The 529,831-nt window shown below is 52.8% G+C and overlaps 5 protein-coding genes and 1 non-coding gene across 18 annotated transcripts; 2 read left to right on the top strand and 4 right to left on the bottom strand.

Annotated features, from left to right (window-relative positions):
* The first annotated feature begins 5,379 nt into the window (after positions 1-5,379).
* Positions 5,380-367,250, top strand: KCNQ1 (potassium voltage-gated channel subfamily Q member 1). Of its 4 annotated transcripts, none has more exons than XM_064287583.1 (16): positions 5,380-5,768; positions 55,851-55,941; positions 102,403-102,529; positions 103,022-103,100; positions 103,824-103,920; positions 104,690-104,830; positions 111,156-111,266; positions 118,974-119,069; positions 119,610-119,732; positions 120,280-120,445; positions 182,378-182,498; positions 279,213-279,288; positions 279,876-279,970; positions 280,749-280,795; positions 281,689-281,750; positions 365,265-367,250. In XM_064287583.1, the coding sequence occupies exons 1-16, from the start codon at positions 5,380-5,382 to the stop codon at positions 365,478-365,480; spliced, it is 2,037 nt and encodes a 678-aa protein (XP_064143653.1). In that variant the 3' UTR covers positions 365,481-367,250. The 4 variants fall into 4 exon arrangements, with proteins under 4 accessions (XP_064143653.1, XP_064143654.1, XP_064143656.1 ...); XM_064287584.1 differs by having other exon boundaries at positions 120,280-120,424; XM_064287585.1 differs by lacking the exon at positions 5,380-5,768 and adding an exon at positions 20,893-21,297.
* A 39,942-nt stretch (positions 367,251-407,192) lies between these two features.
* On the bottom strand, positions 407,193-414,102 carry CDKN1C (cyclin dependent kinase inhibitor 1C). Of its 2 annotated transcripts, XM_064287588.1 has the most exons (4): positions 413,990-414,102; positions 413,255-413,838; positions 412,684-412,822; positions 407,193-412,580 (listed from the first exon to the last, which is right to left on the bottom strand). In XM_064287588.1, the coding sequence occupies exons 2-3, from the start codon at positions 413,826-413,828 to the stop codon at positions 412,689-412,691; spliced, it is 708 nt and encodes a 235-aa protein (XP_064143658.1). In that variant the 5' UTR covers positions 413,829-413,838; positions 413,990-414,102; the 3' UTR covers positions 407,193-412,580; positions 412,684-412,688. The 2 variants fall into 2 exon arrangements, with proteins under 2 accessions (XP_064143658.1, XP_064143657.1); XM_064287587.1 differs by lacking the exon at positions 413,990-414,102 and having other exon boundaries at positions 413,255-413,974.
* A 14,413-nt stretch (positions 414,103-428,515) lies between these two features.
* SLC22A18 (solute carrier family 22 member 18) lies at positions 428,516-455,583 on the top strand. The gene is made up of 10 exons (XM_064287589.1): positions 428,516-428,690; positions 432,459-432,556; positions 433,513-433,673; positions 434,015-434,147; positions 442,516-442,634; positions 443,237-443,344; positions 446,088-446,188; positions 452,496-452,597; positions 452,875-452,995; positions 455,377-455,583. Exons 1-10 carry the CDS (start codon positions 428,547-428,549, stop codon positions 455,562-455,564), a joined length of 1,275 nt encoding a protein of 424 aa, XP_064143659.1. The 5' UTR covers positions 428,516-428,546; the 3' UTR covers positions 455,565-455,583.
* Positions 455,584-457,834: 2,251 nt separating this feature from the next.
* On the bottom strand, positions 457,835-458,745 carry PHLDA2 (pleckstrin homology like domain family A member 2). The gene has a single exon (XM_023541822.2). The coding sequence runs from the start codon at positions 458,684-458,686 to the stop codon at positions 458,303-458,305; it is 384 nt and encodes a 127-aa protein (XP_023397590.1). The 5' UTR covers positions 458,687-458,745; the 3' UTR covers positions 457,835-458,302.
* An 11,145-nt stretch (positions 458,746-469,890) lies between these two features.
* Positions 469,891-516,491, bottom strand: NAP1L4 (nucleosome assembly protein 1 like 4). 9 transcript variants are annotated; one of them, XR_010322370.1, is made up of 17 exons: positions 516,386-516,469; positions 508,231-508,261; positions 505,581-505,639; positions 501,004-501,103; positions 498,808-498,949; positions 498,481-498,567; positions 496,810-496,941; positions 493,150-493,221; positions 487,458-487,597; positions 486,122-486,267; positions 480,651-480,673; positions 479,962-480,081; positions 476,665-476,694; positions 476,324-476,380; positions 476,021-476,206; positions 474,431-474,468; positions 469,891-471,076 (listed from the first exon to the last, which is right to left on the bottom strand). XR_010322370.1 is itself a non-coding variant. In XM_064287599.1 (16 exons), exons 2-15 carry the CDS (start codon positions 508,242-508,244, stop codon positions 474,463-474,465), a joined length of 1,128 nt encoding a protein of 375 aa, XP_064143669.1. In that variant the 5' UTR covers positions 508,245-508,261; positions 516,386-516,469; the 3' UTR covers positions 469,891-471,076; positions 474,431-474,462. The 9 variants fall into 9 exon arrangements, 8 of the variants coding, with proteins under 8 accessions (XP_064143669.1, XP_064143668.1, XP_064143672.1 ...); XM_064287599.1 differs by lacking the exon at positions 476,021-476,206; XM_064287598.1 differs by lacking the exons at positions 474,431-474,468; positions 476,021-476,206.
* LOC111748883 (small nucleolar RNA SNORA54) lies at positions 497,863-497,991 on the bottom strand. Its single transcript, XR_002784362.1, has one exon. It is a non-coding gene; the product is annotated as a small nucleolar RNA SNORA54 (small nucleolar RNA).
* Positions 516,492-529,831: the final 13,340 nt, after the last annotated feature.

The raw sequence follows: 529,831 nt of genomic DNA on the forward strand, positions 1-529,831 counted from the left end.
CTTGGGAGGTGAGTTGTTATTATCACTATTATTCTACCCAAAGGCAGGAGCACAGCACCATGACTGTCGCTGGGGTCTCCTTTAATTTCCACCCAACACCTCACCCCTCCCTGTGGATTATGTCAAAGCCATTTACTGCTTTTGTCAGTAAACACTTCCATCAGTATCTCCAGCAGATGCAGCCTCTTTGGGCTGAAGCTGAGTTCAAACAGGAAAGGCAGGATCAACGTGGACTCTCCCTCTTTTCACTGGATTTCAGAGTACTGGTGACCTACCAAGACCATTGTAAGTTTTGTTTGTTTGTTTGTTTCAAATATCATAACAAATTAATGGATTTTAAGACATCGATATGTTTTACTCCATAATTTGTTTTGATGCCCAGATTTTTCCATTGTTGACCAGCTCCTTCAGGTAATTCCTGGGCCCTTTAAGGGGACCCTGGAGTTTTTGATGGTTTCCCTGTTTTCTGTGATGACAAGCCTTTCTAGACTCACGTGTTATACTTCCTGCTTCAGACCTGGGTTGGCCATTTCTGCAAAGAGTACTGGTTCTTTTTAGGGGGAAGCAGTATTTAGAGACCCCAATCTGGGCAGGAGGGTGCTCATTGCTACTGGGTTGTCATTGCTTGTAGAACTTTTCAGTGGACAGAACTAGGGCACACTTGTTTGAAGACAAAACAGCTGAGGAGTTTATTCCAGTATTTCCAATTCAAATTTAAGAACTGGTTTGTGGTTAACTTCTTTGATATTATATTTGTATCTCTTTTCTGTTATACTAAGGATCTTGGTTTTTAAGGAATTTAACATGATTATTTAAATAGGGTCACCATGCGTCAGAATCGACCAGGACTTCCCAGGTGGTTCATTCTGGTTAGAACCCCTGCTGGGAACTTGCTTTTCCCCCCCAGATATACTGAATCAGAATCCACAGTTTAACAAGATCCCCAGCCGATTCTTATATATAATAAATGTTGAGAATAACTGCTCTTCTAGTGGTTCTCAGAATTGGTCTGTAATCAGCAGTATTAGCCCCCGCCTGGGGACTCGTTAGGAACACAAACTCTCAGCAGGGGTTCAAACCTGAACTAACTGGTTCAAAGCCCTGGAATCAACTAAGACGGCACCTTTTTTTTTTAACCTATCTTTTTTACATGTATGTATACGCACATGTATGTACATTTGCACACATACATACCTCATAAAACCCATTGCTGTTCAGTCGATTCCAACTCATAACGACCCTGTAGGACAGAGTAGAACTGCTCCCACAGGGTTTCCAAGGCTGTAATCTTTACGGAAGCAGACTACCACGTCTTTCTCCTGCAGGGCAGCTGGTGGGTTTGAACCACTGACCTTTCGGTTGGCAGTCAAGTGCTTAACCACTGCACCACCAGGCCTCCTTACATACATATATGTGTATACATACACACACACACAAACACACACATATATATGTAAAAAATTTCAGGCGAGCAATACCAGCACTATTACCAACCAGATGGTTCTTTGGGCTCCTTCTGTCCTTTGAATGTCCGTAATAATATCTGTAATGGGGCTGCACCAGAGCGTAATTCAGCCACTTGAGGGGCACCGGGATTCTTTCTAGTCTTTGGCCGATATAAATAGTGCTGCAATGAATAGCCTTGTGCCATGGGTCGAATCGTGTCCCCCAGCGTTATGCTGGAGTCTCAACCCTTAGTACCTGTGACCAAAACCCACTGCCATTGAGTGAATTTCAACTCATAGCGACCCTATAAGACAGAGTAGAGCTACCCCATAGGATTACCAAGGAGTGTCTGGTGGATTTGAACTGCCCACTTTTGGTTAACATCCATAGCTCTTAACTACTGTGCCACCAGGGTTTCCTGTGAATGTGGCCTTATTTGGCAACGGGGTCTTTGAAGATGTTGTCAGTTAACATGAGGTCATACTGCAGGGGGTGGGTCATAACCCCATCTGAATGGTGTCCTACAAAAGAGACACAGAGACACACAGAGGGATGAAATGTGAATATGCGTCTACAAACCAAGGAGTGCCCAGGGTTACCAGAAGCTGGGAGAGATAAGGTCTCCAGAGGCAGCACGGCCCTGGAGACTTCTGGCTTCCAGCACCACAAGGGAATAAATTTCTGTTCTTATAAACCGTCCGGTTTGTGATACTTTGCTATTTTTCCCACAGAGTCCCCGGGTGGTACAAAGGGTTAACATGCTCAGCCACTAAGTGAAATGTTGGAAGTTCGAGTCCACCCAGAGGTGCCTCAGAAGGAAGGCCTGCTGATCTACCTCAGAAAAATCAGCTACTGAAAACCCTGTGCAGCACAGCTCTGCTCGGACACACGTGGGGTCGTCAGGAGTGAGAATCCGCTCTGCTGCAACCATTTTTTTTTTCTCCGTGTATCTTTGAATTAGTTCCCAGAAGTGGGCTTGCTGGGTTAAATGGTACATGTGTTTTTGTCAATACTTCCAGAGCCCCTGTCCTCCACGACGTATGGGGGCACCTACCTTCCCATGTCCTTGTCCACAGGTGTGGTCACCTTCTGGGCTGCTTGTTGCCAACCAGGTGAGTGAGAAGTGCAGTCGAGTGAGTGTACTCCTAATCAGCAAGTGAGGTCGAGCGTTCTATTACAAGGGCAAAGGTCACAATGCCCTTTTCCTGTGAACCCTTCACCTGTCTTGCCCGCTTTCTCACAGAGCTATCTTCCATATTCTTCCCGTTCTGGTACTATGGGTATTTCAGTGATACTTGTCCTTGTCTGTGGTGCAAGCCACAAAATCCTCTCCCCAGTTGGTCACTTGTCCTTTACACTTTGCCAATGGTGTTTGGAGAAGGACATCATGCTTGGCAGAGGGTCAGTGAAAAAGAAGACCCTCAACGAGATGGAGTGACACAGCAGCTGCAATAACGGGCTCAAGCATAACAGTGATTGTGAGGATGGCACAGGACTGGACAATGTTTTGTTCTATCGTACAGAGGGTCGTTATGGGCCAGAGTCGACTTGACGGCACCTAACAACAACTGCAGTGGTGTTTTTGATGCATTTGAATTGTGGTGTTGGGGAAGAATGCAGAATATACCATGGACTGCCAGAAGAACGAACAAATCAGTCTTAGAAGAAATACAGCCAGAGTGCTCCTGGGAAGTGAGGATAGCGAGACTCCATCTCACTTACTTTGGACACTTCATCAGGAAAGACCAATGACCGGAAAAGGACTTTACGGTTGGTAGAGAGTCAGCGAAACAAGGGAAACGCTCCACAAGTTGGATTGACACAGTAGCCACAATAACGGGCTTAAACATACTGACAACCATGAAGATGGTGTAGGACTAGGCAACACTTCGGTTGTTCTGTTGTACATAAGGTTGTCATGAGTCAGAGCCAAATAGAAAACAACTAATAACCATGGATTTTTAATTATTATTTTTTGTTTTGTCTATTGCTTCTAGATATCAAGACACAGTTGGAAGCACTTTCCCACTTCCAGGGAACCAGCCCATTCTTATAGCATCTGTGTGGCTTCATTTCATTTTTCACATTTAAGACTCTGATCCATTTGAAAGTGTGTTCTTGTGCATAGCTTGAGGAATGGAGCCGATTCCTTTTTTCTATATGGTTCATGGTGCCGTTGAGTGGATTCCACTCATAGAGAGCCCATGTGACAAAATAGAACTGGCCCATAGGGTATTCTTGAATGTAATCTTTACAGGAGCTAGGTTGCCAGGCCTTTCTTCCACGAAGCTTATGGGTGGATTTGAACTGACAACCTTTCAGTTAGCAGGTGAGGGCTTACCTGTTGCACCAACACCACCTACTAAAAGTCCATCTGTCCCCTACTGATTTGGGACAGACGTGTGCAGACACTGTCCAGCCACACACTCATTCAGATGGTATCCACCGAATGTCTGCCCTGTGTGTGTGTGTGTGTGTGGTGTGGGGTGTGTGTGTGTGTGTGTGCTCGAGCGTGCCAGCACCTGCCCTGCTGGCTGCTCCCCCCATCCTGCGGAGGTAAATTCTCCCCTCTTCCCATTCCTCTGCCTGTTTTGTAGCTTAAGCGACTCCAGGAGTCCCCACAGTGCCTGGTACAGGCGGGGACCCCCTTCTCTGCAGATGCACACGGAGCCGCTGCTGAGTGCAGGCAGCACCCTGGGGTGGGGAGAGGGTGGGGAGGAGCTGGAGCCCTACTCTGCAGATCAAGAAGCTGACCGCCCACCGGGGTGCTCAGTGAAGATCTGGAAGTGGCTGGTAGGTTATGGGTACCCTGGCCTGGGCGGGGTCACAGCCGAGGTCACACCCCTCCCGGTACCTGCACTGGGGTGGGTTATCCCTCCGCCAAGAGCAATGCCCCAGAAAGACCAGCCTTCTTTTGCCGCCCTTCCCCCGCCCCATCAGTAGGGGGAGCCAGTAGCAAGGGCAGCAGGGGCAGCAGCGCAGGGGACCCGCGCAGACCTCGGGACCACCCACTGCAGTCGCCCACGCTGTCCCGCCCCTTCCAGGGGAACACACGAAGCGCAGCGGCAGCCAGGTGCGGAGGGCGAGGAGGACAAGGCATCCGTTCTCCTCCCTGACCCACGTCTACCCGGGAAGGCATCACGTCCTCCTCCCCATTACCTGCTCGGGCAGCCCCTCCCACCATGCCAGTCGGTCAACGGGTCCACAGCCCGAGCAACCCCTCGCAGGTCTCCCGCGGCCCGACCCCTGCCTGTGGGCCGCTTCATCTCGCCCCCCTGGTTGGCCCCCCGCGCCCCGGCCGGCACCCAAGGGTCGCTCAGAGTGCGCTCCAGGCTAACGTGTTCCAGCGCCGCTAGGCTGGCCCCGCGCGTGACCCAGGGCGACCCTCTTCCCTCTCAGCCCTCACTCCCTCTCCCAAGCCGCTCAGGCTGCACCGGGACGCTCCCTCCGAGGGTGGGAGAGTGGGTGCGGGCGCCCTACCCCGCCTCCCATCTAGGCAGCGCGGTTCTCGGCCTCTGCACCTGCCGCCCGTAGCTATCCTTCGCGCCCCGCTAGGGGGTCCGCACCCCACCGGGCCAAGCAGGTGGCAGGTGGGTACTGAGAGGGCGGGACCTAGCAGGAGAGATTGGACTTGGGTAGTGCGAACACGTGGGCGCAGGAGAGGGCGGAGCCCAGCAGGTGAGCAAGAACTTGGGGAGTGAGCAAGTGGGCGCAGGAGTGGGCGGGGCCCAGCAGGTGCGTACCGGCGGGCGCAGGCCAGGGCGCCCGGTGCGCGCCGGACAGCGGGGCGGGGCCTACTGTCGAGGCGGGGCTCGCCTCCCCCGGGACCAGTCCCGCCCCCGCGGCGGGATTGGCACACTGCGGCCACTGCGACCCGCGCCCGGCTCAGGAGCAGCTCGGCGCCGCTGCCCGGCCCCGCGGGTCCCGCTCGCCATGGCCGCGGCCTCCTCCCCGCCCCGGGGCGAGAGGAAGAGCTGGGACTGGGGCCGCCTGCTGGGCGCGCGGCGGGGCAGCGCGGGCCTGGCCAAGAAGTGTCCCTTCTCTCTGGAGCTGGCCGAGGGCGGCCCGGCGGGCGGCGCGCTCTACGCGCCCATCTCGCCCCCCGGCGCCTCGGGACCCTCGCCGCCCCCAGCCGGGCCCGCCACGCCGCAGCCCGCGCCCGCAGTCGAGCCGGGCCCGCGGCCACGGGTCAGCCTGGACCCGCGCGTTTCCATCTACAGCGCGCGCCGCCCGCTGCTGGCTCGCACCCACGTCCAGGGCCGCGTCTACAACTTCCTCGAGCGCCCCACAGGCTGGAAGTGCTTCGTCTACCACTTTGCCGTGTGAGTATCCCGGGGTCGGCGGTGCGAGGGGCGCTCTCCGCGTGGGTGGGGGCGCAAGGGCCCACCGCCACCTGCTGCCTCCCAGTAGCAGCCGGGGGAGGGAAGGCGTTCATGGGCAAACAAAGCAAGCTGCGGGGGGGCGGTTTGACCCTGTCAGGGTCTTGGTGTCTGGCGGTGGGGGGGGGGGCGCGAAACCCTGCACACGCCCTGTCGAAGCGTGGGTGTGTGTGTACAGTGGTGGGAGAACCGGGTGGGGGCTCTGGAGCTCAGAGGCGCTCAACTTCACCCTGGAGCCATGGTCCAGGCGTTAATCCTTGTGGGAGAGAACCTGTGCTGGCCGCGCTAGCCCTTGGCAGGGAGGAAAAATTCCCCAGGGGGAGCTGGGAAGGGGGAGCCCCAGAGGGGAGGGCCTGACGCTCCAGCTGGGGCAGCAACATCTCACACTCTCGGAGGCCCAGGCTCCCAGGGGTCTCCCCTGGGCTAGTGGAGGCTACTGCTCAGCCGGGTGGCCAGACCCATGGGGTTTTCTGGAGCCAGCATGGCCATTCAAGTGCCCACGGCCACCTGGGTTAGGTCCATGCAGAGGAAAACGTAGGGGCAGTTATTCCTCACCGGCCCGGGCAGGGGAAGGTCAGCCAGGTTCCCAGCAGTAAGTCTGAACCAGGTGTGCCTAGGAGAAGGGAGGGCGGAAAGCAGCCTCACCTGGCTTGTGGCTGCTGTCCAGGTGGTTCTGATTCGTGGCATGGCCTGCCTGAGGGCGGCAGAGCTGCCGAATTCCTGGGGAAGGGTGTGAGGAAGTTCCTGCCCCCCCACGAAGGGTCAGGCCACTTGCCTTGGTCCTTGCCTGGGGCCCTGCCCCCTCCGCCCTGGTGGCTGTACTTCCTGGCTGCCCAGCCAGCAGCATCTTGGTACTGTTCCAGGCTCTGGCCTGTGGGTCCTGGCTCAGCCAGTCTCTATGCTGTATGGGGGTGGGCGTCCTGTTTGTCCCTGTGCTTGGCTTAGCCTGAGCAAAGACAGACTGGGGGGCGCCGGGGCCCTGTTTCTCTGGTAGCCTCCAGATTCCCGGGATGCAACAGAAGTTGGGGTCCCAGCTGCTTGGAGCATCGTCTCCGTAAGGCGAGGTGGGTGTGGAAGCTGCCAAGTTCACCTCCCCTTCTTGCTCCTCCACAGGCTCAGGTGGTGTGGGGGTGCAGCCTCCTGAAGAGAGGCCTCCAGGGGCAAAAGGCAGGCCTTGGGGACTAGTGTGGCCCACAGGCCCAGTCTTAAAGCTGGTTCCCTACCCACAGCCCCTGTCCCTGAGTGTTGGCGGCCCCTGAGCCTGGGCATGGCTGGGGCAGCAGCAGTGGCCTGGCTTGGGGGTATTAGTGTGCAGTTGCCCCAAGGGACCCACTCAAGTGGGCGTTAGGCCCAGGTAGGGCTCGTGAGTACAGCTGTGTGCACTCCTCCAGGCTCCCAGAGCCCCTGAGAAGCCTGGGAGGCCAGGCAGGGCCAGCACCAGCCCTGGAGGAGGCCCGTGGGCTGGCTTTCCTAGAACCCTGGGTGCCAGCGCTGGGAGGCGGCAGGGGTTGCTGGGCTGTGCCTCAAGTGCCAAGCAGTCAGTTCGGCACAGCCCCCCAAAGGGCTGCTGCAGGAGGGGCCCCACTGGTTCCGCCTTGAGGATGTGGTGGCGGGCAGCGGCTCCACTGGAGGAAGAGGGCTGGGGACCAGAGGAAGTCTCTGTTTTCTTCCTGGCTGATTGTTTCACTCTCTGAAGTCAGCTCAGGAGTTCCCAGGAGCTGGGACAGGGCAGCTTCTGGGCTTCCCTGAGTGGGGTGACCTCGGGCAAGCTTCCCACTTGCGGCCCCCTAGGAGCCATTCCAGGCCCCGGGGATGGCTGTGGACGTGCTGTCCAAGTCCCCTCCAGGCTGGGTGGGGCTGGAGGGGGCCTTAGGAGTGTCTCCCTGGATAGGGCATGAGGCTTGTCTGGCATCCTGGGAGAGTATCCCAGGAGGGTGTCTCTCGCCCCTCATAGTCTCCAAATGCCTGCAGGGCCCCGGGCACTCTCTTTGGAGCTGGGATTGCAGGGCCGGCTGCAGCAGAGCAGACAACACCTGCTGCCCATTCATGAAATGGGGTGGACAGCCCCCACACCCCACCCCTCCCACTGTGAAATGGGGTGGACGACCCCTTTACCCCTCCCACTGTGAAATGGGGTAGATGTCCCTTGCCCCCGTCTACTGTGAAATGTGGTAGGTGGTGCCATGCCCCACCCCCTCCCCCTGTGAAATGGGGTGGATGGCCCCATGCCCCGTCCCCTCCCACTGTAAAATGGGGTGAGCTGCTGCCCATCCCCTGGTCTGTGCTAGCCTGCCCGGGGTTATGGCAGAGAAAGGCCTCGTCCTTGGGAGGTGGGTAGTGAAGGGGGGAGGATGTTGTCAGGATGCGGGCTGGCTTCAAAGGACAGGTCCTGGTGTGTGAGTGCTGTGGGGGGGGTTGCGGGGTGGCTGCACCCCCCCCCCCGCCCCCGGCACAGCAGGAACAAGTCAGGATATCCTGACCCTCCTTGGGGAATCCCTTCCCAGCCTGGGGGTGAGGGGAGAGCTGGCTCTTCCTGCGCTCCTCCTGGCTGACCCTGTCTGCCGCCCAGCCCCAGCTCCTGGTCAGCGTGGCTTCCTCCTCCCTGCGCCAATCCTCTCCCTCAGCATCATCTCGGTCAGAGACTCTTGGGAGCTGCAGCCCTGGGGGATGGGACTGCAGCCAAGGGTACAGCACCTACTGGGCACCTGGCACCTGCCTTGGTGCTGAGGGCACAGAGGTCTAGGCAGACCCTCGACCCTAGGGCCCCAGCCTCCTCGCTTATGGACCTATGGCAGGGAAGTGAGCACAAGGCCTGGGAGGGGGACGCACCATGGGCCTCAGGCTGGAGCAGAGCTGCTGCCCATCCCCTGGCCTCTGCAGGCTCCTGCATCCTGTCTGCCAAGGGGGCAGGGAGGCCTGTCCAGCGGTCCACACCCTCCTCTGTGGCTCTGGCTGCAGGAAGCTTCCAGCTATAGGAACCCTGAGGGCCCCTCCTCGCCCTCTGCCCTCCTCCCCTCCTCCCCCTCTGCCTTCCCCCCTCTCTTCCCCCCGCCCTCCTCCCCCTCTGCCCTCTGACTTCCTCCCCCTCCTCCCCTCCCCCTTCTGCCCTCTCTTCTCTCCCCTCTTCCTTCCCACTTTCCCCCTTCCCTTCTCCCCTCCAATCCTGCCCCCCCCCCACTTCCCTTTCTTACTCTTTCCCTCCTTCTCCTTGTCCCTCATACTTGTCCTCTCTCTCCTGTACCCTTCCCCATCCCCCCCCTCGGAGGTGCAGGATGTCATGTGGAGGCCCCTCCTTTGCCCTCTGCCCCAGCCACGGCTCTGATCCATTTGCCTGGACTAGGCCCAGGCCAACAGCCCTCGCCATGTGACCTAGGCAAGCCCTTCTCCTCTCCTTGCCTCATAGGAGGTGTGAGGCTGGCTGCGTGTTCTCGTGAGCACACCCACATCCCAGCCTGGTAAGCATCTGGCCCTTGCCCACTCTGTGGCTCCCTCAGGCTGAGTCCCGTGGGGCGGGGTGCTGAGAAGAGGGAATGGGGGCAGGTGAGGGGTAAACTCTTGACCAGGCTGGGTCCACTTGTCTCCTGTCCTGCCCTCCACCCTGACTTTCCCCAGATCTTTCCCGTGGCTGTGGCGGCACCTTCTTAGTTCCCAAGAACGTCCTGGTGACTTTGGCAGCCCCTTCATAGTTCACGTTAATCATTTATGGTACCAGATCCTGGCAGCCCTGGTGGTTCGCTGGGCTAATCCTGCTGCCTTTCCAAATTGGAGGTCACTCACCAGCCAGGGCACGCCCACTCTGTGGATCTGGGGGGTTAGGGCCTTAGACAGGGGAACGGAGGAGGATGGGGCCACATGGGGCTGCAGGCCGTCGGGTCCCTTTTGAGCCATCCCCTTTCAGGCTCCTTAGCCCTGGGATTCTGGGTAAAACTCCCAGTGCTGCCTCCTCTGGGCCTGGTCCCCTGGCTGTCCAGAGACCACCCCCTGCTGGCCCACTGACCTAGACACCTATGTCTGCTTCGTCCATGCAGGGACCACCTAATGGGGGCCTGTATTAGCTGGGGGCTACAGGCGTCCTTTATGCCAGGGTATTCTTCCCGGGAGAGTGGGCTGCCTCGTCACCCCAGGAGGTAGTGGGGGCGTCAAGGTGGTGAGAGAGCTCAGAATCCCCCAGTGTGCCAGGACCCCCCGGCACACTGGGGGATTGTCCACGGGGCTACAGAGCCCCTTGGTGACCAGATGCAGGACGTGGGATACTGGACGAGAGGGCCTGGCAGGAGAGCAGTGTTCACGTACAGCCGGGAGACAGGCCTCACGTCTGAGCGTTGCCCCCAGCCTGGGCCACCTTGGCCAAGCTCCAGAACCCTCAAGCCCTGTGTTCTCATCCATGGCAGACTCATCGCTGTCCTGGAACCTTCCTTGTAAGGCTGTACAGGGAGCTGCGGTGGCCAGGGTCCTCCTCATAGGGCAAGGCTGGGGGCAGAGGGAGGAGAGACATCCTCTCCACACCAGGGTCCCAATCGTTCCTGGGCCTTCACACCCAGGAGGCCAGCAGCACTGAGGCCAAGGAGGGGCTGGGGGTTTGACCTGGGGAAGAAAGATGTGGGGTGTCTCAGGTCTCCCAGGGGCTGCTGGGCACCGGTGGATGCCCTTCCTCTGCCTGGCTCCTGGGCGGAGCCAGAACATGGAGGCTGCAGGCCCTAGGTGTTGAGGGGACATGATCGTGGGGGTGCCGGGGTGGCGCTCAGGACAGCGGTGTGGCCTCAGGATGGGGCTGCTTGGCCCCCTCTCTGTACCGGGGGACCGCCGTGAGTCAGCTGCAGGCGGAGCTGCTTGGGGCTTGTGCCACCAGGGGTCGGGTGACCTGAGTCCAGAAAGCTAGCGTGTCAGGTGCTGCAGTGATTACCGCCACCTGCCTCCCAGCTCGCTGCACACTGAGCGGCAGAGACCCTCATGACCCCCATGGCCTGGTGGAAGGGGCCTGAGGCTGCCTGTCCTGTCTCTGGAGACCTCTGTCCTCAGGCAGCCTTGTGGCCGTGCCTGCCGCTGGCCCTTGAGGTGTGGCCCTGCACGTGATCCCTGCTCCCACCTAGCCCTTGCTGAGCGGCTCGCCCAGTGAGGGGTTCGGGGCTGTCGTCCTTTCGTGAATGACTTGCCACCTTTTCAGGGACAGGGATGTAAGGAGGCCCTGAGAGGGCAGCACTGCTGACCACCTCTGCCTCTCCTTGTCCCTGTCTGCAGTGGAGGGGCCGCCTCCCTCCTGCTCCAGAGTTCCCGCCAGGTGGACAAGGTGTGAAGGGGGCAGCTGCTTGCTCTTGGGCCTGCAGGGAAGACCCAGGCTCACCAAAGTGGGCACGAGGGATTCCACTTCCCCTTAGCGCCCCTCCTCCCAATATGTGCTGAGGCAACAGCCTGGGGCTGGGTGCGAGGTCTGGCTTAATGAGAGCCAGCCTAGTGTTCCCTTGTTGGTGGGAACCCGGGGCTCAGGGGGAAAGTGGTTTGGTTGAAGCCACGTTGCAGGTTTTGCCATCTCTTAGGCAAACCGTGCTTAACTTGTGAAATGGAGGGCAAACACTCACAAGTGTCTTTCTGTTAAACCCACATGCCCCACCCCAGTGCTGATGTGGAAACTCAAGTTCCCCCAACGTCAGTCACAAGAGGGCCGCTCACCTGAGGTGTAGCTGAGTCCTGCCATTTGGGTTCCGGGGACACAGAGCCTCTGCGAGAGGTAACAGGGCAGGAGCAGGGCACCCCAGCCAGGGCGAGCTCCCCAGAGAGCCCAACTGCTGGTGGGCGGGTAGGCAGGAATGGCCAGAGGGGCCACATGTGCTCTGCCAGCCCTTGCTCTGAGGTAGATGAGTCAGAGACTGGCCTCCCTGGGTCTTTGCAGGCGGCAGTTTGGCCAGCCTTCAGGGGAGCAGAGGCTGGAGCTGAGCAGGGTGCCCTTGGAGGAAGGCCTGTGGAGCACCCAGGCATCTGGGCGAGTGTTGTCTGTGTGTGAGCAGCCTCTGCCCGGCTTCCCGGCTCGAGGGGCCCAGGCCGCCCTTGGAGTTTTCAGGTGTCCTAGGTGCCTGGACTCTCAGCCCAGATGTTACTGAGCCTTGGGCCAAGGGTATGGATGAGGTGGTGTTCTGAACACCCGCAGTGCCAGGAGCTCTGTCCACTCCGGAGACCTGAGGACTCAGTGGGATGGACAGCTTCTCTGTGGTGGGCATGAGGGCATCTCTCCACCCCTCTGAGGCCTGGGGCCTTGTGGTGTCTTGCTTGAGGTGGTGCTGTCCACCAGCCGGTGCACAGCCTGTAGGCGCCTCCTGTGGAGGGGAGACCCCGCTGTGGGAGGTGGAACCTGGTTGTGGTGCCCCCGCAGGGCCTGAGCATCAGGGGTTCCGGAGTGGGAGCTGCTGCCCTCCTTACCTCCCTGGGGCCATGGGTGGCGATTTGGAGCCACCTGGCCAAGGTGATGCACAGCCCAAGGTGGAAATGGCCCCTGAGCCTTGTGGACCCAGTAAACGCAGTGCCATCGAGTCGATTCTGACTCACAGCGACCCTATAGGACAGAGTAGAACTGCCCCATAGAGTTTCCAAGGAGCGCCTGGTGGATTTGAACTGCCGACCCATTGGTTAGCAGCTGTAGCACTTAACTACTACGCCACCAAAGCATTGTCCTGGGCAGGTACACTTGGGCAGATCCCAGCCCTGCCTTCCCTGGTGCGTGGCACTGGGTAGGTGACCTCCCTCCCAACAGTCATCACTTACGGAGATGTGGCTGGCTCTGCACCCCGTCTCAGTGCTGAATGTTGGAGGTGGCTGCATGTGAGGGCTCAGCCCAAGGCCCCCAGCAGCCCCGTGAGTGATCGAGCTGAGTTGAGTCAGAGGCCTGGCAAGGGTGGTCATGCCATTGGCCTCAGAAGAATGGGTTCTAGGTCAACAAGCAGGCCACCTGCTCCTAGCAGATCTCCAGGGTATCTGTCTTGTTCCTAAAATAGCCCTGGAAGTTCTGCCATGGCACGTGGATTTCCCGAGCGCCCAGATAAGGCTGTGCTCATGCTGGGGATGCTTGGTCCTGGGATGGGTACTGGCAATACGGCTCCCTCTCACCTCTGCTGCCACTGGCTCCATTACACCAGGGCCATGAGAGGCCTGGGGATGGGCTCATTGTCTGAGGTGTACTTGTGTGTTTTGAGGGGGCAGGATGGTGGCTGAGGCCAGGCCTGGGTTCTCTCCAACCCAGATGGCATCTACTTCTGTTTGTGTGACCCCTGCCCCTGCCTCTAAGCTTCTAGAGGCTCAGGAATTTGAGGCCTTTGGCCACGATGAAATGAGGGAAGGCTCTTGTAACCATTCAAGGCCCAGCATAGAGTAGATGTTCTGGAGGGATGGGTGGACAGACAGATGGAGGGAGGAGGTAAGGGAAGGGGTGGAGAGATAGATGGATGCATGGATGGGGCATGATGTGTGGATGGATCGATGAATGGAAGATGTGTGAGTGGAGAGATGGGTAGATAGAAGGAAGATGGGGGATGGAAGGACTGGATGAAGGGAGAGAGGGAGGGAGGAAGGGAGGAAGGGGTGTGTGGATGGATGGATGAAGGGAGGGGGAGGGATGGTTGGGTGGGTGGATGGGGATGATGGAGGAATGGATGGAGAAATGAAAGGTGGATGGATGAATGGACAGATGGGTGGATGAGAGTGGTTAGATGGATGGATGGGAGTATGAACGGATGGATGGACAGATAGAGCAGTGGGTGAAGGAATGGAGACACAGTGGTGACAGCACCCACTAGGCACACTGGTTGGACTGTTGTGTAAGCAGGCCTGGAGGCAGGTGGAGCCTGGCCTGCCTGGATCCAGAGTGGTGGGGGTGGATCTGCTCTGTCGGCCTCTCCATGTGTCCTTGACCCACTTGGCCAAAGTGTAAGGCTTGAAAGGCAGCGGCGTCTCCTGGTCCTGGAGCAGCTCAGCCTGCTGTGTCTTTCTGGGACCCCGGAATGACTTGCAGCCCTTCCCTGGCTGCGGGGATCCTGCTGGCGGTTTGGGTTCTGGTCACTGGGGTTTGAGGGTCATCATGGCTGTCCCCGGGGCTGCCTGGTCACCGTGGGGAGGTGGGTGGGTCACTGGATGTAAGAGAGTGTTTGGGCAACGAGGTCAGGGTGAAGCCTTCATGGATATCCTTTGTCACCTGGTCTTTAAGCAAGGTGGCCAGCAGATCAGTGGGTCAGTCTGTGGGCTGTGGCCTCCAGCCCTGAGTCTCAGCTGGCCGCCCACCCAACAGAGCCCCAGCGAAGGCCTGGGTTCTGGGGTACTGTGGCTCTTCATGGTGCTGGTGTGGAGGGAGCCACACACAGTGGTCAGCACCACCTCTCTGACCAGCGTGACGGCCATCCCAGCCCCACATGTCCCAGAGAGACCCTGTGGCCCCACCCTCTCTATTCCTGAGTAGGGAACTCAGGCCATCTGCACTGGTCCATACTGCAGGCACTCTCTGCCCGGGGGTCCAGGGGTCTGGAGGTACGGGGAAGGTAACAGACAAGGCCTGCTCTCAGGGTGCCTACGGCCTGGTAAGGAGGGGGCCGAGGCAACGCTCCCATGGGAGGACAGCGGAGGGCTGAGGTGGGGAGGGCCTGGTCTTTTGAGGAGCAGAAGAGAGACCCTCCTCCTTGGGCTGGGACTTTGGGGCACATGGAGGGCAGCAGGGGACGAGACTGGGCCAGCAAGGCAGGGCCATGCAGTGGGCTGGTCAGGAGCTCCAGTTTCCCCCAGGCAGTGGGACATAGGCTGGGTGGGGGCCGGCAGCCGGGCAGAGCCAGGGCAGCTAGGACGGCTGAGCCAGGATTCCGGGCTCTGGCGAGTGAGACGTGGGGGAGGGGTGGATTCCAGGTGAAGTTCCTGGCTTGTCCCTAGCTTGCTTGACCTTGTGTGACCCCTCTACTGCCCTGGGTCCTCAAGAGACCTAGCCTGTCTTGCTGGGCGGGGGCAAACAATGAGGAATGTGAGGGGCTTTGCAGATACTGCCAGGTGAGGCCGTTTCTGCTGAGGTCAGGTTCCCCCTACCCCTTCCCTTGGATCAGGGACACCTGGGTCCTTGTGTGGTGCTCCGTGGAGGCGTGGCACCGCCGAGGCGGGAGCTGGAATGTTCTGGCTGTCCTTGGCACGGGGTGGGAGGGGCACGGGAGGGGCCCAGGGCAGCCCCACCTCCCGCTGTTATCAGGCCTCAGCTGGCAGGCTGCCTGCCACCTCAGAGTCACCCCGTGCTGATGGCCGCCACCTCCACACTCCTCCGGGGACGGGAGCGGGAGGTGGGGGGTGCTGGCGTGCTCTCTGTGTGGCAGAAACTGTGCGGAGGATGTTGTGTGTTTTAGCTCAGCCACATTTCCTGAGCCTGTGGTAGGGGGTAAAAGCCCTGGTGGGGTCCTCCAAAGAGGACACTGAGGCCCAGGGAGGACCACAGGTGGCCGAGACCTGAACCTGAGTTTGTGCAGCTCCGGGCTCGGAGCAGGGGTTCCCGGGTCCTGTGAGACCCCAGAGCATTGCCAACTTGGGGGGCGACTCAGCACCATGGCTGGCTGGCCCTGGCTAGCACCCCAGTGACCTCAGGGTCTCCAGGGTCTCCAGTTGTGAGGGGTAGGTGCCTGTATGAATTTCCGTGGGCTCTCACAACAAATGACCCAAAACTGGGGGGCTTAAACAACAGGAATTTATTCTCTCTCAGTTCTGGGGCCCAGAAGTCCGACATCAAGGGGTCTGGCGGGGCCATACTCCCTCCAAAGGCTCTAGGGGGGAATCCTTCTTGCCTCTCTCAGCTCCTGGTGGCTTCAGGTGTTCCTGGGCTTGTGGCCGCATGGCTCCAACCTCTGCCTCCGTCGTCACCTGCCCTTCTCCTCTGTCTCTGTGTCCAAATTTTGCTCTTATAAGGACACCCATCATTGGATTTAGGGCCCAACTTAATGGTGCAGCTGTTAACCAAATGGTCAGCAGTTCAAATCCACCAGCTGCTCCTTGGAAACCCAATGGGGCAGTTCTACTCTGTCCTATAGGGTCATTATAAGTCAGAATCAACTTGATGGGAATGGTTTGGTTTTTTGGCTGATCCAGTATGACCTCATGTTACCTTGATTCCATCTGCAAAGCCCCTGTTTTATAAAAAAAATCACGTTCCCAGGTACCAGGGGTTAGGATGTGGATGTATCTTTTAGGGGGGCACAATTCAGCCCACACAACACCTGCGGCCTTCCCACGTGGGGTTGTCTTCCTGGGGTTGCTGTATTAATCAATCACCAGGGAAGGGTCTTTCTCAGTACGAACTAGCCCCTGGGGTTCAGTGGTCAGTGTTGGAGTTTGGTTTTAAAGCAGGGCCCACAATAAGGCAGCCTGTGGAAAACGAACGGTTCTCGGTGGTGGGACAAATGGAGTCTGGGCTGGGCTGGGACTAGGGCCTGGCATGGCTAAAGCAGCTGAGAGGACATTTGGGGGCACTGGGTGATTGGGGAAACCCTGGCGGTGTAGTAATTAAGAGCTATGGCTGCTAACCAAAAGGCCAGCAGTTTGAATCCCCAGGCGCTCCTTGGAAACCTTATGGAGCAGTTCTTCTCTGTCCTGTAGGGTCACTGTGAGCTGGAAATGACTCAGTGACAGTGGGTTTAGGGGGGATTAAACTGCAGCATGGTGCTTGGCTAAAATATCAACAGATCTGGCCCCGGAAAGGCACTCGTTGGCGTAAAGTGGGGCAGTGAGCCTGGCTCCCTTGCTAAGGTTAACCCAAAGCTGGGAGTGCGAGGGGTGTGTCGGGAGTGTGGACATGGAGGGGCTAACGGTGGGCCTTCCTGGGCATGGGGGATAGGTTTATAACTTAAATTTTTTTGGGAGGGGGGAATTATACATAATAAGACATGCCAATTCAACACTTGCTATGTGTATAATGTTTCACACTCCTGCGACATACCGTATCCCACCTCCTTTTTATGCCTCTGGAGTTCATTGGATTTTAATGCATTAAGCCTCAAGGTGGGAGCCTTGCAAAATGTGTGAAACTCAAAAATTCTGAGTGGGAACCTCATTTCTGTGTGAATTGAGCATCGTCTTAGGTGATGCCTCCCGAGCGTGTGAATTTTCTAAACTTTTGACAGGTTTGCCTTGATTTGTGTGAGATAAGCCTCCCAGATACTATATTCTCTCGAGAATGTACTTACTATGAGACTAAATTATTGCCAGTCTTCATCAGTCATAGTGGCCATTTTCTTCTTTACATCATTCATTGTTTCCAGGTGTTACGGCTCCCTTCTTTTCTAGCTTCTGAGCCGTAAATAATGTCTTTCCAATAAGGAATAATGCACTGTGGTGGTACTTTTCGAGCGATTGGAACTCATAAATTATTCTTACCCTGCATTCAGTCTTCAGGCCCAATCCTTGCTTCCTCTGCGAGCAGGTCTGCAGTGTTCCAGGGCAGCTGTTTCTGCTTCTTAGCTGTTAGTACTGATTTGTTGTAAAGAAGGATTCAGAGTAGTGGTAATTTTCCTGAGATTCAAATTCTTTAGTTTTATTTATTTTGCCTCTAAGTACTGCTTTTGCACTAATGATGTATTGTAGTGGTAATTCTCCTGATTTAAAAAAAAAAAAAAAAAACAACGCTTTGGCTTTATTTATTTGGGCCGTAAGTACTGCTTTTGTAGTAAGGAAGAATGAATTCTACCATGTTTAGACAAGTTTCATGAAAAATAATAAAAAGGCTAAGAAGAAGACTGGAATAAAATGTAGGTGCAGTCATTGCCAGGTACCTTCACATTTAACGTTATGTTTTGCAAATTTTCAAGAAAAAAAAAAAACAAACAACTTTTATCTTTGACGCCTATCAGCAGGATTTATGTCGTCCAGGGTCCACTGGGACAGGTGGGATCCCAGATAATGGGCATCAAGATCCATAACTCATAATAAAAATTCTGAATTGGCCCTTTAATCAGCATGCCATCCCTGAGTGAAAACACACGGTGTCAACAAAAATTCAGGGAGAAAATAATTGGGTCTTGAAAGGGATAATTCGGTGGCAGTGATAACATTCTTTAAGTTATGCAGCATTTTCTGCTGGGTTTCTAACTTTTTGATCTTGCTTCTCTGGATTTTCTAATGTAAAAACAATACTGCTTTTTAATACAAGAAGGCTATTTTACTTAAAATCAGAGACAGACAACAGGAGGGTCCTGTGGCCCTGGGAGTGTTTTCTGGCTGACCCGGGCTGAGGAGGCAGTGGGCTACTGAGCTTGATATGAGGCTGGGAGGGGACTCGGCGGGGGGTGGGTCCCAGTCCCGACAATGGGGAGTTCCTGGGGTGGGGGTTAAGTGGGTGGTCTGGGTCCTAGGTCTCGACCTTAGGGAGCCCTGAGTGTGCCCTGCCTGCTGACTCCCGACTAGAGGTATCTGGGGTAGGAGAAGGTTCCGGAGGGGGTAGCATTGTACTCTCTGAGGCTGGCTGGAGGACTCTGTCGGGCAGAGACTGGGGTGAACCTGGGCAGACCTGCTAGAAGCCCACCTCTGCCTGGGCAGGCCAAGACCAGGTGCCATTGGCATGTGCTTGGGCAGCCCCCTCTGGACCCGGTCTGCACAGTGGCACCTGGGAGTTAAGCTCTCCAGGTGGGTCTGGATCTGGGTGGTTCCTGGTAGCCCCTGCCAGGCTTGTAACCTGACCTGTCCTTCCTGGGGAGCTGGAGCCAGTGTGGGGGTGTGGGGGCCACTCTCTCCTGGCTGGTGCCCCCCACTGGTCCTGGACCTCTCCCCCTTTGGTCCTGGTCCCCCATGCTGGTCTTACCCCGGTCCCACTGGTCCTGGACCCTTCTCCCACTGGTCCTGGTCCTGGGCCCCTCCCTCGCTGGTCCTGGCCCCCCCCCCCGGTGGTCCTAATACCCCTCCCTTGTCCTGCCCCCCCCATTGGTCCTGGGCATGAGCCTGCTGGTCCTAGCTCCTGCCCACTGGTCCTGGGCTTCCCACTGGTCTTGGGTACCCCTTTGCTGGTCCTGGGGCAGCTGTTCCCAGGGGTGAGGGGCAGGCCTGGCTGGCTATGGAGGCTGCAGCCCCTCTGCCCCTGGCTTGTGCTGGAGCAGGGACTCTGGGGCCAACATAGGCCTGGATGTGTGCCTGGCCTTGGGTACCATCATGGGCCTGTGGCATGTGCCCAGCTTCAGGGGCTCTGGGCCCCTGTGCCAGTCTTGCCCAGGGAAATACAGCCCCCAGGAGGACAGAAGTCCCCTTGGGAAGCTTGCTGCCAGGGCCCCTGCCCACCAGGGTGTGTATGGGTCTGCAGGGATGCCGGTCAGCATTGTTGGGGCTTCCTTCCCAGGTCTGTGACTTGCTCTCCGAGCCATACTGTGGGGTCTACTCAGCTGAGGTCTCTCCTCACAGGTGTGCCTTCTTCCCACCCTCAGGGGACCATCCTGTTCTCCAGGAGTGCCCAGTGGGCACGTGGGGCCCTCTGCGATCCATCATACCCTGGCTGACGCCACAGCCCACCTGACCCCCCGCCATGACTTCAGCCTCCCAGATCAAGGCCCCACAGGGACCCACTGAGCTCTGCCTCTGTGGCCTGCAAGACCTGGAAATCTGAGGGTCGCAGGGCCTCCAGCCCCAAGCCCTCATCCATATAGCCAGGGCAGTGGGGTTCTCTCAGCTGAGGAGCCCCTGGAAGGCAGATAGCAGCCTCAGGAAGCTGAGTCCATGTCCCAGGGATTGCCCGGAATATCCATATTGCATTGTAACTGTTGAGACTCCATTGCTGGAGGGTGGGATTTGGGGAGGACTTCTCTGAGCTGAGTGGGCCTGGGGGGATATCGGTCCCCCATCAGTGCTTGGGGCTTGTCTGGAGCCTCAAGATTGTCTGGAGGGTGCACGACCGGCAGCGGGACAGCAGAACCCCCCCACCCCCGTCCCTCCCCGTCCTTCCCCTGGAGACTCAGGGCCCAGGTGGACTTCAGGAGTGGGGCAAACGAGGGGCTTGGGCACCGCTGGGCAGCATGGGTGCTGGTTTGCGGCTTGTCTGGGCCCCTGCATGTCCCGAATCTTCCCGCTGAGACATGGGTCTGAGGGGAGGGTGCCTTCTGCTGCTGCCTGGGGTAGGGGGTTCAGAGGCATTGAACACTCCCTGTTTGTGGAGGTGGGTGAAGGTGGGGGCACTGCCTGCTGTGCCCACCCTGAGCTCCTCCTGGCAGCCAGCCTCCCACTCTGGATGCTGCCTGCTTTCTCTGGGTGCTGAGAAGAGCAGGACCACGTGTGCCCTGAAAGGCTTGTTCAGTGACCTCGCACACAGGTGAGGGGCTTACAGTAAACTCAGCCATTTGAAGTACATAATCTGATTGGTTTTGACATGGGTACACCCGTGAAGCCATCACTACAGTCGAGGCGATGAAGGCAAATGTCACCCCCAAAAGCTTCCTCATGCCCCTATGTGGTCCCTCCCTTCCTCCCTCCCTCCCATCCTCGCCCCCATCCCCAAGCAACCAGCTTTTTGGCACGGTGGTTAGTTGCGTTTTCTAGAGTTTTATATACATGGAATCACTTGGTGGGCACCTTCTGCATTTGTTTGCCGGCCACATCTCCCCCCCGTGAGGTATTGTCGTAAGTACACTGTGCTAATTTTTTTTTTTTTTTCACAGCAACATGTGAAAGAGGATTGGCATGGTGGAGCTTGTGAAGGTGACTCGTGGAGGGGAGGGCATGGCCAGTAAGCAAACACAGAAGGTGTACATCACCTGAGTAAAATTCAGCACTCTTTGTTGCCGTTAGGTGCCGTCGAGTCAGTCCTGACTCATAGCGACCCTGTGTACAACAGAACAAAACATTGCCCGGTCCTGCACCATCCTCACGATCGTTGTCATGCTTGAGCCCATTGTTGCAGCCACTGTGTCAATCCATCTCATCGAGGGTCTTCCTCTTTTTTGCTGTCCCTCTACTTGACCAAGCCTGATGCCCTCCTCCAGGGACTGGTCTCTCCTCTTTGGCTTCTTTCAATCAACATAACTGTCTTGAGATTCATCCATGTTGTTGGGTGTATCGGTAGTTCATTGTTTTGTATCTGGCTGTGCAAGTAGACCACACATTGTTTAGTCACCTGTGAGTGGACATGGGGTTCTTTCCAGATGTTGGGCCTTACAAAGGAAGCTGCCATGAACATTTGTGTGCAAGGCTTTACATGAACATGTACTTTAATTTCTTTTAGGTGAATACCTAGAAGTGAATGGCTGGGTCATTTGGTAGGCATAGGTTTAACTATTTAAGAAACTGCCAAAATTTTCTAAAGCAGCTGCATCATTTTGCATTCCCACCAGCAGTGAGTGAGAGTTCCAGTTGCTCCACATCCTCGCCAACACTTGCTGTGGTCGGTCTTTCGGTGAATGAGAGTTCCAGTTGCTCCACATCCTCGCCAACACTTGCTGTGGTTGCTGTTTCAGTGAATGAGAGTTCCAGTTGCTCCGCATCCTCGCCAACACTTGCCGTGGTTGGTCTTTTTAATTTCAGTTATTCTAATAGGTGTGTGATGGTATCTTGCGGTTTTACTTTGCATTTTGTGTGTGACTAGTGACGTTGAGCATTTTTGCCGTGGCTTGTCTGTCAACTGTATATCTTCTTTGGTGAAGTCTATTCAAATCTTTGGCGCATTTAAAAAAAAAAAATGTTGGGTGGTTTGTTTTCTCATTGATGAATTTGAGAGCCCTATGTGTTTTGGAGCCCTGGTGGTTCAGTGGTTAAGAACTTGGCTGCTAATCAAAAGGTTGGTAATTCAAATCCACCGGCTGCTCCTTGGAAGCCCTATGGGGCAGTTTTACTCTGTCCAATGGGGTTGCTGAGTTGGAACTGACTCGACGGCAATGGGTTTTTTTTCTTTTTTTAGTGAATTTTGGACCCAAGTCCTTTATCAGAGATGTGCTTTGCAAAGATTTTCTCCCAGTCTGTGGCTCCCCTTTTTATTCTCATAACAGTGTCCTTTGAAGAGCAGAAGTTAATTTATTAATCTGTTCTTTACGGATTATGTCCTTAGTGTCATATTGAGCAGTCTTTGTCTAACCTCAGGGCACAAAGATTTTCTTCTAGTTTTGTAGTTTGGGTTTTACATTTAGGTCTGCGATCCAGTTAGAGTGGTTTCTGTACCAGGTGTGAGGCGTGGATGGGAGTTCCTTGGTGCTGGTGGCTTTCCTATCATCCCAGCACCGTCAGTTGGGAAGGCCATCCTTCTTCCATGTGTTGCCTCTGGGGGGCTGTGTGTTGACCCCCCCAAACATCTGCCCCTCCCATCACTATAACCACCTTATCTTTTCCTCTCATCTCTCTTTCCTGGCAGCCTATGGGATTACAGCTGACCTCACTGCTGGGAAAGAGGGGACCTGGGATTCGAACCCAGGACTCTCTGAACCCTGAGCCCATGTGGTTTCCAGGGTCTCTAGGGGTTTTTTGCAGATGCTCCACCCCCAGTGCTGCTCTGGTAAGTAGCACATAGACAGGGCTTCACTCTGTACACTGTCCTTTCTTGCCTTTCTTCCTTCTCCCCCTTCTTCCTCCTCCCTTCCCCTCCAGCCTTCTTCCCCTCCTCTTCCTCCTCCAACCTCCCCCTCCCCTTCCGCCTTCAGATGCACCTTACCCCACCCCCCTGCCCTAGACATCTCTCAGTCCTGGTCAATGATTTTGGAGCCTTGGGGCTCCTGGCCATGAACTTCTACTGTTCACCTACAGGAGACCAAAGGTGGGCGATTGAAGCATCTGCAGAGGGGGCGGGGCTCATGTCCTATCTCACTGCCAGGGACATGTAAGAGGTCTGCGCACAGCAGCATCTCAGACTCCCAAGTGCATATGTTTGTACATGTGTGCATGTGTGTGTGAGCATTGTGAAAATGTGTGTGTGTGGGTGTGAGAAAGACCCTCACTCACAGGAGGGCAGAGCTAGAAGGGGACCCATGGGATGGGGCACTGGTCAGAGACCTGGGCTCAGTCCTGCCTGGCTCTCTGCCTGACAGATGACCTTGGCCCAGCCCCTGGTCCTCACTGAGCCCCCTTCCTTGTCTGGGGGTGCCTGGGAGAGCTGTACCTTCCCTGCCACCCCCCGGCTTGTTTTAGTAACGAATGTGATGGTGCTGCGAGCTTAGCCAGGTGGACTGAGGGGGCCCTGACCTTGTGGAGGCCTCCCTGGGAGGAAGGGAGGGGGTGACTTTCACAGTTCAGCACCCAGTCACCCGGGGCCCCCCCACCGGAGTACCTGAGGGACGTTGACAGAGTGACTTTTGGTGGGAGCGTGGGAGTGGGCTGGGCACCTAAAACACCTGTGTCACCTTTGGGGAAGACCTACCTGCTACCCCGCCCGCGTCCCTGCCTCCTGACACTTTTGGCTGGAGGGGTCTGTCCCCAAGGCCTCACCCTCCCAGCCCTCTCCCCATCCCTGGTTTGCTGCCAGTCACTTTGTGATTGAACCCCCGGAATGTTCCTCGCCGTGGCCGAGGGGTGGCTGTCACAGGACTAGGAGAGTGGTGACGGGCCGAGCCTGGCCAAGGAGGTGCTTTACTTTTCATTCCTTTATTCCTACCTGTGTTTGCACAACCTGTAAAGCCGGGAGGAGGAATCGTGGCTGGGGCCTGTGTTAGCTTGGGGGCCCAGGTCGGGGGCCAGGGCTCAGGTGGGTCGGTGGCTGCTGTAGGGACTGACCGGAGCGTGGGTGGGAGCAGAGAGGAGGCCTCGTGCTTCTCATCCTGCTCTGGGCAGTGAGGCTGGCCCTTGGAGAGGCGGGGGAGGCGGCTCAGGGCGAGCTCCACGCCCTCCCCCGGGAGCAGCCTGTTTCCGGCTGTGTCTGTTGCCAGGTCCCAGCCCCTGCTCCTTGCTTGGTGTGAGGCAGACACTCGGGAACCTCATGTGGTCCAGCTAAGTGGGTGTGTGGCCCGATGTCACCCTGGCAGCTCTGGCCTTTGTGGGGATTATGTCCAGCCGGGTGTTCAGGTCAGGCACGCTAAGGCTGTTCAAGGCTGATGGATCATTCTAGGTCGTGAAGACGATGGGTATCGTTACCGTGGCGTGGGCCTGGCACTGTGTGCAGGCGCTGGTCCGAGCCTGGTAGGTGGAGTTGGTCATAGGAACCTCGCCACAGCCCTACTTCAGCCTGACTTACAGGTGGGAAACCGAGGCACCGGATCCACAGCTAGCAAGGGGCAGCGCTGGACTGGAGCCCAGGCATCCGACTTCAGGAACAGCTGCCTTTTTTTTTTTTAATGTGTGTGCTTAAATGTGCATTTTTAAAAATTATGGTAAAATATAGATGGCATAAAATTTACCATTTTATCCCTTTTAAAGTGGACAGTTTGGTGGCAGTTAGCGGATTCACAGTGTTGTGCAGCCACCACCTCTCTCTGGTTCCAGTACATTCCTTCACCCCAAAAAGAAGCCCCGTACCCCTGGGCCGGCACTCCCCGGTCCCCTGCCCTAGCCCCTGGCAGCCACCCATCTGCTTTCTGTCTCTATGCGTTTGTCCTGGACGTCTCGTATAATGGGAATCAGATGGCATGTGGCTTTTTGTGCTGGACTTATCCCACTCGGGAGGTGTGCAAGGTTCATCCGTGCTGTAGCGGGTCAGAGCTTCGTTCCTCGTTAAGACTGGGTGATACCGTTGTGTGGATGGACCATGTTTTCTTTATCCACTCATCCATTGATGGACACCTGGGTTTTTGTACCTTTCAACTCTTGCGAATAGAGCTGCCATGAGCATGTGTGTGCAGGTTTTTGTTTAAGCACCTGTTTTCTGTTCCTTTGAGCATGTGCCTAGGAGTGGCCACTGACCAGAGCTGCCGGGGGCATCGCCAGGCAGCTGTTCCCGGGCGGGGGCCTCTTTGTGAACAATGCTTTCATAGGGAGCCTGGTCCCCTCAGACTTCCACACTCCGGGTCTGAGTGCAGCCACTGCTCCCCCTCTACGCCCACCTCAACCCTGTCTGCTGGGCCCCCAGGTTCTTCCAGCACTTCCTTTGTCGACGTCTGCCAAGCTCCCCACCAGAACGTCCCCCCATTTCTCCTGGATGAAGTCTGCTCTCTGATAAGAATACAAAGTGAAAGCAGCTCCCCCCCTCCCCACCAGGATGGAGGGCCTCTGGGGGCCCAGGCAGGAGGGAGCCAGACTCAGGCAGGACTGCCTGGCCGCCTGCTCAGCCACCACCCGCCTGTCCCCCATGGGCCGCCCTTTCTTGACACCGAACTTCAGGATCACCATCACAGCCACCGTGGCCTTCCTTCCTCCCTGCCGCTCCCTAGAAGCTTTGCTTCCACCCAGCGATCTTGGCCGTCTGCCTCACTGCTCCTCGGGGACCCACACCCCAGCCCCTCCTTCCTGACGCTCACCTCCGCTTCTCCCACTGCTTTCTCAGGGGACTTGCGCACTGTCCTCAGCCCTCCAAACAGGAACAAAACTGAGGACAGCCTGCCCCCCAAGTCCGCACCTCATCCTGCCGCCTTCTCTGTCCTTCCCTGGACGGCTGGCCGGCCTGCCTGGCAGGGCTGTCTCCACTCACCCTTCATCTCACCCAAAGCCTGTGTCTCAGAATCCATTCAAAAATCAAATCTTCACTGCCAATTTGAGCTCAGGTGTAGGCTGCTTATAAAAATCATAAAACCAAGTATGTTCACAATATACCAAACAAAAAAAACCAAACCCAGCGCTATCGAGTCAATTCCGACTCATAGTCTCATAGCGACCCTGTAGGACAGAGTAGAACTGCCCCATAGAGTTTCCAAGGAGCACCTGGCAGATTCAAACTGCCGACCCGTTGGTTAGCAGCTGTAACACTTAACCACTACGCCACCAGGGTTTCCTCACAATATACAGCAGGTATATAATAGCAATTAGAGACGAGAAGGCTTTTTAACAACAGATTTAGAAAAGGTTTTAAATTTGACAGTGATTCATAAAAGTATATTCCAACAAATTTGAAAAGCTTTGTAAAATGGGTGTTTATTTGGGAGAAGATATCAAATTAAAATCGAATTAGGAAAAAGTAGCACATCTCAGTAAGTATGGGATGAACTCGAAACATCGGAGTCTCTGCCACTGGCCTGGAATGTGCCGGAAAGCAAGGCAGACGGAGGGCTGGGTGCCCACTGGAGCAGCCTGGCAAAATGCCCATGGGAGACTCTGGATGCTGGCTGTGTGGTCACCGTGCTGTGTTTTCATTCTGTATATTTGGAAAATTTCAAATGCGAGATTAAAAAGTATTAGAAAATGATTTTAAAAATCATTAAAATGATTTTTAAATCTTTTTCTTAGCTCCAGAAATGCCCCAGGGCGAGACAACCCCCCTACATTCCCAGCCTTGGGGTCAGGCGTGCACCCACTGCCCAGTGAGCTGTGCGGCCTGATGGGCAGGCTGCCCAGCGTGGTGTGTAAACGTGATGCTGATGTGAAGACCTGGCAAAGATAGCCAAGAAAGAGCTACAGACTAGTCACATGTACAGACATAGATACAGAAAACCCTAAATAAAATAAAGAGCAAGCTAAATCCAGTACTACGTTCAGAACGATCACGTGCAAAATAATGCTAGAGATAAAAATTATGCCCAAAAACCAAACCCAGTGCCATCGAGTCAGCTCCAACTCATAGCGACCCTATAGGACAGAGCAGAACTGCCCTATAGAGTTTCCAAGGAGCGCCTGGCGGATTCGAACTGCTGAGCCTTTGGTCAGCAGCCGTAGCATGTAACCACTGCACCACCAGGGTTTCCAATGGATTATAGCTCATGAAATAAAATAAGAATCCAAGAGGCCATCCTGACATATGTGCGTGTGCGTATGTATCTAGAAGAGAGACAGTGGTGGTTCAGGGGTAGAATTTTCGCCTTCCGTGTGGGAGACCCTGGTTCAGTTCCCAGCCAATTCCTTCCCTGCACAGCCACCACCCGTCTGTCAGCGGAGGCTTGCATGTTGCTACGATGCTGACCAGGTTTCAGCAGGGCTTCCAGACTGAGATGGGCTGAGAAGAAAAGCCTGGCGATCTCCTTCCAAAACTCAGCCAATGAAAACCCTGTGGATCACAACGGTCCGTCCGATTTGTAACCGATCACGGGACGGGCACCGGACCGGGCAGCGTTTCCACGGCAGCTAACAACACCACACACACACATATATGAGGGAGAAGGGCAAACGTGTCCTTGCAGTTGGATGCCAGCTAACCAAGGGGAAGGCAGGATGGGGCTGGAAAGTCAGCAGCGGGTGCCCCAGTACTACGGAGAGAAGAGTCACTCTCCGAGTACCTTCCGGCCACGTACTTACTAACTATAAAGGGAAAAACAGTAACTTTCCGGGGCGAAACCTGGCAGACGCCACCTTAACCAAGTGGGACAGGCTAACTCCTGGTGCCTCCTGAGGGGGCGTCCTGAATCCAGTGTGTTCCTGCATCTAAACGTGAGGAAGCATCAGACAAACCCCAAGTGGGAGACACGCTACAGAGTAACTGGCCTGAGCTCATTGTCATGGTCAAAAAATGCAGAGAGTAGGGGACACTGAGTTTCTGTTAAAAGGAACCCCGGGGGCACAGTGGTCGAGCGCTTGGCTGCGAACCTAAAGGTCTGCGGTTTGAATCTACTGAGGGCGAAAGATGTGGCAGTCTGGTAAATTACAGTGTGGGAAACCCTGTGGGGCGTTTCTGCTCTGTCCCCTGGGTCGCTGTGAGTTTCTGTGAAGGGCGGTGGAACATTTGGAAACAGGTGATTTTCGCAGAGTGTGGTGAACGTAACCAGTGTCGCCGAACTGTGCCCGTAGAAACTGTTGAGTTGGCTAATGTTTTGTTATACGGTCGCGTGTCACTTAACGTCCACAACACGTTCTGTTAAATGAGACGTTATGTGATTTGGGTGTGGCGCGAACGTCATCTTATACACTGAGCAAAGCTTCGTGGGATACGTTTTGTTTCACTTCCAAATCGATACTTGTCCTTTGCCTCCTGCTGCTGCTATCGCTGGCGCTGCTTTTCCTGCAACCATGATGTGCTTCACGGTAATACTTTCCACAGATAATGCTACAACTCTCAAGAGACGAGCAATACGCGAGATTGAATGCTGCTGCCCAGGGGTCAAAGCGTACTGTTATATGGTGAACTTTTTACCGTAAGTAAGGAAAGCCCGTGTTAAAATAATGATAGAAAGCACAGTAAGCACGTGAGGCAGGAGCATAAGCGTTTATCACGGCCGTCGAGATGTATGTGTTGTAGGTGACATGCGTGCTGTGTGTGTTGTAGGTGACATGCGTGCTGTGTGTGTTGTAGGTGACACGCATACTGTGCCATTATACCCCTGGCAACACCATTGCCTTGTATACAGGAGACTCGAGACACACGTGTGTGTGCGGCAAGCTGTTGCGTTCGCTACGTCCAGTTCCGTCCACCACATCCCATTCTCCTGTTGGGATTTCTGAGCCCTCTCATAACCGTGTGGCAACACATACATGTATCGGTTGGACGTTGCCCGAATGGAAGTTACGTGGCACATGACTGTATACATTTTTTACTACAATTTAAAAAACGCAAAGGAAGACTGAAGACCTCTCCGGAGTAAAGGAGACCAAAGAAACGGGATAAGTAAATGGAACCCATGATTCTGGCTGGACCCTGAGCTGGGAAAACGAGAGTACCAAAACCATGGTTGGGATCATCGGTGACGTCCAAATCTGGGCCCTGGGTGAGATAACGAGAATCGGTGCCCGTTTCCCGATTTTGACCACTGAGCTGTGGTTATTTATAGAAGGGAATGTCTTTGTTCCTAAGAATATACACTGAGGTAGTTATGGCAAAACAGGCGTGGTGTCTCCAATCAACGCTCAAAAGAAGAAGGTGACAGTGGGGAAGGGAGAGGGAGCGCGGTAAAGCAGGAAAAACGCCAGCGTGAACCACTGGTTGAGTCTCGGCCGACAGTGCTTGGGGGTTCTGCGGACTATTCTGGTAGCTTTTCGGGGAGCGTGAAGTTACGTTGCCTAAGTGAAAAGTCGCTGCCCGTAACTGCACGAGGGCAGAGCCTCTTGCTTGGATGGACACACACTGAAAGGACACCTGGCATCGCCGGCCCCCAGCAGAAGCACGTGGGGGCGCCCGTAGCTGCCGGGAAAGCTGCTGGTTATCTCCTGGCTAAGTCATACCGAGATGTTTTTAGATTAGTTATTCTGATGCCAAAGCTCAGGGATGCTCGTCATGGAACGTTTAGAAATTTTGAAGAAGAAAGTTACTCATCGTTCTATGTCCTGTAGTTGCCTGCCATTGGGGTATTTCCTCCCAGTCTCTCTCTTTCTCTTTTTTGGTCAATTTTTATGTGTGTGTCTTGGTTGTCTACTGCTGCTGTGACAAATACCACAAGTGGGGGGATTTAACAAACAAATTTATTTTCTCACAGGTTAGGAGGCTAGAAGTCTGAATCAGGGCGCTGGCTCTAGGGGAAGGCTCTCTCTCTCTCTGTGTCTCTCTCTCCCTCTCTGTCTCCGTCTCTCTCTCTCTGTCTCTCTCCCTCTCTGTCTCTCTGTGTCTTTCTCTCTCTGTCCCTCTCTCTCTGTCTCTCTCTGTGTGTCTCTCTCTCTCTCCCTCTCTGTCTCTCGGCTGTGGGGGAAGGTCCTTGTTTCTTTTCAGCCTCTATCTCTTGGCTCCTTGGTGATCTTCCTGTGGCATGGGGGTCCCCCCCTTCTTACCTGCTTGTTTAATCTCTTTTACATCTCAAAGGAGATTGACTAAAGAAGCACCCTACCCTAATATTGCTCATTTAGCATAACAAAGAAAACCCATTCCCAAATGGGATTACAACCACTATAGGAGTTAGGATTCAGGGCACGTATTTTTGGGGGATGAAATTCAATCCATAACGGTGTGCACCGGGGACCAATCCCTGCCGAAGGGCATCATGCTTGGTGAAGTAAAGGGTCAGCGAAAAAGAGGAAGACCCTCAACTAGATGGATTGACATAGTGTCTGCAACAATGCGCTGAAATATAGCAAGAGCTGTGAGGGTAGTGCAGGACTGGGCAGCATCTCATTTGTTGTACACTGGGCGGCTCTGAGTCAGAGCTGACTCGACGGCACCTAACAACAACATGTGTGGATGTATGTATGCGTGTGCGTGTGTTTTTTCTAGGTTACCGTGTGTATGTGTGCCTGTGAGTGTTTGAGGGCATGTGTGCAGGCCCACAGCTAGACCACCCCCTCCCAAGCTCTGCGACCATTTGCTTAACCCATATGTACCTCAGTTTCTTCATCTAGGAAATGGGTATAGTGAGAGTGCTTGCCTTTCATGGTTGTTTTGAGAATTAAATGAGCCCCTTGTACAGTGTACATGGGTTAGTGCCAGCTCAGAGGAAGCACTCAGCAGAGGTAGCTGCTAATATCACGTGTGTTACGTGTCGTCTCCTGGGCACGTTCGTGTAAATGATTGGTGAGACGGGCTTGGTGCTGGAAAACTCTTTTGCATCTTTTTATCATTTGAGGTAGCGGGAGTGTTTCCGCCATCATCTGTTCTTCTGTCAAATCAGGAATTTCAGCGGCTGGATAGTGATTCTGGTTAGGTTATTGAACGTAACTTAATCCACTCTTTCTCTTTTGTTGACAACTGAGTTATTTCCTCTTTTGCTCTTATAAATAGCCCTGTGATGCAAATCCTTCTACGTTCATTTTTGCCGGGAACTCAGATTATTTCCTTGGGACACATTTGAAGGAGAGAGCCAACAAGACCCGAGGGTCTCCGTGTTTATGTGCCTCTGACACCTTTAGCCAATCTGCCTTCCGCTTTGACGCTAGACACTTTGTTGTGGTTGTTAAGTGCTGTCGAGTTGGTTCTGACTCATAGTGACCCTAGGTATAACAAAACGAAACACTGCCCAGTCCTGCGCCATCCTCACAATCGTTGCTATACTTGAACCAACTGTTGCAGCCGCTGTTATTTCTTTTTTTCGCTGACCCTCTACTTTACCAAGCATGATGTCCTTCTCCAAGGACTGGTCCCTTCTGATAACATCTCCAAAGTACGTGAGATGAAGTCTCATCATCTTCGTTTCCAAGGAGCACTCTGGCTGTATTTTTTCCAAGGCAGACTTGGTCGTACTCTGGCAGTCCATGGTATATTCATTATTTTTCACCAATGCCATAATTTAAAGGCATTATCCTAGTCATCTAGTGCTGCTATAACAGAAATACAAGTAGATGGCTTTAACAAAAAGAAATTTATTTCTTCACAGTAAAGTAGGCTAAAAGTCCAAATTCAGGGTGTCAGCTCCAGGGGAAGGCTTTCTCTGTTGACCTTCTCATCAATCTTCTCCCAGACTAGGAGCTTCTCCAGACAGGGACCCTGGATCCAAAGGGTGTGCTTTGCTCCCAGCACTGCTTTCTTGGTGGTATGAGGTCCCCAACTCTCTGCTTGCTTCCCTTTCCTTTTATCTCTTGTAAGATAAAAGATGGTGCAAGCCACACCCCAGGGAAACTCCCTTTACATTGGATCAGGGATGTGACCTGAGTAAGGGTGCTACAATCCCACCCTAATCCTCTTTAACATAAAATTACAATTGCAAAATGGAGGGCAACCACACAATACTGAGAATCCTGGCCCAACCAAATTGATATATACATTTTTGGTGGGACAGAATTCAATCCAAGACAGGCATCAATATTTCTTCGGTCTTCCTTATTCGTTGTCCAGCTTTCGCATGCAGATGAGGCAATTGAAAATACCATGGCTTGGGTTAGGCAAACCGTAGTTCTCAAGGCAACATCTTTGCTTTTTAACACTTTAAAGAGGTCTTTTGCAGCAGGTTTGCCTATGTCATTTGATTTTTTGACTGCTGCTTCCATGGGTGTTGATTGTGGATCCAAGTAAAATGAAATTCTTGACCATTTCATTGTTTTCTCTGTTTATCATGATGTTGCTTACTGGTTCAAATCTTGGTTTCTAAGTGCCATTCTACAACAAAAGGGACCAGGGTTCCTTGGAAACGCAGCTGACTTCAGAGCTGGGGCCAAGAAAATATAATTCAAGCCTGGGGCACAACACTCTCTCTAAAGCCATAAAAAGTTTTATCACGAAAACCTTTGGCCATTTTTATAAGGCAAAAATGCGATTGTTATGTGTCCTTGAGTTGATTCTGACTCATAGCAACCCTATAGGACAGAGTAGAACTGCCCACAGGGTTTCCTAGGCTGTGATCTTTACGGGAGCAGATTACCAGGCTTTTCCTCCTGCGGAATGGCTGGTGGGTTAGAACCGCTGACTATTCAGTTAGCAGCTGAGTGCCAACTGTTTGCCCCATCAAGGGACCACCAGAGCCCCTCCCCCCACCAAAAAACCCTGTTGTGTTGAGTCAATTTTTGACTCAAAGTGACCCTGGGTGACGGGGCAGAATTGTCCCTTAGTGTTTCCTGGGCTGTAAAAACTCTATGGGGCAGTTCTACTCTGTCCTATAGGGTCGCTATGAGTCGGAATCGACTCGATGGCAGTGGGTTGGTTTAATCTTTATGAGAGCAGATTGCCGAATCTTTTCTGCCACGGAGCTGCTGGGTGGCTTTGAATCACCAACCTTTCTGTTAGCAGCCGAGCGCTTAACCGTGGTGCCATCGGGGCTCCTTAAGGCAAAAATAGCACCTCCTTTTTAAATAAAAGGAGCCCTGGTGGCGCCATGGTTAAGTGCTCGGCTGCTAACCGAAAGGTTGGCGGTTCAAACCTACCACTGCTCAGTGGGAGGAAGATAAGGCAGTCTACTTCTGTAAAGATTACAGCCTTGAAAATTCTGCGGGGGCAGTTCTGTTCTGTCCTATAGGGTCGCGATGGATTGGAATCTGTTTGACGGCGACAGGTTTTTAAATGAGATCCCCACATTGCACTCAGCTGCCCCTACTCCCCAGTCCCCTCTGGTCCGTGACATTTTCTCCCTCTTGTCTTTCGTGACCTTGGCATTTGTGGCAAGTACTGGTCAGCTCTTTTTTCAAATGTCCCTTGATCTGGATTTGTCTGATGTTCTCTTGTGATTAGATTGAGATTATGAGTTTTTGGCAGGAACACCACAGACGCAGCCATGTTCCGAGAAGTGCCTCATATCAGGGCCATGACGCCTCTGGGTCTTGGTACTGAGTATTTTGACCTTGATCTTTTGATGGAGGCGGTGTCTACGGGTTTCTCCACTGTGAGTTTACTGTTTCCCCCTCACCTGGAGGGAGATGCTTTGAGAAACTGCAAATACCTTGTTTCTCCTCAAGCTTACACCCACTGATTTCGGCATCCACTGGTGGGCTTGCTACAGTTATCTAGCAGGGTTTTCCACTTCCCTGTCTCCTTCTGCAGTATTCATTGGAACTCTTCTCTAGGGAGATTTGTCCCTTCTCCCTCATTTATTTATTCAGTAGTTTATTTGTTTCAGTGTGGTCTCTAGGATATTTACCACACTCTATTTTTTTTTATGGGTTGTGACCAATACTAGCGTATCACATTGTCTCCGCTTTAGATATTGGGAGCTCCTTCAGGTGGGCTCCTGTCAACAAGCCCTGTCTTTTTTTCTGAGCATGTCCTTACTTTCTGCTACCACAAGATGCTCCAGGCTCAACTTGTATTTTCCTTGCCTCAGTTCTGAAATCAGCCACATCTCCAAGGAACTCTGGCTCCTTTTGTTGTACAGTGGCACTTAGAAACCAAGATCTGGGTACTAGGTGTGCTCATTGTTACTGGGGTGTCACTGCTTCTAGGCCTTCACATGGGATAGATCTAGGGAACATGTGTGCCCATGAACCCATCTCCCACTCCCCCATACAGCTGCACATATTTTCACGTCTGCCTACCTGTGCATCAATGTTAATGAAGACACAGAATCATACTGGAGTCTTCCAAGTCCAGTCCGGCACCGCAGGTCCATTCTAGCCTCCCCTTTCCTTACTGAACATCTTTCTTTAATAGTGAGAACCTGGCTTTCCATATGTTGATTATGTATACAACCCTAGTAGACCCAGAGGTTGTTACAGAGTTGCTATCCCACACCCTCTCTGGAGAGGCACAGTGTTTGTGCTGAGTTCTTCCTCTCTCCTTAGCCTTACAGTATGCAGTCAAAATGCCGTTTTCCACAGTTACGTGTTGTTGTGGGCCGTTGAGTTGATTGCAACGTACAGCAGCCGTAGAGGACAGAGCAGAATTGCCCAGTAGTGTTTTCTCGGCCGAAATCTTTACAGGAGAAGATCACCAGGTCATCCTCCTGTGGAGCCACTGGGTGGGTTCCAGCCACCAATCTTTCAGTTAGGAGCTGAGCACTTAACCACGGTGCCACCAGGGCTCCTTCCAAAGTTTCTTGGGGTATGTCTTTTCTGCCCCACCAACGTCAGTGTGCTGTGATTATATCATTTACTTATAATACCTTTGTTTTTATTTGTTACTGTTTGTGTTCTATTTTGGGTGCCCCAACATCCTGGTTTGACAGAATTGATAGAATACTAATTGAGATGTTTCAGCAAATGGATGCAGTGCTGGAAGTGCTCACTCACCTATGCCAAGAAATTTGGAAGACAGCTACCTGGCCAACCGACTGAAAGAGATCCATATTTATGCCTATTCCCAAGAAAGGTGATCCAACCGAATGCCAAAATCATTGGACAATATCATTAATATCACACAATATACTGCAGCAGTATATCGACAAGGAAATGCCAGAAATTCAAGCCGGATACAGAAGAGGACGTGGAACCAGGGATATCATTGCTGATGTCAGATGGATCCTGGCTGAAAGCAGAGAACACCAGAAATATGTTTACCTGTGTTTTATTGACTATGCTAAGGCATTCAGCTGTGTGGATCATAACAAATTATGAATAGCATTCCAAAGATTGGAAATTTCAGAACACTTAATTGTGCTCATAAAGAATCTGTACATAGACCAAGAGATAGTTGTTCAAACAGAACAAGGGGATTATGCATGGTTTAAAGTCAGGAAAGGTGTGTGTCAGAGTTGCATCCTTTCATCATACTTAATCTATATGCTGAGGAAATAATCCGAGAAGCTGGACTATATAAAAAAGAAAAGGGGCATCAGGACTGGAAGAAGATATGGTAGCAACCTGCGTTATGCAGATGACACAACCTTGCTTGCTGAAAGTGAAGAGGACTTAAAGCACTTACTGATGAAGATAAAGACCATAGCCGTCAGTATGGATTACACCTCAATATAAAGAAAAAAAAAATCTCAGAACTTTACCAATAAGCAACATCATGATAAACAAAGAAAAGGTTGACTTTGCCAAAGATTTCATTTCACTTGGACCCATAATCAATGCCCATGGAAGCAGCAGTCAAGAAATCAAAAGACACATTGTATTGGGCAAATCTGCTACAAAAGACCTCTTTTAAAAAAGTGTTGAAAAGTAAAGATGTCACCTTGAAGACTAAGGTGTGCCTGACCCAGGCCATGGTGTTTTCAATTGCCTCATGTGGATGCGAAAGCTGGATGATGGATACGGAAGACTAAAGAAGAATTGATGCCTTTGAATTGTGGTGTTGGTAAAGAATATTGAATGTACCATGGACTGCCAAAAGAATGAACAAATCTGTCTTGGAAGAAGTACAGCCAGAATATTCCTTAAAAGTGAGGCTGGACACAAAGGCATGTTTCTTAGGCCGGGTTCTCTAGAGAAGCAAAACCGGTAAAGTGTATAAATATATATAGCTACGGAGAGAGATTTATATCAAGGAAATGGCTCACGTGGTTGTAGAGGCTGGAACATCCAGAGTCCGTGGGTCAGGATGGAGGCTTCTCCTCATGCACGTAGCCACAGGGGCTGGCAAATCCAAGATTGGCAGGTCGGAGAGCAGGACTGTTGTTCACAGGCTGTGAAAATCAAAGAATTCCAAAGATCAATAGGCAAGACTGCAGATAAGGTGCTAGCTTAAATCCCAAGAACTGGAGGTCAGACGAACAGTAGCCAGCTGCAGGATCCAGAACAAGAAAAATCCCACAAGCCTTGCTAGAATATCCCCTGATATTCAATGCAGGTCACACACCCAAGGAAACTCCTTTTCAACTGATTGGCTACTCACCGCAGATCCCATCATGGAGGTGATCACGTTATATCATATCTCATCGTGGAAGTGATCACATCATAGGACAGCCAAACCACTGAGAATCATGGCCCAGCCAAGCTGACACACTACAGTAACGGTCTCAGCATGTATGCATTACTACGTCTTAAAGACTCAGAGCTATATACAAAAAAAGACTCAGAGGAGTCCAACTCCCTTCTCATCCCTGCTCCTGGTTCCCAGTCCTCCCTTCCTCCCACCCATCGCTCCCCCTCCACACAGCCCTGCAGACAACCAGGCTCTGTAGTTTCTGGTTTAACCTTCCTGGGTTTCTTTTGCACAAATGAGCAAATACCCGTGTGTTTTCTATCATCCCTTCATACCCACTAGAGGAGAAGCATGCCGTAGATTCTCTTCTGAGTTTGCTTTTCTCTCTTAACCATGTACCGTGGAAATCACTCCATCTCATCTCACTGAAATCTCCCATGTTCTTTTTCACCGCTGCATAGTACTTCCTGGTGTGGGGGTGCCATAGTTTATTCAGCTACTCACAACAACAACAACAACTCTCCTATTTATGGGCAATGGGGTCGTTTCCAATATTTTGTAGTGACAAACAAGCTGTGATGAATGTTGTTAGGTGCTGTCAAGTCGGTCCCGATTTATAGTGACCCCATGTACAACGAACAAAACACTGCCTGATCCCGCACCATCCTCACAATCATTGCTATGTTTGAGCCCATCATTGCAGCCACTGTGTCAGTCCATATCACTGAGAGTTTTCCTCTTTTTCAGTGACCCCTACCTTACCAAGCATGATATCCTTTTCCAGGGAATTGTCCCTCCTAATAACATGTCCAAAGTACGTGAGACAAAGTCTCACCATCCATGCTTCTAAGGAGCATTCTGGCTGTACTTCTTCCAAGACAGGTTTATGTTCGTTCTTTTGGCAGTCCATGGTATATTCAATATTCTTCACTAATACCATAATTCAAAGGCATCAATTTCTTCTTCGGTCTTCTTATTCATTATCCAACATGCATACAAGGCAATTGAAAATTCCATGGCTTGGATGAGGCACACTTTAGCCCTCAGTGTGACATCTTTGGTTTTCAACACTTTAAAGAGGTCCTTTGCAGCTGATTTGCCCAATGCAATGCATCTTTGATTTCTTGACTGCTGCTTCCATGGCTGTTGATTCTGGAGCCAGGTAAAATGAAATCCTTGACATGATGTTGCTTATTGGTTCAGGTGTGGGGATTTTTGTTTTCTTTATGCTCTGGTGGTGTAGTGGTTAAGTGCTACAGCTGCTAACCAAGAGGTCAGTAGTTCGAATCCGCCAGGCGCTCCTTGGAAACTCTATGGGGCAGTTCTACTCTGTCCTATAGGGTCGCTATGAGGCGGAATTGACGGCCGTGGGTTTGGTTTGATTTTGGTTATGCTGGGGTGTAATCCAGACTAAAGGCTATGGTCTTTGATCTTCATCAGTAAGTGCCTCAAGTCCTCTTCACTTTCAGCAAGCATGGTTGTGTCATCTGCATATCACAGGTTGTTAATGAGCCTTCTTCCAATCCTGATGCCCCATCCTTCTTCATATCATCCAGCTTCTTGGAGTATTTGCTCAGCATACAGATTGAATAGGTATGGTGAAAGGATACAACCCTGACTTACACGTTTCCTGATTTTAAACCACACAGTATCCCCTTGTTCTGTTTGAACAGTTGCCTCTTAGTCTATGTACAGGTTTTGCATGAGTGCAATTAAGTGTTCTGGAATTCCCATTTGTCACAATATTATCCATAATTTGTATACTCCACGCAGCTGAATGCCTTCAGGTAGTCAATAAAACACAGGTAGACATCTTTCTGGTGTTCTCTGCCTTCAGCCAAGACCCATGAGACATCAGCAATGATATCGCTTATTCTGTGTCCTCTTCTGAATCCAGCTTGAATTTCTGGCAGTTCCATATGGATGTACTGCTATACGCATTTTTGAATTGTCTTCAGCAAAATTGTGTTTTTCTGTGATATTAATGATATCATCCCATAATTTCTGCATTCTGTTGGCTCATCTTTCTTTGGAATGGGTACAAATATGGGTCTCCTCCAGTTGGTTGGCCTGGTGGTTGTCTTCCAAATTTCTTGGCGTAGTCAAGTGAGTGCTTCCAGCGTTGCATCCATTTGTTGAAACATCTGAATTGGTATTCGTCAATTCCTGGAGCCTTGTATTTTGCCAATGCCTTCAATGAAGCTTGGAATTGTTCTTCAGTACCATTGGTTCTTGATATACGCTACCTCCTGAAATGGCTGAACGTTGACCAATTCTTTTTGGTACAATTACTCTGTATTCCTTCCATCTTCTTTTGATGCTTTTGGCAGAGTTCAACATTTTGCCCATACCAAAAAAAAAAAAAGTCAAAGCCAGTACTATCGAGTCAATTCTGACTCATAGCAACCCATATAATCCTTCAGTACTGCAAATCAAGGGTTGAATTTTCCCTTCAGTTCTTTCAGCTTGAGAAATGCTGAGCGTGTTCTTCCCTTTTGGTTTTCTAAACCAGTTCTTTGCACATGTCATTATAATACTTAACTTTGTCTTCTCAAGCCGCCCTTTGAAATCTTCTGTTCAGCTCTTTTACTTCATCATTTCTTCCTTTTGCTGTAGCTACTCGATGTTCAAGAGCAAGTTTCAAAGTCTCTTCTGACATCCATTTTGGTCTTTTCTTTTTTTCCTGTCTTTTTAATGATCTTTTGCTTTCTTCATGTATGATGTCATTTCACAACTCGTCTCGTCTTTGGTCGTTAGTGTTCAATGTGTCAAATCTATTCTTGAGATGGTCTCTAAATTCAGATGGGATATACTCAAGGTCCTACTTTGGTTCTTGTGGACTTGTTCTAATTTTCTTCAGCTTCAGCTTGAACTTGCACATGAGCAATTGACAGACTATTCCACAGTTGGACCCTGGCCTTGTTCTGGCTGATGATGTTGAGGTTCTCCATCGTCTTTTTCCACAGATGTAGTCGATTTGATTCCTGTGTATTTCATCTGGTGAGGTCCATGTGCATAGTCACCGTTTATGTTGTGGAAAAAGGCATTTCCAATGAATAGGTCATTGTTCTTAATAAGATTTTATTGGGTTCCTTTCTATCACCAATGTCATATTTTCCAACTACTGATCCTTCTTTTTTGTTTCCAACTTTCACATTACAAACACCAGTGATTATCAATGCATCTTGATTACATGTTTGATCAATTTCAGACCACAGAAGTTAGTGGAAACTTCAGTTTTCTCATCTTTGGTATTAGCGGAGCCCTGGTGACACTGTGGTTAAGACAATAAAAAAATGCATATGCCAAACACTGTCAGGAACAGGACAATAACCTCATGCCTACAAGGCAGACCAGATAATATGACTGTTCAAATTTACACACCAACCACTAATACCAACCCAAAGGTCAGCAGTTAGAATCCTCCAGCCACTCCTTGGAAACCCTGTGGAGCAGTTCTACTCTGTCTTATAGGGTTGCTATGGGTCAGCATTCACTCAATGGCAACAGGCTTTTTGGGTTGGTATTAGTGGTTGGTGTGTAAATTTGAATAGTCATATTATCTGGTCTGCCTTGTAGGCATGAGGTTATTGTCCTGTTCCTGACAGTGTTTGGCATATGCATTTTTGTATTGTTAGAAGTATGTAAATTCCTAGCAATTCAAATGCTGGATAGAAAGCCAGGTGGGTATGTAGTTGGGATAGGTGTGACCGAATTTCCCACAGAATGGTTGGACCAGTTTGCCTTCCCATCAGCAGAGCATGAGCAGGCCTGTTTCCCTCAGCTACGCCAACAGAGTGTCCAATAGCTGGTCATCACACTTGTATTTTTTCCAGCCTCACAGCTGAGAAATGACGTCTCAGCATTGCTTTAATTTGTGTTTATCTAATTATAACTGAGTTTGAATTTTTTACATATCTGAGGGTCAATAATATGTACATACATATATATGTATGTACACACAATCTTATGGGTAGAATTGTGTCCCCCCTCCAAATATAGGCTGAAGTCCCAGCCCTGTTACCTGTGAATGTGACCTTGTTTGGAAAAGGGTCTTTTTTTTTTTTGCTAATATTTTATTTTGTTTTTGGTGAAGGTTTATGCAGCAGTTGTAATGGACTGAATTGCGTCCCCCCAAAAATATGTGTCAGCTTGGTTAGGCCACGTGTAGTTCTCCAGGGTTCCTGCCCCTGAGAAGCTCCTCAACCAGGGGAAGACTGAGGACAAGGACCTTCCTCCAGAGCCGACAGAGAGAAAGCCTTCCCCTGGAGCCGACGCCCTGAATTTGGACTTTTAGCCTACTTTACTGTGAGGAAATAGATTTCCCTTTGTTAAAGCCATCCCCTTGTGGTATTTCTGTTACAGCAGCACTAGATGACTAAGACAGAGTTTGGTACCAGGAGTGGGGTGCTACTCTATCCGATACCTAAAATGTGGAACAGGTTTTGAAACTGTGAAGCGATAGAGGAGCAGCAGCGACAGAGGGCCAGCAGCAGCAGAGAACCTGCAGTGGCAGAGAAGTGGCAACAGCAGAAAACAAGAAGTAGCAGGACCAGGATACCAGTGTGAGAAGGCGCTAGAGCTGACCCATGGAGCGAGAGAGCTGAGTGATATGTGTAGGAGGCTTCCTGGTGGAGTAGGATGCTTCCGGGCACTTATTGGTGGAGCTACAGAGCTTTGGAACACTTGTCCCAGGAGGGCAGATGCGGATGTGAGGCCTGAAGAGCCGGGAGGCCAAGAAACCGTGAAGCAGAAGCTGAAGAGGCAAGGAACACAAGAAGCTGAGCTGCCTCAGTCTCAAAAGGTATGGCCATGGCCTCAGGGGTTTCAAAAGGTGGACCCATAGCCTCTGGTGTTTCTAAGGGTGGAGTTGCCACTCAGATGGACTAGGAGAATGGTGCGCCTAAAGCCAAGGGAGCAGGGTTGCTGTCCCAGTGGGACTGGAAGGCGGAGCTGAAGCCCAGGGCCAAGGGGCCTTCACTCAGAATCCAGAGAGTGTAGCCAATACCTAGAGTCTGGAGGGCAGTGCTGTTGTGTGAATGGTCTCAGAGAACAGAGGATTATTTTCAGAGCCTTGAGAACTAATGTAATGTGTTCTGCTGACTTGCTTGATGCCTGTTACGCCTTCTTTCCCTTCAGTTTCTCCCATTTGTAATGGAAACGTCTAGCTTGTGCCTATTCTGCCATTGTACCTTTGGAAACAGATAACTTGTATTCTAGATTTCATAGACATAGAAGAATTTTCGGATTTTGGACTTGGAGTTAAGACTTTTGCTATGATGTGATGGGGTGAATATGTTTTGCATGTTGCAAGACATGAATTTTTGGGGGCCAAAGGGTTGAGCGTAATGGATTGAATTGTGTCTCCCCAAAAATGTGTGTCAACTTGTTTAGGCCATGTGTAGTTGTCCTCTATTTTGTGATTTTCCTGGTCATAATCTCTGCCTGTGGTTAAAAGGGTCACTCAGGCCACCTCCTTGATCCAAAAGGGAGTTTCCCTGGGGCGTGGCCTGTACCACCTCTTGTCTCTCAAGAGATGAAAGGGAAGCAAGCAGAGTTGGGGACCTCATACCATCAAGGAAGCAGCACCAGGAGCAGAGCGCATCCTTTGACCCGGGGTCCCCGTACTTGAGAAGCTCCTTGACCAGGGGAAGATTGAGGACAAGGACCTTCTTCCAGAGCTGACAGAGAGAAAGCGTTCCCCTGGAGCTGATGCCCTGAATTTGAACTTTTAGCCTACTTTACTGTGAGGAAATAAATTTCCCTTTGTTAAAGCCATCCATTTGCGGTATTTCTGTTATAGCAGCACTAGATGACTAACACAGCTGTTTATATCTCCAACAATTTCTACACAAGCTGTTCAGTGACGCTGGTTACATCCTTCACAATGCGTGGACATTCTCATTATTTCTGTTCTGGTTGGAAGGAGGGTCTTCGAAGATGTTGTCAGTTAACATGAGGTCAGACTGGAGTAGGGTGGCTCCTAGTCCTGTCTGAATGGTGTCCTGTAAAAGAGGAAAAGGTACTTAAAGGGACAGAGAAAACCCACCATGCCACGCTGCAGCTGCAAGCCAAGGATTGCTGGCCACCCCCAAAATCCTCCCTTAGAGCCTTCGGAGGGAGCCCGGACCTGCTGAGACCTGAATTCAGACTTCTAATGTCCAGAATTGTCAGAGAATACGTTTCTGTTGAGTAAATCACCCACTGTGTGGTGCTTTGTTATGGCAGCACACGCACACACACAGCACACATGTACATGCATACGTACACATGCATACACACGCATGAGCTGTCTGATCATGCCTTTTCCCAATTTTTTATCAGGGTTTGGCCTCTCATCCCTCAATTTTCAAGAGTCTTTTCCATTCTGGGTCTGTCAGTCTACGGCTGTGCTGAGGTGTGTGTTGGGAACACTTCCTCCCACCTGGGCAGATGCCCTGGTGGTGCAGTGGTTGAGCACTCGGCTGCTAACCAAAAGGTTGGTGGTTTGAACCCACCATCAGCTCCAAAGGAGGAAGGTACGGCAGCCTGCTTCTGTAAGGATTACAGCCTTGGAAACCCTATGGAGCAGTTCTGCCCTGGCCTGTAGGGTCACTGTGAGTCAGAATCGGCTCAATGACAGTTGGTGGTGACTTGTTTGTGGTGTCTTTGCCACGAGAAGTCGTCTGGGATGTTGGTCAGATGAACAATCCCTGTAATTGCTGGTTGAAAAGCCTTCCCTACACCCAGGTTAAAGGGGGATTCACTGTGTTTTCTTCCAGAATTTGGGGCTTTGTTCTTTACATTCACCGCCTTTGTCTACCAGCATTTGCCCTGTGTGTGCGTGAGGCATGAACCTAAGTTACTCTTTCTCCGCAACGGCTGCCCAGGTCCCTGCATGACACACCCGTCTTCACCACAGTCCCCTGTGCTTTCACGGGGTCCCTCTGGCTCTGAGATGGGGGCAGGGAGACTGTCAGGAGGCGGCTCCCGGAGGGGCCTGGGGGCTGGTGGCCACGTGCTCTGGGGGGCTGGAACGAGGGTGGGAGGACCACTGCCGTAGACAACGGTGTTTGCTTATGGATTGGATGGGGGGAGGGGCGGGTTAGAAGTGGAGGATGACGCTCAGGTGTTTGCCTGAGCACCTGGTCGAAGTAGGTTCCATTTTGGAGACAGGGTCAGGGTGGGATAAGGAGCCCATTTGGGACATGCTGTGTGAAGGCTTTGGTCAGACAGCCAGGTGGGGACCATGGGATCCCAGGCAGGAGCTTGGGAAGGGCCTGGTGGGGTCACATGTCAGTGACATCATGTGTAGATGGCAGGTGCCTGACCGGGGCCACCCTGGGGCCTAATGTGTGCAGAGCAGGAGAGGGCCAGGCCATCAGACAGGGAGCCAGCAATGGAGACAGAGGGCAAAGTGAGGCCCCCAGAGGGCACACTCGGGGGCAAGAGGAGGGTCCGTGATGTCCAGTGGTTCTGGGGCTACTGGGAGCCAGAGTCTCGGAACTGAACTGGGGCTTGGTGATGTGGGGCACATTCTCAGTCCCCATATACAAGCGTGAGTCTGGGTCTTGGCGAGCTTGGCCTGGGCTCCCTGTGCCCCAAGCCCATGCCCACTTCTGGAGGCTGGAGTCTTCCATGTCAGGGGGCATCACTGTCCCAGGCAGATGTGGGGGGAGGCCAGGAGGATGTACCCAGCTGTTCTGGGCTGTGGGCAGTAAGCAGCTGTTCCTGCCCAGGGTCCTGGGCAACGGCAGGGTAGGGTGTGCTCGAGAACAGCTGTGGCCGGCCGGCCTGGTGTTGGGATTGACGCCTGGTTCTCCCCTCTCTTGGCTTGTTCCTCCCTCCTCAGAGGGCAGCTCTGTGGGTCTGGGCCAGGAGATGCTCCGGGGAGAGGATGCTTGGCTGTTGCCAGCCAGACCAAGGGACAGACATAGCAGGAGCCCGGTGGGACCTGTAGGGAGATGCTGCAGAGGTAACAGGGGTGGCCAGGGGGGGACCTGCCTGCTGACGCCTCCTGCCTGACTTGGGCTTATCCTAGCATGGGCTTTGTTCTCCTGCCTCTCTGGTGGGTACCTGGTGGGTGCCTGGATGTGAAATGTCATGGTGTGGCCAGCCCTGCCTTCCCTTCTGTGGATCTCAGGAGGCTCTGCACCTCAGATGCCACTGCCTGGTCCGGGAGACGCTCCCTGACCTCACTGCGCACAACCCTCTCCCCCTTGCCCCTGGCCTCAAGCCCACCAAGCTGTGCTCTGCTGTCTCCTGAAGTGGCTGTAACAAAGTACCACCAAGGGGGTGGCCCGTCAGAACAGAAATTCATTGTCTTACAGTGTGGAGGCCACAAGTCCGAAATCAGGGTGTCAGCTGGGCCTTGTTCTCCAGGGGAAGTCTTCCTCATCTCACCCACTTCTGGGGGGCCCAGACATTCCTCGGCTTGTGACTGCAGCGTAACCTGTCTGTGCCTGTCCTCACGCGGCGTCCCCCCACCTCCCGCTGTGTCTCTGTCCTCCTCTTTCACAAGGACACCACTCAGATGGGAGAGGACCCACTCTGCTCCAGTATGGCCTCGGGTTAACTAATTACATCTGCAGACACCCTGTTTCCAAACAGGGTGTCGTTCACAGGATGTCAGCATCTCCTTTTGGGGGACACAGTTCCATCCCCGACATCTGTCTCAGGGCCTTTGCACATGCTGCTTTCTCTGCCTGGAATGTTCTTCCCAGCTCTGCTCCTACCTCAGCCTCATTGTTCCCTCCTACAGACACCCGATCCCTGGCAGTGCTACCATCCTCTGTCTGCCTCGAGGCCGACCTCACAGTCAGTTGTCCTGTGTGTTTGTGTTCTGGTCTACCCTCTCTACTCTCTGTGTCTGCCTGGTCTATCCCAGTCTCCCGAGAGTCTATCCCGAGCCAGGCCCATTGGCATGCTTCCGGGAAGGCAAAGCAGCAGGCAGGAGCCCTGAGTTGGGTGTGGTGTGGGCTGGCCGATGCCTGGAGAGGAGGAGACCCTGGGGAGGGGGCACAGAGGGGGTGCCATTCTAAGGGCCTTGGGAGCCCCTGGGGGGCTGATGAGGGGTGGGAGTTGTTATCAGCAGCTCCCTGGTGTAAATCCCACCGTCAGCCTCCAGGTGGGCTGGGGTGGGGCAGCTGCTCTCCTGGGACCTGGTTTAGCCGAGGGCCACTCCCAGGCCTGGAAGACATTTACAGTGAGTGGGGGGTGGTGGTGCTTGGCTGGTGTCGCTGGGCGGAAGTGCTGACCCGCCTCCTACTGCCAGGGCCATGCTGCCAACTGGCAGCTCAGGGATGCTGGGGGTGCTTGAGTAACCGGCGTGGGGATGAGGGAGGAATGCCAACGGCCAGGCCTGTCCTGCTGCACATTAGAACTTCCTCCTCTGGGCCCGAGTGACACTTGGTTCTGGTGAAGGCTGGGCATGGTCTGGGGGCCCATGGAAGCCTGGTCCAAAAAATCTCTATACCCCGGGTCCAAGTTCAGGGAGAGCGGTCATGGGGGCACCCTTAACCTGCTCTGGGCCTGGACCCACCTGCCTCCACCCCTCTCTGTGAAGGCAGTGGCTGAGGGGCATGGAGAGACCCTCACGTCCACCCAGGACTCTTCCTCCTGCTCACATGAGTGACAAACCAGTCTGTCAAGGGCAGATAGTGCAGCTCCTGGGGGACTCAGACAGAGTGTGAGCAGCAGACAGAGGGAGTAGGCGTGCGTCTTGGGACAGCTGGAGAAAGAGGAAGCAGTGCTTCCTGCTGGGGAGCCTGCAGAGCGGCTGCTGCCCTGGGTATCAGCTGTGTCTTGTCCAGGGACAAAGATAGAATGTGCCAGTGCTCGCACCTCCTGTGTGTGCAGCCTGTGGGTGGGCAGCTCCATCGCACACATCCACACAGACACCCACCTCCACCTGTGGCCCTGCCACCTGGTCCGTGCTGTGTCCATCTGTGATGAGAATAGCACACGCCCGGCCTCACTGGCTCGGTTCCCCTCTCCTGGGCTTGTTCTGCCCACCCCCCAACCCTGCAGAGAGGGCACAGGCCTTGTGTTCCCTGTCCCCGGGTGTGTCATGAAGACCCTAACGCACTGAGGTGGGTTGTGGGGCCGGGCCTGCCCCACTGTGCCACCTGGTCCCCAAGGGCTTTGGCCTTGGTTAGGGTGGTAGGAAGGACTGTGAACTGAGCTTCCACCTGGAGAGGCAGTGCAGGAGCCAACTGCTTCATAGGTCCTTCCTGCCCCACACAGCCTTGGGCCCCTGCTGAGCCTCCATAGTCTGGTCCCTCTCAGAGCATAGCTGGTGCCCATAGGAGCCTCAGAGGAACTGGCCAAGCCAGTGGTGATCACAGCCACCCTTCAATGAGCACACATATCTTGTACATTCACCATTTCCCAGATGGGAAAACTGAGGCTCAGAGAGGCTTCACAGCAGCCCTAGAGGTGTCCAGGGATCCCATATGTCCCCAGTAGTGGGCCAAAGCCTGCCTTCTGCTGGAGACTAAATGACAGCAAGAATGACTTAGGTTAGATGTGAGGAAGGACTTTCCCAAGTACGGATGAGCCCTGAGCAGTGGGACTGCCCTGCAGTCACAGGTGAGTACGTGGGCCTGGCTGCAGCAGCCCCGGCGTGCCTGTGACACTCTCCAATCCCCCCATGCCTGGCAGCTCACCTGCTTTTCTCAGGCTCCTGGCTGAAGTGGCCTGAGGCCAAGAAGTCTATGGACCCCTGCTCACCCTCACTGTGCCAGCACCCTCCCAGCAGGACCATGCTCTTCGCCAGGGCAGCACCACTGGCCACACCTTCATGCCCCAGAGGGCAGTGTTGGCATGGTGGCCCTGCCCCACCCTGCATCAGAGGAGGCCTGCAGAGGCCAGCCAATGTCCCCGTCATGGCCGGCAGAGCATGTGCACAGGGGTGGCCAGCCACCCTAGCGGCCTCTCTGATTCCATCACAGAGAAGAGGATGTGTGCCCCGGACAGATAAGGCCACCGTCTGTGAGTCACTTCAGCTTGTTCTTGTGGCACCTTCTAAATATATCCTCCTAGAGGATTTTATCAGCTGTGGGTAGGCTGGCCTGGGGCCAGGCGGAGTGTGGCCAGCTTCCTGGGAGGACACAGCCCGCCACCCAGGTCCTGGGTGGGCCTGCCCCTCTGCTAAGTTGCCCTAATACCCTCCGGCCTCCTCTTCGGAGCGCTCAGGCCCCCCATATGCCCAATGCAGTGACCATAGCAACCCAGAGGGACCCCTGCCAGCCCCTCAAGGATGGGGGTGGAGGGCCAGGTGGCCCGGCTTCCACACTCCTGGTTAGCCCTCAGGGTTGTGTTGTGGTTTTTCTGCTGGTCTGTGAGTGCTGTGTAGCCCTGGGGGAGTCACTTGACCCCTCTGAACTTCCCTGTTCTCTCCTGTGAGTGCCAGCTGGCCAGCTGCTCAGGTGCGGGGTTTAGTGCTACTGATTCCACCCTCCCCCACTCTGGGGTTTTGGCCCACTGGACACGAGGCCTGCTGGTACACAGATGTGAACCTGGTTCTGCAGAGGAGGTTCCAGCCGTCTGATTGTTGAACGCACATGTGGTCCAGGCTTGGCACTGAGGGAGCAGAGCCTGGCAGGCCCACGACGGGGACCAGAGGGTCTAGGCTCAGTCCGGGGGCAACTCCCACAGCCTGATGTTTGCACTTGGCTGTCGCCTGCTCCTGATGGTATAGTGGTTCACTATGGAATCGCACACACTCAGGACCTACACAGAGAGACAGACGCACACATGCACACAGACACAGAGACACACACACACACGCACACACAGACCGATAAACCCAAACACACACACCCAGTCTCCCCACTCCTCCAGAGCAAGGTGGGCTCTCAAAGACACTCTGGGCTAGGGGCCTGCAGATGATGGCCTACCACTTGCTTTTGTCAATGGTGTTTGTTGGCACACAGCTGTGCCCAGCTGGGAGACCCCGTGGCCCAGGACCCCAAGCTCTGTATCCTCTGGCCTGGAGATGTGCCGCTCACTGTGGACAGGTAGGGGCAGGAGGTGGCCCGAGAGCTCCGTTCACTGAGCTCCTTCGTTCAACCTCAACATTCACGGTCACTCAGCAAACACTCACGGAGCTGCCTACGACCCAGGCCTGTAGAGGGGGCCCTGCCTCCACAAGCCCTCAGATCCACTGGGGAGATGGCAGTGGGTGGCAGTTGCCCTGGTGGCCAGTGTCTGAGGGAGGAGGCAGGATTTGTGGGGCCCGAGGGGGCATCAGAGGAGCCCCCGTGGCCTAGCGGGGAAGCCCAGGCCTGCATGGGTCGGGGTGGGAGGGGAGGTGCTAGGAAGGTGCATGGGAGTCCAGACTTCGTTTGGGGGTCTTCCTATTTGGGGGGGCTGGACGGGTTTGCGTTTTCTGAGGACCGCTCCTGCCGTGAGGTGGATGTTACCTTGGAACTGGGAGACGGTGGGTGTCTGTTGCAGAGGTAGGTGCAGTCCTGGCGGCAGCCGGGGGATGGTGGCAGTGGGGATCCAGAGAAGGGATACGGGGAGCGACGGCCCACCCACAGTTCCCTGGACCCCATGGGACAGTCCCTCAGGCCCAGGCAACTGCTTAAGCTCTTCGGGGTGGTTGGCGCCAGAAACTGGAGTTTGTGGTGGTCTTCCACCGAAGCGGGGGCTGCCCCTGGGAAGGACAGAGTCCCGGGGCCGGAGCAGCATCACCCCAACACCTGTCTGACACGAGAAGCCCCTACTCTGAGCTTCTGGGGGCCTCCGCTGGGGAAGGGTCCAGGGAGGCAGGCCCGGGTCCCCGGGAGGAAGGTGCTGGAACACTGCTAGCCACTCTCATCTGGTGGGTGCCCATGTCTCACCACTGCCCCCCTCCCATGAGCACAGCGTCAGCTCATTGCAGGCTGTAGGGCTTTGGGGGCCTCAGCGTGGGGCCTGCAGAGGTCGGAGGGCGAGTGGGAGGGTCCTGTTTCTCTGGCCTACTTGATCCCTTTTGGAAAAAGCGTCATCAGGGCCCTCAGGCCAGGGAGTCTGTCTTGTGTGTGGGTTAGATTAATCCCCTAAGGGGCCCAGTGTTTAACGGGATCAGTGCACTCGGGCTCTCCCGAGACAATGAGGGTGGAAACTGAACCTGCCCACTGCACCCAGCACCCATTGTGCCATCGAGGGCTCAGATTGCATTGCCGGACTGAAATCTCTTAAGGAATTGAGGCTCGGTGTGCTAGAGAAAACAGGACAGAAGGGGAGTGCTGGGGGGGGCAGGTAGACAGGGCCACTGGGTCACCCCCGTGGTCCTGGGGTCACGCCCTATCTCTGGCTGCCTGAGGAAGGGCGTCCGGCCTGTAGCCCAGCGGGAGTCCATGCTGTCATAGATATTAGCAGATGGGGTGTTAAGGTGTGATGGCCAGACGGAAAGTGGGGAGACAGGACAGTGGCTGTCGTGGTCGTCCTTGTGAGAGGTGGCTGTCCCTGGGGCCAGGCAGGGCTGACTGTTGCCACATGGCAGAGCAGCTGGGGGCTCCGGGGCCAACATACCATGTGGCTGCCTCCGGCACATGGTTCCCGCAGCCTGGCAGTGGCCTCCCTGCAGAGGGGGCTGCCCTGTCTCTCTTGTAGCCCCAGGGTCATCAGATATTCCAGGGGACCCAGCCCCAGCCCACACCCACCTCTGTCCTCATGGTGGTTCCTGGGGCTGCTGTGACCAAGTATCACAAACTTAAAACAACAGAAATCTATTCTGGGTCAGTTGTGGAGGCAGGTGTTGTCAGGGCCACGCTCCCTCTGGAGGCTGGGTGGAAGATCTGCCTTGCCCCCTTCTGATTTCTTGTGGCCCCAGGCATCCCTTGGCTTGTGCCCACATCACGCCAGCCTCTGCGGATACATGGCTGTCTTATCTTCCCCGTGTGTCCCGTCATTGGATCTGGGAACCACCCAGGTAATCCAGGGTGACCTCTTCTCGAGATGAGATCCTTACTCACATCTGCAAAGACCCTTTTCCCAAATAAGGTCACGTTTACAGGTCCTGGGTAGATGTGTCTTTTGGGGACCCCCACCCACCCAAAATACAACCAGAATGCTCCTCAGAAGCAAGGATGGTGAGACCATACTTGAGACGTGTTGAACATGTTATCAGGAGGGATCAGCCCCCTGGAGAAGGACATCATGCTTGGTAAAGCACAAGGTCAGTGAAAAACAGAAAGTCCCTCAACGAGATGGGTTGACATAGTGGCTGCAACGACGGGCTCAAGCATAACAACAATTGTAAGGATGGGGCAGGACTGGACAGTGTTTTTGTTCTGTGGTACATAGGGTCGCTATGAGTTGGAACCGACTCGACGGCACCTAACTACAACACCACCACCACCCACCCCTGCAGTCGCCTCACCTCTGGCTGCAGAGACAAAGGCTTGGCTCAGGGCGACAGGTCGTGAGCCCTTCTGTCCTCCGTCCCCCGACTTGCTCCACCATGGAGCAGGGCGGCCTGCAATCTCAGGACACCGGTGTGCCTTTGCTGAGTGTCTGCGTGCAGCCACCTTTCACCAAGGCAGTGAGGTCCAGGGAACTTTCAAGGTAGTTTTGTTAAAAAAAAAAAAAAGTTACTTTAGAGAAAGATGTTGAATGGCACATGGGCCTCACTTGGGTTGCAGGGCAGAGCTCCCCAGGATCCACCCGTCACTCGCCCCTCCTTGCCCAGACTGGCATCCCACCCCAGTTCTATCCTGCTTGGAGGCCATGGCCTGGGGTGGCACCAACCTCTGTGCTTGTGGGTATGTCCCACACTAACCCGGAGCCTTGGTGTCCCGCCGGTGGCTGTACTTGTGGTCCCGACTCTCAGGGTGCTTGTGGGCAGGTGGGTGGGCTCTGGGCTGGTCAGCCTGGGTGGGGACCCGGGACAGGTGGCTCCTTGCCTGTGACGCTCTCTGCCTGGTGCAGAGGAGGGCATGCGCACAGCTGCCTTGGGGTGCGGGCAAGCGTCCAGGGACAGGCTGGGGCAGACGCCAGGTGCCTTGATGCTCACCTTGGGCAATGGTGCTCATTTGGTGGTGGCTGGCTGTCCTTTCTACCTGGGGGCTGACCAGGGCTGTGACAGGCTTGCTTTTTTTCAAGATGCAGCAATGCTGACCCCGGGAGCAACGCTGGCGGGATAAGGCCTCTGCCCTCGGGGAGTCCAACCTCTCAGGGAGTGTCTGCCTCCCCAGGTGGGGCAGCAGCGAGGCTTGGCATGGGGGCAGTGAGTGGGTGGGCAGTGTGCCAGCTGGGCCCCTGCCCTTACCTTGGCCTCACAGTGTCTCCTTCCTGGGCCGGGGGGTTTGGGGTTTAGACCTTTGAGTGTTAAAGTCACACTCAAAATCCCACCTGCCTTAGGCTCAGTTCACAAACTTGTCATCTGTAACCAGCCCTCCATGGAGGTCTTCAAATATCCCTCCACGCCCACCACAGTCCACCCCCAGCACCTCTGGTCGCTGGTGCTTGTGGGAAATACCATTGCCTCTGTTTCCTTTTTATGCATAATGCTTTCCCCAGACCCACAAAGCTCGAACTCAAGTACTGTATGCCCAGTAAGGTAAACTTACAAATACCGTGCATTTAAAGTTCTCTAAAAAGTTCCGGTAATGTTCTAAACTTTGCAGGATTTTGGCTACAATCAGTGTGGCCTCGACTGCACGGGTCTTTCACGTTGGCACTCTAAGGGAGCCCTCGGCTGGCCACGTGTTCTCTGCGTGTGAAGCACGTGGTTCTTGGAGATGTTTCTAAAGGTGGGAGTGTCCCAGGGTTGAAAGGTGCTTTTCCATGGACAGGAAAGTCCCTGACAGAGTTTCCTGAAGGGGCGCTGCAGGCTGGGGTCCTGGCACACCCAGGAGGTGCCTCGGGGGCCTGGCCTGGGCTGACAGAACCATGGAGAGGTCTAGCCAGGGTCTGCACAGGTGTGAAAGTGGGGGCATGTCACCCTCCCCTTGCTCCCCATGGGGCCCAGGCCTTGGGTGCCCCCACTGCCACCAAGCTTGGCAAGACTTTCTGCATTTTTCCGCATTCCTGGGGCCCCTGGCAGTTGCAGGTATGGGAGTGATGTCTGATAACGCTCCAGGTGCCCTTCAGGGCCAGTGCCGTGATTGAGACTCTGAGGTCAAGCTGCCAAGGGGAACAAGCAGGCATTGTCCCTGGGCCCGGCACTGTGCTCCCCCCAGCGGTGGCCTCCCAGGAAGGCGGGCGGGCCAGGCGGCACTCAGAGGAGGTGCTGTCAGCGTCTTTTCTCCCACCTACCTCTCCCCACCCTGCGCTGGCCCCACACCCAGTCCAGGAAATTATCCAACCCTCCTGCCCTGGGGCCTTGGTTTCTCAGGTCTGGGCACCTGGGACTGGCTTCTGTCTGAGCCCGGGGACACGGAGCTGGGATGGGAGGTGGCCAGCCTTGCAGAGACATGAGGGTGGCGTCTGGCTCCACGGCTGGGCACTCCACAGTGTCCCTGCCGCCTCTGTGAGCCTGGGTTTCTCCCAGGACAGGGCTGAGTGAATGAAAGTGGGCGTGCTCTGTGGTTCTTTCTGAAACTGGCGTGTGCGTTCAGATGCACCAAGAGCCGCCTGCCCTTCAGAAGGCACAGCGTGTTGCTATAAACCAGCACCAGACCCCTGACCTCAAGGGGATATCTTCTCCGGCCAGCCCTGGGGTGGGCTCCCAGCCCTATGTGGTCCCCCCACCTGCCCACAGCCCCCATGTCCACTCCACCAGCTGTTCAGGGTGAGGATGCCCCCTGAAGGCACACCTCATGGGGGACGGTCCAGGTCCTGCCACCAGCTGCTTCACCATCAGGAGGTGGCTGACCAGACCTGCCCTCACGAGGTCTCCTCTGGCTGGCCCATCCCTCCTTGGTGTGACTGTCCAGCATCTCCCAGCAGCAGTATCCCCTACTCACTCTGAGTCTCTTGTGTCTCCGGAGCACTGCCAGGTGTGAGGATGTGGGTGGAACCAGCACCGTGAGCTCCTGGCATCCTGTGTGTGGCTGCGCCATGGAGCTTCCAGCCCCTACTAGGGGCCAGTGCGTTCCTTCACACGGAGCTCTGTTGTTAGCTGGTGCCAAGTCGGCACCAACTCATGGGCACCCCGTGTACAACAGAACAAAACAGTGCCTGGTCCTGCTGCTGTGACACCGGTACCACAAGCGGGGGCTTTGAGAAAGTAGTTTATGTCTCACAGTTTTGGAGGCTGGAGTCCAAGTCAGGGTGTCAGCTCTAGGTGGGGAGGGTCCTTGCTTCTTGTTACCTCTTGGCGTTTCTTAGATGCTTGTAGGTGGGTCCTTACATGACGCCTGTCTTCTGTGTGTGTGTTTCTGTCTCTTCTGCTCTTTTTATAACACTCAGAAGGCATTAGGCTTAAGAACCACCCAACACCAGTAAAAAGGAGCCCTGGTGGCATAGTGGTTAAGCACTTCGCTGCTAGCCTGGCACCTGTCCCTCCCTGTGGCCTTGGCTGGGCACCTGCAGGACACCTGACGACACGTGTGTTTGCAGGGCAGGAATGTTCTCTCCCTGGGCCTGACCTCCAGGGGCCTTGGCTGAGCAGGGTGGGGACAGCCCACGTCTCCTCTGGCCAGAGCCTCCTTTGTCCCCTCCTCAGTAATCACCACGTCACCTTGGGGAGATTTGGCCTCTGGGAGCCTCTGTTTCCCCATCTACACCCCATGTGAGAACGGCATGGTCCGACGCTGTGACCTTGTGGGGTCTTGTGGGGGCTGGTGTGGCTGTGGAGCCGGCAGGGCCGGCTGCTGCAGGCCGTGGTCGGTCCCTGGAGTGGCGGCGCGCCTCCTCCGGGCACTTCCTGTTGCAGAAAGAAAGGACCTCGTTGTGCTCTCAGGAGGCCCGTGGCTGGGGACGGTGTTGCCCATTTTTACAGGAGGCGGCGGCATCCCCCATACCCCTCAAAGCTTGTCTGAGGTTTCCCGGTGCACGAGGACTGACGAGACTCAGCCGGCTGGTGTCCGACTCCCAGGCCTGGCCACACATCCGGCAGCCCTGCTGTCCCCCAGCCCCCAAGCAAGTGACCGCGGGGAACTGCGGCAGGAGTGTGCCCAGGGGCCTTGGCGGGGCGGCCGTGGGGTCTAGGGTCACGTGCTTGGCGTCTCCTGCCCGTGCTGGCACCTACTCTGGCTCTTCTTGGCTGGGCTGGCCTGCTCTAATCCCTCTCTGCCTGCTGCAAATCAAAACAAACAATCCAGCAGAGGCTTAGCCTTGGGGTGCGGCGCAGCCAGGCTGCACCAGAGTCTGGGGTGGGTCCCTTCCAGGGGTTCTGATGAACACCCCACTCACACAAGACAGTGAGCTCTGTGCAGGACACACCGGTCCCCCCACAGCCCCTCCGCCTGGAACGGCACCTGGGCAATGGGCTCATCCTCCACGTTTTTGTGCTTTGTCTCCTGGAGACCCAGAGTGGGGGCTCCCCTCGGGGATCGTGATAATGGGCAGCTTTCCCCAGTGCCCCTCCTGCCAGGCCCCACGTAGGGCAAGCAGAGCAATGGTCACAGTGTGGGGTGGGGGGCCCTGGGGCCTGGAGGTGCAGACAGGGATCCCCCCTCCTTTGTGGGGGCCAGCCTGGGAGGCCTGGGCACCCACCTGTGCCGAGGAGGGACCAGCAACTCTGGGATATGCAGATTCCTGGGCAGGAGCCCCATGGCACTGGGAGCACTGCAGCCCTTGAACGGGGAGGGGGGCGGACTGAGCATTCCGTGAGGGTGGGGGTGTCACCTGCCAAGACAGGAGGGTGGCTGGGATGAGGATGGGGCCACAGGGCACGGAGGAAGGGTCGTGGGGGGACAAAAGGGGACGCCCAGGGCATGGGGTCCATGTCTGTGCCTCACAGCCACATAGTGACACCCTGCTGTCCTGTGTTGGAGACCCTGGGGGCCCGGGATGTCCCACCCAAGAGTTGTCCTCCCCCCAGGCAGAGGGAGCCTGGGCCCACACCAGGGATACCACACTCCATGGAAGAGGACTGCGGCTTCAGGAGACGGGCTGCGAGCTGCTGCTTTCAGGGAGCATCCCTGCCTGTGACTCCTTGTCACTATGATTTTGGGGGGCATGATTCAGATCCTGAGGGGGCTTGCAGTGCCCTCCCTTTGACAGGTTGTGTGGAGCGGTGGGAGGCAGAGCCCTGCCCACACCTCGACCAGACCCCACCAAGGGCTGGGTGGGCATTTCCCAGATTCTGGGCCCCCAGGGAGCCCCGGATGCTTGGTGACACCCTGTGTGCAGATGGAGAAGTTGAGGTCCCTAGCCCGTGGGTGGCAGCGTCAGGGCGCTCAGCCTAGCCAGGGGCCTCTGTGGCACCATGTGCCCTTGCTCCCCAGGGACCCTCCATAGCTCTTTGCAGAGTTTTGTAAAATCTGCTTTGTTGGGTTATAATCCACAGACCATACAAGTCACCATCTAAAGTGACGGTTTGGTGGCCTTAAGCACATCCACAGCTGTGCGGTCACCACCATCAATTCCAGAATGTTTCCACCACCCCAAAAAGCAGCCCCGTACCCATGAGCCATCACCCCCATGCGCCTCCCCCCGGTCCCCTGGCAACCACTAATCTACTTCTGTCTCTGTGACTTGCCTCTTGTAGACATCTCACCTAAGTAGAAAGATACGGTACCTGTCCTCTTGTGTCTGGTTTATTTCACTCGGCATCGTGTGTTCAGGATTCATCCGTCCTAGTTAGTGTGCGTCAGGCCTTCGTTTCTCTTTATGGCTGAGTGACATCCCGTTGTATGGGTGGACACTTGGGTCTGGCAGCATTTTAAGTTCTTACGCCTGGGACAGGAGGGGTCAGGGCCGAGGGGCAGTGGACATGGCCCCAGCTCAGGCCCAGGTTGTGTGTCGGGGTGGGGGAGGGTGGCAGCACCGCCCTGCAGGGCAGGCCACTGGGAGGACTGCTGTGGTGGGGGCAAGGGCCGGGTGGGGCCGGCTCCGAGGGCCGCGTCCTGGAGTGGGCAGAGGGAGGCTGGGGGTGACCACGTACCCCTGTCTTGCAGCTTCCTCATCGTCCTGGTCTGCCTCATCTTCAGCGTGCTGTCTACCATTGAGCAGTACGCCACTCTGGCCATGGGGACCCTCTTCTGGATGGTATGTATAGGTGGGCGGGCCGTGACACGGGGGTCATAGCTGCCACCCGGGGATCTCACCTCCACAGGCGTTTGGCCTGTGGGTGGGGCAGGATATCCTGACCTCCCCCGCCCACCTAGGGCTCACCCTGCTATCCTGTACCACATACCCCTGCTGGTCAGCAGCTGGCTCTGGGACTCAAGGTGTGGGGACTTCTTGGGTCCTGGGGATACCCAGGTCAGTAAGAGGTCTACCATGCCAAGCTGCCCTGGACATGAAGGTAGGCAGGCGGGCGGAGGAGTAAGAGGAGCCTGTGGCAGGGCAGTCTGGGAGGGCTTCCTGGCAGAGATGCTTCTGAGCTAGGGCAGGAAGGACATGTGTGATGGAGCAGGGACAGGGGTCTGCAGACCTGCCTGAACCTGTATGGTGGCCTGGGATCCTGGTGACCCTGACCTGGGCTATTTCTGTGAGATGGAGCCTGCGGGTGTTCCCCGCCCCCCACTCTGCTTCGCCCAGAGTGCCCCCTCCTCAGCCTGCAGGTGCTCAGCTTGACATCCCTTTGGGCAGGACCGTCCTGGGTTAGGGTTAAGGCTGTTGTAGGGCTCCAAGCCTCACACTATCCCTCCTTGGGGCTGGTGGCCCTCACGCCCGCAGCCCCTGCACAGCCAGCCTGAGTGGTGTCCCTTGGGATGGGGACAGCCTGTGGATGAAATGAATTTCCAGCCATCAAGCTGTGTCCCACCTCCCACCCCGCAGCCCTTCTGGGCCCCTCTCTGACAGCAGATTCTTTTGCGTGGTACATTTTGTGTACTGTGTACCTATAAGTCCTTTTTTTAAAAAATTATTCCAATAACTGCCCAACCCCTCCCACAGCCCTTGGTAACCATTCAAAAACGTTGGTCTGTAGTCATTTGCCTGTTCTGGGTATTTCATGTGAGTGAGATCATGTGGTATTTGTCCTTTTGCGACTGACTTATGTCACTCAGCATGATGTTTTCAAGGGCCGCCCGCGTTGTAGCAGGTGTCAGGACTTCATTTCTCTTTATGGCCGAGTAGCTCTCCGTCGTACGGGTGAACCACACTTTGTCCATCGTTCACCTGTTGATGGATGTGGGTTGTTTCCACCTTATGGCTGCTGTGAGTAGTGCTGCTGTGAGCGTTGGTGCACAAGTGTCTGTCTGAGGCCCTGCTTTCAAGTCTCTGGGGTGCAGACACAGCAGTGGGATTGCTGGGTGCTATGCAGGGCTTCCAACTGTCCAAACTGGTTCAGTCATGGCTGACGAAGCAAAACAAGAACAGACTCAAAGTTTTACAACTTGGCAGATTTGGCACGGTACCCACAGTGGGAAAAATTACGGGTCGAAGCCCTGGAATGGGAGACTGGGAAGAGGCCTAGCTGAGCCCTTTCAGGAGCCTGGTGTATGAGATTGGATTACTGGCAGGACTGTAGGAGAGGGACACACTCCAAGTGGTGTGGCCAGCTGCCATCTTTGAGTGGAGCGCTGCCATCTTTAAGTGGAGCGCTGCCATCTTTAAGTGGGGCGCTGCCATCTTTGAGTGGGGCGCTGCCGTTTTTAAGTGGGTGCTGCCACCTTTGAGTGGGTGCTGCCACCTTTGAGTGGGGCAGTGCTACTTCCTACTGTGCTCAAAATCCAAGGGCTAGAGATGTGGTTGCTATGCAACGCTTTTGCTGCCTGTGTTCTCTAAGAAGGAGATTAAGTTTCTAGCAGGGCTTCAGCCTGTAATTTTTCCCTTTCTGGCTATCTTTTCAGTTCCCTGTAACTTTAAAAGTCTGGGTCTGTTTCAAGGACACTTCCTTGGCCATGACCGTATAGGGCAGAACTGGTCATATCGTGATTCTATGTTTAACTTTTCAAAGAATAGGAGTGGGGTTTGAGGACTATCCTCAGCCATCTGGGAGCCCCTCACAGCCGGGGGTTGACCCAGCTCTGGCAGGAGGTGGGCCCTGAGAGAGAAACCATCGCCGTGCACTGTGGACCATCCCTGCCCCTGTAATGCTCATGGTCTGCCGAGAAACCCCAAAGTCAAACACAAAATCGCACACACATCACTGCTCTAGCTGAGACTGCCAAGGAGGTTGGGTGCAGAGGCCATCCCAGCTGGGACACAGAAGGTTCCCGAGGAAGCTGCCTGCCCTGGGCAGGTCTGCACCCAGGCCCCTTTCTGCCACGTGCTTTTGTGCGTGTTTACGTCATGTCATGGATGTTCTGACGTCTACACAAGCAGAGGTGATCGATCCACCTGCACCGTCTCCTGGCCTCTACGGCCCCATCCCACAGCAGGGTTTATGGATCTTGGTTGTATATGAGTCTCCTGAGGTGGCTGTGACAAAATACCACAAAGTGGAGGGTTTTAAACAACAGAAATTCATTCTCTCTCAGCTCTGGAGGCCAGGAGTCTGAGATGAGGGTGTCGGCAGTGTCGGTTCCACGGAGCCTCTGAGGGAGAATCTGCTCCTGCCTCTCTCTGGGCTTCTGGTGGCCCCTGGCATTTCCTGGCTGCAGCTCCAGGGTCACATGGTGTCGTCCCTCTGTCTTCCAGTCTCTCTGAGTCGCCTCTCTTTTATAAGGATGCCACTCGGGTGGGATTAGGACCCACCTGACTCTAGTGGGACCTCATGATAACTCAACTGACAATATCTTCAGAGACCCTATTTCCAAATGAGGTCACTGTCTTAGGCTGGGTTCTCTAGAGAAGCAAAACCAGTAAAGTGTATATATATGTATATACAGAGAGAGATTTATATCAAGGAAATGGCTTACGCAGTTGTAGAGGCTGGAACATCCCAAGCCCGTGGGTCAACATAGAGGCTTCTCCTGCTTCATGTAGCCACAGGGGCTGTTGAATCCAAGATCAGCAGGTCAGAGAGCATGGCTCTTGCTCACAGGCTGTGAAGATCAACAAATCCCAAGACTGGCAAGCAAGACCACAGGTAAGCTGCTAGCTCAAGTCCCAAGAACTGGAGGTCAGACGAACAGGAGCCAGCTGCAAGGATCCAGTGTAAGCAAAAGCCACAAGCCTCCCAAGAAACTCCACTTATATTCACTGCGGGCCACAAGCCCAAGGAAACTCTCTTTCAACTGATTGGCTACTCACAGCAGATCCCATCATGGAGGTGATCACATTACATCAAATCTCATCGTGGAAGTGATCACATCATCATATGTCTTAGCCATCTAGTGTTGCCATAACAGAAATACCACAAGTGATCCTTTAACAAAGAGAAATTTATTTCTTCACAGTAAAGTAGGCTAACAGTCCAAATTCAGGGTGTCAGCTCCAGGGGAAGGCTCTCTCTCTCTGTCGGCTCTGGAGGAAGGTCCTTGTCATCAGTCTTCCCCTGGTCAAGGAGCTTCTCAGGTGCAGGAACCCCCCGTCCGAAGGACGTGCTCTGCTCCTGGTGCTGCTTCCTTGATGGTATGAGGTCACTCTGTTTCTCTGCTCACTTCTCTCATCTATATCTTAAGAGATTGCCTCAGGACACAATACGATCCTGTAGGTTGAGTCCTGCCTCACTAACACAACTGCCACCCATCCTCCCTTATTAACATCATGAAGGCAGGATTTACAACATATAGGAAAATCACACAATACCGGCAATCATGGCCCAGCCAAATTGATACACACATTTTGGGGGCGGGCGGAATAATTCAGTCCATGACATCACACAACTGCCAAACTACAGCATAACTACCAAACCACCGAGAATCATGGCCCAGCCAAGGTGACACACAACCTTAGCCATCACGGTCATGTTCACAGGTACAGGGGTTAGGACTTCAACGTTATTTTGAAGAGTACAGAAGGGCACAGAGAGAGGGCGGCAGTCTTCCCTCTGTGTGACTCTCTGTGCCTCCTGTCCTCTTCTGTAGGACAAACACCACTCACATCGGACAAAGGCCACCTCCTACGCTGTGTTTACAGGCCCCAGAGTTAGGACTTGAACACATCTTCTAGGTGACACAAATCAGTCCACAACACTGACAGTGTTACTTCAGTGGGGCCCCAAGGCCTTTTTGAGAACATTTAAATTGTGATAAAATACGTATAACAAAATCTTTGCCATTTCACCCATTTTTGTGTGTGCGGTCCAGTGGCGTTAATTACACTGCCACGTTGTGCAGCCATCACCCTTCACGGAAGCTCTATGCCCCTAAGCAATACCTCCCCTTTCCCTCTCAGCTTAAGGGTGATGCTTCGGGACCTAGTTTTCTACCTTGGATTCTTAGGCGGTAGCGGTGGTTGTTAGTAGCCATCGAGTCAACTCCAGCTCGTGGCGACCTTATGTCCAGCAGAGTGAAACATGCCCAGTACTGCGTGATCTTCTGGATCGTTGGCATATTTGAGTTCATCGTTGAGGCTTTTGTGTCAATCCATCTCGGGGACAGTTTCCCTCATTTTTGCTGACCCTCTACCAAACATGACGTCCTTTCCTGGGTATTGGTCTTTCCTGATGACGTGTCCAAAGTAAGCAATCGCCAGGCCCTTCTTCCCAGTCTGTCTTAGTTTCGAAGCTCCACTGAAACCAGTCCACCATGAATGACCCCGCTAGTATTTGAAGTACTAGTGGCATAGCTTCCAGCATCATAGCAACATGCAAGCCACCACAGTAGGACAGACTGACAGGCGGGCAGTAGGGTTTTTAGCTGTGACACGAAAACATGAGCAACAAAAGGCAAACTTGGACTTCTTCACAAAATTGAAAATGTTTGTGCATCAAAGGACTTTGTCCACAAAGTAAACAGTCAGCCTACAGAATGAGAAGACATTTGGGAACCATATACCTGATAAGGATTTATTATCCAGAATATATAAAGAGCTTCCACAACTCAACAACAAAAAGACAAACAACCTCAAGGTTCAACAATTTCTACAGGTAGAACTCAGTGACGTTACTGACATTCTTCAAGTTGTGCTGCCGTTCTCAACTTTCTTTTCCAAGTTGTTCCTCCCCCATTATCATAAACTCACTGCCGCCTACATTTCCTATATGATCTTTTGAGTTCCTGTTGTCGATTTGATCCCATATAGTTCTTAAAAGAGGACAATATTTGAGGCAGACATTCTTTACTAAATAAACTATTGTTTGGTTTAAAGATGACTTCAGGTTTAAAGATTATCACAGGGCAACAGTTTCAGGTGTTTATTCAGCCTCCATGGCTCCAGACAGTCTGTATCCCGTGAGAATTTGCAAGTCTGTTCACATTTTCCCTCCTTTTGACCAGGTTCTCCTATAGAATCTCTGGTCAAAATGTTCAGTACCAACCCCAAGTCCTTTTGACATTACTCGGGGGAAGCTCCTAGTTTATGATGCGGCCAGCTGTGTTTCTCTTTCCTTCTTTATCTCTGGATTTTGAGTCACAGTTTGGAAAGTTTTTCCTTCTTGGAGGTTAGGGAGGAGTTCAGCCCTTGTCTGGGTTGATTAGTTGGGGATATCCCGGTATACGGTATGAGGAATGGGCTCACTTTGATGCTCCCTGTGTGGCCCCGGCTCCCAGCACCACTGATTAACAAGTCTATTTTCATCCCCCACTTGAGGCGCCATCTTGATTGGATACCAGATATCCACACGCAGGTGGATGGATCTCCTTCAGTATTTTCCACTGGTCTCTTTGACTTTTTATTATTTTTTTAATACAGTTCATTTTTTAGAGCAGTTTTAGGTTTATAGAAAAGCTGTGCCGAAAGTACCGTAACGACTACCACCGGTTGCCACTCAGTCGACTCCAGCTCATGGTGAACCCCACGTGTGTCATCGTAGAACCTGTGACTTTTCAAGGGCTGATTTTTCAGAAATAGATCACCAGGCCTTTTTTCTGAGGTACCTCTGGGAGTCCCCATATAGCCTTTCTCCCAAAATTGACATCTTGCATTGGCGTAGTGGATTTGTACATCTGGTGAACCAATATTGACATGTTATTGACTAAAGCCCATAGTTCACATTAGGGCCTGCTCTTTGTGTTATATAGTCCTATGGGTTTTAACACTGTTTCTAATGTCATATACCTACCATTAGACTATCCTACAGAATAGCGCCACCGCCCTACAAATGCTCTGCTCCACCTGTTTATTCTTCCCAAGCTCCCCCAGGCCCTCTGGGGACCGCTGAACTTTTCATTGTCTCTCTAGTTTTGCTTTTTCCAGAATGTCATACTGTTGAAAATACAAGTATGTCACTTTTCTGGGCTGGCTCTGTCACCTAGCAACGCGTCTTTAGGTCTCCTCGACTTTTCGTCTGCCAGGACCACACTGGAAACCCTGGTGGCGTAGTGGTTACATGCTGCGGCTGCTAACCAAAGGGTCGGCAGTTCAAATCCGCCAGGTGCTCCCTGGAAACTCTATGGGGCAGTTCTACTCTGTCCTTTAGGGTTGCTATGAGTTGGAATCGACTCGACGGCACTGAGTTTTTTTGAGGACCACACTGTTCCAATCATGTGTCCGTTAACATCGATTATAATATGATTTAATATCTGTGCACACCTTATGATTCCAGGGCCTTCCTACCTATTCTTTCTTGCTTATTCTTCCAGGTGAGCTTTATAATCGACTTGCCTTAGCTCCAGGGAAAGCCTGGCAGTGTTTCTTGAGTTAGTGTGTGGGGAGGTTGATACCTCTGTGGTGTTCAACCTTCCAGTCCAAGGTGGTGGCACCTGTTCATTGGAGGGTCTGTGTTTTCTAAGGAGACAGTAGACAATCCTGGCTAAGTGAGTCCTAATAACGATAACAGTAATCATTGTTATTTTCTGTCACAAGTGGGACCTTCCCCTGTATTTTCTGGAGTTTTGGGTGTACATGGAAGCAATTGGTTTCTGTAGGTTCAGAGCCAGCAGCTTTTACTACCCGGTCACTGTTTGTAGTAGCGTTTTCTTGGTTCTTTGGGGTCCCAGCTATGGCATCACTGTCTGCAATTGCAGATACCCCCTTGGTTTGGTTTGGTGCTGGTTAGGTGTGAAGATCGTGGCCTCCGTTGGCGGCTCCAGGCTTTGCTGGCGGATCATGGCCTTGGACATCTCCAGTCGTGCTGGGTTGGGCCAAGGGGGTGGTTTCATCATGGTTAGGAAGTCTCCTTCAGGACCCATGCGACTCGTGATGTGAGCATGAGCGGCTGTGTTTTGTCGGGTGTCTCTCCTGCCTCCCTGGTCCTCCTTCGGCTCCAGCCACTGCCCGACTTTGTGTCTGGCAGGTGCTATCAGTGCTGAGGGGCCCTGAGCCTAGGCCCTGACCCACCGAGCAGCCGGAGTGGGGTTAAGGCAGAGCAGCCTGCACACCCTGCTCCTTCCTGTGCGGTGTCACAGGCTGGGGTCACCCGAACGTGTGCCCAGGTGAGTGGAGGAGGTTACCTGCCGTGACAGCCCTGGCACTGCAGGCCTCGTCTTCTCCAGCTCTCCACCCCCGCCCCCTCCGCCACACCTCTCAGGACTGGCCGGGAACATCTCTCTCCCCGGATGGCTCTTCTCACCCCGTCACGGCTCCCCATCCCAGGTGCTGTGGCAGAGTGCTGAGACACGGCCCAGGAGCCGGGGATGTGGCCAAGGGCTCCTCACCCACTCTGCCCGTCCACCCCCTGCCACCTCCTCCCAAAGGATGCCTCCCTCCTCACCCGCATCCCCGGGTCCCTGTGTCCCTTGTCCCCCATGTCCCCATCCTCTTACCCCCACGTCCCCTGTCCCCATTCCCTCACCCCAGTGTCCCTCTGTCCCTTACCCCGTGTCCCCCATCCCCTCACCCTGTATCCCTGTCCCCTCACCCCCATGTCCCCCGCCCCCTCACCCCCATCTCCATCCCCCACCCGTGTCCCTTGTCCCCCCGCCCCGTCCCCGTCCCCTCAGCTCCGTGTCCCCATCCCCCCTCAAAGGCACTGGCATTTTTAAGGCTCAGGTGCCACCTGGTGGCTGTTCTCTGTGCTGCAGTCTCCGTGCTGGCCAGGCCCCAAGCTGGGGGCTCAAGTGGACCTTGTTACTGTTCCCCACCCTCGGGAGAGAAAAGGGGTGCAGGCACTGCACCTACACCCCTCCTCCAGGCCGGGGCTGCCTGTGCCTGTAAAGCAGCTCCCCTCCCCAGGGCACTGACCATGGAGGGACGCTTACAGCACCCCCAAGCAGACAGTCCCTCCCCCTCTACCCCGCATCTCAGAAGTGGCTTCTTTCCCCCTTTCGTGGGCAGAGGCCCCCTGTGTCACCCCCATGTCCCCCTCTCTCACGGCAGCCCGCCTTCCTGCTACTCCTGTGTCTGCCAGCCGCTCCCAGACAGCCGCCAGAGGGCGCATTCTGACCAAAAATCAGAGCACCCAGAAGTCCTCGTGGTCAGGCTAGACCAGGCTTCTTTCTCACGGCCCCCAAGTGTCACCCCCTGCCCTACCTCATCCCATGCTCACCCTCTGCCCACGCGGATCTGCAGCCTCAGGACCTTGGCACATGCTCTCCCCAGCCCGGGTGCGGTTTCTCTGGCATATCCTGGGCCCTTCAGGCGCACATCCACTTGACCTCACTCTGCAGGGGCCCTGCCCTCTCTGCACCCCGTCCTGTCTCGTGGTCTGGCAGTGAAGGAGGCTCTGTGGATTGTCCCCCTCACTCAGGCCCCCACTTCCTGAGGGTAGGGGCCCCGGCCACGCTCACTCCCCCTGCTCAGTGTGGTGTTTCTGGGGTGTGGATACCCCTCCTTCCCGCCCATGGCTCCCGGAGCCGCCTGCCCCCACAGGCCCTGGCCCCCCTTATGTGGACATCTGCTTCCCCACTAAGTGCCATGTGGACCTGGGAAAGTTCTACATCCTGGGCCTCAGTTTCCCTGCCTGTAAATGACACTTTTGACATATCCTTGCTGAGGCTCTGAGACATTTCTCAGCATGGAGCCTGATTCCTCAAGGCGCGTGAAGCTGGCTGTGGCCGGTTCAGGTGCCACTCGAGGTGGGGCACGCAGCTGGGAATGAGGCAGCCACTGGCACAGCTTTGGGGGGCAGGGTGAAGTCACATCCGTGGTGGTGCAGGAATGGAGGTGTGTGGTGCCTACCCCCAACCAGAGGCCCAATGTGGGGGTTGATGTGTTTTGGGGGCCAGCTTCCTGGAGGAGGTGACTCTCAGATGAGATGGGAAGGGGAAGAAGAAAGTAAGCCATAAACGTGACCAGTGGGGAGGCTCAGGGTAGCCAGGCTGGGACCCTCAGGGAGCCTCGAGGGAACCAGCTTGTCAGCACAGTGAGTGGACGCCAGCAGGCTCGGGAGCCCAGGGCAGAGGCAGAAATCAGGGAAGGCTTCCTGGGGGAGGTGATGTGACAGCTGTCCCAGAAGGCTCTGGTCCTCACGAGGTGGGGGTGAGTGTTCATGCCAGGCTGTGGGGAGATGTGTGGGTGCAGGTGTGCTGGGGAGTGGGCTTGAGAAGCGTTTGTGGTGCCTGAGACTGGTGGGGCCAGGCGGCCACCAGGTGGCGCTGTTTTGGGGCGGGCTCAAGCTCAGGCCTCAGGCAGGGGCCAGAGGGGCTGGGTGGGTGCAAAGGGGCCAAGGGCTGGGGGCGGGGGCAGAGGGGCTGATGGGGAGGCAGAGGGCTGGGGGGCCAGGCAGAGAAGAGGGGCTGGGAGGCAAGGGAGGAAGAAGGACCAGGGGGTGAGGGCACAGAAGGGCTGGGGCCCAGGGTGGGAGCAGAGGGGCTGGGGTAGGGACAGAGGGGCTGGGGGTCAGGGTGAGAGCAGAGGGGCTGGGGCTCAGCTGGGGCAGAGGGGCTGGGGGCCGGGTGAGAGCAGAGGGGCTGGGGGCCGGGGGCCGGGTGGGGGCAGAGCTGGGAGCCAGGTGGGGCAGAGGGGCTGGGTGGGGCAGGGGGCCGGGGGCTCCAGCGAGGCAGGCGGCCAGCACGGGCTTGAAATGGTGGATAGTTATCCGAGCAGCCTTCTCCCGAGAGCCTGTGTTTTTCCGTCTTTTCATGCGCTAGGCGTTGACGGTGCCAGAAGGCTGTTATCTCAGCGTGGCCTCAGGAAGCCCAGGGCAGCCTCCGAGAGGATTAGATATTTTGCTGAACCAGGGGATATTGAGGGGCCTGGAAAAGCCATTTTTGGAGGAGGCTCACCCCAGCTGTGGGGTTCGTCCCGGGACTGTGGGGGCACATGGGAGGCCTGCTGGGCGTGGAGAGCTGTTTGCGGCCACGGGGAGGGGGCCCCTTCTCGGGTTGCAAAGACGGCTCTGCACGCGGTTCCCAAATTCACAGGAAGTGTGTGTGCGTGTATGTGTGTGCGTGTGTGAGAATGTGTACATGTGTGTGCCTCTGTGTTTCTGTGTGTGTCTGTATACGTGTGTGTGCCTGTTAGTGTGGGTGTCTGCATGTATGTGTCTCTGTGTATATATGTGTGTGAGCATGTGTGTGTGTCTTTGAGTGTATTTGTGTGTGTGTGTTCCTGTGTGTCTTTACAAGTATATTTGTATGTATGTGAGAATGTGTGTGTATGTGTGTGTGATCCTGTGTGTCCTTGGGTGTATTTGTGTGCGTGTGAGAACGTGTGTGTCTACGTGTGTGTTTCTGTGTGTATCTGTGTCATGCATGCATGTCCATGCGTGTGCCTGTGTGTATTTGTGTGTCTCCAAGTGTGTGCATTCTGTGTGCACGCAGTTTGCTTGTCTGTATCTCTGTGTGCCTACGTGCATGTGTGTGCACGTGTGTGTGTGTGCATGTGAGCGACTTTCCAGTCTGTTCTGTCCTGGGCCTGCTGCTGGCAGAGACCCTGTTCTCTGCAACAGGAAAGCTTACCCAGGCCTAGGTGAGGGCTGGTTTTTGTCTCCCCAAATCCCAGCTTTTTCTAATTCCACCCAGAAAGCGACTCACAGACACGGTACAAACATGGCGCTGGGTGCCTCCCGGGGAGCAGACCGGGGAGGGCTCCATGGTGCCTGCATGCCTGCGGTGGAGCAGACCCCGCTGCGGCCGGAGGCCTGGGAGATGAGGTCATCGCGGCCGCCTCCCCTTGCTGGCCGCACGGCCACCCAGCCCCCCACCAGCTGTGACTTCTGCTGCTGGGCTTTGGCCCCACTCAGCCAAGCAAGGCCCTCTGCTCTCTGTGCCTCAGTTTCCTAGCTGTGAGAGGAGACCCAAGTCGCTGTTAGCCCCACAGGGATGCCGTGGGCCCCCTCAGCCCTCAGTGGGTTCCCCTCTTCTGTGGAACGAGGTGCAGCTCTACCCACACCCTCTGCTCCACCCACTTTGACCCCAGAAGCGACCCTGTGGCAGCATGGTGCCCTGGCTGACAGCCCCTGCTGCGTGCCCTCTGCTGGGTACTGTGTGTGCCTGATCTCGTCCACTGCCCATAGTCGATGGGGCCAGGGATGTCCCATGTTCTCCATCAAAAAACCCCAAGGTCTCATGGGCTCCACCGTCACCTCCCGTTTGGGGACTCCTCTTCCCCAGCCTCCACCTGTAGGCCTGGCAAACTCCTACACATCCCACAAAGCCCTGCTTTGGCACAGCTGGCTCTGTGATCCTTCAGCTTGGTGGCTCCCCCCAGCCGCATTGCTTACTCCCTCCTCTGGGCTCTGGGGTTCCCTGGGAAGACCTTATCCCCCACCTGTGAGACCATGAGCTGCCTGCCCAGGGAGGAGTGTCCTGTGCCTGGGCCTTCTCCAGCATTTCAGCGTCAGGACACGCCCCACCCACCCACCTATCTCACTGATTAGGTGGTTGTCACATATGTTCACCCAGCCGACATACTTACTCAGCACCTGGTAGGTAGGCTCAGGGATGCAAAGAGGCTGTGGGCTCATGGGGTGGAATGCAGTCTGTGTGTCGCACCACCAGGATGATCCACAGGGCCTGTGGAAGTGGAGGCTGGCTCCTGGGTAGAGGAGGGACTGACCACCCCCTCCCCGAGAACCTGCGTGCACTTGTGTGTGTCTGCGTGCACATGCATGCACTCATGTGTCCTTCTGGGCCCCAGTCGGGCTGACACTTGGCTCAGATGAGGCCTTAGGCTCTCCTCTGCGGGGTTGAGGCTCTTGGTGGCCCCTGTGGCAATGACTTGCTGTGACAAACCAGAGCCTTGCTGTCCCCAGATGGACTTGGCTTCCGTATTCCTGGCATTCTTCAATTCCTTGGCGAACCTCACATGACACCTGTCTTCCCCAGTTCGTCTCACTCATCTCTGTGTCTAAGCTGTCCTGATAACTCAGAAGCGATTGGGTTTAGGACCCACCCTGCACTTCTGTGGCCTCGTTAACATAACAAAGAAAACCTTATTTCCAGACAGGATCACATCCACAGGTACACGGGTTAGAATGCTGGGGACACGCAGTTCAACCCATAACAGTATGATTTCAGACTTAGAGAATAGTTGTAAGGATTATACAAGGAACCCCCAAGCACCCTGTGCCCGGGGTTCACCACCCTTGTGCCTTCTGCCCTGCTTTCTCTACCGCTCTCTCTCTCTCCCCACGTTTACATGTGAATATCTATACATACATGCACAGACCAATCTTATGTTGCTAGTGGCTGTCAAGATGGCTCCAACTCATGGCGACCCCATGTACAAAAGAACGAAATGTTGCCCAGTCCCGCATCATCTTCATGATCATTGGCATTCTCAAGTCCATTGTTGGGGCCACTGTGTATTTTGAGTGCCTTCCAACCTGGGGGCTCATCTGCCAACTCTGTTATCAGACAACATTCTGTTGTGATCCATAGGGTTTTCATTGACTATTTTCAGAAGTAGATTGCCAGGCCTTTCTTCCTAGTCTGTCTTAGTCTGGCAGCTCGGCTGAAACTTGTCCCACATGGGTGGCCCTGTCGGTATGTGAAATACTGGTGGCGGAGCTTCCAGCATCACAGCAATGCACAGGCCCCCACAGGACAACAAACTGACAGATGGGTGGTGGGTGGGTAGACTGCTAGACCTGTATGATTTTTTTCTGAGCCTTTTGCGAACGAGTTGGAGATATCACACCCCTTTTCCCCTGAAACGTCGTGTGTATCTCCTGAAACGAGGACGTTTGTCCCTGATGGGAATGCTTGCGTCGACACAGCACCTCTGTCTAACCTCCAGTCTGTGCTCTGATGGCATCCCCGCCCCGACACCCTGGCACAGAGTCTCAGGGGCCAGGGTCCCTTCTCGTGTGGCTGTCCCAGGCCCTCATGTCTCTCTCCTGGGCAGGAGAGGAAGGTGCCGGTGTCCCCTCTTTATAAAGGTGGACACAGAGGCCTGGGGACAGCACACGGGCTTTTGGGCATGTCCAAGCAGGCAGGCTGTTGGCTTGTGGGACCTCCATGTGCCCCAGGGAGGCTGATGAGACAAAGCTGGGTGGCCAAGTCGCCACTGCAGATGACACTGTCTCTGTCCCACTATGTCCCCATCCTGGCTCTGAGGTTGACGGGATCTGTGCTGGCTGATTTCCTGGCCTGGGGGCAGCTGCTCACGAGGGGGACAGTGGACATCCTTTATGCTGAAGCCTCACTCCATGGGAACCAGGACACTGGGGTCTGTGCCTGTCTCCAGAGCTCTGCCTCTGGGGCCCTGCTGGATGAGGAGCTCCTGGGTGCACTGTCTTCTATCTCCCAGGACTCCTGGGGACCCCCCCACCCCCCACCCACTCTGCTGTTTGCTGCAGGCCAGAGTCTCCACAAGCCCGAGTCTGCCAGAGCAAGGCTGGGGGAGCAGCTTGGGCGGGAGGTGGAGGAAATGGTTTAGCATTTTGAAGCCTTCCCAGAGACCATGTAAACTGACTCCCTTCCGATGGTCTCCCAGCCAGGGGAGGGGGCCTCTGGCAGTGCTCACCCTGGGTGGGGATGGTGCGTTCAGCTCGTAACACTCCATTCTTGGGGTGGGGGTTGGGGGGTCATCTGGAAAGGGGGTGCCGCTTCTACCCCTATGATGCCTCCCCCGTGTCTGCCACGGTGCTGCCTGGGCCCTGGAGGCTTGGGCCTCTCAGAGTTTCGGCCACACCCTTGAAAGAAGAGGGGTGTAGCCTGGGGCTGTGCCTGGGGGGGCCACCAAGAACAGCAGTGGGGACAGCAGGGTCAGGGCTGTGGCTCCGGCCCCGCCCTGTCTTGGCAGTCTGAGATGGGGTCCTGACAGCCCGTTATCAAGCTCTACGGTGACATTTGGGGAGCAGTGCATGGAGAACAGCCTTCTGCGAAGGCAGCGTTGGTGTCCTGCCAGGATCCCAGGGAGACCCCCCTGGCCAGCCACCGTGCCCGGCCCACTTCCACAGCATGTTCAGCACTGGCCACACGCAGACCTGGGGCGGGCTGGGTTCAGTGCTGCGTCCCATCAGGACTCTGGGTCTCAGAAGGTCTCCTGGACTCTCCCTCCTGGAAGCCTCCATCCTTGTTCCAGGGGACGGCAATGGTGACCCTCCTGTGAAGGAGCTGGAGAGGGGCTGGGCGGCCTGTCTTGCTCTGTGTGGGGGAATGCCACTCAGGGTCTGCTCACCAGCTCACACAGCCTCTCCTGGCACCAGGTGTGTGCATGTGTGTGCATGAGGTTTGTTCATGTGTGTGTGCTGTGTGTACCTGTGCATGCATGTGTGTTTATGGATTTTTATGTGTAGAGTTGTATACACGTGTGTGAGGTTTTCTGTGTGCACGTGCACGTGTGGGGTTCTGTGGTCAAGGGCGTGTGTGTGCACGTGTGTCATGTGTATGTCGTTTCCAGGTCCCTTCCCAGGAGCAGCCAGGTTTCTGGGTGGTCTGTCCTCATACTCTCTAGCTTCCCCCACCCCCTTCTCCCCTTTCCTCCCCTCAGAAGTTGTGCTGACTCAGCTCCAGGCTGGTAACCAGAGACGCAGGCAGAGTCGGGGTCAGCCACAGGCACCTGCAGGTCTGGCGTGCACTGTCCACTCCTGAGGCAGCAGGAAGGGCCTTCCCGGGGACAGGTGGGGGGAGCAGCCCCAGCCTTGCCCCTTCTGGGTGAGGATGGCTGTAGGATGGCTGGTGGGCCATCCCCACACCCAGCAGGGCCCTTGGAGGGGGACCCCCTGGGCACTTTGTCCCCTGTGTTCCCCTCCAGGCTCCCCGAGGCCGGCTGCCTGGGCCCACGCCTGCCTTCCCCGCTGCCACAATGAGAGCCCGCTGTCAGCATCTTCCCCAAAACCCAGGACAAAAGTCAGACCCGGGGTGGGGGCTGCCTGCTGCGGGGCTGTGGTGGGGGCTGGCTGGAGGGCTTCTCCATTCGGGATTTATCGGGATTAGAGAGTGACGTCCAGGGGGACAGGTGTCTCCTTTATGCTCTGCCCAGAGGGCCAGAGAGCGGCTCGTCATTAAGTGCCCGTTCGGCGGGGGTCTCCATTTCAGGGTAACTGGAGGGGCTGGTTTTGTTCGGCCTTGTTTTACATCTGACCCCGGCCAGCTGGAGCGTCTTGTTTTACGAGCAGGGGAACAGCTGACATAACATAACGGGCCGGGCGGGGGCTGGCACCAGGGCTCCACGTGGGGCTCCTGGGGGGCTCCCCAGGGGGACGTCGCCAGGGACGATAGGATGAGCCCTTCGGGCCCGTGGCGTGGAGTGCGGCGCACCGGGCTTTGCCAGCTGCTGCCGCCCGCTGCCGAGTGGCTCCTCGCGGGCGGGTGGGCGGGCAGGCGGCGGGGGCACGCAGGTGCCGGGATAATTACCCTGGCTGCGTTCACATGGTCGGGAGGCACGTCCTCTGTTCCCCAGGTCTCTCAGAATGAAACCTCAAGGCCCGGCTGCACAGCACTGAAGTGCTTTATTGTCCAGCTTCCCGGCGGGAGAGGGGCTTAACCATAGCCGTGCAGGGTCTCAGGGCCACTGCACACACCTAAGCCACCCTGCCTCATCACACCGGCCAGGGGGCCTGGCCCCAGCAGCCCCTTCCACCCAGCTTTTTGCGCCCTGTCATAAAAACATACACTGCCCGGGGCTACGGCGTGGAGAGAGAGGGGCCCAACTACGTGGAGCGACCAAGGATGGGGAGCTGGAAAGCCCCCCTTCACTTTCCCCTGAGTGCGGAGGCTGGGCAGGTGGAAACCCTCAGCCAGCACACCTGAGGGTGGGGGTCCCTCTACACTCAGAGGTGCCCTGGGAGCATCCTCCAGAGTCTCTTTTCTGTTCTTGGGGTGGCCCTGCCAGCTCCCTGTGAGCACACTTGGATGAGGCTCCCCTGCCTGCCACCTGCCCACCCCCCATGAAGTAGCTGTGGGCCCTCCGGGGCTGAGGGAAGACACCCTGGGCCTAATAAAGGCTGCAGCAAGTCTTGAGCAGCTCCCTCCGGGTCTCCAGGCAGCTCTGGGCCCGGCCTGGGGGCAAGTGATCTTCCCCATAAATGCTAAGGGCCCAGCAGGCTCTCCCAGCCCCAGGCACTATCAGGATCATGGGAATGTGGGCCGTGGCCCCCTCCCCCAATGGTGGGACCCATGGAAACAGACCGGCAGGGTGGCATGGGGAAGTGTGTTGGGGGCTGCGGGCCTGCACCGCCCATCTCCTCCTGGCCAGGGGTGGGGGACAGTAGACTGGCTCAAGGCCACACAGGCTCGCAGGCTGTGTAGGATCTGGTGTTCAGGGACCCCTCTGACAGGAAGCCTGGGTGGTGGGCAGTGCGGGTGGCCACTGTCAAAGCCCCAAAAGCAGCAGGTTGGAGATGGGTGCCCTTGTCCAGCCTGAATGCCTGATTAAGAGGCCAGCATCAGAGAGAGACATGGGCACACGTGTGCAAACACGTGTGGGAACATACTCATGGGCACGCAGTCAGATACACACGTACACACACAGGCACACAGAGCTTACACAGGCACTGTGGACATACTCGGGCACACATGTACACACACACAGGCACACATAGCTCACACACAGGCACACACTACACATGTGCTTGGGCACACACCCAGGCACACACACAGCTGACACACACTGTAGACACATGCTGAGGCACACACATAGCTGACACACGCACACACACAGCTGACACACAGGCACACACGGGGCACACGCTCAGGCACACACACAGCTGACACACACACAGCTGACACACACACAGCTGACACACACACACACACTGGGCACATGCTCAGATGACACACACATAGCTGACACACACACACACAGACACTGGGCACATGCTCAGGCACACACAGCTGACACACATGCACACACTGGGGACACGCTTAGGCACACACACAGCTGACACACATGCTCACACTGTGGGCACATGCTCAGGTACACACATAGCTGACACACACACACTGTTGGCACATGCTCGGGCACACACACAGCTGACACACACTGTGGGCACATGCTCGGGCACACACACACACAGCTGACACACACGCGCACAGTGTGGGCACATGCTCAGTGCCACGTACACACATGCTCAGGCACCGACACGCTCACACACACAGTCATACACTGTGCACATGAGCATGTTTGGCCTTGGAGCCCTGGCTGGTGGGGAGCAGGGCCCCTGGGGGGCCTCCTTCCCTTGCACACTTAATCCAGGAGCTGTCAGCTTGGGAAGGCGGGAGGAGAACAGAATGTCAAATGTGAGCAAAGAGGCTTGGCCCCCCTCCCAGCAGGCACACCTCCCGGTAGGCACGATCTGGTCAGTTTCTGTGTGGGGTGCTGGGGAAGAATCTGGGCACTGAGGTCAGGGAGTGGTGGGGGGCTGGGAGCTGAGTGGGCTGACTTCACATGGTCTGTCTGGGAGCCTGGCTCCCTCTCTGCAGCCAGAGGGAGGGCCAGGCATGGTAGCTGCTCTCCTTGGCAGTGGGACTGGGCTAGGGTCTGTCTGGGAGTCAGTTCTTAGCATTGCAAACCCGGAGGGGGTGCCAACAAAATCTTGGATGAACGACGAACTTGTCCTGACTGACTCTTGGGGTACTCTGAGCTGGGCATGGCCCGCCGCTGGGTCCCACTCAACTTTAGCACAAAAACTCTGTAGCCCAAAGTCTGTGGCTTCATCTTGGGCCCTAGTGATCTTTGTAGGGGGACATATGTTAGTCCAGGAGGACCTTAGGACGTTGGGGAGACATCCTCTCACCCCGGGGTGTTTGTAAGAATTGCGAGGGTCCCCCAGCACTCAGAGATCTAGCCAGAATACAGAGGCTGGGCAAGCCCTAGTGCTGTGTGGACAGGGGTGGCCATGGTGGCAAGCCTGGACCTCAGGGCGTTTGTGCCTCTGACCTGAGCGATGAGAGCTGTGAGGTTCAGCCTCTCAGAGGCCTGTGGGTGGTGGAGTTCAGGTCCCCAGAGGCTGACTGTGGACCCAGACACGTGTTACTGCTCCTCTCTGGCCCTCAGTTTCCCTGAGGATGGCAACTCCAGCCCCCAGGGTGGGAAGGGGCATAGGTGTGGGTGTTCTCAGCCACTATGGCTGAACGGTAGTGGCAGCCAATGGCCTCTTCCCTCTGGTAGGTGCAGGTAAGGGGAAGAGGCCATCCGTATCCCCCTCAGGGTGCTCACGCTGGGAGGGGGCGACCTCAGTTAGGAATGGGTTTGCAGTAACAATGTCTGAACCCAAAATCCAAAGAAGGGGGGGAGAAAGAGAAAGACAGAGATATAGAGAGACAGAGATAGAGTTTAGACAGAAACATAGTGAGACAGAGAGATGGAGGCAGAGACAGAGGAGAGATGTATAGAAGGAGAGAGACAGAAAAAGAGAAACAGACAAAAAGAGACATAGAGACAAAGAAAAGAGAGGCAGAGAGAAAAGAGGAGAGACAGACCAGAGACTGTTGGCCGTGGCAGCGCTGGCGCTTGCGACTTCAAAGCGCAGGCTGTGGTTTGGACGTCGTAGCTGGATCTGCACCGAACACGGTAGCCTCGGGCTTATTTACTCTGCTCGCTTCAGAAAACCAGCTTCGTTGGGGTATGACTGACACACAGTAAACGGTCGTATTAGCGTGTGCAGTTGACCCACTCTGACCTGTGCAGACACTGGAACCGTCAGGACGGTGAGCACATCTTCACCCTCCAACCTTCCTCCTGCCCCTTGGCACCCCCCCACCCCTCCCCGGTCAAGGGGTCACACCGGTCTGCTCTCCGTCCCCACAGGCTAGTTTGCACTTGGTGGAATTTGACGTCATGGAACCACACTCTGCTGGCGCCTGGCTCCTCTCACTCAGCACAGTGTGTTTGAGATTCCCCCGCATTGTGCTGGCGGCACCGAGAGGTCGTCCCTTTTTATTGTTGAGTCTCAGGGCTCCGTGTGCTTGCTCCATGTTTACCTGCTCATCTGCTGACGGACACTTGTGTTCTTCCCAGTTTGGACTCTTACAGACGAAGCTGCTGTGAACATTTGGGTGCAAGGCTTTGCGTGGAAATATACTCTAGTTGCTTTTGGATAAATAACTAGGAGCACAATGGCTGAGTCATGTGATAGTTTCCCCAAGGGGCTTCGCCATTTTACATTCCCATCAGCAATGCGTGGGGGTCCTAGTTCCTCACTCGGTGTGGTCAGTCTTCTAGTTTTTTTTGTTGCTGTCAGGTGCCATCGAGCCGGTTCTGACTCATTGCAACCCTGGGTACAACAGAAAGAGACACTGCCTGGTCTTGCGCCATCCTCATAATCGTTATTCCTGAGCTCATTGTTGCAGCCACTATGTCAGTCCATATCTTGTTGAGGGTCTTCCTCTTTTTCGCTGACCCTCAACGTTACCAGACATGATGTCCTTCTCCAGGGACTGGTCCCTTCTGAGAACACATCCAAGATACATGAGACGAAGTCTCACCATCTTCGTTTTCAAGGAGCATTCTGGCTGTACTTCTTCTGAGACACATTTGTTCTTCTGGCAGTCCATGATAGAGTCAATATTCTTCCCCAACGCCATAATTCAAAGGCATCAACTCTTCTTCAGCCTGCCCTGTTCGTCGCCCAACTTCCCCATGCACATGAAGTGATTGAAAACACCGTGGCTTCAGTCAGGTGCACCTTAGTCCTCAAGGTGACGTCTTTGCTTTTTGACACTTTAAAGAGGTCTTTTGCAGCAGATTTGCCCAATACAGTGCATCCTTTGATTTCTTGACTGCTGCTTCCATGGGTGTTGATTATGCATCCAAGTAAAATTAAATCCTTGACAATGTCAATCTTTTCTCCATTTATCGTGATGTTGCTTATTGGTCCAGTTGTGAGGATTTTTGGGGTTTTTTTTATGTTGAAGTGTAATCCATACAAAAGGCTTCAGTCTTTGATCTTCATCAGTAGGTGCTTCAAGTCCTCTTCACTTTCAGCAAGCAAGGTTGTGTCACTGCATATCTTTAGATTTTAGCCAGTGTAATAGGGTGTCATGGTATCTCATTTTGGTTTAATTGTTCATTTCCCTAATGATGTTGAGTATCTTTTTATGTGCTTAATTGGCATCCTTATAACTTCTTTGCTGAAGTATATTTTCAAATCTTGCACCCATTTTAAAATTGGGTTGTCTGTCTTATTATTGAATTGTAAAAGTTCTCCCTTCCAGATACACGGGTGTGTGTTTTCCAAGTGTTTTCTCCTGGTCATGGCTTTCCTGCTCATTGTCTTAACAGTATCTTTGAAGATCACAAGTTTTCAATAATGATGTCAAATTTATTGAGTTTCTTTCTTTTTTTTTTTAATGCTATTCACGCTTTAAGAAATGTTTACCAAATCCAACGTCACTGAGATTTTCTTCCATTTCCTTCTCATAGTTTCATCACTTCGAGGCTCGTATTGAGGCCTGTGGTCCATTTTGAATTCACTCTTGTATGTTGTGGGAAGTGCAGATTGAGGGTCTTTTTTTTTCTTTTTTCATATGGATAGCCAATCGTTCCAATGCCATTTGTCAAAAAGAGTATCCTTTCTTCACTGAACCTCCTCGGTACCTTTTACAAACCATTTACCATAAATGTGTGGAGGTATTGCTGGTCTCTGCTCTGATCGCTCAGCCCGCGTCTGCACCTGTGTCGCAGTGCCTTGACTACTGTAGCTTTGAGACGTCGTGAAATACGGGACCGTAATTCTCCCAGCTTCCTTCCTCTTCCAGCTGTTTTGGCTATCCCAGGTCCTTTGCATTTCCATAAAAATTTTAGAACCAGGTTTCCAATTTTTACAAAGAAGCCTGGGGGATTTGTTTGGGATCGCATTGAACCTAGAGATGAGTTTCTGATGAATCCATATTTGGTGATATTGAATTTTCCTCTTTCCTCTCCATCTATTACTTAGATCTTCTTTAAATTATTTAAGAAATGTTTTTCAATTTACAGTGTCTAGGTCTTGTACATCTCTTGTCAGATTCCTAAATATTTCATAGTTTTGATGCTATTATAAATACTGTTTTTTTTTAATTTCAGTTTCCAATCATTCATTGCTGGTATGTAGAACTGGACGTGGTTTTGGTATGTTGAGCTTATATTTGCGACTTTGCTAAACTCACTCTTTTTTTTTTGGTGAGTGGATTCCATTGATTTTGTACCTTGATGATCATCTTGTCCACAAATACAGTTTTCCTTCTTGCTTTCCAATTGTCGTTATTAGGTGCTGTCAAGTCGGTTCTGGCCCATAGCAACTCCACGCACAACAGAACCAAACACCGCCCGGTCCTGCGCCGTCCTCACAATCATGCTTGAGCCCATTGTTGCAGCCACTGTGTCAATCCATCTCGTTGAGGGTCTTCCTATTTTTCGCTGACTTTCTAGTTTGATACTGGTTTATTACAGTATCATTAATATCACACGCAAGTAGAATTTCGCTGAAGATCATTCAAAAGTGGTTGCCGCGGTACATCGACAGGGAACTGCCAGAAATTCAGGCCGGTTTCAGAAGAGGACGTGGAACCAGGGATATCATTGCTGATGTCAGGTGGATCCTGGCTGAGAGCAGAGAATACCAGAAGGATGGTTACCTGTGTTTTATTGACTGTGCAAAGGCATTCGACTGTGTGGATCATAACAAACTATGGATAACACTGCGAAGAATGGGAATTCCAGAACACTTAATTGTGTTCATGAGGAACCTTTACATAGATCAAGAGGCAGTCATTCAAACAGAACAAGGGGGTTCTGCGTGGTTTAAAGTCAGGAAAGGTGTGCATCAGGGTAGTATCCTCTCACCAAACCTATTCAATCTGTATGCTGAGCAAATAATCTGAGAAGCTGGACTATGTGAAGAAGAATGGGGCATCAGGATTGGAGGAAGACTCATTAACAAACTGTGTTATGCAGATGACACAACCTTGCTTGCTGAAAGTAAAGAGGACTTGAAGCACTTACTGATGAAGATCAAAGACCACAGCCTTCAGTATGGATTGCACCTCAACATAAAACAAAAATCCTCACAACTGGGGCAATAAGCAACATCATGATAAACGGAGGAAAGACTGAAGTTGTCAAGGATTTCATTTTACTTGGATCTGTAATCAACAGCCATGGAAGCAGCAGCCAAGAAATCAAACAACACATTGCATTAGGTAAATCTACTGCAAAGGACCTCTTTAAAGTGTTGAAAAGCAAAGATGTCGCCTTGAAGACTAAGGTGAGCCTGACCCAAGCCATGGTATTTTCAATCAAATCACATGCATGTGAAAGCTGGACAATGAATACGGAAGACTGAAGACGAGTTGACGCCTTTGAATTGTGGTGTTGGCAAAGAATATCGAATATACCATGGACTGCCAAAAGAAAGAACAAATCTGTCTTGGAGGAAGTGCGGCCAGAATGCTCCTTAGAGGCAAGGATGGTGAGACTGTGTCTTACATGCTTTGGTCATGTTGTCAGGAGGGATCAGTCCCTGGAGAAGGACAACATGCTTAGCAAAGTACAGGGTCAGCAGAAAAGAGGAAGACCCTCAACGACGTAGACTGACACAGTGGCTGCAACAATGAGCTCAAGAATAACAACGATTGTAAGGATGGCGCAGGACCGGGCAGTCATTAAGGTCGACTCTACTTTGAGGAGGCAGCTCTTTCCCAGTCATCTTTTCAGTGCCTTCCAACCTGGGGGGCTCATCTTCCAGCACTGTATCAGACAATGTTCCACTGCTATTCATAAGGTCTTCACTGGCTAATGCTTTTCGGAAGCAGACTGTCGGGTCCTTCTTCCTAGTCTGTCAGTTTGTTGTACTGTGGGGGCTTGCATGTTGCTGTGATGCTGGAAGCTATGCCGCCAGTATTCAGATACCAGCAGGGTCACCCATGGAGGACAGGTTTCAGCTGAGCTTCCAGACTAAGAAAGACTAGGAAGAAGGATTCAGCAGTCTACTTCTGAAAAGCATTAGCCAGTGGAAACCTTATGAATAGCAGCAGAACATTGGCCATGGAAGCAGCCGTCAAGAAATCAAACGATGTATTGCATTGGGCAACTGTGCTGCAAAAGTGTTAAAAAGCGAGGATGTCACTTTGGGAAGTGAGGCGCACCTGACCCAAGCCATGATGTTTTCAATTGCCTCATACCCATGCGAAAGGTGGACGATGAATAAGGAAGACCAAAGAAGAATTGATGCCTTTGAATTACGGTGTTGGTGAAGAACACTGAACATACCATGGACTGCCAGAAGAACAAACAGATCTGTCTTGGAAGAAGCACGGCCAGAATGTTCCTTAGAACCGAGGATGGTGAGACTTCACGTTACACACTTTGGACATGTTATCAGGAGGGACCAGTTCCTGGAGGGCATCATGCTTGGTAAAGTAGAGGGTCAGCAAAAAAGAGAAAGACCTTCAATGGGATGAATCGACACAGTGGTGCAACAATGGGCTCAAACATAGTAAGGACTGTGAGGATGGTGCAGGACCGGGCAGTGTTTCATTCTGTTGTACGTGGGGCCTCTGTGAGTTGGAACTGACTTGACAACACCCAACAGCAACATTTACTATTTTTCTTATTCTGCTTACTTAGTTTTAACTTGTTCTTTTTCTAGTTTCTTAAGGTAGAAGCTCGACCTCAATTGATAAGAGACCTTTTTTTTTTCTAATAAATATATTTAGTGGTATACATTTCCCTCTAAAAGCCACTTTAGCTGCATCCCATAAACTGTTATTTTCATGCCATTCAAAATATTTTCTAATTTCCTCTTTGATTTCTTCTTTAATTCATGGATTATTTAGAAGTATATTATTTACATTCCAAGTACCTGGGGGATTTTCCAGATACATTTTTGTTATTTCTAATTTAACTCATTTGGGGTCAGACAAAATGGCCTGATTTGAATCTTATAAAATTTGAGACTTGTTATATGACCCAGAAGATGGTCCAGCATGGGAAACGCCCCACATGCTCTTGAAAAGAATGCGTGTTCTGCAGTTTTGGGGCAGAAACTTCTACAAGTGTCAGCCCAGTTAAGTTGCTGGCAGTGTTGATCACGTCTACTGCTGCCTTGCAGATTCTCTGTCTACTCGATGTATCAGTAATTGAGAGCGGGGTGCTGAAACCTCGATTATACTTGTACGTTGGTCTCTGTTCTTTCGTCTCCGGTAGTTTTTGCTGCATATATCTTTAGCCTCGTTACTTTGCATTCGGGACTCATGTCCTCTTCACGAGTTGATCCCTTTAAAAAAAAAAAAAAAAAATTTTTGTTTTTTGATCCCTTTACAGTTATGAAATTGCCTTCTTTATCCCTGGTAAATTTCTTTGCTCTGACTGCATTGTCTGATATTCACGTTACCACTCTAGATTTCTTTACATTAGTGTACACAGAGTATATGTTTTTCTCTTTTTTACTTGTAACCTATTTGTGTCTTTATATTTAAAGTGTGTTTTTGGTATGAAGCATACATTGTTGTTGGGTGCCATTGAGTCGATTCATACTCACAGTGACTCCATGAGACAGAGTGGAACTGCCCCGTAGCGTTTTCTAGGCTGTAATCTTTGAGGGAGCAGATCGCCAGGTCTTTTCTCCTGCAGAGCCGCTGGGTGGGTTTGAAAGACCAACCTTTTGGTTATTAGCTGAGCGCTTAACCATTGTACCTCCAGGGCTTATTCTGGAAGTCAAATAAAAATCCTTTCCTCCTAATGGATAAGCTGATTCACACTTTTATTAATATGACTGACAGGTATGACCTCAGCTCTGTGACGTTCTTTCATAATTACATGTACTTTGTTACATTTGCTACACTTCTTTATGAGATGTATATTATTTGCTTTCTAAAAATGTCTTAGTATTTAGGATGGTTTATATATTTTTTTCTAGTGGTTTCCTCTATACTTATGCCTTTTCTATTGTACTTTAGATAAAGGTTAACACAGCAAATTAGTTTCCCATTAAACAGTTAATACAGATATTGTTTTGTGACATTGGTTGCCAACCCCACAACATGTCAACACTCTCCCCTTCTCGATCTTGGGTTCCTTATTACCAGCTTTCCTGTCCCCTCCTGCCTACTCATCCTTGCCCCTGGGCTGGTGTGCCTATTTAGTTTCTTTTGTTTTATGGGCCTGTCTCATCTTTGGCTGAAGGGTGAACCTCAGAAGTGACTTTAGTACCGAGCTAAGAGTGGCAGAGGAGGACTGCCCTCAGAAGTGACTTCAGTGCCGAGCTAAGAGTGGCAGAGGAGGACTGCCCCGTAGGATTTTCTTGGCTGTACCCTTCACAGAAGCACACTGCCAGGTCTTTCTCCCGTGAGCAGCTGGGTGGGTTCGAACCTCCATTAGTAGTTGAGTGCTATCCGTTTGTGCCACCAGGGCTCCTAGGACTCATTTTACATGAAAGATACAAAGCTAGTACACAGTGCCTGCCTACCCCCAGCCAGGTTCCCCTATTACCAGCTCCTTGTGTGCTTGGCGCCCTTGTGACAGTACCGATACACTATTATTAACTAACTTTGAATTCATAGTTTTTGTTCTTTTTCTTAGAGCAGCGCTTTAACTTTAAAGGCTTCAGACCCCACAGGCCCTGGATCAGGTACTGAATCTACAGAGAGGGAGAAGCTGAGAACTGACCATGGGAGTGGGGGTTGCTGTTCTCAGCAGGGTGTCCATGGGGCCCTTGGTGAGCAGGTGACTCTGGGTTACTACAGGGGGGTGAAGGACTGAGTTGTACAAATATGGGGGGGAGCATGCCTGGTGCAGAGGGGATGGCATGTGTCAAGACCCAGGAAAGTATGTGCCCAGCATGTGCCCCACATGTGTGGGCAGAGCACAAAAGAACAGGAGAGCAGACGGTCAGGGATAGAGTAGGCGGAGCTGAGATTAGGGAGGTGATGGGGCCTGGCAAGCGGGGGCTTTGGGGCTTTCATCAGGTGCGGTGAGAGCCCAGGGACTCACCTGATGTGACCTAGGTTTTAACAGCACCCCTCTGACCGCAGGGTTTAGATGGGCTGGGGAGGGAGTGGGCAGCAGCAGGAGACCAGAGAGCACCTGTGGCTGTGGTCCAGGTGATGGAGACAGGGAGGCACCAGGGGCAGGTGTGTTTATTTGGGTTCGCATATGCCTGCAGAGTCCCTTGGTGCCAGTGGTTCACGTGCTTGAGTGCCACTGGCATTCTTATACAATCTTTGCAACTTTTATGGAAGTCCAAAATAAAAATGTTATTTTAAAAAAATGCAACTGAAAGGTCAGAGGTTTGAGTCCACTTGGAGGTGCCTCGGAAGAAAGACCTGGCGATCTGCTTCTGAAAAATGTGCCATTGAAAACCTTGTGGTTACTCTGACACGCGGGGTCGCCATGAGTTAGTCGACTCTGTGGCAACTTTTTTTTTTTAATGTATATATGTGTTCATCTTGCTGTGCTGTCTGCTGTACTTCTAGGTCTGTTTGGGATATTGAACACTGAGCAAAGAGAAATGGCATCTCAAAAGAACTGAAAACACCCCGTAATCGCCCAGCAGCCCTTCCTCATTCTCGTGGGCTCTGCGCCCAGCCCCTCTGTGGGGGCCGTTGTATGTCTGCACGTCGCTAAACTGGTCTAAGACATTGAGGAGTTTACCAGTTCCCTGGGTGGACATCGGCAGGTTTTGTAGCTGTGTGTGGGGGGGTGGGGTCGATATAAGGTCCCGTTTCAAGGTGAAGTCATCTTATTGCGTCATGGAGAAGTTCTCTAGAGCACTCGTGTGTGTATGTGTATGTGTATGTGTGTGCATGAGCGCACGTGTGTATGAGTGCATACGTGTGTGTGAATGTGTGTGAGCGTGTGTGTGTGCGTGTGTGTGAATGCACATGTGTGAGTGTGTGAGGGTGTGTATGAATGCACATGTGTGAATTCACACGTGTGTTTGCATGTGTGTGAATGCATGTATGTGTGTGAGTGCATGTGTGTGCCTGTGTGAGTGTGTGTGTGAATGCACATGTATGTGTGCATGCACGTGTGAGAGTATGAATGCACGTGTGTACACGTGTGTAAATTCACATGTGTGCTTGCACACGTGTGTGAATGCATTATGTGTGTGGGCATGTGAGCGTACATGAATGCACATATGTGTGTGTGAATTCATGTGTGTGTGAGTGCACATGTGTGCATGTGTGTACATGAATGCACCCACGTGTGTGAATTCACACGTGTTTTGTGCACGTGTGTGAATGAGCATGTGTGTGTGCGTGTGTGAGTGAATGCACGTGTGTGAATGTGTGAGTGCACATGTGTGAGTGCATTGTGTGTGTGCATGTGTGTGAATCCACGTATGTTCAGTGCATGTATGTACATGTGTGTGAGGGTTGTGACTACACTTGTGTGTGTAAGGATGTGTGTGACTGCATGTATGTGTATAAACACATGCATGCACATGTGTGAGTGTGTGCACATGTGTGTGAATGCACATGTGTGTGAAGGTGTTGTGAATGCACATATGTGTGTGAATGTATATGAGGGTGCGTGTGAATGCATGTGTGTGTGAGTGCATGTATGTACATGAATGCACACGTGTGAATTTACACATGTGTTTGTGTGCACATGTGTGTGAACGAGTGTGTGTGCATGTGTGAGTGAACACACGCATGTATTGAGTGCATATATGTGCATGTGTGAATGTGTGAGTGCACGTGTGTGAGTGCATTGTGTGTGTGAATGCATGTATATGTTGAGTGCATGTATATGCATGTGTGTGAGGGTTGTGAATGCGCTTGTGTGAGTGTGTGACTGCGTGTGTGTGACTGCATGTATGTGTGTAAACACGTGTGTGCACTTGTGTGAATGAACATGTGTGGACACATGTGTGAATGCACATGTGTGTGAATGCAGATGTGTGTGTACTTGCGTGTGAAGGTGTGAATGCATGTATGTGTGTGAACATATGTGAGGGTACATGTGAATGCACGTATGTGTGTGAGTGCATGCATGTGTGTGTGTGTGTGTGAACGTGTGTGTGCATACATATATTGGGCTCTGGGGAGGGCCGTGTGTGCTTGGTTGTGTGTATGCATGTGTGCACTCCCCCCACTCACACAGCCTGAGTCGCCCCAGGTTTGGCAACTGCAGAGAGGCATGACACCCTCACAGGTGGGTGAAGCGAGGACATGTTTAGAGAACAGAGAGGCCCTGTTCCCTGTCCCGCCCCCATCTGTCGGGCTTCTGTGGTGAAAAACAACACTTAAGGGGCTGTTTGGTGCTGGGGGCCTGGGTGGACCTGGAGGGCTTGCAGCTTCCCACCAGTGAAGGCAGGCCAGGTCCCAGATAGGAGCAGGGGTTGACTAGTGGCCGTCATCCACCTCGCTCAGGTTCCTACTGGTGTGACTGTCAGTCAGCCACAGCATCTGGCCAGGGCCCCCGTGAGCCTGCTGCAGCCAGGGCACCGGCCGTGAGCTGCCTAGCCACTACCTGCCAGGCCCAGGCTCTGCCATCCTGGCGTCAGGCTGCAGGAGTGGAATCCCAGGTCCTGGAGGGTGTGCTGGCGGGCACCTGGCACAGCCTGTCGTCAGCCTGCCTTGCCACCCTTGCCATCTTCCCCCAATCCCCCGCACCTGCCTGTGTGGGCAGCTTGGGGCCCTGTGTTCCCATCTGCACAACAGGAAGAGAGAGATCACAGCCCAGACAGGGGTTGGTGATGGTCTGGGCTTTTCCTTCAGGTTGTCCCCGGGGTGAGGGCCCCTCCAGTACATGGAGCGGGGCAGGTGGCCCCTCCTGCTGCAAAGGCTGAGCCCTGAGGAGAGCACTGGACCCCCACCTGGAAGAAGGATGGCTTCCCTGGGGGAGAGAGTCCCTGGGGGTGGCAGGGAAGGTATGCTGGGTGGGTGGCGGGCCGGTGGCTGGGCTCGACGGGGTGAGTTGGTGAGGGCCACCCATCATGCCCCCTATGATCCCCTCCCAAGCATCTTCTGGGGCAGACCCTGTGTTGGTCCTGGGGGGCGCCTGTCAGTGCCCTCTGGGGGTTTATTGTTACTTAGACCCTTATGCTGAATGGCCACCAGAAAGCAGTGCTGAGTTGTGTGGAAGTGTGTGTACATGTGTGTCTGCATGTGAACATGTGTCTGCATTGTACATGTATGTGTGTATTTGTGTGTGCACATGTGTATGGATGCATATGTGGGTGTGTGGATTCGTGTGTGCATGAGGGGGTACATGTGTGTGCATGCAGGTATACGTGTACTTTCATGCAAGCACACGTGTATGTGTGTGCATACGAGCGCATGCTCATGTGTGCGTGTGCAGTTGTGTGTGTACCCATGCGTGTGCACGTTGGAGGCAGACAGCATCACCTTTTCAGAAGAGGCATCTTGAGGAGGCAGGCCCCAAGGACCCTCTCTGTCCCTCCTCAGGCCATTTCCAGGTGAAGGCTGAACTGGCCTGAAGCTGCTGTGTCTCTTTCCCCTGTCCACCCATCTTGTCAGTCTCCTTTCCCCCCACACCCAGCTCTCTGGGTGCTGCTGTTTCTCTTCCCACTCATCAGTGAGATCAGGAGCCCCATTTCCTGAGCAGGGAGGGCCCCACGGCCTGCATGTGGCCGTGAGGTGCTGGCTGGCACCACCTCGTCCACCATCCGAATGCTCCCTAGGTGGTGACGATGGTTGGCAGGTTGTGGCCTCGAGGGGGGGCCTCGAGGGGGGCCTGGGGGTCCTGGGAAGACAGGCAGGAAGGCCCTGGCAGTGCAGCCCACACCCCGTTTGCAGAATCAGCTTCGGAACCTGTTTGCCGCCTGGTGCGCTTTCAGTAACCATGAGTTTTGGGGACCTGTCTGTTCAGACAGCCCCCGGTGGGTGAATTTTCCTTTCTCTCCTGGCCTGGTGGGTGATTTAGCCCAGGCACCTTTGATAGGAACAAGGGCCATTTTGTTTGCAGTGGCCACCTCTCCTACAGGCTGGCCGCCTGGGCTCCTGAGATCCTAGCGCTGGGACCTTGGTGGGCAGCACACTCAGGTGTCAGCACAGGGCCACAGCACAGACCCGGATAGCTTCACACGTTCTACCAAACATATAAGGAAGAACAGATACTGATTCTAGACAAAATCTTCCTGAAAATCAAGGAGGAGGGAACATTTCCCAACTCACCTTATAGTGTCCACGCTACCAGATACCAAACCAGATACAGATATGACAGGAAAACAAAACTCCAGACAATATATTTCAAGAACAGAGATGCAAAAACTCTATACAGAATTTTAGAAAGTTAAATCCAACAATATGTTAAAAGACTTAAGCCAGTGCCATCGAATAGAATCCTACTCATAGCGACCCTAAAAGACTTACAGGGTTGGTTTGTTGTTGTTGTTAGGTGCCATCAAGTCTGGTTATGACTTTTAGTGACCCTATGTAAACAGAAGAAAACACTGCCCGGTCCTGCGCCATCCTCACAATCATTGTTATGCTCGAGCCCCTTGCTGCAGCCACTGTGTCAATCCACCTCATTGAGGGTCTTCCTCTTTTTCACTGACCCTGTAGTTCACCAAGCATGGGGTCCTTCTCCAGGGACTGATCCCTCCTGACAACATGTCCAAAGAATGTAAGATGCAGTCTTGCCATCCTTGCTTCTAAGGAGGATTCTGGTTGTACTTCTTCCAAGACAGATTTGTTCCTTCTTTTGGCAGTCTGTGGTATATTCAATATTCTTCACCAACACCACAATTCAAAGGTGTCAACTCTTCTTTGGTCTTCCCTATTCATTGCCCAACTTTCTCACGCATGTGAGGCAATTGAAAACACCGTGGCATGGGTCAGGGGCACCTTAGTCCTTAAAGCAACATCTTTGGTTTTTAACACTTTGAAAAGGTCTTTGGCAGCATATTTGCCCAATGCAATGTGTCATTTAATTTCTCGACTGCTGCTTCCACGGGCATTGATTGTGGATCCACGTAAAATGAAATCCTTCAAAACTTCACCCCTTTCTCCATTTATCATGATGTTGCCTATTGGTCCAGTTGTGAGGATTTTTGTTTCCTTTATGTTGAGGTGTAATCCATACTGAAGGCTGTGGTCTTTGCTCTTCATCAGTGCTTCCAGTCCTTTTCACTCTCAGCAAGGAAGGTTGTGTCATCTGCATAATACAGGTTGTTAATGAGTCTTCCTCCAATCCCGATGCCCCTTCTTTTTCATATAGTCATGCTTGTCAGATTATTTGCTCAGAGTACAGATTGAATATGGCAAAAGAATACAACCCTGATGCAAACCTTTCAAGACTTTAAACCACACAGTATCCTCATGTTCTGTCCAGAAGACTGCCTCTTGATCTATGTACAGGTTCCTCATGAGCACATTTAAGTGTCCTGGAATTCCCATTCTTAGCAATATTATCCATAATTTGTTATGATCCACACAGTTGAATGCCTTTGCATAGTCAATAAAACACAGGTAAACATCTTTCTGGTATTCTCTGCTTTCAAGCAAGATCCATTTGACATTAGCAGTGATATTCCTTGTTCCATGTCCTCTTCTGAATCTACTTTGAATTTCTGGCAGCTCCCTGTTGACGGACTGCTGTAGCCACTTTTGAATGATCTTCAGCAAAATTTTACTTGTGTGTGATATTAGTGATGTTGTTCAATAATGACCACCTTCCGTTGGACCACCTTTCTTTGGAATGAGTACAAATATGGATCTCTTCCAGTCGGTTGGCCAGGTAGCTGCCTTCCGAATTTCTTGGCATAGACCAGTGAGCACTTCCAGCATTGGATCCATTTGTTGAAACATCTCAATTGGTATTCCATCGATTTACGGAGCCTTGTTTTTCACCAATGTCTTCAGCGCAGCTTGGACTTCTTCCTTCAGTCCCATCAGTTCCTGATCATATGCTACCTCCTGAAATGGTTGAATGTCGGCCAATTCTTTTTGGTATAGTGACTCTGAGTATTCCTTCCATCTTTTGATGCTTCCTGTATTGCTTAGTCTTTTCCTTGTAGAATCCCTCAATATTGCAACTCGAGGCTTGAATTTTTCCTTTGGTTCTTTCAGCTTGAGAAATGCCAACCATGTTCTTCCTTTTTCATTTTCTATCCCCAGGACTTTGCACGTTTCATTAGAATACTTGGTCTTCTCGAGTCATCCTTTGAAATCCTCTGTTCAGCTCTTTTACTTCATCATTCCTTCCTTTTGCTTTAGCGACTCTGTGTTTAAGAGCAACTTTCAGAGTCTCTTGGACATCCAATCTGGTCTTTTCTTTCTTTTCTGTCCTTTTCATGACCTCTTGCTTTCTTCACATATGATGTCCTCAATGTCATCCCACAACTTGTCTGGTGTTTGGTCATTGGTGTTCAAAGCATCAAATCTGTTCTTCAGATGATCTCTAAGTTCCGGTGGGATATATTCAAGGACATACTTTGGCTCTAATTTTCTTCAGTTTCAACTTGAACTTACCTACGAGCAATTAATGATCTGTTCTACAGTTGGCCCCTGACCTTATTCTGACTGATGATATTGAGCTTTTCCATCATCTCTTTGCACGGCTGTAGTCGATTTGATAGGATACCATCTGGCGAGATCCACATGTATATATTGTTAAAAAAAAGATAATCTGCAATTAAGAAGTCATCAATCTTGCAAAATTCTGTAATGTGATCTCTGGCATCATTCCTATCACCAAGGCCTTATTTTCCAACTACTGATCCTTCTTTGTTTCCAACTTTCTCATTCCAATGGCCAGTAATTATCAATGCAGCCTGATTGCATGTTTCATCAATTTCAGACTGCAGAAGTTGGTAAAAATCTTCAATTTCTTCATCTTTGGCCTTAGTGGTTGGTGCGTAAATTTGAATAATAGCCGTATTAACCAGTCTTCCTTGTAGGCGTATGGATATTATCCTATCACTGACAGCGTTGTACTTCAGGATAAATCTTGAAATGTTCTTTTTGACGATGAATGCAATGCCATTCCTCTTCAAGTTGTCATTCTTGGCATAGTAGACCGTATGATTTTCTGATTTAAAATGGCCAATGCCAGTGCATTTCAGCTCACTAATGCCTAGGATATCGATGTTTATGCATTCCATTTCAGTTTTGACGATTTCCTATTTTCCTAGATTCATAACTTCATACATTCCAAGTTCTGATTATTAATGGATGTTTGCAGCTGTTTCTTCTCATTTTGAGTCATGCCACATCAGCAAATGAAGGTCCTGAAAGCTTGACTCCATCCACATCATTAAGGTGGACTCTACTCTGAGGAGGCAGCTCTTCCCCAGTCATCTTTTGAATGCCTCCCAACCTAAGGGTCTCATCTTCTGGCACTATATCAGATAGTGTTCTGAGATAGTGTGTCTATCAGTTTGCCGTACTGTGGGGGCTTGCATGATGCTGGAATCTATACCACTAGTGTTCAAATACCAGCAGAGTCACCCCTGGTGGACAGGTTTCAGCTGAGCTTCCAGACTAAGACAAACTAGGAAGAAGGACCTGGAGGTCTTCCTTGTAGGTGTATGGGTATAATCCTATCACTGACAGCGTTGCAATTCAGGATAGATCTTGAAACGTTCTTTTTGATGATAAATATGATGCCATTCCTCTTTAATCTGTCATTCCCAGTGTCTTAGTCATCTAGTGCTGCTATAATAGAAAGACCACAAGTGGATGGCTTTAACAAAGAGAAATTTACTCTCTCACGGTCTGGTAGGCTACAAGTCCAAATTCAGGGTGTCAGCTCCAGGGGAAGTCTTTCTTTGTCAGCTCTGGTCTAGGAGCTTTTCTGTACAGGGACCTCAGGTCCAAAGGACACGCTCTGCTCCTGGCACTGCTTTCTTGGTGGTATGAGGTTCCTAACTCTCTGCTTGGTTCCCTTCCCTTTTATCTCTTGAAAGATAAAAGGTGGTGCAGGCCATACCCCGGGAAACTCCCTTTACATTGGATCAGGGATGTGACCTGGGAAAAGGTGTTACATTCCACCCTAGTCCTCTTTAACCGCAGGCAGAGATGATTTATAACACACAGGAAAATCACAAAATGGAGGACAACCACACAATACTGGGAATCGTGGCCTAACCAAGTTGACACATATTTTTGGGTGACACAATTCAATCCGTGACATTCGGCGTGATAGACCATGTGATTATCTGGTTCAAGATGGCCAATACCAGTCCATTTCAGCTCACTAAGGCCTAGGATTTTGATGTTTATGCATTCCATTTCTTTTTTGACAATTTCCAATTTTCATAGATTTACGTTCCGCGTTCCAATTACTAATGTATGTCTGCAGCTGTTTTGTCTCATTTTGAGTCATGCCACATCAGCAGATGGAGTTCCCAAAAAGTTGACTCCATTCTCATCATTAAGGTCAACTCTACTTTGAGGAGGCAGCTCTTCCCCAGTCATCTTTTGAGTGCCTTCCAACCTGGGGGGCTCATCTCCCAGCACTATATCAGACAATGTTCCACTGCTATTCATAAGGTTTTCACTGGCTAATTTTTTTTTTTCAGAAGTAGAGCGCCAGGTCTTTCTTCCTAGTTTTTCTTAGTCTGGAAGCTCAGCTGAAACCTGTCCACCAGGGGTGACCCTGCTGGTATTTGAATACCGGTGGCATAGCTTCCAGCATCACAGCAACACACAAGCCCCCACAGTACGACAAACTAACAGATACGTTGGAGCAGGGTTGGTTTACTACTTGGAAATCAGTCAATGTAACTCACCACACGTGATCGTTAAAGTTGTATGTCAACTCAGCTGGGCCATGATTCTCAGTGATTTGGCAGTTATGTATCTTGGTAGTCTTATCATTATGTGATCACCTCCATTATGAGATTTTATGTAATGTGATCACCTCCATGATGGGATCTGTTGTGAGTAGCCACTCAGTTGAAAGGGAGTTTTCTTTAAGGTGTTGCTGGCATCAGATGTAAGTGGATGTTCTGGCAAGGTTTGTGGGCTTTTGCTCGCTCTGAATCCTGCAGCTGGCTCCTGTTCATATGAGCTCTGGTTCTCAGGACTTGAGCTAGCAGCTTACCTGTGGTCTTGCCTGCCAACTTTGGTTTCTCCAGCCCCTGTGGCTGCATGAATTAGGAGAATCGTCCAGCCTGACCCAGAGATTTAGGACATTCCAGCCTCCGCAACTGGGTGAGTCATTTCCTTGATATAACTCTCTATAGATATTTATACGCTTTACTGGTTTTGCTTCTCTAGAGAACCCAGCCTAAGACACCATATTAAGAAACTTGGAAAGAAAAACCACATGACCATCTCAACAGATGCAGGAAAAAAAAAAAAAAAAAACCACATTTGGCAAAATCCAACAGCCATTCCTGCTAGAGGCTCTATTCCAAGAAAATTAGGAATAGAAGGGAATGTCCTCAGACCAATACAGGGCAGCTATGAAAAACCTACACCTGCGTCTTTTCGGTCACCTCATACACGTGAGAAAGCTGGACAATGAAAAAGGAAGACTGAAGAGGAACTGACCCATTTGAATTGTGGTGTTGGTGAAGAATGTCGAATATACCACGGACTGCCAGAAGAACCAACAAATCAGTCTTAGAAGAAACACAACCAGAATGTTCCTTAGAAGTGAGAATGGTGAGACTTCAACTCACTTGCTTTGGACATGTCGTCAGCAAAGACCAATCGCTAGAAAAGGACATCATGGTTGGTGAAGTAGAGGGTCAGCCAAAATGAGGGAGACCTCCCACAAGATGGAGACAGGAGCCACAAGGACGGACTGCAGCTCTGATGGCTGCTTCCACAGGCGCTGATTGCTGGTAATCACGTGGGGCCCGATCCTTACCTGTCGCCACCTGTAAAATTAGACTTGAAATGGGTCATAGATCTAAGCATAAAACATGACCGCATAACATTTCTATAAGAAAACATAGGAAAAAATTTGTAAACTTAGATTAGGTAGATGTTTCTTAGGAGAGAACAAGCATGAAACTTAAAGAAAAAAAATTGATAAATTGGATTTCATCAAAATTAGAAACTTCTGCTCTTGAAAAGATACTGTTAAGAAAATGCAAAGACAAGCCACAGATTGAAGAAAATATTTGTTAAACATAAAGGTGAGAAAGGTCTTATATCTAGAATACATAAACAACCCTTACAACTCAACAGACTGAAGGAGAATTGACGCCTTTGAATTACAGCGTTGAAGACTATCGAATATACCATGGACTGCCAGAAGAACAAACAAATCTGTCTTGGAAGAAGTACAGCCAGAATGCTCCTTAGAAGCAAGGATGACGAGACTTTGTCTCATGTACTCTAGACAAGTCATCAGGAGGGACCATCCCTGGAGAAGGACATCATGCTTGGTAAAGTAGAGGGTCAGCAACAAAGAGAAAGACCCTCAACAAGATGAATTGACACAGTGGCTGCAACAATGGGCTTAAGCCAGCAACAATTGTGAGGATGGCGCAGGGCCGGGCAGTGTTTTGTTCTGTTGTACATGGGGTCACTATGAGTCGGGACTGACTCGACGGCCCCTAACAACATTTCTTTTTGAGTTGAGTTTTGGTAGTTTATCTCTTTCAAGGATAAATCCCTGAGGAGCAGGATTCTGAAAGCAAGAACATCTAGAGGGAGTATCATTTTTCGATTGGCTGCGGTCTGGGCGGGTTGCTACTGTCCAAATGTAGTTTCCCACGGGGACCCCTCCTTGGTGCCCTGAGAGAGGGAACATAGGGTGGGCTGCCTTTTACCGCAGAGCTGCTTGAAGCCCCTCCCAAGTCTGCTGCTGACCATCCAGCTGAGCACCCCTCCCTAGTGCCCAGGCTGGGAGCCGGCCTGGGAGGCAGATGGTAAGGCTCTCTTTTCTCTTTTCCCTACAGGGAGCCAGTCTTTCCTCAGAGGAATGAGGTCCAAGAGTTGGTGGCAAGTCCGCTTCACCAGTCTCTTTCACTCTGTAAATTTCATCCCTAAAACATGACGCATCTTTCTGAGATTGTTCACATATTAGTTCTTAAAACAGCCCGGTTCGTGCACAGTTTCCTCTAGGTCCCTTAAAACATTCCTGGGGTGGAAGGGGGAGGGACTGTTTAAATTCACTGCCCATCATTAAAATCCCTATTTCTGCAAAGTGGGCGTAAGATACCCAACAGTCAATGAAGAGACGGGACCTACCCATGGACGTGCGCACACACGTGCACACGCTCGCTCATGGGCGCATGTACACACACACGTGTGCTCACGCTCACTGACATGCACAGGCACACATACACACATAGCAAAACATTTAATAAACACAAGCCTTTCTCTCCCGACACCGTAAGACCCCCCCGCCAAGTGCTGGCGTGGGCTGGCACTGCTCAGCCTCAGCTAAAGTAAACACGGTAAACCAGCTGGCCCGGCGGGGTCCGTACAGCACTTCCAGCAGATAACTAGGAAGGGTTTCATCCCTGCACCTCGTTTGGTTTGGTGAACTTCTAGTTCTGAGTAAATTCTTAAATAAGACATTTTTAGAAACTTGGGTTCGGGGCAGATAAAAATAATGCCTCCCGTTCCCCCCCCACCGTTTTTTCCCCAGCTTGGCCAGGCTGAAGTGGCCATCGCTGGGGTGACACTTCTTTGGTTAGCAGTCCTCAGCTGTGGGTTTCCTCGGTGGAAAAAAACCCTGTTTAACTGGCCCGCAGATGGAAATAGCCCTGCCTGGGATAGGCGCGAAATAGGGTTAAACACGTGCACAGCTGGCTGGCTGCGGGGCTCAGGGCCTGCTCCTCTGGGAGCCGCCAACTGCTCAGAGCTGGGGTGCCTCCTTCCATCACAGCACCCCATGTATTTCTGCCTCTGGGCCATTGCTTCTGCCAGCCGTGAGCCTGGAATGCCTTCATCCAGCACTTGGGTTCTGTCTTCAGGGCCCAGACTTCTCTGAGGGCTGGGGGTGGGGTGGGTCCATTTGTCCCTACAGGGATAAGGGCCCTATCTTGCTAAGGCTGCCCAGGGACACTTCCTGGGGAAGGAGGAAGATCATGGTTGGTAAAGTGGAGGGTCAGTGAAAATGAGGGAGACCTCCCATGAGATGGACTGACACGGTGGCCACAAGGATGGACTCGAGCATAGCAGCGTGGTGAAGGTGGGGCAGAACCAGGCAATGTCTCCTGTTCTACGTAAAGTCGCCATGAGCCTGAGCTGCCTGGACGGCAGCTAACAACGACAGTCCGTTGAGATTTTCCTGGCCACCACCTCTAACCAAAACCTAATAAAGTTAGAAATAAATGGTAAAAAGATGGCCAAAAAAACCCCAAAACTTAACTGCTGGGGAATTAAGCCACGCTGTCCTCAATAGCCATCTGGGAGAAGAGGAAACGAGGGTGGGAAGTACTGGCTGCGTGGCACCCACGCCCGTGAGGCAGGGCGAGATGGAACTCTGCTAAGAAGGAACTTTTTGGAACTGTCCTGCCCCCCACCCAAGAGGCTCCAGCCACCAACCCTCCCCCCAACACCATCTACAGATGCTTTTCTTACGTAGCTGTCACGCCGGCTCCTCATCGCTTGCTGGTGGTTTCATTGTTTGCTAGTGTTGTCTCCCCATGGGGGTCAAAATTTATTCACTGAAAAAATAACAGGATAATTGTACCTAGATGTATAACTGTGTAGTAGACAATTATTATATATATACTTGTAGATTATGTAGATTAAAAAAAAATAACCAAACCCGTTGCTGTCGAGTCAATTCCGACTCATAGCGACCCTATAGGACAGAGAACTGCCCCATAGGGTTTCTAAGGAGCGGCTGGTGGATTTGAACTGCCGACCTTTTGGTTAGCAGTCAAGCTCTTAACCACGGTGCCACCAGGGCTCCTTACAGATTGAATGTCATCCCTAAAATATGAGTTGGAATCTTAACTCCTCTACCCCTGGTGAAAACCCTGGTGGCATAGTGGTTTAGTGCTACAGCTACTGACAGAAAGGTAGGCAGTTCGAATCCACAAGCTGCTCCTTGGAAATTTTATGGGGCAGTTCTCCTCTGTCCTGTAGGGTCGCTGTGAGTCGGAATCGACTTGACAACAACAGGCTACCCCTGGTGGTGCAGTGGTTAAGAGCTCAGCTGCTAACCAAAAAGTCAGCAGTTCAAATCCACTTGCCACTCCTTGGAAACTCTATGGGGCAGTTCTGGTCTGTCCTATAGGGTTGCTATGTGTCAGAATTGACTTGAGGGCAGCGGGTTTATTCACCCTGTAGCATATTCACCCTGTAGCACGTGGGCAGGGGGAACGGGTGGTCATTGGGCTGTCACTGTGCTTTAGCCTGGCAACGGCCCCAGAGAGTCCACAGTGGCCACTGGCCCTGTGCCACCTGTCGGGCGGGTAGGCGTCCGGGGGTGGGGGGACAGCACTGGCCTCTCCAGAGAGCTTGGACACAGACGACAGCTGTCGGGATGGAGCACCGTCCCCATGGCGACCCGGAAGCCTCAAGGCCTCTCCTGCTCATCCGGGGAATGGAAGTCTGGACAGCTGGCCTGTGCGGCTGGTGCTCAGAGGATCCACCAATGGCCTCACAGAGTCACCCCGAGACATGCAGCTGCCTCTAGGGGTGGGCATGCAGGGCAGCGGGCAGCTCTGGGCAGGCAGTGCTTGCCCCAGTTAGGCCTTTTGTTGGGTCCGCTGCCCCATCCTGGGTGGAGGCTACTGCCACCCTCCCTGCCGGTGACTCGGCGCGCTCATGGGAATTCAGGGTGGCGGGGGGGTCTTCCCCAAATGGGGAGGGGTTGGCTTCCTGGGTGCATCGTCCTGCAGGGCTGGGGCCTACAAAATGTCCCCACCTCTCAGTGGAGCTGACTTCAGGGGGATGGGCTACAGACTAGCAGCGCTGGACTCCAGAGCTATCCGGGGGCTGGGGAGTAGCCTCACCATGTAGGGGAATGATGTCAGGCCTGAGCCCCCAGAACACAGCACCTGCAGACAGGCACCCGGGACCTAGGATGGGGAGAGCAGACGCTCCCCACGCGAAGCATCTCTGTGGTGGCTGGGTAGAGGGTGGGTGCTGTGTTTGGTCTCAGCACTCGGCTTCTGGAGCCTTCAGGGAGCCCAGGGGTGGGCTCTGACAGGGCCGGCTGCGTGGGCTGAGGTGGGGGCTGAACAGAAGGGACCGGTCCCTGTGTAGCAGGCCAGAGTAGCGGCGGTGCCCCTCCAAGCCCACACTAAGGTGGTGGGTGGGGAGGGGCTGATTGGGGGGCAGGGGTGGCTCCCCTGTTGTGGAAGCCTGGGGGGGGGCTGGACCCCCAAGCCGTGCATCCTTCTCTTGTCTCTCTGAGCCTCCCTGCCTCCTCCCAGGCTATGTCTTCCCACCTTACGGGGCCCAGTCGCCTCGGGTCTCACCTGTGAGTCTCACCTGCAGCTGCAGCTCTTGGGCGGGTGGGCATGGGTGCAGGGCTCCAGCTGTGCCCAGCACATGTCCCCACAGCAGGCGCAGTGCAGTGGCGGGCATGGATGCAGGGCTCCAGCTGTGCCCAGCAAATGTCCCCACAGCAGGCGCAGTGCAGTGGCGGGCATGGATGCAGGGCTCCAGTTGTGCCCAGCACATGTCCCCACAGCAGGTGCGGTGCAGCAGCTGGCCACAGGCAGGCCAGGGACAAAGGGCTCTTTGACAGCCCTAGAGCCTGGATCACGCTCCGGCCAGCTGACCCTCCCAGGTGCCATGCTCTGTGACTTCTTTGGCCCTTAAGGATGTGGGACAGCTGGCCCTGGAGCGCAATGCCAGCTCTTCAGCTGGGCTTTGTGCTGGGGACCACAGCCCCTGCAGGCAGGACTCCTGATACCACAGGACAGGGCCAGCTGCAGGTTCGGGGTGGAAGGACAGACCCCACGCTGTCCCCTGGACACCCCAGGTTCTGGTCAGTGGCCTGGGCTGGCCCCAGCATCCCCCAGGTCCATCTTCAGGCCTCTGGACCCCTTTCTTGGCCTGGCTAAGTTCTGTTAACCTGTTGAGAGGGCCAGCTCCATGCTCACCTGGCTTTAGATGGGACAGGTGGGTCCTAGAAGCCCCTGCAGAAGGTTTCGCAGTCTGTCACCCATCAGGCCCCCAGAGTGGCCAGCTGCTGTCCCTGTCCCTAACCCCGATTCCTACTTGCAGTGGCCCCTGCTCTGCGTGCCTCCCCTCCCCTGCGGGGTACTTCATCTCATGACCCTCTATGAAATTGATTTTTCATCTTGAAGACAATAGGTCGGCCCTATGGGAGGCCATGACAATACCGCCGATAAGGATCTGGGAGGCTTCCTTTCTCTGGAGAGAGAATGCTTTCATCCTGAGCACAGCACAGGCGCGGCACATCTGAGCGGGCTGACCTCCGGCCGCCTGGGCGCTTAGAAATCACGTGGTGCCTGCGGCTTCCGGGGTTCAAAGCACATGGAGGCTTGGGAATCTTCAAAGGATGGAGATCCACTTGTTTATGATAAAAACAAAACAAGAGATAAAACGGCAGCTTGACCTTCATCCTTCCCGGGCAGCGATGGGGCCACGGGGAGTTAGGAGCCGATGTCCAGCCTCCCCGCCTCGTGCTCCTTCTCGAAGGAGATTCCAGCTCAGCACCTGGTCTTCTCTACCTTTATCTCAATGCTTTGGGGTCGGGCGAATCTTTGCTTATAGCGCTGTTACCCCGAAACCCCAGCATAACAGGGGCCATCTCATCTGCATGACAGCATGCCCCCAAGAGAACGGCTGCTCCTTTTTGGTGACTATTGAGCGTTTTCTTCCCCTTCTGCACCACACGCTCGCTGCCTCTGGGTGCATCGGAGGCTGCTAGTGTCTGTCTGTCAAATCACAAGATTTCAGCATCGGTGGTGACGTAATAACCTCCGGGAAGATGCAGCCCAGCTCCACTCAATACCCATGTTTGGTCAACAACTCACGCTTGTTTCCACCACCTTGAGGGCTCCACAAATTGTTGAGCACTCAAGTACTAACTGAAAGGTTGGTGGTTCGAACCCACCTAGAGGCACCTTGGAAGAAAGGCCCGGTGATCTTGCTTCCAAAAGGTCACAGCCTTGAAAACCCTATGGAGCAGCTCTGCTTTGATACACGTGGGATCCTCATGAGTCAGGATCAACGCAACGGCACCGGGTTTAGCTTTTTTTATTTTTTAACCCAATCCTTTATTCTTTGGGGTGTTTCCCTTTGTCTTCCTCCTAAGAAAATATGGCTCACGTTTGTGGGGCTGATTGCAGTTGGCATGTTACTCGTCATTCTCTCAGTAGTGCTGAACTAACTACAGGCCCTGAAGGTTAGACCCAGGGCATCAAGGACAGAAAAGTGACTTTCCAAGGGCCATGGGGCGAGGCCATGGTTTTCTCTCCTTGGGAAGCCCGCGAAGACCATAGCTGCAGAGAGCCTACCAGGGGCCCTGGACCTTCGGAGCACTTTTTTTTTTTTTTTTTTTGTGGTAAAATACCCGTAACGGAATCCAGACTTCCTGAAATCATGAAGGCTGGATGAACCCCCCAAAACTTTTGCCCTAAGATAATCTTCAAACCTTAAACCAAAAATATGCCCTGAAGTCTTCTTAAAACCAAACGATAATTTAGCTTAGCTAGTAAGGAATGTCTGCCTTGACCACTGTGCTCTTTTAAGATCTATCTAAATGGGATCAAATGGACAATAGCCATTCAAAAGGCAAGATAGGAAACTTAGGGGGTGATGGGTTTACGTTAATGGGGGGAGAGCAACTTGGAAAAGGAGAGTGAGAATGGCTGCACAACTTGAAGAATGTACTCATGTCACTGAGTTGTACGTGGAGAAACTGTTGAATTAGTGTATGTTCTGCTGTGTAGATTCTCAATAACAGCAAACAATTAAATTATAAAAAAGAAAAATACCCATGACATAAAATTTACCATCTTAACCATTTAAAAGTGTACAATTCAGTGGTATTTAGGACATTCGCAGTGTTGTTCAGCTATCCCCTCTGTCTAGTTCCAGATCTTTCTTATCACCGCAAAAGGAAACCTCGTACCCGTGAGCTGTCGCCATCCCCACCCCACGCCCCCCAGCCCCTGGCAACCAGCAAGCTTCTTTCTGCCTGTGGATTTGCCTGTCTGGACATTTGACGTAAATGGAGTCATTCGGCATGTGGTCTTTCATGACTGACTTCGTCCGCTTACCGACGTTTTCAGGGTTTATCCGTGTTGTGACATGGGTCAGAACTTCACTCCCTTGTCACCGAGCTATATCCCAGTTTACGGGTACACCACTTTTGATTTATCCGTCCGTCACTTGATGGACAAAACCTGGCTTGTTTCCACCTGTTGCGTCTTGTGAATATAGTGCTATGAACTTCCGTGGACCGGGTCCTGTCTGAGCGCCTGTTTTCCATTCTTTTGAGTGTGTTATGGATTGAAAATGTGTTGTAAATCCTCACCTCTATGCCTGCGGTTATAATCCCATTTGGGAAGGGGCTGTCTTTGTCATGTTAATGACACAGCATCAGTGTAAGGGGTGTTTTGAGTCAATCTCTTACAAGATATAAAAAGCAGATTAGGACAAGCAAAAAAGCAGAGACAGGAGAAGAAAGATGGAGTAAGATAGATGTCAAGACAAACGGAAATCTCCAAGGAACCAGGCAGCAGAAGCAGAAGAGACAAGGACCTTCCTGCTGAGCGACACAGAGAGAAAGCCTTCCCCTGGAGCCGGTGGTCTGAATTTGGACTTCCAGCCTCCTAACTTGTGACAAAACACATTTCTGTTTGTTAAAGCCCTCCACTTGTGACATTTCTGTTATAGCAGCACTAGGTAATTAAGACAGGGTGTATACCCAGGAGCAGAACCGTGGTTAAGAGCCTGGCTGCTAACCAAAAGGTTGGCAGCTCGAATCCACCAGCTGCTCCTTGGAAACCTGTGGGGCAGTTCTACCCTGTTCTATAGGGCCACTAGGAGTTGGAATTGATTTGATGGCAATGGGTTTGGTTTTTGTTTTTTTTTATGGTAATTCTTTGTTGAACTTTCGAGGAATCACCGAACTCTTTTCTGCGGCGGCTGCACCATTTTACATTCCCACCAGCCATGGATGAGGGCTCCAACTTCTCTACATTCTCACCAATACCTGTTATTTTCCATTTTCCGGTAATAGGCAGCCTAGCGGATGTGAGGTGATGCCCCTCTGCGGATTTGTAAGGGAGGGAGGTATATGGAAACCTGCTGTACTCTCTGTAAACCTAAAGCTGCTCTAAAAACTGAAGTCTGTTTCAAAAAACGGCAATCGCTAGAAGTAACATTTATGCTAAGGTTATATTATGAGACTCAAGTCGCTCTTCAGGTCTGCTCAGGGCAGGGCTGAAGAAGGTATTAAGTAATAAAAAGATACATGGAAAAATATATATATATGATCAGCCTGGCAGCATAAGGGTCTGTGGGGCTGGTGGGCAGGGCTCCGGCCACTGCTCTTTGGGGGTTGGAGCCCTCGGGTGGCATAAACTGTTAACGTGCTCGACTGTGAACAGGAAGGTTGGCAGTTCAGATCCACCCAGAGGTGCCTTGGAAGAAAGCCTTAGTGATCTGCTTCTGAAAACTCAGCCATTGAAACCCCTGTGAGCCCAGTTCTACTCTGATGCACACGGGGTCGCCAGGAGTGGGAGCTGACGTGACAGTAACTGGCTTTTTGTTTGTTTGTTTTGTCTCCCACTGGGGCCACCAGTTGGTCAGGGGAGCCATCTTTCATAAAGACACAGGCACCCCTGTCTCAGCTTTAGGGGCTGGAGGTTGGTTAGTGGCCGATGGCCCTTCTTGGGGTGTCCGAATGCTCAGACTGGAATCATGGCACCGAGGTACAGCTTCCGGGGAGGCCGAGCTCACCGCCTTACCTCCTTCCGCTCCATCTCTGCTCATCGCATGCGACGGGGAGCCTGCCAAGGGAACACACAAGGTCCCTGCTACTGGGAGCTCGCAGCCTCCCCTATGTGTCTGACATTGTTTGCTCATTCATTCATTCTTTCAGCAAATCCAGATTGAGCACCAACCAGGGCAGACCCTGTTCCAGGGGCTGGAGAGAGGGTAGGGGCCAGGCCGACGTGGCCCCTGCCCTGGGGGGCTCAGCCAGCCTCCGGCCCAGGAGCGGAGGACTGGGGTGAGGACCAGTCAGCCCCTGGCAAAGTCGGGGAGCCTCGGATGCAGACGTCCCCTGCTCTCCCTCAAGCTCTCAGGCACATGTGACCCCCAGCCCACAAAGGATCCAATGTCATGAACCGAAAACCTTTTGCAAGGGAAAAGAAGTAAACTTTTCCGCATTTTCTCTCCCTGTCCCTGGCGCTTGCCCCAAACACAAGCAAGATGGTGTAAATATTATTTTGTTCTAATTAATAACGTTTGGGGACGAGCAGCAGCAGTGTCCTGCCACTTCCTCGTGGTGAGGGGACATGGGGGTGGGCCCGCCAGTGTCACCAGGCGGGAGCAGGGGCCCCCTGCTGGGGCTCTGAGGGGCACAGGGCTGGAAGGAGCCTGAGGAACGGGGTGCCTCGGGCTTTGCACTGCTGCCCTCTGTACCTGGGGGATGGATGGATGGGTTCGTCAGCTCACCCCACAGACTTCCAGGGTGCCTCCTTCATGCCAGGGCTGGGCTAGGTGCTAAGGCTGCAGACCAGGTAGGCAGTGGCTGAGGCTTTGAGCGAACGGTATGATACATGTCACATTAAATGCACATTTTTGTGTTAAGCCCTCACCAGACCCACAAGCTCCGTTCTGCTACTCTCCACGTTTTACAGCTATGGAGACAAGGCCCAGGGTCCCATGTCTGTGCCTGGGGGTGGAATCCAGCCCACTGGAAGCGGACTTCCCCACTGTGCTTGGGAACTCCAGCTCTGCCTTCCTGGCTCTCAGCGCAGAGGAGGCGGCAGGAGTGTGACACCATCAGGGGCTGCCCACTGAGTTCAGCAGCCCCATCCATAACAGACTGGGCCAGGCCTACTATACTCACTGTGAATGGGTTATGGGGTCCTCTGATCTGAGGGGATTATAGGGTACCCTGGTCTCAGTGGGTCACGGGGTTCCCCTGCTGTGAGCAGGTTATGGGGTGTCCACAGGTGTGAGCAGGTCACACCTCACCATCTGAGCAAGTGACAGGGTTCCCCAGTCTGAGTGGGTCACAACGCCTCCAGTCTGAGGGGATGTGGGGTCCCCTGTCTGAACCAGTCGCAGGTCCCCCATCTGAGCAGATCATGGGATCCCTCATCTGAGCGGGTTGAGGTCCCCCCCCCCGTCTGAGCAGGTCACGGGTCCCCCCATCTGAGTGTTTCGGGGTCCCCCATTTGAGTGGGTCACAGGGTGCCCTGTCTGAACAGGCCGAAGGTCCCCCGTCTGAGTGCGAAGGGGGACTGCGTCTGAGCGGGTCACCCTGTCCCTGCAGGAGATCGTGCTGGTGGCGTTCTTTGGCACAGAGTACGTGGTGCGCCTCTGGTCGGCCGGCTGCCGCAGCAAGTATGTGGGCATCTGGGGGCGGCTGCGCTTTGCCCGGAAGCCAATTTCCATCATCGGTGAGTTGCACCTCTCAGAAGCGGGGACTCTGGCCAGGGTGGCCCCCACAGCATGACACAGCACCATCACCAGGCAGTTCCTGCCTGATGCCTGAGACCCCAGGCTGCTCCCCTGGGATGGGCAGGCCACTGGGGCAGAGGGCGTGACCGCCCAGGGTGCTCAGCTCTGGACATGTCTGGGCTCTTGTGGCACAACCTGAGAAGCTGCCTGTGGGCTGGGTAGGGCCCAGCCTCAGGGGGTGGGCTGCTGGTCCCACTCAGCACCAGGAGCCTCTGGTGGCCTGTATGCCAGGGCCCAGCATGGGCACGGTTTCCTCTGTCCTATCCCAGAGCTCAGCATGGGGCCTCACCCAGCTCTTCCTCCAAGGTGTCTCCATTTCCCCTAGTCCTGGGGCCCTCCTGAGGCAGGGTGGGGCCATGCTCTGTCCACATTCCCCCCACTGGCCTGTGGTGCTGGTGGTGTTCTGACCATTGGCCCCTCCGACCCTGCAGACCTCATCGTGGTGGTGGCCTCCATGGTGGTCCTCTGTGTGGGCTCCAAAGGACAGGTGTTTGCCACCTCAGCCATCAGGTAGGCCTGGGCTGCCTGGAGCACCAGATGGACATTTACAGTTCCAGCGGCTGAGCAGAGTGCACCCAGGGATGGGGTGCACCCAGGATGGGGGGGTGGGCCTGGGTGAACAGGGAGCTGGTTCCAGGGGGTGGCCGCTCCCCTGACTAGTCATTAGGCTGCCCTCTCTGAGCTCCATGGTGGTGACCACACAGGCCCAGGTATTCATGTTGCGATCCCTTACCGTGGTCATCAGACACCCCCTCACCCCCAGCTCTGTAAGGTGGGCAGGGCTCTGTTTAGCAGACAGTAGGGGCTCTGTGCAGCTGGTCTCTGACTCCAGCTGGGCCCCCTCAGAGGCAACCCCCTTCCTGTTCCGCTGCCCCCATCACACGGGACACAGGGCGAGTGGCTTGGGCGCAGCTGCCCTGGGTTGGAGACCCAGCCTCTAGCTTACTAGCTAAGCCTGGGTGTGATCCCAGGGCCTCCCCAGAGGGCCCTTTGTGACCTGTGGGAGCCTGGGGAGGTGCAGGCTTAGCCTGGGGGCTAGACCCTCGGGTGCGGGAGCAGAGGACGCAGGGCAGCTAAGAATCTTCGAGGGGTTCCCTAGGGCCGGGGGCTGCCCTGGGAGCAGAATTCAGAGGCTCCTGAGTGAGGTGCGGGTCCAGGTGGGGGCTGAGGATGGGTGCCCACCCCACCCAGCCATCTCCCACATGTCGCCTCCCCCCTCCGCCCCCTCCCCAGGGGCATCCGCTTCCTGCAGATCCTGAGGATGCTGCACGTGGACCGCCAGGGCGGCACCTGGAGGCTGCTGGGCTCCGTGGTCTTCATCCACCGCCAGGTGGGCGCCCGGGGTACGGCGGGGGGCGGGGCCGAGGGCAGGACGGACTCCGGCGGTGGGCGGGGCGGTACAGGGGGCGGGGCAGACCCAGGGTGGGGAGGGAGGGGCGGGGCAGACCCAGGGTGGGGAGGGAGGGGCGGGGCAGACCCAGGGTGGGGAGGGAGGAGCTGGGCGAAGGGTGGGACAAACGGGCTGAGGCGCCCTTTGCCCTCTCCCAGGCTCAGTGCGGGTCTTGGCTTCCTGGACCCCACCAAGCGGCCCAAGTGTGGGAACCTATCCCAGGGTCCCTGTGCCCAGGCCGTGATGTGCCCACGCCCCTTCATGCCCAAACAAAAGAACATCGTGCAAATGAAATGACAGAAATGCCAGACAGGAAGCAGTCCCCGAGGTTCAGAAATCTCAACCAGGCCAACAGAGCAGACAGTGAAAGTGGGGGGCCAGCGGCCTTTCCTGGGCTACCCCGAGGCCAGCGTGCGTCCCTTGCTCGAGAAGGGTCCCCGGCGCACTCTCGGGCCCCTGGTGTAGTGGGAGAGCGGGGTACCCCCGGCCCGTCTGCACCACGCACACGAGCCTGGCGCCCGGGCACCGCGTCTCCTGAAGCCGGGTGACCGCCTGTGTGACGGGCCGTGCGATGTCCACTGCCCGGTGGGGGTTTGGCTTTGCTGCCCAGCCATCTCTACCCGCTCTGAGGTCTCTTGGGAGTGCGTCCCCTGGGTGCTGCTGGCCTGGTAGGGACACCTGGCTGACCGCTGCCCCCCTCCACCCCCAGGAGCTGATCACCACCCTGTACATCGGCTTTCTGGGCCTGATCTTCTCGTCCTACTTCGTGTACCTGGCCGAGAAGGACGCCGTGAACGAGTCAGGCCGCGTGGAATTCGGCAGCTATGCTGACGCGCTGTGGTGGGGCGTGGTGAGTGGGGTCCAGGGCCGGGGGCCCTGAGCTGGCCTGGTCCACATGGTCCACACCTCACAAGGCTCTGACTTTCTCCCTCACCGGGGGTCCCCACCGGCCATGGCCTGTGCTCAGAACCCCCAAACGCCAATTCATACGTGGAGCCACAGGCACTGCGGCCTGGCAGACACATGGCTCCAAGGGCCCCTGCCCTAGGTTAAGGCTCTGTGGGCCTGCCTTGAAGTTCTTAATACTGTTATCTTTGAACTTTAAACAGTAAAGAAAAATGTATTTTAGCTCCACATTCCCCTTCCTCCAGCTCCTGATAACCTCTAATCCGCTTTCTATCTCTGAATTTGCCTGATCTGGCTGTTTTCACATCAGCAGGATCATACGCTGTGTGCCTCTTCCTGTTTGGCTTATTTTTCTCAGCATGGTGTCTTCAAGGTTCGCCCCTACCCACAGGGGCTGCTCAGGAGGCAGGCCCATGGGCAGGGGGTGGCTGACCCTGGGGTCTCCAGCCTGTGGCCCCCGAGAGCCATGTCCTCTGACAAATGCCCTTCCCTCGAGACCAGCTGTTCCCATGCCCAGGCCGGCCCTGCAACCCCCTCTCCGAAAATCCACCCACCTCCTGCCCTCTGACCCCTGCTAAGGAAGCCACAGTTGGCACCTAAGGTGTTAACTTCCAAAATCAGTATCGGTCATGTTGGGGTCCTCTGGGGGCTGTTAGGGGCTGTAGGCTCAGGAGGAGTCTGCCCCGATGTGGTGGGGTTGGGGGCTGCGGTATCTCAGCTCAAACAGGCAGATGGACAGTGGATGGGGCTGTGGACAGGCAGCTGAGCTACTTTGTGCCTCAGTTTCCCCACTTGTGACCTGGGACAACGGTATCTCCCCGTGGGGCCTTTGCATGGGTCATAAAGGATGCATAAGCAATGTGAGTCTGGGGTGTCTGAGGGGGTGACTGGGGCCTTGCTCCAGGCCGAGGGCAGTGTCTCTCAGGACGGAGAGCGTAGGTGGAATGGGGGCCATGGGCTGCTCTCTGCACCTCCCTGGCATGCCCCTCAGAGCCTCTTTCCTGACCCCTGCACAGTCTGGGGGGCGGGGCAGGGCAGGGCAGGGCAGGCCTTGGATGGGTCACGAGTGGGCTGGTTCTGCTTGTTGACGAGAATAGTCCTGGACTAGCTAGGCCCCCATGTAAGTTTCCAGGGAAGGTGGGCCCAGCACTTTACCACACCAGGGGCCGTTGGCCAGGACCCTATGGGGGTGCCTTGCAGGGGAACAGCGTTCTCGTGGCCCTGTGGTAGCCTGGTGTGGGCATGCCCAGTGGTCAGAACAGGCTGGCAACGGGAAGTCTTTGGGCTGGCTCGGCCCTCAGGAAGGACAGACCACAGTAATGGAGAGTGGGGCTGGGGCTGCGTGGTCAAGGAGGGCCGAGGCCCTAGGGCAGGATTGGGGCTGAGAGGCATGGGATGGGGTGGGCAGGCAGCTGTGGAGGCCCCGATCCCCCCAAAGGCCCTGTGTGTCTCTTGCTGAGAGCTCTTTCCAGAAAAGCAGGGCCTTGTTCTCTCCTGAGTTTCCTCCACCCTTGAGGAGAAAGGGGAGGGAAGGGCCGTTCAGGGGTGTGGGGCAGGGGCTGTCTGAGCAGGTGGGCACAGGGCAGGGGACTACTCAGGGTGTGAGGTGAGGGCTGGCCAGGCCCACAGGGTGGGGTCAGGGGCCAACCCTGGGCTCCTCAGTCGTGCATGGCCCTTGAAAACAGCTAAGTTGGTGAGTTTTCTAGAAGCTTCTAGTATGCTGGACAGCTTAGGGGAGGCACTGACCCCACCTAGGCTGGAGACACCCCAGTTTCAGCCTCCCTTGCCCCATGCCAGCCTGCACTCAAGGCCCTGGAGCAGCAGCCGGAACTGGCTGGACAGGAGCTTGCCCATGGTGGCAGCGGGGACATGCTATGGGGACAGGCCTGTGTGGAGCAGCCCGCGCAAAGCCGGGAGAGGCCCTGGGGGGCTGTGGCGAGCTTGGCAGCTGCTGGGCCTGCTTTCCCGGCCACAGGGAGCCTCATGGAGCGGAGGCTGCCCCCTGCCCCCATGGCACCACGCTCCCACTCCTCACACCTGTGCAAACATCCGCCGACAGCCGGGAACACGGCCCCTTTGTGTGCCCTTGGCACTGGGGCCTGCGCGCCATCAGCTGCAGCCGGTGCCCGGCCCCATGCATCCGCCACCATTGTTCCTGTGGGGCCTGCGCCCTGGCGGCCCTGCCCACTGCTCTGCTTGTCACCCAGCCCACCTCGGGGCCAGCAGCTCCATTCCCAGCCTCAGCCGCCCTGCAGCTGTCCAGGGGGAGCAGCCGGGGCTCCAGTTGGGGACATGTTCTGCCACTTCCAGGACAAACGCCACTCAGGAAACATAGACGGGGTGGCCGGGGGCACCTTCAGGCCACTTCCACCGTCTGTAACCTGGAGCTAAGCCCCTGGTGCCCAGGCTGCATGTGGGCAGTTTCCTTTGTCCAAGCTTTGTGCGTGCCACCACGGATGGGGCCCGATGATCCCGTTGGGGGCAGAGGTGGGTCTATGTGACAGGCAGGGCTGTGAGGGGCCCCCAGCAGTGGGATCGTTCTGACCCCTCTATACTGGGTATGCTCCAGGCCTCGCTTGGTCTCCGAGCCCCCACGGCCTGAGAGCGTGGGGCCAGCCAGTAGTGGGGCACTCTCCTCTAAGATGGATGGGATACACCCTAAAATGGGACATGGGGGCCGCAGAGGGTGGGAGGTGCTGCCCACCGCTTTCCCCTGGGAGAAACTTGGGGGGCCTGCACTGGGGCCGTCTTCATGTGACAACGGGCTTGGCACCCCGTCAGGCAGGGGGGCTTATCTGGCAGCCTTTGTGTTGATGCCCAGCGGTGCTTATCCAGCGTTTGCCTGCAGAGTGGAGACTGCCCTGTGGCCCCCAGCCTCATCCCTCATGGGAAAGTCCCTCCCCAGCTGGGGGTTCTCTCTGGGCCATGGGTTCCAGCCCCATCTCTGCCCCTGACTGGGGGGCTGTGGGCACAGCCCCTCCCCCCGGCCTCGGTTTCCACAGCTGTCAAGGTGTGGCTCCAAAGCCTGAGCATCCCCTCACTAAGTTAGCAGGCAGCCAGTTGGGGTTCCGACCCGGATGTGAAATCTCACTGGTCCCCTAGCGTGGCGCCTGCAGCCTGGCTGCCGGGGTGTTTGGGCGGCAGGGTGTGTGCGTGTGTGTATATTTCAGACTCTTTCCTCACCCTTGGAACAAAGTGCGCTTGTTTGTGTGAAGGTGTGAGCAGGGAAATGCCATTGCATAAACGGGTGCTCTGTGTGGGCGTGGGGGTCTGTAAGACCAGGCTCTGGGCTCCATTCTCACCCCCACCTACATGTAGCATTTGGAGCGAAAAGGCCAGGGCCCTTTCCTCTATTGAAGCCACCATGTGAGATAGAGCTGGTTCTGGTCCACTCCTACCCAAAAGAGGTTCTGGAAGGTTCTGGCCTCCCAGGCTGTACTGCATGCAGACAGAGTGAGGGCTGGGCTTTCTAGACTTTCACACTCAGGACCCGTCAGTTCTGCCCAGTGGCTGGTGCCAGTGTCAGAACCTCACTTGAAGCTAGGGAAGCCAAGGCCTGTGGGCCAGGACGTAGCAGGACCAGACCCTTACCCCAGCAGGCAGACTACCCCCCCGCCCCATCCTGTGCTTTCCTCTGCTCAAGCTCCCTGCAAAGCCTGGGAGTGTTACACAGCAGGGGTCCAAGGGGCTGTGAGACCCAGGCCCCTGCCCACCTGGGCACAGTCCTTCCTCATCTGTGGACCACTGGGTACGGGGATAAGACCCATGGGCTTAGGGACCAGCCAGAGCCCCGAGAAGGGCGCTTAAAGCTGGGTTTTGTAGGATGAGTAGGAGCCCACAAACCAGGTTCCTCTCCCCATATTCACCACCCATGGCGAGACCTGGACCCTGTGACGGCTGCAGCTGCCTCAGCCAGATTCTCTCACGCTGCTTTCTCTACCCAACTCCCTTTTGGGGTGCTGCCTCCTCCATGCCCCAACCTGCTCCCCCCTCTGCCTGCATGGATCTTCTCCCTGGGAGGGACTGATGATGCTGGAGGGGGAGACCAAGGCGAGCAGAACCAGCCCTGCCAGGGGGCCACTCTTTACACATGGGGGGTGAGGAGATGGAGGGATTAAAACAACCTCAGGGCTCAGCAGGGGGATTTTGAAGGATGGATGGAAGGTTGCCAGTGACCAGTGAGGAGGACATTCAGGGTGGAGAAATAGCATGTTCGCAGTGAGGGAGGAGTGACCGTCCCTCAGCAGTCACAGCCCTCTGTGGTCAGATCCCGCTCCAGCGTCCAGGCTGTGGGGTCTATTGGGAGCTAGGGCAGTGTCCCCGCCCCGCTCAGGCCGGCCCAGGCCTTCCTGTGGCATGGATGAATGCACAGTGAATGAGCCAGCCCTCCGGAGCCATCTTTACTCTGGACCCTCCGGGGCTGTGAGGTCGCTGCCTGGGACTCGCTTCCCCTGTGAAGTGGCACTTCCCTGTGTATGCAGGGCCCCATGCGAGGACAGCCCGCAGATAAGGGGCACAGACACCCTGGGCTGCCTTACTTGCAGCCTGCTCTGGGGGACCTGACCTCCCCCTGCAGGTCCTGGCATTTGCTCCCCGTATGCAGGGCCTGCCTTGCGTGTGCTGTGCAAGCAAGTGTGCCCGTGAGTACTGGGCTGGGATGTGGACACCAATCCCTCTTAGGTGGCTGTGTTGTGCCATGTGTGAGCATGTGCAATGCATACAACCACGCGCGCCACACTGGAGCCTAACACACCCATCTGGGGCATCTCTGTGTGCGTGGGTGTGCATGCGTGCACACATGTGGCATGCTCGTCTCTGCGTGAGGCACGTCTGTGAGTGCCACATAGGGCTTGGGTGGTCTGTTCACAGAGCCCGGCGGTCACTGGCCCGAGTGCAGCTGGGTGGACGTGTGAGGGCGTGTGGGTATTTTCAGTGCAGTGAAACGGCAGGGGCTGCCCCGTGCAGGCAGGTGTGGGACAGGGCGCGAAGGGGCTGTTGCGGGCAGCGTGGGGGCTGGGGCCACGGCCAGGGCCCAGCAGTGGCCCATCCTGAAGCATTTTCCAGCCACAGAGACTTAATGCTTGTACCTTAAACCCGTCAACATGCTCGGCAGTGTAACTCAGCTTCCTGTCGTGGGTTGCTCTGCTGCCCCACGCCACCCTCTGCTCCTGGCCATCCCAGCACCCCTGTGTGCCTGTCTTGTCCGTGTGTCCCTCCTTCTACCCGGTAGCTAGTGGAGAGCAAGGGGAAGCAAGGGTCTAGGGTTTCCTGGGAGGCCACAGCGGGCCGGGGGTCGCTGCTTCAGTTGGTCTGTAAAATGGGACCCCACCATCCCCCATAGCCATGCAGGCCTCAGCCAGCATGTAGAATGGAGGCATCCAAGGGCCAGCCAGGGGTTGATTCTGACTTGGTCCTGATCAGTGGCCCCAGTGAGGTGAAGCTGGGCTTGGCACAGTGGGTGTCTGGAGAGACTGAAAGGCCAGGGGGTGGCCGAGCTCCAGCTGAGACTGACTGTGGCCCGTGTGGCAGGCCTCCCCTGTGGGTGATTTGAGCTGAGCCGGCTGTCCGGCATGTGGGTGTGAGTGAGCAAGGCCCCAGGACAAGACGAGGCTCCATGGACACAAAGCAGGAAGCTCGCCACAGCAGGCTTGGAGTGGAGGCGGGGCTAGGCCGCAGCTGGCACAGCTGGGTGGGCTCGACCCCTGCAGAGTGCCACCTCGGACTCTCCTGGGGCTCTGGGGAGCGAGCCTCTGATGAGAGTGGGAGGCAGCTCGGGGGGTGGCCCCTCACTCCATTGTCCCAGCACATGTCCTGGATGGACAGATAGGAGGACAGCTCCCCTGCCGAGAAGGAGGGTCAGGCTGCATCTTGTTCTCTGGGAAAAAAGGAAACGAAGCATCTGGTGCCCCAGGTGGCTTCAGGAAGTGGCGTGTCATCCCGTCCCTGCCTTTGTTCTCGGCCTCACTGGGAGCTCTGGCACCCTGGGGTTCAGGCAGTGATGCCGGTGGCCCAGGTGCTGGCCCCCTGCAAGACTGCCGAGGGCCCCCATGCTCTATCACACAGGCTACTTGGGTCTTGCTCCTCCCTGTGGACTCGGTGGGCTCCGTGCAGAACAGAGAGTGTCTGAGACCCAGACAAGCCCCCCTCCTGCCCATGAGCCTCTTCTGAGGGGCACAAGGGCATCCTTGCACATGGACCCAAGCTTGGCCTCCCTGGGTCTCGGGTGGGTTCTTGGGCCTCCAGCTGCTGACTGCTGCTTCTCCCTATAGGTGACAGTCACCACCATCGGCTACGGGGACAAGGTGCCGCAGACTTGGATCGGCAAGACCATCGCCTCCTGCTTCTCTGTCTTTGCCATCTCCTTCTTTGCGCTCCCTGCGGTAGGTGCAGGTGGGACAATCCGCTGAGCTCCTCCACCTCCCTGGCTGCCTGGGCCCTGGTGGGGTGGGAGGGACCATCCAGTGCCCCTCCCTGTGAGCAGACCCACCTGCAGAGATGAAGGCTGCCTCTCCTAGAACCTGCTCTCCACTGGGGGCCTCAGGAGCCACCCCTCCTGCCCCTCCCACAGGGTCCTTCTAAGCAAGTGTGGGCAGCGTCCCAGCCTCCGACAATACACTGAGGCCCCCCCCACCACCCTTCATGGCACACAGGAGAGGCAAGGCCCACTGCCCAGCCCTAGTGCATCCCCACCGTCCCCCAAGGGCGTCTGTGTTCCCAGTGCTGGGGGGCCTGGGGGTGAACCTCTGTACAGGGTCCCTTCCAGGAATCATAGCCCAGGATGGTTATAATCTTCTGGTTCACTGTGTGTCCTCTGTGTATGTGGCGTACATGTGTACCCCATATGCCTGTGCACATGTACACGTGTGTTCTGTATGTTGTTCTTAGGTGGCGTCGAGTCGGTTCCGACTCACAGCGACCCTATGCACAACAGAACGCAACACTGCCTGGTCCAGCGCCATCCTTACAATCGTTGTTACCCTTGAGCCCATTGTTGCAGCCACTGTGTCAATCCATCTGGTTGAGGGTCTTCCTCTTTTCCGCTGACCCTGTATTCTGCCACTCATGATGTCCTTCTCCAGGGATTCATTCCTCCTGACAACATGTCCAAAGTATGTAAGACGCAGTCTCACTGTCCTTGCTCCTAAGGAGCATTCTGGTTGTACTTCTTCTAAGAAAGATTGGTTTGTTCTTTTGGTACATTCAATATTCTTCGCCAACACCACAATTCAAAAGTATCAATTCTTCTTCGGTCTTCCTTATCCATTGTCCAGCTTTCACATGCATGTGATGCGATTGAAAATGCAATTGAAAATACCATGGCTTGGGTCAGGCGCACCTTAGTCTTCAAGGTGACATCTTTGCTCTTCAACACTTTAAAGAGGTCCTTTGCAGCAGACTGACCCAATGCAATGCATCTTTTGATTTCTTGACTGCTGCTTCCATGGCTGTTGATTGTGGATCCAAGTAAAATGAAATCCTTGACAACTTTCTTTTCTCCGTTTATCGTGACGTTGCTCATTGGTCCAGTTGTGAGGATTTTTGTTTTCTTTATGTTGAGGTGTAATCCATACTGAAGGCTGTGGTCTTTGATCTTCATTAGTAAGTGCTTCCAGCCCTTTTCACTTTCAGCAAGCAAGGTTGTGTCATCTGCATAGCACAGGTTGTTAATGAGTCTTCCTCCAATCCTGATGCCCCATTCTTCTTCATATAGTCCAGCTTCTCGGATTATTTGCTCAGCATACAGATTGAGTAGGTATGGTGAAAGAATACAACCCTGATGCACACCTTTCCTGACTTTAAACCAATCAGTATCCCATTGTTCTGTCCGAACAACTGCCTCTTGATCTATGTACGGGTTCCTCGTGAGCACAATTAAGTGTTCTGGAATTCCCATTCTTCGCAGTGTTATCCATAGTTTGTTATGATCCACACAGTCGAATGCCTTTGCATAGTCAATAAAACACAGGTAAACAGCCTTCTGGTATTCTCTGCTTTCAGCCAGGATCCATCTGACATCAGCAATGATATCCCTGGTTCCACGTCCTCTTCTGAGACCGGCCTGAATTTCTGGCAGTTCCCTGTTGATATACTGCTGCAGCAGTTTTTGAATGATTTTCAACAAAATTTTGCTTGTGTGTGATATTAATGGTATTGTTCTATACTTTCCACATTCAGTTGGATCACCTTTCTTGGAAATAGACATAAATATGGATCTCTTCCAGTCAGTTGGCCAGGAAGCTGTCTTCCATATTTCTTGGCTTAGATGAGTGAGCACCTCCTGCGCTGCCTCTACTTGTTGAAACATCTCAATTGATATTTCATCAATTCCTGGAGCCTTGTTTTTTGCTGATGCCTTCAGAGCAGCTTGGACTTCTTCCTTCAGTACCATCGGTTCCTGATCATATACCACCTCTTGAAATGGTTGAACATCGACTAATTCTTTTTGGTATAATGACTCTGTGTATTCCTTCCATCTTCTTTTGATGCTTCCTGCATCGTTTAATATTTTCTCCATAGAATCCTTCACTATTGCAACTCGAGGCTTAAAATTTTTCTTCAGTTCTTTCAGTTTGAGAAACACCGAGCATGTTCTTCCCTTCAGGTTTTCCATCTCCAGCTCTTTGCGCATGTCATTATAATACTTTACGTTGTCTTCTCAAGCTGCCCTTTGAAATCTTCTTTTCAGTCCTTTTACTTCATCAATTCTTCCTTTTGCTTTAGCTGCTTGACGTTCGAGAGCAAGTTTCAGAGTCTCCTCTGACATCCACCTTGGTCTTTTCTTTCTTTCCTGTCTTTTCAGTGACCTCTTGCTTTCTTCATGTATGATGTCTTGATGTCGTTCCACAAGTCATCTGGTCTTCGATCACTAGTGATCAGTGCGTCAAATCTAATCTTGAGATGGTCTGTAAATTCAGGTGGGTTGGTTATACTCAAGGTCCTATTTTGGCTCTTGTGGACTTGCTCTGATTTTCTTCAGTTTCAGCTTGAACTTGCATATGAGCAATTGATGGTCTGTTCCACAGTCTTCCCCTGGCCTTGTTCTGACTGATGATATTGAGCTTTTCCATCGTCTCTTTCCACAGATGTATTCAATTTGATTTCTGTGTGTTCCATCTGGCGAGGTCCATGTGTATAGTCGCCGTTTATGTTGGTGAAAGAAGGTATTTGCAATGAAGAAGTCACTGGTCTTGCAAAATTCTATCATTCGATCTCCAGTATTGTTTCTATCACCAAGGCCATATTTTCCAACTACTGATCCTTCTTTGGAAACCCTGGTGGCATAGTGGTTAAGTGCTACGGCTGCTAACAAAGTGGTCAGCAGTTCAAATCTGCCAGGCGCTCCTTGGAAACTGTATTGGGCAGTTCTACTCTGTTCTATAGGGTCGCTATGAGTCGGAATCGATTTGACGGCAGTGGGTTTGGTTTCAGTTTTTTGATCCTTCTTTGTTTCCAACTTTTGCATTTCAATCACCAGTAATTATCAATGCATCTTGATTGCATGTTCGATCAATTTTAGACTGCAGCAGCTGATAAAAATCTTCTATTTCTTCATCTTTGGCCCTAGTGGTTGGTGTGTAAATTGAATAATAGTCGTATTAACTTGTCTTCCTTGTAGGCATATGGATATTATCCTATCACTGACAGCGCTGTACTTCAGGATAGATCTTGAAATGTTCTTTTTGATGATGAACAGAACACCATTCCTCTTCAACTTGTCATCCCCAGTATAGTAGACTATATGCTTGTCCGATTTCAAAATGGCCAATACCAGTCCATTTCAGCCCAGTAATGCCTAGGATATTGATGCTTATGCATTCCATTTCATTTTTGGTGATTTCCAGTTTTACTAGATTCATTCTTCATACATTCTAGGTTCCAATTATTATTGGATGTTTGCAGCTGTTTCTTCTCATTTTGAGTCGTGCCACATCAGCAAATGAAGGTCCCGAAAGCTTTACTCCATCCACGTCATTAAGGTCGACTCTACTTTGAGGCCCCCAGGTGTCTGTCAGTTTGTTGTACTGTGGGGGCTCGCGTGTTGCTGTGATGCTGGAAGCTATGCCACCGGTATTCAGATACCAGCAGGGTCACCCATGGAGGACAGGTTTCAGCTGAGCTTCCAGACTAAGACAGACTAGGAAGAAGGATCCGGCAGTCTACTTCTGAAAAGCATTAGCCAGTGAAGAGTTGACGCCTTTGAGTTGTGGTGCTGGCGAAGAATATCGAATATACCGTGGACTGCCAAAGGAATGAACAAATCTGTCTTAGAAGAAGTGCGGCCAGAATGCTCCTTAGAAGCAAGGATGGCGAGACTGCGTCTTACATACTTTGGACATGTTGTCAGGAGGGATCAGTCCCTGGAGAAGGACATCATGCTTGGCAGAGTACAGGGTCAGCGGAAAAGAGGAAGACCCTCATCGAGGTGGATTGACAGCGGCTGCAACAATGAGCTCAAGCATAGCAACGATTGTAAGGATGGCTCAGGACCAGGCAGCGTCTCGTTCTGTTGTGCATAGGGTCACTATGAGTCGGAACTGACTCGACGGCACCTAACAACAACAACAACTACTTTAGGAGGCAGCTCTTTCCCAGTCATCTTTTGAGTGCCTTCCAACCTAGGAGACTCATCTTCCAGCACTATATCAGACAATGTTCTGCTGCTATCTGTAAGGTTTTCACTGGCTAATGCTTTTCAGAAGTAGACTGCCGGGTCCTTCTTCCTAGTCTGTCTTAGTCTGGAAGCTCAGCTGAAACCTGTCCTCCATGGGTGACCCTGCTGGTATGTGAATACCGGTGGCATGTCTTCCAGCATCACAGCAACACGCAAGCCCCCACAGTACGACAAACTGACAGACAGGTATCATAGGATATGCATATGTACTTGTGTATCATGTATATGTATACATGAATGTGTATATGTATAGCTTGTATACGTCATGTGTACACATATAATGTATATGTACATGTGTTGTTGTATTGTTGTTGTCAAGTTGGTTCCGGCTCATAATGATCCTGTGTATCGCAAAACACAACACTGCCTGGTCCTGCGCCATCCTTACAATCGTTGTTATGATTGAGCCCATTGTTGCAGCCACTGTGTCAATCCACCTCATTGAGGGTCTTCCTCTTTTCTCCTGACCCTGTTCTTTTCTAAGCGTGATGTCCTTCCCCAGGGACTGATCCCTCCTGAAAAGATGGCCAAAGTATGTGCAACGCAGTCTCACCATCCTTGCTTCTATGGAGCATCCTGGCTGTACTTCTTCCAAGACAGATTTGTTCGTTCTTTTGGCAGTCCATGGTATAGTCAATATTCTTCGTCAACACCACAATTCAAAGGCATCAGTTCTTCTTAGGTCTTCCTTATCCATTGTCCAGTTTTCGCATGCGTATGAGGCGACTGAAAATACCATGGCTTGGGTCAGGGGCACCTTAGCCTTCAAGGTGACATCTTTGCTTTTCAACACTTTAAAGAGATACTTTGCAGCAGACTTGCCCAGTGCAATGCATCTTTTGATTTCTTGACTGCTGCTTCCATGGATGTTGATGGTAGGTGCAAGTAAAATGAAATCCTTGACAACTTCAGTCTTTTCTCCATTTATCATGATGTGGCTTATTGGTCCAGTTGTGAGGGTTATACATGTGAGTTATCTGTATATGTAAGGTTTGTATACATGCATGTTGTGTGTACATGTACACATGTGCCATGTATAACATGTATGTGTACATGTGTGTCATTGCTGCTGTTGTTAGGTGCTGTCCAGTCGGTTCTGACTCACGGTGACCCCATGTACAACAGAATGAAATACCGCCCGGTCCTGCACCGTCCTCACAATCATTGTTATGCTTGAGCCTGTTGTGGCAGGCACTGTGTCAATCCATCCTGTTGAGGGTCTTCCTCTGTTTTGATGACGCTGTGCTTTACCAGGCATGATGTCTTTCTCCAGGGACTGGTCCCTTCTAATAACAATTCCAAAGTATGTAAGATGAAGTCTTGCCATCCCTCTTCCGAGGAGCATTCTAGCTTTACTTTGTCCAAGGCAGATTTGTTTGTCCCTCTGGCAGTCCATGGCGTATTCAGTATTCTCTGCCAACCTTATTATCCAGAAGCGTCAGTTCTTCTTCAGTCTTCCTTATTCAATGTCCAGCTGTTGCATGCATATGAGGTGATTGAAAACACCATGGCTGGGTGTCATGGATTGGACTGTGTCCCCCTGAAAGTATTTGTCGACTTGGCTAGGCCACGATTCCCAGTATTCTGGGAATGGTTGTCCTCCATTATGTGGTTGTAATTTTATGTTAAAGAGAATTAGAGTGGAGTCATAACACCCTTACCAGGTCACATGCCTGATCTAATGTAAAGGGAGTTTCCCTGGGGTGTGGCCTACACTGCCTTTTAACTGTCAAGAGATAAAAGGAAAGGGAAGCAAGCAGAGAGTTGGGGACCTCATACCACCAAGAAAGCTGCACCAGAAGCAGAGTGCCTCCTTTGGACCTGAGGTTCCTGCACTGAGATGCTCCGAGACCAAGGGAAGATGGATAACAAGGAGCTTCCTCCAGAGCCGACAGAGAAAGAGAGCCTTCTTCTGGAGCTGACACCCTGCATTTGTACTCGTAACCTACTAGACTGCGAGAGAATAAATTTCTCTTTGTTAAAGCCACCCACTTGTGGTATTTCTGTTACATCTTTGCTTTTTAACATTTTAAAGAGGTCCTTTGCAGCCAATTTGCCCAATGCAATGTATTGTTTGGTTTTTGACTGCTGCTTCCATGGGCATTGATTGTGGAGCCAAGTAAAATGAAATCTTTGACAACTTCAGTCTTTTCTCTGTTTATCATGATGTTGCTTATTGGTCCAGTTGTGAGGATTTTTGGCTTCTTTATGTTGAGGTGTAATCCATACTGAAGGCTGTGGTCTTTGAGCTTCATTGGTAAGTGCTTCAAGTCCTCTTCACTTTCAGCAAGCAAGGTTGTGTCATCTACATACCTCGGGTGGTTAATGAGTCTTCCTCCAATCCTGATGCCAGGCTCTTCTTCATATAGTCATGCTTGTCAGATTATTTGCTCAGCATACCGATTGAATAAGTATGGTGAAAGGATACAACCCTGACACACACCTTTCCTGACTTTAAACCAATCAGTATCCCCTTGTTCTGTTTGAACAACTGCCTCTTGATCTGTGTAAAGTTTCCTCATGAGCACAATTAAGTGTTCTGGAATTCCCATTCTTTGCAATGTTATCCATGATTTGTTATGATCCCCACAGTCAAATGCCTGTGCATGATCATGTGTCTCCTATGTATACATATAACATGTATGCATACACGTGCCACAACTATACACATAGCATGTCTGTATACGTGTCTTGTATACGTGTAACATGCCTTTGCACACGTGTGTGTACATAGAGCTTGTGTCTCCTACATGTGTCACGTGTATACATATAGTATGTGTACATGTGTATTGTGCGTATACATGTAGCATGGGTCTGTGTACATGGGTGTCAGTCACATGTCTGTATAGCACATGGCTGTGTACATTTGTACCATGTGTATACGTATGGCATGTGTCTGTACATGCGTCAGGTGTATACATATAGCATGTGTACACGTGTCATGGGTGTATGTATAGCATGTGTGTATGCATACGTGTTTCGCCTTTATGTGTATGTGCATGCACATGTGTGTGGTACGTGTATAGCGCGTGATATGTGTTTGTACACCTTGATTCCTTCCACGGATAGGAGCTCCCTGTCTGCTGAGCCAGCCCTGCCTGTCCTGTCCACCGTCCTTGGATGTGGACTGTCTTCTGACTTCAGCCACCCCCAGTGGTGTGGTTCCTGTCTGGCACCTACAGATGGGCCCCCCCACCTGGCTGTCCCCAAACAGTCCCTGGGAGTGGGTCAGAGAGCCCCAGGTCCCTCCTGGGAGCAGGCCCCTTGCTGGGCACGTCCTGGAGGGGATGGGTTGTGTCCCTGTGCTGGCCTGGCTTGTGGGGCCTCCCCCGTGGGTGACCTGGGGCACACAGCGCCTCCCAGCCCCCATGTCCTGCGGGCGGCCTGAGTGGACCGAGCCTTGTCCATCCCCCAGGGCATCCTGGGCTCTGGGTTCGCCCTGAAGGTCCAGCAGAAGCAGCGGCAGAAGCACTTCAACCGGCAGATCCCAGCAGCCGCCTCACTTATCCAGGTACGCCACCCCGTGGGCCTACCCTCCCATCGTGAAGAGACCTCTGCCCGCTGGGTTGGAAGCTAGCCGGCCGGCTCTGGGGTCCTGAACCGCTGTCACGGGAGCTCAGTTCTGGGCCTCCGGCCTGTGCTGGTCTGGATCTCTGCTTATGGGGGGTGGGCACAGGAGTGAGTGGTTGCTCTGCACCCCCGCAGACTCTACTGAGGGTTGCGACCAGTGGTGAGGTGGGAACCCCATGACTTCTGTGGGCCCTGCCCCTAGCTCCCGTTCCTTCCACAGCTGCAGCTTTACGTGGGAGTGAGTGTGGGAGGGAGGAGATGAGGGGCCCAGAGCCGCTGGCAGCCCAGCCAGCACATGAGTGGGGAGCGGCCACAGAGGGCCAACGTAGGGTGTGGAGACCCTGCTGTCCGGGGTAGGTGGGAGCTGGCCAATGGTGCCCACTGTCCTGCCAGGAGGGGCACCGACCGGGGCCACAGCCCCCGCCGGCCCCCTTGCTGCCCGGAGTGCAGTGCTGATGCTGCCACCTTGGCCCATCCCCAGACTGCGTGGAGGTGCTACGCGGCTGAGAACCCCGAGTCCTCCACCTGGAAGATCTACGTGCGCAAGCCCGCCCGCAACCATACCCTGCTCTCCTCCAGCCCCAAGCCCAAGAAGTCCGTCATGGTAACTGCCTGTCCAGGGTGGGGGCGGGGTCCAAAGAAGATGCCATGGGACAGTGGGGTGGTGCTGGACCCCAGCCACGTGTCTGGAGTGGTCTGGGTGGCAGCTTCCCACATGGGCACAGGAGTGGGGATAGTGGGGGACCCAGCCCATGGAGCGCTCTGAGGTCACAGCTGGTGTGTGAGGGTGGTTGTAAGGGCCAGCAGTCCTGCAGTTTGGCTGGAGGGGAAATGAAGCATGGGGGCTCTGGGAGGGCTCCCCTTCCCACCCACACCCGCCTCAGAGGGACCCGGGTCTCCTGGTGTCCGGCTGCCTCTGGAGCCTCTGCCAGAACGCTCTCTCAGACCCCCACAGGGTCTGCTCCCTCTCCCCCCGCCCCCACACTCTGGTTCCCACCTGCGCTCTTTGCAGGTTCAGCTGTCTGCCTCCCCCTGCGGGGCTGGGACTCCGGGGACCCTACACAACACCCACCAAGCATACTGCGCCGGGGCCAGGGAGGACAGACAGCCTGGCCAGGGTGCCCAGGGGCCCGTCTACCATCTGGTTTCAGGTCAAAAAAAAGAAATTCAAGCTGGACCGGGACAACGGGGTGGGCCCTGGGGAGAAGACGCTCACGGTCCCGCACATCACCTACGACCCAGTCGGGGATGATCGCAGGGCTGACCGCCTGTCCCTCGATGGCTACGACGGTACTGGTGAGCAGCCCAGCCACATGGGTGCGTGCATGCCGGATGGAGGGGGCCTGGGCTGGGGCCTAACCCCCAAGAGCGTGAGGCGACCCCGCTTCTCCTTGGGGTCGGGGTATGATGATCCAGGTGATGAAATTCTTCTGGAATCCAGCTGTGAGAGGTCTAGGCTGCCTCTTTCCTCGGGTCAATGTGCTAGCTGAAATCGCTGCACTGCTGCCAGGACTGGGGTGGCCCTCATCTTCCTGGGAGAAAACACGGCAAACTCTGTTCCCTGTGTCTTGGGCCAAGGTGGACCATGGCTCAGCTTCTGACTCCATTTGTGGACCTGCTGTTGGGCCGGCTTCCTCCGAGGGGCAGAGATGGGGTGGGGGCCTGTGTTTTGCTGCAAAGACCAGCTGCTGAGGAGCTGACTCCAAATCATGGCAACCCTGCGTGTGTCAGAGTAGAACCAAGCTGGGGGGTTTTCAAAGGCCGACGTTTCAGGGGTCGATAGCCAGATCTGTCTTCTGAACCACAGGTTAGAGGTGGTGAGCTGAGTGGGTAAGAAGTTGTCGTTGTCAGGTGCCCTGAGTCGGTGCCGACCCACAGCGACCCTGTGCACGACAGAACGAAACACTGCCCGGTCCTGAGCCATCCTTACAATCACTGTTAGGCTTGAGCTCGTTGTTGCAGCCACTGTGTCAATCCACCTTGTTGAGGGTCTTCCTCTTTTCCGCTGACCCTGTGCTCTGCCAAGCATGACTGATCCCTCCTGACAACGTGTCCAAAGTATGTAAGACGCAGTCTCACCATCCTTGCCTCTAAGGAGCATTCTGGCCACACTTCTTCCAAGACAGATTTGTTCGTTCTTTTGGCAGTCCGTGGTATATTCAATATTCTTCGCCAACACCACAATTCAAAGGCGTCAACTCTTCTTTGGTCTTCCTTATTCATTGTCCAGCTTTCACATGCATATGATGCGATTGAAAATACCATGGCTTGGGTCAGGCGCACCTTAGTCTTCAAGGTAACATCTTTGCTCTCCAACACTTTGAAGAGGTCCTTTGCAGCAGATTTGCCCAATGCAATGCGTCTTTTGATTTCTTGACTGCTGCTTCCATGGCTGTTGATTGTGGATCCAAGTAAAATGAAATCCTTGACAACTTCCATCTTTTCTCCGTTTATCATGATGTTGCTCATTGGTCCAGTTGTGAGGATTTTTGTTTCCTTTATGTTGAGGTGTAATCCATACTGAAGGCTGTGGTCTTTGATCTTCATTAGTAAGTGCTTCAAGTCCTTTTCACTTTCAGCAAGCAAGGTTGTGTCATCTGCATAATACAGGTTGTTAATGAGTCTTCCTCCAATCCCGATGCTCCATTCTTCTTCATATAGTCCAGCTTCTCGGATTATTTGCTCAGCATACAGATTGAATAGGTATGGTGAAAGGATACAACCCCGACGCACACCTTTCCTGACTTTAAACCAATCAGTATCCCCTTGTTCTGTCCAAACAACTGCCTCTTGATCTATGTAAAGGTTCCTCATGAGCACAATTAAGTGTTCTGGAATTCCCGTTCTTCACAGTGTTAACCATAATTTGTTATGATCCACACAGTCGAATACCTTTGCATAGTCAATAAAACACAGGTAAACATCCTTCTGGGATTCTCTGCTTTCAGCCAGGATCCATCTGACATCAGCAATGATATCCCTGGTTCCACGTCCTCTTCGGAAAGCAGCATGAATTTCTGGCAGTTCCCTGTCGATATACCGCTGCAGCAGTTTTTGAATGATCTTTAACAAAATTTTGCTTGCGTGTGATATTAATGGTATTGTTTGATAATACCCACATTCAGTTGGATCACTTTTCTTGGGAATAGGCATAAATATGGATCTCTTCCAGTCAGCTGGCCAGGAAGCTGGCATAGACGAGTGAGCACCTTCAGCGCCGTATCTGTTTGTTGAAACATCTCAATTGATATTCCATCAATTCCTGGAGCCTTGCTTTTCGCCAATGCCTTCAGAGCAGCTCGGACTCCTTCCTTCAGTACCATCAGTTCCTGATCATATGCCACCTCTTGAAATGATTGAATATCGACTAATTCTTTTCGGTATAATGACTCTGTGTATTCCTTCCAGCTTCTTTTGATGCTTCCTGTGTCGGTTAATATTTTCCCCATGGAATCCTTCGCTGTTGCAACTCGAGGTTTGAATTCTTTCTTCAGTTCTTTCAGCTTGAGAAACTCCAAGTATGTTCCTCCCTTTTGGTTTTCCATCTGCAGCTCTTTGCACATGTCATTATAATACTTTTCTTTATCTCCTTGAGACGCCCTTTGAAATCTTCTGTTCAGTTCTTTTACTTCATCAATTCTTCCTTTTGCTTTAGCTGCTCGACATTCGAGAGCAAGTTTCAGAGTCTCCTCTGACTTCCACTTTGGTCTTTTCTTTCTTTCCTGTCTTTTCAGTGACCTCTTGCTTTCTTCATGGATGATGTCCTTGATGTCATTCCACAACTCGTCTGGTCTTTGGTCACTAGTGTTCAGTGTGTCAAATCTATTCCTCAGATGGTCTCTAAATTCAGGTGGGATATACTCAAGGTCATATTTTGGCTCTCGTGGACTTGCTCTGATTTTCTTCAGTTTCAGCTTGAACTTGCATATGAGCAATTGATGGTCTGTTCCACAGTTGGCCCCTGGCCTTGTTCTGACTGGTAATACTGAGCTTTTCCATCGTCTCTTTCCACGGATGTAGTCAGTTTGATTCCTGTGTGTTCCATCTGGCGAGGTCTATGTGTATAAAAAAAAAAAAAATGTGTATAGTCGCCATTTATGTTGGTCAAAGAAGGTATTTGCAATGAAAAATTCGTTGGTCTTGCAAAATTCTATCATTCAATCTCTGGCATTGTTTCTATCACCAAGGCCATATTTTCCAACTGCTGATCCTTTTTCTTCGTTTCCAACTTGGACATTCCAATCACCAGTAATTATCAATGCATCTTGATTGCATGTTTGATCAATTTCAGACTGCAGCAGCTGATAAAAACCTTCTATTTCTTCATCTTTGGCCCTAGTGGTTGGTGGGTAAATTTGAATAGTAGTTGTATTAACTGGTCTTCCTTGTAGGCATATGGATATTATCCTATCACTGACAGCACTGTACTTCAGGATAGATCTTGAAATGCTCTTTTTGACAGTGGATGCAACACAAATCCTCTTCAAGTTATCATTCCCAGCATAGTAGACTATATGATTGTCCTATTCAGAATGGCCAATACCGGTCCATTTCAGCTCACTAATGCCTAGGATATTGATGTTTATGCGTTCCATTTCATTTTTGACGATTTCCAATTTTCTGAGATTCATACTTTGTACATTCCAGGTTCTGATTATTAATGGATGTTTGCAGCTGTTTCTTCTTCTTTTGAGTGGTGCCACGTCAGCAAATGAAGCTCCCGAACGCTTTATTCCATCCACGTCATTAAGGTCGACTCTACTTTGAGGAGGCAGCTCTTCCCCAGTCATCTTTTGAGTGCCTTCCAACCTGGGGGCTCATCTTCCAGCACTATGTCAGACAGTGTTCCGCTGCTATTCATAAGGTTTTCACTGGGCAATGCTTCTCAGAAGTAGACTGCCGGGTCCTTCTTCCTAGTCTGTCTTAGTCTGGAAGCTCAGCTGAAACCTGTCCTCCATGGGTGACCCTGCTGGTATCCGAATACCGGTGGCATAACTTCCAGCATCACAGCAACACACAAGCCCCCACAGTACGACAAACTGACAGACACGTGGGGGTGGGTAAGAAGAGGGGTTGGTAAGTTCCATTTTGTTTTCAACATGAAGCATGTAAGACAAACTATAGAGAAAAGGGAAGCCCTGGTAGCTCAGTGGTTAAGAGCTCGACTGGTAACGAAAAGATCAGCAGTTCAAATCTATCAGGCACTCCTCGGAAACACTATGGGGCATTTCTACTCTGTCCTACAGGGTTGCTATGAGTTGGAATCAACTCAGCAGCAATGGGTTCGTTTTTTGTTGTTGTGGAGAATAACGCATCAAAAGTCCCGTCCCCCTACTCTGTCGGAGTCGTGGGTTTGGAGTTCGTCATTTCACTCGAGTGTTTATGCTCGTGATGATGTGACGACACAGCCTGGACTCTCCCTGCACGCTGGTGACCCTGACTCACGTGAAGTCACGCCCAGGAGCTAGCTGTGCGCAGCCCGCCAAACACGCAGTGCCTTTTCATCCGTTTCGTGGTGATGCATTCTGATTCTGAGCTTTCGTGGCTCCCGGGCATTCTGTCCTGGGTGCTTCACCTACTGTGCCCCCCACCCATTTCACGGGTCATTGCTACCCAAACTTTTGGTTTTCCCTTTTTAAAAAAATCTGAATGAGTCATTGTCATTGTGACCGTTGTATACAGTCGAGACTTGCTTACCTTCACCCACAGATTTACCAGTTTCCTTGTCTTGCTGTTCTGTTCTGTTCTGTTCTTCAGTCCTTCCTCGGGATTTCATTTTCTTCTTCCTGAATCTCTGTTTTCTGCAGTGAGGTCTGTTGATGTGAAGAACTCACAGTTGTCTGAATGTTTTTTATTTTCCCTTTGTTTCTGATTGGTGGTTTAGTTGGAGGAACAGTTGTAAGCTGATATATTTATTTTCTCTTAACATTCCGTAGATACACTACTACCGTGTCCTGGCTTCCTTGGATTGTCAAGCTAACTGACGTTCCTTCATTGTTGACTCTCCCCTCTCTGGTGGCTTTGGATACCTCCTCTTTGACTTTGGTGTTTGGCAGTTTCACTCAGCACTTCGAGGTGGTTCCTTCTGGTTTGAATCCCTGCTGAGAATTTGCATTTCTAACAAGTTCTCAGGAAGTTATATATAAGAATCACTTGGGGATCTTGTTAAAATGTAGGTTCTGGGGTGGAAATATAAGTTCTCAGAAGGAAACTTGTCAGAAATGCAAATTCTCAGTATGGGTTCGAACTGAAACGAACTGGCTTGAAGCCCTGGTTTCACTACAGTATGTCTAGGTGGTGGATTATTTTTATTTATCCTACCTAGAAGTTGTAGTTTCTTGAATCTGGGGGCTTATATCTTCCAACAAGTGTGGAAAATAAGCACCGTTAGGTCATAGAATCTTGCCTTCCTTAAATAGCTCTGATCTCTCCCAGAAACTTCCATCTGGCCACCTCATTCTATCCTCCTTGCCTGTCTTTCATATTGTCCATCTCTGTGCTGCATCCTAGGTGATGTCTTTCCTGTCCACCAACATCCAGGGTATGGCTTTTTGAGTGGGCAACGGGGTGTGGCAGGGCAGGAGAGGCTGGACCTGGGCTCCTGGGCTCCTGCCTTTTGTGATAATACTGCTATTTCTTTCTCTCTTCCTTCTGCTTCTGTCCTTCAGTCTGCGTCTTCCCTGTCCATTCTGTATGGCCAGGGAGCATGTTAACGAATGTGTCTACCTAAGATGGAGGTCCAGGAGGGTTATGGCCCTGCCTAGAGTCCTCCAGGGCTTGCTCATCCCCTCTAGTCTGCTGTCAAGAAGCCTCAGCCAGACCCATGATAACCTGGCCCTGCCTCCTCTTTCCAGCCAGACCACCTTAACATGAGAAGCACTCCCTGTCCTCATCACAGCTATGCTTTTTAGCTGGTCATCGTTGCCCAATGGTCTTCCCACTGCTGCCCGTCTCTTCTTGGTGAAAAGATGTCCACTCTCAAATTTCAAGAGGAAATTTTTTCCTGATCATAAAAGTGGTATACGCTCATTATAGAGCATGTGAAAAATACAGAAGAGAATAATGAAGACAGAACAGTCTCCTATTGTTTTATCACCCAGAGACAGCAGCTGTTGGGATTTTGGCATATGTCCCTCTGCCTAGTTCTGACAAACATACACATCTGAGCTGGTTCCATGCAGACTATTCAGTTTGGCTTCTGCTTTTTTCACTTGTAACGTGATCATTACCATTTATCATTTAAAATTCTTTTTAAACGGATTTTTTTGTGTGTGTATTTAGACAAATATTTCATTTTCTTGATTTATTGCATTAGATAGAATTTGCAGAACGATCTAGAAAACCAATGGGAATATACGTGGAGGGCTTTCCTGGCATGTTTCTGTGGAAGAAAAAAGGAAATAATGAAGATCTGAATGGAAATATGAGACAGAAATCAGAAAAACAAGTTTAAGAAATCAAGGAAACCAAAATCTGATTTTTCTAACTTTTTTTATAGAGGTAGAATTTGAAAGCCAGTTACGAGATCAATGAAACTACTAAGGCTGTACCCAGACAGATCAGGGGAAAGAGAAGATGCAAAGTGCCTGTGCCAGGAATGAGAAATATGACACCAGAGCAGACGGCACAGGTATTAAAAGTCAGTAAGGAAACGTTACCAATAAATTCAACAGCTTAGATGACGTGGGGAAACTTCTTGAAAGACACATACTAGTCAAGAAATACAGAACTTGCATAGCCCTGTATGTATTAGTGGAGTTGAAGTTGTGCTTAAAAACATTTCCTCCAAGGAATACTCCAGGATTTTAAGGCTTCCCTGGTGAATTCTACCAAATATTTAAGGAAAAAAATAAAATAAATTCTAGACATCTTCCAAAAAAAGTAAAAGGAGGGAATACTTTCAAACACATTCTGAAGTCAGCACTATCCTGATAGGAAAACCAACCAAAGACAGTATAAGAAAAGAAAGCTGCAGTTAAATATTCCTCATGAACATAGGTGCAAATGTTGTTAGGTGCCATCAAGTCAGTCCCGACTCATAGTGACCTGACGCAGAACAGAACGAAACACTGCCGGGTCCTGCGCCATCCTCACAATTGTTGCTATGCTTGAGCCCATTGTTGCAGCCACAGTGTCAATCCATCTTGTTGAAGGTCTTCCTCATTTTCCCTGATCCTCCGTCTTAACAAGCATGATGTCCTTCTCCAGGGACTGATCCCTCCTGATAATATGTCCCAAGTATGCTTCTGAGGAGCATTCTGGCTGTGCTTCTTCCAAGACACATTTGTTCGTTCTTTTTGCAGTCCACGGTATATTCAATATTCTTCGCCAACATCACAACTCAGAGGCGTCAGTTCTTCGGTCTTTCTTATTCATGGTCCAGCTTTCACATGCATGTGATGTGATTGAAAACACCATGGCTTGGGTCAGGACACCTTAGTCCTCAAGGTGACATCTTTGCTTTTCAACACTTTGAAGAGGTCCTTTGCAGCAGATTTACCCAATGCAATGCGTCTTTTGATTTCTTGACTGCCGCTTCCATGGCTGTTGATTGTGGATCCAAGTAAAATGAAATCCTTGACAATTTCAGTCTTTTCTCCGTTTATCATGATGTTGCTCATTGGTCCAGTTGTGAGGATTTTTGTTTTCTTTATGCTGAGGTATAATCCATACTGAAGGCTGTGGTCTTTGATCTTCATTAGTGAGTGCTTCAAGTCCTCTTCACCTTCAGCAAGCAAGGTTGTGTCATCTGCATAATGCAGGTTGTTAATGAGTCTTCCTCCAATCCTGATGCCCCATTGTTTTTCATATTGTCCAGCTTCTCAGATTATTTGCTCAGCATACAAATCGTACAGGTGTGGTGAAAGGATACAACCCTGACGCACACCTTTCTTTACTTTAAACCAATCAGTATCTCCTTGTTCTGTTCAAACGACTGCCTCTTGAACCATGTACAGGTTCCTCATGAGCACAATTAAGTGTTCCAGAATTCCCATTCTGTGCAATGTTATCCATAATTTGTTATGATCCACACAGTCAAATGCCACTGCATAGTCAATAAAACACAGGTAAACATCCTTCTGGTATTTTCTGCTTTCAGCCAGGATCCATCTGTCATCAGCAATGATATCCCTGGTTCCACGTCCTCTTGTAAATCTGGCTTGAATTTCTGGCAGTTTCCTGTCTATGTACTGCTGCAGCTGTTTTTGAATGATCTTCAGCAAAATTTTGCTTGCATGTGATATTAATGATATTGTTTGATAATTTCCAAATTCTTTTGGGTCACCTTTCTTGGGAATAAGCCTACATATGGATCTTTTCTAGTCAGTTGGCCAGGTAGCTGTCTTCTAAATTTCTTGGCATAGACGAATCAGCACTTCCAGTGCTGCTTCCATTTGTTGAAACATCTCAGTTGGTATTCCGTCAATTCCTGGAGCCTTATTTTTTGCCCCTGCCTTCAGTGCAGCTTGGACTTCTTCCCTCAGTACCATTGGTTCCTGATTATATATTACCTCCTGAAATGGTTTAACGTTGACCAATTCTTTTTAGTATAGTGACTCTGTGTATTCCTTCCATCTTGTTTTGATGCTTCCTGTGTCGTTTAATATTATCCTTGTAGAATCCTTTAGTACTGCAACCTGAGGCTTGAATTTTTTCTTCAGTAGGTGCAAACAGCCTAAGCAAAATTTTAGCAAATCAAATCCAAGCGTATATTAAAAAAATAATACATTATGACTAAGTGGGGTTTGGGAATGCAATGTTGGGTTAACATTTAAAAAAAACAAATCAGTGTAATTAACCATATTAACAACGATAACAAAAGGAAACCACATGACCATCACAATAGATGCAGAAAAGCATTCAAAAACACCCAACAGCCATAAATTATAAAAGCCCTCAGAAACCTGATAATGGTTATCTACAAAAATCTCCAGCTGATGTCGTCTTTAATGGTGGAAGACTGGAGGCTTTCACCTTTAGATCACGAACATGCCAAGGATTGCCACTCTCACCATTTCTGTTCACCATTGCCCTGGGGATTGTAGCTAGTGGGACAGGGCAAGAAAAAGAAAATGGCAGGCATCCAGATTGCAACAGGAGAGGTAAAATTGTCTTTTGTTGTGGATGACATGATGAATCATGTAGACAATCTGATGAAACATACAAGATAATCACCAGAACGAATGTGCATTTAACAAGGTTGAGGATACAATATGCATATACCAATCATATTTCTATATAGGAGCAAATAATGAGCAATCAAAAATTTTAAAAATACCATTCCCAGTAGCATCAAAAAAATATAAAATACCTAGAGATTCATCCAACAAAAGATGTGAAAGACTGTACACTGGAAACTACAAACATTGCTGAGACAAATGAAAGACAATGAAAATAAATAGATATATACATGATGTTCATGAATCACAAGACTCAATATCGAGCTCTAAATTCGGTACAATACCATCCAAATCCCAGCAGTTAATGAGCTGATTCTAAAATTTATACGAAAACGTAAAGGACCTAGAATACCCAAAACAACCTTGAAAAAGAACAACAAAGTTGGCCGACTAACAATTAGTACTGCTGTGAAGATAAGCAGACGGATCAGTGGAACAGAACGCAGTCCACGTATACCTTCATGTTTATGGACAGCTGCTTTTCTAAGAGGGCACAATGCCGATTTGGAAGAGAAAGGACAGTCTTTGAACAGAAAGTGCTAAAACAATTGGATAGTTATATGCCAACAAAATGAACTTCATATTCCGCATCATATGTAAAACTTAACTAAAAATATACATAAAAATAAAGCCAGAAACTATAAACTGATAGAAGAAATCATAGAAGAGGTAAAAGAATGGCATGGCAGGGGGAGCATCTGACCTCCTCTAACTCTTTACAGGCGAACAGGAGAGAGTCATCAGCATCAACAGCCTGAAGCTGTTTCCTAGGAGACCCCATCCTGCAACCTCTCTGTCAGTTCTGACACTAGCCGGCCCTCCCACAGCACTCCGTACTTGCTGCTGGGTTCGACAGTTCACTGCAGTGGCCACACAGAACTCACAGACAGTACAACTCAGGATCAGCAGTTCCTCGGTCAGGACGGCTTCTCGGCTGTGCCCACAGGCAAGCCTCTCCCAGGCCCCTGGCCTCTCGTCCCATGGCACCTCAACCCCTCAGTCCCTCAGCTTTTCGCCTCTCAGGCCCTTGGGCCTCTGAGGCTGGCTTGGCCTCTGCCTTGTTTGGGCAAGTGTTACAAAGCTCTTTAGTTCTACCAGTAAGTGCCCAGAGGCACTGTATTCTGCTGGTAAGCCTTGGCCCAAAGGTGCTGAGCTCTCTCAGTCTATGGGTCGGTGAGCCTAGCTCTGCTAAGTGCCCAGAGGCACCCCACTCTGCCAGGAAGCCACCTGCCCAAAGGCGCTCAGCTTTCTTGCTCCATGAGTTGGCATACCTGTTGTAACTGCCTTGCTCAGTGGTCCAGGAAGCCCAAAGTGCCGTCTCCTGGTTCTGCTGCCTCTTCTGCCGCTGTTTTCCTGCCACTGTTTCTTGCCATCTTTCGCCATTTCTGGGGTTACAGCTCTTTCTCTCTGTCTCCTGGGTCTAGGAGGATCTCAGAGGATCTCAGCGCAAGGATCCCAGATCTGAAGGATGTGCTCCACTCCTAGCTCTTCTTTCTTGGTGGTAGTCAGGTTCCCCCTGTCCACCTCCAGGATGGCTCATTTTGACCAATACCCTTGATAGGGCTCTATACCCTTTATTTGCATGGTCCCATCTCTACAAGCATGCCATGCACCTTATTTGCATTATTGGCAAGCTGTCCAATCCCCTTGGCAGGCCACAGCCACCTTATTTGCATGGTCCCATGCAGTCATTTCATGAGAGTTACAAGCCATGGCAAGAAAGGTTCTTTCATATTTAGAGGATAACTTCCCCCTTCCAATCATTTTACCAGTCCAAAAAACTCATTAACAGTTAGTCCTTCAGTAGGGGAAAGAGTCCTTAGGGTGAGGTTACTCAGATACCAGCCATTCAGGTTGGCTGCAGGTCTCCGTATGATCTTTTAGGTTTTCCAAAAGTCATCTTGGCTTCATCCTTTCTGTTTGATTGTTCCCTTCCTCTGAGCCTCACTAAGTGTTAGCATAGCAAAACCTTTAAGGGACTTTAAGTTTTGCCACTGTACTTCAGTCCAGCAGTGTCTCCCCCTTACCTTCCACTCTTTCATGTTTACAGCTTCTACAATTTCAGTTTTTCACAGTCGCAATTAACCCTGTTAACAATAAACACCCACAACTGAATCATACACTCCTATTGTTATCTTCCCCCACCTTCTCTTTCCCAGTCCCATCAGGAACAGAGGAAACTATTCAGTGGGGATTCTCCCTTGGCCCCCTCATATATGTCTAAGCACACCCACAAAAGCGTGTAAGCTAGCCACTTCATGACTTTGTTGTTGTTAGGTGCCATCGGGTCGGTTCAGACTTATAGTGACACTGTGCACCACAGAACAAAACGTTGCCCAGTCCTGCGCCATCCTTACAATCCTTGTTATACTTGAGCCCACTGTTGAAACCACTGTGTCAGTCCACCTTGTTGAGGGTCTTCCTCTTTTTTGCTGACCTTGTACTTTGCCAAGCATGATGTCCTTCTCCAGAGACTGATACTTCCTGACAACGTGTCCAAAGTATGTAAGATGCAGTCTTGCCGTCCTTGCTTCCAAGGGACATTCTGGTTGTACTTCTTCCAAGACAGATCTGTTCATTCCTTTGGCAGTCCGTGGTATATTTGATATTCTTTGCTAATGCCACAATTCAAAGGCATCAATTCTTCTTCAGTCTTCCTTATTCATTGTCCAGCTTTCACATGCATATGAGGCGATTGAAAATACCATGGCTTGGGTCAGGCGCACCTTAGTCTTCAAGATGACACCTTTGCTTTTCGACACTTTAAAGAGGTCCTTTGCAGCAGATTTGCCCAATGCAACGTATCTTTGATTTCTTGACTGTTGCTTCCATGGCTGTTGACTGTGGATCCAAGAAAAATGAAATCCTTGACAACCTCAATCTTTTCTCCGTTTATCTTGATGTGGCTTGTTGGTCCAATCGTGAGGGTTCTTGTTTTCTTTATGTTGAGATGTAATCCATACTGAAGGCTATGGTCTTTGATCTTCATCAGTAAGTGCTTCAAGTCCTCTTCACTTTCAGCAAGCAAGGTTGTGTCACCTGCATAACGCAGGTTCTTAATGAGCCTTCCTCCAATCCTGATGCCCCGTTCTTCTTCATATAGTCCAGGTTCTCGGATTATTCGCTCAGCATACAGGTTGAATAGGTATGGTGAAAGGATACAGCCCTGTCACACACCCTTCTCGATTTTAAACCACTCAGTATCCCCTTGTTCTGTCCGAACAGCTGCCTCTTGATCTACGTACAGGTTCCTTGTGAGCACAATGAAGTGTTCTGGAATTCCCATTCTTCGCATGTTATCCATAACTTGTTATGATCCACACAGTCAAATGCCACTGTGTAGTCAATAAAACACAGGTATACATCCTTCTGGTATTCTCTACCTTCAGCCAGGATCCATCTAATATCAGCAGTGATATCCCTGGTTTGGAAACTCTGGTGGCATAGTGGTTAAGTGCCATGGCTGCTAACCAAAGGGTCGGCAGTTCGAATCCTCCAGGTGCTCCTTGGAAACTCTATGGGGCAGTTCTACTCTGTCCTGTAGGGTCGCTATGAGTCAGAATCGACTCGATGGCACTGGGTTTTTTTATCCCTGGTCCCATGTCCTCTGCTGAATCTGGCCTGAATTTCTCTGTCGATATACTGCTGCAGCCACTTTTGAATGATCTTCAGCAAAATTTTGCTTGCCTGTGGTATTAATGATATTTTTCAATAATTTCCACATTTGGCTGGATCATCTTTCTTGGGAATAGGCATAAATACGGATCTCTTCCAGTCAGTTGGCCAGGAAGCTGTCTTCCATATTTCCTGGCATAGACAAGTGAGCACTTCCAGTGCTGCATCCATTTCTTGAAACATCTCAATTGATATTCTGTCAATTCCTGGACCTTTGTTTTTCACCAATGCCTTCAGTGCAGCTTGGACTTCTTCCTTCAGTACCATTGGTTCCTGATCATATGCTACTTCTTGGAATGGTTGAATGCCGTCTAACACTTTTTGGTAAATGACTCTCTGTATTCCTTCCATCTTCTTTTGATGCTTCCTGTGTCGTTTAATATTTTCCCCATAGAATCCTTCACTGTTGCAGCTCGAGGCTTGAATTTTTTCTTCAGTTCTTTCAGCTTGAGAAACACGGAGCGTGTTCTTCCCTTTTGGTTTTCTATCTCCAGGTCTTTGCACATGTTATCATAATACTTTACTTTTTCTTCTTGAGTTACCCATTGAAATCTTCCGTTCGGTTCTTTTACTTCATCGTTTCTTCCTTTTGCTTTAGCTGCTTGACATTCAAGAGCAAGTTTCAGAGTCTCCTCTGACATCCATCTTGGTTTTTTCTTTCCTGTCTTTTCAATGACCTCTTGCTTTCTTCATGGATGATGTCCTTGATGTCATCCTACAACTCATGTGGTCTTCGGTCATTAGTATTCAACATGTCAGATCTATTCTTGAGATGGTCTCTAAATTCAGGTGGTATTTACTCAAGGTCGTATTTTGGCTCTCATGGACTTGCTCTGATTTTACTCAGCTTCAGCTTGAACTTGCATATGAGCAGTTGACGGTCTGTTCCACAGTTGGCCCCTGGCCTTGTTCTAACTGATGATATTGAGCTTTCCCATCATCTCTTTCCACCGATGTAGTCAATTTGATTCCCGTGTGTTCCATCTGGTGAGGTACACATGTGTGGTCGCCGTTTATGTTGGTGAAAGAAGGTATTTGCAATGAAGAAGTCATTGGTCTTGCAAAATTCTGCCATTCAGTCTCCAGCATCATTTCTATCACCAAGGCCTTATTTTCCAACTACTGATCCTTCTTCGTTTCCAGCTTTCGCATTCTAATCTCCAGTAATTATCAGTGCATCCTGATTGCATGTTCAATCAGTTTCAGACTGCAGAAGCTGATAAAAAATCTTGAATTTCTTCACATTTGGCTTTAGTGGTTGGTGCATAAATTTGATTAATAGTCATATTACCTGCTCTTCTTTGTAGGCGTGTGGACATTATCCTATCACTGAGAGTGCTGTACTTCAGGATAGATTTTGAAATGTTCTTTTTGATAGTGAATGCAATGGCATTCCTCTTCAAGTTGTCATTCCCGGCATAGTAGACTATATGATTGTTGGATTCAAAATGGCCAGTACCAGTCCATTTCAGCTCACTAATTCCCAGGATATCAATATTTGTGGGTTCCATTTCATTTTTGACAATTTCCAGTTTTCCTAGATTCATACTTCATATGTTCCACATTCCGATTATTAATGGATGTTTGCAGCTGTTTCTTCTCATTTTCAGTCCTGCCACATCAGCAAATGAAGGTCCCAAAAGCTTTACTCCATCCTCGTCATTAAAGTCGACTCTACTTTGAGGAGGCAGCTCTTCCCCAGTTGTCTTTTGAGTGTCTTCCAAGCTGAGGGGCTCTTCTTCCAGCACTATATCAGACAATGTTCTGCTGCTATTCATAAGGTTTTCACTGGCCAGTTTTTCACAAGTAGACTGCCGGGTCCTTCTTCCTAGTCTGTCTTAGCCTAGAAGCTCTGCTGAAATCTGTCCACTAAGTATGACCCTCCTGGTATTTGAAATATCAGTGGCAAAGCTTTCAGTATCACAGCAACATGCAAGCCACCACAGACCCTCCATCACTACCAGAACGACAGGTAGGAGAAACATTCAGTATCCATAGTACATTCAGATAAACACATAGCCCTTTTTTAACATTCCAGTTGCATCTTCTCCACCCCTTGACTATCTTCCCATTCATATGCATATGGCGTCAGACTTCTGGCTGGGTGGAACCAGAAGACCCTGGCCTCCTACAGTCATCTTATTTAACCTGGCTTTTGCCCCAAGCCGCTCCAGACGCACCTTTTCTCTACTCAGCTGCAGTACAATGTCTATTTCCTTTCAGCCATTACAGACAACAACAACCAAAGTAACCATCTGTGAATCAGAAGTTTCACTTCCCACGCCCCTTTGTTCTTTCCCTTCCCGAGACCTGGGCTTCTGTGAGTCTGGAGTCACGGCAATGAGTGCTGCTCCTGATACCAGCTGTAAAAATGGTGGCGCGGCGTGGCAGAGGGGTCACCTGACCTCCTCGTCTAACTTCACGAGGGAGAAGAGGAGAGAATCATTTTCAGCATTAACAGCCCAAAGCCAGTTCCTGTGAGGTGGAGGTCAGGCATATCTCCACCCTCCAGCCTTTTCACCAGTTCTGACACCAGCTGCACTCCCTCCTTCTCTGGTTCAGTAATTCATTGCAATGGCCACACAGAACTCAAAGACAATACTCACGATCATGGGGTTTATTAGGGAAGTAACAGGTTACATGAACAGGTTCATGAACACTCAGGACACAGTACTTCAATCAGGACAGCTTCTTCTCAGCTGTGCCCACAGGCAGACCTCAGTCCAGACTCTTGGTCTTTCAGCTCTTGGCCCCATGGGCCTCTTGAGCCAGCCTGGCCATTGCCCTGCTTGGGCAAGAGTTACAAAACTCTTCAGGCCCACTGATAAAGAGCCCAGAGGCACCCCAATCCAACAGTAAGCCTTGACCCAAAGGCACTCACCTCTATAGCTCCATGAGTCAGCAAGCCTAGCTCCACTGACAAGTGCCTGGAGGCACCCCACTCTACCAGGAAGCCTCCTGCCCAAAGGTACTCACCTTTCTCACTCCATGGACTGGGAAGCCCAGTATGCCACCTCCTGCCAGTCTCTTGGTTCTGCTGCCTCTGCTGCTGTCATTTCTCTGTCACTGTTTCTTGCTGTCTCTGGGATTTCAGCTCATTCTGTCTCCCGGTCTAGGAGGTTCTCAGCACAAGGATCCCAGGTCCAAAGGACAAGCTCCACTCCTAGCTCTTCTTTCTTGGCCGTAGTCAGGTCTCCCTTTTCCATCTCTGGGATGGCTCATTTTAAGCTTAACAGGACGGCAAAACTGACCAATCCCCTCCCTAAGTTTCCATATACCTTATTTGCGTGGTCCTACCCCCCCAAGGGTGCCATGCACCTTATCTGCATTATTAGCAAGCTGTTCAATCCCTTTGGTGGGTCATAAGCACCTTATTTACATAGACTCACACAGCTATTTGGTGAGAGTTACAAGAGCATGGCGAGAAAGGCCATATAGAAGTGATCCATCACACCACAGGAGAAAACCCTTGTCACCTTGGGTTAGTTATGATATGATACCAAAAGGAAAACCTGTAATAAGAACATATTGATCAATTGGACTTCCTCAAAATTAAAACCTCTCTTTGAAAGACAGTATCAAAAAAAGAAGAAAAAAACAAACTAGAGACTAGGAGAAAATTCAAATCATATGTCTGATAAAGGACTTGTATTCATAATATATAAAGAACTCTTAACACTGACTAATAAGACAACAGATGGCCAATAATAAAAATGCACAAGAAATTTGTAACAAACACGTCACTAAAGAAGATATACAGATAGGCACGTAAAGAGATCCTCAACATCCTAGGTCCTTAAACAAACCAACAAAAAACCCCACAGCCACTGAGTCGATCTGGACTCAGAAACCGTAAGGACAGAGTAGAACTTTCTCACAAAGTTTCCAAGGCTGTAATCTTTATGGAAGCAGACTGCCACGTCTTCCTCCTGTGGAGTGGATGGTGGGTTCAAACTGCCAGCCTTTCAGTTATCAGCTGAGTGCTTTTAACCACTATGCCACCAGGAACCTCTGTCATAAGGTATTAGGGAAATACAAATTAAAACCACAAGGAGCTACTACTACACACCTCTTAGACTGGCTAAAATTAAGACTGACCACATCAAGTGTTGGCAATGATGTAGAGGAACCGGAACACTCGTACATGGCTGGTGGGAACGTAAAATGCCAAAACTACTTTGGAAAACAGTCTGATGGTGTCTTAAAATGTTAAATATACACCTACCATATTATCTAGCCATTCTCTTCATAGGAGAAATGAGAGTATCGTACATACCAAGACTTGTGTGTGAATGTTCATAGAGTTTTATTCTTAATAGCTAAAAACTGGAAAAAATTCAGTGTCCATCGATGTGTGAATACATTTTTTTAAATTGTGGTGTACCCATAGAATGGACACTACTCATCAATAAGAGGAATCAACTATTAATACCCAGTACAATCTAGATGAATCTTAAAATAATGAGTGAGTCTCAAAAGAAGCCAGACCGAAAAAGAGTATGTGCCTTTGAATTAACGGTGGTGTTGAAGAACATCGGATACACCGTGGACTGACAGAAGAACAAACACGTCTGTCTTGGAAGAAGTACAGCCAGAATGCTCCTTAGAAGCAAGAAAGGTGAGACTTTGTCTCACCTACTTTGGACGTGTTATAAGGAAGGACCAGTCCCTGGAGAAGGACAGCATGCTTGGTAAAGTAGAGGGTCAGCAAAAAAGATGAAAACCCTTAAAGAGATGGATTGACATAGTGGTTGCGACAGTACGCTCAAACTTGCAACAACTGTGAGGATGGCGCCAGACCAGTTAGTGTCTCATTCTGTTGTACCTAGGGTTGTTATGACTTGGAACCGACTTGACAGCACCACAAAACAACAACAAAAAAACTCTAGAAAATGCAAACTAACCCAGAATGACAGAAAGTATCAGTGGTTGCTTGGGGACAGTGGGTGAAGGGAGAGAACAAAGGGGCATCAGGAAACTTTCGGGAGGTGATGGGTTTGTCCCTTATCTTGATGGTGGCAATGGTTTCCTCAAATGTCAAAGCTTATCAAATTGTACACTTCAAACATGTGCAGTTTATCCTGTTAATTATTCCCCAGTAAAGCTGCTCAAAAGAACGTATAAAATAAAAATATTTTGCATAGCAAAAAAAAAAAAAAAAATGATAACCCAGGGAAAATAGCTGCAAGTCATCACAAACACAGAGTTAATTCCATCAGTATACTAAAAGGCTCTTCCAAATCAAAAGAAACAAAAAGATAAAGGATATTAAAAAGCAGATCACAGAAAAGGAAATACCAATGACTCTTAAGGCTAGAAAGATGCTGGAACTCAATTACGATAAGAGAAATGCAGATCGAAGCATGGGGATTTTGTTTAACTCATCCGGTTTTTAAACATCAAAAAGTCTGGTAATCCTTTGTAGGTGAGCGGACGGGAAGTGCTGGGTCCTTGCTGGTAGGAGAGGGACCGGCACAGCCTCTCGAGACAGAGAAGCCATTTCAATCAAAATTAAATGTGTGTATGTCCTCTGACCCTTTCAGAAATTTATTCTACACCTAACTTACACATACGCAAAATACTCCAATGCCAAGACATTTTCTTCAACTGCTAAATAGAAAAAGGCTGCAAACCATCAACATACCCGCCAGTAGAGGTCTGATTAAGGGAATTATCATATATCCAGTAAACAGCCATTAAAAACCATGACGCCGCCCTCTCTGCTGATGAGAGGCGGCACTGAGATCTGGTCCCAGAAATGGCAGTTCCTCAGGTTCAGAAGAGGGTGTGGGAACACGAAGAATGTTTACAAAAGAGAGAGCTGTCTGCCTGTTGCCCTGTCTGGAATCCTTTGAAGAACACTGGAATTATCTTCTCTTTAAAGGATAAATAGAACTCGGTTGTAAAACCCTCTGGGTCTGGTACAGTTTTTAAAGGGGATCTTTAATCCCTTTATCATCTCTTTTCTGGTAATTTGTTCTAAATAGCTTTGCTGCATCTTTTCAGGGGTAATTTATTTATTGCCATTTCTTTTTCCTCTAGGTCTTCAATTTTGTTACCACTTATAGCAACTAATTATCTTTTTTTTATTATTATTTTATGTTCTTCTGTAATATATCATTTTTTTCTTGCGTGAGATTTTATATATTTGCTCTTTTTTTCTTTAATCAAGATCATGAGGGATTTTTCTATTTTATTTTATTACAAGTTATCTTAAATAGCTGCCTTTATGCTATTTTTTATTTTCTATTAATTAACTTTGACTTTTATATCTATTAATTCCCTCTTCCTGGTTAATTTATTTTGTTTTCTAAGAAAATTGCTTAATTAAAATTACTTAAATAAAAGTAATTTTATTTATTTATTTAAAGCTTTTGTTTAAAGAATTTATTTAAAGCTTTTCTTCTAAAAGGTACCTTAAGGGCTATAAATTTTCCTCTGATTGCAGCTTTAGCTGTGACATATTTTAGTATGAAATATTTTCCTTTTCATTGCTTTTTTGTTTTGTTTTTATTTTCTCTTTAATCTAGACTACTTCTAAGAGATTGTTTCTTAGTTTTTAAGCAGTAAATACTTTTTACCACTGTTATTTATTTCCAATTTTATAGGCTAACAGTGAGAAGATGTGGTCTATGAAATCTCCATTGATTTTTAAAAAATATTTTCTTTGTATCCAAGTATAAAAATAAGATCGTTTCTAAATGTTCCGTGTTCCTCAGTATAGGCAGTGTAGTCTTTATTTGCAGAATACAAAGTTTTATTTATATAAACAGACAAATAAATGTATGTAGAGATGGGTCATACAGACAGATGTATGTGTATACCTATGTATACTTATTGTGTCATTCAGGTCTGCTCCAATTTACATTCCTCCCCTCCCCCCTTTTTAATCTAACATATCTGCCAAATTTGGAAAGAGTACAATTAAAATCTTTCAATGTATTTTGCTATTATGTTTCTAAAGGTTAAGTGGCATATTAATGGAGTTCAGAGCACAGCCCTATAGCTCAACTCTGCTGCTTACTATCTGCATGACCCTGAGCAAGCTACTGATGTACCTGTGCCTCCGTTTCCTCCAACCAAGACATCAAGGTCATAACTGTGCCCACCTCCCAGGATAGTTGTAATGATTAAATAAGTTGGAGCAAGAAAGCATGACCCAGTGCCCAGTACACAGCTGCAGTGTCTCCCTTTCCTGCCCTGACTTCTCCTCATGCTCGCATGCCCTTGGTTTCAACACCAGACCTTCTCTTTTTGCTACACAGCTCCACACCGAGCACAGACCGAGGGGGCAGTTCTTTTTGCCTCTTTGTTCCTTAAAATTGTATTTCTTTATAATATATACACACACGACTTTACAGATGTGTACAATGTAATATATATGTTGTTAGGTGCCAAGATCTCCTGCGTTCCTTTTCCACAGCTGCTTAGTACTTTCTATTGTGGGGGTCCCATGGTTTATTCAGATATTCTTCTATTTATGGGCATTCAGGCTGTTTTCTAATATTCTACAGTGACAGACAGTGCTGTAATAAATGTTGTTAGGTGCTGTTGAGTCGGTTCCGGAAGTGACCCTGTGTACAACAGAATGAGACACTGCCTGGTCCTGCACTATCCTCACAATTGTTGTTAAGCTTGAGCCCATTGTTGCAGCCACTGTGTCAACCCACCTCTTTGAGGGCCTTCCTCTTTACCAACCATGATGTTCTTCCCCAGGGGTTGGTCCCTCCTGATAACAGGTCCAAAGTATGTGAGATGAAGTCTTGCCATCCTTGCTTCTAAGGAACATTCTGACTGCACTTTTTCTAAAACAGACTTGTTTGCTCTTCTGGATATTCAATATTCTTAACCAACACCATCATTCAAAGGCATCAATTCTTCTTCGGTCTCTCTTATTCATTGTCCATGAGGTGACTGAAAATACCATGGCTTGGGTCAGGTGCACCTTAGTCCTCAAAGTGACATCTTTGCTTGTTAAGACTATAAATAGGTCTTTTGCAGCAGATTTTTCCAATGCAATATGTCATTTGATATCCTGACTTTTGCTTCCATGGGTGTTGATTATGGATCCAAGTAAAATGAAATCCTTGACAACTTCAGGATTTTCTCTGTTTATCATGATGTTGCTTAGCAGTCCAGTTGTGATGACTTTTTTTTTATGCTAAAGTGTAATCCATACTGAAGGCTGTACTCTTTCATCTTCATCAATAAGTGGTTCAAGTCCTCTTCACTTTCAGCAAGCAAGGCTGTGTCATCTGCATAACGCAGGTAGTTAATAAGTCTTCCTCCAATCCTGATGCCACGTTCTTCTTCGTACAGTCCAGCTTCTTGGATTATTTGCTCAGCATACAGATTGAATAAGTATGGTGAAAGGATACAACGCTGACGCACAACTTTCTTGACTTTAAACCATGCAGTATCCACTTGTTTTGTTTGAACGACTGCCTCTTGGTTTATGTACAGGTTCCACTTCAGCAATTAAGTATTCTGGAATTCCCATTCTTTGCCAAAGCTCAGGCCAGGTGTACTACTTCAGTTACATCACTAATGTCAGCCAAGGCGAGCAGCCCAGTGGCAATAGCAGCGGTGGTAGCAAACATAGGGAAGGTGAGCCTACCAGGGTCTGATGCTCACACCTGCTGGTCAAACAAAGCCAGTCACAGCAGCGTGGTCCTGGGGACAGGAGATCACCCGAACCAAGGAGAAGGCCCTGCTCCTGATCAACAGCTACATACAGAAGACCCAAGTCGAGACAGGAGGGCTCTTAAGTCTTCGGCCTCACAGTTCAGTGACTGTATGTAGCTCAGCCAAGGCTAGATGCAGAAGCCGTTTGAAGATGCCTCAATTGCACTGCCTACAGGGGAGACGAGCGGGCCCATGCTCACCGATTCTGGCATCCACATCAACCTGAATAACCTACTGAGGATGAGAAGACCAGGCTCTCCCTCCCCGCTGAAGTCACAGAATATTCTTTGTTCCCAAAATGCCTTGGAGGGGGCTCTTCAAGACTGAGGCCTCTGGGGCCCCTGTCTGCCCCTACTGGGGTAGCCCTACTAGGCTCCCCTGCATCTAAAGTAATTGATTTCAGAAGGACCCAGGATGGGGGTTGGGGGCAAGGTAGAGTAGGAGGGCTCCCAGAAGCAGGAGCAAATGATGACCTGTTCCAAAGAGGATACCTAGACAGCTGGGCTGCCCCTGGCCACCCCTTCCAACCAGGTCTACGAGGGGGCAGGAGGGCCTGGAGTGGTTGTTTCCAGGGCCATGTTCCCCTATTCATTTGCAAAAAGCAAATGCTTGACTTGGGGGCTCAAGGCGGCCCGGCCCTGGGGCCCAGTCTGAGGGGCAGTGCAGCACCCTCTCCCACATTATATGAAACTTTGGAAGCATATATATATATATAGGTGTCATCTTTGTCTATCTGATATTTACTTGGCTCCTCTCCCCTTTATTGTTGTTATTAGGTCCCAACAAGTCAGTTCTAACTCAGGAAACTTACGTAAAACAGAATGAAACACTGCCCGGTCCTGTGCCATCTTCACAATCATTATACTTGAGCCCACTGTTGCAGCCACTGTGTCAGTCCATCCCGCTGAGGGTCTTCCTCTTTTTCTCTGACCCTCTACCAGACATGATGTCCTCGTCCAGGGACTGATCCCTCCTGATAACATGTCCAAAATATGTGAGGACGATGTGTCGCCATCTTTGCTTCTAATGAGCGTTCTGGCTGCCCTCCTTCCAAGACAGATTTGTTTGTTCTTTTGGCAGTCCATAGTATATTCGCCATTCTTCTCCAGCATATCCACTCTGTCTTTTAGGATATTTGCGTTTTTGAGGGAGTAGCCCCCTCTCTTTCTTAGGAGCTTTGATGTTTCCTCCTAGTTAGAGTCAGGTCGTGTGTTCCCAGCGGAAACACCACCTAAGTGGCCCTGGACCCTTCTCAGAACGTCACAACCCGAGGCACATGGTACTTCTGCCTTCATCGGTGATGGTCATTCAATCACCCAGTGAAGATGGCATTGACCTTGTCTGCTGTGTGGTTACTATTTCTCCCTTTGCAACCAATAAGCAAAGCCATGGAAATAATGCTGCTCCTCATAAAAAATTTCTCCCTGGATTTACATTCTTCCCTGAACTGGTCTTTGTTACAGTGGTTACAAAATAATTTCCCAACTCCAGCACTCCCTCTACAAAAGTACTGCAAGAAAGAAAAAAATGCCATCCATGCAGAATGGTATTCCCAGAGAAAATATCTCAACATTCCACTGCAAGGAAGAGCCCTCTCTCTCTGTTGTTAGGTGCCGTCAAGCTGGTTCCAACTCATAGCGACCTTATGTACGACATGCCAAAACACTGTCTGGTCCTGCACCATCCTCACTATCGTTGCTATGTTTAAGCCCATTGTTGCAGGCACTCTGTCAATCCATCTCCTTGAAGGTCTTCCTCTTTTTCGCGGACCCTCTACCTTACCAACCATGGTGTCCTTCTCCAGGGACTGGTCCCTCATGGTAACATGTCCAAAGTACGTGAGACGAAGTCTCGCCAAACTCGCTTCCAAGGAGTACTCTGGAAGAACTTCTTCAAAAACAGATTTGTGTGTTCTTCTTGCCGTTCCCGGTATGTATTCAAAATTCTTTGCCAACAGCACAATTCAAAAACATCAATTCTTCTTCGTTCTTCCTTATTCATTGTCCAACTTTCACATGCATATAAGATGATTGGAAATACCATGGCTTGGGTCATGTGCACCCTAGTCCTCAAGGTGATATCTTTGCTTTTAACACTTTAAAGAGGTTTTTGCAGCAGATTTTCCCAATGCAATATGTTGACTGATTTCTTGACTGCTGCTACCATGGGCATTGAATGTGGGTCCAAGAAAAATGAAATCCTTGACAATTTCACTCTTTTCTCCGTTTATCATGGTGTTCCTTATTGGTCTATTTGTGAGGATTTTTGTTTTATGTTGAGTTATAATCCATACTGAAGGCTGTAGTCTTCATCAGTGAGTTCTTTGATTCCCCTTTGCTTTCAGTAAGCAAGGTTGTGTCACCTGCACATCACAGGTTGTTAATGAGTCTTCCTTCAATCCTGACACCCCAGTGTTCTTCATATAGTCCAGCTTCTTGGATTACTTGCTCAGCATACAGACTGAATAAGTATGGTGAAAGGATACAACCCTGATTTACACCTTTCTTGACTTTAAACCACGCAGTATCCCCTTGTTCTGTTCGAACGACTGAATCTTGGTCTATGTACAGCTTCTGCATGAATACAATTAAGTGTTCTGGAATTCCCATTCTTCACAACGTTATCCACAATTTTTTATGATCTACACAGTTGAATGCCTTTGCATAGTCAATAAATTACAGTAAACATCCTTCTGGTATTCCCTGCTTTCAGCAAAGATACATCCGATATCAGCGTGATGGTTAAGATTTGCATCGATGTGGCTGGGCCATGACTCTCAGTGTTTATATGTGATCACTCCCATGACGGGATCTGCTGTGGGTAGCCAGTCGGTTGAAAGGGAGTTTCCTTGGGTGTGAGGCCTGCATCCGAATATGAGCAGACATTCTGGCTTTTTGCTCACTCTGGATCCTGTGGCTGCCTGCTGTTTGTCTGACCTCAGGTTCTTGGGACTTGAGCTAGCAGCTTATCTGTTGATCTTGGCATTTGTCAGTCTTTACAGCATGTGAGTGGAGCCCTGCCCTCCGACCTGCCAATCCAGCCCCCACAGCTATGTGAGTTGGGAGAAGCCGCTATCCTAAGTCACAGACTTGGAACGTTCCAGCCTCTACAATCTTGGGAGCTGTTTCTTTGATATAAATCGCTCTCTCTATATATTTATATACTTTACTGGTTTTGCTTCTCTAGAAAACCCAGCCTAAGACAATCAGGAGTGATATCCCTCATTCAAATGAATCTCGCTTGAATTTCTGGCAGTTCCCTGTCAATACAGTGCTGCAGCCATTTTTGAATTACCTTCAGCAAAATGTTATTTGCGTGTGATATAGATGATATTGTCTGAAAATTTCCGCATTCTGTTGGATCACCTTTATTTGGAATAGGCACAAATACAGATCACTTCAAGTCAGTTGACTAGGTAGCCGTCTTCTAAATTTCTTGACATAGATGGGTGAGCATCTCCAGCGCTGCATCCATTTGTTGAAACATCTCAACTGGTATATCATCAATTCCTGGAGACTTATCTTTTGCCAGTGCCTTCAGAGCAAAAAAAAAAAAAAAAATTTTTTTTTTTTTTTTTTTTTTTCAGTGCAGCCGGCCTTCTTTCTTCAGTACCATCTGTTCTTAACCACATGCGACCTCCTGAAATGGATGAACATCGGCCAATTCTTGCTGGTACAGTGACTTTGTGTACTCCTTCCATCTTTTGATGATTCCAGCCTCGTTTAATATTTTGCCCATAGAATACTCCAGAAATGCAACTTGAGGCTTGAATTTTTCTTCAGTTCTTTCAGCTTGAGAAATGATGAGTGTGTTCTTCCCTTTTGGTTTTCTGACTCTAGGTCTTTACACATCTCATTATAATACTTTACTTTGTCTTCTCCAGCTGCCCTTTGAAATCTTCTGTTCTGCTCTTTTACTTCATTATTTCTTTCATTCACTTTTGCTACTCTACCTTCAAGGGCAATTTTCAGAGTCACTTCTGACATCCATTTTGGCCTTTTCTTTCCTGTGTTTTTAATGACCTGCTTTCTTCATGTATGATGTCCTTGATGTCATTACACAGCTTGTCTGGTCTTCTTTGGTCATTACTGTTCAATGCGTCAAACCTATTCTTAAAATGGTCTCTAAATTCAGGTGGCATATACTCAAGGTCATACTTTGGCTCTCGGGGATTTGTTCTAATTTTCTTCAGCTTCAATTTGAACTTGCATATGAGCAATGGATGGTCTGTTCCACAGTTGGTCCCTGGCCTTGTTCTGACTGACGATATTTAGCTTGTCCATCATCTCTTTCCACAGATGGAGTTGACTTGATTCCTATGTTTTCCATCTGATGAGGGCCACATGTATAGTCACCATATATGTACAGTCACCATTTATGTTGTGGAAAAAAGGTGTTTGCAGTGAATAAGTCGTTGGTCTTGCAAAATTCTATTACATGGTCTCTGGCATTGTTTCTATCACCAAGGCCATATTATCCAACTACAGATTCTCCTTCTTTGTTTCCAACTTTCTCATTCTAACCACCAGCAATTATCAATGCATCTTAATGGCACGTTTGATCAATTTCAGACTGCAGAACTTGTTAAAAATCTTCAATTCCCTCATCTTTGCCATTTGTGGTTGGTATGTAAATTTGAATAATAGTCTACCACTTATTTGTTTTTGTTACTATCTGTATACATAGGCTCATTTTTTTATTTAAGTTATAATTCTTTACTAATCCATTACCGATGAGTTGATTTTCACTCAGCGACCCTATAGGACAGAGTAGTTTGTCGTACTGTGGGGGCTCGTGCGTTGCTGTGATGCTGGAAGCTATGCCTCTGGTATTCAGATACCAGCGGGATCACCTGTGGAGGACAGGTTTCAGCAGAGCTTGCCAGACTATGAAGAAGGACCCAGCAGCCTACTTCCGAAAAGCATTAGCCAGTGAAAACCTTAGGAATAGCAGCAGAACACTGTCTGATATAGTGCTGGAAGATGAGCCCCCAGGTTGGAAGGCACTCAAAAGATGACTGGGGAAGAGCTGCCTCCTCAAAGTTGAGTCGACCTTAATGACGTGGATGGAGTAAAGCTTTCAGGAGCTTCATTTGCTGACATGGCATGACTCAAAATGAGAAGAAACACCTGCAAACATCCATTAATAATCAGAACCTGGAATGTACGAAGTATGAATCTCGGAAAAATGGAAATTGTCAAAAATGAAATGGAACTCATAAACATCTATATCCTAGGCATTGGTGAGCTGATATGGACTGGTACTGGCCATTTTGAATTGGACAATCATATAGTTTTTTTATAGTCTACTATGCTGGGAATGACAACTTGAAAAGGAATGGTGTTGCATTCATCATCAAAAAGAACATTTCAAGATCTATCCTGAAGTACAACGCTGTCAGTGATAGGATAATATCCATACACCTATAAGGAAGACCAGCTAATACGACTATTATTCAAATTTACACACCAACCACTGGGGCCAAAGATGAAGAAATAGAAGATTTTTATCAGCTGCTGCAGTCTGAAATTGATCGAATGTGCAGTCACGATGCATTGATAATTACTGGAGAATAGAATGCGAAAGTTGAAAACAAAGAAGAAGGATCAGTAGTTGGAAAATATGTCCTTGGTGATAGAAACAATGCTGGAGATCGAATGATAGAATTTTGCAAGACCAATGACTTCTTCATTGCAAATACCTTCTTTCACCAACATAAACGGTGACTGTACACATGGACCTTGCCATATGGAACACACAGGAATCAAATTGACTACATCTGTGGAAAGAGACCATGGAAAAGCTCAAAATCATCAGTCTGAACAAGGCCACGGGCTGACTGTTGGACAAACCATCAATTCCTTATATTCAAGTTCAAGCTGAAACTGAAGAAAATCAGAGCAAGTCCACAAGAGCCCAAATATGACCTTGAGTATATCCCACCTGAATTTAGAGACCATCTCAAGGTTAGATTTGACGCATTGAACACTAGTGACCAAAGACCAGACGAGTTGTGGAATGACATTAAGGACATCATACATAAAGAAAGCAAGAGGTCATTGAAGAGACAGGGAAGAAAGAAAAGACCAAGATGGATGTCAGAGGAGACACTGAAACTTGCTTGCGAATGTCAAGCAGCTACAGCAAACGGAAGAAATGATGAAGTAAAAAAACTGAACAGAAGATTTCAAAGGGCGGCTTGAGAAGACAAAGTAAAGTATTACAATGATATGTACAAAGAGCTGGAGATGGAAAACCAAAAGGGAAGAACACACTCGGCATTTCTCAAGCTGAAATAACTGAAGAAAAAATTCAAGCCTCGGGTTGCAATAGTGAAGGACTCTATGGGGAAAATATTAAACGACCCAGGAATCAACAAAAGAAGATGGAAGGAATACACAGAGTCATTATACCAGAAAGAATTAGTTGACGTTCAACCATTTCAAGAGGTAGTGTATGATCAGGAACTGATGGTACTAATAGAAGAAGTCCAAGCTGCTCTGAAGGCATTGGCGAAAAACAGGGTCCAGGATTTGATGCAGTATCAATTGAGATGTTTCAGCAAACAGATGCAGACTGGAGGTGCTCACTCATCTGTGCCAAGAAATATGGAAGGCAGCTTTCTGGACAACTGACTGGAAGAGGTCCATATTTATGCCTATCCCCAAAAAAGGTGATCCAACCGAATGCAGAAATTATCAAACAATATCATTAATATCACACACAAGCAAAATTTTGCTGAAGATCATTCAAAAACAGCTGCAGCAGTATATCGACAGGGAACTGCCAGAAATTCAGGCCAGTTTCCAAAGAGGACGTGGAACCAGAGATATCACTGCTGATGTCAGATGGATCCTGGCTGAAAGCAGAGAATACCAGAAGGATGTTTACCTGTGTTTTACTGACTATGCAAAGGCATTTGACTGTGTGGATCATAACAAATTATGGATAACATTGTGAAGAATGGGAATTCCAGAACACTTAATTGTGCTCATGAGGAACCTTTACATAGATCAAGAGGCATAGCTTAGAAATCCCTAGGCTACTCCATCCCCCTTGGGTTCTTTTTTATTTGCAAGCCCCATACCCACAGTGAGGGCTAACAAAATTTGGATCATAACAAATTATGGATAACATTTCAGAGAAAGAATACTTAACTGTGCTCAGGAGAAAACTGTACATGGATCAAGTGGCAATCGTTTGAACAGAACAAGGGGATACTGCATGGTTTAAAGTCAGGAAATGTGCGCATCAGGGTTGTATCCTTTCACCATGCCTATGCAATCTGTATGCTGAGCAAACAATCTGAGAAGCTGGACTATATGAAGAAGAACGGGGCATCAGGATTGGAGGGAGACTCATTAACAACCTGCATTATGCAGATGCACAACCTTGCTCGCTGAATGTGGAGAGAACTTGACACACTGACGGAGATCAAAGACCACAGCCTTCAGGATGGACTACACCTCAACATAAAAAAAAAAAAAAAGAAAAATTCCTCACAGCTGAACCAATAAGCAATATGATGATAAATGGAGAAAAGATTGAGATTGTCAAGGATTTGATTTTCCTTGGATCCACAATCAACACCTATGGAAGCAGCAGTCAAGAAACCAAAATACACATTGCACTGGGCAAATCGACTGCAAGAGATCTCTTTAAAGTGTTAAAAAACAAAAGATTTTACCTTGAGGACTGAGCTGTGCCCGATCCAAGCCACGGCGTTTTCAGTTGCCTTCTCGCACATGAAAGCGGGACGACGAATAAGGCAGGCCGAAGAACTGACACCTCTGAACTGCAGTGTTAGCAGACAATATTGAACCTACCACGGACTGCCAAAAGGCAGTTACGGCTGTTAACCAAGAGGTCAGCAGTTGGAATCCACCAGATGCTCCTTGGAAACCCTATGGGGCAGCTCTACCCTGTCCTTTAGGGTTGCTATGAGTCGGAATCCACTCGATGGCAACGGGTTGGCCAAAAGGCGAACAAATCTGTCTTGGGAGAAATACAGCCAGAATGGTCCTTGGAAGCAAGGATGGCGAGGCTGTGTCTTACATACTTTGGACATGTTGTCAGGAGGATCAGTCCCTGGAGGAGGACATCATGCTTGGCAAAGTAGAGAGTCTGTGAAAAAGAGGAAGACCCTCAACAAGATGGATTGACAGTGGCTACAACAATGGGCTCAAGCACAGCAACAGTTATGAGGATGGTGCAGGACTGGGCAGTGTTTCCTTCTGTTGTGCATCGGGTTGCTATGAGTCAGCATCGATTCAACAGCACCTAACACCACCACCACCACCCACAGTGAGAACCCTAGACCCTAACCACACTGGCACACAGACTCTTTGCTCCACCTATGATACGCTTAAAACCATTTCAGAATCTCCTTGTCCACATCACTACAAAATCAAACCCATGGGAGAGTCCGAGATTTGTGTGTAGTTCCCTGACTTGATCCACTCAAAGACTAAGGGCGTTTCGTCAAATAGCGTCATCTCTAATTATTTAGATTAATGGTTTTCTCTCTCCCTCCCTCTCTCTTTCCCTTCAGTGTGGTTATGTCATTCATTTGAAAATGAGTTGGATAATCATATTTTTCCAACTTGTTTCTCTTGTAACCGCTTTATTGTGGTATAGTTTACATACCACAAAACACACCCATTTTCAGTGTGATTGCACTAAATTGACAAATGTTGCGCGACCATCACCAGGATCCAGGTTTGGCACATTCCCACCATGCCAGGAAGATCCCTTATGCCCATTTATAGTTAATCCTTATTCCCGCTTCCAGATCCAAGCAATTGCTAATCTACTTTCTGTCTCTAAATTTGCCTTCTCTGGGCAAATCATATTAATGGAATCACACAAAAAGGGATCTTACCTGTCTGGCTTCTTTCACTCAGCATAAAGTTTTCAAAATTCATCCACATTGTAGTATGCGTATCCAAACTTTGTTTCTCTTTGTGGCTGAAAAATACCCCATTGTACAGATAGATAGCATTTTGTTTATATTCACTCACCAGTTGATGAACACGTGGGTTGTTTCCATCTTTTGGCAATTATGAATAGTGGTTCTATGAACATTTGTGTTCAAGTTTTTGTGTGGACATGTTTTCACTTGTGTTTGTTAGATTCCTAGAAGTAGAATTATAGGGACCCTGTTAAGGCTCAGGAAACGTTTCCTGGATTTAAGTTCATTTCTTAAAGTGAACAAGGGACAAATCCTAAGTTGAAGGTTTCAGCTTGACCAGAGCAGTTCAACACGAGGACAGTGTCACTTCCAGAGACTTAGGATACTTTCATTCTTATTTTTAAAAATATTTTCATCAGTTTCACTGGGGAGTGGTTCCATGAGACTTTTCATATTGCCATTCAGACTGGAACTGTCCCCTATGCTTTTTATTAAAAAGTTTTTATGTTTTACCTTTAAGTCTGTGATTCATGTTAACTTAATTTTTATACAATTCGTGAAGGTTTGCTTGAGGTTGTTTGCTTTGTCTTTGGAAAGTCTATTGCTGTATTATTATTTGTTGAGTGTTCAAAAGGCCGCCTTCCCTTCATTTAATTGCTTTTGCACCTCTGTAAAAAATCAGTTGAGCATATTTGTGAGTCTAGTTCTGACTTCTCTACTGTGTTCCATCGCTGCACATTTCTCTCCCTCCAAGACTACACGTTCTTGATTACCGTAGCTACGTAAATCTTGAAATCAGATCGATTGTTTCCTCCCGCTTTATTCTTCATTTTCATGCTTGTTGTAGATATTCTAGTTCCTCTGCCTTCCCATTAAAATTTTAAAATAATCTGGTCTATATCTACAAAAAATTTGGGTGGGATTTTGATAGAAATCAGGTTAAACCCACAATTCAGTTTTGGGGAGAATTGACATTTTTGCCATGTTGACTCTAACAATCTATGAACGTATAGCTCTCTCTCCATTTATTTAGATCTTTTATTTCTGTCATCAGCATTTTGTAGGTTTTAGCATACAAATCCTGTGGTTATTTTGTTAGACCTACATGTATTTTCTTGTTTTGGGTCCAATTATAAGTAGTGCTGCACTTTTGGAATTGGTGTCCCTATGTTCATTGTTCATGTAAAGAATTACAGTTGATACTTCCTTATCTTGCATGTGATAAAACATTGAGCACTTATTCTAGGTATTTTTGGGTAGATTTTTAGGGATTTTTTAATGCAGACAGTCATGTCATCTGCAAATAGGGACAGTTTTATTTCTTCTTATCTGATGTGTGTGCTTTTTATTTACTTGCTTCATTTCAGTGCCTAGAACTTCTAGTACTATGTTGAAAGAGTGTTGACAGCAAACACCCTTGCCTTGTTCTTGATCTTAGGGGGAAATCATTCAGCCTTTCACTATTAAGAATAATATTAGCTAGATTTTTTATAGATGATCTGTGAAATTCAGGAAGTTCCTTTCTATTACTGTTTTTCTATGTTTTTTTTTTCAATCATGAAAAGGTGTTGACTTTTGTCAAATTTTTATGTATCACCTGATATGATCATGTCATTTTTGTCCTTTATTCAATTGATATACTGTATTTTATTAACTGATTTTCAAATGTCAACCCAGCCATGCATTTTTTGAGGTAAATCCCTCTTAGCCATGGTGTAGAATCCTGGTTTCAATCTGATAGTATTTCATTGAGGATTTTCGCATCATGTTCCTAAGAGTTATTGGTCTGTAGTTTTTTGGGGGGATGTCTTGGAACGCTTTTGTTATCACGATAATACTACCTTCACGAAATGAACTGAGAAGGATTCCTATCTCTTCCATTGTTTTGGAAAAGATTGCTCAGAATATGTATTAGTTCTCCTTTAAAAGTCTGCTGGAATTCTTCAGTGAAACCAATGAGGCATAGATATTTCTTTGTTGGGAGATTTTTTTTTAAATTACAGATGTAATTTCGTTAATACATATGTTGTTGTTAGATTCCCTCAGGTTGATCTGGACTGATTGCAATTCTACGTGACAGAGTAGAACGGCCCCATAAGATCGTCTTGCCTGTAAATCTTTACAAAAACAGATTGCCAAGCCTTTCTCTTTAGCTGCTCAAATGACCTATTTGATAATGATAGTTTATACTTTCCAAGAAGTTTGTCCATCACATCTTCTTCTGTTGTTGTTGTCCAGGTGGTTCGGACTCATAGCGACCCTATATACCACAGAATGAAACATTGCCCGGTCCTTTGCCACTATCACAATCATTGTTATGCTTAAGCCCATTGTTGCAGTCACAACAATCCATCTCATTGAGGGTCTTCCTCTTTTCCTCTGACTCTATACTTTACCAAGTATGATGTCCTTCTCCAGGGACAGATCCCTCCTGACAACATGTCCAAAGCATGTAAGATGTAGTTTTGACATCCTTGCTTTTAAGATGCATTCTGGTTGTGCTTCTTCCAAGACAGATTTGTTCATTCTTTTGGCAGTCCATGGTATATTCAATATTCTTCTCCAGCACCACAATTCAAAGGCATCAATTCTTCTTTAGTCTTCCTTATTCATTGTCTACCTTTCACATGCCTATGAGGTGACTGAAAATACCATGGCTTTAGTCTGGTGAACCTTAGCCTTCACGGTGTCATCTCTGCTTTTCACCACTTTAAAGAGGTCTTTTGCAGCCGACTTGCCCAATGCTTTGTGTCTTTGACTTCTTGACTGCTGCTTCCATGGGTGTTGATTATGGATCCAAGTAAAATGAAATCCTTGTTAACTTCAATATTTTCTCCGTTTATCATGATGTTGCTGACTTGTCCAGTTGTGAGGATTTTTGTTTTCTTTATGTAAAGGTGTAATCCACACTGAAGGCTGTGGTCTTTGATCTTCATCAACAAGTGCTTCAAGTCCTATTCACTTTCACCAAGCAGGGTTGTGTCATCTGCATAACGCAGGTTGTTAATGAGCCTTCCTCCAATCCTGATTCCTGTCCTTTATGTAGTCCAGCTTCTCAGATTATTTGCTCAGCATACAGATCAAATAGGTATGGTGAAAGGATAAAACCCTGACGCACATCTTACCTGACTTTAAAACATGCAGTATCCCCTTGTTCTGTCCAAACAACTGCCTCTTGAACTATGCACAGGTTCCTCATGAGCACAATGAAGTGTTCTGGAATTCCCATTCTTTGCAATGTTATCCATAATTTGTTATGGTCCACACAGTTGAATGCCTTTGCATAGTCAATAAAACACAGGTAAACATCCTTCTGGTATTCTCTGCTTTCAGCCAGGATCCACCTGACATCAGCAATGATATCCCTGGTTCCATGTCCTCTTCTGAAGCCGGCCTGAATTTCTGGCAGTTCCCTGTCGATATACTGCTGCAGCTGCTTTTGAATGATCTTCAGCAAAATTTTGCTTGCGTGTGATATTAATAATATTGTTTGATAATTTCCACATTTGGTTGGATATCACCTTTCTTGGGAATAGGTATAAATATGGATCTCTTCCAGTCAGATGGCCAGGTAGCTCTCTTCCAAATTCCTTGGCTTAGATGAGTGAGCACTTCCAGCGCTGCATCTGTCTGTGGAAACATTTCAATTGGTATTTCACCAATTCCTGGAGCCTTGTTTTTCGCCAGTGCCTGCAGTGCAGCTTGGACTTCTTGCTTCAGTACCAATCAGTTCCTAATCATATGCTACCTCTTGAAATGGCTGAACGTCGACCAATTCTTTTTGGTATAATGACTCTGTGTATTCCTTCCATCTTCTTTTGATGCTTCCTGTGTCGTTTAATATCTCCCCTGTAGAAACCTTCACTATTACAACTCGAGGCTTGAGTTATTTCTTCTGTTCTTTCAACTTCATAAATGCTGAGTGTGTTCTTCCTTTGAGTTTTCTATCACCAGTTCTTTGCACATGTCATTATAATACTTTACTCTGTGTTCTCCAGCTGCCTTTGAAATTTTCTGTTAACTTCTTTTACTTCATCATTTCTTCCATTTGATTTAGCTGCTCAACGTTCAAGAGCAAGTTTCAGAGTCTCTTCTGACATCTATTTTGATCTTTTCCTTCTTTCTTGCCTTTTAATGACCTCTTGCTTTCTTCACGTATGATGTCCTTGAAGTCATTCCACAATTCTTCTGGTCTTCGGTCATTAATGTTCAACGGCGACAAATCTATTCTTGTCTCTAAATTCAGGTGGAATATATGCAAGTTCGTACCTTGGCTCTTGTAGACTTCTAATTTTCTTCGGTTTCAACTTGAACTTGCATATGAGCAATTGGCTATCTGTCCCACAGATGGCCCCTGGCTGATGATATTGAGCTTTTTCATTGTCACCTTCCACAGATATAGTCGATTTGATTCCTGTGTGTTCCATCTGGCGAGGTCCATGTGTATAGTTGCCGTTCATGTTGGTGAAAAAAGGTATTTGCAATGAAGAAGTCGCTGGCCTTGCAAAATTCTATCATGCAATCTCTGGCATCATTTCTATCAATAATATCATATTTTCCAACTACCGATCCTCCTTTATTTCCAACTTTCTCATTCCAATCACCCGTAATTATCAATGCATCCTGATTGCATGTTCGATCAATTTCAGACTGCAGAAGCTGGTAAAAATCTTCAGTTTCTTTATCTTTGGTCTTAGTGGTTGGTGCATAAATTTGAATAATATTCGTATTAACTGGTCTTCCTTGTAGGCACATGAACATTATCCTATCACTGGCAGCACTGTACTTCAGGACAGATCTTGAAATGTTCTTTTTGACGATGGATGCAACACCATTTCTCTTCAAGTTGCCATTCGCAGCATAGGCTATATGATTGTCCAATTCAAAATGGCCAATACCAGCCCATTTCAGTTCCTACGCATACATTGATGCCTAGGATGTCAATGTGTATGTGTTCCATTTCATTTTTGATGTGTCCAATTTTCCTAGATTCATACTTCACATATACCCCATTCCAATTATTAATGGATGTTTGCAGTTGTTTCTTCTCATTTTGAGTCTTGCCACATCAGCAAATGAAGGTTCCAAAACCTGGACTCCATCTACATCATTAAGGTCGACTCTACTTTGAGGAGGCAGCTCTTCCCCATTTGTCTTTTCAGTGCCTTCCAACCTAGTGGGCTTATCTTCCAGCACTATATCAGACCATGTTCCACTGCTATTCATAAGGTTTTCACTGGCTAATTCTTTTCAGAAGTAAACTGCTGGGTCCTTCTTCTTTGTCTTATTCTGGAAGCTCAGCTGAAACCTGTCTGTCATGGTGTGACCCTGCTCGTATCTGAATACTGGTGGCATAGCTTCCAGCATCACAGCAACACACAAGCCCCCACAGACAAACTTACAGACACGTGGGGGCCATCACATCTAAGTTATCAAATTTGTATCTCCAAAGTTGTTTGCTTATTTGTTGTTCCTAGGTGCCACCGAGTCAGTTCTGATACATAGGAACCCCGTGAAAAACAGAAGGAAACACTGCCTAGTCCTGCGCTATCCTCACAGTCGCTGCTATGTTTGAGCCATTTGTTGCAGCCACAGTGTCAGTCTATCTCATTGAGGGTCTTCCTCTTTTCCGATGACCCTTTATTTACCAAGCACAATGTCCCTTCTCCAGGGATTGATCCCTCCTGTGTTTCCCAGGAGAACTCTGGCTGTACTTCTTCTACAACAGACTTGTTCGTTCTTCTGGAAATCCATTGTATTGTCGGTATTCTTTGCCAACACTGCAATTCAAAGGCATCAATTCTTTTTCAGTCTTCCTTATTCACTCTCCAGCTTTTGCATGCATGTAAGCAAACTGAAAATACCGAGGCTTGAGTCAGGCATACTTTAGTCCTCAAAGTGACATCCTAACTTTTCAACACTTTAAAGAGGTCTTTGTAGCAAATGGAAACCCTGGTGGCGTAGTAGTTAAGAATCCAGCTGCTAACAAAAAGGTCGGCAGTTCGAATCCACCAGGCACTCCTTGGAAACCCTATGGGGCAGTTCTGCTCTGTCCTATAGGGTCACTAGAAGTCAGAATTGACGGCAAAGTGCTTGTTTTTTGTTTTACAGCAGATTTACCCAAGGCAGTATGTTGTTCGATTTCTTGACTGCTCTTTCTGTGGGCATTGATTGTGGATCCCAGTAAAAAGAAATTCATGACAACTTTGATGTTTTCTCCATTTATCATGATGTTACTTATTGGTCCAGTTTTGATAATTTTTTCTTTATGTTGAAGTGTAATCCATATTGAAGGCTGCAGTCTTTGATCTTCATCACTAAGTGCTTCAAATCCTCTTTGCTTTCAGCAAGCAAAGTTCTATGCATGTCTTAGGTTGTTGGTAGTATTCTCTTATATATATTTAAATCATATAGTTTATAGAAGCTAAATAGACAAGAAACAAAGCTACCTATTGCATTCAGTGATAGAGCTGTTTTCTAGTGTATTTAGGTTACATTCTTTATATAAGCATTTATTATATATAAGTGTATTTCAGGACTTGATTTTGCTGGCAGAACACACAATTCTCTGCTGAGCCCCACAAAACACAGTTATTTTTTAAAACAATTCACTAAATTTTAAATTTATTTTTCCCTTATATGAGCATTAGTTTCCCTAACCCCACATGTCTGTCAGTTTGTCTGTTTGATGACACACTGGATTGGGCAAATCTGCTACAAAACAAATCATTAAAATGTTAAAAAAACAAAGATATAACTTTGAGGAATAAGGTGCACCTGGCCAAAGCCACAGTGTCCTCAGTCGCCTCATATGCATGTGAAAGCTGGACAATGAATAAAGAAGAGCAAAGAAGAATTGATGTTGTTGTTGTTGTTAGGTGTGGTCAAGTCAGTTCTGACTCATAGCGACCCTATGTAGAACACAAGGAAACACTGCCTGGTCCTGAGCCATCCTCACAATTGTTATGCTTGAGCCCATTTTTGCAGCCACTGTTTCAGTCCATCTCGTTGAGCATCTTCCTCTTTTATGCTGACCCTTTACCAAGTATAATGTCCTTCCCCAGGGACTGATCCCTCTTAATACCATGTCCAAAATATGTGTAATGATGTCTCACCATCCTTATTTCTAAGGAGCATTCTGGCTATCCTTCTCCCAAGACAGGTTTGTTAATTCTTCTGGCAGTCCATGGTATATTCAGTATTCTTTGCGAACACCATCATTCAAAGGCATCCATTCTTCTTTGGTCTTGCTTAGTCAGTGTCTAGCTTTCACATGAATACAAGAGATTGAAAACACCATGGCTTGAGTCAGGCGCACCTTAGTCTTCAGGGTGATATCTTTGCTTTTTAACACTTTAAAGGGGTCTTTTGCAGCAGATTTTCCCAGTGCAGCACATCTTCTGATTTCTTGACTGCTGCTTCCATGGGTGCTGATTGTGGATTCAAGTAAAATGAAGTCCTTGACAACTTCAGTCTTTTCTCTGTTTATCATGATGTTGCTGACTTGTCGGGTCATAAGGATTTTTGTTTTCTTTATGTTGAGGTGTAATCCACACTGAAGACTGTGGTCTTTGAACTTCATCAGTAAGTGCTTCAAGTCCTCTTCACTCTCAAAAAGCAGTGTTTTATTTGCATATATCAGGTTGTTAACGAGTCTTCCTCCAATCCCGATGTCACATTTTTCCTCAAATAGTCCACCTTCTCAGATTATTTTTTCAGCATACAGATTGAATAAGTATGGTGAAAGGATACAACCCTGATGCACACCTTTCCTGACTTTAAACCACGCAGTCTCACCTTGTTCTGTCCGCACGATTGCCCCTTGGTCTAAGTACAGGTTCCTCAGGAGCACAATCAAGTGTTCTGGAATGCCCGTTCTTCACAATGTTATCCAAAATTTGTTATGATCCCACACAGTTGAATGCCTTTGCATAGGCAATAAAACACATGTAAACATCTTTCTGGTATTCTCTGCTTTCAGGCAGAATCTATCAAGCATCAGCATGTCTTCTTCTGAATCTGGCTGAATTTCCTGAAGCTTCCTGTCGATGTATTGTTGAGCTGCTTTTGAATAATCTTCAGAAAAGTTTTACTTGCTCATGATATTAATGATAGTGTTTGATAATTTCCACATTTGGTTGGATCGCCTTTCTTGAGAACAGACATAAATAATGGATCTATTCCAGTTAGTTGGCCAGGTATCTGTCTTCCAGATCTCTTGGCATAGACGAATGAGCACCTCCAGCACTGCATTCGTCTGTTGAAACATCTCAATCGGTATTTTGTCAATTCCTGGAGCACTGATTTTGCCAGTGCCTTCAATGCAGCTGGGACTTCTAACTTCAGTATCATCAGTTCTTGTTCATATGCTACCTCCTAAAATGGCTGAACACTGACCAATTCTTTTTGTGACCAGTACACAGACTGGTACAGTGACTCTGTATTCCTTCCATATTCTTTTGATGCTTCCTGTGTCATTTAACATTTTCCCCGTATAATCCTTCAATATTGCAACTCAAGATTGAATTTTTTCTTCAGTTCTTTCAGCTTGTGAAATGCCGAGTTATGTTCTTCCGTTTGGGTTTTCTAACTCTATGTCATTATAATACTTTGTCTTCTCGAGTCACCCTTCAAAATCTTCCGTTCAGCTCTTTTACTTCATTTCTTACATTCTCTTTAGCTACTCCATGTTCAGTGGAGTCTCTTCTGACATTCACTTTGATCTTTTCTGTCTTTTTAATGACATCTTGCTTTCTTCATGTATGATGTCCTCCCACAACTTGTTTGGTCTTTGGTCATTAGTGTTCAACACATCAAATCTATTCCTGATATACTCAAGGTCGTACTTTGGCTTCCATGGATTTATTCTAATTTTCTTCAGCTTTAACTCGAACTTGCATATGAGCAATGATGGTCTGTTTCACGGTTGGCCCCTGGCCTGGTTCTAATGGATGATATTGAGCTTTTTCATCATCTCTTTCCGTAGATGTAGTCGATTTGATTCCTGTATATTCCGTCTGTGAGGGCCACATGTGTAGTCACCATTTATGTTGTTGAAAAAGGTACTTGTTGTGCTGAAGAAGTTGTTGGTCTTGCAAAATTCTGTCATGCAATCTCTGATATTGCGCTCAAACATAACAATGATTGTAAAGATGCTGCAGGACTGGGCAATGTTTCATTCTGTTGTACATAGGTTGCTATGAATTGGAACTGACTTGACAGTACCTAATGAAAACAGTCCAGGTTTTTTTTTTAATTGATTTTTAAAACTATAAACATACAGAAAAATAAATTATTTTTAGTTTTTAAAGAAATATCTCCCCATTCCCCTTTTCTCCCATTCCCTGATAACCACTAATCTGCTTTGTGTTTCTACGCATTTGTTTAGTCTGGATATTTCATACCTGTGAGATCACACCATACTTGCCTTTTTTTGACTTAGGTCATTCAGCATAATGTTTTCAAGGTTTATCTGCGTTGTAGCATGTATCAAAACTTCTTGTTATGGCTGAATATTGTTTCAATGTATATCTAGACCACATTTATTTGATTATCCATTCATGTGTTCATGGACACTTTGTTTCCATGTTTTAGCTAGAATAAATAACGTTGACATGAACGTTAGGAGTGGAATTTCTGGGTCATATGAAAATTCTACGTTTAACCTTTTAAAAGAAACACTAACATGTTTTTCACAACAGCTGAACCATTTTTCATTCTCGCTAGCAATGGGCAAGTGTTCCCATCTCCACTTCCTCAACAACACTTCTCATTTTCTATTTTTTAATTTAAATATATGATACCCATCCTAGTAGTGCCACAGTGATTAAGCACGTAGCTGCTAACCAAGAGGCCAATGGTTCAAACCCACCGGCCTCTCTGTGGAAGAAAGATGTGGCAGTCCGCTTCCGTATTGAATATATCCTTGGAAATCCTATGACACAGTTCTACTTTGTCCTACAGTGTTGCTAAGAGTCGGAATTGATGTCACAGCAGTGGGTTTGTTTTGTTTTTGGTTCTAGTGAGTACATAGTGGTATCGTGTGGTTTGGATTTACATATCCCTAATGACAAATGGTGTTGAGCATCTTTTCACGTGCTTTTTGGCTATTTGCAAATCTTCTTCGGAGAAATGTCTGTTCAAGTCCTTTGCCCATTTTTATTTGGATTGTTTGTCTTTATGTTGTTGAGTTGCAGGAGTTCTCTAAATATTCTGGGTATTAAACCCTTATGTGTTACATGGTTTCCATTTTTTTTTTTCCTACCTACTCATTGTCCTTTTACTTTCTTGATGTGGTTATTGTTGTTAGGTGCCGTCAAGTTGATTCTGACTCCTAGAAACCACACGTACAACAGAATGCAACAGTGTCCGGTCCTGCACCATCTTCACAATTGTTGTGCTTGAGCCCATTGTTGCAGCCACTGGGTCAATCCATTTCACTGAGGGTCTTCCTCTTTTTTGCTGACCCCATGCTTTACCAAGTATGATGTTTGTCTCCAGGGTCTGGTCCCTCCTGATAACATGTCCAAAGTATGTGAGACGAGGTCTCGCCATCCTTGCTTCTAAGAAGCATTCTGGCTGTACTTCTTCTAAGACAGATTTGTTCATTCTTCTGGCAGTCCATAGTATATTTGATATCCTTTGCCAACACCGTAATTCAAAGGCGTCAATTCTACTTCGATCTTCCTTAGTCATCATCCAGCTTTTACATGCACGAGGTGACTGAAAACACCATGGCTTGGGTTAGGCACAACATAGTCCTCAAAGTGACATCTTTGCTAGTTAATGCTTTAAAGAAGTCTTTGCAGCAGATTTGCCTAACGCAATATGTCACTTGATTTCTTGTCTCCTGCTTCCATGGGTGTTGATTGTGGATCCAAGTAAAATGAAATCCTTGACAATTTTAATGTTTTCTCTGTTTATCATGAAGCTGCTTATTGGTCAGTTGTCAGGATTTTTGTTTCCTTTATGTTGAGGTGTAACCCATACTGAAGGCTACGGTCTTTGATCTTCATCAGTAAGTGCTTCAAGTCCTCTTCACTTTCAGCAAGCAAGGTTGTGTCATCTACGTATCCCAGGTCGTCAATAAGTCTTCCTCCAATCCTGATGCCACATTCTTCTTCATATACTCCAGCTTCTCAGATTATTTGCTCGGCATACAAATTGTGTACGTTTGGTAAAAAGACCCAACCCTGACACACGACATTCCTGATTTTAAACCCCACAGTGTCCCCTTGTTCTGTTCGAATGACTGCTTCTTGGTCTATGTACAGGTTCCGCATAAGCGAAATTAAGTGTTCTGGACTTCCCGTTCTTCACAATGGTATCAACAGTTTGTTGTGATCCACACAGCCAAATGCCTTTGCATAGTCAATGAAATGCAGGTAAACATCTTTCTGGTATTCTCTGCTTTCAGCCGAGATCCATCTGACATCAGCAGTGGTATCCCTTCTTCTACAACCTCTTCTGAATCTAGCTCGAATTCCTGGCAGTCTCCTGTCAGTGTACGGTGCAGCTGTTTTTGAATTGTCTCCAGAGTAACATTACTTGCATGTGATATTAATAATATTGTTTGATAATTTTCTCATGCTGTTGCATCACCTTTCTTTGGAATGGGTATGAATATGATCTCTTCCAGTTGGCTGGCCAGGTAGCCGTCTTCCAAACTTCTTGGTATAGACGAGTGAGCACTTCGGTGTTGCATCTGTTTGTTGAAACATGTCGATTGATATTCCATCAGTTCCTGTTGTTGTGCTTGTCGTTAGCTGCTGTTGAGTCAGCTCTGACTCACAGCAACCCTAAATAAAAAAGAAGGAAACGTCGCCCAGTCTTGCACCATTTTCATAATCGTTGTGATGCTTGAACCCATTGTTACAGCTAGTGTATCAAACCATCTCATTGAGGGTCTTCCTCTTTTTCATTGACTCACATGATGTCCTTCTCCAGGGACTGGTCCCTCCTGATAACATGTTCAAAGTATGTGAGATGAGGTCTCGTCATCCTTGTTTCTAAGGAGCACTGTGGCTGTGCTTCTTCCAAGACAGATTTGTTCATTCTTCTGGCAGTCCATAGTATATGCAATATTCTTTCCCAACACCACAGTTGGAAGACGTCAATTCTTCTTCATTCTTCCTTAGTCATTGTCCACCAGTCACATGCATATGAAAAAAAAAAACTTTTTTTTTTTTTTATATGAGGTGGTTGAAAACACCATGGCTTGGGTTAGGGGCACCTTAGTCTTCAAGGTGATAGCTTTGCTTTTCAGCACTTTAAAGAGATCTTTTGCAGCCAATTAGCCCAATGCTATGCATCATTTGGGCTAATTCTGGGCTTATGCATCATTTGGTTTCTTGACTGCTGCTTCCATGGATGTTGATTGTGGATCTGAGTAAAATGAAATCCTTGACAACTTCAGTGTTTTCTCCATTTATCATGATGTTGCTTGTTGACCCAGTTGTGTGGATTTTTGTTTTCTTTATGTTGAGGTATAATCCATACTGAAGGCTGTGGTCTTTCATCTTCATTAGTAGGTGCTTCAAATCCTCTTTACTTTCAGCAAGCAAGGTTGTGTCATCTGCCTATCGCAGGTTGTTAATGAGTCTCTCTCCAATCCTGATTCCCATTTTTCTTCATGTAGTTCAGCTTCTCTATTTGCTCAGCATATAGATTGAATAAGTATGGTGAAAGGATACAACCCTAATGCACAACGTTCCTGATTTTAAACCACACAATATCCCCTTATTCTGTTGGAATGACTTCCTCTTGATTTATGTACAGGTTCCTCATGAACACAGTTAAATGTTCTAGAATTCCCATTCTCCACAACGTTATCTATAATTTGTTACGATCCACACAGTCGAATGCCTTTGCAAAGTCAGTAAAACACAGGTGAACACCTTTCCGGGATTCTCTGGTTTCAGCTATGATGTTATGATAACAGCAGCGGTATCCCTCATTCCTTGTCCTCTTCTGAACCTGGCTTGAATTTCTGGCAGTTCCATGCTGATGTACTGCTGCAGCCGATTTTGAATGATCTTCAGCAAAATCTTACTTGTGTGTGATATTAATGATATTGTTCAGTAATTTCTGCATCCAACTGGATCACCTTTCTTGGGAGTAGGCATAAATATGCATCTCTTCCAGCCAGTTGGCCAGGTAGCTGTCTTCCAAATTTCTTGGCATAGGCAAGTGAGCATTTCTGGCACTGCATCCATCCGTTGAAACACCTCAACTGATATTCTGTCAATTCCTGGAGCCTTGTTTTTCACCAATGCCTTCAGTGCAGCTTGCATCTCTTTCTTTAGTACGATCGGTTCCTGATCTTATGCTACCTCCTGAAATGGATAAATGTTGACTACTTATTTTGGGTATAGTGTCTCTTTGTATTCTTTCCATCTTCTTTTGATGCTTCTTATGTCATTTAATAGTTTCCCCATAAAATTCTTCAATATAGCACTTCAAGGCTTATATTTTCTCTTCAGTTCTTTCCACTTGAGAAATGCCAAGCATGTTCTTCCCTTTTGGTTTCCTGACTCCAGGTTTTTGCACTTGGCTGTTCTTGGAGACTTGTTTTTCACCAACGCCTTGAGTGCAGCTTGGAATTCTTCCTTCAATACCATCGGTTCCTGATCATATGCTACCTCCTGAAATGGTTGAACATCGATCAATTCTTTCTGGTATAATAACTCTTCCATCTTCTTTTGATGCTTCCTGCATCATTTAATATTTTCCCCATAGAAACCTTCACTATTGCTACTCGAGGCTTGAATTTTTTCTTCAGTTCTTTCAGCTTGAGAAATGCCAAGCCTGTTCTTCCCTCTTGGTTTTCTATCTCCCAGTCTTTGCACATTTCATTATAATATTTTACTTTGCCTTCTCAAACCGCCCTTTGAAATCTTCCATTCATCTCTTTTGCTTCATCATTTGTTCCTTCTGCTTTAGCTACTGTACGTTCAAGAACAAGTTTCAGAGTCTCTTCTAACACCCCTTTAGGTCTTTTCTTTCTTTTCTGTGTTTTTAATGACCTCCTGCTTTCTTCGTGTATGATGTCCTTGGTGTCATTCCACAACTTGTCTGTTCTTTGGTCATTAGTGTTCAGTGAGTCAAATCTATTCTTGAGATGGTCTCTAAATTCAGACGGGATACACTCGAGGCTATATTTTGGCTCTTGTGGACTTGTTTTAATTTTTTTCAGCTTCTACTTGAACTTGTACGTGAGTGATTGATGGTCTTTTCCACATTCAGCCCCTGGCCTTCTGACTGACGATATTCAGCTTCTCCATTTTCTCTTTCCACGGATGTATTCAATTTGATTTCTGCGTTTTCCATCCAGCTAGGTCCACATGTATAGTTGCTGTTTATGTTGTTGAAAAATGGTATTGTCAACGAAGAAGTCGTTTGTCTCGCAAAACTCTACCATGCTATCACAGGCGTTGTTTCTATTACCAGGGCCATTATTTTTTTAACTACTGACCCTCTTTGTTTCCGACTTTCACCTTCCAATCACCAGTGGTTATCACTACATCTTGATTTTATATTTGATCAATTTCAGACTACAGAAGTTGGTAAAAATCTTCAGTTTGTTCATTTTTGGCATTAGTGGTTGATACATAAATTTGAACAATAGTTGTATTCACTGGTCTTCTTTTAGGGGTATGGATATTATCCTATCACTGACAGCACTGTACTTCAGAATATATCTTGAAACGTTCTTTTTGACGATGAATGTAATGCTGTCCCTCTTCAATTCTGTCATTCCCAGCATAGTAGACCAGATGACTGTCCTCTTCAGAATGACCAGTATCAGTCCATTTCAGCTCCCTGTTGCCTAAGATATCAATGTTTCTGTGTTGTTTCATTTTTGATGACTTCCAATTTTCCTAGATTCATTCCTCATACATTCCATGTTCCTATTATTAATGGATGTTTGCAGCTGTTTCTTCTCATTTTGAGTCATGCCACATCAGCAAATGAAGTTCCCAGAAGCTTGACTCCATCCAACTTATTAAGGTCTTCTCTGTTTTGAGGAGGCAGCTTTTCCCCAGTCATATTTTGAGTGCCTTCTGACCTGAGGGTCTCATCTTCCAGCACTATATCGAACAGGGTTTCACTGTTATTCCTAAGGTTTCACTGGCCAATTTTTTTCAGAAGCAGACCGCCAGGTCCTTCTTCCTCGACTGTCTTAGCGCGGAAGCTCTGCTGAAAGCTGTCCGCCATGAGTGACCCTGCTGGTATTTGAAGTGCTGGTAGCATAGCTTCCAGCATTACAGCAGCACGCAAGCCCACACAGCTTGACAAACTGACATATACGTGGTGGGCTTTCTAGATAATTCCTTAATGCACAAAATTTTTAGTTTTGGCGAAGTCCGATCTGTTTTTTCTTTTTGTGCATTTGGGGTCATATCTTACAGTCCATAACCAAAACTAAATTTCTGAAGCTTCACCTCTGTTTTTCCCTAAGAATTTTATAGTTTTAACACTAATATTTAGGTCATTGATCCATTTCAAGGCCAATTTCATGTATGGTGCAAGTTAGGGGTCCAACTTCATTCTTCTGCATGTGTGATCCTGTTGGTCTAGCACCATTTATTGACTGTTCTTTCTTCTTTTGTATAGACCCGGCACACATCGAAAATCAGTTAGCTGTAGATGTATGAACTCAGACCTCAATTCTATATCACTGTATCCTTGTACCAGTACCACACCACTTTTATTACTATTGCTTTGCAGTATTTTTTGAAATTAGAATATATGGATCCTCTTACTTTCTTCTTCTATTCCAAGGTTTTATTGGCTGTTCAGGGCCCCTTGTAATTCCGTCCGAGGTCTGGTGGTAATGATCTCTCATGGCTTTTGTTTATCTGGGAATATCTTACTTTTGCCCTACTTTTTGATGGATTGTTTCACCAGGTACACAATTCTTGACAGTTTTTTTTTTTTCCTTCCAGAACTTTAAATATGTCATCCCACTGTATTCTGGCCTCCCTGGTTTCTGAGAAATTGGCACACAGTCTTATGGCAGGCCCCTCGTATGTGATGACTCACTTCTCTCCTGCTTTCAGTTTTCTCTTTATCCTTGTCTTGTTCTCAGTATTAGAGGGAAAACGTCCAGTCTGCCACCACTAAATATATTATCTGTGTTTTTTTTTTTTAAAACAGGCCCTTTATCAGTTTGAGGAAGTCCCCTTCTATTCCTAGTTTGTTGAGTGTTTTTTATCCTGAAAGGATGTTGAATTTTTTCAAATGCTTTTTTCCATCAATTGACATGATCGTATGATTTTTTCTTCTTTTGCCTGTTAATATTACATTGATTGGTTTTCAAAAGTGGAACGAGCCTTATTACCTAGAATAAACCCCACTTGGTCATTGTGTATAATTTTTAACAAAATATACTGCTGTATTTGATTTGCTAATTTTGTTGTGTATTTTTGTTTCTGTGTTTAAGAATATTGGTCTATAGTTTTCTTTTTATGCTACCTTTGTCTGGTTTGGAAACCCTCGTGGCATAGTGATTAAGAGCTACAGCTGCTAACCAAAACGTCAGCAGTTCAAATCCACCAGCTGCTCCTTGGAACCCCATGGGGCAGCTCTACTCTGTCCTATAGGGTCGCTATGAGTTGGAATTGTCCCAACGGCAATGGATTTGATTTGGTTTTGGGTTGTCTGCTTTGGGTGTCAGAGTACTACAGCCTTCACAAAATGAACGGGGAAGGGTGCTCCCCCTCTGCATTCAGCCTGAACACAGGTTTCTCCTACAAAACTCTCTAGTCACGGAGACTTCCTTTTTGGAAGTTTCTACATTACAAACTGAGTCTCCTTAATAATTATAGGGCAATCCAAATGATTAAATGATCTACTCCATAGTAAGCGAGTTGTGATAGTTTGGACATTTCAAGGAATTGGCTCCTTTTATCTAAGTTGTCATCTAAAGCAGCTTTGTGTGTGTGAACCTGTAGTATTCCCGTGTCTTTTTGGTATCTGCACAGTCTGCGGTGATTTCCCGTTTGATTCCCAATATTCGCAGTCTGTTTCTCTGATCTTTTTTTTTCCTTGTTAGTCTTTACAGGAGATTGGCAGTTTTATCGATCTTTTCAAAGAATCAGCTGTTCTGTCTCATTGATTTTTCTGTATTGTTTTTCTGTTTTCAATTTCACTGGTTTCTGCTCTTTATTATTTCCTTATGCTTGGTTTGGGTTTATTTTGCTTGTTTTTTTCTAGTTTCTTGAGGTAGGAACTTATTGATTTGAGGCTTTTCCTCTTTTCTGATGTAAGCTACCCTTAGGTGAGAGGAGAAACACAAACAGAAAATACAGAAATCCAGAAAAATAATGATAATGAAAATTTTACATACCAGAATCTATGAAATACTTCCAAATTAGTGATCAGAGGAAAATTCACAGCTCTAAATACATGTATCTATAATAATGGAAGGATGAAAATAAACAAGTTACCAAATTAAAAACCTCAGGGAAAGATTTTCAGTTTCCCGGTGTATGGAGCTTTTTTTTATTGTATCCTTTCTCCTTTCTCTCTTCCTTCTTTTCTCAGTTATGTATTCCATTTTGTCAGAACGTAGGAAGTTCCTATATTATCTTTCAGCCATGACCCTATCCCCGTCTTACGTCAGTTCTATAATTCAGTATATGAACCGTTACCGTCAGCCCTTCTGCCAGAGCTTGCTCAACCATCTCGGCGTTGGGTGAAGGTCATCCTTGAGCGAATTCCTCAGCAAGGTCATGCGTTTAGTGTATTTCTTACATATGCAAAACGGTTTTTCTATAGCCTTGATTCTCGAAGGACAGCTTAGCTGGACGTAAAACCCTTGGTTTGTACTTTCTTTCCTTAAGTTTCTGGAAAATGACTGCTCACGGTTATTTTAATTTATACATTTTTGAGAAGTCTGTTGCCGCTCAGATTCTTACGCTTCATAAGTCACTTCATTTTTGCTTGGAGGCCCTAAGCATTAAAGGCTAATAGTTTTATTAGGATATAAAACCAGATTTGATGGTTCCACATCAATTTCCCTGGTACTGAGGGGGCCTTTCCTATGTAAGAATTAGTTTTTTATTTCTGGACGATTTTCTTGGATTATAGTTTTAAATATTATTTCTATTATGTCATCCTTGTCTTCTTCAGGGAATTTATATGAATGCTGAGCTGCCACCTGACTTCCATTTCAGCCACTGCTGCTCGGATTCTATTTCTTCATCTCATTTTAATTATTTTGTTTTCCTGCTTTTCTTTAATGCCATTTTCTTCTTTCTTTCCTGAGTTCAGTCATCTCTTGTCTTCTTTTTTTCTTCTACCAAGATCTTTTTTTTTTTTTTTTTTACTGTACTTTAGATGAAGGTTTACATAGCAAACTAGTTTCTCATTAAACAATTAATACACATATTGTTTTGTGACAATGGTTGCCAACCTCACCACTTGTGAGCACTCTCCCCTTCTCAACCTTGGGTTCCCCATTACCAGCTTTCCTGTCCCCTCCTGCCTTCTTGTCCTTGCCCCTGGGCTGGCGTGCCCGTTTAGTCTTGTTATGTTTTATGGGCCTGTCTAATCTTTGGCTGAAGGGTGAACCTCAGGAGTGACTTCAGGACTGAGTTAAAAGGGTGTCCAGGTCTCCTTTTTTTTGGGGGGGGGGTCCGCTTTTTTGTGTTGTTTTTAGTAGCTTTATTACCAATTCAAGGTGTTCTCATATCCCCAGATGCGGAGGTTATTTTATGCAGTTTGGAATCTTGTTTACACTTTCTTCAACTTTGTGGTTGGTTTTAAGAACATGTCCTTAGCAGGGCTACTTTATTCTCATTTTCTGATTTTTTTCCCCCTTAAGTTGTTTTGTATGGCTGTGGTCTGCTTGCTTCTGTTCCTGCTCATGGAGTGGGCGGCATCCCTAGTTCCAGAATGCTGCCTTCTGTCAGCCGTTCCCCTTTGTAGACAGCTTTTCTAGAGTGTTGCTGTTGTGTGTATGCTGGGGAGGGGGTGGCACTGCGAAGTCTTACTGTCCTTTAGGAGGCCCTGGGGGGCGTGAGCAGTTAAGGGCTCAACTTCTGGCTGAAAGATTGCAGGTTTGAACCCACCCTGAGGCGCCTCAGAAGACAGGCCTGGCAATTGGCTTCCAAAAGGTCACAGCCCTGAAAACACTATGGAGCAGTTTTACTCTGCACACTTGGGGACTCCATGAGTTGGAATTGACTCGGTGGCAGCTAAAAAATTCTCCCAGGATCCTGTTCTCCCATCTTATTTCCTTTTTTGGCTTCACACTTATCTCTAAGGGTCCATCCCCTTCTCTGCCAGAAACTGGGGCTTTCTGAGGTGGCCACCCCCAGCCTCCTCATTTCCTCACCCCTTTGCCGTCGTAACCAGCGCTGTTTGTTGCCTCGTTGTGACCTGTGGTCTCCACCTGACGCTTCACCCTGGGTTTCTTTATCTGGCCTAATTCTGTCTGTGCTTCTTGATGGTTCTCATGCCCCCTGCTTTTCTGGTCGTGCGTCTCAGCCTCCTGTCCCCCACTCTTTGCGCCCCCACTGGAGACTTGCAGGGCTGGGCCGATGACTAGCACTGTTGGGCTTTGGCTTATTCTCCACTCCCAGGTAATCCAGGGCCTTGGTCCTCTCTCTCAGCACTGCAGAAAGCATGAGGGATGTGCAGTTTTGCTGGCACTTCTTGTTGATGTTACGCCTTTTTGGGAGGCTAAGTGGGGAGACTTGAAATCAGGGGAGGAGGAGCACACTATTGTTCTCTAAGCCTGGCTGGGAGTCATTTTCTACTCAGGCCTTTCTCCGAGCACCCTGGCATCCGCAGCAGGGGCTCCTCAGCCCCCTGGACTTTGCCCACTGGTCCGTCCCTCCAGCTGTCCCCCCCGGTGGGCGAGGGCAGCTTTGTCCCTCTGCCTGGGCTGCTGTGCTGGCCTCCTTCCTGGCCCCTCAGTTTCCACGCCTGCCTGTGACACGCTGTTCTCACATAGCAGCCCCAAGGAGCTCCTCAGACATAAAGCACATCTGTGCTCCCTACTGGAGTGCCTCCGTGGCTTCCTGTCTACTGTCCTGGGCCAGTGTCCTTGTGCTGGTCACCTCTTGAGGCTAGGCCCCAGTGTGGGCCACCGGGAACTACACAGGGCCCCCCTCAGAGCTTCTCCCTGGGGAACTGAGGGCTGCTGGACAGGGGTTCCACCCTGTGTGCGGCCAGAGCATGCTCCCAGAGCGTGAGACCGGATTGCTTTAGGGACCCCTGGGTGTGTGTGGAACAAGGGGGCCGAGGGCACACAGGCGGGGGCCCCATTGCCTGTGTCTCCTAGAGTCCCTGGAGCTTGCCATGCAGCAGGGCCTTGGTGGGGGTTTGCAAGCTGCCTGGCCCTCTGCGGGGTCTCGTCCCCCCACAGCCAGCGCACATTAGCCACGTGCCTCTCTGCTCCCTGGAACAAGGCCATTTCCTAAGTAAGCATCGCCCTGGTTCCTGCATGTTTTTGCTGATAATTGGAAATTCCTGTGTCAATCAGCTTCGCTCCTGGACTGTCTAAGAGCCCAGCAGGGCAGGAACAGCGCTCACGTGGCCACAGCGGAGTGTTGCCACCACGGCTCTTCACGGGCGAGGGGCGCTCCCTGGATCTTTGGCACACGTGCCAACTGGGGGGCCGTAGCCGAGAGTCCTGCTGTGCGGGGCTGGCCCCAGGCTGGCTTCTGCCTGCCTCACGGCCGTCCACAGCCACAGGCACAGGGTGGGGGGCGCCGGGCTCGGTTAATGGCTTTTGACAGCAACTGTTAAAATAATTTTGACGTTAAGCCTCCCCCGGCTCTGGGGTGGCTCTGAGTGTGTCCAGGCCCCTGCTGGTGGAGCCATCGGGGCCCTCTCGGCCCCGGATCTGGCCGGGCTGGAAGGTGGCCTGGGAAGGGACCTGTGTTCTCAAGCTTGCACCCTCGGGGCCTGGGGGTGGGGCTGAGCAGATGTCTGGATTTGGTAGCCAGGGCCTGGAGCCGGATGCGGAGAGCCAGGCCTGCAATTCATTTCCCCATTAAACATTCTGAGAACATCTGCAGCTCTTCCAAGGCTTCTCCCGCGCTAATTGCTCTGATTAGTGTGTGAAGTTAGGACCTGGCACAGCGCGGTGCTGTGATGAAGGTGAAAAGATCACCCTTAGATTAAAAACATTTTTTTCTCCCTCTGTAATTTCGCCTTGAGAATCAAGGCCGTTTTCTTGATCTCTTCATCCAAAGACCTCCAGAAACTTCCTCCCCACCTCTCTAGAGGTTTCTGGGGCGTGTCCGGTGAGCTCAGCTCCTGGAGAAGACAGTGCTTAGCCCAGATTCCATCCTGTGCCAGAGTTTCCCCAGCCCCACTTGCTGGCTGGAACCTGCCCTGGACATGTGTCCTGGGAGACCTGGGAGAGGACTTCCTGGGCAGGAGGCCGTGGGTCAGCTGAGTGGGCGACCGAGCTGCCCTCTCCTGCTTCCTGCACGTGCTCACACTGACCCCCGCCTGGCTCTCTTGTGCTGTCCTTCTCGGCGCCCACGCAGCCCAGACCCACCCTGGGGCCCACAGGACCGTTGTCCTCGCTGGTGGGTTTGCATGTGGTGGAGCCGCTGGCCCCGCTGTGAGGGTCAGTATGGGGTCCTGTGAGAGAGAAGCCCCACGTCCTGCCAACATTCTCAGGACCCCCAAGGTCACCTCTGACTCTGCCTGTCACCGTCATACTCGTGTCAGATCTGCTGTGCACGCCCTGGGCCAGACGTGGGATCTAAATGTTCTGGAATGTTGCCCCAAATGTCCCTTTACACCAGGCAGTCGGGTGGGGCTAGCTTCACTGAAGGTTTGGGGAGATGGGGTTCTCATCACAGCACTGTAGAGCTTGCCTCCACCAGGCTCTTTCTGAGGGGCCCCACCAGCCTCTTTCTGCCTGCCCTTCGCCCCCCAGCCCAAGGAGGGCAGTGTGGCGCCGTGGAGCCGTCAGCTGCGGCCGGCTCCAGCCCAGCTCCCAACTGTGTCAAGTACATTCCTAGGACTCGGGGGTTACAAACGGTAGAACCCCAACCGAAACCAGCTTAAGCACAAAGGGGACATTTTCTGGCTCACACATGTGGACCCAGCTGTTTCAGACACAGCTGGACCCGGGGGCTCCAAGGCTCTTGCTCTCACTCCCCCTCCTGAGCTCTCCCCCGATGCCGCCCCACCCTGCTCTCCTCCCGCCACTCTCCCCCACCCACTGGCCCCCAGGATGGAGGTATCCTTGGGCAGCCATTTCCCAGGAGGACAGATGCCATCAGCCTGTACCCCCGGCTCAGCACACCCAGTGGAAAGAGGCCAGGACTCAGGCTAACATGGGCCCCAACCGGGGCGGGAGCCCCGCCTTGGACATGCCATGGGGCCTCTAACGGCTATGGCCAGGGCCTCAGTCCCCTCTGGGGCCCAGGCAGTGGACCCCGCAGATAGGGGAGGGAAGCAGCTCCTCTTGGCGTGTTAAGAAACTGTTCCCAGAAGTGGGGGGCTGGCTGCTGAGCTGGCGAAAACAACAGGTGTCCACTCAGCAAGGTATTTTCCTCGGCGGAACCGGGTGCCAGCTGTGAAGACACGTCCCCTCCTTGCCCGGCCTGGCAGCTGTTGTGGGAACGCTCTTGCACTTTCTGTCTGTGTCCCCGACTTCTCGCCTCTGAGTGGAGACACAGGTGGCAGCGGGGCCTTGGGCTCGGGGGCTGGGAGCCGGGCACGGCAGCTGGCGCGGGCGCGGGCCACGGCTCGGCGATGTCACACAGCCTGGCCGCAGCTGTCCGATCCCCTGGGGGGGTTCCCATTCCAGGCGAGAATCCACAGGGCTTTGGGGGATCGCCAAGAGGAGGGGTTTCTGGAAGGGGCCAGAGAAGGGACTTCTACCCTGGGAAGGATGGCGATTGTTGTTTAGCCCTGCATTGGGGGTAGGGGGGAGTGCTGGCTCAGGCGGTGCCTGGCACGCCCTGGTGACCTGGGAGAAGCGAACCCCACACCAAGAAACAAACAGGCCTGTGCTGTCCAGGAGGTGTCTCCTGAGGCCGTGGGGTCATTGTGGAGGGAGACTTGGTTACACCTGGAGATCAGTGGGATTTCAGCTAGATGAGAGGAGGCGGGCCAGGGTGAGGTTACCCGAGGGCCCAGCCCCAGCATGGGACGCTCCACTCTCCAAGGGCCCAGGGCACAGGGGCAGCAGGGGTCGGAGGCGTATGGCAAGACAGGCTCATGCTGGAATCTTGGGCTTGGGCCGGATTCCGAGTCTTTCTGAACCTCAGCTTGCCCATCTGGAAATCAGGATTGGAGCAGCCTGGCCCCTTGGCTGTTGTGAGTCTGGCATGAGGGGACGCAAGACATAGACGCTGGGGAAATGGGGGACCCCTCCTGCACCCCCAGGGCCGGAGTGTCCCCATGCAAGCAGGGAGGGGCAAGGGCTGGACGCCCTTGGATGCAGAAGGCCTTGGAGACGGCTCTCACGGGCTGCGTGGCAGGTACAGGGGAGGAAGGCAGCCCTGGGGACTCAGAGAGGGACCAGCAGGGCACAGGCGCAGGGGACATTCCTGAAAAGTGCAGTTCCCATCAGGGCGCGTGGGCACAAGGGAGCAGATAAAGTCCCTTCACCCCAGAAAATGTGCTCGTGTGCCCATCTTTCCTTCCAGTCTTCTTTCGGTGCCCGTGTTTTTTAGTAAAGTTGGGGTCGCCCCGTGGAGCAGGCCGAGGGTTGGAAGGGAGACAGTGCCGAGCTGGGTTCTGTCCTGAGAGAGGGGGAGACTTGGCAGCTAGCAGCCCCAGCTGGGGTGGTGGCCACGCCAGAGGCAACACTGGCCCTCCCAGGCCTCCCATTTTCCTAGAAAACAGAATTGTTTTGTTCTGCCCTGAAAAGTGAGGCCCAGATTCTGGCCCTGATAATCCACAGGCAGCCGCGGAATGAACACGGCAGGGGCTGGGCTCTCGTGTGAAAGTTCGACTTCATGGCCGGCAAGGGGCCTGTGCATTCTGCTCCGGACTGTACCCCGAGCAGATACGTGGGGGCCTCTGGCCTTGGTCCTCTCCCCGCTGTGGTCCATCAAGCAGCCGGCGGGGCTCTTGGTTGTCTTTCCATCCCTTCATGATAGAACAGTCTCCGGCCTTGGGCAGAAGTGGGGTGTAGAAGGCTGGGCGGACACAGGAATCGCCCCAAGGCCCTTGCCAGCGTGAGTCACTTGCACGCCCTTCCATCCTTCCAGGTGCTCTGACTTGGCCAAGGCTAAAGGGGGGACAAGGAGGGGAACCCGAGAGCCTCTGCCAGACACTTCAAACAGCAGGTCCAGGAAGCCAGGGCTTTCCTTTTGATTTGGAAAGACAAGCCTGTTGGGACCCTCTCTGCCCCTCACGGTGGGGCCTGTGTGTCGTTCCCCGGATTAAACCAGCCACATTCCTCGTTGGCAGGTGCAGCCCCGCCCGCCTGGGCAGCCCGCTGAGGTGTGCGTTTTAATTTCCTAAAACGCCAGGCTGGGCCTTTCCCAGGGTCAGGCGGCTCACCCTTGGCCCGTGGGCGGGGGTGGTCCTGGGAGGAGGCTGCATCCCTGCCACCGTCCTGCCAGCCCTCTTTCTGCCTGAGAAGTGATGTTCATACAGGCACTTCTCCTTTCCCTTTTTTCTTGGAATAATATTTGACCCTAGGCCTAAGTCCTGGACGGAAGTTTCAGCTCTTACTTGGCAGCTGTTGGATGCATAGGGGGACGGGAGCTCAGTCTTGAACCCCTGAAATGGGGCAGCACCACGCTTCCTGCTGAGCCCCGGACCTGGGAGCCTGGGCCTGGGCCTGTGCTGGCTCCCACGCACAGGCTGCAGCTCACGGCCCCTTCCCAGCCTCTCCGCGCACGTCCCGGGCCCAGAACTCCTCACGCGGAACCCAGTTCCCAGGTGCAGCTAAGTCCTGTCTGAGCCGTTTCCTGCTGGACGCCTGCCCCCTGCCCCCAGGGGCTGCGAGCTCCCGAGTTTTATTTACATTTCTCCAGTTGCGAGTTGGGAGTGACGCCTTAGCACATGTTGGATTCCTCTTGTGTGATGTGCTTGTTTGTCTGCTACCCATTTTTCATTCAGTTGTTTATATTTTTCTGATTGACTTGTAGTTCTTTATGTTCTGTGGGTTCTGCTCTTCTGTGGCTGCCTTTTCACTCACCCTAAGATGGCATCCAAGGATCAGAACGTCTGAATTCTAACGCAGTCAAACTTATCAGTCATCTTCTTTATAGTTGTGGCTTCTTAGGTTTTAAAAATCCTTCCCTTAAAAATTCCTGAAGTTGTGAAGATGTATCTTCTACAAAGATGGCCTTTGGCCATAAAGTTCTTACAGTTTTGATTTTCACCATTAAATCTCTGCCCCACGGTGCCGAGAATGAACTTTTTGGTATACGGTGTGAGGTAGGGGTCCAATTTAATGCTTTTCTCATGTGGATGGATATCCACTTGTCCCTGAACATTTTATTGAGAAGTCCATCCTCTTCTCACAAAGAGAAGGCCAAGAAGGCCACCTCTGATACACAGCTAGCATCCATATGTGGGGGGAGGACATTTCTCGATGCCCAGTCCTGTCCCATTGGCCTGCTTGTCTCTCCTCATGTCAACACCACCACACAGGCTTAATTCCCACCACCGTGTAACAAGTACTAATATTTGGTAGAGCAAGTCCTCCCAACTTGTTCTTCTTCAAGATTATGGTCCATTCTTGGCTCTTTGCATATTCAAAATGTTTTAGAATCAGCTTCTCAAGGTTCCCACACACAACCCCTGGGATTTCTATTAAGATTTGGGGACAGTCTTTTCAGCATTGAGTCTTCTAGTTAATGGAACAAAGGCCTATTTCTCCATTTACTTCTGTCTTCTTTAATGTCTTTCATTAAGGTACTATAATTTTTTTCCATAGAGATCTTGTATATTCTTAGATACTTAAGATTTTTTGTACTATCGTATATACTTTTCTTTAGGTTTCTATTGTGAAATAATTTTGATGTTATAGGAGAGGCAAAGACAGTAGAGTCCCCATACACCTTTCACCCAGCTTCCCCTAATGTTACCACCTAACCTAACCACGGCGCATTTATCAAAGCTAAGAGATTAATTGTGGTATAACACTCTTAACTAAACTACAGTTTAGTTAATTTATTTGGATTTCCCAGTTCTCCCATTAATGTCCTGTTTCTGATCCAGGATCCCACACTACGTTAACCCAACAAATCTCCTGAGTTTCCTCCCATCTGTGACAGCTCCTCAGTCTTTTCTTGTTTTTTTGTGGCCTTGGTACTTTTGAAGAATATTGTCCAGGAACCTTGTGGAATGTCCCTCAGTTTGGGTTTGTCTGATGTTTTCTCACGATTAGACCGAGACCATGGATTTTGGGGAAGAAGACCCCAGAGGTGAGGTGCTTTTTTGATTGTACCATACTGGGGGTGACACCGACACAACTCATCGCTGGTCATGTTGATCTTGATCACTTGGTTAAGGTGAGGTCTGCCAGGTTCCTCTGCTGCAAAGTTAGTATCTTTCCCTGTCTACAGTCATTCGAAGCAAGACACCAAGTCCAGCCCACACTCACGGGGTGAGGAGTTAAACAACACCTCCTGGAGGTGGGGCACATCAAAGAATTGGAAATATATGTTAAAACCACCACAGCAATTAATAAATATTCTGAAAGAGCTTCTTTGAAGTTTTTCCTAAACATTTCTCCCACTAATTTTAGCAACTACTGGTGGGTCTTGCCTGCAGCAGTTATTACTGTGGTGTTCTAATGGTGATTTTCTATTTTTGTTGTTTCTTCTACGTGTATTTCATAGCATTCTGTAAGGAAGATATGTCCCTTCTCCAGTGATTTGTTTATTCAGTCACTTAAGTTCACATCAGTATGGGCTCAGGAATATTTATTTTTTAAGTTATAATCCAGTCCTATCATTAATTTTGTTGCTTAGATTGTTCTAGCTTTGGCCATTGAATTGGGAGCCCTTTTGAATTGTTTTCTGTGTCCTTTTGACATGCCCCTGTTCTTTTCACTTAGTTATTTTCGAGCATTTCTTACTTTCTGGCACTAGATGATACTTCGGGCTCATCTGGTGCATTTCCTGCCCAAGCTCTAAAATCAGCACTCAACCAGAGAACGTATTGAACAATGGTACTTAGAAACCAAGGTTTGGGCCCTGGGTGTCCTCGTTGCTACTGGAGTGCCACTGTGTCTCGGCCCTCTCAGCTGGCAGAGCAGAACAATGTGTGTATACACACAGGCCTTTATTTCGGTGTCTGTCCACATCTCTAGTAAGCTATATTTGCATTCATACTGCTGTTTCCCACTCTAATCTAGCACCACCGGGTTCATTCTAGCCTCCCTCCTGGCTTATTTGTAACTTTTTTTCCTAACAGTGAGAAATGGGGCTTCTATTATCTACAACTTGTTCACTTGTTTATTTAACTCTAGTATACACACAATGTCTCTGTAGGAAACAAACTTACCAACTAGAATATTCATCATGGTGTTTTTTGTCTTCAGTCATACAGTGTCTTGTCAAAACACTTCCCCAAGTGATTTAGGTCAATTCCTCTTCCCCTAGGAGCCCTGGTGGCGTGGTGGTTGGGCACTCGGCTGCTAAGTGAAAGGCAAGCATTAGAACCCACTAGCTGCTCTGTGGGAGAAAGATGTGGCAGTCTGCTTCTGTAAAGATTACAGCCTTGGAAACCTTGTGGGGCAGTTCTACTCTGTAGGGTCACTATGAGTTGAAATTGATTCAATGGCCATGGGATTGTTTTTTGGCCTCTTCCACCATCCTTGGGGTGCTATACCATACATCTGTAATACGGATAGATTCACTTGTCATAGTCTGCTTTCCATCCTGGGATCCTCCAACATCCTGGGTGATATATTTTTAAAAAATTTGCACACAGTAGAGTTCACTCTTTGAAGTGTACAGTTCTGTGGGTTTTGACAAATGCAGAGAGTCACGTATCCACCACTGTGGTATCCTAGAGAGCAGTTCCATAGCCCTAAACACTCCCTTGTATGGCCCTTTGAAGTCAGCCCCCTCCCCTAACCACTGGCAGCCACTGATCTGTTTTTTGCCCCTGTCCTTTTGCCTTTTCCAGAATGTCTCACAAATGCAATCATACGATATGTAGCATTTTGCATCTGGCTTCTTTCACTCAGCAACAGGTACTTGAGAATCATGTACGTTGTCCCACGAATCATTAGTTCATTTTTTCAGGTTGCTGAGTGGTAGTCCATGGTACATACGGATGGTCCACAATTTGTTCATCCACTCAGCTGTTGAAGAACATCTTGGTTGTCTCTAGTTTTTGGCAATTGTGAGTAAAGTTGCTATAAACATTCACATACAGGTTTTTTGTGAACATAAGTTTTCACTTCAGTCGGGTAAATATCTGAGAGTGGGATTGCTGAGTCATATGGCATAGTAGTCGGGGTTCTCCAGAGAGACAGGCTGACTGATTGATTGACTGACTTTAAAGAACTGGCTCACACAACTGTGGGGGCTGGCAAGTCCAAAATCCGTGGGCCAGGCAGGCAGAAACTCTGGCAGGATATCTGTGTTTCAGTCTTGAGGCAGAATCCTTCTCCTTTCAGAAACCTCAGTTTTGGCTCTTAAGACCTTCATCTGATTGGGTGAGGTGCAGCCACATTCCCAAGAGCTGTTTACTTAGAGTCAATAGATTGTAAATATTAATCACATCAACAAAATATCTTCAAAGCAGTATTTAAACTAGTGTTTGACCAAATAGCTGGGCACCATAGCCTAGTCATGTTGACAGATACAATTAACCATCACATATAAAAAGTGTATTTTAACTTAAGGAGCCCTGGTGGTGCAGTGGTTAAAGTGTTCAGCCGCTAACCGAAAGGTCGGCAGTTCGAACCACCAGCTGCTCTGTGGGAGAAAGATGCGGCCGTCTGCTTCCATAGAGATGCCAGCTTTGGAAACCCTGGGGCATTTCTACTCTGCCCGTTAGGGTTGCTATGAGTCAGAATAGACTCAACAGCAACAGGATTTTTTTTGTTTTTGCTTTTAATATTTAACTTCTATCAGAAATTGCCAAACTGTTTCCCAAAATGCCTGTGCCATTCTGTATTCCCACTTGCAACAGAGAAGAAGAGTTCCAGTTGCTCCATAGCCTCGTGAGTTGCTTATGTTGTCAGGTTTTGATTTTTACTTTTGATTTTAGCCATCTAATAAGTGTGAAGTGATATCTCAGTGTGATTTTAATTTACACTTCCCTAGTGACCAATTTTTATTTTTAGTGACCCATGAGGAGCATCTTTGCATGTGCTTGTTTGCCATCTTTTCTTTGTTTTCCCCCAATTGGGGGGTTTGCATTCTTATTCTCAAGTTACAAGAATTTTCTATATATTCTGGATACAAGTCCTTTAGCAGATAGGTGAGCTGCAAGTATTTTCTCAAGGGACTTGTCTTTTCATTTTCTTAACAGTTGTTTCACAGAGCAAAAGCTCAGTTTTGGTAAAGTCCAATTTATCTATTTTTTCTTCACTTACTGGAAACTCTAGCAGGACTTTTATGTTGCAGTCTTGAGGTAGAATCCTCCTTTCAGAAGCCTCAGTTACTGCTCTTAAGACCTTCAGCATTTTCCTCTTACGAATCAAGATGCTGAAAGGAATGACGACGTAGTTGCAGAGGCACTGGTGTCATTTCAAAAAACTCGTCACCAAGTCCAAGGTCCTACAGGTTCTCTCCTGTTTTCTTCAAAAAATGGTAGCTTTGCACTTCCTTTCGATTTTTGAGAACTTGTTTACAGTTACCTTTTAAACTGTCATTTTTATGACTGTTGTTGACCTCAAACAATGTTAAACATAAATGCTAAGTGCATTAAAATTTGCACACATACACAATCCGTATGAGTATAAAAAAAAAAAAAATTTAGGAATAAATTTATGAGAATTGTATTACTTTGGAGTGGGCTGGGCCTTTTCATAAAGGAAAACTATCAATCACTTCACGGTTGTTGTTAGTCGCTGTGGAGTCAGGCTGACGCATGGCGACCACACACGCAACAGAACAAAACGCTGCCCGTTCCTGCACCATCGTCACGATCACTGGTAGGTCTGAGTCCGTGGCTGTGGTTCTTCTGTCAGTCCGTCTCACGGAGTGTTTCCCTCGTTTTTGCTGACCCTCTACTTTACCAAATACAGTGTCCTTTTCTACTGACTGGTCTTTCCTGATGACATGTCCAAAGTAAACGAGCTGAAGTCTTGCCATCCTTGATTCCAAGAAGCATTCTGGTTGTATTTCTTCTAAGACTGATTTGTTCATTCTTCACCATAATTAAGGTGAAAAGATCAAAGACAGACTAGGGAAGATATTATGCGCTTCATATGACTGAAGGTTAATATTTCTAATAAACACACATACAAAAAAAACCCTACAAATTGATAAGCAAAAAGTGCAAAGGAGAGGAACAGGTAATTCCACAGAGGAAATCCAAAGAGCGCCATGCCCACAGGAAGCCTTCCGTGCGGGTGAACAGCAGCAGGCCGTTTTCGCCTGTGATGGTGGCCCGGCCAAGGAGGCCCACAGGCAGATTGGGCCTAGGTGCAAGGAACTGGTCCGTCCACACTTTGCTGGCCAAGTCTGAGCGGCTGCAGTTTCTTGACAAAGCCACCCAGCAGCCTCGATTAGAGCGGCTGTGGAAGCACCTCCCACCCATGCCAGTGTCAGGTTTTAAGAATAGAGACAGCTGCTGCACCGTTGTTGAAGAAGTGGTTTACAACAACAGCCCGATTCGGCCATCCACCACAGAAGGAAGTCACTGTGCGGAGCCAAAAAACAGATGACTCAGTAACTGCTGTTTGAGTCGCTGGTGGGTGCAAACGGTTAAGTGCTCAGCTACTAACCAGAAGGTCAGCAGTTCAAGTCCCCTCAGACGAGGTCCATGCATGTGTGTGCCACATGCCAAGCAGGGTGCACTGGAACAGGGACTCTGGGCTGCTGCAGATCCTGACTACCTCGGGGAAGGGGGTCTTTGTGAGTCGGAGTTATTTCGCATCTTACAAGGACTTAACTCTTTTTCAATGCAAAATGTACATGAAGAAAAACAAGTCCAGATGGGAAGTCGGGGGCCGATTCGCAGTCGTGGTGTCTGCTCTGAGCTCCTGCATCAGGACCATGGAGGCAGGGCCCACACCTTCCACTGGGGGAATCCTCATGCCTCCTTGGAGGTTCAGGCTGTTGAGGCGGTATCGTGGCCTGAGTGCAGGCCAGGCGAGGGTCTCTATGGCTGCCCTTCAGGCTTGTAGCTTCTTGTGGGCAGGAGCCCTGCCACCTTGTCACCTCTGGCCTGCAGCTGGCCCTGGGTTACCATGAGAGTGACTGAGTGAGGTCGCAGTAGTTGTGCCTGGTGCTTGCATGTACCCAGCATCCCATCCATTTGACTCTTGTCGGAGCATCACGGAGTGAGCCTGGGCAGAGGCCTGTAGCCTGAGGGGGTGGCGCTGGGGCCCTGAGCTCAGTCTGCAGCCCAGTCACTGCTCTAAGGAGTTGTCACCAGCCCTCCACCACCCCTGGAACATGGGGTCTCAGGCACTTTGGAGCCATGTTAAGTGACCCCAGGTATGACATAGGCATGACCCTCTGAGCTGAGGGGCCTGTGCATGCTGTCCACGCCTCACCCTGCAGGGGAGGGGGCCTCACCCACTCGTGGACCGGCTCGGCGTGCACGTGCCTGTCCGAGGCTGGCAGGCAGGAATTTGAGCCAGCTCCGGCCAGCCCAGTCCTGGGTGCCCTTGGCCACCAAACCCTCCACGGAGGCCTAACGTGTTGTCTCCTACTCCCGCAGTGAAGAAGAGCCCCACACTGCTGGATGTGAGCACAACCCACTTCATGCGGACCAACAGCTTCACCGAGGACCTGGACCTGGAGGGGGAGACGCTGTTGGTGCCCATCACCCACATCTCACAGTGAGTGCATGCCACGGGGGCCGCCGCACCCCTGCTCTCGGGGACGCCAGGGCAGCCTTGGTGCCAGGCACCCAGCAGGGAGGGGGCATTTCCCGCCAAATCTGGGAACCTGATCCTCTTGTTTTGACGTCTGGAGAACCAGATGATCTTTTTCTACTTGTTTTCCTGCTCAGAGCGACGGGGATTGTTTTCCTCTCCCCTCCCTGCTCCTGCAAAATTGAGTGGCCTTTCTGTTTTTCGTTTCCATGGGGCTCTGTGGGCCGCGGGGCAGATGCGGGTGTGCGCCGAGGGCTCCTTCAGGTGGACATGATGGCACAGCTGGCGCGGCCTACAGTGAGCTCTCTCCCCTACAGTGACTCCGTGTACCCGGCCACCTGCCCCCAGGGACCCCAAGAGTGTCTCTGTCAGGACTGCAAGCCACCCTGTCCCTTCCCCTCTGGAGTTGTTCACCGGCCGCCGCCACCTCTGGACATGTGTCTCTCTGAAGGGTGTCTCTGAGCCTGGGGCTCTCTGGGAGTCAGGCAGTTCTGACTGTGTCCCTGTCATGGTGGCCGCGGAAGCAAGGACCCGCCGCACTGACAACCTGCCTCCAGAAGGCCAGTGGGGTGGGCGGGGCTGTGTGAAGGTTATGATTTGATAGCTCTGTCCTGTTCTTCTAGGCTCCTAGGCTCATGGGGTGGTTGGCGGTGCTCTGTGGTCAGCAGGGCGTGGACAGGAGTATTCACAGACTCAGAGGGCAAAAGGGCCACTGGGAAGTGTAGCTCTGGCCACCACCTGGGAGCAGATGCCTCACTTCCAGGCTTGGCTGGCGGAAGATGGGTGGGTAGCGGAGGCTGGTGTGAGCCGGCGGAGCCCAGGCAGAGGTCAGCCTGGAGGCAGGTGGTGGCCTGCCACTTTGGCCACGGTCTGCATGCATGCAGGGCTCGGGAGAACCCCAAAGTGGTGCATGCCATTGGCCATTGTTGAAATGAGGGTGGCAGAGTGGCCCCCCCCGCTCAGATGGAGCAGAGAGGCACTGGTGGCCATGACCACATGTGGGAGGCTGCAGACACTGGGGCACCTATCCACCCCCACCCTCAGTCCCCACAGCCCATGTGATGACAGAGGCCTGTCCTTACAGCTCCGCTGCCTGGGACATGGCACAGCCCTGTGGACCCCACGCTCGAGGGGGGCATGCCCCGGTGAGCAACCAGGACTGGTGCAGGGTCTCCCGGGGGTAGAGGGGGTGGGAGGCAGTTAGCGCAAACCAGATCCATTTTTCCCCAGCGTTTCCCTGATGTTCAGTGTATTACCATGCTGGGCCAGCTCCAGACCCAAATTAAAAGCATAAATAAAGACACATTTTGTTTCCATCGCGAGCGCTCCCCGCCCGGGGGCCCCCGGGAGGTGAGGTCACTGCAGTCTTGATTACCGAGGGTCTCTGGGACTGGGCGAAGCTCCCCTTTCCAGGCCTGCTGGCCAGCGGTGCAACGGAGGCGTATGGACTGGGCGGGCTGAAGCCCCTGATGAGCAGGGTGTCCTATGGGCATGCTGTGGCCCCCCAACAGGCCTGGCAAGCAGGGCGCACGGCCATGACCATGGCCACCACCAGCCAAATGTTCTCCTCTGTCCTGCCGGGTGTCCCTGCCCACCCAGGGCCCTGCTGGGGGCTACCGAGGGGCACGTGCTCCATGACGCAGAGACTGAGCCCTCTGTGGGCATCTGGGGCCAAGGGGTTCCTAGGTTCCTGCACCCTGCCCCCTGCCCAGCAAGGGTCGCTGGTGTGAGTTGGGGGAGCCACCCTGTTTGCAACCCTGTGCCTAGCACATGGTGTCCTGTCATTTGGCTGCAGCCACCAAATTCTCCTTTCTGTCAAACTTCTCATGGAAGCCCCCCAAGGTGCCTGTGGGCCAGGTGGCATGTCCCCTCTAGCTCTCCACCCCTCCATGCCCAGCTCCCTGGGTCCTTGGCCTGGAAGTGCTGTTCCCACCCTGAGGCAGACAAGTCTTCCCTGAGCCTGGCCAGTCTCGGAGAAGATGAAGCATGAAGGCTGTGGGGTGCAGGCTGGGCACTGGGTCAGGCTGGGATGGTCAGAGCTTGGGGCCCTGTGTGGACGCGGCCTGGACATGCCTCTCCCAGCAGCCGTGGGAGCCTGTGGCAGTGCTCTGAAGCCCCCCACACCCCCAGTCCTGACACTGGCCTCTGCTCTGTTGTTGCATGTGGACACCCAGGCTCTCCAGTGCAGTGGCCCTGGCTCCCCCCACTGGGGGTGTGTTTCCTGCAGGTCCTTTCACAGGGGTCTTATCTATCCCGGCACCATGGATGCCTCCCACCTCGGACCCACTCTGCAGGATGGTGAGGGCGAGGGCCAAGTGCTGTGCGGCCCCCAGGTGCCTGGGCCCCTCAGCCACGCGGCTGCTGGGCCTCTTGCGACATGACAGCATGCAGATCCATGAGCAAAACCAGCCCCGCACGTTAATTAGAGTTTCCACGTCTTTAACTTTCTCCTGGACCCTGCAGAATCTCACACCAAATGCTCCAGTTTCTCTGTCCCTGCGAGGCTGCGGGGCCTGGCTTTTGTCCAGATTGCTCCCAGAGTCTCCTGAATTCTGCGTTCGTCAGTGGGCTGGGCCAGCTCTGTGGCCTCTGGGATGGGGCAGTGTCCCCAGGATGGGCCCAGACTCAGTCCGTGATGGGATCAGGGCCTATGCCCGGCTGCAGCCCCTCATGGACCTGGGGCCAGGCTGGGACTCTGCATGTGCCCGAACCCCTGTTTCTTGCCCTGCAAACCTGGGTGGGAACGGACGGAGTGAGAGGCCACGGGGGCCGGCATCCGGGACGGTGCAGGGGCTTGCCAAGAACAGATGAGACTGGTCTGTCCTTCCAGACCGGTCTCTGGCCTTCTCCAGACCACCTCTGTCTGTGTGATATGCCAAGGGGGGCCCCATGGGAGCCCACCCGGGGGTCTGTGCAAGAGGCGTGAGTCACAAGATCCCTGTCAGCCTCACACAGCCCAGGCTGCCTCGGAACTGCACGGGGGGATTAAATGTTCTCCTAATCAAATTAGGAGCCAGGCGGAGTGACGCAGTGGGAAAGAGCTGGGGCTGGGAATCGGATGCCCTGGATCCCGCTCCCAGCCTGCGCCGGCCCAGCTGCACCGGCCCCCGCGGCCCCCGACCTCCACGCCCTCACTTCCTCATCTCAGCACATGAGGAGCGCGCCCCAGCTCCTTCCCAGGGCCTGGTGGACGCACTGCAGGCCAGCAGCCATGGTCCTCAGCACAGGCCGCTGGGGTGGCCACTGCCCACTGCCGGGCTCTGCTCTCCTGGCCAGCAGCCTCCACAGTACTAGGTGGTCCTCAGCAAGGCTGGCGGGGCCCAGGTGGGCCATGCTGGAGGACCCCGGCACAGGGCAGAGGCGCTTCCACAGGATGGGGTGGTGACGTCACAGAGACACTGCATTAGGGGGAGAAGGTCCCACCAGCTTCCCCACGTGCTCTTCCTGGGCTCTAGGCATGCTTAGGAGACCTTGGGGATGAGGCCCGAGGGGCTCTGGGAACCGGGACAACTGTTCTGTGTATGTACTTGTAAGCAGGGCTTCGAACCAGTTCCTTCCAGTTCAAACCCCCGCTGAGAATTTGCATTTCCACCCCCACATATACTGAATCAGAATCTACATTTTAACAAATTCCCAGGTGATTCTTCTGTATAATAAATTTTGAGGACCACTGCTCTACTAGTAAGGAGCCCTGGTGGTGCAGTGGTTAAGCGCTCAGCTGCTAACCAAAAGGTTAGTGGTTCAAACCCACCAGCCACTGCACAGAAGAAAGACGTGGCAGTTTCCTTCCATAAAAATTACAGTCTTAGAAACCCTATGGGCCAGTTCTACTCTGCCCTGTAGGGTTGCTATTGAGTAGGAATCAACTGGACGGCAGTGGGTTTGGCTCTACTAGGGTTCTCAGAATTGGTCCCTAACCAGCAGCATTAGCGTCCCCTGGGAAGTTGTTAAAAATGTGAATTCAGCTAAGGGCTGTCCATGCCCCTTAGCCCCACAGAGCCCGACCCGGTGAAGCCACACAACCTCCTAAGTCCCCTTCCACCTCTCACACCCCCCAGAGTCCCTACTGTCCTGGTTTCAAGCAGCACCGATCAGCTTTGCCTGTCCTTGAGCTTCAGTAAGTGTGGACCATGTCAAAACCTTCCCTGAGTGGGGCGCCACAAGACACATCGTGTGGTGGAATACAGCCACAGTTCCTCCGTCCTCCTTGCTGGCTGGTAGTCCATTGTGTGACCAGAACACAGCTTACGTGGCTTACCCATTCTACTGCTGGGGACCGTTTGGAGTTATTATACTGAGGGCTACCAACATCCCATAAATGTTTCTTGACAAACACATGGTTGCACTTCTGATGTGCTTATGTCTAGGTGTGTAACTGTAGGCTGCTGCGTAGGCGTGCGTTTACTGCTAGTGAATGCTGCCAGGCAGTTTTCCACAGTGGTCATGCCAATGTTCACACCTGCCAGCAGCATACGAGCATTCCAGTTGCTCCACGTCCTCACCAACATTTGATGTTTTCTAGCATTTCTCTTCAACCATACTGGTCGATGTCTGTTAATGTTGTTGTTGTTAGATGCCTTTGAGTCAGTTCTGACTCAGAGAGACCCCATGTACAACAGAACAAAACACTGCCCAGTCCTGCACGATTCTCACAATCGTCATTACACTTGAACCCATTGTCGCAGCCACTGTGTCAATCTATCTCGTTGAGGGTCTTCCTCTTTTTTCATTACCCTCTACTTTACCAAGCATAACGTCCTTCACCAGGGACTGGACCCGCCTGATAACATGTCCAAAGTATGTGACATGAAGTCTTGCCATCCTCACTTCTAAGGAGCATTCTGGTTGTACTTCTTCCAAGACAGATTTGTTCATTCTTCTGGCAGTCCGTGGTATATTCAATATTCTTCGCCAGCACCATAATTCAAAGGCATCAATTCTTCTTTGGTCTTCCTTATTCATTGTCCAGCTTTCGCTTGCACATGAGGCAATTGAAAAACTATGTCTTAGGTCAGGTGCACCTTAGTCCTTAAAGAGACATCTTTGCTCTTTAACACTTCAAAGAGATCTTTTGCAATGGATTTACCCAATGCAATATGTTGTTTGATTTCTTGACTGCTGCTGCTTGATTGTGGGTCCTGGTAAAATAAAATCCTTGACAACTTCAATCTTTTCTCCGTTTACCATGATATTACTTATTGGTCCAGCTGTGAGAATTTTTGTTCTCTTTAATGTTGAGGTCTAATCCATACTGAAGGCTGTGGTCTTTGATCTTCATCAGTAAGTGCTTCACATTCTCTTCACTCTCAAAAAGCAGTGTTGTTTCATCTGCACATATGAGGTTGTTAATGAGTCTTCCTCCAATCCTGATTTCACATTCTTCTTCGTATAGTCCAGCTTCTCAGATTACCTGTTCAGCATACAGATTGAATAAGTATGGTGAAAGGATACAATCCTGACACACACCTTTCCTGACTTTAAACCAATCAGTATCCCCTTGTTCTGTCCGAACAACTGCCTCTTGATCTATGTAAAGGTTCCTCATGAGCACTTAAATTAAGTGTTTTGGAATTCCCATTCCTCACAATGTTATCCATAGTTTGTTATGATCCACACAGTCAAATACCTTTGCATAGTCAATAAAACACAGGTAAACATCTTTCTGGGATTCTCTGCTTTCAGCCAGGACCCATCTGACATCAGCAATGACATCCCTGGTTCCATGTGCTCTTCTGAGTCCACCTTGAATTTCTGGCAGTTCCCCGTCGATATACTGCTGCAGCCACTTTTGACTCATCTTCAGCAAAACTTTACTTGCATGTAATTTCTGCATTTGGTTGGATCGCCTTTCTTGGGAATAGGTATAAATATGGACCTCTTCCAGTCAGTTGGCAAGGCAGCTGTCTTCCAAATTTCTTGGCATAGAGGAGTGATAAGCACTTCCAGCGCTGCATCCATTTGTTGAAACATTTCAATCGATATTCTGTCAATTCCTGGAGCTTTGTTTTTTGCCAGTGCCTTCAGTGCAGCTTGGACTTCTTCAGTACCATCTGTTCCTGATCATATGCCACCTCCTGAAATGGCTGAACATCGACCCGTTCTTTTTGGTAAAATGATTCTGTGTATTCCTTTGATCTTTTGACCCCTTCCCCACAGAATCCTTCAATATTACAACTCAAGGCCTGAATTTTTTCTTCAGTTCTTTCAGCTTCAGAAATGCCGTGCTTGTTCTTGCCCTTTGGTTTTCTATCTCCAGGTCTTTGTACATGTTATTGTAATACGTTACTTTGTCTTCTTGAGCCACCCTTTGAAATCTTCTGTTCATTTCTTTTACTTCATCATTTCTTTGTTCCCTTTTAGCTACTTGATGTTTAAGAGCAAGTTTCAGAATCTCTTCTGACATCCGTTCTGGTCTTTTCTTTCTTCCCTATCTTTTTAATGACCTCTTGCTTTCTTCATGGATGATGTCCTTGATGTCATTCCACAACTCATCTAGTCTTCGGTCATTAGCGTTCAACATATCGCATCTGTTCTTGAGACGTGTCTAAATTCAGGTGGGGTATACTCAAGGTCGTACTTTAGCTCTCATGGACTTGTTCTAATTTTCTTCAGTTTCAATTTAAACTTGCATATGAGCAATTGACGGTCTGTTCCACAGTCAGCCCCTGGCCTTGTTCTGACTGATGATACTGAGCTTTTCCATCATCTTATTCCACAGATGCAGTCAGTTTGGTTCCTGTGTATTCCATCTGGTGAGGTCCACATGTATAGTCGCCGTTTATGTTGGTGAAAAAAAGTATTTGCAATGAAGAAGTCACTGGTCTTGCAAAATTCAATCATGCAGTCTCCAGCATCATTTATATTACCAAGGCCATATTTTCCAGTTACCAGTCCTTCTTTGTTTCCAACTTTGCATTCCAATCACCAGTGATTATAAATGCATCTTGATCGCATTGTTCAATCAACTTCAGACTGCAGAAGTTGGTAAAACTCTTCAATTTCTTCATCTTTGGCCTTAGTGGTTGGTGCGTCTATTTGAACAATAGTGGTATTAAGTGGTCTTCCTTGTAGGAGTATGGATAGTGTTCTATCACTGACAGCATTGTACTTCAGAATAGATCTTGAAATGTTCTTTTTGATGATGAATGCAACACCATTCCTCTTCAAGTTGTCATTCCCAACATAGTAGACCATATGATTATCCAATTCAAAATGGCCAATACCAGTCCATTTCAGTTCACTAATGCCTAAGATATCGATGTTTATGCATTCCATTTCATTTTTGATGATTCCCAATTTTCCTAGATTCATACTTCGTACATTCCAGGTTCTATTAGTGGATGTCTGCAGCTGTTTCTTCTCATTTTGAGTTGTGACACATAAGCAAATGAGGGTCCTGAAAGCTTGACTCCATCCATGTCATTAAGGTCCACTCCACCTTGAGGAGGAAACCCTTCCTCAGTTATATTTTGAGTCCCAACCTGGGGGGCTCGTCTTCCGGCACTATATCAGACAATGTTCTGCAGCTATTCATTAAGGTTTTCACTGGCTAATGCTTTTCAGAAGTAGACCAATGAGTCCTTCTTCCTCATCTGCCTTAGTCTGGAAGCTCAGCTGTAACCTGTCCCCTGTGGGTGACCCTACTGGTATTTGATTACTGGAGGCATAGCTTCCAGCATCACAGCAACACGAAAGTTTCCGCAGTAGGACAAACTGACAGACGCATGGGGGGCCTGGATGTCTAGTGGTATCAAATTGTAATGTTAATTTGCAGTTACCTGATGGCTATCTAGGTTACACCTTTTCCATATTATATTCAGTTGGGTATTGTCTTTTTGTACCTGTCCAAGTTTTTACCCATTTTTATGTGGGGCCGTTTGCTTTTTCTTTTTGATTTGTCGGAGTTCTTTATATATTCTGAATTTGAGTAGTATATGCTGCAACCGCCCCTTCCCCCTTCTGCAGGCTGCCTTTTTCCTCTCTCGCCGGTGTCTTTTGATGAACAGAAGGTCTTTGTTGTAATGTGGTCTAGTTAATCAGCTTCCCTTCTGGATAATGTTGGTTGTGTCCTGTTCGAGAAGCTCCTGACTCCTCCAAGGCCATGAAGACATTCTCTCCTAGAAGCTCCATTAGCTCACCTCTCACATGTGGACGTGTGGTGCATCTGCGACAGATGTCTGCATCACAGGTGAGGCTGAGGTCGAGGTCCGTGCTTCCCACCGCGTTTGACTCAGCACTGTTCGTGGAAGGGGCCAGATGCGCTCCCCTCATCAGCTCATGGCCTGCGTGTGCTGTTCTGGTCTTGGTTCAGGCCCGATGGTCAGACATTTGTCTCTCCCCAGGTCTGCACTTTGCTGTCACTGCAGTTTGCTCACAGGTCCAGATAGTGGGGTGGGGTGGGGTGGGCAGGCCTCCGCTAGGCCCCTTCCTCGGGACTGACTGGGCTGTGCTCAGGCATCTGCGTGTCCATCAGCATCTCGGTACTTGCCTGTCCTCCTCCACAGACAAGTGATTGCGTGAACCTTAGGAGGTGCCGTCTTTACAGTCTGGCGTCTTTGCAGCCTAGTCTTGAAGTACAACCTGTCCATTTAGGTCCCTTTCACTTCTCTTATGGGACCTGTAGTGTCCGGTGTGATGGTAGGTTGTGCACAGTGTCCGTAAGTTTGTTGTCAACTGTCATCAAGTCGGCTCTAACTCGTGGTGCCCCCGTGCTCAAGAGAACAAAACGCCACCCCATCCTGGTCCATCTTCACGATTGTCAGTATGCTCGACTCCACCATTTTAGCTACTGCACATGTTGAGTGCCTTCCAACCTGGGGGCACTGGTGGATGTGCAGCGGGAACCTAGCATGATTCTGCCGTCTGTCCTCATTGTGGTGACCTTCCTGCCAGTCCCGCCTGAAGGCTGAGCACAGGGAGTACCGTGAAAGGGGTGCGGGAGTCCATCTGCCTCCAGATGACCAGCTGGCACCACGAGGAGGCAGCCCACGTGGCAGCAGCATTTTCATACCAGGTGGCGTTCGGGTGCTTTGAAAAGGTGGGATCCGCACAGCATTAAGCAAGCGCCTCCTGTATGCATTTCCTCGGTGGGGCCCTCAGGGATGCTCAAGCAGTGTGGGCCTCAGTGAGAGCCCAGTGGCTCAGCCGCCTGGTTCACAGAAGGCGACACAGGGCCCTGAGAAGGGCAGACTAGCCCATGTCCCCATGAAGTTGTGCAAGCCTGGGGCTCATCCCAGGAACACCGGCTCTGGGGCCAGACCCAAGGAGGAGCAGGGCGGTGCCGGGCAGCCAGCACAGGGTGCCCCTTGAGCTGCCTGGCAGCTAACCTTTGGTCTGGGGCATGAAGCAGGGTGAGGATCGGGGGCTTTGGCCTAGAGTCTTTGGGTGTGTCTGGGCCTCTTGGGGCTGAACAGGACCTCTGCTCCCCTCCCTGCTCACAGGTGGGCCCAGTGTCCCCCTTCCCCCTCCACGGGGACTCTCCCTCCCCTCAGGCCTCTGGGGGGGTGGCTTATTTTCCAGCGTTTTCTTTAGGTTCACGTCCAGATTGGTTAAATTAAATGGCACCCTTCCAGTTTGAGACACCTGAGCACCTGTCCTCTGCTTGTCTTTCTGAATTGCCCTGAACCACCCTGGCTGGTGGGTGGGTGGGTGGGTGGATGCCGTAGCCACAGGACTATGGCAGCAGCAGACACTGCACTGGGAAGGTGCCTAGTGGAGCTGGGGGATAGGGGACTGTTGTCCACCCGTGGTCAGGCCTCAGATGTTTTCCCAAGAGCCCCACAGTCCGTGGAACTGTGGGGACCCCAGTACCCCGGGCCCCCAATCGCCACCATCCCCACCCCACACCAGACCACAAGGCCTGAATGCTGGTCGTGGTGTCCAGACAGGTGGGGACCTGGGAGACAAGGGCCTTGCCCAGGGAGCACTGTCGGGGGATGGCAGAGCCAGGACCAGGCTCCCGATCCAAGCTCTGCCGGGGTCCGGGGTACCCTCTCCATCTCAGGGATCTGGCTCTCTGCACCCTTTCCTGCACCAGGCCCTGCAGCCCCTTCTCTGGGGCTAGACCCAGGACTTCAGTCCCTGAGTGCTGCACTCCGGCCACACCCTATTCTCCATCCTGCTCCTGGGCTCTGGACCGACCCAGTCTCGGATTCTAACGCACTCTGGGCCCCAGGCATGCATCACAGGTGGGGTGCACTGGGTCGACCCTGTCTCAGGCCCCTGTTGCATACTGGGCCCCAGACACGCATCACAGGTGGGGCGCCCCAGGCCTGGAAGGAGACTGGCGTAGTCGAGGTATGACAAAAAAACTTTAAAATGGGAATTGGAGCTGGCTAGAGGAACAGGGAGGGTCGGTGGCCTCTCAGGCCACAGCAGGGCCTCATGAAGTAGCCAGGAGACCCCAGTGGGCAAGACCAGGGCCAGGAGTGCCACCATCTTTGACCCAGCAGGAGGACTAGCGTGGGCCCTGGACCAAGGGCTGGCTGCCTGGCTGCAGCTAAGCACACCAGGGACTGGCCATTCTCTCCTCAGGCAAGAACCTCAACAGGGCGGCCTGCCGCAGCTTTTACAAGTAGGAGGGTCTCACTGACTGGCAGAGGGGGTCTGATGGAGCCCACTGGGCTCTCTTTGGTCGACACAGATGCTCTGCCCAGCCTGGCCCTGGGCCCTGGTGGGACCTGCTGCCAGGCCCCTGAGTACCAAGCCCCTGAAACACCGTAAGTGCCTATATGGTCACTTTGTCCCCTGCCAGGGCTATAGGGTGACCTCTCTGCCTGCCCCCTGCCCGGACCAGCAGGTACCTGCTGGTGGGTGATAAGGTGAGCCTCCTGGCGGCTGGCCTTGTTGATGACTAACCTGTCGCCGGCACTGGCTCCCGTAGCCCTCATGCCTGTCAATGTTTAACTCCGAGGATGCCGGCTCACAGTGCGGAGGCCCCGACCTGGGACCTGGGGGGAGGGGGTTTGTCCTTCCACGTCCTTCTCACCGCTGCCGGAGCCTCAGCTGGGGAGGGCGCTGTCGGCCTTTGTAATAGCCCCTCTGTCCGGTTCTGCCAGCGCTGCAGCGGTAAGGACCCAGGCCGGACATGAAGAAGGACTTTCTTGAGTGGCTGTTGTTAGTCTTGGACACGGGCACCAGGGAGGCATAGGGACTCAGTCCAGGGTGTCTGGACCAGAGAGGGCTATATATTCCCTCATGAGAGAGCGCTGGCCACAGGTGGGGTGCCAGTCTCGCCATCCTCTTGGTGGTTCCCAGGGTCCCCACTGTGAGGGAGGAGGGTTGACACTGCTCTGCTGGGGCCACCGACATGGGCGCGGGCGAGAAGGAATGTGCCTGACGGGTGTGGGGGGAGTGCAGCCAGCTGTGGGTTTTTCTTGGGGCCCAGAGAGACACAGGCAGAGGTGGCCGCTCCACTCCCCCGGCCTGCACCGTACACACTAAGACCTTTCTTCAGCGTGGGGCCTGGAACTGCAGGCCAGGGACACGTTTTGGAAACCTGAATTCCATTCACTTTTGGCAGATGGCGGCTTCCTGCTCGGGAAAGGTGTGCATTCGTGTGTGTCTGTGAGTATGCACACGAGTGGCGTATATGTGTTTATGTGTACACCTGAGTGTGTGTGGTGTGTGAGTATGTGTTGTGCATGTGTGATGTGTGTATGTGGGGTGCACATGTATGCGTGTGGTCTGCATGGGTGTGCCCGTGTGCACAGTGAGTGTGTGCACACAACCGCAGAGGCTGGTGGCAGGGAGAGGCATGTGGGCAGGGTGCTCTCTGTGGTGGTTCCATGTGTCCCTTGGTGCTGGGCGGCACTTGGCAGAGCACATCCCATGGAGTCAGACAAGCAGTGTGAGTGAGCAGGTCCAAAGTGTGCGGACAGCGTCCACTCTGAAGTCGGCTCTGTCTTAAAACGTCCACAGAGGAACATGCCTCTGAATCTGAACCGATTGCTGAACCTGAGACTTTCCTGATGCTTCCGTCCTGACCCCATCCCACAGCCAGCCCGGCTTCCTGGAGACTCATTGCGGTGGCTGGCCTTCAGGAATGCCCGCTGCCCCAACGGCTTTGGAAAGGCCTGCACGCACACCCTGGGCTTCAGCGTCTCGGAGTCCTTTGTGCCTCCAGCTGCAGCGTCCAGCTGGCCTCCTTTGGCCCCTATAGATCTGAGTTTCTTTGTGCAGTGGTGGGCACCCAGCCAGCTTTTCTGCCAGTGGTATGTCCAGGCCCCCAGCACCTAGGTGGGGGTGGAGATACCAGGGGCTAGGAATGGGCACGTCCCAGATGGGCAGGTCTGCAGGGTGCCATGCAGCCTCTCTGCCCTGTGGGGATGGCACTGTAAGGCCAGCATCAGGCCACTTCCCCTCAGTACCCAGGCCCAGACCAGTTCCTGGTACGCTGCGTCAGAGGAGGCAAAGATGGTGTGCTGCTGCTGCTGGTGTTGACTGCCATCAAGTCAGTCCACGCTTGGCGACCTCACGGACAACAGAACAAAACCTCGCGTGGTCCCGCGCCATCTTCATCATCATGAGTGTGGCTGGTCCCCTCGCTGTGGCTATTGTGTTGATCTACCTTACGGAGGGTTTCCCTCGTTTTCATTGGCCATCTACCAACCGTGATGTCCTTTCCTAAAAGATAACTTTTCCTCCTAAAAGCAGAGTTTCAACATATAAAGTGTGGGTGGAAAATAGGATCTAAGTTAAAAAGAAGCATCATGAGCTTACCATGTGAACATGCATCACAAAACACCTAAATGAGTAAGACTTTGGCCGAAACAACTGAAAAACACATTGTTTATTGTCACTTTGTGTTCCTCAAAGTCAGGGATGACTGGCCTGAAGGTGGGACGTTTACGTGAAGACATTACTGTTTAAGGAGGCCCCCCAGGCAGGGTGTGCTCTCATGCTTGTTTCTTCGAAAATCACACTTGCCAACATTTGTAATAATAAAACAGGCATAAAAGTTTTACTGACTAGGAGCCCCCCGTAGATCTCCAGGGGGCCATGCCCACCACACCCCGCCAGGCCGCCTGCTGTCAGACGCCCCCATGTGCCAAGCAGCCCAGCCCCAAGGACCCAACATCAACCAGAGTTCCCACCCTATACCGTGCGTCATCTGTGGTGTGCCTCTCACGGAGCACGCCACCCTACCATGGGGCATGAGGCCAGGGTGACCCACACTCACAGCCTGGTGACACCTGCCAGGTGGCAGTGCAGGCGGGGCTTGCGGTGTTAGACCGTGGCGGGAAAAAATGGTGGTAACGGTAAGACAGGCTTCTGTGCAGGAGATGAGTGTCGGGGCACACGAGGGATGGCGACAAGTACGCCCCCCCCCAGCCTTAGCAGCCAGGTGTCCTCCTGTGGGGGCCCCCCGTGAGCAGTCTCCCATCCTCCCAGAGATGTTATTTGCACGAACAGATATATGTATATATGCAGATGTACCTTTATTTACCCCCTTTCTACACCAATGGTAGCATGCTGCGTATGTTTATCTGCATGTTGCCTTTTTGACTGAGGATATGAGGTGCTGTATGTCCTTGGGTTGCCCATGTGATACTGATTCCTAAAAAGTGAAACAAAGAATCACCATATGTCCCAGCTGTTCCACTCCTGGGTCTGCACCCAAGAGACTTGAACGCAGGAACTCAGAGACTTGTACACCAATGTTCACAGCAGTGCTACTCACAAAAGCCAAAAAGTGCAAACAACTCAAGTGTCCATCAACAGATGAATGGATAAACACAATGTGGTCCACACATGCAGCAAAACCCGACCCGTTGCCATCGCGTCAGTTCCGACTCACAGCAACCCTATAGGACTAAGCAGAACTGCCCCACGGGGCTTCCAAGCAGCGGCTGGTGGATTTGAACTACTGACCTTTTGGTCACCAGGGCTCCACATACATGCAATGAATGTTACTCAGCCATAAGGAAAGATGAAGTCCTGATACACGCTACGACATGAGTGAACCTTGAACACGTGATGGTGAGTGAAGTAAGTCAGACACAAAAGGGCAGACGCTGTATGGAACCACTGACATGAGACAGGCAAACACAGAGACCATCAGACACAAAAGGGCAGACGCTGTATGGAACCACTGACATGAGACAGGCAAACAGAGACCATCAGACACAAAAGGGCAGACGCTGTATGGAACCACTGACATGAGACAGGCAAACACAGAGACCATCAGACACAAAAGGGCAGACGCTGTATGGAACCACTGACATGAGACAGGCAAACACAGAGACCATCAGACACAAAAGGGCAGACGCTGTATGGAACCACTGACATGAGACAGGCAAACACAGAGACCAAAGTTTATTAGAGGTTGCCAGGGGATGGGTGGGGAAGTGGGGAGAATGTTTTTGAGTGCTCTGTGTGTGCCTGCATGTATGTGCACACGGGTGTGACTGTGCACACGGTGGCTGGGTTCCCAGGACACTCCCGGGCATGCGGCCTCTGCTCTCAGTCAGACTCGGGCCCCTGGGCTGGGCTTCCCCGATTGGGTGACGCTCACTGGTCTGCTCTGCGGTCAGCTGCGATCGCTCTGGTGTGATTGCCAGTTCTGGGGAACACCTTGGCCTTGTGACAAAAGGCAGCAGGCGGTAGTGCTGGAGGGCTAGGAGGCTGCCAAGGAACACCATGCTGGTGTGAGCGGCGAGCTTCCACGGGCTGTGATGCGGGGAGGGCAGCCCCTCAGGGCCTGGCGGGAGGCCTTCAGTGTTTCCCAGGGCAGTGTGGACCTGACTGTGGCCTGGGAGGAGGTGGCCAACAGTGACATGAACGGGGCTGGGAGCCATGATGGCCTGTGGCCTGAAGCCAGCCCAGGGCACTGGAGGAGAATGGTATGACAGCATGTCCACGGGGACCAGGCTGTAGTGACAACTGCGAGCTGTGACCGGGGCAGCCCCTCATTTCCTGGGGCTTGCTCTGCCTCCATGTGTAATACTGAAAAGAGCCAGCCTGCATATTTTGGAGATGAGAAAGCACCAAGGACATCTAGATTAACGGTTGCATTGTGTTGTGGTTTACTGAGCTAGTCCTTGGTTGATGGGTGGCCAGGGAAGCTCAAAGACCATCAACCATCTTAGCAGTCACTAATCAGGAGGGCAGTTATGAAGGTCGGCCCCGCTGAAATCCCCCAGCCATGGGCCCTATTGTTTCACCCACCCACCTTATCCCTGTGGTATCTGCCGACTTTCTTTCCAGATCACCCCTGCAAACAACGGACACTGTGCAGCACCTACCAGGGAAATCACGTGTGGAGCACACGCATAAATTGTGCAAAGACAGATTTCATGAAGTTAAAGCGGTACCGGGGATTAGGCGGTAAGACTGGTTATCAGTTGAAGAGAGAGAGCAGGCTGGGGCCATGTGCATTCCCAGTGAGCACAGGACAAACAATGAGATCAGCAGCGGCCCTGGGAGAGGTGAGGACACCCCACCGACTTGCGGAACCCAGGCTTCTCTCTGGGACGCTGCTGCCCACAGCGCCAAGGGCCCCCTACCAGGCTTGTAACACCTTTTAGGAAAAGCAGACGAAGACTTCCTCCGCCTGGTTTTTCTAAAATATGAGCACATACTTGCGATTGTAGCAAGCGTATTACATACAGGATAAAATACGTCTTTTTTTGTAACAATTATTGTTCGTGATAACTTCCCAGTCAAATCTGTTTGTCATGAAATTTTGGTCTCCGTTTTAAGTGGATTCACCAGAAGAGGTCCTTCAATTTTGCCCCCATTCCAGCAGGGCTGAAGTGTTGGTACAGTTTATGCTGTGAAAGACCCTTAGAGTAAACACTGAACCCGTCTGCACCACTATCAACGTTACACGGACGAGCCTCCCCCCTGCCTGACGGCTACACGGTGGGTTTTACCTTCATCGACTTGCTAGCTGAGAAGCGGCCTGCCACGGCTTTAACGTGCAGTGCTTTTATTGTAAACCACGTTTTTTATCTTCTCGATGATTAAATGATTATCTTTAAATTAGCTTTAAAGGATTAAAAGCATTCGATTTTTCATTTTTGTGGATCGCCTCTTTATAACCTTTGGGCATTTTTTAAAAAATACCCCTTCTTACTGACTTACACGGACTCTCTGTCACGTGTTGAAAATATTTTGTTCAAACTTGTCACGCGTGTCTTAGCTTTACTTGTAACTTTTTTTTTGGCTGACGGAATTTTTAAAAAGTTTTTTTTAGAGGTACCTTTGTCCATCTTTTACGATCAGGGGTCTTTATTTTTAGTTGAGATAACTTCCTCATTCCAATATTGCTTTAATTAGTTCTCCTATATTTTCTTCTAACACTTTTTGCTTCCTTTTTCACATATAAATCATGGCTTCACCTGGGTTTTTTGGCACAAGGAGGTATTAAGTCCAATTTGTTTTTCTTATGCTCACTCGATTGTCCTAACGCTACATATATGAATGTGTCATTTTTTTCTCTACTGACTTAAAGGCTACCTTTATCATATTTCAAATTCTTATTAAATGTGTGTTCCTATCTAGTGAGCCTACTGGTGGGCCAGAACTCACTGTCTTAATCATGTAACTTCGTATTTTTCTGGGTGGCACGGCTTCCCCCATCCCTGCTACTGCAGGGTCCAGGGAGAGCTGTCTTCGCAGGCTGCAGCGAGCCCGGGAAATTCACGGTATGGTCCGAGACAGCCACACTCCCACGATTTAAACACAGGATTAGCCGCGGCATCAGACAGGAAGCTGGAGCTGGGTCTTCATCTCCGCCGCTCATGTCAGGAGCTTCTTCAGGGGCGCAGCCAGACTCGGGTCCAGGTGGGGTGCAAGGCTGTGCATCAACCCGGGCACCATTTTGTCCATATTTCACGTTCTCAGGGCATCTGGTGGGGGTGCTGTTGTTCAGTCGCCGTTGAGCCGTCTCCAGCTCAGGGAGACCTGCGTAACAGAAGGAAACGCTGCCCAGTCCTGTTCCATCTTCACGGTTGTTAGTATGCTTGAGTCCACTGCTGCAGGTGTTGTGTCAATCCGTCTCCTGGAGGGTTTCCCTCGTTTTTGCCGACGCTCTACTTTACTAGTCCTTTTCTAGCCACTAGTTCTTCTTGGTGACGTGTTGTCCAAAGTAAGCCCGTCAGAGTCTCGCCATCCTTGCTTCTAAGGAACATTCTCGTTGAGTTTCCTCTAAGCCTGATGTGTTTATTCCCCTGGCAGTCCACAGAATAGTCCATATCCTTCACAGCACCACAGTTCAAGCAATCAATTCTTGGGTGGGTAGGACATCTGAGAAGAACTGAATCTGTGACTTTGAGAGAGCACAGAGAGCAAACAAGCCCACGGCATGAAGAAAAATTCTGCGGTAGGAAACACAACCTGTAACACGTAGCCCAGCTCCTTCTCCACCTCAGTTACAAACGGGGAAGAAATGACACCACAGGAGGGGGCTCTCCCCATGCGGGTCACCACGGCCACTGCCATGGCTTGGCACTGGTGACTCGCCTTCCTTGTCCACTCTGGGCCAATTGTGCAAGAGTGACTTTCTGAGCCTTGTCCACGCGAACCCGTTCGAAGGGAAGGCTCATAGCCAGCCCCTTGGGAGCAGGCTCTGGAGCTGGTTGTTGCTGCTGTTAGGTGCTGTTAAGTCACCTCCCACTTATAGTGACCCCGTGTACAACAGAACGGAACGCTGCCGGTCCTGTACCATCCTCACAGTCGTCGTTATGCTTGCCCACTGCTACATCCACTGTGTCATTCCATCTCGCTGAGGGTCGTCTTCTTTTTCACAGACCCTCTACTTTACCAAGCATGATGCCCTCCGGGGACTGATCCCTCCTGATAACATGTCCAAAGTATGTAAGATGAAGTCTCACCATCCTTGTTTCCAGGGAGCATTCTGACTGTACTTCTTCCAAGACAGACTTGTTCGTTCTCCTGGCGGTCCATGGTATATTCAGTATCCTGGGCCAACACCGTAATTCAAAGCCATCAATAATTCTTTGGTCTTCCTTGTTCACTGTCAGCTTTCAGATGCATGTGAGGTGACTGAACACACCACAGTTCGGGTCAGGCGCACCTTTGTCCTTAAAGTGGCGCTGGACTGGGTTCAAATCCTGCCTCCACTGCTTCTGACCTGATGGACCTTGGATGAGCCACATACCCTCCATCTCCGTCTCCCCATCTTTAAGTGGAAGAATGTGAGTCCCCCCACACCCCACCAGATGCTGGAGAACTGAATGAGATAATGCCGGGAAGGCCCTAGCACGGCGCCCATCACGTGGAAGGGTCACGGAGCGTTAGTGGGTTGATACGTGGACCTCAGAGTCATTCGCCTCTGTTGTCATCGCAGGTGACATGTCACAGTGTGGACGGGCCAGTGGTTGGGCAGGTCTGAGGGAGCAGCCTGGGCATCAGACAAGGGGAAGTGCATCTTTAAAAAGGTTCACCCTTCTAGTCACACTGGTCCAGAAGCCATGGCCAGTGACGGAAAAGCAACTGCGGCCGCCGTGGCAGGCCCCTCTGTCCAGCGTGGGGGGCCAGGCTGCCTCCCGAGAACTCCAGCCTCTTCTTTTTCAGAACTTTACGGGACATGCGCACATGTTTGTTTGTTCACATAAACTTTAGAATCAGCTTGCCTAATGAAAAAAACGTGCATGCGTGCGTGTGTGTGTCCATAGTCTCTTGGTATTTTCTGTTGAAGCTGCATTCCATTTAGATTAACTGAGAAAGAATTAACTTCAACTTCACTCGGACTTTTTAAACTTAATGCTGTTTTAAGTCTTTCTATCCACAGTAGGGGAGGCTTATCCACGTATTCAACTCCACTGTAATGCCCCTCAATCTTTTTTCAGACCTTTGTTTTATGGGTTCTGTACATTTTAAAATTCATTTCTAGGTATCTCAGCCAAAAGAAAGCCCTACAGATCACCATGGAGTGTTGTCTGATCCACAGCTGATGGTGGGGATGGCGGCGGTTTGTTCCGTTGTGCGTGGTATTGCCAAGAGTTGGGGGTGACCTGATGGCGGTTAACAACATTGATTTTTTTTTTTTCATTTTAGGGATCGATTTTGATTTTTTAAGTTAAAGTGTTTTTGGTTTTGTCTTGAGCTCCTCGTAGACCCTCACGCAGTCGTGAGAAATAACGGAGCTCCTGCATACCTTGTCCCCGGGTCCCCCCGGCGTGGCGTCTCGTAAAGCTGTAGAGCCATATCACAAACAGGACGCTGACTCTGATACAGTCAAGATACACAACATTCCATCCCCACCAGAGCCTGCCTGCTGCCCTTTGACAGCCACGCCCGGCGTCCTTGGTTCTTAACCCCTGGCGGTGACTGCCCCGCTCGCCACTCTCCGTGTCTTTAGCTCTGTCCTTATAGGAATGGGCCCTAAATGGAACCATACCACATGTGACCCTCTGGGGGTGGCGTTTCACTCAGCACCAGGCCCTGAGGTCCTTTGGGTTGTTATGTCCCAGGTCTGACCCTAATACTTGGGTTTGTGCTTTCAAAGCTGATGGACCCTCGTTGCTAGTATTTGCTTTGAATGGCTGCGCCGAGTACCCTATGTGAGAGGGGGGTGCTCTTTTATTCTACAGGCCTTGTTGGATGTGGACCCCAGTGGGACGGACATAGGCTCCGTGAGGAGGGTTTATTGATGATGGTGACTTAAAAATAGATGCCCCCCCACCAAAAAAAAAAACCCTCTGGTGCACGATTCTATATTAGAATGCTAAGAGGATTCCGGAAAAGCCATTTATATATTGTTTACGTTTTATGGGGAGGATGGAAGGAGGCAAGTTGGTTACATGTTGGACGATGCCAGATTCGGGGCACTGCTTACAGGGGCCATCCTGGGGGGCAGGTGCGCCTCAGCTGCTCCCCGTTCTCACTGGCGCGGTCTGTCCGTCTCTGCTTGCCTTCTCCTGACCTCCTTCCGCCCTCCCCCTCCCTCCTCCCCTCCTCTCTCACGGTCTCTCTCCCTCCCCCTCTGGCTCCCACCTCTGTGACTTTAGTCTCATCCTGGCTGCCCTCCACCACCCCCCACCATGGAGGGCTGCCCTTGGGGCCTGGGGGACCCCTGCTTAACCTTCAGGGCCCTGGGCTCCCTTTACTTGGGGTGGGAAGGTCCGGACCAGCCCCGAAAGCCCACAAGGAACATGCCTTTGACTTCTCTAGGCCTCCACCAGCAACTGGGCTAGAAGCAGTAGAGGCCCTGAGCCCCCAGCCTGCCCCCGCCCCCAACAGTCCAGGCCCAGAGCTGAGGGACCTTGGAAACACAGTGCAGGGGCCGTGGCGGGGTGCCCAGACCCCCAAGTACGGGTCACTGGAAAAAAGTAGGAATCACATATGACTCCATCAGCTATGGTTTTCCGATTAAGACATGACTTGTAAAGGCAGGCAGCTTAGCTCACAGTAAACATCCCTAATTGCTGAGGAGAAGCAGAGGTTTGTGACACAGAGCAGGACTCAGGAGGTGCCAGTCTGCGCCAGGGCCGAGCCCATGGGTGCTGCCTGTGGAGGCCAGCCCGTGTGACCCTCCTCATCCAGCGGGTCCCTCCCCACCTTTCCTGGGGACCACCCCTCACGCCCTCCTGCTGCCCACTGCAGCACCAGACCGGCCCACATGCCCTGGATGGCCAGGGATGACCGCTCTTGCTCCACACCCCGCCTTTGTGAACGCCCCCTCTTGGTCCCCACTATTCCTGTCTTCCTCTTCCAGTCACAGGCACCAAGGTGCCAGGTGTGCATTCCCGAGCCTGCCCCTGTACAAGCAGTGCAATGATGGCCTCTTGTTCCCGTCCGTCTAGAAGCCTTCCTTGGCAGCCCTGACACAGCTCCTCAGTAACTCGGCTCCTCTGATCAATACACAGTTTAGGGTGAATAGTTTATTAGTTAGGCTCCCCTCCCCCCCGCCCCCGCCATCGAGTCGAGTCCAACTCATAGCGACCCTGCAGAACAGAGTAGAACTGCCCCATAGTGTTTCCAAGGAGCGCCTGGCGGATGTGAACTGCTTACCTCTTGGTTAGCAGCCACAGCACTTAACCACTACGCCACCAGGGTTTCCTTAGTTAGGGCAGCATTCTAGAAATCCCACACTGATGCTCAGAGGGCGTGCCAGGTGTGGAGCATCCGGGATGAACCAACACGCGCAGGAGCGAGGCACCAGGGTTGGGCTGGCTGTTCCACGGTTGGCCATGCTGATGCCCAGTCTCCAATCGGGTCGAGTGGCTAACAAGCAGGCGCTGGAATGGCCGACTCACTACACCACTGTCCCCAGTCTCTCCTCTGAGGCAGCCCCAGGCTGGAGGGCCGGGGCCTGCTCAGGGCTAATCCAGGGTCTGTCCACACCATTTCCTCGGCTCTACAGCAGCTTCCTCTTCCACGTGAAAACATGCTCCTTTGCAAACAGAATACGTTCCAGAACCTTCCAGCTGCCCCTCCACCACCTCCATTTCCACTGTTCAGTGTTGGGAAACCCATCAGTCTGCTTCTCAGTGGCCCTGCAGTGGCTCTGGAGCAGAGGAGAACGGCTGGCCCTCCATGCTCCCAAGGGGACACCAAGCCTTCCTGGGGGTAAAGGAGCCAGCCAGGCTGGGAGCCAGTGGCCACCCGAGAACTGCAGCTGCAGGACTTAAGGGTCTTTCACTGGGTCTGCTCGGTTAGGCTCTGCCCCCTACCCTACCCGGGTCACGGGCTCGGGGCTGGGGCCCCAGCAGGGCAAGCCCAAGGCCTGCCTCCTCCAGAGAGCCCCCGGGACCTAGACTGGGCTTGTGAGAACTTTCTCTGTATGGTGAAGTATGTTTACACTCTTCATCTGTGCCTGTGCTCTGTCTGCCAACTGCTTGGAGAGGGCCGCGACCATGTCCACCGTGGGGCAGCAGTGTCCACCGTGGGCTCTGTTGCTTCTCCCTCGCGGCCCCGGCGCCCTTGGGCCCAGCCGCAGGTGACCACATTTCCTGGATTTGTGCTCAGTGCCTCCTGGGACAGCCTGTCAGAATGACAGACCACAGGGCACTTCCACGGTCCCAAGGATTCCCGACAATCAGTGCTGCCCCAGGGGGCACCCAGTGGGGCTGGTGGTCCTGCCTGGCCCATATCATAGCCAGTGGCCAGATCTCCGAGGCAAGTGTGCCCCGAGCACGTGCGCCTGTGCTCAGGACACCCCGTCCTACTCCCCAGCTCAGTGTGAGGTGCTCAGTGGGACACACCCGTCAGCATGCCTGGCACATGGCAGGGACCAGAGGGGCCGGGAGTCTCCTGAGTTGGGGACCACAGGGCCTCAGGTCTGCCGGTGGGCTGCTCACATCTCAGCCTGAATGCTGGCCTGCTGTCGGGGGGGAGGGGCCCACTCAGTTACAGAAAGTGTCTCTCCCACCCACACAGCCAGAGGTCTGGGGACAGGTCAGTGGTTGGCTGGAGTTGTCCACACAGGATGGGGAGTCACACAGGCACTGAGTAGCCACAGGCCCAGCCTCCCCCTTGGGCACCAGGACTTCAGAGGCCCCTCTTGGGGCTGTGGGGATCTGCTGGAAACTGCTGGGAACAGGGTCTCTGGGCAGAGATAGGGCCGCTCCAGCTGCCCCTGGCTCAGAGTGACCAGCCCCATCTCGGGACCTGCCCCACCCGCCCTGGCCCCTGGATTCCACTGCAGCAGCCCCCACCCATTGGGTGGAGGGGGCAGGGACAGGTGTGAGGCCAGCCCCTCCATTTGTGGGGCTTCTGGGCCTTCTTGAGACACGGCTGTGCCCGCCCATCACAGCTGCCTGAGCCCCATGAACTGGGTGACCTGCAGCCGGGAGATGCTCAGAGCACAACCCCCACCCCTGCAGCCCACCCTGCCTGGGCCACCTGCCCGGGCAGCGGGAGGAGCCAACCGCTCACTGGGGCTTGTCCAGGAGCCAGGGCACCTCTGATGGACACCAGCCACTCTGTGACCAAGTTCCCTCCATTGTTTTGAAACAGTTCCCCCCATGGCCCTCCAGCCCCGCGTGTAGACTCTCCCAGCACCCCGGAACAGCAGCCCCCACCCCAGGCAGCACGCTCCAGAGAGGACAGCTGCTGTAACCCGATCGGACGCCCGGCTGCCAGCACTGTCCACAGGCTCGCGGCTGCTGGCCAGCCAGCGCAGCCCAGGGGCTGCGAGACCAACAAGGGCCCCACCCAGATGACAAGTCCTCTTTGGGGGCTGGGGTGACCTCCCAGCTGTCCTCAGCCTGTGCTCAGTGCCCCCAGAGCCAGCACCCCTGCCGCACCCCTCCACTCGCAGACACCACTCCCTGTGGCCAGGGTGCCCTGTGGGTCTACCCAGGGACCAACCCGGCAAGGTGCACAGGGCAGGCAGCTCAGGGAGCGACAGGAGATACCCAGTGGGCACAAGGGTGCCTCGGCCACGGGGACAGTCGCTCTAGGCCACAAAGCATCCTTGGAGAGAGCCAGAGCCGGGCCCCTAGGCACAGGAGGTCCTCAAGCACGGTTTGGGAAAGCCTGCAGCACCATGCTGGGACAGAGAGGATGTCCACTTGGCCAGCACGGCTACCAGCTCTCAGGTCCCCTCCTCTGGCCCCACCTCAGGCATAGGGAGCTCCAAGGGCTGAATTCTCAGGCCTGCAGGAAACAGCAGGTTGTGGGGACACTGAGGCAGGGCCACCCGTGTCCCAAGCCACCTATCTGGCTCCCTCCCTGCCCCAGCGGCTCCAGCCTGGCCCCCAGCCCCCTTGAGCCTCACATTTGGGCATTGGATGTCCCAAGGATGTCTGGCGGGTGGAAACCCCCAGCATGCAGCCGGGCTGAGTGTGATGCACGCTCACGGCCTGCGGGTCAGACAGCCTACGGCGGTTTCCAACTCCCCTTTGATGTCCCTGGAGTGGGGGGGGGGCAGCACCCCTCAGCACACTTTCTCTGCTTGGCTGTGGACCAGATTCTGCACCCCCTGGCCAGGGTGTACAAGGTCAGGCAGGGGGCCTCAGGCAGGAAAGCCAGAGGAAAAAACCTGCAACAGAGGCCTCCCGCAGCCTCTGCAGAAGGCCCAGGGAGGGAGGGAGGTCTCCCCAGAGCCTCCAACACACAACTCATGCTGGGGAGGGGAGCAGTGAGGACTCTGGACAGCCCGAGCATGCTCCCCATTTTACCGGGCCCGGGTAGACTCCCCATCCATGTGTCAGTAACGGCAGCTGGGCCCTCCAGGTGGGCCCTTCTGGATGCCTGCTTACCTGGGAGGAAGCCGAGACTCTGGGCAGCCCCCGTGCCACCACCCTGTGCCACCACGACTCACATGCTGCTGACCAGGCCACCTGTGATCCTAACCGTGGGTCTGGGGTCAGCCTCTTAACCCACTCGGTAGCCTTGGGAGCTACCTGCTGTTTTCAGTTCTGGTTCACTTGAGGAAACTGAGGCCCAAATCAGGCGGCCTGGCCTCCAGAAATCCTGCAGGGCTGAGCTCCCATCGCCCTGAGAGCCCCTGAGGAACCCCCTACAGCTTAGTGAGCCCGAGGAGCCGCCCCACAGCTCTGCAAGCCCCTAAGGAGCCCCACACAGCTCTGTGAGCCCCTGAGGAGCCCCCCAAGACTCTGTGAACCCCCTAAGGAGTGTCCCATCACTCCCCACAGCTGTGAGTCCCCTGAGGAGTGCCCCGTAGCCCCCTAAGGAGCCTGACAACCCAGAGAGAGGTGCTCAGGAGCAGGCAGGGATGAAGGTCATGCAGCGAAGCCAGGGCTGGGCTGACGGCAGCCTCTCCAGGTGTAGGCTCCAGCTGAGGCCACCGCTGTCCGCTAGGTGGGGACTTGGTCTTTGGACAGCAGGACAGCTGAGGCTTCGAGGCCGGGGAGGGGTCTCCCCAAGCCTCCCACCCACCTGGGCTCACCGCAAAGTTAGCAGCGGTTGGGGCCGTGGTACCCGGATTGGACTCCTAGGGAGCCTGGTGGGTTCTGCCAGAGCTTGGGGGCAGCAGTGTACCACCCACCCCCTACAGTGGCCTCAGAGAGGGTCCGCCTGCCTGATAAGCTCACATCTGTCTGGGCCTTGAGACCCTGAGGAACGGTCACAGTGCAGGTGGCCAGAGGGCCCCCCCGCCCACGCCTGAACATTCGCTGACTTTGATGCTGCTGAGGCCTGGCTGCTTTGAAGTCAGCCCTTGGGGGACGTTGCTATCAGATGCTGGTGCACAGATAATCCCCCCTGACCCTGGGGACTCAAGCCTCAATGCCACCCTCAGGCTTCAGAGCTTGAGGCCTCTCCGCGTGGCCTTGGAGAGGGGCCGGAGGGAGGAGAGAAGACTGTGCAGGAAGTGGGGGGCTCAGTGCTGCCTGCTGCCTGCCTTGTAGGACCCCATCTTCTCCCTCCAGGCCTCTGGGTTTCTGGGGGAGCCCCTGACTCTCATGGTGCCCCAACTTGTAGCCAGAGTTGGTGTATTAGTGCGGGTGTCAGCATGTCTGTGCGTGAGTCAGCGCGTGTATTCGTGTCTGTGTTAGTGGGAATTCCTGAGGGGTCCCCATGGGACCCCCGTGTGTTGGTGGCTAAGGACAGAGTGTGCACCCTAGAGCCCTCAGCCTGCAGGGTCTGGCGGGGTACAGGGGAGACTGTAGCCCTGTTGGGAGCGGTCTCCAAGTCCCTGCCCTATCTGGCCTCTCTCTGTGTGGGGGTCCAGGCTCCAGAGTTCACCTGTCAGTCCAGTGTTCATGAAAACCCACCAAGCCCTTGATGGGGCAGAGGCGTTGGATGATGTCACATCCTGGTGTCAGGACACACTGGGGGGGGGGAGGGGAGCCTTTGATCAGGCTGTTCTGGATGTAGGCGGATGCCAGGGGGACACCAAGGTGGAGGCCGTGCAGATAGATGCACTGGGCTCTGGGGGGCATGCGCGGGGCACTGAGCTCAGCAGCGTGTGGAGGAGTTGAAGGACTCAAGTTTCTGAGACTGGGGGTTGGGGGTCGGGAAGGGGCACCGGCAGGAGAGGTGTCATCTCCACTCCAGGCTGAGGTCAGAGGGCCGCTTCCCTTGACCGTCCTCTCACCCTGCATCCCCGGCACGGCCCCTCCCACGCTGCTGTGTGCCCCTGTGCGGAGGGGGCTGCCGCCCCAGCCCTCAGCGTCCCCCGTGCTCTCAGCTCAAAGCTGTCCTCCAGCCTGCTTGGCTTTGCATGGACGTGGGGGCAATTTACCACCCTGCTGAGTCTACAAAGCTGGGTAAGGACAGGGCCTCCGAGCCCTGCGTGGCCTGCACACGGCCCTCTTTGCTGCCATGGTTCTACACACAGCCCTCTTTGCTGCTGCGGTTCTAAGGGTGACACACAGCAGAGGACCCATTCACGGGCTCCATCCATCAGTCTGTCCTGGGGGAGGGTGGCAGCACATTCCATAGGGCCATGTCCCAGAGGGCAGTGACGTTCCCTCTGTGTTAGAAACATGCATTCCCTCCTTGCTGTCCTGTCTCCTGGGGGTTCTTGCCACACTCCGGCTACCTTCCACCTACTTCCCCGTCCCCCACCCCAGCTCCTCCTCAAACTCAGCACCCCCGAAGATGCCACTTCTCTCCCAAAAAGGCCCCACGGCACCTCCCCCTGCCACCACACACCTAAGCCAGGCTGACCTCACCCCCAAACACCCTGCAGCCTGCCCTCTCTTGGGGCTGTGGTCCTCACACAGCCCGCCAATAAATCCCTGCAGACGTGAGGGCCACTGGGGCCTCTGATGGCTGCTGGTGCCCTCAGAACACGGCCTGGGTGGGCTGGCCCTCGGCCACCTCTCCAACCCCCTCCTGCCAGCAGGCCCTTCCCATTGCTGCAGCCCTCTTCCTGACCCCAACCTCCCCCAGGGGCTCTCTGGCCCAGTCTGGTCCAGACCTCCGTCACAGACCTTCCGGGGGCCTGTGACTGACCTGCAGCCCCCCACACTAGGACATGTATTCACACCTCCCACCTGCAGATGGCTGAGACCACAAGGGGGGGTGGGCCTCTGCTCTCTGCTGAGTGCCGCCAGGGCCAGGGAGAAGGGGACAGTGACACTACCTGCCTTTCCGCCTGGGGGAGGGCTGCTGAAGGCAAAACACAGAGGTGGGCTGTGCTGGGCCTGTACCAGCTGCAGGCATTAGGCTGTGCACATCCTCACACACACTTACACATGCTCACGTGTACACACCCACACACGTGCACCCTCTCACACCCTGACACTCATATGTGTGCTCACAACTCTTACACACTGTCACACTCACAGATATGGTCAGGCCCTCTTCTGGGTGGCCACATGTCACAGCCCAGGGTCACCTATGAGGCTGCAGGGCTGACCGGCTCAGATGCACTGGGAGGCCTGGGCCTCACCCCACCAGGCAGGACCTCTGGTCCACGGCAGCCCTAGGAGCTAGGCGTGGCTGGGGACAGGCTTGCCAGTGAGGCCCCCAGCGAGGCTAATTGCTACAGTTAGTGGAAAAAAGGCCTATTAAGCTCAGTTTCTGCTCCTGGCTGAGCCTGGGGCTGCCAGGGAGAGAGAGATGGGACTCTTCGCAGTGAGGGTACATTTAAATTGCAAACAAGGTCCTCACCCAGCCCAGGAGAAGCTCCTAGCCCCAGTGAGAGAGAGGAGAGGGAGCTGGCTTTAGTTCGGAGCAGGTAAGGGCTCCGGCCTCCTGGGCGCTCCCGCTGACCTAATGGCAGCAGCCCTGGGCCATCCAGGCTTCTGTTGGCGACAAGGCCCAGCCAGGACAGAGGGTGTGCAGGGCAGCCACCACTCCCCGCCCCTGCACTGTGTTGCAAACCTCTGGATCCAGGGCCCCCAGGGCCTACCAATCCTCAGTCTGTGCTAAGGGGATCCAGTGAGGGGCCAGCCTAGATTGTACTTGGTCCCTGCCAACGTGGACAGGCCCCATCTGGTGAGACGAGCTGCCCATACTGTGATCTGGTTAGGGCCACAGCTGAAAGACAGTTCCAACTATAGTGTCACCGTGGGGCCCACGGCACCTGCCACCTCATGGACGCCACTGGCCAGGGGAGGGGTGCTCCTGGGTTGTGAGCGGTATACGGCTGTGGCAGGGTGCTGGCCAGACCTGCTGCAGTTAAAGGACCAGAGCACACAGGCTACCATGTCCTGGAGCCACTCTAAGGCAGTGGCTCTCAACCAGGGTGCCCCAGGGGACACATGGCAGTAACTGGGCACACTTGTGGTTGTCACCACTAAGGGGCTGCTGCTGGCACATGCTGGGTAAGGCCGGGGATGCTGTCAGCACCCCACACTACCCAGGAGAGCCCAAGTGTTGGCAGGCGCGGTAGGAGCCGGCGTGTAACAGCCCAGTCTCACTGCACCTTGTGCACGCACACTCTCCTGACCCGACTTTCTCGTTCACTTCCCAGTCAACAAGGGCCACCACACCCACCACCGGCGCAGACCCCGAGGGGAGACAGGCAGCTCTCGTGAGCCTCCTGTCCAGCAGCGGAGACGGGTGGGCGGCCAGCAAAACAAGTGGACGCGTGGGTAACCAGGAAGTGCCGTAGCGTGACTCCCCCAAAAGGCGCTGTGGGGGAAGGTCAGGGCAAGGGCGGCAGGCAGAGGGGCCCTGGGACGCCAGGATGCTGGGCGCGTCTGAGACAAAGGAAGGAGGCTGGCATGCCTTACACAGGCGGAGGGGTAGGAGGAGGTGGGTTCCGAGAGTGAGGCAAGGCACAGGTTCTGAACAGCTGGTGGGGTCTGGATCATTCTGTGGAAATGGCAGTCACGGGGCGGGGGGCAGCATTCTGGGCGTCTGGACTCGCCGCGTAGGGCAGCCTGGGTCTGTGTAAGGCTTGGGAGAGCGTGTCCTGGGAGCGAGCGGCCACCTCCAAGTGTGCTGGGAGCAGGCTCTTCTCATCAGAGCCCCCCTGAGGGCCTCGGTCTGCCTGGCTCTTGCATCTCGTGGGGTGCACCTCTCCTCCCTGCCCCCTGCCGCAGAGCTGCCTCCAACTGCCCACCCCCAGGCTGGGCTGCTCCTCAGTAGAGGGCTCTAGGGCATTCGTCCTGTGGAACCGCGGGGCCGCAGGCAGAAAACACTTCATTGGGAAAGAAGTGCCGGGCGACTGCGCAGTGTCCCCGCCTGCCCACGGTCCCCGTGAAGGGCACAGAGACACCTATGTCCCACACTTCTGCCCACACCGGGCACTTCTCATTTTCTAATTCTTCCCACTTGGTGGGCCTTCCCACCCCCCCGCAAAAAAGGTCTAAGTCTCTGTTGCTTCCGTTTACGTGTCTCCGTTTGGTGTACTTGTCGGCTGGCCTCCACGCTGCCACTTCACGCCATTTCCCTGGGCTTTCTTTGCGCCTTCTTGCCTTTTGGGTTTGCGGGGGGCCTCGTGGGTTTATGGGGCTTTCTCATGTGATTTAGCTGTGGCTGTCTTATCGGCGTGAGTTGTTTCAAATGGCTTGTAATGTGTCCTCTCTGCCCCGGGCAAGGTTAGGGAGAGACAGTGAAGTGGGTAAATCACACCCTGTTACTCCCATGAAAACAGCTCTGACCTCGCCCGTGATGGATTTATTGATCAGAACCCCTTCCTCCGCACGTATTCGAGGTCATCAATTTTAGCCTTGAGGTCTGTTTTCCGGATCCCGCTGAAGGACCCAAGGCCACCTGGGGCCTCAAGACTATTTTCTCCGATTAAACAGATGCAGGGTGCCTTTTACTTTTAAAGCTTTGGCCCACAGGGGCCCTACTTTTTCCAGCAGTCAGGCAGGAATCTTGGTTGTACGTCTCGGTACAGGGCAGGTTTCTCCACACCACCTTCTAGACCGTCCTTCTCTGCCTGGTGGTGCTTTTATTCCAAGTTGCCTATCCTGCAGATCCCCGTTCCTGAGACACTGTCCTCACAACGCGGTCACCCTGGAGGCACCAGCACGCACCCAGTGTCTGCTGCTGCTGGGCCTTCTGCTTTGCACGCCATTTTCAAAACTCCGTGACCCTTTTCTTCCAACGTACACTTTAGCCTGTGTTTCCCAAGGTTCCTCAGAAGCTCCAGCTGGGAGAGAGCTGTGTTAAATTCACAGCTCCGGAAAAAGCCGGCATCTTTGCGATGCTAAGTTGCCCCATCCCCAAGAATGGAATGCCTCCCCTTGTCGAAAGAGCTTCCTTCATGGCCTTTAGCAGAGCTTTAAAACTGCCGCCTCAGAAATCGTCTTCATTGTCATCTCGGTCCCCAGACTGCTCGGAGATGTGCTGCCATTCAGATTGCTATCTTAATCTCCATTGTACATCTTAGTCACCACTGGTGAGGAAAAATGCTGTTTTCCCGGAGCCCTGCTGATCTAATACCCCAGAATTTTGCTGAACCCTCTCGTCAGTTCTAAAAAAAAAAATTTTTTTTTTTAATGTAGTTCAGCAAATCTCAAAGTGTGGTCGGGGGACCCTGGAGAGTCCCCGAGACGCTTTCCAGAAAAATCCGCAAGGTCAAAACCATTTTCATAATGATACGCAGACATCACTGGCCTCTCTCACTCTCCTGAGCCACAGCTTTCCAGAGGCGGCAAGGTCCCAATGGAATATGTGCGTGTATATTCCTGTGTTTTAGACATTTCTCGGCTTTAATTCCTAATAAGGTAAATATCTACAGATATAACCCACATTGACAAAGCCCTTTGGGAGCCTCAATAATCGTTCAGAGCATAAAGGGGTCCTGAGACCAAACGGGGTGAGAAACTGCTGTAGGCGTGTGGTCTGCAACCTCAGCTTGGTCTCTCCCGGCCCCATCCTGACGTGTCCTGTGTTCCCCGGAAGGCCACGCTGGCAGCCTTGGTCTACTCCGTGTTTTACCAGGCATGGTAAGCTTTGAGTTTCTGTATTAGGTTTGCTAACGAGTCTTGTTATATGAACTTATATCAAGTTAGGGCAGTTCCCTTCGAGTTCTGGCTAAAGGCACCCCTCTCCCCCCCAGTCAAAAACCAGTACCAGCTGCTGTCCCCCCAGCTCCAACCTCGGGATCGTAACGGAGGTGTAAAACTTCATCATGTAATTTTTCTGCCTTTGTTGAGAGAACCAAGGAGCTCTGGTGGTACAATGGTTAAGTGCTCGGCTAACCCCAAAGTTTGAACCCACCCAGTGGCTCCACGAGAGGAAGGCCTAGCAATCTGCTTCCGTAAAAATTACAGCCTAGGAAATCCTGTGGGGCAGTTCTGCAGTCATACAGGGTAACTACGCCTTGGGAGCGACTGGATGGACGGCGCCTAACAACACTGAGAGAGCCTGTGGGGTTTCTCTCCTGGCCTGCTAACGCAGTGAATCACACGAGTTTCTGACACGGGCCCGTCCCTGCATTCCTGGGCACCCCCCGTTTCCCCCCGTTTCCCCCGTTGAAGAAACACCATCTTCCGGTATGCCGTTGGGTTCAGTTGTCGAACACAGTAAACGGGCCTCCGCGTCTAGGCTGATACGCGAAATGGCTCATCACTTCCTTTCTTTGTGCTTCTCCTGATTTGGGTTTGGACACGCTCTGACTCTCATCTTAAAAAGATCCCTCCAGCTACAGCATAAGTCCTAAAACAGGCCACTGTTCTCTTCGGCGTGTTTGGAAACATTAAAATAGAGCTGTAATCAAGCAAGCCGATCCTTAAATTCTTCTCCTAGCGAGTATCTGGGAAACAGGTGCAGAAACGGATCATCTGAGACACCATAGAAATCCGTTTAATCCGCCTGCCTGCCTTCCTTCCACAAGGACTGCGTGAGTGAGGCTATGTATCAGGCTCTGCTGGGTGCAGGGCAGGCCGCCGAGAGGAAAACAAAGCCCCCTGCATCCAGCACAGGGGCTGGCAGTGGGCAGTGGGCAGGCGGTGCTGGCCAACTGTTGATGAGGTTGCCATTACGACTAGTAGTAAAAGGAAGGCTGCTGTACTTTAGGGCACTCACCCTAGACCCAGGAGGCCTTCTACGTGACCGAGGTAATCCCGTTCCTGTTCAGAACATCCTACAGGAAGGAACTTCTATCTCCATTTTAGAGAAAAGGCAATTCGACCCACAGAGAGCAGGCGGCCGGCGGATCAGAACCCAGGCAGTGCCCTCCAGCCCCTACTGACCAGACCCCCGGCTCAGAACCAACCTTTGATCCCCACCCCAATCTCGGACTAGAAACCAAGCCCTGACTCAGAGCTCCAACCCAAATTGGAACTCCGTCCCTACCAAACTGGGACTCCAGCCAACTCTGATGATACTCCTTGGAGCCCCAGTCCCGACTTGGATCCCCAACTTGGAACCCAGACCCTGACCACTACCTGGGACCCCAAGTTGGACCCCCAATTCAGACTCAACTCAGACTTAGAACTGCGACTCCAATCCCCACTCAAAACTCTGGGCTCACTCAGCTTTCCAACTCTGATCCCAAGACCGCACCCACCCAAACAGAGACTCCAGCGCCTGACTCCTGTCTCCAGCTGGAAGCTCCCAGTCTCAGTCCTAGATTGGGACTCCCCAGCCAGGCTGAATCCTCACCTGAAGGGGACACATCAGCTCCTCCACTGGAATCCCCAACTGCTACTCCATGTGGACCCCCATCTGACTCAGACCCCACCGTGACTCCCCTCCCAATTGAGACCCCACCCCCCCAGAGCAACTGCACTTCTCAGCTCCCATCAAGACTGACCCTCCGCCCGACTCGGGTCCTCAGCTCGGACCGAGACCTCGGGATCCGACCCCCGGCCCGACTCGGAACCTCGGCTCGGACCGCGGACCCCGGGCTCCGACCCCGGCCCGACTCGGAACCTCGGCTCGGACCGCGGACCCCGAGCTCCGACCCCCGGCCCGACTCGGAACCTCGGCTCGGACCGCGGACCCCGGACCCTGGGCTCCAACCCTGGCCCCGACTCGGAACCTCAGCTCGGACCGCGGACCCCGGGCTCCGACCCCGGCGCGACTCGGAACCTCGGCTCGGACCGCGGACCCCGGGCTCCGACCCCGGCGCGACTCGGAACCTCGGCTCGGACCGCGGACCCCGGGCTCCGACCCCGGCCTGACTCGGAACCTCGGCTCGGACCGCGGACCCCGGGCCCTGGGCTCCAACCCTGGCCCCGATTCAGAACCTCAACTCAGATCCCGGACCCCGGGCTCCGACCCCGGCCCGAGTCGGAACCCCAGTTCGGGCCGCAGACCCCGGGCTCCGACCCCGGCGCGACTCGGAACCTCGGCTCGGACCGCGGACCCCGGGCGCCGACCCCGGCCCGACTCGGAACCCCAGTTCGGGCCGCAGACCCCGGGCTCCGACCCCCGGCCCGACTCGGAACCTCGGCTCGGACCGCGGACCCCGGGCTCCAACCCTGGACCCGATTCAGAACCTCAACTCGGATCCGAGACCCCGGGCTCCGACCCCGGCCCGACTCGGAACCTCGGCTCGGACCGCGGACTCCGGGCTCCAACCCTGGCCCCGATTCAGAACCTCAACTAGGATCCCAGACCCCGGGCTCCGACCCCGGCCCGACTCGGAACCTTGGCTCGGACCGTGGACTCCGGGCTCCAACCCTGGCCCCGATTCAGAACCTCAACTAGGATCCCAGACCCCGGGCTCCGACCCCGGCCCGACTCGGAACCTCGGCTCGGACCACAGACCCCGGGCTCCGACCCCGGCCCGACTCGGAACCCCAGTTCGGGCCGCAGACCCCGGGCTCCGACCCCGGCCCGACTCGGAACCTCGGCTCGGACCGCGGACCCCGGGCGCCGACCCCGGCCCGACTCGGAACCTCGGCTCGGACCGCGGACCCCGGGCTCCAACCCTGGACCCGATTCAGAACCTCAACTCGGATCCGAGACCCCGGGCTCCGACCCCGGCCCGACTCGGAACCTCGGCTCGGACCGCGGACTCCGGGCTCCAACCCTGGCCCCGATTCAGAACCTCAACTAGGATCCCAGACCCCGGGCTCCGACCCCGGCCCGACTCGGAACCTTGGCTCGGACCGTGGACTCCGGGCTCCAACCCTGGCCCCGATTCAGAACCTCAACTAGGATCCCAGACCCCGGGCTCCAATCCCCGGCCCGACTCGGAACCTCGGCTCGGACCTCGGGACCCGGCTCAAACCTCCGGTCCCGACTTGAACCCCCAATCAGAACCGGATCTGAACTCAGGTCCTCGATGCAGACCACCGGCTCTGGACCGCAGTCCCGACCCGGACCCCAGCAGTCACGGACGGACGTATAGACCGAAGGACCAGACGACGCGCCGCTCACCTGGCGCCGCAGCCGTCCACGCCGCTCCGCCGCCTCAGCTCCCAGCTCCCGGCTCCCGGCTCCGCGGGGCGCCCGCCAGCCACCAGCGCTCAGCCCTCCGCGCTCCGCGCGCAGCACCCGCAGACTGACGTGCAGGCGCGGCGGTGCCCGGCCAGACCGCCAGAGCGGCGGGTGACGCAACAGCCTCCCAGCCCCGGATTGGGCAGCCTGCGGGGGCGGGGCCTCAGCCACCGGAACCGATTGGCTGACGCCGGGGGCGGTGTGCCACGCTCTGTCATTGGCCAGGAAGGGCTGGACCGATGCCATCGAGGCTGTGATTGGTAGAGCCGGTCAAGCGCTGCGTGCCGAGCTCCTGCTGGACGCGGTGGCTGAACCCAAGCCTGGGTACTCCCTGTGCCCGGGGTGCTCCCGACACCTGGGCTGCTCCCGGCACCTGGAGTGCTTCTGACACCTGGAGTGCTCCCACACCGGGGTGTCCCCTACACTGGGGGTGCTCCCGACACCCAGGGTGCTCCCAACAGACCTGGGGACCGCGACACCCGGGGTGCTCCCAGCAGACCCAGGGTGTCCCCAACACTCGGGATGCTCCTGACATCTGGGGTGCTCAGGCACTCACTCGCGACCCCCGCCCAACTCTATGCCTTAGCGCAGCGTCGGTCCAGCCTGGGTCTGGCCTGAGGCTCCTGCACACACTTGTGTGGGTCCCCAAGGTGAGCACGGTGACCAGGAGTCAGCAGTCCTGGGGTGCTGCAGTACCTGGTGTGCCTGGTTCATTCATGACCCCAAGGTGATCTTGAAGGGAAATCTCAGGGGCTTCCCAACGAATGGGCCACCCTGGTCAGACCCCCTGCCCTGGGCACTAGGGAGGCCTGACAGCAGAGGCGGAGCTGTAAATCCTTCTGGAATAATTCATGACTGGTTTGCCCTGGTGCTGGCTGACCCCTGGTGATGCAGGCCTCCCTTCCCCCCTGGAGGACGTGCATCATTGCCCATGCCTGGGTGTGTATGGAAAGGAAGCCTAGCCGGCCTCCTGTGTTTTTCTTCTTACAAACCCCTGTAACTCTTGCAGACCCTTTAGAGGTTTCCTGGCCTACCCAAAGCCACCCTGTTTGAGAATGGTAGGGCTGAGGTTCCATCCCAGGTGGTCCGGGTCCCTGCCTGAGCCCTCAACAGCTCCAGGGTACGGCCTGCTTCTTGGGGCTCCCCAGAGCCCTGGAGGCCACATCTCCACCCCAGTCATTCACTCAGCATTTCCTGGTGCTGGACGTTGCAGGGAATTCTGGAGATAGGGCACAAACAAGTACCTAGATGCCCTGGCCTCGTGCAGCACGTGTCCATGTGAGGTTTGGCCAGCATTTCAGGGGGCAGCTTGGCCTTCCCGTGCAAGTTGCAAAATATTCTGGAATGCAGAACTTGCAGAATTTCCTCAAAAGTTGCTACACCCCCAACTCAGAGACCGACTTCAAATGTGGGAGTCAGGCAGAGACTGGAGCCAGCCAAGGGAGCAGGCTGTCTCCTCACCCAAGGCACGCAAGGTGGCCATCCATCTCCACTGCCTTTGCCTAAGATATATGTCTTCAGAGAGAGCCAGGAGTCTTTCTGAGGAGGACTGAGTCGGCTTCCTTTGTTGTTCAGCCCAGAGGAGAAGGGAAGATGGAGTCATCTTTTCAGAGGCACCAACAGCTTCCTCTCTGACCTTCAGACGCCATGACCCAGTTGGTCCTCTCCTCGTGTACAGCCCAGCCCACGGAAGGCTGGCTACGGCAGGCCCCCAGAGAACTGTCACCTCCCCACTGCTGCCTTTGGTTCAGGGCCTCGTCCTATCCTCGCCACCCTGGCCTCGCCACCCTGGCCAGGAGTTTTCTAGCATCTGCCCTTTCCAGAGGCAGGACATGTGACTAGAGCGCTCACCCAGGACCCCACTCAGAAGGGCCTGCCTTAGCTTCCTAGCGCCGCTGTAACAGAAATACCACAAGTGGCTGCATTTAAAGAACAGAAATTTGTTGTTCTGGAGCCTGAAAGTCTGAATTTCAGGGCACTTTAGCTCTAAGAGAAGGCTCTCTGTTGGCTCTTGGGGCAGAGCCTTGCCTCTTTTGGAGTTCCTTAGTTCCTTGGCGATCCTCACATGGCATAATCTTTCCCTAGTTTGTACTTCCTCGCTTCTGTGCCTAGGCTGCTCCTTCTAACTCAGAAGTCATTGGATTTAGGACACACCCTATACTCATGCGGCCTCTTTAACATAACAAAACCCTGTTTCCAAACAAAAGCACATCCCAGGTATAGAGGTTAGCATTACAAGTTATATTTTGGAAGGGAGGACACAATTCATTCCATAACAGGGCCTGTGCTCAGAAGGTCCTGTGCTTGGGGCTGAATGTTCTGCAGCCGCCATCTTGAAGTTCTTCATACTTTTATCTTTGAAGTATATTTTGTAAGTGAAGTTCAAAGGGACAATGGAGCACACACCTGGGGGACTTGAGGCCAGGCTCACGGATGGTGGGGGCTCCGTCTACCTCCCCAGGACAGGATCTCAGATCGCTCCGCCCTGGCAGCCTCCCTCTCTCCACCCCCACCTGGTGACCACTGCAGGCCTCTGCCCCTGGCAGGGAGGGTCAAGGTCAGACACACCCCCCATAATAGCTTCTTCTCAGGTTGACAGCTGTTGTCTCCGCCCCAGGGTGCTCAGTGGTCACCCCAGCAGCAGAGCCTCTCACCTTCCCCATCCAGTTCTGAGCAGGTCCCAGCATGGAGGTCGCAATCCTTTGGGGGCTCTCCCATGCACTGGCCCCCAGCTTGACTTCTCCACCCCCAGCTGGCGATTGCGGGAGGAGACACAGCAGCCAGTGGCCCCACATGCTCCAAGTCACAGGGTGAAGCCTCTGGGCACCTGTGAGAGTTTACACTTACCTCCCAGTGCCCCATGCCCAAGGGAGCGTGACATTAAATAGCAAAGATAAACACCATGCTAGGTGGAGAGGGAAACCACCAAAGGAAGCAGAAAGCACAATAACTCCCTAGTTTCTTTCCACACCTTCAGAACGGCTTCATGTTCTCATTTTGCACTGGGCCCCTCAAATGAAGCAGCCGACTATTGTGGATTGAATTGTGTCCCCCCAAAATATCTGTCAACCTGGCTGGGCCATGATTGCCAGTATTGTGTGATCGTCCACCATTTTGCCATATGATGAGACTTTCCTATGTGTTGTAAATTCTACAGCTATGATGTTAACGAGGTAGGATTAGAAGCAATTATGTTAATGAAGCAGAACTCAATCTACAAGATTAGGTTGTGTTTTAAGTCAATTTCTTTTGAGATATAAAAGAGAGAAGCCAGCAGAGAGACATGGGGACCTCCTACCACCAAGAAATAACAGCCAGGAGGATAGCACGTCCTTTGGACCCAGGGTCCCTGCACTGAGAATCTCCCATACTGGGAAAGATTGACAACAAGGACGTTGCCCCAAGCCCACAGAGAAAGAAAGCCTTCCCCTGGAGCTAGAACCCTAAATTCGGACTTCTAGCCTCCCAGACTGTGAGAGAATAAATTTCTTCTTGTTCCACTTATGGTATTTCTGTTATAGCAGCAGTGGATAACTAAGACACAGGCACTGCCCAGAGAGAATGCCTTGTACCATGTTGGGGCCCCTGGACTGTCAGGGTGGTTTTCGAGATCCCCGGGTTAGTCCTGTATGTAGATGGTGCTATCTGCCCTCCCCTTTCTGCTTTGCCTTCCCTCTACTACTTATTTGAGCACTTATTACCCGTGAGGTGCTGGGCTCAGAACAAGGGCCTAGCAATCTAGCCAGGACCTCTGAAGGCAAAGGAACACCAACGAGGGGGAGAGTGGAGACAGACCCGGTGTGGTGCAATGGATCACTTTTATGTGACCTTTCTCACCATGGTCTTATAACTCCCACCAAGTGACTGGGTGGGACTGTGCAAATAAGTGGTGCAGTGGTTAAGAGCTCGGCTGCTAACCTAAAGGTCAGCAGTTTGAATCCACCAGCCACTCCCTGGAAACTCCACGGGCCAGTTCTGTTCTGGCCTATAGGGTAGCTGTGAGTCAAAATCAACTCAGTAGCAATGGTTTTTTGTTTTGTTTTGCTTTTTTTGGGGGGTGGGGGTGGGTGAAAATAAGGTAACTGTGGCCCACCATGGCAAATGGTCAGTTTTGCCATCCCACTAGGCTTAAAATGAGCCATCCCAGAGGCAAAAAGCGAGGATCTCACCACCACCAAGGAAAGAGAGTGAGGACCTGAGCGCGTTCTTTGGACCTAAGATCTCTGCTCTGAGAAACTCCTGGAACCAGGAGACCAAGAGAGAGAGTTGTAATGCTGAAGCTGGTTGGAAGTGGTGGCAGAGAAACGGTGGCAGGAGATGGCTCAGTGGGCTTCCTGGCCCACGAAACCAGGAAGCTGAGCACCTTCGGGCTGGGGGCTTGCTGGCAGAGTAGGGTGCCTCCAGGCACTTGGTGGAGCTGAACGCCTTTAGCCAAGGCTTATTGGAGTGGGGTGCCTTGTGGCACTTATCGGTAGAGCTAAAAGCTTTGTAACACTTGCCTGAGCAGGGCAGAGACCAAGGGCCAGAGAGAGTCCTGCCTACAGGCACAGCTGGGAAGAGGCTGTCCTGATGGAAGAACTGTATCCTGAGCGTTCCTGAACCTGAATTATAACCTGTTACTTCCCTCATAAACCCCATAATCCTGAGTATTGTCTGTGAGTTCTGTGTGGCCGTTGCAATGAATTATTGAACTCAGCCGAGAAGTAGAGAGTGCCGTGAGAGGGATGGCTGGTGTCAGAATTGGTAAAGATGGTGGAGAGAGGAGGCATGTCTGACCTCCACCTCATAGGAATCAGCCTTGGGCTGTCGCTCTTGATTCTCCTTCTTCTTGTGAAGTTAGAGGAGGTCAGACATCGCCCCCACCCCATTCTTACACCCAGGCACGCAGAAACATAGCCGAAAGTCCTGGGAGAGCTCGGGGCATGGCCCCACCAGAGGCATAACAATGCGGGGCCACTACAGTCTTGTTTCCCTACCTGTAAGATAGAGATAATGCTGCCAGCCTTGCCAACCGACTGAGAGGACCAAGAGAGAATGTTCTGGAAGGCGATGTGGAAACAATTAGGTCGAGTATGACCTCAGGCACTGCCATTGTTCCTCTGGCCTCTGGGAGCAAGTCGGCTTCTGCTCCCCTCTGGCCTCCCCTCCCCCAGCCTCCCACCTCCTTCTGTGCCGGTGATCCCCCCTTCCCTGGACACCCAGCTTGCCTCCCCATTTCCACATCCCCCAGGGAATTCACGGAGAAGAGTCCCAAGTTTTCAGAGTGATTTCGCAGATTACAACCAAAGGGACACCAGTCCCTGTGGTGTGGAGCTTACCTCCCAGCAGGAAAGAGACAGTGTTTCAGGAGCATTCTGGGTGTGTTTGTGCATGAGAAGTGATGCGTCTCTGTCATTGTCCTGGTTAGTCATGCTGTAGGAAGGACCAGGGCTTCACTCCTGTGCATTCTACACTCAGGAGCACAGAGCTTCATCCAGCCATTGTCCTCTTTAATCCAAGGGTGTTCATTCAGCGTGGGATAAAAAGCCACCTAAAATCCATTTAGGAGCCCTAGTTTATCGGTGGTTAAGAGCTCAGCTGCTAACTAAAAGGTCGGTGGTTCAAATCTACTAGCTGCTCCCTGGAGACCGTGTAGGGTCACTATGAGTCAGAGTCAACTCAGTGGCAATGGGTTTGGTTAGTTTGGTAAAATCTGTAATAGAAGAAACACAACCAGAATGCTCCTTAGAAGCAAGAATGTAGAGACTTTGTCTCACTTACTTTGGACTTTTCCACCTGGAAAGACCACTTGGTAGGACAGGGCATGTCTTAGTTATATAGTGCTGCTGTAACAGAAATACCACAAGTAGATAGGTTTAACAAAGAAAAATTTATTTTTTCACAGTCTAGTAAGTCCGAATTCAAGACATCAGCTCTAGGGGAAGTCTTTCTCTTCTGTTGGTTCTGGGGGAAGATCCTTGTCATCAATCTTCCCTTGGTCTAGGAGCTTCTCAATGCAGGAACCTCAGGTCCAAAGGATGTTCTCTGCTCCTGATGCTGCTTTCTTGGTTGTATGAGGTCCACCTGTCTCTCTGCTGGCTTCTTTCTTTTATATCTCAAAAGGGATTGACTTAAAACACAACCTAATCTTGTAGATTGAGTCCTGCCTTATTAACATAACTAATCCCACCTCATTAACATCACAGAGGTAGGATTTACAACACAAAGGAAAATCACATCAGATGGCAAAATGGTGGACAATCACACAATACTGGGAATCGTGGCCTAGCCAAGTTAACAGATATTTTGGAGGAACACAATTCAATCCATGACAGACATCATGTTTGGTAAAGTGGAGGGTCCTTGGAAACAAGGGAGGCCCTCAGTGAGGTGGACTGTACAACAGCCACAACAATGAGCTCAGACATACCAACGGTCGTGACTATGGCGCAGGACCAGGCCATGTCTTTCTGTTATACGTAAGGTCGTCTGAGTCAGAGCCTCCTCGACAGCAGCAAACAACAACAAAGCAAGTCTGTTGAAAATGGTAACCACCCTCTTCAGGATATGTGGAAAGGGGTTTGGGCTGGGAGTTTATCTTGACACGTTGATTTTCAAAATCGTGAAATGTAAGCTTATCTGATGTTATCCTTAACAAAACATGGGTTCTAACTGAGTGCCTGACTGGGGACACATCTTACAAGTAGCCACTTCCCTCAACCATATTTTCAGGTCATGGTTTTTGCTTCCAGCCTCTGTCTGACCCTATAACCTCAGACCTCAACACCCTGCACGCTCAGATTTTTCCTTAACAACAACGCCCACGCGGTGAAATGCCCTGCACCATGAGCTTGCCAGGCGGTGCGTTTTGACATTGCTGGCTGAGCGGTGGCCTGGGACAAAGCCCTGAGCGGCGTGCCCTGGCAGCAGGGCCTAGGCGCCTGCAGCACACACACAAGGTGCTGTCCGTCAGCCAGCACAGCGGCACCTGTCGTGTGTCCTCCACTCCTCTGCTGTCCTTTGGGGGAGACCAGAGAGGAAAACAGCTGAGACAGAGAAGGGCTTGTTGTCTCCTCAGGAGGCACGAGCCACGTGGGAACTGGCTGCGGAAGCATGAGGTGCTGACGGAGGGCTGCCAGGCGGAGGCTAGGGCGGGAGAGGGCCGAGCTGGCCTGGGCAGGGGACAGCAGTCCAGGGCTGCTCCCTCTCTGGGTTGTACTGCCACCCCTCCCAAGCCCAGACCAGCCCAGGGCGTGGAGGCCCTCAGGAATGGGTCCTGCGCCCACCCGCCTGCCTGCTGAGTGGCCTGCTCGGGGCTCAGGGCTGCAGCTGTGGGGGATGGGGGGTGGGAGACACAAGGCCCGGGCGGGCACCTCCGTCCCTGTGACAGAGGGCAGGTCCCTTCCTCCTCCCGTGTCTGGTTTATCTCCTCCGCCCGCAGTGGGGCTGAGTTGACGTCCCGAGCTCCTTCCAGCACCAGCATCCAGGGGTTCAAAAGGTTCTGCTGCAGGCCTGGGCGCCGGGGTGCACGCACGCACGCACACACGCACACACAGCTGAAGAGAATTAGGCCCAGAGCGTCCACTCGGCTTTTCTCTTGATTCCAAGGTATTTAGAGTGGGGGTGGGGGATTAGGGGGAGGAAGTGGCTGAGCTAATTCTCTGGCGTTTGCCAGCACAGAAGTGCAGATGGGGCCCAGACCCGGCGTGTCCCCGGGGAAACACCAGGCCTCGAGGCAGAGGGAGAGGCCTGGAGTGGGAGCCCCACACTCCTTGCTAAGGATGGGACGTGGCGGCCCTGGCGAGGGGTTCTGGGGGCCTCAGCCCCCGCCCCACCCTAGAGACACTGAGAGGCTCCGGTCGAGGGCGGAACCAGCTTCAGGCTCAGCCAGGGCCTCCCTCCAAAGCGGCCGCCACGTGGCTGCCACGTCAGGGTGTCTTCCAGGAGAGGCCCCTTGGTCACACCGCTCTGGGCAGTGACCAGGAACCTGGGGGTCGAAGACCCCTGAGTGGTCAAGGCAGTTGCTAAGAAGCACCTTCGAGGTCCACCCTTGCTGTCTACACCACCATCCCACGTCCTCAGCAGCCCCGCCTAGGTCCCCTTTCCCACGGCTCTGCCCGGTCCCGCCCCTCATGAGCTGTCCGTCCTGGCTGAGAATGTCCGTGGGCTCTCATGGACTGTCAGCCCAGTGTCTTCTCCACTGGTTCTGGGTCTCTGCTGATCCTCATTCCGGAATCTGCGTGCCCCTGTACCTGCCTTCTGACCAAGCCCTCCCTCCTCCCTGGTGGATGCCACGTGGGGTTCTCCCAGCCCTCAAGGCACCTTCCTCCCCAAGTCCCCAGTATGTATTGTGCCCACAGGCGGCGTGTGCTCGATGCCCCCACCCGAAGTTCCCTGTCCCCCCAACCTCTGCCCTTGTGTCCCCCTTTAGAGCTGGGCACCTCCAGCCAGGAGGGGCAGGCTACAGCCACTCTGGACCTTGCAGGCCGTGGTGAGAGTGAAGCACCGTGGGGGTTTCTGGGGGGCTTAAGGCAAAACAGTGGCAAGGGTCAGGTCTATCTCCTTCTAGAAAGATCACGTTGGCTGCTGATGGAAAGAGAACTGGCGGGGGGCCCAGGGGCCTAGGAGAGCTGTGGGGAGACTCACTCTCACCCAGAGAGAGCAGCAAGAGACTTGGAGGAAAGTGTCATCTCTACAGAGGTATGAGAAGGGACCAACTAGGACCCACGAGAGGAGCACTGCGGCCCCCCCGGTGGGGAGCAGGGAGAAGCTGGGGTCACCCCAGTGCTAGTGCTGTGTGTGGCCCTGGGCACACATCGGGGAGCTTCAGGTGGGGAGGGAAGGTTATGAGTCAGATAGACAAGCCAGGTCTTAAGAAACCGCGTACATGGGGTCAGCGTCCCACGCCGCCCAGCCTGCAGCGATAGCTCCTCGGGTCAGGGGCACTGCGTACCCACCAGCACGGCTGGTCTGTGGGGCCTGGTGGGCAGAAGGCTTGGCCACAGAGTGTACAGACATGGACCCTGCAGTCCCCAGGGTAGCCCAGTTCCAGAGACATCTTGGGCCCCTGTGGCACCTCCTCCCCAAGAGCAATGTTGGAATGGAATTATGGGGGCATATGCTTTTTTCTTTTATGCTATTAGGTGTGTAATTAATTATGCTGCTTTAGGGGCTAGTCAGAGCTCATGGGAGTCCAGACAGGCAAGGTCTCAAGTCCGGGAGCCGATGAGTGGCAGGGTGGGGTGTGGGCCATGTCCCCTGAGGCAGGCAGCTGTGCGGGTATGTATATGTTTGGGCATTGCACAGCCAGGCGCGATTAGCCAACCCCAACTCTCCCAGAGCTCCTGCTTCCACGCGGGTTAAGACAGCAGCTGTCCCCCAAGCACCTGCTTGGGGCCTGGTTGGGGGCCAGGCGTGGGAGCAGGGAAGGAAATGAGCTGGCCCTGCCCACTAGGAGCTCAGAGCCCACTGGCCAGCCTGCTGCCCAAAGGTTTTCCTGCCATTACCTTTCAGGAGCACTTTCCCCCCAAGCTGAGAGCATCCCCCGCCCCTCTACCAGCTTTCGTGCTCAGACCCTCCATTTCCACAGCTGTCTTCGCCAGGAACAGTCCCTCAGCCCTCTGAGGGAGCCAGCCCAAGCCTTTGAGGGCTCTGCTGTCACCAGGGCCATCTCTTAGGTTCTGGGAAAGGTGTTACAGGAGCCTCATGCCCATCACTGCCGGGGCTGTAGATGGTTGTTATGCATTGAAAGACCCTCAGTCGATATCTGTGGTGTGGATGACTATTTGTAGTAGATGTTATAAGCTGCCATCATGTTGGCTCCAATGCAGGGAGACCCCGTGGACAACAGAACAAAACTTTGCCCAGTCCTGCACCATCTTCGCGATCACTGGTGTGTTCAGGTTTATCGTTTTGACCACGGTGTATTCTGAGCACTTTCTGCCCTAAGGAGCTCATCTTCCAGCACTGTATCAGACAACGCTCTGCTGTAACCATAGGGTTTTCGGTGGCTGATTTTCAGAATTAGATCATCAGATCTTTCTTCCTAGTTTGTCTTAGTCTGGAAACTTCACTGAAACCTGTCTGCCACGGGTGACCCTGCTGATATTTGAAGTACCGGTGGCATAACAGCATCCTAGCAACATGCAAGCCACCGCGGTATGACACGCTGACGGACTATTTGCAGAGGCCTCTATATCCCTGGCTCTGTGCTTGCCTAGGCAAGGCTATAGAAATGAAACCCAACAGGCTTCTGGTAAGAGTGAGTACAAAGAGGTCAGCTGTAATGGGCTCCCAGAAACCCAATAGGGGTGTTCCAGTTGGAGGATGGATGAAAAAGACAGGAATGAGAAGAAATGCCAGCCTGGCTGGGGAACCCTGCTGTGGTGGGTTTAACGTATGTCACGAATTCTTTGAGACTCCCCCCTTCAAGAGGTGGCACTTAATTCCCATCCCCTTGAATACGGGGTAGACTTAAGAGATTTGCTTCTAACAGATCGAATACAGCAAATATGACTGTATCTCACTCCCAAGACTGGGTCATAAAAGGCATTCCAGCTTCCTCCTTGCTTACTCTCTGTCTCTGGGATGGCTGACTCAGGAGGAAGCCAGCTGCCATGTTGTGAGGACACTCAAGCAGTCCTATGGAGAGGTCCACGTGGTGAGGAACTGAGGCCTCCAGCCAACAGCCACATGAATGAGCTTGGAAGCGGATCCTCCAGTCAAGCCTTCAGATGACAGCAGCCCGGGCTAACACCTTGACTGCAACCTCATAAGAGCCCTTGAGTCAGAATCCTCCAGCCATCCCTGGATCCTGGCCCTTAGAAACTGTAAGGATAAAAACGTCTGCTGTTTTAAGCTGTTGAGTCTTAGAGTAATTTGTTTCTCAGCAATAACTTGCTGATGAAGCAGCATTCAGTCTGACCCTTAACAGGGCAGCCAAGAGGGCTCTCAGCCTGCCGGTCACCTCTCACCAATGGCTGATGGCTTCCAGAAAAGTGGTATCTGGGCTCCAGGAGCAAGGGTGCTGTGACCAGGCAGTAACGTCAGCCCCTAGCACGCATGGCATATATTTGTGGTGGTTGTTATTAGCTGCTATCAAGTCAGTTCTGACTCATAGTGACCCTATGTACAACAGAACGAAGCACTGCCTGGTCCTGCACCATCCTCATAGTTGTTGCTATGCTTGAGTCCGTTGTTACAGCCACTGTGTCAATCTGTCTCGTCGAGGTTCTTCCTCTTTTTCACTGACCCCCTACCAAGCATGATGTCCTTCTCCAGGGGCTGGCCCCTCCTGATAACACGTCCAAAGTATGTGAGATGAAATCTCACCATTGTCACTTCTAAGGGGCATTCTGGCTGTACTTCTTCCAAGACAGATTTGTTCATTCTTCTGGCAGTCCATGGTATATTCAGTATTCTTCGCCAACACCACAATTCAAATGCGTCAACCCTTCTTCAGTCTTCTTTTTTCATTGCCCAGCGTTTGCATGCATATGAGGCAATTGAAAACACCATGGCGTGGATCAGGCGCGTATGTCATACGTCAGGTATTTGCGCTCTCAGAATTTTAATTTCGTCTTCCAGTCCTACATCTGGGGTGCCCATCAGAATCAGCACTCCCCAGGCAGGTCCAGCCCCGAGAGATCAGCACTTTTGACTCAGTGGGTGGTCTTGAGGAAGCAGAGAACTGGTGAGGTTTTGAGCAAGGGGTGACTTGGTGACAGCCGAGCTTAGGGTTGGGAGAAGTGGACAGCTGGAGTGTAACTTAGCAAATGTAACAGGTGACTTTCTCCCCGGAACATTCAAAGCCAGCCCCTGAGGACACGGGTGAGACTAAGGGCCATGCTCGCCTCCCCCTGACACCAGTGACCAGGGGCCATGCCACCACCTCCCCTGAGGTAGCACTTGCCTTTCATTTTCTGGGACATCAGTTGGCAGGTCCACCTCAGAGCCCCCACCAGGCAGAGTCACGAAGGATCATGAATGGGACACCCCAAGTAGGGGACACCCCAAGTAGGGGCCTTTGTCTTATTTTGTTGTTGTTAGTTGCTGTCAAGTCGGCTCTGACTCATGGTGACCTCATGTACAACAGAAAGAAACGTTGCCCAGTCCTGCACCACCTTCCTGATCGCTGGTGTGCTCCAGCCCACTGTTGGGGTCACTGTTACCCAGAGTGCCTTCCAACCTAGAGGGCTCATCTTCCAGCACCATATCAGACAATATTCTGTTGTAATTTAGTCTATTGTTTTTTTTTTTTTAATCCATAAGGTTTTCGTTGGCTGATTTTCCGAAGTAAATCTCTAGGCCTTTCTTCCTAGTCTGTCTTAGTGTGGAAGCTCTGCTGAAACCTGTCTGCCATGGGTGACCCTGCTGGTATTTAAAACACCAGGGCATAGCTCGCAGCGTCATAGCAACACACAAGTTACCACAGTACGACCCACTGACAGAAGGGGGTCGTTGTCTTTTTTAACAAACTGTTGCATGGTATTGCATGGTGGTCACCGTATTGATATACCTCTAAGTGCTTTCCAAACAGTTCTTCCTTATCACCACTGTGGTGGAACTGGAGGTGCAGTGAAGAGAGGCCAAGTGGTTGGCCAGACGCTAGAGGTCAGAGGTCATACGTGGTGGGGCAGGCCGTGCCCCTGGGGAGCCTGTGTGTCCATGCGTCCTCCCTCTCTGCTCACAGCCTCGTTGTAAGGGACATGGCCCTGCTTGGAGAGGCAGCCACACGGCTTTGTTGGACAGTTCCCACCATGGGCGAGGCGTCCTGGGGAAGGGTGCCTTTGCGTTTGGTTTCCTTGGCCCTGAAGCAGGCGTGTGCTGGGGGGATGGCAATCCCCTCTTCCCCGAGAGCTCTGGGGCCTTGGTGGTGCAGTGGTTACAAGCTCGGCTGCTAACCAAAAGGTTGGCAATTTGAACCCACCAGCAGCTCCCTGGAAACCCTATGAGGCAGCTCTACTCTGTCCTGTAGTGTCGCTATGAGTGGGAATCAACTCAACAGCAATGGGTTTTGGGATTTCCCAGAGCTGCGACCATCACCCAGGTGGAGGGACACCAGGCTACTTGGCAGGGGTGTCCCTGCTGCCCAAAATCCTCCCACAAATGACCAAGCTTAGGGATCCCAGGAGGCACTACTCGCTAATTTTTCCTCTCTAACGTGACATTATTTCTGAGTTGGGCTGCGGCAGCGTCAGAAATCTCCCCTCAGCAGAAAGAGGACTCCATTGACCCCAGCTCTGCGCCTGCGGCCGCAGCTCCTCACTAGAGTCTAGCTTGATGCTTTCTCACCGTGGCTCTTCCTCAGTGGTATCTGAGGCATGGAGGGTTGGCAGCAGCGAGCGGAACTTGGCAGAGCGGCGAGTCGGGATCCCTTGTTTAGACACTTATTCCTGAGCTCATTGCTCTGTGCCTTCTTTATTTTTAAACCACCCTGCAGTGTACCAGCACTCTATGATCCTGTGATATCAGGTAGGGTTATAGGTTCCACAGAGGGCAGGCCATGCACAGAGACCCCAGAGAGATTGAAGGCAGATTCATTCCTTGCAGCTCCACTTGGGACAGGCTGCCGGGCAGACCCACACGGGGGTTGCACTGGGGATGGGGACAGTGAGTTGTAGTCACAGGACATTCTTGTGTAAGGCAAGTGGAAAGGGGCTAGCTGGATTTCCCAGGCTTCCCCAGGAATATGGCTCTGGGCCGTAGGAGCTGTCCCTAGGTGTTAGGGACCTGTCCCCGAGGTGATCAGGATGGTACATAGTGGCCCCAGAGTGTGAGAGCCCCTGGTAGGGGAGGTGCAGTGGTTGGAGAGTAGACTTTATCAGCTGCTCAAGAAGGGGAATGAACCCGCCCCCAGCCAGGGCCTCAAAACTGGATCAAGACAGCCTTCAAAGAGAAAAAAAAACATGTTACGACCCAGAACTCATGAGCAGGGCAGGGAGGTGGAGATTGGGGTGAACACATCCCCCCAGAGAGAGGGTCGGTACAGAACCTCAGGGCTGCAAGGAGTAGGGGGGTGCAGGTGGTGACCCCTGACCTAGGTCTCAACACCTCGCAGCTCCAAGGGGCCAAGGGGCCCATCTGAGAGTGGTTTGGTCTCCGTCACCTGCCCCCTCCCCAGGCTGGCCTGGCTGAAGCCCCCTTGGGCATCTGAGAGCAACGAACGTGCTGCAGACGTGCCGCACTCGGGCTGGCGGCCCCAGCTGCTGGCGCGGGCCTGGACTTACGTCCGCACAGAGCCCCGGTCACCTTTCTCTGCTCACGGTGTAATCTGTTTCTGGAAGTCTCGCTGGAAAATATGAATCTCGTGAGCCATCAGCTGTTTATAATCAGAGAAGCATATGTTTAAAAGAGCTGAGGGGCCTTATAAACTCCGTGTGCAAATTACCTTGGGGGCTGCCTGGGCCACCCCTCCCTGCAGCCGCCATCAGGGCCAGGCCCTGCCGCGCCGATGAGGGGCTGCAGCCAGTTGTGGCACGGGTCTGGTTAGCTTTAGTCACGTCGTCGGCGGGCCCGGGAGCGTGGGAGCCTCCCTTTCTGCTCTGCAGCTTCCAGAACCCCCGCCCCTCCTCCCCACCCCCCGCCCCCCCACCCCCCACCCCCCGCCCCAGCTGCAGTGGACCAGACCTCCGGTGAGAAGCAGCAAACCCAGAGCAGCGGAGACTTGGCTGCTGGGGCCCGCGGGGGAGTCCCAGCCCCCGAATTCAGGGGCGGGCTGGAGCTGGGGTCACTCTCAGGGCCTGCTGTGGTGCTGGGGTCCTGCAGCGTTGGGTTTTTTTGTTTTGTGTTCACTTTTTGGTGACAGCATTATTGACATACAGTTCACTTACCACACAATCTGCCCATTTAAAGTGCATAGTTCAGCGGTTTCTGGTATAGTCACAGAGCTGGGTAACCATCGCCCATAACTCCAGAAAATTGTCAACACCCCTGAGAAGAGCCTCACACCCTTTAGCGGTCGCACCCCATTCTCCTTTATCCCCCCCCCCACACACACCCGCCCGGTTCCTGGCAACCACTAAGTTTCTTCCTGTCTCTATGGACCTGCCTGTTGTGGACATTTCATATAAATGGAATCACGCAGTATGTGGCCTTTTGCATCTGGCTTCTTTCACTCAGCATGATGTTTTCAAGGTTTGTCCACGTGGTAGCGTGTATCAGGACTTCATTCCTTTTTATTGACGAATACTGTAACGTTCTATTGTATGGATGTATACCACGTTTTGTTTATCCGTTCATCAGTTGATGGACATTTGGGCTGTTTCTACCTTTTGGCTCTTATGAATAATCCTGCTGTGAACATTCGTGTTCAGGTTTTTGCGTAGACACGTTTTCACTTCTCTTGGGTATATATTTAAGAGTGGAATTGCCGGTAGCACCACGTTTAAGCTTTTCAGGGACTGTCACACTGTTTTCCACAGAACTGCACCATTGTACATTCCCACCAGCCATGCACAAGGGTTCAGTTTCTCCACATCCTCACCAACTCTCGTTATTTCCCATTTTTGTTTTGTTTTGTTTTTTTGTTATAGCCGTCTCAGTGGGTATGAAGTGCTATCTCTCTGTGGTTCTCATTTGCATTGCCCTGATAACTAATGACGTTCAGCATATTTTCATGTGCTTCTTGGCCGTTAGTGTATCTTCTCTGGAGAAAATGTCTGTTTTGATCTTTTGCCCAATTTTTAACGGGGTTATTTGTCTTTTATTATCGAGTAGTTATATATTCTAGATGAGTCCCTTGTCAGATATATTTTCTTCCATTCTATGTGTTATCTTTTCACTTTCTTTATGGTGTCTTGATGCACAAAAACTCTTAATTTCGATGGAGTCCAATTTATCTATTTTTTCCTTTTGGTGCTTGTGCTTTCTAAGTCATAGCTAAGTAACCATTGTCAAATCCAAGGGCATAGAGATTTACCCCTGTGTTTTCTGCTAAGAATTTTTAGTTTTATCTCTTACACTTAGGTCTGTTGTCCTTTTTGAGTTAACTTTTTACTATGGTGTGAGGTAGGGATACGGCTTCATTCTTTTGTATGTGGCTATCCAGTTGTCCAGCACCATCTGTTGAAGAGACTGTTGTTTAAATTACAGTGGGCCCTCCATATCTGCAGATTCTGTGTCCTCTAATTCAACCAACCATGGATCGAAAATATTCAAAAAAGAAAGCTCCAAAAAGCAAAATTTGAATTTGCTGCCTGCCAAGTACTACACTGAGCTCATGAGAATGAAGTGATGTGTAGGCACTCCCTGCTGTAGCCTCCCACCGTTTCACAGATCCTCAATCTCTCCCCAGCACTCATCATTTGAGCATTGTTCACCTCTCATCTTGTTTGTGTGTGCACCCTTCGTTTCTGTGAAAAAATGGCTCCTAAAAAGCAATTAAGTGGTCAAAGCAATCCCTCAAAGGCTAAGAGGGGCGTAAAGTGCTATCTCTTGATGAGAAAATAAGAATCTTTGATCTTTTGACAAGCGGCTTGTCACTTGCCAACATGGGCCATAAGGTCGGTAAGAACAAATCGAGCATTTGAGCAGTAAATCAGAAAGAAGCTGAAACTTGTGGAAATGTTAGTGCTGCCCCTACGATGGCAAAAAGTGGTCTCTCTGGATCATGATGAAGTGCTTGCAAAGACTGGGAAAGCATGGAGTGTTCAGTGTAAGCATTAACAACCATTTACATAGCGTTTGCATTGTATTAGGTATTCTAAGTAATCTAGAGATAATTTAAAGTATACAGAAGGATGTGCCTAGGTGACATGCAAATACTTCACTATTTTATATAAGGGACTTGAGCATCTGCAGACTTTGGTATCCTCAGGGGTCCTGGAACCAATCCCCCGCAGAAACCGAGGGAGGACTGTACTTGGCACCCTTGTGGAAAGTCGGTGCACTGTAGATATATCCCTTCTGGTGAGGTCCACGTGTATAGTCACTGTTCATGTTGCTGAAAAAGGTATTTGCAGAGAAGAAGTTGTTGGTCTTGCAAAATTCTACCATTCCATCTCCGGCGTCGTTTCTGTCAACAAGGCCGTGTTTCACAACTATTGATCCTTCTTCGTTTCCAACTTTTGCATTCCAATTACCAGAAATTATCAATGCATCTTGACTGCATTTTTTGATGAATTTCAGACTGCAGAAGTTGGTAAAAATCTTTAGTTTCTACATCTTTGGCCTTAGCGGTTGGTGTGTAAATTTGAAAAACAGTCGTATTAACTGGCCTTCCTTGTAGGTGTATGGATATTATCCTATCACTGGCAGCATTCTACTTTAGGATAGATATTAAAAGGTTCTTTTTGTTGATGAATGTGACACCACTCCTCTTCAATTTGCCATTCCCAGCGTAGTAGACCATATGATTTTCCAATTCAAAATGGCCAATACCAGCCCATTTCAACTCACTGTATGCCTAGGATATCAACCTTTATATGTTCCCTTTAATTTTTGACCACTTACAATTATCCTAGATTCATACTTTGCACATTCAACATTCAGATTATTAATGGACATTTGCAGCTGTTTCTCCCCATTTTAAGTTGTGCCACCTCAGCAAACGAAGGTGCTGAAAGCTTGACTCCATTCACGTCATTAAGGTCAACTCTACTTTGAGGAGGCAGCTCTTCTCCAGTTGTACTTTGAGTCCCTTCCAACCTGGGGGGCTCACCTTCTGGCACTATATCAGACAATGTTCTGCCGCTATTCATAAGATTTTCACTGGCCAATTTTTTCAGAAGTAGACTGCCAGGTCCTTCTTCCTAGCCTGTCTTGGTCTGGAAGCTCCGCTGAAACCTCTCCACCATGGGTGACCCTGCTGGTATTTGAAATACCTGTGGCGTAGCTTCCAGCATCACGGCAACATGCAAACCCCCACAGGACAACAAACTGATAGATGAGTGTATTTCTTTAGTCAGAACAAGGCCAGGGGCCGACTCTGGAACAGACCATCAATTGCTCATATGCAAGTTCAAGTTGAAGCTAAAGAAAAAATAGAGCAAGTCCACAAGAGCCAAAATATGACCTTGAGTATATCCCACCTGAATTTAGAGACCATCTCAAGAACAGATTTGACTTGTTGAACACTAACGACCTAAGACCAGACGAGTTGTGGAATTATATCAAGGACATCATACGTGAAGAAACCAAAAGGTCATTAAAAAAGACAGGAATGGATGTCAGAAGAGACTCTGAAACTTGTGCTTGAGTGTAGAGTAGCTAAAGCAAAAGGAAGAAATAATGATGTCAAAGAGCTGAACGCAAGATTCCAAAGGGCAGCTCAAGAAGACAAAGTAAAGTATTATAATGAAATGTGCAAAGACCTGGAGCTAGAAAACCAAAAAGGGGAGAACGCACTTGGCATTTGTCAAGCTGAGAGAACCAAAGAGAAGATTCAAGCCTCGAGTTGCAATATTGAAGGATCCTATGGGTTAAATACTGAATGACGCAGGAAGCATCGAAAGAAGGTAGAAGGAATACACAGAGTCATCATACCAAAAAGAATTGGTTGATGTTCAACCATTTCAGGAAGTAGAATATGATCATGAACCGATGACACTGAAGGAAGAAGTCCAAGCTGCGCTGAAGGCATTGGCGAAAAACAAGGTTCCAGGAGTTGATGAAATACCAATTGAGATGTTTCAACAAACAGATGCAGCACTGGAAGCGCTCACTCATCTATGCCATGAAATTTGGAAGACAGTTACTTGGCCAACCGACTGGAAGAGATCCATATTTGTGCCCACTCCCAAGAAAGGTGACCCAACTGAATGCGGAAATTATCAAACAATATCATCAGCATCACACGCAAGTAAAATTTTGTTGAAAAGCAATTCAAAAGCGATTGCAGCAGTGTATCAACAGGGAGCTGCCAGAAATTCAAGCCGGATTCTGAAGAGGGTGTGGAACCAGGGATATCATTGCTGATGTCAGATGGATCTTAGCTGAAAGCAGAGAATTCCAGAAGGATGTTTACCTGTATTGTATTGACTATGCTAAGGCACTTGACTTTGTGGATCATAACAAAGTATGGATAACATTGCGGAGAATGGGAAATCCAGAACACTTAATTGTGCTCGTGAGGAACCTGTACACAGATCAAGAGGCAGCCGTTTGAAAAGAACAAAGGGATACTGCATAGTTTAAAGTCAGGTAAGATGTCCATCAGAGTTGTATCCTTTCACCATACTTATTTAATCTGTATGCTGAGCAAATAATCCGAGAAGCCGGACTATACGAAGAACATGGCATCAGGATTGGAGGAAGGCTCATTAACCACCTGTGATATGCAGATGATATAACCCTGCTTACTGAATGCAAAGAGGACTTGAAGCAGTTACTGATGAAGACCGAGGAACTACAGCCTTCAGAATGAACGCACCTCAACGTAAAGAAAACAAAAATCCTCACAACTGGCCAGTAAGCCACATCACGATAAATGGAGAAAGGATTAAAGTTGTCAAGGATTTCATTTTACGTAGATCTACAATCAATACCCATGGAAGCAGCGTGAAGAAATCAAACGAGGTACTGGATTAGGCGAATCTGCTACAAAAGGCCTCTTTAAAGTGTTAAAAAGCAAAGATAGCACTTTGAGGACTAAAGGTATGCCTGACCCAAGCTATGGTGTTTTTAATCACTTCATGTGTCTATGAACGCTGGACAGCGAGTTGGGAAGACAAAAGAAGAACAGATCCTTTGAATTATGGTGTTGGTGAAGACTACTGAATATACCATGGACTCCCAGAAGAATAAACAAATCTATCTTGGAAAGAAGTACGGCCAGAGTGCTCCTTAGAGGTGAGGATGGCAAGACTTCATATCATGTACTTTGGACATGTCACAAGAAGGGACCAGTCCCTGGAGAGGGACATTATGCTTGATAAAGTAGATGGTAAAGGAAAAAGAAGAAGATCCTTGGCAAGGGCTGGGCGGGGAGCCTGTAGCCAGGATGCCAGCATTCGAAGAGGGAAGGTGGGATTTCTTGCACTAAGAATTTTCCTCTCCTCTGGCAGGAGGTGGGCTTGTCCACCTGCACAGAGGCCACAAGGTTCCGGTTTCTATTTGATACACTTCAAAGATGGCAGTCCTCGACACCATCCCAGATAACCCTGACAAAAACTAGTTGGGATACTTGAGATTGAGAGGCAGACACCCTGCCCCCTGGGGGTCGCCTGAGCCCCAAGCCCAGTGGGTGGCATCCCTACCTAGTACCCAGTCAATGTTGGGTCTGGGACCCCACATTCCTATCCTTCCACCCTGTGCACAGCCCAGCTCAGCTCGTCCTGGCTGTCAAAGACCATTGCAACAGCCTCCTATAGCCTCCCCTGCCTCCAGCACCCCCAGCCCAGCCCAGGAGAACTGACGAGTGCATATCAGAATCTGTTCCCTGCTGCAGCAGATACCCCAGTCTCAGGGGCTCGACCCAGTGCTGTAGGTCTGCTCCTGTGAGGCCTAGCTGGCCTTTGAGGAGGGCACGGTCAACCATGTACACTCTCCATTACCCCTAACATCGGACCAAAAGAATGTCCTCCTAAGATGGCTGGGGGGACACCCATCAGGGCCTGAGAAGAGCCCTGGGCACCCATCAGGGCCTGAGAAGAGCCCTGGGCTGGTGGAGACCCCTCAGGACAAGGCAGCAGCTTCCCTGCAGGCAGGTTTCTTGGGGTACACTCTTCCCCATCACTGGGTCCTGCCCCTGGCCAGCCCCGGCTCCCTCGTAGTCTCCCCACCGCTCCAGGCCTGAAGACCCTTCTTTCTGGGGCTCCGCTTCTCCACAAGACCCTCTCTTGTGTTGTACAAACTCTTCCCCAGCCCGTCCTGCACATCCCAAGCCCCTGCCTGGGGGTCCTTTCTGCTCTCATCTCCAGGCTCTCCCTCCTATCCCTGCTCCCAGGGCACGGAGAGCCAGTAGTCACACCTAGGTGCTCTTGGGGGCATGCAGGGGCCTCTTCTCATGCCTTGATCTTCCCCTGCCAGGTGTGAGTGCCATCTTTCGGAGTGGTGCTCCCAAGGCCCAAGGTGGTCCCACCATTCCACCCACAGAAACCGAAAGGCCAGTACAGGGCACAGAGACCCCAGAAGGTCTGTGGGAATACTGAACTGTTTCCCGGGTGAGTGTGCTTCTTTCTGGATCCCCATGACCAGTTAATGGTCCTCAGATACTGAGGGGGAAACCTCGGGGCCTCACGTCAGGGAAAAGGGGCTTTGGCAGCTGACAGAAGGAAATTTTACTTTTCATGCTTTCTTTCAAACTGAAGGTCTCAGATCCGACTGGGGGGAGGATTCTGGCACTGCTTCGGAGCAGGGCACCTCTGGGGGTGGGGTGCACAATGTGCTCCTTGAATGCTCGCCTGGAGGGGTACAGGCAGCAGGTAGTCAGGCTGCTCACCTGCATGTGTACCCTGAAGCCCACACAGCTCAGGGCGGAACTGGGCGGCTCCCAACTGGTAGGCCCTGGCCTCACAGGGTCTCTCTCTCTGTCTCTATATTCCTTGCCCTATCCCATCCCCACTCCTGGGGCCAGGGAGGTAAGGGGGGAATCCTGAGGGAATGAGGGGGCTGGTACACCATCTCTTCCTCTGGTTGTTCACTGTGCATTTATTCATCGCCTTTGGTGTGCCCAGCCGTCCGCTAGGAGTACAGCAGCAGTGCTGTGCGGCCAATACCCAGGACTCTGGGCTCCAGGACCCCTGCCTCCAGTCGTGGAGTCCATAAGGGCAGCCCGGGGGCAGCGGGCAACATGGGAAGGGGAGTGTGGTCATCATAGGAGGCCTGTGCCTGGGAGTGGGATGGCACCCAGAAGGCTGTGGGGGGCTCGGAGCCAGCTCCCCACAGTCAAAGGGAGATGTAGGGGCAGAGAATGGGGCACTCTTCCCACCTGCTTCCCCTGGGGTAGCCAGGCCACACCCTGCCCCAGCTGCGAGAGCCCTGGACAGGGAGACTGGGGCCCAGGGCAAGAGCTGATTTTCCTCCCTCAGCCGTTTTCCCAGCTCACAGTATGGGCTGGCTTGAGAAGTTTTGGGGGCTTCCATTCAATTTGGAAAGGAACCCTGATGGCTCAGCGGGTTAAGTGCTTGGCTGCTAACCAGAAGGTTGATGGGTTGGACCCACCCAGCCACTCTGAAGGAGAAGGGCCTGCTGATTTGCTCCCATGAAGACTACAGCCTGGAAAACCCTAAGGGGCAGTTCTGCTCTGTCACACGGGCTCACTGAGTGGGAATGGACTCCATGGCACCCGACAACAGTTTCTCTTGGAACAGGCAGATGGGACCCCCTCACCCCACTTGGCCCCCGTGGAAGCCTGCCACAGCCACACCCAGGCTGGGAGGCTAGAGTGCCGCCCCTGTGCCGGTTTACTGGTCGCTTCCCCCTTCCTCGCAGCCTCTCAGCTTGAAGCATGCACACATTACCTCCAGAGAGTTTCAGGGCTGAGTTGGGGGGGTGGGGGGGTGGGCGCAGGGAGGGTCCCCATCCTGCCTCCCTCTGGGGCTGTTTTCCCAGCAATGACTGGCCGCTGGAAGACACCACAGCTGTAAACAAGGTGGGGCGTGTCCTGGTGGTAAGGAGGAACTGGAGGCCCCACCAGCTCCGGCCTATCCCACGGTTGGGGACCTCCGGGGTGCAGGTTAACCTCTTGCCACGAAGTTAACGACTTAATGAAGCATTTGGGGCATTTTTACATTAGGGTTAATGAGCCTCGAGATGAGATCCGGGAGTGGTGGGGCCCTGCCATGATGGACTCCCGGCCCAGCGTGAGCCCCCATTCCTCCAGGTGCTGGGACCAGCCGGACCTGCACTCCCCCCCGCCTCCTGCCCAGAGGGGCCTCTGAATCACATTGTTCTCTGAGCCCCCAGCCTTCTGGGCCCCTCCTCTGTGGCTGGCCATAAATCGCTGCAGTCATCTTTCCCGCGGTGGTTTTATTGTTTGATTTTATTATTCCAGCTACATTACGTGGGGAAGAACTGCAGAAACGGTTTATTCTCCCAAGATTCCAGAGCAAGCCGTGGCCATCGTGGATGTTTATTAACCAACCCCTCTCCCGGTTTTTGTTTGTTTTTCACTTTCTTCAGTTTGATTTTTTTTTTCACTGTGAGTTGGGGGTCTCAGGGACAGGCACCGTCTTTGCTCCTGGGCAGATCTCCATGCCCCCTCCCACACCCCCCACAAAAAGAAAACCAGGAGCCCCGGGTCAGTGCGTGTGTGAGAGCTGGGAATGACTGGGTGGAGCCTGGCGCTCGTGGCTGCTGGGAGACGGTGCGTTAAATCCATATTCCTCCTGCAGCGCGCTCACGTGCTCTGAGGCTGCCCCTGGCTCTGGCCTCTTACCTTCCCGCAATATTGCTTCCAGATGCGCCCTGCTCTGAGAGCCCTGCAGCCCACGGCCCGGCCACAGCTCCACCTCGCCTTTGTTCTCGGCCCTGTTGGGCTAATTTGGATAGGTCCGCCGCTCAGGAGAAAGGTGTGTCACCGTGGACTCTGGGCAGTCCCTGCAGAGGCAGGTGCCCACTCCCCAGGGTCTCCGGGCAGAGCCTCATGCCTGGGCCCTTTCCTGAGTCCTCCCTGGGATGCCAGCAGGACCTGCTGTGGGCACAGCCATCCAAGGCTTCTAGGGGCCTGCCTGGGGAGGTCCTGCTTGTCCATCCCCACGGGGGTCACCCACAAACGCTAGGGTGGACAGATAAACAAGACACATGCTTTCTTTGCAGTCCCTTGGGGTGCAATGGAGGTCTTGCAGGATTTGGAGTCAGACAGGTCTGGTGGGCCTCCTCTCCCAGGCAGCTCACTCTGCATCCAGGCTCAGCTGGGCTTTTTGGGGCCTTGGGCCTATGAGCGTCGCAGAGATGATGAAGCTGCCTGCCAGCTCGTGCAGCCGAGGGGAGACCCTGAGGGTCCCTCCATCTGTCCCAGTGAGCATAGGTCACTGCTTGGGGCATCTGGTCCCGTCTTCCTACACGAGTAGCTCCTGGGGTGACTTCCACCTCTGGGGACACTCGTCTGCATTCCGGGCTGTTCTAGGTGCCTGCCAGGCCCACACAGTTCCCACTGGCCAGACAACCTGTCGTCTCCTCCCTCCAGACGACCCATGCAGCAGGAAGCAGCCCTCAGAGCCCACTCCTTTGGGGTGTGTCCATGAGCCCCCCAGCAGTCACTCAAGGTGACAGAATATGGATGACAATGTCGTCTTGTTCCCAGACGTGACTCTGAAGAGCTGCCATTATATTTTGGTGGAAAGCCTTGAACCAAATCGTCCCTTAGATCCCTGAGGCCACAGTGGTGGTCATGCAGAGGGACCCAGCCTGGTGAGAGCTTCAGACTGGGTGGGGGTCCAGGGACAGAGGAGGATGGGGTGAAGGCAGAGTATGTCAAGACCCAGCTGAAGACCCAGATTTAGCCCTGGGTGTCACAAATGATTAAGCACTCAACTGCTAACCAAACGTTGGTGGTTCAAGTCTACCCAGAGGCATCTCGGGAGAAAGGCCTGGTGATCCTCGCAAAAATCAGCCACTGAAAACTGTGTGAAGCACAGGTCTACTCTGACCCACATGGGGTCGCCATGCCTCGGAGTTGACTCCGCAGTAGCTGGTCTGGCTTGGTCTTTGGGTCAGTAACGGTGGGTAACACCATCACCACACCCAGCACTCAGGTCCCCAGGGCTTGGGGAGCACGGGTGAAAAGGAGAGGCCAGGAGAACCTTCTCAGCCCCAAACCCTCTTGCGTTTTGCTGCCCTGGCACCAACCTATTCGATGGCCCAGCCCCCGAGAGGCCCATCTCAGCAACCACAGCTGGGCTGCTGGAGCAGAGGTTCAAGGCTGTACATATGACTGGATTCGGGAAATAGCCAGCCCATCTGCCTGTGGTCCCTGGAGCCACCTTAATGTGCTGTGACCCTCGGAGATGGAATGAAGGGGCTGAGCCCAGATCAAGCCCCTTCACCAGTGGATAACTGGGTCCCACCTGAGCCCGAGCCCCTCATCACCTGAGCAAACGTGCTGGACCGCAAAGTCCCCAAGGAGCCCCCCAACTCTCCCTCCTCTCCGTGCTTGGGTGACACAAGGGCTCCTGCCGAAAGCGGGGGGGATTTGGCCCTCCGACCTGCCCGAGGGCTACATTGGGCCACTTTCACTATGTTAGACATCGCGAGTGTCCAGAAGGATTTCTCTATATAAATGCAAAGAATCAGAACCAGCCCAAACGCTGTGCTGTCTTGACTGACTCCACAGTGCCGCGAAGGCTGGCGTGGGTCCGTGGCCACTCTGTGTCCAGCCGCCTCTCACACAGGCGCCCACGCCCTGGCTCAGCTGCCTTCCTGCTGAGGTGGAGGTCAGTCCGCCTCTCTTTCTGGCCTCGTGCAGGGACAGCTGAAGGCCAGGAGGAGGCCCCTGGCCATGGGAGCGCTGCCCAGAGCAAAGGGAGCCCCTCGGAGGCCACCAGGCTGCATCCTGCAAGGGAAGGGAACAGTGTCGCCAGCTGTGTGTTAACCCTGGACTGCCCAGAACACTGAGCCCTTGCCTGCTCCCTCTCTGGGTGTCTGCTGTTGGGGATGTCTCCCTGAACACCCAGGACCCAAGAGGGGACACTTCTCAGCCACTGAAAATGGGGCTAAAGCGTGAGCAGCCACAAGCCATATCCCTGTCTCAGGCCCAACTGCTGGAGCCAGGCCCCCTGTTGTCTGGGGGTTCTTAGCATCTCTCTTTTGACCTGTAGGAAGCGGCACCCTCGGGTCCTTTAGGGCAATTGTCTGTCATCGTTGCCGTATTGAATCATGCTAGGTTGGATCCCTGGTGGCTCAGTGGTTAAGAGCTTGGGTGCTGACCAAAAGGTTGGCAATTTAAATCCACTAGCATCTCCTTGGAAACCCTGTGGGGCAATTCTACCCTGTCCTATAGGGTCGCTGTGAGTTGGAATTGTCTCAACTTGGTAGCGGGTTAAGCTGGGGGTGGGGAATCTCTGCGGTTTGCAAATGGTTAACACACTCGGCTGCTACCCTAAAGGCTGGCAGTTCAGGTTCACCCAGAGGTCCCTTAAAGGAAAAGCCTGGCAATCTGCTTCCAAAAAATCAGTCACTAAAAACCCTGTGGAGTAGGGTTGCTGTGAGTCGAAATTGATCCAACAGCAATAGGTTCAGGTTTGGGGTTTTTTTTTTTAAGCTGAGGTGGGGGTACTCCCTAAAGGTGGTGTAAATATTTAACACCCTCAGGTGCCAACAGAAAGGTGGGAGGTTTGAGTCTGCCCAGAGGCACCCCAAAAGAAGGTATGTCGATCTACTTCCAAAAATCAGCCACTGAAAACCCTGTGGACCCCTGAGGGAGCAGAAGAGCAGTGGGATACAGACCTCAAATTCTCACAAAAAGACCAGACTTAACAGTCTGACTGAGACTAGAAGGACCCTAGAGGTCATGGTCCCCAGGCCTTCTGTTAGCCCAAGACGGGAACCATTCCCAAAGCCAACTCTTCAGACAGGGATTGGACTGGACTATAAGATAGATAATGATACTGGCGAGGAGTGAGCTTCTTGGATCAAGTAGACACATGAGACTATGTGGGCAGCTTCTGTCTGGAGGGGAGATGAGAAGGCAGAGGGGGACAGGAGCTGGTTGAATGGACATGGAAATAGAGGGTAGAGAGAAGGAGTGTGCTGTCTCGTTAGGGTGAGGGTAACTAGGAGTATACAACAAGGTATATATAAATTTTTGTATGAGAAACTGACTTGATTTGTAAACTTTCACTTAAAGCATAATAAAAATTAAAAAAAAAAAACAAAACCTGTGGAGCACAGCTCTACTGACACACATGGGGCTGCGGGGAGTCGGCATCAGCTCAACGGCAACTGGCAGCTAGTAGGTTGGAGGATGCGTTACTGGAAGCTGGGGCCTGGCATAGACCAAAGGCCACTGGGGACTGGGTACCTGGGGGAGATGGGGCTGTCCTCCTGGGTCCCCTCATCCAGAAGCCTCAGCAAGGGTCCCTGCCTGCCCCCCACCCCTCAACACCAGCTCTCCCGCCTGGGGCCACCTACAGAAACCAGGCCTGGGTGTAAGAAAGGGCCTTTGTCTTCCAAGGCTCATCAAGACTTAACTGAGCAGGGAGAGGCTGGCAGGCCTGGTTAGCTTATCCATTCTGAATGTCAGGGGCACAGCCCAAGGGGCCAGACCAACTCCGGGGAGACATATGACGGTCACAAGACATCCAGTACCATCTGCAACACACTCCTGCCGCATTTGTCCTACCGCGGAGGCAGCGTGACAAGGCAGCTCCGCAGGGCGGAAGAGCCATCCAATGAAGGCCACATGCCAAGGGTGCCCCATGTCTCTGTGGCCTCTGTTCCCAGGCCACTAATCAGCTGACTCCCCACTGGGTGCTTCCAGGACCTGGGTGCCACACCGGCAGAGGGGCAGGCATTAGGGTATGCCCAGGCCGTGGGGTGAGTGGGTTAACAGATTTTAGCAAGAAGCACAGATGAGTGGGCACTTCCAACCAACACTGCATCCATTTGTTGAAACATCTCAACTGGTATTCTGTCAAATCCTGGAGCCTTGTTTTTCCTCAATGTCTTCGGTGCAGCTTGGACTTCTTCCTTCAGTACCTTTGATCCTTGATTACATGCTACCTCCTGAAATGTTTGAACATCGACCAATTCTTTCTGGTATAATGATTGTGTGTATTCCTTCCATCTTCTTTTGATGCTTCCCGCATTGTTTAATATTTTCCCTGTAGAATCCTTCAGTATTGCAACTCGAGGCCTGAGTGTTTTCTTCTTTCATTTTGAGAATGTCAAGTGTGTTTCTTCCCTTTTGGTTTTCTAGCTTCAGGTCTTTGCACATTTCATTATAATAATTTACTTTGTCTTCTCCAGCCGCCATTTGAAATCTTCTGTTTAGCTCTTTTACTACATCATTTCTTACATTTACTTTAGCTACTCCACGTTCAAGGGCAAGTTTCAGAGTCTCTTCTGACATCCATTTTGGTCTTTTCTTTCTTTCCTGTCTTTTCAATGACCCTCGCTTTCCTCATGTATGATGTCCTTGATGTCATTCCACAACTTGTCTGGTCTTCGGTCATTAGTGTTCATCATGTCAAATCTGTTTTCGAGATGGTCTCTAAATTCAGGTAGGGTATACTCAAGGTCATATTTTGGCTCTTGTGGACTTGTATTAATTATCTTCAGCTTCAACTCGAACTTGCATATGAGCAATTGGTAGTCTGTTCCACAGTTGGCCCGGCCTTGCTCTGACTGATGATATTGAGATTTTTGGTCATCTCTTTTCACAAATGTAGTTGATTTGATTCCTGTGTTTTCCATCTGATGAGGTCCACATGTACAGTAGCTGTTTATTTGTTGAAAAAAGGTATTTCTAATGATTGTCATCAGTCTTGCAAAATTCTGTCATGCCATTTCCAGAGTCATTTCTGTCACCAAGGCTATATTTTCCAACTACCAACTTCTTTGTTTCCAACTTTCAAATTCTAATCGCTGGTAATTATCAATGCATCTTGTTTGCATGTTTGATCAATTTCAGACTACAGAAGTTGCTAAAAAATGTTCAGTTTCTTCATCTTTGGCCTTAGTGGTTGATGTGTAAATTTGAATAATAGTCGCATTAACTGGTCTTCTTGTAGGTCTATGGATATTATCCTACCACTTGCAGCATTGTACTTCAGGATAGATCTTGAAATGTACTTTTTGACAATGAATGCAATACCATTCCTCTTCAATTTGTCATCCCAGCATAGAAGACCATATTTCATCTGTGCCAAGAAATTTGGAAGACAGCTGCCTGGCCAACCAACTGGAAGAGGTCCTTATATGTGCCCATTCCAAAGAAAGTTGATCCAACAGAATGCCGAAATTATCAAACAATATCATACGCAAGTAAAATTTTGCTGAAGATCATTCAGAAACAGTTCAAGATCACTCAAAAGCAGTACATCGACAGGGAACTTCCAGAAATTGAAACCAGATTCAGAAAAAGATGGGGAACAAGAGATATCATTGTTGATATCAGATGGATGTTGATTGAAAGCAGAAAATATCAAAAAGATATTTACCTGTGTTTTATTGACTATGCAAAGGTATTCAACTGTGTGGTCATAATAAATTGTGAATAACATTGTAGAAGAATGGGAATTCCAGAACATTTCATTGTACTCATGGGGAACCTGTACATAGACCAAGAGGCAGTTACTCTAACACAAAGAGGTAATACTGTGTGGTTTAAGGTCAAGAAAGGTGTGGGTCATGGTTGTATCCTTTCACCGTACTTATTCGGTCTGTATGCTGAGCAAATAATCCGAGAACCTGGACTACATGAAGAATTACGGAGCATCAGGATTGGAGGAAGACTCATTAACAACCTGCGTTATGCAGATGACACAACCTTGCTTGCTGAAAGTGAAGAGGACTTGAAGCACTTACTGATGAAGATCAAAGACCACAGCCTTCAGTATGGATTACACCTCAACATAAAGAAAACAAAAATCCTCATAATGGACCAATAAACAACATCATGATAAATGAAGAAAAGATTGAAGTTGACAAGGATTTCCTTTTACTTGGATCCACAATCAACACCCACAGAAGGAGCAGTCAAGAAATCAAACAACGTATTGCATTGGGCAAATCTGCTGCAAAAGACCTCTTTAAAGTGTTGAAAAGCAAAGATGTCACCTTGAGGACTAAGGTGCACCTGACTCAAGCCATGGTGTTTTCAATCACCTCATATGCATGGGAAAACTAGGCAATGAATAAAGAAGACTTAGGAATAATTGATGCCTTTGAATTAAATACTTATATAACCATGGACTGCCAGAAGAACCAACAAGTCTGTCCTGGAAGAAGTACAGCTGGAGTGCTCCTTGGAAGCAAGGATGGTGAGACTTTGTCTCAGGTACTTTGGACATGTTATCAGAAGGGACCAGTCCCTGGAGAAGGACATCATGCTTTGCAAGGTAGAGGGTCAACAAAAAAGAGGAAGACCCTCAATGAGATGGATTGACACAGTGGCTGCAGCAATGGGCTCAAGTATAACAACAATTGTGAGGATAGCACAGGACCAGGCAGTGTTTTGTTCTGTTGTATGTAGGGTTACTATGAGTCAGAACTGACTCGATGGCACCTAACAACAGCAAGAAGCACCTCCAGTGCTCTTTCCTTTTCCCTGTCTTCATGGCATGTGCAGCCAACATCCATCCTCATCATGTCTTCTCCCAAGACTTTCAGGATCCAGAGATGCCTGGCTCAGAAACAAAAGCGGAATCGTTCTATTCTGCAATAGATTAGGATGAAAACAGGTAATAAAATCAGGAACAACTCTGAGAGGTAATACTGGAGAATAGCCAGGCTGGGTCCGTGAGGAGCCACACATGTGATGGCATGTGTGTTGGTGTTCAGTCAGGTTCACTAGCATCTTATGTATCAAGCTGACGGTTCTACCACATCTGAGCAGTTAGACATGCTGTATTGGGAAAATTCTGGTTTCTTTCATACTGTTGGGTTGGTTCAGTAATAATTGCATGAGATCCTTTTGTTTGGGAAAAAAATACAAAGAAAGAGAAAGAAGTATTTCCAGGGATGTGCATTCTGGTGGCCGAACATCTCATCGCTTCGGGGCTATCCTTGGACGTGCCTGTGGGGTTGGCGTGGAGGCAGGAGCAGAAATGAATGTCCAGTGTGGGTAGGTTCCCTCTCATTACAAAGAGGCCGGGCCACACTCTGTGGGTGCTACAGAGCATCACAGTGGAGGCTGAGGGGGCTCCCAGGAACCCTGCCCTAGTCATGGCTCCCCTCCCATTGCACACCTGCCCTCTGCACCCTGCCGGGCAAGCTGGCTACTCCTCCACCCACAGCTGCTTTCTCTCCTACCAGCCCGGGGGCTTTGCACATGCTGCCCCTCCAGGCCTTTGCTGGCCCTTTCCTGTCCTGCCCACCCCTTTGCTTTGTCTCTACTGGGGGTCCTTCAGACCTCCTCGGCACCCCTTGAGGCTGGGTCGTCTCCGCTGCTCAGAATGCAAGTGCTTCAAGAACAGTCCCAGACTCTGGCCCGCTGCTCCATCTCCAGCCCTGGCCAGCGCCCACCCTGAGGAAACCATGGCTGACTGGGTGCCATTTTTGACTGGCTGTTTTTTGAGGGGCTCACCTGGCTTTGGGATCCAGAACGGGAAGTCACTTTTTGGTGACTGCAGCTAGGCTGACTTCCTCCTAATTTTGCAGCATCCAGTTAACCACCTTCTCCTCACAGCCTCCAGGGACCAGGAGATTCTGAAAGCCCCCAGGGGCAGCCCGTCAGCAGAGCCAGGCCTAGGGGAGGAGATGGGCAGGGGGCCTGGGCTTGGGCCAAGCCCACCACAGCCTCCCCCAGACTGCTTCCCCAGCAGTAACCTGTCAGGCCAAGTTCTGCCGACCCAGGGTGCTGAGGTGGAAGGAGGTCCCTGAGGACTGTGGATGGGGTGGACAGCCGGTAGCTGGGGGCTTAGAGCAGAGCTTCCCCCAGCCCTGGCGGCCCCCCAGGCCCTAACCGCACCAGAAGGCCGGTTTCGAGGATGCCGTCAAATCACCAGAAACTTAATCTATGATTACATAGAACCTTCTGTGAAGTCAGGGTTTGCGCTCCCCAGAAGTGTTTGCCTGATTCGGGGCAGATAGTGGGGTGATTAGTGCTCCTGATAAGGTGTTGATTGGCGCAGGGAGCCGCTGGGGACACAGGGGCTGTTGTGCACGCCTGCCTGGCAGCGGGGCCGTAGGAACAATGGCCTGTTTGTCCTCAGCCCCGCAGCCACCGCCTGCCCCAGTGGGCACAGGGCGCTCTAGCCAGGAACCCTGGAGCCCAGCTGTCCCTGGGGGTGAGGGCCCAGGCGGCCCCAGTGGGCGGCAGGGAGGAGGTTCTAGCCAGCCCCCTCCTGCTGTCCCCTCAGGTTCCTTCACAGGGGTGACAGGGCTGGGGCTGTGATGTCACCTCTGCGGGGGGCAGAGTCACTGGCCTCAGTGTCCACGCATGTAAAATGAAATGTCGATGCCGCGTCCTGTAGGCTGTGGATTAAATGAGCTGAAGCGTGAATGTCTTAGCAGCAGGGCCTTTGTGCATGTATCCAGCAAATCTGAGCACCTGCCGCAGGTGCTGGAGACCCCATGGGGACAACATCCACCTGACCCTGGGCCCTGGGCAGAGTCACGTCTCCACATCCCCAGCTATCGGCAGGCATCACAGCCTGCTGCAGCTGAGGGGGGCAAGAGCGGAGAGTGGGCCAACCCAGGTGCTTCTGGGGCTATGTGGTCCATCTGCCTGGAACAGGGTCCTCCTCAGGGAGCAAGGAGAACATATGGTGGGGACACTGGCTCTAGAGGGGACGACATGTATTGGGCAGCTGGGGCTCCCAAGCGGAGGACTACTCCCTCTTCCCCCACCGGCAGGCCCAGGGTACTCCAGCCCCACACACATAGGCTGCACCTTGGTTATGTTATCAGAGGCTGTGACTGTCCCCTCTGTACTCGGTGAGTGCCAAGGATCACCCTGGCTCAGACTCTGCCGCACTGGGTAGCCGGTGCTCTCTGGAGCAGCTCGTTGATTTGCTGGGGCCACCTTGGCTGGCGGAGGCTTGGGGTCTCTCTGGTTCCAGGGTCACAGGAAGTGGGGTTCCAACCTTCCCTGCTCAGCATCTCCTCTTGGCCCACCTCCTCTCCCCTGACTGCCTGGGGCACTGGATGCCCCACCTAACACAGCCAGCCTGGGCCTTGGGGGGCGAGAGCCTGGGGCAGCCAGCTGGGACACTGACAGGGAAGGGGGAGCCAAGAGGGGTGGTGTGGAGGGCAGTGTGGACGGGGTCCTGGGTGTCCGGAGCCGCTCAGCAGGTGTCAGAGCTGCCCAGGCAGGGTTGCAGGGGGCGGCTGTGTGTGTGTGCCCTACATGCCCAGCAGCCCCAGCTCCCCCACCAGCATCTCTCCCTGGAGCATGGGGGCAGAAGGGTCTGCAATGCCACACAGGGGTCAGCAGGGGCCCTGCCAAGGTGTGCCATGATGCAAGGCCATACCCTGTGGCCCCATGGGAGCCGCCATTTTCCCTCAGGCCCCAGCCGCTGCCCAGAGCAACACCACCAGCCTTGGAGCTGGTTCTGCTGAATAACGGGCAGGATACTCCCCTTGTTCCCAGGAAGAGTCTCCCTGATCTAGGGAGCCACAGACAGACTGGCAGTGGCAGGAGCTGGACACACAGCAATGGCACCACGGACGGGACCTCCTCACTCCTGGACGCCCCCTTGTCCTGCATCTGCAGCTCCCCAGTGAGTGCCCAAGGGGAGGTGGCAGGAGGAAAGCCAGGCGCAGCTCTGGGGGCCGGATCACTGCGTGCGGCCACTCCCACTCGTCAGTGTGGGTGGGGGCTAGGTCACATGCCCCCTCCCACTAGTCAGCGTGGGCAGCGAGACTAGGGCTCTCTCTGAGAGCCCAGGGATGCCCTAGCCATGGGGAGTGCTGTCTCTGGGAAGTTTTGTTTCTGATGGCTGCACACAGCTCTTGGACCGAGTCTTCAGACAGGAGGAGGTGGGCCTATGCTTCTTCCCTGGGCTTGCAGTCAGGCGTGACCATTGACCTGACGGCTAACCTGGAATCTATAGGTTCTCCTGGGCCTGGGGTGAGGAGGTTGGCCAGCTCTGTCCCTGGCCAGGCAAGCAGCCCACTGCCCAGGGCCCTGTCCAGGTGGGCAGGGCCTGGCAGCCCCTCCTGAGGCGCAGCCCACTCTCCCCCAACCTGCCAAGTTCTGGCGGCCTGAGTCTGACACTGGCCTTCCCCCAAGGTGGTGGGATCCAAGGTACCAACTCATGTGGCCCCAGTTGTTCAGAGAACAATGCAGGACACCCTTGTCCTGTGTTGGGGTGCCGGCTCGCAGTGAGCTCAGGGCCCTGGTGTCGGCAGGAGCATCCAGGTCATGCAGTAGGGTCACCCCACCATGTCCCCCCACGCCCCTGCGCTGGGCCGATGCAACCAGGCTGCTCCTGGTCCTCCTCAGACAGGTGGGTTTTCCTCCCATCTCGGCTCTTGAGGGAGTCCCTCATTTAGCCTTGTGTCCTTGATGGTCTGTCTCAACTAAGACCTATGGGGCCCAGGGCAGCTGTTTTCCCAGGGACCCTGTGGCTGTGGGGAACAGGGCCCTAGAAGCCGCTCAAGCTCTGTGAACAGACAAGGGGACCAAGAGTGGCCAGGGCAAGTGGGGGCTGGGCTGGGGTCCCGCAAAGATTCCTCCCCCAGAAAGAAGCAGGGGCATCAGCAGTGCCAGGAGGAGACCAGGCCATGGGGTGATGCAGGTGAGCATCCGCGGGCAGCAAGTCGTAGTCCCTGACCCCATCCCTAGTCAGGAACGGTGGATGACTGGGATTACTGTGTTGGCTACTCCGAGTTTTAAAATTAGGAGCAAGCCCGAAGAGCCTGGGGTCCTTTACCCCACGGACGTTGGGGGGTACCTACACGTGCCAGGCTTATTCTAGAAGCCAGTCTAGACAGGGAGCAGGGCAGCCTGGACAGTGCCACCCCCATCTATGGGGTGGAGTGCTGGCTGGGTCTTGCTTCAGGGGGGGCTGCCTGCTGGCCTTGGCATGCTCCAGGTCCCCCCATTGTCAGCAGAGCAGCTGCCACCTGGATCAACCAGCCAGCAAATGCCTGCCTCTGGGATGCCCAGCGACCCTGTCCCAGCCCCCACGTCCTGCCCACCAGCGATACCTGGAGTCCCCAGCCCCTGCCTTTCCGGGTGCTCAGGCTTGCCACCTCGCATTCCTGACCTGCCTCAGGCTGGGTAGTCAGATCTCCGACTCATCTCTCCCCCTACGTTTGCGTCTGTGGGTCACTTCTCTGTGCTGCACCCCGCACCCAGCACCCCACACACTGAGCCACAATGATGTGGCCACAGCTGGAGGCAAGTCCCCTGGACCTCGTTCCAGCTGGAGGCACGCGTAGGGGCCCGAGGCTCCGTGGCTTCCGACGGCCTGAGGGCGTCTGACCTTCCCGGCCGCGGGGCAGCAGTTGTGTGCGGGAACAATTGCCCCAGTGTGCACGGCACAAGCGGCCTTTTCTTCCACGCCGGCCGGCGAGCCCAGCTCCCGGCCTGGCTTCCCTTGAACAAACATATTTATTGTGGTCACCACTGAGGGCCTCGCCTCGCAGCCAGAGCGGGGCCTCACTCCCACCCACCAGGAGGAGACCCCTGCCCTGACATCCCCCCCCTACACCAAGCCCCCTGCCCAGCAAGCACACACCCCATTGTGCCCACAGCCAGTGGCTCCGGCTCCGTCCAGGCCCAGGGCCTTGGGGCTTAGCTGTGAGTCGGTGACAACCTACAGGCAACAGACCAGCCCAAAGCCACTGATGGAGGAAGGAAGGGGCTCAGAGACAGCCATGTGCGGGCTGGACCACTCCACCTGGAGCCAGCCCCTCACCTCTGGGCCACGGTCTTCTCATCAGTAAGAAGGGAATGTCACAAATCCCCGCCCTCGGAAGGCCAAGCCAGGGGGACACAATGACCTGAGGCCAGAGAGTGACAGGCCTCTCTTTGGCCGCTGTGGATGGCCAAGGGAAAGGGGTCAGACTGAATGTTGAATGCTGAGTGAAGGGGTGGCTAGGCTGTGGTGGGGTGGGGCAAGTTGCGAAAACCATTTGAGTCCAGGTCACAGGCTTGGTGGGGCAAGGACAGGGTGTGAGGGCTGTCAAGGTGGGTGGGCAGCAGAGCCCTGCTGAGGTGGGGACCCCAAGAAGGGAGAAGGCTCAAGGTGGGAACTTCCTCCAAGTCCAGGGAGTCCCTGGCGTGCTCAGTGCCCACCAAGGGTGATTCTGGAAGCTGGCGGGTGCACATGACAGAGAGTGAGAACACAGGTTTCAGAGCCCACTGCTCTGCTGTAACTGTGAGGCCTGGCACAAGCCACTGACCTCTCCCAGCCTCAGTTTCCCCACGTGGTCCTGGACGGCAGAGTCATGGTCTGAGCTGCAGGTGCAACGACCACTGGGCATGGACCACCGACAGCTCGACGCCCCAGAGGAGGCTTTGCGGGGGCAGAACATGGGTGTGACATGGGTGCCCCAGGGACCACACGACCTTGTGGCTATACACACTTACCCAGGCCGGGTGGGGCGAGCTTCCACACTGCTAACGAGGCTCACGTGCGGCGGAAAGCCGCCCTGTCGTCACCTGTACCAGGCTGTCAGCACGCATCTGGCTTAAATTGAGCGCCCCAATAAAATGTGTCAGAGCCTACAGCCGCCTCTGCCGGGGGTGACGTGGGGCAAGTGTGTGTGGGGGAGCGCAAGGAGCTGCCCTTCCTAGCACAGTCAGCCCCTGCAGCCCAAGTGGTGGCCGGCTGCTGAAGGGTGGGAGGGGGCCCTGGAGATGGGGAGCTGGTGGGAGGAAGGAGAACGGACGGAGTCAGCAAGTGACACCTCTGGGGTAGTATCTGGGGGCCTGCAAATATACTGAGACTGTGGCCATCAGGAGTTTGAGGAATACCAAGACTTGGGGAGTATCTTGGGCTTGTGGGTATCAGGGGCTTAAGGAGTATTAGAGCTTGGAAAGTATCTGGAGCCTGGGAGTAACAGACCTGGGAAGTATCTGGGACCTAGGAGTATAAGAACGGGAAGTATCTGGGATCTGGGAGTATAAGAACGGGGAGTATCTGGGACCTGGGAGTATAAGGACGGGGAGTATCTGGGACCTGGAAGTGTAAGAACGGGGAGTATCAGACCTGGGGAATATCTGGGACCTGCGAATATAAGAACGGGGAGTATCTGGGACCTGTAAGTGTAAGAACAGGGAGTATCAGACCCAGGGAGTATCTGAGACATGGGAGTATAAGAACAGGGAGTATCTGGGACCTGGGAATATAAGAACAGGGAGTATCTGGGACCTGGGAGTATAAAAACGGGGAGTATCTGGGACCTGGGAGTATAAGAACGGGGAGTATCTGGGACCTGGGAGTGTAAGAACGGGGAGTATCTGGGACCTGGGAGTATAAGAACGGGGAGTATCTGGGACCTGGGAGTATAAGAACGGGGAGTATCTGGGACCTGGGAGTATAAGAACGGGGAGTATCTGGGACCTGGGAGTGTAAGAACAGGGAGTATCTAGGGGCCTAGGAGTATCAGAACTGGGGAGTACCTTGGATTCCGGGGGTATTAGGCCTGGGGAATTTCCAGGTCTGCGAACATTTAGAACCTGGAGACTACCTGGGCTCCTGAGGGTCAAAATCCTGACTTCCTGGGGCCTCCTGGGGCAGTGGGGGCTGGGGGTCCCTGGATTTGGATTTGTCTGGAGCCTGGGTGCTGGGAGGAACCCCCCGGCTGGAACCCATTTGGGAGTCAGTGCAAAGTTCTTCGCAAACCCCCCAGCCTTCTCCAGGTGTCTCCTCTGTGATCTCCCGCCTGAACAAACGCCGTAACGGGGCAGGCAGCTGCTGACCTGCACAGGTGTGGCCAGAGCAAAGGGCAACCTCTGGGTGCTCACACATCTGCCACTGCGTGTGACCACCGTGGTGGGCCCGGGGGCTGGGGCAGCTCCAGTCCACACTGGCACTGGGCGGGGGGGGCAGAGCATAGGACAGGAACTCATCCAGGGTAAGACACCTGAGGCTCAGGAACCCCACAGAACAAGGGGCACTGCCCGCTGCCCTTTCTCTGCATGCTCCCAAGTGGGTCCCCACACCCTGGAACCTCAGCAGCCTAGCAGAAGGGGCAGAGTGAGGGGACCACATCCAATCAACAGGGTCCCTCCCGAAGGGATCCTGACAGGAAGAGGTGGCATTTGGCTAAGGTCCCCAAAGAGCTGGGGTGGGAGGGGCGTCTGGGCTACTTTCTCAGATTCCCAGGAGGGGCCGAAGGGGGCACCTCCCCAAGGGGAGTGATGGGATTGTGGGTGGTGGAGGCTGGAAAGGAGGGCAGGACCTCTCTCCACGCCTCCAGCCCCGCCCTGTGGACCCTCTGTCCCCAGAACCTGCTCTCCCAGCGTGTGCTCTGCCCAGGTGGGGCAGGAGGCTCAGGCTTCCCGGAGCTGCGGCTGGAAGGAGTCAACTCCCGGCTTGCAGGCTGGCGAGGCCCGACTCACAGAGCAATAAAAGTCCTGTGTTTTAAAAAATCTGTATATTAGCTTAATTTAATAGATTTCAGGAGTGCTGCTTGAAAATAAAACCCCCCCAATTATATTTATGATCCCGACATGAATCCGTGTGACCCCGTTCCTGGTGAAGAACTGTTGTGTGAAATGTGGAGAACCCTCGTCTGCCCAGCAACTGCGCTGCGGGGCCGACAGAGGGATCTAATGTCCTGAAGGCCCTGCTTACCTGCATTCTCCTTGCTGCCAGGGGAGCGGGCGAGAAAGGGGCTCGGCATCACTGAGGTGGCTCTAGACCCCAAGCTGCCCCATGGAAGATGGAGGCGAGGGTTTTGGCCTATGTAGTGCAGCAAGAGAGACTTAGGTTAGACTCACAGAAGTCCTTTGGGACGGGAGTCCGGGTTGGAGGGCAAGGGCCGGGAGGTACAGAGATCTGCAGACAAACTCTTGCAGTGGGATTGAAGGCCAGGGACTGGGTGCCCTTGCCCTCTCCCGATCCTCCTCAGCCCCTGAGCCCTCGTTTCTTCATCCAAAAATGGGGTTTCTTCCCAGTTCTCAGGGCTACCACGATGCTGGGCCTGTGCTTGGAACACATTGCTGCCCCTTCGGGAGGGAGGCAGCGGGGGCCTTCTGAGTCAGCAGCTTTGCTGTTGGCTGCTCTTGGGACCTCGGAGAAGGAAGATGCTTTCCCCCGCCTCTGGCCATCCCCTGCAAACAGAGTGACCAGGGGAGCTGTGTCAGTCAGGATGGGGCAGCGGTGTGCAGCAACAAAACAACCCCTCGGGTGTCCATCAGAGGAGTCTCTGGGTGGCGAAATGACGGATGCCCTCCACTGCCAGCCAAAAGGCTGGTGCTTCAGGTCCACCCACAGGTGCCTCAGAAGAAAGGTCCAGTGATCTGCTTCTGAAAGATGACAGCCGTTGAGAACCCGAGGGAGCGCAGTTCTACTCTAACACACGTGGGCTGCTGTCAGTCGGAGCTGACCCAATGGCAATGGGTTTGTGTTTTCTTGTATCAGTCAGCCCAGGGCAGCTGCGCCTCAATAACAAACAGCCCCGTCGCAGAGATTTCACTTGGTTCTGGCTCCTGCAATCCCGATGCTGGCCTTGGGGGCTGCTGCTGGCTGTGCAGGGACTCGGTGGTCCCAGCCACTTCCATCTCCAGCTCCATCAACTCCACAGGCTGCCACCAGTTGTGGAGGGGGGGCAGCACAGGCCCTTACGTGCCTCGGCCAGGACGTGATACTGTCCCCTTGGCCTTTGCTCCCTGAGCCAGACCAACTTGGGGGAGGCATGGTGCACAAGGAGCCTGTGGGCACGTGTCACTGAGGTGAGAGCATCTGGAGGGAGGACCTCTGTGTTGTGGGGCGGGGGCTTCCCCAAGGAGGGACCTAGCCACTGAGATGGGCCAGCCTGGTGTATGCAGCCGGGGATGGTGGGTTGTGGGCCAGGGTTCCCCAGGGAGACAGGCAGGCTCAGTGAAGCCACCCAGGTGTCCAGGGGCCCATTGGCCTGTGGCCCCGTGGCCTCCACCCTAGCCCCAAGAAGGCTTAAAGCCTCGAAAAGCCTCCGGCCTCGTTGCCCACCTCTGGGATGGAACCTGGGGGAGCCCAGGGGTGGAAGGGGGTGGGGAGAACGTGGGGCTTCTTACCAGCCCTGACAGGGAACTCTGACACTTCCAGCGCGCCCCACTTTGCCCAGCATGTTTTGACAGCCACCTCTACTTGGTTGCTCCTTCTGGCTTTCCACGTGCACCCCGATAGGGAGCAGTGTCTGGTTTAAGGAATAGCACCAAGCAAACAGCCATCCAGGTGTTTAAAGGGGCGGTGTGGGTGTACAGGGGGCACAGGAATGACGGATGTGGGTGAGGGACCCCCACGTGAGGCCATCGCTCAGAGGGGGTCTGCGTGCCCAGCTGTGCCTTGCCGCCTGAGCGGCCCTTTTCCTGGGCGGTTTGTTCTTGGCAGCTGAATCAACCGGAGACAGGGGCACCGTGGTGAGGGCTGTGTTGACCAATCTGCTTTTTCGGGGACTGCGGACACTCAGTGTTTGTCTAGGCACAGGCCCCCCTCCCCTGCACCGGGGCTCTGGGATCTTTGCAAACAAGAGCCCCGGGAGGGGGGCAAGGTCCCCCTCCCCTGAGGGCGCTGCATTCCATGGGGCCAGCAGGGGCCCTCGTCATGGCTGGCCGGCGACCACAGGAAGCACTGTGCTCGAGCCCCTCGGGTCTGCATAGAGGTCAGGGGTGCAGTCATGTGACTTGTTCCACCCCTAGATCCCAGAGACGGGCTCTCCATCCAGACCCCACGTGGGCTTCTCGTTTCCAGGAAGAGTTTTTTGTGCAGGCAGCTGACCTGAGTGTCCTTCAGTAGGCATCCAAACAGGCTGCTCACAGGTAGATGGATCTTTGTGCCAGGACACCTGGGTTACGGCCACAATGTATTAGGGAGCACAGGGGAACGGCTGGTGGGACTCCGACCGTCCACACACGCCAGGCCACACGGCACCTCAGAGTGTCCTCCTCTCTCACAGTGCCTGTCCTCCCACAGGGACTAAGGTGGAGAGCCATGCCCGCCCCTGGCCTCCTCCAGCCCCAGGACTCCACGACCCCAAGAGGGAGAGGTTTGACTGGGTGTCCTTCTTCTCTCCTTTGGACACATCGTTCAAGCTCTGCCTCCTCAGTGACCCAGCATGGGGCCAGAAAAGAGTCCCCTCACGTCTCTTGCTGGTTGACTTGGGGGTTGGAAAGAGCCCCGGCTTTCTCCCAGCGCCCGAGAGTTCCAAGCCCCAGGCCTGCCATCATCTGCCTGAGTAAGCAGGAGGGGGACAGGACCCAGAGTACCTGTGCTGGCCGCCACCCCCCTACCCGCCCAACTCATGGGATCTACGAAGCTGGGCCACAGGTCTCTGCGTCTGCCCACAGGGCCCAAGTGCCATAGAGTTGATGCACTCCTAACCAATGTCCAGCTCCCCGCTGTCCGCTGGCCACCTTGTCCACAGGAAGCCTTCTCCCTGACGCCCGCAGCCCACCTGGCACCCTTACCGAGGGGGGCAGAGGCTGCCCTGTAGGGAAGTGACGGACTGGACGCAGCTCTGTCGGACCACAGCCCAAAACGCAAGCTTCCTCTTCCTTTGTGGCCCAGAGACACACACACCCACACACCCCTCTCCTGGAATGTCTTCCATTCTAATTATTCTATTCTGTTTATTTTTTTATTGTGATGAAAACACAGTAATTCCTCAGGTTTTGAACATCTGACTACAGACAACAACTGCTGGCCCTTTAATGTTATGTAAATTTGTCTGCACTTTGAAACAAATGAACCAACCCCTACTCACAACACAGCCCGCACTACTGTCACCTTCGCTCGCTGCACACGCAGCCTCGAGCCTTTTCTTGCAGTAACCAAAAAACCAAACCTGCTACTGTCAAGTCCATTCCAACTCACAGTGGCCCTAGAGGGCCGAGCAGAACTGCCCCACAGCGTTTCCAAGGCTGTAAATCTTTGGGGAAGCAGACTGCCGCTTCTTTGTCCCTCAGAGCAGCAGGTGGGTTCGGACAGCAGCCTTCTCAGTTCTTTAACCACTGTGCCCCAGGGCTCCTTTCTTACGCTAAAGTAAGGCTGAGTAAGAATCGTCTGCGCCTGGTCCCACTTACCTACGGATTCTACTTAAAGACACAGTCAGCAATGATCTCGTCTGTAACCCAGGGACTACCTGTATTCATAACAAAACAGCCACAATTTCTATGTGTACAATTCGGGGACATTAATTACATTCTTTGAGGTAAGCCGCCATTCTCGCTCTCCTTTTCCAAACTGATTTCACCACCATTATCAAAAAGCTCAATGCCTCCTAGGTAAAACTCCCCCTTCCCCCCCCCCCCCACCCCGGTAACCACTACAACCTTTGCTTTCTATATATTTGCTTAGTTCACGTAAGCGGGATCACAGAACATTCGTCCTGTTGTGTCTGACTTATTTCACTCACCATGACGTTTTCAAGGTTCGTCCACGTTGTGGCGTCCACCAGGGCTTCATTGCTCTTCATGGCTGAGTCATAGTCCACTGCATGGATGGCCCCGTTGCGTTTATCCATCGCTCTGCTGATGGACATTTCGGTGGTTTCCACCTTTTGGCTGCTGTGAACAGTGCTGCCGTGAACACCAGTGTACGTGTTTCCGTTTGCGTCCCTGCCTTCACGTCACCTAGGATTGGGATTGTTGGGTCTTACGGTAGCTCTACGTTCGGCTGTTTGAGGAACCACTGCACTGTTCTCCGCAGCGGCCCTACCATCTTCCGTTCCCACCAGCAATCTGCAAGGGTTCCAGTTGCTTCACAAGGTTGCCTGATACGTGGTTTTTGTCCTGTGTTCAATCGTAGCCATTCTGACGGGGCTGAGATGGTATCTCACTGTGGTTTTGTGTTGATTTGCATCTCCCTAATGGCAGCAGCCCTGGTGGCGCAGTGGTTAAGAGCTCAGCTGCTAACCAAAAAGTCGATGGTTAGAGTCCACTAGCCACTGCTTGAAACCCCTGTGGGGCAGTGCTAGTCTGTCCTATAGGGTCGCTGTGAGTCAGAATCGCCTGGAGGGCAACGGGTTTTGAAGGCCAATGATGCTGAGCCTCTTTTCACGTGCTTGTTGGCCGTTTGAATATCCTCTTTGGTGAAATGTCTGTTCAATTCCTTTTTCAATTGTTTTGAGTGGGTTGTTTGTCTTTTTGTTGTTAATTTGTAGAATTTTTTTTAATATATCTATTTTGGTTATGAGACCCTTATCGAGTATGTGGTTCCCAAAAATTTGCTCCCAATCTGTAAATTATCTTCTCATTCTTTTGATAAAGCCCATTGATGAATCTGTTCTGTTTCCAATCACGTTCTGGAAGCTGGTCCTGACCTGTAGTTTGAAAGCCCTGCTCCAGTCCACCATTCTCCACCTGCTCCTGGAACTCAGCTGAGTTCAGCCAGGTGGGCACTGGCCCCTGGCTCTCTCCCAGCTTCTTGCCTCCCTGCCAGGGTTGTTGTTTCTCCATAAACCTTTTATGTGAGAGCAGTTTTAGATTTACAGGTAAGTTGCCGAGATAGGAAGGCAAGTTCAGTGTACTGAATATCCAACATGCCTAGGTAATTACCATTTCACGTTACTGTGGCGCACCCATCACAGCCAATGACAATGAGTGAGCGGTATCAGCACGCTACTGTTGACTGAAGTCCGTGCCTTGTTCCAGTTGCCTCACCTCCTGTTTCTCTACCAGTTCACGTTCAGGATCCCATGTCACATTTAGTTCTCACATCTCCCCAGGCTCCTCTGGGCTGTGACAGTTTCTCAGACTTGTTTTGGGTGACTGCCTTAGTCATCTAGTGCTGGTATAACAGAGATACCACAGGTGGATGGCTTTAACAAAGAGAAGTTGATTCTCTCACAGTCTAGCAGGCTACAAGTCCGGATTCAGGGCACCAGCTCCAGGGGAAGGCTTTCTCTCTCTGTTGGCTCTGGAGGATGGTCCTTGTCATCAGTCTTCCCTTGGTCTGGGAGCATCTCAGCCCAGGGACCCCGGGTCCAAAGGTACGAGCTCTGATCCCAGCACTGCTGTCTTGGTGGTAACGAGGTCCCCCTGCCTCTCTGCTGGCTCCTCTCTTTTATGTCCCAAAAGAGATTGACTCCAGATATAACCTAATTCTGTAGATTATGTCCTGCCCTATTAACTTAACTGCCTCTAATTCTGCCTCATTAACGTCATAGATGTAGGATTTACAACACATAGGAAAATCACAGCAGATCACAAAATGGTAGGCGACCACACAAGACTGGGGATCAAGGCCTGACCAAGTTGACACACATTTTGGGGGGATACAGTTCAATCCATAACAGTACCTTTATGGCTTTGAGGAGGGCTCGTTGGTATTTCGTAAGATTTCAGTCTCCTGGTATTTGTCTTTGTTTTTTTTTCATGGTGAGACCAGGGTTGTGGTTTTGGGGAGGAACACCACTGAGGTAAATTTTTACCCTCTTCTCATCCCGCCAAGGGGCATGCTGTCAACCTGGTCTGTCACTGTTGATGTTGACCTTGGTTACCTGGCTGAGGTCTTGAAGGTAGCCTTGCTCTTTCCCCTCCCCCACTGTCCCCTTTGGACCTGCAGACGTTTGACTCTGGGGCCCTGCACATGGATCACCCAGTGTGGGCAGTCTCAGGAAGGGGCCCTGGGAGAAGAGCCCATGCCCCCGAGGTCCAGGTGCACAGAGTATGTGCTTGTTGGGGGGCTGGGCAGGCAGGCGGGAGTCACCTCATTGGCTGATGCCCCCACCAGCTGCCGCCACCTGCCCCACACAGACGTGGGGTACCCGCACAGGCACTTCTCAAGGTGGGTGCTGTCCCCAGGGCCCTGGCCAGTCCCCTCACAGCGCTTGCTGGGCACACAGAGCCCAGCCTGGCCCTAGGTAGAAATGCAACTCTAATTGGCCTGGCAGGGAGCCGGTCTTAGAAGTGTTAACAGAGCCTTAAAATGCGCTGCTGGACAGGGTCGAAGAAACGCCTGAGAAAGAAAGTACCAGACGGCAACAAAGCCCCGATTTATTGGTCGTCTCCGATGGGGACTGCGAGAAGGACGTTAATTACTTTAATGGGACTTACTTTGCTTCGTTGCCCAAAGTAACTGGTTGATTAACCTCTCGTTTCCTCCGGGGAGGGAGGGAAAGGCGAAACGCCGCACCAAGGCCTGGGAACCCTGCTCGGGGACCCGGGAACGCTCAGAGGCCTGGGAACACTCAAAGCCCTGGGAACACTCGGCCCACTCTGCGGGGTTGAGAGCTAGATCAGGAATAGGCAGTCGGAAGGCAGGCCGCCTCTGCCTCTTATGAGCTGTGTGACCCTGGGCAAGTTGACAAGCCTCTCTGTGCCTCATCTGTACAATGGAGACAAGTGCATGAGGTGGTTGCCCATGAGTAAAGGAGCGGAAACGTGTTTAAAAGCACGGGGTGGGTGAACAGGTGGAGTCTAGCGGATTCTTACGGCGGTTAGGCTAGTCTGCGTGATACTATAGTGGCGGGCACGTGACATCATGCATCCGTCAAAACCCACAGGACTATACACCTTAAAGAGTGAACCTTCATGTAAACTGTGGACTTGAGTTAATTACGGTGTATTGAATTATAACAAAGTCATTGTAACACTAACAGTGGGAGGGGAGAGGGTTATACAGGAGCACTCTGCTTTCTGCACAATTTGTAAACCTAAAAAGGTTTTAAAAAATAAATCCTATTTTAAAAAAAACAAAAGCAAAAGATGACCAGGGCCAGACATACAGCAGGGGCTCGGGAAGTGCCGTGTACATGACAAGGAAGGAGAAGGACAGAAAGGCCAGGTTGTGACACCTGGTGCTGCAGGAAGGTCTGGGGGCACACATGGGAGCCTCACCTGAGGGCAGGGCAATGCCATGGGAGCCAGAGGTGGCACTCCGGGGAAGTTGAGGCACACCCTGTGTTCTGGGGAAGGGTGGGGGTCCTTGGTCGAGGGCCAGGATCCTGGGAGATGGGAGGGTGGCTGTTGACCTAGTGGGTGGACTGACCTGTTGGAGAGTCCGTGGGGGAGGACAAGCTGCAGCACACTTAACAAAGTGCCCCAGGAGGGGCTTTCTTGGGATCCCAACATCTCTCCCCATCAGAGCCCCTACCCCCACAGTGACGAGAGGGGACACTCGGGGTGACTTGATTCTTGCCCAGCATCTGAGAACAGTAAGGGCTCCAGAGTACAGGACAGAGACGTCCTTGGGACCCTCCTCTGCTGGGGACCAGGCCTGGCCACACTGTGGGGTGGGGGGCCCAGGAGCCTGGTGAAACTTTCCAGCTCCTAACCCCAGGGGCCTCCCCAGACCCCCATCCCCCGCTCACCCCTCGTGTCTGCATGGCAGTCACGGGCTTAAACCCACGTCCCTCCTTTCCTGCCTCGCTGGCCTGGCCGGGGGACCGCGTGGGTCTGCAATTAGCAAGGCTTTTGGAAGGAAATGTACACAAATCACTTTTGTTGAAGAAAATCAGTCAGAAGCCTGTGTAATTCTTCTTTAGTGTAAGGGGCTTTCTTTCCCTTATTTTAATCAGCAAGTTCCCAGTAAGTCAGCTCCGTGCAGCCATTACTGATGGCCCAGAAGCTCCAGGCGCTGCCGGCGAAATGGGATCCGGGCTCTTTCGCAGAAAACACTTTTCTTATTTTCTTTCTCCGGCGCCCTGGAAGCAGGCCAGCTCACCAGTTCCATTAACTTAATGAGGGCTGACAGCCTGCAACAAACGTCCTCGTAATCTCTCCAGGATTTAAATGGGGTCCCCCCCTACCCCCGCAGCGCCTTACTCACGCCCCAGCCTCTCCAGCCCTTTACCTCTGTCTGCGACTACCCCCCCTCCCCCGCCAAAAAGCCGGGACAAAAGGTGCATTTCTTCATCATTTGTCCCTTCCTGGCTAGTCTACAGAGGCAGCCACAGGCTTCCAGGCCTTGCATCTGATTTGGGGTGCCCCAGCCTGGGAGTATGAGGACTCACATGCCACACCCCAGAAGAGCTGCGCCGGGCCACTGATGGCCGGAGCCTCCCAGCCACCATGTTTCTCGGGAGCACTGAAGCTGTGGTGGGCTTTCTTGGGCTGTGCTAGCCCCTCCAGAGCTCATATCTCGGTTGTGATGAGAATGTAATCTCGTCCTCGCTCTTGTCCTTTTTGGGCCTCTAGGTCCTGGAATCTCCAAAGGCCAAGGAAGTTGCCAGAACACACAGAGATCTGGTGGTACAGTGGTTAAGAACTCGGCTGCTAACCAAAAGGTCAGCGTTCGAATCCACCAGCTGCTCCTTGGAAACCATATGGGGCAGTTCTGCTCTGTCCTACAGGGTCGCTGTGAGTCTGAATCAACTAGATGGCAATGGGCGAGGGGCAGTGTGGGAGTCACTGGGGGTTCTCTCACACCCTCGCTCAAGCCCCCAACTCCTGCCCCTGCCCTTGCAGAGAGGAAATGAACACTCGACTTTGGGGGGGTCTGGGTCATGGCGCGGGGGGACTGAGCCAGATATCCAGAGCTGGCAGCAGTCCCCACACCCCGGAAACCCTGCCCTCCAATATCTGGACTTGAGACAGTTGACAGCATTGGGGTCTGGTCATCACCAGAGACGGATGGTGGAGGGACTGGAACACAGGTCCCCGGACCCAGATCCAGGTTCACGGCCAGGCTTGGCCCCTTCCCAGCAAAGTGGGCCATTTATGGGTTCTCTGTGTGCCCCATATTCCTCCCCTCGACACTGGGACAGTAGCACCCACTCATAGGCTGCCACACCTAGACCAGTGCCTGGCCCCAGGAGCCCACAGTGAGTGCTAGCGGCCGCTTGTTGCCAGTTGCCATGAAGTTGGCTCCGACTCGTGGGGACTCCGTGTACAAGAGAAGTAAACACGGTCTGTTTCTATGCCGCCTTCAGTGGAGTGATCGTTGGTTTGTTCACGTCCATGGTCTCGGCCACTGTATATTTTGAGTGTCTTCCAACCTAGGGGGCTCTTCTTCCAGCACTTTATTGGAAAATGTTCTGTTGTGATCTGCAGGGTTTTCACTGGCTGATTTTTGGAAATAGACCACCAGACTTTTCTTCCTAGTCTTAGCCTGGAAGCTCCACTGAAACCTGACCCCCGTGGGTGACCCTTCTGGTATTCGAAATATAGGTAGCATAGCTTTAGCACCATAGCAACATGCAAGCCCCCACAGTACAACAAACTGACAGGGTGCTAGCTACTGGTAGTTTCTATAAAAAGCCACTGTCTGCAGCACACCTGTGTACAGGTGTACCTGTGTATAGGTGTACCTGCGTGCAGGTGTACCAGACCGCGGGCAAGAGCACAGGTAAGACAGGCACAGCTCTGCAAATCCAGGGAAAGACCTCCACAGGCAGGTACTATTTCACTTCGAGCCTGGATTTTCTCTCTGCACCCCCCCGCTCCGGTGGAGTCAGTGTGAGGATGGAATAACACCCAGAATGTTCTGCCCAGGGCTCAGCACGGCAGCTTCTGACCTCCATGGTGTCGGCATCGTTTCTGCTGTTACTGCAGTCTGCACTCTGCCCTTTTTAGGTTGGCACCGTGGACACTACCACCACTTCCCTAGCCTCCCCCATCAGTCTCTCTCATCCTCACCTAGCCACCCCAGCCACACCCACACTGGCCTTCTGTCTGTCCCCCTCCCCAGGTCATGGCCCGTGCTGTCTGCCTGGCTGCATTGCCCACCCCTCCTTCTCATCTCTGTTTGGATGTCCTTTCATTAGGCCAGCACCTTCTGTGGCCCCCTGCAGTGCTCTTCTAAGCTGTCAATCAGACATGTGGTGGGTGCCCACCTCGCTGGCCAGGATATTGGCCCTCTCAGGCACCAAGCTCTTCCCAGGCCTCACCAGGGTTGATAGTGTTGGTGGAGCTTTCTGGAACCTGGGCCTCTTCTCACTGTCCTGGGGTCTCCACCATTTTGTCTCTAGCAACCTGTGGCTCATGTGGCAGAGACATCCTGGGTCAGTCCTGGGGGGCTATTCCATGCAGGGGCGTCCCCGGTGGTGGCTGTTTCCCTGCCTGGCCCGGGGGCAGGACGTTCCGCCAAGGTGGGCAGAGACCTGGAGATGTCCTGCCAGTCATGGGCAGGTCGGGGAAGAGCTATGGAGGGGAGCAGTCTGGGCTCACGGGAGAAGGAGGGTCAGAGCCCTTAGGGAGGGAGGGAGGCCCAGGGCAGGGCAGCTAGGGGCATCTGGACGTGATGGTTAAGACTGTGTGCCAGGTTGCCTGGGCCATGATTCTCAGTGTTTTGGCGGTGGTACAATGATGTGGCTACTTCCCTTTCGAGATTCTATATGAGGTCACCCCGCGATGGGATCTGCTGTGAGTAGCCAATCGGTTGAAAGGGAGATTCCTTGGGTGTGACTGGCATCAAATATACGCGGACGTTCTGGCAAGGCTTAGAGGCTTTTTGCTCGAGCTGAATCCTACAGCTGGCTCTTATTTGTCTGACCTCTGGTTCTCGGGACTTGAGCTAGCAGCTTGCCTGCGGTCTTACCTGCCGATTTTGGGATTCATTGATCTTCGAAGCCTAAAGCAAGAGCCCTGCTCTCTGACCTGCCAATCTTGGGTTTGTCAGCCCCTGCAGCTACATGAATGAGGAAAAGCCTTTATCCTCACTCACGGACTTGGGACATTCCAGCCTCTACATCCGCCTGAGCCATTTCCGTGATATAAATCTCTTTCTCTATATTTATACACTTTACTGGTTTTGCTTCTCTGGAGAACCCAGCCTAAGACACTGGGTCAGGGTTCCCCAGAGAAATAGAACAAATAAGATACATGTTGTTGTTGTTGTTAGCTGCTGTCCAGTTGATTCCGACTCATGGCAGCCCCATGTGTGCGGAGTAGAGCTGTGCTCCATAGGATTTTCAAGGCTGTGACTTTCAGAAGCAGATTGCCAGGCCTGTCTTCTGAGGAGCCTCTGGTGGGTTCAAACCACCAACCTTTTAGATGGTACCTGAGAACTTAACTGCTTATGTCACCCAGGGGCTCCCATGAGATACATACATACATACATGTATATATACATAGAGAGAGTTTGATTTTAAGACGTTAGCTCATGCTATTGTGGGGGGTGGGGGGTGGTTGGCAATTCCTAAATCCTTAGGTCAGACAACAGGCTGGAAACTGTCAGACTTGAGCCCAAAACAGGTAGGCCTGTTGTTGTCAGGTGCTATTGAGTTGGTTCCAACTTACAATGACTCTATTTACAATAGAATGAAACCCTGCCTGGTCCTGCGCCATCATCACAATTGTTGCTATGCTTGAGCCCATTGTTGGCAGCCACCGCGTCAGTCCACCTCATTGAGAGTCTTCCTCTTTTTCGCTGACCCTCTACTTTACCAAGCATGACGTCCTTCTCCAGGCCCTGGTCCCTCCTGATAACATGTCCAAAATACATGAGACGAAGTCTTGCCTTCCTCGCTTCTAAGGAGCATTCTGGCTGTACTTCTTTCAAAACAGATTTGTTCTTCCAGCAGTCCATATCTGTTCGGCATTCTTCACTGACACCATTGTTCAAAGGCATCAGTTCTTCTTCAGCCTTCCTTATTCATTGTCCAGCTTTCACAAGCGTATGAGGTTGGGTCAGGTGCACCTTAGTCTTCAAAGGGACATGTTTGCTTTTTAACACTTCAAGGAGGTCTTTTGCAGCAGATTTGCCCAATGTGGTGTATCATTTGATTTCTTGACTGTTTCTTTCATGGGCTTGGAATATGAAATCTTTTGTAACTTCAGCCTTTTTCTCCACTTATCATGATGTTGCTTCTTGGTCCAGTTCTTGTGAGGATTTTCTGAAGTCCTGCAGGGTGTCTATTAACAGTCTTGTGGCAGAGTCCTCCCTCAGGAAACCTCAGTTTTTGCTTTTAAGACCTTCAGCTGATTGGATCAGGCCCAGTACAGAGGGTAGTCTGCCTTACTTGAGGCTGCCTGATTAAAGATATTAAATCACATGTAAATACCGTCATGGCAGCACGTAGGCTCGTGTTTGACCAAGCCACTGGACACCCTCACCCAGCGTGGACACATGCAGTTCACCACCCTAGGGCGTAGCCTGAGACAATGGCCGCTCCGTGAGGGTAGGCGACTGGGCCATGCACCTCATTTCAGAGCGAGGGTTGGGCCCGAACTTCAGAACCTGCTCATAGATGTGAGGTTGAGGAGTAAGACTCAAAAGGGCCCTGCTTTGCAAAGAGTGAAAAACCCAGACACCCAGGGGATGGGGGGACAGCCACAGTCACCCAGCCCCCAACGGCCCCTGTGTCTCCCCATCGGCCCTCCCCCCACCTCCCCCCACCTCCCCCCCTTCTGGCAAACTTCCTTACCTGTCTCTCAGGGCACCTTTTCCAAACCAAACACTCGTGTAACCTGCATTACGAAAGAAATGACAGCGTGCTTAGTATCTTTTCAAATGCTTTTCAGATCATTCTCGGGTATAAAAAGGCACGAACGAGTTATTAACACGCCTCCCCTGCTTGTTTGAGGTGGGATGTGGGCGGGGCCCAGCTGGCGGCCACTGTGAGTGTGTACATGGGAAGCTCATAAACCACTGCCCCCCTCGTTGCTTGCATGGGACCCAAGATCTGAATGGCCACATGCCCAGCTCAGCCGGGGCTCCACGTCCCCAGCAGGAGGGGAGGTGCACGGCCCTCCAGCCCCTACCCAGAGTGTCTCCCCAGCGTCTGGGAGGCCAGGTGCCTTGGCCAGGCCCTGTGCTGTGGCAACACTCCTTCTCACAGGCATCCCTCATCCCTCTCTGTGTCCCTCCGCATCCCCCCTCTTGTCTGAGGGCACTAGTCCTACCATACCCCAGTGTGACCCCACGTTAACATCTTCCAAGATCCTATTTCCATACACGGCCGCGTTCACAGGTACCAGAGGCTAGGACATCAGCTTGTCTTCTGGGCGGACACAGTTCAAACCATCCTTTAAGTGTGTGCCTGTGTGTGTGTGTGCACACACGTGCCCTCCCAGGAGCCCACGAGGTCACTACTTGTAATATCCCCCTTTCATGGATGAGGAAACTGAGGCACAGGAAGGGTAGATCGCATGCCAACGTCACACAGCTGGGAAGTCACAGCTGGGGTCTGAGCCCAGGCCATTGACCCCGCTTCTAAGGAGCATTCCGAGTCCCTGTGTGTAAGCACAGTGTTACGTGGTGTTTGTGAACACTCACGTGTTTGCAGGGCATGCCCATGTGCGCATGTATGGCCTGCGAGTACCTGTGAGTGCACGCACACAACCCTGTGTGTGCACCTCTTGCACTTGTACACGTGCGTCCCCATCTGTGTAGCACGCCCTTGTATGGACATGTGCACATGGGTCTTTGCATGCACAAATGTGTACCCTTATGTGTTTACACATGTGCCCTTGGGCACATGTCCACTCATGGTGCACAGTGGCTGGACACCTGCCTGTGGCTTTTCCGAAGGGACACCTTGTCAGCCCCCCACTGGGTGAAGTGTGTGTTAAGGACAGCAGCTGGCCCACCGGGTGGCCTGAGACAGCCCCCGTTCCCACCCAGCTCTCCCCTGGGCAGTGCCGAGAGCCCCTGGCTTTGAATCTGACCTCTTCAGGAACAACGGTCCTTCGCTGGGCTCAGCCCTCAGACCACGAAGCCCGGGCTGTGTGCCGGTCAGGACTGAACGTGCGTGAACGGGTGGGCGGGGCTGGGTGAGTCAGCAATGAGCCAGGCAGTAGGTGGGTGAGTCAACGGGTAATTTAAACAGTAGATCAACAGAGGGATGAGTGAGTGACTGAGTGAATTAATAAGCGAACAAGCAAGTTATGGAGGCCTGAATCCAGGAATGAGTGAGTGAGCGAATGAAGCTCGCCCGCAGCTTGAAGGGTGGAGTGCTGACCCCTCAGTGGCCAACACATGCACCATGGTCAAGCCCCTGGGCAGCGTCTCCTCCCTGGCCTCGCTGCAGGACAGGTGGGGCAGGCAAGAAGGTCCCTTGTCCCCTTGAGCAGATAAGGATACCAGAGGCTCACGGCATGGCCTGGCAGGCAGGTGGGCCCTCCTGGTGACCAGGGAGCAGGCCATCTCTGCAGGGCCCAATGAGTCTAGGGCCTGTGTCCTGTTGGCCGCCCTCAGCCATCTGCTCTGCACCAGAGCAACTGCAGAGGACACTTAGCAGCCTTCCCACGGAGCCCGCATAGGGGACACGAGCAGCCTCTGTGCAGGGGTGGCTACTCTCCCTCGGACCCTAGGCAGGGAGGCCAGGTGGGCAAGCCTGTCACCAGAGTACCAGCCACCCCACAGCCTGAGCAGAGCTGGGAACGGGCCCCAGCACCCTGGGACGTCACTGTGCATCAGCCAGCCAGGCAGTTTAGAGGTGGCAGGAGCTTCTAGAGGCCTCCAGAATGGTCACTGGGCGGTAGTGCTCTGTTGGACAAGATGGGACCTAGGGGCTCTGAGAGTTTTCCCAGGATGGGCAGGTTTGGCCATGCTTCTGAGGCCATGCTGTGGTCAGGGGTCCTGAGCCTGGTCCCAGGAGAGGAGGGCTCGGCCATGCTCCCAGAGCCAAGCTGTGGTCAGGGGACTGGCAGGGCCATCCCAGTTGGTACTGTTTGTGGAGCCCTCAAGAGGCAGAGTCTGAGTCCAGGGTGACATCCCCTTCCGACCATGTCTCAGGCCTGGGATGGGGCCTTCTCAAGGCCAGTGGCCCTGGTGCAAAGACTCAGACTTCCTCTAGACCTGGATAGGCTCAGTCCCCAGGCCCAGGGTGTGCGTGTTTAGTGTGCCTGTGACTATGACTGTGTGCGCATGTACGAGTGTGCTGCTGTGTGTGTGGGAGTGTGTGTACACAAGGGCATGTGCTTGAGCACAGGTGTGTACATGAGTGTGTACACATGTACTGCTGTGTGTATGGGAGTGTGTCCCCAAGCATGTGTACACGTGCATGGGTGTGTACATGAGTATGTACACATGTACTGCTGTGTGTATGGGAGTGTGTGACCAGGCGTGTGTACACATGCACTGGTGTGTATATATGAATGTGTGCACATGCAGGAGTGTGCTGATGTGTGTACATACATGTACACATTCATTGCTGTGTGTTTATGTGACTGTGTGCGCAGGGACATGTGTGTGTACAAGTGTGTGGGCAGGGGAGCGTGCACAAGTGCACTGCTGTGTGTTATGCCTTCTCCTTGGCTGTGTGTGCACTGTTCACAACTGACACATCAGTGCTTATACTCAAGTCTACAGAGACACCCACCAGGCGTCCACGCTCCTGCTCTGTATTGGGCGTCACCCAAGGCAACCCAGGCAGAGGCTGGGACCAGCAGGCAGCCTGCAGGCCCAGGCTGTGAGCGGGCACGGCTGGGGCTATCCGGACCAGGCAGTCTGTGTCTGGGCTGAATCCTGCTCCACAAAACAGCAGCCCCTCCCCTGCGGGTCAGAGCTGGGCCCACACCCATGTGGGAGCAGGGCCTCCCTCCGCACGGCCCTGCCCAGGCCCTGGGGGCCTGAGAGCCCCTGCTCTCCCACCTGTTCCTACTGTGTAGTCCCAAGACCCACACCCCAGGAAGCTTACCTGCAGCTTCCCCACAGAGGGACCTGAAAAGAGGTGACTGTCTGCTTGGCGTCTGCACTCAGCCCCAGCACTCTGTCAAGGTCAGGGGGATTTTTTGGTGGGCACCAGGAGAGAAAGGCCTACACCTGGCCTATCCCTGAAAGACAACACATCTTTCTACTTGGAAAATGCCTCCAGAAAGATGCCACTGCCTCAGCCCTGAGCTACCGCAGCTTACCATGGGCACGAAGCCCTCAGCACCCTGGAATCTCCCAACAGAAATGGGAGCCACCACAGACAGGCTGGTGAGCTGGTGGGCTAGTCACCGTGACCTCCACACGGTGTGTGTGTGTGTCATCACCTGGGTGTCTTCTGCCCTGAGTCACAGAGGCACCCGTGGGCTCAAGGCACCGAGAGCCACCAGGTCTGCTGTCGCTCCAGCATCCCCCAATCAGGCTAGCTGAGGAGGCCAGAGGCCAGGACTGGAGGAGACAGGTCACGTCCCACGTGTCTGGTGAAGTCAAGGAGTGCGTGAGCATGTGGCTGAAGGCCCAGTGCTGGGTTTAGAGTGTGCGCAAGTGGCCTTCACCATGTGCATGGCACGCAGGTAGGAGCAGAGGTGCGCACAGGTCAGCAACTCACATGCACAGGTGTGAGCTCATGTCCAGAGACCAGCTCAGGACATTCCCAGGCCTGGGTGCTGCATGCAGAGGGGCCCTGCCCAGGTGTGCCTGCCCAGGTGTGCGCAGGTAGAACAGGTAAGGGTCAGCAGGCCTGGAGGCCTTCTGTACATGTGGCCCCATCTCCTCGCAGTCCAGGGAGTCTTGTCCCGCCTGGAGAGGACCCCATACACTCCATGCACCAGAATGGCCAGCTCCAGCCAAGGAGGAATCACCTTTCCCTGAGAGCTCTACCACGTGGTCTACTTACTGTAAAGTGCACAAATCCTAAATGGACAGTTGAGGGCCACCATATCCAGGCACAGAACATTTGCATTGCCTGGGAGTTTCCTCCGACCCCTCCCACTCAGGACTCCCCCAGAGGACCTCACTGTTCTGACCTCTCTTGCTGTAGTTCAGCTTTGCCTGTGTTTGACACGTGTGTGGAATGGTAGACTAGGTGCTCCTTTGTGACCGCTTCTTTCACTGAACATGACCTTCCTGAGATTCAGCCACATTGTTACACGTATCGTCAGCTTGTTCCTTTATGTTACTGCATAATGTTCCATTGTATAAATACCAGTAGTGTGTTCTTTTTTGTGGGTATATAATATTCCATTGTATGGATCTCAGTAGCTTGTTCTTTTTTGTGGCTGTATAATACTCTGTGTATGAAAATACTGCCATTTGTTCGTCCATGCTCCTGTTACTAGACATCTGTGTCCTTTTGAGTTTTATTTAATATGAGTAAAGATTTATAAACATTTTTATATAGGTGATCCCCAGATTACAGACAAGTTCCATTCCTAAATCTGTCTTTAAGTCAAATTTGTACGTGAGCTGGAACAGTTAGGTACTGGTTTGTACCTAATGTCAGTTAACCAGATGTCTGTCTTGGTATATAGCATATAGTGTACCTGCCTATGCATAAAAAACGTTAAAGAAACACTTCCAGAGACACTGAAACATCCTGAGCATAATAATACGTAATAATAATAACGTTTTCATGGGCATTGGAAGTAGCAGCCATTCGTTATCACGGACCATTGCATGTACCTTGAATTTTTAGTGTAATAGGCTTTACAGGGGCCGGTTCATAACTACAGGTTGTGCATAAGTTGGACGTTTGTGACCCAGGGACCTCTCGTACGTGCCTTGGTGGACATATGTGCTCCTTTCTGTGGGGTGTATATTTAGAAGTGAAACGTTGGATCATAATGTGGACCCATGATTACCTGAAGCAGTTTTCCAGAGCGCTTCAGCCGCCTTCCATTCCTACTGGCAGTGTATGGGAGCTCGCTGCCCACATCCTCGCCAACACTTGATATTGTCGGTGTCTCAAATGTTGGTCATCCTGGCGGGTGGGTATAGGTGTCTCATTTTAATTTGATTTTAACTCCCATTTCCCTAACCAGGAATGACATTGAGCATCGTTTTGAGTGCTTCCTGGCCGTTTGGATACCCTCTTTTTTGAAGTGGGCTGCTAGCTATTCAACATCTGCTGATTTTTAAAAATCATGTTGTTTTTTTCTCATTGCTTTGTAGGAGTTCTTGGTATGTCCTGGTTATGAGTCCTTTGCCAGAATATGTCTTTTCCCAGTCTGCAGGGTGTTTCTTCCTTCTCTTAATGATGTCTTTTGAGGAACTAAAGTTCTTTATCTTGAGGAAATCCAATTTGTCATTTTTTTCTCCTTTATGGTTTGTGTGTTTCGTGCTCCCCTATCCTTTTTTTTTTTTTTTATCCTAAGGTTTTTTGTTTTTTTTTTTTTTATCCTAAGGTTATGAAGATATTCCGCCATGTTTTCTGCCTTCGCATTGAGGCCTATGATCCAATGTGGATTGATTTTGGGGAATGGTGTGTAGCAGAGATTGTTCTTGTTGTGTGCCGTGGAGTTGATTCCAACTTACAGAATCATGGTTCCCGTTTTCCATCTGGATATCTGGTTGTTCCGGTGCCTTTATTGAGAAGAACATTCTTTCCCCCAGTGAATTGAAGCGGTGCCTTTGTTATAAATCAAGTAACCACATATATGAGTTTATACTTCTGGACTTTCTACTCCGTCCTGCTGGTCTATTCAATCTACCTGCCTCCTACTGTACTTATCACGGAAGCTTTCTAAGTCTTCAACTCTGGTAGCGTGAGCCCTCCGACTACGTTGCTCTTCAAAACTGTCTTGGCTGTCCTTGGCCCTTTGCATTCTCATAAATATTTTAGAATCAGCTTGTCAATTTCAAAACCTTCTCAGGTATTCCTTAGGATCACATTTGATCTGTACCTCAGCTTGGGAAGAATTAACATCTTACAGGAGGCGCCGGGGGTCCAGTGGCAGAATTCTCACCTTGCACGCAGGAGATTCCCAGCCCGTGCACCTCATGTGTGGCTACCACCCGTCTGTCAGTGGCGGCTTGCGTGTTGCTAGGATGCTGAGCAGGTTTCAGCGGAGCTTCCAGACTAAGACTAGCAAGAAAGGCCTGGTGATCTACTTCCCCAAAAATCAGCCAATGAAAACCCTATGGATCGCAAAGGCCTGATCTGCCACCGATCATGGGGTCAGGGCAGGACCAGGCAGCACTTCCTTCTATTGTATAAGGGGTCACCATGAATCGGGGGCTGACTTGAGAGCAGCTAGTAACAACATCTTAAAGAATATTGGATCATTGAAGCTTCCGATCTATAAACATGTTATATTCCTTGATTAATTTATTGTTGTTGTTAGGTGCCGTCAAGTCGTGGCTCATAGCGACCCTGTGCACAACAGAGCAAAACACTGCCCGGTCTTGCGCCATCTTTACAATCATTGTTATGCTTGAGCTCGTTGCAGCCACTGTGTCAACCCACCTCATTGAGCGTCTTCTTCTTTTCCCTGACCCTGTACTTTATCAAGCACCATGTCCTTCTCCAGGCACTGATCCCTCCTGACAACATGTCCGAAGTATGTAAGACGCAGTCTCAACATCCTTGCTTCTAAGGATCATTCTGGTTGTAATTCTTCTAAGACAGATTTGTTCGTTCTTTTGGCAGTCCATGGTATATTTAATATTCTTCGCCAACACCACAATTCAAAGACGTCAGCTCTTCTTCGGTCTTCCTTATTCATTGTCCAGCTCTCACATGCATATGATGTGATTGAAAATACCATGGCTTGGGTCAGGCGCCCCTTAGTCTTCAGGGTGACATCTTTGTTCTTCAACACTTTGAAGAGGTCCTTTGCAGCAGATTTACCCAATGCAATGCGTCTTTTGATTTCTTGACTGCTGCTTCCATGGCTGTTGATTGTGGATCCAAGTAAAATGAAATCCTTGACAACTTCAGTCTTTTCTCCATTTATCACCATGTCGCTCAATGGCCCACTTGTGAGGATTTGTGTTTTCTCTGTGTTGAGGTGTAATCCATGCTGAAGGCTGTGGTCTCTGATTAATTTAGGTCTTTGTTAATTTCTCTGACTAATGTTTTGTACTTTTCCATGTGGAGGTCTTACTCACCTCAAGATCTATTCTTAGATAGTTTATCTTTTTTGATGCTATTGTAATTGATAGATTTCCATTTAATTTTCTAATTGTTTGTTGTTACTGTTGCCATAGAGTCAATTCTAACTCATAGCGACCGACACGACGCAGAGCTGCCCCACAGGGTTCCCAGCGCTAAAACCTTCATGGGGGCAGATGACCAGGTCTTTTCTCCTGTAGAGCCACTGGTGGGTTCGAACCACTGAACTTTTGAACACTTAAGCATTGCATCACCAGGGTTCCTAATTAATACCAGTCTTTAAAAAGTAACTGATTTTTATATATTGTCCGTAAAACTAGTGTTCTTGCTAAGTTCATTTATTAATTCCGGTAGTTTATCTGAAGATCCTTACGGAATTTGTACACACACGATTATGATGTTTGTTTACGGTCGCTGCGTTTTTTTTAAGGTGATGGCGCTTCCTTCTCTCCCTATTTTGCTAAGAGTTGTGTTTTTAATTATGAGTGGGTCTTGGATTTTATCAAATCCTTTTCTGCATCTTTTGAGATGATTATATGTTTTTTCTTACTTACTCTGTTGATGTGGTGAATTTTGTTGATTGATTCTCAAATGTTAAACCAATCTTGCCTAACTAGGATTAAACCTCACTTGATCATATGCCTTTAAATATAACATTGGATTCAGTTTGCTGGGATTCTGTTCAGGGTGTTTGCAGCAATCTTTACGAGAGGGCTGGGCCTGTGGTTTTCCTGTCTTGAAGTAGCCTTGTCAGGTTTTGATATCAGGGTTTTGCTGCCTCTTAAAATGAGTTGAGAAATGTTCCCCCTCTTTTTTTTTTTTTTAACTTTTTAAAAAGGATTTGTATAAAACTGGTATTGGTGCTTCTTCAAAGGTATGGGAGAATTTACTGATAAAACCACGTAGGCTTTACAGTGTTTCTGGTGGCAAGTTCATTAAAATTCCAGAACAAGTTAATTTAACAAGTATCAGGCAATTCAGATGTTCTATTTCTTCTTGTGTCCGTTTCTATATATTGCGTTTTGAAGGAATTTGTCGATTTGTATCTAAATTAATCAAAATTATTATTGTTCATACTATCCTCTGAGTTGATGCTTTAATGTCTCTAAGATCCATAGCAATGTTCTATTTTTAATTCCTGGCGCTGGTCATCCGTACCTCCCTCCTCCTCCATCACTTTGTCTCCCTACCCACCTCCAAACAATCTTTTTAAAAGTCTATCAATTTTATTAGTCCCTTCAGAGAACTGAATTTTAGCTTTGTTGTTTTTGCTTGATGTATGTTTGGTTTTCATTTCATTGAGTCGTGCACTTATCTTTATTATCTCTTTCTGTCTACCTTCTTGGAGTTTAATTTGCTGTTTTTCTGACTCCTTGAGAAGGAACAGAAGCAGCCATGTCTCTCGAGGCCTAGTCTCAGAACACGCCGTCGCTTCCAGCACGTTCACTTGGTCACAGCACAAGGCCAGCCAGGTCTGACGGGAAAGGAAATGGACTCCGCCTTTTCTTTTGTTGTTGAGAATTTGCACAGCAAAACATACACAGTAAGACAGTTTCTACGTGAGCAATTCAGTGATATCAATTGCATTCTTCAAGTTCTGCAACCATGTCACCCTCCTTTTCCAAATTGTTCCTTCCCCATTAATATCTGTCTAATCTTTTGATTTGCTGTTGTCAATTTGATCTCATTTAGATAGTTCTTAAAAGAGCACAAGGCTCAAGGTAGACACATACCCATTTTTAACCCTCCACATTCTGCCCTCTGGCCATAATCTGTTCCATTCCCCCAATGCAAAATTTACTTACCCCTGCAAGACACCTAGAATTCTCATCCGATTGGAGACGGCATCAGGCTGGAAATCTACCATCTTGCGACCTGTGTTCAGCCTTCAATAGCATTTCCCTCACTGCTTTCCCAGCCTCTGCCAAGCACCTGGTCCCAAAGGTAATGCTACATGTTTTAGGACTTTGATACGACAGTACCCTACTTCCAGGTCCTAATTCCTTTATCTGTTGCTGCATAGAAAACCACACCTAAATTTACTGGCTTGAACAACTATTTTCTTTGCTCAGAATTCCGTGGGCCAGGTTAAAATGGCCAGTGGTCTATTATATATATTTTACCACAATAATAATAATAAAAAAAAAAAGACGAAGACGACGTGTCTGTGGGTCAGCCATTTGGGTTTGGCTCAGCTGGGAGGTTATTCTGCTGGTTTTGTTGGCTCACTCCTGTAGCTGCAGTCATAAGGCAGCTTCATCAGGGCTGGATGATCAAAGACGGCCTCACTCGCAGGCCTGGCAGTCAGTGCTGGCTCTTGGCTGTGGCACCTCAGTTCTTCTCCCTGTGGCCTCTCCAGCCAGGTAGCCCAGGCTTGTTCATATGGCCACATTCCAGGAGCTTAAGAACAGAAACTTGAGGCCTATGCTTAGAAGTCACACAGTGCTCTTTTAAGCACAGCAAGTCACAAGTTTAGCCCAAATTCAGATAGGGGGAGAATGAAGCTACATGTATTTAAGTCTATTGTATCTGCCACACCATCTTAGCGTCCTAGTGTTGCTGTAATACAAATGACAGAAGAGGAAGGTGGCTTTACAAAACAGAAATCCATTTTCTCACAGCTCTGGAGGCTGAAAGTCTAAATCAGCCGTGTCAATTCCTTCCTTGTTGGTAGCCCCAGGCAATCCTTGGTTCTTGGTGACTCTCAGGGTATCTGCCTTCCCCCATGTGTGCATGTGTCTCTGTATCTCTGCTGTTCTTTCTGTAACTCAGAAGAGATTAGGTGTGGGATCCGTCCTACACGGGCATAACCTCCACTGACTGATTACATTGCACTCAGTTGTGTTACGTAAGTTGATTACATTACAATCAAGTGCCTTGTGGAAGATGATTACGTTACATTAGATTCGATTACATCAAGGCATAGGGGTTAGGTTTCTAACACATATTTTAGGGGGAAGACAACTTAATCCAGAACATACACTTGTAGATGCATTTCTGTGGTCTGTTCCCCCTCCCCCCTTCCCCAATTTTCAGTCTTTTGTGTGTGAAAAATATAAAGGTTCAATGATACCTCCCTCCAGATAATTAGATTTTCTTCTGGCATGCAAAAGGGAAATGGGTTGAGCACCGTGCTCCAGTTTGGGCAGGAGATAGCTCAAGGTTTGAGGGTTTCAACTGAGAGGTTAGGATGTCTACCAGGGTGCTCCCTCCTTGGTTGATTATGAACCCCAATTCTTGTCTCCCCAGTGACATGAGTCTGCTGAATTCTCTCCTTAGCTTTTGTCTTCTTATTGTTGCAAGCCGCCGTTGGGTCAGCCCCCAGCTCACGGCAACCCAACGTACAGCAGAATAAAATGCTGCCCTGTCCTACGCCAGCCCCATGATGGGTTGCAGATTGGACTATGTGATCCATAGGGTTTTTGGAGGCTAACTTTCAGAAGTGGAACGCCAGGCCTTTCTTTCTAGTCCATGCTAGTACGGAAGCTCCGCTGAGACCCGTTCAGCATCCTAGCAACACGCAAGCCTCCGCTGACAGACAGGTGATGGCTATGCATGAGGGGCATTGGCCGGGAGCCGAATGCACGTGGAAGCACATGGAAGGCGAGAATTCTACCACCGAACCACCACTGTCCCCCTCTTAGCACCTCCTTTTGTTTTTTGCTCATCCCGCACCAGTGCAGCTTAGGAGTTCTCAGATGTTTCCAGGGACAGTTGCATGGAGAAGGGCTATCTTCTCTGAGGTTTCCTCTTCGCCAGGATCTTGTCCCCCCAAGTCCTGGCTGCCAACACAGCACTTCCTGTTGAGCCACTGTTTCCTGCAAGGTGCATAGACAGGTGCTCAGGGACAAGTGCAGCCTTGAATGTGGGGCTCACCCTGGTGTGTTTTCCTTCCTCCTGGAGTCTTGGTCCTTTGATTCTTCATGGCTCTCCAAAGCCTACAAACAGCTATTATGTTGTTGTCATTGTTGCTGATTTTTTAACCCAGCCGTCATAGGTATTCTCAGCAGAAGGTTTACTCAGATATGAGCAATATGGCTAATTAAAAGCTTCTCACCCCTGGCTCTCCTCGTCCTTCCCCTGGGATTTGGTCTTGAAGATCTCGGTCCCTCGTGGCTGCGTTTTGCCTTGTTTCTGAAGGGCCCTGGCCAACTTGCAGCAGGGGGCATGGGGGAAGGCCTGGGGTAGGGGGTGACCAGCACAAGTGGCCACTGACACGCCCCTCTCTCCACGTAGGCTCCGGGAGCACCATCGGGTCACCATCAAGGTCATCCGACGCATGCAGTACTTTGTGGCCAAGAAGAAATTCCAGGTGAGTGCATACCACACCCCTGACCTAGACAGGGGCCCTGGACATGACTTCTGTGGGGGGCCAGTGGGGGCACTTCTGGAAGCCTCAGATTTGCCCTTGTAGGGTACAGAGGCTCATCAGCAAGGGCAGGGCTCGGGCTGCCTCCAGCCTTACCAGCTGGCTCTGTAGGAACCAGGTCCTGTCAGACTCAGCTGTGGGTGAAGGAGGTCGGCTCCATCCCAGCCACCTGGGACTAAGGACTCACGCTCAGGGCCCCAAGGGGGCAGAGGCTGCCAGCAAGGGCCCCACATGCCTGGTATGTGCAGGGGCAGGATCCCCTGCACTCTGGGCCCAGCCCCTGGTGGGAGGAGGCCTCCGCCTAGCCACCGCAATGCCCCTCCTACCCTCAGCCACGCTGGCAAGGACTAGGTGGGCAGCAGGGAGAGAGAGCTGCCCGGCCATGCAGGGACAGAGGCCCAGAGGGTTCAGCCACTACCCCTGGCCACCCTGAGCAGAGTGGTGGTGAGCATGCAGCCCTGCTCCTGGGCCAGGCCTGCGAGGCAGCACCACTCTCTGCTGGGAGGGCTGACCCATGTCTCCACCCACAGCAAGCTCGGAAGCCATACGATGTGCGGGATGTCATTGAGCAGTACTCACAGGGTCACCTCAACCTCATGGTGCGCATCAAAGAGCTGCAGAGAAGGTGGGCTGGGCAGGGGGCGGGTACAGGGCAGGACACAGGGTGGACCCAGGGGGCGGACACAAGGCAGGACATGGGGTGGATGCAGGGGGTGGGCACAGGGGGTGGGTGCAGGGCAGGACAGAGGGTGGACACGGGGGGCAGGCACAGGGCAGGACACAGGGTCAGGGACCAGGAGGGTTGCATGGGGGGTGTGGACACAGAGGTAGGGTGCAGCTAGGTAGGGATCAGGGGCACAGGCATGGGGTGTGGGGTGCAGGGGCTGTGTGGGCAGTGGATGGGGTGTGCCAAGATGGGGACTATGGACACGAGTGATCCGAGGTGGGGTGTGGCACTGGTGGGTAGGGTACGAGGCTTGGGACAGGAGAGTGTATGGTCACCAGGGGGGGCAGGGGTGTGCAGGCAGCGGAAGGTATGCGCTGGCATGGGGTGGGTGGGTGGGGGAATACCTTTGAGCTTCTTTCCTCCCCCAACTCAAGGCCAGATTTATCCTCCCAAGCCCACAGGGACAGCTGCAGGGCTGGGGCTGCCCCCTCAGATTCCCATGTCTGGGAGACCTCAACCATTCCCCCTTTCTGATCAACCTGGCCACTACCATGCCCACTGAGGCCCCGTTCCTTAGGCTGAGCCTGGACCCCAGGATGAGGGCCTCAGGGGCAACCCCCTCATCTCAGAGCACCCCACCTCATAGCCCCCACCTGTCCCCAGGGAGCACAGCTCTCCCACGGTAAGGAGCATTACCGTGTACCAGCAGCCAAGCTATCTGTTTTCCTCCCCGCAGGCTGGACCAGTCCATCGGGAAGCCCTCCCTGTTCATCTCCGTCTCAGGTGCGTCTCCCTCCCGCACCTGTGGAGTCTGTCCTGGACCCTTCACCACCCCCCTCACCCCAAGCAAGGGCCACTGGGGGCCTCCAAAGTGCAGAACACAGAATGAAGCCAGAGAGGGCAGCAACCCCACCCTGGGCAAAAGGGCTCAAACATGCTTTACAAAAGAGGCCAAGTTTGAGAAAGAACCCACCAGGGTCCCTGAGATCAGGTTCTGGGGTGGACACTGACCAGATCCCAGTTCCTGGGCAGAGGCAGGGCCTGGAGGTGGGCCTATGGGGATGGCTGGCCACAAATGAAGGGACATCACTGGGGCTTTACCTGGGTTGGGTGTGTGTCAAAAGGAGCAGGAGATGGTCACTGGGACCAAGTGCCCAATTCTTCAGCTCTGAGGCCACTTCCCGAGTCCTCTAGACCTGGAGTTGTGAGTCACACCAGGGGAGGACAGGGCTAGGGCACATTCTTTGGGGTTGCCCCAGCCCAAGGTCAAAGCGATAGCTATATCTCACAGCATGGGCTGGCTTGACAGGCATTCCCTGGGCCTTGAGGGGGCCAATGCTGCCCTGGGAGGTGGAATCATAGTGAATTTGTAGCGCAGATAGTGTACGCCATCGCAGGATGTACCCTGGCAGGATGGGTCCCTGTCCGCATCAGATGGACTCTCAGAGGCCACAGAGCTGGGAAGGGTGGTGGAGGGGTGGAGCCAGGTCTGCAGCTGTCACAGCTAATGCCCTGCCCTCTCCACCCCACTGCCTCCTAAAGTTCTCTCTGCACACTCAATTTTAGAAGAGGCCGTGTTATTTTCAGGCCTTCAGCCTCTCAGCCACCTCATCACCTGTCCTTCCCTGCCCCCACTGCCAGCACACAGTCCCTGAGTTTGATGCTTTGCCCCACAGAAAAGAACAAAGACCGTGGCAACAACACAATCGGCGCCCGCCTAAACCGAGTGGAAGACAAGGTAGGTGCGAGCGTCCTGGCCACAGTGGCTCTGGCAGGCAGCAGAGCGTGGTTCCTCGTGATTGCTGTTGTTGGCGCCCACACAGTGCTGACCACAGCAGCGTCTCCCACTCCTGGTTCTGTCCTGAGTGTGTACAAGAGACTTGGATGGTGCCTATGGGGGTCTTCTTCCTTCCTTCCTCCCTACCTCCTTCCATCCTTCCTCCCTTCCATCCCTTCCTCCCTCCATCCCTTCCTTCTTTCTTCCTCCCTCCTTCCCTTCATTCTTTGCTTCCTCCCTTCCTTCCTCCCTCTATCCCTTCCTTCTTCCCACCGTCCCTTTCTCCATCCCTTCCTTCCTTGCTCCATCCCTTCCTTCCTCCCTTTATCCCTTCCTTCCTCCCTTTATCCCTTCCTTCCTCCACCCATTCCTCCCTTCATTCCTTCCACCCTCCCTCTATCCCATCCTCCCTTCAATGCTCAGCATGGCCCCCGTGATGCCAGGCTCTCCCTGTGATGGAGTAGGTCCATTCCCCATCTGGCTGGACCTAGGTCCCCATGGAAGGAGGGTACTGGAACCCAGACCCATGCCAGACCCCTGACAAATGCCCACAAGCCCTCCCTGGAGGTGCTGAGAACTGCCTGGCACATGGGGTGGGCAGTGCAGTAGCCGGCAGCCCCCAGCTTGTGCTCTCAGGGGAGTCAGGTGTTGGCAGTGTGTAGGGTGCGTCAGGCTGTGGTCAAGTCGCGGGTGCTGGCTGGTGGCCTCACCTCTTGGGTGCCTGTCTGTGCCGGTGTGGGATGTTGGGCCACAGGGGGCAAGGGTGGAGGGCACTAGGCCTGGCCCTGGCCACACCCTGTGCCCAGCTGTCCTGGACCTTCACTCTCCTCAGGCCCTGGCACAGGGAGACTCAGAACCCGCGGGGCAGACTCGTGGGAAGAGGTGGGGGTCTACTGCAGGTCCTGGCCCTGAACATGGCTGGGAGTCAGCTCAGGGGTAGACTGGGGGGGCTGTCCAAGTCCCAGCCAGGTGGGCCCTGTTTCAGCTGGAGCTGGGTGGTGTTTGGGCCCTGCAGCTCCTTCCTCTCAGCTTGGACTGCCTGCGCACCCTCGGCTCCAGGACCCTCCACCCACACCAACCAGGCCCCAGGATGCCCGCCACCAGCCTTCCCTCCCAGGAGCCCCTTCCCAGCATCTATCCAGGAGCCATGGGAAGGCCTGGGGCCTGGGAGGCCCTTTCTCAGGCCCACTGGGCGCTGCTGCCTTTGAAGTCTCTGTGGTCTGGAGCGGGCGTTATCTCGCCAAACAGCGAGTCTGTCTACACAGTTTATCTGGAAGTATCCAAGAGGCTAAAAATAGAGGAATTCGGTTGGGCCCCAGAGTGCGGCTGCCCTCGGTTGCCCGGGCAACGCCTGGCTCTGGCCCACGTCCACCGTTGCCGCCGCTGGGTGGGCGGGGAGCAGGACGGTGCACGCACGGCTGCTCCTGGGACAGCCAGCTCCAAGCCTGCCAGCCCCATCCTGGGTCCCGGCACTGAAGTGTTGCCTCCTCCCTCCCAGCACGATCCACCCTAGCCTGGGGCTGTTGTGGGGCGGTGAGATCAGGGCCCGGGGTCTAGCAGGTAGCTACTGGGCCCTCGCTTTGGCCTGCTGGCTGGGGCTGTATGACCCCAGCCCTGCACCCCCTCTTCCCCCCAGGGTCTGGCCTCCCTCTGTCCATCATCAGCACAGAGCTGGCACACGCCCTTACCCAGGCAGTGTGTTCCCTGGGGACCGTCCCCACCAGCCAGGTGGGATCTGAGACCCAGGAGAGACTCCGGGCTGTGGGCTCAGTGCCGCGGGCTCTGAACTAGGTTTCCATCTTCTCACTCAGGGCTCACACACCCCGAGAAGCCTAATGGGGTGGGTGCTCTGTGCAGATGGCTGGGCCAGGCATTCCAACATCAACGGGAGTAGACATAGAGCTGGGCAACCGCACCCTAGTCCTCAACTCTCTCTCCCCATCCAGCCCCATGAACACCCTGGCAAGGCAGCCTCTGCTGATGGGCCTCTGCCCAGAGCTGGGAATGTGGCAGCCTCTGCCACACTGCGTGGGCTGGGCATCTGGGTGCGTGAGCCTTCCACCCCTACCGCCAGCCCTGCCATCTCCAGATGAGCCGCCCTGGGCCCAGCCATCTCCCCTCTGTCCCCCACCTGTCTAGGGCTCTGCCCACAGCATCACAGGACGGGCTGCCCTGTAAGCCCAGGTCGGAGCTGTTGTCCTTTGGGGGTGGCAGCAGTGGGAGACAGAGTCCCTCCCAGGCTTGAGGTGCAGATGTGGGAGGCCCACTGAGGGCCTTAGGTTAGCCACAGCCAGCGGGCTGGGCTGGGAGCCAGCGCTAGCCTTGAGAGGCACAGGACCATGGGTCCATATTGCATTAGAGCTGAACAACAAAAAGGGCAGTTTCTGGGGTCCCTGATACCTGGGGCAAGGTTGGGTAGTACAGCGGGGGCACGCCGTGAGCCACAATCAGAGCCTGGGAGAGGGCCATCTGGGGCTCTGAGGTCACAGACTCCTGCTGACTAGTCCTGGGTGGTCTCCCCATGCCACTGCCAAGGAGCTGGCCAAGCCATGAGGTGTGGTCACCTGCCTGGGTCTCAGCCCCTCCTGGCCCTCGGCTGGTCCTCAAGGGCTTGATGGGACTTGAGCTCTGGGGTGAAGCTCGGATAGAGGTGGTCTGGCCCAGGCTGCTCAGTGGTAGACTTCCCACTGCTGGCCGACACCTCCCTTGGGAACAGGCCCTGGGAAAGGGCCTCAACGGGCACAGTGGCACGTCCCAGGCCCCATGTCATCACGGTTATCGCTGAAGCCATCGGGACCATAAACAACTCAAACGCAATCCTGCTGACCGCGGGAAGCTGGGGACAGGAAACCCAGCAGCCACCCGGACCACCCCCTGCACTGACCATGCCAGCCGACCCCTGCCAGCCCTGCACTGCCCCACCCCCAGGGCCTGCTCCCACAGATACGCACGGTCCTCCTTGCTGCTCAAATTGTCCCCACCAGCCTCCCCTCACTCAGGAATGAGAGGGTTGAACGCTGAGCTTAAAAATCACGGAGTCTGCCTCCCACTCTTTCCTCTTCCATCTCACATAAACGTCGTCTTTTTCCTGGAAAGGACTCTTTCCCACATGGGGAAGCTGAGAAATTGAGGAGTTGCCTAGGGTCACCCAGCTAGTTAGGTCACGGGCGGTCCCTAAGGAGGCCACAGGCAGACGGGAGATACGAGGTGGAGAAAACCAGGAAGTGTTTCGTAAACACCCAAGGCCTATCTGAAAAGAGGCCCGGTAGGAACCTGGCTGAGATGAGGGGCAAGCAGGAAGCTGCCCAGGCTGTGGTGGCCAGGAGGGCCTGCTGATAGAGCAGACTCGGCTTTGGCCTGGGAGAACGGGCCCTTGCAGACGCTGGGCGGTGGTCTGCTGGCCCCTGTAACGGAGTCCTGGCAGCCCAGCCCCTGCCCAGCCCAGCCCCCAGCCCCTCTGCCTTCCCTCGGGGTCCCAGCAGGGCTGGCAGGCCAGCCTGTGTTCCTCTGGCCACTCGGGTCAGGGCTGCCCGTGAGGAAGACGTCCACTGGGCTCTCGGGACAGAGGGAGGAGGCTACTCCAGCACCCGCCCGTGTGTATTCTTCGCTCAGCCCAGGCCCCACCACCCGCCGGCCGGCCTGCCCGCCGTGTTCGCGCTGGGCCTTGTGTATTTTGTAAGCCAAGCTCACATTGCTTTTGCTGATGTGAGGAGCACGGTGGGCTGAGAGAATGTCTGTCTTCTCTGTTTTTGCTGGAAATGTTCACAGCTCTGAGCTGGGTACAGTAGAGTCAGGGGTCTCCAAGCCTCGGCTAAGACGGCCTCAGTGGGAAGGGGGATCCCACCACCCACCACACCTCCCTCTTCCTCCTGTTTTAGGAGCAGGCCAGGGGCAATTTCTCTACAGGCACTCAGTGGCTTCCCCCAGACCCTCCTCTGAGCCACGCTGGCCCTCCTCTAGGATGGCTGGCAGGCTAGCTACCCAGGACTCAGCATCTGCTCCCAGGGCACTTCCCTGCCCTGTCCCTCATCCCACAGAGACCCCTGGGCATTGTCACCCCGGACAAGAGCCACCTCTATACGACTTGCCCCGGTCTCTCCAGCCCCACTCCCTGCTGAGTTCGTGTCTTTATCATCTTTTCCTTGGATTATTTTTCTAGCCGTCTATTGTGGTCTCCCTGGCTCCACCCTCTCCCCCCTACCTACCAATCCTTCACATTGTATATTATTTCTTTGAGCACCACTGGTATCCATTTGCTAATATTTTGTTCAGGATTTTTGTATCAGTGTTTATGTATGAGATACACACACAGCATAATTCTTATACTGTGCTCATCACATTTTGGTATTAGTTTTATGTGGGCCTCATACAATGAGTTGAAATGTACTCCCTTTTTTTTTTATATGTGGATTATTTTATGTAAGATTAGAATTTTTTTCCTTAACTTTGGGAAAGCCATCTATTCCTGGTGTTTTCTTTGTGGATTTTCGACTACTGATTCAATGACTTTAATGTCTATGGACTATTTAAGTTTTCTAGTTCTTCTTATATCAGTTTTGCTAAGTTTTATTTTCTAAGAATTTGCACATTTCATTTTTCTTTTCAAATGTGTTGGCATTTACTACTGTTTTCATGACTGTAGCATCTGTAAGTAGTCCCCTTTTTATTCCTGATTTTATTTATTTTGTGTCTTCACTTTTTCCCACTGGTCAAGCTTGCCAGATACTTGCCCATTTTATTAATATTTTCAACCGAATTTTGATTCTGTTGATCCTTAATAATGTATGTTTCATTTTATTTTGTTTCCTCCACTTCTCCTTATTTTCTTCTTTCTGTTTTCTTGGCCTTAATATATTGTTTATTCTCTTTCTAAATCGGTTAATTCTTAATTTTCGGCCTTTCGTGTTTTCTGAGATCTGCACTTAAGGCTATAAATTTTCCCTCTAAATATCAAACTAATAGAATTTCCCAAGTGTTGATATGTAGCATATAATTTTAACTTTTATTCACTTATGTATTCTTTGTAATCTCCAGTATGACCTCTTTTTATCCCAGGAGTTACTTGCAGTATGATTTTTGCTACTGTTTGTGATAGAGCTTTCGAATGTTATTGCCATTGTCAGATAAAGTGGCCTGTGTCATATTGTTGTTGTTAGGTGCCATCGAGTCAGTTCTGACTCAAAGCGACCCTATGTGCAATAGAACGAAACACTGCCTGGTCCTGTGCCATGCTCACAATCATTGCTAGGCAAGCCCATTGTTGCAGCCACTGTGTCAATCCATCCTATTGAGGGTCTTCCTCGTTTTCACTGACCCTCTACTTTTCTAAGCATGATGTCCTTCTCCAGGGACTGATCCCTCCTGATAATACGTCCAAATTATGTGAGACGTAGTCTCACCATCCTTCTAATGAACATTCTGGATGTACTTCTTCCAAGACAGATTTGTTCATTCATCTGGCAGTCCGTGGTATATTCAATATTCTTCGCCAACAGCGCAATTCAAAGGCATCAATTCTTCTTCAGTCTTCCTTAGTCACTGTCCAGCTTTCATATGCATATGAGGCAATTGAAAACACCACGGCTTGGGTCAGGCAGACCTTAGTCTTCAAGGTGACATCTTTGCTTTTCAATGCTTGAAAGAGGTCTTTTGCAGCAGATTTGCCCAGTGCAATGTGTTGTTTGATTTCTTGTCTGCTGCTTCCATGGTTGTTGATTGTGGATCTAAGTAAAATGAAATCCTTGACAATTTCAGTCTTTTCTCCATTTATTGTGATGTTGCTCATTGGTCCAGTTGTGAGGATTTTTATTTTCTTTATGTTGAGTTGTAATCCGCACTGAAGGCTGTGGTCTTTTATCTTCATCGGTAAGTGCTTCAAATCCTATTCACTTTCAGCAAGCAAGGCTGTGTCATCTGTATAACGCAGGTTGTTAATGAGTCTTCCTCCCATTCTGATGCCCTGTTCTTCTTATAGTCCAGCTTCTTGTATTATTTGCTCAGCATACAGATTAAATAGGTATGGTGAAAGAACACAACCCTGACGCACACCTTTCCTGACTTTAAACCAATCAGTATCCCCTTGTTCTGTCTGAACAACTGCCTCTTGATCTATGTAAAGGTTCCTCATGAGCACAGTTAAGTGTCCTGGAATTCCCATTCTTTGCGGTGTTATCCATAGTTTGTTGTGATCCACACAGTCGAGTGCCTTTGCATGGCCAATAAAACACAGGTAAACAGCCTTCTGGTATTCTCTGCTTTCAGCCAGGATCCATCTGACATCAGCAGTGATATCCCTGTTTCCACATCCTCTTCTAAAACCGGCCTGAATTTCTGGCAGTTCCCTGTTGATACACTGCTGCAGCCGTTTTTGAATGATCTGTAGCAAAATTTTGCTTGCATGTAATATCATATTAGTCATTTGAGATGTTTTGAGGTTTGTTTTATGCCATAATATGTGGTCGGTTTTATAAATTTGCCTTCTCTACTTTAAAACAATGTGTATTCTGACGTTGTTGGATATAGTGTTACGTCTAATAGGTCAAAAAAAAGCTTATTGTTAATTGTTTGGTTCAAATCTTCTGTATCATCATTGAAATGTTTTTACCTACTTGATCTGTCAGCTACTGAGAGATGTGTTAAAAAAATTCCAACTGTTATAGAGAATTTGTCTGGTCTTCCTTATATTTCTGCCAATCTTTGCTTTCTCTGTTTTTAGGTCTTATGATTAGGTGTGTGTAGTATTAGAATTTTTATATATTCATTGTTGAATTCAGTATTTATCATTATGCACTGCCCTCTTTATCTCAAGAAGTCTGTATTATCATTGCTATACCAGTTTAATTTTCTTTATACACCCTTTTAAAAGCATTATCGAGGTATAATTTACCTACCATAAAACTCAAGCAATGTCAGTGTACAACAAATTTTAGTAAATTTCTAGAGTTGTGCAGCCATCACCAAAATTCAATTTTAAAACATTTCCTCAACCCCATGTTCGTTTACAGCTCCCAGCCCCAGCCCCATACTACCGCTAATCATCTTTCTGTCTATAAATTTGCCTCATCTGGATGTTTCATATGGAGGAAATTATACAATACGTGTTTTTTTGTTGTTGTTGTTTGGCTTTTTCCACTTAATATGATGTTCTCAAGGTTCATCCATGTTGCAACATGTATTAATATTTCTTTCTTTTTGAATGCTGAATAATATCCCATTGTGTGGATAAGCCACATTTTGCCCATCAGATCACCAGTTGGTGGGCATTTGGATTGGTTCCATTTATTGACTATTGAGGATGACAATGCTGTGAACTCTCATGTATAAGTCTCCATGGCCATAGGTTTTAATTACTCAAATTTTAGTTCAACTTCCCAGGAAACTTTTAAACTGTTTTCCAAAGTCTCTGAGCCATTCTACTTTCCCTCCAGTAAGTGTATAAAGGTTCCACTTTCCCCACAGCCTTGCAAATACTTGGTATAATCAGTCTTTTTTATTTTAGCCATTCTCGTGAGTGTGTAATGGTATCTCTTTGTGGCTTTAATTTGCATTTCTTTAATGAGTAATGATGTTGTGAATCTTTTCATGTGTTTATTAGCTATTCGTATGTCTTCTTTGGTGAAATGTTTATTCAACTCTCTTGCCCATTTTCTAATTAGGTAGTTTGCTCTATTATTGAGTTGTAAGAGTTCTTTATATGCTCTGGATACAAGTCCTTTACCAGACATATGACTTGCAAATATTTTCTCCCATTCAATACCTTCTCTTTTCATTTTCTTAGCCGTGTCTTTTGAAACACAGAAGCTTTTCATTTTAATCGAGTCTAATTTATCACTTCCTTTTCTTTTATGGCTCATGCTTTTGATATTGTATCTAAGACATCTTTGCCTAACATAGGGTTATGAACATTTTCTCTTGTTTTTTCTTCTAGAAATGTTATAGATTTAGCTCTTACATTTAGGTCTATGATCCTTTTTGAGTTAGTTTTGGGTTGCGGTTTGAGGTAAAGTCTAAGTTCATTTTTTGACTATGGATATTCATTTGTCTCAGCACCATTTGTTGAAAAAAGACTCTTTTTCTCATTGAATTTTGTGGCAAAAATCAATTGACCATAAATGTATGGGGTTATTTCTGGACTCTCAATTCTATTCTTTTGATCTATAGGCCTATCTTTACACCCACACTATTCTCTCTTAATTATCGTAGCTTTTTTAGTAAGTTTTGAAACAAGGTAGTACAACTCTTCCAATTTTGTTCCCTTTTTCAAAAAAATTTGCCCTTTCTAAGTCATATGAATTTTCAAGTAAATTTTAGGATCAACTTGTCAATTTCTAAAAAAAAGAGAAAAAGAAGCCTGCTGAGATTTTGGTAGGGACTGTTAAAGTTATAGATCTATTGAGGGAAAACTGATAGCTTAACAATACCGAGTCTTCCAATCCGTGAATGCGCTATATGCCTCCATTTATTTGTTCTTTAATTTCTTTCAGTTATGTTTTGTAGTTTTCAGTGTACAAATCTTACACCTTTTTCATTAAATTTATTCCTAAATATTTTATTATTATCGATGCTGTTGTTAATGGATTTTATTTGGTTTCATTTTAATTTGTTCATTACTAGTATATAGAAACTGACAGATGAAGTAGCATATGATCAAGAACCAATGGTACTAAAGGAAGAAGTCCAAGCTGTACTAAAGGCATTGGTGAAAAACAAGGCTCCAGGAATTGATGGGAGCCCAACTGAGGTGTTTCAGCAAATGGATATAGCCCTGGAGGTGCTCACTCGTCTATACCAAGAGATCTGGAAGACAGCTACCTGGCCAACTGACTGGAAGTGATACATATATGTACCCATTTCAAAGAAAGGTGATACAATGAAATACGGACATGATCCAGCAATATCATTAATATCACATGCAAGTAAAATTTTGCTGAAGATAATTCAAAAACAATTGCAGCAGTATATTGACAGGGAACTGCAAAAACTCAAGACAGACTCAAAAGAGTACGTGGAGGGAGGGATATCATTGCTAATATCAGATGGATCTTGGCTGAAAGTAGAGAATAACAGAAAGATTTTTTTCCTGTGTTTTATTGACTATGCAGAAGTATTTTATATATTAAACGTATTGAATACACCATGGACTTCAAGAAGAACAAACAAATCTGTCTTGGAAGAAGTACAGCTGGAATGCTCCTTAGAACCAAGGATGGCAAGACTTTGTTTCAAGTACCTTGGATATGTTACTGAGGACCAGAGCCTGGGGAAGACATCATGCTGGGTAAAGCAGAGGGTCAGCAGAAAAGAGGATAACCCTCAAGAGGATGGATTGACACAGTGGCTGCAACAATGGGCTCAGGCATAACAATGATTGTGAAGATGGCACAGAACTGGGCCACGTTTCGTTCTGTTGTACATAGGGTTGCTATGAGCCAGAAAGGACTCAACAGCACCAAATAACAACAACAAAGGCATTTGATTGTGAGAATCATAAAACATCATGGTTGACATTGCAAAGAATGGGAATTCCAGAACATTTAATTGTGCTCATGCAGAACCTATACATAGACCAAGAGGCAGTCGTTCATACAGAACAAGGGAATACTGCGTGGTTTAAAATCAGAAAGTTGTATGTTAGGGTGGCATCCTTTCACCACACTTATTCTATCTGTGTGCTGAGCAAATAATCCAAGAAACTGGAGTATAAGAAGAAGAATGTAGCATCAGGATTGGAGGGCTATTCGTTAACAACCTGTGTTATGCATAATGTAGCAAAATCCACATGTGTCTGCCAATTTGTTATACTGTGCTGGCTTGCGTGTTGCTATGATGACCAGCAGGGTCATCCATGGTGGACAAGATTCACCTGAACTTCCAGACTAAGACAGACTAGGAAGAAGGACCCGGCAGTCTGCTTCTGAAAAGCATTAGCCAGTGAAAACCTTATGAATAGCAGCGGAACACTGTCTGATATAGTGCTGGAAGGTGAGCCCTCCAGGTTGGAAGGCACTCGAAAGATGACTGCAGAAGAGCTGCCTCCTCAAAGTAGAGTCGGCCTTAATGATGTGGATGGAGTACAGCTTTTGGGACCTTCGTTTGCTGATGTGGCATGACTCAAAAGGAGAAGAAATAGCTGCAAACATCCATTAATAATTGGAGCATGAAATGTATGAAGTATGAATCTAAGGAAATTGGAAATCATCAAAAATGAAGTGGAATACGTATCATCAATACCCTAGGCATTAGTGAGCTGAAATGGACAGGAGTTGGCCATTTTGAATTGGACAACATATGGTCTATTATGCCAAGAATGTCAACTTGAAGAGCAAAGGCATTGCATTTATCATCAAAAAGAACATTTTAAGATCTATCCTGAAGTACAATGCAGTCAGTGACAGGATAATATCCATACACCTACATGGAATTTATGCACCAACCACCAAGGCCAAAGATGAAGAAATTGAACATTTTTGCCAACTGCAGCAATCTGAAATTGATCAAGCTTGCAATCAAGATTTGTTGATAATTACTGGAGATCGTAATGCAAAAGATGGAAACAGAGAAGGATCAGTGTTTGGAAAATACAGCCTTAGTGATAGAAACAATGCCAGAGATCGAATGACAGAATTTTGCTAGAACCAATGATTTATTCATCGCGAATACCTTTTTCAATAACATAAATGTTGACTATACACGTGGATCTTGCCAGATGGAATACATAGGAATCAAAGCAACTGTATTTGTGGAAATAGACAATGGAAAAGCTCAATACCATCAGTCAGAGCAAGGCCAGGGGCCGATGGCAGAACAGACCATGAATTGCTGATAGGCAAGTTCAAGTTGAAGCTGAAGAAAATTAGAACACGTTCACAAGAGCCAAAGTACTACCTTGAGTATATCCCACCTGAATTTAGAAACCATCTCAAGAACAGACTTGATGCATTGAGCACTAATGACTTAAGACCAGAGGAGTTGTAGAATGACAAGGACATCATATATGAAGAAAGCAAGAGCTTATTAAAAAGACAAGAAAGAAAGAAAATACCAAAATGGATGTCAGAAGAGACTCTGAAACTTGCTTTTTGAACCTGGAGTAGCTAAAGTAAAAGAGCTGAATGGAAGACTTCAAAGGGCAGGTCGAGAAGACAAAGTAAAGTATTATAATGCCATGCGTGAAGACCTGGAGCTAGAAAACCAAAAGGGAAGAACTCGCTCAGCATTTCTCAAGCTAAAAGAAGTGAAGAAAAAATTCAAACCTTGAGTTGCAATTTTGAAGAATTCTATGGGCAAAATATCAAATGATGCAGGAAGCATCAAAAGAAGATTGAAGGAATACACAGAGTCACTGTACCAAAAAGAATTGGTCAACATTCAGCCATTTCAGGAGATAGCATATGATCAAGAACCGATGATCTCAAAGAAGTCCAAGCTGCACTGGAGGCATTGACGAAAGACAAGGCTCTAGGAATTGACGAAATAACAATCAAGATGTTTCAACAAACAGATGTGGCGCTGGAGGTGCTCACTTGTCTGTGCCAAGACATATGGAAGACAGCTACCTGGCCAACCGACAGGAAGAGATCCATATTTATGCCTGTTCCCAAGAAACGTGATCCAGCAGACTGCAGAAATTATCCAACAATATCATTAATATCACACACAACTAAAATTTTGCTGAAGATCATTCAAAAGCAGTTGTAGCAGTATGTTGACAGGGAACTGCCGGAACTTCAAGCCAGATTCAGAATAGGATGTGGAATGAGGTATATCATTGCTAATGTCAGATGGATCTTGGTTGAAAGTAGAGAATACCAGAAAGATGTTTACCTGTGTTCTATTGACTATGCAAAGGCATTCGACTGTGTGGATCATAACAAATTACGGATAACACTGCGGAAGAATGGGGATTCCAGAACACTTGATTGTGCTCATATGATACCTGTACATAGATCAAGAGGTAGTTGTTTGGACAGGACAAGGGATACTGAGTGGTTTAAAGCCCACAAAGTAGTGTGTCACACAGATGAATCTGACAGCATTATGCTGAGTGAAATAAGTCAATCACAAAAGGACAAATATTATATGAGACCACTACTAGAAAAACTCATGAAAAGATTTACACACAAAAAGAAACAATCTTTGATGGTTACGAGGGAAGGGAGGAGTGGGGAGGCAGAAACACTAAAGAGACAATAGATAAGTGGTAACTTTGGTGAAGGGTAAGACAGTACACAGCACTGGGGAACCCAGCACAACTCCCTCAAGGCGTGATCATGGAAGCTCCATACACACATCCATACTCCCCAAGGGACCAAATTACTGAGCTGAGGGCTGTGGGGACCATGGTCTTGGCGAAAGTGTAGCTCAGTTGGCATAACATAGTTTATGAAGAAAATGGTCTACATTCTACTTTGGTGAGTAGCGTCTAGAGTTTAAAAAGCTTATGAGCGGCCATCTAAGATAACTCCACTGGTGTCACCCCGTCTGGAGCATGGGAGAATGAAGAAAACCAAAGACACAAGGAAAAGATTAGTCCAGGGAACGAACGGACCACAACTACCACAGCCGCCACCAGACTGAGTCCAGCACAACTGGATGGTACCAGGCTACCACCACTGACTGCTCTGACAGCAGTCACAATAGAGGGTCCCGGACAGAGCTGGAGAAGAATGTAGAACAAAATTCTAACACACACAAAAAAGGCCAGCCTTACTGGTCTGACAGAAACCGAGAGTATGGCCTCCAGACACCCTTTTAACTCAGTAATGAAGTCACTCCTGAGGTTCACTCTTCAGCCAGAGATCAGACAGGCCTGTAAAACAAAACGAGACTAAATGGGCACGCCAGCCCAGGGCCAAGGACGAGAAGGCAGGAGGGGACAGGAAAGCTGGTAATGGGGAACCCGAGGTCGAGAAGGGGAGAGTGCGGACACGTCATGAGGCTGGTAACCAATGTCACAAAAAACAAAGTGTGCATTAATTGTTCAATGAGAAACGAGTTTGCTCTGTAAATCTTCATCTAAAGTACAATAAAAAATGAAAAGATTACAGCCAGAAAAAGAGAAAGATGCAGGTCAGTGTTGTATCCTTTTACCATGCTTATTCAATCTGTATGCTGAGCAAATAATCTGAGAAGCTGGACTATATGAAGGAGAACGTAGCATCAGGATTGGTGGAAGATACATTAACAACTCACGATGTGCAGATGACACAACTTTGCTTGCTGAAAGGGAAGAGGACTTGAAGTACATACTGATGAAAATCGAAGACCACACCTTCAGTATGGATTACACCTCAACATAAAGAAAACAAACATCCTCACAACTGGACCAATAAGCAACACCATGATAAGTGAAGAAAAGATTGAAGTTGTCGAGGATTTCATTTTACTTGGATCCACAATCAACAGCCATGGAAGCAGCAGTCAAGAAATCAAATGACGTATTGCATTGAGCAAATCTACTGTAAAAGACCTCTTTAAATGTGTTGAAGAGCAAAGACGTCACTTTAAGGACTACAGTGTGCCTGACCCAAGCCATGGTATTTTCAGTTGCCTCATATGAATGTGAAAGCCGGACAATGAATAAGGAAAATTGAAGAAGAATTTATGCCAGTGATGGCGGTGGCGAAGAATCTGGACTGCCAGATGAATAAACAAATCTGTCCTGGAGGAAGTATAACCAGGATGCTCCTTAGAAGGGAGGATGGCAAAACTTTTTCTCACTTATTTTGGACATGCTTTCGGGAGGGACCAATCCCTGGAAAAGGACATCATGCTTGGTAAAGTGGAGGGTCAGCAAAAAAGAGGAAGACCCTCCACGAGGTGGATTGACACAGTGGCTGCAACAATGGGCTCAAACATAGTAAAGATTGTGAGGGTGGCGCAGGGCCAGGCAGCGTTTCCTTCTGTTGGACGTAGATAGGGTTGCTACGTGTTGGAAGCGACTCGACAGCCCCTTACAACTGGGCTCCAACAGCAGTATGTAAAAAAACACAAAATTAATTTTTCATACTGGTCTTGTAAACTGTGAACTTCCTGAACTCATTTACTACTTTTAATAGTTTTTGTTGTTGCCGATGGTGCTTTAGTATTTTCTTCGTTTAGAACCGTGTCCTATGCAAATATAAGCCGTTCACTTCTTCCTTTCCGATCTGGATGCCTTTAACTTCTTTATTTGCCTCATTTCACTGGCTTTGCTGTTGTGTGCCCATAGAATCCGTCAAAATTGCGGATCCAGGCTTGAATTTTCTCTTCAGTTCATTCAGCCTGAGAAATGCCAAGCGTGTTCTATCATGTGATCTCCCGCATCATTATTATCACCAAGGCCGTGTTTTTCAACCACTGATCCTTCTTTGTTTCCAGCTTTTGCATTACAATCTCCAGTAATTATCAGTGCATCTTGATTGCATGTTCGATCAATTTCAGACTGCAGAAAAAAAAATCTTCAATTTCTACATCTTTGGCCTTAGTGGTTGGTGTGTAAATTTGAATAATAGTCATATTGACCGGTCTTCCATGTGGGTGTATGGATATTATCCTATCACTGACTGCATTGTACTTCAGGATAGATCTTGAAATGTTCTTTTTGGCCGTGAATGCAATACCATTGCTCTTCAATTTGTCAGTCCTGGCATAGTAGACCATATGATTGTCTGATTCAAAACGGCCAATACCAGCCCATTTCAGCTAATGCCTAGGATATCGATGATATGTGTTCCATTCCATTTCATTTTTGACGACTTCTGATTTTCCTAGATTCATACACTGGCTTTAACCCCGGGCAGCATGCTGAATGGGAGTGATGAGAACACATCTTTAGGGGAGAGCAGCCACCCAGTCACCGTTAAGTATGAGGTTAGGTGTAGGGTTTGCACAGACGCTGTTACCAGGTTGAGGAACGGCCCTTCTGCTCCTATTTGCCTGAGAGTTTGTATCATGAATGGATGCTGGCTTCTCTCAGAAGTTTTTTTCAACATCTATTGAGATGTTCATGAGGTTTTTGTCCTTTATTCCATTTATGTGGTGGAATACATTAGTTGATTTCTGAGCGTTAATCCAACTTTGCATTTCTGGATAAATCTCACTTAGTCATGGTGTATAATTCTTTTTGGATGTTGCAGGCATCAGTCTGCTGATGTTTTTGTTAAGAATGTTCACATCTAAATTCATGAAGAATATTAGTCTGTTGTTGTTTTCTCTTGGTGTCGTTTTTTTCTGGCTTTGATAGCAGGTTTTTTGTTTATCCTTTCATTTTTAGTTCTTTATCTGTGGGTATCTGTATGTTTTAGGCATGACAGTTCTACTCTGTCCTGTAGGGTCACCATGAGTCAGAATCAACTCAGGAGCAGTGGGTTTGCTTTCGGTTTTGGTATATGGCTGGAATTTTTTAAAATCCTTTACTGTGATTTCTCATATGTTTGAATTGATTTCTAGCAACATATCTTGTGCTTCCCATTTTTACTAACTTTATAAATGTTTCTTTTTCTTCTCTCTCTTGCCTCTAGTTGGATTGATTATTATTTCTCATTCCATTTTTTCTCTCTACTAATTTGGAAGTTATATCTTTTATTCTTGTAGAGGTTAACCTGTTGTTGTCGTTGTTAGTCGCTGTCACCTGTTAGTTGATTTCGCCTCATGGCAACCCCATGTGTGCAGAGTAGAACTGCTCCATAGGGTTTCCGAGGCTGTAACCTTTTGAAGCCGGTGCCTCTGGGTGGGTTCAAACCACCAACCTTTCAGCTAATAGTTAATTGCTTGACCATATATGCCATCCAGGAAGATCCATAAGCTAACCTAGAAAATCGCATATCTGTATATATGGGAACTCATTGATATCTTTACCCACGTGTGTAAGAAAATAATCACTTTGATTACTCCCCCCGACTGTATTCTTTGTTGTTGTATGTTCAATCATGTTTACTTTTAACCCAACAATTCATAATTTTAGACCATGAATATTTGTTTAGTTACTCACCTATCTTCCTCTTTTCTCACCGATCATTTATTTCTTCATCTCAGATGTCTGTCTGGGATCACTTTCTTCTGACGGAAGCATTCATTCGAGTACTTTCCCTCCGTGAGAACATGCTGGCACCAAATTCTCTCAAATTTTATTGTTTTGAAAAGGACTGTTTCATTGCTATTCTTAAAAAAAAACGTTTCCTCTGGGTGTAAAATTGGCGTTCTAGGTTAACACAATTATTTTCTCTGAATATATTGAAAATACTATGTAGTTCTCTTTTGGTTTCGATTGTAGCTGTCGAAAAGGAAGATGGATCGCTGCTCTTTGGAAAGCAATCTATCTTTTCTCTCTGGCTGCTTTTTAGATCCTTTCTTTGACTCTCGTGTTCTGAATTTTCACTAGGGTGCGTTATGGAGAATTTCTTTTGTTTGCATCACTTCAGATTTAGTGGGCTTCCTTAATCTGTGGTCTGGTACCTTCTATCAGTTCTGGATTATTCTCAACCATTGTCTCTTCAGATTTTGCTTTAGCCTCATTGTCTCCTCCTGGAATTTGCATGAGACATATGTAATCCATCTCACTGCCCTCCATGTCTATTAGCCTTTTTTTGTTTTGTTTTTTATCACTTTGTCTCCCTATACTGTATTTGAGATAATTTCTTTGGATCCATCTTCCAGTTCACTGTTTTTTCAACTGTATGTGTTCTGCTGTTAACCCTATCCATTGAACTTTAAGTTTCAATTATTATATTTTTTTATTTATAGAAATTCTATTGGGTTCTCATTCGTATATGATAGGTTATTTTTATAGGCTCTGCCTTTTTACTTATATATTCAAACCTTTTTTAAGTTTCTTTAGACATATTAAGTTATGGCTATTTTATATTTAGTTTCTGTTAATTTCAGTATCAAAAGTCTTCGTGAGTCTGCCTCCCTGTTTGGTTTTGACTTTTCTGCTGGCTCTCATTCACAATGTTTCATTTTCTTTGAGGTTTGTAAATTTTTTTTTTTTTTTTAATATGAATTCATTTCTTTAAATTTATCTCTGGGAATTTTTGAGGCCTGGTGTGAAGTTTGGGTCCTTGCGGGAGGATCCATGTTTACCTCTTCCTTTGTGAGACACATGGGAGCACCACTAGCCTACCTGGACTTTAAATTCTCATCTCTAGGTTTTCCAGACCATGCAAGTGGTGTGAATTTGGGCTCTCAAGCTGATTGGGGACCAGCCTATGGATATGACGTCTCAAGGCAAATATTGTTCCCTTCCTTTTAGCCATAAGGCATGTTTCTTTACAGTCCTCATGGGCTCAGGGCTGGGTTATTTCTCATTGACCTTTACACTGAAGGTATAACCTTTTGGGGGTCCCAGCTTTAACCGCTGGTAGCACCGTGGTTAAAGCACTCAGCTGCTAACTGAAAGGTCTGCAGTTCAAACCCACCACCCGCTTTGTGGGAGAAAGATGTAGCAGTCTGCTTCCATTAAGATTTACAGCCTTGGAAACCCCGTGGGGAAGTTTTACACTGTCTTATAGGGTTGCTAAGAGTTCAAATCGACTTGATGGCGGTGGATTTGGTTTGGTTTTGCTGTGAGACTTCCCACCTGGGGCAGGTCTGAGCTTTTTCTCCCAACTACCCGTCACCTATAGGACTGCAAAAAGCAAAGCTCAACCTTGCCAGTTCATCCAGTGCCTTCAAGGCACATTTTACTTCTGTGGGCTCCAGTTTCAGTGAGGCTTCAGCCTCTAACCTTCCTCTTTTCCTGGTCAGCTTATTAATACTATGGGTCTCCCTCTACACCACAGGGTCAGACAGGCTTTTCCACTCACAGGGGGCAAATCAGGATGCTTGAGGGTAGGATTTTTCTGGGCAGCCTGGGTCTCATAGTTGCCATATCCCTGTCTCCCTGTACCGGTCCAGGGCCCTTCCATACTCTTGTCTCCCCATGGAACTGGGAGCTACTGGGCAGTGGTCAGATGGCTGGTTCATGCCGGCCCCTGGGGCATTAGTGATAAGAATGTCAAAGAATGAGTGACATCTCATGACATGACTCCACAAAACCAGGGGCCTGGGCTGGACCACGAGCCCTCGGAGGCCTGGTCAGAGAAGGATACTTCTTCAGAGCCTGTACACCAAAAGAGGAAAGAACACCCACTAATCTCTACTGCAGGCCAGCTGGCCTTATTCCACTCAGGTCCTCTAGATCAGGGGCTGGCAGACCACAGCCTGTATTTCACATCTGTCCCACAGAGGAAGATGCAACAGAGGCCCATAGGTGGTCCAAACCAAACCCATTGCTGTCAAGTCGATTCCAACTCGTAGTGACCATCTAGGACAGAGTAAAACTGTGTCAGAGGGTTTCCATGGCTGTGATCTTTACGGAAGCAGACTGCCACATCTTTCTCCTGCAGATCAGCTGATGGGTTCGAACTGCTGACCTTTCAGATAGTAGCCGAGTACTTAACCATTGCACCACGGGGCTTCTTTATATGTGGTCTACCAAGCCTAAAATATTTACTCTTTGGCCCTTCACAGAAAAAGTGGGCCAATGCTTGCTCTAGACCAATGTCCAATAGAAATATAGTAAGAGCCACATACATACTTTTACATTTTCTAGTAGCCACATTTGGGGGGGGGGAAGAAATAGGTGACATTAATTTTAGTAAGATTTCATTTTACATCCAAAACAGTATCATTTCAACATACAACCAATACAAACATTTCTTGAACTTGATGGTATTCTTTTTTCATACCGAGTCTTCAAACGTTGGCGAGCGTTCACACTCACACCACACCCCTTGCAGATGTTAACTTTTTATCAGAAATACTCGATCTGTGTTTAAAAAAAAAATAATTTTTTTCGTTTAGACTTCATAAAAATCCACCGTTGAAAAAGTCAGTTCGCACACCTAAGTCGTTCCAAAACACTAAGTTTTCCGGTCACTGAATCAAGCATCCATGTTTAAATTAAGCTTAATTAAAATTAAATAGCATTAAAATTCAGCCCCTTTGTCTCATGGATCACGTTTCAAGTACTCAGTAGCCATATGTGGCCGGAGGCTGAGATAGTGGACAGTGCAACTCAAGACAGTCATGTCCACATCCGTGTGGACAGGGTGAATGTCAGCGCCAGCAAGCATCTGGCCCAGGCCAGGCCCTGAGGACCTCAGTGCTGTGTGTGGGATGCAGGGCAGACAGAGGGCCGGCTGGGTGGTGGGTGAGTGGGCAGCACCATGTAGCTCCAACACCCCCTCCTCCCTTCTCCCACTGCAGGGGACACAACGTCCATAAGTCTTAAGCCCATGACCCGGGTCCCTGAGGACCACCAGCCTTGGATCTGGCTCTCTGTAACCACGTCTGCCTCAGTTTCCCTCCTGCGTTGCCTTTTGGAGATCCTAGTAGGCTTCCAGGAAGCAGTGTTAAGTGCCAAGGGGGTGCATCTCCAGGTGACCTGCCGGAGCTCCGGGCACACTGGACTCCATTGAGCCCCCAGCATGGGCAGCCTGGAGGGGGCACTGACAGCCTGCTGGCTGCCTCCCCACTCCTCGCCCTCGTTCCTAGCCCCCCATGCCTCTTCCGTGTTCTCCAGGCTGCTGAGCTGCTCTTGAGTGACATGGCCGCAAATAGGCGAAGGCGTGGGGCCGCCGCCGGATGAAAGGGCTCCCTTGAGAAGCCCTCATTAGTTGCTATTCTGGGAACCAGTTATTTTAAGGCTGGTGTATTTTTTCTTTCCTGAGGAGCCGTCTTAGTGGATGGTGAAGTCCTGAGGTGCTGGCTCTTCCGTCAAACCACACAAGCCCTGTTTTGTCTAGGGTTTCAAAGATAAACCTGTAATGAAAGCCCGCTTGGCACTCAGCGCCCCACCCCCATTCCTGGGCAGGGGTGGGCGTGGCCGCCGGGGAGTTCCCGTGCGCCCAGCAAGCACTGGAGGTGACTTCTTGGATCCCTCAGGGACCGGGTGGCTGCCTCTGCAGAAGCAGACAGAGGCCAGGGCCCTTCCAGCCTGGGGCTGTGCCAAGCATTCCCAGTGTGTCCTTGCACACCAAGCCCAGGGCTGAGGACCCAGCACCACCCCAATTCCATGTCCTTCCGTACCTGCTGGCAGGGCAGCTCCCCAAAGACCTCACTGAGAGACTGGCCCAAGAGATACCTTTTGAATGACTCCCTGGCTTTGGCCAACAAGCTCGTCTGAAAAATGCTCACCCTCACCATGGACAAGGAAATTCACACTAAAATCAAAATGTAAGAAAATGATAATACCCGGTGCTGGCATGGCTGTGGAGAAACAGGCATTGTTATAGATTGTGGCGGGAATATGAGTTCCTCAAGTAACAGAGCTTTGTGAAAGGAATCTGGCGACATCTGTTAAAAACACACATACCCTTCAATCCAACATGTCACTCTTGGGAAGGGAAGGCACCAGTGTTCGGGACAAATGTACAGGGACATTTCGTGGCACTCTGGTTTGTAATGGCAAGAAATTAGAACCACTTAGGTTGTTGGCAAGAGGAGCACTGAATAAACCAAGATCCAGCCCAACTGTGGAATACTGTGCAGCATTTAAAAGAGTGGGTTGATCTCTCTCAGTTGCTCTGGAGGGATACTTTGGTGTGGCCGAGAAATGGGATCCTGTTTTGGTGAAGACACCCATCTTAGTTATCTAGTGCTGGTACTACAAAATACCACAAGTGGGTGACGTTAACAAACAGAAATTTATTCTCTCACAGTCTAGGAGGCTAGAAGTACAAAATCAGGGCTCCAACTCTAGGGGAAGGCTTTCTCTCTCTGTTGGCTCTGGGAGAAGGTCCTTTTCATCAATCTTCCCCTGGTCTAGGAGCTTCTCTGCGCAGGAACGCTGGGTCCAAAGGATGCACTTGCTCCTGGCTCTTCTTGCTTGGTGGTATGAGGTTCTCCTGTCTCTCTGCTGGCTTCTCTCTTTTATATCTCAAAAGAGATTGACTCAAGATACAACCTAAACTTACAGACTGAATCCTCTCTCATTAACATAACTGCCTCTAATCCTGCCCCATTATAATCATAGAGACAGGATTTACAACGCATAGGATAATCACATCAGATGGCAAAATGGTGGACAACCACACAGTACTGGGAATCATGGCCTAGCCAAGTTGACCCACATTTTGGGGGGACACAATTCAATCCATAAGAAAATGTGACCCAAGATGGAGTTTGAGAGCAGGGACGTGAGGGTTCAGCCGTGCTGCAGAGCACTGAGCCTCCACCGCTCCACCCCTCAACTTGGTGCCAGGCGATGGAGCCCCAGGTGCTGGATTCTCAGGGGCAGGAGGGCTGATTTTTATTAACTTTGTCTGAAATCGAGACTTACCTGACAGTTGGTCTGCACATCTGGAGGTGTTTCTTTTTGCCCTGGAAGAGTTGTTTTTGGAGTCCCCAGGTGGTACAAACAGCGAACACACTTGGCTGCTAACTGAAAAGTTGGAGGTTGGAGTCCACCCAGAGAGGAACCTTGGAAGAAAGGCCTGGCAAGCTACTCCCAAAAAATTAGCCATTGAAAAGCCTATGGAGCGCAGTTCTACTCTAACATGCATGGGGTTGTCATGAGTCAGAGTCAACTCCTTGGTGACTGGTCAGCGTTGTTGGCAGATGGAGGTGGGTCTGGCTGTGGAAGGTTCCTCAGGAACAGCACGTCCGCCGCCGTCTGCCAGCACCCACCAGGAGAGGCACTCACACATGGAGGGGATGGCTTGGCTCTGTATGCCGAATCCCACCAGAATGCAGGGGACCCCAAGGAGAGAGGGGTCCTGGGAGGGGAGGGGCCTGGCACTCGGGATGCCTTTGCCTGCTTCCGGCTGCCTCCTTCTCCCACCCAGGTCTCCGAGGCAGGAACATACCTGGCCCTTCAACTCCCCAGCACAGCCTGGTACCTGGGGCCAGTATTTGTGCTTGTAGGGGAGGAGGGGCCCATGACACCATGGGAGAAGGCTGTGCATGGTTGAGGGTCCACCTCACTGTCCAACCCCTCCAAGCCCCCATCCCCACGCTTGCCTGTAGGTGCCGTGAGCGGGCAGGGAAGAGCAGAATTCCCCATCTGAGTAGCTGAACCTCCTTTTCAGGGGATCAAGAAGGGACTTCGGCTTCCCAATCATCAAAATGAGGGTCTTGGCCAGGGAGCTTCAGAGGGACCTTTCCATCCCATCCCATCAGGGTACAGCCCACAGGCCCCTGGGATGTCTGGGGGTCTTGCCCAGAGTCTAGGCTGGGGTCACAGAGGGGGCTTGGAACAGGAGGTGGTTCTGGATCTGGTATCAGGATGGCCTGGCTGGCTGTCTGGGTGCTGCCCTTGCATCCCTTGGCCTTTGTCCCCAGGTGCAGGCAGGAGGTGGGGAGTCTGGCCTCATGGCCCCCCTCCTTTAACAGGCCTCTTCCTGTGGCCCTCAGCTCCTCCCTGCGGCCCTCAGCTCCTCCCTGCCTGGCCAGCAGAAATGGTCTGCACGTGCCAGTGGCCTCACCTGTTGGTGGCATCAAGCACTCAGCTTCCCAGAGAGGTCCCTGAGTGCTGGTTCTTGAAATCTGTCTCTGGCCCTTTAGAGTACCGAGGTGGGGGCCCCGAGGGCATACATCAAGAAGCAATGGCTGTAACGCTCGCAAGCCTAGCGCCCCCCCCGCCAATCATAAGGCCCTGTCTCTGGGGGTCCAGCCCCTGTTACTCGGCAGACACTGGTCCCGTTTGGGGGCCTGGAAGGACAAGGCTCAGGGGATTCTCAGTGCCTGCCAAGGGCAGCCTCCCACCAGGGGCCCGGGCAGTGTCCGCAGAGCCTCAGTTTCCTCCTCTGTTCCAGGACGGTGGGGGGAGTCTGGCTAGGCAGCGCGCAGGTTTGGAGGGAAGAGGAGAGGGGCGTGTGCCCCGGGGCATCTAATCTGAGCTACACCTAATCACCACCCCCCAGAGCCCTGTCCCTTGCCCTTGTCTTCTGCTACTGGGACAGACCCAGGGTCTAGGCAGCCCAACTCTCAGGGCCTTCTCACCCCCTCCCACTTCACAGAGGGTGAAACCAGGACTTTTCCTTGGCACTTGGGAGCCAGCGGCAGGGTTCAGGGGTACAATCACCCCCCTCCGCTCAGTGGCTATAAGACTGGGGCAGTTAGGTCTGCTCTTGGTCTCATCGGTCAGCGGAGCAGGTAATATTAGCGCCATGATTCCCCACATTGTTGGGAAGGTTTCTGAGTTGACCCACGCCTAGCCTAAAGACCCTCACATGCAAAGGCCCTGTGGCACAGGACAAGAGAGGCTGGCATGGCTGTTTGCAGAACTCAAAGAGAGCAGGCCTGAGGGTAGGCTGGCCATCAAGGGTGGGAGCCCACGCTGTTCCCCAAGCAGGCCTCCCAAATCTGGGCCTCAGTTGCCCCGTCTGTACAGTGGCCTCCCTGCTTCTCCCATCCTTCCCCTCTGCACCACGCTCTCTCTTGCCTGGGTGTTCCCCTCCCAGTCTGTCTGGGGGCCCGTTTCCCCCTCAGCTCTCTCCTCAGTGACTCTATTTATAGGCCTTAAATATTGGCCAGAGAGGAAATTTACATTTTTTTTTTTTTAATTTAACTCAAATCTATGTCAACTTCTGTGGGTGTGACGGCTTCTGAGAGCGGCTGGGGACAGGCAGCGGGTGGCAAACAGAGGCATGTGTGTCTGGCGTGTGGCGCAGGCCCTCAGCGGCTGCACGCCCGATGAATGTGCGTCGGTGATATGTCACGGCGGCATGAACAAGGAAGCCGTGGGAGCCTCCTGCAGGTCCCGGTCACTGATGGTGGCGTGCGTGGGGCAGAGCCCCAGCTGCTCGGCCAGCCCTGCCCGGCTGCCTGGGCAGACCTCAGAAAAACATGTATTTTGGTCAAAATGGGCCCCTTTTAAACTTGTCACCCTGGGGGTCGAGCACAGCCTGCCCTTGGCCAGTCCTGCATATTAAGCAGTGGTGTGGTCACCTCCAAAAATAGATGTCCCAGCCCAAGGCAGGGCTGTCCCACCCGCTCCAGAGTGGACCAGCAGGAAAGGGGCTGGTGGCCCAGACCCTGCCAGCTCTAGGAAATGTGGGTCGAGGAAGCAGCGTGGCTGACAGACAACTAAGGGTGAGGAAGGCACGTGCCAGGGCTACCTCTCTCCCTCAGGGTCTTTTCTGCATGTTGGACCATGGGAACCCCCTGTATGCTGCCCGCCTGTGCACACACTGGCTGCTATTCCACAGATGAGGCTCTGAAGTCAGAGGGCCCCAGTTTGAGGAGGAGCAGGCCTTGCCAGCCAGCCCTCCCTCAGCCTGCAGCCTCTTCCCAAACTCAGGAACACGGCCAGTCCCTTTGCTCCAGGGGTCTGAGACTAGGTGGCAGCTAGATGGGCCTGCCCCTGCAGTCTGAGTGCAGGCCCTGCCCTCCCAGGACTGGGGGCAGGTGGATGCGAGCAGATCCCCAGCCATGAAGCCTCGCTGAGAAGCAGCAGGGGTTTCCTCCACAACCTCCAGGACCTCGGGCGGGGGACTTCAGGCCCAGTCTGTATGGGCACCCACAAGATGGCTGACACGGCCGCTGCAAACTCCACGGGTCTCTGCATCTCTGCTCGGGCTGTGTTTATCTTGCTGAGCGAATGGCCTTTCGCTGCCCGGGTTCCGGTGCGCAGAGAGGCAGATGGAAATTTTTGTGGATTAAGCGTGGTGCTGAGGCTCGCTGGCCTGTTTGGGTTGGCAGTGTGCTCCCTCCCGCCCTGTTCCTCCTCGCAGTTTCCCGCCTCGCCCTCTCCTCCATTCATGCCTGGCACCCCACCCCTCCACCACTCACAGGCTCTACCCCCCCGCCACATACACACCCTGAGGGGCAGCTGGGCTGGTGTGGGACAGGGGAGCCTTGGACTTCTCTTCAAATTTGGAAAGAGGCTGCAGGACGAGGGAGGGCTGGCTGGGAAGGCCTGTTCCTCCTCAAACTCGGGGCCCCTCTGACCTCCAGATCCTCATCTATGAAATGTGGCCAGTGTGAGGCTTAGGTGAGCAGTGTATGGCAGTACCTGTGGGTCCAGCAACTGAGAAATGCCCAGTACATGGGCTTCGTCACGGTCTCCATGCTCTCAGGAAAGCAGAACAGCACCAGGTTGGCATGCGGTGACAGGATCTCATACCTCACTCACTGCACAGAAGCCCACTGTGTCCAGAAGGGATCTGGCCTTCTGACAGAGACTGAGGGCTATGCCGGGACTGCCAGCGAAGATCTGGGGGGTAAGGGAGCAGGTCACGTGGGGGTCAGTGTTCCAGGCGGACAGCACAGCCAGTGCAGAGGCCCTGCGGTAGGACCAGGCCTGGCCTATTTGAGCACCAGCAGCAAGCGGGGTGGCAGAGCCAGCAGGGAACAGGAACTGGGGATGGCAGGCGGGAAGGACTCGAGGTTCACCTCGGAGGGAGATGGGGCTTTGGGAGCAGAGGAGGGACATGACCTGGCACACGTTGTCGGCAGGCCTTCCAATATGGAGGAGGACCTGGAGAGGGTGAGTGTGGCTGCAGGAGACCTTCAGAGCCAGTATACCCTCACCAAGATGGTGGGCCCACTGAGCTCAGGGGAGCAGGAAGGGCTAGGGGCCTCTCAGGGGGCTGGGGCCACAAGCTCCCTGCCTGGCCCTTTCCCAACACGTGTAACAGGTGGTACCACGTGGGCAGTAAAGCTGCCTTCATCCCTGTAAATGGTCTCTGTGTCCTGGGCCTGAATCTCCATGGCCAGAAGGCAAAACAGGACCTGGGGAGGTTTGATGATGTGGGAGCATGTCCTATGCTGTCAGGCAGTGCCCTGGGGCCACAGAGGAGCATTGTTAGACCTGGGCCGTCTCACACTGAGATTAATAGGGCATAGCCGCAGAGGCCAGGGCACCGGGAGGGGTGAGGAGAAGGCCTGGCCTTTGCTCCTAGCGACCACTGGATGGCTGGACACACGGTGCCATGCCTACAGAGACTGCATCCTACCGGCCATGAATAAGCCCTCCTTTTCCTGCGTCCTCCACCGAACAGACAGGTGGGCAGTGCCTTCCTGGCCAGAGCCTGAGCCCGGAAAGGCCAGGTTCAGGAGGCCAGTGGGACTTGATATCAGCTCCCACTCAACCAAAGCCCAGGCCTGGTGGCCTCTACATTCCAGGTCTCTGAAGCCCCTCCGCTCCCACCCTGCCAGCCCTGCATCTGCACAATCTAGGCTGAGCCTGTTCTCCAGCTGCCTGCCATTGGCCCCCGTCAGCTGCACCTTGTGACCAAAGTGACCTTCCTCCTATGTCTGACCACATCATGCCCTCTCACATGTCCTCGAGACTACTCACCTAGAGAACAATGTCTCCACAGCCTCCACACAGCCTCTACAGCCTACACACCCAGCCTTCACAGCCTGCATACACAGCCTTCACGCCCTGCACACACAGCCTTCACACCCTACACACCCAGCCTTCATGGCCTCCACACACAGCCTTCATGCCTTCTACACACAGCCTTCAAGGCCTCCACACCAAGCCTTCACAGCTTCCACACATGGCCTCCATGGCCTATACACACAGCCTCCATGGCCTCCACACCAAGCCTTCACAGCTTCCACACACGGCCTCCATGGCCTCCACACACGGCCTCCATGGCCTCCACACACGGCCTTCATGGCCTCCACACACGGCCTCCATGGCCTCCACACACGGCCTTCACGGCTTCCACACACGGCCTTCATGGCCTCCACACACGGCCTTCAAGGCTTCCACACACGGCCTTCACGGCTTCCACACACGGCCTTCATGGCCTCCACACACAGCCTTCAAGGCTTCCACACAAAGCCTTCACGGCTTCCACACATGGCCTCCATGGCCTCCACACACAGCCTCCATGGCCTCCACGGCCTCCACACACAGCCTTCACGGCTTCCACACACGGCCTCCATGGCCTATACACACAGCCTCCATGGCCTCCACACCAAGCCTTCACAGCTTCCACACACGGCCTCCATGGCCTCCACACACGGCCTCCATGGCCTCCACACACAGCCTTCACGGCTTCCACACACGGCCTTCATGGCCTCCACACACAGCCTTCAAGGCTTCCACACCAAGCCTTCACGGCTTCCACACATGGCTTCCATGGCCTCCACACACAGCCTCCATGGCCTCCACACACAGCCTTCACGGCTTCCACACACGGCCTCCATGGCCTCCACACACAGCCTCCATGGCCTCCACACACAGCCTTCACGGCTTCCACACACGGCCTTCATGGCCTCCACACAGCCTTCAAGGCCTCCACACCAAGCCTTCACGGCTTCCACACATGGCCTCCATGGCCTCCACACACAGCCTCCATGGCCTCCACACACAGCCTCCATGGCCTACGCACACAGCCTTCACAGCTTCCACACCAAGCCTTCATGGCTTCCACACACAGCCTCCATGGCCTCCACACACAGCCTTCATGGCCTCCACACCAAGCCTTCACGGCTTCCACACACGGCCTTCATGGCCTCCACACACAGCCTCCATGGCCTACGCACACAGCCTTCATACACGGCCTTCACAGTGGCTGGCTCCCCCTTCCTACCTCCTGCAGCCCTGCTCTCAGGCACCGTGTAACCCTGCCCGTGCCGCCTTTCCCCTGGGATGCCTCCCTCACCACCCCTGCTTGTGCCTCAGCACCAGCTCCAACATCCCATCCTCCACAAAGCCGGCCTATGAGAGGCAAGTCGTGGGCACTCAGAGCCTCTGTTCCTCCATCCCCCTCTCCCAGGGCCTTTGCACTTGCCTGGAGAGGCCTAAGGGACAGGGTCGTGGGGAGATGTCTCCCCACTGGGTGCTGGCTTCAGCCAATCACACAGTCTTTAGGGCAGCCAGCCCGTAAGCCCCTTGGCAGATGCACAAAGCACCTCCCCAGGTTGGACTCAGCCCCTCAGCCCTCAGACGAGCAGAACCCACCTGCACACTTGCCCACGGCAGCCCTGGAATGCTGGTGCTTTGGGTCACAAGCCCCTGTCCCCCTGCTCTCTCACCCTCTGAGCCCCCCACTGCAGCCAAAGGGGAGCGGCCTCTAAACAGCAGGGTGTGAGCTGACAAGGGAGACGGTGCTTAGGGCTCAGGACAAGCAGAGTCTCTGCATGAGAAGGGACATTGAGAAGGCATCCGTCCGTCCTACCCGCTGGCCTGCTCACTGCCAACCACCTGCACACTGACTCAGCCCTCCTTTGCCCTGAGTCTTCCCAAAAACCCTACCTCGGGGTACCCAGCTGCCCCAGGGCCCCCCACCAGGGCCACCTCAAAAATAGCCATGCGGGGATCAAGACAGCAGCAACAGACTTTTTTAGACAAATTTGGAAAAATTAGGCCAAGTTCCGGGGGGGGGGGCCTCTATTTCCTCATTAACATAATTGCAAACAGAACGAATCTTTCTTGATTTCGTGTAAACAACAGCTTGAAATAGTTTATAATCCTTGCAGGTATCAAATTAAGTTCGTACTTATGGTCTGGGAATTAATTACTCTCACAGTGAGACAAATGTGAAAACTGTGTATTTTTGACAAGAAAATTAAGCAGCTATTGGGGAAAATGTAACCTAATCGTTGGAGGGAAAATTGTTTATAAATTGGTCGCGTTGTTTGAACTCTTGCCTCAGTGGCTTGGAGCAGGACTGGGGTGTGTGTTTGCCTGATTCGGGGCTGGTCTGAGTAGGTTATCGGGAAGTGGCAGGGGAGCGGGCTGGAGCAGGGGAGGAGAAGGAAGGGGGCCAGTACAGGACCAATGGTGGAGTCCGGCAGCGCTGGGCCGGAAGCACAGTGGTCACGGCATCCGGACAGGTGGAGCCTCCCGTGGAGGGAGGGCAGTCCTGCAGGTCCCTGAGGGCCCAGCCCAGCTGAGAGGAGGCCTGAGCAAGGGACGTGGGCAGGGCCAGAGCTTAGCCGGCAAAGCTCAGTCCGTCGTGGGCAGGGGACACACTAGCCGTCTCAACCGCCAGCCTTTGGCTTGGAACATTGGGTTCCGTGTGTGTGTGTGTGTGTGTGTGTGTGTGCGTGTGTGTGTGTGTGTTTGTATAGTGTGTATGAGAGTTATAAATATGTGTGGTGATTCTGTGTGAGGGATGTGAGTGTGTGCATAGTGCGTGCGGGTTATAAATTATGTATGAGTGTGGTGAGAGTGTGTGTGAAAGAGTATTGTGAGTGTGTGTGGTGCAAGGGTGAGTTGGTGTGTGAATACATGGGAGAGTGTGTATGTGTGCGTATATATGTAGTGTGTGTGTCTGAGTGGTTGTGTGTATGTGTGAGAAGATGTGAGTATGTGTGAGTATATATGAGTGTATGAGTGTGAGTATGTACATGTGGTGTGCGTGTGTGTGCATGTGTCCTGTATGAGTTGTACATGTGTGTGTACAAGAGATGCATGTGTGTATGGGTGGTGTGTGTGAGTGTGTCTGTGTGGGGTGTATGTGTGAGGGTGTACATGTGGGGTGTGTGTGAATGTGTTGTGTCCATGTGGGGTGTATGCGTGTGAGTGTACACATGTGGTGCGTGTATGTGTGTGAGGGTGTACACATGGCGTGGTATGTGTGTGAGTGTATGTGTGCGAGGGTGTGTGTGTGGTATGGTGTGTGTGTGAGTTTGTGTGTGAGGGTGTACATGTGGTATGGTGTGTGTGTGAGTGTATGTGTGTGAGGGTGTACACGTGGTATGGCATGTGTGTGAGTGTATGTGTGTGAGGGTGTACATGTGGTATGGTGTGTGTGTGAGTTTGTGTGAGGGTGTACATGTGGTATGGTGTGTGTGAGTTTGTGTGTGAAGGTATACACATGGCATGGTGTGTGTGTGTGTGCGTGTGTGTGAGGGTCTACATGTGGTATGGTGTGTGTGTGTGTGAGTGTATGTGTGTGAGGGTGTGCATGTGGTGTGCCATGTGTGTGACTATGTGTGTGAGGGTGTACATGTGGTGTGCTGTGTGTGTGAGTGTATGCGTGTGAGGGTGCACGTATGCATCCAGGGTCACGGGTAAATCTTACACACCGAGGATTGCAGTCAGAGCAGGCGGGCAACCACACTGTGCTCCTTGCGCGCTGTGGTGACAAGCTTGTTTGTTCACAGAATGATGGGGGACCTCTGGGTGGCCTGAACAGAGACGATCTAATCAAACGTACGTTTCTTCTCAGCCACCATGATAAGGGTGGGCTTCAGGGAGACGGTGGGAGTGAGGAGACTGGGTGAGGGGTGGTGATGTCACGCGGAGAGGAGTGTCCATGGGCTGGAGGAAAGCAGGCGGGATCAGGGCGTGTCTGGTGCAGAGTGAAGGAGCTGAGGGAGGAGCAGTGAAGGCCTGGGGAGGCAGGGGGAGGAGTGTGGGCAGGCTGGGGTGTAGGTCAGGGTCCAGGTATGAAGCTCATGACAGCCAAGGAGCAAGGCCAGAGGAGCTGGTCCAGCCCGTGTGCGTGCTGCTGAGGTTGAGCCGTGCGCAGCTTTTCTCCATGCTCTATCCTGCTATGGCAAATACCCTCCTCCCATACATTTTCCCCTACATCGTGTTTCGTCTACCAAGAGTGGAGCTTCTGGGCCACAGTTGGGAGAATTTAGAAGAATTTCTTACTAGAGAGGAATAAGTTGCACAGAGGGAATGGAGTTCCTCGTCACAGAAGGTGACCAAGCAGAGGCCCCATGACCATTTGGCAGGCTGCCCACAGGGCTCCACGGCTGAGCAGAGGGGTGTGGCCATGGAAGGTACGCTTTCCACGCCATGTGTCCATCTGGATGACCTCATTTTAAAGATGAGGAGCTGAGGACCTGAGGAACTGGGGGCGATGAGGGGCCCTAACAGGGAAGAAGCAGGGATCCAGGGAGGATATTTCACTCAGGGGTGACGGTGAGCTCTGAGCTCTGCCATTAGCTGAAAGGGAGGTCAGCTGAGGATGGGGCAGCCCCGTAGCCAGGGACCCCAGAGGCCATCTGGGCACTCCCTGCTTCAGGGAAGGCTGTGTGGAACCTTCTAGCCTGCACAGGTCTGCTGGGGAGGACAGCGATCGAAGGGTTGACTTGACCCCTCCCTGTCCCCGTGGCCCAGGCACTGCTGGCTAATGGGGCTGGGGTGCCGGCGCAGCCTCCCAGACCTTGTCCGCATTAACCATCATCTATGGGGCCTGTAGCAGGTGGGAGCCGGGCTCTGGAACGCACCATCGCTTTGTGGGTTCTGTTCACTAAGTCCCGTGGTGACGCGGCCCTGTCAAGCAGGGTAGGCTCTACCCCCGCCACACCTCCCGGGAGCTCAGAGCCTCCGCTTGGCCCCTCTGGCGTTAAGTTTGAGCACCCAGCCCTTTGGGGACAGTGGGCCTGGCCACACAGGGTCCCGAAGAAGTGGGGATAGACCCCAAGGACAGCAGATGCTCACTCCTAGCCAGCCCAGGACATCTGGGTGCCTCAGCCATGTCAGAGGCTGTGGGTCCTGAAAGCGGGACCCATGGGGAGAGAGGAAGGGGCGTCTAGCTCCCTGTACCTGTCCATAGTTCACTCAGACCTCAGAGGTGATGGCCCTGGGCAGCCTGGTGGATCATGGGGCAAGGAAGGGTAAAGCCCTGCTGGCTCCCCACCATGACCCCTGCATGGCCTCCAGTCAGGGCCCGCAGCCCCTCGTCACTGCCTGTGTTGCTGGGGGGAGTGGTATGTGAGCTTACCCCCAGCCCCGCTATGCCACACTCTCAGCTTAGGGACCCTCCGTTGTGACCCACCTGGACGAGCATGCCCTCAGCTCCCACTGCAAGAGGCAGCCACGCCAGTCCCTGTGTGACCCATGCAAAAGGCTGTCTGCATGTACAAGGGGGTGTCTGGGTGTGCAAGGGGGTGTCAGGGTGTCCAGGTGTGCAAGGGGGTGTCAGGGTGTCTAGGTGTGCAAAGGGGTGTCAGGGTGTCTAGGTGGCAAGGGAGTGTCAGGGTGTCTAGGTATGCAAGGGGTGTCTGGGTGTCCAGGCGCATAAGGGGGTATTGGGGCATCTAGGCGTGTAAGGTGGCATTGGGGCATCTGGGTGTATAAGAGGTTATGAGGGCATTCGGACATGTAAGGGGTATTGGGGTATCTGGGTGTATAAGGGGTCTGAGGGCATTGGGTATATAAGGGGCATTGGGTGTCTGGCTGCGGGAAGGACAACCCATTCAGCCCTTCTTAGCGTGAACCTTGAATGCACCCCAGGGGATGAAGAGAGACCACAGGCGCCCCAAGCCATGCTCAGCTCCTCCAGGGGTCAGTCAGCCTGGACAGGTGGCAGGCACGGCTGTTGTGATGCCATCTCTCCCTTGTGCACTAAGCCTGCGGGGGAAGGCAGGGGGTGGCAGCCTTGAAGGTGGACTGGAGGAGGGGAGCAGAAGTCCTCTGCTGGATTTAAAATGACGCCCCCAAGCTCCGTGGGCAGGCCGCAGCCGTCCGGTGCCTGGGTGTCCCCCTGTACCCAGAGTCCCTTGGGGTGCCCATGCCTCATGGTGGGGGGCAGAAGCTGATAGTGTCCCTCTACCACTTTGTCCTGCAGGCAGTGCTGACCTGCGGTGGGAGCAGGCCAGAGGATCCCCAGGACCAGCAGGAACAAGCTGGGGCCTGCTGCTCTGCAGCCCGCCTCTCCTGCCTGCCAACACCCCCTCCCAACCCTCAGCTTGGTGAGGCCGTGCCCGCCCGCAGACGCCCAGACTTGTCCCGGGAGGCCTGGCCCCTTCTTTCTGCATCTCTTGGCCACACCCTCCACTCCTCTCACTCCTCTCGCCCTCAGCCTGGCCCCCAACTCCCACCCTGTGGCCCCAAGGGTCTGCAGGCTTCAGGTCAGCTCTATGCACATGGGCCCTCTGGGAGCTCCAAGCCGGCCATTAGCCCTGGCCACCGATACCACAGCCCAAGTTCAGCCTGGGCACAGGGCTACCTTGGGTCCCCTGCTCCAGCTCCCCCCAGGTCCTGCTCGCCCCAGCCCTTGGGCCCAGTGGGGTCAAAGGTCAAGGGCAGAAGGAATCCAGTTGGAGGAGCCAGGCATGCCTCACCCCAGGTTCAGTTATGGGTTTTCCGCAGCCCCTGATCTCAGTATCAGTAATACCTGTTAACTTGACAAAATGGTTCAGCGCTCATTGAGAAAAACATGAATGTAGCTATGATACTTCCAGAAAAAATAACTCACACATGGGGGTCATTGTACCGGACTCTGAGGTCCCAGCCACAAACATCCTTATTGAAAGGCTGGCCCAATGACCGGCTTCCCAGGCGTCCCGAGCACATGCAGGCGTGTCATGTCCACGACCATTATTTCCATTTTATGTTTGAGGATACTGAAGGCCGAGCTAAAGCCATGCAGCCAGGAGGTGGCGGGACAGGAATTGCCCCCTGCTGCCTGGCTCCACCTGGGACAGGTAACAGACTCACCTGGGACAGGTGGGAACGGACACAAGGGAGAGGCAGCATCACCAGCCAGATCTTGCCACACGAAACAGACAGGTGAGGACATCAGCTGCTCAGGAAAAAAGTCAAGGTAGCATCTCACCTCCAGGCTACAACAAAAGTCATGTTATGGACCATAAGGCCCTAGATGTAAAAATAAAACGATTAAAAAAAGTTAAAAAACTAGATGAGAATGTGAGATGGTGCAGCTGCTGGGGGAAATGGTGCCGCAGTTCCTCAAAAAGTTAAACAAAGAGTTACCATGGGACCCAGAAATTCCGCTCCCAAGTGGGGACTCCCAGATACGTGCACCCCAACGTTGACCGCAGCACCATTCACAACACCCAGAAGGCGGGCACAACCCCAGTGTCCACCGACAGAGGAATGGGGGAACACAGCACGGTCCGTCCGTACAGTGAATTACTCAGCCATAGAGAGAAACAGGGCTCTGACACACGCCACAACACAGATGAACCTCAAAGACACGATGCTGAGTGAAGTAAGCCAAAAAAACAACCAAACCTGCCGTCGTCAAGCCAATGCTGACTCATAGCAACCCTACAGGACAGAGTAGGACCACTCCATAGGGTTTCCAAGGAGCGGCTGATGCGTTCGAACTGCTGACCTTTTGTTTAGCGGCCAAACGAAAATAAGCCAGGCACGAAAGGACAGCTAGTGCATGACCCTACTGACATGGAATATCCAGAATGGGCAGACGTACGGAGACAAAGGAAGATTGGTGGTCACCAGGGGATGGGGAGGAAAATTATCCCGACGTCCACTTAAAATGGGTGACTTTTATGTGAATCATTCCTCAACAAAGATTACAAAAAAAAAAAAAATTAGAAAAACTGTCGTCTAACCATTCCTGGCGCATGAGTTCCTGCCCACAGGCTGGGTCAGCAGCTCAAGATGAGAGCCAGAAGCAAGGGCTTTTGTCTCTCAAAGAGCCAGAGTGGGGTCCCAGGGCCCTTGGGGCTGAGGTCCTGCAGAGGAGAGACAGGCAGAGGCTGCAGGCTGCAGGCTACAGGCCCACACCTCCCCACTCGAGGCAGCTCCCTGGACCACATGCTGGGGAGAAAGCTAAACCAACGATGGAGAGAGACAATTTTAGAATGTGAAGGCTCTGATAAAGAACTGGGGAGGTGGTCCCCAAAAGGAGGGTCGCCAGGAATCTGGGAAGAACACCAGCCTATACCTGCTTCTGGCCTCTTAGGAATAATTACAATCAAGTTTTACGAAGGACTCTCTTTTCCAGTCTAAAAGTGTGGAGAACGTAAGTTGGGTTTGATTTTGGCCGCGGACATTCAACACTCCAGTCAAAGAGGAACCTGGTGTTTTCTCCTAATTTATTTAATGGCACAGGTGTCAAGAGAACCACAGTCCACCAACTCACTCAGCCTTGTCCCTAACCGTGAATTTCAGTGATGAACACACTTGTGCTGCTGAGAAACAAAAGTATTTTGAAATCTCACTACGCAAAGTAAAGAATTGATAGTGTTGGTTTCAAAATAATTTTGTATTTAAGCTTCTGGCTTTCTGTATCCAACGGTATAGATTTTTAAAATTTGTAAGAACAAAATGTGTTTAAAACAATCCTGCTCTACTTTTGTGACCTTGCGTACTTCTGAAATAAAATCAAGAAAGCAGTTTTCTGCCTTGCAAAAAAATAAATAAGAATCTGGAAGATACCCCACACCGCCAGCCCTCTGAGACGGAGTCAGCAACCGACAGATTGCGGGTCTGACGCGGCCCACTGCCTGTGTGTGTGTAAATAAAGTTTTATTGGAACAAGGCCACACACAGTCATAAACATGTTGCCTAAAATATTTACGATCTGACACTTTACAGAATGAGTTTACCAATCCCTGCTGTAAGAGTGTCTGGGAAGAGATGTGAGCTTGGCATATTTTGTGCGGTGAAGGTGAGGTGACATGGGTACCCTGTGCTCTGCTGCTGAGAATATGAACGCTTACCCTTCAGGAAAAGAAAATGTGCTGATGAAATCTATCAAGAGTGTTCAAAACCACTCCTCACCCTCTGACCCCATAATTCCCCTTCCAGGAATCTATCCCCAAAGAACAAATCAGAGTTGCTGCAAAGATTTATGCAGAAACAAGTTAATCCCAGCGTTATTTATACCAGCAAGAAATTGGAAACAGACAGCATCCAGCGTTTACGGGATGGTTGGATCTGGCTGTGCACACGGCGGACGGTGAGGCAGTACTTGGGGACCACGGAAGAGGCCAGCATCCAGGGCTGTGTGCAGAGAAGCGGCCGGTGGGGCCCCACTTTGGGGCGGGTGGGGGTGTGTGTGTGTGTAAAATATCACCTCACAGAAAACACACCAGAAAATCAATGAGATTTGTCCCTGGATGGTGGGATTGTAGGTGTGCTTTGTAAAATATTCTTCTGCATCGTCCAAAATTTCTACAAAAAGTGGTGATTACCTTTATCATCAGGAAAAGATGACCAATGGGGGGGGGGGTGTGGGCGCAGAGAGGGAGGGAGGAAGGGGCTTTCCTGCTGAGGGACCTGATTGGTCTGGCCTCAATTTGAACACTTCTGTGGCCACACCAGACCACTGCTCACAGTGGTGACTGCACACGGGGCTGTGGCACCTGGGACGACCTGCCCCCCAAGTGTCCAGGCACCTGGGCCCCCAAGGCGTGGGACAGGGCTGCTGACCACCTGTGCCTCCCTACCTCTGGCTGGCTCCGTCTTCCTCCCCACCCTTCCTGTGGCCTGTGCCTCAGCACTCTCCATTCACGCGCTCGGCGGCCCCCAACGCGTCTGGTCCCTGCCTTTGAGCACACTGGCTCAGAGTCGCCCATTTGGGCTTCTCCCTGAGTTGGTGGTCAGCCTGCACGCAGCGCCCACACCTGGCCCCTCTTCCCACCCTCCTATGTGCCCTGGGAGCCTGGCAGCCCCCCAGAACCAGGTTGGACACCTTAAGGCCTCCAGCCCTGGCACCAGCACCATTCAGCGATGGGCAGACAGAGGCCAGTGGTGGGAGGGATGGTGCCCACATGGCCCAGGGAGGGGGCAGAGCCAAACTAGACCCCTTCTGCAGGCCCAGCAGCCCCAGGAACCCAGCCAGCGCATGGTCTGCCTGCTAATGGCCGGCTCCATTGTGATGGTGGGGAGGGCCCATTGAGGTCTGGCTCTGTTGGAAGGTATCAGCATTTCCTGGGTACCAAATGGAGTAAATGGGGCAATTAAGTAGAGATTCTTAAATCGCTGCTTTAGCCTGTTTGGAAGTCTGCTGTTTATTCTCTGGGGGAAACACATGCAGGTTCGTTATTATCATGAGCTTTGGGCAAAATATCTCGTGGGGCTTGATAAGCCAGTGGCTCCACGCTGGGCCCGGCCCTCCTCAGAGCTAACCAGCCGGGGGCATCCCACCCGCTCCACTTGGGGGGCTGTTTGAATGCCCTGACACAAAGCCCCCCTTTGATGTTGGGGACCAGATAAGGCCGAGGGGACAGCGGGTGGGTCTGTGCGGCACGGAGGCCTCCCCACCGCCCGCTCCGGGCCGGGGGCCAAGGCGATGTCATGAGCTAACTGCACAAACAGTCCTGCCCCAAAAAATATGCTTTTGTTTCTCTCGTAAATCTCTCCTTGGAACGCGCCCCGCGGGCCTCGGCACTCAGGCCGCAGCCTGGCCAGCCTCCTCGCGGCCCCAGCACAAAAGCTTCCCAGGGACAGGGCGGTCGGCAGCACCATGCTTCTGAGCCAAGGAGCGCCCGGTGTCCCGTCCTGTCCCTGCCGCCTCCCTCACTTCCTCTCCCACGCTCGCCTTCTGACTTCCCCCTGCCCATTCCCCCTCCATTGAAGCCTTCCAAGTGCCACCCTGCCCACCCCACCTCCTGACTCCCTGCCCTCCAGGAATTCCCGGCCTGACGTGGGGAGACGGGGGCAGCGGCCTTGCACTCAGGGGCAGAGAGGCACCTCCAGCCTCAGCCCAGTCTCTGGAGAGGGGCCAGGCAGCTCCTAAGCCATCTCAGCCAGGGCGGTGGGGAAGGGACAGAGATGCTGCCACCCCAGGCCAACCCCACAGAGGGGGGTGCGTTTGGCCAGCCCGCCAGGGGTCCACAGACAGAGAGGGTGGGACCCCAGGGCCCAATCTCAGTGTCAGTCTGCTGGGATGGGCTGCGAGCTCCTTGTGGGCACCATCTGCAGCCAGCAGTCCCTGCCTCCAACTGCCCCCACTCATGCGGTCATGCTCCCCTCTCAGCCTCTCATCACCCCCTCTTTGCCCCTCTGCCCCAGTCTCAGGGGGCTTCCTGGATCTCCTCCACAATAAGCTTTCACCTCCCTACTCTCACCTCCGCCCAAGGCCACCCTGGCCCCTCCCTGAGGTCCCCTCTAGCCCTGTGCCCCTCCCCACAGGACCTGTCATTTTTCCTGGCAGTGGCATGAGCTCAGACCCCTGGCCCCCACCCCCTGCTGTGTGACCTCAGCTCCACAGGGCAGCCTCTCTGAGCCTTGATGTCAGTGTCGCTAGAAGAGGCAGTGACGCCCACCTGAGCCTGCAACCAGGGTCACTGGAGCCCTGTCTGTGGCACCTGGCCCAGGGCCCAGCACGTACAGAAGTAGGGGCACCATAGTGGGTTCACCTTCCCCGCCAGCTGCCAAGCTCTGGGCCCAGGTTGGCCGCCATCTTCTTGGGCACGAAGGGGTCTGGTGCAATGGTTGCCAGGGTGAACAGGCTTGCCACCCGCCCACCCACAGGCTCCATTCAAGCCCCACTCGGTGCCAGGCAGTGGAATGGCACTGGGGGTGCCGCCGGGCAAGACAGCACTCCCGGCATTACGGAGCTGCCACTAGTCAAAAATACACTGGGTAATTACAGGCTGCGGTGATTACTGTGCAGGGAGGGGGGAACCACTGGGGGAGGGCAGTCAGGGAAGACCTCTGTGGGAGGGGCACCTCAAAATAGCAGTCCCAGTGGCTATTAATAGGCTTCAGGGCAGAGCTGCACCAAAAGGAAGACAAAAAGAGGGTCATGGTTTCCCCGTAGCTAACCACCATTCATTTTTTAAAATAGATGTGTTTAGATAGATAGATGTTTTAGTTCTGTTTGAATTTCTAGAAAATTCAAACAGTACAGAAAGGTCCAAAATGGAAAGTAAAAACCTTGATGACCCCCTTTCCTCTCCCCAGGGATACTCGCCGTTATCGCTGAAATAGCCATCATGGCGGGGGGGTGGGGGGCAGCATCCTGGATGTTGCTTTGCTCATGTGCACAGGGAAAAGGGTGGGTGGGTGGATGGATGGATGGGTGGGTGGGCGGGTGGATGGATGGGCGGGTGGTTGGATGGGCGGGTGAGTGGATGGGCAGGCTGATGGTTGAGCGGACATGTGGATGGGCAAACGGGTGAATGGATGGACAGACAGGTGGGTGGATGTGTGGATCTGTGGATGTATAGCTGGATGGATGATGGATAGATGGACGGATGGATGGATGGATGAATGAATGAACAAATGAATAGACAAACCATTATAAATGATTATAAATATGGAACCATATAATACATGCTAGATCAAGAGGCAGTTGTTCGTACAGAACAAGGGGATACCGATTGGTTTAAAGTCAGGAAAGTCAGGAAAGTACGTCAGGGTTGTAGTCTTTCCCCATACCTACTCAATCTGTTATGCTGAGCAAATAATACAAGAAGCTGGACTATATCAAGAAGAACAGGGCATCAGGATTGGAGGAAGACTCATTAACAACCTGCTTTATGCAGATGACACAACCTTGCTTGCCGAAAGTGAAGAGGACTTGAAGCACTTACTAATGAAGATCAAAGACCACAGCCTTCAATATGGATTACACCTCAACATAAAGAAAACAAAAATCCTCACAACTGGACCATTAAGCAACGTCGTGATAAACGGAGAAAAGATTGAAGTTGTCAAGGATTTCATTTTACTTGAATCCACAATCAACAACCATGGAAGCAGCAGTCAAGAAATCAAAAGGTGCATTGCATTGGGTAAATCTGCTGCAAAGGACCTCTTCAAAGTGTTCAAGAGCAAAGATGTCACCTTGAAGACTAAGGTGCACCTGACCCAAGCCATGGTATATTCAATCGCATCATATGCATGTGAAAACTGGGCGATGAATAAGGAAGACCAAAGAAGAATTGATGCCTTTGAATTGTGGTGTTGGCGAAGAATATTGAATATACCATGGACTGCCAAAAGAACGAACAAATCTTCTTAGAAGTACAGCCAGAATGCTCCTTAGAAGCAAAGATGGGGAGAGTGCGTCTTACATACTTTGGACATGTTGTCAGGAGGGATCAGTCCCTGGAGAAGGACATCATGCTTGGCAGAGTAAAGGGTCAGCAGAAAAGAGGAAGACCCTCAACGAGATGGATTGACACAGTGGCTGCAACAATGAGCTTAAGCATAACAACGATTGTAAGGATGCTTCAGGACCGGGCAGTGTTTCGTTCTGTTGTGTATAGGGTCGCTATGAGTCGGAACCAACTCAATGGCACCTAACAACAATAACAACATTATACATGCTACTTTTGAACCATTCATTTTTCTTAACAAAGAAAAGGAAACAAAACTGAAGTGGAAGAAATTGTTGAATTTGAATAAATGTATCCTGGCCAAAAGAGAAATTCATTTCTAAACATCACTTTAAGGTTAAGTGGGGAAATACAATAAAAATGTGGGAAGTTGGCTTTGTGATGGGTTCTGTGGTCCTCTTTCAGCCTTAGGTGATGTTGTAAGACGCTGCAGTTTTTCCTGCCCTCCTCCCTGCCTCTCAATTCCTGTTGGTTGTGTTGTGATTGGTGTCTCTATGCCAGCCAAGCTTTGTAGCATTGCACGCTGGCAAGACCCACCTTCCAGTGTAGTCTCCTAGCTCCACATTAGGACGAGTCATAATGGGCTGTTCACCGCAACTGCTGGTCCTCAGCTCTGTTTTTGTTTGTCTCCTGGTTGGTTGGATTCTTGCTTCACCAAGGTTCTCCTTTCCTTGTGTTGTTTTCCAGGACAGTGTCACCTCTTCCAACTCCCCTTTGGTCCTGGCCATGTTTTCCCTGCAGCCTTCCCTCCTGCTCAATCTGGACTCTTGGGTCCCAAAGCTTCCTGTCCAGCATCATTCTAGAACTGATCTTCATGACTATGCTAGGCTGTATCTACTGGGTCTCGTGTTGTCTTCTTTCTTGTTTGTTTGCTTGGTTTTCTGGGAAAATCTCAAGTGCTTCCCTAGCAAGGAGTGTGTGGAATGTAAACCTTCTGAGTTCTCACACGTACAAAAATGTCTTTTTCCAACCATCACGCCCTAGTGATAGTTTAACTGGGTATAGAATTTCAAGCTGGAAATGATTTTCCTTCAGAATTGTGAAGGCCTAGTCCCATGGTCTTCACCAGCCTTGCTAGTGAGAAATCTGATGCCTGCTTTATTCTTATGCCTTCGTAGATAGCCTTTCTCTCTTAATTTCTATAAGCTTTCAAGATCTGCATTCTAGCCTCAAGGTTTGGAATTCCCCAGTGAGATTCCTTTGTGGGTAAATTTATTCTTTGATGGTGCTGGGTACTTTAGCAGACTTGAGTTCTTAAAAAAAAGAAAAAAAATTTTCTTAGACTCTAGAAAATTCTCTATTATTTCTGGTGATCTCCTTCATGCCATCATCTGTTTCCTCTTTCCGAAATTGATTGTAGCCATATTGTTGTTAGCCGCTGTCAAATCAGCCCCAACACATGGAGACCCCACGCACAATAGAATGAAATGGATTGAACTGTTGTGATCCACAGGGTTTTCATTGGCTGGTTTTCAGAAGTAGATTGCCAGGCCTTTCTCCTTACTCCTTCTGAGTCTGGAAGCCTGCTGAAATCTGTTCAGCAGCCTAGCAACACACAAGCCTCCAGTGACAGATGGGTGGTGGCTGGGTGGTGACTGTGCATGGGGTTCACTGATGGGGAATCAAACCCAGGTCTCCCGAACAGAGGGCAAGAATTCTACCACCGAGCTGCCACTGCTCCCAGTCAGATTATAGACGTCCTTCATTAAACATCTATGTCTCTTAGTTTTTCTCTCTTTTCTATTTTCTGGGAGCATATCCTTGGCTTTATCTGTTCAGAGTTCCATGGAATTCTTTTTTAACAACCCTGTTTGAAACTTCCCATAGCGTTTTCTTGTTCTTTGACATTTTTCATGGTATCTGCCCTTATTTTATGGGGGGTAATGGCTACTTAAATCTTTCTGGAGATTCCAGATGCATCTTTACAATCTTAAGATCTCCTCAGTCAACAGATCTTCTGTTTCTTAGGCGGGTCACTGGTTCTGTTTGGTTAGCCTGGCCTTTCTCTTTTATGTTGCAAGTTTTGCAAATGTTTGCTTAGGATCTGTGCAAGGGCGGAGCTTGCTGGGCTTAGAGCGTGCTTGAGAGTGATTAGATGCGATGCTAGGCACGAAACTGAGGGAGTCCCATACATCCAAGGGCTGGGCCTGCTGCATCTGAGAACTTGCCTGGCACCCACACCCCTACACTGACGCCCTGTCCAATCCCCAGCTTTGTCTGAGGCACACAGAAGTCTGCTCTTGGCACATACTTCCGATTTCAAGGGGCAGAAAATCTCTTGAAACATGCCTAAGTGAAGAAGGAAATGTGTCGACTCACATACCTAAAAGTTAAAGTGGCTTCAGGTACAGCTAGATCCAGGGGCCAGGGCCACAGCAGTCTGTCTCTCTCCATGAGGTGGAAATGACTACAAAAACCCCAGACTACAGCCCCACAGGTCTCCCCTCCCCAGCAGGCCCAGAAAAGTTTCACACTGAGTCTGAGAGGCCAGCCTTGGCCACATGCCCATTCCCAAGTGACGCCCGGATGGTCAGGGAGTGGCGTGCTCTCATCATCCAGATGGGAGTCGAATGCTCACCCTGGAGCCAGTGGGCAGGGTCACTTAACTCAAACCCTGAGGACTCCAGCTGGGGAAAAGGTGGCCCCAGAGGAGAAGGCAGGGGAAACAGCATCACCATGGCTAGGGCAGTCTGGGCGTGTATGCTCACTCATTCTCTGGCCTACCACAGCAGAGGCCAGAGGTGTTAGCAAGGGCACAGCTTAGCTGCTATAACAAGAAGGCCTTGGACACAAAGGTCTGCATAAGGCCAGAGGTGTTAGCAAGGGCACAGCTTAGCTGCTGTAACAAGAAGACCCTAGACACGAAGGTCTGCAGAGGCCAGAGGTGCTAGCAAGGGCACAGCTTAGCTGCTGTAACAAGAAGACCCTAGACATGAAGGTCTGCAGAGGCCAGAGGTGCTAGCAAGGGCACAGCTTAGCTGCTGTAACCAGAAGGCCTTGGACACGAAGGTCTGCAGAGGCCAGAGGTGCTAGCAAGGGCACAGCTTAGCTGCTGTAACAAGAAGACCCTAGACACGAAGGTCTGCAGAGGCCAGAGGTGCTAGCAAGGGCACAGCTTAGCTGCTGTAACAAGAAGACCCTAGACACGAAGGTCTGCAGAGGCCAGAGGTGCTAGCAAGGGCACAGCTTAGCTGCTGTAACCAGAAGGCCTTGGACGCAAAGGTCTGCATAAGGCAGTGTTGAATTCCTCTTACCCATGGTGGCCGCAGAGTCATGGTCCTGGCTGTCAGGCGGGGCAGCCACTCCCTGCATTTGGGGACCTGAGTCTGTCCTGTCTGCTGCTTCACAGACCCTGAGGTGCCATCCTGCTCTGCACATTCCCACCCTGTTCGTGTCCAGCCTGCAGGAAGGGGAGAGTGGTCCGGGATCGAAGTTTGTCTTGAATTAATGTCCCAGGCACTGTACAGTTCCCATCCCTTTACAGCACACCCACCCACACCAAGCCCTGTGGCCACGCCTCACTGCCAGGCAGGCCTGGAAACGTGGTCTGTAGCTGGGCGGCAGGGCACCTGGGCTGGCTCATGGTTTAAACGTCCCTCTGGCTACTGCAGGAACATGGGGGTGTGAATGCCCGAGTACCCTTTGGGATGGGGCTGGGCTCTGGTATTTGGGGAGGAATGTAACCTTTATACACGCTGTTCCCTTTTGCCAACTGCCCTTCCAGGGAGGAGCCGAGCACGGGAGTTGGTGGGATACGATTCACATCCACCTCCCCGTCACTTACAATCTGTGCCCAAGGCGTGTCGCTTCCCTTTCCCCACACCTCAGTTTCCCCATCTGCAAATGGCCTTTCATAACCCCACCCTGCAGGGTCACGGAGGATCACTGGCAAGGCAGCAGAGCCTCCAGCACTTGTGGCTCACCTGCACCTCTGGAGGCGTGGATGTTGCTAAGGCTGTGACAGCCTCCAGCCCACCTCCTCCAGGAAGTCTTCCCTGACTGCCCACGGTTTGGATGGTCCCCCTCCTGGGGGGCTTTGGGTACTACGGGGCATGGGCATGCTGAAAGCCCCTTACCTGCGTGCCAGCTGGCTCACCCCCAAACAAGGAACTCCACATGGCCTCAGTATCCCTGTGTCCCCACACCAAGCTGAGGGCTAGATGCCTGCGGGCAGTCCGCTGGCTGTAACAGCAGAGAGCCCCTCCCTTTAGCCTGGGACGTGGCCACCCAGTGCCCTGGCCTCTGGGATCAGGGACCAGGCCCCCTCTGAGTGGGGGGCGGTCTCAGCTCCTACACCCCACACTCCACAAGCAAGCAAGGCCTACTTCCCCTGATAGGACAGCGGGCATCTGTTCCTGCTGCAGCCCCCAGCAGGGCAGGGAGTGAGAATGGGACCCTGGTCCCCCATCAGGGTGAGGCTAGAAATGGAGCCCTCCTCCCTGTTCCAGGTCACCAGGAGGTAGGGAGGGAGGGAAGAAGCGCTCACTCATCAGGCCCCTGCCGAGGCTGACTGCTTGCATGTCCAGCGCCTTGTACAGCTATGGGTGCGGGCCCTTTACTGGAGCCAGGACTAAGGCCCAGAGGAATTTGAGACCCTCAAAGTAGAGCGGCAGATGAATTACAGGACATCTAGATAAATTTTAATTTCAGATAAAAAGATTTTTTTTTTGTATAAGTGTGTCCCATGCAACATTTGGGATATACTTATACTAGAAAATGATTCATCCTGCATTTGTATTTCCCAAATCAGACAACCCTCCAGTAGCCCTGCAGTCAAGGAGGGACTGAGCTCCAAGTCCCGGCTCAAGAGCCCCCAAACCTCCCCAGGAGATGAGGCCTACCCCTGGGGCAGGGCGTGCCTCTGCAATGGTTCCAGTCTCACACCCTGTCTCTGAACAGAGCTCAGCAGACTGTGTGTGAACACACTGACGGGGTGAGTTGAGCACGAACACAGGCTGGGCCCAACCCTCATCCTCCTCTCGCCAGTGCCCAGCCATCACGTCCAAGCACAGGAGGCGGCCAGTGGTTGCCAAATCCTAGAACCCCCTACTTCCTGTCCTTGTGATCCCCTCTTTGATCTGGGACCTTTCAGCCACATGAAGCATGTCCCCTATGGAAAGGGCACAGTGATTCAAGGGATGAGGGAAGGAACACAGGGCCGGCTGGCATCTTGGTCCCAGTCTATTTTTAGTTGGTGACAGACTGTCACTCCGTAGGCCAGTGGCTGTGTCATCAGCACCTTTGATCTTCTTGTCGTTGTTGCAAGATACAGAGGAGGCAGCTGCTAACTGTTGTGGAAAGAATGAGGCACACAGCCTGAGGGGCAGTGGATGGGAGTGTGAATGAGTGTGGGTGGGTGGGTGGACAGAGATGGAGAAAGGGAAGTCAGGAGGGAGGAAAGGGCAGAAGAGAGAGAGAGAGGGAGGGATGGGTGGATGGGTGGATGGATGGGTGGGTGGGTGGATGGGTGGATGGATGATGGAGGGTTGGGTGGGTGGATGGATGGAGGGAGGGATGGAGGGAGGGAGGGAAGGAGGGAGGGATGGATGGATGGTCAGATGGATGGATGGATGATGGATGGATCATGGATGGGTGGATGGATGGATGGATGATGGATGGATGATGGGTGAGTGGGTGGTTGATTATAGAAATGGTTGGAGATATGGAAGGATGGATGGATGAATGATGGTGGGTAGATGGATAGATGAACAGACAGATGAGTGGATAGATGGGTGGATCCGTGGATGATGGGTGGTAATGGGTGGGTAGATGGATGGATGAATAGAGAGTGGAGATATAGGTGAATGAGTAGATGGATGGGTGATGGGTGGGGGGTGGTAGATGGATCAGTAGAGATAAGGATGGATGGGTGGGTAGATGAATGGATGGATGGGTGGGTCGGTGGATGTGTGGATGGATGGATGGATGGATGGATGGATGGATGGATGGATGGATGGATGGATGGATGGATGGATGGATGGATGGATAAATGGATAGGTGAGTGGATTAAGGAAGGAAGGAAGCTTGGATGAGTGGACAAAGGACTCAAGCCAGGAGTCCTTTGTTAAGAGCATGTGGACCCCAAGCTCTCGGGGTTGGCTGGCACTTCTTCCTACCCACCTGAAGCTAGCCCTTACTGCTCCATCTGCCTTTGGCTGCTGGGAAGACCTTCTTCTAGGTTGTCAGGCCTTGGTCTTGAGCCATTTCCCTTCTAGACTCTTCCCTGTTCATGAGAAGATGCACTTGGATCCTGGCTCTCTCTGCTCCTGTCCAGCCTGGCCTCCCTGCCCTTTGGGGCTAGCCTGGGACCACGTGAGAAAGTGTGTCCCGAGGAGGCCTGCTCTCTGCTCACTAGCTTTCCCTGACCTTGACCTCTGGAGTTGTGAGAGACAGGGATAGAGTAGGGTATCATCATAGCAACCATTACTCTCGGCCCTACTACACATCAGGCATGGTCCTGGAGCTTCCATGCCCTCAGCAGGCCCCCGGGGTCAGCACTAGGCCCCCACATTTTACCCTGATAAGTGGTGGAAGGTAAACGAGGGACCCAACCCTAGAGTGACTGGTCAGGATGGAACTCAGGCCACTGGCTCCCTGAGGCCCTGGCACAAGGCCACACGGGAGCCCTGGGGTGTGAGTCAAAGCTGCTGTACCCACACCTCCTCCATAGGGGTCCCCCTGGTTTATAGATGCCCACAGCCCTTTAAACCCCTGGGCTCAGAAGGGGCCCTGTGGCTACCTTTGGTTTCTGAGGAGACACTCATGGGTCCTGCGGCGTCAGAGGAGGCCCAGGGAGCCCCTTTCTCTGTAGATCCAGACACCTGGCACCAGGTCACGGCTGTATCCAATGTCCTCTTTCAGGGCCTTTGGGAGTGGGGACAGGACTTTCTGTTGCAGCTGCCAACCCCAAGAAAGATGGGGCACCCACGACAACCTGGCTTGGTGATATAGCCAAGTGGAGCTCTCAACTCTGCCTCCAGCCCCAGGCCAGCTCAGAGTAACAGGGTTCTGTACAGACAGCAGGGGGAGAAGGTGCTGGTGCGCCTGCTCAGGCAGAGGCAGGGGAAGAGACAGAAGTGGAGGCTGGGGAGGTGAGGAGCCCAGAGGCACTGGGCCGGAGCTGCCCCATCCCTGCCTGCCTAGCCCCCTGAGCTCCTGGCTGCCTACTCAGAGGTCTCAGGCTGCCTCCAGCAGCTGCCAGTTCCAAAAAATTCAACTCCGCTGAGTCACCGCACACCTGTAGGGTGGCAGGGCAGGGCGGGCCAGGGGGCTGAGCCAACATGACGAGCTCCCTGGCAGTCAGGCCCCAGTGCCGGGGGTCCAAATGTGCCCCTGTGGGAGGAGCTTGGACAGCTGGGGCCCAGGCTTGAGAGTGACAAGCACCCAGGGAAATGCAGGGTGCCAAGTGGGGTCCGAAGGCCTGGACTCCCATGCCCACCCTGGCTCCGCGTAGCCTCCACGCACCCTCTCCACCCTCCCACCTCGTCGAGTGAACACCACCCATCCCAGGCTGGGGAAAGAGCTGGAACTCGGGCGGCAGTTAAACCGTTAACAGGCATAATGCGCAGAGAGCTCCAGGCAGCCTTATGGGCAAGTCCATCCCTATCAAGGACAGACAGACAGAAGATGCACAAAGGGAGTGAGCCTCGGGCCCCTGAGGGGGAGCCCCAAAAGCAGCAGGTACAGCCAGTCCAATTGGCTAAACTCAAGCGTAAAGTAATGCTCAGTGCTGGTGACGCCGTGGGGAAGTGAGGACACTCCACGGGGCTGGGCGGAAAGTGGTCGGGCTACGAACGCTGAGACTGTGTTCACCCTCTGGTCCAACAATTGCCCTCTGAGAATGGACCCTGGGGCTGTAGGGACACCCAGTATCAGAAGAACCTCCAAATTGTATACTGGAGTGCTCCTTGTCATGGTAACAAGCTGACTTCAACATGCTGGCCGTTGGGGAGACAGGCAATGTCACCCGGGCAGGGAGATGCTGGAGTCAGGGAAGCAGGGTGAGTCTTGGGCTTGGAGGAATGGCTGTGATGTTTTGTGAAGCGGGGAAGGGATACGTGCTCCGGAACGTGCTGGCACTCTCCCATCTCTGATCTCTGCTCTACTTGGCTCTCCCTGAGGTGCTCCTCTCCACCACCTGGCTCCCACCAGCACCCGGCCCTTGTCTTGGTGTGGGGACCAAGTGGGAGCCCCTTGTATGGGGGTGAGCCAGCTGGTACACTGGTAAGGGGCTTTCAGTGTGTCTGTGTCCCACAATGTCAAAAGGCCCCCAGGATGGGGACCATCTGAGCCATGGGCAGTCAGGGAGGGCATCCTGGAGGAGGAGGGCTGGAGGCTGCCACAGCTCTGGCAAAGCCCACCCCTCCCGCAATGCCAGTGAGCCTGTTCGTGTTCCTGGCCACCTGGCACCTGCCCCAGGAGACCGCACAGACAACCCTCACCCTGTCCCACGGCCCCCTACCCTGCCCTAGCCATGCTCCGGCTGCCTGCCCTCCCATTCAGTCCCCGCTAGCTCCATGCACGCGCCCTGCCAAGGGTTAACGGCCCAAGCCCCTCACCTCCAGCACCCGCGCCGTCGCGTTCAACACGAAATGTTTTTGCAGCAGGCCAGGATGCCAGCATTTTTGTGGTCGCCGTCAGATGTTTTTAACGACGTTGGACGGAGCCCACAGCAGCTATTTCCGTGGCTCCAGCCAGCATTTGAACGTAGCTACCTTGAACCCCACCGCACCCCAGGACGAGGGCAACGTCAGCGCGCCCAGCTTCCCAGCTCTGTGCCCCCAAAGCGAAGCTGATCCCTGCTGTGGCCGTTGCCTTGGTGTGCATGGCCCCTCCGGGAAGGTGCGGCTCCGCTGAGGCCTTTGCATCCTGGAACTCAGCCCGCCGGCACTCTCTGGGCTCTGCACACCCTGTGAAGGAACAAGTTCCCCAGTTCCGGTTCCTGGCACCTGAACCAGCATCGCTCAGAGGGTTCGGCCAGTGGTTGGAGGCCAGAAGGGCACTGGGCAGAGCTCTGGGCATTTAGGCCGCCAAGGCTCTGCAAAGCCCCCGGTACCCACCCCTTGGCACGGGGCCCTCCCTGTTTCCTCCATAGCCAAGGTAGGGCATTAGATTTAAAGAAATGCCTAACACTCAGGACACCACTGAAGGCTCCAAGGACGGGTCCTGAACCTGAGGTCCGATGAGCTGTAGAAGCCTCTCGTGTTTAGTTGCTGCACCTGCTCTTGCTTCCCCTTTCATGGTGCCTGTTTGCCTGTTAAAGGCACTGAGAAGGTCTGCAGGAAGAATCAACTCCATCATGTTGAATCCAGCAGTTCCCAAACTAATTTATCTACAAACCTTTTCTTCTTGTTTTCTGGCAGGATACGTGTTAACATCTAAACTCCTCATCCCGCGGGAAAGTGGTAGGAGTGTTCAAAAAAACGTGTGGTCACCTCTGTCCCACACTGTAGGGACCCAGTATCTCCTAGTGCTCAGAGAGGGAAGGGTGTGGCTGGAGCCCCTTCCTCCATCGAGATCTCACAAGTACACCCCTCCCCTTGCCTGGCCCTGAAGAGTGGTCAGTCTGCTCCTCCCCTCAGTAGCCTGAAGCAGTGGGGGGGGGGGTGGTGTCAGAATGGCAGCCTTGTCCTCTGAAGCTCTGATGCCCTTGTACTGTTCACAGGCACGTGGACTTTGCCAGCCTGGATAAGGAGCCCAGAAAGTCCCCCCACACCCCCTCCACCTCCGGATATCCTATACCCCACCACCACCCCCCACACACACAGCTCAGAGGCTGGTCTGTTCCCCTGGAATGTGTCTACCCCATCTCCAGTTGTGCCTCCCCAGCCCAGCTGCTGAGGCCCCCACCCCTGCCCACCTGTCAGCCCAGGTCCTCAGCACCAGCTGCCGGGAGCCCCCAGCCCAGTCTGATGCCCCAGCCCCTTCTCCCACTGGGCCAGGCCTGTGCTCAGCTGCTGCCAGGGGCCCCCACCATGCCCTCCCCAACAGGTGTCCCCACAACTGCTGGATGACAGCCTGGCTTTGCTACCCCCGCCTGCCCCCAGGCCCTGCAGGGTCATGTCAGAGGAAGGGGGTGAGAGTAGACCACTTGCCACTTGGGGAGGCAGGTGGCATGAGGGGTCAGGCCCAGCCCTCAGCTCCACAGGACCCCTCTTGTGCCCCCAGCTCCAGCCTGGCCCAGGACGTGCCTCTCCATCCATTGAAAAAACCCACCAGGCCTTCTCCATGGAGGGGGAGGTCTGCCCTGCAGGACCTGGGAGTGTGCTCACTTGGCCTTCGTTCATTCACTCACTCACTCATTCATTGGACATGTGTGAACTGAGCTCCAGGCTGCAGGCGCCTCACGAGCTATCAGGGAGGACAGACAGCAATCACGGAAACAGAAAATGAGCAAGATCAGTTCGTAGTGCCAAGCTCTGAGAAAGATGCCACATGGGGGCTGGGCCAGGGGGCTAGACGGGCTGGAGGGCAGCTCTGAGGAAGCGGCATGTGAACTGAGACTCTGAGGGCAGAAAGGAGCCCACCTTGCAGAGGCCAGGCAGTGGGGACAGAGTGTGCAAAGGCCCCACAGTGGGGATCACGTTGTCACTGGGCTTTCTCGTACAGGCCCGGCCACTATCCTCCTGCTCCATGTAGAAAGAGGTCCCATCCAGCTCGGGCCCATCCGTCTGTCCTGAGTGCAGTCTGGTGCTGGCATGGGCCAGTGCTGTGAGGCCGGGGCGCAAAGCCTGACCTTGGGGTGTTAGTCACGCTGTGCCAACACACCCACAGGAGGCAGTGTAGGCCACCAGGGCCACGGGGTGCAAGGGGCTGGCAGGAGTCCGGCAGGCCTCCTGGCAAGGTGAGATGAGCTGAAGGACTAGTGTGTGAAGGGTGGCTGGGCAGAAGGAAGAGTGCAGCCTGGGCATAGGGACCAAGGAGGCTCTTTTGTTTCCAGGAAGCTGCAACTCCCTAGTTTGAAACTGGGACATGGTTGAGGGGATTCCCATAAACACCCCCCTTCTTTGGCCTGAGCCCTGTGCTCTGCCCCCTGCAAGGCCCAGGAGCTCATCCAAACCCTAACCTGCACCCATGGGCTGGTTTAACTCGGAAATACCTGAGCAATGAGCCTCCAAGTCTGGGGGTCCTCAGCCCACATCCACCTCAGGTGACTAGAGAGGGGACCTACTAGGGGAGCCTCACCTCCTCCCCCCAGCCGCCTTCCAGCCCCTTCTACCCATCTGTCTGTCCTGCCTCCATCCCTGAGACGCCTCCATTTGTGCAAAAAACATGATTGGGTCAGAAGTGAATCCACCTGGCTGTTGGGTTACAGGAAATGTCAGACCCATTCTCTGTCTGCTCCAGGGCCTGCTCTGAGCCTGGCCGCAGGCAGGGATCTGTGAGGACGCAGAAAGCCAGAGTACAAGTAGAGGCAGGAAGGGTTGGCCTGAGCCCCTGGGCAGGCAGGGAACTTGGGGATGGGGGACACATACAGGACCCATCAGCCCACAAGTGAGAGTAGAAGTCCAGTTGAGAACACACCTCAAACCAAGGGGCAGAGCAGTGGGTACTTGGAGCTGCAGCATCGCTTGCCTTCCTAGTGTCGAACCGTCCTTGAATTCCTGGGATGAACTGTCCATGAGCTCGGCCGTCCTTGAATTCCTGGGATGAACTGTCCATGAGCTCGGCCGTCCTTGAATTCCTGGGATGAACTGTCCATGAGCTCGGCCATCCTTGAATTCCTGGGATGAACTGTCCATGAGCTCGGCCGTCCTTGAATTCCTGGGATGAACTGTACATGAGCTCGGCTCTACTCCGCTGCAGGAGTCCACGTGCTAATCCGTAACCGGGTGCTGGCATCTGTGTTCACAGCTGTTTGGGGCCTAGAATCGCCTTGTGTTTCCTTGCCCAGTTTGGGTGCATAGTTTTATCTTAGAAGATGAGTTGTACGGTGCCCCGTCTTTGTCTGTGCTCTGGTCCGCTTTGTATGGGGTGGATGTTATCTGCCACTTGAAGACCTTGGGGAAATCATCCATAAAACTGGGCTTGGCACCTTTCAGAACAGGGGAGGGGACTGCCATTTCAATTTCTCCATTGTTTGGTTGTTGCTGTTTATTAAGATTTTCTACTTTGTAAGTCACTTTTGATCTTTTTTTCCTTGAAATGTATCCATTACATCGTGTTTCCCATTTTACTGACATGAATGGATATATCATAATCACTTATAATTATTCAATTCCTTCTGTATCTGTTATTATTATTCCCTTTTTGTTGCTGTTTATTTGTTAGAGTTTATCTATTTTGTTGGGTCTTCAAACACACAGCATTTGGTTTTATCAGTCAACTGTCTTTAAAGTTTTCTGTTCTGCTAATGTCCTTCATTAATTCCTTTCTTCATTTTGCTTTGTGTTTATTTTGGCATTCTTTTTCTAGCTTCTCGAATTCAAAGCTTATTACATCTATTTCTGATTTCCTAAAACTGCTATAAATGCCCCTTTGAATACACTTTTGGCAGCATCCTGCAAATTTTGATATATAATACTTTCACTGTGAATCTATTCTAAATAGATTTAATTTCCATTTTGTTTTCTCTGTAACCTAAGAATCATTTAGAAGTGCATTTTTTAAACTTTCAGATGTGTTAATTTTGTGGCTATCTCTATGTTACTATTTTCCAATTTTATTTAAGGCATTTGTTGTTATTGTTAGTTGCTGCCCAGTTGCCTCCAAGTCATAGCAACTCCGTGCACAACAGAACAAAACATTGTTCAGTTCTGCATCCTCTTCGTGATCGTTGGTGTGTCTGAGTCCATTGTGGTCATCACTGTGCATTTTGAGTGGCTTGTACCCTCGGGAACTCACCTTCCAGCACTGGATCAGACAGTGTTCTCCTGTGACCCATAAGGCTTTCACTGGCTGATTTTAGAAGCAGATCACCAGGTCCTTCTTCCTAGCCTGTCTTAGTCTGGAAGCTCCACTGAAACCTGTCCACCATGGGTAACCCTGTTGGTATTTGAAACACCGGTGGCCGAGCTTCCAGCATCACAGCAGCAGGCAAGCCACCACAGGACGACACACTGTTAGACGGGGAGTGGATTTCGAGGTATAGACTTTTTGAAACTCCCTAAGTTTTCCTTTTTGGCCTAATATGTGGTCATTTTTTTATGGCCTTTCCATGTATGTATGGAACAGCAGACTCTTCTCTGCTGATCGAGTTAAAACTTTGCTGAGTCCTCAGCTCCTCCATATCCTTCTTTCCCCACAGTGGTATGTGAGTCTCTGAGAGACGGGGCTAATGTGGCCACTGATCACGTGGATTCCTGCGTCGATGAGTTGCATTCTTTCTATTCTGCTCCCTCTGGGCCCTTAAGACCTGGAGGTGTATGTCCTCTCCTCCAATCTGGGAAGTCGTCTCAGCTCATCATGGGTCGGCCTCTAGCTCTTCTTCTTCGCCTTCTGGGACTCTTCACCATTGTTCCAGAACACTGCCTCCACCTTCCCTCACTGTTCCTTCATCCCTCACTTTTCTCTTTCAGCCCAAGCCACACCTGGGAGAGCCCCCTGCTCACCCTCCCACTCATTCCTTCCCCAATGCTGGCCCATCCACTCTTCACCTCTTTTCTCCATCCCAGTGGTCAGACCTTCCACCTCCACCCCCTTGCAGATGCCTGACCTTCCACAGCTCGCTGGGGACTTCAGATCCCATCTGATGTCGGATTCAGTTCCTCTGGCGTCTCTCTTCCTGGGTGTGAGCGTCTCCTCCTAGCTCCACATGCTGAGGCTGTTGGATGGGGTTGGGGTCCTCGGTGTTTGGTGATTCCTCGTCCTGTCACTCATAGGGTGGGTATGAGGTGGGTGCTGGAGCCTGGAGCTCTTTTTGAATTCCAGGCTGGCTCCGGAGATGCCAGCGATCCAGCTGTGGGTCATGGGGTCACAGGACTGTGGGGTCACGAGGCAACCCTGGGAATGGGGAGTCCCACTGAGGAATGATTAGAGTCAGAAGCCACAGGTCCAATTGGGCCTGCCCCTTCTGTGAACTTCCCCTTTCTAGCAGGGTCAGGAGGTGTGTTGGGGATACCTCAGGACCAGGCCAGGCACCAAGTGCCCCTCGTAGCCCTGCAGGGGCCCTGAGAATCCAAGGATGATTGTCACTTGAGGTCCTGGGATGCCTTGGGGCATGGCCACCATAATGAATAGCGCTATCCAGCACCAGCCCCCTGCTGAGCAGTTCACCGTGCTGGGCAGTGCAATGGACAGGGAGCTGGTAGGACAGGAGGAGTGAAGTTCACACATGTCCTGCTGTGACTCTCATAGCCCACCGTGAGCAATGAAAACACCTGTGATGTGACAAAGACAAGTGTCACAGGAGGGTCTGTCAAAGTCTGGCAGCCCAGGACAGTGAGGGGACATGGAAGTTATGGGCTGAGCAGAGTTAAAGAGTAGAAGGGGTTATGACTCATCCCTAAAGTGAAACGGTGCCCTGGTGGTGCGGTGGTTGAGAGCTCTGGCTGCTAACTAAAAGGTCAGAAGTTCAGTTCCACTAGCCACTCCTTGGAACCCTGTGGGACAGTGCTACTCTGCCCTATAAGGTAGCTTAGAGTCAGAATCGACTTGACGGTAACGGGTTTGGGTTTTTTGGGGGGGGGGATTAAAGTGAAATGAAATCCCGACACATGCTAGGATGGACCTTGAAGACTCTGAGCTGAGTGAAATGTCAGGTACGAAAGGATGAATACTATATGAGCCCACTGGTGTGAAATCTCTACAAGAGGCACGTGTATGGACAAGAGTGTATGGGGTCAGGGGCTAGGAAGAGGCGCGTGGGGTTTTAAGGAAGTTCGTGGCTTAATGGGCACTGAGTTTTCTGTTTGGGATGATGAAAAGCTTTTAGAAATAGTGGTGATGGTTGCACAATTATTGTGAATACAATTAATGTCACTGAATTATGCTCTTAAAAAAAAAGAAATCTTGCTAAGTGCTGTAAAGAGAGCTGGGGGGCAGTAATGGGCTGTGACCCCATCTAGGAAGCTAGCGGAGGCTCCCCAAGGAGGCATCCTGGGAGCTGAACACAGAAGGAGGGGTGGCAGTTAGCTAGACTAGGCACAGAGATGGAAGGAGCCTTCCGGATGGGGAGAACAGCATGTACAAAGGCCCCGAGGCAGGAAAGACATGCCTGGCCATGGGTCTAAGAGGAGGCTGAGAGGGCTGAGTGTGGGGTGTGGGGATAGAGCATTCAGCAGGGGCCAGAACAGGAGGGGCAGCCAGAGTGAGGGCTCTACTCCAAAGGGAGCCTCAAAGATGCCAGGCAACAGGGTGCTAGGAGTAAAACTTGGCATTTCAAAAGCTCATTCTGAAATTCAAGAAGATGTTGTAATCATCAGAACAGACTGCTATGAAAAAGAAACAATTAGAGAACCAGAAAGCGTACTTGGAAATGTAAAATATGCTGCTGAATTTAAAAAAAAATTTTTTTTTCAGTAAAAGATTAAAGTAAATCTCCCAGAAAGTAGAATAAAGACAGAGAGATGGAAAATAAGAGAGAACAGCCAAAAAGCATGGAGACTCAATCCAAAGAGATCCAACATCCAGCTAATAGAAGTTCCAGAGAGGAGATGAAAGACAGCTCCAAAGAAGAAACATTAGTGAAAGGAAGGAAGGGCCCACTGAGAACCTGGAACAGAAAGGGGCCCTCCAGAGCAGCCATGTCATCATGCCCTTCCAGAACAGCAGGGGTGAAGAGAGCATCCTAGAATCTTCTTCAAGCACCAACAGGTAACTTACCAAACGATGAGCCTCTGAATGGGCTGGTCCTCAGTAGAGAAGCCTTTGAGAGATGCCTTCAAAATTCTGAGGGAAATAGATTCTATACCCAGCTGAAGTATCCACCAAGGTTAAGGATATGAATGAGAGCAGTGGACAGCGTTCTCCAGAAGAGATCTCCCAGCAAAGTGAAAGTGGTGAGGCTTAGAAGAAAGCCTGATGTGACAGAGCATCCGGAGAAGCAGAGCTCCCCCTAAGGGAGGCGTGGTTACAAAACAGAGCAGAGAACCAGGACCAACAGAGCTGTCAGGAAAGGAAATGTGATTGCATGGCCCTGCAGCTCTGCAGGGAACCTAAGCCTTGGGTGTAGATTTAATTACGGATTTAGTTAAAATTATGATAAAGCTGATTTAGGAAATTAGAGACAGGGTGAGTAGAGAATGGATTGAGAGAGCTCGAGTCTCACCTTCTGTACACAGAAATAGATAAAACCAACACCCACGGCCGTCAAGTGGATTCTGACTCATAGCGACCCTATAGGACAGAGTACCACTGCCGCATAGGGTTTCCAAGTCTATGATCTTTATGGAAGCAGGCTGCCACACCTTTGTCCTGAAGAGCAGCTGGTGGATTTGAACCACTGACCTTTTGGTTAGCAGTCAAACGCTTTAACCGCTGTACCACCAGAGCTCCTGAATTAGATAAAAGATGCATAAATTGATAAATCAGGAAATCACAGGGCAAACATGTCATTTAGCACTGATGAGGTGACTGCCAAAGGGAAGCCTTAAGAGTGTCCACCCCAGTGGCTGGCGATGTGAACTGAGGGTGGGAATGGCTGCTGTCCGGTATAACCTGCACAGCGAGTCGGTCTCTTTGATAACACACTGTACATGCGCACACGCACAGGCACACACACACACACACACACAAAATGCACACACACAGTGCCACACACACACAATGCCGCACACAGAATGCACGTGCACACACAATGCACACATGCGCACTCATACACATGCACACACATGCATGTGCACACATACATGCACACACACAGTGCCGCACACAGTGTACACACACATGCACACTCGTACGCACACACACGTATGCACACAATGCCGCACACACCCGTGCACACACACAATGCGTGCACATATGCACTCATATGCACAAAAAAAAATATGCACACACACCCCCAATTAACCCTTCTGAGAGCCACTCTAACTGAAACGTGAGGATGACTGCAGGTGGGCAGGAGTTGATGGGGAGACCAGTGTGGAGCCCCAGTGGAGGTCCTGGGCAGGATGGGAGGGGGCAAGGGCCAGCAGGGTGGCAAGCTCATATGTGAGAGATATTTAGGAGGTGACATGCCCAGGCTTGTGGATGGGCTGGCTATGGGTGTGAGGAAGGGGGTCATAGGGAAGGACCCCCCAGGCTCTGCCTTGCCTTACGGTAGGGGAGGCCGCCATGCTTTGCCTAGACAATAACAAAGGAAAAGAGGGCTTGACATGGTGAGTCTGAAGCGTCTTTGAGGGGTCCACATGGAGGTGGCCCTGGTGGTCAGGGTGCGAGGCCCCGAGGAGCAGTCAGGGCCAGAGGCAGACATTTGAGCATTGTCGGTGTGGAGACAATTGGGGGGGGGCGGTGAATGAGCAGCCAGTAGAGACTGTAGAAAAGGAGAGGGTGCCAGGGCAGGGCTGTGGGAGGGGTGGGACGTAGGTGCCCCCACCCCCCTCTGAGAGGCAGTGGAGAGAGCTCAGCGTCCCAGAAACCCAGGGAGGTTGCTTCAAGAAGGGGGCAGCTGTGCCGTTGACAGGGAGGAAGACAGGCTGGGATGTCCCTTTGGGTTCTGCGACGTGAGCCACGGTGTTCCAGGCACTAACCGCCTGGGCCCCTGTGTCCGCCGTACACACCAAGCTGCTTGAGGGTACGGCCACATGCCTCGGTTCCCACGGCCCCAGTGCCGGCACACAGGGCGTGCTCAAATTCCTGCGGCCTGAGTGACCACAGAGGGAGGTGGGCATCTGGGGGGAGAAGGCTGGGCGTTGCTATCAGAGCCCCGGCCACAGGAGCCAAGGGGCAGCTCCACCGTGCAAACATTGGTCTGCATATGGGAGCCTCCCCCAAGGTCAGATGGACCCCCAAGACCACATGGACCATGGACAGGGGTACCCTCATGCCCAGACAGGGTCACAGAGAGAAGGGTCCAGAGGGAGGGTGAGGCCCCCTGCCCCGAGGCACGGAGAGGCTGGGTTGGCCCTCTCTGACAGCCCCCACAGGCGCTGCAAGGCCCCTGACTTCAGGGCGTGCTGGGGGTGTCTCTGTAGCCAGGAGCCCAGTGCCGTGGGCTCGCTGCCAGGGGAGGCGGAGGCCAAGGGGGCCCCCCAACCCCAGCCTTCTGAGCCCGCCATCTGCGCTGGTCATGAGTCTCAGGCCCCACTGTCCTTCCAGGGAATTGGGCATTTCCTGTGGAGTATCGCGGGGCCCCAGCCCTCCAGTCGCCAGCTGCCAGGGGCCCCACCCCGTGTGCCTGAAATGACACCATTGAGGCTGCCTTCTTTGGGTTCGATGTTGTCATTTTCAACAAATATTTTCTGAATGTCTGCCATGTACTAGGCCCACGAGGAAAACATTTGGACTTGCCCCGGAGGGAGGCATGTCCAAGGGGCCCACAGACAGTAAACAGACAATTAATTATGCCTTCGGGGAGGGGCTATCTCTCAACGCAGTCAGTCATTCACACTTCAGTATGAATGAGTTTCTCTGGCACTTTGCTCAGGAACCACTGCAGGGTGGGAGTCAGGGCATAGAGGAACAGGGGTACCTACTTCCCACAGATGCTCCACAGTCCCCCAAGTTCCCAGACTATGGCCCTGGGGCCACCAGGAGCCCCCCAGAGCTCCCCAGCCAGCCCCCGCCTGCCCCATACCCTCACCCGAGGCCGCGCCCTCCCCGCCATCCTGGAAACGATTTTGTTGTCTGCGGAGATTATGTGTAACTGCCTGTGAGTTATAAGCCTCCGGAGCAAGCAGCCTGTTACCTAACCGGCCGGCTCATGCCAATGTCTTGAGTAATTATTGGGGGGCGGGGGGCCCTGCGGCCCCGCAGCAGAACCTCTCTGAGGGAACGCTGTTGTTTTCCATGTCAGCTGCATTTTAAGGCTACATTTCACGTCAGCTGTGACTTGGAAGGAAAGAGGGCCCAGCCTTTGAAAAATGAAGAAATTGAGACGGGGGATGGGTGACGGCGGCGGGGGGGGGGGGTTTTGCCGGGCAGGTTAACCCTTTGGGCCCCGTCGTCCCAGCTTCCCGAGCTGCCCGCGAGGAGTTTGGCAGCACCCATGGAAAGCACTGTGCGGTGACAGGCAGACAAGGCAGTCACGGAAACTCCAGGGAGCCAAGTGAGGCCCCGGGCACTCAGGCCGGTGTGCCAGGCCCCCCACCCACCCAGGTCTCTCCCTGCACATCTGCAGTGGAGCACCCACAGCATGGAAACGTCCCACTGGTGCTGGGGCATGGGAAGGGCATAGCCAGCACACCCAGCCTGCCGCAGATGGGCCCCACAGCAGGAGCAGGAGGATAAAAAGGGGTGCAGAGGGCCAAGAAGGCACAGGGTCACTGGGGCCCCTGGGAGCCCCTTGTCTCAGGTCCCAGCCCCTGCCTGCACCCTGGATCCCTGCTCTAGCAACTCAAGCAGCCACAGCATGTGGGGAGCCACCTCCTCAGGAAGGCCATGGTCCTGGGGAGACAGGCAGGATGCCTGTCACTTCTGGGAGTGTGGTAGAAGGTTATGAGTGATAAGGATGTGGAGGGAAGGAAAAAGCAGGGTGGCGATGAGTGTGCCATGGGGCAAGCAGGGAAGCATCTTGGAGGAGGTGACATGAGCAAAAGCCAAAAGAAGAGAGGGCCAACTTCCTGGATGAGAGGAAGGGCTGGCGAGCTGCCCCTTCCCCGGAAGCCCTCCTGATGCCCCCGTGGTGCTGACAACCAGGCCCTGCCCTCCACCCAGGGCCTTAGAGTGTGCCTGTGTTTTCTGGAATTAAAGCATCTTTGGCCCACTCACCCACCCGCTCACTAAGTCATTCAACAAACCTCTACTAAGTGCCTACCATGGGCCAGGCGTGTTCCACAGAGGAGGGGAGGGTGGGACCCAGCCTGGGCGGCCACCTGCGAAGTCCAGTGGGGAAGGGGACCAAAAGGGGACTTGAGGAATGCGGCTTAGGGAGGACCCAGGAGGGTATGGGCCCCAGGGGCTTTGACTCAGGGGGACTGGCCCTCTCAGAGAAAAATGCTGAGACACCAGGACTGAAGGCAACTGTGAAGCGGCCACTGGGGGGGTCACTGTGGCTGGACCAGCATCCATGGGGTGCTGGGCACAAAAGCCCCAATGGAGAGGGCTGAAGAGCAAGTCCGTAACCTCAGGGCAAGCATGGCAAATTAGCACGAACGTTTATTCTTTCTCTCTCTAAACCACACTAAAATGGCAGTAAAGACTGTGAATAAGGAAAACCAAAGATGAATTGATGCCTTTGAATTGTGGTGTTGGTGAAGAATATTGAATATACCATGGACTGCCAGAAGAACAAATCTGTCTTGGAAGAAGTACGGCCAGAACGTCCCTTAGAAATGTCGATGGTAAGACTTCATCTCACATACTTTGGAAGGGTTATCAGGAGGGACCAGTCCCTGGAGGAGGACATTATGCTTGGTAAGGTAAAGGATCAGCAAAAAAAGAAGAAGACCCTCGATGAGGTGGATTGACACAGTGGCTGCAACAATGGGCTCAAACATAGCAATAATTGTGAGGATGGCACAGGACTGGGCAGTGTTTCATTCTGTTGTACATATGGTCGCTATGATTCAGAAACGATTCAACAGCACCTAACAACAAAAAGACATAAAAATGTTGACTGAAGTTTGGAAGCTGGAAAGCAGAAGGACCAGAGGACGCTGACCAGGGAGAGTGAAGAAAACAACAACCAAGCACTGCAGGGCAAAGATCCATGGAGACCAGGGCAGTTCCCAGCCCAGAACCCCGGACAAACCCCAGGTATCCTTCAATCTGGGACTCAGGGGTGGGGGGTAGGGGCTACAGACTGAGGACTTTTAATTGAAAATCAGTCTGATGAGTAGATGGTCCCCAGGTCTCTGTCCCTCCACCCCCAGCCCAGATGACAACAGGAGGTTTAGTCTCTGGCAAAGTTGAATCTGAGTGGCTCTGGACAGGGGAATTCCAGGACGAGCTATGGAGTGAGCTACCATGATGAAAACAACGGGGTTCAGTGAACACTTTCGTTTTCAAAAATAAGATCCTACCCTCTTCCCCCTCAGCGCACGGAATGTCCCCAGCAGGGCACATCATTGTAATCTCAGAACACCAGCAATAAAGTGGACATCCTACCTTTCAAGAGAAATAAATAAAACACACACAGAGGATAAGGAGTTAAAACAGTACCAGACTTATCAAGAACAATGCAAGAAGCTAGCACATAATGGAGAATTGCCTTAAAATTTCTGAAGGAAAAAATTATTTCCAATTTAGAATTCTATACCCAGTCAAATGCTCAGCTATGAGACTAAAATAAAGATGTTTTCAGACATGCCCAGTCAAACGTTTTACCTTCCGCATGCCTTTTCTCAGAAAGTTACTTGAGGACGTGTTACAGCAAAATGAGGGGGAAACCAAGAAAGAGGAAACATAGACTCCTGGAACCAGCGGAATCCAACATAAAAAAAAAAGAGGCCAAGGAAATTCTCAACATGATGGGGGAAAGAAGTTCTAACATTACAACTCTTCACAGGCCTGGAGAGCTACTAGTCCTCCTAGGACTTCAAGGGAAAAGTCCCAGTAGAGAAAATAATGAAGCTGATAGACTGCCTGGTGAGCTCAACAGGATGGATAGAAGTTTTATGATTCTGTCAGAGAGTTCAAGAATGAATTGTTGTCATTGTTGTTAGGTGCCGTCGAGTCGGTTCCAGCTCATAGCGACCCTATGCACAACAGAACAGAACACTGCCTGGTCCTGAGCCATCCTTACAATCTGTGGAACAGACCATCAATTGCTCATATGCAGGTTCAACCTGAAACTGAAGAAAATCAGAGCAAGTTCAAGAGAGCCAAAATATGACCTTGAGTACATCCCACCTGAATTTACAGACCACCTGAAGAATAGATTGGACGCATGGAACACTAGTGACCAAAGACCAGACGAGTTGTGGAATGACATCAAGGACATCATCCAGGAAGAAAGCAAGAGGTCATTGAAAAGATAAGAAAGAAAGAAAAGACGAAGATGGATGTCAGAGGAGACTCTGAAACTTGCTCACAAACGTTGAGCAGCTAAAGCAAAAGGAAGAATTGATGAAGTAAAAGAACTGAACAGAAAATTTCAAAGGGCATCTCAAGAAGACAAAGTAAAGTATTATAATGACATGTACAAAGAGCTGGAGATGGAAAACCAAAAGGGAAGAACACGCTCGGCGTTTTTCAAGCTGAAAGAACTGAAGAAAAAATTGAAGCCTCGAGTTGCAATAGTGAAGGATTCTATGGGGAAAATATTAAACAACGCAGGAAGCATCAAAAGAAGATGGAAGGAATACAAAGAGTCATTATACCAAAAACAATTAGCCTATGTTCAACCATTTCAAGAGGTGGCGTATGGTCAGGAGCCAATGTGAAGAAGTCTAAGCTGCTCTGAAGGCATTGGCAAAAACCAAGGCTCCAGGAATTGATGGACTATCAATTAAGATGTTTCAACAAACAGATGCAGCGCTGGAGGTGCTCACTCATCTATGTCAAGAAATATGGAAGACAGCTTCCTGGTCAACTGATTGGAAGAGATCCATATTTATACCTATTCCCAAGAAAGATGATCCAACTGAATGTGGAAATTATAGAATAATATCATTAATATCACACGTAAGCAAAATTTTGCTGAAGATCATTCAAAAGCGGCTGCAGCGGTATATTAGCAGGGAACTGCCAGAAATCCAGGCCGGTTTCCGAAGAGGACGTGGAACCAGGGATGTCATTGCTGATGTCAGATGGATCCTGGCTGAAAGCAGAGAATACCAGAAGGGTGTCTACCTGTGTTTTATTGACTATGCAAAGGCATTTGACTGTGTGGATCATAACAAATTATGGATAACATTGCGAAGAATGGGAATTCCAGAACACTTAATTGTGCTCATGAGGAACCTTTACATAGATCAAGAGGCAGTTTTTCGGACAGCACAGGGGATACGGATTGGTTTAAAGTCAGGAAAGGTGTGTGTCAGGGTTGTATCCTTTCACCACACCTATTCAATCTGTACGCTGAGCAAATAATACTAGAAAACCCTCACTGCCGTTGAGTCGATTCCGACTCATAGCGACCCTGTAGGACAGAGTAGAACTGCCCCATAGAGTTTCCAAGGAGTGCCTGGCAGATTCAAACTGCCGACGTTTTGGTTAGCAGCCATAGCACTTAACCACTATGCCACCAGGGTTTCCAATAATACTAGAAGGAATGAATTAGTGACAGATAAATTAAAAACTAAGCAAAACATAAAGGCAATTCTTAATTCCAGGGAAAACAAAAAGTTATAATCCTAGAAGACCACATAACTCTGTTGAAAACAGTATTTGCATAGTGATGCAAATAGTTATGTAACATTTACATCAAATGCAAACAGTAAATATTTATTAACCGAAAATTGTGATGTAACCACACTCATGCGTTACATAACATCCACTGGAGCAACGACTGCATATAGGTCCATGGTCCCATAAGATTTTTTTTTTTTAAGGGAAAGCAGCTCTCCTTTTGTTTATTGTTTCCCTCCAATGGTTATTCACAACGTAGCTGTGCAGCGTCACTGGTGGGCATGGTGTGCGTGGGGATGACATGGCTCTGGCTGGGTTGGTGGCTGCTGCTGGCAGACAAGGACATGGCTTTGGTGTGGTGCTCTTGGGCTTTGCCTGGTGGGCAGGTAGGCAGTGGTGGCAGGGGCTGTGGGGCTCAGGCTGCTCCCTAGGCAAGTGGAACAGTGGGCAGGGCCGGGTGTGCTCTACCACCTCCTTGCTTCCTCTCGCTCCACTCCCGCTGCTGTGCTTACAGCTGCCACCGCCCATTCCTTAGTGCTCCGCCAGCAGCTCCAGCAGCAGCAGCAACAAGGACGACCAGAAGCACAGTGGTGTCACTAGGAGGGTGCACACGGCACCAGGTGACACTGTCGGGGGGGGTGACACCAAAATGACTGTGTATAAAAATATCTCTGTAGTCAGTTATAAGAACAAAAACATTTTTTGTAAGCCCAGCTTACATGTAGAGGGTCAAAAAAAAAAAGAGGAAGACCCTCAACGAGATGGATTGACACAGTGGCTGCAACAATGGGCTCAAGTGTAACAGTGATAGTAAGGACGGCGCAGGACCGGGCAGGGTTTTGTTCTGTTGTACATGGGGTCACTATGAGTTGGAACTGACTCGATGGCACCTCACAACGAGCTTACATACGTCAATATACCTACAAGGCTAAAAGTCTGTGCTAGTTTACTTTTTGAACCTTCTAACGCACTCGGTCAGAGCTGTCGTTATTACCCAGTCACTGTGATGCTTCGAATCACGTGGTATCACCTGCCCGTCCCACAAGCACGCGCTGTTTTTTCCGTTGCTGCCAGCATTTTTATAGCCACTGTTTTGTCAAATTTTCTGGTGTTTTAGCTACAATATCGTGGTGATTGTTATTTATGAACCGATATCAATAACTGTTCTGAGAATGAGGTAGTAATTAAAGGAAAAGAAGGAGTGATATATGGGAATCATGATTAATGAGTAACACTTGTATAAAAAACATCATTAAGGACTCTGTACGGTCTGGTGCGGGAGGAGGTCCGTGGCTGGTGACACCGTGAGTAACTGCACTGGGGGACAACAACCCTAGCGACGCCGCTGCAGAAGCAGACCCCCATGAGGTTTGATATAACCGGCTCTGCGGAAGTTGCTCCCCAACTATGGGCTGTATGTGAGTCAGATGTTTGTAACCCGGGCAATGCCTGCATGTGACACGATGTTCACACAACATCCAAATCACAGAAAGTCATATTTCACAGAACGTATTGTGGACGTTAAGCGACTCATGGCTATGTACTGGGAGCATAAAGGAGTGAGGAGGGGGTGGGTTGTGAGAGCTAAGTCCTCTCTCTTCCTCCATGTTAGGCAGTCGCTGGATAATGTCTGAAATTGCGAAAGCAAGGAATAGGAGTGTAAGTATGTGGTTTAGAAATGCTGAGATAAAGCCAAGAGTCAGCTGAGGGGGTTGAGAGGTTGCCTCTGGAAACAGGATTTGGGGATGGGGGAGGTAGCATCCGGGGAGGGCCATTCAAAGATGGGAGCTTCTTGCTGATGGTAAGAAGTTTCCAGAATGTTCAGGGAATGACCCAGATGAGAAGGGGAGTAAGAGAAGGTCTGCAGAGGAGCCAGGGAATCTGACCAGGGAGGTGAGGCCACACGACCTGTTTTGGGACCAGCAGGATTGTGAACCAGGAAGACAGGCAGACAGGTCGTCTGTGCTGTGTGGGCAGATTGGAGCTGGCCAGGCCCTGGGGCAGGAGCCCGCTGGGGGTCTGGGGATCTAGGGCTGGGCAAGACTAGGCAGTGATGGGAGCAGAGGGTACACGGGTGGCCACGCCCTGCCCGCCTTTAACTATAGTCCGCAGAGAGACTCGTGTTCGTCCTCAGAGCTATGGCCTAGACCCTGGAATCAAAGGCGCTAATGGTGAGCCCGCAGGCGGTGGTAGGAGACCTGGGTCCTCCCAGTGTGGTCAGCGTGGGTCCCCACCCCAGCCCAGTATCCTGAGGACCTCTTCCTCCCAGCTGCAGGAGCAGGAAGGGCGGGCTGGGAGCTGCGGGACAGACAGGCCTGAGTGTCTCATCAGCTTCCAGGGTCAACCCAGGCCAGGCGGGCCACTAGCCAGCCCAGGGCTCCTTCCTGGGTGGAGGCTTCCCGCCCTTCCACTCACCTTCCCAGCATTGTGGGCCTTCCCAGCAGCCCTTCAGGCACCCTGAGCCCCCAAACTCTCCAAGTGTGTCCCCCAGCACCCTGTCCACATAGCCCACACCTGGGCCTCCTCTCCTGGCCATCCTGCACCAGGCAAGCTGGTGGCTCAGCCCAGGTGGCCCAGTGCTCTCAAGAACTCAACTTTTCCGTCTGAAAAATGGGAGTTAGGAGCAGACCAGGGCATCATCTTTAGGGGTTGAGGGATGGGTTTGGGGACCCCTGTGCAGATCTCGTTGAGGCAGTCCAGACTAGTGGTTACAGGAGAGCAGGTTCAGCAGCTGGTGGCCTGGGTTCCAGCCCCAGCCCCAGCCCCTGTTTGCTGGGCAACCTCAGGGCAGTATCCAGCCTTTCTGTGCCTCTGTTTCCTCCTCTCTAACATGGGGACAAGGAACCCTGGTGGCAAAGAGCTTAAGCACTCACCTGCTAACCAAAAAGTCAGTGGTTTGAACCCACCAGCTGTTCCGTGGAAGAAAGATGGGGCAGTCTGCTTCTGTAAAGATTACAGCCTTGGAAACCCTATGGGGCAGTTCTGCTCTGTCCTTTAGGGTCGCTGTGAGTCAGAATCGATTCGACAGCAGTGGGTTTGGTTTTTAACACACGAACTGCCTTGGCCACTGCCCCTCATGCACAGCCACCACCTGTGTGTCACCCGGAAGTTTGCATGTTGATGATACGTTGCTGAACAACTTTCAGCAGAGTTTCCAGACTAAGACTAGGAAGACAGTCCTGGCATTCTACTTCCAAAAATCAGCCAATGAAAACCCTATGGATTTCAACGGTCTGATCCACAACCAGTCACGGGGATGGCGCAAAACCAGGTGTTGATTGGTTCTGTTGTACGTGAGGTCACTGTTTTGGGGTGTCATGGCTTGATGGCAGCTGACAGCAACAGCAACCAGGGGAGGACATTGGTGCTGCGGTGAGGATTAAGGAAGGACATCTGGTCTGTGCTTCAGTGACGAGCCCTCAGTGAGCACCTGAGGCAGGCAGGTTCAGCATCTGACCTGGTGACCCTGCCCTCCAGCACCCTGAGGGAAGGCCTGGCCTGCGCCGGACACAGCCGGGGCTGCCAGGCATCTTGGCAGACAGATGGTGTTTGGTGAAGTATTGGACCCGACACAGGGCGGAGGTGGAAGAAGGAGAGCAAGGCCCGGGTGGCCCTGGCAGGGCTGGGGCGGGCAGGGTCCAGAGTGGGTAGACCTAAGACAGGGCCATGTCCTTGCCCAGAAGCAGGGTCACTAGAGTTCTGGCCTCACAGTGGCATGGGGGAACAAGACAGATCCCCAAGTCCAGGTTCCTGCTTGTCCCTCTTGGCCACTTCTCCCTCCCCTTAGCACCTCCACCTTCCTAGCTCTGTCATGGGGGTGATGAAACATGTACCCCACCCATCCCAGGGTCCTCAGCAGGGTCGGGAGAGCCCCATATCCCGTGACGCAGGCCAGGAGACCAGCCGGCTGCCAGCTCAGGGACCCTGAGACCCCACAGCCTGCTGCAGCTGGCATCGGTGGCAGGTCCTGAGCCACCTGGAGCCAGGTAGGCACCTGCCCCCGTGCCCCAGGCCAGGCTACGTCCACCATCGCTGTGTCCCTTTGCTGTCCCTGCTCTGGGGAGGTGCCTGAACCTGCCAGGTCCACACCTGCTCAGCTTAGGGATGGGCAGTCCCCTCGAGCTGCAGCCATGCCTGCGGTGCTACAGGAAACAGCAGAGACCACAGAAGTCGTGGCCAGGGAGCAGCAGGGAGGGGCTGGGAATGTCCAGCACAGGGCCCACTCTGGCTGGCCTGGAAGGAGGGATGCTGGGAGAGAGGGAAGCAGGACCTGCCAAATACATCCAGATGGGGCTGGAGCGCTGGCCTGGCCTGGAGCCCCAGTGACTTCCTGCCCCCCCACCACTCCCATACAGCCCAATAAGGGGGGTGTCCACAGGAGCAGGGCCAGGGGGCACCTGGATGAGGGGCTGCGGACAGAGCCTCAGTCACCCCCTGTAGCTCCGACTGTCCGGGGCTGCACCTGTTGGGCCTGACCACGGTGGTGCCCTGCGTGGGGCCCCCAAGTCCATGCAGAGGTGGGGTGAGGTGGGAGGGGGGAGGGGGTCTGGACACCGTGAGCTAAGCAGATGCAGGCAGAGGTGCAGAAAAGGAGGAGGGGCTGGGTGGTGCTGGGGTGCTGTGGAACAGGGAATGGGCAAAGACAGGTGGGCACCCCGCCGCCACATTTTCTCCGTCACTGCAGGACCAGGAGATGTGCAGCCCCAGGTCTCACCGTCCACACAGCCTTCCCAGCTTCCAAGAGCTGCTGTTCCCCAGCCCAGGCCTGGGCCGGGCTCCCAGAGCTGTCCCCTACAGGAGGGTCTGTCCCAAGGGGTCGCTCTGGCTCCCTACCAAGGAGGCATGGGGGCTGGACATACCTGGGAGGTACTGAGCTCCCCATCCAAAGGCCATGTGAGCAGGGGTTAGGGACTCTATAAGGGGCAGAGGAAGGGCGGAGTGGGGGGCTGTGGGCCTCGAATGTGAGGAGATGGAGGACCATCATGTCCCAAGAGGGGAAAGGCCCCTAGCTGGGCCTCAGGGTCCAGCCCAGGCACTGGCTTGGTCCACAGTTGGGAAGATGGCCCCAGCTCCCTGCGGAGGCAGGATCTAGGCTGCCCGCCCACTCCTCCTACCGCATGAGACACTTCCATATACCAGGAAAGGGGCTGAGTCCAGATTCTGGGCCTGGCTGCTCAGCCCTGCTCTGGGGCCCCAGCCCAGCACCCCTGCTAGGCTCCAGCTTGGCTCACCTCAGGGACTGGACTTGTGGAACCCTGTCCTGGGTGCAGGCCACCATCTGGATGCAGTCCACCCTCAGGGTGGCTGAGTCATGGGGCTACATCCCCAGGACAACAGTGGGTAGAGCCTCATGGGACCAGACACCCCACACCTGGAGGGCAGCAGTGATACCTGGTTGTTGCCCAACCTGAAAGCACCGCTCCCAGACCTGGCCCCGCCCAGGTGGGCCCACATCCCAGCTCCTTTCACTCCTGCAGAGGGACCTGCACCCACCCAGTCCCCAGCCTTGCACATGTGCACACGTGCAAGCACACACCCATGCATAGGTATGCACACATGTGCACACCATGTACATGTATGTACACACATCCAAACACACACCATGTACACATCCACACACGCAACCACACACATGCGCACCGTGTACATATCCACACACGCATGCGCACCGTGTACACACCCACACACACAAGCACACTGTGTACATATCCACACACGTGCACATTGTGTACATATCCACACACATGCACACTGTACATATCCACACACATGCACACCGTGTACATATCCACCCACATATCCATACATGCATCCACACACAAGCACACCGTGTACGCATCCACACACACACACACACACACCCCGGGTGCACATCCATGCATCCACACACGCACACCAGGTGCACATCCACACACACACGCACACTGTGTATGCATCCACACACATCGTGTACGCATCCACACACACGCACACCGTGTACGCATCCACACACACACACACACCGTGTACGCATCCACACACACACGCACACCGTGTATGCATACACACACGCACACCATGTACGCATCCACACACACGCACACCGTGTACGCATACACACACGCACACCGTGTACGCGTACACACACACACCGTGTACGCATCCACACACGAGCACACTGTGTACGCATCCATACACAAGCACATCCACACACACAGCATGTACACATCCACACGCACATACTCTTGTACACATGCACAAACACGTGCAGGCATGTACACGAGCATGCACATACATGCACCTAGATAAGTGTGTGCATACACATGCACACACATGTGCACGAGCACAAACACAGCCCCTCGGCCCCTCTGCGGTCTACCCTACCAGGACTCACCTGGACAGCCGTGGCCCCTGGTGCCCATTCTGCACTTATTGAGCACCGGCTGTGTGCAGGCACTGCCACTGAACAGGCCAGGAGCCAGAGCTGCCCAACCCCGCAGACACAGGCAGAAAGCAGGGTACGTCAGCAACAACAGGATGGGTGCTGAGGAGAAAGTGGAGCAGAGGGAGCTGTGGGCACAGGGGGTGCCGGGAGGTGCAGGGAGGGGACGTGGAGCAAGACGCAGAGGGAGCAAGGGCAAAGTCTGCACAGGCCACCCTGGAGCGTCGGGACACAGGGTCCCGTGTGGCTGGAACAGAGAGGGCAGGACAGCAGGGGTGCAGCAGCCTGGTCCTGTGGGGCCACGGGGCACTGCCATGGGGCACAAGGGGGTCAGAGGAGCAGGTGGGGCAGCTGAGCACCCAGGAGATGCTGGTGGCTCACCCTGGGTGGTGGCCCAGAGGTGTGTCTGTCTCCGGAAGCCTCCAATCTTGATGGTATCTTCCACAGCTGGATCCGATGAGGGATAGTCAGGGTAACCCAGTGCCTGGCCTGAGGATGGAGCTGCTGTTCACGTAGGGGGACAGGGAGAAGAACAGCCTTGGAGAACGCCCAGAGGCTAGGGGATGTGTCCAGATGCCCAAAGATGCCTGGGGAGATGGCCCAGCACACTCTGGGTGGGAGTCTGGAATCAGGACCCTGGTCCGGGCTGCAGATGGACCCGCGGGGGCACTGGCACAGGGATGAGGGTGCCAAGGGGAGCATAGGAGAAAAAGGACCAGGAACCAAGCCTGGCCGCCCACACATAGGCCGACGCAGGGAGAGGGAACCGCAGAGGAGACAGGGAGGCGGACGGGCGCAGAGGCTGGACGCCGAGCATGGCATCTGTGGTGGGCGGCTCTGGTCACAGCCAGGAGGCCATCGGTGGCTGCACTGTAGTATGAGAAGAGTGGTCGCTGTGGATGCCACCTGGCCTGACTCAGGGGGGTGTGGACACCCCTCCCAAGGAGAGAAACAGGGCAACGGCTGGCAGAGGCGGCGACAACAGGGAGTCAGGTGGGTAATTGTTGCTGTCAGTGTTGTCCTGGACAGAGAATTCGCAGCATGCTAGTCAACTGACGGAATGGTGCAGGGGGAGGGGGTGGCAGTAATTTGGTGAGAGGGGGCTGCCCAGCAGAGCTAAGCCAGCCAGTGGAGGGGTGTCCTCAGAGGCAGGCAGCAGCTCTCTGGTGTCAGAGGCCTGGGAACAGGGGCAGGGCATGCCAGACGAGGTGGTGGAAGTGACGGCAGGGTGTGCCATGAGGAGGTGGTGGGGGCAGGGGGTGCCATGGGGAGGTGGTGGGAGCAGGGGCAAGGAGTCCCATGAGGAGGTGGTGGGAGTGAGGGCAGGGTGTGCCATGAGGAGGTGGTGGGGGCAGGGGGTGCCATGGGGAGGTAGTGAGGGCAGGGGGTGCCACGAGGAGGTGATGGGAGCAGGGGCAGGGGGTGCCATGGGTGGCAGTGGGAGCGGGGGCAGAGGGTGCCATGGGGAGGTGGCAGTGTGGAGGCCTGAGGCTCGTGGCCAGGAAGTGGGAGGGCCCCAGAGTCTGGTTGTGGCTTTGCTCCAGCCTCGCTCGGCCAGGAGACACAGGTACAGCCAGCCAGGGAGCTGACTTGTCCAGGTGTCTAGCCCAGGGGCTGAGGTCCGGGTGCAGCGGGCTGTGAGTTAGGGCGAGGGAGAGTGGGCACACAAAGAGGGCCAGCAGGCAGTGCTCTGTCGGTTCCTCGGAGGCCGGCTGGCAGTAGAGGCAGGAGAGTGACCAGGAGTGGGCAGCTGAGGTGAGGCAGGAACTCTATGGGCAGCAGGTGGAGGGACTGAGGACTTGAGACCCTTCAGGCATTGTGAAAGGCAGCAAGAGTGCAGAAACAGTGGGTCTGGAGCTAGTCTCCTGGAACAAGGGGGCCAGCAGGGCCGATGGATCATGGGATGCAAGGAGGGGCAGTCCTGCGACCTGAGACTCAGCGCCTTGGGGAAGGAGGCAGCAAGAACATTCTGGAAGCAGCCATGCGGAGCCAGCAGGGCTGTGTCCACTTGGAGGAGTGACCAGGGACATCAGCAGGGAGGCCCCATCCCGGGGGGGCAGTCATACTTCAATCAAGGAGGTGAGGGGACCTTTGGCAGAGAGGTGAAGTGTGGGCACCTGGGCGGACTGACTCTGCTCGCAGGGGATGAGGGGGGAGTAGGAGGGCTGGTGCAGCAGGGGGGCCCCCTTCTGAGCAAGGCCTTGCCCACTGACCCCAAGAACACCCGTTTCTGGAGCCCCGTTCCCTGCCCACTGCAGCCACAGCCCCCACACCCACCCGCCCACGGAGACTGGCTGGGAGAAGTTCCCAGATCCCCGGGAAGGGCTTGTGGCACTGCTGCCCAGGAGCCAACTGGGCCTGCATGTTGCCACACGGGCAGCCTCCGAAGGTGCTTTGTGGAAACAGCCAAGCAGCACGGCCCAGCGTATCATGTTACGGTTTATGTGAAAGCCCTCCCGTCGGATACAGTATCTCACTCAGATGTGTTTTCAGAGCCTGGAAGGCTGAACACGGGATTCTCCAGCACTCACCTGGGGGCAGAACCCGCAGGGGGGCAGGACCCGCAGGGGGCGGGCAGGTCAGGGGAGTGTTTACTTGAAATGTGTTTGTCTTCTAGGGAGAATGTTTTTTGGAGTACTTATATAACGCAAGACCTCATGAACAGGCGAGTTTTAGGGTGAACGTTTGGGTGGAACAAAGAAAGGCCTAGGAGGAAGAGAACCCCAGCTGGGGTGGGGCGTGGAGTCAGAGCAGTGAGCACGGTGGAGGCAGGCAGGGTGGGGCTCCAGGCCTCAGCTGTCTGAGGGAGAGGCTCGGCGTGGAGAGACGGTGGAAGATTCCAGAAGGAGAAGGTGCTTCACAAAGGTCCAGAGGCAGGAGGGAGGCCGCACTGGCAGTCAGTGGCATTATCGGGGGGGTGCGGGGGGTATGAACCACACCAGGTGACACTGTCGGGGGAGAAGACACCAAAATGACTGTCTATAAAATTTTTGTGCAGCCCTTCAGCAGAAATTTATTACTTTTTATAAAACTATCCCTGTAGTTACACCAACAGCAACAACAAACATTTTGTAGCAGTTTACACGTGTTGGTATACCTACAAGGCTAAAACTCTACGCTAATTTACTTTTTGGACCTTCTCCCGCGCTCCGGCCAGAGCCGTCCGTGTTACCCAACTACCTGAGGCTTCGGACCACGTGGTTTCGTCTGCTCGTGCTACAAGCGCACTGTTGTTTTCGTCGCCACCAGCGTTTTTATAGTCGCTCATTTTGTCGGATTTTCTGGCGTTTTAGCTACAATGTTGTGGTAATCAGCATGGGGGGGGAGTGACACCATCAGTTACCACCCTGGGTGACACCAACCCTAGTGACGCCTGCTGGCCGTAGCCGAAGTCGGCGGGGGACAGTCAAGGGAACCATGCCGAGGCGAGGCCCCGGGGCAGCGGTGGTAGAGAGGTGAGGCCGGCGGGTTTCCACTGTGCGTGTTAGGTGAGGGAGTGAGGGGGCAAGAGGGAGCGAGTGACACCGAGGTTTGAGCCTGAGCAGCTAGAAGGATGGGGAGTCAGCGCACTGGGGACGGCATTGGTGGGGCTGGGTGAAGGGACCAGGAGCTCAGCTTCGGGATGTTGAGTTTGAGACGAACCGAGGGGCAGCCCCTGCCCACCTGCCCACTGGGCCGGCCACGGCCACCTGCCTGCCTGCCAAGCCTGGGTTTGGCAGCAGAGCACACGCTGGCGCTGGGTACAAAGCATTCTGCCCGGCGTCCCCCCACCTCCCCGGACTTCTGCAGTGTGTCGGAGTAGCAGCACAGGGGGTGGGAGGGGGAAGTGGCCAAGAATCAAACGCAGGTGAGGCCCACTCACACTGCCAGAGCAAACACGGCCTCGGCCTCACCCACCATTCCCAGCCTGCCTGGCGCTCCCACTCGCCAGCCACATCATGGCTCACGAAGAGTCAGGCCCACCTGGGGCTGCTGAAGGTGAGCACGGCAGGCAGCTACCGCTGCCCCCGGACACACAGAACCATCCCCTCTATGGCCTTCCCTAGCCAGCACCTTGGGGAGGCTTGAGCCTTGAGCTTCCTGGCCCTACTGCCCAGGCACCCTGTTCCTGCTGCCACCCCTGGGAGCTATGTGCTGCATGGGCCCCCCGAATGCTGACCCTGTCTGTGAGCTGGGTCCCTGCAGGCCGCAGCCCTTTCCTCCCTGGAGTGGACTCAAACCCTCGAGGAGAGGAATGGGGGCATGGTGAGGCCGAGGATGAAAACGGCTTGGATATGGATGTGGCCCCAGACAGACACAAGTGCTGGGAAGAGAGAGGATGGCTAAGCGGCCAGGGGTGCGAGGCCACAAAGCACCTTGTGAAATACCAGGGGCACTCGACGGGTGTATACAGGTGGGGCCTGAGGTGGCCTCGCTCCTCCAGCAGGTATTGATTGAATGGGCACGTTGGTGAACACAGCACAGCAGCTCCTGTGCCTCTGCGTCTCCGTGCTAGTCACGGGAGCAATAGTAAGCCAAAAGCATCAGAGACCAGCCAGTTGATTAACAGAGGATGACCAGGTAGATGGGGACAGGCCTGGGAGCAGGGGGAAGAACGGGCTCGGGGAGGCCTCCTCAGACAGAGAGACTATGAAGAGATTTGGACGATGCAGGGGTATGAGCCAAGTGAGGACCCAGAAAGTCACTCCGGGCGGAGAGGGGACCACGGGGAATGAGCTGAGTGGGAACAGCAGGGAGGCACAAGGCTGGACTGAGGAGGCAGGTGGAGGCAAGGGGGTCAGAGGGTGGCAAGCTCAGACACTCAGGACCCTAAGACCCTGGTGAGGGTTGTCTTTTGCTCAGAGCACAGAGAGGCATCTTCTCCCAGCTCTGGGCAGAGGAGGGAGCTCTCTGGACTCTGTGTAGATGCAGACATTGGGGGTCTCCATTCCCTAGTGCTGCTATAACAGAAATACCACAAGCGAGTGACTTTAAAGAGCAGAATTTATGTCCTCACAGCTCTAGAGGCTAAAAGTCCAAATCAGGGTCTCAGCCATACCGATTTCCTCCGAGGGCCTCTCTCCTAGTTCTGGTGGCTGCTGGCGATCCTTGGCGTTGCTTTGCTCGTAGGCGGGTCTTCACACTGCGTCTGTCTGCCCCTGTGTGCCTCTGTGTCTCTGCCACTCTTTATATAACTCAGAAGCAATTAGGTTTAGAGCCCACCCGACACTGGTACAACTTCAGCTGATTAGTTAATTTCATTATATTTTTGTTGTTAGTTGCCATCCAGTCAGCTCCTGCTCATGACACCCCCACGCACAACAGAACGAAACATTGCCAGCTCTGTGCCGTCATCACAATCGTTAATGTGCTCGAGCCCATTGTTGCAGCCGCTGTGTATCTAGGGTAACTTCCAACCTGGTTGCTCAGCTTCCAGCGCTATATGAGACAGTGTCCTGTAGTGAGTCACAGTGTTTTCATTGGCTAATTTTTGGAAGTACATCTCCAAGCCTTTCTTCCTAGTTTGTCTTAGTCTGAAAGCCCCGCTGAAGCCTGTCCACCCTGGGTGACCCTGCTGGCATTTGACATACCGGTGGCTGAGCTTCTAACACCACAGTGCACACACTGACAGACGGGTGGTGCGTTACATTAGGTTGCGTTATGGAAAGGGATTGCATTCCGTTACATTGTGGAAGGTAATCTGCTGTACCCAAGGCTGACTAATTTATTCACACAAACTCTACAGCAAGTGGATTTTTGGGTTCTGACTACTCTGTGACAGCAACTAGACTAGAATTTGGTCAAACCACTGGGAACCACAGCCAAGTTGACACATAAAATTGACCATCTCGGGGCGAGGGCAGAAGCAGCTGAGGCCTCCCAGGTGGGACCTCGTGGTCCTAGCAGCCCAGCCACCTGGACCGAGCCACTACACATTGTCCCCTCCCGGAAGGACAACCCTGCCACCAGAGGGCAAATCACATTACGAAGCCACCGTAATCAAAGCAGTTTAGAAGAGGATCGGGGAGGATTGAGTGAGGGATGAGAGTGGAGGAGCCTGGGGACTATGGAAAGAGGTTGGGTTTTATTTGGTGGGAATTCAGCGAGGGGTCAGCGAGGGTTGAAGGTGTGAAGCTCAGCCTGGCTGCTGCCTAGAGCAAGTTGGGGAGAGGGCACACCAGGCCAGGGGTGCTGCTGGCCTAGGGGTGTCATGGGAGGTGGGGCTCAGGGCTCTGTATCAGGACTCACCGTGGGCGGGAGGTGGGGTGAGTGCCGGGGAGTCTAGGCTGGTTCCTCACCACTGGGCAGATGTGGGTTCTGGGCTCTGAAACGGGGGGACAGGAAGAGCCAAGCTTGGGGAGCCCACGTTCTCCCTGAGGCCTGCAGAGCCAAGACGCCTGCTAGAGCTGTGAGTGGAGTTGGCTCAAGGCCCAGGGGAGCTTGGGTAGAGCCCTCCGTACCGAGCAGAGATGGGGCTGGGCCTGGGGCAGGGAGCTTGTGCCAGTCCTCTGAGCGCAGGAGACGGCTGTGGCTATGACGGGTGAACCCCCACCCAGCTGTCAGTCTGGAGCATGGCACTGGGGAAGGACCTCGGCTACCATTATGGAAGGTGATTGCTTTACGTTATGGAAGGTGATTGCATCAGGGGGCAGGGGCTGGTGAGGGCATGGGGCCACCCTGGAGCATGTGTGTGGTGGGGACAGGAAATCAGAGGGTCTTTTCCCGTCGTGGCATGCTCTCAGTAGGGGGGGGGAGGGAGGGGCGGCGGCACTGACCAGGCCTTCAGCCACTTGGCTGGACTATGCTGAGGGTGTGGCTGGTGGTGGTATGACCATCTGCACAGGGGCCCCCTCCGGCCTCCCAGTAGCTTAGGACAGCAGAGACACAGGTCAGTGGCTAGGACAGGGCACACCCCCCAGACCAAGTGCCTGCTCACCAACTGCACCCTGGACACCAGAGCCAGGGCATGGGTAGCCGCCACGTTGCCCACCCTCCTGGGCCAAAGCTCTTGCCCACCCTGGACAGCTGTCCTGGGAGATGGGGGACAGCATTGCATCAGTGGCTACGAGTCCCAGAGAAGGCAGTGTCCAGTGCTCCAAAGTCCAAATCAAGATCTTGGCAGGGTCAGTTCCTTCTGAGACCCTGAGGGAGGCTGTGTTCCAGGCATCCTTCTCTGTCCCCTCGCTCTGGGTCTTCCTCTTATAAGGACGCCACTCAGATTAGGACCTCCCTGCTCCTGTATGGGAAAACCTGGTGGTGGTGTGGTTAAGTGCCACGGCTGCTAACCGAAAGGTCAGCAGTTCAAATCCACCAGGTACTCCTTGAAAACTCTGGGGCAGTTCTACTTTGTCCTATAGGGTCACTATGAGTCACAATCTACTCAAAGGCAACGGGAAGAAGAAGGAAGCTGTTGTATGACCTCACTAACCTGATAACATCTTCAAAGACCTTACTTCCAAACTTAGTCACATTCACAGCTACCAGGGCTTAGGACTTCAACATAGCTTTTGTTTTGTATTTTTAATATTTTGTTTTCAGTGAAGTTTTACACAGCAGTTTAGGTTCCTGTTCAACAATTTCTACACAAGTTGTTCAGTGACATTGGTTGCATTCTTCACAATGCGCGAACATTCTCATTATTTCCACTCTGGTTGTTCCTTTTTGTCTTCATCTAGTTTCCCTGCCTCCCTACATTCTCATCTTTGTTTTAAAGCCATTGTTGACCATTTGGTCTCATATAGGTAATTTTTTAAAGGAGTACAGTACTTACGGGTGATACTCATTATTTTTCGAGGCAATTTGTTGTTCGGCAATGAGGGGACCTCAGGGGTAAGTTTCCGTTCAAGGTTTCAAGACTGTCTCAGGGTGGTAGTCTCAGGAGGTCGTCCAGTCTCAGCCAGTCCAGTAGATTTGATTGATTGTTTCTTTAGAAATTTGAGGTTCTGTTCCGTATTTTTCTCCCAGTCTATCAGGTTCCATCTCTTGTAGTCCTGATTAGAATGGTTGGTAGTGAGCCGGGCACCGTCTAGTTCTTCCCAACATATCTTTTTGGAGAGACACATTCAACCCATAACACACACCATATGTCCTGTTCTGGTGTTTTCCATGTATTAATTCATTCCATCTTCACGATATCCCATTGAGAGAGATGCTACTATTATACCCATTTTCCAGATGGGGAAACTGAGGTTCAAAGAGGAGAAGTGACCTACCTGAGGTCACCTAGCCAGGTAGCGGCAGAGGCAGGACCCCAGGTCTGCCACTGCTCCACACACACGTGCAGCTCACGCAAACACATGTCCCCAAACCCAGCCCTCGCCACGGATGCCCCTTCATACGGCCCACGTACACTCACACCTGGCCCTGCAGTGGCCCCAGTACCTGGCTGCCCTAGGGACGACGGTAAAACTTCAGCAGCTAGAAGCATGGCTGATTTTTCTCCAAGAGCTGAGGCACTAAAGCAAAGTCATAAACGAGATTACACCAGCTCCTGCCACAGGTCACGGCGCTGTGAGCGCTGTCGTCTACCTCCACTCCTACCCAGCTCCCAAGACCGTCCCACGCGCCAGGCCAACCCACAGTCTGATCTGTAGATGTCGTTCCCATACTCTCGCTGTGGGGGGAGGGCACACCCCAGCTGGAAGACATTCCAGGCCTAGCGCCAGGGCAGGACCTCCCAGGACAGACAGACGGTGTGCTCCCGGCAGATGGGCACCTGGCACCCCATCCCCACCACAGGGGGTTTCCCAAGGGCGCTGGAGTTGGGGTGCTGGGTGGGGCAGCATCTGCCATCTGTACCCATTCCGCCAACATGCCACACTGGGACAAGCCATCAGACGGGCCCAGCTGGGTTCCAGTGGACAGACAATTCCAGAACGGGCAGGCAGACCCCCACAGGAGCCAGACCAGGGCAGGAAGGCGGTCTTGGCGGGATGACACAGGGACAGCTGAGGGTAGAGGATGCAGGCGGCAGGAACAGCAAGAGTAAAGGCCCCGGGGCAGGTGCGGGCCAGCACTGGGGCATCAGCAGAGGGGCCTGGAGTGAGGGAGGGGAGGGCAGGCCTGGAGGAGGGGGCATGAGCCCCTGACAGAGGGCCTGGGGTTTTCCTGTGAGGGATGCAGAAGCTGAGGGTTTGGACTAAGGCAGTGACGAGACCTGGTTGTGTTCTGGGAGGACCACCCTGCAGAAGCAGCCAGGGTGGCAGCGGCTGTGAAGCTGCTACAGTGGTCCCAGTGAGGAGTCTGGGCAGTGGGCAGGGGCTCCTAGGCCAGGGAGCAGAAAGCATTGGGTGAGCCACAGGCTTGGGGCCTGTTTTGAGTGGAAGGAGTGGGGTGGGTGTGGGGAGAGGTGGAGGAGAGCCCCTGACAGCACCCCTGGTGAGCCCCAGGCCGGGGCCTGAGAGGTCAGGACGTGGGGTCCCGGTGAGCCCCAGGCCAGGGCCTGGTGGGGTCAGCACGTGGGATCCTGGCCTGAGGGTAGGGCGCACGGGGCCAGGAGGCGGCAGATACAGGGACCTTACCTGCCCAGGACCTAGCAGACTGCAATATCCATGGGAACAGTGGGGCCACGTTGGCCACCCACCCACCTGCCCTGCAGGAAGGGGTTCTGAGCTGGCAGACACCGACGTGCCAGTATCTCCCCTTGGTGACACCCATGCCCTGCACATGGGCACTCAGCATCACCAACATGTGCCGAAGGGTATGGGGTCAGAGGGCCAACCTACCCCTCCTAGCTGCATCGTGAGGCGTGAGCACAGGAGGCGACCTGGGCATTTAGGCTGCTGTGATTGGAGAGGAGGCGATAGGTCCAGGGCAGCCCACCCACAGCCCACTCCTGCAGCCCCACCCCTGCCCCCCGCAGTGAGATGGGCAACAGTGGGGCTCTCAGAGGCAGGGGTGACAGAGATAAGATGTGGACACTCTGGGCACAGTACTGGGCACACAGTAGGTGCTCAATAAAGCCCCATAACTGCCCCCTCCCCAGGCCCCACCTTCTTCCCCTGGCGACCTGGAGGAACCGGTGGCCCTGAGGAGCAGGTCTCCCTTCCTTATTACCTGGGCAAGCCCTCTCCCGCCTTTAGGCCTCACATGCCTTGTGTGTAAAGTGGGACACCCCCCCGCCGGGTGTCACTGCATGCTCAGGTACCTGGTGCCGGGAGCCCCAGGACATACCAGCTCCACCCCACCTGTGGCCTGGGTAGGCATGTTGGGGGAGCTGTAAGGAGGCAGCATGGGACAGGGGATCGATACCCCTTCTGCAAAGTGGGGGTGCGTGCGGGGGCCGTGGTGTGGGTGGTGGTGAAACCCCTTGGAGCACGGGATAGGTTCAGAGACGGGCTTCGTAATCCCTGAGGAGGCCCCCAGCATGCCTGTGTGGAAGCAGCTGGGGCTTCCAGGTTCCCCCAACACCCAGCTGTCCACTTGCTGAAGTACCAGCCAGGACTGAACAGTGTGAGCATTGCCCTGAGGATGGCAGGCTGCCGTGGGAGGAAGGCCAGGTTGACCTTTGCCCTGTGACCCTACAGAGGGTTATGGGCTGGTCAAGAGGAGGCTCCACATCTAGATGCCCACAGCATGGCTCCCGGGGAGCTACCAGTCCCTGGGACTCCAGGCAAGGCCCACGGAGCCCCAGCTCCAGTGTCCCCAGCCCCAGTGTCCCCAGATCTGGTGTCCCCAGCTGCAGTGTCCCCAGGCCTGATGTCCCCAGCCCCAGTGTCCCCAGCCCCAGTGCTGTGACCCCAGGACCAGCCTCTCCTGCCAGCTCCTGACAATCTGGCCGAGAGAGCCTGAGGCGCCCCATGGCCCAGGGAGGGGCCTTCAAGTCCAGAACAGGATCAAGGCCGAGCAGGTTCTGCAAAAATTTCCCTTGAAAGATGCTTTTTCAAGATTTAAAAAAAAAAAAAAAATTCATAAGCACATCAAACAGAACTCCCTGTCGACCTGGGCTTGATCACCCGCTGCCCAGGCTCTCTGACTAGCTGTCACTCTCATTGCTTTTTTCTCTTCTGAGAGTCACATGTGTCCTCTTATAGGTATCCATTCTGTGAGTCCAGGCTGGCCACAAAGGCGCTGTTGTCTTCCTCGCCCTTTTAATCACTATCAAATTGCAAATAATGACTAGACCCAAGATCCCCAAAACTGATCCAACCCCACAGCTCACAGGAGCAGCCACCTTGGACCCTGGGGGTGGCGGCCCCTCCCCTGGGCACCTGCCTGGACAGGCGCACTGCCTGGCGCTGGCCGCACCATGGTGGGCGGTTGGCCGGGGCTGTGTCCTCCGGCCAGATGAGGTGGTCACTGGGCCCTCCAGGGCCCACTGCACACCAATAAATGAGCAAGGGCGGTGTACCCTAGGATTTGGGCTATGAGGTGGGGAAATGGGGTGATGCCATGAGCAGGCAGGTGAGAAGATCCTGCAGTTAGACCCTGCAGGCTGGGAGGACCCCACAGTTAGACCCTGCAGGCTGGGAGAACCCCACGGTTAGACCCTGCAGGCAGGCTGGGAGGACCCATGAGTGGGAGGTCCCCACAGGCAGCGGGGAGGTCTCCATAGGTGGGTGGGAGGGCCCCACAGTTAGAATCCAGGCTGGAAGGACCCATGGGTGGAAGGTCCCCACAGGAAGGAGGACCCCAGGGACAAGTGGGAGAACCCCACAGTTAGAATCCCACAAGTAGGCTGGAGGAATCGTGGGTGGGAGGACCCCAGGGCCGCGGGGAAGCTTCACAGAGGGGTAGGGCTGGGTAAGAGGACTCTCTCTCCTCCCGGGACCTGCTCTTCCTTTGTGGGTGGGTGAGGAGGAGTGAGGCCTGGGCCTTTGGACAAGCTCTGGGATTCTGGCCTGGATCCTAGCACACCCCTGGAGCCTCCCCAACTGCAGCCTGGCTAATGGGAACGGGTACCTGCGGCAACTGTGAGCAACCGTCACTCCCAGGGCAGCCCCAGACCAAGTCCCTTCACCAGCCACGTCCCCACCCCCTCTCTGCATTTCCACCCACTGCCCCGTTTCCACTCTTCCCAGGAAATACCACAGAGGCTTCCATTCTGTGAGTACATCAGGGCTCCACACGTGTGCAAGGGCCACGAAATTGAGAATCCACAAAGCCACCCAGCTCCCTCTGTGCTTTGTCTCGGGCTCCAGGTGATGCCAGAACAATCAATATCCAAGCTGGGGTTGTGCTTCAGAGCACTGGGACAGCAGCCGGGCCAACCTCAGTCCACCCAAGGTGGCCTCTGCCCTGGGTACCAGCCGGGGCCCAGCTGGGCTCTGTTCTCCACTCACAGGTCCTGGATCTGGGTTTCCCCATGTGAAGCCTGAAGGAGGAGGCCTGGGAGACCTCTGCCACACCCCCTGGGACTCCTGGGCCTGGTAGGGGGGAGGTGACACCCTAGGCCCGTGGCGGACACTGCACTGAGTCACCTTTATAGCTGACCCCCAAGCCATACTCTCCGAGAGGTGGCCTGTGTGCTGGCCAGGTCTCACCAGGTGTCATGGGGACTAGGGGAGAGAAGAAAAGAAAAAAAAAAAAGGGAGAGAAGGCAGCCTCTTTATCCAAGGACAGAGGGGCAGAAGGCCAGCCCAGCCCTCAGGGATGCCAAGCTGTCCTCTCCTACCCCCTCTCATACAACAGCCCGCAGTCCCACCCAATCCCCAACTTGGCACCACTTCCAGGCCCCCTCCTAGGGGCAGGGTCCTTCAGGCACCCCCAAACCCAAGGCAAACCTGGCTCCCTCACCTGGCCTTGGCCTGCCCCTGGAGCCACACCATGTCACCCCCACCAGGCCCACCACTCTGGGCCCCGACCAGGCCTGGCTCAAGGCTCCTCCCTCACTCCTCCCCGGCTGCACCGGCCTCCTGGCCCCACACAGGTCCTCCTCGAAACTCAGGACACCTGGTCACTATTCATCTGGGGTGTCTCTGTCCATCAGCAGCAACTATGCTGTCTGCATCTCAGGCCCTGTCCCGCCATCCCCTCCTGCTCCCAGGGGGAAGACACCCCCAGCACCTGGGGCCTGACCTGGCTATGGGTGTTCATTCATACAGGCCCCTGCTTTCCTGGCTGCATCTGCTAGGATGAAGGGGTGCCACACAGAGTGGGGGACATGGTGCCTTGGCAGGGGGCAGGAGCCCCAGGAGATGCAAACACAGCCTGGGTGGAGAGGCCCGCTTGGGCGTCCTTCTTGGGAGGGATGTGGCTGGCACCTCTCACCCGCCCAGGCAGGCCAGGCCTTGCCTCCTGGGTCCTATCTCTCTGGGAATCAGCTGTCCCGACACCCCCTTCTTGCTCCCTGCCCATGCCACCTGCTGACCCCAGCCCTGGGACACCTGGCTTCTCCCCCAGGCTTCCCAAATGCCACCCCAGCCTCCCTTGACCCCCGGAGGCCCCCATAGCCCGCCCCCGGAAGCCAAAGGTGGCGGCAAAGCCAAAGGCTGCAGGTCCCTGGTGGGGACCTGTCATACCCAAACCCCAGAGGGCCCTGGGGGGGTGGGCGAGAGGTAACCCGCAGTGTCCAGGCTCGAGCCACCAGGTCCCAGGGTAAGGACCAGCCAGCCCTACCCTGGTCCTTACCCAGGGGAAGGAGTGAGGTCCCCAGAGTAGGGGAGGAAGGGGGCCCCACCATGTCTACACAGGGGCACACACACACAGCACATCGTGGGAGCTGTAGGTGCACCCATGGACATGCATGCACACCCCACACATACAGGGATTCACGCACACAGGAGGTGGAGGTGACGCACACACACGCATGCACATCCCACACACGCATGCACATCCCACACACACATGCACGCCCCCACACACAGGGATTCATGCACACACAGCACACAGGGAAGGTGAAGGTGTACCCACACATGCATGCACACCCACCCATGCACGTAGGCTTGATCACGGGCAGGGCACAGATGGCAGGTGTCCGCGTGCACACAGACTTGTGCGCTGCCTGTACACAGCACATGTGTACCAAACACCTGGGGACGAACGCCTAGGCACATGCCTTCCCTGGGACCTGGGGGAGCCCCAGGCGCTGGCATGCCTGGATGCCCCACCCCACTCGACTCAGCTCTGCTCTGTGCTTGCAGGTGATGCAACTGGACCAGAGACTGGTGCTCATCACCGACCTGCTCCACCAGCTGCTTGCCCTCCACCCTGGAGGCCCCCCTGGTGGAGGCGGGGGCCAAGCAGCCCAGCCCGGTGGCGTCAGCTCCTTCAACCCTGAGCTCTTCCTGCCGAGCAACTCCCTGCCCACCTACGAACAGCTGACCGTGCCCCGCGGGGCTGCCGACGAGGGGTCCTGATGGGGGCTCAGGGCGGCCAGCAGGCCTGAGAGGGGAGCAGCAGAGGAGACCCCCGCCGCCCACCTCTCCCTCCGCAGGAGCACTCCCAACCTCCTAGAAGGCCCAAGGGAATAGCCCTGCTCTCCAAGGCCCTGGACACCTGGGGCCCGTGAGGCCACCTCTCCCACCCAGTGGGTCCTGGACCTTGCCTGGGGGGTAGGGGGCCTATCAGGTCTGAGCCCTAGCCCCTGTCCCTACGAACTTGCACGGTGGCCAGTACACGGTGGTGGGGGCCAGGCTGGGCTTCCCCAGGGCTGGGGGAACCTTGCTGGCCATGTGTGGCTGAGAAGCAGTGCAGGCCAAAAGCTCCAGGAGCTTTCAGAGGGAGACAGAGGGGCAGCCTGGGCAGGATCTGCAGGGTTGTTCTGGCCTCAAACCCAAGACCCAGGCACCCAGGGAGGAACAGGCAGGCAGGCCCATGCCCAACAAAGGCAGCCCACGATGAAGGCAGCCTCCCTGATCAGCGCCCTGGGCCTGGGCCTCAGCTCCTGGGCCTCTCTCAAGAGACGCTGACCTGGGGGCTGGATGCTGCTGCTTGAGCCACAGCCTCCCGGGAGGGTCAGACCCCACCCCATCTGCATGGCCGCATCACCGGGCTGGGTGCTGTGGAATGGGGTGGGCAGGGGAGGCGGCCTCTCCCAGCCATTCCGGAGAGGAGAGAAGGCCCCTGAGCCCCATGCTGCACGCAGCCGCCCCTCCTGCCTGGTCAGAGCAGCTGGACTGACACACTGACGCCAGCTCACGGCACTGTCCCCTCCCTCAGCGCCTGCCGGGCCACAGCAGGGCTGAAAGGGCATCACGGCGCCCACCCGGGACAGGGACCCTTCTGGGCGTCACACCTCACAGAAATCAGAGTGATCTTGTGGTGATTTGGAAGCTGAGTTTAATGAGTCTCACGGTGTGATTTTGATTAATTGTGCGGGCTTTTTCCTAATAAACATGGAGAATCACGGGTTTATCTCAGCAGCCACATTCGTCTGTTCCTGGGGGTTGAGCACGCTTTACAGACAACCCAGTTCAGCCTCTGCACCCCTGGGGCCACCCCCCACCCGCCTCAGAGTTCGCAAGGGCCTTCTGCCTCTGTCTCTTTGCATTTCTCTGTATCTCTATCTCTGTGTGTGTCTGTCTCTCATAGTCTCTGTCTTGCTCTCTGTCTTTATATTAGTGTGTATCTCTGTCATTGTCTCGCTGTTTCTGTGTGTCTCTCAGTCTCTTCCTCTCTGTGTCTCTGTCTCAGTCTTTCCATCTCTGTCTCTCCATCTCTCTCTCTCTCTCTTTCTGTCTCTTTGTCTCTGTCTCTCCCTCTCTCTGTCTCCATCTCTGTGTCTTTGTCTCTGTCCTTCTGCCTCTTCCTCTCTGTCTCTCCCTCCCCCCTCATCTCTCCCTCCCTCTGTCTCTCCTTCTCTGTCTCTGTCTCCTTCCTCTACCTCTCCCTCTCTGTCTCTTTCCCTCTCTCTGTCCGTCTCTCTGTCTGTCTCTCCCTCTCCCTCTCTCCATCTCTGTCTCTCCCTCTCTCTGTCTCTCCATCTCCCCCTCTCTCTGTCTCTCCCTGTTTCTGTCTCTCTGTCTCCTCCGGCATGCCCAGGCACACCGCATAGCATTTGACCATCTCTCAGTCCTCTGGAATCCTTCCCCCATCCTATCCTCTTTCCAAAGCCCCAGCCCCCGAATTCCCAGCCTTTGGGGTGGTAGGGGAGCATCTGAGGTTTCGAGGGACAGGGCTGTCCCCAGGCCCACACCAGAGGCAGCAGGGATCCAGCAGTGGGGAGGGGGATCCAGGTTGGTAGGTGGCGGCTAAGGCCAGTCCCCCCACCCCGCATCCAGCTCACACCTCCAGGGCCAGCCCCCCAAGGGACTTGGCATCTGGCCTGATGGGCTTAGTGGGGGCAGGGACAGGCACGGGGCCTCTGGGGTTCCCCCAGCCCTGCACCCACCTGGTGGGGCCTCCGGGGCTCCCCCAGCCCTGCACCCACCTGGTGGGGCCTCCGGGGCTCCCCCAGCCCTGCACCCACCTGGTGGGGCCTCCGGGGCTCCCCCAGCCCTGCACCCACCTGGTGGGGCCTCCGGGGCTCCCCCAGCCCTGCACCCACCTGATGGGGCCTCCGGGGCTCCCCTAGCCCTGCACCCACCTGATGGGGCCTCCGGGGTTTCCCCAGCCCCGCACCCCCGAGGGGGAGAGTTCCTGGAAAAGCAACCTTCTTGTTTCTGTGCTGAGTAAATATTTGTGGAAACCCTGGGAAGCGCTGCTGGAAAGCGGGGCTCCCTGTGGGCGCCCAGGCCCCCAGCCCCTGCCAGCAGCCCTCAGTGGGTACGGCCTCCACCAGCCGTTTTGTCTGCCACCGGCCGGCCTCGCACAGTGTCCCAGCGCCGCACTTCTGGACAGGCAGCTCGGAGACAGGCGCCATTGCCGCGCTCTGGGGTGTGAAATGCAATTTACCTGAAATAAAGCCCAATTATGGAATTAGCTAATTAAGGCCATGGAGGAGGCCTGGCCGCTCAGCCCGCGGCCGCAGGGGCGCGGGGACAGATGGCGGCCCAGCGGCCTTACCACCACATTCCTTCACTCGGCCCGCTGGCCGGCTTGCACAGCACACGACCATCTGGTGTGTGACACATCTTGTGTGCCCCCACAATGGCCCAGCAGACCTCTCGGGAGAGGGCCGTCGCCCCGGCAACGCAGCATGTGCAGCCCAGCCCCTCCGCCCGCCCGGCCCCTGCCTGGCCCTTTGTGGGCCTGGCCTGGACGCTGGGCAGCGCAGGGCTGACAATGTCCGTGAGCATTTTGTCCACAGCACCCGCCTTTGTCTCCAAATTGGGCTCCTTACTGAGGTCCTCAGTGCCCAGTGGACGCCAGCGCATCTGCTCGGGCGGCGGGTGGGACAGCCAGGGAAGGGGAGGCTGCGCCTGCCACCCGCTGCCTGGGGCGCCCACCTCCTCTGCCCACAGACCCTCACCGGTGGCCCCTGGGGGGAAGCCAGGCTCAAAGTAGCCGGCCCCACATGAAGCTGTCCAGCTCTGGTCCAGGGCCAGTGGGAGGTGGCCAGGGCAGGGCTAGCCCTTCTACCCCTTCCTGTGTAGTAATAGTGCCCCCCGACAGGAGTGGGGTGGGGCTAATGGAGAGACACCCTCAGCACACCATACACACACACAAAAAAACGAACCCACTATCGACGAGTAGATTCTGACTCATAGTGACTCCACAGGATGGAGTAGAACTGCCCCACAGGGTTTCCACTGACTCATAGTGACCCCACAGGACGGAGCAGAACTGCCCCACAGGGTTTCCAAGGAGTGGATTCGAGCACCACCAGGGCTCCCTTGGCACCCAGCAGGTGCATAATAAAGGCAGCCAGCTGCACCGCCTGGGAAGGCCTGGGCTCTGTTCACCACACCTGCCCTCTTGAATCCTCACAATGCCTGGCCACCACAGCCCATTTTCCCTGGAGCCAAAGTGAGCCCCCCAAACCTGAGAGGCTGCCCCGTTGGCCTCCCCAGGCTGGCTCTGCCCCACTGCCCAGGACCAGACTACTCACGCTGCCCCACAGTAGGCTGACCTGCCTGCAATCTCCCCCACACAGGGCCGTGCTCAAGACCTCCTGCTGGGGGTGGGGCTGTGCTGGGACCCTAAGGCCTCTTGGAGGCTGGAGCCTGCGGGAGATGCCAGTTACCTTGAAGAATAAAGACTTTCCTAGCTCTTGGGACATGGGCAGGCACCAGCAGGCAGGGCATCTGATGTCCCCACCCAGACCCCCGAGGGAGGGGTGCTGGCTGGGACAGGGTGTGGGGGAAGATTCTGAGAGCCCAGCCCGTGGGGGCCTGGTCACCTGGGGGATGGGGACTCCCTTCCAAACATGCAGCCAGGCCTGGACTGGGGGGGCCGTTCCCTCCCTCAGCAGGGCCTGCATCCCCACCCCATCTTGGCCGCCTCCTGACACTACCCTCGGGGCCCGGGTACCCCACCTTGCCATCCTTGGCCTCCCAGTGGCACGCTTTGCCCCCTACATTGTGGGAGATGAAGTCTGTGGCCAGGAGCCAGGGCCGCACCCTTACTGGGGCAGCTGGGGCAGCCAGAGCTGAACAAACAGAGCTAAAGCTTCGCTTGCCCTCAAGAGCCAGGACAGGCCGCCGGACACTGACCACTTCCACCTGGCCCTTTGTGACCCCATCACACGGTGCAGCCTCAGAGGGGCACAGAGATCCCCGCCATGTGGCTCAGGACCCCACAGGCCAGTGACCTCCGACCCCACAGCCGGTTGCTGTTGTTTCACCTGCTGAGAGGGTTGCCCTCTGCTCCAGAGGCCCGGCCTCGGTGGAGGGTGGGATGGGTGTCTGGGTGCTGGCCGAAGGCATTGGCCTGGAGAACAATCTCCCCTAAAGACGGGGTTCCGGCCAGTCATGGGACATACACGGCCACCTGCCCTGAGAGTCCAGCATGCTGGTGGGGTGGTGGGAGGGACCCGCAGGGGTCTCCCGAGCCCTGAGTCTGATTCTGTGACTCGGCCTTTCTCTCAACATGTGAGGTGTCCGGGGGCCAGGGGCTGCACCCTCAGCCCCCCACCCACGACGCCTAGTCAGGTGGGAGGCCAAAGAGGGAACTTGGTCCAGGACAGCCCTGCAGACCCCTCCCTCCTCCTGCCCTCAGAGCCCCCCAGCCTGCCATCCCAGCACCTCCCTCCTGTGTACCCAGAGCCAAGCCTGCCCTCCAACCCTGTGCCTGCCTCCTGTTGACATCACTCCCTCAGCCCAGGGCCCAGCTCAAAGCCACCTCTTTCCACAAGCTTTCCCTGACAGCCCCTGAGGACCCATCCCCCTCAGGTCCAGGGCAGGTCAAGCAGGTGGGGTCATTGTCCACAGACAGCAGCAGGGGGCTTGGGGCCCTGTCCTTGCGCCCACCGCCCACCCTGGGCACATGGAAGCTGTGTTCACAGGGGCAGGGCTCGGAGGGCCCTTCTTGCGGGCACTGGAGCCCCAGGCCCCATCCAAAGTCCCTCTCATCCTAGTGAGGACCCTGCTGCGGCCCCCTGAACACACCTCATGTACACCCACTGCTCTCACGGCCCCCTGTCCACTCGCCCTGGCTCCCGTGAGGCCATTAAGGCAGGCTCTATGAGAGGAAGGGGTCCCCTGCTCTGGTCACAGGGGGGACCCCTACCCAGAGATGTTGCATGGATCATCCGTGCACCAGCGGGCCATAGGCCTCTGATACCCCCCACCAACCTCTGGCCACCCTGCAGCCAGACCAGGTCACCCTGTGGTGGGAGCATCCCAAGATCCCAGGCAGACTCCTGGCGGTCCCCTCCCACTGAGCCCTGGGAGACCCTGGCTAGCACCTCCTGTGTGCCACTGTGGCAAGGTCCCTTCCTTCCACCCCCTCCATGCCTCCCGCTCACAGAGAAGAAATGAGCTCAGATGAGAGACCCATGCACCCAGCAGGTGGCCAGGCTCAGAGGGGTCTGAAGCCCGTGGTCTCTGCCCAGCAGACAGGGCAGAGCCCAGTCCCTCCAGGCTGAGCCTTCAGGCCTGGACACATCTGTCCATACCCAGTGCCATTTTGAGCCCCCCACCTGTCTGTGGGTCTGGAGGACAGCATGTCCAGCCCCCAGAGCCCTTGGAGGACCCAGCGAGGGGCTTCAGAGGCACCAGGCCTGGAGCAGGCCCAGGATGGGCTCCATGGAGAGACAGGTCTGCCCCATGCCTCTGTGGCCTCAAACTCCCAGCTCCTTCTGCTTGCTGGGTGAGGACCAGGTGCAGCAGGGAGGGAGGGGGCGCCAATGTCGGCACCACAGTGACTCCCACCTGCCCCGACTCTGGAAACCCCCCACCTCCTCCCTGCCCCCTCCACACCTTCCCTAGCTTTCCAGCCTGTAGGAAAACACCGGCCTGTGATCTTCCTGCAGCACCAGGAGCTGAACAACATCAAAGCAGAGGGGAGGGGGCTCAGAATCCACCAGCAGGCTCTGCGCCCTCCTGCTGCCCACAGCTTGGGAAGCCAGCAGCAGTGGGGGGCTTGGTGAGGCTGCACTCGGCCACCTGGTGATGGGGGCACTCGTGGGGGGCACCTGTGGGGGTGGACAATCACAGAGAGGCTGCAGAGCGCCTGGCTCTTTTCTGCTAGTGCAGATAGGGAACAGAGGCCCAGAGGAGGCGGAGCCCAGCCAGCACCTGTGTGGGGGAATTTGCATTGGCGAGACCTCAGAGAAGAAACTGAGCGAGCATGCTGAGATGGAGAAGTCAGCTGCTGGGCCAGGAAGCCGGTGGAGAGGGAACAATGGACCTGCAAAAGCAAAGCACAGCCTTCCCAGGTCATGGGGCTGGATAGGCCAGATTTGAGGAAAAGATAGAACATTCCCAGATGGACAGAACACGGCTCCTCTGTTGACCCACGAAAGCCAGGAAGCCTCAGAGCCCAATGCAAGCAAGCGCCAGGTTGTCCATCAGAACATGCCCACTGGCTCCAACAAGGCTGCCATTGCTCCTGCCAAATGGGAAAATTTTTCAGACTCTCATTTGGATCCTCAAGAAGACAGGCAGGAGACGGAGTGGCTGGGCTCCACAAGAGGCAGCTTGTGCTGTGGAGTCGGTCCCTGCTGGGCTCCCTGAGGCATGGGCTGGGGGGAGTGGAGATTTGGGAGTCCTAACCATTGGTGGCCCAGGGCTGCCCCAGGCCCCAGGGACCCTGCATAGGCCCTGACCATTGATGGCTGGGGCTGGGGCTGTCCTGGACCTCAAGGACTCCAGCATAGGCCAAGCCAGCTGGGCCATGAGTCCCGGGCTGGAAGAAGAGCTTTCTAGAAAGGAGGCTGTCAGGAGGGTGGTTAATATCATTAAGGAATTTCAAAGGGCCTTAATCAAAACCTGCTCCCATCCACAGGCCCCCAGTCAAAGGGCTTTGGAGAGAAAGAGGAGAAGGCAGTGAGATTTGGGCCGTCCACATAACTGCTGGCTCGGCCCCAGGGCCAGGGCACAGCCCGAGGGCCAGAGGCTGCCTGGGGAGGGGTCTCCAGCTCACCCAGTCACCTGAGGTTTGACCTAAGCCAGGCTTGTCTCCTCCCCACTTGAAGCGGTGTTGATCCCTCACTACCTGTCCCAGAAGCAGGGAGGGCGGGGAACACACTCGCCGGAAACCCAGTCCCTACAGGTGTCCCCCAAGCCCTCAATAACCCAGCTGCTGAGAACCACTGACAGGGGAGGAAACTGAAGTGTGGGTAAGCCACGAGATGCAGAGGGTCAGGACTTCCAAAGCCTGAATTTCCAGCTAGTTATCTGACCCCTCTGTGCCTCAGTTTCCCCATCTATCAAATGTGGGTCATAACGTGTCCTGCCCCAGGTGGTTGGTGTGGGCTATGGGCAAGGCCCTGCATCACATGCATTATGACCTTCCTGCACATTCCATGGCCACCCTCAAGCCCACAGTGCCCTGTGGTCCCATCAGGGTTGCTCAAGGTTGTTGTTATTAGGTACCATTGGGTCGGTTCAGGCTCATAGCGACCATATAGGACAGAGTAGAGCTGCCCCCATAGGGTTTCCAAGGAGCGACTGGTAGATTTCAACTTCAAAACTTCTGGTTAGCAGCTGAGCTCTTAACCACTGCACCACCAGGGCTAAAGTTGATTTCAACTCATAGCAACTGCCCATTAGGATTTCCCAGGATGAAATCTTTACGGGAGCAGATCACCAGGTCTTTTCTCCCTTGGTCTGAACCACCCACCTTTCAGTTAGCACCTGAGCGCTTAGCTATTGTACCACCAGAGCGCCTCTTTTTCACGGTCGGGACCAATAAAAGCATTCTGATCATGTGTTCCCAAACTCCACAAAATCCACAGAATTGAGCAGGTGGGTCCCCTCCATGGTGCCCTCCACCAGCCACATTCTGGTTCCTGGAAGGTTAACCACAGAAGGCTCCCTTCCAAATTTTATACTCAGTTCCCTGATTTTGAATGCGTACATGCAGATACACCCCCAAGTGTCTGTCAGTTTGTCGTACTGTGGGGGCTTGCGTGTTGCTGTGATGCTGGAAGCTATGCCACTGGTATTCAGATAACCAGCAGGGTCACCCATGGAGGACAGGTTTCAGCTGAGCTTCCAGACTAAGACAGACTAGGAAGAAGGAGCCGGCAGTCTACTTCTGAAAAGCATTAGCCAGTGAAAACCTTATGAATAGCAGCAGAACATTGTCTGATATAGTGCTGGAAGATGAGCCCCCCAGGTTGGAAGGCACTCAAAAGATGACTGGGGAAGAGCTGCCTCCTCAAAGTAGAGTCGACCTTAATGACGTGGATGGAGTAAAGCTTCTGGGACCTTCATTTGCTGATGTGGCACAACTCAAAATGAGAAGAAACAGCTGCAAACATCCATTAATAACCGGAACCTGGAATGTACGAAGTACGAATCTAGGAAAATTAGAAATCGTCAAAAATGAAATGGAACGCATAAACATCAATATCCTAGGCATTAGTGAACTGAAATGGACTGGTATTGGCCATTTTGAATTGGACAATCATATAATCTACTATGCTGGGAATGACAACTCGAAGAGGAGTGGTGTTGCATTCGTTGTCAAAAAGAACATTTCAAGATCTACCCTGAAGTACAGCGCTGTCAGTGATAGGATAATATCCATATGCCTACAACGAAGAACAGTTAATACGACTATTATTCAAATTTACGCACCAACCACTAGGGCCAAAGATGAAGAAATAGAAGATTTTTATCAGCTGCTGCAGTCTGAAATTGATCGAACATACAATCAAGATGCATTGGTAATTACTGGTGATTGAAATGCAAAAGTTGGAAACAAAGAAGAAGGATCAGTAGTTGGAAAATACGGCTTTGGTGATAGGAACAATGCTGGAGATCGAATGATAGAATTTTGCAAGACCAACGACTTCTTCATTGCAAATACCTTCTTTCACCAACATAAACGGCGACTATACACATGGACCTCGCCAGACGGAACACGCAGAAATCAAATCAGCTACATCTGCGGAAAGAGACGATGGAAAAGCTCAATATCATCAGTCAGAACAAGGCCGGGGGCCGACTGTGGAACAGACCATCAATTGCTCATATGCAAGTTCAAGCTGAAACTGAAGAAAATCAGAGCAAGTCCACGAGAGCCAAAATAGGACCTTGAGTATATTCCGCCTGAGTTTAGCAACCGTCTCAAGAATAGATTTGATGTGTTGAACACTAATGACGGAAGACCAGACGAGTTGTGAAATGACATCGAGGACATCATCCATGAAGAAAGCAAGAGGTGATTAAAAAGACAGGAAAGAAAGAAAAGACCAAGATGGATGTCACAGGAGACTCTGAAACTTATTCTCAAACGTCGAGCAGCTAAAGCAGAAGGAAGAATTGGTGAAGTAAAAGAACTGAACAGAAGATTTCAAAGGGCGACTCAGGAAGACAAAGTATTATAATGACATGTGCAAAGAGCTGGAGATAAAGGGAAGAACACGCTCAGCGTTTCTCAAGCTGAAAGAACTGAAGAAAAAATTCAAGCCTTGAGTTGCAATAGTGAAGGGTTCCATGGGGAAAATATTAAATGATGCAGGAAGCATCAAAAGAAGATGGAAGGAATACACAGAGTCATTATACCAAAAGGAATTAGTCGATGTTCAACCATTTCAAGAGGTGGCATATGATCAGGAGCTGATGGTACTGAAGGAAGAAGTCCAAGCTGCTCTGAAGGCATTGGCGAAAAACAAGGCTCCAGGAAGTGATGGAATATCAATTGAGATGTTTCAACAAACAGATGCAGCGCTGGAGGTGCTCACTCGTCTATGCCAAGAAAGATGGAAGACAGCTTCCTGGTCAACTGACTGGAAGAGATCCATATTTATGCCTATTCCCAAGAAAGGTGATCCAACCAAATGCAGAAATTATAGAACAATATCATTAATATCACACGTAAGCAAAATTTTGCTGAAGATCATTCAAAAATGGCTGCAGAAGTATATTGACAGGGAACTGCCAGAAATTCAGGCTGGATTCAGAAGAGGACGTGGAACTAGGGACATCATTGCTGATGTCAGATGGATCCTGGCTGAAAGCAGAGAATACCAGAAGGATGTTTACCCGTGTTTTATTGAGTATGCAAAGGCATTCGACTGTGTGGATCATAACAAATTATGGATAACATTGCGAAGAATGGGAATTCCAGAACACTTAATTGTGCTCATGAGGAACCTTTACATAGATCAAGAGGCAGTTGTTTGGACAGAACAAGGGGATACTGATTGGTTTAAAGTCAGGAAAGGTGTGTGTCAGGGTTGTATCCTTTCACCATACTTATTCAATCGGTATGCTGAGCAAATAATCCAAGAAGCTAGACTATATGAAGAAGATCGGGGCATCAGGATTGGAGGAAGACTCATTAACAACCTGCGTTATGCAGATGACACAGCCTTGCTTGCTGAAAGTGAAGAGGACTTGAAGCACTTACTGATGAAGATCAAAGACCACAGCCTTCAGTATGGATTGCACCTCAACATAAAGAAAACAAAAATCCTCACAACTGGACCAATAAGCAACATCATGATGAACGGAGAAAAGATTGAAGTTGTCAAGGATTTCATTTTACTTGGATCCACAATCAACAACCATGGAAGCAGCAGTCAAGAAATCAAGAGATGCATTGCATTGGGTAAATCTGCTGCAAAGGACCTCTTTAAAGTGTTCAAGAGCAAAGATGTCACCTTGAAGTCTAAGGTGCACCTGACCCAAGCCATGGTATTTTCAATCACATCATATGCATGTGAAAGCTTGACAGCGAATAAGGAAGACTGAAGAAGAGTTGACGCCTTTGAACTGTGGTGTTGGCGAAGAATATTGAATATATCATGGACTGCCAAAAGAACGAACAAATCTGTCTTAGAGGTACAACCAGAATGCTCCTTAGAAGCAAGGATGGGGGATAGTGTGTCTTACATACTTTGGACATGTTGTCAGGAGAGATCAGTCCCTGGAGAAGGACATCATCCTTGGCAGAGTACAGGGTCAGCAGAAAAGAGGAAGACCCTCAACGAGGTGGATTGACACAGTGGCTGCAACAATGAGCTCAAGCATAACAGCGTTTGTGAGGATGGCGCGGGACCCAGCAGTGTCTTGTTCTGTTGTGCATAGGGTTGCTATGAGTCAGAACCGATTCGATGGCACCTAACAACAACAACATGCAAATACAGGGGCTTTGAGATCACAGGCAGCAGGCAGGCTGGTGAGTCGCTCAGCGTGGTGCACGGGGCCGCCCGGCACCGCACGTACCTCCTCCTCTCTTACCTGCCGCGGAGAGCTTCACTATTGGCTGTGCGTGGTGGTGACCACTGACCCTTACGTAGATTTTCCCTGTCTCCATCATGTGGTTTGCAGGTCATGCTGGGGGCCCCACATCCACATACGCCCCAGAAGCCAACATGGCTCTCCCTGGCACTGTGCCCACATGCAGTTTCCCGGAGGCCTGCCCAGTGAGCCACCCCACTCCAGAAAGACCCTCTGGGAACGTGGGGAGCTGGTGGGGCTCCGAAGCCACCTCCTTGTGGGGCCGAGGCCCGGATCAGCCACCCCTTTAACCCCACCTCTCTGCTGCTGGTCTCTGCACCTCAGCCGACGGGGGGGCACGCCCAGGTGAGTGGAACCAGTGAACGAACTAATTAATGCCTCAATGAATGACTCAGCCAGAAACACCCCAAAAAGGTGTCTGCTCTTTCTTCCCTGCAGATGCCCTTGGCCGAGCAGGAGGAGCCTCTGAGCAGCCTGGACACTGGCATCTCCCCAGCCCCACCCTTGCTCCTCCCTGGCCACCTGACTCTCTAACCCAGGATGAGGCCCATGGCACTTGGGTTTGGCCATATGCCAGCCCTGGGCGTCCGTCCTTTAGTGCTTCTGTGTCCTCATTGGTGGGACGGACAGAGGGCCCAAAGGTAAAGCCTTGGCCTGTGGTGGGCAGCAGGTAGGGTAGGGGCGTCTGGCGGGCTGACTCCAAACTCCCCACTGTCACCTCCAGGGAACAGCTCTGCCTCCCCTTCAGTGAACCCTGAGCTGCCATGGGTGGGGGAAGGTGGTGGTGATCAGCTCCGTGCCCACCACCCCACACTGCTGACACACTCCTCCCCTCCCAGGAAGCCGGCCGCACCCCGAAAGCACTCCTCCAGCCCTGCGTGCGCCAGGTGGCTTGGGTTACGGTGCCCACTGGCCCGGCCTCCCAAGCCTGCCAAGGCCTGGCACTGCTGCCCCAAGCAGCCATCAGAGTACTTCCCCGAGGCCGCCTGCTCCCGGGGAGAAGGCCTCATTGTTCCTGCCTGGGCTCCATGCTGCCAGGTCACCTGGCCTCCCAGATCCACCTGCAGCCACACCAGCTCCGGGAAACCGAATCCCAGCCTGCAGATGACAGTCGGGCAGCAGCACAGAGCGCCCTTTCAGCCTCTGCCGGAGCTGCCTGCCCACCTGGGGAGCCAGCGCTGCCAGGGCAGGCTGCCGGCCAGGGCACCACCAGGGGAGAGCAGGCCATGCCCCACCAGAGCCCAGGACAGGTGTAGGGGTGGGGAGGAAGGCGGCAGAGACCTGCCCCACCTCCAGGGCCCCACAGACAGTGTTGGGCACAGGGGACCCTCCAGCCCAGCATGATGGCGACGTTCCCCCTGCTGGGGCCCAGCACCTGGGAGACGATCGTACTTCCCTCATTTCATGGATGAGGACCCCAAGGCTGGGGTGCTCACTGCCCACATCTCTGTCCTGGCAGGACGTTGTCCTGGAAGGAGAGCTGGATGGTGGTTGGGAGGGGACTAGAGAGTGAGGGCACATCACAGGCAAAGGCTGGAGAAGACCCAGGACTGCAGAGGTCAGGGAGGCCAGCCTCCACTCAGGCACCAGGACTCTTGTGCCCATTTCACAGATGGGGCTACTGAGGTGGCCATCTGTGGAGCTGGTGGACACTGGGGCTCTGGGTCAGCCCATCACATGCCTTGCATCAAAGACAAAGACCCCCTTTGCCCCACCCAATCCCTCCTTAAGATCCAGAGTGACTCTGCAGCTGGCCTCGCCCGCCTGTCTCATCACCAACCCCACCCACCCCCACCCTGGCCTCCACACTTGGGCAAAGTTGGGAAAGAAAAGGCCCCCAGAGGGGGAGACTGACCAAGCCTCCAGCCTCCTGGACCCCTGAGGCAGTGAGGAGAGCTGGCAGGCCCAGCTGGGACGAGTCCCCAGGCATAAAGAGGTCTTTGCCCCTCAGTGGGTCTCTAGCTTATGGTTGCATGGGCCAGGCAGAAACAGAGTGGACAGGACAGGAAATGGAGCCGGGCAGACTGCTGGCTGGTCCAGGCCCCCTCCCCCGCCGTGCCCAGCCCCGCCTCAGCCCCTCAGGCAGCAGGCCCGCTGTAGTGTGAGTGTGTTGGGGTCCACAGCCAGCACCCCAATTCCCACATGCCTTCCAGGCCACCCCATGCTCCTTCCCAAGCGTCGAGTGCAGGCCAGGGGAACGCTGGGCTGAGAGGCAACCGCCTCCCCAAAGGCCAGCCACAAGCGCCTGTCACTCAGCTCTTCTACCCGGCTGATCACGCTGAAAAGAACGCTCTGTGGCCAGGAGGCATGAATATCAGCTCCAAACTGAAGGGAAGCAAGGACTGAAACCAGGGTAGGGGAGGCTATCCTCACCCCCACTTCCCTGTCCCCCTACCCGACCCCCGCACAGCAGCACTCCCAGCACCACGCCCCCCCACCACCACCCTTTGACACTCCTGGCCTGGCCTCTCCATGTTCGCCCAAGTCAAATAGGTCCTTCTTCCCTTCCTTCATTAAGCAAACTCCTACTCACCCCACAAAGTCCAGGACAAGGAACCCCTCCTCCATGAAGCCTTCATGAAGAGCTAGCCAGATGTGTCCCAGGCTCCACTCCCACTACAGACATTGTCTGGGGTCTTGCAGCTGGTCTCCCCTCCAGACAGGGCTGTGTCCCTGCTGTAGGTGAGGGAGGGGACGCATGCAAGGAGAATCTTTGCAGATTTTGTGGAGGAAACAACAATTTGGAGGATGCCAGCTCAGCAACCCTGGGACACCCACGGACAAAAAGCAGGGAGCTGCGATCATTCACAATGCTGTGCACCAGCTCCATCGCTGACCGAGACCTGGCCCTCAAGTAAGGGAGATGCCACGGGAGCCACGGAGAAGAGGGAAACAACTCCACCTGCCTCCCAGCCTCATGCACCCTGAGCACCCCCTCATCCCGAAAGACCAGCCGGCTGCAGTTCCTCAGTAGGCCCTGGGCACCCTCCCAAGCTCCTGGTGTTCCCCCGGGTTTCCCACTACGCACGAACCCACTCTTACAGGTCTATCCTGCCCAGAACCCTTCCCACCCAAATGCGCCCCCAAAACACCAAATCCATTGCGGTCAAGATACTTCTGACGCGTAGTCACCCTACAGGGAAGAGTAGAACTACCCCATAGATTTCCAAGGAACATCTGGTGGAGTTGAACTGCTGCCCTTTTGGTTAGCTTACCCCTTCGTCACCAGGGTTTCCCCCAAATGCCCACACCCATATATCTTGGCAGGCCGAGTCAAGGGGGCAGGGTTTCTTCATTTCTCTGAACCCCTATCTCCTCCATGACCTGTTGGAATATGAGGTCCTGTGGGAATGGTCACGACACAGAGCTGGGCACAAGAGGGGGTCACAATCCCACTATCCTAACCCTCCCCACACTCCCCACCCTCCCCACCCTCCCCACCCCCTCCTCACCTCCACCCTCCCCACCCTCCTCAACCTCCTCACCCTCCTCACCCCCTCCTCACCTCCACCCTCCTCACCCTCCCCACCCTCCTCACCCTCCTCACCCTCCCCACCCTCCCCACCCTCCTCACCCTCCCCACCCTCGCTACCCCCTTATCACCCCCACTCACCTCACCTCCTTCACCCTCCCCAGCCTCCCCACCCTCCGCGCCCACCTCACCTTCCTCACCATCCCCACCCTGCCCACCCTCCCCACCCCCTCACCACCCCCACCCTCCCCACCCTCCCCGTCCTCCCCACCCTCCCCACCCTCCCTACCCTCCTCACCCTCCTCACCCTCCTCACCCACCTCACCCTCCTCACCCACCTCACCCTCCTCACCCTCCCCACCCTCCTTGCCATTCCCACCCTCCTTACTATCCTCACCCCCCCATCACCCCCACCCTCCTCACCCTCCCTACTCTCCTCACCCTCCCCACCCTCTTCACCCCCTCACCACCCTCACCCTCCTCATCACCCCACCCTCCTCACCCTCCCCACCCTCCTCACCTCCTCACTGCCCCCACTCTCCTCACCCCCCTCGCCACCCCCCACCACCCCCACCCTCCTCACCCTCCTCACCCCCTCACCAATCACACCCTCCTCACCCTCTCCACCCTCCTCACCCCCCTTTCCACCCCCACCCTCCCCACCCTCCTCACCTTCCCCATCCTCCTCACCCTGCTCACCCTGCTCACCCTCCTCACCCTCCTCCACCTCCTCAACCTCCCCACCCTCCTCACCCTCCCCACCCTTCTCACCCTCACCCTTCCCACTGTCCTCACCATCCCCACCATCCTCACCAACCACTTCCTTCATAACTGTCTTTGCTTTACTTCTCAGGGTGTCTTACACACCCATTATTGCCTAATGAACCTCTCTCAGGCCTCCAAAAAACACTTCAGCAATGGGACCCCCCATGTGGCACAGGCCACGACTGGGCCTTCAGATCTCCTCCTAGTAACTCTGTTGAGTGTGGGTGTGAGGGGAGTTCACTCAAGACTCCACTCAGGCTTTCCTCTTCCAGGAAGCCTCATCACCCTCAGGCTGGCTCAGAGGATCCTGGCCCCACAGCCCCTTCAGACATGCTGGGAGCTAGTGCTCAAGAAGAAGGGCTACAAGTGGACCTCCCCCTGGCTGGGACCACCAACAGCATCCTGTTTGTCCACCTGGAGAAACCGAGGCCAGGAGACCACCACATATTGGCCTCATGCCTCTCACCGTACTCCAGGCCTTTGGGAGTTTCAGGGGTTGCTATTGCGACTGACCTTGGGGGTTCTGGGGATTGCTATTGCAATGTATCTTTGGGAGCTCCGGGGGTTTTCACGCAGTTTACCTTTGGGGGCCCTGAGGGTTGCTATGCAGTTTACCTTTGGGGGTTCCTGGGGTTGCTATTGCAGTTGACTTTTGAGGGTTCTGGGCGTTGCTCCTCCGCATGGAGCCCCGGGTGTGGGTGTCGACAGAGTGATGCTGTGGAAAGTCCAGGGACTTTGTGGGGAGACTCGAGAGACCCAGGCCTCTGGTGTGGACCAGGCTGTCCCCAGGACCCCAGCCCTGCCCCCTGCTCTGGGCCCCTGGGGCCTCCCACACCTGCAGGGGAGTTGTGGCTTACCTCTAGTACAACTCCTCACTCTGCCTTCCCAATGGGCTCCACCCCATGGAGGAAAAGGCCCCAGATTTATGATTCTCACTTATTACAGCAGGCCAAATCACCTGGCAGGAGGCTACGGGTCCAATTCCCAGGAGTTCCCCCTCATTTAAGATCCAGGAAACACTTTGAGGCCTGGAGCTGCTGTTGTCAATGATTTGAGGCACTGAAGACTGTGGAGGACACAAAAAGCCTACTGGGGCTGCCAGTCTGCCAGTCCTTAATATCTCCGGGATACGAAAGCTCCCATCCTGACCCTGCACCCATCTATGCCCCTCCACTCAACCACCCCCAAAGGTTCTAGCCCCACACCCTGAATCCTGAGAAAATCCTGCCACAGTCTTTACTGCACAATATAGGAGCCAGAGGAGTGGGACAGTGCCAGGGGGCCAGGGGTCAGGAGCTCCGCTCCAGGCTCTAGTCCTCCCAGGGCTGAGCGGGGGCTCAGAGCTCCCCAGCCCCGAGGCCACTAGGCCTCCGGGTCCCCAGCCCGACCTGGGCCGCGAGGGGCGCGGGCGGCAGGCAGGGGCCGGGGTCGGGGGTCCGGCGAGCTTTAATGCCCGGACAAAGCCTCATTTGCAGGTCAATGCCGCGGCACACTCGCCTGTCCCCTCGCCTGGCGCCCTTTGTCCGGCCGCGCCCGCTCCTCCCGCCAGATGGCCGCGGAAATGCTAATTCCGGGCTCCCCGCCCCCCCACCCCCGCCTGTAATTGCGCCCCTGCAGATGGGCGCGAGTGTGCGCTTGTGTAGATGAGCGCGGCCGGGGCGACAGGGGCCTGCGGGCCAGACGGGGGCGCCCCCAGCACCGGGCACCCCGCGGGCCGGGCCGGACTGGGTGGTAGGGACTCCCCGAGCGCCGGGCACCCCACGCGCCGGGCCGGACAGGGTGGAGGGCCTCCCTGAGCGCCGGGCACGGCCGGGCACCCAGCGGGCAGGGCGGGGAGCACGCCTTTCTCCTTTCATTTCCCCAAAATAGGATCTTAAGTGACTCTGAATGAAAACAAATTGGCCGCTTTCTTCTCCAAATAGACTCGGGCGCTGTGGGGGCAACGGCGGGGAAGGGGCGGCGGGGGTTCGGGCCCCGGACCCCCGCCCAGCTCGGCCCTCCGCACCCTCCTCTGTGCTCGCCGGCGGCTCCCGGGAGCGGCCTGGGAACGACGGTGCCCGCGCGCGAGGCCTCCTTCCCCGGCTCCGAGGCTGCGCGGCGCTTCGGTCAACCGAAGGCCGTGGACCCCGGGTTCAAAACAGAAACAAATGCACCGGAAGGGGGGCAGGGACGAGCACAGCCGCTGGGGGGTCGCCCGGCCTCCTGCACCGCTCGGTCTCCAGCCCCAGGGCCGGGCCTCTGCGGCCGCTCCTCGCTAGGAAAGACCCTTGCCAGTCCAACTTCCCGGGCCCCGTCCGCAGTGCCCGGACAGCTCAGGCCTGGCTTTTGGGGGCGGGCCTTCCAGAACATCTAGATGGCACCGATGAACGAATGAGTGAGAGAACGAATAAATGAGAGAAAGATGGGGAAGGCTCCTTTTCGTGATGTGCACTTTTAACCACAAAAAATTCAACTACAAACTTAAAAACCCAACGTCAGTGAGTGAAAAATCTGCCCCCCACCAGCTCTGAGACAGGGAAGGGGACTTTGTGGATGAGTAAATACCATCGAGACCACCACGACCACCACGACCACCACCAGCATCCCACCCCCACCCCACCCAGTCTGTCAGTCTGTCCTCCTGTGGTGGCTGGCACATTGCTGTGATGCTGGAAGCTATGCCAGTGGCATTTCAAATACCAGGAGGGTCCCCCATGGTGGACAGGCTTCAGCGGAGCTTCCAGACTCAGACAGACTAGGAAGAAAGGCCTGGTGATCTCCTTCCAAAATTTAGCCAAAAAAACGCTGTGGACACAACAGGACACTGTCCAATTCCCTTGCTTTGGACACGTCATCAGGAGGGCTCAGTCGCTGGAGAAGGACATCGTGTTGGATGAAGTAGAGGACCAGCCAGGGTAAGGGAGACCCTCGGTGAGATGGACTGGCACCACAGCCACAGTGGTGGACTTGAACAAGCCAGCGATCACGAGGGTGACGCAGGACCCGGCAGTATTTCATCCTGTTGTGTGTAAGGTCACCCTTGGTCAGAGCCAACTCGGAGGCAGCTATCTATCTAATTACTCCTGACACATACCAACTCCGAGCCATCATTAAAAAGAGGACGACATTCACTACTTAGTGTTTTCTTTTTATGAGGTATGCAGGGAAGGGGCTCACTCACCAGAGTGCAATGACCCATCAGATGTGGCCTCTCTGGGCCTAAAGTCCACCTCCATCATGGAGCTGGTCCAGCCACCACCAGCCCAGTCCTGGCATCCAGCATGGCCCTCGAGACCTCACCCACTTGGCCCTGTCCCCGGCAGCCCTCTCTGGCTGTGCCCTCTGCTCAGAGCACCTTCCCCCCCCAGCTCTTCCCCACCTGGCAAACCTACCCTCACCTTCAAGGCTGACTCCAATGCTCCTCCTTGGAGCCCTGCGGTCTTGGGTCTCTCACCTGGGCCTTGCGGAGACAGGTGCTCCTTGAGAGAGTCACACCCACTTCACCTCTGGATGCCCAGGCCTTCTCTCCTCCCCTCTGGGCTCACACTGGCCGTTGGAAGATGGACCACTGAGAATACACACTGAGAACTAAGCCCTGGTGCCACTGTAGAGCCCATCCCAACTCAGGAACTGGGGAGCAGGGGCTGGCAGGGCTGCCTTGGGGTGCTAAGCAGCCCTCTGCCAGGCTTGGTGCCCTAGTGCCTGGTCTCCTGTTTCAGTCTGTCCAGCCTGGCTAGTTCTCCTCTCCTTTTTTATTCTCTCCCTCATTCCTGTTCTTGTCCTCTCGGGGCCCGGCCTTCGCTCTCATCTCAGCCCGCCATGCTGTGTGACCAAGGCAGGTTCCTTGGCCTCTCTGGACTTAGCTGGCTGGCTAAGGGAGAAGCAAAATGCTGACCTGTCTTTCGGGCCGAGTGAGAAGGAACTAATGAAACTGGCTGAAAAAACACTCCAGGCATTTAAAAAATGTCACGTAATTGCAAAATAATAACGATAACAACAATACACTTTGGAATTCTGCTGGGGCAGAGAGCAACAGAGTGGAATTTGGCGTGGAGCGGGCCTGCCCTGGCTTCTGACCAAGGGGGTCTGGTTACGGAGGCGCCTCCTCGGAAGGTGGTCCTGCCGCCGGACCCCCGCGCTGGGCTACGGCTGGGGCTCCTGGACCATTGTTGCCACAACCCCAGGGTCATGCGGCTGGCAAAGCAGTGGTGCTTTCTATTATTTTATTCCCCAAATGAAAATAGCCATATTTTCCTCCCAGATGTATAACTCTCATATGCTCATTGTTAAAAAGAAAAAAAATGAAAATAATACAGAAATCCATGAAAAGAACGTAAAAGTTCTCCAGAGAGACCCTCCTTCCCTGAGCTGTCCACAGACAGCATTTTGGGGCTCCACACCGTTTTACATCAGCGGCGTCTATGCTGAGTTTTTCAGCCTAAAGTACATGTTTTAGTGCATATTTGAAAGCATTAGAGTTCACACACACACTCACACATGTATTTGAGTTTCTAAATATTTAATCACGTCAAGAGGCCCATAACACGAGTGGTAAACGTATCAACAAGCAAACGGTTTGGAAGAAACATTTCCGTACAACCCACAGCTGGCGGCCTTGAAATATAATAGAGAGAAGACGGCAGGGGACCTCCCAGTGACGTGTTAGGGAGAGGTCACTGTCCCCATGTGCTGTTGACAAGTGACAGCGTGAGTACGAGGAGCACACAAAGACTCTCTAGAAACTACACAACACTGTGGATGTCACCACCAAAGTACAAGTCCAGGGGGCCACTGAGCCCAGGACAGGTAGCAGGAGCCCCAAGGACTCGGGTTCCCAGGACGATTGGCAGGGACCCATTAGCCTGGGCTCTGGCTCCATTTCCAAGGAGGACCATGAGGGCCTCTGTTTGATGAAGTGACCACATGGGGTCAAGACCAAATGACATTTGTAAAAATCCTGTTTGAACCATTTCCTGGATAGAAGTGAAAGGCGGGCTGGGGGCACCTGTTCTTTCCACATGAATGGGAAGTGGTTTGCATCCTGTAGCCATGGAAATTTCCACAGAGCATCCGCGGCCCGATACTGTCGGTACAGGGCAGGGCGATGGGAAGGGCCAGCTGCACCCTCGGGCCTCCTCTGCCCAGGCTCTGCTGGAGCTGCTGTGATGTCCCCTAGATGGGCACGGAATGCCACTGGCATAAGGCCTGGGCACCCAGAGGTGAAGTGGGCCTGGCTTCCCTCAAAGAGGGCCCAGGTGAGGGACCCAAGGCCTGAGGGCACCATGGAAGGGGTGCCTATTTGAGTCAAGTCTTGAAGGTGAGGACGTGATTGCCAGGTGGGGAAGAGCTGGGGGATGGGGGGAGATGCTCCGAGCAGAGGGCACAGCCAGAGGGGGCTGCAGGGTACAGGCCAGGTGGGAGAGCCCTTGAGGGCCATGCCAGGTGCAAGGACTGGGCTGGCAACAGCTGGACCAGGTCCATGATGGAGGTGGACTTCAGATCCAGATCCAAATCTGGGGCCTCCTCTGACCACCACTTGAGGCTTCTCTGAAATGTGGGAGGTTCTGGAACTGCACAGGAAGCGGCACCCCTCATCACCACGCTGACCCGAAGTCTCGGGAGCAGGTACCACAGCCCAGGCCCCACTCTCACAATGAGCCAGGTCCTCAGAGGGCAGGCCAGCCAGGCCACTGCAGCTCAAGGGCCTGGAAACTCACCACTGGAGGCCCCCCAGCAGCACCCGCCAGCAGCTTGGAGACCCCCTCCCCCCTCGATGCATTAAGCTGGTCACAGGGAGTTACCTTTAGGAGCCTCATCCCAGGGCCTGGGGATACGTTTTTAAAATGAACCGGCTGCCATCAAGTCGGTTCCAACTGATACTGACCCTGTAGGACAGAGTAGAACTGCCCCATAGGGTTTCCAAGGCTGAAATCTTTCCGGAAAACACTACCTACCGTATCTTCCTCCTGGGGAGCGGCTTGTGGTTAGCAGCCAACTGCTTAACCACTGTGCCACCAGGGATCTTTTGAAAGTGGGAAGTCCCTGAAATGTCATTTTCCAAGGTCAGGGCAAAAAAAAAACCATGTGTGGTCAAAGGCTGTGTGCCCCTAATAATAATTAGGCGCTGTGGGCATTTAGACCCACTGTCTTGGGCTGCTGGGGAGGGTTGGTGTCCCCCTGGAGGACTCAGCGTAGGCATGGGGCTGCCAGAGACACTGGTCCCCTCCCGCTCCTGGGGGTCACCTGAGGAGTCCTGTCTTGGTGGCGTTGGCAATGCCCCCTAACTAGTTTTCACCCCACAAGTTCAAGTCAGTGCTGCTTTTGTACCATGGAGGTCTCCGGCGTGAAGGTTTCCTGGCTGGGGGGGGGGGGTGTTCCTTGTTTCTTTACGCCCTCAATTTTTCAAAGCCAGAGTGGGTCACAAAGTTCCAGAACGCAGCCTCCTCGATGGCAGTGGGCAGGGGAAAGAAAAACACAACACAAAACAAAGCAGAAGAAACAAAAGAGAAAGCATCTCGGCCCTTGTACAGACCCTCCTGCGGGAAGACCGTTGACTCATTCCCACTGAGCTGGTTGGCAGAAATGGTGCAAATCCTCCTTTTTCCTTTGATTCAAATATTATATTTTTCAAATACATATGCTGTGACAAAGAAACGACAGCTGACCTGGCTGGTTTGCACAGGACTGCGGAAGCCATGGGTGCAGTTAACCTAGCCAGCAGTGGTCCGCCTGATAATAGCGGACTGGTCCCTCCAGGGCAGGGGAGGGGGAAGGCGGGGGGATAATCCTTTTATTCAGACATTTGGCCTAAAAGAGTAACAAGGAGAAAAAGCTGGGCCATAACTGTGTTACATGGAAAACAGAGGAAGTTTCTTTCTGTCTCCAACGAGCTCTCTTTTCGCTTTGGCTAAGGCTCGGAGGCTCATGACTACGGGCGACTTTCCTGGTAGAGACAGGAGTGGGGCTATTGTCACCACCCCCAGTCACCTCCGAGGTGATTGTCGTAGTTGGATTGGCTCCCATGCTGGTTCATCCCTTCATTCATTCATTCATTCACTCACTCATTCAATAAACGCCCACAGAAAACCTACTGTGTGCGTAGCTCAGCTGGGCTCGGCTGGACGGCAGGAACCTGACACCCCAATCGCAGCTTCCGTCTTAGCTCCTTCCTGGGGGGCAAACAAGGGACTCGATGCCCCACCTTCCCATCACCGCCTTGGAGGCGCCATAAAGGAGGACGCCGGAGCCCCCTTCGTTGCCCCCTGGGGCTCCCAGAGTCCCAAAGGACCCGGCCCTGCCCATCAGCGGGCTGGTCTTTAATATTTAAAGAGCTCTCCGAACATTTCAAGAACTCCCCGACACGATTTTCTGTGATGCGTGTGCTGTCGGGACATCTGTCTTCTATACCTAATAAAGTCAGCCGGATTCAGAATGAACTCCGCGGCACCGCTTTGAATCCGGGCTCACATATGGTTGGTAATTAGCTGGCTATCTCTCGGAGTTAAATGATTTTTTTTCTCGCCCGGCTCGCATCCATAATAGCGGCAAACAGGGTTGCGATTGTTCCCTGTTGCGCGACATTCTGCGCCTGAATGAGCGGGGGCCGCTGTGTCGACGCGGATTTGCCATATGGTTGCGCCGAGCCTGGAAGAATGGGCTCCTGTGTGTGCGCCGCAAAAGCGGGGGCGCGGACCATGCCAGCAGCGGGCGATGCCGGTGCCCGACGCCGCCGGAGCGGCGAGCCCACCGCGGGCGCACCGTCGGGCGTGGGCTCCCCGCGGGCGCAGCCCGGCCGGCGCGCACAGGGACGGGCATTTGGTGGCCGGGCCGCACCCCTGCGGACGGACACACGGAGGGCGCACACTGGACGCGCGCGCTGGCATCGACGGCCAGGGCCCGCACCGCCCCGGGGCCTCGCGCCCGCGCAGCCCTCGGCGGAGGCGGCCTGGCTGCCCGGCCCCATTGTGAGGCCGGGAGACAATGGGCGGCCGCGGAGGCACCTGCTCGCCTGAAAGGCCCATAAATCGCGCCGCGTCCAGCTGCCTTTCCGCTCCTCCCCGAGCGCGCCCCGGCCCGGAGGGGAGCCTCCCGCCCCGCCGCGCGCGTCCGGTCGCCGGGCCCCGCGCATCCACCCACCTCCCGCGCAGCTGCCCGCGCCCGCGCCCCAGTCTCACGCGGTGGCGCCCTGCGGGGTGCGCTGCTGCCCCTCCCTGGGCCAGGACCCGCTCTGCCTCCAGGGAACTCACGCGCCCACCCACCCACCGAGCAGCCACTGGCCACCATGCTTGGGGGTGTTGGCTCTGGGCGCACCCCACACTGCAGGCTGCCTTTGAACCAGATTCCTGGACTTTTGAACCCCAGTTGTTACTGTTGCTGCTGTATATAGGGTTGGGAACCCGGAACATAGCTTTCCGGCGCCCCAGGCTCCTCCTGCTCCCCCCAGGCCTGGGGAAAACAAACCCGCCCCCTCCCCCGGCCGCTGTGCTATGCACTTCCCGGCATGCCTTTATGCGCCAGGGCCCTGGGAGACCCATTTTGCTAAACTGAGGTCCAGCCCACTGTAGTCCTCTACCTGAGGACAGGAGTTGAAGTAAGTGTTCCGTATCCCACTTAGGATCCTCCCTCCTCGCTCCCTCCTATCTCTCCCTCTTCTGGGTGCCAAGCCCAGGGCACCCTCCACTTCTACCCACTCCCCTTCCAGAGGCTGGGCCAGGAAGGGGCAGCACCCATGAGCCTGGGTCCCCGCTTTCGCCTCCTGCACGCTTCCATCCACACCCAGCATCAACTTAGCTGCAGGACGTCAGCCATCTGGCAGCCTGTGCCCATCTTCACAGACACCCGGGCATGGAGGCTGCGTGGAGCTGTGATCGCTAGTTCCTCCACACAGCCACACATCTTCCCGATAGGTGCTCCCTTCTTTGGAAACGGCTTGAAGATGTCCAGTATCTTTGGTGGCTGCCACTCTCCCTCCTCGGAGGGTGGAAGCAATGGCTGAGACTGGAGGGAAGAGGTCCAGAGCTACTACTGGGGACACCGCCACTCAGTATTGTCACCTGGGGGCACTCAGACATGTGGCAGGGAAGGCTTGCCTGGGGGCGCCGCCCACCACAGGTTTCCCCTGGTGCTGGAGTAGGGGATCAGGGCCCTGCTCTGAATAGCCGGCCTCAGGTGGGCGCCGGAGACAGGGCAGCCAGGGAGAACATGAGCCAGACGCCTTATCTCACAGATTGCTGGGAGGGCAGAGGCAGCAAACATACCTGTGGGCAGGTCCGTTCAAGGTCAGTGTGACAGTTGGCATGAACTCCTGCCTGCTCAGGTCTCCCCAGCAGGGCTTGAAGCAGGCTCCCAACCCCGCTGCTCCAAGAGCCGAGAGCTGTGCGGAGAAAGGCACAAACCCAGCAACTGGTGGGAAAGAGCGACTGCAGCTGCCTGCAGAACGGCGCTAACAGAGCTGCCATGTTGTTGTTGTTAGTCGCCGTTGAGTTTCCTCCAACGCATGGTCACCCCATGCGCAACCGCGGTGTGATGGATCACTTTTGTGTGGCCTTTCTAGCCAGGATCTTCTAAGTCGTATCCAAGTGATTGGATGGGACTGTGCGGATAGGATAATTGTGGCCCACCAAAGGGATTGGTCAGTTTTGCCATCCCGCTGGGCTTGAAATGAATGACCCCAGAGGCAGAGAGTCATTCTCCTGCCACCAAGGAAGAACAGCCAAGAGTCAGCATGTCCCATGGACCCGGGATGGCTGCACTGAGAAGCTCCTGGAAGCAGGAAACCAAGAGACAGTGAGCTGTAACCCTGAAGACGGTGAGAAGCGGTGGCAGGAGAGACCCGGCAGCAGAGACCCCGCATCAGGAGACAGTGTGATGGGCTTCTTAGCCCACGGAGAGGGAAAGCTGAGTGCCTTTGGGAAGAGGCCTAGGGCCAGGGAGAGGCGAGCCCGCAAGCATGGCTAGGAAGAGCCTGTCCTGATGGAAGAGCCTGTCCTGATGGAAGAGCCTGTCCTGATGGAAGAGCCTGTCCTGATGGAAGAGCCTGTCCTGATGCATCCTTGACTCTTCCGGAGCCTGAATTGTAACTGTGACTTCCCTAAACCCCATAATTGTGAGTATTGTCTGTGAGTTCTGTGAGGCCATTGCAATGAGTTATCGAGCCCAGCAGAGAAGTAGACAGTGTTGTGAGAGGGACAGTTGGTGTCAGAATTGGTAAAGATGGCGGGGAGAGAAGGCATATCTGACCTCTGCCTCACAGGAATCAGCCCTGGGCTGTTGATCTTTAGCCTTGGGCTATTGATCTTGATTGTCCTTTCCTCTTAGGAAGTCAGAGGAGGTTGGATACTGCCCCACGCCGTTCTTACATCAACAGAAAGAAACGTTCCCCAGTCCTGTGCCATCTTCACAATTGTTGATATGGCCAAGTCCATTGTTGTGGCTACTGTGTACTTTGAGTGCCTTCCAACGTCAGGGGCTCTTCTTCCAGTACCATATTGGACAATGTTCTGTTGTGCTCCATAGGGTTTTCTTTGGTCGTCTTTTGGAAGTGGATCTCCACCCCTTTCTTCCTAGTCTTTTTTAGTCTGGAAGCTCCTCTGAAACTTGTCCGCCAGGGGTGACCCTGCTGGTACTTGAAAATACCGGTGGCATCACTTCCAGTATCAAAGCAACACAGGAGCCACAACAATATGACGCACTGACAGATGGTAGAGAATTACCACCTGACTCCGCAATTCCACTCCTGGGTATATACCCAGAAGGCTTGAAAGCAGGGATTCAGATACCTGTACACCAATGTTCCCTGCAGCACTATTCACAACAGCCAAAAGGTAGAAACCACCCAAGTGCCCATCAACAGACGAATGGATGAACAAAATATGGTCTATCCACACAACAAAATATTACTCAGTCTTAAAGAGAGATGAAGTGCTCATACATGCTACAACATGGATGAACCTTGAAGACATGCTGCTGAGCGAAACAGGTCAGACACAAAAGGACAGATCTGTAGGACCCACTTATTTGCAGTATCCAGAATAGGCAAATGCATAGAGACCAAAAGTGATAAGTGATTGCCCGGGGCTGCGGGAGGTAAATGGGAGTGACTGCTAATGGACGCAGGGCCTCTTTTCCACGTGATGGAAAAGTTCGGGCAATAGTGATGATGGTGGTACAACATGGCAGATGGAATTCATGTCACTGAATTGTGTACCTAAAATGGCTAAAATGTCAAATTTTTTTGTTACATGTATCTTACCACAATAAAATAAAAACCTGGGGCTCAGGGGCTCAGGAGGAATAAGACTGTCGCCCGTGAATAGGTGACAGGCAGATCCATGTACTCCTTGGGGCCTTCTTTCTCTCATTGCACAAATATCGATGGGGTGCCCACACTGGTGAGCCGGCCCATGCTGAGTGGACACACCCTGTGCACAGAGCCCGGGGTGGAGAGGGTTAAGCTAGCGACATCAGGACACCCAGCAGAGATGGAAGAGCAGAGGGGTGGGTAGGTTTGGGCAGAAGCAAGGCATGGCCACAGACAAAACGACAAGGTGAGGATGCAGGGGCCCAGGTGAGGTGGCAGGAGCAGTGGACAAAAGATGAGGGGCCAAGACTGAGTGCAACGGCCAGGCGGTGGGGAGATCCAACCGCACCCCAGGGGTGAACAGGGAACTCGTTTCGAAGTGGGTCTAGTGGCAGGAAGCCAAGCCTGAGTCTGGTTGTGGCGTAAAATGTGGACCTGAGGGCCTATGAGAACCACGTCCGAGCTGGGCGGAGGGCTGGGGCTGAGTGCAAACTGTGTGATCAAAGCAGAGAGCTGACGGATGTTTCTGGAAGCAAAGAATGGGTGTCAGCCTGGGAAACTGAGGAACAGAGAAAGGGAAGGGCTGATCAACCGGTTTCTTTTTTTACGGTATGCACTAACTTGCTTTGAGTGGGGTGGTACAGGCTTAATTGTATTCACTTGCTAATTCGCAGTGAGCAATTTCACCTGGGTTTCACCACATGGTCACTGTGGTGGGGGACAGGTGACATTGTGCACGGCAGATTGGCGGGAAGGCACAATAGGGCCCGTGCCTACCTTCCTTATTGGGTAATCTGACCCTGGAGGGAGGAGCTGGGCCTGGTGCAGCTTGGGGGCCAGGAGCAGACCCCCCCCCCAGTTCACCTCCTACCAGTCACCTTCCCCTGTGTGGTAGGGTATTGTATCCTGGGGCCAGTGGGCTTGTGCTCCCCGATCCAGGCTTCCCAACACGAGGATGAGAGTGGCCTGGGGCTCGGGAACAAGCTCCTGGTTAAAATGCTCCAGCTCTGCGCAGCTCTGCGTAGAGGAGGGGTGCCCCTACCCCAACAGGCAAGGATGCCAGGGCCACCCCTCTTTCCTCCACTTCAGCTGCACTCGGCCAGCCGCCGGGCCGTACCCCGTGGAGGGAAGCTGGCCCGGGGCTCCGGAACACGTGCTTGGCACGGCCTCCCTCCGGTGTCCTCAAGGGCTGGCACTCGGATCCCGCCAGGATTTTCTTCCAGGAAAAAGACAGCATTCAGCTCCCAAGTCTGCGAACACCAGCCCTGAGCCGGCTGCCTGCGGTGTGCATCCCAGCACTGTGCCTGGGCTGAAGAGGGGCTGGACCAAGGCCGGGCCTCCAAGCAGCTCCAGGGTGCCAGGCTCCAAGGCGCATCTGAAGGCTCCAGGCCCCTTCCCCGGGTTTCATGACCCAGGGAGGATGCTGCTCCCACCCCCGGCTGGGCACATTCAATTCTAATTATTTCTGCCTAGATGTCACCTTTTACCACCCTCACCTGCCTCCTCCATCTCTGGATAAAGGACGGGTGGCTTTCCCTGCTCCCTCCCGGCTTCCTGACATCAGGAAGAATGTGTTTCCATTTCCTTTGATGTCTTTTACAAGTTGCATCTCATTTCCTGCTTGGGTATGTCTGACCTCAAGTGACTCCAGCCCTGCCCGAGGGCTGAGAGATTGCCAATTCCATGCCCCGCCCTGAGGCCACTTTGACGCCTTCCTTCCTTCCTCCATCTCTTCCCTCCCTCCCTCCCGCCCTCCTGCCCTCTCTCTCCCTCCCTCCTTCCTTCTCTTTCTCCTCTCTCTCCCTCTCCCTCTCCTCTCTCTCCCTCTCCCTCCCCTCCCTCTCCCCTCCCACCCTCCCTCCTCTCCTCTGCCTCCCTCTCCTCTCTCTCCCTCTCCACTCTATCCCTCTATTTCCCTCTCTCCCCCTCCCTCCCTCTCTCCCCCCTTCCCCTCCCTCCCTCTCTCTCCTGCTGTCTCCCTCCCTCCCTCTCCCCTCCCACCCTCCCTCCCTCCGCTCCTCTCCCTCCCTCTCCTCTCTCCCTTTCCACTGTATCCCTCTATTTCCCTCTCTCCCCCTCCCTCCCTCTCTCCCCTTCCCTCTCTCTCCTCCTCCTTCCCTCTCCCCCTCCCTCTCTCTCCCTCCCTCCCTCTCTTTCCTGCTGTCTCCCTCCCTCTCCCCTCCCTCCCCTCCCCTCCCTCCCCTTCCCTCTCTCCCCCTTCTCCTCTCTCTCCCCCTCACCCCCACCTTAGGCACATGGCTTCCAGCATCATCAGGCACAAACAGAAGTATCTTCAGAGCAGGGACTTGAGAGGCAGAGCACAGCCCCTGCCCCTTTGGGGTACACCAGACCAAAATGGGATCCCTCAGCAGAGGAGGACCAGGGCTGAGAGAGAGGTTAGCAGGAGAAAACACAGGAGACAGGCACCAGATATACTTTGTCTGATCCCTGGCTAGAATCCTCCACCCCAGTCGCCCTGGCATAGGACCATGTGGCCCACTGAGCCGCTCCGTGGGGGGGTGTGGGGGACTAGGATGGCTCTCTGCAGGGGCTCTCGGGCCATCTCAGGCTCCCTCAGACAGTGGCCACCAGGTCACGGTACTCACCTTAGCCTCCCCCCCAGCCCTGCCTACACCCCTTCAAGTTCAGCCCTGCCATCCAGACCCCATGCTTCTCTCCAGGTCCTGAAAGCACAGTTCTGGGGTGATCAGAAGGAATAGCCCCCAGTGCAACAGGGGCTCCCCCGTCAGGCGGCCCACTGAGATTGTCCAGCCTGATGGAGCAGGGAGCGTGGGTGAGGGCAGCACCAAACCAGTTGCTGTGGACTTGATTCAAACTTACAGCGACCCCAGGTGACAGAATAGAACTGCCCCATAGGGTTTCCAAGGAGCAGCTGGTGGATTCGATCTGCCAAACTTTTGGTTAGCAGCTGAGCTCTTACCCACTGCACTACCAGGCTCCAGCATGAAGGGCTGAGGGGACTAAAGTGGGGGAGGCTGAAAGAGGTAGATATCACAGGACAACCTTTGTAGAACCAGAGAACATTCAAGTTAGACAGGCCCCTGGAGACCTGCCACCCCTACACTCTCTATTTAGAGAGGGGAAACTGAGGCCCATCCTTTGCTTCCCTCACCATAGACAGGCCTACCCCAGGGGAGAGGAGGGTCTGACCCCAGCAGGAACAGGGAAGTCCCAAATGGGGGGCCATCAGAGGGAAACTCTGTTCCAGCCAGGCCCCACCCCACCACGATGAGCCCTCAGAGGTCCCCCAGGTGGAACTGGTAATACCCCCTATGTGTTTTCTATGCATCACCCCCCAGTACAACCCAACGGCTGCCTTGCCCACCCTTATCCACACACAAAGCTGGTGGTGGTGGTGGTCATAGCTGTCAAGTTGATTCCCACTCACGGAGACCCCGAGTGTGCAGAGGAGAACTGCTCCATAGGGTTCTCAAGGCTGTGGTCTTTGACAAGCAGATCACCAGGCCCGTCTTCCAAGGCTCCACAGCGTGGGTTTGAACCTCCAACCTTTCAGTTAGCAGTCAAGCACTTAACCGTTTGCACCGTCCAAGGACTCCTTACATTTCCATTTTCATTGCCACCGCATCAGCAGAAGGGATGAAGGTGCCCAAGGAGCCACCCAAGCAGACACATACTGCTGGCCAGCATCCCAGGGTGAACATGGGACGAGGGCCTCCCTGGATGGGACAAGTGCACCTGTGTGACGAATCCTCAGGAGCAACCAGACACAAGTGAGACTCGCCAGCGTGGCCATGAGTGCCCAAAGACAGACTGCTCTGGGCCGATCCCCAGGGCAGGGGCTCCCACGTCTTGGCCAAATAGTGGCATGGGGTCAGCAACAATTTCTGTCATTTTTAAACAAGTACAGTGCCTTTCCTGAAAACCCACTGGTATTCTTCTAGAAAAATGGGAAGGTAGTGCTTTCCAAAAGGAGCCCTGGTGGCACATTGGATAAGTGCTCAGCTGCTAACTGAAAGGTCAGTGGTCTAAACCCACCAACTGCTTCACAGGAGTACAGAGTAAAGGAGTGGCAGTCTGCTCCCGTAAAGATTACAGCCTAGGAAATCCTATGGGGCAGTTCTTCTCTGTCTATAAGGTCGCAATGAATCAGAATCATGCCCTCGTGGCTCAGTGGTTAACGGTCTAGCTGATAACTAAAAGGTCAACGGTTAGAAACCATCAGCAGCTCCCTGTAAAGACTTATAGCCAAGAAAACCCTGTGGAGCAGTTCTCCTCTGTCCTGTAGGGTCTCTTGCTATGAGTTGGAGTCCACTCAATGGCAGTGGCTTTGGTTTAAGGGTTTAGCGCTTCCCAGACTAGCTGATGAGCCCTGCTTCTGAAGGCGGCATCTTCCCATGTGGCACTCACGGAGACAAAGCTTGCTTGGGCTGCACGCTGAAGAATTTACAGGTGGAAGGCGTGTGCTCTGGGGTTTCCTTTAAAATAAAGCAGAAATAGAGTGACAAGATGGAAAAATGTCCACAACTGTTGTTGGTGTGGCTGGTGAGACCCTGGAGCTGATCGTACTGTTCTATCACCTTTTCTGTATGCTTGACATCTGTCATTGATTTTCTTCAAAAAGGGGTAGGAGTGATGTTATTCCTGAGAAACTCTAAAACCAGCTACCAAAAAAGAAAAAGTAGATGGTTGTACAAATTGAAACACAGTTATTTATATAATCTCTTTATATATTTTCTTAGCTTTTTATTATTATTTTACATTTCTAAATATTTAAAATAAAACAAAAATGTTATACACAGATATTTGTAGAGGGTCAGCGAAAAAGAAGAGCCTCAATGAGATGGACTGACACAGTGGCTGCAACGATGGGCTCAAGCATGACAACGACTGTACGGATGGCGCGGGACCGGGCAGTGTTTCGTTCTGTCTCACAGAGGGTCGCTGTGAGTCAGAACCGACTCAACGGCACCTAACACAAACAACATGTTACATATACAACACATATCTACTGGTGTTGTTAGGTGCTATCGAGTTTGTTCCGGCTCAGCAACCCTACCTGCAACAGAACGAAACGCTGCCCGATCCTGCATCATCCTCACATCCTTGTTATGCTTGAGCCCATTGTTAAAGCCATTGTGTCTATCTATGTCATTGAGGATCTTCCTATTTTTCGATGACCCTGTACTTTACCAAGCATGATGTCCTTCTCCAGGGACTGATCCCTCCTAATATCATGTCCAAAGTATGTGAGACAAAGTCTCACTGTCCTTGTTGTAATGAGCATTCTGGCTGTACTTCTCCCAAGACAGATTTGTTCATTCTCCTGGTAGTCCATGGTACATTCAATATTCTTCCACAAAACCATAATTCAAAGGCACCAATTCTTCAGTCTTCCTTATTCATTGTCCGGCTTTCATAAGCATATGAGGCAATTGAAAATACCAAAGCTTAGGTCAAGCTCACCTTAGTTCTCAAAGTGACACCTTTGCAGTTCATGGTATACTCAGTTGAAAACACCATGGCTTGGGTCAGGCGCACCTCAGTATTCAAGAGGACCTCTTTGCTCTTCAACACTTTAAAGAGGTCTTTTGCAGCAGATTTGCTGCAAAGCAATGCATCTTTTGATTTCTTGACTGCTGCTTCAATGGGTGTTGACTGTGGATCCAAGTAAAATGAAATCCTTGACAACCTCAATCTTTTCTCCGTTTATCATGATGTTGCTTATTGGTCCAGTTGTGAGGATTTTCGTTTTCTTTATGTTGAGGTGCAATCCATACTGAAGACTGTGGTCTTTGATCTTCATCAGTTTTAAATGCTTCAAGTCCTCTTTACTTTCAGCAAGCAAGGTTGTGGCATCTGCATATCTCAGGTTGTTAACGAGTCTTCCTCCAATGCTGATGTCCCGTTCTTCTTCATATAGTCCAGCTTCTCGGATTATTTGCTCAGCATACAGATTGAATAAGTCATGGTGGAAGGATACAACGCTGATGCACATCTTTCTTGACATTAAACCATTCAGTATCCCCTTGTTCTGTTGGAAAGACTGCCTCTCGGTCTAAGCACAGGCTCCTCATGAGCACCATTAGGTGTTCGGGAATTCCCATTCTTCGCAATGTTATCCATAACTTGTTATGATCCACACAGTCGAATGCCTTTGCGTAGTCAATAAAACACAGGTAAGTGTCTTTCTGGTATTCTCTGCTTTCAGCTATGCTCCATCTGACATCAATGATATTTCTTGTTCCACATCCTCTTCTGAATCTGGCTTGAATTTCTGGCAATTCCCTGTCAATGTACTGCTGCAACCGCTTTTGAAATGATCTTCAGCAAAATTTTTGCTTCCTTGTGATATTAAGGAAATTGTTCATTACTTTCCGCATTATGTTGGATCACCTTTCCTTGGAATAGGCATAAATACGGATCTCTTTCAGTCGGTTGGCCAGGTAGCTGGCTTCCAAATTTCTTGGCATAGACAAGTGAGCACCTGCAGGCTGCACCTGTTTGTTGAAACATCTCAGTTGGTATTCTGTCAATTCCTGGAGCCTTGTTTTTCACCAATGCCTTCAGTACAGCTTGAACTTCTTCCTTCAGTACCATCGGTTCTTGATCCTACGCTACCTCCTGAAATGGCTGAACATCAACCAATTCTTTTCGGTAGAGTGACTCAGTGTATTCCTTCCATCATCTTTTGATCCTTCCTGCTTCATTCAATATTTTCCCCTTTGAGTCCTTCAATACTCCAACTCGAAGTTTAATTTTTTTCTTCAGTTCTTTGAGCTTGAGAAATGCCGAGCATGCTCTTCTCTTTTGGTTTTCTATCTCCAGCTCTTTTCACCTGTCATTATAATACTTTACTTTGTCTTCTCAAGCTGCCCTTTGAAACCTTCTTTTCACCTCTTTGAGTTCATCATTTTTCCTTTCACTTTAGCTACTCAACGTTCCAGGGTAACTTTCACTCTGACATCCACTTTAGTCTTTTCTTTCTTTCCTGTCTTTTTAATGACCTTTTACTTTCTTCATGTATGATGACCTTCACGTCATTCCACAACTCATCTGGTCTTCAGTCATTAGTGTTCAACATGTCAAATCTATTCTTGAGATGTCTCTAAATTCAGGTGGGATATATTCAAGGTTGTACTTTGGTCTCATGGAGTTGTTCTAATTTTCTTCAACTTCAACTTCAGCTTGCATATGAGCAGTTGATGGTCTGCTCCACAGTTGACCTCTGGCCTTGTTCTGCCTGGTGATTTTGAGCTTTTTCAACGTTTCTTTCCACAAATGTAGTCAATCTGATTCCTGTGTATTCCATTTGGTGACGTCCATGTGTATAGTCACCACTTATATTGTCGAAAAAAGATATTTGCAATGAAGAAGCTGTTGCTCTTAAAAAATTCTATCATGCAATCTCCGGCATCCCTTCTATCACCAAGACCATATTTTCCAACTACCAAGTGCTCTTCTTTGTCTCCAACTTTAGCGTCCCAATCGCCAGTAATTACAAATGCATCTTGATTGCATGTTTGATCAATTTCAGACTGCAGAAGTTGGTAAAAATTTTCAATTTCCTCATCTTTGGCATTAGTGGTTGGTGCATAATTTGGATAACAGTCATAATAACTGGTGTTCCTTGTAGGTGTATGGATATTATCCTATTAGTGACAGCGTTGTACTTCAGGAAAAATCATGAATTTTTTTTTTTTTTTTACAATGAACTTGACGCCATTCCTCTACAAGTTGTCATTCCCAGCATAGTAGACCATATGATTGATTCAAAATAGCCAATACCAGTCCATTTCAGCTCACTAATGCCTAGCATATCAGTCTTTATGCAGTCCATTTCATTTCTGATGACTTCCAATTTTCCTAGATTCATACTTCGTACATTCCATGTTCTGATTATTAATACATGCCTGCAGCCGTTTCTTCTCATTTTGAGTTGTGCCACCTTGGCAAATGAGAGTCCCAAAAGCTTGACTCCATCATCATCATTAAGATCTACTCTATTTTGAGGGGGCAGCTCTTCCCCAGGAGTATTCTTAGCCATCTTACCCTTTAGGCTCATCTTCCGGCACTATATCAGACAATATTCCACTGCTATTCCTAAGGTTTTCACTGGCGAGTTTTCTCAGAGATAGACTGCCAGGTCCTTCTTTCTAGTTTGTCTTAGTCTGGAATCTCTGCTGAAAGGTATCCACCAACAGTGATCCTGCTGGTGTTTGAAATACTGGTGGCATAGCGTCCAGTATCACAGCAACACGTAAGCCACCACAGTACAACAAACTGACAGACACATGGTGGATGTACAATATATACATACATTATATATATATGTATACACACATTATATAATGGTGTATATATGCTGTTGCATATAATATAAACCCCATTATATATGTGTATATATCTGTGTATAATATGAACACATAATATATGTATGGATGTATAATGTATGTATAGAAGTCCCGGGGTGGCCTAGATGGTTAAGTGCTTGACTGCTAGCTGAAAGGCTGGCGGTTCAAACTCACCCAGAGGCTCCTGGAAAGTCAAGTTTGGCAATCTGCTTCCGAAAGGTCACAGCTCTGAAAACTTTATGGAGCAGTTCTACTCTGACACATGGGGTCGCATGAGTCAGAATTGACTCAATGGCAACTAACAACAATTTATATATATATATATATATATATATAGCTGCAGCAGTATTTCTACACGGAACTGCCAGAAATTCAAGCTGGAGTCAGAAGAGTGAAACAAGGAATATCACTGCTGATGTCAGATGGATTTTCCTGAATGCAGAGCATATCAGAAAGATGTTTACCTGTGTTTCATTGACTATGCAAAGGCATGCAACTGTGTGGATCATAACAAATTATGGATAACATTGCAAAGAATGGGAATTCCAGAACACTTAATTGTGCTCATGAGGAACCTGTACATACACAAAAAGGCAGTATTTCAAACAGAATAAGGGGATACTCTGTGGTTTAAAGTCAGAAAAGCTGTGCGTCAGGGTTGTATCCTTTCACCATAACTTATTCAATCTGTATGCTAAGCAAATAATCAGAGAAGCTGGACTATATGAAGAAGAACGGGGCATCAGGATTGGAGGAAGACTCATTAACAACCCGCGTTATGCAGATGACACAACCTTGCTTGCTAAAAGTAAAGAGGACTTGAAGCATTTACTGATGAAGATCAAAGACCACAGCCTTCAGTATGGATTACACCTCAACATAAAGAAAACAAACATCCTCACAACTGGACCAATAAGCAACATCATGGTAAATGGAGAAAAGATTGAGGCTGTCAAGGATTTCATTTTACTTGGAACCACAATCAACACCATGGAAGCAGCAGTCAAGAAATCAAACAACTCATTACATTGGACAAATTTGCTGCAAAGGACCTCTTTAAACTGTTGAAAAGCAAAGAAGTCACCTTGAATACCAAGATGTGCCTCACCCAAGCCATGGTGTTTTCAATTGCCTCATAGGCATGTGAAAGCTGGAGGATGAATAAGGGAGACTGAAGGAGAATCGATGCCTTTGAATTGTGCTGTTGGCAAAGAATATTGAATATACCATGGACTGCCAGAAGAACGAATAAATAGGTCTTGGAAGAAGTACAGCCAGAATCCTCCTTAGAATCAAGGATGGTGAGACTACGTCTTACATACTTTGGACATGTTGTCAGGAGGGATCAGCCCCTGGAGAAGGAAGGACATCAAAGGGTTGCTATGAGTCAGAATTGACTCGATGGTAGCTAACAACAACCTAACAACAATGTATATGGACCTCACCAGATGGAATACACAGGAATCAAATCAACTACATCTGTGGAAAGAGATGATGGAAAACCTCGTTATCATCCGTCAGGACAAGGCCAGGGGCCGACTGTGGATCAGGCCATCAATTGCTTATATGCAAGTTCAAGTTGAAGTTGAAGAAAATAGAACAAGTCCATTAGAGCCAAAATACGACCTTGAGTATATCCCACCTGAATTTAGAGACCACCTCAAGACTGGATTTGATTAATGTCACACGCAAGTAATATTTTGCTGAAGATCATTCAAAAGCGGTTGTAGTAGTACATCAACAGGCAACGGCCAGAAGTTCAAGCCAGATTCATCAACGACAGCAATACAATGAAGTGTATGAGAGTGGGACTGCCTTATTTTTCCAGGTCTCACAAGTTTTCTGCCTTTGATAGAGTATAGTCTTACCACTTTTCTGTAGTTCGTTTTCAGTGGAAAATATTTGAGTTTTCCTTCTCTGAACAGTTTTTGCCTTATACAGGTTCTGGCTTTTGCACGTTTTACTGTAATATGTCGTTGTTGTTGTTAGGTGTCGTCAGGTTGGTTCTGACTCATAGCAACCCTAAATACAACACAACACGACGAAAACACTGCCCAGTCCTGCGACATCCTTACAATCGTTGCTATGCTTCAGCCTATTTTTGCAGCAACTGCGTCAATCCATCTCGTTGAGGGTCTTCCTCTTTTTTACTGACCCTCTACTTTACCGAGCATGATGTCCTTCTCCAGGGACTGGTCCCTCCTGATAACATGTCCAAAGTATGTGACACAAAGTCTCACCATCCTCCCTCCTAAGGAGCATTCTGGCCGCACTTCTTCCCAGACAGATTTGTCCATTCTTCTGGATTCTTCTGGCAGTCCATGGTATACTCAATATTCTTTGACAACATCATAATTCAAAGGCATCAATTCTTCAGTCTTCCTTATTCGTTGTATCAGGCGATTGAAAACACCACAGCTTGGGTCAGGCTCACTTTAGTCCTCAAGGTGACATCTTTGCTTTTTAATACTTTAAAGAGGTCTTTTACAGCAGATTTGCCCAATGCAATGAGTCATTTGATTTCTAGGCTGCTACTTACTTCCATGGGTGTTCATTGTGGATTCAAGTAAAATGAAATCCTTGACAACTTCAATCTTTTCTCTGTTTATCATGATGTTGCTCATTGGTCCAGTTGTGAGGGTTTTTGTTTTCTTTATGTTGAGGCGTAATCCATACTGAAGGCTGTGGTCTTTGATCTTCATCAGTAAGTGCTTCAAGTCCTCTTTACTTTCTGCAAGCAAGGTTGTGTCATCTGCATAACGCAGGTTGTTAATGAGTCTTCCTCCAATCCTGATGCCCTGTTCTTCTTCATATAGTCCAGCTTCCCAGATTATTTGCTCAGCATACAGATTGAATAGTTATGGTGAAAGGATACAACCCTGAAGCACACCTTTCCTGATTTTAAATCACGCACTATCCCCTTGTTCTTTTCAAACAACTGCCTCTTGGTCTATGTATAGGTTCCTCATGAGCACAATTAAGAGTTCCGGAATTCCTGTTCTTCACAATGTTATCCATAGTTTGTTATGATCCACACAGTTGAATGCCTTTGCATAGTCAATAAAACATAGGTAAACATCTTTGTTGTATTCTCTGCTTTCAGCCAGGAGCCATCTGACATCAACAGTGATATCGCTGGTTCCACGTCCTCTTCTGAATCCGTCTTGTACTTCTGGCAGGTCAATGTACTGCTGCAACTGCTTTTGAATGATCTTCAGCAAAATATTACTTGCATGTGATATTAATGATAGTTTTCAATAAGTTCTACATTCCTTTGGATCTCCTTTATTTGGAATGGGCACAAATATGGATCTCTACCAGTCGGTTGGCAGAGTAGCTGTTCCCAAATTTCTTGGCATAGACAAATGAGCACCTCCAACGCAGCATCTGTTTGTTGAAACATCTCAGTTGGTATCCTGTCATTGCCTGGAGCCTTTTTTTTTTGGCCAATGCCTTCGGTGCAGCTTAGACTTCTTCCTTCAGTACTATCGGTTCCTGATCATACTCTACCTCCTGAAATGTTTAAAAGTGACCAATGCTTTTTAGTGTAATGACTCTGTGTATTCTTTCCATCTTCTTTTGAGCCTTTCTGCATCGTTCAATATATATATATATACATGCATTATATACATGTATATAATATATACACATTCCATATACACACACGTTATTGTATTGTTAGGTGCCATCGGGTTGATTCTGACTCATAGTGATGCCACGTGACAGAGTGGAGCTGCCCCCATAGGATCTTCTAGGCTGTAATTTTTGCTGGAACAGGTTGCCAGGTCTTTTCTCCCACAGACTGGCTAGTGGGTTCGAACCCCGACCTTTCGGTTTCCAGCCAAGAGCTTAACCAATGCACCACCAGGACTCCTTATATACACACTGTTCTTGTTGTTAGGTGCCGTCGAGTCGGTTCCGACTCATAGAGACCCTATACACAACAGAACGAAACACTGCCCGGTCCTGAGCCATCCTTACAATCGTTGTTAGGCTGGAGCTCATTGTTGCAGCCGCTGTGTCAATCCACCTCGTTGAGGGGCTTCCTCTTTTCTGCTGACCCTGTACTCTGCCAAACATGATGTCCTTTTCCAGGAACTCATTCCTCCTGACAACACGTCCAAAGTATGTAAGACACAGTCTCGCCATCCTTGCTTCTAAGGAGCATTCTGGCCGCACTTCTTCCAAGGCAGATTTGTTTGTTCTTTTGGCAGTCCATGGTATATTCAACATTCTTCGCCAACACCACAATTCAAAGGCGTCAACTCTTCTTCGGTCTTCCTTATTCACTGTCCAGCTTTCACACGCCTATGATGTGATTGAAAATACCATGGCTTGGGTCAGGCACACCTTAGTCTTCAGGGTGACATCTTTGCTCTTCAACACTTTGAAGAGGTCCTTTGCAGCAGATTTACCCAATGCGTTGTGTCGTTTGATTTCTTGACTGCTACTTCCATGGCTGTTGATTGTGGATCCAAGTAAGATGAAATCCTTGACAACTTCAATCTTTTCTCCATTTATCATGATGTTGCTCATTGGTCCAGTTGTGAGGATTTTTGTTTTCTTTATGTTGAGGTGTAATCCATACTGAACGCTGTGGTCTCTGATCTTCATTAGTAAGTGCTTCAAGTCCTCTTCACTTTCAGCAAGCAAGGTTGTGTCATTTGCATAATGCAGGTTGTTAATGAGTCTTCCTCCAATCCTGATGCCCCGATCTTCTTCATATAGTCCAGCTTCTCGGATTATTTGCTCAGCATACAAATTAAATAGGTATGGTGAACGAATACAACCCTGACGCATACCTTTCCTGACTTTAAACCAATCAGCATCCCCTTGCTCTGTCCGAACAACTGCCTCTTGATCTATGTAAAGGTTCCACACGAGCACAATTAAGTGTTCTGGAATTCCCATTCTTCGCAGTGTTATCCATAGTTTGTTATGATCCACACAGTCGAATGCCTTTGCATAGTCAGTAAAACACAGGTAAACAACCTTCTGGTATTCTCTGCTTTCAGCCAGGATCCCTCTGACATCAGCAATGAGATCCCTGGTTCCACGTCCTCTTCTGAATCCGGCCTGAATTTCTGGCAGTTCCCTGTCCATATACTGCTGCAGCCGTTTTTGAATGATCTTCAGCAGAATTTTGCTTGCATGTGATATTAACGATATTGTTTATATGTATGTATTTATATATACATATAATAAGAAGGCAGAATTGGTTGTTGGCAAAAAAGCCCTTATTAATGGATCTCATTGTGCCATCTCAGTGGCCTTGGGGATGAGGAATCCTCGCTGTCATGTGCACTGTGTCACATGCCATCAGCTTTCTGCCTCTCACCTGGATGCAGCCCTGGGCGCCAAGCGAAATCCATGCCTGGTATTTGGTCAGTTCATACACAACAGGAATTGCTCGTTAACTTTTGTTCTGTTTGTGGCTGAAAATCCATGCTGGAGGAAAGGGTGTTTTGTTTTTTGTTTTTAATTAGGTAGCAGTTGTTTTTGTGAGTCCTGGAAGAAACCCTCTCCCAAAATGTGCTGGATATAAACTGTGCCCTGGCACTGCATACTGCCAGGTAGGGCATTGTGGCAAGATGGCCGCAAACGCTTCGCCACTTGAACCAGTGAGAACCAGAGCCTGACTCCCCTCACCTTGAACCTCACCTGGTCTCAATAACTTGCTTGATGAAGAAAATGCGGAGGAGGTTATTGGAAGCCTTGCAGCTTCCACCTTGGTCTTATGGAACGGTTGCTCTTGGGGCCCAGCCGCCATGCTGGGAGGAAGCCCAAGCGGGCCTGTGGAGAAGCCACGTGAACAGGAAGTGAGGCCCCCAACTGACAGCTGGCCTTACCCAGCCAGGCCCGTGAATGAGGCACCCTGGAGTTGATCATCCAACCCCAACCCCATCTGCCCACTACATCTCTTCCCAAATTCCTGACTCAAAGAATCATAGGTATAAATAAAATTGCTGTTTTAAACCACAAAGTATTAGGATTGCTTTTTACTCAGCAATAGATAGAAGGCACGAGATGCCAGTTCATACATGACTTTAGGCCCCTGGTATTGAGTACCTCTGGGGTCATGACGTGGGTCTGAAGAGGATGGTGGACCTGAAAGCCATTTGACACTGGAATAGGCTGACCCCTGAGAAGCAAGACCCACCTCTGAGTGTTTTAAAACAATGGCTAAGATAAAAATCATTTCTTCATGATGCTGATAAGCTCATTTCTATTTTTTAGGGGCTCGTCCATGGAGCATGTCCCAATGACATAATCAATATCTCTACTCTCCCTGGAACGCACACTTTAGGGCCTAAATAACACAATTTTTCATTTTCAGAATAAGCAATTGGGACTTCTTAAGTGCTCCAGACCATGGGACAAGCAGCTGCATGACTGAGACTTTGACCCTCCCCAAACGCTTGACAAGTTTCTTCAAAAATAAAAAAATAAGATGAAGTATTGGACATTTTTCAAAGCACAAACACTACAGCAGACTGGAGTACAGTCAAAGAGAGTACAGGGACCCGTTCGAGGCCAAGTTGAACCCCTCAACCTCCCAGCTCTTAAACGTCGCAGGCTCGAGTTAGTACCTGTGGGGCCCGGAACGTGGCTCTCGGGACGAGTCTCTCCGTCATTTCTGCACATGTGTCCCCGTATCCAGAACAACGTGAGTGTGCCTGCTATCCTTCCTGAAAACCTGGAGCCACCAGCTGGGATCTTCTGGTTTACTAGAAATAAAGAGGAAGAGGGAGATTGTATCTGTCTGCTCTGTTTACACTTTGCTGTAGTGACAAACAGCCCCAACAGCTCAGGAGCTGTGAAGTATTCCTCACCCATTGTGATAGTCCCATCATCAGTGGGCTGTGGCTGTGCTCACTTCACCGTCACCCAAGGGGTGGTCCCTACCTGGGATCTTGCTGGTCTCACAGCAGAGGGATCCTACGTTGACGCCTGAAGCTTCCGCTTGGCACCAGTACGTATCTGGCCGGTAGTCAGGTGGCCGAGTCTGATATCGACATGCTTCTTGTTGTCGTTGTTGGCTGCTGCCGAGTCGGCTGCGACGTAACGGCCACCCCATGTACAGCAGAACGGGACACCGCCCGGTCCTGTGCCATCTTCGCGATTGTCGGTGCGCTCAAGGCCACCGCTGTGGCTCTTGCGCAATCCGTCGTCGAGGTTCTCCCTGCTGCCGCTGACCCTCCGTTTCACCAGACAGGATGTCCTTGCCTAGCAATTGGTCTCTCCCGATGACGTAGCCAGAGTCAGCGAGCTGAAGTCTCTCCATCCTCGCTTCTAAGGAGCATTCCGCTTGTATTGTTTCTAAGACTGGTTTGTTAGTTTTTCTGGCAGCCCACAGTATGTTCCATACTCCCCACCAACACCACAGTTCAAACACATCAATTATTCTCTGCCTTCCTTTTTCCTTATCCAACTTTAGCGTGCATATGAGGTGACTGGAAACACTGTGGCTTGGGTCAGGTTCACCTTAGTCATCAAAGCGTCATCTTCGCTTTTTAGGACTTTAAAGAGGTATTTTGCAGTAGATTTGCCCAGTGCAATACCTCAGGGGATGTAAAATCCTCTGGGGGGAGGGGGCAGGAGAGGCAGCAAATATTTGGACAATAATGCAACCGGGAGGAGCCCTGGTGGCACAGTGGTTAAACGCTCAGCTGCTAACCGAAAGTTCAGCGGTTTGAACCCACCCAGTGACTCCATGGGAGAAAAGACCTGGCAATCTGCTCCCTTAAAGGTTACGGCCTAGAAAACCCTGTGGAGCAGCTCTACTCTGTCCTGCAGGGTCGCTGTGAGTTGGAATCGACTCCAGGGCACCCAAGGACAGCAACGCAGTCAGGGAACCGAGCAGTGGCTCCAGGACTTCAGCACTAAGCAGAATCTAACCATTCTATAAAGGAGACAAGGCCACAGTTGCCCCTGTTAATTTTTAATTGAGCTTTATTATTTTAATGAGTGGTGGGGTTTTGTGTTGTTTTTTGTTGGTGGTGGTCTTTGTTTTTTTTTTTTCCCAAGTCACCTAAAATTGGTGGTTGGTGTGTCACGGTGGAGACAGTCTGAAGGAAGTACACTGTTCTTGAAACGGGACAGCGCTGAGGAGCAGGGCATGGGGTCAGTGGTTCTGGGCTGGCCCCTGGCTTTGCCTCTCTGAGCCCCATCTCCATCTGAACAGGGGGTGCTAACTCATTTGTAGGGGAGCCGAGAGAACTGACTGACTCGTGGAAAGCTCCTTGTTTGTGTCCACGGGGCCTGGTTCAGAGTGCAGGTGGGGGCGGGGGTGCTGAATTACAACTCCCCAGACCCCAGAGGAAGCCCTGGTGGCACCGTGGTTAAGAGCTCAGCTGCTAACCAAAAGGTCAGCAGTTTGAATCCACCAGCTGCTCCTTGGAAACCCTACGGGGCAGTTCTGCTCTGTTCTGTGGGGTTGCTGTGAGTCAGGATCGACTCGACAACAATGGGTATGGGCAGAGCCCAAAGGAAGGGACGTTGACTTCTGCTCCCCCACTTCTCTGGGAAGCCAGCCTCAGCTCAGAGAAGGGTCCCGTGTCACACCGACATGGAGCCAGAAACTTCAGGGGCCCCCATGCCTCCTTTCCTGCACCCCCACCTCAGACATCCAGTCCCACAGCAGACCCCACTGGTTCTCACTCCAAATATATCTCCTAGCCCTCAGCCTGCTCCGGCCCCCAGCCCACTATTCCACACACACTCCAGGCCTCAGGGCCTTTGCACTGGCTGCTCGCTCTGCCTGGGGCAATCCTCTCCCAGTTAGTCCACACGACTCCCACCCTCCACCTCCCTCAGCCTCAGATGCCACCTGCCAGGGGGCTGCGGAGGGGTCATTATGACTGTGCCCTTCCTGCCTGCCAGCCCAGTGCTCCATGTGATACACACATTAACTCATGGTCCCCACCAGGCCCTGGGAGACTGGGCTCCCTATCCCCTACCTCCCTCCTCTCCATGGGGCAGGGTGCTGCAACGATTTTGAGCTCGAACTCTGGAGCCGGGCTGCACCCATCCAAAGTCCCTCAGCCCTGCCGTGGTCAGTTACGTGACCTTGGGCAGGTTACCCAGTGCCTTGGCTTCCTCCTCTGGCAGATGGGGAGCACCAAGGGACCCTGTTGGTAGGACGGTGCTGAGGGTGAATGGTACCCAGCACACGGCTGGCACAGAGAAAGTGCCCAAGGCTACAAGCCATTACTGCCCTGGGTGTGGGCTATGTGGTTGCTGCCGTCATCATTATCATGTGTCCATACGCAAGTGTCCGTCCCTGGATGATCTGGACTCGCATGAGGCCTGGGCACAGGGAGGAAAGGCCCGGCCTCTGGCTGCAGGATGCTCACCAATGCTGCCCATGGCGAAGGTACGTGAGAAGAGAGCTTTGCAAACGGGGCCATCAGGTGCTTGCTCTTCCATGATTACCCTCATATGAGAATCACAGGACTTTAGAGTGGGAAGGAACCTTAGACACTTCTCAGTCCAGATGGGGAAACTGAGGCCCACAGAGGGAAAGAAGGGCCTTCTGGAGCTCACTGTGGGAGCCCCATGACTTGAAACCCAGCACTGTCTCCCTGGGGTGGGTGACCTCCTGGGTTCTGCAGGCAAGCCCTGCCTGGGAGAGAAAGAAACCCAGCCTGAGGAATGACTGCTTTGGAAAAAGTCACACCTGGAGTGACACCAGCAGGCTGGGCAGCAGGTGGGCTGCAGTCAGGGTCCCCACATCCAGGGCCTGGGCTATGAGACACTGAGTAAGGTACCCATCCTGGCTGGTCCTGCCTACAAAAGGAGGCCTCCCCAGCAGGGGTGCTGTTGGATGTGAGGAGACCAGCCCAGGCAGGTTCTGTCATCCATCGATAAGCTATCCCTTTGGGTCACTTTGAGCCCCCAGGAGCCCCTGCCAGGCACCCAGCATCCTCCCTGGCCACTCCTCCATTGCCCACCTCAGAAGGTAGCTTGACCCTCCTCAGACTCCAAAGCACCTCGTTCTGGTCACTTAGGTGGGCACTCCTTCCCACAGAAGAGGCCCCAAGCCTGGAGTCAGGTCTGCACTGGCTAACTGCCAGGTTACTCTCAGGCTGAGGGTTGTAGAGGAGGCAGTCGGCCTGTCCCTCTTATTTCTGGGGCCCTTCTCAGCACCTGGCCCCAGCAGGTCCATCCAGTCACTGTCTCCCCTTGCCCTTTCAGGCAATTGCGGGAGGTTAATTACATGTCTAAATGCATCTTGAAAATCGAGGGTGAAGCTGGGCCTTTGTCCCTGATCTCTGGGTGTGTGGGGACTTTATTCATGCATCCAGCCCCAGAAGAGTTAACTTAAAAAAATACACCACCGCTCTCTGCTTCTCCAGGCCAAACTCACCAGAGAAAATACTGCTAGCCGCCCTGTTTTTGCTATTTTACGTCACCCTTTCCATTGTAAGCCATCATTTTCAGAGGTTTATAGGTCAGCTATAAAAAATAAACCTCTGCTTTTTGACTGAAAGGGAGCACTTTGAAACCAGGAGGCTGGTGGGGCCGACAGTGCAGGCAGGGGGTACAGAGGGGTGGATGCAGCCTCGAATTCTCCCAGCATCCCCAACAGGGCCCAAGCCCCCTTGGAACCCACTCCAACCCAACCCCCGCCCCACAGGCCTGGAGTCGCCCCTTCCCATGGCACCCCATAGGCGTGAGCAGCAGCCCTGGTGGACCCTGGCCCATGAAGCTGCGAACCCTCGAGCCTCCCGCCTTGGGACCCCAACTTTGTGTGAGGAACTCAAATCACGGGTCCGCTGTCTCAGGGCTGGCCTCACAGTCAGGGGACGTCTGTCTTGACCAAGTCCCTGCAGGTGCCCACGAGTCCCAGTCCCCAGCCTTGCAGGAGGCAGCCCGCCCGCTTCCCCAAATGCAGAAGGAAGGAGCTTTCCTGAGAGTCAGGAAAGCAAGGGGGCTTGGGGCTCGATGGCAGATTAGAGACCGTGCACCCGCCCCAGAGAGCCGCACCCAGCCCACACCTGTTTCCCCAGCCTGGAACGTGGAGGCTGACACATCTGGCCGGGTGGTACTGCCCCTCCCCAGGTGAGGACCTGAGACCTGAGCAGAAAGCCCCCTCCTGTTTCTGGCAGACAGTGTAGAAAGCAGCCCAGGCTGCCCCGTCCCCCCACTCTGTGCTGAGCAGCGGATTTGGCCCTTTGGCTTGTTCTGTCTCCCCCTAACTTTTTGGGGTGCGTGAGAAGGAGAAAGCAGGAGGCGTGTTGAAGCAGAGAGGACCCCGGGGTTGCAGCATTTGTCGGCCTCTTTATTAGGAACCCGGCGGAGGCAGGCCGGGGCAGTGGTACAGACGGCTCAGGAACCTTTGTAACAGATTTGTCTTCAAGTTTACAAGTAATAGTAAAAGGAGCGACAGCAGAAGCGAAGAGACTGCAAGCTAGATGGCTTTGTAGGCGGCTACAGCTGGAGAGCAGCCCTCCCGGGGGCCTGCTGGAAATGCATTTACATGTGTTGTGGGCCCGATGCAGGTGACCGTGCCTTTGGCAGAAACCAGTAACCGAGCGATGGCGTGGCAGAGGGACCCACGCCTCCACATAAATAGAAATATAAGTTAGTATAACCTCTTAAACTTTTTGTACAAATATACATGCTTTTTTTCTGTTTTTTTCTCTTTTTTTTGTCTTTTTCTTTTTTCAGCACTGAGGTTCAGCAGAGATTAAACACTTTATATAAATGACTCTTAAAGCTTTACACCTTGGGACCAGTGTACTCGGAATACATCTAGATATAAAGGAGTTACTAATACATTGCACAGTATTTAATCTTTAAACGAAACCGAACTCTGCTCCGCGGCTGCCACCGCAGGTTGCTGCTACATGGACGGTCCCAGCCGAGGCCCTGTGCTCCTCCGGTCTCCGCGCCCCGCCGGGCTCCCTCGGGGCTCCTCAGGGGCGAGGCTGCGGGAGAGAGGCGCCAGCGGATGAGCGCGGACGGCGGGGACCCGCGGGGGCGGCGGGGACCCGTGGGGACTTGCCCGCCCGCTGCCGCGGGGACACTCACCTCGCTTACCGCAGGCGCTTACGCGGAGTTTGCTCCGGTGCGCCGACGGCGGCGGGGGCGCCGGGCGCCGGGCAGCCCGCTGGGACCTCCCCCGACGACTTGTTCTCGGGGGCAGTTCTCTTGCGTTTGGCGAAGAAATCTACGGGGGGGCGGGCGGGCGGGCGACAGCGCGCGGGGCCGTCAGGGCGGGCCGGCGGGTGGGGGCGCCGTGCCGCCCGCGCCGAGGTCCGCGGCGGGTCAGCTTTGTTTACGTCGCCGGCAATGTGCTGTGTAAGCATTTCCCCTTGTCCCGCGGCCAAGCCCCCCGGGCCGCAGCCTCGTTAACCCCCTCGGCGCCGCGCTCGCCGCGCGACGCGCCGAGAAGGGCTCCCGCGGCCGGGCTGTGACCGGCTCCCAGGGGACCCGGCGCGGGCGCGGCCTGCCCCCTGCCACCTCCCGGCCGGCAGTCCCAGGGCACGGCCACCGAGACGGGGCGGCCGCGCCCGGGGCGCCGCGGGCCCTTTAATGCCACGGAGGAGGCGGGACGCGGGCCGGGCCGGGAGCGGGACAAAGCGGGCCGCGGCGGACTCACCTGAGATGAGCGGCCCGGGCAGCTTCTTGATCGCGGCGCCGCTGGCGGGCGCGGCGGGCGCGGGGCGCGCTGCCATCCCCGAGAGCGGGGGCTCCGCCAGGGGCTCCGGGCTGCGCGGCGCGGGCATCGCGCCCTGCTCGTCGCTGCCCTGGGGCGCGGCGGCCGGGTCCGGGCCGGGCGGCGCAATCGGGGCGCTGGGCGGCGGCGCCGGCGCCTCCCCGCGGCCGTCCAGGGTCTCGGCGGCCGGCGGCCCGGGAGGCGGGTCGGTGCCGGCGGCGCGAGGGCCGCGGGGCCCCACTTGCAGGCGGCAGCGCCCCACCTGCACCGTCTCGCGGTAGAAGGCGGGCACCGACTCGCTGTCCACCTCTATCCACTGCAGGCGCCCGGGACCCGGCAGGGGCCTGTCCAGCTCGAAGTCGTAGTCCCAGCGGCGCTGCTCCTCGGCGTGCAGCTCGGCCAGGCGGGCCTGCAGCTCGACGCGCAGCGCCTCGTGGTCCACCGGGCCGAAGAGCCTGCGGCAGGCGCTGGTGCGCACGAGCGGCGGGAGAGGTCGACGGCCGGCCAGGCGCTCCATTGTCGCGTCTCTGCGGAGGGACACGTCGGACATGGCCGGGTGCGCGGGGAGGAGAGGGGCCGGGGAGCGGGGAGAGGAGGAGGAGAGGGAGGCGGCTCCGAGCAGGCCCCGGCGAGGACCCGCGCGCAGCTGCCCCGGCCGGCGAGGGCGCGCGGCGGTACCTGGCTGTCTGGCCCGTGGCTGCGGCGGCGTTTGCTCCCCGTCTCTCAGGCTGGCGGCCGCGCCCCCTCGGTGCTGCTCGCTCCGGGTTCCGGCGGGCGGTCCCCCGAGTGCAGCGCACTGGCCTGTGCGGCCCCGGGCCGCGCGCGCCCCTTTATAGGCGCCCGGCCCCCCCGGCCAGGGGCCCCCGCCGCGATTAGCATAATGTAGTATTTTCAGTTTCGACAACACGCCGCCCCGCCCCGCCCGAGGCCCCGCCCCCGCGCGCCCCCCATTGGCCGCGCGCGCGCACCCCCCGGGGCCGGGGGCGGGGCGCGCGGGCCAGGCCGTGGGCTGATTGGCGGCGGCGCGCGCGGCCGCGGGGGCGGGGGAGGGGCGGTAAGGTGACACCGCGGCGCCCCGCCCCCTCGCCCCATCCCCCCGCCCCCGCCCCCCGCCCGGCTCCTTTGTCTGCAGGCGGGGGCTCCGCGAAGGCGGCGGCGGGCGGCGGGGGGCGGCGGGGGGCGGCGGGGGCGCCCCGGGCCCGGCGTCCGGCAGGCCCGCCTCACCCGGCCCCCCGCGCCCGCGCCCGCCCGCGGACCGCGCTTCATCCCGCCGCTGCCAACTCGTCGCTGGCGGGCGGGACGGCGGCTGGGGCTGCCCCGCGGCCTGCTGCACCCCGGGCCGGTGACCCCGAGGGGTGCGGCGCCTGCAGTTTTAACACCCTTACTGACCCTAAGGCCCGCGAGCGGCCAGGGTGGCTGCACTCTGTCGCTGAGGGTGCTGTGGACTGAGCATCCTGAGAGCTTGCCCTCGGTCCCCTGGAGCCTGCCCAGTCTGCCACCTCTCTGGCCCCTGCCCGTCAAATTGGCACAGGCTGGCTGACAGTACCGTCTCCTGGGCTTTGCCCACTGCTTCACCGCCCCCATGCCCAGCACCCCAGGCTAGGCCCGGGGGGCTGACTGCCTGGCTGGCTCAAGGGTCCTGGGCTAGAGTGGATGCTGGACAGGATGCCAGAGGCTCCTTCAGCAGCCGTGCAGGCCAGTATCCTAGAGCCTTTCCTGTGACTGGCCTCCCGGCCCAGCCTCATCCCTCCTCTCACAGGAGCAGGGTCCAGGGGGAGAGGGAGGACAGACAGGGAGACTGGCAGCTGGAGAGTCCAGGCAGGCTGCCACCTCTGCTGCAAGGGCTTCGCCTCTCCCCGCCTTCCTGGAGGGCCAGCACCCCTCAATTGTGCCCATGAGTATTTGTTGGTTGTTGCAGGAGGACACTTCAAACAACCAGGGGGCATTCAAGCTGAGGGGCCCTGCTATGAAGATGGGGCCTACCACTAGGGAGGACCTGCCCAAGGTCACACCAGTTCCAGAGATCAGAGCCAGGGCCCAGTGACCCACCCACACCAGCCTTGGCCCCAGCTGGGCCAAGGGAGTCCTGGTTTCTCATCCGTTAACCTTCACTGCCTTCCCCTTGGCCAAGCCTGTCCTGGGGCAGGGAGCCCCCCTTCATGGGCCAGGAGCAGCCCAGGTTGGGGTGGGGGTGCTGGATACCAGGCCTCTTGAGAGTCCAGCAGAGCCCTGGGCTCTCAGCACTCACCCTGGGTGAGCCCGTGAGTCTTCGAGAGCCACCTCTGGGGAGGAGAGAAAGCAAGTCTGACCAAACCACGGCCAGCCTGCCCCCAGGCCAGGTGGTTCCAGACACCAGGGGATGGGATGCTGTGATAGGATGCCTCTCTGGGTCTGGCAGGCTCCAGGGCCCAGGCGCAGCTCACCCAGCAGCAGAGGGGGCCCACACGGAGGGAGCAGCCAGGCTGAGGTGGACAGAAGAGGCGGGGCCCTCACCGTCAGAGGGACTGGCCTACCAAACCAGGGGCTGTGAGGTGGGGGTGCTCATGCAGGCTCCCGGGCTCAGACAGAACTAAGCCAGCTCTGCAGGACCCTCCTGGTCAGAGAAAGGCCAAGGAGCGTGGCCCTGCTGGACTCAGAGACAGGGCCAGGTGGTGGACAGGGAAGGTGAACAGGGCACTCCAGAAGGGGACACCAGAGTCCATGGCAACCCCGGGGCGCCTCTGCCACTACCTCCACCCAGGTACCTGCCCACGGAGGCCTGGGCTGGTGGGAGTCCGCCTCACTGTTGTAAGAAGAAGCTCACCCATGGGAAGGCTGGGGCAGGGCCTGGCGTGTGGTTGCCAGTGGGGAAACTGAGGCACTGGGCTAGCACTCAACCAGGGTCACGTGAAAGAGGCCCCGGCTGGGTCCCCAGTCTTCTGCCTGCCCGATTAACTTCCAGAGTCAGTGCTACCTCGGGAGCTGCTTCAGAGGCGGCCAAGGCAAGCTGAGTGAGGGGGTGGAGTTTTCAGCCCTCGGTGAGGCTGGGGCTGAGCCAGGAGTGGGAGACTGGGGAGTGGGTGCCCAAGTGTGGCAGGCCGACAGCGAGGAGGCCCTGGCCCTATGGGCAGTGAGGCTGAGTAGCTTTCGTAGGGGGTGGGAGGGTGGGCAAGGGTGGTGGCCGTGGGAAGGATCAGGTTCAGGGCTTGGGAATGGGGAATCCAGCAGTGTGGACGGAACCCAGCCGGAGGAGACCGGGGACCCTTCCTCTTCCTGAGGCTGGGGGCTGAGACTGTCTCCCCTGAGCCACAGAGAAGGGTGGGGAGAGGAAGGCGCAGTTTGAATTGAGGGAGAAGACTCCAACTGGCTGATTAAAACCTCTGGTTCCAGGAGCCAGGCTGCGTCCCCTCCCCCAAGCTAGGGGTTGGGACAAGCCTGGAGAAGGGCCGTCCAGGCACTGGGGGCTTGAGAGCCAGGCAGGAGAGGAGGCCCATTCTCCACCCACCCTAAGGGGGCCCCCGAGCAAGCAAACATCTGGTCTGGATACAACGATCAGGTTTCTAGATTGTAATGAGAAATATCTCCCAAGGAAACCGAAGGAACAATTTTTGTACTCTGTTTTGCTGAGAACAGAATGGGGAGGGGGTTGGTCCCCGAGGGGCCGGCTGTGCTCAGCAAGGACGGTTTCTGGAGCTGCCCTGACATCCCAAATCCTCCATGCATGGGAGCGGGGGACCCCATTTGTCAGCACGGGGGGGGGGGGGCGCTACCCACTGCGCTTTCCTGCCTGGCCCCCTTCTGAGCATTTTGCATGTCAGTCACGCTCATCCACTGGAGGGTCAGAGTAAGTGCTGTTTGCCCACCTCATCAGCTTGCTTCCCCCTTGAGCTCACAGGAGACTGCACTTTCCAGCCCCACGCCAGCAAGGTGGGGCCACAAGACCAGTCTGGGCCACAGAACGTGGACAGAAGTGCTAGGCGCCACTCCAGGCCTGGCCATCAGATCTGTCCAGGCAACCCTCCTCCTCCTCCTCCTCTCTTGTCCCCCCTCTGATATGAGATGGGGGTCCCCAAGACCCCTGGGGGACAGCAGAGCCTCTGGGAGGAAGGAGCCTGGCTCCCTGAGTGACCCTGAGGAACAGACCCACCAGCACCCTTGGCTCACCCAAGTTGACTGTGATGAAAACAAGAAATAAACTTTTATTGTGAGTTAAGCCACTGCAAACTTGGGGCTGTCCGTTGGAGCACCTAGTGCTACTTGCCCTGGTAACACACACGACGTGGGTACATTTCACTGGGCATTCTACAGAGGAGGAAACTGAGGCTTGGGAAGATTACATCACTCACTCGCGCTCACAAGGGTGATTCCCCCAGCCCAGATAGCCTGACTGCACAGCCGCATGCCTGCTCTGCTTTGCGCCAGGAAAACCAGAGATGAGCAAAACAACTCAGGGAGGGGCTCCTGGCTTAGGGGACACTGCGCCTCCGTTAAGGGTGATGGAAACGTTGGGGACAGTTAACAGTGATGGTGGGACAGCACAATGAGCATATTTAACGCCAGTTAACTGTATGTGTGAAGATTCTGGAAATGACAAATGTTTTGTTACTTATATATTTATCACAATTTTAAAAAAAAGGCAATCAGAATCTTAGATTCTCGAGAGGAGACTAGGGTAGTTTTAAGTTCACCCAGGTGCCACGCACGTATCAATCCTCACAACAGCCTCCACGGCCAGTATCGGGGGGCCCCTTTTTACAGCCGAGGCTTGAGAAGGCAAGTCCTTGTCCAAACCGTCCCATCCAGGCAGCTGCAGAGTTGGGTTAAGCCCAGGAAGCCCCGTCCACGGCTCCACGCTGCCACCTGGTGGCTGATGTCCACACCGCAGCCTTCCCTGGTTCTCCCGAACCTCCTGGGCGCGGTGGCATGGGACAGCCAGAATAACTCGACCCCATCAGAAATGTGCCCCGCAGGTGGCTCCTCAGGGCTGGGGTGGCTGTGCTGAAGAAGGGAGTGGGCCTCACCCATGGCCCACCCACCATCTTCCGTCCAGAGCCTTCTCAGCCTGGGAACCAGCATGAGGGTGTCAGCCATATGCCCAAGGCAGCGCGGGGCTGGACCATGGCAGGTGGGCTTCAGACCCGAGTGAGGGGGGGGACTGTGAGAGGTGGGGCAGGGAGCACTGTAACCATTTCTGTAAGCCCATGGGGTAGTCTGTGTGCCTGGGTAGTCTCTGGGCAGCATTGGCTGAGGGCCCACTATGTGACCACCACAGAGCTCCCAGGGACCCTTCAAGGTGTGTCCACGTGTCTGTACTGCCCCCTGTCCCACTGCCTTCCGGGACTGCTGTCTGAGGCAGATCTCCTGAGGAGGCTAGAGGAGGCAAAGCAAAGGGACAACAGCAGCAGCCACTGAGGCCTGGGGCCTTCTCCATGCCCAGCCCTACACCGGGCCTTGGCTCCTTGCCTTGCTTGATCTTCTCAAGAACCAGGGACGGATGTGCTTTTCTGCCCCTTTACAAGGGAGAGGGCCCTGGTGGTGCAGTGGTTAAGAGGTTGGCTGCTAACCAAAAGGTTGGCAGTTCGAATACACCAGCGGCTCCTTGGAAATCCTTTGGGGGCAGTTCTACCCTGTCCTATAGGGTCACAATGAGTGGCTGCATTTTACAAGGGAGGCGACCGGGCTCAGAGATGTCAAGCAAGCTGCCTGCGATCACCCAGCAGTCCATAGCTGTGCTGGGGCTTGGGCTGGGTCTGCCTCACTCCCAGCCCTGAGCCCCTCCACCAGCTTCTGGGATGGGCAAGTGGGACACCAAAACAGGAAGGGAAAACGTCAAGGGTCCTGGAGTGAACCTCCCCTGCCCCTTCCCCAGCCCTGGAGCTGGGATGGACATCTGAAGCAGGTACGCTGCCCAGGACAGGCTGCCCCCTCAGGTGCACCCCGACTGCCTTTCACCCCCAGGCAGAGCCCTTACTGCCCCTTCCAGCTCCCCCAGCCTGATGGGGCTGCCCACCCACCAGCAGCAGGGGCTGGCCCTGGACTGGCAGCCGAGCTACGAGCTGGACCCAACTCTGTCTTTGAGCCCTGTCAAAGACCCTGCCCACTCTGAGCCTCCACCTTCTTTCTCCCCCATAAAATGTGGACGGTGGCCGCTGCTGCCCCGACAGTCGTCCCCGAAGCCTGGGGGCCCTGAGGGGCACGAGGAGTTACAGATTAACTCTCCAGCCCCAGTGCCGGCCTCCACAGGGGAGGTTTCCCCGGCGCATTTGGCGGGGGCCCAGCAGCCGCCAGGAACATTCTCCCGCACCGAGTTCCCGCGCTGGGCTCGGCTCAGCACCCCCTCCCCCAGCACGGGCTGTTCTCGGAGCGGCTGCCAGGCACGTCCTCCGCAGGTGCCGGCCCCTGGCGACACGTCTGCATGCCGCATGATGATGTTTGGTGGGCTCGGATTACAGGGGTGGCCTTGTGCTGGGGGTCCGGGGTTCCTGGCTCCTGGAACCAGGGGGGGCCCCATAGGGGAGGCTGAGAGAAGCAACTGGAACAGGGCGACCCTGTATGGGGGGTGGGACTGCGCCCCTTGGGGGTCTCAAGTCTGGCAAGCCCCTTGTCCCAATTTGCCTAGGATTCTGGTTTCTACAGTGAATGTCCCAGGAGCTGAGGAGGGGTTGGTCTCCTGGGCAGGGGCAGATCTCCCAGGGCAGGGGCAGGGAAGGAGGAGGGTCTCGGGGGCATATGGGGACCCATGTCAGGCACCCCCCATGAGTCCTTCCCTCCCACACACGGGACACACCCTGGAGGAGACCCAGGCCTGGCCTCACCCTTCACCAGGGAAATGGGGAGAAAAGCAGACCCCCCTCCCTGCTCCAAGGCCTGGTCCCCAGAGCCCCAGATGGCTCCAAGAGTGTGGTGGGCACGATCATGCCTAGCCCTGTGCAGGGTGGCATCATCCTCCTTTAGGGCTGAGGAAACTGAGGACTAGAGAGGTGGGGTGACCAGCTGGCAGTCCCCCCTTTCAACAGCAAGCCAAGAGCATAGTGAAGGAGCAGGCGTCTATGTCCTCTTTGGTCGTGGTCAGGAAGGGGGAGCCTTTATCACTCAGTCATTCGTTCATTCATCACCTTGCCAAGGGATCTTGGGACCAGTACAAGCTTGGAGGTGTAAAGGCGGCCCAGCTTCCTCTCTGCCCACCTGTGTGGACGCTGCCACAGGCCACAGGCAGCAAACAGTAGGTGCTCAGCAGACAGAGCCCTGGGCCAGGCCAAGTCTGCCTGCCTGTCCACCCACCCGCGGCAGCAAGGCCTTGAGGGCCAAAGCTGGGTGTTTTCTGCCCCCTGGTGTCCAGAGCCGGCACAGTAGCCCGGGGGACTCAGGAGAGCCCCGCCCACCTGGAGCTGCCCCAGCCCAGCCCGCTGCCCCTGCCTAACGTCTGTGGGGACTTGGGCAAAGGCCTGGCTGTCTCTGAACTGGAGGTCCCTCAAGTCTAAGACAGGGTCTCCCAATGTGGTCCTTGGGGCCCGGGGGTGGAACCTCATTTTCAAAGCCAACACCCTTAGGTGCTTTGAGGGGGGCTGTCACTCACACCTCAGTGGGAATTACAGGTTCTGCCACGACCTCCTATCCTGGAAAAGGGGTTGGAAAGGGGGGCCAGCAGCATGAGGGAAGAGGGGGCAGGCACAGGGCCACCCTCCCCTCCCGCTTCTTCCCCTCTGGCTGCCCTCGGCCCCTCCTCCCTCCTTTCTAGTCACCCCCAGCTCCTCCTCTTCCTGCCCTGCCCCCACACCCAGCCCTGGGCTGTGCCCCAGCCCCCTCTGGGTTGGTGGCTTCCGTGAGGGCTGCTGACCAAAGCCCCTGGGCTGTAGCGAGCTCCAAGGCCGTGCTGTGCCTGCCAGCTGCCTGCAGGCCTGGGTGGCCACATGTGGACAAACACACCTTTTGTTACAAGACACAAGTGTGTTCAGCACAACAATCGCCATAGTGCCCATCTCTGGGCTGGGGGCCAGGGAAAGCCTGGCCGTGGGAGAGACACAGGCCCTCCTCAGGCGGGGCGAGAGGTGGACAGGACAGCAGGTGTGAAGGGACGCGTGGCCCACGTCCTCCAGACAGCTCTACAACCTCAGGAGATCCTTCGGGTGACCAGGAAGCGTCCAGGACCCTCCTCCATGCTGCCATGACCCCTGACCACCAAAGGCCATCTCGATCATCTATGGCAACTGGGGGGTATTCGTGCTGTGATGATGGGAAACGGGGTGTGGTGGGAGCCCCCATCTGGGCCCAGCACCTAGGTTGGGATGTAGAGGGCAAGCCTGAGGCAGTTGGGAGTGAGGCTGAGGAATCCCCCGTGCCCAGACCCCGAGGGGCTGTGACAGCCAGGACGGGAGAGGATCAGGGGCCTAACATGGAGGACCCAGGAGTCCAGTTTGGAGGCCTGGGTCCTGTGTATGGATGATGGATGCCGCTCAGGCAGGCAGGGCATGATGGTGCCCCAGGCCAGCACAGGGCTGGAGAACAAGAGGGGCAAGACCGGAGCACTCTGGGACCCTTGGATGTGTGACCTCGGGCACGTGGCTTGACCTCTCTGTGCTGTCTTCTCATCTGGGCAGCTTCTGATGAGGCTTGGAGGCCAGGCCTGCAGGTGCCTGGCCCAGCGGTTCACCCTGAGCAGGTGGGGGCATCACCCTCACTGTCGTCAGTCTCTCCCACTGGCCCTCAAAGTGCTGGCAGGGGACAGACCCGCAGCCAAGATCCCGCCCAGCCACCATTCCAACTACAACCGAACGTTCTCTCTGAGCCCAGGGAACACTCCGGCTTGCAGGCAGTTTTCCACCCTCCTCCCCTCCAACAAGGGCACTGGCGGATCTGGTCACGTGAGCTCCCTGATAAACCATCAGGCTGGAGGGGGTGCCTTTACAAGATGAGTGGCTTAGACAGCGCAGGCCCTCAAGAGTTCAGGGGGGCTGTGGAATACAGATTGCCAGATGCGACGCCGAGGCTCCGTCTTCACCTAACCCTCCGCCTGTTCCACCCAGTGTGGCACGCCCACCCACATCCAGTATGCCCTATCCAGTGCCAGCTGTACACAGGTCCGTCCACCACTGGTGGAGCCCCTCTGTGAGTAGACTAGCCCCCTCAGTCCTCATGAGCCTACGGGGCAGGGCACAGTGTTGGCCCCATTTCTCAGATGGGAACACTGAGGTCAGGTCAAGGCCTGGGAAGCAGTGGAGATGCCAGCACAGCTGGTCTGACTCGACTTTGAGACTGGGGCCTCGCTGCTGGGTGCCGGTTCAAGCTGCCCCTCCCTGGTAGGATCGCCCCAGGTTTTGATTTGCATCCAGACATTGCCCAAGTGTGGACATTAGCCATGGTGTTCTGGAAAGGCATCACAGAGGGTGTCTGGTTTTCCGGGTCTGGTCCCAGCTTGGTCACTGTTGGCAGTGTGACCTCGAGCGGCCCTCTCTCGTTTGACGGTTCACTGTCCACTCCACGGCATCTCCCCAGCGAGCAGGGCTCCCAGCAGAGGCTGGACCTCAGGGCTTCTGGGCTTGCCAGAGCAGAAACAGGTGGGTAAGCCAGGACTCGGGGAGGGTCTGTGCTGGGACCCATGGGTGAAGGGGATCAGCCAGCAAGGGGAACATTCTGGGCCGCAGGGACATGGAAGGCAGGGCACAAGGCCGGGGCCCCCTCCCCTACTGCCTTGCTTTGTAAACTGTGAGGGAGGCCCAGTAGGGGCACCTGGTGCTGGCAGATGGAGCTAAGTCACTGTGCCAGAGGCCCTGGGGCCACAGAGACACCTCAGCAAGCCAAGTGGCCAAGACCGCAGTGCCCAGAGCACCTCCCGAGATGTGGTCAGTGTGGCTGCCCCAACAGAAACCCAATAGGCAGGTGCCCTGAGACGCCACTGCATGAGAGGTTACAACCCCGGCACCGCTGAGGGGTCTTCTAGGGCCAGAATGGGCGTGTGGGTTGTGTGACCCCTCTTCTCAGGAGTCCTTCCTGCTTCTTTCTGGATTCTGGATCCTGGTGGACGAAGGTTTTAGAAAACCTGGATGGGGGTGGGGTTTCAGAGCAAACAGAGGTCCCTTCTAGTTGGGCCAGGGCCAAACAGAGGCCTTGCATGGGGGCGGGGAGGATGCAGGTACCAAAGAGACGGGCGTTTGCAACCTCTGGTCGATAAGGAAGGTGCCAGCTGGTGGGGACCAGGTGCCAGGACCCACAGGGGGAGGAGCTTGTTTACACCGCCTGCCCTGCCTAGGTTTCCCCTGCCCAGTGCTTGGTGAACAGGTGAACAAGTGTGCGGCTGCTTTCCTGTGCTATCCTCTGCCCTCTGCTGGCTGCTGGCAGCTTCCCCTCCGGCCTCACTGGTGGACATCCCCTCCTTTGGAGCTGCAGCTCTTGCCCAGGTGTACAAGTCAGGCAAAGCATCCCTGAGAGGGCCTGGAGGCTGGGCCTTCTGACCAGTCCCACCTCCGGCCCCCTCCTCCTGGCAGCCTTTGCCAGGACTCAGACTCTGGAAGGTTCCCCAGCACTCACATGGTGCCTGCAGAGGACGGGGCAGCAGTGCCCAGCAGGTCAGAGAAGAGTTGGCGAGGCCAGGCCTCCCAGGGCTGCCTGACTAGCCCGTCCACCCTGGGCTCGGGCTGTTTGAACCCACCCTACCAGACTCAGCCTGGCTGTGGAGCTGACCACACCAAGGCCCCGATCCTGCTCCTGTGCCAGGATTCGGGTGGGGAGCCTTCTGAGCCCGTGGCTCCCAGGACAGTCCTGCCAGGCCAGACCCTCCTGGCCTGGGGGTCTGTCCCACTTGGGGACGCTCAGAGGGGTCTCACCCAAGGTGCCCAAAGACAGACCCATCTGCAAGATCTGGGGGCCCGCTGCTGGCTGAGTTTTAAACCAGCCAGGTTCTCCAGAGACACAGAACAGTGAGGTGTATGGAGAAAGATTTATTTTAAGGAACGTGGCTCACGTGATTCTGGGGCTTGGCAAGTCCCAAATCCGCAGGTCAGGCGGCAGGCCGGACACCCCTGCAGACTTGCTCCCCAAAATCTGTAGGCCAGGAGAGGAGAGTATGGGGAGGTGGGGAGCACGCAGGACCCTGCCCCAGCCAAAATCTTGGCGGCTTCCCTGAGCGGGGTCTTTGGGGAATAATGAGAATAACAAGGAGCCTCGGGGAACACACTCCTCCAAGCACTTCCCTGTAATAACTCAGGTGACACCTTGCTCACTAAGAAGGGCACTCGGCCATCCCTCCCCACACCCACATCAGGAAACCTCCTCGGCCTGCCCTCCAGAGTGTACAGTACCCAGCCATCCCACACACCCCACCACCACCAGGATCCGAGCCACGGCACCTCTCATCTGGGTCTCTGCAGAAGACCCCTGAGCTTACCCCACCCTCACTGACACGCACACCCACACTGTGGCCAGAAGATTCTTCTGGAAACTAAGGCAGGTTTAGCCTCCTTCTATAGCTCTCATCGGAAACCCTGGTGGCGTAGTGGTTAAGTGCTACGGCTGCTAACCAAGAGGTTAGCAGTTCGAAACTGCCAGGCGCTCCTTGGAAACTCTATGGGGCAGTTCTCCGTCCTATATGAGTGGGAATCGACTCAACGGCAGTGGGTTTGGTTTTTTGGTTTTGTAGCTCTCATCTGACGGTAACAAATGCCACAGTGCTCACACTGCGTGTGTAATTCACGCATGCATCATAGTTACGTTCCATTGTCTGCACACAGCTACACACACACTGATTGCAAGCGTCGCTGGGCAGGGGTCTCGTGTTCACTCTGTGCTGAGTATCCCAGGCACCTGGCACAGAGCCCACACACAGTAGGTGCTCAATAAATGTTGGGTAAGAGAGCCTGCCTGTTTCACGACTCATCCCCATTTCAGCTCAGGGGTGGGCACCCCTGTCCAGCCTGACCCCAGTCTCCCAGGGGCCTTAACACCCAGCGCACAGTGGCTAGGGCCTCTCCGCAGAGCACTGCCCACCACATCCTCCACTTCAGCCCTCACGGAGCCACCAGGACCCACCAGCCCTCTGTGCTCTGGGTCTCACAACCCCTGTCTCCAGACTCAACATTGCCCCCTTGCCCCCTCCACACCCTCTGCCAAGCCCCATCAAGTGCTCTTGGTCCCTGCTTTTGGTCCCGAAATACACCAAACTGGGGCACGCCTCTACGCGCCACGCTGTTCCCTTGGCCTGGATGCCTCTCCCGCACTGGGTCCATTGTGTTCATCCTTGAGATGTCTCCTCCTCCGAAAATCCTTCCCCCCACCTTCCCGATGGGGAGAAGCCCTCCGTGGTGACTGGGGCTCGGTGTGGGCCCCATTGGGTACAGAGGAGAGAGTCTCCGAGAGCCTTTGTTGAGCAGCTAAGACAGCAGCTTAGCCCCCCTGCTCTCCCCGCCCCCATAGCCGCGCAGCCAGTCTGGGGGAGGAAGACTGAGTCCAGGGGCTCAAGCTTCCATGTGCTCCTCTCTTCTTCCAGCCCAAAGAGCAGTTTTCTCACGCTTCCTCCGGATCAGGAAGTTCCCCGCCTCCAGCCCCTGGTCAGATCCCATTGTTCCTGCTCCAACCAGTTCCCAACACCCACAGGCGCTGCTCAGCGAAGGAGAAAGGGAGCAGTGAGTAGCCAGTCCCACGTGCTCCAGGGGCCCTCGGGCTTCCTGCCCCCACCCCCTCTGCTCCTCACCTCAAACTCCTGCCCCGACAACCCGGAAGGAGCCCGGGATGGGCAACCTCCTGGCCAAGTCTGTGGGAAGCAGCCAGGCCCAGGAGCCTGGTAGGACCTGGAGGGGATGGGGGGGTGGGGCTCTGGAATCTCTTGGGAACAGACCATCCCTGCCCTGGAGCCATCTGGGCCTTGCTCCCACCCCTCCCCACTCCCCCCACAGGAGTCCGGAACCCAACACCATCCTCACCCACCTCCCCAGGCCAGTGCCCTGAGCAGCCCCAGGAAACTCTGGCTGTCACCCTGGGCTCTGGGCTCTGAGTAGGACCAGCTCCCCTCCCTCCAGGGAGGCCGCAATCGGTTTGCGGTGAGCTTGGGACGCCCCTCGCAGACGTGAGCCATTTCACCTGTTTGCACTGCACTGGACTTCCTCAAACAGGGCGCGCGTGCCTCTGCCTATACAGCCGAGGGCTGGGGTGTGAACCCCTCTCTGCAGTAACTTAGGGTGACACTGATGCATTGGTGGGGGGCCACTTGCCCTGAACGTCCCCGAACTCGGGGCCTGGGGGAATTGGCTCTGCCCAGTCACTGCCAGGACTTTGGCATGCTCCCCCTCTGTCCCTGGATGCCTGTCCCCTGCAGTCCAACAGGGACCGTCTTTGCAGAGTTGGACCTCGGGCCTGGCTCTTGGCTAGACCGCATCAGGGCACGGGGGTGGGGTAGCAGAGTCCTGTGCGCCATTACTGAACAGCAACCTGCAGAGCAGGACCTGCCCAGGTGTGCTCCCGGGGGCTCCAGCAGGGGCTCCAGGGGGAGCTGCGTTAAGCCACGTATATCCGGGGTACCAAGTGGCTGGAGTGGCCCAGGCAAGGGTGTGGGAGGCGGCAGGCAGGGTGCAGTGGGGGACCGCATCTCAGTTACTCCCTCTGTCTCCTGATCTGTGGGGGCGGGGCCCAGACGCTGCTCCCAGGAAGCTCGGGGTCTCTGTGCAGACCCTTGGCGTAGGCAGGCCAGGCCACGCCCCTGCCCCTCCCCCTCCCTTGTTCCCTCCATTTCCTCCTCCCCCACCCCTCCACCTTCCTGGACCTCCTTGCCCCCTCTCTTTCCCTCCTTCCCTCCCCCAGCCTTCGCCTCCAATTCTTCTTCCGACACCCCCTCCCGACACTTCACCTCCACTCCCACCCTCCCCAGCTCCTCCGGCCTGGACTGGACACCCCCTGCGGGTTGAGACGGCAGAGTCCCTCCCCCTCCCCGCCCCCCTCCGTCGGGGCCCAGGCAGGAGAGAAGGAGGGAGAGGCAAAGCGGGTGCCAGGGGAGGGGCGGGGCGGGGCCCAAGGGAGTGGGCTCGGCCAATGGGAGCGCAGGAAGGGCCGTGTGGGCGGGGCGGGCGCCGGAGCCCTGCTCCAGTGGGCAGCGTCCCAGGTCCACCGGGAGGGCGGGGCTGGAGCTCACCCTAGCAGGGTGCAGGGCGGGGTCGGAGTTCACCCCAGGAGGGCAGGTGTTACCCCGGCAAGCAGGTCACCCCCAAAAGCAGATCCCCGTGCCCCGCACCACCGCGCAGAGACGACCCTGGGTCCCACGAGGTGCTGCCGCGCGCCCACAGGGCTCCCGCCTCCCTCCTCGGCCTCCGCCGTCCCTCCACCTCCCACACCCCAGGTGGGGGGTGGCGGGCACAGACCCGGGCCCCCTCAGCGCTGCCTACCGCTTTCCTACCCCGTGGCCCCTGGGCCCCAAGGCCGTCCGCCAGCGAGCAACGCAGCCAGGTGTTCGTTTGGCACAAAGAGGCCCCCTTGGAGCTGCGAGATCTGGTTCCGGCCTGGGGGTGCCCTGTCGGGGTGGGGCAGGGGCAAGGCAGGAGCTGAAGGGTGCAGGGGGCCAGGACCTGCACAGAGGGTATCGGGTGGAGGGCTGGTTTTCCCAAAACCCCCCTCCTGACTCCTCCCAGGTTCTCCCCAGCCCCCCATAACTTCCTCAGATTGGGGCTGGAGGACCTGGAGGTGGGTTGGCCTTCCCTGAGAGCTGCTCTGGCTCCGTCCGGGTTGGGGGTGCTCTGTGGACTAAAGGAGGCCCAAGCACAGGGCAGCCTATCCCAGCTGCTGTCAGCCCCCACTCTGGGCCTCTTCCCTCTAAAAATGGGGTGCTGACACCCTCCCGAGTAAGGCACACTTGGAGCTGGGGTCCCCACCTTCTGTCTCAGGAGACTGTAAGCCTGGGGACCGAAGTCTTCAAATGTAGGGGAGTGGAGTGCCCCACCCAGAGCTGAGGGCTGCACCCTGGCCTCTCCCCAAGCCTCTGCCTGCCGTCTGCTGTGCCTGCTGCTCAACCAAGGGTGGGTTTGCTAAAAGCCACCACTGACACGTGGGAGAACAAGACGGGCCGGGAAGGTCATTCCACACGGAGGTTGGTCAGTGAGGCAAGGGTCCCACCATGTCCTCTCCTGCAGGCTGCTCCTTGGGGTGAGGTGAGGCCAGTGCCACCGCCTCCTGCTGGCCCGGTGACTCAGCACCTGCCGCCCAACCAACAGGACTTTTGCCCCTTGCCTGTGCCTAGGCTCAGCGGCCTCCACTCAGCTCCCTCCGGGTCTCCCTGCCCAGAATGCGGGGAGCCAGAGGCCCCAGGGGCCAGGGCCAGCCTCCCAGCAAGATGGGCGCTCTGGACCGGCCGGGGGTCCTCCTGCTCACCTATGTGCTGGCTGCGTTGGAACTCACCTGCCTCTTCATGCAGTTCTCCACCGTGCCAGTGAGTACCCCCAAGGCACCCTGTCCCTCCTGCCTCCCTTCTGTGCATGGGTGGAGGCTGCATGCTGCCCACCGGCCCCCCCCCCCCGTGCTCGGGGTGCACCATCAGCCCTGGGAAGGTCAATAGAGTGGGGCTCCAGGACACAAGGCAGCAGCCCTCACATCATGCCCTGTCTCTGTTTACGTTCCTGGGCTCCACCCCCGCCTCCCACCTTGGGACCTGCGCCCTATCGATCCTCTGCCCAGCCCGTACTTTCCCGATAGCTGGGCCCGTCACCCTGCAGTCAGGTCTCTGCTCAGGGACCTGCCAAGGGGCCTTCCCTGACCCCTGCCTGGTACAGTGGAGTCACCTCCCTCCAGCCCCTCATCCAGCTGGACTGCCACCTGACACCCCAGAGTTTGGGGTTCCTGGGTTCCCCAGCATGTGAGCTCCATCCACGAGGGCAAGGACTTGGTTGTCATCTTTTCTGTGGCCCCCCAGTGTGGGGCACAGCCTGGCCACTATGCCACTTCATCACCTCCCCATGCGTGTTGGTTGGGGTCTCTCTCTCCGGGCCGTCAGCACCCAGGGGTTCTGCTCTCCTTTTCTGGGTGGGGCCATGGCCTCAGCCACTTTTCAAAGCTCCCAGGAGACTCATGAGCAGCCAGGATGTGGTGGCTGGAGGGTGTTAGTTCCACGCTGGCCTCAAGGGCGCGCGGCAGTGCCAGTGCCCAGTCACGGTGAGGATATGGCTTAGGGCCCTAAGTGAAGTCATTCCCCTGCTTTGTCACCCCAGGAGTCCGAGGCTCGGAGACGCTTGGGGACAGGTCACACATACACAGTGAGAATTTCAGGCAAAGCACCAACGTGGGGCAGCCCAGCTACCCAGCCAGGGCCTTCCGCATGTGTCCCACTGGGAAGTTCAGCCTGGGCTCAAACACCTTCCTTCTGCCAGGCCCTTACCTGGGACCGGGGACCTAGGGTGGCAGGGACTTCAGCCTTTGTCATGGCAGAGGCCCCTGGTCAAACAGTGAGCCCCAAAGACCCCATCCCACACCTCCTGAAACGTTTTCTCAGGCCTGACTGCTTCCCTGGCTGGGTGTTGTGACCTTGGACAGTGCCCAGTAATGAGTGACTCTTTAAAGCCCCTGGAATGGCCTAGCACAGAGCAAGGCCTGAAGAAGAGTTTGAGGTGTTATCCTCGCCATTGTCGCCGGCTCTTATGGGGGGAGCCCCCAATTGTCCCACAAATCTGTGTTGAGCCCTTGCTGTGAGCACACCACACGTGGTTCTCAGTGCAAACTGGAGCTCCTGCTCAGTGTGCGTGGTGGGGCGGGGGCAGGCCCTGAGCAGCAAGCATGCTACAGGTAGTCCCTGACTGACAGTGGGGCTCCATTCCCAGGACGCCACATGAGCTGCTTCTGACCTAAGTCCAATACCTCTTTTTTTGTTTAGTTTTCATTATTATTGCCTTTTATTATCAGTATCTTTATAAAACCGATGTTTTAACATCTGCGAGTGGACGTCTGAGAATGATAACATCAGCAAATTACACACCGCAGCGTCGTACATAGCGTTGCTGTCATTGTTAGGTGCCCTCGAGTCGGTTCCAACTCATAGCGACCCCGTGTACAACAGAACATAGTACGTATTACTAAGGATACACCCCAAAACCAAACTCATTGCCATTGAGTTGATTCAAACTCATAGCAACCCAGAGGATAGAGGAGAGCTGTCCCATAGGGTTTCCAAGGAGTGGCTGATGGATTTGGACTGCTGAGTACCCAAAGCTCTTAACCACTGTGCCTTGTGCCACCAGGGCTCCAACTAAGGATAAGATGTACAAAAAAAAAACCCCGACAGTCTTAAGTGTGATTTGTTGTAACTAGAATACACGGTAAGTCGGGGTCTACCTATACACGACTAAGTTGGGCAACTTATCAGACCACAGCATGTGCTGTGGACAAAGAAATGGCAGGCCAGGTGAGAGGGCTGCAAGGCCAAGGCTTGAAGAAAAGGAGGAGAGACAGCTGGTGCAAAGGCCCGGGACAGCAACAACAGGCCAGGGCAGCTGGAGTGAGGGTGAGCAGGGTGGGAAACAGGAGTTGAGGCCAGAGAGGAGGCAGGGGCCCCATCGTGGGTGAGGCTTCGCTTGTACTCTGAGACCAGTGGAGCCCCGGGGGGACACGCTCTGACTTATAAGTCACACTGGCACTCATGACTTCTCCTGCCACACTGTAAATAAACTGTGTGTGGGGGAGGGCAGAAGGAGAGACCAGATGCCTGGAGGAATTCAGGTGACAGGTGGTGGCCGTGGAGGAGGTGGGAGGTGATTGGGATCTGAATCCATTGTGGGAGTTGCTGAGGGATTGGATGTGAGGCGAAGGAGAAAACGGGGGGCCTGGGATGGCACTGAGGTCTTGGGCCTGAGAACTTGGAAGGATGGAGGTGTGGGCACTGGAGATGGGGCAGCTGCAGGAGGGGCCGGTCTGGGGAGGCTGGGAGCCCGTTTCGGACACATTGTTCTGGAGATGCCGTTAGACACCTGAGTGGCGGGGCAATGGAGTGGACATCAGTTGAGCAGAGAGGACAAGTGACAGAGGTGTCCCTCTGGAACCTAACAGCACAGAGAAAGGGTACATGCATGATCCTGGGGGGCCCACCCAGGAGTGTGGGTAGGTGGGGCAGAGGAGGGGCCAGGTGATCCAGGAGAGTCCAGAACAGGGGTCACAGAGGAGGGAGGGGGCCGCCCCAGATGCAGCAGGCAGGTCCTAGGTGACCTCCCCAGGGGAGAGGGTAAGGCCTGCTGGGGGGAGGGGAAGGGGAGACAAGACCTGGAGGCAGCCGGGCAAGGTGGCTTTTCTAAGGTCTTTGGCTGCAAAGGGGAGCCGAGCTAGGGGCAGCAGCTGGTGGTCTGAAAGGCAGGAGAAATAACAGCACCTGGGGGGATGGAGACGGGGTGGAGGGGTGACCTCTGGGGGCCCTGAGCCTGAGGAGGCAGGAGGCTGGGGGGAGATGTGGGTGGGCAGGCCCCAGGGGCCCAGGTGCCTCCAGGTGGGCAGGTGTGATGGTGGGAAGATGGGGCTGTCACAGCAGGAGGGATGGCAGGGTGGGGGAGAGGCAGGGAGGAGGAAGAGATGGGCCTGCAGGGAGAGGAGGAAGCCGAGCAGTCGGCGGGGGGGGGGGGCAAGTGACTCGCATGCACTGGGGGGCAGGGGGGAGGTGACATGACCGTCCAGCACGGTCAGGGAGTGGAACCTTCAGGAACTGCAGCCAGAGGAGGATGCCCCCAGAGTGGGGTGCATCAAAGGAACAGGGGAGTCAACCCTCACTGGGGAGGGGTGCACTGGAAAGAAGGGGAGTGGGTCCTGGGTGTGAGGTGGGGGAGGCGGGATCACTGGAGGAGGGTGGGTGGGAACTTGGAGGCCTGGGTGTGGGAAGGAACAGCTTGGGGGTGGGGTTCTGACATCACAGAGTAGGAGCAGGATAAGGTCTGGGGTTCGCAGGACACCGGTCAGGGGCATCCTGGTCGGTGGGCGGGAGGGGCCTGGAAGGGCTGGAGCTGCAAGGCAGAGCCACACAGAGCAGGCTCGTCTCCTGCTAGGAAATGGTTGCCTCCCAGCGTCATCAGGGCACTTGGGACAACTGATGGACTGTGCTACCGCCTTCCCCACCCGGCTTTTCATGGGTGAAGCCTCTGTTCAAAGTCCCCCCCCCGCCGCCCACCCACCTGGGACCCTGGATGCTCAGTCCTGGGGTCCCGCCCATGGCCCCCCTCCTGTGTTTCAGTACCTGGCCCGAAGGCTGGGCCTGGACTCCATCGCCTTTGGCTACCTGCAGACCATCTTCGGAGTGCTCCAGCTGCTGGGCGGGCCCGTGTTCGGCAGGTACCGTGGGGGAAGGGTGCATGAGCCCCCACCCCAAGGTGACCCCACCCACTCATCAGGCTGAGTCATGCCAGACTCCCCACCTCACACTGGGCTCCACGTGGGCAAGACGGTGGCTCCTGAGTCACAGACGGGTAAACTGAGGCATAGGGCAGCTTTGGCCCCTTACAGCCGAGAGTCGAGCCCCTGTCCCAAGTGCTCTCTGGCCCCCTGGCTTTCACGGATTCTGGTTTATGGCCAGACAGGGTTTAATGGTGAATCTCATGGCTGTAAACACCCAGAATCCTGAGCTGGGCAGCAGACCATCAACTTTTATTGAAAAGGCGACTCCAGGGACCGCCCAGGACTGCAGGCAGGGGCTCCAGGGACTGTGGCCCCCAAATCCTACTGATCTCAGAGATATGGTGGCCACATCATCCCTGGCTGCTGTCACGGCGGGCAGAACAACATGCAGAAGTGAAATCTTCAGAGTAACATTTAGGCAGACAAGGCAGAATGAGAGGGACATCTGGTGGGGCGGTCCCATGCATACTAGAAAGAACACAGACCAGGAGGTGAATGGGTTTAGGGGCTTGAGCCTGGGACACACTTCCTGTAAAGTGCATAGGCCCTGGTCCATGCAGTTCAACAGTTTATTTTCACATTGAGCTGGAACGTACTCCAGGGCTAGACACCCCAGCGCACTGCCCCTGCACAGCCCCATTAGGACAACTGAGACCAGAGAAGAGGAAGGTGTGCCCGGGAAGCACCGCAGCCCCACAGCCGCCCAGGCTCCCACCACCCCAATCTCCCCATCCGTCCCGGCTGGGTGTGAAGGGCGCACCGATGGCCTGGCTCCCCGGTAACCCCAGGGTGAAGGGCCTGGGCAGGCATGTACCTGTGGGGACCCCAGGTCTGTGAGGGGTCGGTGAGTGGTGGGGCCCACCTGGCTGACCCCGTGTCCCCGCCCCCCCCAGGTTCGCAGACCAGCGCGGAGCGCGGGCCGCGTTCACGCTGTCCTTCCTGGCGGCCTCGGCGCTCTTCGGGCTCCTGGCGGCCGCCTGCAGCCCGGCCCTGCCCGGCGTCGCCTTGCTCTTCGCCTCGCGCCTGCCCAGCGCGCTCATGCACACGCTGCCAGGTAAGGCGAGGCGGGGCGGCCCAGAAAGTCGGGGTGCCCAGTGGGGGAGGGGCGTGGTCTGGGTCTTGGAGAGGACAGCATGGGGGCAGGGGAGGAGATGTGGGGCCTGGGGCGCTGGGCCCGAGCCAGAAGTCTGGGGTGAGGAAGTTGGGGGGAAGGGGCGCAGTGGGGGTGTGACCTGGCGGGGGAGGGTAAAGGGTGCTGCAGGGCCCGGCCTGGCCCACGGGGCGGACTGTCGGGTGCCGGGGGCAGGGCCTGGCCGGGGCGGAGGGTGGGGCGCGGCGCTGGCGGACGGGCGTCCGCGTGGGGGTCCGCGCGTTGAGCCCCCCGCTCGCTCGCAGCCGCTCAGATGGTGATCACCGACCTGACCCCGCCCGAGGAGCGGCCCGAGGCCCTAGGCCGGCTCGGCCTCTGCTTCGGCGTCGGCGTCATCCTCGGCTCCCTGCTCGGCGGGACCCTGAGCACCGCGTGCGGGTGAGTGGCCGGGCGGGCGGGCGGGCAGCGCCTCCGTGGGCCTGGGTTTCCTCCTCTGCACAGGTGGGCCCCGCCCGGAAGGAGACTGGGCGGGGCTGGAGGGGCGGGGCTCGCGATGTGGGCGGGGCTGGAGGGCGGGGCGCGCGGCGGACGCACTGTATGGGCTAGGCGACAGGGCGGGGCCTGGACTTGGGCGGGGCCTCGGCCGGGGCGGGGCCTGGACGTGGGCGGGGCCTAGGCCGGGCGGGGCCTAGACGTGGGCGGGGCCTAGGCCGGGGCGGGGCGGGGCGGGGCGGCGTCGTGGCCGGCAGAGGGCGCCACCACCACTGCCCCGCGCTGGAACCCCGCGGATCTGCGCGCCCGGGTGCTGGGCCGAGGCGCGGGTCACCCGCAGGCCGCTCAGCCCTGGGCTGTCCGAGGCTGAAGGACCCGCCCGGGCCCCGCGGCAGACGGAAATTGGGCTGGTCCTAAAGGAAATCAGACGGCAGGTCCCCGGGGGCCCGAGAGGCCAGGACGGGGCCGGCGCTGGGCCGCAGCGTGGGCGTGGGGGCGTGGGCGCCTGCGGGGGTCGCTGCAGCAGCCCGACCCCAAGCTTCTGGAGGGGCGAGGGCGGCTGGGCCCGGAGCCCAGTGTCCGGAGGGCGACCCTGGCAGTCGGGGCAGGCAGGGGGACAGAGGAGGTGCCCTGGCCCTTGCGTGGTCCCGGCCCTCTGCCTGTTCAGCGTCAGTTTCTTCAACACAAGGGAACAGGCTCTGAAGGAGGTGCTCCCCGGGCAGGGGGCGGTGGCAGGAGCCCCTGGAGCTGGGGGTCAGAGGGGGAGCTGGGAGAGAGAGTGGGGAGGAACGATGGGTCTGCCACCCCCTGGCTGGGTACTAAGGGCATTTCGCCTCTCCTTGCCTCAGTTTCCCCACTCTGAAATAGGAATCTGACAGTAGATTCCATGCATGTGGGGGTTTAATTGAGCTCATGGTATGAAAGGAGGGCCTTGCCCACCCCCAGCTTTGCACTCCCTGAGGCAGGGCCTTCCTGTCCTGTGGGATTCGGCTCCTGCTTCGGCACCTCCGGAGCCCCCTGAGCCCTGGCAGTTTCTGCATGTGGTCCGAAGGGGAGACCCCACACCCTGCCCCCTTCCACCATACCAGCTGCTCTGGCCTTGCCTCCTGGGAGGAGAGCTGAACCCTGGCCCAATGTACCTGGCCCTGGAGAGGCCCCACCTGGCCAGGGAGGAGGCTTTGCTTCCGCTGCTGGGAGACCAGCCCCCCCATGCGCCCTACCCCCATCCCTGCCTTGTCCAGGAATGACTCAGTGGCACCCACACCATCGGCCTCTTTCACAAGAGTGGACCTTGCCCCTCACATTCATTGAGCCCAAAGCCTTTGATCAGGAGTGGGGTGCTGGGGCAGCGCCCCGCCTGGCTCTGGGCAGAGGCCCTGCCTGCTTCCTGCCCAGAGGCTCAGTGCCCGCTGGCGACCTGCCCACTGGCCACCAGTCTGTGTGAGCGATCCCTGGGGCTCCATCCTGGGAAGCGGCCTCCCTTCCTGATGCCTGACCCCTACATACACCGAGAAACCACTCCATGTCGGGGAGACACCTCTGTGGACACCAGGCTCTCCAATCTTAGTTGACCCTAAGCCAGGCCCTGGGTCTCTGAGGGCCTCAGTTTTCCCAGGCCAGCCTGCAGCCTGGGCTCCCCAAATGCCCAAAGTCCAGCCCCAAATGGTGGCAGCTGGTTGATAGCTGAGCCCAGAGATCCGAGTGGGCAGGAAGGTATGGTGCCCATATATGGCACCTCCCTCTGGGATGGTCTCTAGTGGTGTGCCGCAGGGCTCTGCTCACGGCCCTGGGCCTCCTCCCAGCTCCTTATCGTCTGCTGATGGGGTGAGCAGGGAGCTGGAGAGGGGTGGGCCTGGACCCCTGTGATCATGTGTTTACCCACCAGTGACCATTGAACAGCTGCTCGGTGTTGCAGCAAGTCCAGATTCTGGGGATCCGGCAGCCAGCAAGACCGCCCGAGTCCTTCCTTGAAATGAAAACCCATCACTATATGGTCGGATTTCAAAAAAAAAAGAGCAGCAACAGGGGGCTGGGTGGACAGCCGTTGGCCAAGGCCCTTCTGAGCAGGGGACATTTGAGAAGAGACAGGGGGAAGGGAGGGTGGGCTTGAGACTATCTGGGGGAGGCAAAGAAACAGCCTGTGTTGAGGCCCCAGGCAGAGTGTGCTTGGTGAGTGCAGAGCCATGGGGCTAGAGCATTGGGGCAGGGGGGCCCCCGGCTTGGGCATGCGATGGGTGCCCGGAGTGGGTGGGAGCAGAGGCCAGATTCTGGATGGGTTTTGCCGCAGGGTGGGACATGGGTGTGAGCTCAAGACGGCAGTGCCAAGGCCATGCCCAAAGTGGACCTGGGGACTCAGGGTGGCCTTATACACAGATCGGAGTTGGCATAAGTCTGGGTGCCTGGTAGACGCTGCAGGGACACATGGAGAAGGCAGTCGAATGCGGGATTCCGCATTTGGGGGAGAGGTCTGGGCTGAGTCCACTGTCGTCTGTGTGGGGAAGTTTTTTGTTCTTTTTTTAAGACTTTATTTCTTAGGGCAGCTTTAGGTTTACAGAAAAATTGTGCAGAAAGTTCAGAGAGGGCCCCTATTCCCTCTTTTTCGCACACACAACTTCCGCATTAGTAACAGCCTGCATCCTCTGCCACATTGTTAGCATCATTAACCAAGTCCTTGGTGGCAGAAATAGTTAAGTGCTTGACTATAGCTGAAATGTGTATGTGTGTACGTGTGTGTATACGTGTACACACACATACATATATGCGCACGTCATTGTATGTAATGTACATATGTTAAATGTGTTTGCATGTGTACATATGTGTATTGTGTATATAACATACATATAGGAGTACTTGGGGGGCGCAGATGGTTAAGTGCTCGACTACTAGCTGAAAGGTTGGCTGTTCGAACCCACCCAGAGGCACTTTTGAAGTCAGGCCTGGCATTCAGCTTCCGAAAGGTCAAAGCCTTGAAAGCCCTATGGAGCGCAGTTCTGCTCTGACAGACGGGGTCGCCATGAGTTGGAATCGGCTGGACAGCAGCTAACAGCAATTATTAACTCAAGTCCGTGGTTCATGTGAGGGTCACTCTGTGTTGTGCAGTCTCGTGGGTTTTGAGCAATGCCCAGTGTCACGTGTCGGTGATTACAGCGTCCTGCAGAGTAGTTTCACTGTCCTGAAAATGCCCTGGCCACCCCTGTTCATCCCTCCCCCAGCACCCCAGCACCCCTGGTGACCGCTGATCTGTGCACTGTCTCTGTAGCTCTGGCCGTGGAGGTTTTTAAGCCCTAGGAACAGTTGAGCTCCCTGCTGGCTTCCAGCCCAGGGACCTTCGTGGATGTGGACACTAACCCAAGCACTGGGGGCAGTGGCCACCTTGAAGCTGGGCAGACAGGCAGGTGGGGTAGCCAGCTGACGCAAGCGGCTGAGGCAGACTTAGCATGTCTGCGCTTGTCTCAGCTGACGTCGGGCCTGTCCTTCCTGGGACTGCCCCCGCCAGGCCAGGCCAGGCCCTAGACCAGGGCAGGGCTGATGCTCCACCCCAGATGGACTCCCCCTGTGGCTCAGAGAGGCCACTTCCCTCCCAGCCCAGCCACTGGTCTCTGCCCGTTTCCTAATCTCACCAAGGCCTCAATATTCTCCCCTGTGAAATGGGCCCATCAGTCCTCACTTATTCCCAGAGATGCTTCCAGGGTGAGTATGAGAGTCGGCCCTGAGCTGGCACCCACAGGGCTCAGTGAACAGGTGCACATACACCCCATGTGGACTTCCCCTCGCCAACCCCACCCACATTTCCCCTGTCCGCAACTGCCTTTCACTGCATCCCAGCTGCAGACCCAGAAGACACAGCTCACTCCCCTCTCCCTCTCAGAGGCTCCCCCCTCCTCCAGGTCCTTCCTCTTCTAGAACATTCCATCAGCTTCCCTACCTCCTTTCATCCCGAGACCTAAGGTGCTTTGTAAGGGCCATGAGCCCCTCTTCTCACACCCTGGGTGGCCACCCCCAACATTTCCTTTAATGAATGGGGAAACTGAGGCCCAGGAGAAGGTGAAGCCCCCTGCAGAGTTGCCTCCCTGCCCACCCAAACCCCGGCTGCCCCAGCCCCAAAAGGCCCCCACCATGCCCCACCCTTGCCCCCCCCGCCCCGCAGCAGGTGCCAGGAGGAAGTGGGTGTGCAGCAATGGCCTGTGGGGGCGGGCACTGGTAGAACTGGTTTGGGCCCGGAAGGCTGGCGGGTGAGCTACTGGACTGAGCCTGAGTCAGGCAGGCTCGGCTGAGGGTGGGATGGTCTCTGTAGCTCACCACCTGGGAGGGGCTGTGGAGGGGGAGGGGTGCAGCCATGCAGGCCTCCATCGCGCACCCCCCCGCCACGTGGGTCCCTGTGGAGGTGTCCGGCCTCCCAAGCCAGGCAGGCCCAAGTCCAGTGGCTTTGCCCCTTTCATCGTCGTGGGCCTCGTATGAAAGGGTGTCTGCAACCCCTGCCCCACTACTGTGCGTTGGGGGCTCAGTGGGGTGCATTCCAGGGTCCCCCACAGTTATGTGCCAGCCTCCAATCTAGGCACTTCATGGGCACTGAGCCGAGGTCCCTGCACTGTGGAGTTTACCATCTCTAGGCAGACAATCCACACAGCATTCACAGCTGGGCCTGCAGCCCCAGATTCCAACTCCCATCCTCCCACTGAGGGCTCTGTCCCCCCAGAACTGTCGGGATCCAGACAGAAACCCCCAGGATAGCCACTGTGTGGGCCTGGCGAGAATCTGAGCACTGGGCTGTGGGAGCGTTCGGCCCAGATGTCAGATACCTCTGGATGTGATGGACGAGGTGGGTTCCAGGGTTACCAGGGGCCCTGGGCTCCACCCGGCCTGTGAGGTGCCAAGCTCCTGCCCCATCCGGCAGGTCCATGGTGACTCAGCACATACCTCCTACCACAGTATCTGGGACCAGAAGCCCCGGAATACAGCCTCGGGAGCCCAAGGTTCAGGCGTTATCTGGGCCTTTGGGACTGGGTGAGGTCGTGGGGAACACTTTCCCTGCTGACAGAGGCTTCCGGTGACACGGCTGCTTCCCTTACAAGTTAATGAGCAGGCAGTAGGGCCGGCCGGGACGGGAGTGACTCACCGGTCATCGGTCGGCCTGCCTGGCTGGTGTTCATCCATCACCTACCAAGGGCTCTCAAAAAGAGAACCTCAGTTGTCCCAGGGCTAAGAAGCGAATGACAGGGCGAGAGTGGCCGAGAGTGGCAGGGCTGGGCTGGGGGTGGGGGTGGGGAGGGTGCTGGGGAGACAGAGTTCCGGGAAGATGTAGGCTGGACACAGCTTCAGAGCATTCTTCTGGGGCCCTGGAAGGCAAAGGGAGGTCTGAGCCAGGAGTGGTCCCGGATTTCCATTTTACCCGTCGTGCTGGGCAGGGTGAATTCTCCTAAGCCCCTGGCTGGGCGGCCATGACTCTCCAGGGCCCCTACCTCTGCCATCCCACCAGCAAGGTGCTGTGGCCCCCTGCTGTCCCCCAGGCTAGGCCGAGAAGGGTATGCAGCCGGGGAGGTTCCTGAGCCGCCCGGGGGCTAGCCCAGAGGAGGCAGCCCCTGGCAGCAGGATGAGCCTCTGCCTGGCGTCCTACAGGCCTGGGGTCACACGAGTCCCACCCTGTCTGCTGGGTGACCTGGGCCATGTACCGTCACCTCTTGGCACCTCGGAGCAGGTGGGGAGGGCATGAGGAATTGCCACCTCAGAGGCGGCGGGGGCCCAGGCACAGAGTCTGGGGGTGGGGGTGGCCAGGCTTCCCGCCCTCCAGATAACATGGGCACCCAGCCCTTGAGATAAGAATGAGGCGCACCTGCCTCGGCCAGGGCTGCTGCCTGACAGGCTCCCACCCGCTGGCTTGCTGCTTCCAAAGGCCTTCCTCGCAGTGGCCAGATGGGGGTGGGTCAGGGTTCCCACAGGCCCCCAAGTGACACAGACTCAAGGTGGGGACAGGCGAAATGAGGTCACCCAGCAAGTTAGCCACAGAGCAAGGGGCAGAAGGGTCCAGCCCCAAGGGCCCATCCAAGGTCCTTTTCTCTGCATCCATGCGTCCATCTGCCCAGGCTCCTGTCCAGCCAAAAACATAAAGGTGGGGGAGGTGTGGGAAGGAGAGAGAGAACCTGAATGGGCCCCCACCCTCATCATGGTCGCTCGGCTTGGTTTTCATTGTGGTGAGTGCATAGGCCACAGGACATGGGCCATTCCTGCAGTCTTCACTCGCACAGCTCAGCCGCGTTGATGAGGCCACCACGTTGTTCGGCCACCTCCAGTGACCGTGCCTGGTTTCCACCACCACTAACAGTGTCCCGAAAGAGCTCTCAATCCCAACTTGTGGTGACCCCACGTGACAGACTAGAACTGCCCCCATGGGGTTTCCTAGGCTGTAATCTCTGTGGGAGCAGATTGCCGGATCTCTCTCCCACAGAGCCGCTGGTGGGTTCGAACCGCAGACCTCTTGGTTAGCAGCCGTTCACTTAACCACTGCCCCACCAGGGCTCCTTCCCCTGAAGAACTGCTCGCTCAGTGGTTAAAAACATTGGAGCCCACGAGAGCCAGGTATGGGGCCCAGACCCCTATCCAATGTCCTTCGATCACAGCAGGACCCCAGGGAGGAGGCGCCCCCATGGAGGGGGTGATTTTGTTAAGGGTGCTAAGGGTAGCAAGACTTGGGAGGCTTTCTGAGGGGCAGAGGGACCCCGGCTGGGCCTGGAGGGACAGAGACATGCCTACCCGGTGGGCACAAAGCCGGAAAGGGCCTCCCGGCTGAGAAAGTCCTGCGGGCCAATGCCGGGGTCTGCCACTGCAGAGCTAGAAACATGCCTACTGTGGTCTCTTCAGCCCCGGTCTCTCCTGTGGCATCTTGTTTAGGGGGAGAAGACAACCCAGGTTCCACAGGACAGCCTGCCCTGCTCGGCCCCCAGGGCACTGTGGCCCTTACCCCCTGGGCCCTCCAGCGTCCCCACACCGAGGCTCTCCTGGCCCAGAGGACAGCTAGCTTCCGGCTGGCCAGTCACCCTTTGGTGACAGACGACATCCTCAGAGAAGAGGCCTGGCTGCCTGCCGCCTGCTCCTCTTGTCACCAGCCTCCCAAAATAGCCCTCTAAGTGGCCGCCTCTGCTCCACGCACTTCCAGGGCATCTGGCAGAGAAAGTGGGCTTTGTTCGTGCCTAGCTGGCCCGGGCAGTGACGTGCGGGCCTGTGAGGCTGGACTTCAGAAGAAAGGGCCCTTTCTGCAGGCAGCCACCCAGGGCGGGGGCAGCCCTCACGTCACAACCAGCCCTGCGGCCAGAGGTGGGGTGAGGGGCCTAAGCCTAACCTGATCCCTCTCTGGGGCCTGGCGAAAGCCCCGATCAGGTCCCGGCCGCCCTCTGACCCCACTGCCTGCCGATTAATGGGAAGGCCCATTTTGGGGAGCCCCAGCTGCCAGAAAACTCAAATACCCAAGGTCTTGGACAGGGGGCAGTTGGCATGTGGCAGCAGGTCACAGTTGCCCCAGAGGGACCAACAGGGGGGAGAGTCCATGGGCACACTCCAGCTCCACCCTGGACAGACCATGTGGTCTCAGGTAGGTCACAGCAGGGGAGGCCAGGCTGTCCTCATCCTGGTCCCGCTGGGCACAGAGGCCTTGCCTGCCCTGCCTGGGACTTCCTGCCAGAGCTGTGATGGCAGGGTGTGCCTGTGTGTGTACACGTGTGCATGTATGTGTATGTGTGCTGGAGGACAGGGCCTTCTCCCAGGGAGCCTCAGTTTCTTCATCCATATAACGGGTGGGACCTTGTAGCCCTGCCCCTCACAGCCTGGGACTGAGGCTCCAGGTCCTGCGCAGTGCCGCCGGGCTCTCTGATGCTTCTTCCCCAGGACTGGAACAAAGGCCTAGCCCTTCCCTACCCCAGGAAGGATATTTTAGGCCTTCCCTGCACCTCGGCTGTCTGGGGGCGACCCTCCCCCGACCCCGGGAAAACCCACCGCCCACCCAGGGTTCTGTCCCAGCCCTTCTGGAGCTGGCTCTCCTGGCTCCCCTACCCACCACTCCCGGAGGCCCCAGGTCGAGTCCTTACGAACTCAGGGCTGTGGCCACAGGGCCAAGGTCAGGGGAGCTGAGAGCGTCAGGGGTCCTTCACCCGTCTGTGAGTACATGTGCCCCAAGGGAACAGTCCTGCCCTCACCCTTACCGTGGGGACATCTAGGTTGGAGTGAACTGTTCTCAGGCTGAGGCCTGAGAGTGACTGAGGGCAGGGAGGGGGTCAGAGGTGGTGCCTGCGCCCTCTAGCCCTGCTGACTGTGCTGCTGCCCCCAGGATTCATTGCCCCGCTCTCGTGGCGATTGCTGCCAACCTCCTGGGTGCCGTCCTCAGCTTCACCTGCATCCCGACCAGCACCAAAGGGGCCAGTGTGGATGCTCAGGCCACCCCGCCAGGTAAGCCCACCTGGAGGGTCTACCTGTGTGCAGCACGAACGAGTCCCTCCCTCCCTTCAGTGCCTGATACCTCGGGCAAGGTTTCCGCCCAGGTCCCTGCTTCAGCATCTTCAGGACAGGGGTGTGTGCTCCAGGCTAGGGGCACATGGACATGGGGGGTTTAGGGGGTACCCTCATACCCACTTTCATACCTTGAGCCCTGCCAGGGTGCTGGCGGCTCCCAGCTGCTGACCCTATCGGAGCCAAGCTGAGGGAATGGGTCACAAACAGGGGCTTATGGTCCTTGTCTCCAGGGATGCAGGGAATGGTCAGGCAGACTCGGGTCTGAGGAAGGGAGCCTGGGGAGAACTGGGCAGGAAGGCAGGGGATGCGAGGTGCTGTTTGGGGGGCCCTGGGAAGCTCCAGGGGGCACTGAGCATCCTGGGGCTGCCGTACAAAGTGAGGAACTCGAAACAACAGAGTTGTCTTCTCACAGCTCTGGGGGCCAGAAGTCCAGAATCAGTACCCGCGAGCTCCCTCTGAAGGCTCTAGGGAGAGAGAGAGAAGCTGGTGGAGGGTGGGCACTGGGGCACGGGTGGTCTCACACACTCCTCGTGCCCCAGGTGGACCCAAGGCCAGCGTGTTTGACCTGAAGGCCATCACCCGTCTGCTGCTGCTGCCCGGTGTCCTGCCTGTCTTCCTCATCAAGGTGGTCTCCGGCTTCCCCTCAGGTGAGTCCCACCTGCCGCCCAGGTGCAGAGCCTGTGTGGCTGAGAATTCTGGGCTGTGGGGACAGAGGTGGGGTCAGGGCAGGGGGCAGGGCCCTTGCCTCCTCCCGGCTTCTCGTATCCATGTCTGCCCTCTCGTCACGTCTCACCTCCACTGCATCCCAGCCCTCCATCACACTGGGCAGTGCAGACCCAGTGGCACAAGAGAGGAGGAGGTTGTCCTCCCCCCTCCCTACCAGCGCCTCCAAATCATGCCCAGAAAGGTCACTGGGGGTCTGCGTGTCCTGGGGCCACAGTGACAAAGCTCCACCAACTGGGGGGCCTGTAAGGGCAGAAATTTGTTCTCTCTAGCTCTGGAGGCTTGGAGCTCAAGATCAGGGTGTGGGCAGGGCCGCACTCCCTCCCGAAGCTCTCGGGGCAGATCCTTCCTTGTCTGTTCTGCTCCTGGTGGTCCCAGGCATTGTTTGGCTTGTGGCCTCATCTCTCCAGTCTCTGCCTCTGTTGTCACGTGGCTGTCTTCCCTCTGTCTTTCTGTGTCTGTGCTCCTCTTTTGTAAGACGGAATTAGGGCCCACACTGCTCCAGTGACCTCATGTGAACTTAACTAATTACGTCTGCAAAGACCCTGTTTCCAAACAAGGTCGTGCTCACAGGTGCTGTGGTTAGAACTGCAGCATAATCTTTTGGGGGACACAGTTCTGTCCGTAATGATGAGCAACAAGGACAGAGCCTCGTTCCAAGCCCGTTCCCTCCTGTTTCCCCCACAGTTCTAACCTGTTCTGCCCTCTGCATTCCAAGTTCTCCCAAGGCAGCCTGAGACTTAGAGAAGACAGCCGTAGTCTGGAAGTAAATGCAGGCATTCTGAAGGCACGCCGGTCCTGGTCATCAGCACAAGGACAGACAGCCTCCAGCCCCTCAGTCCGCGCTGCTGGCAACCCTGACCACAGCCCAACCCAGCAGGTGCCGAATCGTGACCCCTTCCACTCAGAAACTCTGGCTAGGACCCTCTAAATGGCACTCCAGGGAACAAGACAGAGAACAAACTAGCAAGCCCACCGTTCAAATGTTCTCAAATGTTTCGTTGTTGGTTGTTGTTGTTAGGTGCTGTCGAGTCGGTTGCGACCCATGGCTATCCCACGCACCACAGAACAAAACACTGCCTGGTCCTGCGCCATCCTCAGCATCCTTGTTATGCTTCAGCCCATTGTTGCAGCCACTGTGTCAGTCCAACTTGTTGAGGGTCTTCCTCTCTTTCACTGGCCCTCTACTTTACCAAGCAGGATGTCCTTCTCCAGGGGCTGGTCCCTCCGAGAACATGTCCAAAGTATGTGAGATGAAGTCTTGCCATCCTCGCTTCTAAGAAGCATTCTGGCTGTACTTCCTCCAGGACAGATTTGTTTGTTCTTCTGGCAGTCCATGGTGTATCAATGGAGTTCGCCAGCACCACAATTCAAAGGCGTCAGTTCTTCTTCAGTCTTCCCTATTCGTTGTCCAGTGTTCGCATGCATATGAGGCGGTTGAAAACACCATGGCTTGGGTCAGGTGCACCTTAGTCCTCAAGGTGACATCTTTGATTTTCAGCACTCCGAAGGGGTCTTTTGTAGCAGATTTGCCCAGTGTCGATGTTGGTGCTGAGGGGTTCTCTCCCCGAAGCAGAGAGCTCTGCCGCCTGGGCACTACTGCACTGAGTGCTCTGTGGGGCCGAGAGGTGGGGAGGGGGCTCCCCAATCCTGACCCCCAGCTCTCGCCAGCTCCATCTGAGGGCCACCGTCCCCCATGCAGGCCTTGTAGCCAGGTCTTTGAGCTGCAGTGACCAGGGTCCAAGTCACCAACTAAGTATAAAGGGGCTTGGAGACAAATTCTGTCTGATTTTGTTGACGGAACATCTAGAAGAGACAATTGTATGGAGACCAAGGTTATTAGTGGTCACTGAGGTGGGAGGGAGGGGAGGGGGGAGTCACCGTTAGGGGACACTGAGCTTCCGGTCAGGGGACTCTGAGCCTCTGGTAAGGGGACACTGAGCTTCCAGTCAGGGGACACTGAGCTTCCGGTCAGGGGACACTGAGCTTCTGGTAAGGGGACACCGAGCTTCCGGTCAGGGGACACCGAGCTTCCGGTCAGGGGACACCGAGCTTCCGGTCAGGGGACACCGAGCTTCTGGTCAGGGTGATGGGAAACTTGGAAAGGGGCAGTGGTAACTTTGAATAACAAGATGAGCTTAACTCATGTCACTGAACTGCGCACGTGAAGAACGCTGGAATGGCAGATGAATTCTTGCATGTGTATTTACCACAATAATTAAAAAAAAAAAAAAGATACACAGAGAAAGCAGGGGGCCTTTGGGGTTCCCTCTGACACAGAGGACCACAGGCAGGTCTCGGGATTCAGCTGGGTCCACACCATCAGCCCTGGGTCCCCACCTCCTGACCGTCTCATCTGGAATGGCTTTGGGTCTTGGCCACCCTGTCTGTGCGGTGGCTTCAGGCACCTTCTGGCTTATAGTCAACAGCTCAGCACCCCCAAGGGGAGGCACCTCCTGTGCTGGGGGTCAGGCAGAATCTCAGGGAAGGCTCTCGCGGCTCCAGGGGCCATCACGTGGCCTCCTTGAATAGTCTCTGGGGCCAGGGCCCATGGTCCCCTAATTGACCAGGCTGGGGGTCCCACCCCAGGTGAGACGGGGCAGGGAGCCCTGTAGCCAGGGGTGTGGGCGGCACCGTGTCCTGACCAGCCTCCGTCCCCCGACCCAGGTATCTTCATGGTCATGTTCTCCATCATCTCCATGGACTTCTTCCAGCTGGAGGCTGTCCAGGCCGGCTACCTCATGTCCTACTTCGGGGTCCTGCAGATGGTGAGTTGGGGCTGGTGCGGTGGCCGCGCCATGTGACCTGCTTCCCTGGCGTGGGGCTGTCCTCCACTTGGCCCTCTCGGAACGGTCTGCACACTAGGCTCTCTGCACTGCGCGTCCCCGCTCCCTGCTGCCTCCTTGGCAGTGCTGTCTCTGCCAACCGCCCCGCTTGCCCCCTCTCCCGACCCCAGCATGCTCATCCTGCCCTTGGCCTCGGCTTCCCTGTGTGGGCCTGTGCCCAGCCACTGCATGGCTCTGGGCCTTCAGTCCACTGTGGCCTCTGGACGGTTCAGCTTTTTCATCTCCGAGGGGCCTTTGTGAGCTCCCAGGGCACCCCAACACACACCTCACACTGGGGGCTTCAGACATCTTACACTGGGGGCTCTCAGCTCTGGAGGCCAGAGCTGGAAATCCAGGGGTCGGCAGGGCAGCCCTCCAAAGGCTCTAGGGAAGGATTCTTTTGGCCTGTCCCTCTTTCCAGCTTCCTGTAGCTGTCAGCCTTCCTTGGCTTATGGCTGCCCCACTCCAGTCTCTGCCTCTGTGGTCACCTGGCCTTCTCCCTGTGTATCCCTGTCTTTCGTCTCCCTCTCTCCCTGATAAGGAGACCTACCGACCCGCCATTGGGTTAGGACCCACCTTCTCCAGTAAGGCTTCCTCTTAGCTTGATCACATCTGCAAAGACCCTGTCTCCAAACAAGGTCACGTTCACAGGTATCGGGGGTTAGGACTTGAATGTATCTTTTTGGAGGACACAATTCAACCACAACAGCCCCCCAGCCTAGGCGTGTGCAAACCTGACTCATAACCCTTCCCCAGCATCCGCCTCCCCAGCCAGGGCAGAGCCACTGTCCCGCTGTGGGGCTGAGGGTCCAGCAGGCCTCCCTTGCCCCTCCCCAACCATCTCCACTCTGGGGGGTTTTATGTCCCAACTCCGTCGAGTGCCCCCATTGCCTTCTTTCTCCTCCACACCATCACCCTAGCCCAGGTGGTGCCATCCCTACCTGCCAATGCCAGCATGGCTTCTTGCCACCCCTGCAGCCCCTCTGCCTGCCAGCCCTCTCCCCTGCCTTTTCCTCTCGGGAGCCTGTTGACTCCTTGGAAAATCCCACTGCTCTTGGTGAAGCCACTGTGGCCTTCCTTTCTGAGCACCCTCCACCTGCCAGGTGCTCCCAGCCCAGCTCCTCTGTCTACTTGAGAATCACTGTCGACCTCCTCTTTCTGCACTGCTGTGCCCAGTTCTTCCTCACTTCTTCCCATTCCTCTTCTCTCAGACCCCTGGGCGAGCCTCTTCCATTATTACCCCACCTCTAGCTCCTGAGGCTGCCCCTCTGCACCTGCCGTGGGCAGGTTGGGGCTTACTGGCCCCCTATGAGGCTGTTGGCAGGGGCCCCATGCTGGCTGGGGGCTTTTGGGCTTGGGTCCCAGCACCCGGTCCAAGGCCCGCAGTGGTGGATGCAGAGTGGACAGGTGGAGGGGCCTCATGACTGGGGGCCTCATGCCTGCACCCCCAGGCCTGTCCATGGTGGCCGAACCAAGGGACAAAACCTCCAAGAGGGGGTTTCAGACCTAGGCTGCTTTCAAAGCTTATCAGCTGCCCCAGGGACATCAGAGCTGGCATGGGTGGGCTTATGGCTCGGGGTGGGTTCATGTGGTCACCCCCATTGCTGGGGGAGCTGAGGTGGTCCAAACGGTGAGTGGCAGGGAAGGATTCAAACCCAGGTTGCCTGGCTGCAGAGACCAGCTTTCTCTTGGGATTCCTGCAGCCAGGCACTCTGCTTTTGGGCCACGGATGGAGGTATGGTCAGGTGTTGGAGACACCAGTGACAGCTGGTGGGGTGGGGGGAAAATAGCCTCAAGCAGGCAGACACAGCCCAGTGCAATGGACTTTCTGATGGGGAAGCACAGAGGGAGCCCCTAACCCAGGCATAGGCATAAATAAGCAAGGCAGGCTGCCTGGAGGAGGTGGTCCAACTCCACCCACTCCACCCTCTGCTTGGGAGTCCTGTCTGAAAGGAGTCGGGTGAGCCCTCAGCCTGTGGGCAGCATGCTAGAGGGCCGTGGTCAACCCAGTGCATGTGTAGTGTGGACTGGCACAGCAACCAGCCTCATTCAGACTCATTCAGACAGAGCAGGCCCCAGGTGGGGAGTGTTACCGCAGAGAACAGCCTGGAGCGTGGGTCTGGCTTCTGTGCCCAGCAGCCAGCGTCTGCATCCTACCCCTGTGTGGCCCGGATCAAGTGTCTCAACCTCTCGGAACTTTGGTCTCTTCCTCTGCCAATGAAGCTCAGGAGAGTGCCTGCCTCCTGGGGTCGTTGGCAGATCTGATGAGTTTAATGGAAAACTAGGAAACCCTGGTGGTGTAGTGGTCAAGTGCTACGGCTGCTAACCAAGAGGTTGGCAGTTCGAATCTGCCAGGCGCTCCTTGGAAACTCTATCGGGCAGTTCTACTCTGTCCTATGGGGCCGCAATGAGTTGGAATCAACTCAGCTGAAGTGGGAATGGAAAACTGCTTCATTTCTCCATCTTGATGATGCTATCGGACACCAGAGCATGGTGGCAGCTGGCCAGAAAACCCTCTCTGGGAAGGCAAGGTGGGGCGGGGTATCCTGTCCACCAGCCCCCAAACCCTCTAGGCCCAGCACCCCCCGATTGCTGCTCTTGGGTATTCGGACCAAACCCTGGGCGGCAGAGACAGGTGGTGCCGTGCTGCTGCCCAGGACAACAGCCGGAGCGCGGGAGGCACTATTCTGGGACCACCGGGCAACGGGCAGCCCCGCGACCTCTCCGGAAGTGCAGCATGCCAGGGAGGCGGGGAGCATTCCAGCACCTCGAGCCACCTGCTCGGGGCCTCTGACCCATGCTGCTAAAATAGCGGCTTCTGGGAGGAGGGGCGGCCCGTGGCGAGAGAGGGCCTGGGCCTATGGGCCTGCAGGGGACTCCCTGGTGGGGAAGAGGAGGTGGATAGAAAACAACAATAATAATAATAAAAAAAAACAGAGTTGGCAGCCCCGGGAGATTTGTTTTAAAAAGTGGCCCCCACTTGCCTGGGGCCAGGGCAGCCTGGCCCAGCTTCTTCTGTGGAAAGAACCCTCCTAGTCCCCCGAAGTCTGCAGACCCCTCGGGCCTGCTAGGGCCATGGGCTGCAGCCTCAGGGTGTGACCAGCACTGCGGTGGGCGACCTGGGTGGGAGGTTGCAGAGGGAGCCAGGAAGGAGCCAAGGTGAGGCCTGGGGACCTGACATAGGCAGAGGGGTGGAGGAGGAGGGGGAGGAGGAAGAGGGCCCGCCGGAGAGGGGGACCCAGAAGGCTCCCAGGCATTTACTCGGAGTGGGACGGCGGCCGCAGAGGGTTCTGGCTGCTGGGTGAAGAACAGAGCAGACTGAGGGTGGGCAGAAGGCGGAGACTCTTGGGGCTGCGAGGTGGCCATTTGAGCAAGGGTCGGGGAGGCTTGGGTCAGGGGACAGTATGGGGCATCGGAGAAGGAGGCTGACAGGGAGAGGAGAGATAAAGGGGTGGGCCAGCCAGCGACCACCAAAGATCCTAGGCCAGGGGCCATTCAGAGATCTTAAATGACACTGGGCAGGGGACGCATGTCAGAAAACAAGCTTTTGAGTAAAACTCAAATGTAGAGCTGCGTCTACGATGAAAAGTGAAGCATTAGGCGCGTGGCTAACCCTAGCTTCATTTAGTAACCCGTAAGGCACATAAAAGGAGCCTTGGTGGCACAGTGGCTAAAGCGATCAACTGCCAGCTGCAAGGTTGGCAGTTCGAAACCACCAGTGGCCCCTCAGAAGAAAAACGTGGCCGTCTGCTTCCATAGAGATTTATAGCCTTGGAGATCCAATGGGGTTGCCATGAGTCGGAATTGACTCGACGGCAGTGGGGTTTTGGTTGGTAAGGCACAGAAGAAGATCCCTGGGCGGCACAGTTTACACTCAGCTACTAGCCAAAATGTTCGAGGTGCAATCCCACCTAGCAGCAGTGTGGAAGAAGGGCCTGGTGATCTGCTTTCTTAAAGATTACAGCCAAGAAAACCCTGGGGAGCAGCTATCCTCTCTAACACATGCCGTAGTCAAGCATCAATGGCAGCGGGTTTGTTTGTTTTTGGTTAAGGCATACAAATTGAAGTGTTTTTGAGTTAGTGGGGAAAATTGAGACGGCATGCCAATACTGTAGGATTTTGGTCTTGGTGTTTGAATGAAATGTTTGATTTAAATCTTTCCACGTTTTATGCTTTCCTTGTAGGTGTATTACGCTGAGTAAAATTTGTCAAATAGATCTCCCTTTTAAAAACTAAGATAAGTAGGCTTTTTCAGAAGAGCGCTCATGTCTGCTTCCACTTGGAGACAGCTGGTTTGCCGGCAGGAAGTGGAAAGAGTGGTTGGTCCTGTTCTGCAGGGCTGGGCTGCCCCCAGGACGGCCCAACCCCAGCCCTGGGCAGTTCCCATCCTCCCCAGGCTGCTGCACTTCCTGCTGGTGGAGGAGGTGAGATGATCAGATAGGGGCCTGGGAGCCGCTGAGGGCTGGGCCTGCCCTGAGTCACCCCGCCCTCTGGCTTCCCAAGCCAGCCGTGGTGCCTCTGGCTCCCCCTCACTGGGAGGAGCTCTGGGCAGGAAGGGGTGCACCTAACAGCTGGGCCAGCAGAATTCCCTTAACCTGGGGCCCCCTCTTTCTTGGGGTGACAGACCGAGAGTTAGGAGCAATCACTGACAGCAGACAGCCTTGAAAACCTAGCCACTCCCTGCCTCTGGGACCCTTCCCAGAGGACCTGGGCTGGGAGCAGCAGGTGGTAGTGTGGGCTCCACCCAGCTTCCTCCACTCACCAGCTCTGTGACGTCAGCCCTCTGAGCCTCAGTCTACCCAGCTGGAAAATGAGGTGGTGGCTTTGAGGGCTGTGGCAAAGACAAAGGCTCCTGGCGCAGTTCTTGCACGTGGACAGTATCTGTAGATGGCAGATGGCCAAGGGTTGGGTACCAGCGCACCTGGGCTCCGGCCCCAGTCCAACTACCTGCTTTCTCTGAGCCTCAGTCTTCCCATCTGTAAAATGGGGCAATTCCTGCCTCCGGCTGAGGTAGAGGGGTTGGCAGGGTGGGGCTTGTGGGGACCGGGTAACATTGGTGGGGGCTGGGTAACAGTGGAGGGGGCTCAGCAGAGCCACTAAGGTCCTTGGGTCTCACTGTGAGGGTTTTCAAATGGCGGTTGTTAGGTGCCATCAAGTCAGTTCCAACTCATAGCAACCCCCATGTACAACAGAACGAAACCCAGCCCGGTCCTGCGCCGTCCTCACGATCGTTGTTACGCTTGAGCTCATTGTTGCAGCCACTGTGTCAGTCCACCTCACTGAGGGTCTTCCTCTTTTCCATTGACCCTGTACTCTGCCAAGCATGACGTCCTTCTCCAGGGACTGATCCCTCCTGACAACATGTCCAAAGTATGTAAGACGCAGCCTCACCATCCTTGCTTCTAAGGAGCATCCTGGTTGTACTTTTTCCAAGACAGATTTGTTCCTTCTTTTGGCAGTCCATGGGATATTCAATATTCTTCCCAAACACCACAATTCAAAGGCGTCAGTTCTTCTTTGGTCTCCCTTATTTATCATCCAGCTTTCGCATGTATCTGAGGAGACTGAAAACACCATGGCTTCAGTCAGGCGCTCCTTAGCTTTCAAGGTGACATCTTTGCTTTTTAACGCATGGGTGTTTCAAATGGTGGAAGCTGCTTTCTGCACAGTAGGTCATAGCCTACTCCCGCCCCCTTCACTGGCAGTCAGCCAGCCCTTGTGTGATGACAATACATCGGTTGTTGTTGTTAGGTGCCGTCGAGTCGATTCCAACTCATAGTGACCCACTGTGACAGAACAGAACTGCCCCGTAAGGTTTCCAGGCTGTAACCTTTACGGGAGAAAATTTCCAGATTTTTTCTCCCTCAGAGCCACTGGTGGGTTCAAACCCTAAACCTTTTGGTTAGCACCTGAGTGTTTAACTATTGGGCCACCAGAGCTCCTTAAAACATGTCTGGCACACCTGAAATTAAAGTGACACAAAGGTTTTCAAATGTTAAAATCAGTAACTGATGGGTGACTGCTGTGTGTACGTGTACAAGGCACCTGAGTGGCCCCCACTTCCCCAGGGACCACAGAGCTATCATGGGGTCCATTGGGACATCTCTGCCCTGGACCTGGTTGGCAGCTTAGGGTGGGTATGGAACACCAAGGGCTGCTGAGAGCTCCCTGGTCTAGAGGTTCCTTCCTGCCTCCAGCCCATGGGAGGGCCAGCGAGGTCCCAGCACTGCTTCTCTCCTGCCTCGTCCAGGTCATCCAAGGCCTGGTCATCGGGCGGCTGAGCAATCGCTTCTCTGAGGGCACCCTGCTCCGTGCCAGCGTGCTGGCCTTCACAGTCACGGGACTGGCCATGGTGAGAGTGATCCCATTCCTCGACCGCCCCCCATGAAGAACAGGTTCCAGGGCATGGCTGCTCGGTCCCCCCGGTGTCCAATTGGGACTAAGTCCCTGGCCTGCCTCAGGCCGCATCACACTGGACCTCCCTTGCCCCTCCCCCCTGATCCAGGCCACCTCCATGAGGGCAGCCATCAGGGTGGACAGGAACAGGGTGGGACCCCAGGGATGGGTCCTCCACTGGGTCCCATGCCGCCCTGCTCAGCCTGGATGGCCACTGCCCTGTCCTGTACCAGGCGTTGATGTCCAGCGTCTTCCACTTCTGCCTCGTGGTGCCTGGCCTGGTCTTCAGCCTGTGCACACTCAACGTGGTCACCGACAGTGTGCTGACCAAGGCCGTCTCTGCCTCGGACACGGGTGAGCGTGGTTCCTAAGTCTGGCGGGTGGGCACTGGCGCCCTGTGGCCCAGCCTGAAGCAGCCAGCCTCCAGGGGTGTCCGGGGGAGGGATCGGCTCTGTGGAGACCCCGGCTCTCTGCTCTGGGAGGCTTGCCCAGCTGTTGCAAGTGGAGCAGCTGCCTTAACTACAGGCTGGGTCTGCCCAGACCTGATGGGTGTGGAGACTTCTGAGGGTCGAGTGGGCATGGCAGGGGTGGGGTGAGAAGCCAGCTTAAGTGAAAATTCTGCCCATCCTCCGGCCTGGCAGGTGGGGGTCCAGCCCTGCCCTGCCTACCTGTCCAGGGCCAGGTCAGAGAGATGGAGAAGGGCCTCGTGGAGGTGTCGTTTGACTTGGTTTTGAACCCCATGCAATCCACCAGAAAGGAGGGAAAGATGGCGTTCCAGGCAGGGTCCCAGCTGAGCAGAGGTGTGGGCCCCTGCAGGGAACAGTAAGGAAGACAGCCCAGTGGGCAGAAACGGGAGGGGGGCCCGACAGGAGGTGGGATCCGCTGGGGGGGGTCTCCCTTTGCCTCCCCCAGCACCCTGTCAGCACACAGTAGGTGTCCAGGTGCTTGCTGAATGAATGCACACAGCTAGTTAAGTCCTGTGGTTCCTTAGGCTTCTCGCCTCCAGGAAGCCCCCAGTTCACCCCACAGGAGAGAGCCCCCCAGAGGCCCCTAGCCCTCACTCTGGCACCTGCTTTCCCTCTTGGGGCATCTTTCAACACAGACTGAGCATCAACCACAGTGCAGGCACTTACTAGTTCAGGGGCTCCTGTGGGCTGGCTCAGGTCTGAGGGCCCCGGAAAAACTCAGGGGAACTGCTGACCCTCAGTCCATCCACCCGTGTGTCTGGAAGGCGGGAGCAGGGCAGCCAGCCGGTGGACCTCTCCTCACAGCTGCCTCGGGCGTTCCCTGGTCAGGCAGCTCTCTAGTGGTTCGGACCAGTCTGGGCTGGGAGGGCTTCCTGGAGGAGGTGGGGCTGGCACTTTGGTGAGGCCAGGAGGAGGGAGCAGAAAATTTGGTCTGGAGATGCAGACAGAGCCTGGCAGGGAGGAGGGACCTGGATGCCAAGAGGGGAGCAGCCATTTCTCAGGGCAGTGGTGGCCCAGGTCAGGCCAACGGGGCCCATGCCATACCCGAGGCACCCCACCCTCCTTGGCTTGGAAGGAGCCTGACGGGTTCCCAGGGCCAGTCTGGTAACCCAAGACCACAGAGGGGGCAGTAATTGCGGGCGTGTGGGCAGTAGGAGGGGCTGCTGCCACATTTCCCAGCTGCCTGATCCTGAGCAGTGGGGGTCCAGCCCTATCCTGCCTACCCGTCCAGGGACAGGTCGTGGCCCACTGGGCTTTCTCACTCCCAGGTCCCAGGGAGGGCCTGGCTCTGAAGGCCTGGGAGCCAAGGACCCTCTGAACAGTGGAGCAGGAGCTTGGCAGTCTTTGGGGGTCTAGGGAGAGGAAGAGGTGTCCCCCTCCTCACTTGACCCCCTCCCTCATGTCCTGGGGAGGTCCAATGCTTAGTGAATGTGTGCCCCTCCCCCTGCCCCATGTTATCCCAGTGTGGACCATGGCCACACACCCCACGGCCACACACCCCACGGCCACACGGGGACCACTGGTGGCCTAATTGATGCTCAGATGCAGGAAGCAGGGGAACCTGTGACATGGGGTGTTCTCACTGGGCTGCAGCAGGGGGTCCCTGAAGCCACTGCCAGGGATGAGAGTCCCATCGTGGTCACAGAGGGCAGTGAGGTGGCTGCTGGAGGGGGTGCTGTGGTGGTGACTCAGGGATGTCTGTGGACCCCTTCCCCACAGCCCCACCCTCCCCACCCAGTTCCCCCTCCGCCCCCCCGACTGCCAACTGGTGGCTGCTCCTGTGGCCAAGTCCTGGTGGGCTGGCCAGGGGAAGGGTCCCCACCTGATGCCCAGATGCCACTTCCCTGGGCAGGTCTGGGACAGAGGGGTCTGCTGCCCGTGACCTGTGGCCCAGACTCCTCCTGTGCCTCGGTGCCAGGACTTTCTGGGGCAAGGAGGAGGTGCCTGGCCTGGGAGCTGACCCCAAGAGAGGAGGGGGAAGGGGAGAGGGAGGGGGGAGGGAGAGAAAGGGTGGAGGGAGAGGAGGAGAAGGGGAAGGGGGGGAAGCGATGGAGGGGGGAGGGGGAGGGGGAGGAGCGGCGTTCCAGGGAGCAGAGAGCTGGCTTTTCTTGGGGTGTTTGAGTGTTTCATGCAGGCTCCACTATGTGGGGACTGGGCTGTGGGGGGCAGGGGAGGGTTGAGGGGTGTGGGCGGACCCAGTGGGTGACCCCCAGTCCTGCTCAGCCCTGCTGATGGGCCCTGGCTGACCCCTCCCTCGCCCCCCTCCAGGCACCATGCTGGGCCTCTGCGCTTCCGTGCAGCCGCTGACCCGCACCCTGGGGCCCACCCTGGGTGGCTTCCTGTATCACGGCTTTGGTGTGGCCATCTTTGGACATGTTCAGGTGGCCATCAACCTCCTGGTCCTCCTGGCACTCTGGAGGAAGCCTGTGCCCCAGGAGAGGGACAAGCTCCGGTGACCGCGGGCCCCAGGCACACACTGACAATAAACTCCCTCTGGACCTCTGCTGGCCTGGTTTCTGCAGACTCCCACCGTGGGGCCTGCCTGCACAGGGTCGGGCCAGACAGGTAGCCTGGAGGGCTTCCTGGAGGAAGGGGCCTGTGGCTGGATTACACTGCTCCAGGGAATCGAGGATGACCAAGGGGTGGGGCCCCAAGTTTGTCCCCAGTGTGAGGGTGTGAGGTGGGCCCTACAAGGTCAATGGTCTAGCCCCCCCGCATGTCCCCAGCCATGGCCATTGAGAAACCCCACTCCTGATGCCTACGCCCCCCAGATGAGAGCTCACTGCCTACCCCTTCCCCCCCAGATGGGAGCTCTCTGCGCACCCACTGCCCACCCCAGCACCTGCTCCAGCTGGCCTTGGGCTGAACAGGTTGCCTGGGGCCCTCATGAACCTTCACAGTCATGCCTCACCCCCACCCCTAGTCCCCAGTGAGAAACTGGTTTTTGTTTTAAAAGATCAGGAAACCTAGGCTTGGAAGGAGGTCTAGGAATAGACCACTCATTCTGTAGGGGGGACCCAGAAGGTAAATCAGGGACCTCCAAACCAGAGCAGGGCAGTAGGGGTGGGCCGCTGGCCGGGCCGCCTAAGGGAGGGCTCCTTGGGGTCCTAGAGCTGATTGGAAGGCCAGGCCCTATGCCCACTTGCCCCCAGTCTTCCGCTGGTGCTCACTGGGCACCCCCAGCCTGCCCTGGTCCGGAAGAGAGGGGCCCAGGCAACAGGACCTGGGATCCAGGGGCATGGCCCATCCCCCTCACCACCCTCCTCAGCCCTGCGCTTTCTGGAGAAGGGACTCCAGCACGGCAGGCCAGCTCGACTGCTGTGACCCGGGCCAGCGTGACCAATCTGGAGGAAACAACTGTGACGGGGTCTTTCGGGAGCCAAGGTCTCCAGATGCCCAGCCCCCACCCCAGACCATGAGGGCCACTCACCCTCAAAGAGGCAACTGTCAAAACTCTATAGTCCCCAGGCTGGGTCGGGGGGGGTGGGAGCTTAGAGAGTTGAGATTCATTCGCTTTCCCAGCCCAAGAGCCCAGGCCAACCCCACCTTTGCTTGAATTATCACCAGGGATGGGGGGCTCACCATCTGACTTTGGCCGTTTGCCCAGAAGAGAGTCTGGACAGGAGGGGTCCTCAGTGTGGAGCCTGAGGTTGGGGGGTCCAGAGGCCCAATCAGTGGAGCTGAGACCTGGGAGGGTAGCCTTCCTACCCCTGGGAGCAGGCCCGCAGCTGGCCTTTCTATTCCCTTTGCCATTTTCACAGGGGCTTCACAAGAGAGTTGTTTGGGAGAAAATGCCTTGCCAGGGGATGGTTTCTTCTCTGGGCACAGCACTCAGGACTCCTGAAGGGTGCCCAGCAAAGGGACAGTCCATCTTGGTCCCCTGGGACCAGCTGGGAGGCCTGTGCCAACCCCTCCACCACCACCACCACAAGGGTCAAATTCTGTACTTTCACTCTTGACTCTGCTTCCCCCACCAGACATCTGTCCAGCAAGACCCCTGAAACGCAGACCCCCCCTCACTGTGCTAGGGGGCAGAGTCCTGTCCCCATCTGTTCTCTGCTTCATCACCCATAGACCTTCTGGGTGGAGGGGCAAAACCTTTCCGAGCCTCCCCAGTGGGCAGCCCTGGACACACCTTCTCGGACCATCCCATTTACAGAGGGTTGGACTAGGCAAACAGGTGGAACTGCTAGCTGGTTAGGCTCCTCAGGAAGTGGCTGTGTGGGGGGTGGGAGGTGTCAAGCTTCCACGACCGACCTCCACCCAATGTCCTAATCTTGTGTCAGCCCTGAAACTCAGGCCTTTTGCACTGCCGGGCAAAGGGCACTGGACAGGAGGGTCTAGTGGCTAGATTGTGGAGCTGCCGGCCCAGCCAGGGTGGGGGCCGCCAGGAGTGCTGGGGCCAGCAGCCAGTGGCTGAGGGGCTTCCTTCCGGTCTCTGAAGGACAGGCGGTGTGTGGGCAGGAGGAGGGCAGCTGGAGGAGTCACCTCCGACGTGAGCGGCGACAGCTCAGACCTCGGGAGGAGCTGTTGCCTGGTGGGGGTGTTTGTGGGTGACCCCCCCATCAAGCATGCCACCGGGCCTGTCCTCCCCACGCCACACCCAGTCAGCCTCGGGCCAAACCCCAGGGCACTTCCTGGCCCGCAGCTGACTCTCTGTCCACTCGCAGCACATGCCCTCCCCGTCCCAGGCCTCCCGGCAGGAAACTCACTACACCACAGCGGCTGGTAGAAAATGGAACAGGTCAGGTTATTTATTTGGAATGGACACATTGATGCAAAAACAAAACACTAAGACCACTTTGACGACAAATAACCATAAAAATAAATAGATAAACGTATGAATAATTTAACGCGCCCGCGCAGCGGGGCGAGGCTCGCGGCTCGCGGCTCGGCACTGGACAGTCCTCCTTCCGGCGGCTTCGGCGGTGGGCGGCCGCCGTGTTTCCGCCGTCCCGGCCCCCTCGGCTCCTGCTCGCGGCCAGGCAGCGGGCTCCGGCCCGACTCGCCCAGTTTCGGGCTCCTGTGGGGAGAGGGGGGTCAGCAGCGGGGCGGGAGCCAGAGGCGCGGAGGGTCGGCGCTGGGCTGCGGGTCCCCCAAGGCCCCGCCGGGTTCTCTGGGGCGCTCCCACGGAGGGCAGGGCTCTCCCGACGTGTGGAGCTGAAGCGGCCAGGCGGGCGCCCTCACCGGCGGCTCAAGGCGCGCGGGGCTCGGCGGGCGCGGGGGCCGCGCGCTCCTGGCGGCTGTGGAAGGCCTGCAGGGCGCGGCGGTTCTGAAAGTCGATGAGCGCCAGCGTGATGGCCGCGTTCCAGCAGCTCTCGCCGGCGCAGCGGAAGTCGATCTCCTTGCGGTCGGTGGTGACGATGGTGAAGTAGACGTACTTGCCCGTGCGCTCTACGCAGTCCACTTTGAGGATGGAGTGGAAGCGCAGCTCCTTGGGCCGCGCGCCGGGCCCGGCGGGGAAGAGGCTCAGACGGTCGGGCGTCAGCACGCCGCGCTTCTTCTTCCACAGCTGGAACAGGCTGTCGCTGCGCTTCTCCAGCTCGCCCTCGCGCAGTACCTCGCCAGGTGTCTTCATGGTGAACGCGGGGCGCGGGGCGGTCGGAGGACGAGGCTCGGTGGCTGCGGCGCCGGCTCTGCGCCCCCGCGGCCCGGCACAGCCTTTATGGAGGCCCCGCCCCGCCTGGCCCCGCCCCTCCCCGGGCTCCTTCGTCCGCGCCCCCCGACGCCCCGTCACTGTCCAGCCCCTGGTGTGACCGGTGTGCCCGCCCCGCGCTCCCCGGAGGAATGTGCGGCCGGGCCTGTCTGGTGACTCACCCCGCCGCACCGGCAGCGCCCGCGGGCCCGGGACCGGTCGGAGAGGGGACACCGCGGAGCCCAGACCTCCACCCTCTGGGCCCAGGCCGTGCGGTTGCCCTCGGGTACCCCTCCCTGGCCGCCCGGAGAGCGTCCCCGGAAGCGGCCCGGATCCTTATCTGCCATCTTGCCATCCAGCCGCAGCACCTGGAAGGATCTCCCTTCTCCCCCCGGCGGGCTCGGAGGAGCAGGTGCTCCGAGCCTCAGTGTTCTCGTCTGTAAAATGGGGCACTAACGACTCCTTGTCAGACTCGGTGATGCGCGGAGACCGCGCACGACAGCACCAGGAGTGCTTGATTAACGTGGGGGCGGGACGGCCGCAAGTCTCTCTCTCTGGGGCCGTCCCTCCTCTCTGGGCCTTCGTGGTGGCCCGATCCGGGGACGGGCTCCTGCGACCAGGTCGGTCTGGGTGGGGCCCCCTCCCGGGTCCAGAGTCCCTCCACTCCCCCGCCTGGACGCCCCAGCCTCGGAACAAGGGGTCGCTGGGTAGGCTGAGTCATCGCCCTTCCGCCGCCGGCGGCGGCCTTTTATTCACCCTCTTCGCTTAAAGGCTTTAATGTGGAGAAGGAAGCGAAGGCGACTCCTCCCGGATTCCCACGGATAGGGGTGGAGCCGGCCGAGGGGGCCACTGTCCTCTAGGACACCCACCTTCCAGCACCCCCACCCAGCTGTAGTCCCCGAGGTGGGCGGGGTCCTACGGCTGGGCCTGACGGCCATGCAGGACGGGCCTCATGTCTGCAAAATGAACACGCGGGTCGTCCTGTTCTAGCCGGGACAGGGGAGCGTGAAAGCAGCGCAATGGCACCTCCGGTGCGCGGGGGCCCCCTGCTGCTTGCGAGGCCCTGGGGAACCGCGGAGGTTGCCCATCCAGGAAGCCGGCCCTCGATACTCGGCCTCGGGACAAGTGCCCCAACTCTGAGCGCAGTCCACGACCCTGGCCCTTCAGGTTCGCCGTGAGGAATCACCGCACTGCCACTTCAACGAAGGGCCTAGGCCAGGCTTGTGCCATTAGAATCCGTCGGCGGCGGCTGTCCAGCGCTCCCTCCTGTGGTGGCGGGGAGCCTGGGGAAGCCGAGTGTCCGGAGGCAGGCAGATGGCGAGAGAGTAGAGATGGGCTGTACCCAGGACTCCGACCACCGGGAGGAAGGGAACTCCTAAGCCCGAGCCCTGCTCTCACCGGGGATCCAAAATCTCCAAGGCCTGGGGAGGTGGAGTGGGGGCAAACAAGCCTGGGTGAGATCGGGCACAGGTTGGGTGGTCGAAAGGAAGATCCCCCACCTCTGGACAAGACCTTCCCAGCACAGGGTGGGCCAAGGAAGGGGTGCTAAGCTCCCAGTCACTGGAAGTATCCCAGCATAGGCTGCCCGCCCTTGACAGAGCACAGGGCATTCCAGTACCCTGCCGCAGCACCCCTCCCCCGGCCTTTGCGCCACCCAGACTGTACTGCCCAAGATCTGGGTGGGTGGCACGTGAGGGGCCTCACTAGGCATCCCTCTGGAATGGGGCACTAGGAATGCAGGTGAGGACAGAGCTCTGTTGCTGCCCCTGGGGAGTCTGGGGGCGCCAGTGCTCCACCTAAAGGCCCTCCCCCACCAGAGCCTCAAAGCCGGGTCAGGGGAACTGCCCAGCAGGCACCGCCAGACATGTTGCTTAGGCAACTCCGGGGTGCACACAGGAAACCCCCATAGCGTAGTGGATAACAGCAGGGCTGCTAACCAAAAGGTTTGCAGTTCAAGTCCACCAGGCGCTCCTTGGAAACTCAATCGGGCAGTTCTGCTGTCCTGTAGGGCTGCTACCAGTCGGAATAGGTCAGACAGCAACTATTTGGGGTTTTTTTTTTGGTGTGCATGCAGGCCCGGCTGGTGCCTGGGCCCCAGAGGAGAGGGGTCCCGCTGCACTCTGGAGAACAGCCCGGGACCTATGGGAGTGGCAGGGCTATGAGGGGGCCTCCAAACCAAGTGAAGACTGGGTGAGGTATGCTTCCCCAGCCCAGGGAGCTCTTCTCTACCCCTTCCCCCAGTTTGTCCTGCTGTGTCGGGGATAGGAAAGTTGCCCCCCATGGGGAGGCCAGTGTGAGCCTGTTCCATGGGACTGCATCATCTCATTTCTCCCTCATGGTGACCCCCAAAGGGGCTGCTTTCTTGGTTTTGTAGGAAATGGGGTGGAGGGGGGCAGGAGGCTCAGAGAGGTTAAGCAACTCAGCCTATGTCACACAGCCAATCACTGGATCCAGTGCAGCTCCATCAGACCCCCCGCCCCACCCGCCACCTGCTCTGCTGCGCCCTGGGGCTCGGGACATGGCGGGGTGCTTCTCAGAGCGGGGGGGGGGGGGCTACAGACATCAGCAGCAGCAATGAGCCAAGTTACTGATACATACCAGGGGCCACTTCAGGATCAAACGACCTGAGTTGCAGGAAACCGTCCCTCCTCCCACACCAGGTCCCCAAACATCTAGACCAGCTGTTTGGCCCCTTGGCACCCCACTGGGGCAGGACGAGGTCGTCTTTGAAACTCCCCAAATAAGGTCCCTTCCACAGTGGTGACGCAGGCCAGCCCCCAGGCTCTTGCCCAACCTGCCCAGGGGAGAGCCAAGCTCATGAGGCAGCCATGTGTCACAGGGACCGGCCTCTGTGCCCGGGGCTTGAAACCACTCTCTTCCTGTGGGCAGCGGTGCTCAGCGGGAGCCCTGGGGAGAGATCTCCTACTGCCCCTCCTGGCAGACCCTCACCTCCTCCAGGAAGCCCTTGAGGATGGCCTCCCACTAGCTACATAACTGGAGAGCAGCCACATAACCAGGCCTGCCCCATCTCTCTGATAATTGAGAGGCCTGGGGAGCAGTGGGGTGGGGGTGTGGTCACTGCAGCCTGGCCTGTCATCTCAGGGCTGTCCTATCTGGTCCTTCCCCACCCCACAAGCCCCTCAGCTGGAGTCTGACCAGCACGTCCTACCTCACACAGCACTGGGGATGGAGTGAGAAATACATGCTACCTAGAACACACTCCCTCCTTGGCACAGTGAGCTCCTTATTCATCCCTCAGTACCTTGCTCAGACTCACCGTCACCACCTGGAAGGCAAGGACAGTGTCTTATTCTTTCGGGGCTCCGAGGGTCCAGCCCAGTACTCAGGAATTGTTTTGGGAAGGGTATTTAGAAAAACATTTGCTTCATCCAAGACCCGACTCTCTGGGAAAAGCAACTGAGCTTGGTGGCGCCTCCGTTGGCTTCTCTGAGCAGAGCCCCAGCCCATGCCCACCTTCAGGTGAGCCAGAGTCCAGGGCAGTCAGGTGCAGGGGAGGCCAGGCATGGCTGTGGGTGAAGCGGCCTGGTAGCTGGAGGGGGTTAGTGTGGAGCCAGCAGGATGAGGGAAATGGGCCAGGCAGGAGGTGGGTGGATGGCTTCCAGCATGGGACTGCTCCCATCCCAGGGAGCTCAGAGGTGGGACTTCTCCCCACAGAGCCCCTGGGTCTGTGGCCCCCAGGGGCTGGCAGGAGGGGCACAATGGTGGGATCAGCTGACATTCACCAGCCTCTCAGCCTGGAACTCCACAGAAGGCCCCAGGTGGACGAGACTTGGCCAGCCCCCGACCCTCCCGGGACAGTGAGCGAGACTTGGCCAGCCCCTGACCCTCCCGGGACAGCATGGGTAGATCAGATTCAGACATCTGGCTCCCGCCCGCCCCAGCCTCTAACTCCTCATTCAGCAGGTCTCCGAAGAGGGGCTGTCATGTGTATTTTTATTAAGTTCCTTCCTAATTAAAAAATTACCAAGATAGTAACACATTGAAATAAGACGCCAAAAAAGCTGAGGTGGTTTCAAAGTTCAAAGTGCTCACCTTCTGGCCCCGCCTACTCCTGAGGTCTCTGAGATGTGGGACCTTTGACCCCTTTTGAAAATGCGTTTCCAGGCGATTATCCACGTGTGCACAGGTGTGGGCTTGCCATTCTGATTTTCAGGGACAGAGACATCCGTGCTTCCTGCTCGCGTCTCCGGCATTTCCCCACCAAGACCCCTCATTCTTGTTTTTCACTGCGGTAGTACACACGAGGCAAATGTTGCCATTTTTTAAGTGTGGAATCTGTGACAGCACATTGCCCGTGTTGTAAAACCATCCACCACCACCATCTACATCCAGAAACTTTTCATCGCCCCAAACTCAGCACCCCTGAAGCAGGAGCTCCTCGTTTCTCCCTCCCCGCAGTCCGTTAACCACTCATCTCCACGCATCTCCTCACCGTAGATCTAAGTGGGATGAGGCAGTCTGTGTCCTTCCGTGACTGACTTCACTCGGCATCCCAAGTTCAAGGTTCACCCGCATCAGAGCTTCACTTCTCTTCAGGGCTCAGTCGTAGTTCACTGCGTGGGTAGACCACACTCCCATTCATCTGTGGATGGACCCTTGGCTTGTTTCCACATTCTGGCTATTGTGAACGGGGCTGCAATGAGCACTGGCGTACAAGTCTCTGCTGGCTCCTTGCTTTCAAGCCTCTTGGGTATATACCTAGGATTGGGACTGCTGGACGACACGGTAACTCGGTGTGTTTAACTTTTTGAGGGACCACCGAACTGCTTTCTGCAGCGGCTGCACCACCTCACGTTCCTACCAGCAAGGCAGGAGGCTTCCAATTTCTTCAATTCTTGCCAACACTTGCTACTTTCCATTTTCCTGGTATTAGCCATTCTAATGGGAGTGAAGGGAACCCTGGTGGCACAGTAGTTAAAATGCTTGGCTGCTTACCAAAGGCTGGCAGTTTGAACCCACCAGTTGCTCTGAGGGAGAAAGATGTGACAGTCTGCTCCTGCCTTAGGAACCCTATAGGGCAGTTCTACCCTGTCCTGTCAGAATTGACTCAACATCGATGGGCTGGGTTTGGTTTTTTGGCTTAGTGGGAGTGAAGCGTTCTCATTGTGGTTTTGATTTGCATCTCCCTAAAGACTATGACAAACCCTGGTGGTACAGTAATTAAAAGTTCAGCTGCTAACGAAACGGTCAGCAGGCTGAATCCACCAACCACTCCTTGGAAACCCTATGGGGCAGTTCTACTCTGTCCTATGGCGTCACTATGAGAATCAAGTCAATGGCAATTTTTTTTTTTTTGAAAGACTATGACACTGGCCATCTTGTCATGTGCTTACTGGCTGTCTATCTTCTTTGGAGAAATGTCTACGCCAAGTCACTGGCCCATCTTTAGAACTGGGCTTTTGTCTTAGCTGTGGAGTTGCAGTTCTTTACATATTCTGGATATTACCCCTTATCAGATACGTGGTTCCCAGACGTTTTCGCCTGCTCTGCAGGCTGGTTCTGCCTCATTATTTTTCACTGCTGGGTAATAGTCCGTGGGTTACTTGGTCAGCTCATCCCTGAACCTTCAGGCTGCACCCAGCGTTTTGCTGTTATCGTTAAGCAACTGCGTCAACGCCCTTGTGCCCAACTTTCCTCTTTGTGTTGCGTCGGTTTGAAAAACACCTGTAGTGGGCTGGATGGTGGCCCCACACAGACATGTGCACGCCTAACCCCCAAACCCGGGAATGTGATCTGGAGACTTCATCCTGGGTGATGCAGGTGGGCCTGACATGCCATCACGTCTCCTTGCAAGAGGAAGACAGAAGGGCATGAGACAGAGACACAGGGAGAAGGCCATGGAGACGGAGGCCCAGGTGGAGACGGAGGCCCAGGTGGAGATGGCGGCAGAGGTGCAGCAATGCGGCCACAAGCCCAGGAACGTCTGGGGCCACGAGGAGCTGGAAGGAGAAGGATCCTCCCCTAGAGCCTCTGGAAGGAGCGCAGCCCTGCTGACACCTAGTTCCGTCTCCCAACCTCCCGAATCTGGGAAGATTTGTGGTTTTAATACCACTCCCCTCCCCTACCTCCTTGGTTTGTGGTACTCTGTTAGGCCCGCCCTGGGAAACTCATACACCCCCAGGTGGTCTGGTGCTGGCCTCCTCCCCTCGAGCCCCATTCTCCCTGCTCTCCCAGGCTCGGGGCAGACAGTCGGTGGGGAAGGCCAACTGGGAACCAGACAGGGAGGGAGGCTGGTGTGATCCGGAAATGTACTTCACAGGTAACTGATGCCACTAAGTTGTACACAGAAAAAAGGATGTTATGGTATATGCTAAGTCACCTGTAATTCTGCAACCATCAGTAACGTATATAAAACATTTATAATGAAACAAATAGGGGTCACGGAAACTGACATTTAGACATACCCAATCACCTCATGGAGTAGTTTCCTTGGTCTGAAGGCTTAGTCTGGTGGGACACCTTGGTCAACTGGTACAATATAGTTCATGAAGTTTATGTTCTTGTTTATGCAAGTCCTTGGTGAGTAGTGTCTGGTGTCTTAAAAGCTTGTGAGCGGCCATCTAAGATACAACTATTGGTCTCTACTCGCGTGGAGCAAAAGAGAAGGAGGAAATCCAAGAATCAGAGAAGAAGGAATCAAACTACAGGACTGTCCCCATGAACCACAGCCTCCTCTACCTAGAGACCAGAACCAGACGGTGCCCAGCTGCCTCCCCCAGAAGTTCTGAGCAGGGACACAATAGATGAATCCTGGGAAAAGGGAGAAAAACACAGAACAGAACTGAAACAAGTTCTCAAAAAATCCAGACTTACTGGACTCACTGAGACTGGAGGAATCCCTCAGACTATTGCCCTGAGATACTCTTTAAACCTTCAACAGAAACTATCCCCTAAAGTCACCTTGTAACTAGTAGCAAGTTAGCTCATAAAGACTGTCATCCTGGAGTGCTGTGCCCTTGAAAAACATCACCTGTATGAGACCAAATGGTCACCAATTACAGCGAAGATGAGAGGGTAGGGGCGCAGGGAGACTAGGTGAGTGGAAATGAAACAACTACAACAGAAATAACGAGAATGCTGACACGATGTGCCAACATTACAGCCTTGGAAACCCTATAGGGCAGTTCCACCCTGTCCTGTCAGAATCGACCCAACATTGACGGATTTGGTTTTTTGGCTTAGCGGGAGTGAACTGTTCTCATTGTGGTTTGGATTTGCATCTCCCTGAAGACTATGACAAACCCCCGTGGCACAATGAATGATCCCTGGAGAAGTTGTTGAAAGGAACCTGCTGTGCTCTGTACACTTCCACCAAAAAGACAGTGTTATTTAAAACGACAATCTGAAACAAGACTGTACAAAGCCAAAGCACTTTCAAATCACTGTTAAAATGTAGGTTAAGTTTTTTATTTGAAAAAAAGGCACCCCAGACTTCTTGAGGAGCCCTGGGGATGAGCACAGGCCTAGTAGTGTAACCCCAACATGGCTGGGAAGGAACAGCCCTGGGCTGGGGAGCCCCGGGGAGCCATGCTGGGCCGGGCCAGGCTGTTGGGTTGTCATGGAGAGAAACATCCGGCCACCACCCGCCCGGTGTGCTGAGTCAGCCTGGCCAGGTGGAACTGGTGACGGGTACCACATGGATGGCTTGGCCCCGCCCAAAGCCCTGCAGGTGATTCCGCCCTGCAGGTGTGGCCCCGGGGAAGGGCTGGGGGTTCCCAGGGCCAGAAGCTGGCAGGATGACACTGGCATCGGAGGCTCAGTGGCCACCTGGAACCCAGAGAGGCCTTCTTCCCCACTGTGTCCTGCGGGCTGACCACATGGCCGGGCTGGTCCCTGAAAGAGGGCCTGGATGTCAGCCTCCACACCAAGTCCTGGGTCACCCCGCCCCAGAGGCTGCAGCAGCAGGGACCAAAGTCCCCGGGTGCAGAAGGCCGGTCAGCTGTGGCGGGGCACGAGCCCAGCCGCAGGCTCCCTCCCGCTGCCCCACTGCTTCTCTGCAGCCCCTCACTCACCGACACTGCCTGCTGCTCCTGGGTGCCCGGGCCTGGGGTCGGGGGAGGGGGCAGGAGGGCAGCTGGAGCAGAGGGACTCACCACTGTACGGTGAGGTGTCAGGGACGAGGCTGAGTGTACCACCCACTCCATCCCAGTGGTCATCTTCCAGCTGGGGCCCTCCCTACCCTCGCCCAGCTTCTGCCGGGTGCAGCCTGGGGCCCAAGCCTGGGAAGTTCAGCGGGGAGGGCTGGGGTGCCAGGAAGGCCTGAGCAAGGGGCAGGGGCTGCCGGGCTGCCAGGCAGCTGGAGGGGAGCGGGGGCCCCCATAGGAAAATGGGGTCAGAGAAGCCGCAAAGGGAGTGGCCACCAGGGCACATGCCCGACACACCCTCACTTAAGCCTGGGTGAACGAGGGGGCGGGCACGCGCTAGGCCCTGGATGACCACAGCTCCTGAAACCTCAAGGGGGAAACCAGAATCTCAGGTGAAAGCACCTCAATTTGGGGCACTTCTGACCAACCAGCTTTACTGAGGTGTCAGCTCCACACACCCAGAGACTCACTTTACGGAAGTTGTGTGAGGTTCTCTGGCCCGCCCCGACACCAGCCCCTCTGGGCAGCCTCTGGCTGCAGAGCCGTTCTACAGGTTCTAGAACTTCTTAGAAACGGAGCCTCCTTGCAGTCTGTCCTTGTCTGCGGCGGCTTTGTTCAGATAGCACCTTCGAGGCTCACCTGTGTTGGTGACGGGCGGCGTTCCACCGTGTGGACGCACTACAACAGGTCACCCTACTTTTAGCTACTGATGGGGGCCACAGCGGGTCCTCTGGAGAGCAGCCAGGTGCCTGGGCCTGGGGGCCCCGCAGCCTCTGAGTCCTGGGTCAACCAGAGCCCTCGAACCCTGGGAGGACTATGCAAATGAGGTAGTAGACACCCTTGTGGGATGGGGCTATGCAAATAAAGTGTAGGGAACCCTAACAAGGGGATTGGTCAGTTTTGCCATTCTGCGAGGCTTAAAGGGAGACGTGGAGAGACAGAGAGGGGTGCTGTAACACGGAAGACAGCGAGAGACGACGGCGCAAGACAGCTGTGTGGTACGTGCTGACTCACAGAGCTAAGAGGTTTAATACTTGCCCGAGAAGGTCCCCAGCAGGGTCTGGTGGCAGAGGGAGAGAAACAGCTGTCCTAATGAAGAACTGTATCCTGGGTTGCACCCAATTACCTCCCGCATAAGCCACTGAACTCTAAGTACGGTTCAGGAGTTCTGCGAGACCGGTGCAGTGAATTACAGACCCCAAAAACGGGAGGGGGAGTGCTGCGGGGAGGAGTACCACCTGATGTTACAGGTGATGGCAGGGGTCGCAGACGGAAGACTTGGACATTGGGGACATCTTTAGCCGCTGCCTCATAGGAAGCAGCTTTGTGCTGATCCTTCTAAAAGAACTGATTCATTTAGCCGAGATGCAGAGGCCGGGTGCTGGGGGAACGGCGGGACGGGGGAGCAGCCAGGTAGCGGCATGGCTGTGGGAGGTGTCAGGCAGGCCCTGGCCAGGTAGATGTGTCCTAGGAGCTGGGGAGGACAGGTGGCAGTGACAGCTCCATAAAATGGCCAGAACTCCCAACAGCTGTGGTATCCTCGCATAAGGGAGCAATAAAACCAAATGCCGCCCGACCCTGAAGGTCACAATTCACAGGTTCCTTCCTCTCTCCATCTGTTTTAGTCTAACAGGAACGCAGCATCTAGCGACCACACACTCAGAGCTCCAAATCAGCCAGAAACAAGCAGAGTGGGGCCATCCCTCCCTCGCTAGGATTCTGCACACCCTCCAGACAAAACCGCCTGCAGACGTGTGCATGTGCACGATGTCCACGTGCACACACACATCCATGTGCCATCAGGCAGCCCCCCTTTGCCACCTCAAACCGTAACAAGCGCCCACACTCAATTCCATGTATACATAGGTGCGTAGATTTGTACACATGGATCACCGCTCGAGGTAAGCTGCATCTCCTTTTAACAGTCCTGTGCTGGGAAAGGCTCTAGCCCCAGGCTCAGAGCTAGGACTCGTGGCAGACACCCACCTTCGGTATGCCTGAAAGCTGTTTCACTATTTTGTCAGGGAACATGGTCCACGGCCCTGCTGTGATCTCAAAAACGAACGCATTGGGCCTGACACCCTGATGCTTCCCCACTCCACAACTGCCCTGGGAATTCCCTACAAATTACCCAAGCATACTGTAGTACGCAATCATTTCTGGGCCTTCAATTCCTTGTGGATTCATTCGTACCTGTCCCAGGGGAGGCTGATACTCAAAGGGCCTGCGGGCCAGTCACAGTGTCAACACCGGGGCTCCGCAGGAGTCTGTGGGTCTCCGCTGAGCAGCACCACAGGCACGGAGCGAGCTGATGGGCCAGCAGGCAGGGCTGTGGTCTCTGCACTGAGCACCCGCCCTGGGCTCTGGGCCCCCGTGGGCACCGTGACGGGGAACACTGAGCCTCACTCCCTGGGCACTTATCTTGGGATGGGACAAGGATGGCGCAGACTCCTTGAGGTGGACCTGAGCCAGGGCACCCCAGTTCGACAGCACGTCCTTCCTTAGCTGGCTTAACCCTTCCTGCAGCTCCTGGGCTGCCAGTGCTCACTACTGCTCTCCCAAGGAGGAGCGGACCAGCCCCACGAGGGCAGTGGTTCCCACCATCGGGTGGGGTGCTTCCTCTTACTCAGGGAAGGAGGACACATCACAAAAGCAGGAGCGAGAAGACAGATCTAACCTGAGTCTTACGTGGGAAGTCTCTTCCCAGAGCCTCTGAGAGTGATTCACAGCCCAGATGGAGACAAGGGTCTCTGCCATTGTCTTCTCCTGAGGACCCCAAGCCCCTCTCCCAGGGAGGGCCTGAGGGGAGCAGACGTGGCAGGTCCAATGGGCACCTGACTGCAGCCGCTTCCTGAACACTCATTCTAGAACCTCAGCACTAAAGCTAGGACTGGAGGTCCTGGTCTCACCAACACCCAGGGTTCCACAGGAAGAGGCCAGTGGAGCTTGTGACCGCCCCCAGGAGATGCTGGGAGAGGAGCAGAGGTTGCCCCCTCGCCCACAGTATTCCCCCCAAAGAGACAGACGGCAGTCCACAGCCAATTCATGTTCACAACTTTAATAGAATATTCTAACTATTCTGTACAAATTGAAACACCGTATTAAGATACAAATGTGTACTGTACGGTAAGGCTGGGCACTCTCCATGCCTGGCCAGCGGGCACACCACTGCACAGACGGTCGCCGCACACTCCAGAGCCCTGCACATCGGTCAAGGGCAGGTCACATCGAATCCAGGGCTTTGAAAACAAAACAAGAGGTGGAGCCAGGAAATGACGTGGTGCTGGCAAAACAAGACTGACGTTCACACACTTGACCTAGTGTCTTTGCACCCGAGCCCTCCGACCATGGCTGGGAGACAAAGATCCCGACACTCTGGCTACAACCCCTCGACCTTCACAGCAAACTGCAGTCTGCACATCACAGAAATGCGCCCCGGCCGTCCAGGGCCGTCGGCAGGGAGCGGCCGGCGGCTTCCTCAACACAGGCCGCGCAGACGTCAGGGACGCCACATCCTCCTGGGCCGAGTCGCCAGCTCTGCTGTCACAAGGTGGTTTCAGAAATCGTAAGGACAAGCCACAGCCTGAGTTTAAAGGCCTTACAAACATGGATGAATAAATAAACATGAAAACAACTACTAAAGCTATCACCCGGGAGTCAGTGCGCCACCACCCCCACCCCAGCCCCTGCACAACGAAAGGAAAGAAGAAGGTCTTAAGGAGACGCGGCCTCACGCTCGGCGCCTGCTGGCGGCTCTTCTGCTGACTACAACTCAACAGCTGACAGACACACTCGGTGGCCGGCTGGCTCTCGGCCTGGGACTCCCTCACAGCGACGGCTGTGCGCTGGGTCCTGGGCGCCTCCGCACCGAGGCCCAGTGAGCTGCCCGTTGTTGTGGGCCCGCCCGCCCTCCCTCCCACCCCTTGTGGCGTCTCTGGGCCCCGAGGGCAGGGCTGGAAGCTCACTGGGCAGAGGGCGCAGATACAGTAGAGGTGCTGGATTGATCCTCCTACTTCCGAAACGCATCAAGTTGCCACCGTACAAGTTAAGCCAAATAATAAGGAAAAATAAAAGGTAAAGGAAAACCATGCACAGGAGAACACGTCAGGTGCGAGCACTGTCGATGCAAGTGCGCGGGCGGTGGCTGAGGCGTCCCTGACGGTCCACGGTGCCTGCAGAGGCGCGCTCCCTACTGCTGCTTGCACTCAGCGGGCTGGCCGGGGTCCTTCTGCGAACCAGAGAGGATGAGACGTTCAGAAGACAATGTCGACTTTCTCATTAGCTCCACAACACTTGCTGCAGATGTACTTTAAAAGACAGCCACAAAAGACGGGCAACTTCCCCCAGGTCACACCGGGCCTGCCTTTCTGTTTCAAAGACACACCGACCACGGCACAGAGACAGGGCCAGAGGGAGGCGGTGCCCTGTCGCAGGATCAGCGTCAGGAAGCTGAGCACCTCGCCCACCTGACACAGCAGCAGGCTCACCCCTGCACTCCCTGGGGCCTGAAGGTGAGTTGGCACGTGAAGGGCTCCCCTTCACGGAGGCCAGACGCCCCACTGCGTGGACACGTATCACCCCTGCTGCCCGCCAACCCTGCACCCCACCCTCCCCCCGCCCTCAGGCTGAGGAGTAAGTCAACCCCACCGAGGCCCACAGGCCCGATTCAGGCAGCGGGCACATACTGGGCCCCTGATGCTCAGGGGGGTGAAAGCACCTATTCAGGGGGGGCTTCATCTTTTCACTCAAGGGGAGCCACCGAGCAGACCACACATTCAGCGCGTGAACCGCTACAACCAGTGACGAGCCGCAACTCCTAGGAGCGCCACAAACAAGTCTCACCCAGCAGGATGTTCTGGTCTTCCTGTAAGGGTTTCGGGGAAGTACTGTTTCCCCTTCAGAAGAGCAGACAGACTTTGATATAATCCAACGTATATATCTCACAGCAAGAGCTCATCGCTGGAAAAAATACCACTTCAGCCACGTCAGCAGCCCTGTGTGTTGTGTGGAGGCCAGCACAGACACCGGCTCCACTAACACTTCTGACCCAACAAGCCTGCTAGCGTGTAATCTATGGTTTCTGGCTGCTGAGATGACAACCCCTGCGAAAAGCACCCGGCATGCCTGTGGAGCCTCCAAGACACCCGCACTTCCTGCTTCCAAACGCCTGCTGGGGGACAGAGCCGACACCCTCCACGGTGCCCGCCGGGCCTTCAGCTCCTTCTTGGGAAATCACATCTAAGGGGTGAGGTGTGAAATGCAGGGGACAAGTGATGAACCTGGATGCTGAGTCAGCCTCTTCTAAGCAGAACAAAAAGAACACAATGCTGCAAACTGCCAGAAGGTGCACATCTGGGCCCAGGTGTCAGCAGGGGCGATGGTGCGCCACTGTAGGACGGCCTCCCCACCCCGGCCTGTCACAAGCACGGCTGAGCACTGCCAAGAGCCTGGCCAAAAGGCCTACAGGAGAAGTGACATCTGTCCAACGGCCGGCGGGGAAAGCATGTACACGTCCAGGTGGCCATCTGCAGAAAGGCACCGGCTAGCAACGTGAACCTCATCGAGTGGCTCTGCAGGGGTGACATGGTGGGAATGGGGGCAGATGACACCAGGTGGGAAAAGACTTTCTACTGTGTTCTCTCTAAATGACAGATACAGCCTACTGCATAATTTACTTTATACTGCATAAATAATACAGCATTTTCAACCATGAGATTAATTCATCTCCTTATTTTATATAAAACCAGTAACTCTGGCAAGAGGGAACACAGCCCTTATCAAGAACAGACAAGAAGCAAAAAAGACCACATAGTGGGCTGTCAAGAGGCCTGGGAGCTGTCAGAGGAAAGCACTCAGGATCCGGCCAGCATGCCTGTGTTGGGGTGCTTCTCCTTACTAGTCAGGCGAAGGAGGTGGGAGGGGAGCACACGCACGGAGGCCTGAGTTCCTCTGGGCAGGGATGGCGCCCGCTCTGCCCACTGGCCTTCTGAGAAAGGATGAGTAGTGGGGTTCATGCTGTGCCAGCTCTGAGGGCAGTGCCAACACAGGCAGGAGCCCAGAGCGTCTGCGTGTCGGGACGCAGGGTGTGAGAAGCCCGTGGCTTCCAGCCTGTAACACGGGCAGAAATAAAACTACAAGCTGTGCCACCTCCAGCCATGTCCCTAATTTGATGAGGGTCTGGTCACTCAGTGCTAAGCCATCACCCGGGCAGACGGAGGCAGTGCTTTCTAAATGCAAGGACGGGAGGAACACCCCTGCAACTGTGGCACCATTTAGAAGGAAGAGGTTTCAAAAGACCGGTCGGCCCAAGGAGGTACGGAGACGCACGCACCCAGGGTGGCGGCTCGAGATGGGATCAGTGTATCTCTGCTGGGGAAAGGGTGGTCACTGAGTGCATGTGTGACACCGGGACCCAGGAGAGACAAGAGTGGCCACAGTCTGTTAAGTTCTTCAGACATCCAGTGGCAGTAAGAATCAACAGCAAATGGGCATAATTTTAGCCAGTAAAATGACTGGGCCTGGTCCTTGAAAACACAATAAAGGGCAGAAAGTGTGTTGATTTCATCTAACTGTAACTTTTTCTAAGTCCAAATCTGCCAACAGCCTATTTGTTTCCTACGAAAAAAGCCCAGAGAAGTCAGACCAGAGGCAGCCAGACTCTCAGGTGCTTGTCTGTTTGCCCACCAGGATTTTCCTGCTTTTCTATTCTAGGGCAACAGGGCAGAGCCCTAGCTCCAGAGGTGAACACCTGGCTGGTGTTCCTTCCCATGGCATCTCCTGTTCCCACTTTTGCCCATCCCGTGATGCCTCTGCGACCTGCAAGGTGAAGAGGTCCCACGAGCAGGGGCATGTCTGAGCCTCCAGCCCACTCCAGACGCACGGGCACCCTCAGACAGCACGCTTGGCAGAGGGCAGGCTCCAGCGGCTGCTGCTCCTTTTAGTCTACAACTGGTGGTTCCCTTCTCCAGCCAGAGCACGCTCCTCCACCAACCTCACACCGAAACAGATGCCATTAGCTTCTCAGGTGAAAAATTCTGACAGGTTTCAGTTACAAAATTCACTTACTCTTCCGTAGACACCTATTCATTTGCACGACACCCAAACTAAAAAAGTACAAGCAGCCAACAGACATACGCGAGCGACTGGTGTGGGCCGGCCACAGGGACGGAGCATCTAACCCATCGAGATGCAGCCCGATCCAGCTGAGGACCCTGAATGCAGGGCTCTTTTAAAAGGACCATGGGGTGCCTGTCTGGCCAGTCTGCGGGCAGGTGACCTCCCTGGGTCCCTCTCCTCTGTCCTCTTCCTGGAGAGCAGAGCCACCATCAAGGCAAAGTCCACACGAGCTATGTCTTCGCTGCCTGGTTAGCAAGAAACACTGGACTCAGAAAACAAGGAGCCCAATCTACCCGTTTTTATGAACCTTTCAGGGGCTGTGTCAAAGCAACACATCAGGCCCCAGCAGAAAGCCTGCTGCTGAGGACACCAGCTCTCCTCTTACCCAGAGTCGAGGCAACACAGCACATGAAGTACGTACAGATCAGAAGCTCGGAAAGTAGGTACGAATGGAATGCCTCCTTACCTAGAAACGTATCAATGAGTAACTGACAAAAATTACACCTAAACGGGAAAAAAATGGAAAGGAACTGTCAGCATGGAAGAAAATGAAAGGCACAAAATTACCCAGGAGGCACAGCCACATTTCTCATGATACCAAAGAGCTGCCAGATACCCAACCTAAGACAACTCACTTCAGCACCCCAGGTCTGAGTCTTTAAAGATGGGCAGGAAACACTAGCTGCACTTATTACTATTTCCAACTCGGAAACGTTCCTCCTACTCGTGCAGACCCTAACGTTATGGAGCACGACCAGGGGGTGAGTGTGAAGAAACAACGATCACACCGTGGCCCCAGGGTCCTTTGGGATGGCGTGCAGCTGGGAGTGCATCCGTCCTGGCACTCCTCATGACCCCAACCACCAATCCATCCAAGACCGCAAGGGTGTTTATGACTGACTGCTGTGTGATGTTAATTGCGACCACCCGGTGAGTGAGAATGCTTGCGTAGAAAAGGTGGTGACGTGCAAGGAGATGGCAGATGGGGCAAGGTGACACCAGAGAAGCAGAGCAGACAGAACAACAAAAAAGACCCAGGGAGCAGAGCCCCAGGCACCAGCCAGACAAGCACCTCAGACAGACCCAAGTGTGGCCACAGGGCGTGGATGCTGCAAAACCTTCTGTCCTGGCTTTATGATCAAAGCCCGAGTGTAGCCATTCAGGGCCCTGGAGGGCAGGGGAATGAGCTGGATAAGCATGCCTGGCACACAGGTTCATGTGACGACGTCACAGCAGTCTGAGGTGACATCATCACAGACCCTGTCAACCAGTTAACGGACAGGTATGTCTTCGTACCCACCGAGCACGCCACACAGGGCCCCGTCCAGCACACCAGTGACTCAGTGACCGACAACTCCGCTGAGTCCACCTTCTCAAGCACTTGTTCTTGGAGAACTGCGCACAGGGCACATGCCTTAGGAGTCTGACACCAGCTGTCCCCTCTCCTGCCCTCCCTGAAGGACCTACAGTGACCGTGCACTCAGGACGGGTTGGTGTTAACGCACTGATCAAGGAGCCAGATGGTGACACTGACGGCTTAGCACAGTCCACAGTGGGCAAAAACAGGGCTACAGACAGACAGACAGACAGACAACGCCTGGAGAGACATATTACAACAAAGCCAGGTAATGTTAGGATTCTGACAACCCACAATCTATTTGATTCTAAGATGCAAGTAAGCTGTAAACAATTTCATGCTAGAAAATCCAGGTGTATTCTCACTACAGCTTTTGGGCTGCATTAAAGCAGTTCAGGACTTTAATATATATTTTAAACGGCAAGATACGTTGATTTCAGCTTGTCTGATACCACAAGGAAATCCAGATTTATAAGGACGATTCTTTTTAAAAATGTTTTCTTTAGCAGGGCTTACTAGTTCATTTTAAGTTACCTGAGACTGATATCTAGACATACCTTCTAAGTGCTCTCAGCCCAAGTACAACCGCAAAACCGTGCCTACGATACCAGTACTCCAGCCATGAAGAAATAATCCTTTACTCCCCACCCCAAGACCCTTCTTTGCACCTTTTCCAAAAACAAACAAAACCAAGTTTACCCATGTTGTCAGTTCCAGTTATTATCTTAATTAAGGGTCTGGAAGAGAAAGGTGCTCTACGGCAGGAGTGTACGCAAATATGACAGAACTTCCTGAAGCTTCCAGCAGGGCCTTTACCGGATTATTCACACACATCAGGTCGGTGACTATCTCTCCTCACTTTTTCTGACACATTTTTAGAGTTTTCTAGTTAGAGAAGGACAAATGCAAATTCTTTAACGCCTCTGTGTACAAGTTGGAAACAGTTTGTAAAAGGTCCAGCAGTACGACAAACCCCGGTTGGGCATCCCCCAAACCCCTCACCTTGGGGTTGATTTCCACATCGTCGTCCTCTTCACCCTCCTCGTCACCTTCTAGCTCCTGTGGTGAGGGGAGGGAACAGACAGGATTTACACGACTGTGGATTTCATTACCAACAAATTCAAGCAACGCAGTCCTTGGAAAGCAGTCAGGTATTACCATGCATAACTGACTAAGTCACTTCCACTGTACGGATGCCTTAGATGATTTAGGAGAGTTTTTCTGTTCTCACAGATAACCCTAAAACGAACAGATTCTGGAAAAGCCTGTTTTTCTTTCACTAGAGAATGCCATACAAAAGATACTGCACGGAAATGACCCTGTTTCTGTAACCCATTTCTTACCTCCTCTTCTCCCTCCTCGCCTTCTTCAAACTGAAAAAACAAAAAAACACCTTTAGGTTTCTAAAACATGGCAGCAACCCAACTGAGACAGCCCGTAAGCTCCCCACATCTCCTGACCCGGACCCCACAGGCCTGCACCGAGGAGCTGTGGGTGCGTGAGTCCTGCTGCTTTAACGGGTCCCCAGTACCTGACAACCGCCCCACACAAGAATGAGAATGGGGGTGCACAGAGGAGCCAGCCAATGGGAACACCACCCCCAGGCCCCCACGAGCGCTGGGACCCACTGTGGCACCACAACCGACTGCCCGCCATGCTTCCAGAGCGGAGTGTGGGTCGACAGGAACAGGTTTTACAAAATGATGCGTCAGTTTCCTTCCAATTTTCTACAAGGCTGATCTAAGCAAACCAGCAGCACAGCTCCTATCACATACAGGAGTTTCAGCCTGATTTTATATCTCACAACAAAGAAAGAGACACCTTTGCTTAGCAGACATATAACGAAGCCTTAGAATTTCTCTCTAAAATAAGTCAAAACTCAGGTGTTCCTAGGAGGCCCGCCAACTCTGATGTTACTGGGTACTGAATTCATCTCGCCAGAGGCCAATGACAACACCGGTCAGACTCACTCATGCTTCGAATGGGAGGCAGGAGGCATAGACCCAGACCAACTAAAACCTGCAGAGAACGCAGCCACTTGGCTGGCTATTCTGCTAACAAGCTGCCCCTCTGCTCCTGAGCCTGCATACGTGTGCTTTAGAGACAAGTCAGGATGGAGTTTAGAAGATCCCTATGGGTGGCCCAGGGGCTGCGGTCAGCACCCTCCCACCGCCCCCGCCCCCAGCCTCACAGCAGCCCCTTCTCCCTCCCTCACTAAGCACCCTGGCCCAACGGGCCCTGACAGGGAAGAAGGCCTTCGAGGGTCCTGAAGCCAACAAGCCTCTGGTGCACGTTAGGCCAGGTGTGGACAAGCTCCCAGCCTTGTTTCTGAGGCTCCGAGTACTTCACTTCACCTTCGAGGAGCCTCTCTTTTAAAAGACTCCACGTGGGGAGCTGCAAGGTCCTATTTACACTTGTCTAGAGCAGTGGTTTTCCATGTACAGCGGAACACCCCAAGAGGACAAACAAGTCGGATCCATCAGAGCACAGGAATAAGATATCAGAACCCTCATGTTGTACCCACCATCAGCACAGTGGTTATCACACCAACGCTGAGCAAGCGCCCACGGTGCTGGGTACTATTCTCACTCATCCCACCCTCCGACAGCCCTAGACTCATCACCCTACCTCCACCTTAAGAGATGAAGACACCGAGGCACAAAGAGGTCACACAGCTCCCAGTGGCAGATTTAGGGTTCAGATGCAAACGGCTGGTCTGCATTCACACTTGTAACCTGTAGACTGCTGATAAGCAGTGTGGTCTAAGCCCTGAATGCATTAAGCACAAACAAGCGCGTGTATGTTAAAGGCAAGTACACTACACTGCTCACAGCACGTGTTGTAATTCAGTACAGGTGCACATACTGCATGTTCAAATATTTACAGTGGCAGGTACGGAAACCCCAGTGGCGCAGTGGTGAGGAGCCACGGCTGCTAACCAAAGGGTCGGCAGTTCGAATCCGCCAGGCGCTCCTTGGAAACTCTACGGGGCAGTTCTACCTTGTCCCATAAAGTCATTATGAGTCGGAATCGACTCAATGGCACTGGGTTTGGTTTTGGGTTTTTTGGTAGGTATGGATCAAAAAAGCTTAGAGATCACTGGTGTCAAGACGTGTGCCACTCAATCAGAATGAGCTACAATCACGCACTCAGCTCCTCGGCCAAAACCCCAAACCCAGTGCCGTGGAGTCGATTCCAACTCATAGCGACCCGACCCTATAGGACAGAGAACTGCCCCATACAGTTTCCAAGGAGCACCTGGCGGATTCAAACTGCCGACCCCTTGGTTAGCAGCCACAGCACTTAACCACTGCGCCCCCAGGGTTTCCGCTCCTCGGCCACACAAGCCATGTTCCGTGTCCTTCCGTGCTGGACAGAGCAGGGCCCTCGTTGCAGAACGTCCCACTGCACAGTGCTGCTCCAGAGCTCTCTAAGCCACCAATTCTCAAAACACCTGCTCGAGGGCTGAAGTGACACCACACTCCCTGACCCCACTACCACCTCACAGTCTCAGTGTGTGGGCTCCAAGTTAGAGAGGAGAAGCTAAACTCCCCAAGTGGAGTAACAAGGCTCAGACGGCTCTGCGACAATCCCCCCAGCCAGTGGGCGAGGTGTGAAGAGGAACAGGCCTCTACCGGGCTCCTCCAGAGCTGGGAAGCCCCTGGGCACTGAGTGACTCCAAGCTGCCCGAGCACCTGCGAGCCTGCCTGAAGACTTCCTAGGGAGGGCAACCTAAAAGCACCCATGGCCACTGGGCTCTGAAAGCCGGGGATAATCGTCATCTAAAGCCCACTTCCAGTAACACGCCACAAAACACGGCTCTCCACACATTGGGAGGATGCAGGCCACCCGGAGCACCGGCGCCCAGGGAGACAGAATGGTGTCTTGGGACAGCTGGGCTCCCTGGGCCACACACCAGGTCTGGCGATGGGAGAGCTGGGTTTCCACTCACAGAGAAAGGCAGCATGCGTAGTTCTGCTGTTTTACTTGTGGACCTCAGGCTTCTATTTCTTTTAGGATGATAAGCCACAGGCTAGCATGAGTCCACCTCACTGATGATCGTGTGGTGGGGCCAGACCTCCACAAACGAGATCTTCCCCAGGGCTAAAGGCCCGTGAAGTGCACAGGCCACAGGGAGTGACAACGGGCCTGTGGGGATGCAGGCGGTATCATGGAACGTGTCACTGGAGCACGGTTACAGGAACTTTGCTCCAAGACCGTCCCACAGGAGATCTGTTTCTCCTGTTTCTAAGGTTTTGTCTCCTCCTATTCTGCTGTTGTCGTGTGTTGCTGAGTCGATTCCAACTCACAGCAATCCCACGTGACAGGGTAGAACTGCCCCTTATGGTTTTCTAGGCTTTAACCTTTATGGGAATAGATGGCCAGGTCTTTCTCCCACGGAGTAGCTGGTGGGTTCGAACCACCGATCTTTGGGTTCACAGCCGAGTGCTTAAGCACTGCACTACCAGGGCTCCTTCCCTCCTAGTCTAGTCTCTACAAACACAGTAACAAGCAGCTGCGTCCACATATCAGGCTGACAGCATCATAAAAACCCTGGGCTTCACAGTGTCCCAAGACACGATTCTGTGCTGACAAGAGACAAGCGTGTGCGCTGACATCCCCCACCCCACCCCACGTACGTTGTCGTCGTCTTCAATGGCCTCCCCAGTGAAGTAGAGCACCGCTCGGGGGACTATCCTCTCGCGGAAGAAGTGTCCAATCTCAAAATCGGAGGCTAAGGTGAACTCGGAATCTTCGTCCTGAGGGGAAATCAAAACGTGAGCGCAGCACTCTCGGCCCCTCACCCATCCCACCCTCACCCGTTACGTGACTTCAAAAGCACCGAAGTGGGGGGAGCGACTAGGAGTATACAGCAAGGTGTACAGAAGATTGTCTACGTGGACTGATTTGTAAACGTTCACTTAAAGCACAATAAAAATACACACACACACAAAAAGCACCAAGCCCCTGCACTGCTGCACTCCCAGGCAGCCGTCACTACAGACGCAGAAGCCACCGAGTGTGCAGTAACCTTAAAGGAAGTGACGGGACAGCGTGGCAGGGAAGCAGGCAGGTCCCACCAGCTTCCTGCTGTCCACGTGAAGTGGGGGTGCTGACGCCCCAGGCACGAGGCACTCAGCACGAGGGGGACACACACCTGACACGGAAGGCCAACACCGGACATTCATACTGTTCTCCAGCCAAAAGAAGCAGTAATTATAATTTAACACCAGGTTTTAGGGAGTAGGAATGGGTTTTAAAAAGTAGAGGACTGCACAGAAAAAAAGAGTTTTGTAGAAAAATAAGACTTTTAATGACACAATCTTACCAGTGATTCTCCATCCCCAGAAGCTATAAAAAGAAAAAGACAAAACATGTATGTATTATACTGAAAACCAAAATACGTAAAACTAGCCCACACAGCAGGCTCAGCTGACGGATAAAACGGAGATTTCACAACTCGAGGCTTTTCATCAGAAAGGGCTCGAGCCGCGGTCCTCCTCAGGGGTCTCGTCTTCTCGACTTCCCTCCCGGGGAGAACGTATCTAGTCCTCGTGTGAGAGCTGTCCCGGCTCCCTCCGCGCCTCCTCCTTGCCCACCCGAGCCCCGAGCTGCAGGCTGGAGCTGGAGCACAGACCTGGCATTTACCGAGGCGTAAGTCATTAATGGTGGGCAAGTGTGCTGAGAAGCCCATACTGTGGCCGTTCAGGCGGAGACTCTACGTCCTACAAAGCTGCATCAACAAAAAGAGTCCTAAGCCCTGAGAGACCCAGCCACTAGGCTGAGAGCTGGGGACCGTGGTCTCAGGGGACATCTAGCTCAACGGGCATAACACAGTCTACTGAGAAAACGTTCTGTATCTGACTGTGGTGAGTAGCAACTGGGGTCTTAAAACCCTCCGAGTGGCCATCTAAGATACATCTGCTGGTCCCGCCCCGGACAGGGCAAAGCAGAATGAAGAAGATCAAAGACACAGGGAAAGATTAGTCCAAAGGACTAACGCGCCACAAGTACCACAGCCTCCACGTGACTGAGTCCAGAACAACTAGATGGTGCCAGTTACCACCACCTTCTGCTCTGACAGGGATCACAACAGAGGGTCCTGGACAGGACGAGAGAAAAACGTAGAACAAAATTCCAATTCACACACACGCAAAAAGACCAGACTTGTTAGACTGACAGAGACTGCAGAAACCCCAGAAGTATGGCCCCCTGACACCCTTTTAATTCAGTACTGAAGTCACTCCTGAGGTTCACCCTTCGGCCAAAGATCAGACAGATCTACAGGGCCAACAATAATACACGAGGGACATGCTTCATAGTTCAATCATGTATACAACACTAATGGGCACACCCGCCAAAATGTAAAGAGGAGAAGGCAGGAAGGGACAGGAACACTAGACGAACGGCAACAGGAAACCTGGGGAGGAGAAGGCGAGGTGTTTACACATCAGGGGGTCGGCATCCAATGTCACAGAACAATTTGTGTTATTAACCGTCTAATGAGAAACTAATTTGCTTTGCAAACTTCACCAAAATCACAGTAAAATGAAGTAAACAACAGCCCTGAACCTGAGAGTCTAAGCGCCACTGTGGTACTCCATCTTTCTGCTGTTTAGAAAGCAGGAAGGAGGGCAGAGTGCTGAAAGGCTCTTCCCACAAAACAGAATTCCCTGTGGGCAGGGTGGGTCAGGTCAGGTTTCCACACAAACCTGGGCAAATAGGATTTGGTGCTGAACTACAGACCCTAAGGCTTGACAGGAAAGGCAGGGATGGAAACCACACTAAACCAAGCAGAGTGACACGCCAATGGACATCTAAAGTGTCTGCTCTGGGGCCGATTCTCATCAGGAGCTGGAAGTTCCCTTTGGTCAGTCTCACCCTGGGGGCCCGAGAGCCTTGGGTGCTAAGCGACTCAAAGCTGCCCTCCCTGAAGTCCCACCAGGCCTGCTAGGAGAGAGAACCTAAAGCCCCGTGGTCACTGGACTCAGGTGCAGGGGAACAAGTGACCAGTCCTCGACTCTCACTGGGTTCTGGTGTGCCCTCTCATTCCCACAAGGCGCTCCAGGCAGTCTGCGGCACTGTGTTCACTGCTGAGGAGCAGACGTCCATGGCTCTGTGGGCTGAGGTCACCATAGTGTCTAAGGCACAGGTCTGGAGCCAAGCTGAGACCTTGAGCACCTGACAGGGATTTCCCAGGGGTGACTGGCCGGGGTTCACAAGGACCTGTTTTCTAAGGAAAAAAGAGAGGGCTGGACACGCTAACTACTGTCTCTTCCATTTCTCAAAAATTTCATTGATTTTGATTATTTTCTCCACTACCCTACCACCTCCTTCCCCCCGTTGTTGTTGTTGTTAGGTGCTGCCAAGTCGGCTCTGACTCATAGCGAACCTCTGTACCACAGAACAAAATGCTTCCCGGTCCTGCACAAACCTTACAATCATTGCTATGCTGGGGCCCACTGTTGCAGCCACTGTGTCAATCCACCTCATTGAGGGTCTTCCTCTTCTCCACTGACCCTCTACTTTACCCTCCACTTCTAAGGAGCATTCTGGCTGTACTTCTTCCAAGACAGATTTGTTCGTTCTTTTTGGCAGCCCATGGTATATTCAATACTCTTCGCCAACACAACAATTCAAAGGTGTCAATTCTTCAGTTTTCCTTATTCATTGTCCAGCTTTCACATGCATATGATGCGACTGAAAACACCAACGGCTTGGGTCAGGCGCACCTTAATCTTCAGGGTGACATCTTTGCTCTTCAACACTTTGAAGAGGTCCTTTGCAGCAGATTTACCCAACGCAATGCGTCTTTTGATTTCTTGACTGCTGCTTCCATGGCTGTTGATTGTGGATCCAAGTAAAATGAAATCCTTGACAACTTCAATCTTTTCTCCGTTTATCATGATGTTGCTCACTGGTCCAGTTGTGAGGATTTTTGTTTTCTTTATGTTGAGGTGCAGTGCAAACTAAGGCTGTGGTCTTTGATCTTTATTAGTAAGCGCTTCAGGTCCTCTTCACTTTCAGCAAGAAAAGTTGTGTCATCTGCATAATGCAGGTTGTTAATGAGTCTTCCTCCAATCCTGATGCCCCGTTCTTCTTCATACAGTCCAGCTTCTCGGATTATTTGCTAAGATAACTGTCTTCCATGTTTCCTGGCATAGATACATCCATTTGTTGAAACATCTCAATTGGTATTCTGTCAATTCCTGGAGCCTTGTTTTTCGCCAATGCCTTCAGAGCAGCTTGGACTTCTTCCTTCAGTACCATCAGTTCCTGATCATATGCTACCTCTTAAAATGGTTGAACATCAACCAGTTCTTTTTGGTATAATGACTCTGTGTATTCCTTCCATCTTCTTTTGATGCTTTCTGTGTTAATATTTTCCCCATAGAATCCTTCATTACTACAACTCAAGGCTTGAATTTTTTTCTTTAGTTCTTTCCGCTGGAGAAGCGCCACGTGTGTCCTTCCCTTTTGGTTTTCTATCTCCAGCTCTTCACACATGTCATTATAATACTTTGTGTTCTCGAGAGGCCCTTTGAAATCTTCTGTTCAGTTCTTTTACTTCATCAATTCTTCCTTTTGCTTCAGCTGCTTGACGCTCAAGAGCAAGTTTCAAAGCCTCCTCTGACATCCATCTTGGTCTTTTCTTTCTTTCCTGTCTTTTCAGCTACCTCTTGCTTTCTTCACGGATGATATCCTTGATGTCATTCCACAACTCGTCTGGTCTTCAGTCACTAGTGTTCAATGTGTCGCATCTATTCTTGGGATGGTCTCTAAATTCAGGTGGGACATACTCAAGGTCATATTTTGGCTCTTGTGGACGTTCTCTGATTTTCTTCAGTTTCAGCTTGAACTTGCATACGAGCAATTGATGGTCTGTTCCAAAGTCCGCCCTGGCCTTGTTCTGACTGATAATATTGAGCTTTTCCATCGTCTCCACAGATGTAGTCACTTTGATTCCTGTGTGTTCCATCTGGTGAGGTTCATGTCTATAGTCACTGTTTATGCTGGTGAAAGAAGGTATTTGCAATGAAGAAGTCGTTGGTCTTGCAAAATTCTATCGTGTGATCTCCAGCATTGTTTCTATCACCAAGGCCATATTTTCCAACTACTGACCCTTCTTAGTTTCCAACTTTCACATTCCAATTGCCAGTAATTATCAATGCATCCCGACTGCATGTTTGATTAATTTCAGACTGCAGAAGCTGACAAAAGTCTTGAATTTCTTCATCTTTGGCCTTAGTGGCTAGTGCGTACATTTAAGTAACAGTTGTATTAACTGGTCTTCCTTGTGGGCGTATGGATACTATCCTATCACTGACAGCATTGTACTCCAGGAGAGACCTTGAAATGTTCTTTTGGACTATGAATGCAACACCATACCTCCTCAAGCTGTCGTTCCCGGCATAGTAGGCTATATGACTGTCCCATTCAAAATGGCCAATACCAATCTATTTCATCTCACAAATGCCTAGGATATCGACGTTTATGCATTCCATCTCATTTTTGACCATTTCCTAGATTGAAACTTTGTACATTCCAGGTTCTGATCATTAATGGATGTTTACAGCTGTTTTTTCTCATGTTGAGTTGTGCCACATCAGCAAATGAAGGTCTGAAAGCTTTACTTCCCCACTGCCATCCTTTTTTATGAATGACCCAAACATTAACTAATTCTCTGTAGCAGGGCTGTCATTTTTTTTGTTTCAAACTATGTTTTTGTCCATGGAAAATACTGAGAAAGTGTTTTTCCCCCTCACATTCGTTATTTCAGCACTGCAGAATCTGGCCTCAGCATTCCTTCATGATCAGAAAATTCTGTCAAGACTCCCAAGTGACCGACTCTCAAAATTATTTGCTCAGGCTTTACCAGCTCAAAGGTCCCATCTTCATTTTGACATAGAAATGAGAAATAATAAAGAAGCAGGAGTAATAGGGACATAAAGGGAAAAATACTCTGAAGCTTTCAAGATACGATTCTGATCCAAGTCTTTAAAAAATGGAAATCTAGCTACTTTCGTTTTCTTTGTCAAAATAGAAATTTCAAGGGAGTTCCTGAGTGGCACAAACAGTTGAACAGTTACTACTGGCCGACAGGCTGATGGTTTGGACCCACCCAGAGGCACCTCAGAAGTTAGGCCTGGTGATCCGCTTCCAAAAGGTCACAGCCTTGAAAGCCCTATGGGGCACAGTTTTACTCTGACACACATGGGGTCCCGGTGAGTTGGAAGTGACTTCACGGCAAGTAACAACAATTCTCTTTCCACAATGCACAAACAAGGAAAGGGGACAATATAAAAACCCTAAAAAACCTAGTATTCTGTCAAATGGAGCATAATAAACAACAGGCTCTGAGGGAAACATGGTAAGATCATTCGAACGCCATTCACCAGCAACAGAAAAACCGACGTGGATCCACTGAGGACAAACTCTCCAGGCTGGGTTGGGGGCTGAAGCCCAGGCGTGTGTGGACATGCTGGCTGTGAAGCCTGGAGCCTGCTGAGGAGAGCACAGGAAGTGTCTGCTGGGGCTGGGAGGACTCTCCAGGATCCAGGTGTGGGACAGGCCAGTGGAGTGCTCACTTCAGGTTCCCTTTCCCGCTGAAGATGACAGCGTTCCTCCTACAAGCCCACCCCTGCACCTTAGCTGCTCAACACACCAGGGTTGCGACAGGCATCCTCCCCACTGACCACAAACAGGACTCAACTCTCGGGAGAGAGCTGTGAATCTATCAGGTCAGTGAGGTCATTCTACATGAGTACATAATCAACACCAACAAGCCAATCGACATACCTTTCAGAGGACTGAAGAAGTTGAAAAATGAGTCATTGGGTACTTGTTTGGTGATTGTTCTAACAGTGCCTCGACCCTTGTGTTTCTGCTTTTTCTTGATGGTTTTAACTGTGACGTTTTTCCCTTTCTTCCAGTCAATAGTACACCTACAAAGTACAGCAAAAAGCAATCACAGACACACAGCTCCACGGGAAAAATCCATTACAAGTGCACACAGAAAGCAAATCACACCTCTATGAAAAACCTGGGGAATTTAAAAAACAAAAAAAAAAAAACAACCTGCAAACTGAGCAAATCCTCTGCAGAGCCCCACAACCATCTTTGAAGGTCGCCTAAAGGTCAGTGAAAGGGAAATCCCTGGTCTCCTACCACCTGGGTGGGGCTCACGCCTTAGCCTCCTAGAACTGCAGTGGCATTCCTTTCCTAAGATACCTCATCAGTGCACTGATGGGTGCCTTCTGTGACAGAGCACAGTCCAGTCTGGGCCACAGGAGAACCCGGTACTCACCACCCTGGCACCAACCCCAGACAGCACTTTGAGCCAACCACTCATGCGCCCTGAATTCTCAAGGCAACTGGGTAAGCAGTACAAGTCAGAGAAAGGAAACTGGTGACCAGTTCAAACCAACCCACACCCACGTTCGGCCAAGGGGTCTTGGACTCCAGGAACACCTGGTAGCATCTGAACTGTACCTGCTCGAGAAGACCCTGCGCCTTTGTTACATGATACCCAGCCCTGGGAATGATCTTTCAAAATGATCTAGCCATTCGCATCCAGCAGGAGCCCAACAGCGTTCTGAGTCACATAAAGGGGGGCTTCCTCAGGTAAGTGCTCGGTTCCAGTGAGTGAGCACAACTGCTTCAATTCAAGGATAAAACCCCCCAACAGTCTCAAGTCAACCAAGGGGAATAATTCTAAACTCACGCTCTCTCCCTGGTCATCGATAGAGACTGAAAGCACTGAGGTGCTGGGCTGTGATTCAAAGAGCAATTCAACAACCCCACCAATTTCTGAAGCACCAGCTCCTGCATTTATTCAAGTATTTATCTGCCGGGGGTGACCTATCAGGTCAATGATCAGAACTTCTTCATTTCCGGTGTCCAAGGAACATACAACTTGATTGTCTCATTAAAACAAGGACACCAGACCACTCTCTCAAACCTTCACACATGACATGTAAAGCTGTGCACCAGAGGGGGCCCCAGATGGAGACTACTTGATTTAAATTTTTGTCTATAAGACATTTTGCTTTACTCCTATATTCTATTCCACTTGTAAAGTTCTAAAATCATTTCTTGGTTTTGTTTCAGGAAAAAGAAAATGCTGTATTCTTACCCGTCACAGTCAACAATTTCAGGGCCTTCAAAGGAAAAGGGATCAGCCTTGTCAGGCTCCGACTTCATCTTGTATGTCTTTGTCAGGACTGAATTGGTGAAGTAGTCATTCGGTTCAAAGTGGAACTCTAATACAAAAGACTAAAAACAAAAGCTCATGGTCAGCACCACCTGAAAAGTAAAAATAATGAGTGACATAGTTCACGAACCACCTGGTATCAACTGGAAACGGGCTCTTCTCCAAGCACGGAGTCATTAGCTCAGACCACGTACTGAGAACCTCTTTACTATAAAAAGCATCACCACAAAGTTAAAAAAAAAAGGTGACAGGCTGAGAAAAAATCTTTTAACACTTAAGCCCACCAATGGGGGAGCATGTCTCCCATTCTGGATCCCCCCCCCGCCCCATAAGGCCAAGTTCTCATGAGACATCCTAGGGTATCTGCTGCCCAGCCCCCAACAATCAGACAATCAGACTGGGGCATCGAGGAGGAGAATCTGGATACCAGGGGCCCAGGCCCCTCTTCGCCCTTCCTCTTAGGACTCAGCCAGTCAAGCTTTTGCTTTCTCTGCTGCCAGTGAACACGGCAAGCTGTGTGGAAGCAGGAAGGAGGAAAGGGAAGCATATATGCTGGGCCTCCTCAAAGCTCAACAAGGACCACAAGTCAACCCTTCATTTACACAGCACTCTACAAGTCTGAAAAAATAAAGAGGATGTAGACAGAGTACGTGTCATTTGCTGGGTACCTGTGGGGCAGATTCTGAGTCCTGTACCAACCTCACCACAGTTGCTACGTTTGAATTGATTATTATGTCAATCCGTTTTGTCTCAGGTCGGTCTTCCTTTCTATTGCTGACCCTTACTTTACCAAGTCAAGCATGATGTCCTTCTCCAGGTACTGGTATCCCTGATAACATATCCAAAGTATGTGACATGAAGTCTCGCCATCCTTGCTTGTAAGGAACATTCTGGCTGTACTTCTTCCAAGACAGACTTTTCGTTCTTCTGGCAGTTCATGGTATATTCAACATTCTTCGCCAACAACATAATTCGAAGGCATCGATTCTTCTTTGGTCTTCTGTATTCATGGTCCAGCTTTCACATGCATATGAGGCGACTGAAGATACTATGGCTTGGATCAGATGCACCTTAGTCCTCAAAGTGACATCTCTGCTTTTTAACACTTTAAAGAGGTCTTCTGTAGCAGATTTGCCCAAGGCAAATACATCATTTGACTTCTTGACTGCTCTTTCCATGGGCGTTGACTGTAGATCCAGGTAAAATGAAATCCTTGATAACTTCAATCTTTTCTCCGTTTATCATGACGCTGCTTAATTTGTTATGATCCACACAATCGAATGCCTTTGCATAGTTAATAAAAAACAGGTAAACATCTTTCCCCAATTTGTTGTACTGTGGTGGCTTTCATGTTGCTATGATGCTGGAAGCTATGCTACTGTATTCAAATACCAGTAGGATCACCTATGGCGGAAAGGTTTCAGCCGAGCTTCCACACTAAGACAGACCAGGAAGGAGGATGGCGCAGAACCGGGCAGTGTTTCGTTCTGTTGTACACAGGGTCGCTATGACTTGCAACCAACTTGATGGCACCTAACAACAACAAACATCTTATTGATATTTTCTGCTTTTAGCCAAGATCCATCTGACATCAACAATGATATCCCTCGTTCCACGTCCTCTTCTGAACGTGGCTTGAATTTCTGGCAATTCCTTATCAATGTATTGCCGCTACTGTTTTTGAGTGATCATCAGCAAAAAGTCACCTGCGTTGTGATCAATAATAATGTTGTCTGATAACGTCCACACTCTGCTGGGATCACCTTTCTTTGGAGTGGGCACAAATGTGGATCTCTTCCAGTCAGCTGGCCAGGTAGCTGTCTTCCAAATTTCTTCAAAGAGATGAGTGAGCATTTCCAGAGTTGCATTTGTTTGATGAAACATCTCAAGTGGTATTCTCTCAATTCCTGAAGCCTTGTTTTTCGCCAATGCCTTCAGTGCAGCTTGGACTTCTTCAATACCACCAGTTCTTGATCATTTCCTACCTCCTGAAATGGTTGAATGTCGACAAATTCTTTTTGGTACAGTGACTGTGTGTATTCCTTCCATCTTCTTTTGATGCTTCCTGCGTTATTCAATATTTTCCCCATAGGATCCTTCAATATTGCAACTTGACGCTTGAATTTTTTCTTCAGTTCTTTCAGCTCGAGAAATGCCAAGTGTGTTCTTCCCTTTCGGTTTTCTATCTCCAGGTCTTTGCGCTATTCATTATAATACTTTACTTTGTCCTTTGGAGCTGCCCTTTGAAATCTTCTGTTCAGTTTTTTTTTACTTCATCTCTTCCTTTTGCCTTAGCTACTTGATGTTCTAGAGCAAGTTTCAGAATCTCTCCTGACATCCCTTTTGGTTTTCTTTCTTTCCTTTTACTTTTTGTAGCTACAGATGAAAACCACCAACAAACAAGAAGGTATGTGTGCTCACTAGTAACTGTTATGGAAAGTAAAACGAGATTCTTTTGGGGTAAAATTCAGAAGAAATATGTAGTACTGGCAAGTATTCTGGGAAACTATGTGTACTCACATACTGAGAATAGCTTTATAATGGACAAACTTGGCAATATGCTAAAGCTTAAAAAGAAGGTACATTCTCTGACTCAACGATGCTAATCTGAGGAATTTGTCCTAAAGAAAATACCTGGGCAAATGGATCAACACATACAAAGACATTCACCTAACCTACTTATGAACAAGAAGGGGGTCTGGGTTAAGTAAATTATAGACAATATTGTGGAGACAAGACTGACTGGGTCCAGATGGCCTGGGTTCAAATCCCAGTTCTGCGCTAGGCGCTGTGTGATTTGGGGAAGTTATCCAATGTTTCTGTGCCTTAGTTTCCTCATTTGTAAAACAAAAATAACAGTTACTTCCTTTCTCCATGACTTGAGAATTCATCTATGGAAACACTTACCAGAGTTAGGTTCACAGGCAATGCTTGCTAAATGTTGGGTATTTTTATTTTAATGGTATAACCATCAACTGGAAAACAATTTCAAAGAGATTTAAAAAATGTTCAGAATGTTCGAAATCTCAAAAAAAAAAAAAAAAACCCACACACATACATCCAACAGTCATAAAGACACAGTAAGAGCCCAATGTCACTGGTAATAAAGAAACATAAAATGAGATGTCATTTCTGCCTGGCAGGAGACCAGGAGACGGTCCCACGAATGCTCTCCAGAGATGGAGCCCACGCAATCAAAGGTGACAACTGCAGAGTGGGGGGACAGGAATGTGGGATTCCCTGCATTACTGCTGTAAGGTTCTCTAAGTGTGAAGTCATTTCAAAACAGGAAGTTTAAAAAACACACTATTACCATTAACAAAAAAGGGAGTGTAAAAATACACTGCCCACAGAAATGTAAACTGAACAAGCTTTTGGCCTTAAAATGTTCGTTTCCTTTGATCCAGTAAATACAGTAAAAGAAATCTAGACTAAAGAAACCACCGGCAGTGTAATCAAAAATTTGGGTTCAGGTATCCTCATCATGACGTAGTTACTCAGAAGAAGGGGTGGCGTGTTTAGGGAATGTTATTCAAGAAGTAAGACAGTTCACAGCCAACGGCTGCACTAACAACTCTTTTCCCCCAAGCAAAGTTTATGTTAGTCAAGTGGGAAAAGCAGTATCAACTGTATGTGCGCCATGATTCCAATTTTCTAAAACACAGAGGCACACAGAAGACAAAGACAGGTGAAATCAAGGCCATGGCACCTGTAGTGACAAAAAAAGAGATGCCCAGAACCCTGACACATGATGCTGTACACACATCGGCCTGCCTCACCTCTGAACTGAGGAGACTCTGCTTCATTTTTCTTTATAGATTTAATGTCTTGTATGTTTCATGGTAATTTAAGAAGGACAAAGATTACAAGGGAATGCACTAAGCTGTTAACAGCTATTTCTAGAAAAAGGCGATCTTGTATGATGTTCTTTACATGTTCCCGTATATCCCAGATTTTCCATAACAACCATACAACTTTTCACAGTAGGGGAGGATAAACCTCAACAATAAACCAAGGTCACTGGCCCAGGTTCTACAACTACGACTCTGTCCTTTGTCTAGGAGTGATCGTGAGGGATGGAGGAAAACAGACGACGCACGTGCAGGCTGAGGAGGGAAGAAATACGGGCCCAGAAAAACCAGCCAACAGATGTCCGGTAAGAGCAAAGAAGAAAAAAAAAGAATTGCTCCAAAGAGGAAAAAGGGCCAGTAAACTGAGGCTGATGGGTCACAGGTGAGAAAGGAGGGTGAGGAAAACCACACGCAATCTCAGAACACATACATACGCATATAACACACATGGGGGCACAAACAGAAGGGAATTCACACCAAGCAAGCAAACGATGCACCTGCGCCCACAAGCCTCTAGGGGGAGCTCTGGTACAGCTGAGCACATGCTAAGGGTGGTCGCCAGAGGAGCGACTGCCACAACCAAGTGGAGGGGAAGGAGAGGGCGCCCCCTTTAGGCAGAGCTGGATCTTGGCCCCCAAAAGGCCTCTCGGCCTGTGGTAGGCTCAGTGCAGGCTCCCATCTCACCCAGAGGGTCGGAAGAGTGCTACCGTAGGTACTGGAGCAAACAGGAAAATCTCCCATCAGATAGTGCCTATGGGCCTGGGAGTAAGAGAGGCCCCACTCACACGGGCCTTCATCTGCTAGCCAGGGATCTGGAGCCAAGACACAGAAGGGAGAAGAGACCTTCAGTCTCAGCCACCCCCCACCCCAACCCTAACCCAAAGCCAACTCACAGGACTTTGTCTCCAAGACCTAAAAGCGGTTGCCACAGTCAGCCAGTTGCCTGTCTTCTGAAACACTGTCACACCGGAACGCAACCCGTTACCAACACCAGGCTACCTGGTTACAAGCAGCGCTGCCAGCAAAGACCAGAGCACCCCTGAGCACTTGAGCTCAGCGAAGACGATGCTCTAGGCGTCATCTCTTCACAGACACCAGGACCAGCTTAGGTCAAACAGGTTTTACTAAGTGGCAGGCAGGTACTCCCCACTAACACACGACTGGTACACGTTGTACCCAGGTTTTTGAAAGACGCTTCACCAATCAGTCACGGTAGGAAAACATTTCTGAATCCTACCTACCTGCAATTACTTCTTCACGGTAAAACCCTGGATTCCTGTTAAATGTGCTGCTCGCAATTGCATAGGCACCGCCCATCTTTCAAACCTTCTTTTTTTTTTTTTACACCCCCAGAGCCTCGTAAACGTCTAAGACACTCAGGAAGACTCTGCTCTTGTCCCAGCTGATGACAGGAAACAAACTTGAAGCTCACAGGTGCTACGTGGACAGCAGAACGGCGAGGAGTCAGGCCTCCTGGAGCTGCTGCTAACTGGCTCGTGGCCTTGGGACAGTGACTCGGTCTGACTGGCTCCTCCAGCACACGACTAGGAGGAGACATTAGGTCAGTCAGTCAGTGCTGGGGCCCAGGCCAGGTGTTGCTAACTCTCGGGGGAGCAGTCCTGGCTCAAGTCAACCCAGAAACGGTTGACAGGGTTTGATGTCTTGCCCCTGACTCAAAGCCCCTTGATTTCACTGGCCTGACCCATCTGACGCCAACCAGGGCCAACCATCACTTATACTCGGCTAAAATATTCAGTACTCACCATAGGCTGTCCAGGATCTGAAAATTTCACTTTAATATCCTGCAGGTGCTTCAAGATCGGTTCATCATATTCCTAATCGCAAAAGGGGAAAAAAACATAAACAAATAACCTACATCTCCTCATTGAATTACTGCTGCATATACTCCCAGATGTGGGACACTTAGCCCTGTGGGAATTCTGTCCCTGCCAAGTAAAAACTTCCAGGAACCCACACCAAACCTGCTCACCAGCTACCAGTCTCAGAGTGGCAGAAAAGAGGTGACAGCTGCCAGCTTCTATGATATGGACAACATTGTCCCAGTAATGACAGCACCTTCAACGCCTACATGCCTACAACGTGGGGGGCGAGAGCCCTGATCGCTTCCCAACCCCCTCGCTGAAGTCAGAAATGTTAAATATCAGTAGACTATCTTCTGAACTTCTACAGTCAAGAGCATGGAGTCTGGAAACCAGAAGAGATGGTTAGATCGGCTACTAACCCTGACGGCCAATTCCCCCACTTGTGGCAGTAATGCCCCAAATCCTGAGTACATATCATTAACCACTTTCTCAAGAACATGGATTAAGGGTGTCTGAGACAGTTGGAACGTACGACACAAGGGCACCACAACGATGGATGTGTGCTCTTACAGTGACCAGTATTTAAACTCGGAATTTCTCAATACCTGTGGTTTTAGAAAGTCCAAGTGAGAAAAACTAGAAGAGGAGACACAAGACTAGGATTCCAGCCATAGGACACTAGCTATGACGGCTTCATTTATAAGACAGTTTCTGCTTTATACCTCGATGTCTGCAGACTCAACCTTAAGATTTCCTGAGGCTCTCCTGAGTTCTAAGAATTCTGGTAACTGTCAACTTCCTGATTTTAAGTTCTTTTGAGATTATAAAACAGCAACAACAAAAAAATACCTAGTGGTCTCTAGACAACAAAGACGGTTTTTTTTTAAAAGGCTACACTTCAGTAGGGAATGTCAAATCCTAAATTCCGTAACTGGAAAGCACTTGGCTTTAACGGAATACACATGACTGGCTGGGTACACATGCCTAGTCTGAATTTGTCTCAATGAATATTACCACAAGGTCTGTTCTCCAGATACTCGCACAGCACCTGGACAGACCTCACTGATCGGGATTTTCTCCACATGCACAGACCCACCATTCCATCCTTAATTCCATCAACCAGCCGTGAACCTTGAGGAAAGAGAAACTCTCTAGGCCCCACGGTATAATGTAGCACACAACAATTCAAAGACACTCAAAGCCGAGCATCCAAAAGCCCGACACTGCAAACATCTTAGGGACTTAGCTCATAAACCTGGTACCCCCAATGTGAACACTCTACTTGCAGGAACATATTTTGACTATGCTCAAAAGTGAAACCGAAGGACCTAGAGTCGATTTTGTCTTTGGGATTTAACACTTGACCAAAACGGAACCCACTACCCATTATTTGCTAACAGTTACCAACAATGTAAACGACACCCCACGAATGTATGCACTGAGTACTCTACACGTGCCAGTGGACCTTTAAGACGAAAAGCACACAACACTTCACAGCAGGAACACAAGTATGGGAGCTGGGGAGAACTAAGAGACACGTCGTTAGAGTATGACCGACCGCGCCACTCTGGAGTGCCAATGCAGGGCCCGTAACTAAGCAGTGACGCCCATCCCTCGGCTACTGAACACCCGGCTGGGCAGCTAGGTGTGCAGGAAAATGATTAACATCAAGAGCCAGGTTACTCGGTCAAGTCACCAGGCCCTAACTCTGACAAATAAAACCCACAAACACATCTACAACCTTGTTACTCCAAGTGCAGAGGTGCCACCTCGGCCTCACCTGGGGTAAAAAAAAAAAAATTTTTTTTTCATGTTAGAAATGCAGGGCCCCAGGTGGCCCAGCCCCAACACACCTGCTTTCCTTCCTACCAGTTCCGCGGGTGGCGCCCTGGCGTTTTGGTTCTGCACTCACCCATATGACAGCTCTTTCGCCTGCTCTCTAGGCTGGGGGTTTTCAACTCTTGTGGCACCTCAGGCTCACTGGAGGAGCTCCAAAAACACTGATGCCTCGGCACCCCCCACCACCCCAAAATTTTGGTGACTTGGTCTGAGGGTGAGGGGGCACTAATGCCACCATTTACTTCTCCAAGTTCTGGTGGTGCTTCACATATACAGTTAGGGTCGTTCCCCTGGTCTATATAGTTCTGACCTGTGGCGTTTTTTTAAAAGTGGAGCTGCATCTTCTTAAATCTCACTTTTTTACACAAAAAAGAAGCCCACATCAGAACAGTGCATACTAACTCACGTTTTTCAGATACCTCCCCAGTCTCAAAGGTAAATAACAAAATACATCACTCATGCCACACATTCTTAAGTGCAGCAGAGGCGGCCAGGGGATAAAGTGCCGAAACCTTTAAAAATGCACTTCTAGAATCCCGGCGGTCATGGTCCCCAAACCTTCTGTTGGCCCAGGACAGGAACCATTCCCGAAGACAACTCATCAGACATGGAAGGGACTGGACAATGGGTTGGAGAGAGATGCTGATGAAGAGTGAGCTATTTGTATCAGGTGGACACTTGAGACTGTGTTGGCATCCCCTGTCTGGAGGGGAGATGGGAGGGTAGAGAGGGTTGGAAGCTGGCAAAATTGTCACGAAAGGAGAGGCTGGAAGGGCTGACTCATTAGGGAGAGAAAAAATGTGAGTATGGAGTAATGTGTATATAAACTTATATGTGACAGACTTGATTTGTAAATGTTCACTTGAAGCTCAATTAAAAAAAAAAAAACCAAAAACGCACTTCTATCTCCAAGCTGCCCCGAGAAACACCAAGCTAGCACAGCCGGAGGTCCGCATGGCCCGGGAGCTCACCCCAATGTAGAGGTGACCATCTCTCGGGGTTTCTGAGCAACTAAAACTAGGTCACCGGTGAGACTTAGGGCAGGGCCTAATTCGGCGTTCCAGAAACTTCTCCTGAAACTCAGTTCAGGGAAGTCAAATTTGCTACCTTTTAAGTGGTCCACCATTTCATTGTAAAAAAGACAAGATACAAACAGAAAGGCTGGCTATTCTCCCTCCTTTTTAAATAGAGATTTTCCCAAGGGAAGAGATGAGAAAGTATTAGCAACTTGTTACATATTTCTGCAACGTGCAAGGTTGCAGAGCAGACCCATTTGATTAAAAATACAAAACAAGTGAGAAGTGAAAGTGTGTATCTGTGCACATATCTATACATACAGGTAGAGGCGCACACACACACTTTTCACCGTGAATGCTCCCACCCTCCCTGCTTGTCCTCATACCTCCCCGTGTGTTCATGTGTTGCTAAGACAGAGAAGGCATCTTAAGGGACCGAACAGGCTTTCTGGGGTGGAGGCCACAGGCTACCCCTCAAATAATGCCATGGCCCCCTGGCGATCACAGGAGGTGAAAGGATGAAGTTCTGGCCCAAGTTCAGGTGTCAGCTTTCCCACGACAGCTGTCAGCACTGAGGTGCAGGAGATTCGGCAGCCAGGGTTAGAGCAGAACTACACCCTCCCTGTGAGATGGGGCCAGAGTACTGACGGAAGGTCTAGGCCCAAGGCTCCCTTCCCACCCACCTACGAAGAGCCCCCAAGCACCCAGTTAATGAGCTCTCCGAGGTGGAAGGCGATCTGGTTACCTGTACTAATTCACTTAGCATGTCTACGTTTCTGAAGATGGTGAACCAGAACTCCGGAATTCCCTTGGGATTTGGCTCTTCTGCTGTTGCTGCTTCTTTTTCTGCTATGACCACTTTATTTTTCACGTCTCCCTTAAAAAAAGAAAAAGAAAAAAAAAAAGTAAGACAGAACACTTACCACAAAGAAGCCAACTTACAAACCACTTGGTGGCTCAATGCAGAACATCGTTTCAGAATCCCGCACCCACTTCTCACTTTCGAAAACGCTCCTTTGTGAACCTGCAGCTCCAAGACCCCTCGGCACAGCGACTTTCAGGTGTTGACGAGGAAAAAGGCGTTACATCCAGATGTGAGTTCACATCAAGGAAGGGAAAGCTAAAACGGTGCGACAGCATTCCAGCTGGGAAAGGCTGCCCAGCTCCCAGCTTTAGGAAAGCCTGCCTTGGGACGTTTACCATCACCAGAGGCAGTCTCTTCTGACCAAATCAACCTTGGGGAGATGCAATTTCAAATACGTAGAAATTACATTATTACTTCGGTGAGAAAAACGCAGCTCAAGAACAAACAATTTCACTTAACTAAGAATCTGACCTGATTACAATCTGGGGGAAAATAAAGAAGGTGGAAATATTTGCTTGCAGCAACAAAAACCTGCCAAGTAACCTTTACATCCAACCGTAAGGAAGCAGCTAAGTGTCGGTGCCATAGTGCCATCTACACATTAGGACTGCTGTCTAGCAAGGCTTTGCAGCAGGCATCCTGACCTCATGGAAAGGCAGGACTTGGGGGGCTGGCACACGACGCCTCATGAAACCTTCAATGTTTTGTCCAATGGAGTTGTTATGACCATGGTCGTGGCGGGGCTTTTTAGATTAACACACACAGATTCTTCCCGAGCAATAAAAACGTTCTCACAGCTACATCAATTCACAGCCATCGTTCCTAGAAGGCCGGGTTCTCCAAACTTTTAAAAGATCCAAATAGAAATGGCTACCAATATTAACACACACTTCAAAAAAGCCCCTTAAAAGATAATAGTACAGAATAAAAGCTACTTGTCTCCCAAGTGTAAAATCAGATTGACCAAGTCGTGTCCATCCTGTATTACTCTGGGAATTTCTGTGGCACTGGAATGGAACCCATCACCAGTAAAAGTCTGTTAACAGGTTACGAACAGTGCTAATTGTCACAATGCTCATTTACCAATCCAACAACGGCCAAATCCCCTCTGGTTAGCCCATGTCATAAGGCACCCTACTTCCTGTGACTGTCAGTCCTTAGCAGGACCGGGTGGGAGTCGCCAACACCAGACTGCTCCTCTGCACAGCCCTCTCATTAGCGTGACATGGACTGGCCTTTCCCTGTAGTCGGTCTCTTGCTTCCTCTCAACTCAAAACTATTTCTGTCTCAACACACCACTGCACACCGTGCTAGACTCTGTGAGAGGGTTAGATTGCAGCATGGAGCCCGACGGCTCACTCACTGGCTGCTTCGTGCTCAGTGTCACACAGAGCTTCCCACAGTCCCCACCTAGTCATGAAGAAGCATCAACTGTGAGAAGCTCTTTCCTGAGCAAAGGTCTACCGAAAATTAAAACCTCCAAAAATTGTTACTTATTTCTAACAGTATTAAAATAAACACAAGTTGCACTCATTTAAGAAAACAACTTACAGCCAATTTATCCTCCTCCTCATTTTCACTGTGCCATTCTGATTCTGCGTCTGTTGGCTCAACGTCGCCAGTGATGAATTCTCTTCTCTGCAAAAAAGACAGACTGGATTACAGCTACACTAAGTTATTTGGAAGCTTAAGAGTTAAGATAACAAGTTTGTAAGTACCCACGGAAAGACTGAAAACCAGGTGCTTTTACAATTGTCGTTTTAAAATTCTAAGTTTTACAGCATGAAGAAAAACTTTAAACGATTCACTGGGCAAGCCTGGCTTTCGTTTTTTACCTTATGCAGCACAGCAGCTATGTCTGTGAGCGGGCCTGCCTACCTTGTCGAAGAGAGGCTGGTATAAAGCTGCGTACTTCCTCTCCAAGTCGTGAACCTCTTCGTAGAACTTGGCTTCTATGTGAGCGCACTTCACCTGGAGCTGCTTCAGGGCATTGATTCTTCTCTTCACTGCTTTCGGTAAACTAAACGAGGGACCAAAACACATCCCCCTATGTCTGCGACGGGGGGCAGCATGCTTTCCAATTTTATTAAGATCAATTTAGGTTAACGTGGAAGCAACATCCTTATTATGAAAAAAAAAAAATGAAACTCTTAAGATGGGCTTTTGTTTTTTTTAAATACCCAGTGTTACTGAGGGCAGAGAAGCCCTCTAATCAACTCATCTTTCTTGAGGGCAAACAACCTTGAAAACGTCCTCCAGATCTAGTAATTCTACTCCTAGAGTTTATCTTGAGGAAATAACCAGACATTTACGCACTAGAATGTCTCCTGGTGTATTATCTGTTAAAGTGAAGAACAGCGAACCGTGCGACAGTGGAACAGGATTAAAACACAGCGTGTCCACAACCACGTTCCAATGAATATCCAGTGCCGTGTGGACTACTCTTATTAACTCGCGAAGGGAAAAATTTAAGAAACAAAACAGAACAGTGAAATTTGTTCTCATCCAGAGTCAGATCAAGTATGATTCTCTGTGCCTTTCAATACTTGTCTATATTTAAAAAACTAGCTCCTGCTACATTTATAAATCAGAATGAAAGCCCCAATGGCCCATGTGGGGTGGAGCCAGGCCCTGTATTCTGAGTACGGTTTACAGTAACAGGTCTGAAACACAAAGCACCACTAGTCAGCACTTCACGCAGCCTCCACCAAGCCCCCAGAGTACTCGGCAACTTCCGCCAGCACCAGTTTGGAAAGTACTGCAATAGCCTTGAACCAAGAAGGACCACTGTGCCTCAAGCTCAAGAACAGAGATGCCAAGCTCGGTTTACCATCCTAGGACCGCTGCCGGTACAAACAAGGACAAAGCAGAGCAAACACCTAACAAGATGACAGACACACACTGACATTCCCACCTCTTTCTGCATTATTACACAACTTAAAATTAGTTTCTTTATTTTGTATATCTTCCTAATGCACTAAGAATATAAAACACTATAAACAAACTGGACCTCGGCCACCCCCCAGCCATCCTCCAGTGACTGCCACAGCCCTTCTCCCTGACAGACACTCCAAATGCAGCGTGTCCGTTGCAGGGCTGCCTACAGGCCCACGCAGGAACGTTCCCACCCCCGTCTTCCAACACTTTTCTATATTTAAAAAATAGCCTTATGCATTACATTTATGAATCAGAGGAAGGCTTTTTTCCCGAGTTGCTTCCTCAGTGAAGGCCTCCCCTACCCACCCAGTTTCTAAAGCTAGAAAACTGGCAAACATGAATCCTTCTCAACTCCTGCCACTGTGACCCTCCATCACCGAATCTCACCTGGCCCTCTTACCCTCCATCACTGAATCCCACTGATTCAACCTTCAAGAACCTCTGAAAACCTTCCCCACTAAGTAATCTTCAGAGAAGCCTCTAAACGGGCAGTGTCCCCTCCCCACCATAACTGCCCAAAGGCCATCATCAAGCAGTGGACGGGGGTGGGCACACTCAGGACAAAGGGCAGGGCACTGGGCAGGACCAAACGCTGACTGGGCTGTTAGCTGAGGCCTAGCACCAGTCCATCCCTTCCAGGAGGAAGCCAGCCAGGCCGAGAAAAGTCCATGCCAGGCCCAGGGACGCGTGTCCATACCAGATTTGCTGTACAACATAACTAAGACACAGATTTTGGAGTTGCGGGCTCAGGCAGGTGAGTCAGGAGAGTGTGGCTGTCACAGCTAACTCAGGAGCCACGGAAAAAAGAAAACCTTCTGTCCCTCTGCCTGGCGCATCATCCCCTGCCAACGCCTTCCTGTTCTCCCTCCTGGCTTACGCAGCCTGTAAAGTCCTCTCAAACCTCCACAGGGCAGCGCAATGCAGGCTCTATGCTGTGTCCCTCTACCAGACAGGCACTGGGTCCAGCACCAGGGGAGCGTCACTCACCTCTGGAAGCCCAGGGCCTGGCACACTGCAGGCAAACCTGCCAGTGAAAGCTGCACTTATTCCTGTCCCGAGAAACTGGAGAGGAACGTTTTCCCTGTTTCCACTCTGTTCTTTTAAGTTGTATCAAATTCTCACTCACTGTGTACTCACGTTTCAATGTAGCTGGATGGAGTGTGAGAGACATTTTCAAGTCGTTCCTGTAAAGCTGCCAAAACTTGCGGATTCTGCATCACCTGATCTGTGAGCTTTTCTAGGAAGAGTTAAAAACAAGGCCAGAAACATGTAAAACAAGCTCAGCACAGAACAGCCAAGAGAAGAGAATCACCAAAGCGTAAATCTGCATCGCTTAGCTTGCCTAATTTCGATGCAAATATCCAAATGGTGGGCACTCTACAACCTAACAGGTCAGGAGCCTCCCGACTCGTCGTTGAAGTAACGAAACAGAAAAAAAGCGGACGCGGGGCGGGGAGGGCTGTGTGTGCTACAAACAAGGAGACACAATGGAATGCAAGGCAGGAGCAGGACCAGGTCCTGGATTCGGGTGTGGGTACAGCTTTAACCCCCGGGCATCTGTCAGGCTGTCATCCTGTGGGGGCCTGGGTGATGCTATGATGCTGGAAGCTATACTACCTGTGTCACCTATGACAGACAGGTTTCAGCTGAGCTTCCAGACTAAGAGAGACTAGGAAGAAGGACCCGGCAGTCTACTTCTGAAAAAAAAATTAGCCAGTGAAACCTTATGAATAGCAGCAGAACACCGTCTGATACAGGGCCGGAAGATGAACCCCTCAGGCTGGAAAGCACTCAAAGGACGACTGGGGGAGAACTGGCTTCTCAAAGTAGAGCTGACCTTAAGGACATGGATGGAGTCAAGGTTTGCTGATGTGGCAGGACCCAAAATGAGAAGAAACAGCTGTAAACACGCGTTAATATGAATCTAGCAGAATTGGAAGTCATCAAAAATGAAATTAAACATGTAAACACTGATGTGCTAGGTATTAGCGAGCTGAAATGGACTGGTACTGGCCATTTTGAATCAGACAACCCTTTGCCAGGAATCACAAGTTGAAGAGGAATGGCCTTGTGTTCATCGTCAAAAAGAGTATTTCAAGATCTATCCTGAAGTACGACATTGCCAGTAAGAGGATAATACCCACACGCCTACAAGGAAGGCCGGTTAGTACAACTATTTTTCAAATTTACGCACCAACCACTAAGGCCAAAGATGAAGAAATTGAAGATTTTTACCCACTTCTGCAGTCTGAAATTGATCAAACATGCAATCAGAACGCATTGATAATTACTGGTGATTGGAGCGCGGAAGTTGGAAACAAAGGAGGATCAGCAGTTGGAAAATATGGCCTTGGTGACAGAAACAATGCTGGTGATCACGTGACAGAATTTTGCAAGACCAACGACTTCACTGCAGGTAACATTTTCCCACAACACGAACAGCGACTATACACGTGGAGCTCACCAGGTAGAATACCCAAGAATCAAACTGACTACATCTGTGGAAAGAGACGATGGAAAAGCTCAATTTCATCAGTCAGAACAAGACCAGTGGCGACTGTGCAACAGACCATCAATTGCTCATATGCAAGTTCAAGTTGAGGCTGAAAAAATTAAAACAAGCCCACAAAAGCCAAAGTATGACCTTGAGTATATCCCACCTGAATTTAGAGACCATCTCGAGAATGTCTGGCGCACTGAATGCTAATGAACGAAGACGAGACAAGCTGTGGAATGACATCAAGGACATCATACGTGAAGAAAAGAGATCATTAAAAAGACAGGAAAGAAGGAAAAGACCAAAATGACTGTCAGAAGAGACTCTAAAACTTCTCTTGAAGGTCGAGAACCTAAAGCAAACGGAAGAATGATGAAGTAAAAGAGCTGAACACAGAATTTCAAAGGGCGGCTCGAGAAGACAAAGTATTATAATGACACATGCAAAGAGCTGGAGATAGAAAACCAAAAGGGAAGAACACGTTCGGCATTTCTCAAGCTGAAAAAATTTAAAATTCAAGCCTGAAAGGACTAATGGACAATTCCCACAGCCTCTACCAGACTGAGTCCACCACAACTAGATGTTGCCTGGCTACCACCACCGACTGCTCTGATAGGGATCAAAACACAGGGTCTCGGACACAGCTGGAGAAAAATGTAGGACAGAATTCTAACTCACAAAACAAGACCAGACCTACTGTCCTGACAGAGATTGGAGACACCCCAAGAGTATGGGCCCCAGACAGCCTTTTAGCTCATTAATGAAGTCACCCCTGGGGCTCACCCTTCATCCGAAGATGTGACATGCCCATGAAACAAAACAAGACTAAAGGGGCACACCAGCCCAGGGCAAGGGCTAGAGGGCAGAAAGGGACAGGAAAGCTGGTAATACGGAATCCAAGGTCAAGAGAGTGTTGCCGTGTCATGGAGTTGTTAATCAATGTCACCAAACAATATGTGTACTCTTTAATGACAAGCTGGTGTATTCTATAAACCTTCACCTAAACTACAAGTAAAAACAAAATCTCAAGTCTCAAGTTGCAATACTGAAGGATTCTACAGGGAAAATATTCAACGATGCAGGAGCATCAAAACAAGATGGAAGGAATACAGTCATTATACCAAAAAGAGCTGGTTAGCGCTCAACCATTTCAGAAGGCAGCACAGGATCAGGAAAGGATGGTGCTGAAGGAGGAGGAGGTCCAGGCTGCAGTGAAGGCATGGACAAAAAATAAGAATCCAGGAACTGATGGAATACCAATTGCGATGTTTCAATAAATAGACGCACCGCTGGAAGTGCTCAGGTCTCTTTCAAAAAATGTGGAAGACAGCTACCTGGCCAACCAACTGGAAGAGATACCATATTTGTGCCTCTTCCAGAAAAGGGTGATGCAAGAGAATGTGGAAATCACAACACAAGTAAAATTTTACAGAAGATCATTCAAAAGTGGCTGCAGGAGTACATCGATACGGAACTGCCAGAAATTCAAGCTAGATTCAGGAGAGGACATGGAACCAGGGATATCACTGCTAACGTCAGATGGATCCTGGCTGAAAGAGAATACCAAAAAGATGTTTTACTGACAATGCAAAGACATTCGACTGTATGGATCACAACAAAGAATGGGAACTCCAGAAAACCAAACTGTGCTCATGAGGAACCTGTACTTGGAGCAAGAGGCAGTCTTTTGAACAGAACAAAAGGATACTGTGTGGTTTAAAGTCAGGAAAGGTATGCATCAGGGTCGTACCCTTTCACCATACTTATTCAATCTGTATGCTTAGCAATAATCCGAGAAGCTGAACTATATGAAAAAGGGGGATCAGATTGCAGGAAGACTCATTAACAACCTGCGTTATGCAGGTACCACCACCTTTCTTGCTCAAAGTAAAGAGGACTTGAAGCGGTTACTGATGAAGATCAAGGACCACAGCCTTCAGTATGGATTACACCTCAACATAAAGGAAACAAAAATCCTCACAACTGGACCAGTAAGCAACATCACGGTAAATGGAGAAAAGACTGAGGTTGTCAAGGATTGCATTTGACTTGGATCCACAATCAACACCTGTGGAAGCAGCAGTCAAGAAACCCAAGGACGCACTGCGTTGGGCACACCTGCTGCCGAAGACCACTTTAAAGGGTGAAAAAGCACAGATGTCACTCTGGGGAGTAAGCTGTGCCTGACCCGAGCCGCGATGTTTTCAACTGCCTCATGCGCATGCGAAAGGTGGGCAATGACTACGGAACACTGAATAGGAACTGATGCCTTTGAATTAGGGTGTTGGCGAAGAATACCGAATACACCAGACTGCCAAGAGAAGGAACAACTCTGTCTTGGAATACAGCCAGAATGCGCGTTAGATGCAAGGATGGCGAGACCGCATCTCAAAACACTTTGGACACATTGTCAGGAGGGATCAGTCCCTGGAGAAGGACATGATGCTTGGTAAAGCAGAGGGTCAACGAAAGAGAGGAAGCCCCTCAACGGGATGGGCTGACACAGTGGCTGCAAGAATGGGCTGAAGCATAATAACAATCATGAGCATGGCACAGGACTGGGCAGTGTTTCATTCTGTTGTACGTATGGTCACTATGAGTTGGAACCGACTCCATGCACCTAACGACAACAGCAACAGCACAACTTTAAACGAAGTGCTGTGAAAACCGAGGTCAAGATGAACACAACTGCACATCAGAGAACAGTACTTTATCGATGCTAACTGTCTTGGTTGGGGTAATGGCATTGTGGTGATGGAATTCATCCTAGTGTTTAGATTTATTCTAGTGTTTCAGGGAAAAAGTCAAGATGGCTGCATCTTGCTTTCAAACAGTTGAGGGAAAAAAAAAGGTGGATACACAGACTTAGAAATGGGTAGGACGACAGGTATCTGGGATTTGCTTCAGCAAAATTGGGGCTGGGGGGAGCGCAAGGGTACGGATGGAACGTCTGTTCATCAGCGTCAAAGCTGATCGACAGGTAGGTAACGAAGTTCACTGTGCTTGTTCCCTTTACTTTTGTATAGTCTAAGTTTTTTTTTTTTTTAAAAGGAGGCATTGGTTTTCATTTAAATTACTCTAACTTTCCTAAAATCCCAAAGCAGAGTAATTCTTTACTTCTATGGTTGTAACAAAAGCTTCCAGAGAGTAGGAGCTGGGCCTTCTCCAGGCAAACCCTCCACTGTTAACATCACTTTTTCACATGCAGCGAGCTTACCTTGGGTACTTGCATCTTTAGCAGCTTCCAAGGAATCTGAAGGAACCCCATCTGAAGAACTAAAATGATGTTTAAAAATATTATTGTAAACAAAGTTCAAATTGGCATTTTAAAAAATCCATCTTTAACACGTGAAGTTACAGTGCGTGATGGCCCACGTGTGCGTTATCTGAGAGATACTTTCCTCTGTTGTTGAAAATTACACGTGTACGTCACCCTCCATGGTTTTGATTTCCAACCCTGGCCAAAGCTTCAGTTTTTTCTACAACTTTTTTCCTCAAAAATCTATTCCCAGCTCTCAAACCAAAACAACTACCCCAGAGCGGAACAAAACATACTATTGTTTGGTCAGCTGCTAGGAAAAATAGTGCCCACAGTGGCTCTGTAAGCTATCCATTAGGCCAGTCTCTAAAAAAGTATAATCTTCAGACCACAGAACCTACTACACAGCTGCGGTAGTCAAAACAGCCTGCTGCTGCTTCAACGGCAGATGCACTGACCCATGGAACAGAACTGAGACCTCAGATGTAAATCCATCCACCTCCGGTCACATGATTTTCAACAAAGACCCAAAGTCCACCAAATAGGAAAAGACAGTCTCTTTAACAACGGTGCCACCAAAGCTGGATGTCTAGCTGCAAAAAATGAAACAGGGCCCATACCACACAATATACATAAAAACTAATTCAAAATGGATCAAAGACCTAAACATAAAACCAAAAACTCTAAAGATCATAAAGAAAAATTAGGGTCAAGGCAAGAGACCTTGACACATGGCATTAACAGGATACAAACCGTAACTAGCAACATACAAACTCCAGAAGATGAGCTGATGACTGGGATCTTCTAAAAATTAAACACTTATGCCCATAAAAGACTTCACCGAAAGAGTGAAAAGAGAATCTACAGCCTCGGAAAAAATTTCGGCTATGACGAATCTGACAAAGGTCTGATCTCTAAAATCTACAGGAAAATCCAACACCTCTACAACAAAAAAGGCAATCCAATTAAAAAACGGGGAAAGGAAATGAACGGACACTTCATCAAAGAAGACATTCACGCAGCTAATGGACACACGAGGAAATGTTCAGAATCACTAGCCATTAGAGAAATGCAAATCAAAACCACAATGAGGTACTATCTCACCCCCAACATTAGTGGCACGAATCAAAAAAAAACCCAGAAAATAACAAACAATGGAGAGGCTGTGGGGAGACTGAACTCTTATGCACTGCTGGTGGGAATGCAAAATGATACAACCATTCTGGAAAATGATATGGTGCTTGCTTAAAAAGCTAGAAATAGAAATACCATATGATCCAACAATCCCACTCCTAAGAATATATCCTGGAGAAAGAAGAGCTGTCACACAAATAGACATACGCACACCCATGTTCACAACCTAGGTGCCCGTCAACTATAGTACATACACACAATGGAATACTATGCAACAATAAATAAGAATCATGAATCTGCAAAGCATCTCACAATTGGCATAACACTGTTCATTAAAAAACGGTTCTACACTCTGCTTTGGTAAGTAGCGTCTGGGGTCTTAAAAGCTTGTGAACAGCCATCTAGGATACTCCACTAGTCTCATCCTATCTTGAGCAACGGAGAATGAAGAAAAGCAAAGACACAATGGAAAGATTAGTCCAAAGGACTAACGGACCACAACTACCACAGCCTTTACCAGATTGAGTCCAGTACAACTAGAAGATGCCTGGTTACCACCACCAACGGCTCTGACAGGGATCACAATAAAGGGTGTCCCAGACAGAACTGGAAAAAAATGAAGAAAATTCTAACTCAAAAAAAAAAAAAAAAAAAACCAGACTTACTGATCTGACAGACTGAGAAACCCCAAGAGCATGGCCCCTGCACACCCGTTTAGTTTAGTAACACATTCACTCCTCAGGTTCACCCTTCAGCCAAAGATTAGACAGGCCCATAAGACAAAATGAGACTAAACGGGCACACCAGCCTAGGGGCAAGGACAAGAAGGCAGGAGGGAACAAGAAAGCTGGTAATGGGGAACCCAAGGTCAAGAACGGAGTGTTGTCATGTGGGATTGACAATATGTATATTGTCTAATGAGAAGCTAGTTTGTTCTGTAAACCTTCATCTGAGGTACAATTAAAAAAAAAAAAGTATAAATTTCATAAATATGGGTCTAACGGTTTTCGCAGATGCCTGAATACACCTTGCTCACCAAAAATAAACCATATCAAACAACATACAAACCAAATGTAAGCAAGAGGAACCCGCAGTACTTATCTTCAGAACAATCCAAAGGACAACAAACTTTCAACTGAGCCCAGGAGGCTGCAGTTTGGCTGGTGTGGAGTTAATGACGTGCCCTCCTGCCCTCGGTGTCAAAGCTTGAAGAACAAAAGACCCCTTCCTTTCCACAGAGGTGTGTAAGTATCCACACCGGAGAAACATTGCCCGTGGTCTTGTTACACAGACAGACCTCCTCACTTCTGAAGCAACTTCTTTATGAGCACCAATATACAGAAAAACGAGCCACCAGCTAGAGCCTGAAGTCCATTCTGCTCTGACTTGGGGGGTGTTTCACTGAAACATGGCTTGGTTCTTCCTCGCCAATGAGATTTCAAAATTCCCGTAAAGAAAGTCCACTTGGCCTTACCTGTTATCTGCCATCTGAATGTTTTTATTCCCTACAAATGAAAAAGAGTTGTAGTAATTAGCACTTCTAAGATTCACAAACAAAGCTTTGTTAAAGCAGACTTGAATAGAGGTTGTGGGGACAAGGCTGACCAGAAGGGCATGAGGGAACATTCTAGGGGAGATGCTCTACACTGGACTGGAGCTACTGGTCATTTGGTGTCAAAACTCACCAAACTTCTCAATCACAAAACTTTAGAGTAAAAGAGAACAAAATCTGAATTTCAACAGCTCCAATGAGAATTTATGATCTACAATTGTGTTGTATTTATCTGCGATTCCCTTTTTCTTTTTTATTAATTACAGTTTTGTTTCAACAAACAGATTTTTAATTATTTAAAAAAATTTACGGTCTTTTTCAAAAAGCTAGAAGATTAAGAAAGCAGATGAAAACCAGAAGGAGAAAAATAACGCAACAAAGATCATGATGGCTAGCCACGCCTACAGCACCTCCAGGCCAGTTACCCAACACAGGCCCACGTGGCTGTCTTTCTAAACCCTTCAATGACCCCCCAGCACCTTCTGCCAGGGTCCAGGCTCATCACACAGAAATACAAGCCCTGTGCTCTCTAGCCTGCCTGCCTCCGCACCGACTCCCAGCTCCCGTACCTTTCCAGTGCTTGCTACACATGCATTCAGCTGCAATCATACAACACCCACGTTTACGTTCTGCTTTCACATGTTACGTGTGTCAAGTGCAAGACAGGCATGAACACAGAGTATCTTTTATGGCAATATTCTGATAATTAACACACTTACCATTTACCAGCTGTTAAACAGTGAAGGTGTTTTCTCTGCTCTATACCTTTGATAATGTCTCTATGGATATACCTTAGTTTGTCCCCTGCCCTGTGATTTTAGATTAAAATGGCAACAGTAGGATTTCTGGGTCAAAGCATATGGATGGATCCTGACACAAACTGCCAAACTAGCTTCTCACCGACATCAACTATAACTCGGCTGTATTAAGTGAGCTGTCCATACATTCAGTAGCACCTTCCCTAGATGCACACACACACTACAGGAAGTGCTGACAGGGGCCCGCTCTCTTGGGAGCGACAGACAGCTCTCACTACCCAGACTGCAGTACCTAAGGAAGCCACACTCTGCTCCCAATACTTCCTTCGCTCCCAAGGGCTTCCACGCCAGGCACTTCCACTAGGAAAGGACTGTCCCAGTTGATAGGAAAGGAAGCCAAGACACAGAGAGGTGAACTACCTAATCCAAGGTCACATGGCTGGTGAGCAGAATTCAAACCCACACCTTTCTGACCTTTCCATACTACCTGCTACCAACCACTCCGATTCTTGCTGCCTCTACCGGCAAAGCTGGAAGACATGACAAGCGCCAGCTTGGTCAGGGTCTGAACCCTGGTGTTGAGCAGTGGTCCCCAGAAATTCACCGTGACTAGAAGCCGAGTGAGCCCTGTTCACATCGTATTCCCAGCCTCAGGGGCAGGTACCATAATATGTGCAGGATGAGTGAACACCCTGTTTGGGATCTAGGCCCACGAGGGCCACCTTTCCGTAGAATGACACACACTCCAACTCAAAGTGCATCCATGCAACGACTCAGTTTCACCCACAGGAAGGCATGCGCTCCTTAATACTATTTTTGGTGACATGATGGCAAGACGGTTAAGTTAAACTTGATGTATTCTTTTTTTTTTAAGTGTCAAATCTAGGACAGAAAGAGAAAAACAAGATAGTAAGTTTAAACAAAGAGAAATAAATACAACCTGGACTCCAATGCCTAGAACCTAGCAGACACACAATGAAAACCTGGTTTGACCTGGGGCTGAATTCCACCCCCTCATTTCCTAGCTGTGTAACCAGGAGGGCACTGCTCCGCCTCATCCTCCGTAAAGGAGAGAACAAGGCCTACCTTACGGTCTGCCGAGAAGATGAAATCCTGGTGCCAAGCACAGAGTGGCACCCGGCTTCCCCTTCCCCTCTTACGGTCTGCGTACTCACCCCCGTTCTACCTACTTCCCGATGGGGCCAACCAAGCAAGTCTGCGGGAACACTGTCCTCTGTCTGTAGGGAGAACGCTGCAGAGTGGTGACTCTATAAACCAGCTGTCACCTCTCCTTACCACACGGTGCCCTTTGTTTACTCTGGTTAGCAAGTCTTAATATCGTTCAAATAAAAAGTTTTGACCTGGGAGGGAACCTGAACTTTTCAAAAGAATGCAGCAGTTCACGTTTTTCCCCAGGGTCAAAATCTTTAAACCTATAATTTTAAACTTGGCTTGGCGGCACATCACCACAAATGAACGGTCTGTGTTCATGTGAAACACTTCACCAAAGCTATTTATGCATTAATTTTACTCCTAACCCCTCCCCAATCGTTCTTATGCGGAAACAAAATTTAAAATTTTGTATCAAATTATCCAATATAACTTTAAATTCCTGATTTTTAACTGAAAACACTTAAGTGTATAGCTAGAGTAACCGTATAATTTCAAATTAGGTCACTTTTGAGAAACAAAGAAGGCATAAGCTGGGAAGTATGGCCAACCTACACATAACAACACCCTTACACATTATCACGTCGTCCTAATACGGCCATGGGTCCTAGACACCTATACGTGAGGTATCTGAGTGATGAAAATTAACGTAAACAATATTTGAACAAGCCTGAGAGTTTCACTACTGTGTCAACTCCTGTCACACAAAGGTAACAGTTAAGTGAACTCTGCAGCGTAACAACATCAATGCCATTCACACAGAGGCCTGAGGACGACAATCTGGCCCTCTTACCTGGGAGGCCTGCTCAGCCGTGGGGTGCAGGGCCTAACCCCCAGAATCCTGAATTGTATTTCCTCTTAGAAGGTCACAAGGGGCAGAGGATCGATCTATTTATTCTAAGGCAAATGAGAATACCCCGTGGGACATGTGAACGACCCACTCACACATATGGGGTCTGGGGAGAGCCCTGGTCTCCTTCCTACTATGTGATGAGCAGGCTCCTCATCCAGAAGTTTAAATATACCAGCAGGTGAGTGAAAATATATCCTGAAGTAAACAACCAAATAACTTACGTACTCTTTCAAATCAATAGAGAATTTCCTTGTTAACCAACACAGCCTTCATTTGTACTTACAATGTCTTAGCAATTAAAAAAAAAAAGGAGGGGGCATCCAGATCCTCAACTCATACAGTTAGCCTTGAATTTAGACTATAATTGGTTTTGAGCATACTAAAAATGTCAGTTCCTCAGATACAAGGAACCAACAGGTTCAGCTGATATTTAGGTACTTCCCTTTTCTTTTCAGGATCTATAAAAAAATTTTTTAATTAAAAAGAAAATATATATATGTTGACAAATGAACTAAGCCTAGCAAATTGATAATTGTAGTTTATGCTTGAAACTTCTCATTATGATGTTTTTTAAAATGCCCTGTCTTCCGATTGAACAACAGGCAGCTGACAGGGACTCTGTGTGTCTGATGCAGCAGGTCTGGGCCCAGCACAGGTTTGGCGTGACACATGTGGTAATACGTGTTACCTATGACAGCATGGAACACACACACACACCTCTGCCCACCCATGCGGTACCTGAAGAGGCACAGGCAGAGCCATTTCCTGAGTCACATCTGCTGAGCTAGTCTACTGCAATCACTAACAGCAGGCCACACATGCCATCTTTCTTCAGAGGCTTGCTGGAGAGCAGAGCCTTCAGCTCTCAGGAAGAGAGCAAAAGAACGACTTCCTTTTTTAACCAAAACACTATGCCTTTGACTCCAGGCAGTGAACCTTCATAGCTGTAGCCAGGTTTCTCCCCGACCTCCACTCTCTTTTCTCTGCAGTGCATTACTGGGAGACTGAATGAAGCAAACATTTGAAGGCGTTCTTACCCCAATGTTTAAAGGGCCTGTCATCTGGTCTGGTCAGTACGGTTTTCTTTCTCTCTCCACCCTATTTAAAACTGCAGCTGCCCAAGGTCCCGTTCCTTCTCACCACTTTTTTCCCACCATCTAACTTGCCAGAATCTCCCCGACAGAAACGTCTGCTCCAGGAGGGCAAGCCTGTCTGCTTTGTTCAGTGCCGCAGCAGCCCAGGACCTAGAGCCGTGCCAGCACGTGGAAGGCCCAGGAACACTTGCTGACTCAGTGAAAAAAAGACACAAAACACTCCCAGTAACAGTGGAGTGAACAACGAACATCTTCTCAAGGGTAGTACTCGTTCCCACGCGTGTACAACTGAAACACCTTTAGTCCCAACAGCTCACAGCACAGACCCGTGAGAGCAGATCTAAGGCTACAGAGTGAGTGGTCCAGATCAGCAAGGAAAAGTTCGCGCACAAAGCCATCTTCTGTCATGTTCATACTGCAAAAATCCATCGTCTCTCCTGCTACTAAAGGCTCAGGAAATTTCAAACTCAATGGCAAACAAAGTAAAACAACCCTGCTTACAACTTAATTGAGCAGACAAAAAATCAACGACTCTCAAAACAAATCTACATTATGGCGAACCATTTTTTAAAAATTTCAGAATGGTCAAAAGCCTTCACTATCCATAAAAGTTTTCCACATACCCTGTGCTCAACAGGAAGGAGATGCTACAAAGTCATCCCAGACACTTCAACTGTAGTTTAGGCAGGCAGAGGGCACAACCACCATTTACTGTTAAATCGTGTACGAGGTGTCGGCGCAGGAGGCAGACCAGGTGAGAGCCAGTTCCTGCAATGATTCTGCATCAGCCACTTTCTGCTCCTGAAGTCACCACAGCTGTGCAAGAGTCAAACCAATTATCAGCCTCTTATTTTTTTTTTTATTCAAAGTAAGAGCTTTAAATAAATAAAATAAAAAGGGAAGCACTCCTTTGACAGCAACACTAGGCCACCTGCTCCAAGCAGTCCGCCTGCCTGCCTGAAGCCCCACACTTCACGCGGCCTCCAGTCCTTGGGGAACTTAAATCATCCTCTCGTTCACAAAGTGTCTGTCTTAGAAAACAAAAAAACCTAGGTTCCCTGGCAAAATCTAAGTGCACCATAAACATACCCAACGGTTTTTAAACTGATAAAGGAAGTGCATACACCCAAAGGAAGATAAGAAAGAAAAGCAACTTTAAAAATAAATAATTCTGAACTCTATTTACACATTGGTATTTGTATTTCAACCCCAATAGTCAGTCAGAGAAATGCAGATACAGGAGACCAATATGCTCTCTATAATAAACGGTTGTAAAAACCCTGACAGGTTAATGAAAATACTTAAGCCAAAGTTTCAAGTACAAACTCCAGGCTGCAATGTGGTGCTAAACACATTCTATCTTAAAAATATCTCCACAGAAGCATGAACTAACTCACACAGATAAAAATCTCTAAGCTCAAAACACTAGAGAATCTGATAATCTAAATGGCCAATTCGCAAAATCAAAATGCCCTCCACGTTTTCAGAGGACCACTTACTAGTATTAAAAATCTTTTCAGGATTCAGCGTAATGAGCGTATCAAACCTGAGAATGGTCAAATCAGCTATGACAAGGAATTCAATTTCCCAATCGTTACTCTGTATGAGTTATGAAAAACAGTGCAGGGCTCAAGGCTTGTAAGACAAAATGCAGAGCAGACGTGTTCAGATGCCATCTCGTGATACGCTCGTGGAGATAACCTGCTGACACTCCGCATCAGTAACACCGATCAACTAGGAAAAAACAGGCTGCAAACACCCTATGGCACAGGAACTACTGAACTCGGCAGGGCAACGCTAAAACAATTCATAAAATCGTACCATGAGAAGAGGCCTTAAGATTCTGGTGAAAATGCCCCCAGGCAAACTTGAGAAGGCTGCACTCCCTATACCTGTTTCATCTGTAAAACGAGTCCCTTTTTGTCACTATAATTCTATACAAGTTTAACTTTTGCAGTAGCGTTTTTACTGACCAAAAAGGTATTACTTTTAAGATTCTCTCAAATCTCAGAAAAATAGGGTAATTTACCTCCCAAAAATGAAAGTCTTTTTCTAGTCCCCAAACAAGGAAGCAGCTAATAAATTGAGGAAACTCATTTTCTAGGGCTTCTTTCTCTTCCCAACTCCACTTCAACAAGTGAGCTAAATAACTGATTTTTAAACCATCACCCGGTCTTTATTTTTAGTCACTCACTTAATCTTTGGAATATTTCCCTACTTTATCACCACTGTCCTTCCCTCCTTTGAAGTTCATTTTATATTTGCCTATCAGTTATTCCTCTAACAACTGCTAATCCCAATCTGAAATCTCCAGATTCTACCACGGGAAGCATTTCGTACTCTGTGGATCTTTCTGGAAAACAAGAACCAGCTCAAATCCTCATAATCCAGGCTTCAGTTAGGTTTAGCTCACCAATGGGGACCTAATTCTCCATTAAAACGCCTTTCCTTCCCTTTAGGAAAGCGGTACATCTGGGCAAAGTTAAAAATCGAAACTCAACAAACCCAGTGGAGGTATCCAGGTGAGATCAAACACAGCTTCTGGAGAAAAATTGCCTGGGTATTAATCCAAGGTCTCTCAACTTGGACAAGTCACTAAACCTAACCTCACTGGTTAATTGAACAGGAAAAAAATAGAAGCCATCTTACAGGCCACTAGGAAATGAACTAACATGCAAAAGAGTGGAGAGCAGCCCCTGGCATATGATAAACACTAGTCATGAGAAGTTATCACTACGTCAAGGGCAGTAACTTTAAAATACCTCCTAAACAGCAGAGCTAAGAACTTACCCTGTGTACCCGTTCAGCTTTAATACAGGAGTTTCCACAAGCCTGTTTCTACACAGTACACTAAGTACAGGCAGATGAAAAGGGACTCCTAGGGCTGTGAAGCTGGGAAAGTGACTCGGCGTGGGTAGGTGACCCAAAGCCTGGCCAGATACGTCCTAAGCTACGTTGGATCACAGATTCCTTTGAGATCAGGGAGAGAACGATGGACCTTCTTGCCAGACACATGAACATTCACCCACACATGTCAAGTGGCACAATTCGGGGGGTCTGAAGGTTTTGAATGTGGGAATGAAAATTTCTGACACTAAGCACCTCCGCCTCCCTTATCTCGATCAGACTTGCGATGCTACTGCCGAGTTAAGGAGAAGGATGGAAGGTGGAAGGAAGACCTCGTCCCAACCAGGCAATCCTTGGCTGCCGTGAACAGGAAGCACTCAAGAAAAAAAGGAAGAGGTTATTAAAAAAAAAAAAAGTTACTTAATCGGTAAAAACATACACCTGTGTAGTACTAACCCCCTTTGGGCAACGTCAGAGTCATTCCCAGACCCTCTGTGCACGGCAAGTGGAACCTTCCCATCCAGGGCTTCTAAGCCTTGCTCGACTCCTCCTCTTTTCCTCGGGAGGAAACATCTTCTCTCCTAAAGGATGGTTTCAACCCCTAAAGCAGACCTGACGCCTGCGATGCCGGGGTAACTGAAGCGCCACCGACCGTTCTCGGGGCACCCGCCTAAGGCGCCTGAGCCCGCGGCCTTCCCAGCATAGCACGTGTTGCCCAGCACCCCGTTTCTGCCGCCCAGCACCCCGTTTCTGCCGCCCAGCTCCCCGCGGCAGCTGACCAACACCACCGAGATCTGCGCCCGTCGTCGAGCGGCCCCAGCCCACCAGGCGCTCGGAAACGAAGCTCCGCCGTTAGCCCGCCTCCAGCCACCCGGGCCCGGGCCGCACCAGCCCGCGGGGAAGCCCACGCTCGGGAAGCGAGGTCCCGAACGCGGCCTCTCGACCGCCGGGGAGCCTCGAGCCGCTGCCCGGCCCCGCCCGGCCCCGGGGCCGGCACGTGAGGCGGCCGCGCTGGCGGGAGATTTGACCGCACCAGCTCCGGGCGGGAAGCGGCCCCGAGGCCCTCACCTTCCCCAAGGGCACCGTCGGCGGAGCGGGAGCCGCGCGGCCACCGCGGACCCGGCCGGAGCCAGACGACCAGGCCGCTGACCTTCAGGGCCGGCGGCGGCGGGGGAGGGGAGGCCCGGCCCGCGGTCCCGGCGGCGCTCGGCCGCGGCCGCCTCCAGGCAGGAGGCCGCGGGCCCCGCCCCTGGCCCCGAGCCGCGCGGCCCCCACAGACGGCGCCCGCGGCCGGCCCGCCGCGCCCTTCTCCCGCCCGCCGCCCTGCCGGCCCCCGCCCCCGGCAGCACCGTTACCCGGCCAGGCCCGCACCCCGCGGCTCCACACCTCACGCCTTCTGCGGCAGTGGCGGCGGCGGCGGCGGCTCCTCTTGCTCCGGCTGCAGCGCCGCCGTGGCCGCCAATAACGCAGCGCCCCATTGGCCGAACCGCCACCCGGGCACCTCCCTCCAGAAGCAAGACGGGCTGCGATTGGGCCAGAGCTGCGCATGTCAACTGCACCTCGGCGAGGCCGAAGGAGACCAATCAGAGGCGGCAGAGCGGGCGCCGCGCTTGGACTGCGCGAGCCGTATGCAAATGAGACGCGTGACCGCGCCCCGGGCGCGCGCCGCGCTCCTCCCGCCGGTTTAAAGTGTCGGCGCCGCGGAGCACGTGGGCGGCTGGGGCGCCCCCGGGCCTCCACCTCCTCGGGCGGCTCCACCGGGCGTCCTGCTCTGCCCGTGCGCAGCCCGCGCTCCGACGCCTCTCCCACCCCTTTCACGGGACTGGTACCGCCCCTCCCAGAAAACGGGATGGCGTCCACCCGTCACACGTGGTCCGCGCCCCGTGGGCCCGCGCCCTACCGCGCCGCCCTCCGCCGCCGCCATCCCTCGCATCTGCCGCCCACCCTGTCCCTCCCCACGTGTTTCCACCCGGCCTCCTAGCTCGTGATTCCGCCCCCTCCCCCGCGCCCCTGCTCGTGCAGCCCCTTCCTGTAGTCGCCTGGCTCATCCCGCCGTCAGAGCTCCGCAGGGGGCGTCCCCTTCCCCCGGGACCCTGTCTCATCACTCCATTCTTGGGGCTGAAGCCTCCCTCCAGTTACCGTTCAGGGCCCAGGCGACAGGTCAGCTCCTGCGGGACCCCAGGCCGGGTGGAGGCCTATTCTGCACCTGCAACAGTGGGGACTGCCTACTTCGTGCTGGGGTTGGGGGGCGGTCTGCACCCCAACCCCTCTTGTGCTTTGGGCTCCTGGGCACAGCCTACCCCCGCCCAGGGCACAGCCTGCCCCCCCCCAGGGCACAGCCTGCCCCCCCCAGGGCACAGCCTGCCCCCCCCCCCAGGGCACAGCCTACCAGAGCAAAGCGAGGTGGGCTCTCTGAGGGGCCCCTGGCGCTCCAGGAAGCTGTGGGGTATAGGTAGGGGTGACCCTCCTCACCTTGCCCTATCCAGTTCTCTCCAGCCTGTGGCTGGGTTGGGACTGGGGTCACGAACCCCACACTCTCAGAATCACAGTTTGTGGAGAAACACTGAGCTAAAACCAACGTGGGCAGGATGACGATGTGGTTGGAAAATGCAAGTCCCAGCTGCCAACTATTTGCTTGCGACTGGCTTATCTCCTCATCTCTGGGCTCTCCAGTGTGGCTGTGGGTCTTTAACTATTCTTGCCCATCTTTCCAGAAATTTTTCCTTGGGTGGGGTTGCTTTGGAAAAAAAAAAATGAATTTTCTTCCTCCTTTTTTTTCACCAAATCCTTCCTAACCTGTGCTGTTTACAACAGGGAAAAAGAAGAGACCCTGTAAAGGCTCTGAGTTGGGAGGTTGTTAAGGACATGATGTAGGTTAAAAACCTCAGAGTGACCAGCTCCTGCCTTTGGTGTGACCACACATGTGAGCTTGGCTCAGCTGTTCTGAGTGTTGGGGGTGGAGGGGGAGTGTCCCAATTCCTATCTGCCTTATTTGGATTTTCTGACTTGTCTGAAATAACCCTACTTTACTTTTTTGGGGAAAAAAAAGCATAAACAGCTGAGGAAACTACAAAAGAAAAGAACCTAAGCCTTTTCAAGTTTCCTTCTATTGAATAAAATTTCAAATCCATTTAAAGCCTTCAGGTCTGTCTGAGCCTGAATTTTGGGGGGAGGCGGTGGTGGGTGATGATCCCCAAAGAAGCCGTGAGGGCGTGGAGGCATCGAGGTGGTTAGAGCCACCTCGGAGCTGGCCCTTGGAGACGGTGGGAGCCAGGGTAAGGGGGCTCACATGGGCAGCTGGGCCTGTTCCTTGGGGATTCTGTAAGTGGAGCAGCTGTGAGTAGGGGCTTCTCCCTGGGGTCACTCCAGAGGTTTGAAGCTCTCTGTTGTAGTGTCCTGTGCAGGCTGAGGCAGTTATAAAATGGGGGCACTGCCTACTTCACCACCCACCCATCTGTCAGTTTGTCATACTGTGGTGGCTTTCATGTTGCTGAGATGCTGGAAGCTATGCCACCAGGTGGGCAGGTTTCAGCGAAGTTGACAGAGTAAGACAGACCAGGAGGAAAGGCCTGGTGATCTACTTCTGAAAATTAGCCAATAAAAGCCTTATGGATCACAGCAGAATATTGTCCAATCCAGAGCTGGAAGATGAGCTCCTCGGCTGGGAGGCCCTCACGATACACAGTGGCTGCAGCAATGGACTCCAGCGTACCAGTGATCTTGAAGATGGCACAGGACCAGGCAATGTTTCAGTCTGTTGTGCGTGGGGGTACCATGAGTCAGAGCCGATCTGACAGCAACAACACTGAGCTTTGCGGGTGGGAGAGAGTTAGAACAACATTGAACCAGTGGTCAGTGTGATGGGGGTATGGGCTGTTGTCAGTATCTCGCCACCTCTGTGGGTGGCCTGGAAAGAGGAAGTGAGAGAAGGGGGCTGAGCACCGAGAGCACAGGCTTGAGGTCAGGGCTACAGCCGGGTCTTTCTCTAAACCAGCTCCGAGGCCCTGCTCAAGCCAGTGCCATGTGACTCTCGGCCTGGATGGCGCCCCTCAAGCTCTCTGTTCAGGACCAGTGCTGTCCAGGGTTGACCTGTGCAGCAGGAGCAGAGACTACCAGGGCCTGCCCAGCCAAGGGCATTCCTGGAGCCAGAGGGGCAGAGCCCTGGGTGTGTTTGTGCCCTTGTGCTCCCTGGAGAGAGCAGACCAGCCCGGGTGGGGGTGGGAAGGTCTCGGTGTCCAGGCTGCAGGGGTCCATGCCCCCAGCCCTTGTGGGTTTGGAGGAAGGCCCCATGAGCCTGAGCATGCACCTTTTGGGATTATGAATGGTATCAACATTCTCTGAGCCCACATCGTCCCTTCCTCCTGCCACTGGGGTCCAGCTGGATGGCCATCTCCCCTCAGAGGCCCTCCCGGCCCCTCCCAGCTATGGCCACATCCCCCTGCCTGCTGCTTTCTTGGCCCCTGTTCACCGATGATTGCCCCTGCCCCACCACTAGCAGGAGAGCCTTGGCCAGCTTCCGGAGGAAGTGATGTTCTCGCTGACACTGAGAACCAGGAGGAGAGGCCCAGCAGGGCCAGGGAAGGCGCAGTGTTTAGGGCCAGGCACCTGTGGAGGCCTGGGGGGAGGGAGCAGCACAGTACACCCCAGGAAACACAGATAGCTCAGGGTGGTGTGTGTACCTAAAGAGAGCCCTCTGGGGAGCCCTCCAGGGAGGTGAGGCCAGAGCAGGTAGCAGGGACAGAGATTCACAGTGGGAAGGGGCAGGCAGAGTCTCAGCACCCTCCCCTGCAGGCAGGAATGAGATGCGGGTGCCCTGCTCCAGACCAGGATCAGAGTGGCTGTCAGCAGGATGCCCTGACACCACCCTGAGTCCTCCTGGCCTGGGCCTGGCACCTCTCAGTGGTCTTGGTCCTTCAGCAGTGTGATGGTTAAGATCATGTGTCAACTTGGCTGGGCCATGATTCTCAGTGTTTTGGCAGTCATGTAATGTTGTGATCACTTCCCCGTTGAGATTTGATATGTGGTCACCGCCATGATGGGATCTGCTGTGAATAGCTAATCAGTTGGAAGGGAGTTTTCTTGGGCGTGTGGCCTGCACTGAATATAAGCGAACATTCTGGCAGGGCTCAGGGTCTGCTTGCTCTGGATCCTGCGGCTGGGTCCTGTTCATCTGACATCCGGTTCTTGGGACTTGAACAAGCAGCTTACCTGCAGTCTTGCCTCCCGATCCTGGGATTCATTGATGTTCCCGGCCTGTTAGCAAGAACCCTGCACTCTGATCTGCCAATCTTGGGTTCAACAGTCCCTGCAGCTACTTGGATCAGGAGACGCCTCTATCCTGACCTGCAGACTTGGGATGTTCCAGCCTCTACAACCCCGTGAGCCGCTTCCTTGATACAAATCTCTCTCTATGTATATTTATGCGCTTTACTGGTTTTGCTTCTCTAGAAAACCCAGCCTATGACAAGCAGAAACAGGCATGAGAACCCAGGCATCGGCCTCACATGGAGCAGCCCTCTGGAACCTGCAAAGGACCTGTTTGTGTGGGTTGAACTGTGTCCCGCAGAAGAAACGTTGAAGTCCTAACCCTGCACCTGTAAATGTGACCATATTTGGGGAACAGGGTCTTTGCAGATGTGGTCCGTTAATGAGATCATACCACAGTAGGGTGGGTCCTGGCCCTCTATGACTGGAGGGTCCTGAGAGAACAGACGTGGAGATAGGGTCACATACAGAAGGAAGACAGATGCCATGTGACGACGGAGGCAGATATATTCATAAGCTGCAAAAGATGCCAAAGATCACTGGCAGCCACCAGAAAATGGAGTGCCGTCTCCCTGGCCCATGGTCATCCATGGCCCTGTCCCAGGGGAGTCACTATGGGGCATAGGGGTGTGGACCACACCAGGTGACACTGTCAGAGGGGGTGACTCCAAAATGACTGTCTATAAAATTTCCGTACAGTGTTTCAGCTTTTATTATTTTTTATAAAAGCATCCCTGTAGTTATAATAACAAAAACATTTTTTGTTAACCCAGCTTACGTGTATCAATATACCCACAAGGCTAAAACTCTATGCTAATTTACTTTTTGAATCTTCTGATGTGTTCTGGTCAGAGCTGTCATTATTATCCAACTACAATGATGCTTCGAATCACGTGGTTTCGTCTGCATACACTGCTGATTTTGTTGCTGCGTGTTTTTATGTTGTTGTTGTTAGGTGCCGTGGAATCAGTTCTGACTCACAGTGACCCTACGGCCAACCGAACGAACGAAACACTGCCTGACCCTACGCCATCCTCACAATTGTTGCTACGCTTGAGCCCATTGTTGCAGCCACTATGTGAATCCATCTCACTGAGGGTCTTCCTCTTTTTGACTGACCCTCTATTTTACCAAGCATGATGTCCCCCAGGGATTGGTCCCTCCTGATAATGTGTCCAAAGTATGTAAGACGCGGTCTCGCCATCCTTGCCTCTAAGGAGCATTCTGGCTGCACTTCGTCCAAGACAGATTTGTTCGGTCTTTTGGCAGTCCATGGTATATTCAATATTCTTCGCCAACACCACAATTCAAAGGCATCAACTCTTCTTCGGTCTTCCTTATTCATTGTCCAGCTCTCACATGCATATGATGCGATTGAAAATACCATGGCTTGGGTCAGGGGCACCTTAGTCTTCAGGGTGACATCTTTGCTCTTCAACACTTTGAAGAGGTCCTTTGCAGCAGATTTACCCAACGCAACGCGTCTTTCGATTTCCTGACTGCTGCTTCCATGGCTGTTGATTGTGGATCCAAGTAAAATGAAATCCTTGACAACTTCAATCTTTTCTCCATTTATCATGATGGTGCTCATTGGTCCAGTTGTGAGGATATTTGTTTTCTTTATGTTGAGGTGTAATCCATACTGAAGGCTGTGGTCTCTGATCTTCATAAGTAAGTGCTTCAAGTCCTCTTCACTTTCAGCAAGCAAGGCTGTGTCATCTGCATAACGCAGGTTGTTAATGAGTCTTCCTCCAATCCTGATGCCCCGTTCTTCCTCATATAGTCCAGCTTCTCGGATTATTTGTTCGGCACACAGAGTGAATACCCAGTAATAGGTGTGGTGAGAGGATACAGCCCTGACACACACCCTCCTGCCTGTAAGCCACGCGGTGCCCCTCGTTCCGTCCGGATGGCCGCCTGTTGGTGTGTGTGCAGCTTCCTCCCGAGCACAGCTGCTCCGGAATCCCCGCTCTCTGCAGTGTTATCCGTAGCTGGTTATGACCCACCCAGTCCAATGCCTTTGCGTAATCAATAAAACGCAGGTAGTTCTCTTTATAGTCACTGATTTTGTCAAATTTTCTGGTGTTTTAGCTATAATATTATGGTAATTAGCATGGAGGTTGACAGCAACCCTCGTGACAACACTGCCCTGTCTGCCCAAGCCCCTCCATGCTGTGCAAGGCACGGGACGGTTTCTCTCTCCAAGCCCCCAGAAGGAATCCACATGGCTGACACCCTGATTTTGGGCTTCTGGGCTCCAGCACGGTGAGATCATAAATCCCTGTCCTTTAGAGCCACCCGCCCACCAGCTGTGGCATTTCCTCACGGCGGCCCTAGACGGCGGCCCTAGGAGACTCGGCGTCTGCGAGGAATCTGGCACGCGCTCCGTGCCCACCTGTGCTGTGACTGTATTTTGTCTTGAGTGGATGCATTGGAATGAAGCGTTGTCACACCCAGGGTGATTTTCTGTGGGATGTTGTCCGTCAGGCTCTGGTGTTCTCCCTGTGCCCCCATCCGCCCAGAAGGAGCCCCTGCAGGGTGGCTCCCTCTGCTTCCACATGGCCTTGAGTTTCTGGGACCCGGCATCCATGGCTCAGAGCTGTGTTGGCCTCCTGCTGCCCCCTCACCCAGGGCTGCCGCCTGGTCAGACCTGCCGTCACCCTCCTGGGCCTGGGTGCAGTCCCTGGGGAGCTGGGTCAGGCGTCTGCCCCTGAGTGGCCCCTCTAGCTGGGGAGACAGCTTGCTCCCTGTCTCACCAGCTCTCCAACCGGCTCCTGGCAACCTGGGCCCTTGTTTCGGAAGACTTCCAATGGCTGGAGGATGAGACAGGCCCTTCCCTAGAGATGCCTTCATTTTGAAAGGTCTATTCACTCTGTCCACGTGTCCAGGACAAACACTGGCCTTTGTGACGTGAAGCCTTGGATGGAGGTGCCTCGGTCACTCTGTGCCTGGAGTCCGTTCTGACTGTTCTGCCCACAGCAGACCAGAGGTGGATCTTGATGGGCCAGGTTTAACCAGGAGGTCCCTGCTCTGGTGCCCTCGGCTTTCCATCACAGCCAGTCCTCCCGCCGCGGGAGGGGGGAGGCCCTGGCAACCATCCTCCACACCGCCCCCACTATGCTGTGAGCTCCAGAGAGGCAACTCTGGCTGTGCACAGCTCCCCGCTGCCCACAGCGAGTCTGAGTGGCAGGCAGCAGCATGGCTGAAAGCCCCACAGGTGAGCCTAAAGCACAGCCGGCAGAGAAGCCATAGAATGAGGGCTCCCTGGAGGTAGCCCCTGAAGTTCCTGGCCACTTTGTGGGTTTTGTCTGTCTCCCCAGCTCTTGAGCCAAACCCATGTGCCCCCTCAGCACCCCTTCCCTGTCTCTGGGCTCCTGTGCCTGCAGTCCACAGCCTCTCTGCACAGGCCCTATGCCACCACCTCCTCTGCCTGGTCCTCCCAGCCTCCCTCCCGTGCTGAGGTGCTCAGGGGCTACCCCTCTGGGCAACTCCTGCCCTTGGCTTCTTTTTCTCCCAGGCGGTGTCCTCCAGGCTGAGCTCCCGAGAGCAGACACATCTTCCCTTTCTGCCCAGGGCCTAGGAACACGCCTGGCACGTGGGGAGCTGCATCACTGGGCATGGTGGTGACCTTGGCCCAGCAGGTTCAGGCCGGTGTTGTTACCCCCGTTCTATGGAAGAGGAGATGGAGACACAGGCTGGACAACTTGCCCAGACCCACAGTGGGGGACGGCTGGGCTACCAACCACTAGGAGTCCCCGGGTGATGCAAATGGTGAACGCACTTGGCTGCGTTTCAAGGTTGGAGGTTCAAGTCCACCCAAAGGTGCCTTGGACGAAAGGCCTGGTGATCAACTTCCAAAAAAAGCAGCCATTGGAAACCCTATGGAGCATGGTTCTACTCTGACACACATGGGGTTGCATGAGTTGGAGTTAACTCAGTGAGACCTGGTTACCGGTTACAAACCACCTGGTCCTGGAGAGAGAGCTGCCCTTTGCTTCTCCACCCACACCTGACAACGGGGAGGGAGCAGAGCCTCCCAGGCGGTGGTCATTACTGGGCATTAATGACCAGCCCCGTGCAGACACAACAGACGGCGCAGGTCTTTTGTAGAGTATCAACGTCAAAAAATGTCCACCACCTATTCCTACCAGGAGTGGGGTGCACAGAGGGTAGCACGCATCACCTCACACCTCAGGAGGAAGGAGCCCAGACCATACCCCAGATTGCTGCATGGTGCCCTTGGAGAGATTGGCTGTGGGGTTTCAGTTTGTCCTGTAGTTGTTAATTTTCTGTCCCTTTTGATTTTTAAACAATGAGTATGTAGTTTTTTAAAAATAAAGATGCCAACGATTTGGGGGAAACACAGCATGGCTCCCCCAGCTGGGTGTGCTTGCCCCCACACAGAGGAAATATGCTCGCCGGTTGAGTTACACCAACATGTGAAAACCTCCCACCGCATCGTGTTCCAGAAGGTTCTGTGATAGCTGTGAGAGCACCAAGGCCAGTGCAGGGCGGGCAGCGGGTGGTCCTCACAGGGTGTGAACGGACCTCCCGGAGGGCAGGGGAGGTGGGGGAGGTGAAGCCAGAGGCCTCAGCCTGGGCCTCCAATCTCACCTTGTCATGGGTTCAGTTGTGCCCCCCAAAAAGGTATATCGATGAGCTTGGCTGCTAAGCAAAAGGTGGGCCGTTCGAATCCACCAGCTGCTCCCTGGAAACCACATGGGGCAGTTCTCCTCTGTCCTATAGGGTTGATATGAGTTGACTGGGCCGCAACAGCTAAGCCCTGTACCTGTGAAGGTGACCTTGTTTGGAAACAGTCTTTGCAGATGTAATCAGTTACTGTGAGGCCACACTGGAGCAGGGTGGGTCCTCTCCCATCTGGGTGGTATCCTTGTGAAAGAGGAGACACACACAGGGGAAGATGCTGTGTGATACCTGAAGATAGCAAGGAACACCTGAGGCCACCAGAAGTGGGAGAGACAAGGCTCTTCTCCTCGAGCCTTCACAGGGAGCATGGCCCTGCCGACATCCTCAATTTGAACTTCTGGCTTCAGGCAGAGACAATAAATGTCTGTTCTTACAAGCTGCTCACACTGATCCCGACAAGCCCAGGCCATTAAGGCACGCCCTTCCAGGCTCCCAGCTTTCCAGAGTGGGCCATCCAGGGCCCAGCCTTCTCCGGCCAGGAGTTCTGGTCCTGCCCTGGTTGGGTGCGGCCTCAGGCCCACCATGGCCCCATATGCAGCCGCTAGGTTGATAAGAGAATTTCCTCATGGGTCCGTCTGATCGTGAACAGCTTTAAAGATGGAGAAAAGTCTGGAGAACTTTAGGGGTAGACACCCACCACAGAGGCACAGCCGTGCCTTCTGCATGAAGAACACGGGGCCGCAGGCCATCATACACTAGGAGAATCAGCAAACGTTCCTTACTCGCATCCACCCAGGTCACAGTCCAACTTCCCAGACTGTCTCTGCAAAATCTGCTCATACCCACTTGGGAGCACACGCCCCATCTGGCAGTTTTGCTTGTCTCTCGGGTCCAGGGCAGGCTCCACACCCCCTTGCCTCAGCTGACTGGGGCAGGGGGTGCTTACTGACAACTCTAGCTCAGGCGTCCTGCAGACGGGTTGAATTGTGTCTTCTAAAAATATATGTGAACTTGGCTAGGCTACGATTCCGAGTACTGTGGGGTAGGCCTCCATTTTGGGATCCGATGTAATTGTCCTATGGGTTGTAAATCCTAATCTCTGCCTGTGGTTAATGAGGCAAGATTAGGTCGTGTTAAAGAGGATTAGGGTGGGATGCAACACCCTTACTCAGGTCACAGCCCTGATCCCATGTAAAGGGGGTTTCCTTGGGGTGTGGCCTGCAACACCTTTCATCTTACAAGACAAAAGGAGGGAGAAGGGAGCAGAGAGGGGGACCTCCTACCGCCACGGAAGAAGAGCTGGGGAGTCTTTTGGACCCAGGATCCCTGTGCTGAGAAGCTCCTAGATCAGGGGAAGATTGATGACAAGATCTTCCCCCAGAACTGACAGAGAAAGCCTTCCCCTGGAGCCAGTGCCCAGGTTTCAGACTTCCAGCCTCCTCAGTTTAGGAGAACACATGTGTTTGTTAAAGCCACCCACTTGTGGCGCTTCCCTTGCAGCAGCACCAGATGACTACCCCGGCTGCTGCTTCACGGCCTCACTTGCCTCTGCCCGGAAGCGTAGGGAGGGTACCCAGCACCCGGGGCAATCTCTCTAAATTGCTCCCCGCCCCCATTTCAAGATGAATAGACGTTGATAGCTGCGATGCCTTCCTTCCCTTATCTTGTCCGGCCGCCTCAGTCAGGTGCCTTTCATATTTGTGGTGCCTTGTAAAGTCAGTCCGCCCCAGGTCTGGTGCCCCACTGCCCCCCACCCCCACTGCCCTGCTCCCCCCTTGTCCTTCCTGTAAACAGGAAGTGAGGGGACCTGAGCCGGAGCAGGGTGCCCCTGGGGACTATCAGAAGCCCGCCTCTTGGCTTCAGGCCACACCTGGAGCAGCTGGCCTCCCACAATGGCCCTGGGGTGTCCACTCATGGCTTCAGTGTGGATACTGTGGATTTTTGACAGAAACACTCTGCAGCAATGCTCTGCTCCTCGGAACAGAGCAAGAAACACTGCTTGGCCCTCTCTGGGTGGTTCTGAGATTGAGTGCTGGGTAAGCGGACGACACAGAGCCCCCCACTGTAAGTGACCCACCACTAACAGGAGGTCTGTGCAGTGACAGTTTTGGCATTAGGAGAACGTCCGGTGCCCACCAACTTCCACCGCCACTCACCGCTCCCCGCAAGGGTCTTGCTGGAACCAACCGTCTCACAGAGGCTGTGAAACAGACACCTTCTGACTCTCATTTCTCCTCCGTCTGCGAGCTGCCCTGTGGGGTAGACGGCAGCTTCCCCCTTTCAGCAGGGCTACCAGGCTGTCCTGGAATGAAGTTCCCACGGCCAGGAGGTGGAAGGCTTCAATCTGTCACCAGTGAGTGAGCTGGTGCAATCATGACAAAGTCATGTTTTTTGGCTATCTCTTTTTCTGAGAATATGTACCAAAAAAAGAAAAAAAAAAAGACAAACCAAACCCGTTGCCGTCGAGTCGATTCCGACTCATAGCGACCCCAGAGGACAAAGTAGAACTGCCCCACAGGGTTTCCAAGGAGCGCCCGATGTATCCGGACTGCCGACCTTTTGGTTAGCTGCCATAGCTCTTTCAGATGCCTGGATTTCAACAGATCATCCTTTTCAATTCCAAGTTGTCCCAGACTTGGTCAGTGGAAGGTCCTGATTTTGAAATAAGTATAGATTCACAAGAAATTGCAAAAAAAAAAAAATAGTATTGACAAGTCCTGTGGACCCTTCACTCAGTTTTCCCCAACGGCCATGTCTTGTTGTTGTTGTGTGCCGTCAAGTCGCTCTTCGACTCACAGCAACCCCACAGGACGGAGTAGAAAAGCCCCAGAGGGTTTCCAAGGCTGTAATCTTCACGGACGCAGACTGCCACTTCCTTCTCCTGCGGAGTGGCTGGTGGTTTTGAACTGCTTACCTCTCGGTTAGCAACTGAGCGCTTAACCATTGTGCAACCAGGGTTCCTGGTTACATCTCACATTTAAAGAAAGGGTGCCATTAAGTTGACTCTAACTCACGGTGACCCCATATGACTTTCTTCAGCTGTGAGCTTCACAGGAGAAAACCGCCAGGCCTTTCTTCTGTGGTGCCCCCGGTTGCATTCGAACCACCAACCTGTAGGTTAACAGCCGAGTGCAAACTGTTTGGACCGCCCAGGGACATCTTACGTAACTGAAGTACCAGGACCAGGAGACTGAGGTTGGTGCGATGTGTGTGTACTTCGGTGCCGCTTTATCATGCGTGTAGGTTTCTGTAGCCACCACTGCCCTCGACACACAGGACTCTCCCACCACTGAGATCTCCCTTGTGCCGCCCTTTCAGAGTCACAACCCCCGACCCCCACCACCCGTGACTCCCACCAACCCCCGATCAGTTCTCCATCCCTGTAACTGCATTTGGAGCACGTTCTATAGATGCAGCCACACGGCACACGACCTTGTGAGACCGGCTTTCCCACGGGGTGCCATGCTGAGGTCCTCCTGGTTGTTCTGTAGCAACAGTTGGTCCTTGTGTCCCAACATGATGCTATCTGTCCTGAAGCTCCTTTCCTGGGGACAGGATGGCTCAGGTCTCCCTGTACTGTCCCTGACCCAGACCCAGAAGCAGCCTCTCTGAGGAATGTCTACAGCCCCAAATCTGGGCACCTGTGGTGCTCAGGACCATTGGGGTGTCCTTGCCTCTTGCCCTTCTTGGTGGACACAGCCAGAAAATATATTTGTTTTTTTAAGAATTGTGAGCTCACACTGTTTTTCCAGTTCATATTTAATGGTATAGCGTTCTTCCTTCACACTGAACGGTTTGGTGTTCTTAGTCTCTTCACACTGAACGGTACGGTGTTCTTCCTTAGTGTCTTCACACTGAATGGTGTGGCGTTCTCCCTTAGCGTCTTCACATTGAACAGTTCGGCGTTCTTAGTGTCTTCACACTGAACGGTACGGCGTTCTACCTTAGTGTCTTCACACTGAACGGTTCGGCGTTCTGCCTTAGTGTCTTCACACTGAATGGTTCGGCGTTCTGCCTTAGTGTCTTCACACTGAATGGTTCGGTGTTCTGCCTTAGTGTCTTCACACTGAATGGTTCGGCGTTCTGCCTTAGTGTCTTCACACTGAATGGTACGGCGTTCTTCCTTAGTGTCTTCACACTGAACGGTTCGGTGTTCTTAGTGTCTTCACACTGAATGGTACGGCGTTCTTCCTTAGTGTCTTCACACTGAATGGTACGGCGTTCTTCCTTAGTGTCTTCACACTGAATGGTACGGCGTTCTTCCTTAGTGTCTTCACACTGAATGGTACGGCGTTCTTCCTTAGTGTCTTCACACTGAATGGTACGGCGTTCTTCCTTAGTGTCTTCACACTGAATGGTACGGCGTTCTTCCTTAGTGTCTTCACACTGAATGGTGTGGCGTTCTTCCTTAGTGTCTTCACACTGAATGGTGTGGCGTTCTTCCTTAGTGTCTTCACACTGAATGGTGTGGCGTTCTTCCTTAGTGTCTTCACACTGAATGGTGTGGCGTTCTTCCTTAGTGTCTTCACGCTGAATGGTGTGGCGTTCTTCCTTAGTGTCTTCACGCTGAATGGTGTGGCGTTCTTCCTTAGTGTCTTCACACTGAATGGTGTGGCGTTCTTCCTTAGTGTCTTCACACTGAATGGTACGGCGTTCTTCCTTAGTGTCTTCACACTGAATGGTACGGTGTTCTTCCTTAGTGTCTTCACACTGAACGGTTCGGCGTTCTGCCTTAGTGTCTTCACACTGAACGGTTCGGTGTTCTTAGTGTCTTCACACTGAATGGTACAGTGTTCTTCCTTAGTGTCTTCACACTGAATGGTGTGGCGTTCTTCCTTAGTGTCTTCACACTGAACGGTTCGGCGTTCTGCCTTAGTGTCTTCATACTG

This window comes from Loxodonta africana, chromosome 7, assembly GCF_030014295.1.
Source record: "Loxodonta africana isolate mLoxAfr1 chromosome 7, mLoxAfr1.hap2, whole genome shotgun sequence".
Taxonomy (NCBI): Eukaryota; Metazoa; Chordata; class Mammalia; order Proboscidea; family Elephantidae; genus Loxodonta; species Loxodonta africana.

Coding starts and splice junctions, on each gene's coding strand:
- PHLDA2 (XM_023541822.2), bottom strand. CDS start 458,686: ATGAAGACACCTGGCGAGGTACTGCGCGAGGGCGAGCTGGAGAAGCGC.
- KCNQ1 (XM_064287583.1), top strand. CDS start 5,380: ATGGCCGCGGCCTCCTCCCCGCCCCGGGGCGAGAGGAAGAGCTGGGAC. Junction 103,921..104,689: donor TGGTCTTCATCCACCGCCAG/GTGGGCGCCCGG, acceptor CTCCACCCCCAG/GAGCTGATCACCACCCTGTA. Junction 279,289..279,875: donor TGGCCAAGAAGAAATTCCAG/GTGAGTGCATAC, acceptor CTCCACCCACAG/CAAGCTCGGAAGCCATACGA.
- CDKN1C (XM_064287587.1), bottom strand. CDS start 413,861: ATGTCCGACGTGTCCCTCCGCAGAGACGCGACAATGGAGCGCCTGGCC. Junction 412,823..413,254: donor GCCCGGGCCGCTCATCTCAG/GTGAGTCCGCCG, acceptor GCCCCCCCGTAG/ATTTCTTCGCCAAACGCAAG.
- NAP1L4 (XM_064287597.1), bottom strand. CDS start 508,382: ATGTTCCCTCATGCCCTTCTGGTCAGCCTTGTCCCCACAACCTCTATT. Junction 496,942..498,480: donor AGGAGGAGGATAAATTGGCT/GTAAGTTGTTTT, acceptor TCTTTTTTTAAG/GGAGACGTGAAAAATAAAGT. Junction 472,419..476,323: donor ATGTGGAAATCAACCCCAAG/GTGAGGGGTTTG, acceptor TCACCCCTGCAG/AGCCACTCGATGAGGTTCAC.
- SLC22A18 (XM_064287589.1), top strand. CDS start 428,547: ATGCGGGGAGCCAGAGGCCCCAGGGGCCAGGGCCAGCCTCCCAGCAAG. Junction 433,674..434,014: donor GCTCATGCACACGCTGCCAG/GTAAGGCGAGGC, acceptor GCTCGCTCGCAG/CCGCTCAGATGGTGATCACC. Junction 442,635..443,236: donor TGCTCAGGCCACCCCGCCAG/GTAAGCCCACCT, acceptor CTCGTGCCCCAG/GTGGACCCAAGGCCAGCGTG.